Consider the following 576,716-nt stretch of genomic DNA (forward strand, 5'->3'; position numbering starts at 1 on the left):
CACATGAACTTTTTCTAAAAGTTTATCTAAAATGTTTGGTAGTCAAGAGTTTCACTCTGTTTGAAATTCACAGATATTTGCATGAATAACACAAAGCAAATAGTCTTTTTATTAGGACTAGGAATTCAGTAAACCTTTTTTTTATGATAAAAAGCCTGAAGCCAAAACATTACATTTGAAGTACTCACCAAAACTCCATGCAATTCTGAAAAATATCAAGATAGGAGGATTATAGTTATTTTATTAGATTTCAGGTAGGTTGAGAGATGCCTGTGAAATTCCTAGGGTATCAGAAGCTGAACATACTAAAATAAGAGCTGGAGTAGAATATTTGTTTAAGAAGTAGATGTTTTCCCTGAATAGCATAGCTTGAACACCGAAAAGGGGGAGGAAATGTTTTATTGTTCAACTTAGCTAAATATTAGTGAGAAATAAGAGCTAAGTATTTTTTGGGGTCATATTGTCACAGCTCTGGGCTGTGGGAGCTCAATAGCTCTGTGGGCTATACAAAAAAAAAAAAAAAAACAACCTACAGGAGAAGGAGAATTTGACAGATGTATTCCAATTTCTAACTACACAACAGAGAAATTTATTCCTACTATAATGTTGCACATGTCAATGGACATTTCTGAACCTAGGAACATCATGATGCAGAAGTCACAACAGTAGGCATAACATTGACATTAACACATTTACTATACTATTTTTGATTAATAAAAGACCTGTATATAGTTTTAAAACCACCTACTTTCAGCAGTCCAATGCTGCACATCATTACATGTGAATATACTTCTTCCTGAAAGTCATTGTTATTTGTAAGCCTTTGAATATATCTCCCAGAGCTGTGAGGTTTGACCTGAATTTTCAATAGTTTATTTAGCAGTCTGGGAATTCTAACGCCCTGCTTAACACTTCAAAATTTGAAAATACATCTTTGATGACCTGGTAGTTGCTCCTGCAGAATCTGTAACATGTGAATAACTTGTAATAAACTGTAACGTGTGAATAATTTGTAATAAACTGTAATATGTATTACATAAGCACTAATTCTTTTCCTGCCCTTTGTGGTTCTACTCTGGAGTAAAACCTTCTATGGATTTTAGTCAGTATTTGTCTCATGATCTTCCTTATTTGATCTGAAACATTGCTTTGAATCAATTCATAGCCTGATACACTATTACAGCAAAACACTTTAAATCAAGCATGGGATGAAATTAAGTTTTCTTTTCTGCAGTATGAAAAGAATACTTATGAGAAGAAGAAAGTTCAAGATTTGTTTACTCAGCTTGAAAATAAAGCCCAGAAACTTTTACCATTTATCTTACCTGTTAAGTGCAAACGTGACATACAGATTTTTGAAAACACAGCAGTGCATTAGTGACAGATTTAAAAAGTATTGCAACTATATTAGTGAGGCAAGTTTAATGGAGGAAGACCTTTGTCTCCAAGACAACTTATTTTTTGTCCAAAAACGTACAGAGTTGTGAGATGGTAGAATTTGCTTAAATTAGATGTTGGTGACTGGCCTACCCCTGAAAATTATTGTCTCCATTGATTAAAAAAGAAGTCAACCACTCTAAGACTATAAATGCATAAGACTAAGAATATAGATGCAGAGCCAAAAGAATTCTCTTTAATCTTTTTGTTTGCTAGAGGTATACTGTGGAATTGCAATACCATGGTGATTAATGAGGACCAGGTACAGAACACATATTAGCTAGACCAAAGAGTCTTGGTTGAATGAATCATTCAAAGCCATAAGTAGCAGGTTCCAATGAATACAGCTTATTCCTAAAAGATTTCTTGAAGATAGGACTCTTTATATTAAGATAATGGAGCCCTGAAATTCCAATTAGATCCCCCAAATGGCTTTTAAAATATTTTTTCATGTTAAACACATTGCCTTTTTAGAAGAGTAAGAGATGTGTGTATAGCATCCTTATCTGGACTATAGCCCATGAAAGAAAAACAGCCCCTAAGGATAAAGAAAACTGGCATCAGATGATTTTCTTCACAGCACAGAGCAGAAAACAAGAAAGAGTAGAATACACTGAATTGCCATGGGAGAAGTTAGAGCTGCTTTCACATTTGGCTTGCACTGCCCCAAATGTATTTTTATCATAGATCATTTCTCACTTCAGTCTCTAAAGCCAGCTCCTCTCCACTGGATGTTAATGTATTCAGCAGTCCCCAAAGCATATTTAACTAGGCCAAACAATGTTTGCCCTTGAAGAGCTGTTTTCGGAGCATTCTGGAGCTTGACTACGAACTTGTGGAACTTCAGCCTTCACAATTTTGTTGTGTTTGATCCATCATGCTCTGTGCTACAGTGCTACAGTGGAAACATTATGGAAGCAAGAGATAATAGCTCATAATTCAGCTTGAAACCAGCTTTCCCATATTCTGGAATCATGATCAGCTTAGTTATATGGCAGTGAAATGGGAATGATGAGCAGCTTTCAGCCTTTTGCATGTCTACTGGAGAAGAAAGTTTCAGACACAAGCTTCTGAGGAAACCTGTCAACCCATCTGCAGGGCAGGGCACTCACCTCTGTCCAGGTAGTTAATGCTCTGTGGTTGCTGTGGTGCTCATCTGCTGCAGGGGAAGAACTGGGTACACTGTGCTTTAGATTTGTGTCTTCTTTTTCTTTAGATGTTGATACTACAGCCAGAACATCTGATCTTAAAAGAGGAATTTAACTTTCTACAATAGGTCCTTAATAAAAAAAAAGGATACAGGAAAGTAAATGTTCACAATTTAATAACAAAGAAATTTCTATAACTAATTGCATGGAAGTTGCAAAGCTGTCACAGGGTTCAGGAGCAGTGTCAGATTTTCTATGTTATTTCCATCGCAGTATTAATTCTCTTATAACTACATATATAAGGCTTTGTTTTCCACGTGTGCTGGCATAAAAGAATGTCTTAACTTTTGGTCACTGTTAGAGACCAATTGCATCTGTGCATACATGTGCATACAGTCTAGAATTGCCAATGTACTGGCACTTGGAAATTTAAGAAAAAATGGAAACCCAGGTTTTGCATCAAATCCTTTAGCTATAGAAAACCATTATTTCAATCCAAATAAAGTGATTTTATAGGTTAAAATTCCAACCTTTCACAGAAATCTACCCTAAGAGAGCTATTCACAATGTAGCATTTTTAGGAATTGAAGGGCATTTGATTGTTTATAGGGTGTGGTTTGCAGTTGGGAAGGTGTTGGTACCAGGGGAAGGGGGAGCATCTTGTAGTGGTGGCCCCAAGTCAAGACTCTTTTTCTAGTAACTAGTGAGTGTTTTCCTTATCTTAGTTTTGACCATGAGTTTCCTCACTCCTATGCCTCCCCTTTTCTCTCCTGTCCCATTGGTTGTGTGGGGACGTGGAGGTGAGCAAGCACCTGAATAGATCCCACCTGCCAACAACAGCCTGGGTCAACAACCCATAGACAGCAATTTTAAAATGCTTTGGCATTTTAATCACAGATGTGGAATTTGTGCAATTGTTGAGTATTATTTTTCTCTAATACATACAGTGCATAATGTATTTTCAACTACTAATTTTAAATGGCCAATCATCAATCTTAAATAATTTCCCTATCCAATAACAACCACTCTTTTTCTCCTTTTATCTTTCTGGAATATAATAAAAATGCAATTTAAAAAATCTATTCTTTGCTCTTTTACATTGGGATTCCTGACTGTTCTGCTTAAGATTGCAGCCTGTTGCTTTAACCTTTGTGCTGGCACATTAGTCTGTTCAACCACAGCTCTAAAAGGTTGGATGATAGCCTTTTTACATGGTAGGCAGTTCTATTTTCTAGCAGATATTTCCCATTTCTCTTTTTCCAAACAGTTTAGCTCAACTCATTTTCTACCAGACTATCAGTATAGCAGCATAAGGCAGTAATGATTCTTAATTAAAATACAGGACTACCTGCGGTCTAATTTGAACAGAATCCAATTGTGAGAGCTGAATTTTAGTGGAATCACACATTTTTTGTATCTCAGAGCCAGTAAAGGGGGTTAATGTAATTGTCATTGATATGACATTAAGATCTTTAGGGTTTCCAGAACTTACACTGCCGCAACACAGAGATAAAATATGACTTTAGTTTCTTAATGTGTTGTTGCCAAGTTTTCAGCAATAAGTAGAAGAGTACAAAGCACACATGCACCAAAAATTATTGTTAAAATTTTGCATATGATATTTGCAAACAATCTTGCTTATAGTCAACTGTTCTTATAAAAATTATATACAGCAGGTATATTGATACAGTGCTTTTTACATTATAAGCATTAAAATTACGCTCCTCCGCTTGTTGGAAAGACAATAGTATGTTCTGCTGAAGCAGAAGTTCCTCATAATATATATATTATTAAATATATATTTAGATGAGCTTTATATATGTAATAGAATAAGATTTTTTTGATTGGTGTGACTGGTTTTAATAAAGAGGCTTAATAAATATCAGAGGCTATAACTTGTAAGAGTATTTTTAAAGCTTACTTTTTATATAACAAAAACGATATTTTGTTTCATTTTGACACGTGCAGTCAATTACATAATCTCATCTGGAACATAAAATTTGATGTGTCTACTCAAATCCAAATGCTGAAAATAACTACAGATATCCACCATAACCTTAAGGCAAACCTGAACTAACAAATCTTAGTTGTTTATTCACAAAAAAGTATACTTTACTATTAGGCTTCTTAAACTAATTGTAGTTCACCTTATGGTTCTCACTTTTTAATTGATTTTTAACTGTTTTTTTCTGAATTTTTCATAGTAAATATTCAAAGAATGGGAATTTAAATTTAATGTATAAAATGTTTGGAAAATATATGGAGAATAGCTCAGATGCCTTGCACGTATCTTAGCATAGAAAATTACACATAAGAAATCCTTTTTCTGCATCTCAGGGAAGAGACTAGAACACATTTTCACTTTGAAAACCAATCAGAAAAGTGTGCTTTACATCATGTTTTCATATTCAAAAATAGAAAGATTTGTTTTACTGGTAGAAAAGGTGTTACTTAAATATCCCATTTAGCTTGATTACTTCAGCATAAAGTCTTTTAAAGTACAAACTAAACATCCTAAAAAGTGTCCTGACCTCCACAGAGTTTCTCTTTTCCAAACATTTCACCTTGATACTGCTTCTCTCACAATCTATCATCGGTATTTTACTATAGCAAAAAAAAAAAAATCTCAAATTATTAGTGAGGGCCCCTTCCCTTCCCTTCCCTTCCCTTCCCTTCCCTTCCCTTCCCTTCCCTTCCCTTCCCTTCCCTTCCCTTCCCTTCCCTTCCCTTCCCTTCCCTTCCCTTCCCTTCCCTTCCCTTCCCTTCCCTTCCCTTCCCTTCCCTTCCCTTCCCTTCCCTTCCCTTCCCTTCCCTTCCCTTCCCTTCCCTTCCCTTCCCTTCCCTTCCCTTCCCACTTTTTTTTTCCCTTGGATTTTTTTTTTTTTTTCCATCAGAAATCTCACATCTGTAGCACACTCAGCTATTTTAAAGAACAAACCCAAATAAGTGAGCACTGCACAGGTTCACATAAAGCATACCCAAGGAACAGCATTCACCATTCTGGTCAAGCTGACAGGCTGATACAGATGTGCAATGCCCTCTGCCCTCCAGAAAATAGGAGAGTATACATTTGGTAGAGTGGGGAGAGAAAGCCTCCAAAACCTCTGAGATAATGTCCTCCATAAAACTCGGTCAGAAAGAACAGCCTTGCATCAACACACCATGTGACCAAACTACAGTTAACACAGTGTTAATTTGGTGTCCTTTTGGATTTTTAAAATCAGTAGGTGATTTTGCACAGGCTTTTGGAGATGTGGGATTACTGCATTGTTGTACTTTAAAAGCACTTGTGGGGCCAGATTTTTGTCATCTGTCCTAGTCACTTATTTGTGGTGGTTCCTAAAAGCATGGTGGTGATTCACTGTAAGCCAGACCACCACTTTAAAACATCCTGAGAAAAACCAAACAGACTTTCTTGAGATTGCCAAGTCCATTCAGAATACTTCAAGTAATTTCCAAGAGCTGGGAAGCTGAGAAGAATCAGAAGGGGTATAGTTGAACAGCTTTGAGCAGACAAGGCATCCCAGAAGGCTGCTCCCTTGTCGGAACCCAAGGTGTCTCTCTGACACTCTTGGATGTTCCGGGCCCAGGTCAGAAGCCTCTGAGACCCTGGCAGGCAGCCAGAAACCCCTGTGGTTTTGAATTTGATCCATGGAACAATTTACCAACCTTGCAGGAAGAAGAAGAAATCACAAAAGTTTAGATATTATAATAGAAGTAGTCACAAAGTGAAAGGAAATATTTTTGAGTGCTGTACAGGGGGGTTTTAGGCCTTGTACAGAGGGGTCTGAGTTTTGTACATGGGGGTCAGAGGTTCTAAGATGGAGGGATTTGGGCGTGCCCTGTCCTCCTTCTTTCTCCTTCCTATTCCCCATGTTCTTGGTGATGTTGGCACTCACAGATTGGTTTAGAGTAGAAAGTCACTGTTCAATGTAGGTAATAGGCATTGGGGAAAAACTGTAAACATTTAACACGTAATGTGTGATATAAAAGATGGCACCAGCCCCTTGGGCAGGAGAGACAGAGAGAGACGCAGAGGGAGAAGGACTCAGGGAGAATGCCAGGGAGTCTGTGTGCCTTGAGATAACGTGCAATAAACTGCCTTGAGACCAGACGACTGAAGACTACTGAGTCTTTCTTTGAAGGCACGGGTTGGAGGAGAGACTTTACCACCATCCGGAGTCACCCCAACCTGGGGGTGAGCCTTGTCACTCCCTCTGGCTACTGAGCACAGCACAACACAAGAAATTACATAGCTGTAGGGCAGGGGTTCTGCTGCCATTCTGGGATAGAGGGAAGCCCCTGATGCAATCCAAGGCCACCCCTTAGCACCTGTGTACCTGCTTCCAGCAGCCTCCTTTCCTGACAGCCTTCTGTCTGACCAGTTTGGAAATGTCTCACCAGTGTGATGGGTTTTAGTTCAGAGCTCTTACTGAACAAAGCCTTATCTCAGCAGGGATTGTGGTACCTTGGTGTTGGGAGCAAGGCAGTCTCTTCTGGCTCCCAAACGTGGCAAAATCTTTCTCACCAAACCTGACAAAAACCTGGCTAATGAGTCCAGCTGCTACCGAACTGGGACTATACTCCCCTAAGTCTTCTGCCTCTCACACTGAGCACTTGCAGTAACTTTTGCTCAAAAATGCATTTCTACTTGCTATAATGTCTTTTTGTGTTCTATGGCAACTCTCTTTGTGTCGTTTCTTCTGTGTCTGTGACCAGAATCATCACCATGGCACGGAAATTCTCTTTGTTGTTACATCAGAGATTAATTTGTTTCCTAAAGCCTGTGCCATGATTGAGACATTACTCATTAAGAAGCAGAGGTCTGCATTTTTGTCTCCCCTCTATAGGCATGGAACCAAATTATTTTCAGAACATTCAGCTGAAATCCTTACTCTTAAATTAGGTCATTGCCCTGATAAATCCTTCCTAACTATATATCCAGAGAGCTGATTAAAATCCAATCTATTTGACATTATAATTAAGCCTCACATCTAGTTTACAGTTTTATAATTACAGCTCTGCATCCTGAGAAAGATCAGAGGTCTCTCTTGTTTAGCTGAGGGATCAGAACAGTTCTGCTGAGAGCATCTGAGGGGAGGCAGAACTGGTCTTTACACATATGTTGGAGATAGATAAATCCTGCTGAAAGAGGCCCTTGCTGATGAGCAGATCTGCCCAGACCTGCAGATGTGTCCTGCAGGAGCCATGTGACATTTGGAATGAGAGGAGGAGACTGATTTTTCAATGCAACTTCACACGTGAATGTCTGTGACCAGAAACAACATAGGCTGATTCTTTTATATCAGTATGCTATGATCCAGCTCTCTACAAAAGTCTGCTGTTGCCTTTATTTCTCTTATTTTCTATAATTTATTTTCCTAGCAAGTTTTTGCTTTATCATTTTTCTGAAAAGCAGGGGAGGGCACAGGAAAAGGAGAGAGCTGCCCATAAAACTTCAATGTTTTTGTGTCACTCTGAACTTACTTAAAAAGTGCCTGGAGGAGATGGAAGTTTGTGCTTTTTCTTCTTCTGACAGCAATGAGTCTGAAGTTATTCAGAAAGTAAGTGGAGAAAACTGAGATACACAGTCACTTCTACTACACATCCCAGCAGAAAAACACCCATCTTCCAGTAAGAGGCACAAAACTCCCTCATATTTTCCTTGTTAGACTGCCACTTTCATTATACACAGGTTTCTCATCTTCATTCAGAAGTTTCCTTTGTTTAGTCAATGTCACTTCAGCATCTGACATGACCAGATGCTTTCAACCTCACCCACTGCAAATACCAAACAACTTTTGCCATGAGCTGAAGCATGCACTCCACCTTCTGCTGAGACCAGTGAAAACTGGTGCACAAGAACAATCCATGTGTTGCTTCCAAAGGATTTCTTTAAAAGAGTGGCAACATCTTCCCTTACATGCTTTAAAGACCATTTACCTAGTTACTTACCTGTTAAACATCTACATGAAAAACAGTATTATAGTTTTCACCACCGTTATATTGTTTGGATTAAGTGTGAACAAGGATACATGGGGAGGGGAAAAAAAAAAAAAAAAAAGCCTGGTATTTATATTGTGTCCAATTGAAAACAAAACCTCCAGGTATCCATTTCAGCTCCTCTGTACTTCAGTTTTCCTTTCAAAGCATACAAGAGATTTCTAAATCACCTTTTGCCCAGGTCCTCCTGTACCAGACCTGTAGTCAAATAAAGATACATCTTTAAAAGAGAGAAAAGTTTTATCAGATTATTAACTTCAGAAAATTTCTGATCATGGTAGAAACATAATTTTCACAGCTGTTATAAGGCAGACTGGCTCATACCTTGGTTGCATTTTAGATGTCCCAAGAGCCGGTGGTGATTTGCATTTATTGTCTGTTCAATTCAGTTGCCATTGCTCAGGTTACATAGCATCATTTTGTTAGAAGAACCTTTACCTCTGTATTGCATGGCAGGATGAGGAACATGCACTGATCAAATATTTTTCCCGTTCAAACAGATGGTGTGCTACTCTTCATTACCCTGGGAAGCTTCCCAATTCATCCTAATTTCGCTCTTTGCTTTTTCAGTTAAAAAAAAAAAAAAAAAAAAAAGAAAGAAAAAAGCAAAGCTAAATAGCATTATAGTTAGTTCTCCAGATAAACCCATTTGTCAGTTTTGGAAATTATATTGCTTTTAGAAAGTGTGGTTCTTCCATAGATAGCATTTTTATTTGATTTCTGCTGCACTGTATAAATCTTCAAAAAATATTAAAATATTTTCTTGCACTTTTGTGATCAGTTGCTTCAGTGCCTCCAAACCTCTTTCTTAGTGACTGTGAAGAATTTTATAAGCCTATTTTGATATGCATTGGAAATTTTCAAATAAAGCATTTGCTCCTGCTTTAACATGATATTGCTGGCTCTGTTTACCAAAATACTGTATGTATTTAGGTGTTGCACTGAGGAGACTGGGAAGTATCCTCTTATCAGTGCCTTCTCCAATTGCAATCTCATTTCCTTTTTAGTGCATGCTCCTATACAGTGATGCCCTTTTGTAAATGTATTTCTAAGTATTTGCAATTCCAGAATTATCTACCCTTTTTATCAGGCAAATACATATTTCAACATGATATTAAGTACTTCCTTTTCTAGTGGGAATTAGTTACACAGACATATATATACTTTTTAAATTTGGTGTTATTTCCTGCATATGGTCAATCACATTCAAATTCTATTACACAACACAGATTAACCAGTACATAAAATATACTTTGTATTACCTCTGTGATCTGCAAAATATTCTGCAGTAAGACAAATAGGGTTTGTTTTTCCCTTCTGCATGTCTTTCTCTTCTCTATTTTAAATGGTAATATGCACCTCTTGCTCCATGAGAATCAAACCCATTTGTTCCTTACAGACTGCTGTTTTTTTTTTTTTCTTCAGTCATATAACTCAGCTTGTGATTCTTGGGGTGTCTTGCATAGAGCCAGGAGTGGACTCAATAATCCTGATGGCTCTTTCCAACTCAGCATGTTCCATGATTCTATGATTCTCTTTACTTATCCAACTTCTGTTTCCCTCTGTGAGGCATGAATGAATAACATTCACGTGTTCTGTTACCTTCTTACTACAGACACAGAGGCAAAGTTAATGCAATGTCATCTAAAAGGACCATTTGTCAAAGTTTGTTGCCTGAGATCAGTTTCATTCAGTCACCCTTTTCTACTGGGAGCCCATGAGCCAGTCAGTGCCGTCCCTCTCAATCCAGGTCTGCACAGCGACATGGCAATTAGAGTTAACACAAGGAGTTTGATCCCCTTGTTGCCATTTACCCTCCATTTACTTAGATCAGTCTGAGCTTCTCTTTTATCCTACTTCCTCTGTGTTTTAGTGCATGTGAAGAAGCTTTGCCCTGCAATCAAGCTTGAAAGAACTGAGAAAAAGGTCATTTAGCTAAGTCAGTAATGATTCTTTCTAAACTCTATTCCCTCCATGCAATTAATTTAACTGTAGCCTACTCTGAGAGGTTCAAACTGAGACAATTCTTCTTACCTATGGTGTTGTGCAGCCAGGAAAACATTTAGAGGTGGTTGTATTGTGTTTGTGCTGGCTCTAGGCTTTTTTTCATATCAATACTAACACTACTGGGAAAAGAGTTAAACAATTTCTTGCTAGACAATTGTCTAAATCTCTAATTCAATGGAGCACTAAAATTTTATGTATAAAAGTATAGAAATATGAGAGTGTGTATGGGGGGGTATGAATATTTTAAGTAATTAATTAGACTCACATAACTTGAAGTTCTGTTGTTTGACAACAACAGATACTCATATTCATGTAAGAGTAGAAACTAACCACACTTACTAAAATTCTGTCTCTGCTTGGCGAGATATCAGCTTCTAAAGTCTGTCTCATCTGTATCAATATAACAGCATTCTGAGGAGAGCAACTGAACCCAATGAGTTCAAAAAACAGGATTACTTGGAAGAAAAAACATGTTGCTTATGATTCAGTAATATTCCCTGCACACTGACTGCTGAATTAGTATATGGTATCGTATGATCCAGCTCTCTACAAAAATGGGTTATTATGGAAGCAAAATGACAACATGTGCAGCGCCTTCATTTAACAGTTATAATTTTTCCTAAATACTAAAATGCTGCATTTTTAGAGAGAGGATGTAGCAAAGATGGCAAGAGAATAAGTCCTCAGCTTTGTGCACTCCTACTATTATTTTAAATATATTTGTAATTGAATTTCCATAGGAAAAGCAGTTATATAAAAGGCTTATAAGACATAACTCATGATAGAGAAATAAAAGAAGGAAGCATGTAAAGTTAGAACAAAAAAAAAAAAAAAAAGTAAAAAAAAAACCAAAAATAAGAATAAGATGCTAATAAAGAACGTGCTGGTACTATTTTAAACACCCTATATATAACTTCTTTGATATTTATTCACTTTCAGAAGGCAAAATGGTCATCTAATTAGTTTCTCCACTAGCTGATAAACATTTTTTAATGAAAGACGGACACATAGGAGGTCTAAAATAATTTTATCTAGCTAATGAGAACAACAAATTATGCATAACAGTCCAAGTGTAAAATAAATCCAGTCACTAGGGTCAAGTGTTCCCTGTGTGCACAAGATTTTCAAATGGGTTATAACTAGGTAATTTCTATTATAATGAACATTTTAATGCAAACCTTCTTTTCCTAATGATATTTCTTTATATTTTTGAATCTGAAGTCTTGTGAAATAGACAACTGTACAAAGTCAGCATCATCCTGAGCAAAATGAAGCAGGAAAGAGGAAAGCAGGAGAATGAGTAACATGTGAGCAACATCTAGTGGCTAACATCTCATTATGAAGCCCGGAGGCATTGGGCATTATTTTATGTTTTTGACACTGAATGCTTCTGTGAGGAAGCAAAGCATATGAGGGGAAAAGGCAGCACTGCCTGCTGGCACAGCCTCTGAGCTAAAAGTTCCCAAGAGCTCCTCTTGACTCCTTCTTCACTTTGTGGCCTCAGGTAATAAACTGCATTTTAAGGATAAGCCAATACATACCCATGACTGTATTTTAGGTTTACTGGAAAGGGAATGTGTCACAAAGCCATTTTTTGTAGGGTGCATTATAGCACTGCGACTCCGTTTCTTCAGTGGGCTGGAACTTGTCCGTAACTTACCCTTCCCAGACGTGCAGTAAAAAGAAGTCCCATCCTTCATTTCTGAGAGTAATTTTCATTCTGTCTGAGCAGTTGCTGAACTCACATATCAGCCACAGATTGTACAAATGAGGAAAATGATCTTACTAAAATCCTTTACTATAATCCTGCCTCTCATGCCTTCTCTTCATTGAAGACACAAAATTAGTGATATTTAAAAGATATAGACATAGATGATTTAAAGATAGCTGTTTTAAAGAAATTTCTGATTACTTCATACTGCCACAGAAAAAACAATCCAAGTAAAAGAATAACCCATAATCTTGCCACCTCATCCCACTGGAGAAACAGATCAGCTGTAGAGAAAGGGAGCTCAGTGTTCTTCTACCTAGCAGGGGGAAAATGTCAGTACAAAATCATGAATCTTTTTTGCACCTTGTAATAGAAAAATTATATACTGCATAACTACATATGTCCATGGACAGCCCTTACAGCAATGTTAAAAGAATGCAGTGAAAGAAAATATAGTATGCTCTATGCAACTTTCCATGCTATCTCATAAAATTTTTTCAGATGTACTAAATAGCTGATTCTCCATGTGTAGAAAGTAGGAAATATGAGGTAAGAACATAGACATTTCAGCTAATAAAAAATCTTGAAAAAAATTACATTTGTCACTTCATGATTGCACCTTATGAAGTAACACTGGGTGCATAATTTATTCTGAAGAGTTATAATTTTTTCAAGAATGTTAGTTTTTCCTACACTTTGTCATGATCTCATTCACAGCTCCTTCAAGCAATCGTGTTCTGTTGCTACTGATCCAAATCCCACTCCTACAGATCTGCTTTTTTTCTAGCTATATGCCAAAAGTAGATAACAACATATCTTCCTTTAGCAAAATTTAGCTAAAATTGTCATAAAAATCATGTAACTTCCTTGTTTAAAATACTTTTTGCTTAAACTGTATCTCCTACTACCACTTTTTGAGACAGAATACTGCTGTCGTAGGAATACATGTTTGAGTACATTTTACAATGTATCTTGCCTTCTTATTTTTTCAGTGGATTACTGTTCACAACCTTGTAGCTGGAGTATTGCCTTCTTCTGCAGTTAGAGAAGATCCCTTTTTCCTTCTCTTTTTCAAATCCTCAAAATCTTAATAGAAGTTGAGAAGCAGCTCTGTGAAGATTGTGATCTGGAGAGCCAGCACACAGTCCTTACTGAGAATCCTGGAGGAATGATAATTCTCTCCCTGCAGTTACATAAGTGTTCATGGAGACAAAAGGCTACATGATTTCATTGAACGTATTATGGAGGCCTTCTAACATAAAGGAATTGTAAGAGATACTGACAAAGGACACAGCTTGTGCACTAAGATCTGTTCCTGTGCCATGAATCTGGAGTCACAGGTTCATTTTGCTGGATTTTGATGTACAGAAACAGCCCTGGTTGTCAGACAGACACTCTTACTGAATGTCCAGGTAGTACTTCAGTGTTTGTCAGAGTATTTTTCATAGTTCAGTGGGACAGCTGAACACTATTCTTTTCCCTTTGGAAATGCTGAAACCACAAGAGAAACAAAAAACAATGAGACAGCAGAACAAGTTTGGAGACTCCTTGTGCAGGTCATGATTCTCTAGCACAAAGCTGGACAGATTCCCACAGGTCTCACTCAACCCTCATTAGCTATAGAGATATTATATTTTGTGGAAATGCCCACAGTCATTTAAACTGTTTCTTCTCATTTAAAATGCAAAGACCTCTCCCCATGCTGCTAAGCCCATCACAGTTTGGCAAAAACACACTTTGGAGAATACATCCTTTAATTTTATGATACATTGAACACACCACCTTTTATTCCATCTTACTCTGCTTTTGGGAAAAGAGCTCTTCTTGTCTTCAACTAATAAAATAAAATAAACTAATAAAAGTAATTCAAAAGCTATTTAGAAACTTTCTTTGCTTCTTGTTGTATGTTCTCCTGGCAAGCTTTAAGATGTGACCAGCTGCAGAAGACATTACCTAAAAGTGACTTCACTAAACAGTTGTCATGTCCACAACAAAAGCTTTCCTGAGAAAAAGGAAAATACTTCTATCTTAACTCTGAACTGCGAACTACTGTCTTTTGACATCCCACTGTATCATGGATTTAAAAGGATAACTGGGAACGTAGCAGCCCCATTCTGAATGGGAGGCTGTACAAGAACACCTCCAGACCACCCCTCCGTTTCTTAAATTTTGTGAAATAATCCCACACTGACTCTCTAGGCTCATGAATCAGCCCATAAAGGAATCTAGTTAGAAGCAGAATTCAGGACTGAACAGACTCCCAAAACTGTAGTTTCCTTCATCTCAGACCCTCAGAATACATCATCTAATTGCCTCCTAGCCTCAGCTGTCATTTTTAGTCCTTCATAGAAAAGTTCTGAGTGAACTCAGAAATTGGCTACTCATTTTTCTGCAGGCATCTGTCAGATCTGTGGAGTTTATGCCATTTTGGAAGGCTTTTTTAAAGGGTCAACAACCTTATCAGGTAGTGTCAAAGAAATATAATCTAAGACCAACGACACTAAATTGCAACAGATTCTAAATTACATGTTTTGCACTTTCAAAAGGTGATTCACAATTTTCTGTCTCCTCAGCTGACATATTTAAAATTGGTGCTTCCAAATGTCTGCCTTTTAGCACCCAGATGATGACCTTAAACTTGTTATTTGTGCAAAAGGAAAAAAAAAGGGGGAAAGCAGGAGGGAGAAAAAGTATTACCTGAGGAAAGACTGTGGTAAAGTAGCAGGATAAAGAGAGAAACAGGAAAAAATATAGAAATATTTAAAAATAGCATAGATCAAAAAAAAAGGGGAAAAAGCAATTAAAATGGAAAGATAATGGAGAAGGTGAATGGAAATGCAGCAAAGGTAATGCCAGAAAACACTGCCTTATTGAAAAACTTTACTAGATGAGGTACATTTTTCTCTATGTGTTCATGTTCTGCAGTTAATACCAAGGTGATACTTTGAGACAATATTCAAGCAATAGAAATATCTCTTAGTTCCAGTTGTTTGTCTTATTTCCTATTATTTCTGTGTGCTCACTGGTCTTTTTTGGGTTTGAACTGTTTGAGATATGACAGAATACCCAGCATTTCTTTTTTTTAGGGAACTTGTTCCTTGGAAATTTTACCATGAAAGAAAGCTGGTATACAACAGGATAGAAGGAGGAACTATGATTTTTATATCTAAAAGATCATGATGTCATGTACTTCAGGAGAGTCCAAGATTTAAAAAGAAAGATTTGGGAAATCTTCCTAATGTGTCTGAGTACTTGATGCAAGAGACTAAAGAAAATGGAGACAGACTCTTCTCAGCCTTACCAGTTAAAAGGCGAGAGACAAAACGCATAATTTAAAATACAAAAAATTCCATTTTGATCTAGGAATTGCCCAGAGACTGTGGAGCCTCCATAGCTGGAGGTAATCAAAACATGACTGTGCAAGGCCAAAGAATAACAAAGACAAGACTAGAAAAACTCAGTGTCCCTTTTCAACCTCAATGATTCTGTGATATTAAGAGGCTGAGATATGGGTCTTGGGAGAGTCCTGTTTGGAAGTAGACTGAGTCTAGATTTGGCTGGAAAAGCAACAGAATAGAAGAGGAAAAAGAAGACAAGAGTGGGAAAATAGACTACATGATAAAAGATACTTGAATTTGGATAAATCTTCAGAGCAGTTCTAAGAGATGATTCAAATAAAGTGACTGCTATAAAAACTGAGCATGATTACTCTTGGTGAAGATATCATATCCTAAAAGGCATGTGCAATCTCTGGTTTTGTTTCATGGAACATCAGAGACAGTGTTGTTGTATTAGAGGGGCAGAGCTGGAAAACGAAAATGACCACATGGACAGAAGGAGACAAATTTGGAGACAAGGGTAGAGGCAAGGCATTGACATAGGACTAAGGTCTATGTGTGACCCAGGACTGGAGACAGTTTCTTACAATGTCTGTTCGAGGTCCATCAGGAAACAAGGCTGGAGACTGCAGGGGCTGGAGACAAGTACACTTACAGCATTGCTGGGGGAAGCAAACAAGGCTCAGATGTTAACTTAAATGGACCAACATGCAGAGTAGGTGTGCGTGGACACTCCAGAGGGGTTAAGGACCATTGGTGCACACAGAGCCCTGACATGCTGAGACTTTCTGGTTTTGATTCTCAGCTTTGAAGCCTTTATCTTTATTAAATACTGTGCTGATATCACAAATCCTTAAAAGAACAACCAAAAACACAGTGAATCAATCATGCTGACATTTGCCTTGATCACCACTAGAATCCTCACGATTACTACTATATGTGTCACTGCTGGTAGATTTTTGACACCAATAGAGACAAAGGTCAGTTCATCCACACTCTGTTCTTTACAGATATAAGATATTCAGTTACCTAGTCAGAACAAAGATCTGTGAAGTATTAAAGCATATTCCCTGGAAACAGAGCAGACATTTTCCCCTCTATACTTTATGTAATATCCATGGGGTGTTCATGAACTGAAATTATTTTCAAAATTAATTTTGGTTAGTTTTTCACTAGGCCATCAAAAAGTATATCCATGAGCAAAGAAAAAAGTAACTACTCTATTATTTAGTTCCAATATTGGTACAGTTAATAATGCACATGTTTCTTATCATCTTATTGTCAGAACTTGCATGATTCATTTCCAGAATAAAAGCAAATCTTCTCTTCAGGCTCAAGCAAAACATTGACATGGAGAATTTCATTCCCAACCTTTACACTGATCGGAAACTGACCTATAATAAAGGGTATCGTGCAAATTATTTGATATGATTAAGTAGTGTCAACAACCCCCCTTCCCAAATATTTCAATTTGAAGTATGCTTTGAAATCTTGAAGCTTCAATTTACTATCCCATTTCCTGAGCAGAAACATCTTGGGTGCAATAATAGAGTTTTGCTTATACAGCACTCTAAGATTTTCAGTCTTAACTCTAATATAGGAGCATTTTTCCTGTTTTGGATAATACTCATCTTATGCAAATACATTTGCCACAACAGAATTCTCTTAGAAAAGTACTAAAAAAAATTGAAGTCCAAGTCAATTATCAGTTATGTGTGTAAATACTAAGTGAATTTAAAAGAATGAGTTAGAGAAAAAAACACAGGCAGTTTTTGATCTTTCTCCTCTTTTTTTTCTGCCATGAAAAATAATACAGTTAAAAGGGTCACACTGAACCAGGCATAAGAGTGAGAGATGTGAAAATAAAGACAAAGGTATATTGGCACATTGCTGTGGTATTTCTGTATGTTCTTAGTTTATATTCTGTTTAGAAAATTGTTCCTTTGGTTTTAGAAGGAAATCCTCCCCACACAAATATTGAAATAGATGATAGAGACTACTAGAAGAGTGAAGAACTCAACCAGTTATGTGAAGATCTGTTAACAATATCATATGTTTTTGAAATATTAATTGAGTGTAGGTGAAATATTTAACACCTCTATCTTGCCTCAGAGGCATCTGAGGTAAGAAACAAATTCTAAGAGTTTTATCCCACATAACAGGCAGAGACTGATGATATATTTCCTGACACCCCTGAAATTAACATTAATATTTATTATGCAAAAGGTGTAGTAACAAACTTTGGGTTTATAATCTATTTAAATTCAATTAAAGTGTCAGGTAATAACTAGAATTAATTATTCTGCATGCATGCATCCACTCAAAGGTCACATTCAGTGAATCCTTCTGCCATTCTCCGGCATTTTGCACACTGAGATAAAATACTGTGTGGCTCCATCTGTGATGAATATAGTACTGTTCTATAATATTTTCTGCATTTAGATCTGGTTAGTTGAGAAGTTCATTATTCTAGTTCATTTATTTTATTCAAGTCAAGATGATTGTCCAGGGCAGGGAACAGGAAGGCAGGAGCAGCTCAAACTATGTTACTCCTCAGTAGATGCTTTTCAGCAGTTTAGCCACCAGCGTTGAATATTTTGCCTCTGTGCCTGCCAGCCTAAAACAGTATTTAAACCATGAACAGAAGAAGCCCACAATGAATAACAAAAATCAAAGGAACTATGGTTAATTTATGAGGAAAACTTCAGGCAATAAAATAGGACCAATTCTTTGAAGGAACATGATTGAAATGTGAGCTCTCTCAAAAATATCTCCAGAAGTTTAGATACTTCCCTTTTCATAATAAACCAGTGTGGAAGACTTTTTAAAAAAACATTTCTCTAAGGACTTGCATCTATAAATTAGAGAAACAAACAGAATTTTTCTTTTGAGGAGACTGTTCTATCCATGGATTGCACTTATGACAGTGCAAGAAGAAACATATTTTGGACCTCCAGGAAGAGAACTATTTAGACACCAGCCTAGGAACAGAAGTGACAAAATTCTACCAAGCAACATTGAAAGGCAAAACTTCTGTCATATAGGAGGACAGCATGGAGACAACACCTAAAGGTAAAGCAAATGCTTTCACACTAACTCCTGACATTTTCTGGATAAAGGGTCAAGAATTCTTTAAGTTTGAAGAGCAATGTGTTCATAGAAATTAAGTATTATTTACACAATGCATCCACACATAGAATTTAACTAGAAATAATTAATGTCACACACGCTGAGTTCTGAGTTACCATCAGGTAGAAGGTAGCATAAGGAACTAAAAGATAATGTGGTGGCTTAAGCTTTGTTTCATAGTTCTAGCATCCATACAAGTGCAAGATTTATCCTTGAAAATTCACTATTTATCTGTCTTGTATGAGTCAATCTTGTCATGACCACTCACCCAGAATGAAAACACCCCACATTTGGCCTGTGACTAACCCTTCACAATGCTTCAGCGATGACTTCAATCCTTGCTGCAAACAGTACAGTTGTGCCCGAAGAGAGGTACTGGATGTTTCCATGAAGCTACTGACTGCTATCATAAAACTTTTGTACACCTCCTTTTATGGGGTCTAGATCACTGGGTGACTTACAAATTAAACCTTGAATTCAAAGGTGGGGAAAAACACAGGAAGTTCACAGCACAAAAGCTGCACCATTTTCTGATGTAGAAATAAAAAACACTTTTCTCTATTTTTGATGTCAAATCTCACCAATAAAAGAAAGTATAGGCACAATAATATGTTAAAAGTCACTGGGTAATGAGATATTATCCAGTTTTGATACTCAGTCACTTCTCCCTTTGCTACTTCTCAGCTGGCTGTGGCGTGAAGACACAAAAGACACAGCTGGTTGGGTTACCTTATCACTCAGCTGGACCTTTATAATGTTTTCAGTAAATTAATTTGTTCAATTTGGAAGGCTGACTATATAAAATAAATGTGGACTATATAAAAGCACTATTTCTATTAAAGAAAAAAGCAATACTGTATATGAAAAAATCTGTTGCAATTCCAACAGTGTAAATTATCTGAAAGACATTAGGGCATTTCTCTTTGAAGGTTGTTGTACATAAAATGCATTATTAACTTACTAAATGTTGTTGAAATGTACAGTTAAAATAATGTGATTAAAAGACAGTGACTCTAAACTCAAATTGTCCTTTCTATTATAAAGTAGAGTTTTCTTTTTTTTATAGACTGTAGAGGCACTTAGTTTACTAGCAGGAAAAAATTTCATTATATAAAGAAGATTTTACTTCTCTCTCAGTTGGAATTACTCAGCCATGGTAAGGGCTTTCAAGCGTTTAAGGAATAGAGAATAAATTTGAATCAAAGATATTAAAATGTGTTTTGACATTTTTAATCTACTGATGTAGAAGCTGATTTGTGGAAAATCATAGAATCACAGAATCATTTAGGTTGGAAAATACCTCTAAGATCATCCAGTCTGACATTAATCCAGCACTGCCAAGTCCAACACTAAAACATGTCCCTCAGTGCCTCATTTACACATCCTTCAAATACCTCCACAAGGACTCCACAACTTCCTTGGGCAGCCTGTTCCAATGCTTGACAATTGCTTTGGTGAAGAAATTTTTCCCAATATCTAATCTAAATCTTCCCTGGCACATCTTGATGCCATTTCCTCTTGTCCTACCACTCGTTTCTTAGGAGAAGAGACCCACACCCACCTCACAATAACTCCTTTCAAATAGCTGTAGAGAGCAATAAGCTCCTGAGTATGTCACCCCACAGAGGCATCCTCAACACACAAGGAAAGCAACAGATCAACAGGGATGTTGGACCTTGCAAAGCTCTTGCTGCATCCTTGTAGTAGAAGATGCTGACAAGCATAAGTGTTACACAGTTATACAATTGTCTGCTTTCTTACCAGTGCTGAGCAAGCATCCCTCACACTTGTGACTGGTGGTACATGTAAGCTACATCCAAACACAGAGCCATGCACTGTGAATCCTCACTGTGCACCAAAACTATTAGGGGCAACATCTTGCAGACACACTCTTTTTTGCCTTGCTTTTTTTTTTGAGAGAAGGGAATCTGGTTGAGTGATAAGAAAAATGTGTTACTGTTCCCTAGGCAGGTCCCTTCTCAAGGTGGTCAAGATGTCAGTGCTGCAGAAAATGTCTTGGCATATATTCACTCTTGATTCAGTCTAGAAGAAGATGGAAAGGGTATTCAGTAGTCACAGGTTACCACATTTGGGCACTCTGGCAGCTTTTAGACTTCAGGAAATTAACAGACCTCATGAAAACTTGGTCATGCTTCTTTCCACATAATCAAATCTTCAAAATCCCCTAACTTCAGTTTTCATTTTACTTATCTCCTGCAAATCTTTTTTGCAAAACCCTACTTCTTGTAGAAGATCAGCTTTTGGAAAGGATGTTAAATATGATTTAGTTACTGACATATGACCTGAATGTCACCATTGTAATTATTCTGGTTTGTGTTTATATTGGGGTAGTACTAGAGAGAAACAAACACAGACCTGTGTCCTGTGCCATATAAAACAAAGCAGGGTCTGATTCAATGATCTTACAGTATAACCAATTAATTTCTTCATTTGTAAGTGTGTGTTGTTGAGTGACTCTGTGGAAGATATATATGCTAATACATAAAGTCAAAGAGGGAAAGCCTGGAATTTCTTGTATATACTTGAATAACTCTAGTAATACAATTTCAGTGATCTATGAAGTATCAATTCACAAGGGCTTTGAAACAAATCAAGTCTTTTAGGTCACCAGGGAAAATCCACTAAGTTTTACCCTATTCCCTGCAGTAAAACATGAAATTATGGAATGAATTATTTACAGCTTCAGAGGTCTCCATCTGTTCTTATTTTGCAATACTAACATTGTATGCACACTTCTTCATACCTCACTGGATCTGGTATATGTCCCCCATTTTTAATAATTTACTTCCAGCTTCATAATCTGTTAATAAGTAGCCAATTCCCAAATTGATGTCTACAAGAGCTCTTCTGTGGTCCTTGTGTACATAAACCACTGGCTAACCATACAAATGTTACAACCAGATAAGTAAAGTTGTAAATTTCTAGACAGCTTTGAAATCATTAGCCTTATTTATGACATTGTTGCAACAGCTGTTAGGCATCTGAAACTTGAGAGCTGGTGGTAATTGTATAAAACACTAGTCAAAAACATGTTTTATTAAATTAAAACTGTATTGAAAAAACAGTTCAAAATATGTACATACTTTTAGATTAAGACTTGGAAAGAAATACAGAAGTTCTTTTTGTTGGTTTTGGTGTTCCTAATAGTTAATTAGATATGCACAACATTCAAGGGTAATCTCCTCTTATCCTTTTAGCAGCTCCAGTTTTCTCATTCTTTCCTGCCTGTGAAACGGGCCACATGCAATATACAACCAAAGCAAAAACTAATAGTTCTTTCAAGAACAGTACGTACTATACATTCATTGAGTTTATCTACTTAAGTCAAAGATGTTCACCAATGACAGAAAGGAAAGCAACTAAAGGTTCTTCATTAAAAATAAGCAACGAGGAATGACAGATTTCAGGTTTTAAGCAGAGAAACATCATGCAATTTCTTAATATTTTTAAGACATCAAATGTAGGAGGTCATGTATCCTCTTCCTTTTACCCTAATCCTAGTCAAACATATGCCAAAAGCCTGAGTTTTGGTAAATGTTCAAGCCATTGTAGTTCATCTGAATTCGTTTGTTCAAGGAGCAATGAGCAATTGCTAATACTGTTGTGGTCTCATGGGTCATCAGGGCAGCCTGTGTTGCTGCTGCCTTTCATTGTCAGCAAATGGAAAGCAATCTCCTCAAAGAAAAAGGAACTTACATTCTTGGTTTTATTAGAGTATCTTCTAGGGGTTGTGCTGCATGCTGTATTTCACTGCAGCTGTCCCTGAAGTGTCTTGCATTGAGTGATGTGCATTTTATAAAATGCTTGTTCCCAGTACTGCCGTGTGAACTGGGCAGTTTTCAACCCTATGTTTATTTACTCCAGAGTTGCGTCTATGCCTTGATATGCAATTTAAAATATATCATCATCTTGTGTAAGGTTAACTGTTTTAACTGACTCTGAAAAATATCTCTGTGTCTTGGCAGCAGCCAGATCCTACATGGAACAAATTAGACTAGACTAGACCAGTGCTCTCACTAATATTAAATGTGGGGTTTTGTTTGGGTTTTTTTTAATGCTTGCATAACCAAACCAATTTACTTTCTAGTAATTGTTTTACAAACATATGATTCACTTTTCAGGACATAGATAAGTTACAAATCCTTCAACCATTTAGCCCTTCAGCCATTTAGTCCAATGCCACAGACTCCAGTCTGAGAAACTTTGGGATAGGCAGCTTCAGAGTTGCAACCTCTTGGAGTGAAATGAATGAACCAGCCCTTCAGATTCAGGCAAATTAGTCTTATAACAGAGCCTTTTCAGGCATTATTTCACTATCATACTTGATTTTTTGCTTTTAAACATGTTCATATATGCTTTTCTCAATGCATAATTGGGAATGAAAGGCACACTATCCAGTGGGTTTTTTCCATGTGATCTCTCTATTTAAATCCTGAGTCTTAGGAAGTCATGTTGTGTATGTTATAATTGTGTATGCTACTATATCAACAGATATGTTCAAAACCTTTGGCAACATGAGAGATGATAAACAAACTTTAATACTTTCCTCTCTATTGTTAAGCATATGTTGACACAAAATTATTCTTTCATATAGCTGAATGAAAGTATTGTTTTACTATGTAACAAATCATATTCCCTCACACTTATTCCAAATATAGTGGAAATATTGTTAATACTGCAAGGCTGAATTAATCTCCATGTGAAACTTCTTCCCTACCTTAAAGAGGATATACCGTTAATTCTGGATTTTACATCTTATGGATACCTCTCCATTTCCCTGTTCTATCAGTTACTTTCAGGAAATTTAGGCAGATGAAATAACCTCTTCTAATTTTATGTAAGAGACCAGTCTGCCAGAGAGGTACAGTATATTTGTCTATTCTTTTTTTCCCCATAATTATTGATTTTTTTTTTCCTTTAGTACTACACAAAGAATGGGAGCATAGAGAGGTTATTTAAATTTCTGACATTCAGTAAAGGTCAGAGTTACAGGTAGCTCCAGTACCAGGTTCTGTCTTTAGTGAATCACCATGTGGAACTGCATGGGGTGCCTCACAGAGAGGTGGAGCCAGCAGGCAGCTGGATGAGGATTTTGCAGTTAGCCAAGGCTAACCCACCACAAGAACTGGAAAGGATTTATGCACAACAACAACCTTGAAACTAACACTTGTAACCACTACTACTCACTAGGAAGAAATGTTTGCACATGCATGTAGCCAGTTGATCTTTTTTTAATTGATGCTACATTGCCTCAAGCCAGGTATCACCGTTTCAGAGAGAAACAGACAAACCATTGCATCCTCCATCATCAGCGACCTAAATTACAGGTATATCATATGTATCTTTATGGACAACTGTACCTTTACACAGATTTTACCAAAACTCTGGTGAAAAGAATAAAAATATTCTTCATTCCATATGGTGTGTTATTTTCTGCAGTTGAACACAGTTACTCTCCCAGTGAATATCAATAAATGTAGAAAGAAGAATCTTCAGTACTTTCAATTTTAATTAATTTACTGATTAAAAGACCTCTCTATCTGTAGACACCATTCATTTGGAAAGAACAAATAAAAACAGGTTTAATAGGACCGATTTAGATAACAACCGTAAAGTTGTTTAGATAGCAACTGTAAAGTCAGCTCAAGCTGTTTTGAAAGAAACAGTCACTGTCTCTGTAACGGTACAAAGAGAAAAGAAATATAAGAAAATCACTGGGAAAAAGAAAATCATATCTCTGATACATTTATAAATATTGCCTAGTTCCAAGCTATTTTAGAATAAGCAATTAAAATTTTTGTCCCATATATATATATTTTCCAAATTAGTTCATAAAATAGACAAAATACGAAAATCACAAATCAAAATATGCAAAAAGAAAAGTGAAGAGTGAATAAAAGTTTCTTATTTGAGGATAGGCATTTGCTGATTAGTCTTCAATAACTAAATAAATGCATTTTAGTGCTATCTTGCTAGTTAGTTATTAATAGTATGTAATTTTGTCAATAATTACTATATCTAGAAAGTCTATATCAAATGATGCCACCTTTTATTAATTGTGCATGAGTCACCATCAGGCAGTGACTTAAACATGATAGTCATATATTCCTTGAAAAATGGATTTGCATATTTGCAGATTTCACAGAGCTATTTAAAAAAATCAACAAAAGCTAACAGGTTGGAGTGAACCTGAATGGTGAATAAATACAGAAAAATTATGATCCTCCTTTCATACAGTTAACAGAAGAAGCTAATTTAACTGAGAAAATTATTTACTCATCTTCAGTCTTAAAAAGTCTTGCTAAAATTACATTATTTTCAACTCCACAAGTTTTGAAATTATTAGGTTATTGAATTTGTGTTTCTATTCCCATTATACCTGTAATAAACTTCTCTTACACTCAGCAGTTTTATCTGTCCCAATTATTGCTACAGTCTGTAAATACAGCTCTTACATTTTGCTATCAAAAATTACACCAAAACCTGCATGGCTAAAAAATGTATGCATCATGACTTTACTGAAATGAAGCTGCAATGTTACCATAAATCTTCAGTATTTAAGATGAAAGTGCATTTCCATATTATTTACTGATGTTTTCCATATATTTTTGTCTAAAATATAAAATAGAAATCGATGAGCAGATCATTTTACACCTGAGTTTTTTGCAAAGAGAAAATTGTGCAAAATAGATGGTCTGTCTGCAATCATAATTGCTACCTAATAAGATTATTCAACTGTTAATTAAAGGTACTGAAACCTGGGAATTGTAAAGGATTAGGGATTCTGTAAAACTACTATTCCTATTAGAAATTGTCATTCAAACTCAGGAATGGGAAGACTCAGAGCATGCATTGTGAATTACTTTTATGAGATCAGTCTTGATGGGAAGATATGCACACTGGAAATTATGAAATCTTAAAAGAGTATGAGAAAACTTAGAAACCCTTGAAAGTACAGTGCATAGTGAAACCTAAGCCCAAAATATCTAAAATGCCTGAGTGTGTCCACATAACTAAAATATAACAAATATTTGATAACCTATTTTACTTCATTGGGACTACACAATAGATCATCTTCTAGGATGTCATGGTGTGTTTTTGAAGACAGAAATTCAGGCAGTGCATTTCTGTAGCATATTAGTTTACAAAAAATGCTTTTTACATCTATTTTTCACCATTGAGCAATACAAGATGTTTGATTTGTCTTCATAGCTCTGGATGCAGCACTCCAGCTGAAATGTCATGAAAGGAGAGTAGAGGGGCAGAATCCCCTCCCTTGCCCTGCTGGCCACGCTGCTCTGGATGCAGCCCAGGACACGTTTGGTTTCTGGGCTGGGAGTGCACATTGCTAGGTCATGTCCAGCCTCTCACCCACCAGCACCCCCCAATCCTTCTGGTCAGGGCTGCCCTGATCTGTTCATCCTCCAGCCTGGGTTGGTATCAGGGGTTGCCCAGACCCAGGTGCAGCACCTTGCACTTGGTCCTGTTGGACCTCATGAGATAGATTCCCATGGGCCCACTTTTTGAGCTTGTCTGAGTCCCTCTGGATGCCATCCACTGTTGACACAGGTGGGTCAACTGCACCACTCAGCTCAGTGTCATCTGCAAATTTGCTAAGGGTTCAGTCAATCCCTTTTTCTATGTCACTAATGAAGATAATAAATACAACTGGTCCCCACACAGATCCCTGAGGGACACCACTTATCACTCATGTCCATCAGGCTTTTGAGCTATGACTGCTACCCTCTGGATATGATCACCCAGACACTTTCTTATCCATTTTACAGTTCACCCATCAAATCCTTCTCTCTCCAATATGGAGGAAAGGACATTGTGGGGGACTGTGTCAGAGGCCCTACAGATATCCAGATGAATGACATCCATATCCTTTCCTTTGTCTGCTGATGCAGCCACTCCATCAGAGAAGGCCATCAGGCTCATCAGCCAGGACTTGCCCTTGGGGAAGCTGTGCTGGTTGTCTCAAATCACCTCAATATACTTCACTCTAAATTGTAGGAGTTCCATGATATTTCCAGGCACAGAAGTAAGGCTTATAGGTCAGTAGTTCTCAGGGTCTTCCTTTCTATTCATAATGAAGATGTATAAATCCATATGATCAAATTCTGGGGCCCAAAGGCACAACTTTCTCTCCCCTGCTTGTTGACTGTTGGTCAACAGCTGTTTCAACAGGTGAGCTACTGTTATATTCCTCTTTTTCAGGAGTACTTTCAGTATCAATCCATAAGCCTTACCTTAATTTGAAAATAATTCACTTTTATGCCAGTCAGAAGCTTCAGGAAAAAAAAATGATTAATTTATTATGTTGATGGTCTAAGATCATTAGATAGGGAGTCTAAGATCCTTTTGTGCTTCTAGACTGTCTTTGTGTTCCTCAATAATTTACACAGGTACAACTTTGAACTATCTTTTGCTCCCTTCAGATTGTGTTTAAATTACTTTATTTCACTCTTGCATTTCAAGTTCAGGACAAATCTCATTTTTCATTGAAAATATATTGACCCTACTTCGATAGAAAAGAAGCAAAAGGGGAAAACTGACAAATAAGAAATGTAACTATTTAGGAGGCTAAATTTTTTCAAATAAGAGCTCAATAAATTGTTGAACATACTATGCATCATGTGCATATTATTTACTAAAGTAGATTGAATCATCCTAAGAGGGTACTTGCATTTGAATCCAGCTCAATGCTTCATATTATCAAGGGGAGCAGTAAAGAGGCTTCTCTAAAACGAGAGATGGCATAAGACAAGAGTGTTCTTAAAGTTTTGGAAGATTTGATTAGTCTTTTCATTTCTTCATTGTCCTTGTACATTTGTCCTAATCTTTACAAGGTTTTAAATTGATAATAAAAATACAATGAAAAACAGAAAAAATGATGGGGAATCTAAAGCAATGCAAATGGGTATATTTTTAAGAATTCAAAGGGACTTACAAATATTTACCTTAACTGTGAAAGTGGACTACTTTTTTTTTTTTTACAATTGAATTTAAACAAGCAGTATTTATAGTTTATCAAGGAAAAAAAAAAAAAAAGAATGCATCTATTTTTGTTATTATTATTATTACTTACCACCTTATCCAGACAGCCATTAGAAAAAGGAGAGAAAACAAATTGCATGAACATGAACATGTTGAGCCAAACAAGAGGCACAGGATGTCAATCATTTGCACATGGATGATGATGCCCATCAAGTTTGCTAGAAGTCTTTTAAATCAGATGAAAAATATCAAAGCCTTGTAGTGATTGTAAATTGCATGGATTTCCCATTCTCATGAGCTAGCTCTGGTTTGGCTATTAAATCCACAGCTCAGACAAAGGTTTCTTTATATAAATATCAATCTTTCTATCAGTGGTGTGTGAAACCTACCTAGCAACATAAGGTATTAAGATCATCCATCAGCAGCCTTATAGCAATCAAAAAGGTTTCATCACATTCTTCTGTTGACTGGCTTTTCTAAAGGCCAAATAGAACTTACCTGGATATTCATATTTCAGAGAAACTGTGGGCCATTAACCATGTCTCCATACAGAAGGATTTGTATGAGAAAATGTTGACATTTGCACTGGCAGGAGCAGCACTGATTAAAGCATTTTGCTTTCATTCCTAATGTTTTCTTGACCAAGAAAGGACAGATTTTTAGAAACAGAGAATTGTCTTTCAAATTCCCTGTGTTATTGAGGTTTTTTGTTTTGTAAATTTGCTGTTTCTCAACTGTAACAGGGAAGAGAAATATTACCTTGTTAGCATGTCTCTCTGTCTGATAAACAAATACAATTTGATGTGTGCTAAAAAAAGTGTGAGAGAGAAAATATATGTAGGTAAGCAGTCATGTATTCATAAAATAAATGATTTCTTATGAAATAAAATTGAGGAAGTGAGGAAGTTAAATACAAACTGCAAAGTTTTAAATTTAATCTCAATAATAAAAAGATTCGTTCATTCTCTCCTAGTATTTCACTCATTCTGTAGTACAGAACTGAAAGGTCAACACATTGCTCACCATGTCACAGTCTTTTCTACAGAATAATTTACCACATCAGTAACTAAAAAATATAGTAGATCAAAGTATTTGAAGATAGTAATAATTAGCTTGTTCCTGTGATTGCTCATGTTTGACCAAGCTAATTATTCTTTGCTTCTTTCCAGATTTACAGTAATTTCCAAAGCATGTTTTTAGAAGGATAGCTGCCAGAAGGGCAGAAGAAACAGCTCAGGGAACACTAATAGGACTTAAAACCAGCAGCTTTTTAAAGGCATGTGACCTGTGATACGAGTGTTATCTGACTGCTGCATCTTAAACAAGAGCAGGGGAGTAGGGCCAGTAGTTTGATTTTGTGATTTGACTTGAAACTGATGACACTGCTTCAATTCACAGAATAACAGAACTTATATGGCAGAGATCATCATATTTATGATTCACTGTAAGGAGTAGGTGTTGCCCTAAAGTTCATTTCAATACTTCACTGGCAAAATATATCTTTATATATACGCAGTTCTACAAGTTTTAAAAAAGTAAGACTCATTTTCAATTGCATATATTTGTTTATGCTCAGTAATCACTTGATTTTAAAGAGCAACCGACTGATACCATTTTGTATAAACCCTGGAAAAAAATTTGAGGATGGCACAGCAGAAAGTGACGCAGATATAAAATTGCTAGAAGCTTTGGTGGCAAGACTAGTTAATAGCTTACTTCTTCTCACTGTAAATTAAATACAATTCCAAATTTCTTATTAGATCAGCTACAGCATATTGCAGTATCTTTAATTTTTAATATCAGATTATCAACATTCATGCAGCAAGATATTTGCGTCAAAACTTAATCAAGGAATAGTTTTTTAAAAGTGAGTGCATAAATTTAAAATTCAACTAACTTCAAAGATAGTACTCTTTTCTTAGACATCCAAGGCAATAAAAAGAAGTTAAAGCTGAGAAGGACATTCTTTAAAATGCGTTGTTTATTTTGTCCTTTAAACACACAGAGATACTGCTGAAAGCTGCAGCAACGTAACTCTTATAAACCTACATTCTCTGTTTCCTAGCAATACTGAGTAAATGTGTGTAAAAGTGTGACATGGTAAAGAAGGAAATTTTTAGAATTTAATATTTTAATATTGTCATTAGTACAATTCTCATAGCAATTAAGCTGCTGCTATTACCTAAGCAAAGAAGACTCTTAGAAACAAATCCATAATATAAGTCAAAACATAATATGGGTCCAGCCATGACTGAGATTTAAAGTTGCAAAGGTGATCCATTTTAATGCTGCAATTTGCACTAAGAAAATTCTGAACAATTTCAGGCCAAGGTTATGGGAGACAGATCCGTCTCTACCTGCAACTTGATACAGCTTAAATTCACTCTCTGAATATCCTCAAAGGCTGTTGGCCATTACGGGTGAAAGCACGGAAATTGATGATTTTTGTTAAAATATTCAAAAAGCACTAGACCGGAGAAAGGAATTGAGAACAGCAGTAAGCATGACTTCAAAGATTAATGATTAAACAGGTAGGATCAAAAGAATCATTGCTGTCAAACACTATTCAAAGGACTGGTAATGTTCTCCATGCAGTGACTTCATCTGAGAACCATGCTCAAATTTCCTATTGAGAACCTTATTTTAGTCAGCTTTGACCACCCCATTTCATCTAGAAGTGAGCCAAAGAGGAAAGGAAGTGAAGGATGTGCTCTAAAGACTCAGCAACTGACTAGCAAAAGTCCATTGGAAGCGCAGCCTTTGTGTGCACTACTGAGTGATATTCTTGTGATTAGTTGGTTGCTTATATGCTCATTTTAATTCTTAAAATTCCAATGTTTTCTATCAATTTTCTATCTATTTTTCTATCAACATATCACATAAGAACTTTTCCTTTACTTGCCTTGTTATCTGACAATTTTTGCAGTATTTCTGATTCTGTAGGATACAGCTAAAAGAAGAATCTACTGTTGCCAACATCTAATTTGTATTGACTGCACTTTGTAGAAAGGTTATGAAATTTTCTGGTACTAAAACATTTAGTTAAGCACCTGCACTCAGCCTCCAAGCACTGTCTTACAGGTAATACGAATTACTTTCTTCTGACATATCACTGATTTTATTCCATTTTCTTGGATATCATTAACACATTTAAGGGCTATAGCTAATAATGAAATCCTAGGACTGGGTATCACTGTGCCACTGGAACCACTGATCAATCAGTATCTAGGCAGAGATGAAGCCAATTTACTTTAATATTATCGAAAATGGTCTGCCTATACAAGATGTATGAGCTATTTAACAGCTTAAATACCCCCTCTATTGGATTAGTGTATTTTATCTGTTTTGTACAGAAGATGCAGTGCAGTACTGTCTGAAAAATCAGGTATGGTATTTAGTGATATTTTAATACCTTTGGGGTACTCATCTAATAGAAATTCCAATTCTGATCTAATTAGTTATGGGAATAAGCTAAATGTGGGAAAGATTTTCCATTTTTAATACACTGAGTTCAGTAAAACAGTGACAGTAAGGGTAATGCAGTGAAACTGCTCATATTGCTGCTTTCAGAGGGTTCTTTTAATATGACCCTTTTCAGCTAGACCATGCAAGTCTTGCTGATAGCATTGTGTTACTGTGACTTTATTTATTGCAGAATCAAGAAAAAACAAATGCTTATATCTTTTAATACTTTCTTCCTTACAAAGAAAAATGCTTGCTATGAATGAACACCACATTGAGACTATTCATCATGTAACTGCTACAAAACATGTGGCTTTTTTCCAGGCAGGGTTGATCTTGTACTGACATTGGTTCTATAATTTGTTGGAAAAACCCTTCAGGAGTCTTGCTCTTGCACACAGTACTGGAAGACCTCTCTTCTACTAAGCCCTCACTGTCAGCAGATCCCTCCAGGGTTGCACAGACAATTTACTCTCTCTGGGTTTTGAACAGAATGGTAAAGGCTATTCTTTTTAAAGCAAAGGTAGAAAAAAAGCATTCCACAAACGAGGACAATTTAAGCTAGCTTTCTAATTCTTGGAGTGAAAGTTACATGAGGAAACTGTTTCAATATCAATTGCCTCAAAATTGTACTTGGATTTAATGCTAGAGTTTGAAAAAACTGGTTAAGCATCTTTGCAGTATTGATGTTGATCTACAATAGCACCTGGAACACCAGTAGTGACCCAAAAGATTGAAATAAAACAAATACTGTGATCGTATTTCGAAAGAGAGAGACAGGCAAGAGAAATGGTCTGACAGGGACATAAGCGACACAAGAAATGAAAGTACAAAATCTTGCACATGGAGAGGAGCAACCTGATGGCACTGCTGTGTGCAGGGGACATCCAGCTTGAAAGCAACTTTGCAGAAAAGAACCTGGGGTTTGTGGCGGAAACCTAGTTGAACATGTCCGACCAGCAAATTGTTAGAGTCCCATTCCTGGAGATATTTCAGATGTGTAGCTGTGGCACTTCGGAACACAGTTTAGTGGTGGACTTGGCAGTGCTGGGTTAATGGTTGGACTCAGTGATCTTAAGGATCTTTTGCAACATAAATGAATCTATGAGCCCACAATGTGCACTTGCCACAAAGAATCCTGGTGGTATTCTGGGCTTTCTTAAACAAAGCCTTACCAGCAGTTAAAAGGAGGTGATCCTTCCCCTTTGTTTCCAGAACTAAAGTTGTAGGTGAAGGTGTAAAGGTGAAGGTATACAACTGAATTTGCAGGTGATCCCTTTGCATATTTAATTTAGTGTTCCTGGTTTTCTCTTTTTATGTGCATGTTTATTTTAGGGTAAAAAATTAAGATCATAATTTTACAATGACCATGAAAACAATATCCAGCTTATTTTTAAGTGACTTCCTCATTATTCAGGAAGACTAATTATAACTACATTAATACCATTACAAAGGCTGAAAAACCTTTGGCTTCCTTGAAAAGTAATAATAATAATAATTCTTAAAAATTAATTACTTAATATATTATATTTTGATATTCTAAAGTTTTATTTATCTGCACCTTTACTGAAGAAGAGGATTTAAAAAAAAATGCCAGTTGCTATGCAACTAAGCAAATTGAGTTCTGTGCATTTAAAATGACAAATGTTACTTGACCATTTAATATAAATGTTAGATATCTATTTAATATTGTACATGAGTGGGTTAAACTGATATTGTGATTCTTCTAGGCAAATTTATTTAATCAGAAGTACTACAGCATCTCCAAGTGCAATGATTATCCAAAAGGAATAAAGCAATACTCTGATTTATAAACATGGAAATCTCAAAGGACAGCAGCTGGAGTCCCTTACGTCTGAAACTGGGACTGCAGCCGATGCTGAGCACAGTCATGGTTTCACAGCAAAAAAATGTTAATACATGGTAGCTGGATAAGTACTGAAGAATTCAGAATGACTAAATCTCTGGGAAATATTTAGGGAAATATATCTTCCAGTTTTGTATAATGAGAAAAAGAAGGATTTTCTTAATCATAGTCCTTACATAAATGCAATGAGAAAGAATCTTTTAATTAGTAGGAGCACTCCAGGAGCCTGTGGCTAAATTCTGACAGTGAAAAAGTGCAAACTACAATAAACTTCCTCTATTGTAGCATATATGATATTTAACCACTAAACCAACTTTTTGTTTTTCAAAAGTAATATTAGATATCTTTTTCTATAGTGTTTAAATTGTGATAGAAATATAAGTATACTCCTGTCTTAGACCTGAAATCAGACTACATTGTCACAGCAGTCCATACTAGTTTTCCAGCCTGTGATCTGAGCAGCAGCCAGTGTGGAACACATATGAGACGAGGTTCAGAATCCAAAGCAATTACACTTTCTTGTTTAATTTCCTCCCACTCCTTTGTGGGAAATAAATAAATTACTCTATAGCTTCAGCTTCATAATATAACAGTCCTTTTAGATTGCAGGATGGACTTGGACTAGGGTAGAAACCAGGTGAATTATATCACACAATCTTTCTGTTCCCCCCACAGAAGACTTCGTAACATTCCCAGAAAATTTGAGTCAATTTTCTCTAAAATATCACCTAAATAACTTACGCTGTACTATGGGGTCTGTCTTTTTTTATGTCTTTTTTTTTTTGTTCCTAATCTTCCATATTATATCTTCTAGAGTCCAACTTCAAGAAGAACTGTTGAAGATTAGTTCTTTTAGTTAAGAAAATCTATCTTTTATAGATAAATTTAACTTCATTTTAACTTCAATAGCTGTACCATGCCAAAGGCATTTCCTTTGGCATGGTACAACTATATCACCTCAGCTTCATACACTACAAAATTAAAAGATTCATTATAGATCATTTTCAAATTGACATGGAACAGCATATAAATATCTGTATTATATTCATTGTGATAACTTAGATAGTGCTACTCAAATAGACAATGCAATTTTTCATCATTAAAAGGATTTATACAGAACAGTGGACAGTGTATTTTTTCTGTTTAAAATGTAGCAGTCTCATTTGCATAATGTGAACACACCCAGTAATGTAATATTTCTGTTGTGTATAAATTTTTGCATTGAATAATACATTTTCTAAAATCTTATTGCTTACAAAGATTTGTTTTAGGTCATGTTTTGGGATATGCCTAATATTTGGTACGTGATCTGAAGAAGTCAACAACAGGCAAGATAGGGCTAGAAGGGTACAAACACCACATCAGAGATACCTAGAGCTAACTCAAAGAATTAAGCATAAAACATTTTTCTCATATGTGATGTTTGTATGCCATCTTTACTTTAGCATCTATATCTCAGATTCCACAAAACTGGCTTAGGCCTAATGGATGAGCAAGCCAGGGTTGCTGACTCAGCAGCTTCCAGTCTCCTCCAGCCAGATGATTATTCTTTAGACAAAACTTAATTTGCCATCCTGTAAAGGTCCTCTCTAGGACTACAGTGTTGATCTTGACATATATTTATCTTCTCTTTCTGAACAAATTCCCTATTCGAATGTATTAGCAGTTTTCAACTTGCATGTGTGAGGTGAGTATGTGATAGGAACTCATAAAGTGTCTGTGAAGGGAGCTGGTAGGTCAATGGGAGTCTCCATTTCTAGCACCTCTGTATCAAAAGTAGATGCAATTTCTACACAAGCATCTATGAAAATGTTTAATTAAGATATGTTTGGGTACGGCCCTACTTTTTAGTGATTCCGCCATTCTTCTTGATTGGCTACACAGTATTCATGTCTCTATAACTAATGATGTTCGGTCAACTGGTGTAGTTGAAAATAAATCTGGCAGAAAGAAACTGAGATCTGATTCAGAAAAAGCCCAGGAATTCAAAGCAAATACAGGGGAAGAGACAGAATAGACCAGTACCCCCCAACTTTTGAGACAATTTTCTGTTATATTTTCTTAGTCTTTACATCAAGATACAACAATATTAGAGGTATGATATTATCCAAGGCTAAGAGAAATATTTAGTTCTATTCCCAATTATAATTTTGTACAAGCTAACTAGATTTGTGTAGGAGGTTTATGATGTTGCTGTTTGTCATCATATTATTCATGTTCTGCCCACTGAAAGACAGCAGGGATGTTCCTGTTTCATGTTTAGGGCTAAGGAGGTGCTATAGGTGGCACAGGATTGGATTTTTGCTTTTTATTACAATTTATTACACTTTGCAAGGTCAATTCAGGTAGCTGTGCATGGCTTGAATATCAGGCTCCAACTTTGTAGAAAGTATATAAATATAAAAACTAGGTATCTATGTCACAGCTGGAGAATATGTTTAACATTGAACTTTCTGCCAGCACTTTGTGAATAACAGTGAATTTGCCTAAACATACAATTTTGTATTAACACAGTTTTCTTCCTGCAGAGTGTTTACATACTCAATGTAAGTAGCCACAGGCTATTTTCAGAGCTATTAAATAAAGCATCTTAAAGAATTAAAAGAATAGATACCATTTTATTTTACTTAAAAATATTAGACCAAAATGTCAGGTTTTAATAGGAAATGTCCTTCCCCTTATTTTATGGGTACAGATAAATCCCCTTTTACTTATTTTGGTCCCCTCATAATTTGTAGTGCACTGCAGAGAACAAGTACATTCAGTTGGTTAGGCACAGCTAGAAGTAACTTGGCAATGAGTAATACTGGAAAGAAAATTTTTAAAAATCCACTGAATCCAATGAATCCAGTTGAATCCAAATGAAACAGAACTAAAAGGGATAGTCTGACCTGGCACAGGCTGTACAAGGAAATAAAAATGAAGATAAATACTATTCAGCTTTTTGGTAGTAGGGAATACAGCTTAATATTTAACTTTTTTATTGGTGCAAACTTGTTGATTTCCCTACTGAAAATTCAGATGCAAATAATGATATTTAGGTAGAGAAGCTTTAGGCATACTGTTGAGAATTCCATTTAATCATGCTACTCTTCACAGTTTTTATTTCAAGTGTAAATAAAACGTGTATTTTCCTTGATTTTTGTCCTGTCTAATGTGAATATTTACTGAACATCAAAGGAAAATAGTAATATTCCCTGAAGCTGTGGTCTCAAAGGATATGGACTCTCTAAAGTGTTGTGCTTAGGATGTTATTGCAGCTTCTGCAAACATTGCAATGAATCCTTCTCCTGTATCTGCAGATTTATGCCTTAATCCATTGCTGACTTAGTAATAATAATGAGACACAGTTATATGGCTGCAAATATAAAGCTAACATAACTTCCATCTTATTTTTCAGCTGACTTAGGGCATTTTTTAAAGCAGCTAATTCTCAGAGTGAAAATGGAGTTCAGCAGTGACCTGGACATGGGAGTTGAGTGCACACTAAAATAAGTTTTCCAGCAATCCTAACTTAGGAGGAGTCACTGATTCCCTCAAGGATAGAGAGGCTGTACAGGGACATCTTGATAGAGTACAGAGCTATCACCAACCGTATAAAATTTAACAAAGACAAATGCTGCATTCTGCATCTGCAACTGTGTAATCCTGCATGTGCATATGGACTGGGAGACATGGCTGAAGCATAGCCCTGAAGAAAGGGATCTGGGGGTTTGGGTAGATTTTTAGCTCAGTATGAGTCAACAGTTTGTGCTGGCAGCCAAAAGGGCTGCCCACATCCTGGAGTGCATTAAGCACAGTATAGCCGACTGTTCAGGAGATGTAACTGTCCCACTATCCTGAGGACACAAGCTGCCTCAGCTTGACTAATGTGTGCAGTTTAGGGCTTCCCAAAATAAGGAGGACATTCACTAGAAAATGTCCAAAGGAAGGCAATAAAGATGGTGAGAGCAATAGAGGGCATGGGTTACAAAAAGTGACTAAGGATACTGGGTTTGTTCAGCCTAGAGGAGAGGACAGTGCTGGGTGCCTCATTGCTGTTCAGAGCTTCCTCACTTAGGGGAGCAGAGAGGGAGGTGCTGAACTCTTCTCTCTGGTATCCAGTGATAGGACACAAGTGAATGGCTTAAAGTTGCATTAGAGGAAGTTCAGATGAGCTATTAGGAAAAATTCTTCACTTGGAAGGTGGTGGAGCACTGGAACAAATTCACCAGAGAAGAAGCCACAACACTAAGCCTTCCAGCATTCAAGAGCCACTCAAACAGTGCTTTAAGATACATGGTTTAACTTACAGGTTGCCCTGTGAGGAGACAGGATTTGGATTCCTGTTTGTACAGCAAAAGTTTTTTTATCTTTTAACCTAAGGTAAGTCATTCTACTTAATTCTTGATTCATTTATTTAGTTCTAATTTAGCACAGGCAAGTTCTTATCCTCTGCATAGATTATTTACATCACTGAAAAACAGATCAGCATGCTTTTCATATTCTGGTTTTGTGCTCACACAACATCCTTGCACATGAAAAGCTTTAACTACTTTTCTCCTTGAATACAAAGGTCTTATTTAAGCTAGTTATGAGGCTTTTGCAGCAGCAAAACTTCTTGGTTACAGTAAAACAAGTCCTAAACCCAGAAATTTTGAGGGATCTCTGCTGCATGGCTATAAGCAGAGTCCAGTGTTACTCAGCACAGTAAACAGTAGTATTAAGAATATGTATGCTGTGCTAAAACAGTTGTTTATACAAGCCACACTGTTTTGTATTTCCTTTTCCTTGCAGAGCACAACACTGTAATCACATACACTATGAATAATGTTCTACTTCATTTTCTGCACTGAATCTTATGCAGAAGCCTGAGATAGTGTGTCCTCTCTCACAGTGATCAATAGCCACAATCAGCCAATGATGGAAAATAAGCCACTGAGAAAAATCTTTGCTAGACTTCCTGTAAGTGAAAGGGGAGGAATTTCCTAGGACTTAGAAATTTTCCATATCTTGATAGGTCTAGATACTTTGTTAAGCCATATAATTGTTGTGTTTGTCATACAAGCATAGTCAGTGTCTTTTAGCTGTACCCAAAGCAACACCAGTCGTGTTATGTAAAGTTCAATGCCCACACTACAGTCAGGTCCTAAATGATCTGCCCATGGCCACATGGCAGATTTGTATTAGTGCGCAGAACAGAACCAAGCAAGATTGCCAAGGTACTAAACACAGTTAAATTAAATTACCAATAGTAATACAGTTAATTAAATTACCAATATAGTAAGTTCAAATTCCAAATTTTACAAATGTTGTGATTTTATACATCAAAAATTAACTTTCCTTCTCCAAGTCTTCTGATAAATTATCATACTTCAGATAATCTGGTCTACGCCCTAAAAACAGTTCTGCTGCTGAAAGCAAAATTAGTAAACCTGTTGCTGTTTTAGGAGTGAGAATATAAGTTTTTCCTACCTTTGGTGGATTGGGAATAAAAAAAAATGGCACAAGTAGTTTTTTTACAAATAATGATTAAATTACACATCTTTAAAAATATATTTATGAAAGAAGAGCCTATAGATATTAGACAGTTAAATGAAGCATTCAACTGCTTTATTTTTGTTTTCTTAATTTAATAATAAAAAAAAAAAAAAAACTGAACAGTGTGACATTCAACTAACATTCACTGAATTTCATATTAGCCTCCTTCTGAGTGCCAGAACAGTGGTGGCCTGACCTGAGGTAATAACTGGTAATGGAGAGATTTTGTTCTCTGTTCATAAAAGAACCAGCATATATATCCATATATATATATGGATATACATATGTACCTACATATCCAGTTTCATACCTTTGGTACACCACTGACTCCTTCTCTGTTTGTTTGCATTGCCTTTTACTGTTTTTTTTAAATTCTTTCAAGAACATATTAATTTCAGCTTTACAAAGAACATTTGCCAGAGTATTTACTGATTGTTGGACTGTATACTTTGATTACAAAGCTGATTTCAGATCATTTCTTGTCATGTGAAAAGATTAATGTGACTGAGTAATATCTCTGCTGCTTACAGTCATGCAGATCTGCTAGTTCTCCTTCACTTGTGACCTCTTTCTTCAAATGCATCAATTTCCTAGACTTAATACTAAAAGCCTAGTCATAAAGTGCTCTGAAAGAATTTTCCTCTGGAGCTATTCTGAGATTTTTCCAATTAACTTAAAAAATGACTGACGCTATAAAGGTCACATACTCCATCTCCTTTTCTGTAACACCACAATGTCAGAGAAAGATTTGCAATAGTCACATAGGATTTTTTTGTTCTAGTATTTTTTTAATGTTTCTTTTAATTATGGTGCAAGACGTATCCAGTGTATGGAAGAAGTGACAATAGGAAAAAAAAAAAAAAAAGCAGCAAAAAAAGCAGTATAAAAAAAAGATTTTTTTTTTGTCATGGCAGACACCTAAATTACTGATATTAGCTTAGCTTCCCAAGCAATTACAGTCTATAACTGCAGGTGCACAATTGGCCCCAGTACTTTTGGAACTGATTGAAGATATTAAAACAGATGGCTTCCTACAGATGTTGTAGAAATAAGTTGAAGAGAAAACTCTCTTCCCATGAAAGCCTGTCTCAGTCATATCAGACATCAGAGAGATCAACTACAGGAGACTTTCACAGTCAGCAAGGCTTCATTAATGTTGTCATATCTCTAATTAATTGTTTAAGTATGTTATTTTGCCTAAAAACTCTGAAAATGTAGAAAAAAATCAGTAGAATAATCTTTAGAAAAGAACCACTGATTCCTTGCTGAGAACTCACATATGTGGTTGCTAATTAAAATCTGTATTTGTTATGAAATGTAATGTTATTTGCATATTTCAGTATGGTTTCTTTTCAGATTTACAGCTAATTTGTGTTAAGTCCTTCACATAAATTAGGCTTCATAGCATAGTTAAGGCATTAAATATCGAAAAAAGCACTTGGATTTATTTTTAGTTTAAAAAAATGGCCTTAAAAACTCAGGAGTATTTCTGCAGCTGTTGCTGAAGTATTTATTGTAGGCAATCTATGCCACATTTCACCTTTGCTTTGCTTTTTCTTACAATAAGTTATTTTTCTTGTAGCCATGTTTTTTTTCTTCATTCTCACCTCATTCTCACCTAGTCTGGCTATTCTTCTTCTCTAGCTATTCTTCTTTGACAACACAAAATATCATCAGATAATAACTCTATTGCTAGTGACCTTCATTAGTTCTTTTCAGAGATATTGAAGATGAAATCTCATTTTTTGTTTGCCAGTGGCCCCAATTAATATATTTTGAACAGGGTTTTAGAACTGCTTCAAAGGGAAGATAAGAAGAAAGTGTGGTGGAAGTATTTCTGGAGGAGATCTACTAGCTCCTGTCAAGTGTCCTGGGCACATTTACTGAGACCTGGTCACCAGATCAAGGCCTCTCAGTAGTGAAAGCCAAATGTGGCTTCCTTGACGTGTGTCAAAGGTCTGCTATCAAAGCAATCTCAGCAGGAAAATTGGATACATTTTGTAAGTCTGGTATAAGCTTCTATGCAAATCTGGCTGATGGAAAAGCAAAGAAGCATGGAATGGTGTCTGTGCATAATGCTGCCTTATACTATTAGTGTGAACCTGGGAGTAGTTAAGGGTTCAATAAGACTTAAAGAAATTATAGCCAATATTTGACAGGCTGACACAGCCCTCAGAACAATAATAAAACACCTAGGAACAGCGTTCTTTTCCCATCATTTTAAAATAAATACTGCAAAGATGAAGTGTCAGGATATTTATAGGAACATATTCTATAAAAACAGCACAAGAAAGGATTCTGTCATCCACTGGAGAGACTCATATTGTTACCTCACTCTTGTATCACTGAATGGCATGTGCCACACATTACAAAAACAAACAAACTCATAAGAAATGAAAAAGAAAATTGGAAAAGCCTCTGTAGAAAGAAAGAACAACATACAATAACTGCTCCAAGAATTAGTAAAGCATATTCCTTCACTGATGACTCAAATTCATCTCTGGATGCTCTATGTTTATAAGAATTCCATGTTTCAGATAAGCACAAGAGGCCCATGCAAAACCATGAAAAAAATGCAGAAAATCTAGAGAAAACAAGGAGGAATTCTTAAGGAGGCTCTACTTCTCTGAAGACACAAAAAGAGTGGAGTGTACTGTATTGGACACATTCAAAAAAAAGATGTTCCTGTTGATTTTTTTTCAGTGTGCCAAGGATGGAGAAATTAGAACTTAAATGAAATAATTTCTTACACGTGAAAAATAAAGCAGTTCAAAGGAAACATCTCAACTATTTGTGCCTGCAGTGAATCATACCACAAAACTAGAAAGGCTGTTTCAGTGATCACTTCCAAGCCCATGCTGGTTGTGGGGAGCAGAATGCTGATCAGTCCAGATTGCTCAGATCTGCCCTTGCTTCACAAGAAGCAGGCAGTGTCAGAAAACCTATCTCAAGCCTTAACCTGGAAAAAACTAACTGCCTGTTTTCAAATTCAACTATCAAAAGGTTCTGGTTACCGTATCACAAGCCCACCAACACATCTGTCACTTTATTAAAGCACATCCAGAAAAACTGCATTAATTTTAGAGCAATAGCACATTCTGCAGTCAATGAGGGGAAGACTGAGATTGGGAATTGCATTGTATTCCCACTTCCTACGGAAATGAACCAGGAGAGAAAAGGATGTTTTTCCTCAGACTTGTAAAATTACTTTAGTGAGAATGTTTCTGAAATCTCCATGTGCTTCTGGCAGTAGTAAAGGTAACTATTTCTTAGATTAAACACTAATTTCAGCTTATTATATCTTTAATCATCGCATAATTTAATACAGATAATTTAATTTCTTGTGAAATTATTTTGACATTATTTTTCTCAACATGTGTTGACAGAAGGTGTTATCCATCAGCCTGTCAATAGGATATGACAGAGTAATTTCTATCTGTCTGTAGTGAACTGAACAGGTCCTGACATGCTGGAAAGCAGTTTTTCAACTTAACACTCTGATTGAATTTAATATTAATAGCATTAGCATTCTGGCTATGCAAGGAAATATAATGACACAGGTTATTAAACTTCATGCTGGAGGGAAGGAGCTAATTGTCTGTAGAAGCCAGGAAATAAGTTCACTTTACTACACTCTATCATCTCACAATAGGTTGCTGTATTACCCAAGAGTTCACTTTCATTTAGAGTATCAGCCTCAACCTCCCTCTCAAGGGACAATACCAGCTGAGTCTATGTTCTGCCCTCAACAGGAATTCTTATATTTTTGCATATGAGCATTTGTTTCTTATCAGTTGCTTTTAATATTAGACAACTTAATGTTTGATACCCTACTTGTTATGAATCTCTGCCCCACTCATTTACATGGGAAACATGTCTCCTAGGCTTTCTTCATTTTGGTTGAGAATGCTGCTTAATTTAATGTCCTACACTCCCAAAATCACATGCTGGGAAACTACAAAATGCCCCTAGTAAAGCAGAAGTATTAAATATTATGCAAAGTATTTGAAAGCACTTTTTTCATTGCATATTGTGACATTTATAGAGCTTAATTTCTGGTGGCATAAAGCATTGCTCCAAAAATACTAATCAGGAATTCAAATAGGCAAATCAGTTCAACCTGTATTCAAAAAGCATATAACAGTCAATTAATCCTTTTACATGTAGAGACTGCTGCTAGGAAAATTCTATATTTTGAATTGAAATAAGGAAATTGAATTGAATGGAAATGAAGTGACATACCTACTTACCTCACAAGAGTACTTGAAATCCAAATACTCTCAAATGCACTTGATATTCCTTTGTGAAATAATTTCTGCTCAGTTTAATGTAACAGCAATACTCCTTGATGTTACTTGCAAGCTGGTTTATCTACTGGAGGTTTGTGGGTGCCACAGAGATACAAGGCACAGTGTGAGATCCAGTATTGATCCCTGTAGAACCTCACCTGTGACAGGCTGCCAGCCTGAGAAAAACCCATTGATTGCCACTCTCTGAGCATGACCTGTTAGCCCATTTCCTACCTATCTCACAGGCCTACCATCCAACTTGCCAGTTTGTCCATGAGACTGCTATAGGAAGCAATCTGGAATGCTTTTCTCAAATACAGGTAAACAACATCTTCCTGTGTTGATGGAAGATTTTTTTTTTTTTTTTTTTTTTTTTTTTTTTTTTTTTTTTTTTTTTTTTTTTTGGTAGAGGATGATTAAGTTAGTCTGGCATGATTTAGCTTTTGTGACTCTCCTCACCAGCGTGTCTGAAAACTTCCCTTTCTTTCATTAGCTGACAATTGCATGTAGTGCACTTCATATTAGTCTCTAATTTGTTCAGGGTGTAGAAAACTCATTCTGAATGTTGTTATTTTCTTCTTGAGAAGACCTCTGGAGAATAACTTTGTGACTAGCAACACAGGTGGTGAAAGTGAGTGAGCCTGACACCAAAAGGGATTCCTTGCTATAATCTAATTTCATAATTACTTTATTTCCAGGGCAATCAGTTCTATTTTCAGACTTTCTTTCCCAGCTATCAACTATGTTAGGTGAAAAGTAGAAAGAGGATTCTACTAATTACAGCTCAATGGCTGAGTCAAAATTGTGTTGCACTTATCTGCCCTGCCTCTGCCTAGACGAGAATGCTGCATACGCTTTCTCTGCTGACAAATCCTTCAGGATAGTGTATCCAGAAATAAAATAAAATGGATCACTAGTTAATAATTGTCACGAACCTCTAGCCCTTCAGTTTTGGGAGGGGAAGTAATGAATTGTTTGCAAATAATTTTTAGTTGCTTATTTTTTTATTACTTTTAATTGTCCACTCCAGTCAATTAGAGTCAGCACAGGCTGGTTGAATTTACACTGATCCATAACAAATTCTTGAAAAACTGTACTTGTTCTTTTCTGCTTGGTAGGTGACTGAGCAAAGACTTTAACTTACTGAATGTGTTAACAGTGAAAATTTCCTTTAATTTAGTATTTAAAAGTCTTTTCTGTGTGCAGTGATATAATTTGTTTTGCCACAGTGTTACCTTTCCATTAGCGCCAAGAGCATTATAGCAGCAATAAGACTGAGCAGATCTTGAGCTATAGGACAATTACATTGTCAGCAGTGGAACTCTAGATATTAGTGTGCTAAGAAGGATTGCAGACATTGGGTTGTTCTGAAATCTGATGGAGAGTTTCTTTGCTATCTCACATGCTGAAATTAGAGTCTTGAACTGAAAACTATACTTTAGAAAACCTAGCTAACAACTGGTTACAGAGAAGTCAGGCTTTCCAGGGCTATAGATCTTTTTCTCTGTATATCAAAGACTGTTTTATGTCCTTCATATAGGGGTCCTCAAATACTCAGACTGGATTTGTAATAACTTCAAAAGTAGGACACAATGTTAACAACAGAAACTGTTTCTCAGCTAAAGGTAACTTATGCTGTCACTTAGCAGTTTATAACTGGAGTCAGACAACCATGGACAGATTTACTCTGGAAGGGTACTCTGGACATTTCTAGTTCAAGCTCCTTCTCCAAGAATGTCTAAATTCAAAGCTATATCTGTTTGCTCAGGACCTCAACAGAGGTTAAGATCTTCAAGGATGGAGATTACACAGCTTCTCTGGATAGTATTTCCCAGTGCCAAATAATTTTCATGGTGGCAAATTTTACCTTATCTTCATCCAAACATATGAACAACTTGCCAAGTATTTATTTGTATTGCATAATCATATCCAAAGGCTAACTGTCATTAAAAAGCCATCTGAGAAAGAAACATTTCCAGTCCCACTGAGCTACAAGAGGAGTAAAAAAGAAAAGAGAGACAACCAATTGAGGAACTAACTTCCTGATAAAGGTATTTGTATTGGGAAGCAGCTGGTTGCTATTTAATTCCTTCTTCCTTAAAGAGATATAGAATCCTGTTGCCCTTTTTGACATGGCTATCTAATTCTTGATTCTGACTGTGTTTGCCTTCAAAAAAGAAAATCTGATCACAAATGAAAACTGTAAAGCTGTTGGCATTAAATTCAGTGAATAGACAATATCCAATTCCTTTCTCTATCATGCCTGCAATTTGTCTTGTAACCGTGTAGGTGATTTGACATGGTGCTGATTTCCATCATAAGTCACCTTCTGCATTAAGCCTTCTCTTATCCTGTTTGAACGATACACTTGGCTTCCCAGGTAATGCTCAGAATGTCATAAATTCGTCATACCTAAATCTCCCCAGACTGCAAGCATATAGAAAAATTACCAGTGTTTTTTATTATCTGTGGTCAGTCTGTTTTCTTCTTTGGTGTCCTTCTAGCATAGTATTAAACCACCTGACCATTGAAGCAAATATTAAGCAATCAGTGATATGACCTTTTCAAGGAAATATCATCTCAGGAATTTGAACCTAGTAGCAGCCATGATATTGATTCATTGTTGTAAGCATGTTCTTGGTACCTCAAGGTTTATTGCTGTGTCATATGAAGTATCAAGCAGAACATAATCATGGGCAAATTCTGTTCATTTATTGCTGCATCCCAAGGGTGTGAGTGCTGGCAGAACATGACAATTTTATCTAGTACTGATGTAGTTCATTGAGTTTTTAACATGCTGTTCTCACAGGGAAAGTTTACATCTGCTTAACTAGAAATTGACTGAAGCCACCTACACCAGTAACACCTTATACCTTGTTTTTTTTTTCCAGGAGTCTTACAGATTTTAAATTTGAAGCAGTGACAGATCTCCTTGATGTTGTAAGGAATGTGAAAAAACCTCTAGAAAATATTCAGAAGCTTGAGGGATCTTAGGGAAGGCCGTTTAATTCTGCAAAATGGTTAAAGGAAGTTTCTGCTCCTTAATACAACTTTTACGTTTGTACTGAAATTAGTGCTTCTTTCATATTCTCTCCAACTTTATTTCCCTAAACAGTCCAACCTAAATAACAGGATCTGGAAGACTCAACATGCCAACTTTCTCTTTCACAAAGGGAAAGAAATGGAAAACCCTATGGTTCAATGTGGCCTTACCTGTTGAGTTTTTCTATAGTTTGCAGCATCAGCTGCAAGTCTGTGTTCTTCTTCCCCTTTCCTTCTTTCATCCTTGCTCAAAAAACATCTCCTAACTAAATTCACTGCTCTACCAAGCAGCCATCCAGATCCTTAAAGAATAAAAAAATTCCACAACACACTGATTATTTTTCAGTGACACTAACATTAAACAACGGCAAAAGGAAAACCACCGTTCCACTTTACAGTGGCTTCCAGGACAATGCATTATCTGATTACTCCCCAGAAGTGAAGACATTGTGTCCATCATCTACCTCTTTCTGGTGATGAGAGCCATCTTCCATGGTTCTTCCAAGGCCCTGCTGGTACCCTGGTACAGGATTAATTACAAGCTGTTTGTGCTGAGCATTGCCGATTGGAAGTTGGTTTCTGCATTTCTAATGATAAAATATTGATACTACTCAAAGTACAGGTTTATGACTTGCTATTATTCTTTTTGTTACCATTAGGATCTTCTTCTAAAATGTCACAGCACTCTTTACTGTGGGCCAGCTCCACCCACCTTTATCCTGAAAAACCATGAACACCACACTAGTGCATTGTTAATAGAGACATAACAAATGGCTAGTTGCTGTCCTGTTTATGCACAAAAGAGGATATTCCAAAATCACTTTTCTTCCATCCATGAGACAAAAAATTGTTACTCAGGTTTTCAAAACTCTGCTGAGATAAGCTCTGTCAGAGTCACCTTACAAACAGTCTGCAAGTGTTTGCTATACACACCACACCAAACCAGGCCCTTGCCTTGTGTCCATTATTAAGAGCAGTGCAGGCAGCATTCCTTGCTGGTATCTAGTCTAGTGGCTCCCTAATTTCTTCCCTGCTAATAAACATATGGACAATTAACTATTTCTTCATTCTACCTGACAATTCCAACAAAATAACTTTGTTGTTTGTTCACCAGAATGTAAGACTACTTAAATCTTACATTAATGTGAACAGTTGCAAATGATCAGGTTGCTGAGTTTAACCCACAGAAAAAAGGAGGACTACTGCATATGATATTAGAAGCTGTTGGATGTGACAGGTAACAGTGTAAAAAGCTGCCAAAAGTTAGATAAAACATTGTGAAAGATGACTTCACAGGTTGCCAAGGATAGTCAATTGAGAAAAACGGCCAGACTTTGCATATCATAGAAGGGGAATGTCAGAGACCTTTTGGGGTACTGTCTACTTGGGCAGACAGTATCTATGTAATATACATATTAGAAATAGAATTTACCTGGATTCAAGTTAAAAGTCTCAGAAATATGAACTTTTGATGTAGTAAAATCAGGATCAATCGGAAGGAAGTAATTAAGGGACGGTTGCTTATTTGGGAGGGACCTGGTGTGCAGAAAGAATGGTTCAAGAGCAAAGAAAAGGAGGATCAAAAAAATGGAAAAGGGTTAAAAAAATCAAATCATGTTATTGATTTTCTCTCGGGTTGCCTTTGGGACAGCTCCACTGCTATCCTGCAGGCAAAGCATGATAACAAACCAAATCTCTTGTTCTGGCCATGACACACATGTCAAAAACATTTCCTCAGTCAAGATGAGTGGAGCAGAAACTTTACCTGTCTGTCAAGAAGACACCTGGATGATCAGATGGAACATTAGTGTGTCACTGCTCATGCTAGATCTGATGACATTGACATCTTCCCAACCACTTCCAAACAGTGTGTTATGTACTTTATGTTTTTGTACTAGCTCCTCAGGGAAATCTGGGTGATTTTTTCAGTCCAAATCAACCTCTTCTTGGAAACCCTCTAGGAATTTAGCAAAGGAAACATGAAAAAGGTGAAGAATCACTCCTATTTTTTCATTTTATTGCCCTGGAATACCATTAAGCTCTGACATTTCCCCGGCTGTTTACTGGAGAGATACAGAAAATGTAACTTTCCCAATTTGATTAACACAATATTTGTACAGCCGAACTTTCCAATGACCATTTTCAACAAACATTCACACAGAAGAAATACCCACAAGTTTGATGTGTCATTCTATTTAAAGATTCCTACCAATAGAAAGTACTCTCATGTCCTTTTTATCTTTCTCTTTTTTTGGTAGATTTATTTTTAGTTTTTGGTTAATGTAACAGAATTACCCTGTTACCTGTCAGGTATTCATAAAACACCTTCCCACAGTTCAACTGCATTTTTCCCAGGCAACATAGAGACTTTGCTTATGTGGACAGCTTTGCTTTGGGGAGTTTGCTTTTTTGTGCAGTTGGCTATGGACATTCATATGTGTAAGTTTAAAAGATCCATGACCTGACTTATATAACACCAAGATTTGTTTGTTACTGGTCATGTAGGGATTGAAAAGCACTACCCCTACACCTACAAATGAAGTTTCCCTGCACCTCCAGTGCTTAAACATAAGAAACTATACACAAAATTAAGAAAGTATGAAACCAAAGGCAGAAACACTGTTTATTTGAAATTCTCTTATATTTTCTTCTACATATGATTTGCAATACAATCTCTAATTACATCTTCACATAGCATTTTACCCTTACTCGGTACACGAAATAGAACTGCTGTATTTTCTTTTTATTAAAAAGAAGTAAGGAAATGTCTCTTAGTAGAATCTTTGACTGTTTTGTTCCAGAAGCTAAAGGCTTGGAAACAAATGAGAGAGAAATTGCAGGGGCATAAGAGAGGGTTAAAATCAATGAGTACTGGCTGGAAAAGATTTCACTGAGTTCCAGCTGTCTACCTTCTCCACCCTGGAGCTTCCTTCACTCGCATTGCTCCAGTGGCACTCAGGAGATATCTAGAATCCATGCATTCCCCAGAGGTCTATGCGTACCAAGGTGCAAAATCCAAGATAAAGGAAATAAAGGCCCTGCTAGCAAACAAACCAGTCCTAACAGGTTTGATTTTCTTATTTTAATCACCTTAATGAAAAAATATAAACTACATCTAAGAAATGTTTGAAGCAAAGGGCCTTTCAGCCCTCCTGTGTCTTTACTAGGGCAGTTGTTGCCCTGACCATTAGTGCCCAGAGCATGCTCACAGCAGCCCAGAACAAGAATGGAGTCTTCAGTTAGGAGGCAAAGCCCAGAGGTCAGTCACACAGCACCAGCAGGGAGGCATTGGGATGGTAGGGACTTGAATCTGCTCTTCCCCTTCCTTCTATTCAAAGGTCTTAGTTGAAATTGTGTCCACTTTTGACTGGCTCTATGTTCAGCTTGGGTTAATGTAAATTGCAAATTGTCTAGTGAGCTTTCTCTGTCTAATCTGAAGTTTGAAGGAATTAGGATTCCTTGAAAAAAAAAAGAAGCTACCAGGAGAGAGATAAATTGCTATTTGTGACCACCATAAAGGCGTGACTGGAAAAATGAACTTAATCTACAAAAATACTTGTTAGCAGGGTGATGGGAAAAACTCTTCTACTGTAGGATAGTAGAGAACTGAAGCAGAAAACATAGGGGAAAACAGGGTAAGTGTTCTTCAGTGTTTGAGATAGACCAGTGTCTGTCAGGAATGGTCTTCTCCTTCCTCAGTGCAGGGGGTTAAGTGTAGATGATTTCTTGGAAAAGGCCATTTCCATATCTTCATTTCTGTGACTTCTATTAATGAAACTGCATGAAGTGAACTCTCTCTGAAAAAAAAAAAAATTTAATTAATTCAGTGGAGCTCCAACTGGATATCCATACATCTCAGTACACACACATGCAGCTGTTTTCAGTTGGCCACTGCAGCAGATACAGGGTAAAAATGAGATGTGGAATAAACTCTCCTTGATACAGAACATCTTTACATTTCCTTCACCTAAAGGACATGCTTATACCAACTATCATTTCCAAAAAGAGTTGAAAATAGTTGTAACAGCATTTATTTAACCCAGAGATGGGGTATTAAGCCTATGTCATAGGCAATTACTGTTACAGCATGTTGCAGTAGCATAGACAACCACCAAAGGAAGATAACAAAATCACAATAGGAATGTTTCCTAATAGAAACAAATAACAACTTTTTTTTTATTCACTTCAAATTAATTTATGCATTTATAGGTTCATTTATGCTCTTGTAGCTGTTGCTTAACCTTGAGCAATCTTGGTAACATGCTTTTCGATTTAATAAGTGTGTATGGAAGACTGAAGGCTAATGAGGTATTAATATGATTTATCCACTTTAAAAATGCTTAATGTGAACTATTCTTCTCGTGGTGTATCAACCTTATCTGGTTTGGTGGCACTAAAAAGGTCAACAGCTGTTGCATACCTGAGTCACATAAAACATAATTACAGCATCAGTGCAATTAACCCATTAGCTCTGTAAAACTAATACATAAAGATGTTACTCTGAAAGAGATAAGTAGCCCTGAAAATGGTTGCACCATTACTTCAGAATTAGTTAATGACTTTTTAAAATACAGCTCCTTATAAGGAGGTATTTATACTGTAAGCATTTTCGTTTATTACACCAGTATAGGGGAATTAATGTTGAAATCCATTTTTCTAGGCAAGTAAGTATCTTACAAAGTGTATGCACAACATGTTACTGTTAGAGGTGCTTTGTTCATAGTGGTTCATGGGGCATGACTTCCACATACAGGGGCAGCTCCTCAGATGATGCAAACTGTTGTAATATTGGTGGCTCTGCCAGCCTTATGACAGCATGTAAGGACCCTGTCCCCATGGGTTTGGTTGTCTTGTAATTCTGGTAATTGCCAGCACACACATAGTCTGCAGAATCACGGCATTTGGTGTCAAGAGTGCACTAAGTCCCCAAGATTTTGCATGACATGATATGACACAACATGATATAACATGACATGACATATAACATATAACACAGCAAACAGACAATATATAGTACATGACTCTCCATTCATTATCAAGAGATAATTTCAAAGAAGCCAGGTAATGAAAGCAGCTACTGGTTGCATTGACCATAGACAAAGAACTGGGGTCCTGTGCTCTTACTGCTGACATCCTAAACCCTCTTCCAGCTCACAGAGAAGCTCCCACAGTAGCAGATACATCTACTTACAGTCAAAGTTGCATGGCTTATGTCACCCTACCTGTATTATCTGAACTAGAATACAAGTTTTCTCTCTTTTTTCTAACCTCTAGTAAGGAGGCTTACTGCTCACTGTTTTATGAGACCCCAAGCTTTCTACCCTGTACTTAGCAAAGTAGATATTGCCATAAAATTCTCGCTTTCTGTGTATAGTTATTAACATCTGTGCATGTTTATCTTTTTGAAGGATTGACGCAGAGCACTTTAATCTGGAAACTGCAAATGAGCTGTCAGTTGTGTTACTAAACCTATCAAAATCCTTAGTGTCACATGTCATAATTCTAAGAGTCATGGCAAATTTCCTAAGTGGAATTGAGCATAATTATAACAATCAATGACTAGAACAAGAATATGGGGCATTAAGGGCATTATAAAATTAAAATGTGAAAATGATGTACCACATCTATACCTGTATGAGTTTTGCTTATATCTCATGGTGACAGGTTATAATTTTTTTCCCATGCTTGCTACATGTTTGTTTCAGAAATATTTCACACTAGACTTGAACATATAATTTGCCTTTTGCATTATCGAATAACACCAAATTGATCTATTATTTCAACAATATTGTGTTAGATACTCCCACAATTTTAAAATGCATTAGGAAAGTTTTGTTAAAGGACCTTGCCTTATGTTCTTTTTAACAGAAAAAAAATCTTTTATTTTGTGTCAACATCTCATTTTTGAACAATTCATTTAATTGACTAATTCCCATTACAACCCTGAGAGCTACCTAACTGTTAGCCTCACCTCTGTGCCTGAGAAGGTCATGGAACAGATCCTCCCAGAAATTTTGCCAAGGCCTATGAATGTGATTTGAGACAGCCAGCATGGCTTCAACCAAGGGCAAGTCCTGACTGACCAACCTGGTGGCCTTCTATGATAGAGTGACTATATCAGTGGACAAGGGAAGAGTGGACAGGTGTCATTTATCTTAACTTCTGTAAAGCCTTTGTCACAGTCCCCAGCCACAGTCACATCATCCTTCTCTACAAATTGGTGAGTGATAGATTTGATGAATGGACTGTTCAGTGCACAAGGATTTAGTTGGAAGGTTTGATCCAGAGACTAGTGGTCAACAGCTCGATGTCCAGAGGGTTGTCAGTGACAAGTGGTGTCCTTCAGAGGGCCATATGGGGACCAGCCCTGTTTAATCTTAATCAACCACATGGTCAGTGAGATGGATGCACCCTCAGCAAGTCTGCAGGCAGGACCAAGTGACACCAAGCTAATACACCTGATGTAAGGGATGCCATCCAGAGAGACCTGGACAAACTTAAGAGAAGGGCCCATGAAACCCCCATGTCCAAGGCCAAGTCCTGTACCTGGATCAGGGCAATCCCAAGCACAAATACAGACTGGGTAGAGAATGGATTGAGGGCAGCCCTGAGAAGAAGGACATTGTTCAATATTTTTAATTTTCAGTCATTGGTGAGTCTTTTTATTCACTACAAAATTGTTTATGCATTAGTCAGTGTGCTTTGCTAAATTAGCTAACTGGTCTTTATGCTACTGAATTTCACAGGGATTATTTACATCTAACCCTCAAAATTATTCATTGTATTATGTTCCCTATTCCTACCCTCCTGTGTATCTGTCTCCAGACTTTGCTTTATGACATTGATGTTCCATGGACTTTGGTTTGTAAATGAATGGTACCAAGAATTTAAATCTCAAGGTCATTTTTAGCAGTGCCATATAAGCACTGGCAGTTATTGGATTACATAAAGTCACTGAAGTTAAACAGAGCCTTAAAACCACTTCTGTTGTAGGTTGCGTTGATTTAGTCAGGGATTTCATTCATGTTAGTTAAGTTTGTTCCTTGTACTCTCCTATTTTCCCTCACAGTGGTTTGCTCCAAGTTGTTTACCTGGAAAGTTCCTGCTACTCAGACCTGTCAATCTTCTCACTTCTCCAGTTTTCTCCTTATTGGGTTCTGTCAGTCAAGGTTTGCTCACTCCCTGACAAGTGTCAATCTTGTAACCACTCCCTGATTCTTCATGAACCTTCTATATCAGTCACCCCACCTTAGCCCTTCTATTCAACCCAGAACGCTGTACCCCCCTCTGTTATTTTACCATTGGTTGTTATAATCCATGTCACTCCTCTATCGTTTGTCCCTAGAGGGCGAGCCAGGTTTCCACCCCTGTCTGCCCACCCCCTACTTAATCTGTTGTTCTTTGTTAGGCGGCATTTGTCACTGCATTCCGTCCAGAGAGCATCCCACCACACATGGGGGAATAAAAGTTCTTTGGACCAGCAAACAAAGGTCCTTCTCTCGTCCCTTCACCTCCTCTCAGCGTGTGAAGCCAGCAAAGCCGCGTTACCTACGCCGCAGCGCTCAGCATTACCAGGGAGGCAGACCCAATACCCCTGGAATGCCCGCACGCACGTGGCGGCCACCCGGCCTCTCCCAGGCAGTGCTAGCCGGTGCTTCTCGACTGCTTGAGGTCGTGGCAAGTAACCGCCACACACTTCTAGCTAGTATTTAACACATACAACGTATGCTCTGTGGAAAACCTACATGACAGTAAAAAGGATAATATAAATCAGACCAGTGCAATCACTCTTTCAAAATAATACAATTCCCAAAACAGTGCATAAGATCTCTGATAAAGGCTTAAATAATTCCAGAAGTTTCTATAACCAATGAATACTTTCTGGCACATAATAAAAGACTACCCTAGAGTATCCTCATGGTGTTTCAAATTTTAATGTACCAAGATTTATTACAATAATTAGTTGAAACTACTAAAAAATTGGATCATCTTAGCCACATATCTGCTGTTGTTAGTAATCTCTTGAGTAGAATTGAATAAAATATTATTAAACATTGTACAAGGTGAATGGCTTAAGTTTCTAGCAAATACACAAGATACATATATTTTCATATAGAATATTCTAGAACTACATATAGTTTAGTCAATAAAACATAGAATTAAACACATGAAAAGGCAAAATACCTAGATTCCTTCAAAAGAGCACAATGTCATATTTTTTCCTCTTTAAATTTTAGCCTCTCAAGCACTAGTGTAGCTCTTGGGACCTATCTAGAGAAAAAAATTTAAAGAATGCCAATATTCATTTTTATTTTCAATGTAGTCATGCAAGCCTAATACTAATGTCTGTATACAGAACAAAAGCATTGCACAAATTATTCTCAGAAAATTCACACTTCAGGAAGTTCCCTATAACTCAATATGAAATATCTAACTATGCTCTGTTGTTATTTTATCCCTGGGTCTTCATTATGATACAAAAGCAGAGGAAGCCCAAGGAAGCAAAGATATTTTCTAGAGATTCACCATGCATAAAATCGGAATAACATGTGAACCTAAGAAGGATTTTGTAATTACTGTTGCTAATTTTCTGGAAAACTAATAAATACAAAGAAGCTTCATACTTTAAAAAGAAATCCCAATAGAACACACAAAATTAGAAGTATCACAGTGAAGCAAAGTGCTTTATTAAATTATTTTGCTCTAAGGTTTTATCCCATGAGCTGGAGACATAGGTTGCTTTTGCCGCAGCCATTGAAAGCAATTCAATTATATATTTGCAACAGTACTTAACAGCAAACTCCCTGTTTCTCAGCAGAGTTCTGTTTAAAAGCACAACTGCTTCCTCTCAAAGGGTATCAGAGAAGTGTGGAATTTGATTGCTGCCTACTCTCTCTTTTAGCAATATCAAACTGAGATTCAAGAGTGGCTGAATTGACAAAGCCCTTGTGCTCTAGAGCAATTCAGATGTTTTAATTTTAGAATAACTCTCGAGGTAGAATATGTTTCCTCTCTAAAGCACAAAGGAAGTTAGAAAGGCTTTTAAACATTGTGCTCAGCTGTCTGCAAATACCGAACTTTTCTGAGGGAAACAATTTTTCTGATATTTATATTTGTAGTTTGCAAGAAGTATGGGGACTCCGTAGTCAGCTTGCCTTTTGCCTGTGTTTAATGTTTAGTGGTAATTTAAGATATCATATCATCACATCTGTATTGCATTCTCATGAAATACCTTGACTTAACCTTCTCACTCCAAAATACTAATCTTCCACAAAAGTTTTGTGCCTGATTTAGTATGCTTCCATAAAAAAACTGCATCCTTTCACTTACTTTGTCATTTCTCTGAGGCTGCTTCTTCAGCATCTTGACTTTTTAATCATTTTTCTCTATATTAATTTTCAGATTTTGCTGAGGTATGGCCCAGACCTGTGGCAGATACCATTCAAAACATCCATGAACAGTAAGAGGCTGTATACAACTCATAACAGCTTTGTGATATTACTTAGGTATTCTGCATAGAAAAATCGTCAATCACTTCCTATTTGGTATCACCTCTCCTTGGGTCTGTATTGCTGATCTCCTTTTCTTCTTTGCTGTCAAAGGACATCAATCCAGCCAGAGGTGTGAGGACATTTTTCCAGTGGACTTTGATCCAGTCCAGCTTTAGATATTAAATGAGGTTTATAACAATATAAATGTTATAAACAAGGCAAAACCTGCTTTTTGTTTCTTTTAGTGTTGAATCCTACCACAAGGCCTTCTTGCAGAAATCAGTTTCACTGTATACAGATATAGGAATTTCCACTACCGGGTACTAAACAAAAAGCCAATTTCTTATGGATCAAAAGCCTTATTTTTCAGACATCTCTGCTAACAAAAGCAACTGAAGAGGCAAAGATTTTTGCTAGCAAGATACGTTATTTGAGAGATTTATAAGAATGGCTCACTCCTCATAGAAATGTGGAATGCACAGAAACATTCAACTACACATGAATTGGCTTTCTTTGCATCATTGATTCTCATGCTCATTTGTTCCCCATGAACAGCTGAGTAATAGTGAGTTTTGTGTTTAAGGCTGAAAGATACATAAAAACACCAATGAATTCTGAAGTCTAAACCCAGTCTTCTGAATTTCCTTTCTTTACTCCGCACCTTTTGTTCTTCCTCCTAGCTTGTTTTAGGTAAGTCTCATTAGTGTTCATTTGGCACCAATCAAAGTGCAAAACATAACAGAACATAAAGCAATTGCCACAACAGTTGACTGATTACTTCAATTTGCTGCACAACTTGCAATAAGCTATGCCTTATTTTAAGGTAAAGATGTGCACAGTCATATTTCCTCTTACGGGTTCTATTTCAATAGGAAAGGGTCAACATTAAAAGCTTTCTATGTGAAATCACAGGGAGGTGAACACAGCTGGACCTCACTCCAAACCTCTGTGTTTTACATCATTTAGAAACTAAGGACTCACACTTCCTCTGTTTAGGAAACAATAATTAATCTGTATTTCTGCAGAATTTATTTAGCAAAAGGGGCAAATGGCAGCATTTAATGTTCTTACTCCCCAGTGGGATGGGGGGGTAGAATGGGAAGAATGAAAGTGACAGAACTCCAGTATTGATAAAAAGGCAGTTTAAAAGGAAAAGCAAAAGCCACACATATAAGCAAAGCAAAACAAATAATTCATTCACTATTTTCCATGGGCAGGCAGGTGTTCAGCCATCCCAAGCAGGATTCCATCACACCTAACTGTGATTTGGGAAGACAAACAACATTATTAAAATGTCTCCCCCTTTTTTCTTTTTTGCCCAGCTTTATACACTGAGCATGATTCCATATGGTATGGAATGTCCCCTTGGTCAGCCAGGATCAGCTGTCCCACTCCTCACTGTGGGGCTGGGATGAGGAGCAGAAAATACCTTGGCTCTGTGTAAGGGCTGCTCAGCAATTGCTAAAACTCCCCTGAGTTAACAACGCTGTTTTCAGCACAAATACAAAACATGGCCTCATACCAGCTGCTGTGAAGAAAATAAACTCTATCCCAGCAAAGCCCAGGACATTTAAAACAAAAAATAGAAGAGGCTTTAACGTAATCATGAACTTACCTGGTTTTCTAAGATGTCTGTGATGGCTTTTTGCCATTTTCTGGCAACAGCAGGATAATAGGCAACATGTTGCAATGTATTTGCATAAAAAACCCAAAATCTTTTTAAGCAGCAATTGTACACACAGTCATCTGATTTGCATCTATGTCAGTATGGCTGGAAGACATGGTAAGTGAAAGCTTCTGTTACTGCTTCTATCAAAAAAGATATCAGGCTCAAAATTATGGTGCAGTTACCACTAAAAATATATAATTTTGCATATATATGTATAATGTGTGTACATATTTTGTGCGCTTCTTTGTGATGCTCTTATGAGAATTCTTCCCTAATCCTCGGAAAGATTCTCTGTTCAAAGTAAAATTCAAGCTCTGAGTATTCCTAGTGTTTTATATGGCAACAAAACTGTCTGTTTAAATGAAACATGAGGAAACCTTCACAGCAGGAGATTGCTGTGAAACACTGATGTATTCATCTGACATTTTCAGATATGTTGCCTGGGGTTACGTCCAACCACTTCCCACTCAGTTTTATTGACTAGTTTGTGTCTGTGTGACAAAACAGAGATAGCATTCAAAATGCACAAAATATTTCTATTATATTCTGGTTTTAAGTATGAATGTAAGAACAAGACTCAAGACAAGAACAGCGATGCTGCAAATCAATAGAAAATTCAAGAAAGTCTTTAATATCAGCTGTTTACCCATAAAACTGTCGAAAATTCAGATGGATAAGGAATGAGGAAGAGCTTGACTTCTCTTAAAACAATGAGGGGAATAAGCATATCATATTTCCTCCTGTGTTATCTAGAGCATTTAGCCTTACATTTTGTATGTAAAGAAGCAAAGCCTTTTAATTTATAAGCACTCAAAGTCCACTGCTACCATTTTTGCTACTGTTTGCTGGTATATCCTGGGGACTTGGAGTCAGAATTGTGACATTTTCAAACATATTTGATGTGAATCTTCTGTTTTTAGTGATCTGCACTTTGCTCCATCTTTAGTCAGTGTTTTGAATCAATGTCAATGTTTAGGGAATTTCCATCTGCATGTGTTTATACAAGATTAGGTGTAAACTAATACATAGGTAGTAGGTCACAGAGGCTTCCTTGGCTCAAGACATATGGTGTCTCATAAGAACATGTAATCCTAATTCTTCTAAGTTTTCCTTGTCTTTGCCAGCTACTTCTCATTTGTTTTCCAGTGCTTTCATATGACAAACTCTTTTTAAATATACCAAGGAACAAAATAAGAATCTGGACTTCTAGTTATCCTCCACCCATTCTGATACGCTTATCACTGCAAACATTTTCTTTAGAAGTGGAAATGTATCCAAAAAATCAAATATCTGTTTCAAATAATATTTTATATTATTTATTTTAATAATATAAAACTATTAAAATAAAATGTAATATTGACTGATGAAGGCTAAAATATTTCCAGTTTGTAAAAATTATGGCAATATTGGGTAATATTATAAGAAACCAAAAATAATTCATTAACACTATTGGGAAATTACTTGAGAAAGTGATATTTGCCTCAGTTGGGTGAAAAAAAAATACATATAACCCAGATAGTTTTTATAAACTAGGTTTAGATGAACACAGAAGGAATCAAAAATTCCACTTGAAAACTTTAAGGATATACTAGAAATTTTAATGTGTGTTGTTTAAAACTGTTCTATCAGTAGCTGTGCATTCATAAATAAATATCCAAATGCATCAGTGGCAGACTGAAGGATAGCCAGCAGCTCCTAACAGATAGAAAAGGAACCAAGACTGTTTCTATATCTCTGAAAACTGAGTGTTTTGATAAAACTGACATTGTTTGATAAAACAGAATATGTGATTTGAATTCCTGAGTATCTCATGTATTAGCATCTCCAGTAAGAGCAAATTGTGCATCTTTGCTTGGTATTTATATTGGTATTTACCTTATGTGAGGCTTTGTCGCTGGTGAGAGATGAAGCAGCATTGCTCTGCTTGCCTCTGAAGTACATGACTGTGAGAACAGGAGGTGTGCTGTGGGTGGTACAAAATGGCATTGTAATCACTGATCTCTTCTCGGAGTCTCAGGATGGTCAGGCATTGGAATAGGCTGCCCAGGGAAGTGGTGGAATCACCTTCCCTGAAAGTGTTCAAGAGGCATAGATATGGATGTTGCAGCTGGGAATATGGTTTAGTGGCGAACACAGTGGTGATGGGTTAACAGTTGGACTCGGTGATCTTGGAGGTCTTTTCCAGCCTTAGTGACTCTTCAGTTCTATCTCCTGCATGCTCAAGACTAATCTGTTCACCATTGGGCAGGGAATGACAGGGCATTTTCTGCGTAGGCATATGAAACCTCCTTTTGGGAATGTTAAGGGAGTCTGTTTCTTAGAAGTAAGTGGGAGTTGGTATTGCAGGGTCGAGCTATGCCTGAGATTGCTCATAACTCTTTTCCAACAAAAACTACCTCCTGACCGTGGACCTATGGGTCAATTCATATTCATTGTGGAATAGCAGTCCTGTGGAACTTTCTTGGTTGCACTCCTCAAGGTGACAGACTAGATGTCTGTAGGAGGAGTGAACTCTGAGGTCTCTGCTAATACCACGTTCTTCTCAGCCACTTATGAAATGAAACTGTGACTCAGCTGCTGCTTAACTCAGCTGACTAATTTCTAGGAGCTGTCTAGTATAAGGGAGAAGAATTGAGTTTGGAGCAGATAAAAAGAAATTCTATGGGGGTTGTAATTCTTGTCTCCATAGTCCTTATTTCCTACATGTATTTGTATTCTCTTTGGTGAACAGCATTGCCAGTCTCATCTGAAAAGAGGAAAGGGAGGGCAGGTGTGAAGTGCCTATGACAAATCCGGGTCTATTTATCTGCAGGAGTCTCAGAGAGGTGTGGTGTGACCAACACTGCTTAGTGAGATATCCTCAGCTGAATAAGACCATGCAATGAATTCTGTTTGAATGTGAAACACACAGATGGCCCCTCTCCCAGATACACACTACTGCTGTTGCACTGAGTTAGTGTTTTAATTCATATATGGAAAGGCAAAGGGAAAGGTTCAGATCTTACACAGAACTTTTCTAAGACTGCAAATCCTCAGAACAGATCCTTGTCCTTGCAAAAAAGGAAGGCTAAAGGACCAGCTGTTTCCCCACTCTATTCCTTGCTTACACTAACCAATCGTCTTGTGTCAGAGGATTTGCCCCTATCATCACCTGTTCCAGCCTGCTGTATCACTTAGCTTCTTCTCAAAAATGTATAACCTAAACAATTGCAAATAGCTCACACTTGTTATGGCTATGTGTGTGGAATCTCTTGACAAAGCAGCCTGCACTGTTTTAATCACCCACAGAGAGTCTTCAGGAAACTTGAATTGCACTGCAGCTTTTGCCTGCCCTTCTCTTGGTCAGTGTTTTGTTACCTGGCTAAAGTAAAACCAGAGTCCGCATGCGACTTTGAGAACACACAGAGGATTTTGCCTTTGAAGGAAAATGATGTTTGGGCTAACTGCAACCATGCTGATACTGTGTTATAGCTTGGATCTGGTTCTGCAGGACAGTGATGAATTATATGTTCTATAGGGAGTAAATCAACAGACAAATTTCTGGTTATTTTCTCTTGTTAAAAGCCAAGCATTTTTATGTTAATGTCAAAGTTAGTGTGCCTGTTAGGATCTAGGCTTTAACCATGACGTCCTGAAGGAGTAGCCTGTTTCGGCTCTGGATAACAATATTTAATACTGTGTATCTTTGTCTTCTCCTTTATCTGCAGTGTTGCTGGTTTTCTGTTTTTCATGCTACCAGTTTTCTTTAAACTGTAAAATCTTAACAATTTTAGATAGATAGATAGATAGATAGATAGATAAAGATATAGATAGAATTCAGCTGCAGAAAGCTGAAAGCCATCAAGTAATCAAACTAAGGCATTAAAATAAAATATTATGAGAACACCATGAAGGGAATGCCTCAGCAACTCAAATGAAACCTTATAAGAATCACTTTAAGAAATAAAAATACCCACTTATTATAAAATGTATCAGATTATTCAAAAACACCAAATAACTACCCCATGTGTTCTTGTTGTGACTGAGTGCCTTTTTTTTTTTTTAATTAGAGTAACTTCCTTTATCTAAATGTTATTTAAAATAATGGATAATATGTATTTTGGTTTGTGGGGGATTTTTTGGTTTTGTTTTTTTATTTTAACTGCATGAATGAAACATGTTCTTTGAAGAAGAGAAAGAACTGGGGCAGACAAGGAGAGTAAGATTGTTTGGTCCCCCTGGAATAACCAGGGGCTCTTCAGAAGAAAAGGTGGACACTTCAGAGTAGTCTGAAGGGAAGGCTTACTTGGTGAGCAGGAACTGAAGAGAAGAGGATGAACAGGAGCAAGCACACCTATGAGATGAGTAGCCTCTCCATGAGGACTGAAGAGGAGTACACATGAATATGTTTTTTCCAGCAAGACACTGAGTTAACAGAAACCAAAGAGAAGAGTAAAGGTACACCCTCTAAGGGAACAGCAGTAGGAGGACATTGATTTATCAAACCCGCTTTTCAGTCCTGACTTAGTCATTTTGAGTTCTCTGTTCTAAAAATTAAATAAACTGGTTTACATTCTGTTCATATGGACTTGGATTTAAAGCCTTCTTGAGTTATAGAGAGACCTTAAGCTCACTATTAGTAAAAAGTGTAGTTCAGTCCACCTCATAACTCTAGCTGATTTATCTTCCTGTGTCACAGATCATTATGGTTTATAAAATAATGTTTTAAATAGTGTGTGTGTGTGTATTCACAAGTGTGTGTATAAATTGGAAATCTGAACACTTAAGAATAAAAATTGGTTCAATAACATAAACTACTGTATTTATGATTTTTAAACTTAAGAATTATCAATTTTTCACCACATAATTCTTTTCTATTTTTTACCGTATAAATAATGGTCTTGACCTCCTTCAAGGAAGCACTTGAAATTCAGTGGAGGTAACATGTAAGGATAAGGAATTATTGGTTACAATTACTGTTAATACACTCCTAGCACTACCATGATACCAGAGATATTAAGTGAGCAGCTGTTTCAAGTGATAAACACACTGGCCCATGTTTGATAAGAGTTTAACAAGAAGAATGTTCCATTCTCTTTGCAAATTTCCTCTTCTTTTCCAAACATCTGTAATACACGAGCAACATTTTATTGGTAGGCATTGTAAAATAATGTCAAATCCTTTATTTCCTCATGTACAAAATTAAATTTTCCTATTATTTTCTATTGGTTTCATTTCTATTTCCCCCTCTTCTTTTTACCTCTTTCTAAGATCTTTAAGCAGGTCTGGTGTTCAAAGAAAACAAATTCTCAGGCCGATTTAAACTATTTGAAATTAAATAGTAGGATTTGAATATATTCTGCAAATTCATGAGATGTCTACAACACAATCAGACTTTCATCATTTGTATAACAATAATAAAAAATATTTTTAGGTGGGAGTTTTTTTGGGGTTTTTTTTTCAGTGATTAATTAATTTGTTCCCATTTGCTGACCACTTTAGAATTCATCACAGAAACAGTTAAATACCAGCTAAATTGGCTCATCTTTTCTTTTTTTCCCCATATGACATTCCTTAGCACTGTTTACAGGGTGTTTTAATTTTTGCAATTTTATCAAATAAAAGCTTTTATTTTGCTTTTCTTCTGAATAAATATCTTTTTACAAAATCACAGAAGGAGTGGGCAAGGTTGGCAGGGACCTTTTCATTCCTGTCTTCCTCAATAATGCATCAGGGATGCCTAAGACATAGTCATGATCTAGGTGTCGATCTAATAAGAAGATATCCATTGGATTGTTTGCTTACAGCTGTTGTGAATTGTGAGTGTCCACAGCCTGATTTTATTTAAATAACAGCATAAAACTTATGAAGACCTCCTTTAAAAGAAAATACATTTTAGGTTTTTTCCTTCTAATGATTCTAACCAATCAAGTTTTAGATGCACTCAGTGTACATTTTCTAGCTTAAAATGCTTCCTAGGCTATTTACCTTCTATTAAAAGTTCTGATGGTATAATCTCTTTATACAAAATCACAGTACAAAGTCTTTGAAGAGCAGTTAACAGAAGGAATAAAAGATAAATTTTTCTCACAGTATATTAGGAGCAGAAATCTTAGTTGCAAGTAACTCTGACTAATTGGAAAACAACACAGGAAAGGAGGCTCCAAAAACATCAGGATCTTGCACAGGCACTAAATCAGTTCTCTGAGTTTACTATGACAGAATCTAGGAGAATTTCCATGCTTGATCCCTTTTTTTTTCTGAGTGAATAATAAGATCATTTGCGGAAAATGGAAAGAAGTATAAAATAGGGTGAGAAACAAATTTATAAAATGCACAATAAAAAAAAATACCAATGCCAGATGGCATTTATCCAAGATTTATAAAAAAATGAATGGAGCCAACTGTAGAAATATAAAGGTTGGCATAGTGTCTCTTGCTTGAAATTGTCTTGGTCTGACATCAACTTCTAAAGAGGCTTACAGTGCAGCTCTGGGAACAATAGATCTGTAAACTTGATGTCTCTAAGGACCCAATAGCAAGAAATTTAATAAAGCAGAGAAATGGTGAGCACTGGTAAATATTATCCAGTTTACAAAAGTCAACACAGCTTTTTTTAAAAGCAAGGCAAGACTAAAAGAAATCACTGCTGTTTGAATCGTTAAACGAACTGGAAGAAAAATGAGTCAAAATGGATTTCTGAAAGACTTCTGACAAAGTACCTCACCTGGAGGCTTTTAAGGAAATTAAGCAGTCATGGAATAAAATGGAAAGTCCTTGTTTGGATAATTAACTTCTTAAAATACGGAAAACAAACAGAAAGAAAAAACAGATCATTCTTGCTGTGAAGAAAAGCAATCAGGGAATTTCTGCAGGATTTTGTTGCTGTTACTGCTTACTGTTTGTGGACAGAAGACAAAGCCTCTTTTTGCTGAATGAGAAGCCACGGGCTGAACCCTCTCTGAGCACAAAGTTTTGCCTTCCGTAAGCCTTAACCACTTTAACAATTATAACCTCATATACTGAAGTTCTGCTTGTCTCTCATATGACACCATATTTGTTGCTGCTGTATAATTCCTCTTCTTTTAAATCACTTTTTGTGTACAGACTTTGACTGATTCTTTCTTCTCCAAATATTCCTCTGTTGTTGAAAATAAATCTTTATATTTTTTTTTAATCATGGAGGAATCTTTAATTTGATTCTTATTCTGAATTTATTTTATTTCCCCCATTTTTCCTCCTTTTGTCCATTTGGATTTTTAAAAGTTCAGGATATATCCCAATATAAACATACTGGGTGTTTTCAGTGCTTTGTCACAGTCTTCACAATGACATGCAAGATGACAGAGCTGATTAACACTGGTCAAAGTGTTGTCAAAACAGTGGTGCACCATTTCCATCAGTGACTGGCTGTCAACATTGTTGGTTCATCCTTTCCTGAACTGAAGAATGGCAGCCTCAGCCATGCTTCAGCTTCCAGTTTCAAGTGTTTACATCTTGGGATCATTGGTTATGCTTGTTGGCATTTATTGATCGACCCAGAGGATCTGGTGATTCTCCCTGAAGACATGGCCGAGAACCAAATGTGCTTCTTTTCTGTGCTCTATGTTTGCATCTGTATACACATACCTTTATCTACTGAGCTGTGGAGTACTCCCTATGCCTAACTAGTGGTAAAAAAAAAAAAAATCCCATTATATTTCATGTTCCTCTCACAGGTACTTTGAAATTTATTACTTAAAAACAGAAAAATCCTTTAGAAAGCCTAGGTTGATTATTCTTCTTTAGAATTAGATGCCTGACTGCTCTGCATATTGAGAGCAGAAAGCAATCCTTGGTTGTAGAAAAAATTTGAAATTGATTATAGAAGTATTAAAATCTGAACTTTTTCTTATGTCAGGAATTAACTATGATGTGTAGCAATCTATCCAGAGGAGGTAATTTCTGGGTAAGGCTGTATAAACATCAGCAATTGCTGCCAAAATATTTCAATGAGAAAAAGTCTGCTAAATTGAAATATGATAGGTTTTTTAAAATTACATCCTTATTTGAAATATGGTACTGAAATATTGATATTCAGTATGAAGGACACTTTAAATGGTACCTCTGATGCTTCATTTTTTTTTTAGTAAAGCAACACTGGTAGAAAAGTGATGTTAACAGTTGACTCTAAAACTAAGGAAAATAACTGATTATTTCTAACACATTAAAATAAAGACATCTTCTGACACAGAAAGTGCAGGGCAGCTTTATGATAGTGTGGTTTAATGGAGTTTTTTTAATGGTTTATTTTTGGATTCGTATGGTTCATCAGGTTTTGCCCAAAAAGCTGTTAAAATTACTGCAGGGGGAAGGTACTTGCACAAAAGAAGGCAGAATCTGAATTTCTTTTATTTCAGCAGTGAAAGTAGTTCATTTTATGAAACAATGATGGAACTGCAGCACAGGATGAAAGGCAAGCTCTGCTTGCTTCATGGATGTAGGTCCAGGAAGCAACACTTTAACAGCCTCACCTTAATTTTAATTTATTCACATATTTCATCTATATTTACATTGCATTAACCTTCAACCAATAGGTTATTTAACCCTGTACAAAATCTCTAATATCAAACCAGATAGTCTTCTGCCAGATCTCCTCTGCTATGAATCACTGTTTTCCCTCTTTCTTCTGAAACTCAGTTGTTGTACCACAACAAAGGAAAATATTCTTCAGTCCCTCCAACCCAGCTTTTCACAAGATTGATGACACAACTCCTTAATTAGTCAAATGCAGGTGCTATGTCAAAAGTAAATCACACTTTTCCTATATTCAGTATCAAAGCTTTGCTTTACTATTTTTATAAAGCCAGGGTCTTTTCTAACTTATGTCTAACTAAAATCATCTGTATGACTAGCAAATAAAGATAAAACCAATACAAACAAACATAAAACAATTGCCTGAGGAATTAAAAACTTTTTAGGTTGTAAGGACTTCAAATCATGTTACTAGACCATATGTGAAGTTTCAAGCACACATATTTAGTGTATTTAGTATGATGTGTCCACAAGTTAATGTGAACCTGGAAAGCCTTTTAAAAATTGCATCCTTATTTGTAATTTTAAAAATTACATCCTTATATGTTGGCAAAAATCAGAAACTCCTTTAGAGCTTTGCTCCTATTTTTTTGACATCTTAGTTGCACACAAAAAAAAAAGTGTGGAATCACTGAATTAATAAAATATATATATACAGATATATAAAATAAAATTTTCTGTTTTCTTAATGGAAATACAGGTTTATCTTTTGCAGCCTATGTTAGAAACAAATTACTAAGACAAATCAGGGGGAGGAGGGCAGCTTACTGAGTCAGTAATAACTCTGGGTTTGTGAAACTGCTATTTCTTCCCTGCATTCTGTGGACAGTGAATTTCCCTGGAGAGCACACTTAGGAGACTGCAGCTTTAGCACTGACTTAGTAGATCAAGATTCTGTTGTCCAAATGAGTCACTGCTCAAAACTTTCACAGAAGTTCCACACAACTCTGAAAATCTTTTCTGCTTCTTTGGTAGTTTGTGATCTCAACTAGAAAAAGATTGTATTAATGAAAAATAAATAAAATGGCCTGGAGGGGAAGCCGTATGAGAAGCAGCTGAGGTCACTTGGTTTGCTCAGCCTGGAGAAGAAGAGACTGAGGAGAGAGAGACCCCACTCAAGTCTGCAGCTCCCTTGTGAGGGGAGGGGGAGGGGCAGGCACTGACTTCTTCTTTGTGGTGACCAGGGATAGGACCTGAGGGAATGGCCTGAAGTTGTGTCAGGGGAGGTTTAGGTTGGACATTAGAAAAAGGCTCCCCAGGGAACTGGTGACAGCACCAGCCCGACAGAGTTCAAGAAATGTTTGGACAATGCTCTCAGGCACACGGTGTGACTCTTGGGGTGGCCTGTACAGGGCCAGCAGTTGGACTGTGGACTTGTAGATCTCCTCTAACACAAGATATTATATGATTCTATGAAATTAATCAACAATGATTCAAATTACTTTTGCCAAATAATAGAAAAAGCAATCTCTGTACATGATGGAAAATCTGATTGGTCTAGAAATTGCTTCTGTTTTTAGTTATAAATTGGCAGATTAACCTGTAACAAATGCTTTGTCCGAAATTTTCCACAGTGCCATGATGAGAGTTGACCCCCACTAAACAAAGAGGTGTTCTATACCATATGTGATCATTCTCAGTATATAAAGTGGGGGGAAGAAGGAGAAAGGAGGTGGGGGATATTTGGAGTGATTATGTTTTTCTTCCTAAGTAACCATTGCACATGATAGAGCCAAGTTGTCTTGGGGGTAGCTGAATCCCTGCTGCCCATGGGAAGTCGGAATTGTTCAGCTTTGCTTGATTGTGCATATTTTGCTTTCCCTGTAAAACTGTCTTTATCTCAAACCACAAGCTTTCTTACTTGTACTTTTCTGACTCTCTCCCCTATCCCATCGGAGGGTAGTGAATGAGCAGCTCTGTGGAGCTTAGTTGCCAGCTAGGGTTAAACCATGCCACCCATTTACAAAATATACATGAATAGATATAATATCTTTGAATACATTCAACAAAGAACATAATAAGTCTACTTGGAGAGTATTTGCAGGTGGTCAGCCTTTGAAAAGTTTTAGTGTCTGTTTTGAATGCATGGAAGCACGTGACAACTTTTCTTTACTCTATGCAGCAATGGTGAAACATTTTCTCTGGAGAATACCTGAAATTTAAGATTCATTTAAAATATCTAAAACAATATTGATACATGATTGTGAAACTGGCTCTTTTTAAGTGTTCACATTGATTAAAGTAAAGGTAAGGACTTTAAGTAGTGCTGGCTGTAATTTCATTGTGATGTCTCCAAGGAGTCTCATATGTTATGCACAGCACCATAAGAGCTTATAGAAACCATGTGTGAAAGGCAATATACAAACACAGCAGAAATTAATACACTCAGAAATTCAGGAAGACATTACTGTCAGATTTTACAATGTTCACCAACCTCTGTTGCTAATGTCAGGCCATGCTAGTGAAAAAGTAAAATGTTTCCATTCAGTATAAAAGAAAATTGAAGTGATGTGGTATTCCAACTCTATCTATGACATTCTTTCTGTGAAAAAGATCTTGCTTAGTTCTCCAAACTTTAGATATCGTTTTACCAATATCTACAGAGAAATGGAACTGGTGCATATTTGTTTATTAGTTTGTTTTACTGGAAGGTGAGATACTTTTCCTAGCATTTTACATTTACACCAAGGTAGTAGCACACCTTTTATTTAATGGAGATGTAATGCACATTTAGCAACACTTTTCAGTCACTGTGGTGCTGGGATATGAATAAACTGGGTTATTATCAGCAATGAATTTAATTTACAGAAGTATAGTTATGGGCAAGTAAATGTAAAATTGAGAACACCCTAGATGACAGGATCATAGCATAATTTAAAATTGAAAAGGGCCTCTGGAGTCATCTGGCCTAAATCCCAGATTGCAACAGGCCTAAATTCAAAGTCAGATCAGGTGATTCAGGACCTGTATTTCTCCCTGTTAGGAATCAATTTAAACTGCTGTAATGTATGATTACACGTAGTACTGGTAACGTGTATTGGTACTGAAACTGTGGATTGGAGGTCAGGTAGCCATATGTGGAATGACAATGTCTGGCCCAAAAGGCATATAACTTAAGCCAGCACAGGAAGCTAAAAAAATAATCCAGGAGAAGTGATGCAGGCAGCTCAAGCAGTGCCAAGCCTGTCAGCATCAGTAAGTAATTAGCAATGTGCCAGCTTTTTATTTCTGAGCCCTGCACACAAGAGTTCAACACCATCAGTTTTCAGTCTTGGCCAGAAGCAGATTGATAGATGTTTTTTCTTGGAAAGGTATTACAGAGATCAAGATCTGTCAGTTACAGTCTAGAGACTGAAAGAGGTTGACATTGCAAATAGTAATGCTCCATAGTGTAGTGAAAAAAAGAAGCAAATCTGATAATGCAATGATAAAGTCTGATTGTGGCTTCATGGGGTTCTCCAAATTAGCACTCATTTAGTTATATCAGATCCTAAGTGCAGTGGAAATAACTTGTGGACTAAAGGTGCTGTATTGGACCTTCAGATATCCTAGCACAATATGAATGCTATTAATTTAATGCTCTCCAGTAAAGTCTTTGAAAATGTGAAATAAATGATTCTTTTTACAGCCAACTGGGGCTATGTGTATCTAGATCTTGTGGGACTGACAACAAATGTGAATGTTGTTCACTGATGTAAATTTAATAACGTCAAAGTTATTAAACTGTGATTTATTTTGCTACAACAATTAATTGGCTGGGCTCGAGAGGTTCAGTGCAATTTATTATTGATTGTTTTATATATATAACTTAATTTTGCTCTTGGATCTAGCAGTATAGTTTCACAATGAGTCTAATTTAAAACTGTAAGTCTAAAATACCATTTATGTTTTAAGAAAGCTCAGAGGAATGGGAAAAAACTTGCAATTTTATTTTCCTGAAATACAGGGCACACACTAAAAGTAAAATTAACTTTAAATTCAAATCATCCACTGCTGAATTGCTGCTTTTTTATGCATTTGACTCCTCTATTCTACAGAAAATGTATTTCTAAGTTTGCATTAGTTTGCCAAAAAAATAGTTATTTTATACAGCCTAACTATAAGGTAGTCAACACTGTATTTGAAGACCACTTTAAGAAATTAACTGGTATAGTCAGCAACTTTATGAATTTGCAATTCCATGGCTTTACTTCTCACACCTTGATGAATAATTCAACTTCATAATGCAAGCAACGTAATGAATTTCTAGAGTATTACTAGTGAATAAACAAAGACAATTAAGAACATGGGCCTGTTAGAGAGAGTTCAGAGATGATCAGAGGGCTGGAGCACCTCTTGTACGAACACAGGCTGAGACAGCTGGGGAGGACAAGGCTCCAGGCAGACCTTACTGCACCTTCCAGTACCTAATGGGAACCTACAAGAAAACTGGAGAGGGATTTTTCACAAGGACACACGGTCACAGGACAAAGGGGAATGGTTTGAAACTGAAAGAAGGTGAATTTAGGTTAGATATTTGAAAGAAATTCTTTACTCTGCTCTTCCAAAATAATTCCCTTTTAAAAATATGCTGTGAACTTGGCTGCAAGTTACTAAAAGATTGGGACATGACCGGAGAAAATATTTTTATCAAATTTACTGTTTGTCAAAGGAGAAGAGACTGTCCAGTCAGAAAAATTTGTGAGTCCATTCAATTCTGAAATCCAGAGTAAAAAAAGTAAACTCAGGTCTAAAATACTTTTTTTTTTTGTTTGTTTGCTCTTGTAACAGGAAATTAATTCAATTAGTTGAAATAGACCATGCGTGTTTAATGTGACAATTTGAAGCGGGAATGCTACCTTTTAGCATTGAGAATTCTAATGACATCATTAAGGTTGTTTATAGAAAGCTACAAAATTAAATGATTGCTATTAAACACCATCCTTTCCGAGATAGAAGCTGGAATGTCTCCTGGGTCTGATAAGAGACAACAGTCTTTCATTTCTAGATCACTGCTTTGAACTCGAGCCAGGATAACAACAATGAGGAGTTATTATCAACAAAAGACAGGCAACATGCACTATGAAAGGGGATTATGGTGTCAGGCAGTTTCTTAGGGTGCTGGTGCCTTCCTGGGAAGCATGTTTTGCTTGCAGTGCTGCTCCACAAGGATATTAAGATCAAACTTCTGCCTAGCTGAGAGTACAGTCACTGCTCTGCAGAGAGATCATAGTTCCGAGTATCATCAAATATCCATCTTCCAATAACATTCAAGTCATTTTATAAAACAGAAAGTAATGGTCTCTAGAATACAAATTGTCCATGTTTAGGAGAAAAGTAATCTACAGACTGAACTGCCTCTGTGATGGAAGAAATCTTCCAATAACATTCAAGTCATTTTATAAAACAGAAAGTAATGGTCTCTAGAATACAAATTGTCCATGTTTAGGAGAAAAGTAATCTACAGACTGAACTGCCTCTGTGATGGAAGAAACCTCTGTGATGGTTACTGTGTCTGGATCCGACCTGGATCATGGCTGTGCCTTGCTGGCTTGACTTCCTTATTTGATTTCTTACTCATCATGAGCTCATCTGGGATCTGGACTTGTGACTGGACTTAGTGACTGTCACCATAGCCCCCTGCTCACCTTGCTCAGGTCTCTGGGATTGAGGTCCCTTTGACTTTGCTTTGTTCTTGTGTGTGCCCCTGGCTACCTGTGCCTGGCAGAGCAGCCTTTCTCCTGCTACCCCCTGCCCACTGTGCTGGGCACAGTCAGCAGGGTTAGTGTAGCAGGAGCTGTGGGGTGGCCTGAGTGGAAGGAGGTGATGAACCTCCCTCTGCCAGTCAATCAGCTCCCTCTGCCTCGGCAAAAGCCAACATCATTCCACTGCATGTCAAAACATCAGCCAAAGGAGAACACAGTGCCCCTGCTGAAATATATTTTCAAGGGATAGAGGGGGAAAAGACAGAATGGGTTCCTGCTGCTGTCAGGAGACACCAGAGATGTGAGGCCACCCGCAGGAAAGGACACAAAGGAACATACAGGAGGAGAGATGTGAAAGGTGACAAGCTGAAGGGACAGAGCTGGAGAGCCTGCCTTAGAATGAGGCACTCCTTCCTAGAGCAGGTACAACCTGAAGGGACTAGAGCCAGTAGAATAACCAAGGTAGACCACAGGGAATGAGTAAGAAGGAAGGAGCAGCAAAAAACAGGAGTAAGGAGCAAGGTATGATAGAAATAAAAAAATTTGTTTCTCAATACCTCAGAATCAGAAATTAAAAGTTTATATTATTTGGAAATAAAATTAATTAATTGAACTTCCCATAGTGAAGGTTTGTTTTACTCATGACACCCTGGCAAGGCAAGTTACATCAAGTTACCAAGACTTGTTCTAAAAAACCTGCTGCAGTATTGACTCTCCTAAAGTCTTGATGTGAAAGGTTGTGTTGAGAAGACCAGCATGACTCTAGATATTCTAGAGACTTCTCTTTAATGACAGTTTTATGATATGGCTGGATGAAATATATTGTGTGCAGAGAGACAGACAAGGAGATTTCTTGTTCAGCATTTCTTTCTGGAGCTCACCTCACAGATCTGACCAATCTTTTACCCCATCCTTCAAGACACTACAAATTTCTACCATGCACATTTGGAAATGGTAACATGTTAGCAGGCCTTTAAAGATCAAGGAGTATCTTCTGAAGGAATAGCTGACCATCACATTTCCTTAAAATAATAATACATATTCTAGAAAAATAAGTGGATGACAAGCAGCACCACAATAATGCTGTTAAAGAAAATAATCTCGTCACACAGTTTGTATTTTTAAGCTCAGACATGCAGTTTAAAAAAAAAACAAATCTTTTCATTCAAGTGATTATTTATAGAATGTAGCACACTTTTTTGGCATAAACATCCAGAAATTAGTTTTTTTATGCAGAGGCCTGTATTTATGGCTCAGAAATTAGCTGAGAGAAACGGCACTGAGCTAGTTTAAACTGTTACATTTTGTGATAGTCTCAGGGAGACTTCTGAAGTGCAGATTATGTCCTTGGTTATGTTTTTAACAGCTGCTCTGAGTTACAGCGTGCTAGGACAGACTGTATGAAAGGATCATTCTTTGACTGCCGCAGCCTCTGAAAAGACTGAATGGGTTAATAACTTTATTTCTCTTTACAAAATACTTTCATCTTGATGTCATTTAAAGTATTCTTTTTTTTTTCCTCCTTCCAGAGCAGTATTAGAAAGTTGCAGGGGTTATAAATCCTTCACTGTGGCTTTTGAAGCTGGAAATGCCAAGGTGCATTCACCATTTACCTCAACAGGACTGTTCATGGCAGCTATTACAAATGAGGTGAAATATGTGTCAATGTCATGCAGCATTATTCTGACTTATTACTGCAGTTGTCTTTGCAAATAACCTTTACATCATCAAAAGGGAATCTTTTACTATTTCTAGTATTTAAACACTTGTTTTTAAATGGCATTTCAATAAATTGCTAGCATCCTTCAATTGCAAAAAAAGAACTACTGCCTGGAAGCAAACACAAATGCATGGCTCCAAGTTATCCACATGGTTAGATTGCTTCTGAGTCCTTCTTTTGAGTGAACTGAGCAGCTCCTTCAGGTTCCAGACTTGGGATAGTTGTGGGGAAAGGATTTTCAAAAAACCCACCATACAGGTGCTAGGGTTGAGACTGCTCAAGTCTATCTTATTGCACTTGGCACAGTCCTCTCAGTCTATGCCAGCCAACTCATTTGCCCTCACAGTATTGCTCCAGGGAGTTCTACCCCACATAAGAATCACATCATAATAAAACTGTATTTTGAGACATTACATAACATCCATCCATGCATGGAAACTGCATGAGGAGTTGAAGAGTTTCTATATTTCTTTCTGCAATTGCAGTCACCCAAGAACTCTTGCACATGAAGGTCTCCAGGCACTGACATGTATACTCTACAGGACTCACACACAGGATAGACAGTGGGTTTGTACAAGAAAATTTGTTAAGAAAAATTATTTAGTAGGAATATTGGCTAGACTGAGGCAATCAGGAATAGGGCTCAGACAAGCTAACTGATCAGCAGACTGTTTAAACAGCCTATTTTTCTACCTTTTCCCTATTTTCTCAAATTTATTCCTCTTAAATCCACCCTGAACATAATTTCTCAGCCTTTGACCCTTCCTTTAGGCTTTCCATAATGACTTTTGCAAAGTCCACAGGGACTCAAGCATCCCATAATACTCAGCCTTGTTTCCACCTGCTTATCTGCTAATGGTTCAGCTTGACCCACTTCGAGGCTGTGCCTGAGTAGTTTTTCAGTGATCAGTCACTGTCTGAGCAGTTCTGGTTTTCGTTACTGTCTCAATTAACACCTACCTGTCAGATTTGTGTATCTGTGTGTTCAATTTATCACCTTTCTTGCTATTTATTATTTTATTTATAATGAATAGTCAGGTAATTTATGAAGCAGATGGTCTCACATTCCCCATACTCTTACAATGATCAATCAGCCTGAATGGTCTGCAAATGAAGTCCAGGATGCATCGTGTGTGATAATTGGGATTTTTTCTTTATGTGCTCTTGATTCCCAGAATGCAAATGGTACATTTTTGTAAAGTAATGCAAAATACTGTATTACATGCTTTGTGAAGACTGGGTGGACCCTCTGTATGGCTTTCTGCTGTGCCAGTGAGTGAGCAGGCTCCTTTAGGCACATAACCAAAAATAGAGTACTTTTATGTTTTTCTGTCTTCTCTGCTGCATGTTGAACTGTGGCAGGTGTCCAGTTTCAGGCTGGATACGCAAAAGCTGAAAGGCCAAATGCCACAGCAACTGGTCTGTAAGGAAAGGCAATATCATTCTCACATAGGTTTTGTCAGATGCAGCCAGAACTTTTTTCTGTTCAGGAGATCTGGATTTCCAGCCTCACCTCAGCGTTTGCCACCTTGTGAGCAGCTGGACATTTGCACATGCCAGATTTCTCATCCCTCAGCACCTCCAAGTCCTTCTCCTCAGCCCCCGCTCCGCTCAGTTTCCTGTTCCCTCCAAACCCGTGCTGAGGGCGAGCCCCATCTACTCTGTGTTATTGGGGAAGCCATTAAAGAGCTCTGGTGCCAAGGCAGAGCTCTGAGGGACGCCCCTCATCCTCAGCCTCCACCCAGATGTGGAGCCAGTGACCACAGCTCTCTGGCTGCATCCATCTGGCCAATTCCTCATGACCCGAACAGGCCACCCTCCAAAGCCAGGGCTCGGCAGTGTGGGGCTCAGGGTGTCATGTGGGTCCAAAGCCTCACGGGGAGTATGGGCACATTGGGCCTGTCAGAGACTGAAATGTTATGGTTAATGCCTTAAACATTGTATGAAGGAGCTGTGACCACCCAAGCCAACCCCTCCTTGACCTGACTGGAGCTTCAGACTGAGTTAAGCCACCCAAGGGAACCTGAGATAAGATAAAGGTGACATTGTTGTTCAATTACTCCAGGTCTAGGGACAAGTAAACAAGACTAAGGCAAACGAATATATCTACAAGAAAGCCAAACCAAGCAGATGTCCGGAAAATCATCCCTACCTGTGTTCAGGGTGGGAGAGGCCATAGCCCAGAGGCTCACCTGCTGAGGCCAGCAGACACTGCCCTGCAACCACGGGGGAAAGAGGAGAGTTTTGGGGATGGGGCATAACCTCTGGGCACAACACACTGAGCAAGGGCTGTCCCAAGGAGTAGTCAGTAGCCACCATGAACTCTCTGGCTGGAATGGTTGCATGTGGAGCTGACATGTCCTCCCAAGGAGCTCAGTGTGATCCTCAGCTCTTCCATCCTATCCCATCTCCAGAGCAGTGGATACTGGTTGTCTAACTCCCAAATCTCTCCACACTGTGGGAAAGCTGATGGCCCCAGCAGCTCAGGCAGCCCACCAGACTCATGCTACTGACCATGGTTGGCACACTGCATTTTTAGCTGTGCCTCCTGGATGTCTTGTTCATATGACTTGCAAGCAACTTGGCAGATGCTATAGCAGACTGTGAGAGTTCTGCCAATGGCCTGCAAAAGTGCCAAACCAGGCTGGCAAAATGCAGCAGTGGCCAAAGGATCAGAGTTACTAGCAGCCTGTAGAGCAACAGATGATGCAGCAGGGAGCCTGGCTTTGCTGCAGGCAGCAGATACAGACTGCCTGGCTGCATCCCTGTGTGGAGGCTACTGGAGCAGTCACATGCCACACAGGGAGCTAATGAGCAGTGAGCAAGTTCCGATTGAACTGGTAAAGCGCTTCCATGAGAAGGCACAAAGCTCTTCGTCATGTGGTACAGAGAGAGATATCCCTTCAAGTGCAATGCAGTGTGGATATAGCACTTCTCTCTAGAGTGCTTGCAGCAATATAGACATGAACAAATCCACATAAGCAGTCCAGAGGAGCAGTGGAAACTCTCCAAGCTGAATAGTGTCAGCAACGTAGACACAGAAATAATCTACTTAAGATGCCAAAGAAGAAAGAAATATCCCTATTTTTTCATTATTTTTTTTAAGAACCATACACTATTTTCTTGATTAGATCGAGACACTGAAAAGAAATAAAAATGCCCTGTGTAGGAGGAAAATAAAGCAAACTAGATGAAATAATACCCTTATTATTTTTGATGCTGAATTGCAATTCCTCAGTACTGTTACAGCAGGATGATTTAGCTTGGTATAATACTCCCAGTTGTCTTATTTTCCTGTTAACAATGTTTGTTTCTCTCCGTGGCTGAAGTAACTCTTCACTCTTTCTGCAAGAATGATATATGGAAACTTTGGCTAGTCAGCAGTGACTGCTAATGGAGAAAACACTAAGGAAATCTTTTTCTTCATCCACACTTTATTATTTAGGACATAAACCAACATTTTCCTGGTGAAAGGGAGCAGATAAAAAACACAAGAGACAGGGAAAGACAGGGAATGGCTGAAAAGATAATTTGAAATTCTCTGCAATTCTTTTCAGTAAAACATGAATGTGGAGAAGTTACAATAATGGCTGGGATAAGACAAGTCAACCTTCAGCCATTACTTAAATTGGGTGTAGAATATCAAGGCACTTGCATTTCCAGCAGCCTTTGATTAGCGCTTGGGCTGCACTGTGATATGTCTATAACCTAAAACTTAAGGCTCTAAAACAAATGTATGCAGTCAATAGCCCCTAGATTTTATTATTTTTTTAGATAAAAGAGAAAGCTTCTACTGCAACAACCTCTGCCATGGAATTGGATTGATTTGGAGTTGGAGCAGGAGGAATTTGCGGGGCTCTGGTCCTCTCCACCTACTGGAGAGCACAGTCCTGTGTCTATTTCCTCTCCCCATATTCTTCCCTCTTCTCTTACATGTTTAGATTTAACTGTCTGCCCTTAATTTACAAAATCAGACTCTATGGAAATCAATACTTTTGCCATTGATTTCAATCATTTCCACATGCACCCTCTGTGCTTTTCTGACACACCTACATATTCAGTGTGTTTTAGGAATACACTTCCAAGTCACAGCAGGAGAAATTCCAGTGTGCTCTTTGATGGAATAAGCAAGGCAAAAACATCTGTTGATGCACACAGGTGCAAATGTGTGTGAAGAGGGCAACATGATTCTTTCTGTTTGCCTTTGGTCTTTAGAAGAAATTGATTTGTGCCACAGATATCGTTAAACATCTTTGAGTTCTCCAAAGTTAAAAAATTGAAAGCTGGCTTCAGTTTAAAGCAGAATTTGAAAATTTGACCTCATCTCCACCTTGCATAAATCTCTCAGCTAAACTTAAAATATAGTTTTTCATACCGTCATGACAATGACTGGTTCTCCCATACATTTGTTTCTGAGTGATATTGGCTGAAAAAGAAAGCAGAAATCATATATTGATGTCTTTGAACATCACATCTGGAGAGGACTGCTTAAAATGTAGCATTTTGAAAAAGCACTTTGATTTGTGACACTGTTGCAGACTTTTATATTCACAAATTGAGTAAAAAATTATACTCTTTATTTTGCAGCATTCTATTCTTTTAATTTTTGACCCACCAATATGAATAATGTTAATTTAACAAAAACCACAAAATAATTCCACTTTAGATACTTGATACATATTGGATTTTCTGTAGATTTCAGAATGTCACTCACAGGTCTTCCTGTGCTGGTTCACAAAAGGTCAAAAACAATTTCAAAGATGAGGTAATTAATGAAATGTCACAGCCCTTCTAAGTGAAACCATTTCAGAGCATTCCTGTATCCTATTGAAAAAGAGAAAGATGTGCCTTAAGAACAGACCCTGAGATTAGATATGGCATTCATTCCTAAACTTGCTTACATCATTCCTAAGATTGCATGATGGACTCGAGGCTCTCAGTAAGGACTTTGAGCAGATACTTTGAACATACAAGTTGTCCTGTTGTCCTCATCACTTCCCATCTGTAAAAATGTGAAGCAATACTGTTATTCCCTATGACAGTATAAAGGTATCACTTAAAGCTTATAAAGATGAATTCAATAAGTATTTGAAAATCATAGCAATAAGTGCACCAAAAAAAATACTTAATTATTTCTGTCAGAGAGGGATTTGGATGTGATTCAGTAAATAAAGCATGCAGCCACATGCTCAATGAGTATAAAAAGACATATAAAACAGCTGGTTTCTCCCTTAAGTAGATCCATTCTCTGTTGCAAGGCCATAATCCAAAGTCAGTGATTGTCACAAAAAGGTTTTAGCTAACAGCAGTCAGCTGCAGACTAACTCTTGGCGAGGAAAGCATCTGCTCTAAAATTAGCAGCAAAATGTGTCTATAGACTTAGATCATATACTCACACAAACAAGAAGGATCCTGGAATCATGGAATAATTTGGCTCGGAAGGGACCTCTGAAGTTCTGCAGCCCAGCATTCTGCTCCAAGCAGGGCCAACTTAATCACTGGGACAGGCTGCTCAGGATCTTTTCCTCTTGAGCTCTTAAAATTGACAGGCTTTAAATCCAGCAGGCAGCCTGTTCCAGGACACAGACACTCTTGCTGTAAAATCTACATAGAGAATCATCCTTCAGAAACTTTCTAGGTTTTTGGTGTTAAATATTGCGGGTATGCTTTTAAAATAGTTCCCTTTTTCAGTTTATATCCAAGGTCATTGTACATATGTGGGTAAGCTCTTTGAGAGGGAGCTGCATTTTACACAAGCTTTGGTAGAGTCTGTTCTTAATTGATCCATTTGGTAATATCAGCCATAAATTTAGCATGTAAGGTAAGCAAGCTAGAGATACATTTTACAGTGCTTTGGATATTTCAAGCCTCTGTCCGTTGCTTCATTAAAAGGTTCTTTGCCCTGGAGATAGAAGTGACACGTATCCTCCAAGAAATCACTGACAAAACTGAGAAGTATTTTAGAAAATCCCTTTGTTCTCCAATGCAGACAAGAAGGTTTTCCTATGCTAGGACACTTAGAAAGGTAAGATTGCATATATTTTCTATTTAATAATGCATAAGGAAAAAAATTTGATGGGGAAGAAAAGCAACTTTCTATCATTAGATCTACCTAAAATCACTGGGTAGTGCAGCACCTGTAGTGACACAGCTGTTTGTTCAGAAGAGAGCTGAAGTCTGCCTTCAACATACACACAAAATAACAAAGCATTCTTTCCTCTTGTCGAATCAATTTTATAGATTTAACGTTCTTGGCTTTTTATTAAAAAATCATTTCTTGTTGCCTGATTGATTTATAAATGTTTACATATTCTGTTTTTCATTGCAATGCTTGTCTGTGGTCTTTGACTTGGTAAAAGTTGTTAGCCAGTTTCAAAAAACAGATTTGCTCTAAGGTTTGCAACTAGCACAGAGTATCAGACACTTTACATAAAGTCTCATTTTCTGGTGTGTTTGCTTTTTGTGGGCCATTTCATTATCATGTAAATGGAATAAGGCCATTTTGCAGACAATCTAATTGTTGGCATAATATGTCCTCATTATTTGTATAGTGCAGCAGTTTGCATTAGGCATTACCAAGTGAAACAGTTACCAAGATAACAGCATGATTTTTGAGAAACAGAGGCTACTTTTTATCAAAGGCTGTGCATACTGGTTTCTAAATCCAGTCTAGAATCACCAACAGCCTTCAGCAAACCTAAGCAGCGCAGCTCTTCCACAGGTTAAACATGCACTGTTTGTGTCAATAGGAGCAATATCACTTTTCTGACCCATATATTTGAAGTTTTCATCCTCTAGTGCTTTCATTTCTGCACAAGCTTTAGTTCTTAAATGTTGAAGACAGTATTACGCTATGCCTATATAGTTGCAGCAAAGGAATAAAGATAAATAAAGCAATACTAAAATAGCAAATGGAAACCAAACTGATCTTTTTTTTTAGCTAGTAATAGGAATACAAAGCTGAAACTTTCATCCTGTTTCCAAACAGTAAATCTTATCTTTTCAGAAAATGCTGCCAATTTAGCACTGTTGAAATTTGGAATACAGCCATCCACACATAAACACATTTGCACATTATTTTGGTTGGCTCTTGCTAAAGCCATATGCTGAGAGTTTTTTTTTAATTAAAAAGACACCTCAGAAAATCTTACAGTGTTCACACAGAATAAAACATCTTAAAGGTTCTAAAATGTCAACAAAATACTAAAGTAGAATGGATAGTTTTATCCCCTCCACCAACGTAAATAATGTTGGCTGAGTGAATTTTAACAGCTATTTTTTAGGCATTTATGAAGACACTTCAGTCACTTGTGTTCTGATATTTAAAGTTTTGATGCAGGAAGGATCAGTCACTTCTAAACCCCACTGACCAAAAACAAGCAATTCACATTCCTTTGCCTGTTACCACACTTGAAATCGTCATCTATGTAGTGCAGAGTATCAAAGCAGCTAAAGAGTTGGTTGTCATTTTTAAATAATATACAAAATTACTTAAAGTAATTGAGTAGATGAAAACTGAAGTCATAGAGATGGATTTATATTTTTGCACTTCCAATTTCCAGATTAAAAATGTACCCTGTAAATAGATATGTTGTGCTAACTAAGAATACATTAGACTGCAGCTGCCATGATACCTGAAATAGGAAGGGATTTGTTTCTTGTTTTCTTTTGCTTTTGGCACTAAACTTGTGGATTATTGAACAGTACTGACTATAGATTTGCCTGTTGTAGTCATCTGGAACTGATCAATCACTATTGAACTGTATATATAACTGTATATATGTAACTGCAGGGTAGCCAGCTGACATCACTAGTGCCACTGTTCCTCAGCCATGAGAGCAGACAACACAAGTTCCCTTTCCTTCCTCACGCAAAACCTCCTACATTTAAACAGACTTCTCCAGTCTTCCAGCAACTTCCAGTTTGCCAGTCTCTTTGCTGGAAGAGGCCTGAAAATCTCTTCTTGAATTAAACCAAACATTTATTCCTTTAAAAGGACAGAGAAAAAGAACAAAAGAATGGACTAGCTATGTGGGCAGGCTCCATTTCGAGTCCTTCTTTGAGTTGCTGCCAGCAACAACTCTGCTGCTGGTACTGCTGGAGTAGTTGCAAGGAACCATGGCTCCATTGCCTGCACTGGGGAGGGTGAGTGGAAGTTTTTCCCTTGGAATGAAAGTGAATAAGAACATCTCCTCTTTGTTCCATACAGGTCAGCAATCTCCTGAGCATTAATCAGACAGTGATTATTTCAAATGAAGATTCATGTCTACAGCAACCCACAGCAGCACAGGAAGCTAAATTCTTTAAAGAGCAACAGATGTGCTGTCCAGACGATGTGTACACACACACTGCTACAACTATGGTAGACTTCTGTACTATCAGAGGGAGCAGTAATTTGGTGTATGTTCTTTCCTCCTTTGCAAAGTCTTCTGTAACCCCCTTTTCTCTCTGGTGCCAGTGATAGAAATGCTGGTGAACTCTTAATCTTTTCTCAGGATGTGGGTGGGTTTGGGTACGAGTCACTTTCTATAGAGCAGTGGCAGCTGGAACCAGTCATAGGCTTCAGGCTGATACTGTTTGCCTAACATCACATTCCTTTGTACTGTCATCACTGCTGCCTCACCTTCATAGGACTTGGCTCAGATCTCACAGCGCTTCTGCAAATACCTCTCAGAGTATCTTCATCTTTTCTTCAAAACGTTCCTGTACAAATACTGGCTGATTACAGTATTTTTAAATGAGATAAGAAATACATTGCTATAGAGCCTTCCAGCAATTTGATTTATAGCAGTGAACACTTTGGTAATTGTGTGTAATAATTTACTGGTCCAGACTACAGTACTTTACACTTATTAATGCTGATGAAAACTTTTTATTTGTAAAGATTTTCTGAGTCTTGTTGACTTTTCTTTGTTAATTTTTGATACATTTTCAAAAGGATGCTTTGTTGCACTGGGAAAACTATTTGATGGGAAATTCCTTCTTAATGTACTTTGTGTTTATGCCCTCAAACAGAAGATATATAAACAATATTTTAGATACATTTTTTCACCACGCACATTCTCATCCAAAAGGTTAATAAATATTTCTAGTAAACTTTTGGGCTAAACAATGGTATAAAATTATAAGATCCACAATTATAAATATTTTGCTAATCAGCAATGTGATCACATCAGGTGAATTGGTCTCTTCCTGATTTGTGAAAAAGTGAACACTTTATGCTTTCCAATCTTTCTGTTTCTACTTGGGTACATTATTCATCTTGGATCCCTTTTGTTTGGCAATCATGTTACCACAGTGAAGAACCTGAATGTATGCCGTCAATGTACAGAATAGTTTTATGTTGCTTTAACCTTCCTGTGTTTATTCCTGTGTTTATGCATTCTCATGATCTTTGGATTTTCTGCTGAGCTAGGACTTTTCATTTGCAACCTATAGCAACACACAGCTCTTTCCACCTGTTACAGTTAATCTAGAGTCCAGGAATATATTTGGTGGTCAGTATTCCTCTGGAACTTGTATTTATCAACAATGAACACCACTTGATGCCAGAATTTCTGCTTACCTTACCAGATATGTTTGGGACTCTGAAAAGCTTCCAACTGCCATAGTCTAACATCCTGCCATCTGGAAAAATTTACTTCTTCTTATTTATTATCCTTTCAGCCTTGTTAACATATCTTAGAGTGGTCTAGAAATCAGTTTTGTTTTCCTCTGCCGCCATCATTTATTAGAATTATCAGAAAAGCTGTGAATCCCAAACCATAACAAAAGATCACATAGAAGTAATGGATGCCAGTCTTTATTAGGAAGATGTGAAAGAGTTTGAAACTAAAGTGTCCAATTCATCAGGCAAGAACACAAAAGCTAAAAATTGTTTCTGCTAGAAAAAATGGGAGATGAACAGATTTCTTCCGCTTCAAACAGTGATTACTGTCCAGTTTGCCCAGGCAGGTAGCTTGCATTTTGCTCTGCAAAAGTACAGTGCCAATAGGGAGTACTGCAAAAGCAAGGGAGGAGCTGCTGATTTTGATGAAATAGAAAAACAATCTGTAAAAAATGCAATTTAATTTAATTCAGATACAATTAAACAGTGTCACATATACATGGTAAGGTCTCTTAGGAAAGGCTCTGAAAGTTTCTGTACCTGAAACACGTAGGAGTACAATCTGCAAGAACAGCAAACAGGGCTCTTGTTGTACTTGGTAAGGCTTGAGCCAGGAAAATGTTCATATTGGAGTACAAGTGAGTAGTCTGGGGGTGCAAAAGAAGCTGGGAGGGGTCACAGCTGGAGACAGCTGACCCCAACTGGACAAAGGAATATTCCACACCATAAAGCATCATGCTGAACTGTCCAACTGGGGGGAGTTGTCTGAAGAGCTGTCCTAGGGCTGGGGCAGGCTGTGCAGTGGTTGGTGAGCAATTGCAATGTGCATCATTTTTTTTGTATACTTTCCTTTAATCATTAGTAGCATTTTCCTTTCCTTTTGTGTCCTACTAAACTGTCTTTATCACAACCCATGTGTTTTACCTGTTTTCCTATTCTCTCCCCCATCTCTGGGGGACAGAGTGACCAGATGATTCTGTGGTGTTCAGCTGCCTGAAGATTAAAACATAGCAAAGGGATAAGCAAGTTCTATGTTAGAAAAAGAATTCTTTCTAACATTCAGCACCAGGTGGGATTGCTGAAGAGTCTGTGAAGCTGCAAGAGCCCTATAAAACAAATGTCTGTTCTGAATATCTTGGGGCATGACATAGCTGGGATTCATCTTGCCCAATTCTATCTGTCAAAAAGCATTCACCATTCAGTTTATCCTCTGGGAAGCTTTCACGGTTAGTGCAGGCAGACTGAACGCCAGAGACAATTTACCTTATGCTAAATGAAGTGTCTAGACTTTATGGAACCATGGGGTGTTTGCTTGGTTAACCCAAAAGGAGTCTGGAGGAACCACAGAGTTTTGGCCCTGCCACTGCCTTCTATAGTATTATTTTAATGGCTGTAAGAAAAAAGAAAACATTCACTTTTTTTCACAAATCAAGAAGAGACCAATTCACATGATGTGATCACATCACTGATTAGCAAAAATATTTATAAATGTAAATCTTATAATTTTATATCATCATTAAGTCCAAATGTTTGCCAGAACATTTACTGATCTTTTGAATGAGAATATTTATGGTGAAAAAAGATGGAAATATATCTAAAATAAAAATCATTACATTGTGTTTGTTCAAGACATTTAAATCTTTAAAGATCTATAAGTAACACGGATTGCTAAATTTTCCTACGAGTGAAAGTAAAAATGAATGACTATGGTTTGAACCAGTTGTTCATTTGAATGATGGTTCATCAATGTATAGAAATAACTGAAGTACTCCCGATATTTCTAAATCTTTAGCATACAGCATTCTCTGAAAGACACAATTGTTAACAGTTATGTTTCATTACATGCTACTTGTTCATGTTTTGGAAAGCTTAACTTGTGCAGACGGAGCGAAAAGCTTGAGCGGAACAATTGTGACTGTCTACACATCAAAAAAAAAAAGAATGTTTTAAGACAACAATTTAGAAGGATTCCATGAAAATATAGTAAGTCATGTATTTTGCACTTACAATCCATATCTACATTCAAAAATGAAAACAAAGGTTATCATCCTTGGATGCTTTATTTGGCATAAATTATTTTGCTGTCTTTAATAATAACAACAATAATAGAATTAATAAGAGTTTTGTAAAAAGTAGTGCAGGAAAAACTCCAACACAGTAAGAAGGATAAGGTATGAAGGAGCATTGATCCTAAGCAAAGAAGAGAAATTCCAGAAACAACTTTCTCACTGTCAGATGACTTTACAAATTTGATGTAAATAATATCACAATACCTTAACTGATACTCATATTAAGTACCTACCATTTAGAAGCAGTTCAGATAGGAGATTCAACCAGAATGTGTTAAATGTGATATGACCATTGTATATTAACTTCCTTACCTTAGAGAAATACAAACACTTTGGAACGAAAAGGCCATGAGCTTACCATCATGCTAATTATTATTGATGGGTTCGTTAGCAGTAAATCTGGTCCCTAGATATAAGAGAAAATCATAAAAAATAGAGCACAACTGCCCTTTTCTTTTCCTTTTTCCTTCCCCAGCCAGACTGCTTAGACAGGTTTGCAGTCCAACAGCTCCAGTTCATGTTAATGAGTGTTGAGTCTATACAGCTGTTGCTCTCATACTCCATTTCAGGTTAATAACATGGGAAAAAAATTCCCTTTTACAAGTATTAACTTAACACATGGCTGATGTGGGAGTAGAGGGAATACGTACCAGCTTCTGACCTGACACTGCACTGGAACCATAAGCTGTCAACTCTCTTTCACATCACCAGCTACAAGAAGAAAGCCCTTGAAACCATTAAAGTTTTGATTAAAGCATTGATCTAAATCAGTAGAAATAGAAGATTAATTAAGTGTACGCAAAATAAGATTATCTTGACATTCACATTGGACACACAACTGGAAGGAGCTGTGCTTTCTTCAGTATAGAATTAAAGCAGCAACTTAGATTTCAGTCAAGCAGAAAAACTTACAGATTCTAATGCAGGAAAACATATGCTTACAAAATTGGCCATGAGTGTAGTAACCAATCTTGGACAATTGCAGTGCAATGGACTGTCATCCCTTGAGGACTTGTCCTAAAGTTACTAGGAAAACTGACTAGGCCAATGACTTGGAAAAATGCTATTAGGGCTCATATTTTTTGTGATGAGGTTTGTGCAAAATTACAGCTAAAACAGGAGAGGATGTATACCTTACACAATGGCATAAAAACTTCCTGGGATGTGAAACTCTGATGAATTGGGGGACACTCTACTTGGAAAATCACTGTGGAATTTTTTTTTCTATTGACATATAAACCCAGGTTTAAATCAATAAGAAGTGGTTCTTGTTTTTTTGTTTTTTTTTTTTTTTTCATTTGGGAAAGAATCAAATCATAAGCATTATTATCATGAAGTGACCTACACATGACATCGCTGATATAGTAAGAGGTGGAAGATATCACGTTGGCAGAAACACGGCAAGTATTAGTCATTGCAATGTACAACACATTATCCAAAGGATGGAAAGATGAATTGCAACTGCATCTATCTGCATTTGATGGATGCTTTTGTTTTTCTTTTAGTAATACATTCAACAGAAAAAGAGCAACTCACTAAAATGTCATATCTGACTACAGATTACTCCTGTGGTGTTTCACACAGCTTAACACAGAGAAATTACAAGATACCGCAAAGACATGGAATTATAAATTATGAATTTAAAATGCCAGTCACGTCACTCTTTATAAAATGAAATAATTCAGAGGATAATCTGATGTCCTGGAAACATTATGGTTGAGATTCATCTGCTACAACTTCAGACAGATTTTCAGAAACTATCTGATTTATGTTGGAAACCTACATTTAGATAGGAAGAATCTAATTCTGAGATTCTCTCTTTCTATATCCAAGAATAAAAGTAGTCCAAACAACTAACAGTGTATTAAACAGCTACAGTCTAATACTGCATATTGCAATGCAGATTGCAATGCTGAAAAATTCTAGTGCAGTCAGGTAAATGTCAGTCTAAGAGAGTTTCTCTGAATTTGATAGTTTTTGAATTGCTTACATTCCATTAGAATTAGCAGAATGACCCTGGAAACCAGTATGAAAGCAGGTCTCTTCCACCTCAAAGTATTGTATGTATCAACAGAGGAAACAATACCTTTATCTTCAATTCTCAGCACACCATAAAATCATTAAGGGTGGACCTATCAGAAGGAACAATGGTGAAACATTGCAGGAAGCATGTGGACCATGTCTTCTGCACACAATGGCGCTTCCCCATGGGCTCAGGTGAAGCACAGAATTCATGGAGTTCCCAAAGCAGTAGCCCTAGAGATGCACTGCTAACACCCACATATGCTCTTTGAACCAGAAGTTTCTTTGCTAATTTTAGTTTGAGTTGTATTGGACAGTATCAGCAAGTGCCGATTATCAGAACCTGGTACATGAGAGGCAGCACCAACTGCTTCAGAAATATTCAGAAGTGAATAAAAGAAGAGAGAGGGTTCTCTTTAATCATGTGGAGTAAATCTGAGAGTGAGTTTTCTTATATCTGCAGGGTCAGTCACAGCAGGATCACAAAGTAGCATCCTGACCACTAAGCTGAACCAGAACACTGTTTATGAGACATAGAATTACTAAAGCCTGTACACAAATTTTAGCATTCCAGACACTGAGCAAGCTTTTGCACTCTTCGAAAGAGCCCTTCCAAGCAAAAGTTCTCTGGTGAGCAAACATAATTAAATTTAAGTGTTAATTCACAAATAGTAAATACATGAATTAATAATTATTCATTCTTATATCTTTGCTGTGAAAAAAATGTGTTAGGTAAACTATAGTTTCTTCACTTCAACTTGATTTGTATGTAGAGAGGTCAAAGAGGTCTGGTGGACCTGATGTCATGACTCAAGTAAGCCATCAATGCTACTTCAGTATCTGTGTGTAGATAGACCAAGCATGTGATGGTATCAGCATCCTGTGGTAGTTCTAAAACCTGCATTCTCAGGAGGCATTAACATCAATGCCTTACCATCAGAGGTTCATGTAACACCACAGTGGATGCTCTCTCTTATGTGTGTATTTTAATACACCTGCCAGGAAAATTTAGGTGCAGTTTTGCATGAAGAAGAATATTTCTGCAAAACCTAACACTACCAAAAGCTGTGGCTTATTCTCCACTTTTATTCTTGACTTACAGATAGCATTTTTTCCCGTATATCATGGTGTGTTATTTCCATGCCTTACAAATCTGAAGGTGAGATAATGTTCAGTTGTGGATAGTATTTTTTGTATTTTGCCTCGAGCTCAGTAGAGCTGTTAGAGATTTAGAGGGTCACAACAATGCTTGCTAAAAGACATTGCTGCAATCTGCGTGTTTACATTCTCAAAGAGGAAAAAAAAAAACACCTCTTGCAAATTCAGTAGCCAATATTCCTTGGTAATAAATTGGGTGACATAAAATTTCAGCGTATACATGAAATAAGACTTTGGTCTTTCAACAGGCAAATTTTTAATCCATGTCAGGATCCCATTGTTTGAACGATGACTAGGCTTCTGACTACATAATATACCCTGACTAATTTTGAGTGTTACCTATGTTTATTGCTGCATTTTTTATGACTGTTCTTCAAAATTTAGTGCTACAAAACAATCAATTCTGTACAGCAGTCCAGGCTTCTTCTAAAAGTATGTACTACGCCAAAACTTTAATCAATTCAAACATCTCCAGAAATGCTATGTTCTTTTTGTTTACAAGTGTTTCCAGAAATGTTATGTTCTTGTTGATTATATTAGTGGCTGAGGGTTTATGTTGGCCATGATTCCAGTTTTGCTGTCATCTGGTTGTATTCCTCCTGAAGACAGAAGGGATTTCATGTGATTAACTTAGATTTCTGCAGGCTGGAAAATATCTTGATTGAACTTCACACAGTCTGCTTGGGTCCTTGCCATCAATTGCATTTCCAGTTGAGTTGATTCAGGTTTTATCATACCATCAACTCTTTAATAACAGTGCCTCCAAAAGTTATTGTTCTTGCTCTGAAACTTTTCATTAACTGGCCCTAATGGAAAACATAGACAAAAATGTTTACAGCACCTAGGTGCATACTTGAGAAATATATCTTGCTCAAACCAAATTGCATATATCTGACTTTCTTATCCATAACAATATTTTTAACTGTTTTATTTTTTCTCCAAATGTATGCCAGTACATAAACAGAAAAATTCCAGCTCATTATAGCCTTTATTAAACTGCTGGAATCCAAAAAATGCAAAAATATGTAATCTCTCTAATCATAAATACCCCTAAAAAGTATCACTAATAATAAACCCTAATGCCTAAACAAAACAAAATAGGAACCCTGATCTTTAACTCTTACTCTAGTCCTAAAATTAAACAAAACCCTAAACAGAGACCCAAAACCCTAATCTAACCCAAATTTGAAATCTAGCCTTAATCCCACCCATCAACCTAAAGCTAACCACACTCAAGCACAAAATCCAAATTTTAAGTACAATTCTAATCCTAAATCCTATCATAATGCTAAAGCCAAACTCAATCAGAACTGTATGTAAATCTGAATACCAGTGAATCATAATGCCAACCTTAAATGTCCTCTTTGAAGTGCTGAGCATAAAGCCAAACCATAATCCAAATTGTGTGCAAGCACAGACATAACTTCTAAAATTAATCCTAACACTACCGCTAGCTCTGCTCTGCCCAAACCCATAATTACAATTGCAACCCCCAATACTCTTTGGCCACTCTGTTACCTGCACACCAGCAATAAATCAAATCCTCAGCTTGCCATGAAGCATTAACACAAAAACAAACTTAAACTGAGTCCTAACTCTAATGCTACCCACAAGATTAGATTTAGGGTTTTGGTGTTACAGCATGAATGTGGGGCTGGGTGTTAAGGGTTAGGGATTTGGTTCTGGTTTAGGATCAGGGCTTTAACTATGTTTTTTTCCTTAGGATATGTTTTATAATGGGGTTAGTGATTGGAGTTTGTGATAGGCTCTGGGGTTGTGATTGGAGTTGGAAGCTGAAATGAAGGTTGCCATTACAGATTGTTTTTCCATGGAATGGGGGAAGTCATAGAAGAATAAATTTTAAATTGAAATGTAAATAGACTATTCAAAGGAAAAAAAGGTAGTGATTACAAATTACTGGCTCAAGACAATTTTCAATCAGGCATTCCATAAAAAATGTAGGGTAAAGTAGCTGAGCAAGTAAGCCAGGCTCAAATGGCCAGAAAACCAGAATACAGTGTTAATTTTTAATGATATTAGTTGGATCGAATAAGTACAGACTGATGCATCTGTTGCTTACATGGTTAAATTACTGGCAATCATGATAAAAAGATGGAATTAGAGAAGTCATAGGTAGATACTGGGCACTGGGGAAATCCAGAAAAGTTTTGTAGTGTTCAATGTATCATTTATCTCTAAAAAACATATAAAGATTTAGAGGTGATAGACATACAATTCACGAAGTCTGTGTGGACTTGCAAAGGGTATTCAAAAAGGTTAGTCACCAAATGCTCTTCAAAATAATATCCTATGACAGGATAAGAAACAAATCCTTCACAGGACAGAATAACAATTAAAAGTTTGGAATCAATTATCAGTTTTCGGAATATACGGAGGCTCAGTTTTTGGAATATAAGTGGAGTACACTCTATATCACCATATTGATGCATATTAAAGTGACAAAGTTTGATAGCTGATATTTGGGATTTTAAAGACAACAAATGAATGATCTTATGAGACTGGTAGATACAAAAGAGTGAAGGAGCAAAATAACATTCAGTGTAAAATGGATGCAAAATGACAGAGAGAAAAAAAAAAACCTAACATATACAGTGTGATTGACCCTGCATACATGCTGAATGGTAATTGATTACTGGGACTTAAAAAATGCTCTTCAAAGCATTTCAGAAAAAAATAAAAAATAGACTACCACTACACTCTGTACAGAAGGTAAAAAGGTAAAATAACACAGAGCAGAAAACATTACAGTATCAATGTATACAGGAAATATCCACCTGTTCTTGGAGTATCCTGTGTAGTTCCAATACCTCTCTGGCAAAAATAGATGGAGCAGACTTAGAAACCAAAAGACTGAAAAGGGTAATCAAACAACTGAAATTGAAAAAAAAAAAATAAAAATTAAATAGACTAATTCTCTTCAGTTTTGTAAAGAGACCAGGGTTGTGAACAGCTGTTCAGTGTCTCTTCCAATATAGGAACAAGGTGATACAAAATACAACTAGATTTAAAAGTAATATAAAATATATAACGTAGAGTTAAACTCAGGAAACACTTTCCTATTGAATGTTGTGGTAAAGTTGATAAGAGTTCACTAAGTGGATGGCTGACTTTGAAGAAAAGTTGGTTGCGTTGAGAAGTGCAGAGATGTCTCTAACTCAAGAATCTTAGTTTACTAGGAGAATTTCTGCAGTGTAACAAAGAACGTATTTATGATCATGGCCACAGTAGGAGATAAGATTCCAGCCTAATTATACACTTTGATTTCTCTTGAAGTGACTCTTCTAAAACTTCAGGCCAGATAACAAGGAAAAACATAAATGAATCAAAGCAAAAGCAGAATGAAAAATAGCTCAGATCACAGAACAGAGAATAGTGAAGGATGAAAAAGGAACAGCAGAGCAGTGATGGAGAAAAAAAATTGAATAAAACACAGAAAGTAGTACAATCATCTTTCAACATACATAACCTCTGACTGGAACAAATGTAGAGAAGGACTGCTGGCAGAAATAAGCGGAAGAACAACATCATGAGAATGAAAATATGTAAGTTGGCCACATATAGATCAGGAATGGAAATTCAGTCAGAAGAACAGTGAAGTTGTGAAACAGAATTTGACTTGAAATAGCTGCTGCTATTTCCAAAATTGTGAAAAGATACTGAAATATTTCAAAACAGGAGACTAGAATTTATGAACTCATAGTCTATTACAGTTCCAAGTCCCATGTTTTAAACACCAGCAAAAAATTTAAAGGAAAAAATATCAGACTTATCTCAGATTTGTTTTGGGGTTTTTTTTGTTTGTTTGTTTGGTTGGTTTGTTTTGTTTGGTTTTTTTTGTTGTTGTTGTTTTTTCCTAGGATGGGTTTATGCATCTCTCTATCACATAAAAAAATAGATTCACACAGTGTGGAGACCATTCAGTTACCTAGTTTGGTGTCCAGCAATAACAGGCCATTACGTTTCCTTCAGCTAACTCCCTCTTGAGAGCAATAAACTTTCTTTGCCCAAAAACATTTTCTAGGTGGGTGTCTCAGTTCAGTTCAAGGAATTCAAAAGACTTAGAGCGTATCGCTGCCTTCAGAATTTATGCCTTTGGATGGCCATATGCACAGTTAAACTTATTTACGGAATATTTCTAATTTGAACTTCTTTGCCTTAAGGTTTTTACTGTAGTATTCTCCACGAGGTTAAAAATCATCTTGGGAACTAGTATCTTGTGTCTGTTCAAGCATTTGTAAAATACAACCAAGTTACTCAAACCTGGAAAAGATAAAAAAAGCCTGAGCTAAGCAATTTGTTGGAAGTTATTCCTGCTAACCCACAAGTACTGCTTGCGTATCTCTTCTAATTTTTGTTATTTTTTCAGCAATCTTCTTGAAACATGCATAGCAGACTCATTTGTAGAAGATTTCTGTGCTGGGGTTCATATTTTGGAATCATAGGTCTTTCAAATACAGGCATATTTTAAAGTTATGTATTATTAATCTATAAAATTTGGCAAAAAAACTATTATATCAATGTATCTTTGTTACATGCACCTGTTTTCCTGGCTCAGTGAGTGATGATTTTTGGGGAAAACACTGAAAAGATGAGGGGAATTGCTGTGAATCATTAATGAAGTACATTCACTGTGGAAATTTCCACATTCAAGAGGCTTAAAAAACTGTTTGCAATGAGAGGACACATACAGGACACAGATACCAGCAACAAAGCAAAGTCTGCGATGAAGATCTGAAAAACCTCTATTAGCATCAGAGTCCAATATTCTGACCAATTTGTATTAGTTATTCCACACACTGAGGATTTAAAGTTTAACATAAAATTCACTGATTTGAATCTCTTTTGACATTGCATAGAAATTTGATTTTGCAAGGTGATACAGCAACATGCTTGAATCACAACACAGGCACAAACAATTAGAATATACAGCTGAAATAAATAGTTGAATCACAGTATTAACACAATTCTCAATAATATGCTCGCTATCCTCAGCTGCTGGCAAGATGTATATGACAAGAACCCAGACCACATCTGTCTTTCTCATCAAAGTCCTTTTTGTTTGTATTGCTCATGCTCTGTATTGGTTACCTTATTAAAAGTTGTGTGACTATTTCTGCTCTTTTTATTAACCAAGGGACAGAACACTGGTTAATCCACTCAGATGGTACTATTCTACAGAAGACAATCATCCAGTCCTTTCTGTGGCGAGTTCAGCTTTCTTTGTAGCTGAACTCTACATCCCTGTCTGAGCTTCATGGGCTTGTCACCATCCACATCTCCTGTGAGCTTTCTTACGTTTTTGTGGGTCATTGATCAGGCACAGCCAGATAGGCTCTGGACAAATTGTAAGTCTAGGAATTGCCCTTTTTTTTAATATTGTTTTCTGCTTCGTGACCTGCATTTGCATCCTAAAACCTAGTCATCACTAGCTAATTAAAACATTGATTAAAAAAAAAGGTGAATTGCTTGAACAAAAGGTGAAAAACTTGAACCTGAGATGATGGCAGATGGGTTGTAGTCATAATGCTGGTCTTGTGGAACATGAATATTAATTCCATGAAGAGAGGTAAAGTTAGAAGATTAGGTAACATAGCCTTGAGTCCAAGGTGGAAGTATATCTTTGTGTCATGCAGAGTAAGTCATCTTAGTATTCCTTCCTCATGCCACCAAGTATTGTGTTCTCCTTAAACTAAATTAAAACATCAGTTGTTTTAATGTTTTAATGTCCAAGGTAACATCGTCCATTTTAGCTCAGTTGGTCATAGCATGGTGCTAAAAATCACCAGGGTTGTGGGTTCAATCTCTATATGGACCATTCACTTAAGAGCTGGGCTCGATGATCCTTCTGGGTCCCTTCCAGCTCAGGCTATTCTGTGATTAATTTCTGTGATTTGTTTAGATAGTCTTTATTATGGTGTTTGTTATATTAAAAGACATATAGAGTAATTAAAATTTTCCTACCTGGATAGCTCCTTTCCAGTACACCCTCTGACTAAAGAAAGGTATTGCACTTCAGGATAGCTGCTCAGTCTGTCATGACAAGTGAGCCCTCAGTGTCACCTAACTCAGCCATGAGGTGCTCTAATGCCCTTGAAAGCTGCACCAAATTGTGCCAGATTGCCATTACACAATCCAGTGGATCAAAGGGACACTTTTCTTTGTTGCTAACAGGCAATTTGAACCTATATATAAAATTTGCTATGTGCTAGAAATGAATGTCATAATAGCCAAGATTGGTACAAACAGGCAAGACAGAAATGGTTTGACTGCTGGAGGTGGCTCTGGTTTGAAAGTTATAAACAAAGCAATGAGAAGCTGAAGGAGAAAGTTCTAAGATAACTGAAAAAAAAAAAAACAAACTTAAAATGCATATTTTTACATTATAGAACTGCTGATGATGAAACAATCTGAGGGAATGGTAAAAATTTCTTCACCAGCTGAAGGCAGACAGGAGGTACTGGCAGATCACATTCCTGTGATTCTGTTCAATATATTCATGTATTATATATAAACTGGAATACAATGACAAAACCAGGTGTCTCCAAAGCATACAGATGTCTCCAAAGCATATCAGACTTATAAAATATTAGGAATATTTTTGCAGAACTTCACATTCCAATTTACCCAAACGTGTTACAGAGTAATTACCAAAATATATTACTTTATCTTAGAGGTTTTTTTTCCTTCATCTTGCAATATTTTTTATTTGTTGCTCAAATAAAATAACATAATCAAGTAGGAAATATATGCTGAAAAATGGATAAAAGCTTGTCTATGGAAGAATATCACATGCTCAAATAGTATCAGAAACTTAGCCCAAGGAGTGTTCAAATGCATTTTTCCCTGAATATGTGACTATGAGAATAGATGTTTTTTAGCTTAACCAGATGTTAAGCTAAAAAAAGAGCAACAACATCCTTGAGGTGGATTCTATTTTTGCTTCAGTAAATATGTGGGTTTTCTTTATTTGAATTGGGACAGATAGCTAAAAGAGTCTTAAACATAGTAACATAAACTATATAAATCAGTAAACTATCATGCATACATAAAAAACTTCGAAGTAAAATAGCAAGATTGCAATATAGTTGCTTTTTAGTATGCATCTTTAGATGTTATAGGAATGTTAACAATTTTACAAAGAAGTCTGCACCTGGCTAACTCACTGAATACCAAATTTGCTGAATGGGAACTTGACTGAAATTATTACATCAGGCTCAAAAGGGTATTGTTGGTCTGTTGTACAACAACCTCCACAGAAAAAATGCAGTTTTTCATTATTTGTTTGGTGCATTTAACAAGCAGGTAGAAATCTGCTCTTACAATCTGCAATGGATTCTTGAAATCACAGCAATATTGAGCAGTCTGGATCGTTGAGAGAGAATCAGCAGTATCTCAACATTTCAAGATTGAAATCACCATGGCAAGATACAAAATCCAAAAGAAATAAAACTAAAATAAGGCTAATCAGGATGTTCAGTCTAGTTGGGACCTCATTGGGAATTATCATGTGATCAAACAGAGTTTTCAGAGTAGCTAGTTTTGGCTGGAGCTGGTGTAAGGCAGCAACTCAACAGCAATTAATTTCCAGCAAGGAAACTCTTCCCCACTGTCTGGCCAGCAAAGACATCTTTAGACATCTCGCTGGGGTGATGAGCATGTTCATGTTTAGCCTAATTGCTCTTTGCTCACAAAGGGCTTTGCAGGGGTTGGGCACCTAAATGCCTTTTTCCCTTCTGTTTCTTTTCACTGGCTCTCCAACAGCAAATTTATTGTGATACAATCAAGCAATTATAGCTACAGTTCTTATTTGCTTGAAGCTCTCCTGTTGGAATCTGAGGGACTTTGCTAACTGCTGCACTGGGGAGGTGAGGAAGGTATAGAATGATCATTATAATCTTCCTTTAAGTTCTCTTCAGGAATCTGACTTTACAGGTATTGAGAACATCCCTGTATTGCTGCAGGGATCCCCAAGGAAAGCACAGAGCGTCCAAGGACCAGCAGGAAAGGAGGCAAGAGGATCAAAGTCATGGGTAGATTTTAAGTCTACCTTTGCCTTGTTCAACCATAATTCTGGGTGTCTTCAAGTTTCTGCAAAGGTCGTGACTAGCATAGTCCAAAATCTGGTGTATGAAGTATTTCTTTCTTCCTTGCAGTCCTTTCGATCATTGCAAAAATGCAATTTTTCTCCACCTCACTGTCATAAATTTTCAGCTTACCACTTATAATTCTGTCTTGATAGTCTCATATCTCTGAGTGGCAGTAGATATGAGTCACATGAATCCAATGTATCCAGCTTTATTAACTTCTCGGAACCCGTGTCTGGTGCAAATTTGTGTCACTTTGGGTGACTGAACAGATGAAGCTAATGCATTCATGTCACCACAGTGGTCAATTGCATGCTGTTTGCACAAACAGGACTCTTGCCCGTAAAGGCTGTCACTCCTGTCTTTGGATCAGGTCTCTTTCAAGACTCTAAGCCCCAAGGGTGTTAGTGGAAGTATTTCTTCCACATCTTAAGATTCTGCCTGATTAACCTCTCTGTGTGGTCTGAATCCGATTCTATTTCATTGAGCTGTGCAACTATGCTTATGTTTAGACAAATAAACAAAAACTCAGAAAGGCCATAAACCTTAGAAAAGAGTCCTGTTGGCTACTTCTGCCTGGGACAGAACTCAGTCTAACAAACTACAGAAGCCAAATAGATTAAAGTGAAGGATGCACAGCTATGCCCTAGGAAGCAAAATATTTAGGACCATCTGGTGACATTCTTTGAATAGAAATATTAGTGGAGGATAAAAAAAAATAATGAAAGAAGCATGAATAAATGTTTTTACATTTCCTGATGCTTCATTAAAGTGAAAATCTGTTTCTTCTCTGTGTGAAATTAATATTATTTTTTGAGTTCTGATAATCCACTTGGAAGTGGTAGGGAAATATTTTGGTGTTAGGTTTTTTTACCTGAAACGAAATAGTTTTCTTTAATTCTGAACAGGCTTTGACATGTAAAGCTGCCAGAAAGAAATCAGCAAGCAAAATAATTTTCAATCAAATCAACTAAACATTTTGTGGTTTGATTTTTTTTTCCTTTATTGAATATGCTTATTTACCAAAAAGTTTCCATTCTTCCCTGGAAAACATACAATAACTCTAGACTGTATCAGAAATAAATAGTCAAGGTAAATTGTATGTTTCAAAGGCACCAGAGTACTCATTTGGGAGGTTAAAGACCCAAACTCAAGCTGTTGTTTTGCATCAAGCAACTTTGCCCTTATGTTGGCTGTGTGTTAGGCAGCCCTCTAACCACAATTTTTTTCTAAGATGGGCAGGTTTCTCTTTCACTAGAGATGTACAGTATGCTTATATGAGGCACTTCACAGTACTAACAGAAAAGATAAATTGCAAAAAACAAAGGAGGAGAGGATGTAAACAATTTGATTTCCAACCTCTGGCTCAGCTGCAGTCAAAAAGTTACACTAGTCCAAGCTCTTCTACCCAGTGTATTTTGGAAGATATTTTTAAATGTTACCTAGAATTTTAGAAAAAAAAATCCCAGGAGAGCTTACGAAAATTAAGCTTGTGTGGCATTACTTTGAAGGTCTTGATCATTAAATTGTTAAAAAAAAAAAAAAAAAAAACAAATCAAAAAAACAAATACCCCTTTCCCCTTAAAAGAACAAAGACAATATTTTAGTCTTATTTGAAAAGAAAATACAATTATCATTACAAGCTCTGTTTCAAAGAGGAGAACAAAAAGTGGGAGTAAAACTTTGGGTAAAATTTCCAGCTGAACCCTCATCTTTAATAAGACAGGTTTCTAACTTAAAACTTTAGGGATTTTTTTTTTCTTTATGTATTTCAAAATATGCATGAAAGTGCCAAAACTTTGAGACCAGTAACTCAATACCTATTTCCCTATGGAAACTGGGCTCCTCACATTGAAGTGATACTTCCATCTGTTTTTCACACCGTGCAATCATTTTTAAAATAAAACACATACAAAATATCTAGGGAACAAATGCCATTTCATCAGAATAAAACCTCACCAAAAAATGCTCTAGAAACTGAAATGTTGCCATATGAGCAACTCCTGAGAAAATTCACTGCCATAAGCAGATAGCAGAAAATGACTAGAGAAAATTTTGCCATTTACTAAATTTTCATGTCCTTGACTGCAACAATTTTTATAATGATGTGACATTAATTACAGCTCTCCAATTACTTTTGTAAGTCCACCCAATTATATAAAACATATGAGGACAATTAATTTATAATTTCTTTTCAAATTTACATTTCTTTTATGAGAATTTTTTTTAGATTAAAATAATTTCTTGCAAGGGAAGGTGCTACTTGTGTTGTTTCAAACGAGTAATTCAAGCTTCCTGTCTTATTTTCTTCTTTAACTGACCTTTGCCACACCTCTTTGACACGACACCTCTTTGTACACTACACTTTATGTTTTTCTGCTAAGGAAAAAGATTAATAATTTGAAGGAGGTTGCATTTGCCAGCTCAAGAAATAAGGGGTTTTTTTTGCTGACTTAGTTTAATGTTTGTTGAATTACGACTTTCACATGTTTACTGGAATCAAGACAAATGAACAGAAGCACATTTTGAACATTCATCATTTTTCTAGCAAGCTACAGTCACATAAGAAACTGTTTAGTATGCACAGAGTGGTTACAATTAATTTTTATATATTTGGTTAAGCTTAATAAGCCCTTTCTTCTTAGCATATTGTGACTACCTCTTGAATTAAGAACCATTTAAGTATACTTAGAAGACAGATGTCAAATATGAAAAGGGTCAACCTTTTATATTTGTCTAGTAGTATCATCTACAGCAAGTTACAGAAAGACCTTGTTTGCCCTTGAAAGCATTAGTGTCCCCTTCACTAGGGACACTGCACCATTGAATGAACCATGATACATCAAGGAGAGCCCATTCTAATCCCTAACCACCCTCCGGGTGGAAAACTTTATCTAATATCCAACCTAAACTTCTCCTGACAGAGCTTTAAGAGGTTCCCTCAGGTCCTATCCCTGGTCACCAGAGAGAACAGTGTCTAAGCACCAACTGGAAATTGCTCTAAAGTAAGAAGGAAGTAGAGTGTGTTTTCCCAGATGCTGCTGAACTGTAAATTGTAGTTTCCTAGGGTACTTTTTTGTATCACACTGTCTCTTTAACCAATGAAAATAATATATTGTACGGGAAAAAGAGGACAGAAACCAAAACGTGACTACTGCAGAGTGTCTGCATTGCTATGGTTGCATAGCATCAAGATCAATTACCTTCCTTTCTTTTGGTGAGAACCCTCTGTAGTGATTTATAAAGCAGTTTACTAACAGATTGAAAAGAAAATGTTTACAAAATGTGAGACCACAAATGAAAAAATGCAGAGAATATTGAAATGCTGTTAAAGTTTTTATTATTATTATTACTAGTATTATTATCATCATCACCATCATCATCATCATCTTGTTCTTAGCTACCTTCATATGGAACTAAAATTTCAGTCTCTGCCCATTAATACCATAAACCACTTTAATATCCAGGTGAATATTTCAAAGATAAATATCTATGTATTATTATAAATTGGTCACTATTACACTTATAAGAGTGACAAACATTTGAATGCCTTAAATCAACATACCAGTGGCATTTTTTTCATAATTTCTTTCATGACAGAAAAGAAAAGGCCATATATTTTCTCCATTTACATTGGGCTTCCAATTTATTTGAGTGCAAATGTGTCTCCAAACTTCTCAGCTGGGCTTGGGAGCTCCTTGATACTTTTCACCCACATTGTAGGATTCCCACGGACACTGAAAGCAAGATCTAGATACTACTTAGATCTGATTTCCTTCTTCCCAGTCCTACCACTTGCTTCTCTAAACACCTCCCAACATCCACAGGGGTGTACTGCAGTGGTAATTCCATGTTAGTTTCCTAGCTCACTGCAATGATCCATCACCAGAAGAAGCCCTCCAGAGATAAGATCTATGCATCCAATGGTGCACAGAAGGGGGGGTTCCTGGCATCTAGAGTGATATCAGATTTAATTGTTATCTGTATTCCTTTTTTTTTTTCACCCTACCATTTTATTTGGATCTTATTAAAACATCTGTTTTATAGAGTTATTTGTTTACAGGTCTGTATCATTGAGCTCAAGAAAGGAGCTGCACTATTTCTCTCTCTCTCAGCCCCTGTAATGGTGCAGACCAGTTTCAATCTCTGCATAAGCATATATGAAAGTGTCCGCAGCAGGGGTTCTGCTTAGAACAGTGCTTTTTAGTGATCCTGTTTCCCCTCTCCCTCTTCTATCCCAGTGTGCAACAAATGCACAGCAATAGCACCCATATTTGTAATTTTTAAAAAGCTGACAAATAGACAAATTTTAGTAATCATTTGGATTTTCTAGCTATCTGAGTTCTCTTTCCAGCCTCATGCTGAAATAAATATCACCCTTGTTCATTAGGGCTGGCAATTAAATTTAAAAACACAAATTATCTTCAGCTAGCTATTAGAGGGTTCTCCTCTTTACCGTGAAAAGAAATGTTTCAATTCAGCTCTGTTTGTGCCTGGCCATGTATCCCATTGGTCCAAATCCTGATCCCTGGGACTGATTTCTGAGATTCACCTCAGATCTCCCTCACCACTATGTGCTTACATGATGATCACTGGACCATGGTCATCATCACTAGACCTGATCTGACTTCTGTTCACAGCTTGACCTTGGATTTGCCTTTTCTCCATGGTCTTACCCAGTGATCTGGACCCTTGGGTGGCCCTGATCACCTTTCTCAGATCAGTCCTGCCTGTCTTGGGGTGGTGAACCTCAGCTATCAAGGCCTCTGTCCTGCCCTGACAGTATATTTGGGTCTCCATCTGTTGGAGAGCAGCTGGGTCTTCCTGCTCCCCAGGACAGCAGTGTGACAGTGTGTCGTGCAGCTGTGTACTACTTTGCTTGATCACTGTGTGAGTTACTTGTTATTGAGTATTTTAAAGGACAAAATTAAAACTGATGTATTGGCTGTACAAACCTCCTGGACCAGAGGAAAAAAAATGCGCAGATTGGAAGTCAAATGAAGGCTCAGTTGAATGGTTCTTCTATCATTAAAAAAGCAAGACAATATAAAAGTGCAGGAGAAAATTAATAAATACCGTGAATAAAACTGACAGGTTTTGACTGCATCTCAAACTTTAAATAATTGCTAGAGGCTAGAGGCTCCTGTGATGATTTACAATGAATACTAACAAAAAAGCTTGTCGACCTTAAGTAAATAAATCCATGACTCTAAAGGGTTGTGCTGGTCTGACATAATTCAATATGCATAGTATACAAAAAAAACCAAATGTGTAAACTACTCAACTCACGCCTCATATAAAGTAATAGATGCTGTCAGATGAACACTGAAGTCGGGACATTATTGGTTCTTGAGAGAAAGTGACTTCCAGAACTCAGCTCATGCTCATTCTTCAAGCCCTCTGTAGGGCACTATTTTGTAACTATATGTGTATATATGTCTACTTTGCCATTTAATGGTATTTGAGAAACATTATTCAGATATTTATTGTTTAATAAAAATACCTAAAAACATCCAATGTTTCAGCAAATGAATTTGAGTCTAACTGTCCTTTCCAGTGGAAAAGTGAGGGCAAAGATGGAAAAATCGGAGACGTCTCAGAGACCTAGCTCTTCAAGGAAGCTGATCATTTCTTATCCTTGTGGGGACTTGTTTTGAAAGATAAACAGAAGGCTGGAGTGGCTCTGTGAACAAATGAGAGCAAGGCCTTTATCTTTGAAAAATTAGTATCAGTGTGGAAAACGGATTATGTTTAGGGTACTGTGAGTCTTGCATCATCTTACCTCTGACAGCAGGAGACCTCAGGAATCATACTGTTACTGTTGTCTCCTCAGTCTTACACCAGAAAATGAAGGGTTAATGAAAGTTAATGGTGCTAAAACTAGATTAATTTACATCAATTTTCCAACTTCCATTTCAATAATGTGTTAGAAGACAGAATCTAATGTCAAATTCTACGTATCTGACCAATATATTCAGAATCAAAACAAGGGCAAAATGCACCCATGCACAATAATACAAAGCAAAGGTATGAGAACACCACTTACCTTTCACTGAAATTGTGTTTAAGAACAATTTATCTATTTGCTAGAAATCACCTTGAAATTCAGATACAGGGTATGAATTGCTAACAGAAATAGCAATTATATATACAATTCGTATCACTTTTGCAGACTATAAATCTTCATGGAGATGTTTGCTCACAACTTCAGCTCTAATAGATCTTTTCTTAATGTCTTTATTAATTTTGTCTTGTTTACTGTTGTAAATGTATCACATTCTCCTGCTCACTGAGATGAAACTACATCTTTTTTTCTTACTGCTGCTTCCCAGGAGTATGAAACACAAATGATTTACACCTCATCAAACCTCACATTTTTCTTCTGTGATGTAGCTAGTCATGTTTTCTTGCAGGTACATAATTCAACTTGCAGATGTCTCATCAGCCTCCCTCTCCTTGACACCTGTCAACTCTTTGTCCTCTTGGTGAAGGTGTTCAGTGCATTGTTATTCCAATCTGAGGAAAGTCCTTGGGAAGTGTCTGTCAATAGAGTGTGTAAGACCATTGACATGCAAAGTCATCCCTTTCTCTAAGCCACTATTCAAGAATGGCATAAGTCACAATGCAAAGGTGACAATGAGAAATACTCATTACATCCCTTATGAATTAAAGACAAATCAAATTGCCACATGTTCGGAGGATCCTAATCCTGCAGCAAGCTCAATGCAAGTAATAGAGAGCCTTAGATCATAAATTTGCATAGCTGGCTGTAAGATTTAATTTTTAATTACCTGACCTGGGTGAAACTACTTAAAAAGTGGCCAGAATGGTTTTTTGTTTTGTTTTTTTTTTTGTTTGTTTGTTTTGTTTTTTGTTTTGTTTTTTTTTTTTGTTTTGTTTTTGTTTTTTTTGTTGTTTTGTTTTTGTTTTTTTTTTTTATTTCAGCATTGAAATAGGGCATCCAAAACCCACAATGCTATACCGTATTTATTACCTGGCATGCTTTAAAGGGCAGAAGAAGGCAGCATGAGCAAACAGTAAAGGTTGAAAACAACAAATAAAGTTAAGGTATGTTACTGACAAGGATTGATGGCCAAAACAGAGATGTCAGTGACTCTCACATATAAGGAAAGGACAAATGCTGACAGGTGAGACTATCACAATTTTGTCAGAAAATTGTGATCTTCAGGATTTGTACAGTAACTTTTCCTAGGCATGTGATCTCTTGCAAAGTCAGTGCAGCATTTCTGAACCATATTGGATTGAAACTCACACAGAAGTAAGTGATAGAATCACAGATTGTTTCGGATTGGAAGGAACATTAAAAGCTCATCTAGCTCCAGCTCCCCTGCAACAGGCTGGGACATATTCCACTAGACCAGGCTCAAAATTCCTTGCCTTGAACACCTCCAGGGATGATGCATCCCCAGCTTCTCTGGGCAACCTGTTCCAGTACCTCACCACTCTTACAGTAAAGAATTTCTCCCTAATATCTAATCTAAAGTTACCCTCTTTAAGCTTAAAGCCACTACCCCTTGTTCTATCACTACATGTCCTTACTACATGTAAATAGTCCCTCACCAGCTTTCTTGTTGGTCCCTTCTAGGTACTTGAAGTCCTCAGCCTGCATTCACACACAGAAAACCAAAGACAGCAACCTGGGATCAGCAACCTCAGGCCTGTTCTGAAATGACCAAGTCTTAGAGTGACAGAATATTTAGCCTCAAAACTGTTTCAATGCCTGACCTCTGAAGGTACTGCCAAATAGACAACAATGCCAGTTATAATATCTACTTGTATAATATAGACATCTGTCAGCTGAAAACTGTCCACCATCTACATTTCAGTGAAGCTGAAAAAACCAAAAAGCTGTCACTCAGAAGTGTGTCTCAAAGGCAAGCCTGCCCAGCCTAGAGTGAAATGTACACTACCCTTTCTTCAGTGAGGTTTTTACCTTTCCAAATAAAGGCAAAAAATACTGCATCCACCATAAGCACACAGGAAAAAAAAATGCATCAAACACTGCAAACAGTCACACAGGGCTTTGAAACCAAGAAGATAAAGATATGACAAAACATTAGAAGGCAAAGGAAGGAAATGAGAGAACCAGATCAACAGGGCCTCAGAGACCAAATTTTATAAAGGGCTGGGTGATAGGCAGATTTGGAAAAGCAGGAAGCTGCAAGGTGGTGATACTCATTGAATGATAATACGTGAGCCTAAATGGGAAATCTGAAATAAGGTGATGAAAACACCTGATGAACTGGGGAAACGTTGAAGATGAAAATGCAGCAGCACAGGGACATCTCATGGTTATCCAATGTAAATGAGCAAAACATGGCCCTCAGATTTGGTTGTTCAAAGCTGTCAACTAGAACAGAGATGGAGGGGAAGAGAAGCCATGAAATAAACTTAAGGCGCTGATTTTTGGTCATATTGAGTTAAAAATGATGATGACTCATTCCCGGTGAAATACTGGGGTTGCCACCCCCAGCATTCAATTAGAAAATACATAAATCAGCACAGAGCAGATGTGTATGGATGAACTGTCAGAAATAATGCACTTAGTGGGACAAACAGAGAGTGAAGGATAATGCTTTGGAGTCCCTCAGGGACAAGAGGAGAAAAGAGATGCCATCAAGATAGCAGATAAAAGAACAGTTAAAGGAAAACAAAGTGAATGGACTATTATCCTGAAAGCAAATGGCCCACAAGCACCAGCAGCATTGCTAACGACTCTCAAAGAGAAGAAATAAAGTCAATTCCCTAAGATGTAATAGCAACTAACACATTATGGGTTCTGCTTAGGGCAGTACTCAGAAACCCAGCAACAGACCAGCAGAAAATAAGCAATATCCATCTCAGTTGAAATGAATAAAGATGATGGAGCTCTGATTTTTGGACATGAGCAGACATTACCAGCAGTAGATATGTATAATATATATTTAGAGGAGGGAAGTCAATATGTAAACAGTGTTCCTGAGAAACAAAACGAAACATCAGATGAAAAGACTGTACTTTGCCTAAAATATTCTTACTTGTTTTTAAAGAAAAAAAAACAGAACTCATCCAAGTTATTTGGTGCTACAAATCAGTATTTCAGGAATTTCTGTTAATAAACACCTGGTAAGTATTCATCCATTTCCTGGAAATAAATACAACTTATAAGTATATGCCCATGTTTACATAAAAATATGTCCAGTTTTGTCCACATGTATGTCAAGAGAATAAACAATAAAAGAGAAATAGTTTATATGCCATAGAAGAAATTATATAGAATTATATAGTCATAATATTATTAATTAATACAGAAGGGCAAATAAAATCTAGCCTAGAAGTCCATTTACTGAACATCAAAGTTTTGTGTAAGGGTCTTCTAACTGTGGTAGGCCACAGAGCTAAACTCTTAAATTTAGAATCACATAATTGTTTTGATTGGAAAAGACCTCTAAGATCATAAAATCTATACAATTTCACTCTGCTGGGTGCAGAACATTATTGCCAGCAGCTTTATTTACTCCAGAAATGTTTGACAACCACCATGCCTGAATTCTGCATGGCTCTAGGGCCTTCACAAAGAAGAAATGGTTTTGGGAAAATGAGCAATATTTTTAGAGGAAACTTCTGATATTTTAGGAAATTAATGCTAAAGGCCATTTGTGGCACAAATACAGCTTTCTGTAGTAGTGCGATGATTGCTAATTTTGTGCAGGAAAAATACAGAACAGCCAGAAACAGTTCCACCTGTCAGTTGCCGTATTATTTGTAACTTATGTGTTTCTGCTCCAAGTGCCTTGCTCCATATAAATTAGTTCTACGTGTATTACATTAAAATCAACTCTTTTTTAGCTCAAAAAGTGTTCCAAGATTATTGTATCTAAAAATAACTATTTAGTGTCTTAATCATATTAATAGAGAGAATTTCAACTAAAATATATCATTCTTATTAAGTGAAAAATAAACAGATTGAGAAGCAGCTTCACAGGGCATTCAGTGCTGAACCCTTTTCATTTAAATGAGCTCTGCCATGACTTCAGCTGGAGCAACAATAAGCCTGCAGTTATTTGTTCTCAGTTAAGTTTCCAATAAGCTTTGATTGGCAGCTTTGTTTGCTGAATTCAGCAGTACAGCGCAGTAATCAATGCATTATAGAATGAAGCTATTATTTCAGAAGCACCTGCCTCTCATAAAAAATTGTAAAAATTCTTATAGAATAAACTACTTGTTTCATATGACTCTGGAAACAGATACTCAAGTTGTATCCATCTGTTCACATGTGTTTCATGTGACATCCTTAAAGAAAAGTGTTTCTTAAACTATGTAATCTCCTGTATTTTCATTATATTTAAATAAACCATCACATTTCAGGCTAAGTCAATTATTTTAGAATGGAAGCTGTGGTTATTTTATCAAAATCACCAAGAACTACTAGGTTTGAGTTTTTGGTCTATAACACAAAGCTGAGGGAAGATCAACATAAATCTTTATCACAAGGATTTTGCACAGAATGCTGAGCTCAGGCACATGGCATGGAAATTGCTACGCAGGAGACTTACTGTGAATTGTAAACACCATATTGCCTGAAGCTGATAGCTTCAGGCTGTGGGCTTGCTTTCTTTGTTGATAGGACTTTCATTGGTGGTTTCAGAAGACAACATGGGTATTATTCCCACATATCTACCAAGATGCAGCATTTCTGCATTATTTCTTTTTGAGTCAATTCAATCAGAAAATTTTTAAACAAGCAAATAAACCTCTGTATATATGTCATCATCCTCCTAGTACTCAAAAGGCTGCTGTGGCTTGGGCCCAAAGGACTGTTACCACTGAATGGAGAGAAGAGCAGCACTCTCTTCTCAACTCAACTAATCTACTGCAAAGCTTTTATAAGGAATAGTTATCTTTTGCTGTAATAAGAAAACAAGAACAAGTTGCTTCTGTGAAATGTGTTTGAATATCTGGGCAATAACAACAGCCTTAGATCAACCCCGAAATAAGCTAGAACCTGCTCCAAATAAGTAGTGAGAATTAAGATATGGATTGGGGCTTTTTTTCTTCTAAATACACTTTTTCTGCTATATAGTTCTATTATGTAGATAATGATAGGAGGAGTGATAATGCTGAAAACAACACAAGAAATCTTCTTGCCTAATATTTTCAGTAAGGTCATAAGCAATACCCAACCTGGTTGCTCATCCAGGCATGACAAAAAAAAAGGGAGATAATGTAGCTTAAGAAATTTAGAATCTCCTCCTTGAGTTCTTCATAAAGGAATGGACTGACGGCTTACTTTGCCAGGATTTGCTTGATTCTAAAAACCCCACCCAACTCTCAGTGCTTGACTCAGCTAGGAACACAGAGACCCTCAAGAGAAAAGAAATCCAGGAAAAAGGTTTTTTTGGCACCAGATTGACTAACACAAATATATATTCTTAGCATCAGTAATGAGTACATTTTTTTTAGCTATAATCTAACTAATTGCAAGTTTGTATGCTAATTAACATGAATCCCCCCCAAAAGCCTTTTACTCTAGAATAAGCAGACTGCTAAGGGAGAACTATCAAAGAAAAATGCAAGATTGTAAAACTGCTTTGGAAAAGAGTTCTATGCTGCCTTCCAAAATAAATCACAAACCATTTTGTTTTAAAAGTTCTCCTTAGCTTCACAAATTAGAGGGAATTCTAGTGAATTATTTTTTCCCACAGAAATATTTTTGGTCATTCCAGAAAACATATTTTATGCATTTCTTGCTCTCTCTCATTCTCTCTTTTTTCATTTTTTTTTTTTTTTTCAATCTGTGTGTTGGTTATAGGTGGATACATGATGTAGCAATTAGCAATCAGCTATTAGCAATGTGAGCATTTTGTCTCAGACACACTGCCTTTAATTTTTAATGGGCGGTTTTCATCAGCTTTGGTAGGAAATAGCTCACACAAAGTGAACAAATATTTTTATATATGAATGACTTTGTTGACTGCAGCTTGGAATGGCCACATGTTCCCATAACTGCTGACAGTCTTCCTGCAGGTAAGGAAGAAGGAGCATGAGGTATGACCAGCAACTGGTTCATAGCAGTTTCTAAACTTCACCCTTCTTCAAAATAACATACAGAAGAGCACCTTTGGGTCTTTAAACTCAAATAAAACTCCAAAATCTTATAAAGCTGTACATTATTGCAATCCTTCACTAGGAAATTCTATATGCTGGCAAACACTACAGATATTTAGAAAAACCTACATCAAATTTGCATGTCAAAACCTCCCTCCCTCTACCATCTACCCCACAATTTATGAAACTTGGTTCCCTAGGTGTATTCCTCAAACACATTTTTAAGATTTTCTGGCAGATTTCACCTGATGGTTTCTCTGGAGGCATTGAAAAATGGGACAGCCTGAGTTACTTCAATTTTTCAAATTTGGTGTTAATAAAACTGACTACTACAATTGCTATAAAATCTCTGTGGATTTTTCTTTGTAAATTGCCTTAGCTAAATTAAGAGCAGCTAAGTTCATGTCCTGACTCATTTTTTCTATGCTCATAATATAATGCATTTGCATAAAGCAGAGAGGGAAACATTGACTAAACTTTCAGCAATTTTAAAACCCCTTAGGGACACATTATAATTATGCCAAGTGATACAGGGGCAGGTGCTAATATTAAATAATCATATTCATACCAGATGAGCAATGGATTCATGTTTGGGTTAAGCTGTCACAGGAAACCCAAGGAACAGACTAGTGGGATATTTTTTTCCCCTTTTATAATGCATATGTAATTGTTAAAGTCTTCCCAGCTACCACTGAAAGAACCCTTTTTTCCTTTTGTATCTTAAAAAGTTTTAAAATATTCAGTTCTCAACCACAAATAATTTGATGATGATTTTAAAAAAATATTATTTGCCTTTAGGATTCTCTACTCTGGAAGATTAATTTTTCATCAATCAGCTCAACAAAGTAGACACCGTCAGGAATATTGCATTAGTTTCTTGGTTTGCCCAGTTCATGTGTCTTCTGCACTCACAGTTGCTTCTCATATCTTCCTAATTTCTTTCTCAGCCTCTTTCCAAAACATCCATTCTCTATTTCAGTCTCCTATACTGGCTAATTCAGTATTGTCTGTAACCTATTTCCTATTGACAGGAGAAATTCTTCCCCTTTTTATGTTTTTGCACCAATCTCTTTCATGAGAGCAGTAGTCTTGTTCAATCTGTCTCCTCAGCAATGGGCCAGAACTAAAGCACCTGGTTAAAAGGTTTCAAACATTCCTTTAGGTGACCATACATAAAGTTAATAAATTAATATAATTTTTCTAAATTTATTAGAGCAACTTAATTTCTTGAAACATTTGTGACTTTATTGGTACTAGATGAAAGTGTAAACCATGTTACAAGTCAGCAGCAAAGAATGTGCTCTGCAAGACAGTCACTGACTTATTTGAAAGGCATTGGGGGTTTTTATATTTTAGGATTAGGATATGCAGTACACAAAAGCAAATCCAGTTCTATTCAGATTGAAACAAATAATTGATACTTCAACAGTCATCATAAATAATCACCGTTAACGATTTTTTCTTTAAAGGAATTATGTTTCTGACATGTTATCCCAATAGATAAATGCTGCAAGAACCTAGAGGAAGAAGAATCAGAAGCTAAACCTTGTGTCTTATCTTCCTGTTGATTTCTGACATATCCTCATGCTAGGTAAAGTGATTTCCTATTTCACACCACACAATCTTCTCACTAGTTCAGAGACATGCTTAGTCACTGAAGTATCATGTCATCTTCTCAGCATTGTCCTGCTTTCTCCTACTCACTCTTCCTACAGTTTTATTATTTATTCACTGTCTTTTCAAGAAGGATCTGTCTGGCTATTGTATGAGGCCACCATATATATATGCTCCAATCACATGCTTAAAGCATTATTTCACCATGTCTCACCAAAGTGGGAACATCGGTGCTGTCAGGCAAGCTGACATAGAAACCTGTAAAGTAAAACTACTGTGCTGTAAGTACCATTTATTTCTTTCTAGATTCTTTCTCACAGATTTTTCTTCATCCTTTGGTTAGGACCAGTCTGTCCATGAAATGACAGTTTATATGGACCTCCTGGCTTTCAGTGGAGACACTTAAGTGCAAATTAGCCAGCTCTTGCAAAACTTCATTGCTTTATTTGTCTTACAAAGGCTGTATGAATATTACTGATTATAAAGGTGTTAGGTTTCTCAAAGGATCAATCTCAAAGGATTCAATAATTGTTCTTTACCTGATTTTAGCTAGATAACTCCTTCACAGACAAGCATCCTAATGTAGACTTCAGCCTGTAAGTACCACTTCCTTTCTGCTTAGTCTGGGTGCCATGGCTATACTGTTATATTACAGATTCCCAAGAAATTTTCTTAGGTGTTAGAATAAAATTTCAGTAGAGTTACCTTTCCTGAAAGATCATTGACATAGTTTTGGTCAGGGCCTAGTTGAACACTCCAGAACAATTTCCACTTATGGTTCAGTAATTAAAATGGACAAGTGTCTGTTTCAAGCAGTGATTGAAAAAGTGGTCACCTAGTTTTAGGGTTTTGGGGACTAGACTTCATTAGTACACTCATGGATCAAAGAGTGTCCAAATTTTAATCACTGCCATAGACATTGCAAATCTACAGAACAGTTCAGATCAAACATCAGTGGAAATTCATTAGATGTTTCTAGTGCAAGCCTGGAAATACTGAATAGCAGTAACACAGCTATGCATCACCTTGTCCTCTCCATCTGGCAATTGCATACTTGAATAATATATGGAAACCAGCAAAGATTTGCTACCAGCTTCCCCTTCATTAAAGGCTTGTTCTACATCATGTCATGATTCCTCTGTTGCATTGATAAGGAATGTTTTCAGTTTCATATTTTCTCATCATTGGCTTCCAATGTTAGTGACTACTACCTAGCTGACAGCAGGGATTTCCACTGTCTTGCCTTTTCTTCTCACTCAGGTTGCAGAGATGCTTATTTTTCCTTCTCCTGAGAGCTCATGGGCTGATTCATGTTGTCCTGGCTACTCATTTCTCTGTTTTCTTTTGTTGGTAGGGTTTGGGGTTGGGTTTTTTCCTGGGGAAGGAGGGGTAGTATGGGGAGGAGCAGGAAATCTGCAATCTCATTTTTCAAGTTTTCTTTCTCAGACTTTCTGAACTTTTTTATTTTATTAATTTTTCTAATTTTGACTGTTTCAGGTATTCATCTGAATGTCCCCCATCATTTAATTTGCAGCAATCCTTTAAAACATGAGAGAAATTTTCATACTCTGCCTGAATGCCTCAATTAATTTAATCCATCAGATGCATTTTAAAACTGTTTTTCAGCTCATGTTCATATTGTCTACCTTACTTGTTGGACACTCCAGAACTTGTCTTAGTTCCAGCATATGCTATTAGTTAAAATTAGAGCTGCTGTAAGAAATTCATCAACAGACTGATACCTGATGAAAAAAGCTTCCTCACATTCTTATATAATATGATTACAGCTTTTCTGAGCTAGAGAAAAAATGTGCACCAATGGAGGCAAGAAGGAGGGGGAAGTGGGAAGAAAATAAGTTAGAAAGAAATTAGAATCATACTAAACAAGTTTGGAAAGACAAGCTGCACCAGTATGGAATTCACTGAAAAAAAACAGCTGCCTGTATTTGCAATTACAGACTTATGATGCAATTGCCTGTTAATGGCCCAGTTAAATTGTGAAGCAGATAAAAATATATTAGTCACACAGATAATAACAGATATCTCAAGCTGTAATTTTGATTTATATGAGGAATGTTTTCATCAATGTATTAGCATTAAAAGTCTTCACAGAAAATAGTTACTGAGCTGGTAAATCTGTCATCCATTCTCTATCATTCCATTTGGGCAAGAGTAGGACTCACTTCTTCTGGGTCACTACTGTTGCATTTATAAATGTAGCAGCACTTGACCCAATAAATCTATGGATATCTGTAGTTTTCTCATTTTTCCTCTAAAGCTCCCATACTACCAGTTTGGCCAGTGCTGAACTGTTCCTTAAGGGTTAGTACATGACACACAAATTCAGATTTCATACAGATACTTATTCCATTGTAAGCATGATTCTAGCTGCATCTCTCATTCTGGGTTAAAAACAAATCACATAACTGGACACATCTCCCAGGAGGGCTCTAGAATATACACCTTTGAAAAGACTGTCTCTACAACATCCATGAGTATATGCTGATTGCCACATAGCTCTGGGAAACAATGACTTCTGAAGCTCCCAACACATTTGTTTGGGCAAGCTGTAAATAAAATCAGGAGGGAAAGTTGATGCAAAAGTAAAGCAGCATAGAATCCTTGTTTCTTTGCAGTACTACAAGGCTGCTCTGCAGTTCAGTTAGAAGTAGCCACGTGGTGAAGTCTAAGCTAAATATCTCTGCAGTCAGAGGGCCTGAGACTTGCAGCTATGGGCCAGAGTTCACCTTTATGCTTGCTGATAAGAAAATGAGACCTCTGTATAAGTTTGCTGAGACACTGTTCCTGAAGACCAAACAGCCTGGGATCAGCCAGTTCCACAGTGCTGAAGCAGGACCAGTACCTAATCTCTTCTTTCTAGGCCTGCTTATCATAGCATAGTCTGCTTCCCATTTCAGGCTTGTTGGAAACTCCCTGAAAAAAACTAAAAAGTGACTATTCTGCAGTCATCTAGACAAGACTTCTATTTCCTTTAATCCAGCATAAAGTAGTCTAAAAATGTCTAAAATTTGTTATCTTCATTTTACAGACTGGTTAAATACCAGAGCTGGGAGCAGCAACCTGGAATCTATGCTTAGCCTAAAACTCTAAGACTGTGAGGATGAAAGACTGTGATATTAAGATGAAAGAGCTGACACAGTGAAACTGATATTGATGGTAAATTTCAATAAGTAAGTGCAGAATCATATTCAGATCAGTTTTCTTACAGTCACTATAAAGAATTTGCCTTGCAACAGCCATTCTTCTGAATAAAAAGAGAAGAGCATCTATTACAATACAGGTGTTGACAGCCATCTTCCCAAAACCTCAACAAAAGGATTGAAAATTTTGATAAATTCCAAAATTCTATTTTCCTCTGCCTTCCATCTGTGCACAGTGTGGATGTGTTAGACAATACTTATTGTTTCCTGACTACTTAGTCAAGCATGTGTTTAAATACAGTCAATTTCCATTAAATTCCTTGCTTGAGGTTTCTGAGCAGAAGTTATTTTTATTGTTTTTATTTTAATTTTCTGCCTTGTTTCTTTGCTTGTTGTAAAAATTGGAAATGACAAGTTAATTATAAAAATGAATAAAGAATGTTTATGATCCATCTCAGGGGATCATATTTATTTCTATGTTCAATTAGTTTAATGGTCTTACTGTCACTAGACAAGACTCCTACATCTATAGGTAAGAACTTCATGCATGTAGCAGAAGATGAAAAAATTCCTCACTTCAAGTTCATTGTTATTTTTGGAACTTGTAGAGGAATTTATTTAGCCAAGTTCCTCTCTGTTCAAATGGCCAATTTATTGGCAGAGCCAATTTATATTTAATATTTAAAAACATCTGCAATGTAGACATAGACATCTCCATATGATCTAGTTTCCTAGAACTCTTCTATAAAAAATGGAAGAAACAGCTACTGCTATATCTCCTCTCAAGGTAGGCATCTGAAGTACATCAGATGCATCATGCACCTCATGTCTCACTCTCTTTACAAAAGTAGTATAGGCAACTGTCTCAGGTACAGATATCTAAAATTACATAAGTCAAATTCTTCCTTCAGATCGCTCTGTTGCAAGATCAAAATTGAGACTAAGAATAATTCTTCCATCTGTGGATCATTTGATACATTTTAGCATGCAGATTCTAAATAATAGGCCTTTCAGAGATAAAATGCTTGGAGCAAACAGGCCCCTGAAACTAAACTGAGCAACAAGCTGCTGTAGGAAGAGCAGCAGGCTATCCATCTCTGAAGGCAAGTCATAAAAGAGGCCAGGAGTTATGTGGGCACAGAAGAAAACTGTGAACCACCTAAAAAAACCTGCAGACTCCTTCAGGTAGATGAACTGCATGAAGAAGTACAGGAAGTTCTTATTTTATTGCATAAGGTTGTCTTTCTGATGGGCAGGGGATATGCGTACACACATTTCTCAAGGGAAAGGATTTTTCCTGAGCTATAGGATCGGAGGAGCTCTGTGGGGAAAGGGAAGTTCAGTAGCTTCTATGTAGACTCTGACCTTCAACTCAGCAGTTCCAGTTTTGCTGCCAAAGTTGAAACTGGAGAAGTTTATCCTGGTATAGAGCTACCAGGAAAATTAATGCCTACTGTCACTGTTAGGCAGTCATTTGTGGGACCATGACTGGCATAGGTACAAGCACTATACTAGTGTCGGAATCTCCCCCAGACTGGGGTGACTCCGGGTGGTGGTAAAGTCTCTCCTCCAACCCGTGCCTTCAAAGAAAGACTCAGTAGTCTTCAGTCGTCTGGTCTCAAGGCAGTTTATTGCATGTTATCTCAAGGCACACAGACTTCCTGACATTGTCCCTGACTCTTTCTCCCTCTGCGTCTCTCTCCTTCTCCCTTCGTCTTCGTCTCCCTTCGTCTTCCCTCGTCTCCCCCGCCCAAGGGGCTGGTGCCATCTTTTATATCACACATTACATATTAAATGTTTATAGTTTTTCCCCAATGCCTATTACCTATATTGAACAGTGGCTTTCTACTCTAAACCAATCTGTGAGTGCCAACATCACCAAGAACATGGGGAATAGGAAGGAGAAAGAAGGAGGACAGGGCACGCCCAAATCCCTCCATCTTAGAACTTCTGATCCCCATGTACAAAACTCAGACCCCTTTGTACAAGGCCTAAAACCCCCCTGTACAGCACTCAAAAATCCTACCTTTTACTTTGTGATTACTTCTATTATAATATCTAAACTTTTGTGATTTCTTGTTCTTCCTGCAAAGTTGGTAAATTGTTCCATGGATCAAACTCAAAACCACAGGGGTTTCTGGCTGCCTGCCAGGGTCTCAGAGGCTTCTGACCTGGACCCGGAACATCCAAGAGTGTCTGAGGGACACCTTGGGTTCCGACATACTAGGGCCACAGTGAACCTATGAGCTATGCTCAGGAAGCTCTTTACAACACCATTACCAAAAAGTCTAAGATACGTAAGTGTCTTCATCACTTGGCTCATAAATTACTGTTTTCCCCACAAGTTCAGTTATGTGCACTCTTCTGTCAAATTTCTTCCAAAATCCTATTATACGAATCTCATTTTTCAAACAGCATGGTCATCATAAACAATGCCAACTTACAGACTATGATACATGGAAGACTTGCATGCCAGAATCCCTATTTATAGACCACCTGCCATCTGAAACATACAACAAAAGCTAAAAGGTCAAGGTGAAGTCTCTTCTACCATTGCATTTGGTTTGCAATAGCCACTTAGTAAATAAAAGAGAACTTTTATCCAACAAAGATACTTAGAGAAATAGATCATTCTTCTAAGAGTTCCCTGAACACTTACCTAGAATTACCTAGCAATAAGGAAAAGAAGTAAATCCCACTTAGCACATACCGTTCTTTCCTGGAACTTGAATACAAAGTCATTAAACAGAGTTGGAAGAAAACGCTGGAAGTAAATCCTTCCAAAACCACATTCTTGAGACTTTAAGCAGCTTCTCAGTGTCATGAAATCAACCAGCAGGAGCAAATTCTCCATAATCCCAGCAGCACTCAACACAGTCTGCACACATAACTTCTCTGTGCTGATTGCAATGAATGCTTCCTACAACAGATCCCTGAGCAGCTCTGGCTGCTACACTTGGACAGATGTAGGAGGTTTCACCCAGTGCACCAGAGGTTATCAAGGCACATAGGTAATTGATAATAAGCAACTATTAGATACCAGCATGAACTGATATATCCAGGCTGTGCATGACAGAAATATCCAGCTGTCAGTGAAAGGCATTTCCCAGAAAACAATCATTCCATCTTCATCTTTGTGGAGATATTTTTATCTCCACAAAGGAAACATAACCAAAAAAAACCACAGAACTCTCTTTATAACATATTATGATGTCTTTCCTCAGCACTGACCTCTCAATATTCCACAGACTATGCACTACATGTCTTGTTCCCTCAAGTGATCAGTATCTATTCACCTTTCTCAGCTTCTCTTTTTCTTCCTTTCCATCTCTGTTTTTCTCTCCATTCAGTTTTTTTCTCCCTCCCAATGTTCCTTCCACTTCCTATATAGCAATATCTATTTCATACAGAGATTATTTAGCTGATGCATAATTAAGTAAATTTTGAATAATTGTTCTTAACATATATTTTGTTTTGAAAACTGCTACCACTATTTTGAGACCTGGAAGACACTTTGGTCTCATGTCCAAGGTAATTTTTCTTCCTCAAGAATATTAGCAAGTCTACTAAAAAACACTGGCTGTTCCTATAAAAGCCTGTCCTGTCTATGGATCCTTAGAAAGTCCTGTCAAAGGGTAAAATATTCTCATTATTATTTTTGCTAAATAGCTAAATTTCCTATTTAAATTTCCCAAATGCTTTTCATAATATACATCTTATGAAGTTATCATTTGTTCTTCCTTATGCTGTGTAATGTATTCATGATGAAGTAGCAAAGAGACTACATTGAAATTTTTGCTGATGGTATTAAGATATTCAATATAATAAAGATGGGAAATGATTATGAAGAAGAACTTGATTCTGAATAACTGGGCAATAAAACAGTATATGAAATTCAACGTAGATAAACAAAAATGTATGCACATTTGTAAAAACATCGTAGACTTCATGGAATACTGGTTCTGATCTGATGGAATTGTGGGGCTGACATATATATTTGGGTTGAGAAATATTATTCAATAATTGTCAAGATAGGAAATTCAATGTTAGGAAAAATTAAGAAAGTAACAGAGAACAAAACAGAAAGCATTATTAGGCTGTGGTGTAAATCCATGGTGCACCACTTTCTGAGATACTGTGTGTGATTCATGCCTCTTCATTAAAAAATGCACATGGAATCTGAAAGGAAAAACAAAGAGGTGTTAACACATTAGGATTTGGAAGGGATTTTGTATGAGGAATGAATAACAAAATTAACTTTTGGCCAAAGGGATGACAGAGACAAGAATGGTATGGTTATAAAGTCATGAGTGACGTGGAAAAGGTGAGCAGACAAAAGCTGACTCTATCTGCTGGTATAAGAACCAGGGACAGCAAATATGCCTTACAACAGCATAAAAGCCAAAGGGAAGAGCTTTTCTTCGCAAGCAGTGCACAGCTGAGCTGTGAAACTCCTTCCCTGAAGAAACAGAAGGTGAAAAATATTGACATTTTCTCTATAAAGGATGGTAGAAAAATCCATCGAGGGATGTGGAAAACAGTAATTACCTCTGTTCCAGTGACCTCAGTGTCACTACAAGCTGAGTGTCAGGAGAACAATTTGGGGAAGCCTGCTGACAGAAACAGGATATTGATCTAAATGAACCTTCTACGTGAATCCATGCAGACACTCAATAGCTTTTTCTGGGCCTGAATCACTAAAAAGTTCTTAAGGAATGTCCCTGCTGTTGATAGGAACGTCCCACAGTTGATAGGAGTTGGATGACTTCTTTATCAGAATTAACTCAGAACTACTATCCTCTGGACAAGTTGCTTGCCAAGGTGACCTTTTTTAAAGATGCAGTCCCCTTTAATGGAAAATGTTCCAGATTAGCCAGAATGATCATATTTCTTCACTGGTAAAGCCCTTAACCCAACATCCTTTGGGCTGGTAGCTTTATACTGCCTGACTCTAAATATCCAGCAGTCTAAATCTCTGAGGAGTTTTAGCCCAAAAAGTTTTTGAAAAAAGAGATAGCAGAGTTGTGCTGCCTTCTAGCAAAATACATATACAGAAACCAGATGCAGTATGTTTAAAGAGTTTCCACAAAATAACACTAGCCCAGGCATGCCTAACACCTTTAAAAATTATGCATGAGCTACAGGGGGGCAATGTCATCTTGCTGTTCAGAATGTTTGCCATGTCTAAAAAAGACAAAATGTCCCATGTGCATTTTAATTGATTAAAGAGTCCATAATAGCTTCAAATTTAAATTCTCAACTTTCATTAATTCTTGAAATTATTAATGCTATTCATGGGCTCAAAAATATTATTCTACCAAAAAATCCCCAGACTTGTGAGCTCATTTAAATTAACACACACTGTTTGCATTATTCATGTTGAGAACTTCATTTTATTTCAGTGGGATTATTCATTACAGGAAAAATTGTATGTACAATAACTGGACTCAAACTGCAGTTACCATTCCCCAGTCTGAGCCTACTCCTGTCCACCTGCTTACCTACTCATGGGTCTTTACTATGATAGCTGAAAACCTCCTTCTTTGTTACTTGCTAATATTGTCAGTTATCTGGTGAAAGATACCATAGTTAAAAAAATTTTAAAAGGTTCAATTACAGATACAATCAATTTTCAGTGTTTGTTGTCTTCTGAAATTTTAGGCATCCTGGCAGCACACATTCAGAGTATCAAGGCTGGAACTATTTTCTTTGGGAGTGCACTCAAGAAGTCTCTAACTAATTTATGTAATCTACATCTCTGTCACCCTGTGACCATGATTTAAGCAAGCCTTCTTTCTTGAGGTGTCCTACAACATCCAGTGTCTCCACCTCTTTTCTTCTTTTCTCCTTAAATAATGTTTCACTTCCTCAGGAAGATGTCAGTGAAAAGGTAGCAGAAGCAGGAAAACATTGTCATGTTAGAGAGCAAAGATATAAACTCTGCAGTGTCACATACAGTTAGAATTTTTCAGAGACTATCTCAGTGATGATCTGTAGTACTCCTTAACCCAGGGAAAAATACAGCTCCTATGTACTTCCACCCATCCTGGCTGCCCCACTTTAGGTTCTTGGTCAGTGTGCTCTGAGTATGTCCAATAGCACTGAAGCTGCACACTTGAGAAGCTGAGAATCAGGTCTTCAACACTCATCTGTAATTCCACTTCAGCCATCTCTTTTCAGTTCATGGCAGGGTTCACCTTTTATTTCTTGGCTTCTGATCAAAACTAGCTAATTACCAAAGCAGCATGAAGCTGAGACGATTGACAGATAACACCCCATGAGTGAATAAATAGCTGCATTTTGAAAGGATAAAACAATAAAGATGTTTCAACAAGAAGATAAACAGCAGGCCTCCAGCAGGGAGTGTTAAAAGGTTCCCAGAACATCACACCAGAATTGGTTTTTGTCATCTGGCTTCACTACAAGTGACAATCTCAGCTCAGGGTATTTGATTGACTCTAGCTCATGCATTCAACTTATCAAGCAGCATGCATTCAACTTGTGAAGCAACTGATATTCTGAGAACACCACAAGGGAAGGGGACAGGTAGCAGATTAATTCCAGAATCACTTGAAAAAATACTTGTAAGTTTTCTGGAGGCAGTTGGAGAAAGGAGACACAGAGCAGAATTAAGTGTTCAGTGTACTTTCTCTTTGTAGCTACTTGGATATGGGTAAGGAATAAATTTGAATTAACTAACACAGCCAAACAGCAAACACTCTCATACCTAAACTTGTATACAGAAATAAGGCTTTGTTATTTCTGCATGTAGAAGCATTATATCCATTAGTACAGTTTTTTTGTATAGTAACTTAAAGCATATTTAGTAATTTTAGTTAAAGTTTTTATTTGTCTGGAACACTGATTTTATGAGGAGTTTCTTCATGGTGACTTTATTGCTACTTATGTCTTGTAATAGGCAAAATAAACTGAATTTACTAATTCAGATGGCAAAGTCATCACAAGTTACATGTTGCCACTCCATTCAAAGCTATATATACAGAACTGTTCTATTCCTCATTATTTATATGACAGAGTAAATTTCAAATAAATTATTAAATCCAAAACTAAGTTCTACCATTACAGTCAGTTTATTTATCTAACATTCTCTCCTTAATTATCTGCTGTGCCATAATGCCTGTAAAAATATGGGTCCCTTCCAATTCCAGATATTCTCTGATTCTATGAAAAGTTTTCTGTGCAATTTTGTGAATGGAAATTAATACATAAAGAAGTTTTTATATGTGTTCTTATTTTTCTTGATAAACTTAAATCATTATTTGGTCTGACATTAAATTTATCTGCTACACCATAATGAATATTTTGTGGCTTGCAGGACAGTCTTCTCTGTCAAACTCTAATAGCATCAGACAATCTATCTTGGTTCATTATATTATATTAATTATATTTATCATATTATCACAGCACATTAGAAACATGCAGTGAGCTAGTAATCAAATTAAATCATAGTACAGATTCAATTTTGGAACATTATTTTCTGATTTTTAAAATGTGTCACAGGAAAGCCACAGATCTGAAAATATAGGACCAAATATAGCTCTGGAGAAATAAACACTTTAGAAGCCTGGTGGTTTACTCAAATCAGTATTAAATTTCTATTTAACTTGCATCTCTGTAAATACACAGAATTATTTTGATACTTCATAAAGATTGTCAGTAGTGCTTCAAACACAAATGTGAAATGTGAAATTGAGGTAAAAGAAAACAATAAAAGAAAATATCTTGTGAAAGTGATCAAAATGTATAGAGCCATAATTTATAATCGTGTACACAGGACTGAGGAAAAAAACTCAACTAGATTTCTTCATGTTTATGGTAACTCTGGGAAAAAAAATATAGGTTGCTGCAGTATCATAGAGCCCATTTGCTATTAAATGTAGATTTCCTGTTTTGAGGACCACCCAAGTGCAAATATTTGCTTTTCCAAGTGCTTTAAAATATTAAGTCACATTGGTTCAACATATAAATACAGAAATAATTTTGCTTAAGCACTTTGTCTTTCTAAACAGAGAAGAAATATACTGAATTAATCACTTCATCCAGCCTTAAGAGCAGGTCCAATCCAAAATTTGATGAGAAGTCTTGGTGTTTACTTCATGTTCTCTGTATGATGTCAACATACCAAGAGAAGTTAAAAAAACACACTATATGTCTCATATTTTATTTTGAAATTGGAGTAATAATGTACTTGTTAAAAGCTAAATATTATTCTTTGTCCAAAGTATCAGGCTACTAAATCTTAGGCAGTCCTCATGCTGTTTCATAGGTTTCCTTCACAACCTTTAGTCAAAAGCCTTGGCTGAAATACTCTGTATATTAAATTGATCCTTTTCACTAACAAGAGAAAAATGTCAGAAAGTGGCTCCTGTACCTCAGATTACCTGAGCACAAAATACATATTTTTAAGAGATATCAAGTTCAAGGATGAGGAACCTCTCAAAAAAGATCATTTGGATAAGGAGGAAATCTTTATGTTAATTGGTGTTCCTGCTACTCTATCAGCTGTAACATCATAATGCTGCCATCCAGACAGTGCTAAAGCAGACATCAAAGAGAACCAAACTGAAATCAGAGAATGAGAAAAAGTAGAGGCTGAAGTAGATGTATACATCTGATACATATTGCTTTAGACCAACTGGGCCCACCATCATTTCTAAAAATGATGGGGTTTGTATGTCAATGTTGTTTTGAATGCAAATGCAAGCAGGCTAAAATTTCATTCCCATTTCCCAATATTTTCCTTTCAAACAAACAAATTTCAAGTATATCCTTTTTCAGACTTTGAATAAAATATCTGTAAATATTATGTGCCTAGATTCATGTGATGTCTTGGATTGAAAGAAGTATTATTTTATTTGCACATAGTGAACCATGAAATCACAACTGAATTTAAAAGAAATATGTTTTTTTTAAATTGCACAATAGTAACATTTAGAGTAAGGTGAACAAACAAATTTACCCTGCCTATAGAAAAAACAATACAATTTTACACTGCTTTGTTCCTCTCCATAGTCACTGATCACTGTCAGTGAGTTAGAATAAAATTTGAAACAACAAATCAAATCAACTATTCCCCCATCTGTCCAAAAAAAACCTAGTTAAACTGATCTATGTTCATATAATTATAACATTCAATTTTATTACCTTGTCTTACATTGGTTCCAGGAGTCCAAAGGAGGTTTTGGAAGTCCTAAATATGACTTAGCATATAATATAAGACTTTCTTTTTAAAAGTAGGAGTCCTTATTTCACGTTCCAAGTGTGAAGTTTGGACTCAAAAACCTTACAATGGTCATTAGACCATAAATAATTTCTTTCTTTTCCAGTAAAGCTCACATTAGCTCAGTTCAAGGCTTAATCAACATCTGTTCACTTCTTCCTAGCTCAAAGACTTCTGAAAGGTTATCAATAGTATTTTCAAGAGTATGTACAATAGAAAAAAATATGTGAATTATAATAACTTCTTAATAATAGGCTTAAAAATCATGACCACAGTTGTAGTTCTCCATAATACATTCTTTAGAATTGGCAGATTTACTCTACCATCTTTCAGCTCTCTTCTAATAGCTGCTAACAACCTATTATTCCAAAACTTGTGCCAATTGTACATCTATAAGTCATCCAACCAAGACTCACTATATCACTGGAAATATTCTGAAAATAGTCTACATGACATAGGAAGCTAAGTGTAAAGTCAGTTCTTTGAGAATGTCTTACTGCAATCACTAAAACTTCAGCTGCTTCTTGTGATGGTTCCTGCCAGATTCAAGATAACAAAATCAAACATCTAGGCAGGCAACAGAATTTTGTTACTGCAGGCCCATTCTTCTCTGTAAGAACTATTTGCAGTCCCCTTGTGAGACTGCTAAGCACAAAATTCTTTCTTCCATGGTATCTTCCATTATTCAAAACATCCTTGCCTGAGTACTATTTTATGTTTATCCTCAAAGCAAATCCTAATGTAACTGGTGTACACAATCTTGTACTATAATACAGTACTCAAAGTTAGAAGTTTTCATTTATTTTTTCCTTCTTTTTATTTCCAATATTGTTCACAATAATTTCTCAATTGACAAGTTTAAAAATTTTGATATCCACCCCAGCAAATCTAAGCTTCACAGTCTCCAAAGAAAATTAATATAATCTTTAAGTTGTTTTTCAAAAAGATAATTTTTTAAATAAACATTCAAATTGAAACTTCTTTACATAAATTAAGCTGCTTGAAGGCATTTTTGCCTTCAAGAATATGCTCCAGAACAGCTTGTGTAGAAAACACTTTTCCTTTTCTCTATTCTTTTTAATGTACATTTTTCCAAAATAAATACTTTACTTCATAACTGAAATCAGATAAAATATTTCAACTAAGAATACAATGGTTTGAGGAAGTTATGAGAAAGGAAAAATGGGGTCAAAGCAGAAAATGCAAACTCACATATCAACAACAGCTCTCAGCTGTGATGTTGCATTACAGCAAAAACAGTTATGTATTTCTACTGCAATCAGTGCTGCACTTTCTGCCACTATTGTTTTTTCAGCAATTAACTGTTATGAATTCAAAAGCTCTCTCACTGTCTAGAAAGCTGTGGTGCAGTCCCATTTTAAAATAAATTTTAAAACTCCCAGTTCTGCAGTTGGCCTATTCATTATGTTTTAATATCAATAATGGTAACACAATTAGTGTAAACTATTGGTACCATTTAAACATTTCGCTTCTTTTCAGAATTTTCTTTAATATAGTTGAGTACAGCACCAAAAAAAAAAAAAATATATAAACCCTTAAGGAATACTGCTTCATTGAACACATTGCTATATTAGAGGCTTCAAAGGAGGTTTAGCAGCCTATCTTCAATTTAAGGCATAAGAACTTGGAACTCTATATTTATGAAGCCAGAGAAGCTAGGATTACATTAAGTAGAGTTTCTTATCTCACAATTAATTTAAAAATCCTTTCATTCATTAAGCTTTCTTGTCAAAGGAAAAATAGAAAACCATATTAAGTAATAATTTTAATGTAAACAATATTAAATTCCTTCAGTTTGGTCTGGAGCACTAGCTAGAGAGCTATCCAGAAAAAGTCATTAATTGGAAAGTATAGCTTCATCTTCAGTGATTACAGAACTATGAAATAGTTTATAGCTTATAATAGCTTATCCTCTGTAGCACAGATATTTCTGACTCAAAAGCAGAATGCTTATAAAAAATGCACATAGAAAATATTTCCTTTCAGAAGAAAAAAAGCATATTGGTTGAGCAATTCCATATAATGTTCATGTTAGCAATTCACTGGTTCTAGGGGATGCTTGTGAGAAGCTCTGAAGCTAAGCCTAATAAAATACATTTAATTTAAATCTTTCTTTGTTCCCAAATTCACAATACCACATTTCCGTAAAAGGCTGAGTTAATGAAAAACTGACTGGTAAATAAATGCAACAGAATATGTTTCCTAATTACTAATGGAATCATAATCTACCCTCGTGTATACATTTTGCAGTGTATTCATGAAATTGTTTACTAGTTCTTGAAAGAGAGCATTTGCATAAGAATTTGTTATGCAATGTTTAATTGGAAATTTTCAGGGAAAATTGTAGAAAATCCAGGATTTACTACTATGCTTTGGGACAGGTGGACTGTTCAGAAAAGAAGGGGTAAATATATTTTGCCTGGAGACATCCAAATGTCTGTCCACTAACAGAAGTTTTTGGATTGCAGTGAGCAACAGATATAGATTGCTTCAAAGAAGCAAGGAGCAGGCACGCCACGAGACTTCCAAAGGGGTGGAAGGATGGAATTCCTGCAGAGAGAGAGAGAGACTGTGCTCTGCTGCCACCTAGAAAGACACTTGTTTAAGAGTTTTAAAACAAATCCAGGACATAGGATATTTCCTGCATAGGCAATACAGACAGAGATTTGTCCATGATGCCCAATTTTTTTTTGTCTTTTTTAAGTGACTTTGTGCTTTCTCTCTTTTAGAAAATCCCATGATCTGTTGCTGAATAACTCCTGGGTTTTAAAGCCACTTTAGTGTTTTGATGTGTGCACAGTAAGGGGATGAGTTTAGAGAACTTAGCTTGAAGTGCTGTCACAAAACCACTCAACACAAAGCTCACATTATTTTTCTGAAAATCTTCCCTCACATACATTTATTGTCTATGCGATCACATGATTATCAGCCAGGGGCCATTTGGGTCTCTAGTTCTCCTCCTTGTCCTTCCCCCAAAGTTTGTGATGAATTATACTGTTAGAAGGCCGAGAGAATATTTCATCCACATCTAAGAAATGAAAAACCCTTCCAACACCACTATAACAAACTCAGTAAGTCTGTTAGAAAAGGCAAAATCTTTGAAGAGCTAAGGTACCCCAGGGAAGTGCTGGAGAGATCAGATGCAGCTGCTGTGTCCTAGGTTAACTGCTAAGTGACAGTTCTGCAGCTACATTTCTGATAATAGAAAAAACAAAGCTCCAAAGTGATCTGTAGGGAAAAAAAAAAAAAAAAAAAAAAAAAAAAAGGAAAGAAAAAGGATAAAGTCCTTGAACTCCAAGTTATCAGTTGCAGATTTGAAAGGGGAACTTCCCACATCTTGTGCCAATTACTGTTACATCAAGCAAGGGACACCTCTGCATAGTTAAAATACATATTCATTATTTGATTGTACAGGATACTGAGTAAAATAATTTATCTTTGAAGTTCAAATCTACCCTTCCTCCCTTCCCTGATCCTCAATCTGGGTGATGCCACAGCCTACAGCTCCTAAAAGGCCAGGATCAGGATGAAAAGAGTCTTCCAGCCTTTTCCTGTGGCCCTTCAGGACCTGAGAAGACCAACAGCTCCTACAAAATGCCACATCAGCAGAGTAACTCTTCTCAGGCTGCATATAGGGGAGGCAGGGGCAAGCACTTGGTAGGGCTCTCAGCAGTCCCAGGAATGGCCCATGACAGACAATGCCACAGCACAGACAACAACCTCTGTGCTCCATCTCCGGTGTTTCTCCTCCCCATCACAGCTCCTGCCCACTCACTCCCTCTCCAGGTCTCACCTGCTGCAAGAACGGATTCACAACTCAGGAAAGATGACCTCAGTACAGAGTTGTGCTCAACAAGCCTTAAGAAAGCTCACAAGTTCTGAACCCTTTCTAACACTTCTTTATTTATATTGCTGGTTACTTTCAAGTGCTGATTATTCCTTTGAATTCATAAATATAAGAATTATTATAAAAAGGTGGGCATTTCATCCCAGCCCTTAGTTTTTTATCATTTCTCATTAAAAAAAAAAAAAAAAAACAAAGAAGGAAACTAGTGAATATTAAGCAAAACCTAACTGCTAAGTGGTGGAAAAGGGAACCATTTTGAGAATAAAATTATTAGGCAAACAGTGTTCATGAGTTCACACTGACACAAATTCAAAAGATAATGTATGTGTTTATTTAGTGCCCAGCAGTAAGAAGCTAACAGGGGCAGACACATAGCAAAGATCAGTTTATGGATAATCTCATTACAAGGTGTCCTTCAAAAAGAGAAAATGAAATTTACATTTATATCTGTATTAATCTAATCAAGGCAGATAGTACATAATTAAAAATCTGACTTAGGCCAGGAAGTGAGACTATGTAAATAACAATATTTAAACAAAATATCTGCAAAGTTGGCACTCTCCTTATTAAGTTCTTTTTTTCTTCTTAGAAAAACAGAAATCATGTTGCAGACAGATTTTTGCATCTTTAAATCTCCTGTGTGCCAGGGAGGAATAGAAGGGTGGGTACTTAAGGAAGGGCCAGGGTGATCATGGTTTCCTAATGGGAATGTTGAAGCAAAAGCTGCAGTTTTCTCTACTGGCAACCCCGCAATGACTTACTACCAAACTAATATAATGAATGCTTATAGTAAATTTGGTTTAACAGGTTCTCATCAGTTCTGCCATTATCTCAACCTTTCCTCATGCTGGGTGCTAAAAATGACAGTTTTGGTTTAAGCCAGCAGGAAGATAAACATGGCACAGCCTCACACTTGTTCAGCCTTCTTCCCACCACCTCTACCTGCCCCTCCAGGGGAACAGGAGAGAGAACTGGGCAAAAAAAGTAAAATCTGTGGCTTGAGATGAAGATAATTTATTAGGAGATTAAAAAAAAAAGAAGGAAAATTAAAAAAATTAGTTAGAATATACAAAGTTATATACTATAGAATTGCTCCCCACCCACCAGTTGGTGCCAATCCAGTGACAAGCAGCAGCCCCCCCCTCCCCCCACCAGATTTCCCACTAGTTTATAAACTGGGCATATGGTCTGGAATATTCCTTTCTCCAGTTTGGGTCAGATTACCTGATAGTTCCAACTTTTAGCTTCTCGTGCTCCCCAGCCTCCTCCCTGGTAGAGTGGTGTGAGAAGCTGAAAAGTCCTTGATTTTGTTTTAGCACTATGTAGCAACAATTAAAACATGTGTTTGTTATCAACATTATTCTCATTCTGAAATCAAAACACAGCACTCCATCAGCTACGAGGAAGAAATTTATACCAGACAAAACCAGAACATTACTGTAATTAAGGATTTCCATTCATCCATGATTATTGAAAAAAAAAAGTTAATATAATTAAATTGGAGAATTATCTGCATAAAAATGCTCTGTCTCCTAAAACATTTACCTTTGTGTGGCATGTATGGCCATAACTACAATCTTAATTTCAACCAAGACTGCTATTTGACAACTAAGTCTCATATCCTTTCAAGGGCAGAATCTCAAGAAAATTAACATTTGGTGGGGAAATCAAAAGTGCCCTTTACTCAAGGTGGCTTCTAAGCCTTAGCTGATGGTGAATATGTTCCCTGTCTGTCTCCTCAGGAAACCACAACACCAACACTGGATAGAAGCCCTTAGGTTCTGCTGATAAGTCATGTATACCAAGTAGTTTTCATCTCTAAGTATCACAAAATGCTTCACATATTTTTTTGCATAGATCCTTTCATTCATCAACAAAATGTTGCTCTTTCAGAAGTAGGGTATGCGATTTTGTTCTGTTAGTGCTATAAAGAATATTTAAGAAAGGATCTTCATAAAAAGTAATTACAAAAATATAGTAATCTAACTAGAGTGAATATTTCATTAATAGCATTGAGACAAATATTTCAGCGGGCTCAAGGAAGAATGAAAATAATTTGTATTTACCTTAATGGATTCATTTGATGTTGGACTAAGATTAAGTCCAAGTGGGTATGCCTATAAGCATTAGATACTAAAAATATAACAAAGTGTAATATCACAGTGTCCTATATAAAAATCACACAGTCATCATACTCTTTAACTAGCCAAAAGCCAGCTCTACAGAGAACCAGACATGATTTTTTTTAACGGTGTTTTTCACATATTGGAAAATATTGATCTGTCAGAAATAGGGTAACAGTTAATAGTTGCACAGTTTAGGGTTTAGATCATTCACCTAAGTCAAAATTGCTTTAGTTAATGATATGTTGAATATTTAAAAAAAAAATTTAGAAAACCCCAAAAATAAAACTAGGAAACCATAAAAGACAAAACAAAATAAGCAGCCTTGGCTGCCCGATACCGACATGACTGTGTCTTCTTCATGAGAAGAAGAATACCTAGATCTCAGACTAAAGGTCAGATTTGGTGAAACAGAAATCCAAACCAGCAGATCACATTCCAGCTGAGACTTATCTTCTGAAGCTCATCAGGTCTTCTACACTGTCTCACTCATTTTTGCAGTCCTTGCTAGGTTTTGGCTCAGCTTACTCCACATGGGAAAATCCTTAAAACTTCAGTAAAGCTAAATAAAATGGAAAAATTATTTCTTTTGCAGCACTAGTTCCAAAGATGTTCTTATAATCCCATCAAGAATTAGTAAACCTTAAAATGGATTAGGTAAATCATATTTTATGCTACCCATTATCAAGACATGTTTTTGGCAGTATTCATATAAGAGCAGCTTGATACATTTTCTCCAGTAAAATGGAGAGACCCTCCATATCAATACACTTCCCACTTGCAAATCATGCAAATTTATTTTCTGTCAGAAAATGTGTCACTGGGATTGAAAAATTAAATTTAATTCCACTTTCCTCATAAAAAGGACCAAAAGGTGCTTTAACATGTCCCTTGGTTACTTAAAAATTTATTAGTTTTGAGAGGGAATGCTTATTGAAATTAATCTTTTAAGTTGTCAAAGATCAAGATGCTAAAAAAAAAAAAAAAAAAAAAAAAAAAAAAAACAAAAGACTACATAAAATGCCTCAAATTTTAGACTTTGGTTTTGAATTGCTACTACATGTCTGAGTAAAATCTTTCCTTTTCTCTCATCTTTCCAGAAACATTCTCATTATCTCCACTTTCAGTCTCATTTCTCAGAAAATATTCGACATTGTTTCTGAGACAAGTCTTGAAACCCTTCAGGGATGGAGATTCTACCACACTTCTCTGTGTGCTCTTGGAAGAAATGTCCAATCTAAATTATTCAATTTTCAGCTTGGGGTCACTGTCCCTTACATTGCCTTCCACAATCAAGAAGAGTGTGCTTTCAAGTCCCCTTTGAGCAGTTTTAGGCTGCTGTGAGTTTATTTACCATTTAACCTCTTGTTTTCCAAACTAAACAAGCCCAGCTCCATTAAACACTCCCCACAACTCATGTGCTCTGGGTCCTGACTCTCCAGTCCTCTGCTGGACCCTCTGCAGCTTGCTGACATCCTCTTGAAAGGGGTTGTCAAGTCCCAAACCATCGCATTCCAAGCCACCCTGCAGCAAAAGACCTGTTCAGAAGGGACTAAAGAAAACCTTTTAAATGTGCCTGACACCACACGCTCAGTCACTGCTTACTGAAGGAATGCAGCTTTGGGCTTAGGTAGAACCAATTTCAGGACATAAAAAAGGAAAAATTAAGTCTATATACAACAGATATGAGGAAAGCACAGAGAAGATGATAAAAAAGGGGTCATAGTCACAATGTCTATAAGAACAGGAACAAAGGAAGAACAAATATCCAGGATTTTTTCCAGTGTACCCCTGATTAAGCCCCCAAATTTTTTTTTCCCTTTGACAGAGTGAAAACACTGCTTTTTGAGGAGCCATTTGTTACATTTCATGACTGTAGTCTCAGCAATCTTATTTTCCTCTCCTGCAAAATTCGGGTCAGTAAACAAGATTTTTTAAAACATCACGTGTCTGCGTGAATTCTGCTCCCCCCTTTTTGCATGACCAGGTAATTGATACTGCAGTGTTGAGTCGGTGTAAACTCACTGCTGCACCCATTCAGTGTGAAAACACCCAGTCTGTGAGTGCTGCTGCGGGGCCTTCAGGTGCCACTTCTTCTTGCCTTCCTGGTCCTACCTGAGAACCAAAAAAAATCACCAAAGGCCCACCACTGGGTTTCATTTATCTGCAGTAGCAGGCTATGTGTCATTATGATTCTGATATTTGGCATTCCCAACAGTCACTGGGAGGCTTCCTGAAGTCCTTTATTATGTTGAGGAATGTCTTATGCTATTGGCATCAAACTTTCCTTGGGAATTGTAATCTAGCTAGAGACAGGCAAAGAATGCAAATTGGAGATGGCAAGAAAACTTAATTTCCCAGAAAGTTAAATAAAGTGAGCAATAAAAACATAGCCTAAAAAAATTTAGCTGCAAATAAATTATAGTACATGTAAGACATTTCTAATGTAGTTCTTTATAAGTCTCATTATAACAAAACATTAGCAGAAATCACCACTTCTGCATATGAAAGCCACATTAAAATGTTTTCACTTGTCAATTTTTATACTAACTATATAGGTATGGAAAAGAGACACTGTATCATAAAAACACCCTTCTTGGCTTTTCAAATGCATTTTTACCCAAAAGTTTTTTTTCTTCTTTAACACCTTCAGATTATTCTGCTTTATTATGGCAGAGAATTGTGTAATTGTGCTCTGTGCAGCACACACCTGATTCAAATTCTGGGAAAATGAGAGTTTCTCTCATTCAAGACCAAAAAAAAAAAAATTCATACAAGTACATATGAATAATTCAAGTAATGAAATTAAATAATATTTCTGCAAGAGTTTGCATATAACATCATTATACATACCTGTGTTTTATTGCTCTGGAAACAGTTTGCAGAGGAAAAGGTAGCAAAAGTAATGACAGAAATGGCTGGAAAACCAGAGTAACTGCAAAGAATTTGTCTATCTTATTAACTCCTAATGCTGAGTCAGTTTTCTCTGACTGTGGCTTGTTTTTTTCTTTTCAATGCAAGGTCTGAAAGAGTGTTATAGTAACAACTCCTTATCAAAGGCTTGTTTACCTATTACAGATACAGAAAGAACACTTAGATTCTACTCAGCTTTGCTGTCACTAACATTTTCCCAGGTAGGAAACTGGCATCAAAATCTGGTCAAGCACCCAGCTGCTTTAATTCTATAGGTGGTGACACGTTCACAGGCAGTACAACAGCTGCAGATAAATTGTTCTTCCCATGTTGAAATCTTGAACACCATTGTTGCCTTTCAGCCTTGCTCACGGTTCTAGAAATTGTGTTTTGACTAGAAATGGGAGGCAGCTTTATACACACTCCTTAGGAAGGATACAGATTCTCTGCGCAGGGGAGGAAAAGATTCTTCACAGAAAGAGTGGCTCAGCATTGGAATGGGCTGCCCATGGAGGTAGTTGAGTCACTGTCCCTGAAGATGCTTTTAAAAAGACTTGATAAGGCACTCAGTGTCATGATTTAGCTGGTAAGGTATTGTTAGCTCAATGGTTAGATTTGATGACTTCAAAGTTCTTTTCTAAACTTGTTTATTCTGTGATTTTGATTCGTCCCTTGTAACAGAGAGCAGTTGGAAGAGATGGAGATGTGATTGGGGACAGATGATGAGGGCTTTCACTGGAATATCAGCAGTAAAGGGAAAACTGGGAAGTGCTAGGAATGCCCTAGCGTTGAATTGGGTAGAATCCCTGGTGACAAGGGGCAAGGAAAACATTGAGGCACTGAATTTCTTCTTCATTGCTTTATTATTTTTTGGCTAGAATTGTCCTCAGGGATACCAGGACCTTCCAACCCATGAGAAAGTTTGGAGAAATGTAGATATACCCTCAACAGAGCAGGATAAACTCAGGAAACATTTGAATGAATTGGACCTGACAGGATGCATCCTTGAGCATTAAGGGGGTTGGTATTGTGAGGCCAGTCATTATCATATTTGAAAGGTTGTGGGAAAGGGGAAAGTTTCATGGGTATTGAAAAAAAAGCAACACCATTCTTCAAGAAGAGGAAGGAAAATGAGGAGAGCTGCAGTCCAGCCAGCCTCACTGCATTACCTGGGGGGGCATGATGCATCAAAACCTCCTGGAAGTCATTACCAACCATAGTAAGCAAAATTTAGTAATTGGAATTGGTCAACCTATGTTTGTGAAGTTGAAATGCCTGACCAGCTACTCTTCTGTAATGAGATGACTGGCTCAATGGACAGAGGGAAACCAGTGGAAGTTGTTTATCTTGATTTCAGAAAGATTTTTGACACCATCTCTCATGACACTCATGACAAATTCTTCCTTTTTCTTCAAATTCTTTCTCACTCTCTCAAAGATATGTATATATCGATGTGCTAAGATTTTATCCACAATTTGTAGAAATGTGTAGAAATTATTTCCTGTCAAAATGATTTTGCCTATTTTGTTTGGTTCCTCCCTTGCCCTTATATTCTTCTAAGCATATTTAAAATAGGTATTGACAGATGTGATAGACTATACATTTATTTTTTCCACAGCTTCTGCGTGACTTTTAGCTTGTAGTTATAGTCACTGTACACATGCAGCATGCATCAGAAGATCTGGGAATTGGGATGGCATAATAGAGTTGACAGCAGAAAGATAATCAAGAAAACAGATATTTTTCAACAGGCACTAAAGTACAATGAGCTTGCCAATAAAATCCAAAGTCAGAGCAAGGCTGACATATCATACAGAATTACTGACACTGAAACATCAATAAAGCAGCAGCAATGTTTTAAGAAATACCCCAGATTTTTAAAATTAATTTCTAATTTGTGCCTAATATGCTTTTATCTGTTAAAAAAAAAAAAAAGCTGCATTAATTTTGAAAATAAAGGAAGACCTTTGTGTTCAAACATTACAGTTCTTTGCCTTGTATTATAGAAGCTGACTTGTGCTCAGTCACATCACAGATGTTGTGCTCATATAATGATCCCACATGCCACATTATGCAGATGACTTTGTTACACTTAACACCCTGACTGAACCATACACATCCCAGAAAATCTCAGAAGAAACACTTTTTTCGTTTGGAAACTTCTGAAAGTCAGTGACATTAAAATCAATGGAGTGAAAAATATAGAGGAAGCATAGAAAAATTGGAAAGTTTTAAGAGGCTGGTGTTTTTAAGATAGTAGAAAATAGTCTAGCTCTTGTCAGCTTCATCTTAAAAGTTATAAGGAGGTCAGTGGTGTGGAAAAATAAAGTCCTACGTAAACAATTGCCCAAAGTAAGTGGTCTATGGAAAATCTCCTTGGAGTTTTTCAAGATTCATCTGGACAAAGCCATGACTGACCTGGTCTTGTGCAGGCTGTGGCCTTGGTGTAAGAAATTGGATGAGGTGCTTCCAGTGGTACATTCCAACCACGGAACATCTGTGATTCAATGAAATATGCCTGACCACTGCAAGCCATTGTCTCTATCTGGGAAAAATAAAACAAGTGGCAATGACTGGAAGGAGCACAAGGGTAGGAATGGGTTTCAAAATACTTCAAACATCTCTCTCTGTTTTCCTACCTGTTTTCCTATGGCTCAAACTTTCCGTTCTATTAAATCAGAGAGGAAAATACCTGCAATTAGTGAGTGCTTTACGTAACTTCGTTACCAAGTCCAACAGAAACAAGGTAATTTTACTTTGATGAATAGAGTTGTCTATAACCTGTTGTCCAGTTGTTCATGCTTTCATTAAAGGAAAAAATTTTAAATGCAGTTTGATGCATTTTGATGATTCTGAATAGCCAAGTCTTTAGACTTTAACTCCTTGTGTTCCAGCCTACTACTACAGGGTACAAACTATGATAAACATAATTTCAACTATGATATACCTTGAACTGAATTTTCAATAGGGTCTTCTGAACAAAACTATGAGGTTTTTCACAGATATTAATCAAATTCAGCCCAACAACACAAATTCCTTTTGGAATTTGCCTGATAACACACAATATACACAACCGGGTGACTTTCATACAAATAAAGTGATATTTAAAAATATGTTCAACATTTCTCTTCTGACTAGTGCTTATTTACTTAAAAAGTACCTAAGCTGCTGTTGAAAAGGAAAATTGTAGCCATTCAGGAATATTTAATATTCCAGGAACACAGCAAAGAGTAACTGCTGACACCCTTGCCACTTTTAGAACAGCCTTTATGAAAAGGCATGTCTGTCACTAATTCCAGCATCCAATCTACTGAACAAAAGGAAAATTCTATGGTTTATGGTCTCCTCTGCCTGTTGTCTGTGACTGCTAAAGATGAAATTTAAATCAACAGTGGTTTCCAATCAAACCATAAATATTATCTTACATTTTGTTAGAAGATCAAGAACTGCTACTCCTCCTATTTATAGAAATGTAATTTGTCACTCAGAAACATTCCAAGTGCAGATCTAGAAAAAAGAAAAAATATTTAAAGTGGGATCCAAAGCCTACTGAAGTCCACAAAATTATCTGGAAATATTTTACTTCTGGGCCTAAATTGCATAAACTGACATTTTATTTTCTGGCAGATATTGTATCTGTAAATGCAGACCATACAATTTAGACAGCCGCAGGTGCAGTTTTATATAGCCACTAGGTATTACAGATAATTACACCTGGAAATAGTTCTACAGTGACTTTTCATAAGTACCTTTGAAAGGTAATGTCACAAAGAAAAAAATAAAAATTTAAAGACATGATCAGATCTGGAGAACTGAGCTTTCCCCCTTTTTATCCAGTGAGTCTCTGTACAGTAAATTTGTCAAGGCATGAGTACCAGACTTCCAGATAGTAATCTCTGCAAATATTTATTCTTTCTAAAACAAACTTCCAAATAATCCAAGTTTGTGTTTAAAGCTAGCATATTTTCCTACACACCTCACCATCAGAAGAGTGTCCATACTAATGTCTTCTTCTATACATAATTTTGTCATATCTTATATTTGAAAATGGTAAGAGTACATACAATTCTGTATTTTCCACAATTTGAGTGTTTTGTGCTTTAAAGTATCAAGTATCTTAAATATTTTCTTGGCATTTCTTCTGAATTCAACATATTCTTCTAAAGAGCCTATCTTCTTATGTTTTTTCATTTTGCAAAATTTAAAGTACTTTTAAGAGTGAAAAGAGGTATGACTACATTCCATAAATACAGCATCAGAAGCATGAACTCTGGGAGGAAAAAAATACTTAAGTTAAAGGATTGGTTTTTTTTACAGGAACAAATGGTTGTCTGTTAATAAATAAATGTGTGCTTGAATCTAGAGGTTTAATTCCACTTGAGTGAGCTCTGGGACATCTTTTTGAGTGATACAAGGGAGAAAACACATACTTGGTGTTAAAAATTGAGTTTCTACCAGTATATGAAAAAGATCAAGTAGTTTGGCTGTCTGCAACAGCAGGAAAATGTTCTCAGTGAGTCAAATGGCCCTTCCTGGTGTATATTCCTACTCATTTTTACAATAAATATAGGCAAGAAAACTTTAACCACTGCAGTAGTAGCACTGTAAAACTTGGAAAGCTCTGCATAATGGGAGACAATCATATTATTTTTAACCCAGTAAAAACTGCTCTATTGAACAGAATTTCATCTCATACACAGTAAAAATACTGCCTTCTGGCATTTTCTCTCCCAAATGACATTTAACGACGCCTGTAGAATCAAGATGGGAAATATTTTTCTTTACTGTTCATCTATTTAGATGAAATATGTATTAGAACCACACATATATATCACTGAAGAAGACAAGCATTTGAGAGAAAGAAAAAGTCTTTATCTGATTTAAATTTTTGTGCTAAATATCTTCTCTAAATGGAAAAAGAATAGTCTCGAGTTACCAGGTGTTGTTGGGTTATGGAAATGCCACTACAAACTACCTGGGGAAACTGGGACAGAACTTCACCTGAAATTCTCTTCTGAGCCTTGTGTTCCAACTGATTTTACTTGATTAATTTAACTAAATTAATTTTGGATGAGCCCATCTCTCCATGAGAATCAGATAATATCTTTTCCCAGGAATTTCATGGGGAAAGATGTTTTACCTCTTACTCTGCCTTTCAGCCTCTTTGACCTGTCTGTTCCTCCCTATTCAGGAATGCCCTGATTGGGAACTTGCAGAACACAGGTCCTTTTCTTCTCAGTTTCATACATCCCCACTGGTTGCTTGAATTACTGAAGATATAATTATTATTTTTATATAGTTCTGTTTGATATGAGAAACCCTTCAGGATGCTCCACACATTGTTTACTCATTGGTCATGTGGTCCAACTTCTTGGAAGCATGTCTTAGGAAAAGGAGGCTGCTCTGTGACCAAGAGAAAACACCTACCCAATACTGTTGTTTACATCTGTAGTTTCCTCACAGATGATGAAAATTGACAGTGCTGTGATCACTACTAAATGCTATAATCTAGCAAGTCATTCTGTTAATTCACTGCCCCAGAGCTACTATTGAAGCCTTTTCATGCTGTTAGACTCTGTACTGCTGGGTGTAACAAACAAATCAAAGTGAAGTTGCACATTTGATCTGTGAGGTATTTTAAGTCAATATAAGCCTCCAAGCTGAGAAGCTAATTCGACACTTCTAAACAGTCAATCACACAAGAATTCATTAGCAGAGGTCTGGGTAAGAACCACTACATAATTTCTAGGATGTTCTTCCTTTCATTATCTTTGCAACAGACTGCCACTAATGGGAAGAAAAAATAGGTGAGAAGCTGATTCAGGGTGAGGAATCTTGAGAGAACATCTGGAATGCTCTTTGAAAATTAATGGTTACCAGAACTTGTTGACTTGATTGTCCAGTATTTCCTGTCTTAAAACTCAAATGTCTTCTGCTCATGGACTTAGAAATATGCCTTTTTAACACATTGCCTTTATCTATTATGGTAGAGAGCACACTGGTTTTGCTTAAAACTCTGCTTCCAACTATTATCATCCACTGGAGCAGTTAATTAGCTGCTTCATTTACAAATGCTTACATTTGGCTTCAAACTGCACTTAAGGAAGCAATATTTTGTGGGCAAGAATTTGATGTCACTAGACACCCTACTTATTTAATCTTTTCTTGATTTGTTTTTCAACTAAATTAGCTGTAACTTAGCTGGCATGTACATGTAAGGATGTGACTGTGTCAGGAGACATCTTCCTGTGTGTCTAAGAGCTATTAGCAACTCTACCGTGCTAATTTTACCGTAGATTGAGTTAATAATAAATGCAGCATCTGTAAGCCATTAATCTGGATACGGAAAACATAAATTTCTTGATCATTTGAGAATATTGAAGAGGCAAAGTTTTGCTGGTGTGCAGCATTTCTGAAAGAGCAAAGAGTCTAAGAAGTTGACTACTTTGATATCCAGCTTCCTGGTACTTGAATGACTAGGTCACAAGCTCTGAATTTCAGTTCTTGAAAGAATATAGCCACTATTATTTCAGGTGAATTATGGAATTAATGTCTGTACTCACTGCTGCTTTGAGTTGTTTCTTCTGCAGGCACAAATGGTTTCTTTCTTCAGGCAGCTGTGTGCAACACTCTGTGGTGCCCTCCAGAGCAGTTGTGCTCTGAGACCAGTTGTGCTTGGGAGACTGATGTTTCCAGCCCACCAAGATAGAGAAGACAGGGTAGAAAGGATCTAGCTAGCTGGGAGCCTTCTACAGAGCCAAGGATCTCCAGACAGAGGAGGAGAGGAGAATGCATATATCATGCCAAGGTGGCAGAAGGTAGGTGGGGTCAGGATTTAATAGAGACCATTCAATATAGTCTCTGAATTGGCCTGAGAGAAAACCTGACAGAAAAGGCCATTGGAATGCAAAGCTCCTTTCAGAGATGTTCATTATAGAGAAAAGGACAGCCTGGGCAGCCCAGCCCAAGCATTCAGCTGGGATCTATGGTCTCACCATGCTGCCAAAGAAGAAATTTGAAAGAAATTCAGCCAGCATGGCTGTAGCCTCCTCTGCACTGTGAGACAGTGCTCAGCAAGCAGATTCGAAGAAGTGAGATAATGTTGCTGCTTACATCTTCACCCATCTTCCTTCCTTCAAGGAACTGTATCAACCTTCCCTAATGCATCTGGGAATTCATCACTGTGCAGCCTAGCATTATTGGCATCCATAGCTCCTTTATTCTGTCTGTCTGGCATGTGTATTTTCAAGGTGCTAAATGCAATCACAAGTCAATGACCATTTTTACACCACTACAGAGTTAACGCCTCTAGAGAAGCAATGTTAATTCATCTAGAGAAGCCACACAGGCTGTGAAGCAATAAGCCAGCAGGCAACTTGTATGCTTGTCTAAACTTTGTTGTCTAGGTAGGAGGAAAGTGTCATTTTTGTCTCCCGCAGATGCAGCCTTCAACCATCATTTAACTTACTGTGATTAATTTACTGAGAAAAATGTGATGTTTTATGTTGCTGTCAAAAGTAGCCCTTGTTATTTTTCTGAGTGCTCAGACACCAGAACTCTCTCCCTGATGATTTGTAGTGTTATAGTTCATCAGCAAATGGGATTCTCTTTGGCCCCTTTCCCCCTGTGCTTTTAGCTGTTAAAAAAAGGAAAAAAAACTGAGATGCAAAGGGGAAAATCTACTCTGAAGTTGATTAATGGTATTTATATTTGTCTCACATGTGGCCCAGATTTAGTCCCACGCATTGCACATTTAATGTCTGGCTGTGAAAATGTTCGTCTACATTTATTCCACTTAGGTGATCCTTTGTATCAGCAGTGTGCCTCTGCTGTGATTGAAATGTCAGGTTTTAATATAGCAGTGCTGTGCTGGGTGTGGAGAGGGGAGAATGGGGTGCTCTATCAGATGGTCTCATTTGTATTTGTTTATTATTTCAAAATTCACAATGGGCTGACAAGTTTCTGACTTCAGTTCTGGGGATGAAAAATCTGAAAAGGGCTGGCCATAACATAGATCCTGAAAAGATTTCAGGGTTTAAATTTTGCAGACAAAACTTGTATTCATCAACACCCCCTTATGAATGATCAACTTTTAAAACCCACAGAGATGTTTCAAGCTTCACTCTTTTGTAACAACATGTCTGCCAGAGAGTCATTAGTGAGCAGATAAAAGGGATGCAGTTCGTTAGATTTGAAGGTCTCAGGACTGAAAGGTATGAAATAAAAATCATAAATCCTGAAGCTGTAGTTATCAAAACTAGAATTTGCCATCATTTTGAAGTACAAGGTGAAAATGGAGAATGTGATAACATGAAAAATAGGAATGATAATATCTGTGACAGTCTTTTGATCTTCAAAGCACAAAGGGCTTAAATTTTGCTGATGAATCTTGAAAATTACTTCATGTCATTCAAATTCTACATGGCACAACATTGGAGAAAGGTTCAGGTGATATTGTTATGGAAAAGGGAGGCTTGTTAGCTTTCTGATGGTCTTTGCATCCAAGATGATAGGAAAAACAAGCTGGGATTTGCACTGACAAGTAGGTTTTTATTGTTTCTCATGATCTTGGTATTTCTTGGGCTTTCAAGAAGCTTTTTAAAATAAGGCTCATGTATCTTTCAGAAAAATTGCCTTTCAGAGAGATTTAACTTCTCCAGTTCAGTGAGAAAAACATTAATTCTCTGGCATTAAGCAAATTCTACAGCTAGATTTTGAGGACTGTGTTGATTTGCTACAGTGATTTGACCTATAGTTTCTAATCTTTTCTGTTGAAGTACAACTTTAAACCACTGCTTAGAGAAAGCAGAGGCACATGAAAATTTGCCCTTCTCCACAAAACTCTAAAGCAGGGATTTCTGCATGTGACACTTGTGATCACAAGATCTATTCAGGGCCCCCTAAATCAGCTCTGCTTTGCTGCCTGTTTGTACAGGGCAGTCAGATGCTGTTGGCTGCAGAGGGGAGCGAGGGAAGATGAGCTGACCTCAGTAATCTATGAACAGATGCCTCCTGCAGCACCACCTGCACCCTTTCAAGAGAGGGCTGTCTGAAATGAGCTCAAACAAGGCAGCATAGGGGTTCCTCTGCCTCTCAGGCAAAAGGCATTGTGCTGAAAGGCCAGTTCCTACTTTCCTGGGGACTGACTCCTGCCAGAAAGGAAGAAGCATTCTGCATATACTCCATATACTACAATCTCAGCAAAGAGGAAGGAGAGAGATCAGGAGTGGGGAAGGGGAGCCATAACCTCAAGCCATAGGGTTATGAGGACTTGGGGTAATGGCAATTAAATGCAAGATAGTATATCTTTTCAAGGATAAATGAAACAATCTAAAGAAAATGTTTCCAGCAGATGGGAAATACAAGTCACAATGAGTGAATGCGCGTAGCTGCTGTATGCTGGCAGCAAAGACTAGGTTTCAAGACACTCTGAATTTAGCAGAAGTTAAGGAAAAAGTATTTTTTAAAAGTCCCATATCTAAGTGGAATTCTGTCTATTCTTGACCTATTTTTTTCAAAGGGGAATCTTTAGAAAGAGGAATTTTCAAAATTAAGAACTTCTGTGAGTTAGAGACCCACCACAACTACTGTTGAAGAAGTTTTATAATCACCATACAGCAAAAGAAAATGGACTTACATTTTTCCAGTGCATGAAAAGACACCTTTTTTGTGACTAAGACAGAGACGGAGTAAAGAGCAAACACCGCATCACTACTATTATTTATTCCCAGCAGCAGCAGTAGCCAGTTTTTTTTGGATGAAAACAAATGCAGTCAACCTTAAAGACCCAAGTGAAAAAACCCTTATTAACTAGAGGTCCTATAAAAAGCTAGCTTCTAGAAATATAAGTTTATGTGGAAAAAAATAGTGTTTTGTGTGTATTTTTATTTGGATGTGAGTTTTTCTGTCACACTGAGTCATATGATAAATATATAAATGTTTATTGAGGAATTTTCTAACTGCCATCATATTTATCGGCTATATTTTCTTCTACACCTAAAATAAGCTTTTACTGAAATTTATCTGTAACTATTACTACAGGTTTTTTTTTAAATGGTGTTTCAGAACTTTTAATATCACCAGAAGACAGCAAAGAACACTGTTAGAGAAAATGCCTAAGAAGAAACCATTTTTATCAATTGTTCTCTTTAAAAGATTTCATGCATCAATAGAAAATTCTGTCTGTCTTGATGGGAATTATTGTCTTAGATGTTGCCTAATAATTATTTGTCCACACACAATTTTTTTTAGATCATAGAACTTTAAAATGAAAAAGAAGTCACTTCATTTATGCTGTTTCTAGTGCCTTCAGGTAGGGCAGGGAAGGGCTTATCCAAGCCTCAACAAGTTGCACTAAGCTGTGGCAGATGTTTCACAGATCTTTCACTCATCAAATGGGTCGGCAAAAGTCCATTCAAACATAAAAATGAAGATATAAAACTCCTCCTTTCACTGAGAAATAAGCAGAGAGCTCTTGAGTAAATAATGAGAGAAAACAAGGCAAGGCAGGAGGATCCCTTAAGAAGGAAGAGCTGGAGGATCAAGCACAGCTGAGTGAATTAATTGTGCAGGAGAGGACAGAAAGCTGGAATAACAATCCCAACTCTTGGCTGAAAGCCTCAAGTCTCTGATGCCAAATGTCTAAATCTTTTGAAAGTCCCCAGTGCAGAATCCCAGCCAATACAACAGTCACATGTTTGGACTTGACTGCAAATTCCCAACTGCTTTATTAAGCTGTGCTCATTTGACCAGCAGGTTACAGCAAATGGAAGACTTCCTATCTTGCCAATGCCAATTGACATTTCCTGCCAGTGCTGGTGACTGGGAATTGTTTGGTCATGAATGCATTCAGAAATTCAACATAGGAGGTAAAGCCACTTGCAGTTTGACATTAATCCTAACAATACCTGAATAAGAGCAATAGAATGCTCACAGTAATACTGTTACTGTATCAGTGATCAGATAGTAGAATGGAGTGAGTTAAAATACCAGAGACCTATAATGTGTTGGAAATGCAGAATCCACATTTCATGATCAATCAGGCAGCTAGAGCTGGAAAATTAGAATGTGCCTTGTAATAACTCAGCAGACTGAAATGTGCAAAATCAGCAAGAATTTCAAATTGGTTGATTTTTTTTATTGCATTGGTCGTTTATTTACTTTTTTTTTTCTCTTTATAGATGTTTTATTATATTTTTTGTGAATGTGTTCTATTTATATTTGAGTTATTTGAAGAATATGTAAGAGAAATAGTTGTATGCTAGTGCTCTTAACATCTATAAAATACTCTGTAACAACTACAGTTTTGAGTGAACTCAGTAATGAGCTTACAGTGAACTTTTGTAAGAATGGCAGGTTTTAAAATGAGACTAAGAAAAGGTAAGAAAAAGAAGAAAGGAATGCAGGTTTTCTCTTTTATCTAAGAATGAGAATACTTTACTTTCTAAACAGAAAATAAAAGGTGGCAAAAAAACCCTCCTAAATTATAAAAATGGGCAAACTAAAACATTTAAAAGCTCATAAATCACACTTCCTGCTATCTATTGTAGTCTTTCTTTCAGTGTAATCAAGAACTTTTTAGACTGCAGGAAATTGCAAAATCCTCTTGAGCCTTTGGGGTTTCCCTGTCATACCTCAGATGTGGGTTTTATCTGCTGCCTGTAGTGCCTCCTGTGAAATGCAGGCTCCATCCAGTTCTTTGCCTCTACCTGCAGGCAGCAAGAGCCCTCCAGAAACAGACTCAGCTACTTCCAAGAGAAAGGACAATCTGAACTGGAGGGTCTGATCCACTTACTTGCTTTTTAGAGGCATATAACACACAAACTGGAAAAAAAAAAAAAAAAAAAAAAAGCAAACAAATGGATGCTCTCCATTACACACTGAAATCCCTGGACTACAATTTGCATTTTGGTCCAACATAAATTATCTTTGTAGTTCCCTATTTTTCAAGCACACAAAGAGCTTTAAAAAGAAAATCTGTGTCTTCTTCCTTATAGTAAAACTTTACAGGAAAAATTCTGAGATGAGAAATAATAGCTATTTACTGAGAGGATGGTTTGTCTAAAATGAGTGTTTTCCTCCTACTCCCTGCTGATGATAATTTATACAATAAACTGAGCTGAGTTGCTTTACTTCCATCATATGCATCTGTTAAATAATTTTTATTTCGTACCCAGACTATTTTCTTTTGAATAGACAGCATACACCTAAGAGCAAAGAAAACCAGTGTAGTAAATCTTAAAATAAAAATCAAACTGTTTTTTTGTATATTTAAGTATTGTCTTCTTGGGTCAAATATGCTGTAAACAACTGCTACTTCTTCTGGACATTATTATTATGCATGGTCTTGGAGAGAGTAGAAAGAAAGAAAATTTAGCAGGGCCTAGAGGTAAAGCAGCCTGAAGGGTATCAACTGTTATGCCTTGAAATTTGTTTTCATTAAAGAGTAGAATTCTTGCAGAAACTGCACAATGTTACCTTTAAGAAGTGAATTGGCCAGGGAATGGGGAAGAAGAATCCACTCACATTGCTGGGAAAATGTCTCAGATGCTTTTCCCCTCCTTTCAATTTTTATTAACGTAATTTCAACTTTAACTAAGGGTCTTTTCATCAAAATTAGTTCTGACAGGCCCTTAGTAATAGCACTTACAAGTACTCTGAAGTGTGTCATTTCCAATGAAAGACTCTCAGATTCCAGCACATCCAAGTCATTGGCACACTGCATTTCCGAACAGAGCCATCACCCTCCAGCTTGATAACAACCTTGATAGGATTAGGAAAGAATTGCAGAGGGGTGCACCTTGAATGCAATTTCTGCTCTCCAGGCTGCCTTGGTTTTCACTGCTGCCTACAATCTCACCTATTGCAAGCCTCAGTCAAGCATCATGTAGAGCAGGATAAATGAGAGATGGGAAGACATGCAAGATGTGCTGAGGGATAGTGGAAGGGATTGGGGGAATGTTCTCAGTCCAGGAGACATTGTAGTACATGGTGGACAACAACCTGGGATACCTGGAATAACAGAGTTGTCAATGCTCCAGGCAAGCAAGAAGTTGAAAAAAGAGGATCATGAAAGCAGCTTATCAAGGAGAAACAGCAGGACTGTAGCAACACAGAAAAGAATAAAGAACAAAGAAACATGGGGTCAAATATACACTAAAGCTAGAATGAACTATTCTGAATTATTCTGTAAGGCAGGGAAACAGACATTTCAGATATGTTAGACAGGCATAGAATGTTTATGTCAAAGGATAACACCTAACAGCCTTTACTTTCATTTGTACTACTTCTGCAGCTTCTTGAAAACTTTTCTCTCTGTTCCAAATACCAAAAGTGAGAAATTGTGCAACATGATTCCACATGTTGGTTCAGTAGGTGTTCTTTATGATGCTGGGGCTGCTTCAGCTCCTGCCAGTGCAACATCTATTTCTAAACTTCAAGCTGACGCCTTAAATGCTTGTGCTTTGTCACTCCTTACTGAGTCTTCTTTCTGTCTTCTGCTAGAGAAGACAGAAGATTTCTCAATTTAGATTTCTCTAATCAAGATTTTCCTCCACAGGACCTCAGAAGGACAGAACCAGAGGAACTCAAATGCTATATATGCATGATTTGACAAAGGGCTACACAATACATACTTCAGGATCTCTACTGCTTTCCATCTCCTTCAGTGGCGCAAAAAAATTATCTCAAAAATGCAAAAACCCTTTGAAAGGTAGGATCTCATATGAGTCAAATCATTTTGCTACACCATGAGCTCTCTTAACAGGTGAAGAAAAAGTTTTATGGCAGCTTCCCTAATAATCTTCAATTACGTTAACATGAATTTTTGAATATTGCACCATTAAGAGTTGCAAGTTTTAAATTAGATTTGTAAGTGCTTCAGCCTTCATTCTAATATGACTTCATGCGCAGAATCTCCTTCAGGAAGCGCCAGGGCTCAGGTTCTGTCTGGTCAATGATTGCCCAAAGTGCTGCCAAATTTTGAAAATCCTTTGACACTTTTCACAGTTCAAGGCAAGTGGGTGGTTGTCAGCTCTCCACATGGATCTGCCCAGGTGGAGTATTAAACTAACTTGAGCATTTGTTTCTGGTCTGCTCTTGTCAAAATTGATTTGTGTGAGAAACTCCCTAGTTCTTAGCCTGTATGTGTAACACATTTCTCCAGGCAAGTGTACTGGATGATGTACTTCACAAACAGCCATAGGGATTTCAGCAGATTCAGGGAGAACAGCATGAAGCCTCACCTTCTGGAGAAACTGGAAAAAATCCCAGTGATCATTACCAATGTTTGTGAGTACCCAAACAGAGGATGCAGGTATCTTATTGCATGTCAGGTGCTAACTTTTCACAGAGGCTAGGACAGGATATTCTACCCAATAGTAGGTAGTAGAGGGGATGGTATAACAGTCCAGTCTTTTTATTACTTTTCTGGAAATTAGCTCTTGGCAGTGCTGGAATTTGAGTATATGACAGTCAAATTAAGAATTTCAAAGTAACTTGAAGACAAAATTATTTCATTAGTTCTTTGAATTTGGAGAGCTTTCCCTGGGAAGATAAGAATTACATTTTGAGTGTAAATCCATGTGTTTCTCATGACAGAAATACAATTTTATTCATGTTTATTAAGGAAAAATAAAGATATGGAATGTGATTCAGTTTCATTTTGAAGCTTCACATGGAATAAATACAGATAGATATTAGATCACTTCCATCCTAGAGGAATTCTATATAATTCTCAATAAACCTGATAATTTTTACGACTTCAATTTCTGACACTGGACAAAATTTTCATTAAATGCATGTAAACCTTGTAAGCACTCTCTCCAAACTGATGCACAAGGGAATATTTTCAGCCTTCCACTAATTCCACACACTTAGAGCACTGTCCTGTCTTTTTTATATATTAGAAAACAGGGATATGTTGCATCCCGGGTTGGTTCAGTTAGGGGTTTTAATAAATGTTAGTTAGCCGGTTCTATATAGCCCCATTTCCCCCCCACGATGGTTCGCTCTGAATCACTCACCATTGGAGCTTTCCCATGTCAGTCTTGTGTCACCCCCTGTTCATTCCTGAAGGTTCTGTGTCAGCTACCCCATCCTTGTATTCCTATTCATCCTGGAACCCTGTACCCACCCCTATTGTGTTCCTGTTGTGTTCCCGTGGTCCATGTCACTCCCCTGTTGCCTGTCCCCATTGGGCGAGGGGGGCTTCTGCCTGCCCCCTATATAATCCCATTATTCCTTTGTCTCATCACCATCTTGACCACACGCGCGCTAGGAAATGGACGCCGCTCCAGCCACCGCGGTAGCCACGTGGGAATAAACATTCGCCAGCCACGCAGGACAAGGTGTGCCTTCCTTCATCCCTTTATCTCCTCTCAGCGCTGGCTGTGGAATGCAGATAACCCACGCAGAGGCTCAACACTAGAGCCTCCGAACACGCGGCAGCCCCGGCCTCCCAGACAAAGCACAGAGCCTAGCCGGGCTCCAGAGCCGCCCGGGAGCGGGGAGAAGAACGCAATGCTGCATGTTATCCCTGATAAAGAGTTAATAAAACATTGCCAGTTCAGATACAGATCTATTTATGAGTGATTGAGTCTGATGAAGAAAAGGTTTCTTCACTATCTTCCTTGGATTCTTAGATACATCCCTGGACAAATGACAGGAAATTAGAAATAGTGGTGTGTATGACTCCAGAAGACATTAATGCCATACCTACAGCATAAGTCTTGGCAGGCCCACTTATTGTTTTCCATTGAATATATTTGTATAAAGAGGGATGATTTGCTGCTTCTAAAACAACTCTTTGTGTTACTGTGGGCCTAAAGGAGTCCACTGTTCTACATTATGGAAATGCGGTAAAAATTATAGCATTTTCTGAAAAGGTTGTAATGCAGGAGCAAGGTAAATACAAAGTGGAGGAATTATCACTATCATGTTTGCACAGCTTGGATTCTGAGCCTACACAATTTCCAGCGGCCACATAAGAAATGTGTGGCAAAACCACAAATTAATCAGGTTTTCTGAAAGACATACAAAAGCCTTACTAACAAGGCAATTCTTTCAGGTTTTCTCTGTTTTTCATCAACAACTGATGGCTTGTAAGTGCAGAAGAAACGTGCGGTTTACAAGTCAGGATTTTCCTGACTAACACTTAATAACGAAAGATGATGCTTACAAAAGGTCAGCCAAAAAATAAATAAGTAAAGCATGTGATGACAGAAATAATCACTGGAGATAGAGAACTCTGGCACTAGGCAGAAAATCCTGCCAGTGAATCATCCCATTAATATAAATACACATGCTGTACTTTGATAAAGCCTCTGTGTGTAGGGATAACCTTATTCCAAAACATATATCATTCAAACAAATTATTTATTTAGATATAAGGAGAAAGGCAACTGAATGTTAAATAAATGTGAGGGATTTTATGTTTTTTAATTTTTAGGCTGCCAGGTAAACCAGATTGTTTCCAACAACCAACAGATTATCTTATTTGAAAAAAAGTGGCATATGGGAAATATAGTTTTATTTATTTCCTTTATATGTTAAATAAACAATACTGAAAAAAGATTCTGCAATGGCTTCTACTTTTATTCTGAGATCTCCATCTTCCTATCACTTTGAAGTTTTTTTCATTTCAACACCTCTGGGACAGACGTGAAAAAGTAGCACGGAAGAGACAGTGCCTCTGAAGTGAAGCATAACAAGCTTCAGTAATTTTCTCCAGGAAAATGAGGGAGACCTAAAGAACTGAAAGAAACTTGAAAAAATGAGACAGGCTCAAAGAGCAACCATAGGCCTCTTCTGGTCGGTTGATTATGGGACCATCAATATCCAATATTGCTAGATAAACAGCACCTTTCCAGAAATTCAGGAACGTGTAAGGCATAGTTTTGCACAAATAAATCAGTAACAGCCTGAGACAGAGAGCTCTGCTGTCTCTTTTATACACTCAACCTCTTGAGGTCTCTTTGCTGCTGTCTTTCTATATTTTTGCTGTGTATATTTTTCTCCTTGCACTCCATTTGTGCCCTTCTAACACTTCTGAAGGAATTTAGCTAACATTTTATCACTTAGACGATTAAATTAAATAGAGACTTACCTGGTCTTCCTCACTGTCCTGAGGCCTAATTATGTGGTATCAATTCCTTCAAAACCAAGCTCATAATTATTTACGTGGAACTAGAAAGCTGAGAAGACACAAGTAGTGTACTGTGAGAGAAATTGAATTCAAAATGCTGGCATGCCACAGCTCAGCTGCAGTTGCCAAGTACTGATCCTATGGTGACTTGCTGGGGGTCTCAGAGAGGATCCCTTCTTTTCTTCCAGCTCCCTTTGTACCCTGTATCCAGGAGTGGTACTTGATTAAATGAAGTTTGAAGTGCAATTGCATCCACCACCTGCTTCTCACTATCCCCATAAAACCATTGCAAGTTTTGCACAGACTTTAGAGTGAGCAGTCAAACAAGTCCACAGGCACCCAGAGAGGGAGAGAAAGCAAGTATCAGAGATCATGAGGCTATCTTTTTCCAGAAAAAATAAAGGTCTAATCTAAGTTTTGTCTGCTTATCATGAAGAAGTGGCAGACTGCAAATCTGAGTACCACAACAGTGTACTCAAACACATACCACGTCAGGTTTTTCTAGCACATAATGAAGAGAACTTTAATGGCGCTTTAATTTTGCTTCATTCTTTGTGTAAACATACAGTGGTAAAGGAGCCAGTCTGCAGCAATTCATCACAAATGAACAAAACAGGTTGTTTCTTTAGGACAAGGTTCTTCACACAGTTTATAAAACATTTATATTTGGACCTTTTAATTCAAACATTTTCAGTAGAGTGTGATCCTAAGACAGTGAGTATTGCCAGAAGCAGGTCACTTAACTTAGAATTCACTTTATTTGTTGACCTGGGGTGAGACAGGGGAGGACAAGAAATCACTTTTGATAAGCTTGAGCTGTGCCTGTAGGATCCTGTCTTAAAACTGTGCTGCTCCTTTTTAGCTGCCACCTGAGGGAAAACTTAAAGCTTAACACTTGGCTTTAGGGCACAACAAATTTGGGGTTTATTTGCTTAGTGTGGAAAGCACATTTAGGAGTCTGCTACACTTCTCATTTTCCTAACTCTACCCTGTCTTTCCCTGAAATTCTTTTCAACACAGACACCCTAGGAAACCAGTATTTTTATATGATTTAAAATTATTCTTAGAGTATATATCAAAAATATGAAATATCTGCTTTCATTATTATTTTATTATGAGCTCAATCTTGATGTAAAAACAGCTCATTCTAAAATAAAATTTGGTGTCATATGCTTTGGATTTTACAGATTAAGTTGAAGCAGTTCCTAAGGCATGCCAACCCCCTTCACTTTTCAAAACATTGAAGTCTTTCATAATTTTTTTGAATTTAAAAGAAAAAAGGGCATATCATGCATCTTAACCAAAATAGCTCTCAAAAGAACAGAGGTTAAAACCAAAATCAGTTATTTCTACTTTTACCTCTTGCTTTGGCCTGAGATATTATTTTTTTACATAATAAAATTTATTTTGCAAGTTAAATTAGGAAGTGAAAAAATAGATCAAAACAAGAAATAAACAAAACCCGTTCATAAAAGCAAACAAAACAAACAAAATAAATATTATATAAATCAACAATTTTTTGTTGCTACCATACATGCTCCATGACCATTTGCTCAACATGCTACAGTTTATCCATGCCCTTCTTGCACTGAACAGACCAAAGCCAGACACAGCAGATGTGATCTGCCTCACCCGTGCTGATCATCTTCCTTGACCTGCTGGAAATGGTCAGGCACAAAGGGTTATAGTAAATGGGGTGACACCAGATTGGTGACCTGTCACTAGTGGGGTTCCACAGGGCTCCATCCTCTGCCCTGTGCTCTTCAACATCTTCATAAACAACATGGATGCAGGACTGGAAGGGATAGATGATAAAAAACTGGGAGGAGCTGTCAGCTCTCTCGAAGACAGGGAAGCCCTGCAGAGAGACCTCAACAAATTAGAGGGCTGGGCACTCACTAAACATAGGAAGTAGAATAAAGGAAAGCCCCAGGTCAGTCCTGGGTATAGGTACAGACTGGGAATGAGATGTTGGAAAGCAGTGCCATGGAAAGGGACCTGGAGGTCCTGGCTGATGGCAAGTTGAACATGATTCCGCAGTGCCCTGGCAGCCAGGAGGACCAACCCTGTCCTGGGGTGAGTCAGGCACAGCATCACAGCTGGGGAAGGGAGGGGATTGTTCTACTCTGCTCTGCTCTGCACTGAGGCTGCCTCATCTTGAGTCCTGTGTGCTACAATATAAGAAAGACATTAAATTACTAGAAAGCATCTAAAGGAGGGCAACAAAGATGGTGAAGGGCTTGAAGGGAAGCTGTATGAGGACCAGCTGAAGTCACTTGGTCTCTTCAGCCTGGAGGAGAAGAGACTGAGGGAAGACCTCATTGCAGTCACAACTTCCTTAGGAGAGGGACAGGCAGGCACTGATCTCTTGTCTCTGGTGACCAGTGACAGGACCCAAGGGAAGGGCCTGAAGCTGAGTCAGCAGACATTTAGGCTGGATGTTAGAAAAAGGTTCTTCACCCAGAGAGTGGTTGGGCACTGGAACAGGGCCCAAGGAAGTGGTCACAGCTCCAAGCCTGATGGAGTTCAAGAAGCTTCTGGACAATGCTTTCAGGCACAGGGTGTGATTCTTGGGGATGGTCCGGTGCATGGCCAGGAGTTGGACTGGATGATCCTTGTGGGTCCCTTCTGTGGTTCTGTGAAACAGCTTTCCTAATGCAGCCTGTGTGGCATGGGCACACAGCTGTCTCATGTTCATCTTGTTCTCCATCAGGACTCCCAGGTCCTTATCTGCAGAGCTGATCACCAGCCACTCAGCCTTGAGCTTATGCTGGTGCATGGGGTTGTTCCTCCTGGTATTCAAGACTTTGTATTTCCTGTTATTAAAGTTTGTGAGACTATTCCTCCCAGTGCGCAGGACTCAGCATTCCCCATTGCTAAACTTCACGAGACTCCTTCTGGCTTCATGCTCCAGCTTGTCGAGCTCCCTGTGAAAGACAGGACATTCAGCTTGCTAAGTAATGACTAACCTCCCTGCCCTGGCTCTGCATTATCAATCAGTGTGGTGAGAGTGCACTGCCCCATTGTCCAGGTCATTCATGATGTTAAGCATGATCAGACCCAGTATTGGCCCCTGGGGCACACCACTAGTGCCTGACCTCCAGCTGGGCTTTGTGCTGCCTTTGACAACAGCCTGAGCCCAGCAATTCAGCTATTTTTCAATCACTGTCTACTTGTCTACACTGTAATTCATCAGCTTCTCCAAGAGGGAGGTTATAGAAGGCGATGTTGAAAGCTTTTCTAAATTCAAGATAAACAACATCCAGTGCTCTGTCCTCACCTGCCAAGACAGTCATCAAATTGTGTCAGACTGTCAGACCCCATTTCCCCTTCATAAATCTATGCTGACTACTCCCAAGCACCTTCAGAGTGCCATCATAGTCCTTTTGAACCCATGGTAAGAACCCATATCTCTGCCTGTAACTGCAGCCACAGAAACGCTGCTTCTTTCACATGTGATGTTTCCCTGCAAACTTTTTCAGACAGTAAGACATGAAAACTTGCAAAGAAATCTGTTGTGAAATGGACATCCGGGGATAAACTGGAATTTGTAGAGAAGGTGTCCAGTGACTTAAATGAAACCTGATTTTGGTTAAAGCAGAAAAGTTACTTCTACACACATTATCAAGAGAAAGTTCCTCTGAAAAAATCTCATTGTCTGAATACCAGAAACAAGTCTGCAAGTTTTGAAATTCTAATAACAGGCTAATAATTCTAATAATTGTCACAGAATATATGGTCATGCATCTTTCTTGTCTTACTACCAAAAAAACTATTTATCCCATCCATTTCAAAAACTTCATTGATATTAGTTTAATATACTTACTATTTCCCCCTTTGCAGTGGAGTAAAAGGGCCAATTTCTGAACCACTATGCATGCCTCTTTTAATGTTTTCTAGTTAAGCAAGAGATGGTAGCAGTTGATTATTCTCCAAAAACTACAATTCTTTAAGTAGAGAAAATATATGATTATGTAGGAAAAACACCAGTGCATATTAAGAATGGTATACTACAAAATTTAAAATAATATTTGCAGAGAGCAATGGAAATAAGGAGATACAATATTTAACAAAACTGCTCCCTAAAAATAAGCAATACTTTTAAGACCAGTTCTTCACATAAATCAAGACACTGCAGAGATGTTTAAATATTTAATGTATGGAGGTTCAATAACATATAATGAGATCTTCAGTCATGAAACTTTCTTCTCATTTTTAAGACAGGCAAGAAATCACACATAATAAGTAGTGTAGACACATTGAAATATTACAGACTCTCATAAATTAGTTTATTTCTTGTTTGTCAACTAAATAATATGCTTAAAAGCACATATTTTCTTTATGTTCAAATGTCTCCTGTTTCAGAATCTTAGAATTATGCTCCAAGAAGTACCTATATCCTGACTGGTTTGCTATACTCAAGTTTCCATCTTGAACAATTTCTACAATGCTTATTCCATACCTGAGAAGGAGCAGAACACCACAAACTACAAGAAAACAGCTTATCTCCTCCCTTCTATTGATTTCACAGATGTTGTAGAGTACTTTGTCCACAGAAGCTCCGATCAAGGCCTGATCTAGAAAGCAATTGCTACTTGCCTGCAAACTCTGAGACAAATCTGTCCAGCAGAGAGGAGGAAATGTCAAGAGGCTAAAAAAATCAAATGGAAGTGAAACACTTGTACGAGTTGGTTTGGTTCCAAAGGGAATCTGGAAGCCTTTCATTACAGCAGCCTGTGAGTGATCTGCTGAGGAGGAAAGAGGCTGGCAGCCAAACTGGTCCAAAAGAAGGAAGAAAGATATTTCATATCCTTTGAAAACTTTATTAGTGTTGACACATTTCCACAGGGTGTTTCACCTTTCGTGCATCAGCAGTCTGTGGTAGAAATGTACCTGCATGGAAAATTTCTGCTGATGCTAAAGCAGGTGGCTCTGACTGCATCTAAATCTGCTCTTTTCCCCTGTTTTCAGAAGGATTTAGAACTGATCCTGAGCAATTTATTAGAAGGCCATCATCAAAACTGTGAAACTTTCTAAAATTAAAACAGAATTTATTAAATATCATCTTCACTCTGCTACATTAATTATCTCTCTACAGCTTCAATACTTTCAGAAATGGAAATATAAAATCTAATTTGAAATGGAAATCTAAACTTTAAAAAATTGTACTGATGTATGTATAGACACATGTCCTTCCCTACCCTTAGCAGTTTTTAAGACAGCAGGACAGCAGGACAGTGTCACAGTTAACCCAAGGTAGTGCTGACTGTAGTAGTAGTGCTCTGAGCAGGAGGTTGGACTAGAGACTTCCAGAAAAAGAGGGTTTTCAACTAGGAATTCACAATACTACCATATTTTCACTGTGGGAAAAAGTAATGTTGCAAAGGGAACCACTAGTTTAAAAGCCTTTGAGTGGTTCTAAAAGAACATATTGTGAAATGATATCTTCTGAACAGTAAAGCAAAAACCTCATTATAATAAAATATGTTATTGAACTTTAGCTATAAATATAAAAGAATTGCATTCAAACACAGTATAAAATTAAATTCATATTATTTTCTTTAAAATATAAAACCAAACTGATTTCACAGTTTCGCTTGAGTACAACTCAAAATGATTATGTGTATTTCCTTTTAAAGCCAATGAAATCTATCTTTTTCTGTTAGTACATGCTTCTAACAAAAATTCCATGAAAAATTTGCACTTACACATTTAAATCCAGGAATATTTTTTCAAAGCTGACTTTGCCACAGGTACAAAGAAATCAAACAGTTTTTCAATGTTATTATTTATCAGGATCAAGAAATCCCATGGCATGTAGCCTGACTGAGAGAAAAGTGGGCTGTACAGGCTAGATAAAGTAACATGTTAAAAGGACAGAGATCATTATCTCAATCATTTTAAATTGAATAATGCTAACACCTACCATGCAAGCTGAAAAAACAAAGACCTGTCCTGCCAATATTCGTTAATCACTTGAATACACTATATCCTTTATGCTTAGAGAAATACAGAATAAAATTAAAGCACACATTTAAATATACAGAATTTTCAAGACCAAAGGGTGAGCTTCAAAAACATTTTAGTGTGTACCACAATGCAAAAAAAGACTATGAACTATATATTTCTCTGTAACTCATGATGGAAATGGACTCCAACTGTAAAAGAATAAAAAAGATTTGACAAGAAAAGTGGGCTGTTTATTTGTTGGAAACAGCAGTGCTTTCTACTTCCTCACTTTAGGAGACAGACTGTTGAAACCCTCACAGACTTGTCATAGTCAGTCCCTGCAGCAGTGATGACAGCTGATAAGAAATATGCTCAGTCATATGCTCAGTCATACACATTTTCTCTACATCTACATTATCTCTTAGCCTCTTGATCAGGTTGTCTAAGATCTAGTTCAGGCCCATTCTAAAAACCTCCAAAACCAGAGATTCCACCACTGCTCTGCAGCACTTGAAATGCTCCACTTGCAGTAGTACTTTCCTTGCCCACACAGATTTACAGAAATGGGCTGTAACAGATCTCTGTCCCCTAGATTGCAAACTTCTCCCACACCAACATTTCATAGTTCTGACTGAATATAATGTTCCATAAAGGCAGAAGAAACAGCAGCACCTGAGACAGGGAACTGAAAATTTGGGAGATTATGCACAGGAATCATGACCACTGTCAGAGAGATAAGATGCACATGATAGCCTGTTCTCAAGGGGTATGTCCAACTGGAAAAAATCAAGAATTCAAATCTTTGAATGGTTTGAGTTTGAACAGATCTTAAAGATCATCTAATTCCAACCTCCCTGCCATAGGCAAGGAGACCTTCCACTAGACCTGGCTGCTTAAAGCTCCATCCAACTTGGCCTTTGACATTTCCAGTAATGAAGCATCTTTGGGCAACTTGTTCCAGTGCCTCACCACCCTTACAGTGAAGAATTTCTTCCTAGTGTCTAACCTAAATCCACACTCATTCGGTTTAAAACCATCCTCTCTTGTCCTGATAATACATTCCCCTGTAAAAATCACTCTCCAGCTTTCTTGTAGGCCCCCTTTAGGTACTGAAAGGCTGGAATACAGTCTCCCAGAAGCCTTTTGTTCTTCAGGCCAAACAACCCCAACTCTCTGAGCCTGTCTTCATAGAACAGGTGCTCCATCCCTCTGATCATCTTTAAGGCCCTTCTCTGGACTCAGTCCTTCCTGTGCTGGGGACCCCAGAGCTGGACACAGCAGTGCAGATGAGGTGTCACCAGAGCACAGCAGAGCAGAGAAGCAGAATCCTCTCCCCCTGGTGAAACCCCACCTGCAGACTTTGCTGACCACACTGCTTTGGATGCAGTGTGCAGGCTACTGAGCACTGGCCTGTCTTATGACTGTCTCCCACAGTTCCCTTACTTGGCAGCACAGATCCTCAATAAGTGCCCATGTCCTGCCTGCTTTGAGACTGTCTCCCACTTCCCTAGCCTGGTGAGGGGTTCCAGGCATGCCCTGTAGCCTGAGACCTGCAGAGAGGCATCCTCCTTCCAGAGCAAAGTATTAACACCAATCTGTGTGTGTGAACTTCAGTGGTTATTCCAGAATTTTCTAACGAACACTTCAATTTAGAGAGCAATTGCTTTGCCATCAGAGAAGCTTTTGTGGCCAGAAGGATCAATGCAGGGATGGATTAAGATACTTTCCCAGCATGGAAAAGGAGCATCCAGGTGGATGAAGTAAGAATCCTGTGTCAGTTTCTATCCCAAGCCTGAAGGAAACGGCCAATAATCTCCACTTAACAATAGTATTCAATTTAAATCTCCCTTTATTATCTTGTAATGATTTTCAGTCACTGTGCAAGTGAAAAGGCTGTTTCATGCAGACTTTGCAAAATGACTGAAAGCAATAAACAGAGATGCTGTGATATGTTTGCAGCATGGCATCAAATCGGTCCAGTTATTAACTGGGAATATCTAATGCTGAGGTAAATATTGGCGAATTCTCCCTTTCCAGAGAAAACAGGTTGAAAAGAATGAAATGTTGTGATGGAGTGATCTCTCCTCAAGTTATAGAGACCAGGTGATTATTATGGCTGCAGCAAGCACAGACACAACATCTGTCTGACTAGTCGATTCAGTGGTCTGATAACACTGAATACTAAACCTAAACAAACTAAACAACAGTAAAAGCAGCTGATAATCACTAACAGCAGTAAATTGACACTTGAGATCAGTACAGAAAAGCAGGCTTTTTGAAGAATTTTAATCCAGAAAAATGGCTTGTAAATTCTTTGTAAACAGATGAGAAGGAATTCCCACAATCCATTCCTGTGCATTAGTGTTGGCTATCAATATCATAAATATTCACATAATATTTTCAGTGTGGTAATCACCTAAAAACTGCCTTTGAACATGTCTTAAGAAAAGACTACCACAAGTCACAGTTGTAAAACCCTTCATTCTTGGATATTTTGTTATTTATTTTATTCAATTTTGGTGTTTCTCTGCAGTATGTAAAAATCAAAAAGATATCACAAGTTGAAAGAACACAGTCCCCATGAATCCATTGTTACGAGTCTGACAATGCAAAATTGTGAGATATGTTTTTTGGATGAGCTATCATATGCATGGTTAGCATGGAAATGAAAGAAGCAGCAGCTGCCAGTGCTCAAGCAACCAGATTTATTACAGCTGTTTGTGTCCAAAGATTTCTTGCAGAGTTGTTTTGTGAAATGTGCCTGACTCAGGTAGCACACGGTTACCAATAGCTCTTACCAACCTCCAGGACCCAAATCAAGTGGTTTTGAAGTGAATATGACACTCTTCAAACAGTAATTCTGAGTTGCAGAAAGCTCCTAGAAGAAATTACAAGCTTAAGACTTACAAGCCAAAGCCTTGTAACTTAAACAGTTGTATTTGTCTACTGCTTCTCTAAGTGAAAGAAAAACTGCAGAAAATTCACTTTTCATTATATACTCAACTTTTTTTTTCACAAGAATAATATGACTGAAGGTCCAAGAGACCCTTTTCCACACTAAAACTGCTAAAGTGAAGATAGTCATTGCAATGCTGTCTGAGCCTTCTCAGCTTTTTGTGGAGTACTTGAAGAATATTTGAGGAGAACAGAGGTGTACTAAAGATCAGTTAGCTTATGCTCAGTTAGCAAAACCTGACTGCTTTCAGAATCACACTGCAACATAATAGGTGCATGGGTTCATCTGCCATTCTGTTGTAGCTTTTATATTTTAATGTATAAGAGATGTTATTACTCACTTTATCAGGTTTTGCACATAAGATTTTACACAGACTCAAGTTTTATGTTGATAATACTACAACCGTGTGCAAAATACTTTTTATTATTTCATTGATAGATCAAAATGCTTATTTAAACAATGCTGACTCTAAGTCTGAAAAGCATAGTGAGAAAACAAGACAGGGGAAAATATCATTCACGAATACAATTGCTGTAAAAAATATAAACAATAAAGAAATGCCAAATAAATAAATACAAAGTTGATTAATATATTCAGGTTATTATGTGCCAAGACTCAAATTTTGAATTTTAGCTGATTTTTGTTATATTTTAAAATAGTGCAATAATTTCATTGCAATACACACACAAATATTTAGTCTTTTCTACCCTCACAGAACTCAAAATTATTTTTTCCAAATATTGAATGTGTTTGTTTCCTATCCTAAATGTGAATGAAAACAGCTTTATAAGCTTTACCACAAGAACTATGCTTAGCACCTCCAAACATTATTTTTGTAAATAATTGAGAACACCTAACTTCGCAAGTTGTATTTAAATCAATCTGGATTATGTAAATGCTTCTGAGTTTTAAGGATAATTTTCCTTCGGGCCCTCAGCCCAAACTCTTGCATTTCTAGGAAGCAAAAAGAAGGATATATACAGGTAAAACTTCTTGCTGCTCAGTATTGAAACCTACAAAATTATACACCGTTAACTAAGTATCTGAAGGTAGATGACCCTTAGCAATTACAGCTGGCAATAAAATAAATTGATCTATTTAAAGGTAACAAAATTAGAACACATTTTAAGTCTGTAATTTTCTTTTCCAGTAGTCAAACTCTATGTACTTAAGAAGGTACTGCCCTCTCTAAACTATCCACAGATATTCTGGCATCACCTATTTCTTCTTCTTGTTTTATCCAAAACCATATCCGAGAAGATAATGGGATCCATTGTAACTGAGTATTTTTATTTGTGTTGCTTTTTCTTGTTGGGTTGTTTTGTTGGTTTGTTTTTTTTTTGTTTTTTTTTTGTTTTTTAATTATATTCACAGGTAGAAAGCATATGATTTCCCATGCAAAGAAACAGGACCAAAAACTATTCCTCTGATGGTCTTCTGCAGAAATGTCTTACACAAGCTAGTGGTTGATTTTAACATATTTGCTTGCAAAAGATTGCAGTCCTGTTAAGAGGTAAAATGAAGCTCTTAAAATGTTACTGAAGACACACCAAATAGCCATGCCCAACAGGGCAGAAAGATTCAGACTACCATCTCATGCAGACCACACTTCTTTATTACTGAAAATGTGGAAATAGACATTATGGGTAAATTTGTTCTTCCCTATGTGGGAACAGGAGAGGTGGCCATGGTTTATTTTTACTAAATGAAAGTCACTGACTGATGGCTGACTTATTTCCCCCTTTGTTTCTGAAGTAATCACACTGAAAATGATGACCTTGCCAAGTGAAAAGGCTGCACCCCTGTATTGACCTTGGATAAGTCAGGGCAGCCTAGTCCAGCAGTGAAGGAATTCCAGGCAGCTTTATGCAGAACTTCATGCAGTAGCATGGCTGACTCTGGTAGGGCAGTCTGGGGGAAAACTGATGTACAGCTCCTGAAGCACCTCACGCTGAAGATGGAATAAGTAAAATTTTTTGCTCCCTGATGACTTAATACTAACTCACTGAGTCTACACCACAGAGGTTTGATTTTTGCATATATTTTCATATATTTCTATGTATATACATATATTTCTGTGTGGCTATGCCTAATAGGCTCTTACTACCTAGGACCCAGAGCAAGTACTTCATGGAGTAATAATGTTAACAGGCAAGAACTGATGTGAAGTAAGAATTATACCATCCTTAAACCCCAACCAAACAAAGAATTATGATTATCAGAAAACCTGTTTAGTTAATTACTTTTTTCTCTTGAAATAAGAAAAGTAAATAGGTCAATTACCATACAGAATATCTGGTATTTTACTGTTGGTATTTTCCAGTTTACTTAGTGGAATGGTTCAAATTCCAGCCCTCAGGGGCAGTAATAAAATTAACAGCTTTTATGCTGTTGGTGGCAAAGGAGAAACATCCCCAGGGTAGAATCTGAGCACACTTTACTTCAATAACAAAATGAATATTCAGTCTTTTTATTGTTGCCTGTGATCTGGAGAGCTGAACCCGGGTGCTGACAAGCTTTGCCTTAAGCAGTGCCCACTGCAAGGGCAGCACTGCAGAGCTGCTTGTCTTCATGCAAAGGTAAACAGATGCTCAGAAGTGAAACACAAGATATTAGTTGTTTATTCAATTTCATACCTTACATTTTCCCCTCATATTTTTGAATAAGAAAGAATAAGACAAAAAATAAGACAAAGAATAAGACAAAAACATTGAAAAATCAGGCAATCAGGCATATCACACATGATACAAACAGTCTGTAGCTGTCTAATGGTACTCAGGAGGCATTCTAAAGTGTATCCAAGTTGATTTGCCTTGGTAGTTTGGAATTCCCTACAGGTGATCTTCTGTGAAGAAACAATGCTTGGCTTAGGTAGTAGCATACCAACGCTCTTCAGCAAACCATTTTCCTCATAGTGAAAGAAAAATCATGGCTAATTCCATGTACTAATATCCTGATACAGATCTAAAGTCACCTACATCCTGCTGGGTTTTTTTGTTTGGTTGGTTTGTTTTTGCTGAGTCTTAAGTATGAGGCAGTTCCTATTAAGTCCCCCTAATACAGTCTTTCCTGAATTAAGGGGCTAATACTGGACACAACATTCTACATGTGGTCTTAAAAGAGCTGAGTAATGGGTTGCTTCCCTCAACCTACTGGCTGATAATACAATCCAGGAAACGGACTTTCTTTGCTACCAGAGTACACTGATATATTTAGCTGGGGTCTACTAAGATGTCTGTGTCTTCCTCTGCAGAGCTGCTCTCCACGCACTGAGTTTTCTGAGGCAGTTGTTACTTGGAGGCCTGCAAGACGTTGCTGAGCTGGGGGAAGGTGATGAGTAATTGCCTTTGCACCATTGGTATGGGGATGGTTTACCCACTTCTTTCCTTCACTCATAAAATTGTTGATCTTAATTGATGCATTTCTTCACTTTTGCTCTTGCTGTTCTCTCTCCAGTCCTGCTGGGGAAGAAGGATTGTGTGGTGCTTAGCAGCTGACCAGGGTCAACTCATAGCAATTAGATACAGAAATACTGTGGATGGCAGTGCCAAAAGCCTTGCTGAAGTTAAGGTAAAAACATCTACTGCTGCCTCCTTATCTACAAACTCAATTATGTTATTCTAAAAGGAATTCACATGCTATACCTTTGTTAAATTCATGCTGACTTTCCCAAGCTTCTGCTCATAAGTGCTTTCCAAGGAGACTTGCTCTGTGATTTTTGCAGAGAAAAAAGAGAAGCTGATCAGTCTGTCACTTCTCTAGTTGTCCTTTCAGTTTGAAATGAAGCTAGTGAATATTTGCTCTCCTTCAGCCACTGAGGATCTTTCCCACTCTATTCAGTACATCAAAGTCGAGAGAGAGTATCTGCAAAATGATGCACGCCAACCAGTTCTCTCAGTACTTTTGCACACAGCCTGTCCAGACTTCTGGGTCTGAATGAACTGATCTCAGGCAATTCCTGATCTCATCTGATCTACATCCACTGTTGGCAGTTCCTTCTCTTTAAGGAGAGAGGCCTGGAAGACATCGCTGCTGAAGATTGAGGCAAAACAGCAACTGAGTAACTGAGTATCTCCACCCAGTGCAGTTCAAATGGCACTAGAGCACCTGCCCTACTCAGCAATGTTTTCTTTGATCAGCCTTTTGCTACTGATTTAGAGTTCTCTTGATGCCCTCACCATCATTTGCAAGTGTTAATTCCTGATGTTCTTTGACGTCCTGTATAGCATTCTTACATGAGTGAGCAAGGTCTCTAAAATCCTCCTTTGTTGTTTGTTTTTGCCGAAAAACAAATCTAGCAGATATTTTAACAGATAAAAGCAATGAGAAAGAGTAGGTGGGAAAGGAAAGGAAAGGAAAGGAAAGGAAAGGAAAGGAAAGGAAAGGAAAGGAAAGGAAAGGAAAGGAAAGGAAAGGAAAGGAAAGGAAAGGAAAGGAAAGGAAAGGAAAGGAAAGGAAAGGAAAGGAAAGGAAAGGAAAGGAAAGGAAAGGAAAGGAAAGGAAAGGAAAGGAAAGGAAAGGAAAGGAAAGGAAAGGAAAGGAAAGGAAAGGAAAGGAAAGGAAAGGAAAGGAAAGGAAATATGCTCAAATGCTAAAATGCTAAGGACAGGGTCAATCTTCTACGTGCATCCAAGAAAATTTGAAGTGTAAATAATTAAGTTGACTTGAAAAATCTTTTGAACTTCTGATATGTATTTATTTTTGGGAGAGCAGAAGGACAAATGTTCACAGAAGTTTCCCAGACAGGCCCAGAATTCCAGTTCCCAGACTCTTTCACTGCCTAGCTTTTGAGTCATTGTCGCCAGTGTTAAATGGCCATTGTTAAACATTACAATTAAACCATACAAAGAAGCATAAATCCAAGTTTGAACAAAAATGACCAGTCTTGGAAAATAAGTTGCTGTTCTAAAACATTTTCAAAATCATTGATGATTTGGTTTGGCTTTTTTTTTTCTTCACCTTATTAACAGCAGTATCACTGCAAAAATTTATATCTCTTAAAAAAACCCAATAAACAGAGCGTCAAGATTGATGAATCTTTATAAGATGCAACTTAGTGGCTACATGAGGAATTTGCCTTACCTTCTGTTGGAGATCAAGCCTCCCATAGATCAATATATAAGACTTCTGCTACAAGGGTTTTAAGAAGCTATTTCAGGCCTCAGCTGAAACATATCATAAATCAAGAAGTCCATCTGTCATTGCTTCTGAAATGAAGCTAATTCTACCAGCCAAAAAAGATAAATAGAAGTGCTTGAGGTTAAATTTGTTAAACAGTCTCTATACTTGCAATCATTTTCAGCTCTTCTAAAATGGTTCTGAACTTAAATCAATGGACAGCCTCATTTTGCCTTTGCTCCTACTGTTTCATTTTAAAGCACTCTTTTACTTATTTTTTGGACATTGTCATGATACTTTCAACTTTCCTTACAAAGGTCATTGCAATGGATATCTCTTTGTTTGCTCTCTCTCTGTATGATTCAGATGATATTGAGACATGTCCTCAGGAGCAGAAGAATACAACCAAAAAATTAAGAAGAGAAAAACTTTTCTTTTTCTGTTCTTTCTCTGACCCACTCAGGCAAAATAAAACTGTAACAAAAATACAGACGAGAATAAAGTTAATGGCAAGTAGGTAGAAAAGACTGAATGTAAAAATGTGCAGAAATTGGACGTCAGGTATCAGCTAGACTAGAACACAGACAAAAATGGATCACAGTAATAGCTATTCATCGTGACACAATGAGGAATGTCACACTGAAAATAATATATTTAATCACCTAAAATAATTAGGACACAATGGATTTATTTTATGCTTCACTCTTAACATTTTAATTTCTTCACCAGTGATTTCACAAAAAGATTCAAGTTATGGAGAGGTTGTGCCACCCACTCATGACCTGATTTAGGACATAAGAACTGCATGCTGATGTCCAAGTACAAATTTCTGCTCATTGACAGTAGTATTTGTTCAGAAGTTCCATCCCAGTTCACTTCTGATATTCATATTTTGCCTTATTTTGAGTAACAATTTCCTCTAAAGCAATTAGAATTTTTCCCCCTAGCAAATCTGTACTATGCTTAGGTTTTATTTTTTTGTGTTTTTTTTTTTTTTTTTTTTTTTTTTTCTAAAAGATAAAGTCAGACAACTCCTTTTAACATCACACAGGCTATTTCCAGAAGCATTTTTCCCTTTTCATCATTCCCCACCTTAAAGGCAGCAGGCATTATAAACACCATCAAAGTGTTTTCTCTGGTGCTGCAACTGCCCGTGGCCTGGGCAATGAGGGCTATGGGCAATTAAGCCATGGGCCACAAATACAATGATGTTGTATTTGTGTAACATGTTAAGAGTGTTTGAGGAGTGCAGGAAGCTGTTGATATCCTCAGTAGCATGTGACACAGGGACACACTCTCCTGACGAGGCCACAGAAGTCACTGAAGGCAGATGTGCACAGCACTCCCCGAAACAGTATCTCACCAGGAACATAAGCTGGCCAGAAAGTATGCATCCTTCAAAGCAGGTGACTGACCGTGTTAGTTCAGCACATTTCCCATATTGCTGACTTTGGTGGAACTTTTATCTAACTTCAGCCACAAATTAAAGCTGATTGCAAGACAGCAGAGTCTGCAGCACCTGACAGCAGTGAAAGCATCCTCTGCATCCTCAGAGAGTAAGTCCACCTGTGGCAGAACTGCCTTCATTGTATTCCTCTGCTACAGTTTGCCAGCAGAGATAAACTGGGCTGTCTGCCTTAGGAAAGCCACTGTATTTACTCTGAACAATCCAGGCAATGAATCACAGGCACCCCGTCAAGGAATCTTCTCAGCCCTACCATGCAGCAAGGAGACAAAAATCTGAGAATGAAAACCATGTATACTGAAAACCAATACTCATTATACCTGCTTTAATGATCCTTCTCCTCCTTTCTTAAAAAAAATAAGGTTGATGAATATGCCAAGGGCAGAGTCACAGCAAGAAAAATCTCTGTATGCTACATTGATCATTGATTGCTTATTTGCTGGCTAGCCTGGGGAATGATTTCCATACACACCCCCCTGCATGGGTCATGATAAGAGAATGCACACACATTCTCCTGTCATCTTCTTCACAAGTGGTGCTGGAGGTGTGCATATCATGTGTGTGTATTTTTTGTTTCCCCTGACAGGGCATTATTTGAACCTGGAATTAAACAAAGCCAAAGGATGACATGGCTACCTCCATCATATTCACTTGGTGTTTACCAGTATCAGTGCTAAAGAAAACAATAGTACTCCATCTCTTTATTCTGAATGCTCTGTCACAGAAAAAGAAGGGCATATCCTCTGCAGAGGTCAACCCAGAGTCTGCATAAATTGCCCAGTATGAGTTCAGAAACAAAATAATTAAGAGACAAATAGAGTATTCTATTAAAAATGGGGATTTTATAGCAATTATTTCTGTAATACACAGAAAAAGGTTTTTCCATTGCTGACTCCTGGCTGCTTGACACTTTATTGCAACAGAAGTGCCAGAAAAGAAAGACAAAATTACAACCTCGACGATGCCACTGGAATTATTGCCATAAAACAGAAAAAAATATTGTCTACCCTGCACATCAATGTTACAAGCAAGTATCAACCATTCTCTTCAGATGTCTTAGAAATATAAGTGATCATCTGAAACTCACAATTACCTGGATCTCTTTTCAGACCAAAGCTGACTATTCTCCAGTGCTGCAGAGCCACAATAAATGACTCAAAAAATAGCAATGTAATCATTCCTTGCACAAGCCCAGCGGTAAAAGTATAGAACAAAATGTGGTTTATTAGGCCAGCTGGCATGTATACTTTGTCTTTCTGAAGCCTGCATGCACCCTTTTTTTGCAGCCTGACTCACAGTCAACCAGTTTATTTTTAATTTAGCTTTGCTGGGGACGAACTTCCCCAGATGTACTGAATTGCAGAAGTTCATACCATGCCTTGAATATTTTCTTTCAGGAGATTAATCTGGCTTTGGACCAAAACAAAGCAGGAGCACAAATCACATATAGTCACATACCAGTGCTTAAGATGCTGTGCTGAAAATCTTGTAATGGAAAAATACTGTTGAATTTCAACCTAGAAGTTTTATTAGGAAACAAATTGGTAATTTTTAAAGCAAACATCAGGGAAAAGGTTCTACTGGATAGATGGCAGAAGTGGTCCATTAAATCCCCTCTCCCAACTCATCCCTTCCAAATATGTGTAATATTGAACATTTGAGAAAGCACAAAGTGTCAGGAAAGCAAGAGACCATAATGCTGTAGATACCAGAGGCATGAACGAACAGCTCAGACTCCCCAGTGTGCAAGCTTTGGGTAACCTCTACAGGACTCCCTCCTCATTTGCAGGTTTCTTGGGGGAATATCTTTTCAATATCTGAAGTCTGTGTTCAAAGCCATGTGGGTGAAACTACACTCCATGTAAGAGAGGTGCTAGCTGATGTAAACTGGAAACAAACACATGCAAAGGTCACTTGCAAGGGAGATTCCTGTTGGCTCTGTGCTCCAGTCAGAGCCCCCCACTAAAAGGCAGCACACTCCTCTATCAAACAGCACTGCACTCCCAGTTCTCCATCATCTGTCAGTTTGCTGAACCTGCACTTGCCCCATTGTCCAGGGTGCTAAAGAGGACTGCACTCAATACTGTCCCCTGGGGCATTTTAGCATCCAGCTTAGCTAATCTCTGGAAACCAGCAGTTCAGTCAGTTTTCAAGCCACATCACTGTTATTTCTTTAGACCCAATTTCTTCAGTAGAACAGTGGTAAAATCCATATTACAATTGAGCTCCAAGGATTTCCACGGCTCTGCCCTGATTCAGGAAGGCTATTACATCAGTCAGTTGCTATTTCCTCACCATCCATGGTGACTAATCAGATCACCAATTTCCCCTTAGAAATGGTTTCCAGGAGGATTTCCTCTATCACCTTCCCAGGGAACAAGGCAAAGCTGACCTTATTCAGATCTTCCTTGTGTTTCATCTTGAAGTGATATTTTCTTTCCTCCAGCCCTCAGGAATCTCTGCTGGTTGTCATGATCTTTCAGAGATAATCTAGAGTGGACTCACAATCTACATGTTGAATACATAAACAGAAACAATGGATAATAATGTACTCACAGAATACAGATTCCCTCATTCCCCTAAATTCTGACAGCCATGTCAGTTGATTAAATAAACTCTACAAAAGTCTTTATAGTTAGTGAAATTAATATGAACAAGATCAGTTGTGTTTCTTCATGTGTTTGAAAGCCCCTAGCAGGCTACAGACACTGTAAGAAACAGTCACTGTAAGAAATGAGAGAAATAAATATTTCCACCACATCTATAGAGCAGTTTACAGATTTATACCCTCACTTTTATTTACCATTTGTGCATTCATAACTTTCTTTTTCTCTGAAAAAAAAAAAAAAAAAAAAAAAAAAAGCCTATATTCTTTTGATGCCAATAAGTGGAGGAAACTACCTGGAAGCTATTTTTTTCTTCGAAGCATTCATTTGACCTTTTCTGAATTAAAGTTTGCATATATTTTATTAGTATATATAGCTGTGTAAACTGAAGGATACAGTTATCCAGAGAGGCATTTCAAAATATATCTTACCTGTAAAGCAAAGACAAAAACTGTATACAGATCTTAGCAATGCATATATAAAAGATAAATATTTATATTTGAAGATACATACATTTATTTTATATACTTGGATATATACATGCATGTCTGTGAAGACAAAAAAGATGTTGTACACACCCATTAAAAAAAGAAAAAGCAAAACAACTACAAACTGCCGAGAGAATTATTACTCCCATGACCTATGGGCAATGAAAGTTCTGAATGGACTTTGGTAGGAAGTTTTACAAGCATGAAAAATGTTTGCATTTACCTTAAAATGCAATACTCTCTGTGTGCAAATTTGTAAGAGCCTTAACAAACTTGCCCATGGGTAGATAAATATAGCCTTTTCTACTTAGGAATTACCTTTCTGTTTGGGAATTTTTCAAAAATAGCTTTAAGAAATATCAGTATGTTCTGCTTCTCACAGGAACAGATCTTTTAAAAACTAATGTGTGGGAAATTCTTGGGCATCCAATAATTTATTTTAAAAACATTACAGTGTTCATCTCTCCCCTCTCCCATTTGTTTGCCCTAGCTGTTTTAGGCAAGGAAAATATAAAAAATTTACTACTATTAAGATGTGCCTCTGGGGTGTCCATTACAATGCCACCCCTTCCCAACAAGCTTAGGAACTGTAACATGAAAAAAGGGAAAGAGATTCTGCCTTTAAAACAGTGTCTTGCAAATGCCACAAGCTGATACTTGACTGCAGTTTTGGTAGCTCATATACTGCTCCTTTCTCATCCTTGCAGAACACAGAAAGGTGACATAAAGAGTGGTTTATCTACAGGACCTGTTCCTATCATAAGGAAGAGAGTGCAGTATTATCTTAGTCTCAAAATAGTGACCTGTAAGCATTACAAGAAGGGAGCTGGCATTTATCTGGAAAACAGAGGAGTTTTTACAGACACACAGGATGTACAGATGCACACAGAAGTGCCTAATTCAACATCTGCCTCCAACCAAAAACACTGCGTAGTTACAGCCCCATAATTCTGCTTTGGTCGGGTTTGATGTTCATAAATCAAGGGCAAGTGACACCGTTTTCTCACAACATGTGAAAGACTGAAAACATTGAGGAGTAAGTAGTGGAAGCAGCCCTGCTGATCTTCCATCAAGTTACCATACAATGCATAAAAAAAAAAAAATAAGGAAACCTAATCAATCACCCATGCAATTGAGTTAAAAGCAGATTAGAAATGAATATTCCTGACTGATGGAGCTCTACAAAACTGCTGTTTTCAAACCAACAGCAGAACCTCTTCTTTTTTAATAAGTACGATTGGCTTGGAGTGCTTTGTCAATGTGACAAACCTTTTCCACCAGAAGTGAAGCATTTATTCAAATGATAATGAAAGTGAATGTAATTTGTAGTGGTGCTGAATCAACTTTTCAAGACTGTAATTTGCATTTCTATAAAACTCTGATTCTTTCAATATGAAATATATTTGAACAGACTTTTCAGACTAAACAAATTGATACACTGTTTTTTCCATCAATTCAAAAGCATTTTGATTTCTTTATGTGAGGTAATTCTAATAATACTGAGCAGCTTTTTGTATTTACATTTTCTTCAACTAGAGAACAGACTCAAAATTAATTAAAATTATCTATAGCTCTTATAGTAAACCATTGTTATTCAAATAACACAATTTCCACAAATCAATTTTTCATATTATTCTAATAATGTAGATTCATCTCTTATTTACCATAACTGACCAGGGCTTCTAGATCTTAACTTTCAGTGATGTAATAGTCTTCCTATAATCATTAGCAGGCACCCAGATGCCAAATTCTCCCATTTTCTTTCCTCCATGACACTCCAAAACCCAAAAAAGAATATAAAAAATTATATTGAGAGTATTGTTGCTATTTATTATATAAATAAATATATTTTTTTATATTTTTCAGATGGTCATGTCTGAAACTGAAGTACTGGATTCAGTGTTGGTCTTCCCAACTCAGATGATGCATAACTGAATTAAATGGATCCAGAGCTGGAGGCATAAATTTTTTCCATTTGAGGAGCAGAGATAAATCTGAAGCTGTCAGGTTAAGATGCAGAATGACAGAGCTACTCAGAAAAGAAAAAAAAAAAGTCCCTTTTATACAAAGGACATGCAGTGAAACTGAGACACTAATAAATTGGTTGTTCAAAGCCATCAACATACCAAACTGCTAACTGTATAAATATGCAATGAGAACATCAATTTTTACATAACAGAAAATAAAAGCTGCAAGCATATGACTTTGTGGGAGCCATAAAACTCAAAGATGAGTTACAAGCAGGTCATGTCATATCTGCTGCTGTAAGTGTTCTTTTATTCTTCTTTTTAAAAAACTCAGTTACAGAATAATGGACCAAATCAGTCTATTTAGTACAATTCATCACTACCTAGACCTGCAACTGAATTTGTCCATCTAAACAGGGTATTTGTGAGTCAGATACATTTAAAATTATCTCTGGCATGGTGTTGACCAAGGTTTTAAAAAGCACAAAGTCTTCAGATACAGGCACCTGATACGCTATCTGCTATAGACACTACTTTAGCCAAGCATGGAGCCTGACAGAGTATTTCTATCCTTAACAGCACAGAAGTATTATCATCTGGGAAGCAGCATCAGCAAGGATACAGCATAACATTCAGAAAAATCATGCAGTGTGTATTTTCCATAGGGTTTATGTGACAACACATCCTTGTATAGTAACAGTAATTGTTATTAGGCCACATAAAATATTACTGCTGGAAAAGAATTTGCATTACATTCACGGCAGTTTTCAAAAAGATGGCATTTTCAGAGTATGAAATACAATACAGTAACTAAGAGCAGTGAGACACTGGTTAATGGAAGAATTACATCAAACCTGCATCAGTGCCACCAACTGCAGCATTCCATGCAATCTCCTGCCCTGGGCAGCAATATGAATGAGGGCAAAGAACAAGCAGGAAACTGAAGAACACCTAACAAGCAGAAATGCTGTTTTTTTTTTTTTTTTAAATTGAATACATTGGAATAAATACCCTGCTTAAGTTTAGAAAATTTAGTAAAACCCACCTGTATGCTTTTCTAAAAGAAACACTGAGTCATAAATCAGCATTATCTAATTACAGAGAAACACATCACAATTAAGAAAAACAGAGCTTTTACTGCAAGCCTTTTCCATCTCCATGATTCCTCTATCTCAGAAGTCCTCCACGTTCAATGTCACCTAAAGAAACTTCCTCCTCAGGTAACACACAGTGATGTTTGCTGGAGTTATTTGAGCTTTGGGCTTTGCACCATGCAGTTATAAATTTATAATAACCTGCAACCATTTTTTGTGGTTCTAAGAGATCATAATAAAACTCACATGCTTAACTAAGGATTTACCACTAAATCACCCAAATATTTTAGTTTAGGAGATTGATAAAGGAGAGGAGAAATGCATGGATACCAGCTGTATATCGACCCTGTCAAATGCAACATACACAATCAGAAAAGGAGACTCAGCTGTCAGTATCCCAGTAACCTGCAGTATTACCAAAATGGTCACTGCAACTCCTGGACTGTGGGATGTAAGCCTGAAAATGAATACCTGTAAGAGATATGGGGAAAGCTGAAGCTAGCAGTCAGAAAACCATTGCTTTTCCTGTCATCTCCAAGCACTTTTGAGTGGAACAGAAAACCCTAAGATGAGAATGCACATGATATAGTAAGTGCTTTTTCCAAACAAACCCCAGCCAACAGAAGGTAAAGATTTATCTTTACTATTCCAAAACTAGTAGATTTTACTTTCATTAATAGTTTTCAAAAATATGTAAAGCTGATTCATTGATGCAAAATGTTGACATTTGCATTGTGTTCATTTAAATTCATTTCCATGAATTTAAAATTTTGAAAAAGAAGCACTTCTGTTCTCTTTTATGTGCTAAAGATTAAAAAATGTAGTTTGCAATTACTGAAAGCCACCTCTCTCTATGGAGTTTTTTCTGTAGAGATTACATGACAGAGATTGATATAATCACTCTGCTGAAGAACTCCTGCACAAAATTTTAGTTGGTATCTTCCAAGGTTACTTAAATAATCACTGCACAGGTTATATCATAACCTTATTTCCAGGAACTTCACTGGCATGTTTCTTCTTTAAACACATGATTTTATTCTAAGTGATCATCCTAACTTTTAAATTTTTAAAAAATTTACCTACCAGTTAATTAATAATCACTAGAAAACAACAAAAGCTGCAGCAAGTGATGTGCTTCTGATTATGTGTAAGTCAAAACAAAACAACAATTCCCCCCAGGAAATAAATAATGATTTGTTTAAACATTCAATCACACTTCATGTTTATCTTTAAAGGTCTAAGGATGACTTGGAATTGAGGAGACAACATGGATGTTTAGAAGTTAGAAAAAGCAGAGGGAAGATAGTAGGGCTCTGAAGAAAAGACCTATCTGTACTCCAAATGTCCTTTGTTAGAAAGACAACCAGACACTTCACTAATTTGCTTTCAGCCACTTTATTTTGCAGTGAGTGACCATATGTAAGGGCAACTACTTTCAAAACACTGTATTTTCTATGTCTTCAACTTAAGATTGATTTAATAATCTGCGAAAGTATTTACCAAGCAATATTCTTCCATCAACCAAATTCAATGCAATTGGTGAATTTTCTCATAAATTAAGCCACAAACATTTCAGAGATGGGAATGAAAACAATTTCAAAAGAATTATGCAGGAAGATCTAATAAGCATTAGAATGGTGTGTTGCAAATTTCGAGACAGGATGTAACGATGTGATGGAAAAGCTAATTATTTAAAGAGAACTTTGGAGCTGAAAATTTTCAGTAACCTTTCTGTGCAACATTCTGGACATTCATTCCTTTTGGCAGTTACTGTCATTGTGCAAGAAGAAAAAATGCAAGCAGTCTCAGGAAGTAACTAGGAAGTGTCCAAGTAAATCTTGGCAAGTCAGTAATGTACTTCATGATGCACAGATCAGTGTGTAACATATTTACTCTGCAGCTTCTTTATGTATCTATTACAGGAAAAGATACATGATGAAATGTCAGCATACAATTATGCTCCTACGAGTGCAGAAGTTTTTAGTTTATACAGCAACCCAATCTTAAGATGAGAAAATCAAGGCACTGAGGCAGTCCATTATGAAATTTCTCTAAAAAACCATACACTTCAAAGGCCAGCCTGGTTTGTTGTCATTTAAAAGGTTTCATGTTCCTGTTGGAAAGGTCAACAGAGAAAGTTAACCTTTGTGTGACTACTGACAGAACTTTTGGCAGTAACTTTTAGTCAAAAAAATATGTGTAAAAGGAAGTATTTTGTATTACAAAGAAAAGCTAAATATTTAGCTCCAAACATCCTGCAAATATCGTTTTGCTTCTCGAAGCATGGCCAGGATTTTCATTGCTTCCAATTTGTCAGCTTGCATTTCCATGCTTAAAATGTCTACTATGGCATCACTTACATCATCAGCCATGCGCTTCTTATCTCTGAAAAATAAAAAATAGAGGAGGAAAAGCATGATTGTTTATTTTTCCATTTATCAATAGCTTCAGAGGCAGGACAATATAGGAAAGAATCATTAAAAAAATCCCAAACAAAAATATAGCTTTTATATGGTACAGCATGATTCTGAGTTTTCCTGTAGCTGAGCATTGACATTAACTAGGGTTTCTCTCAGTCACACAATACATAGTTTTCAGCATGCTGTAATTCATAAGTAAAAAACCTTGCAACGCTAGTTGAGCTGGCAGGGAATAATTGGTTTCTTTAAGGAAGAATTGGACCTGCTGAATGAGTTTTGATTCCTATATCACTATACAGTTCCAATATTAAAGAGAAAAAAAAAAACAAACCCAAAATTGGTACCAAACCCCTCACTTATTAATAATGCTATTTTCAATATGAATAGCTGGCATTTATACCTGCAGGAGAATGCATTAACATTGGGCCCTATATTCAGTTTGTCCATTTATCAACAAACTTTCTAAAAATCTTGAACCTCCAGCTAAGTTACCATCCACAAACAAAACCTCCCACCATAAAATTTATTACTATGACAGAGCTTTAGCATTCTTGAGCACCTAAACCTGGAACACAGAAGACTGCTATTGTCTCACAGATGAGCAGTTTCTCATCCCATCTAGTCATATATCTCATTTTCTAAGGAGAAATCTACTGGCTTGAAGCCTCCTATAATTTAATTGAATACAGAACAAAAAAGGGAAAATAAATAATAAGCAACTAAAACAATCAGTGGAACTGTGTGGTTACTAGCTGTATTTCCAGATTATACAGGAAAAAAGTGGACACGGATGACAGTCTAGCTCTCCAGGAAGGCTCTTTCAGCATCATACTGGTCCTTTCTTTCAAACAGCTCTAAGTCTTTCCAAAACCTCAAACTTCTGAACAGTCAGTTTCCACTCTACTCACCCACATATATAGAAGTAACCTCTCTCTTTCAGCAGGATTCTGGCAACTTCCTTAGCACAAAGCCTAAGGACATCTTGCACATATTTAGGTGGGGCCACTTCCGCAGTTGAAGAGTCTCTTGAGAAACAAACCTTAAGATGAGTTAAGGTTCCATTTTCAAGAAAACATCGGAGCTCATCTCTGAAAGGTAGTAAAAACCTGTTAGCAATGGCTCAGAGATGAGCATTCCCTCATGAATACAAAATGGATGTTAAATAGTGAACTTGCTTGAACAAATAGTCTCGATCCTGATGCCGACAACCAAAAAACAGCCATGTTTCTCCAAATTCCCAGTCTGTATGCTGTTCTCTGAGCTTCTGCCTAAAGAGAAAAAAAAATCCAATCCTTTTTTATCAAGTGCAGAATCTGAAACATATATAATTTAATTTTCATTTTAAGTAATATTTTCAAAAAAACTCTGGATTGGCAGAAACGTTAAACAATTTAGGTAAATCAAAGTCAAACCCTCATTTGATTTTCTTGACTACTCATTTTCAGACCAGCTCAAGATCAATCAACTTCAATTTTTTTTTTTTTTTTTTGCCACAGTTTGATATTGGAATAGTCAAGACTGACACATCCAAACATCTCAAAAAATAATCCAGACTGATGAATAAGGTAATCACTACCTTTTATCCTTCATTGGAAGCTATGTAAAACCACCTGGGAAAGCTCAGCCGTTTTAGAAGGCTTTCCATTTAGCTGTAGATACCTGCTAGATATTATGAATAACAATTTATTAACTACCACATCATCTGAAAAATTATTTCATTTTCTTGAAATAATGCTGGAAGTATTATTTTAAAGGAGTTTCAGCTGCTATTTTCTAGTTACACTGAGAGAGAAATATTTCATTTATACTTTAAAATAAAATAAAAAAAACTTGTGAGAGGTAAAGGTATATTTGAGAATCAAAATTAAGGAATACACAATGATTTGGCTAAAGGAAAGCACAGAGTTAAAAACATCATGTCAAAATTTCAATTTTCTCTCAAATAAAATATTTTGAAAATTTCTATAGGACCCAAGAAACTCCATTACCTTGCTGGAACTAATGAGTCACACTGGAATATATGTTGGTTACCTTTAAAACTTAAATCATTCCCACCCAAATACTTCATTCCTCCTGCTCTTCTTTTCCTCAGAATGATCAAGGTTTTACATATTCTTGGTGATGTCACTTTTTGAACAAACATCTCTTTCCCTTGCAAAATTATGCTGCTGTAGTTGGACAGGGGAAATAAAGAGATCCACCTTCCTTCACACACAAACTCCCAAACACCAAGACTACTGCTGAGTTGAAGGTTCTGGTGCCAAGCTCCTTATCTTAAAACACCAAAATGTAAACCACACAGAAATAAGAGAATATGGGAGAAAACTTGACATTCACCATGCCTTTTAATATAAATGCCATTTCTCAAGGAAGCAGATCGAATAACAAACTTAAGCCAATCAACACTTTATAAAAACTATCATACTCTTACAGGACTTTCACCAGCAACACAAACAGATAAACAATTTAATTTCTTATTACTATTTCTGCAATTCACCCAACTTCTCATATATTTACTATGAATAGTAAATACAGTCAGACGAAAATACAAGTTTTACTACTTTGAAAAACAAATAAATACACAAACAATGCTTGTTTAAAATTATTAAGACTGCTTATAATCAGCATACCACCATTACAAAAGGAAAAAAAAAATTAACTGCATTAATACTCAAACCCTCAGGCTGTATTTCTCCTCAACATAAAAAGGCTGCTCTCCAGCTAACAACTTGGTACATACCTATGTTGTAGGAAACCAATAAATGGTGCAATTCCTGTTCCTGGACCAACCATAATGAATGGCACAGATGGGTCTGCAGGTAAGTGGAAAGCATTGTTTGGACGAGGAAAAATAGAGATCTAAAATAAAATTAGGAAAAATATGGGTATTCTCAAGCAGTAAAAACACCATGACATTTTTAGAACTTTCAGGATATTTACACAGCATATGTACCACACACCCTTCCAAATCCTGAGCTTCAGAGTTCATCTTTAATGCCACACAGACATTTAGAAGAAAAATCTCACAGAAATCTCTGGAGGAAAAAAAAAAAATCCAACAAAACCACACCATATTTACAAACCTATTAATCCATCTGGAGGACTGATGAAACCACACACACATGATTTGCTGAATATGAAAATTGATTGCACCACAAATTTGGGGAATAGTGATACAGAATTCATGTAAAGTTTGGCGTTGGCATTCAAAAGGAAGTAAAGCTAGTTTATAGCTATCAAGGGCAACTCAACCTTTTTTCACATTGTGGGAGGTCAGGATTTGTTTATAGTGAATTGAAGCCTATTGGTAAAGAGCCTGCTTTCTTAATTTTCATGAAAGTTTGACATGATTTCCGAAAGTATATGGGTGAGGGGAGGCACATAACAGCTCAAAGATCTTGGAAAATGTTTTATATAATCCCAGTAATAAACAGTAATTCTAATTTTCATATCTGTGCCAGAAAGAAAGTCATATTTTCATATGAGCTCCATACCTATCCTCTGAGACATGGCCAACATAATCTATAGAAAACAAGAGATTACTATTTTTAATTCAGAAAGATTATTCAAGACTCAGCAGCAGCCATAGCAGAGCTGCATACATTAAAGTCATAAGCAAATATCTAATTTGTTTTGCACATTTATTATGAAAGGATTTGAATTTACTTTCAAGTTTAACGAAGGAGAAGGGCACTAGACCAAGTCATTTAAACGTTGTGGAAATCTGAATGGTTTAGCACTGCTAATTTTTTTATACTTTAATTTACTACAGATATAACGTTAAAGAGCATTATTTTCCTAGTTTCATGATGATAAAAAAAATAGAATAATTCTTGCTGGTGGGGAACAATACTTATATATATATACTTCACACCACACTTGAGTTAGGAGTTTATTTACCCTATTAATGATTCCAAACTGGTCATTCTTTTAAAACAGACTGCAAATGGTAAACACATTTATACTGTAAAGTGTATTCAATTAATCTAATATATTTTTGCATAAGATCACACTCATCTGTTTTGTATGGTTATCCCATATATTTCTGCAGTCTATGCGCATTGCTGCCCATTTATCTATGCTGAATTCTAGTTTGTGCAGTAGACAAAATCATTTCTAAACTTTATCCCGACTCATTTTGTAATAATTTTTTTCTTTTAGCCACCTCTTTTTCTTGTTTGATCTTTAATTTATTTCACATCAATTATACTTTAAATAAAGAGCAGATGTGAACACTGAAATAAGATATATGATGCACATGTTAATCTTCGCATTAGTTTTAAAAAATGAAGATAACTTGTATGGTGTTTTTCCCCATTTTGTCTGACACCTTGAATGATTGGCACAGTTTTCTTTCAACCAAATTCTATTCTTGTTTCCATTTTTCATAATCAAATATAGATTAGGCTGCCAGTAGTTCTTTTTGAGAAAAGACATGTATATCACACATATCAATTATATAGTAGAATTCCTATCTTTTAATAATTAGATTAGACCTAGTGACTTTGAAATCGATTAATTACATAGAATTTCTGCCACAAAATGAAATGAGGGGAAAAAAAATAATGAAGTACCTTCTCCCAGTAATATCAACTGTGCCAAACAATCACTGATACACATCAGAAAAAACCACAGAGGACTGTCCCCTAAGTCATATTCAGTAACTTGGCCTTTGCAAACTCTGGAAGACCTGACAAGAAGCGTGGGTTTTACAGTTTCTCCCCTATTACCTGCCACTGTTTCCTGGAAATGACCAAGTGCCTCTCTCTTGTGATGCAAACAGTCATAACCATTTAATTACACAGTGGTAGTTTAGTCCATGAAAACATCCTTCAAGAAACACTTAGAACTACAGAGGAGTGGAAAACAACTCTGGCCTTTCAGCAATGGGAAATTTCACAATTTAGGTATGCATAGATAAGTAAAATTTAACTTTAGTGTTTAGGAATCAAGTTCAGGACAAGTTATACAGAAGTAGGGTCGAACCGCAAAATTAAGGTGCATGCTCCAAACCACATGCACTACATCACAGCAGCAAACAAAGAAACCTGCAGTTGTGTCAGACATGCATAGATTTAACAGTTAATAATTTTAGAGCTAATATTCATACCTTTTCAGTAGAAGTGCTTTCTCCTTTTGTATCCTGAGAGTTTTTACTGGGGTGCAGTAGAGGTGCAACTAACTCAGCAAGCCACCCTGTACATACTCCTTTCCGTGAGATTGGTCTAGAGGGACTGGCAGGGAACTCCACAACATTAAATACAAAGCACAGCCTTCCTGGTTGATATAAGTTTGAACTGCAAAAAAAAAATTAAAAACCAAAGTAAAACCTGAGAGACAGCTGTACAATCTTGCAGCAGGTCTGTTTGCAGCCCAAACCATTTCAACTGAATCAAGATTCTCAACGTTCAGCTAACTGCATAGTATTTATATTTGGTTAGAAATTGTTTTAAGGCTGGACTCAAAGGCCAGTGTCTACAGAAGGGAATCCGAATTCCTACCACATTTACCTGTGTGTGAGCTTGTTCTTGAGAGTTTTACCAAAGGCTTGTCACACACTCAAAACAATATTCTTTGAAATAGTCAATGTTTTTTTGCAATAGGGTCACAACTATGTTTTCTCCTTCTTCCTCAGATTCTAACATACACAAGCATATTTGAGGAAAACCCCATACCTAAATAACTAAGAAGTTATTTGAATATTTCATTACCTTGAGACAGAGTAGGATCTAGCTTGTAATTTAGGAAGATGTTCTAAAGAACAGAAAAAAAAACAAAAAACAACTATCACTTATTTGATTCACCCCAATGAAGATATTGTATAATGAATGTTTACACTATAACAGATTACAAGTTATTTTAATTTAACCGTAATTTTATTCCAGTAACGTTCAGTGATTGTGGTTTAAAAACAAGCAATTAAAACCTGAACTCTATTTTGAATGGGTTTTAGATTTTGTGGAACATCAATTAGAGATCCTATACAATGAGACCATAACAGTTAATTTATGGGGTTCTTGGTCAAACAAAAGTGACTGTAAGGTATAGAGAAGAGATGCCAGTAGCTAGCAGATGAAATTTAATTTTCCCCACCTTTCCACTATGAGCTCAAAAGCTCTCACAATAGAGATTGCTTTATTGAAAGTTTCCTATATATAATGTCCTAGAAGCAGATGTGTCAGCTCAGTTTCAAACCACTGATTACCTATGTGAAGTTTTGAAATCTCAGCTGAAAAAACAAGACACAGGAGTTCATGGGGTATTTTTTGAACAAGCAACCCCCTATATATCACACACACACGCATTAATATCTATGTATGTACATAAGCAGAACTACTCTTTTTGCCAGTACATGCACACCCTGACATATTTTAAAGGTGCTCTTCTACACGAGAGGTTTTAAAGCATTTAAAGGTGCTAGTTGCTAGGCGGAGTTAAGAAAAGGTAGTGCAGTGAAATCCCTTAAACAGTAAACCCCTTCAGCAATTTTTGGTAAGGATGGACAAAATGACTGCAAGAAGACAGAAAGCAATTACTTTGACTCATATTATGAAACATATTAAGAAACTCTGGATTTTAATTTGAAAACTAACTGCCAGCAATTTCAGATGTATTTGACATAGTTATAGCTATAGTCCTATCCTTTCAGTATTTTATATCAGGAACCCAGTGAGTGTGTTAGACATAGCATAAATACAGATATGCTGGGAAGACCATTCAGTTTTAACAGGTAAAAGTGCAAGAAAAGAACATGTAGGCAGAGAAATTAGGAGTTGTAAAAATATGTCTTTTTCAATTGTAAGCAATTGATGAACTGATTCATAAAGGCCCTAATCCTGCAAGCACCTTATGCTTACTTTCCATGTACAGGAGTAATGCAGTCAAAGCATTGGTATGAACCTAAATATTTGCAGAAAGAAAGCCAAAGACTATGAACTATAGAACAGAGCTTTGCTCCCCAACAAGAATTTCAGCTTGATCACTATAGAAACTATATTCTTAAAGCAGTTAACTGAACAGTTCCCTTTTCTTTGGGAATTGAACATTTAGTCTGACGCATTTTCAGAAACCGAATCTAATTAAATCTAAATCAGTCTTTTACCAATTAACAGGCTAAGTGAAGGCTTGCAGCTTGGAAAAGCATGAAGTAAATCCAGGAGGCAAACATTAGAATCTCTAATAAAGCGAGTATAATCAGAGGCTCCTTGTCTGCTGCAAAGCTCTTGAAGCCTCCGTTTTTCTCCTGCATCACTGGTACATTCTACAAGAGCTCGCAAAAATGCCTGTAGGGAAGAAAGGAAAGAGTAAAGGGTAAAAAGACTTGTCAATTTGGGAAAATTATCACAAACCTGGGGAAAACTTGGGTTGCCTGGGGACAGGAATTAGGTTAATGGATAATAAACTTTATTTATCAAATTTTTTTATTGCTCTTCTAATGTCTGCAACAGGTTGGCACATCAGAAAATCCTACTTTTCCTATTGAGCAAGGAAGAGACAAAAAAAACAGGCACAAGTCATTCCCCCCAAAATTCCAGGTCTTTGAAAGGTGTTCTTATTGCCCCTATTTACACTTTAGTTAGGCAGCTCCATAATACAATTCAAGACAAAACACTGTTTGCTAGGGTACAGAAGCCAGGAAACAAATAACAAAAATCTTAGAAGAGGTATGACTATAAATAAAGTATGGTATTAAATGAGTCATATTAATGTTGTTGTGGTGTTTTATTCTATACTTTATGCCTACACACTGGTAAACTTTTCTTAAAGGAAAGTTAAATTGAGCATTGTAAGATAAAGTGAAGATCAGATGTAAGTAGTTACAAGGTTTTTTTTTCAAAAAAGCAAGATGGAAATAGACACAGTGCATAAAAGAAAAGTGATAGAAAACACCAAATGCAATCAGATGACACATTCTACACAAAGGAATACTTGGAAAATAATGTGTGCTCAACCATAGAGCTTCCAAACAATAGTTTTGAGTGAGTCACATAAAGCACATTTTAGGCTGAAGACTTAATACAGCAGACAGGTTATAAAAACTGGCTTCAGTGATATTCCCCAGCCAGTACTCTCTGGCTACCCTTATTGCTGAGACAAATTTTCAAAAACATTAAATGCAGTTTTGAAAAGGTTGAAACAACAGGAATATTCTCTTCTGCTGCAAAATCCAGTAAATTGAGTAAAAAGGTCCTCCCAAAAACTGATTTCCTGCAGAGACCTGATCACACAATCGTTCAGCTTCATCTTTCACATAAAGTTATATTTAAAATATGTTTTGACAATAGCAGAAATACAGATTAATTTCCAGTTAGAAGCTTTGATTTTTTTACATGCAAAAAATGAAAGGAAAATAATATATACATGTTGTGAGTACAAACACTAAAAAAGCAAAAATCTTCCTTTGAATACTGCTATGTTACAGAAATGTTAAAGTAAAGCTTTAAAATTTCACAGATTTCGCATAATATTGTGAGTTGGAAGGGGCCCACAAGGATCAACAACTCCAGCTCTTAAGTGAATGGCCCACACAGGGTTACTAGCACCATGCTCTGACCAACTGAGCTAATGTAAAGGACACTGTGGTACATTTGCATACAGCAACATGTGTACTTTAGCAACAGAACTTGACAGGTGTGGCTCCCTATGATAAAAAGACTGTTTACTTTAAAAACAAGTTTTTAAAGTAAATTAGCTAAGTTCAGTCAGTCTTCCCAGTTATCTGGCACCAAGTTATCTAATACTTTTCTACTTCCAGACTAGTCATGAATCAAGATACCGCAGAACAGGAATGTCTGCCAGATAAACTACAAGAAGTGACTTTTCTCAGAGTAAAGTAGAAACAGTAGCATACAAACTGACAATCCTTATTCACCAAGAGATACCATAACTACACACAAAGCAAAGACAGATCTGTAAGAGACCCTATAGCATAGAATTACTGATTTCTCTTTAGAAGAAAAAACACATAAACACCTTTTTGGGAATTGCTCTTATTTCCAGACACCAGGTTAGAATGAATTTGAGAGTGCTTCTTTCAGGGATGTGTTGTGGACGAGATGCTCCTAGTTCAGTGGGAGAAAAGAGAACAAAAACAAAGTCAAATGTGCATCTATTAATACACAAAAGTGGCATCACACATCTCATACTTAATGGACAATGTGTGCAGCCCTCAAAGGTGCAGGGAATCTCACAGTGAGAACTGATTTATCTATAAACCAGAACAACAAAGAGCCCCCTACACCACCCTGTGGAAATAAAGACACAACTCAGCAGCACCATTAAGACATCAACTGCAATACAAGAAAAGAGTAATTCACACAGGTCCAGCTGGCAGTACACAGACATGCTTTGAACCTGAAGCCTCTCCTTCTGAAGTATGACATCATAAGACTCAGCAGAACACATCCATAGACCTGCAAGTCCATTAAAAGGCACCTTGCAACAGCACTAAGGCTTGTCCTTGAGTGCAGCCCTCTTAGGATGTAAAACAGATTGACATGCAGTGTTGTGCAACGAGATTTTACTTTCAAGTGAGGGATTGTAAGGTTATATGATTAAAGCCTTATCTCCATAAACATGAAGGATCACAGACTAAGAATGAGATGGATGACTGCCAATGCCAGGCTGCAGCTCCCAGTCAAGGGCTCATCTACTCATCTACAGTAAAACCAGCAGCAGTGTTCTTATGCATCCTCTTTTTTTAACACATCACTGTGAGTTCCAATATGCCTTCATGAAAGACAGCTGTGTTCCCCCATACTAACAGTGAAAATATTCAAAAGTATGTACACCAACTCCTACCAACACAGAAAGGAGCATTGTTCCATCACCAGTGCATCAAGCCATACCTTTCTTTTTAGTGCCCTGCTTAACTTTTACACAAACAAAGTCATCTCCTTTTTCAGAAAGCCCCAAAATGTGAAGAAGCTTTTCCACTTCACTGACATTGTTGGGACATATTACACAGAAGGCATCTCCAGGCTGGTACTCAAAAGCTGTATCCTGTTTTAAAACATGAAACATTTCTATTAAATCTTACTACAAACCAAGGCATTCCCATTCCTGACAACAACCTTCCTACTATCGTGCTTACAATAAGTCAAATATTTTTACTTTGCACTAACACTTTGCTGTTTTGAGCACATCAGAAATGAAGTAGTCATGTTTTCTTTTCAGGCTTAACCTTACTAATTAGAAAAAGTCTTTCCTTATCTGGTTTAAATATTTGGACACTCTTTAATGAGAACTGCTGAGCAGCCCAAACAGAAGGAAAATAAATACGTATTAAGAGGTTGTGTTATATAATCAGCCCAAATCATTAATTACTGATGTTCTACATTTTCTGGTTTGAGAAGAGCAAAGAAATTAAGTCCTCATAATTAATGCAATTAATAGCTACACATCATCACTAAAAGAAAATTTGCTAGTTTAACTATTTGATGAATTGTAACAGAAATGACCAGAATTGCTTTTATTTTTGGGAGGAAAGGAAGAAAAATAACCAGACAAGAGCAAAGTGAAAATTCAAATCTTAAGACCTAGATTCTACTTAGCTGCCTGAGATTCTTGTGTGCAACTGCTCAAACTGTTGTGTGCAACTGCTCAAACTGTTGTGTGCAACTCAAGCTTCTGCCTGTTAAAGGAACATGCAGAATTATACTTGCATCATCATATGCAACCTTATGCACCAGGTGAGTGACTTGCATACAGAGACTGGCAAGAATGTTAGATGAAAAATGCAATAAAATGCTTAAATTTTCAGTGGGTGCTGATGACAGAATGCATATATACATACAAACACATGCTAAAACCCATGTTGCTTAAAGAATCAGTTGCTTAAAACTTAATAGAATATATTTATAAATGAGATTAGGCTAAGAGAGTCCAACAAAAGGTACTGCCAAAAATCACAAAATCCCAAAAGTAATATTCTATCAATTTGGGAAACCACTCAAAACCAACATCCTTTCCTTTTCAAGATTTCTTATAAAGTAATATCGAGCACTCTCTGCCTGCCTTTCATCTTAAAACCAGTATACAAAATATGATCTTCACTGGACAAACTAAACCAGATTTTTAACTGAGGGCAACCAAGGTTGACAGTTTGAGTAGCATGTTAATAAGGCACAGCAAATGAATGTCAAAGGCAGAAACAGTGCTCAAGAGCTAATAATTCCTTTTGCTTGATACTATTAGTGAAATTATTACTTGTGTAGATTACCCACCATAATAAATAGTCACAATTTACTATACAGTTTCTGAATATTCTTCAACTTGTATAAACTGAAAGATTATTCATTTGCAATATTTTCTGACTGCCTTTCTCCTCTGCAAATTCCCTTCATAAAGGTATTTCACTCAATATGATATCTGTGGAACAACAAAGAAATTAACTTGAGACTTTGTTCCTGTTTTGACTTCCACAGAGTCCTATTTTTCAGCAAATAAATCAGGTTTTACATTTACAAAATGTATCAGCGTAAACTGATATCCTATTGAATAGAGAATTATTTTTTTCTTTTTAAACAGTCAAATAAATAATTTTTCCCCCTCAGTTGTATACATAACACACATGTTTTTCACCCTTTATTTTAACCCACTAAAGAAAAAGCCATCACCAACTTACTGCAATATCAAGCTCTAAGAGCAATGCAGTCTTTATCGCATCTTCCCTAGTGAGCTGAACTGCTTTTGTAACTGGCACTTCAAAGGTTGTTCCCTCTGAGGTAAGTGAAGACAGATGCGGATTCTGAAAAAGATGACACAAAAACTTACACTAAAAATGCAAATCAGTTTCATGACATCTTACTATGACATACAAGAATTGGCGTTGGTGCAGGTTGTTTTTGAAACAATCTTAGAAAACAACTCAAAACAATAAGGAAAAACCTGAATCTTCTATACACATATAATGTTTTTCTCTTTTTAAAAAATCACATCTAAGCAATAACTGGCATATATTCAATTACAAAAAGTCAGTAGGCTTGAACAGTCTAATGGGCCTACATTATTATCAAATGCAGCGAGATGCTTCATTTTTCAAGAACTGCCTTGAAAATAGCCAATTAGACAATGGCATTTATGTTAAACCCCAGAAAACTCCTGCCTAATTAAAGGATTATTAGGTGTATAGAATAGACATAAGAAGTAAGAACAGAAGTTACATCATTGCAGGCTTACAGCTTAAGGCTTTGGGGTCCATTTAGGGTCTACTATTACAGGCAACTTATAAAAGGATTTTTAAATTAGAGCTAATGAGCAAAACCCACTCTACAAGACAGCATCAAGTTATAACATTTCTACACAGGTAAGAATGTGCCCCAAGTATGACAAATGGGCACCAAGAATAATTCCAGATCACGTACATCAAAGGCTGCCACTTTAAGATCAGAATACAACCCTAACTTCTCATCACTATAAAGTTTCATTTGAGATCAATGCAGACAAAAATAAAAAGAGGCAGGAGGGATACCAAATGCCTTTAACAATACTCTGTCAAATGTAAAGGAATTATCCCACCAATAGGAAAATATTCATTAATCTGAAGATTTCCTATTTAAAAAAGGAGACAAGAGAATCACTTGAGACCAACAGTTGGAAGTTTCTTTGTTTTCTTAAGATTTTGACATGGTGATTAATATCTTGGGCCATATTAAGTCATTGTGCATCAGCTGGACTGTTGTAATTGTCTACATTTGTATTCCCTCAAAGTCAAATTCAGGCATAATGAAATCAAGATTTAAGCTAAATTGTATTATCTTACACTTCCCAGAAATGCTTTAGACCAACTCACTATTCTGCTCTGCTATTAGTATGCAGCAACTTGCTAATTCAATCCTGAGACGCAACAGCCTAAGACAAAATCATTTAAGTACCTGGAAAGATCATGTTCCAGGCCTTGTTTAAATGGCAGGGAGTCTCTGTTTGGAAATATCCAAAACTCACCTTGATGAATTTCAAAACACATCAACTTCAGCTCTGCTTTGCAAAAAATATCCATACCTGCTGTTGCAATGTGAGATACCAAAAAAGGACATGAATTGTGTGATACCTGCAAAACCAAACACGACCCTACATAGAACCTACTTGTTGACCAACTATGTCAAAAATAGTTCCAAAGGAAAAAAACCCACAAACATGTATTTGATTCTTTCCAGGGCTGGAGATGACCACCCTGTTTTATATCTGAAATCCGGACTATAATCTTTAATCTGTCACTGAGTTACAGATTAGCAGATTCAGCTTTTTCCATTTGCTGTTCCAAAGCAAACTTTTTTTTCTATATACAGAAAAGGCATCAGTATTAGAATCTGATGAACTATTTCAGGGAGCAGTCTGAATATATGCTGATTTTAAGAAAACGGGCTCTTCTAAGGACTGTAGACGCACATTCAACCCAACTATTACTCTTTAATAGAAGAGTATCTCTAAATCATAAACCTGAAGAATTTGGATTATTAAGTTCAATAACCTGAGCAAAACCAAGAATATGAGGTTTGAAAGAAAAGCAAAATTATCCAGTGTTTACATCCATACACCCTTCCACAACTATATTAGCTAGACTAAGTGATTCTCTCAGCATTTCCATTAACAGTCTCAACAGAGAGCTTCAGAGTCTGAGGATACTAAGGGGCTTTCATGATCATGAGCAGCCACACCAGAGATCTGGGACCGGAAACCCCACCTCAGCTCAGAACTGGTTCTTCAGCCCTGGCCACAGCTACATTACAGCAGCACTGGTCAGCAGGTCAACCACAACCACGCCCATGACTGGACACAGATCCTGTTGATCCAGGCCTGGATCTTGAGACTAGTTTCTTGGTTTGGGCCAAGATTCCCACAAACTTGCCTGGTAATCTGCACTCCTGGCTGATCCAGGCTGCAAACTCCTGTTTTGCATTGCTTGGGTAGTGGGTAGCAACACTGGATTTGTTACTATACTCAGCTCCTGACTCCCTGTCATTTAAAGAGCAGCCAGACTTCACTGCTTCCTTGCATGGATAGCTGAAACATTTACCCTCTGCAGGCAACCAGAAAAGTTTGAGTCACTCTTGCCAACTGGAGATGATTTCCAGCTCATGCTAATTCTTCTCTTAGTACAGCAGGTCTTTGTTCAACGTGGCTTCAAGATGAAAAGCGTATCAGCTTTTGATCTACAGTTCATCTTCCCTTTCCCACAGCAAAATAGTGAGCATGTTTTCACAATGACAAGTTTCTCCATTACTAAGTATGCAGCAAGATTTTGAGCAATTTTACAGCCTCTTAGTGCATTCTGAAAGTACAAAAAATTTGAACAGAAACTTTACTGTACTCTTCACTACAGCAAGATATTTACAGTGTTGTAAGCCACAGAGGATTTGAATTCTTGCCTTCCTGACAGTGCAATACCAACTTACTATTTAGCTGAATTATATCTTGACATAAATGTCCATAACCCACATGGTGGCACCTACATCCAATATAAATTGACTTTTTACTTAAAATTCAAAAGCCTCCCACATTTGGGGACATATCTCCGTTATGTAAGCATTCACTTGCTCTTTTGAGCCTCATGTAGGAGGATACACTCATATTCCTACAAGAGCTAGAGGCTTCCATCACTCAAAGGGAAGTCCTTACCTCACCCTGGGTGTCCTGAAACTCCACCTCTATATATTCTGGTGGCAAGGCAGGAATATTAAGGGCAGACTGAGAGACAGGAGGGACAGAATGAGCAAGTGAAGGTTCTGTGTCTCTAGCTGGAGCCACAAGATTGATGTCATCCACTTTCTGTGACAGATTATCAGAACCCCTTGCTCCCTCATCTTCTAGCTTCAAGTTCTGTACTTCAGAGCTTAGCTTTAGCTCATGCACAACATGTGGAGCTGTAGAGAGAGATCTGGAAACAGCATTGACAGCATTGTTCATGCCTTCTTTCTCTTTCTGCAGTTGTAACGCTTCCTTGAGGGCAAGCCAAAGTCCATCAATCCAAGGATCAACCACTAATTCCAAACTGGGAATGGAGGGGAAAAAAAAAGAAGACATGCATGGATGAATTATTGTGACTTCCTGGACTGTTAATTTGGAAATAATGAAAGACCACAAAAGCAAAAAACACTATTCACTTTCCATTTCTAATATATATCTGCAGCTGTTATTAAGATTACTTCTTTGTCAAAAAAAATTTATTTAGTTGTTACCACTATGTAAATTTATAGAGTCTAAAATGTATAATGTATATGCTCTTCTTACAGTTTCTCATTTTCATTTTTTTTATATCCTGACCTTTATGACAGAAAGCTGAAGGAATGGCAGCAGAATATGCAACATTTCATTGTGCAACAGCAACATCAATAGCTTACACTAATGGCCCATTTTTATTATTTCAGAACACAAGAGATAAGTTTTATGGTTATGACAGTGTTTGTGTTCAACTGCCTTGCATCATCATACACAGAACCAATAAAAGCAGCAGTTCAAAATAACTAAGCCAAGACTGCAGCCTACCGGCCAGAAAGAATAGCAGAACAGGGAGTTGTTTTCTTATGTAATTCCTCTACAGCAAAGACAGAAATCGTCTTATATAATTACTCTAAAGTGATCCTCTGCCCATCCCCAAAAGAGAAAAAAGAAAAAAAAAAACAAGAAAAAAAAAAAAAACCTACATTTTCAAACCTCACTACTTTGACTTATTTAATTTCTAGAACTGCTAAAAACTATTTTTCCAGGCCTTACAGATGTTTCTTCACACTTTAAAAATGGAGTTTTACTTAATGGCAATTGAGACTGAAAAGGCATACTGTGCTGAGGCAGAACTCATTTCTATGAGGTGCTGAGTATCCAGTTTCAATGGACAGTTCAGAACATTTAGCCAAATGCCTACACAAATATTGCATGATGAAGAAATAAAATCCAAACCCATTCAGCTCTTACCCTACACAGTCATCTGCTAATCCTGTGTCATAGAAGTGTTGGGCACCAAGTTCTTGAAGTCGTCGGTCTACTGTCCTTCCGCCATTACAAAAGAACATGTACTCTGAATCTCCCAGACCTAGCAAATTCAAGGAAAGAGGAATCGTGTCAATCAGGCAGCCTCCCAGGCTACACAAAATCAGGACAGACTTTTCTTGCAGGCAAACGGAAGAATCAGGTATGTTGGAGCAAGTCCACAAGAGGGCACCAAGATGATTTGAGGGATGGAGCACCGCTCCTAGGAGGAAAGGCTGAGATAATTGAGTTTGTTCAGCCTTGAAAAGAGAAGGCTTTGGAGTGACCTAATTGTGGTTTTCCAGTACCTGAAGGGAGCCTGCAAGAAAGACATGGGGGATTTTTACAAGGACATGTGGTGACAGGACAAGAAGGAGTGGCTTCAAACTGAGAGTAGGTTTAGATTGGATGTTAGCAAGAAATTTTTTATTGTGAAGGTGGTGAGGCACCAGCACGGGTTGTCCAAAGATGTTACGGATGCCCCATCCCATGTTCAAGGTCACACTGGATGGGACTTTGAGCAACCCGGTCTAGTGGCAGGTGTCCCTGCCCATAGCAGGGGGTTGGAACTGGATGATCTTAAAGGCTCTGTCCAACAAAGGCCTTCTATGATTCTATGATAAATATAATTATAATATCTATAAATACTTAAACACTTGCATATGCAAGTGTATTACTCAGATGCTACATTGAAATATACACACATGTATATGAATTTCAAACAAAATTGTGTTTGTCCCAAAATAGGGTTGAAGAAGTGGTTCCTCCTTCCTAAATGTAAGACAGAGAAATACTCTGAAAATACTTTGCTTTCAATATTTCACATGCCAGAAGAGTACTGCTTTTAGTTTGAGGTTTTTAAAACACACAAAATTCCTCTAATAGGAAAAATACAAGGAACTGAAAACTGATAAACTACGTGTCAATTACCCAAAGAAATTATCTTTCAGGATTAAGTTGTTAATAATGCCAGCAACATGAGAAGAGTACTAAAAGAAATTTAAAAATATTAGAAACTTGGGGGAAAAATAAAAAGGATCAAACATAGCAGTGATTTTAAGAAGAAAGCTGAAACATCTGCATGAGGGACTATAGTCCAGCAACTTCCTCTGCAGGAATCAAAGATTTCTTTGCAGATTTTGTTTCACCTGCACTGGGTTTTCTGCTCCTTAAATGTTGTGAAGCTGTTTTAGATGAAGATGCTCTTTGTTACCAGTTGAACTGTCAGTGCACTCAGGAGGTATGTCCATGGAAGAGCCAAGAATTTAAGAGGTCAACCAATTCACCGACCTACCCCACAAAAATGATCAATTATCCTTAAGAGATGTTTGCCCAGCAATCCTAAAGACCACTGGTTTTAGGCCCATCTTCACAAATTATCTAAGTAAACCACACCACTGGTTCACTATTGCTATTGGAATTTTTCACAGCCTGACCCTTTCTTGTGTGGAATTTCAAACCACTAGATATTTATTATTTCCACTTGTGCTGGTTTTGGCTGGAATAGTGTTAGTTTTCCTCATCATAGCTAGTATGGGGCTGTATTTTGGATTTGTGCTGGAAACAGTGTTGATAACTCAGGGATGTTTGGTATTGCTGAGCAGCACTTACACAGAGCCAAGGCCTCTCCCCTCCCCTCCCCCCACCAGCGAGGGTGGTGGAGGTGCACAAAATGGACACAGCTGAGACAGATGACCCCAACAAAATGACCAAAGGGACATCCCATGCCATATGGCATCATGCTCAGCACATAAAACTGGGGAAAAGAAGAGGACATATGCAGTAATGGCATTTATTTTCCCAAATCACTGCTATGTGTGATGGAGCTCTGCTTTGGTGGAGATGGCTGAAACACCTGCCTGCCCATGGGGAAGGGTGAATGAATTCCTTGTTTTGCTTTAATTGTGTTCATGACTTTTGCCTTCTCTATTAAACAGTCATTATCTCAACACACAAGTGTAATCACTTCTACCCTTCCTATTCACTCCATCATCCCACCAGGGAGTGGCTGGGGGAAGGAGAGAGCAGCTGGTGGGGCTCGGTTTCTGGCTGCAGTTAAACCATGATGCCACCTAATAATGAAGCATTCCCCTCTTCTTTTAAACAGCCTTTTCTTCTTTTTTTTTTTCCTTTTAAGAGGACTTTTGCTTTCTCTCAAGTACAGTTAATTGAAGCAAACATTTCATTGGACCAGTTTAGATGGATACCATGAATGTACTTTAAGACTGATAACTTGTTAAACTTGAATCACATTGTAATTTAGACACCATAATAATTTCTGCCATAATAAAATTCAGAGTTAATATAATATTTATCTTTACAGAAATACACACATATACATGCAGTCAGCTAAGAAAAACCTGCCTATTTCACAAATTGTTATGTGTAACTAGGCAATAGCATAACAGCTTCTCAGAATGCTACATGATTACGATGCATATAGTTCAGACTTACACATTATAAATCCAGTAGAAATTTCCTTCTAATGGGTCCCTTTCTTATTAGAAACGTAGAAATTTCCTCACTCCCATCTATCAGGTAAAAATAATATGGGTTTACATAGACATTTCTGGAGTTTATTTATAAATGAAATTTGAAAACTGAACAACTAACCTTACAATCAGCTCAAGATATATAATGTATTTTGCCAAATCTGTATTTTGCTTATGTATCTTTAAGCTGAAGGTACATTCATTCTCTTGATGAGTACAACATTCAAAACTAAAGTATTAATGCAAATTTAAAGGGCTGGGAAGATTCAAGGGTTTTACTTTTAAGAACATTTTATACTGCCTTTCCCTCTGTAGGGAAAAATGTCCAATGACTCAAACAGCCAAGTAAACTAATCTAGTTTACTAATCTCTGTAGAGACTTGACATGAAATTTAAACTTCGAACAGTTATAGATAGCTTATATCATATAGTTTTTATGCAGAGAGAAAATTAAGCTATAAAAAATTACATTGGTAGCTTACATTCAGATAATTTTGTGATGTTTTCCCTTTATTGCTCATAGAGGACATTATATAAAACTGCTGTTTATAAAAATAAATGTTTTATAAGCACTTTAAAAAGCCCAAACCACCTATTCAGAAATAAAAGAAATATAAAAATTATTCACTGACAGACAAGTTCTGCAATAATATAGAAAATACTAAGTCACCTAGCAATCCATACTGGAGATGTGCGAAATGGTCAGGAGGCAAAGTCTTGTCTTGAATTTTCTTTACAAACTTGCGGGCAGTGTCTGGTGGGTCCCCTGTCCCAGTAGTAGAAATAACAATAACTACAGGATCCTTTTCTGTTTCCAGGTTATACTACAAGCAATAGAACAAGTTAAGTTACAAGGTGTTATTTGATACATAATTGCAGCTTTAGATACTCTATCTCCCACCTTTCTTCTTCCCAAGTGTACACAAAAACCATTTAATCACGTTTTACCTATATTAAGCCACAGAAAGGCTTTCAAGTAATTACAAGCAATTTTGGGGATGCAACTTATGATCATATTTGGAGTTTTCAAGACCAAATTTGATAAAGCCCTGAAGAACCTGCTCTGACCTCAATTGACCCTACTGCAAGATGACATCATAAAGCCTCTTCCAACCTGAAATATCCTATGATCCCATATACAGATGTCCAAGGGCAGCATTTTGTGCAGGCTAGTACATATATGAAGAATACTTCACAAATGCACTCAGCTTAAATACACAGTTCTTACAGTATTTTATTTGTCAAGTGGAAAAAGTATTTTTGTATACATGATCACAGTCACACAGATATAATCCTCATGATTTCACACAGATAAGTGGGGTGTGGCCACACAAACTGAAGGGATCATTTCTAAGTTCCATTAAGTATCATTTGGGTCTGATAACTTCCATGTTACAAAATCACAGTATCACAGAATTAACTAGGTTGGAAAAGACCTTTGAGATGATCACACCCAAAAAACCCCCCAGGCCTTTTGGGGGAACTGTCGTTATTGGACACGAAATGAGTACACAGAAGCTTGGTAAGTTCAAAAGAGAAAAAGAGCCAGTTTTATTCAAACATCTGGTATTTATAGAACTCCAAAGGTGACCATGGATTGGAGGATGGAATTATCACCTCTCCAACCACACTGGTCTAAAGAACAATCAATCATTTCTCTCCACCACAGAGAAATATGTAAACTATTCTATTTATACATGAAATTGTGTGGGAACTCTGACTCTCAAATATGTAAACATTAGCAGAAGGCTAAAGAAGTTTTCTGAGAACTTTAAAACTTTCAAAAGAACTATAAAAAACTTAACACTTTTAAAAACCAGGGCAACAGGGAACTAAGGTATCTCTGAAGAGTGATAATCAGACAGTGATTGCTCTGCAATCTGATTAATTTTGGCCCATTCACCCTGCCCCTAATTCTCTCCTTTGCTAATCCACATTTCCCAGAGTTTCATGGGGCTACTCCCATTATTCCAGCTTGACAAGAACTGCCTGTAGTAGGGACTGTGTGTCAGTTCCATAAATTTGGATCTCATGCAACCATTAATTACTTCTCAAGTAAAAAGCACTCAGAACCTTTGACTATCCCATCTTTAGCAGGCTGCAGCACTGTGCCAATGTGCTATCAGTCGCTCTCACAGCACCCCTATGGCCTACGGGTAGTGAAACACAGCTCCAAGTCCAGTGTTTGGGAGTGACCTCTGGAGACCTAATCCCACTCCATGCCCCAAGTATGACTGACAGACAGTGCACACTCAGTCAGCTATAATTGGCTGAATTTTGAAAACTTCTAAGGGTAGAGATTTCCCTTTTCTGGGCAGCTTCTTCCATGCAGAACTTCTCCACCAGTGTCAAATCTGAGTTTATCAGGCAGCACCCAATGGATTTGGTCTCCTGTTGTCCAGTTTGGCTCACATAGGCTGCTATTAGAGCACTCCTTAGCCTCCTTTTAGCCATAATAACCTAAGCTCCTCCTCTTCCTCCCTGTGGGTTGCAGTTTAAATCATCTCCCAGCACTCTATGAACAAATAGATTGCAAGAGGTGCTGTGTTTCACTCAGAGCAGTTTCAAGACTGTAATGCAAAACTCCAGATTTTGAGGAGTTATGTTCTAAACACCTCCCTCAATAAATCACTCAAACTTTATCTCCTTATCAACTGTGTAAAAAATTACCTGACACCTACAACCCAAAAGGCCTGGGAACACATAGAAACAGACTAAAGTGCTTTTGCTTTTGGCAATGTTTCCAAATCTTTCCTGAAGAAGCTAAAAGCAGTTGCATGGAAAACTTAAATTACTACATCTTGCCTCCGACAGTGGCCTACAGCAGAGACTTAGAGAAGCACAAGTAAACAGAGTAAACATGCAAGGATATTCCCAGGACACTCTGCCAGACTTCAATGAGTTGTGGCCCAGGAACCTTCATCACACAGCTTTTGTCTTTTACAAGTTCAGGCAAACTTCAAGTATTCACAAAATCCTGAGACTTTCAAAAATGAACGCTTAAGTTGAACAAAAAAAGGCTTCAAGGGTCCTGTTGCAATAAGGACTCAGATTTTCAAAACTTCCACAGCTGATTTGATAATACAGACCCACAACTTCTGCAGTGCATTGGCACAGGTGACTACTGCATTTACAAAGAAAGGCAAATTATTGAAGTAAAGAAAGTAAGGGTCTACTGGTACATGAGAATATACACTAAAATGAGCTCCATTAAAAAAAAAAAAGATACAAGCTCAGGAATTATGAAGTGGCATATTAGAACAGAGGAATGATTAGCTCACTACATTCTTGTTTACTCCACTGCAGATTTTCATCTGCAAACTTAGACACCTTTTGAAAACTAAACATTTGGTGATACAGGTTCTGCAATAATTTGTGTCAATTACTCCGAGGACTGCTACATCACCAGATCAGCAAGAACCTAACACAATTACACAGTTTTTTACTCTACCTTCCACTTCCTCCTGTATCTTTGTATTTCAGGTTTGTCTCACTCTTTCCTTCAAACATTCTCCTCAGCTGAGAACAGCAATGCCACCCAAGAGCAGTGAGCAGCCTGCTCAAGCTGTGCATAGTTGCTGAAAGGAGAGGATGGGATCAGACAGCCAGGTTTGTCTCATCCAAAATAATACCTATCATGAAAATGTACTTATTCAGATAATTCATCCAAGGCTGACTACACACACTGTGACCCAAGATGATCTCCATTTAGCCTCCCATTTTTTACTGCTCCTACCTCACTTCCACTTCATTTCAGTCTTCATAAAACGTAACCACCATAACCAACCAAAGATTTATGACCTTATCTCACCCCTTGAGACACAAGTAGTGTCTCTCACTGTAGGTGAGAGACACTACTTGGAAACAGCCAGTGTTCCTGAGACCTGAGCAGTATTTGACCATTCACTTTTGAATGGCAAAAATTACTATTACTGGCTCTGTAACCACCTAGTCCATCCACAGACCTTCACATGGTCTGAAAATACACAAAAGCTAAATAAGGCAGACTTTCTAACTGACAAGTAGGGAAAAAACCAGAAGCTTATATGCGACGAAATTTACAAAGCTGCAGAAGTTACTTTTTTCCTCAATGCCGAATTCTCAGATTCTCAATTCATAATTAATTTCCAGCTCTGAATTGTCTTGCCAAATTTGGCAAAATACATTTATTTAAGTGGCAGGCCAATAACAGGGCTAGAAATGTTCTGACTATCATCTTCCTGAAACTAATCTCCAAACCTGCCAAATGCAGAAGAAATTAAATGAAAGAATATAAGAAGGATCTTCACATTCCCTGATGGCTGCATGAAAGTCTCTTTCTAACACTCAGCTCCATACTTATTGCACATTCATTCAAAATGTCTCACATTTTCAAGTGCATGTAAAAAACTCTTTTAGATCTTATTTTCTCCTCATCTCATATGAAATACCAGGCTATCAAGTTTTGATTGTTTGGTTTTTATATGTTTTTGTTTGAGGGCATACAGTTAAGAGTACTTTGTGAAGGAAATTACAGTCCATAATGCTTTCAGTTACAGAATTAAGTTTTCACATTCTTACTCTTGGATAACAGCAAGTAATAAAAAGCCACTTCCTTGTCCCAGCCAAGCATTTTATTTTGTTCTAGAACATAAACTGAAGTGAGTCCTGTGGGAATCGAAATGAGTGCATATGCTAAGCAACACAAGAAGACCCACAAAAGCTCTGGGCCATGCTGCAGCCCACAGTTAACACAGAACACCAATGCAACAAAATAAATTAAAAAAAACCCCAAAAACTAAAAAAAAAAAAAACAACAACAAAAACCCCAAACCAAACTAAAACAACAACAACAAAAACCAAACAAAGAAAAAACCAAGGAAAAAAAATCATTATTTCTAGTAACAGCAGACGTGACCTGTAAGTCCAGAATTCATTCACTACTGCATACATAAAAAGTTTTCAAGAAGTCACTGAATCATTGTTAGATGAGAGATAAAGACATATTAATCTACAGTTCTAATAAGAAAAATCTGAAGACTTATCTTTGGCAGAAGGCTATTAAGCCTTGAGTGAGTATTGGTTGAAGTTACTGATTCCCAAAGAAGAAAAATTTGACACTCTATGGTGTTTTTCAGGTGGGTGCATCTGCTACCTTTCATGATATCAAGAACCACCACTCTAGCATGTGAAGAAGAATGCAGATCTTCAATACATATTTTTCAAAACAGCATGGAGTATCTCACCTTATCCATTTCACTTATACAGTGCATATCAGCTTCAAGTCCATGGGCACCTGCTTGCTGCCATATTTCCTCAGCTATGGCTTTTGCCTGCCCCTTTTGTGTTGCATAGAGGAGCAAAAACCTCCTTTTTGACTCACAGCACATTCTATTTTTTTAGAGAAACTGCAGGGGAAAAAAGAATTTAAAAAGTGAATTTATTGTAAGCAGAAAAGCAAGATTTTACTTTGCTTATGAGATTCAAAAGAGATAAAGATAGCAGCATCAGTGTTTAACTTGGAAATGAGGCAAATGAATGAATGAATGAAGCAATTTCTCACAAGCAAACTTTGTAGATCAGGTTGCAAAAGATGTGTGGTGTTGGTCCTATGTGCTGTACTGCCTTGATGCTCCAGTAATGTAACAATATCTCTGGTATCAAGAATCTAGTTTGTAAACAATACAACATGAGAACTTTTAAAATAAAAATATATACTCTTTTTATTATATTATTATATATTTTCCGTTTCAAGTTAGTGACTGCTTTGTTTACTTTTCCGAGCTGTCTTTGAAAACAAAACATAGACCTGATGAAGTCAAACTACAAAGCCTGAGGGAAAAAAATTAAATTCTCAGTTTCTCCTTTTCTGAAATCAGTATTTTTTGCTGCAATGACTTTACACTTTATTGCCCACTATGTATTTTGGAGCACAAACACTGACTTTAATTTCCTATTTCAAAGGGGAGCTCCTTACAGAAGTGCAACCTGACCCTGAGATTAGCTCAGTTGCTCAGAACACGATGCTAATAACACCAAGGTGTTAGGTTTGATCCCCATATTGGCTATTCACTTTGGAGGAGCTGTACTCGATGATACTTCTGGGTCCCTTCCAACGCAGACTATTCTGTGAACTACAGAATTGGCTCTCTGGGGTTTTATTCTCCTAAAAGTAAGAAACAATCTTAAGAGAAATCTGCCACGGTGTCACCAAGTCCCTCGCAAGCAGCAGGATGAATGAGATGCATATCCTTATCCATCCACCTGTCCCATGAAAATTTAAATGCAAGAAGTTTTCTTCCATTATTTTGACACAGAGAACACCACAGATTTAACTTCAGGCAGCAGTAAATAAGAGAGAGAAGCAGAATGTCTTTAGAGTGGATATTACAAATTATTTTTTGTCAATATTTTGTCATTGCTAAGGAGGTGCAGTAGAACTCAAATACCTAGAATTAGTACTGAGAAATTTTCAGTTCCCAATCTGAGGTACCTCTCCCATACCTGGGCCCAGTTTGCTGCACTTCACCTATTGCTTCCACAAAGCATTCAGAAAGCATTCAGTGTCCCAGCCAGACACACTGAGTTATGGAAACCTGTGGCTACATAATTTGAGGTATCTCTTTTTTCTCTTTCTCTCAAGAGAAAACAAACATAGCTGAGTTGTATAAGAACACTGTACTCCATAGACATGGCAGGATATTTTTCCCCATAGTACTGCAGAAGGTTTTTCCTACAGGAATTTTTTTTATAATTTTGATAATTATACATCAAAAGTAGCAAAACTAAGTGAAAGGTTCTTAAGATGCCTGTATCATACATGAATTTCATGAGAAATGTAATTACTAGAAAATGTTGAAGTTTTCATTGTATTTTCTTCTACTGTGTTTTCCATTTTAGTTTTCATTTTAAATTAATGACATATATTATCTAAAATCATTAGTAATTACCTTAACAACGACCTTTAAATAAATCCATTTACATAACTGGTTTCATGCACATGTGTGCACAGAAGGTGTATACAACAAAACAATCCTGAAAATGATTTTTCACCTTCCTTTTCCAAAAGAAAAAAAATGTGATAATTATGGTAATTCATATAAGATAGCATAAATACTGTTTAGATACCCTCAGATCCTTGTAGTAATACAGATTCATCCGGGTCATGTGCTGTGTTTTCACCTAACTCTTTTGTCAGCAGGTGGCATCACCCGACCACAAATGAATAAAACCAATAAAGACAAACAGTCCTTCATTACTACACTCTTCCTCATACTTCAGAAAGGGAGAAAGATAATCAGTTTCCCACAAAGACCACACCATAGTACAGAAACCTTCTATGCAAGAAAAGCTGAGGAGTAAGCTGCCAACATTATAAACCAGGCATTACCAACAAGTCTGTTAGAACAAGAGTCAGCTTGGGAAGCTGTTATTGTTTGAGAAGCACAAAAATTTGCAACAGCAGGGGGAATGGAGAGGGCAAGAGATGGAATAGCAGCCAAGACGTGGTCTGACATGGTCAGATGGTGCTCTAACAGTGCTATGATCTCTAAGTCAGGCAGAGCAGCCAGGATTCCTGTAAGACATTGTGAGTTTTCTACTCCAGCTAGCATAGCAACAATAAAGGGTGCAAAAAGTAGCCACACACATTTTTGGTGCATAGATGTGAACTTGGAGAGAGGTTTTTTCACTGGTGAATGGACCAGTAGCTTGTACAGAGACACAAAAATCTGGAGCAATCACACGTCTCACAGACAGCATGTGGAAATAAGAGAACCCACACAGCCAGAAAAGCTGATGATGCTGGAGATGCACATGCAGACTGCCTGAGACAGGGTAGGGCATACGTATGCAACAGTGTGAATGAATCCTTGTAGCAATGGGGGAGAATACAATTAGACAATCCTTGGAATTACATACAGAAAGCTGTTTAAATATTTGTGGCATTTATTAACATTTTCCAGGAGCCTAGTATTATATGTGTTGCATTGTTGCTATTCATCTTAAATACATAATTCAATTAACTGACTAGTTTATTTAATTCCCTAAAAGTTAATTATGTCAACAATAGACCAATAAATTCCTTTGATCATTTGATCTAAACTGCTCAAGTTGAAGAGTTTCAGTCTGCGAACACATCTTCTCTCTGTCATCAACCATAAGATCTTTGTGCACAGACTGCCAAGTGATGGTGCTCTAAGAGAGTAAAATCAGTCATGCCTACCTGCAGATGAACAACCATAAACGAGGAACACACTTGCTCTCAGACGAGCATGCTGCCCACACTGCTCTTGCTTTGCTGCTCTATACACTCTTCAAAGACGCTACTCCATTTGCACCTACACGATACAAGTTCAACTGGAATAAATAGGGGAAAAAAAGGCAATCCTTGAGCTATCAAGCTTTCTGAAGAACCACTGTAACTTTAATAATATTACCACACCAGCAGCCTTTAACACGTTGTCGTGCTGGAAGTTGCACATCAAAATACAATGTTTAAGCTGGGAACACAACCTATGATTTGCTGGATCACACCAGGGCTTAACAGGAAACTAAGGATGAAATTCTAAACTACAGCTCTCCTAATCCAATACTTGGAAAAGTCAGAGAGCTAACAGTCCACGGAAGATTAGCAGGGAGTCCAGCAGCTCCCTAAGGCACCAGAGTGTAGCACAATCCATGCAGGAATGCCGCTGAACCACACGTGCCGCCCCAGCAGGGCCGCAGCTGCACGGCAAGGCCAGACCGCGCACGTCATGGACCTGCTCCGTCAAATATGAACTGCGCGGCCACGGACCGGAAAAAAAAAAAAAAAAAAGCAAGAAACTTCAGTGCACACACTGCTAACTATGTAATCAATAGATGGATAAACTCCTTAGATCCTCATTCAACCTGAATTGCACACATGGAGGAGTTTCACCCTTCTGAAACTTAGAAGAACGTCTTCTTTCTGCCAGCAACCAGAAGAGCTTCACGCACTCCTCCGTGGCTTTAACCCAGGTTCTGGGACCGTGCTTTAAACCACGAAGCCATTCCCAAGCCACTTTTTCAACACCTTGCGACTCGCTCAGAACCATTCTAGGGCCAAGACAAATATAAAAGCGAAATACAAACCCTCCGCCCCGCCCCAGTGCCCCTCGAGCAGGGAACGGGAGTACTTGCGCTGCAGGACGCGGTGCACACGGAGGCGAATCCCACTTCCAAGCAAAGCGCCAGAGCCGGCCCCTGTCCCGCGACTGCCCGGGCAGCGCCACGGCGGGCCGGAGGCAGCGGCAGCGCGGGGAGGAGGCAGGGCCGGGGCGGAGCGGGGCGAGCCGGGCGGGCCGAGCGGAGGCGCCGGAAGGTCCCGGCAGGCGCCGCGCTGCCCGTGATGGCCGCCGAGGTGAGGCCGCCGCGGCTGCCCCGGCACGGCCGGCTGCCTCCCGGGGCGGAGCAGCGCGGCCCCGGCCCGCGGCAGCGGCAGTAGCGGCAGTAGGTGCGGAGGGGGATGGAGGGGCCGCGCCGGTGCCGCCCCGGCCGCGGGGGTGGCGGGCAAAGTCTCCTGTTCGTCTGCCAGAGTGTCCTTGCGGGAACGCGGGGCAGCCTGTCACACAGGGATCGCCGCTCCCGGCATTTCTGCCCTCTGCATTGCCTTGGGCTCGGGGTCGCGGAAGAGGGATCCTACCCGTCTTACCAGTTACCAAAAGGATTGGGTTGTGTTTTTTCTGCATTTTAGTGAACCTGGTGGTGTTTTCCAGACTACATATCTACATTTCTTCCCTTAGGTATCATTTCAGAGCTCACTTGATTCAAAATGGCTTTGATTAGCCGAAAAACCTTCCAGTTGTATTCATCCAGCACACCAGCAAGCAGGTCTGCCTTGATGACCCTAAGCAAAAGGTTGGACTTCATCAGTGGGCAGCGAAAACCCCAAAACCGTAGCTCTGTGGCCATGAGGATGCTGTGTGTCAAAGATAAATCTCAGTATACGTTTTGTAGGAAAAAACACGTACAACTGCAGATGCAGCCACTTTCTGTTAATGAAGCTGTGCATCTTTGTGGAGATACGAGGAACTGTACTAAATCAAATAATGTGTGGATGGATGAACAATTATTTTTCAAGAAGTTGAACAACCTTTGTACATCAAAAGAGATTTTTGATTTTCTCAGCTCTGTAAAGGTCATGTCTGATACAATGGCCTCAGGAGCCCTGCAGAAGATTTCTGAAGTTGAGGTGGATGACAATGGTCTTAAAAACCCTGGACTGTTAGAGAATGAAGTTTTCAGGGCATTATGCTTCCAGTTTGAGTTTGAATCCTCAAAACTGTCAAACAGGGGGCTGTTAAATGCATTGCAGGCTTTGATAAAGCTTCGTATAGATCCGCAGAGCACGCTGATGACAAGCCTGCTTTCGGAGAGCAAGGAGCGGCTTGGCAGGGGACAGCTGACTGCTGAAAATCTGTGTGCTCTTGGAGAGAGTTTGCTTGAGTTAGAAGGCCCAAGTTGTGCAACGCTGGAACAAATTGTGAACCACATGCAAGAAAGAGACATTAAGAGTTGGAGTCCCAGGGAAATAGTGATGGTTTATAAGATACTGCAAGTGACTGTGGGGGAAGGGAAACAATGCCAAAACTTGCTAAACAGACTGAACAGTGTCACTTTATGCACAGTTTCCCACCTGAGCCCAAACTTTGCAAGTGTAATACTGAATTCACTGGTGGTTCTTCGTCAGACTCAGGCAGTTCCCTTAGTCACTGCACTGTGTAAACATTCAGTGAAGCATGTTCCCTATTTCACAGATAAGGAACTGGTAAATGTACTGGAAGCTTTCCTATACTTTGGGCAAAGAGTGCAAATTTTTACAGAGGCACTGGAAAGACATGTCCCCAAGTCCATCCACACTATGCATCCTCAAACGGTCAGCAAGGTCATGCAGTATTGCTGCAAAAAGATGATTCTTTCAAAGCCCATCTTTGATGCAGTGGCAGAAGGTTTCATTTCCAGTGCTGACAGACTTACCCCTGACCAGATTGCTGCGTATATTATCCCATTTGGGACCCTTAATTACCTGCCTCCAAGTGCTTCTTCCTTGTTTAGGAAGCTTGAGGCTGTGCTGCATACCCGCCTGAGGCACTTTCAGCCTCACACCTTGCTGAACCTGCTACACTCGTGTGTCCTTATTCAACGTTATCCGATAAATTTCCTGCCAAAAATATTTAGTCCCTATTTTCTGCAAAAGCTTCAAGGTAAGGAGCAGAACTTCTCCTGGGATGTTCCACATTTCTTTCTATTATGTAGTTTGTCTCTTGTCAAGCATCTATTTTTTATCAATTTAATTTGTGAAATCAACAGTGACCTAATCGAAGTGACTGGAAAATAGCGATCAGGAGGCCAAAGGGTGATGCTTCCTTGTCACAGTTGCCATTGTCTTTCATGTATGTCATTTAGTTGAGTTTGAAAATTGCACAGTTTTAAAACACAGACTTGAATTCCCTTAAAAGAATTATTTCAGTTAATCCTTCTGGTTTTCTAAAAAAACAGTGACCTGGTATTCCCTGTGTTTGTCCTTTCTCTTATACATGATGCTAGAACATCCCCCATGTGATGGCCTGTTCTTGGCTCTAACTATTGCATATTTCACTGCTTTTGCACACAAATCTATTATGAACAACACTTCATTTTGAGTTATTCTCTATTTGATACTGAAGCATTTTTAGGGTCATGGTAGAGAGATGTAAGCTATGCCAGAAGGATGACTGACTTAATAAGATATCAGCTAAGATTGCTCTACTAATAGAACTAAGCTAAAGTTTTCAAAGTGATTAGAAATTTTGGTCACTTAATTTTTCAACAACATGAAATACCTGAAGGAGTTGATCTTTACAAAGCAGACAAATCTCCAGAAATTATTTGGTATTATCCAGAACTTGCAGATTAAAAAAAAAATGAGAGTGAAACAACGAGATCCTGGGATTATAACTTGGGGAAGAGTGGTTGTAAGAAGGAGATATTTATCTAAGACCTCAATTCAAATTTATTCTTCTGTGTAGAATGCCGTGCATCTTTTGGATCCTCATTTTTTTTTGTGAAAGAATGACAGTTTTAACTAAGATCTTGCTAGTTTTGTTGATATTGTGTAAATATTTGTGTTGATATTTCTGTAAATAATTTTCTCATTTTTCTACCTGTGTAATTTCATACTGATCTTTCTGTTAATTTAAACAAATGCTGAGAATTTTAATGATTAAGCAGCTTTTCTACATATCATACTGAATAGCTTTTCCTAACTTCTGCATATGGTTTGTGTAAAGACACTTTATGGAAGGTACATCTGAAAACCTGAATGTTGTTGTTTCAGCTCAGCCACCTGGTTTGAACAGAGTTGTTATGTTCCAGCTAACCCAGCTTTTTCTGACTGTCACCCTGGAGTGCCCATTTTATGAGGTACAGTACATGTGAAACCAGAAGTGATGTTAACAAGAGGTGATAAGGTCATTGGGGCCCTGTTTATACTTAGTTGCATGTTATTTCCTATAAAAAGCATTGGAATTGGACAAACCAATTTTCCTTGATGAAAATATGGAGCATTTCTACCTGATTGAATGACTTGATATATTTGTATGAATGGAAATAGCTGTGCATTTCTCATGAATGTGATAGCGTTGAAGCTTCCTGAGAATGTTCTGGTGGTTGTTTGGGTGATTTTAAGTTTCCAGAAGGTCATACCTCAGACTGTAGGTCTCTCAATAGACTTGGCTTTGAAATGCACAGAATACATTTTGCTATGTTAATATGAGGTAATTACAAAAATGTTATCTCCCTTTTTTTGATTTGGTTTTCTGTCTGTATCTAGGGTCCGAAACTCCTTTCTAGGTACCAATTAAAGGCCTTTCCCACACCTCAGAGTTCTCCTGATGTTCACCTCTTTAAAAGGGTGAAGACAGGATTACTTTATTTACTGAAAAAAAGAATATATTTTGCATCAGAGGTATCAACACCGTATTTCTATGTAGTTGGTAAGTATCATTTCTTTAGATTAGTAATTAAATATGTGTGTGTATGGTGCCAAAGCTATCCTTTCCTTTGTGGGCAGTCTAAATTCTGCAAATACAGAAAAAGTAAACTGGGATACCAATTTCAGTAAAAGATCTGAAATTTGAGAACTTTAAATGAATAATTTTTAGAGTCAGAGAAAGGAAAATGGAGAGAAAAGCACTGCAGTTTGGTATTTACTCAGCCACTCTGCATTGAAAACAGCTGCTAACAGCTGCTTGTATTCTGTGTTTGTATTATCAGCTCCTTGTCCATTAAACAATTTGTATAATGTAAAGCAAAATGAGGCAACGCCACTTGCCTGATCTCCCTGCTTTAGTGGTGAGTAGAGAAGGGAAAGTGGTCAGCTGTGTGCTCTGCTCAGCTGGGCTCCTCTCCCCTCAGCAAGAGCTGCTGACAACACCGTCAGTGGGGGTTTGTGGGTTGTAAGACAGGAGTGAGCAAAACAGTGTTGTGTGCAGCAGGAAACAGAAGGCAGTCATGAGGAAAGGCATGTGCCCAGGAGGCGTGGATGATAATAAGATGTTGAGGGAAGGGAGTCTTGGACACCATGGATTTCAGAGGGATTTTAAAAAAATAAAAAAGGGGGATGATTCCAGAGTTACTCTGTGTGTCAGCTCTCACAAGGATGTTGAAGCTAGCAGAGGGAGAGAGTGTGTCTCTCCCCAAAGCCCTCAAAATTCTAGAGACCCCAGCTAGCACAGCAAAGCACCATTTAACTGTGTTACAGTTTTGAGCAGGCTTGGAATACTACTTTGTTTGTTAGCATCATGAAAGGCTGAACTCTTACTAATTATCACTCATTTGTGTTAAGTCTATACTTTTTGCCAGCCTCTGTAATTCAAAAAAAAATGTGATAGTGTTATAGTTGTTTAATAAAACAACTGTGAGAAGATGAGAATTACAGCAGAAAGTTTGTTATAAGAAATGATGTTTAATGTCACTTCTCTTTTTTCATCTACATAAGATATTGAGATTAAATTAGATGAAGAAGGTTTTGTATTGCCTGCGGCCCAACTTGAAGAGGTACACAGACGGTAAGAGAATAAAAGAAACCAGTAGTAAAATGTTGATTTACACTAGGAAAGAGCATCCAGGGTGAAAACATGACAAAATTTAAGATATTTGCAGTTTTGCCATTAACTTCAACAAAGTTCAGGTCTCACACTGAAACCACTGGCAGAAGGACAAAATTAACAATCTGCTTTTTGCTCATTGTTTTGCCACCTGACTATGCAGTGTCAGACAGCTGGTTTCTTTACTCAATGACGGTCAGAATCAAGTCATCCTTATTTGGATTACAGTAATCTATTTTGATATTCTGTAATTAATTTTCAAATTAAATTCTGACTGAGTGTATTTGCACAGATTTAACAGAGTTTTTATTCACAAATTTACTTCTGCAAGGAATCCTGAATAATAAGGATACTGAGAAATGCATAGGTGTTTAAAAGTATATTAAACAAGGGATACTTTGGGAAGCCTTGGATACAAAGTTAAGCAACCTGCCTGCGTGATAATTGCAACTGCACTGTGTGAACAAAGCAAAAGTCTTTGAAGAGGTTAGGCTTTCTCCAGTGTAACCTTCTGTTGTGGTTTAAGCTGAAACCAGGATACATTCATGTTCACAAGACTCCGAGACTAATACAGGATCTTTCCAAGACCCCATGCTTAAATGCTTAAGAATGAGCTTCAATGTTTTTTGTTTTAAGTGGCAGCTTTCATAAAGTGAATAAAGTCACAGTATACTTAACATACTGAAAATTTAAGCAACTTTTTAACAGTAGATGTAAAAACCTTGGATTAAGTTTATGGGATTTTTATCACCCCGAAGAAAATATATTGTTATAATCCATACTGCCAACCATATGTACCGGTTTAACTTAAAACAGACGTAGCTTAAACTCAATTTGAACTCTAATGGATTTAACAGGTAAATTAGTAATTAAAAATTGCCTCTAGCTGAGGCAATTTTTTTATATTTTTTTTCTAGAAGAATTCAAACAGCTTACTAATCATAACATTAAAGCAAAAAAACCTCTCATTAACTGACATGGTAATTTTTGTTCAGAGCAAATAAAAAAGCTTTTCAGATCAGTTTCACTAAGTTTCAGGGTTTCACCTCCCACCTTTAAATTGAGTGATTTAATTTATCCTGAACTAGATAACTCCCATCCTACATCTGATTCAACAGGTGTAAGAGGGAGGTATTGTCTCCTGATTCTTAGGAATTTTAGTAGCTGAGGTGATTCAAATAACTGATTGTTGTGGTTTGTTGCGGGGTTTTTTTTGATTGTACGTTTATGCTTAATTTTAGAATTGCCCTGTGTGTTGATGGTCAAAATAGATTTTGTGCTCATAGCCACAATCTGTTGGGAGAAGAAGCTATTAAACAGAGACACCTTCAGCTACTTGGTTATGACGTTGTGCAGGTAAAGTTCAAAGACAGTGATATACTTTTGCTCTAAGAAAAGGAGTAAAAAATTATTTTATAATACTTAAAACTGTAGTTTCAATTAATTCCTAAAGCAGATGTAGTCTTGTTCTTTCTATATTAGGTTCTCTCTGCCTAGTTTTTGCCTTTTTGAGGGTGTACAGAACTATCTTTTTCTTTCTTGGATCAATTAGTGTATTCTGTCTGTGTTTTTTGCTGCATAGTGCTGTTTAGAAGAGTACTTCTCTTCAGTGATTAAGATTCAAATCTTGAATTAAAGGAAAATGTTATCTAAGAGTTCATTAGAATTGGAATTTTTAATTAAATACTTTTTAAAAAGGTTTGGAGTTTAAAAAGAGGAGTTTAAAAAAAGCTGATTTGTATTGTAAATAATATTTTCACAACAGAGTATAACCTTTATTTTGACTGTTGAATTAATAGAGGTATATTTTTCTTGAAACCTACTTTGAATGAAAACTGTTAGTTTCTTGAGATTTTATTTTCTACTTATCATCACTTATTCTATAAGCCTAACTCCATAATATTTAGCTTAGTTTAAGCTGTAATAAATATCACTCTTTTTTTATGGTAATCTCTCTTCACGTCATTTATAGATCAATAGCACATTTAGGATTAAATCTTTAGTTTTGAAACAAAATAAGTATTTGATGTGTAGTTTTGCATCTGCTTAATGAACATCAGTCTTACCCTATTGTTTATTAAAAGGTATTTTCAGCAATCATTTCTGTTTTGTTTCCAGATTCCATTTTTTGAGATAGAAAGTCTACAAAATATCAGAAAAATAGCAGATTATCTACACAAAAAAATCTTTCCTTGTACATATGGACTCAGCAACTGACACTGAAGAATACTACTGGATAACAGGCTGACCTTCTATACTACAAAGTGTAAATTCTGTGCATGAAAGAAAAATTATTTTTTCTAAGTAACTGCACCTCAGAAAAAGTGAAGTTCTGAGTGTGAAACCTTCCAATATTTGGAACAATTGACATGTAGAGAGTAATAAAGAGCATCATATTTTCTTAAGATTTGTGTCAATATTTATTACAAGTTTACAGGTATAAGTGCCAGACAGTCAGTGCTGCTTTTCCCTTGTATTTTAACAGGTTCTAATTCACAGCTGCAAACAGCCATGTGTGACTACTGAAGGATACTGGCCAGTCTGGATGTACAGCTTATACCTATTCTGTAGGTATATGCCTGCAGAATACCTACTAATCAGGGCTTTTCTTGACAGTAAAAGAAGAAATTGTGCAATTTACTTACAGCTGCTCATGTAATTTCCCAAGTGTTTCATAAAACTAAAATCTGAAGTAGTTGCAGAAGCAGTATTGGTTTATTGGTTTTACTTAAAAGATGCAGAGTGCTGTTCAATAAATAGCAATGTCTTACAGAAAATGAGAGCATTTTTAATAAAAAAGATTTGCTTTACTTTGTAAAGTAACAGCTACCACAGGATAATGGACTTGTACAACTGTCTCTGTGGGGCTGCCCAATGTTCCAGATGTATTCTATTTGTAGTTTTGCCTTTGGTGATAATTTTAGCTAAACTGTCTAAATGGGGCCATGTATGCACTCCAGAGTTCCTCTGGGTTACAGAAACTCTATGCTCTGCCATGTCCCATGGCAGCCCTTTTTTATTTATGAACAGAAATTCTGGAAGTGAGAACCAGAACCAGTATCCACTTCAGCCAGAACAAGTGCCCTAACTTGGGTCAGTGCATTGCTTTGCAGATGATGAAGGGAAAACAGAAGAACTTTAGTTCTGATTATATCATGTATTCTTGATGAATGGCCATGTAACATATTTTCATGTTAGCTTGTGCTTCCTCTCGGTGTGGAATTACTATTTATGAGTAGCAAAGCAGAATTCCCAGCATTACCTAGTTTGATTTTCACTGTTGTTTTGATACAAAAAAGGTGAAACTTTCACATCATTGACATTCTGTATATTTCACCAGTAGACAGAGAATATGGCCAGTTTTTCCTTCCAATAATTTGTGAGTTTGTCTGTCAATTGCCCTAACAATCTCTGGAGATTACTGGATGCAAAATCCAGATCTAGAATATACTTTACATTGTATACACTGTCCATTCTGTTTGTGTTAATTTGTTGTGTGTATAAAACTCTTCCTCACAGTAGTATGTCAACACTAACAGGTGAGGGAGCGCCAAAATGTGTTTTCCAATGTGTAATAGTAAGCTCAGAACATCAATAATCTGAGAATTTGTCGTTCTAGCAAGCGAGAAATTGAAGGAGAGCTGAAATGGCTTTGTGAATGTTTATAAGGAACTTATCACTAATACAGAAGAAATTGTCAGGGTGTTCTTCTGACACTGAGCACTGAAGGAAGAAATGAACCATTCAGAACTGAATGAGAAACAAGTAGTGGGAGGAACAACCTGTGAAAGACCTTCAAAAGTGAGTACAGATGAGAAGGGTGTGACATAAGCAAAGAAACCAGATAGGAAAACTCAAACTGGTCTTTTGATGTCGGACTTTCTCCGTGGTGGAAGTGATGCTATTTCTCACATAGGCCAGAAGGTGGTGGTATTCTCAAACAAATTTGATTTCCAATAATTTTTCAAACACAGATGGTTTGTAAATATAGTAAGGCTACTTAAAAAAAGCAATTTGTACTGACTGTCCCAAAGTAAAAATAACCTGCTAAGAATATGGCCATATTCCATCTCATTCTTCACTAGTAATAACTTTGATACTGATTTTTGGAAAAGCATTGTGGTATTAGAAAACATTTCCTTCTCCCTTTGTTCTTACTATGATTCCTTTCATTTAATGCTGCTAAATTTGTTTAGTGAAGAAGTGTTTATTTTGAAAAGGAATGTAGCCATTAATGTCCTTTTGTCCATTGTGCATTGAGTGTAGAAGAACTGCAGGTCATGAATAATGAAAGTAATGAACACCTCTCAGAATGGGCTGCTCTATGTGCTCTGCTTCTCACATCATAGGCAAACAAGTGCTATTGACTGCCTGATTTACTACTTTTTCAGGTCCTAGATTTAAAAGGTTTTTGTTTCTCTTTTTTTTTTTTTTTCACTAGGTGTCTCACTGTATTTACAAATGACACAGATTTCCTGTGTCTAAATACCTGACAAAAACAGTGTCAGTCACAGCTGTGGACTTACAGTCCTTTTTCTGGTATGATCACTTAGGCTGTTCCTTTCTGAACAACACCACCTCAGCCTTAAACAACAACAGGATCAACAGCTCTTGAGAGCCAAACTGATGCATACTCTGCAGGAGAAACTCCTTCTGAAGTTACCTTAAAATTTTTGTACTGGATTCTATGAAAGTACAAGACATCAAATATTTAATCAGATTTAGACATTTGTGCTAAACATGCTTTTTAAATGGCTACTGCTCAAATCCTTATGTTTTTTTCACCCTTTCTATCAAATTATTTAGTGCTTGTTCTGCTAGTATTACTTAGTCTTTTTTCCTATTTTTCTTAGATTGGATATAGAACCAATGATGATTTTTCTTGTTAAATCTGTCAGACGCCATTCTTAGAGTGAAATGAATGTCTGAATTTAGCTAAACCCAGATTCTGTCTCTTCAAATGCTAAGTGCTCAGAAGTTCCTTTTAACTCGAGTTCCACTTGAAGTCTAGTGAAACTGCTAAGCACATAAGCCCATACATTTTTGAAAATTTTGAGGTGAATATTCATTTCACACATTATGTGTACATAAAACAATGTCTCACAATTCTCTAGAAACTCTGTAAGGATTGAAAAATCTGTGACTACTGATATCTTGATGAACAAGCTTGTTTAAAATGTTAGGTCTGTGAATGGTTAGGTAGATGTAGTGCCCAGAATTGCAGACAGAGCTTTTGACCCAATAGGTCTCATTCCCAGCATTGCTGCCTAAAATGTTCTAAAAATTTCTTGTTGGTGCTGCTCTTCATGAGATTTTAATGAGAATGTAAGAAGACATGCATTTTAATTAGCATGAGAAAAAGTGCAGCTGCTATTTCACCCTATTTTTAATCCAGATCATTCTCATTAAATAAACTGTAGAGGAAAAGGCAAAAGCAGCATATTGCTTTTCAAAGTGTTAGGATTTTTTCCCAGAGAAATGTTACTGGCGATGACAGATACAAGAGATTTCCCATGGATCCAGGCCTGGAGAAGGTTTTTTCACTGAGCAGGGCGACTGCCTTCCCCATAGATTGCTGCGTACACGCTATAAACCCTCGCATGCTCTCCAGTTGCTGGGTCTAAGGGCTTATGTATGCGCTTCCCATACTCTGAAGATGTCAGCACAGGAACAGGTCTTGCCATTTCCTGTGAAAACACAAAAGTCGCCTTAGAAGAAAATCACAGGGTGAACAGAAAACATGGCAGTTTTCTATTGCTAAATGTGCTGTGGCCAGGGGTAAAATAACTGACAGAACTGTACAGCATCTGCAATATGCATGTGTATTTGTTTAGCTTACTGTTCTATCCCTGCCTTCGTTTTTTATGTTATTTTTATCTTAGTGAAACATGAATGTGTCACTAGATGACAAGATGATAAGATATGGAGCTGTGGACTGGTAATTTTTTTACACAAATACATACATACACATGTGATTACTAGGTAACTAAATGCTAGAAAAGCACAAATTTTATTTTTATTTTTCTTATCCACTGAATTGCATTATTCTTTTGAAAAATAGGAGAGATTTGTGCCCCCTGTTACAGGAACACCCACCCTGCTTGCACAATTCAGAGAAAGCACAGCATGTAAAAAATCAAAGCCTAAAGACAAACCCTGAGCAACCACTAGCCCATGCAAGCTTTCCCTGAAGGAAATAAAGCATATACTACTTTATTTCTGCACAATGAAAGGTTTTACTAAAAATACTTGTAGCTGTAAGATTACAGAAATAACTGCTTCACCATGATTGAAAGTGGACTTGATGAAAAACAACCTGACCAAGAAAAGATTTTAAGCTTGTTCTTAGTAAGCTGCACTTTAAGTGGCTGTGCAATCACTATCTGCAATCTGCAGTTCCTTCCTGTGTTAGAGGAACAGGGAGCTATGGAGTCAGAAGGGAAAGACAGGATTTGTTTATTTTTCTTTCCCTAGCCAAAGGTCTCAGATTTATCAGGCTGCTTGTATGTTTGCACACTGACTAACACAGTAGGCCTTGGTCTGCAATGTGTTTTTCTAGTTTTATAATATACATAGTATCTAAAAGGTGAAACAAAATGCAGATGCCACACCATAGTTCAAGTCCAAGCAAATGACTACTTTGCTACAACAGACACAAGCCTGAGCAAATCAGCACTTATGTCCTGCAAGGATGCTGGTGAGAGCACAGATTGGCGGGATCTCACAGCACGGCAGTCAGCTAAGAGACATTTCCAGCCTCATGGATAGAACCTGAGGTTCTTGGAAAGATGCTGTAAACACTTTTTAAAAACAAACAAACTAACTAACTAACCAACCCACTCAATACAAAAGCTCATTTCAAAACAACCATTTATCTCCCAGTTCTCCTGCCCACCTTACTCCACCCTATTAAAAGCTATTGAGTTCACCAACTTTTAACCCTAAGCTGAACAAAAATCAAGTCAAGAAGACTGGCAGGCAAAATTAAGATAATTTCCTCCCCTGCCCTAGTTGTGGATAAATGCTGAAAACTGAGAAACTAAAAAATCTTTGTACCATCAAGAAAGACTTTGCTTGAAATTCAGGGTTTACAGTGCTAATGACAGGCAGCAATATGTAATTCCAATAGTTTGTGTTCCTTTTAAATAAGTAAGTTTATTTAAAATCAGTTTTCAGCATCCTTGGTAGCACAGTACTGACTGTGCACACTGGCATTTCATCTTTGTTGGTTTGGCATTCAGTGGGTTTCAGACTTTCCAACAGTTGGCTGGGAAGCGTCCTGTTACCCGCCCTCGCAGTGTGTAATTCTAGCACTGTTAGCACTTGCAATCAGCAATGGCAGCCCTGAGCACACACTCTACTGCAGTTACTCAGCTGCATGTAGCTAAACCAAGCTTCTATAACTGTCTTCCTGAATTCCCTGCACCCAGGTTACCTGCAGGAAATGAGGGGCTTACTGGCAGTGGTTTGCTTTTTTCCAGCTCAAGTAAAGCTGTTGTGGGTTCAGTCTGTCTGTGTTCAGTGTTGAGCTAGAAAGATGTCAATTGTGGTATTTTTATTTATTATATTTTATAATTTAGTTATTATTACATAAAGCCTGAGAGGGCCACTGTGATAAAGATGAATTGAGTATGTGATCTGCACTTAGTTATGGTTACATCCAGTGTTGGGTGTCATGACATGCAGGAGGATCATGTTGTAGTGTGAAATAACTGTGGGTTTGATGTGTATCCATGCTAATTAAAGGGCTGGATTAAGGGACACCTGTTTGGATAGTCCCTTGTGTGCACTGCCCAGCACAGCTGGTATGAATTCTGGCCCATACAAGTTTGCTCTAGGAAGAAAGCCAATAGGAAAGTGAGTTTTGTTGATACAAGAGCTCAGTAAAAAGCTGTAACTTTATATTGATGAACTTTCTACATAAATTTCCCACTTGAAAAATATGCTTGGTACTAGGGGAGGGAGGTTGTCTTTGTTTTGTTTAAATAAAAAGTTTATTTTCTAATTTACATAGATAGACAGATTTGCAGTTATTAGGCATGAGCAGGTGATGCTAATGGGCACTCCTGGCATTCCTTTGGGAGCATCTAATGCTTCCTGCACTGTCTGATAGAGTTGAAGGGCATTATGGCTACACACTTGCACTGAAATGTCTGGCATATATAACTGCTAGTAAGTTGAATCCCAAGCAGTGGGCTTTGTCAGAAAAAAAAAAAAAACAAACAACAATTTTATTGCACAGAAATTAGAGTAATTTGAACTCTTGTGTCAGTCTTCTTCTTCCTTCTCTATAATATATAACCATCAAAGCAGGCAGCCATCTCTAGCTTACCCATCACTTTTACATCCATGAACCAGTTGGGATTTGGAGGTCATTAGTACACAGAGGTTACACTTCATTTGCTTTTTGATAGCCTCTGCCTCTATGTGCAGTTATGTGTGTGTATGCATAAATATAATTATATATAGAGACAGTTGTATGTATGTGTATTATTCAGATGCTGCATGCAAAAAATACATCCACATACATTTATGCAAATATATTTTAGTATTTCTGTTTCCAAGGGAGTATTTACCTATCAGGCTGCACATCAAACCCAGATTCTGTTGGCCTCAAATGCTTGCCCATCTTTTCCCAGGCATGTCCATGTGTTCTGATTGACCACACCTTTGCAGTAGCTCCCTATGAATTTCCTTCCTGCAGGGCAATCTGGTGTAGGTTTTCCTAACAAATTCACCAGCTTCAGAGACTTGGGCTTTTTCAGCAAATGCTGGCATAGACACATTGGGTGTCAGAGGACAGTAGTGATGTCATGGCCTCTGAATCCAGTGCTCTCAGGGAAAAGAGTTTTTAAGCACCACAGAAATAACTGCAGAACCACCTGAAGTACAACTCTCGAGGGGCACAGATGGTTCAGAGTACACCCTGCACTCTGCAAGAGTGCACTCTTCCCCTTAGCTTTAACTTGCATATGTCTTGTCACCTGGAAATCTTCAGGATATGAAAGAGCAAGAGCTAATTTGGGTGTCTTCATGGGATAATGCTTTCTCCTAAACCTGCAGGCTGATGTCCTCCTTCCAATTCCTTTCTTATCATATGGGCTACATTATAAAGGGTAAAACAATGCCTAGAGCCTCCAGTCATGTCAAAAAGTACAAAACCTTAAACAAAGATAATTATGAATTTATTAAAGGGTTACCTCCTCATTAATTTTAAGGCCACGGCCTTTTGCGTGTTTTCTGTCACATCGTGGAAGATATTGGTCGTAACCTTCTGGTATTCTAAAAACAGCATCATAGGTGAAAAAATCTCCTGTCTTGAGAAAAGGGGAAAAATGGCTGATTCACATAATTGCTTTACTTTACAGATTACAGAATACATGTAGTCAAATCATTACTTAAATAGTGCATATATTGCATTAGATGATGACAACTGTAATATTACAGACCTCATTAGGAAGTTTGGGCCAGTCCTTTTGAATAGTTTGCAAAATTACCTAATGATATGTGGTACCATTTATTACAGTTTGTTCAGCTCTGAAATTTCCCTTGTGGCAATTTACTTCTTGTAATCTGTTGTAATTTTGGAAATTGATCTGATCTGTTTTAATTTTCTGCACTTAATATTCTCCTTCCTAAATTATCTGGCACAATTATGTAAAAGCAAAACAGGAACTTTCAAACAGACAATGGTATCCTGCACTGTAAATATAATTTAATTTCTGATTAAAGTAGAATTGAGAAATTTGCCACAGAGGTAATCCTGTGATCCAGTGGTATGCATGAAACACATATGTCAGGCATTAAAATAAAGCAAACCCCAAGCCATAATATTGTTCAACTGTTGACATAGTTTGCATCCAAATAAGCAACATAAAAGATCTGCTCTTCTAACAAAGGTGTTTGTGAAATCCAGTCAAGAAGTTCTCATAAATGGAATCAAAACAATTTCAAAACTAAAAAAACTTCTAAAAAAAAAAAACCACCAAACAGAAAATCCCCTACTGAAATATGTTGCCAGTTGTTACTGAACTTCATTAAGGGTTGATATTCTGTTAAAAATATCGATCATCACTGGCTTTGTGCATGGCTGACTAAAAGAATGGTGCATTTTGTTGGGCTTTTTTTGTCCTCTAATTTTACAGTGTGTCTAATTTAACCTTTGAAAATCTCATGTACTTTGAGATTTTCAAATTACAGTGGTATTCTCCAAATATAGTCAAGTCATGGCAGGTCAAGAAGGTTATAATGGTTCCATTAAAAGGAAACCATAGTTAACCATAGTTAACAGCACTAGTGAGACACTGCTGTAATTTCAGGCTTTATTTATAAAGGTATCTCCAATACTTGCTTCTGCCAAGAGGAGAAATTATTCTGTATTTACCCTATCTATCCCTTCACTTCTCAGAAATCATTGAGCTTCAGAGGATTTCAGGCACATTCAAGAGCACCCTGCACGTGATTTGTCATCTCCATGATTATTTCTGTGCTTCCTTGCTTCTCCTCTCCTTCCCAGGGTACCAGTTTCATTCAGTGGGCATTTAATTTGTATTCACCACCAGAAATGTTCTTTGCTCTTTGCTGGTATTCATGTGGCATTATTTGTTACTTGTTTCAGAGTAAGAAAGAGTAAGTGTCATTTGTTGCTCATGTCAGAGCAGAAAATTCATCCTTTCTGGAACTCGCAGACAGTTAGCCAGTCTGTTATATCAAAAACTAGCTCTCTCAGATATCTCTTTAAGATTTTCTGCCAGATTCCTAGAGACACTTCTTTGCTCAATACACTGATAACTTTCTGCAGCTGTTTCTCTTTGTTGTAAATGATAACTTGGTTGGTCTGGGTGGTAGTGGTGGTGGCAAGCTGTTTCTTAAACCCATCAGAGCAAGTGAGTCACACAGAGCTGATGATAAATGTGCACTCAGGGTAGGCATCCCCTGTGTACTGCTGCTAAAGCTAAATGCTTTGCAAGCATTCATTAGTATTCCAGACATACATAAAATAGGTAATAGCTTTCTCCACATCTCAGAAGAGGAAATACTAGGCACACTGGCTACAGTAATATATGTAAAGCAACCCAGGGAGCAATTGTCAGCCAAGGGATTAAAAGGCAGGAATTTCTGGCTTCTGGCCATGCAATGAGCCCATCTTCTTCCTACTTCTCTCTGCTTCACTCTCTGACACATGGTTGGTTTTAGGTATTTCAGCTGCAAAAAGGAATGAGATTCCTTTTGCTCTATAAATAAAAATATTCAAATTATCTAATTCCTAGATTTTGCAGAAGAATGGGTTGAATCTGCTTCCTCCCCTGTGGCCAAGGCCTGGGCTATGAAAAACCTATTAAACAGCTGTTACCACTTTTTGTTTCCATGCCACTGGAGCAGCTTTTTTCACAAACCAGGCTGTTGTGAGTGTAAAAGCAGACTATATTGTAAGGAAAAACTCTACCATATGGCTGCTAATTCTGTGCAGACTGGTGAGCTCCACCAGCCCCAAGAGCACCATTCCAGCCCTCTGACCTGCCCTTGCCTTACTCTTGTTGTGCTCTCCCTACTGTTTTGTGAAGCATGGCACCAACTGTGCCCACTCAGCTTTGGCTCAGATCACCTTGCCAAGGTAATGCTGGAATCAACACAAAAGAGTCACGAGAGAAATCTTCTTGTCTTTTAGCAGGGCCTCCTGGTCAATGCAGGAAATTTGCTGTTCGTTCAATACCCAGCACAGTGCTCTGGTCTGTACCCTGCCCACATGCCAGGGACACAGGACCTGCAAACTCTCACAAACCACCAGTCATTGCTGCCTGGTGCTTGGTGCATTCAGCAGCTTGCCACTTGGGTGAGGAGAGGACTCATGGGTTGTATTTATTGTTATAAATTGCTATAGCATTGCTATGTTACACTGACATAATAGGCATTTCAGAACTTTTTTATACTTTTTTTTTTTTTTTTTTTTTTTTTTTTTTTTTTTTTTTTTTTTTGAGAAAAAAGCCTGTTAACTTCAATGTCTCACATGACACTTTATAGAAAAGTTCACCACCCAGGAACTGTAGCTCAGCTGAGGCAGAATGTGTAAGATTGCTTTCATTTTTGATTTTAATTATGAGCACAGAATGAGGAACAATGGTGACTCAGCAGAGTGAGGAGTGAGGCTCCCTGCCAGTGCACTTGAGTTACCACATGTTGAGTGGCAGTGTTCCACCTTCAGAAGCATCCAGTTACAGAGGCATATATTGATGTTATTGTTTTGAGTAGCTCTATTGATTTTATTAAAGCTGACCATGCAGAAAATTTATGCAATGCACATGGAAAATCTTTTCCCTCAAATGAAAATGGAGAAGTTTCTTATTAAAGGATTCTCAAGAGTGTGTGTTACGACAAAATCCACTGGTGCTGCATCAAACCCTAGTGACAGATGATGCCTTTCCTAGTTTTTCTCCTAAAAATGCCTCACATTTCATTGATACAAGTGTTCATCCTCAATCTTTGGCAATGTCTCTGCCTTCTCTTGTTTTCCAGTGAAAGACCTTACCCTCATTTGCCATCCACAAGTAGCAAATACACTTTGCAAAGGCCTCTGATGGTGAAACCTGTTATTTTAGCGTTAGATAGTCTAGTGATATGGATTTATGTGCCACATTTCTGCATCAGAAAAAAAATCTTCATTGTGAGTGTGGTGAGGAACTAGAACAGGTTGCCCAGAGAACTTGTGGATGCCTCATCCCTGGAGGTTTTCAAGGCCAGGCTGGATGGGACTTTGATCAGCCTGGCCTAGTGAAAGGTATCCCCGCCCATGGCAGGGAGTTGGAACTGGATGATCTTTAAGGTCCCTTCCAACTCAAACCATTCTATGATGCTATGACGATTTTTGGTACCTGTCTGACCAGGTCGCTCATGATGAGGGCGGAGCTTTGCACCGGGTCCAAGCAGAGGGTTTACACTGCGCAGAGACCTACGGGGAAAGCTTGTCCCTTCCGCCTGCGCTGCTCCCCGCCCGTCCCCGGCTCGCTCCCTTCACCCCCTCACCTTGTGCGGCCGGCCGAAATAGCTGAGCTCTGGAGGCCCTTCCCGTTTGGGCGGGACGAAGCTGAAGGCGGAGAAGGAAGCGAGGGCAGGCCGCCTCCTCCCCGGCGCGTTGCCGAGCGCCTCCCGTGCCAAGCGCGTCCCGGTGGCGGCCATGCTGCCCCGGGTGCCGTTACCCGGCAACGCCCTCGGGGCACCGCGCCGGGCCCGCCCGCGGCCCCGCGGCCCGGGCAGCCCGGCAGCAACCGGCCCCGGGCGCGGATGGGTCCGGTGCTCGGCGACTCGGGGCGTTCCGCAGAGCTCTGTCAAGCCTGAAGTGTGAGTTCCTACACAGCCGGTAGTTGAGGTTTGGTCTCAGTCTTCTGCAGCGGCTCCAGCTCCCTGGTCCTTTGTGTTCTGGGAAGCTGGGGACGAAGGTTGGTGCAAAGCCTAGCCGAACGGGACTTTTTCTGTGACAGCTTGCACTAGGCTCTAAATCCCCCTCTAAGTGGGTAAGTTGAATAAAACCACACCGCAGCATGGACTTTCCACCAGAATAAGGAGCCAGTGTCGTGAGGACCTTAGGCTTCTCTGGATAGTAGCTCACCTACTCGGGCACAGGCTTTCACGTGCTTCTTGAACTCTGTCAGGCTTGATGCTGTGACCATTTCCTTGGGGAGCCTGTTCCAGTACCCAGCCACACTCTGGGTGAAGAACCTTTGTCTAATATCCAACCTAAACCTACCCAGACTCAGCTTCAGGCCCTTAGGTCCTGTCACTGGTCGCCACAGAGAAGAGATCAGTGTTTGTTCCTCCTCTTCCCCTCATAAGGAAGCTGTAACTGCAATGAGATCTCCCTTCAGTCTCTTCTGGGCTGAACAGACCAAGTGATCTCAGCTGCTCCTCATACGACTTTCCCTCCAGACCTTTCACCATCTGTTGCCATCCTCTGGATCCTCTGTAACAACTTAATGTCCTTCTGAAATTGTGGCACCCAAACCTGCCCCCAGCACTCGAGGTGAGGCCGCCCCAGTGCAGAGCAGAGCAGGACAATCCCCTCCCTTCCCCAGCTAGCGATGCTGTGCCTGATGCACCCCAGGACAGGGCTGGCCCTCCTGGCTGCCAGGGCACTGCTGGCTCATGTTCAACTTGATATCTACCAGGACCCCCAGGTGGCACTGCTTTCCTGCATCTCATTCCTTGGGCTGTATGTACATACAGCATTGACCTGTCCCAGGTGCAGAACGCAGCACAGGATGCTCAGCCATTTCCTGCAGTGCAGTTGGAAAATTCTTCCATATACCTGTGTTGGGAACACTGAAAATAACTCTTCTGGGTATAAATCTCTGACTGTAAAACTGTTCTGCCCTAGTAGCACCTGGCTCCTAGTTTTGATATTCACCCCATGGTTATCCTGGTTTAATACATATATCTAACTATGCCCATGCTGCTTCTTCTGTGGTCCTTAGGGATCTGTGAGTGGTTTGGTTTAGTTTACCTTTGTTGTCTGTAACTACAGGTGTAGAGCTACTGTCCTGTAGGCACTGCATTACTGTTATTAATGCTACCAGTATCTTTTGGTAAGCACTTTCACAATAGCACTCTTGGGCATCTTGAATTTTACCAAACATCCAACAGTTATTTTAAATCCTACAACTTTCAGAGTACTGTAAATCTTCACAACTGATTGTTTCAAGCATCTTGGAGACAAGATGGCAATCTTGGAGGCAATAATTCAGGCCTACAAAAGTCTCATTGCTATTATGTAGCTACCACTCTCCCTTTATAAATCCACTGAATTACACACACTCCAGCTTCTCTGCAAGTGTAGCATGGAGGCTTTATAATCTGCAGACTGGTGTGGGTGTTTTTTTTTTTAATCATTTGTGACAATTTCCATCTGCTTATCTAATAATGTCCCTCTACCAATTAAGACCCTCTTCTTTCTGTAGCACGGGCCAAATTAGCACAGTGTAAGCGAGCAGTGGAATTGAAAATCCAACAGCTGCCTTACATCAGCTTCCTAAGCAGAGACCTGCTTGCCACTGTGCTTTTCTGTAGTTTAGTCCAAGCACAGAGAGATAGCAAGCCCATTTATGAAAAGCAATTCAGCTGAAACTGCAGCTATAAATAGAGCCATAAGAAACTGTTCACCAGAGATACCAACTAAGCTAGGCAAGAGCTCTGAAGTCAGATCTGAAAGATTTCTCTCGTTTTCTTTCTACTGTTCTCATGTAGCTAATTTTTATTAACATTAAATTGATGGAATTAAATTGAATTATAGCATCTGGATGCAATACAGATTGTCACAAATATTGCTAAGTGCTTGTTACAGATTTGCCATACCACCACCCCCCCCACCCCCCCCCCCCGTATGAAACAATTAAAAACAATGCTTTTCACTTAATTTTTCCCTCCCAGTGAAGGTATAAATCCTTTTAGAATTATTTGAAACTTCCAAAGGCTTTTCCTCCTGGTCACCTTTTGCAGACTCCCCAGAAGCAGGATATGAATGCCCAGGGGCGTTTGTTCCAGTTGCAACCAGACTTTATTAATATGCTGGTTTGTGTTATAAAATGGCACGAAGGAAGGTCAGTGTGTTTCCTTAGTAATTTCAATATGAACATGTAAACAATAGTGCAGTTTTAGTCTATATGGTGAAAACTATGCATTCAAATACAGCTGAGCTAAGAGACCAAAGTGTTGAAAGTTGGTTTGAATTTGGTGTCTTAAGGCTGAGAAGTTCAACTGCCTGCCCTTTTGGAGAGTAGTAATACCCCCTCAGGTTCCACTGCTAAGGTATCTGAGTTTCGATCACGTTGGTATATATTTTTATAGCCATAGCATGTCTCAAAGGCAGGGTCACTGTTCTGAAATGTCAAACTCTTTTGACATTTCAGAATAACTCTGAAAAAACTTCCTAAAAGGAATAATGGAGGCAGGGAGAGGAGACACAAAAGAGACAATGATAACACTGGGATACAGGATGGACATGAGGACAGGTGACATATAACTGGACAGGGCATTGATACACAGGAAAAACAGTAGCTGTTTTCTAACTACAAGCTGAGGTACTTGTTTTAACCTTATGTCACTTAGAGCTGAGATGGCAGCCTGCTGTCAAATTAAGGCTTAGCAAGCCCTCTCCTGTCCTAGCTCTTTGACCTCAACATGCATCAGTTTGCCATGTGGCCCTGACCTTCAGCTGAGCCATGAAGGGGAGACAGTCTTTGCCAGATGTGTTCCATTCAATGGCCCTTGAAAGAGGCTGAAACAAAAATGGCTCAAAACCTGTCCCCTTTCTACTCCCATAGCTTTGGGTCAAGCCAGTTGTTTCACAGAAGTGCTTGTTTCTTCTAGATCCTAATTACTGACTGAATGCCCACCTCAAATGGGAAGGGTCTTCAGGAGCATTGCATCCATCCCACAGGAGACAGTTCTCCAAGAACTTCTCCCATGTGAATCCTTCTCACAGTCTGCACTCTGTCATGAATGCTTCAGCATGGGTCCCTTTCATGGGGTGCAGTCCTTCTGAAACAGGCTGCTCCAGTGTGGGTTCCCCATGGGGTCACAAGTCCTGTCAGCAAACCTGCTACAGCACTGGCTCCTCTCTCCATGGCCTCACAGGTCCTGTCAGGAGCCTCCTCCAGCACAGGTTTCCCATGGGGTCACAGCCTCTTTGGGGCATCCACCTGGTCAAGTGTGGGGTTGTCCTTGGGCAGCAGGTGGATCTCTACTCCACCATGGACCTCCAAGGGCTGCAGGGACACAGCTGCCTGATGATGGTCTGCACCACAGGCTGCAGGGGAATCTCTGCTCCACTGCCTGGAACATCTCCTCCTGGTCCTTCCTTGTTGCCCCTGTATTTCCAGAGATGTTTCCTCTCTTCAGCTGCTATTTCTGCTGCATTTTTTATCTCTTCTTAAATATGTTATTCCAGAGCTGTTGTTGACAGGCTCAATTTGGCCAGTGTTGGGTTGGTCTTGGACTTGTCTGGCATTGGCTCTGTTGAACGTGGGGGAAGTTTCTGGCAGCTTCTCACAGAGAGTACTCCTGTAGCCCTGTCCCCTTCTCCTTGCTACCAAAACCTTGCCACACAAGCCAATATAGCTGACTGATACCTGCACCAATTCAGATCAATAGTCTGTTCAATAACTCTCTTGGTAAGTAGTATACATTTTTATACATGAGGTGACATAACTTTCATAAAAATTGCTATTTGTAATGCTTTTTTGGAATCAAACATGAAAAATTCTAGCCCAGGAATATCAACCTTTAGAAATACTTCACATGCATTTTTTTCCTGTCAAAACTGAGATTTTCATGAAGAGCATCTCAATGGCTACAAATAGATTTGAAAAATTCTCCATCCAAAAAATTTCTAACAATTCTTGGCACAATCTTTGTTTTAAACAGGGCATCCTATAACATAAAGGAGTTCATATCTTCGTAGTTGCAAACATTCATAAAATGTCCTTGTCTTGCATTTTGACAAGTCAAAAATTACATTGCCCTGAATAATTCCTGCTTCTAAATATGAAAATGCTTAAAATTTACATGTAGCAAACTTTAGGGTGAACTAGTTATAGCTGATTTATATACCACTTTTGACAAATCCACACAAATCTGAATTATTTCAAAGAACAAAAAATGATCTCTTAGTTACATATTTTATTTAAGGCACATACATCTCATTCTACATTTTCTCCTCAGAATCACTCCACTAATTTGGACAAAAAATAAAGAAGAAAACAAAAAATCCCTAGACTTAAAATTGTTTGGGGTTCACCTGTAAAAAGTCTTGAGGGGTACTATCTACACCTAGAATCTGCTACCTGAAAATTAAAAATGAGTGTATGTTCATATATAATCACAACAAGAAAGAAAACTATGTATTAAAGTACAAGATAATAACATCTTTTAACAGTACATCTTCTGCTATAAAAAGCTTCTTGATAACATAGCTTATTATTTATTCCAATATGAGGTTCTAAAAACAAAACAGAAAAGAGTTGCAACAGCTCTTCCCTCACATTATTTTAAAGACAAGCAGACTGAACTACCTGTGTCTCAGTGGAAAAGGGGAGGGTTTGTAAATATTTTGCAAAATGGAGGAAGCATGTATGAATATAAGAATATGGAAAATGGTTTTTATATAGCATAAATAATAAAGAGAGACACTAATTTCTCTCTTTAGAAACAGCAGCTAAATAGCATTAACTTGCAGGTAATACAAACTATTTCCATAGTTTATAAAAACATCTGCAAGTCTAATCTTTCTTCCTGTCCTTTGGTAGCCCTCCATAAATTGGAGCAAAGCACTGACTTTGAAAAAGAATTCTAGCAGGCTTACCAGGTGTTCCCATCTGATTCTCTTTTCCCCAGACCACAGTGAACAACTCTCACATTGATCTTTTGGCTGCTGCCTCACAGTGTGAAATGCATTTGCATTGTACTTTTGGAAGTCACACTCCGCAGTACACTAAGGAGCTGTGAATTATGTCACCAACATGGAAGCTGTAGAACTTGATGATTCTTACTGTGATGTGGAATATATGGAATGTCAAATACTGATTTACATCATTAAGTTTTTCAGGTTATGGGCTGATACATGAGTAGTGTTATATCCAGTTACTGAGGCTGAAATTGCTGCAGGAGGAGGGAATAAAGTTCTTTTCTTAAGTGAAACTAGACAGCGGAAAAATAAGTCAGTATAAACAGTAGATGTAAAATGCATTGGAAGACAAGAGGTATTTATTAAATACAAATAGCTTCTCAGCACTAGAAAGATAGTAATACTCAGCAACTGAAGGCTAGAGAGGAAGGTAGGCACCTTTCTTTGGGCAAAGATATGTGTATCTTTTGCTCAATTTCTTGTTCTTTATCAGGATTTGGCTGCAAGAATCTAAATGCAATTACAAAATGAGAGAAGAACACCAGTGAAATATGAGTGCTTTGAACATGGGCATTTTCAACATGCTCTTGGAGGGGACATATACATCTTTCTTTATATTTCATTAGACTAGTCAGCTCCCCAACATTCAGATGTTTTAACATTTCATACCTTACAGAAATAAAATTGTTTAACTTTTATAAAAATCACAGAAACAAGGCTATGGAGTTAGGCACAAGGTTTGTTAATGATGAGCACGAATACAAATGAAAGCAAAATCCTGAATGCACAGGTTATACCTGAAAGCTGTACATATATATGACAATATAATAGAATCAATTTTACATAGGGGTTTTCATCCACAGTAAGAAATTATTGCGTTGACCTGTGGTAATACCACAGTGATTTTAAAGGCCCAGAGTACATTCAAAGTCTAAGAAGGAGATCAATAACTTATTTCAGTGTTTCTAGGACAAATTATAGTAAATGGCAAGGAGGGATTTAGAAGTCTTAAGTGACATAGCTAACTGACAGCTAGCCAATGACTGAGACATTGGGTTTGCGGCCATGTAAGCTATTTGAACAGTCTTTAATTCCACTGGAAAACATTTATGTTATTAATTAAAAGGAAGAAATCATAAAGACAACATAAATATTTTTCATGAGATTGTATTAGACTGAGTACCTGTCTTGAAAATTACTGATTAAAAGTCTCCAGGACTGGATGAAAAATTAAGTGTGTTATGTCGAACATAAGTGAAATAACTTGCATTTTGCTTTTAGGCTTAAGGGGATCAAAATTCAGATTGTCTTTTTTACATGAAATTAGGCACTTTGAAATCTACTGTCATTCCAATTCACTAGTGGGCAGATGGCTGCTGTGAGTAAACTGTGCCACATTCATTGAGACTGGACTGATGCCATGTATTTGTGACCCATAATTTTGAGGACTTCCAAAAGGATACCAGTGCTATACAAATGTATATGTATGTTTCATGAATGAGCAGTCTGAATGCTTTTACATTTCAATAACATGCTAGAGGTAACAGTGCATAAGTTGACCTCCATATTCATATGATATCCCTCAGAAAAAAATCTTGTAATTATTCGCTATTTTGTAAATAGTATTATTTTCTTGTTAGGATGCTATGACTAAAATAATTTATTACAACAATGCAAAACTTAATTGTTACTATCTGTGCTTCAAGGGAGCATAGATAGTAAAACTACTTACTTTTACTGTCTTTCACCTGGCTCATTTGTGAAACTCTGCAAGTGTGATACTTTTTAATTCAAAGGGATTTAAATTAATCTCAAATATCCACAAAGTAGCATTTTTACTCATGTCCTAGTGAGTATAAATGAGATTATTACTTTAAATGATAAATGAAATTGTTACTCTAAATATCCCACAAAATTCAGCATTGTGAAGGTTAAGTGCGTGCAAGGGCAAAAGAGGTTGTCAAAGTGCAAAACAGAACTTCTCTTGTACAGCTTCTCCTTGTTACTCTTTAAGCACTGTGGGCCAGTTGTTAAGTAGCAGCACTGCTACTGTTTTCAGTATTCTCCACTTTGCTTGTGTTTATGGATTTGAGGTCAGTTTTTTGTATCACCTAGGTAGTAAGTGACTGCGAAGTGCCTAGGATGCCACCCATGATTGAAGACAGTAGAGGTGATTTAGTTTCTGAAAGGTAATAGCACGTCTAGCAGATATTATTGACCAAGGCAGTTGATATAGCTGGCCATAGCCTGCCTCAACATCTAACTACTGAATAAAAAGCAGTGGCAGCAGCAGAAAACACGCAGCTTTAGAGTGACAGAAGCCAAGGAAGGAAGCAGAACTAAGAGACAGCAACAGTAAGACAAAGTACATATAAACTTTTAATGAATTAACCTTACAAAAGACAAAAGCTTCAAAACATTTGACACGTTTGTACAAAACTATTCCAGCATTGTTAGTTCTCTCTTCAGAAAGAATGCCAGCAAACCACCCAACGTGTCCCTGGCTATGAGATGCAACTGGTGATCACATCCAAATCATGTGTGGACAGAGTAAACTTATTTACAATACTGTATACTTTAATACCAGATTAGTGGATGCTATTGGGGAGCGACTGTTTTTTCCAGAAAACACCATGCATCAGGAAATAGTATGCACCCCTAGCTTTATTGCCTTTTTTCCCCGCATTTGTCACTAACACTTCCCTTTAGTCCTTTCAGGATGCATTACCTCCTTTTGATTCCTATTTCTTCTTTTCTTCTCTTTGAATAACAGTGCAAGTAGCAGTACAATCTTCCAGTCCTATAGCGTACATCACAACTGTCCTTGAACATAGAAATATCAAGGTGCAAAATGATGGCTCATGGGACTATTCTGCAGCCATATTAAAATAAGTGCCACATACCAGAAAATAGCACGCATGTTAAGGGCCGAAATGTAGTTAAAAAGTGCGTGATACTTTCCTGAAAATATGGTATTGATGACACATACAAGCATCTTCAAGATGCCATATTCCCTTGTGAAAGGGATCTTGTCATTTCTGTATGTACAAAGTATGTCTTCAGTTCTCCTTTTCCTTTTACATTTATTATTCCTCTGCAGGTGCTCATGTACCCCAGTGTTTGCAGGACATTGTTCGTCTCCTCTGTAACCTGCAACAATACAGTAATACAGCCAGTGTTGATAACAAAGCCGAGCAGAATCTTCTTCCGGAGCATGAAGATAACATAATGTTCTCGTCACCTTTAAGGGGTTTGCTGTAATGCTCATAAGGTCTTTAAGGGTCTCAGGTGAGGTTTGAACACCTAAGCTTTCAAGCAGTCTGTTGCTGGATGCCCATTCTAATCACACCAAGTATCAAATTTGGTATAACCCATCTGTACCCAGGGTTGCCAGCAGAGAGCTTGTAGATAGATAAATGGAACTAAGGACAATACTCTTCCTCACATAGGACTTTCCTCATCTTCAGGAGCTTATTTTCACTTGAGTAGACCCCAGCTTCCCCATCATTCTACAACTACTAAGGCTGTGTAAATGAAGTGATGGTAAGCTAGTGGTTAGCATCACCTTTCAGAGCTGCTGTTGCCAGTTTCTCACATAATTGTCTGTGAACCAAACTTTAAGTCATTCTGCCATTTTAGGTAAAAGCCCACTAGCACAAAATCAAGGCTTACCTGTATTTTATCTAAGACACCAGTGCTGTCCATCCTGCTGGCCACATTTACTGTATTGCCCCATATATCATATTGTGGTTTTTGAGCTCCAATTACTCCAGCTATTACAGGTCCATGGTTTATACCTGAAAAGCATCAGAACTTAACATTAGCAGTGAAGAGAAAGGCAACAAAGCTGGTGAAGGCCCTGTAGTACAAGTCCTGTGAGGAGCCTCTGAGGTAGCTGGGGTTGTTTTGCCTTGAGAAAAGGGGGCTTAGGGGAAACCTTATCGCTCCCTGTCTGAAAAGAGGCTGTAGGTAAGTGGGGGTTGGTCTCTTCTCCCAGGCAACCAATGACAGTGTAAGATAACAGTCTCAAGCTGTGCCAGGGGAGATTTAGGTGATCAATATGAGGATTGCTTCACATTCAGGTGTGACTAGACATTGGAATGGGTGCCCAGGCAGGTGGTGGAGTTATTGAGGTGTTAAATAACAGACTGGATATAGCATTTGGTGCCATGGTCTAATTGACATGGGCCAGACTTGATGATCTCAGAGGTCTTTTCAAACTTAACTGATTCTGTGATTCTGTGAAGATCCACCAAACAAGGACACACAGTGCATCTGGCATATAGCAAGTCAATAAACACAGCATTTGACCCTCACTGGATAGTGAGTATGGCAGCAAACAGTCATTAATCATGGTTTTATCAACCATTTATGGCAGGAGAATGTTAGTCATAAAAATGCCAAAAGTCAGTTCATCTAATTTTAGTTTTACAGCTCCCTCCCATCCTGAGTAGCTTGCTATTTTCAACCACTGGCATCCTAATAATAATCTTCTGCTGCCTTTATTATGTAGTATGTAACTACACTGTGGATGAGCAGCAGCTTCTGAGGAAACGGATATACAAGAATTTTTTTTTTAAATTTCTACTTGTAGTAAAAAGGGCCTCTCCTCTGCAATGGTTGATGACCCAATCAAGTTACTTTTATAGTATTCTTGGCTTCTTAAATGTAGAATAAACTAAAGTGAATGAGCTGAAAGAATTTGAAGCCTTGTTCTGAAGGCTGGATTGACCATAGAATTGTCCTAAAGATCTGCAATATAAATATATGTATTCAAATAATTTGATTAAGCATGGAGTAGAACAATATGATAGAACAATACAGTCCCTCATTAGACTCTGGGCATTTTTTATCTTGTGGTCAGTTTGTAACCTATATTATGTCTGTAAAGGGAATGAGTTTTATTTTGCTAGTAAGGAAAGAAACCAGGAGGTAAAATCCAAAGTACTATTGATAACCAGCATCAAATGTACTATAATTATAACTGTACATACCAATGAGCAGGAAAGCCAAGTTAGGCCTAGTGAGAAATAAACCCTGAACAAGTGAGTTATTTGGATTTATAAAAATTATCTCAATGGATCATAACTGATTTCTGTTAGTTCCTTGACAGAAACCATCATTAGGGATTTATCCGCGCAGTTAACTGAAAATGTGGTTGTAGGATGGACATGGATCTCAGAGCTGGCTCATCTGCTATGTAACATGGCAGTGCAGGCTAGCAACAACACTATCAGCCCACTTGGAAATCCTGGAAAATGTGACTGTAGAAGTTAAATTGGGAAAAGATGCAAACACTACAAGATAACAAATGGAACCTGATATATGTTACTGTACAAGCTGGCTTGTACTGATAAATAAGAAACTCAGCTTGGTTCTGTAAACTGGGCCCTGGGTTGATAGACAGGGAACTTCACCTATCATGTTCCATCCTGGGCTGCAGACATCTCACTGGTCAGGAGTTGGGCTGTGGGAGGATCAGATCAATGACCTGTCTAGACTAAGGAGTCTTGAACTCCCTATATGAGAAGGCTCTCAACAATAAAAGAGGCTGTTTATCACATGGAGCTTGGAGGTGTGTGTGTTGTCCCTGTCTCCAACCACCAACCTCACAGAACACATGAATTATTAAACATAATAGATATATATTTTTCTAAGTGCTCATGGTTCAATGCATGAAGGGACTTGGGCTTTGCAACATTTTGCATTAACAACAGAGCCATGGATGTGTTTTTTTACTTCATGACATATAACTTGTAGAAAACACTAGGGAACTAAGACTGGAATCCACAAAAGCCATCTGCTGGATAGCCCAATGTGGTTAGCAGGGAATGTTAAAGAGATGTGTATGGCCATGGTCCAGAAACTGGGGCAGTGCAGTAGGACTTTCCTACAAAATACAATGGGCAGGAAGGGATTTTTCTTTTTTACCTCCTTCTTGAACCACTGCTATTGAGGGCTTGAGAAATACCTCAGGGGCTCAGGACTCACCTTCAGATCCCTCCTCCTTTGAGGAAACTTCTACCAGTATATCTTAGGGATACGTTCTGGCCACCCAAGCATTGTGGGATATGCTGCTCTATGTCATTCCTGCTGGTGTTCCATCTTTTTTGTATGACGCACATGAATGTTTTTGGGGCATGGCTGGAAAAGTAGTACTCTCACTACAGGTGAATGCTCTATCAGAAGGTGATATTGTCTATCTCTTTCTCTCATATCCAAAGCAATAATTAATAATTCTATGAAATGCAACACTGTTCAGCAGGAATGACAGAGAATATCTCATTCTGAAGTATCCTACCGCCTGGGCTCATGGCCTAGTCTCACCCAAAACAAGGAACCAAATTAAGTCACCTACAACACAGACAAATGTTCCAGCTATGAAATTATATGGAAAATAACACACCAGCCTCTCTTCTGAAAGAAAGCAATACCTGTGCAAAACCTTCTGCAAAAGCATATATGAGCTTGTCTCATAAATCAAACATCTCAACTTGTAGAAGGGGAGGAATGCCTGAAATGTCATCTAGATGCTCTCCTCCTTTGTCTGACAAGATCAGAGCAGTGTGTACCTCCTAAGTCACACTAGCCATTTCAGGTACTCACAGAAGATTATGAAAGATGAAACCTCTAATGAGTTGCAAAAAATTCCAACTTAGATGCTGACCAAGGAAGCCTTTTACAAAGGACAGTTGGGTACAAATCCTTACAGTGGGGACTAGATCAGAAGTAGTTGTTAAAATGTTTCTGTGGCTATAATTAGTATGGATATCAGAATCTTTCATCATCAGGTGTTGGGAAGTGGAGAAGAAGATCTGAGTGGTGCCTGTGTTGCATTATGGTGGCACAAATACCACTTTGGGGCCTGTGTTTCTTTTTAGAGCTAAAACATTTTTTCATTTCATGAAGCAAAGGAGTCTAAGTTCTCTGTAGTCTTTAGGAAGATTAGTAAAAATCCAAAGTAAGCGTTTTGTTTTGCTTCATGGTCCCCACTTGAAAAGACCCAGTATTGCTTTAAGCAGTTTGCAGATGTAGCCCCGGTGCCCAACAGCTCTCTGTCTGTACTAAAGCTGCTGGTATGTGCAATGTCAGTTATGGCCAGAACCATCAAGTTCTGTAACACTCTGAGAAGGAAGCATACTTGTGATTTGCTTTGTCATTTTTAGCTCTAGCAAGGAATACAAAACATACTGACAAAGGAGTGCCCTAAGAAGCTCGTTTCAAGTCAGAAGACAGCAAGTTTTGCCAGTGGGTGGCACTGTGAAATAGACTTGAGAGGAGCAGAGAAAAGGAAAAGCAAGCGGTACAGCAAGAAAAAGACAAGACAGGAGAATAACTGTTGGAAATCAAATACTTCTGACACATTTACAGAATTTATGGGTTTTCAATATTTGTTTACTGTTATAATTTCACACTTTCCACGTTACATATTGCATTGTGAAACTGCTGTGTACTGCTATCAGGAAATAAACATTTTGGAACATATGGTTCTTGACCAGCTCTGAATTCATTTATTTTATCATTCTTTCTACTGCTTACTGCAGCTGTCTGTTTCTTTTTAAAAATACCAGGATCCACAAGAAGAAGCAATTAGAGACTGAAACATAAGGGATATCTCTTTCCAAGATAAATAACTAGTCATCTTTGCTCTTACCTGAATCACAAAGGCAAATACTCTCCCTTGTCTAACAGTTCAAAGGAAAGAGTGCATTTTTGTGTGCTTGCCTGAATTTAGTACATGCAAAATACTTCAAACTCCAGCCTCACTGACCCCTTGTCCTCTGAAAAACCATTTATATAGTTTTGCAAAGCCCAGTCTAGAGTTTTCTTGTGTCTTCTTTTGGTATTTGTAAACTTCCAAAAATGTATGGCTTATAACCTCTACAGTAATTTTTACCGAGTTACCATAAAACCATTCAGAGCCATGTGAACACATTTTTTTCAACCATTCTTTAAATAGGAATACTGCTCTTTTCCAAGTTTAGCCTTGAAACATTCTAGGGGGTGATGGGCAATACCACGTAGGCTGCTTTTTAACAGGGTAAAGATGGTGCTGTTTACTATCATGGCCCTTTTTGGGCAGTTCTACTACTACTTTAATCAGCTGGTATGTCACACTGAATTCCCCACCTTGTCCATGATGCTCTCCTAATAATCCTGTGATACTCACCTACTCGTAACTTGAAGTCATTGAATGAATGCTTGTTTATGACATCCAGTTTTGCCACCAAGGCAAATGCAAACTCCACCATGGTTCCTATGTGCATATACTGTCGTTCAGGCTCCTGAATTCAAAAGACAAACAAACAGTGTAGAATCGTTCTTGTGAGCCTCGGTTGCTGTGAGAATACAACCAAAATATGCTGAACACTTGAAGACACTTAAGCCCTTAGGGATGTCCTAGTGTGAGCAGGCAGATGCACAGAAGTAATGTAGAAGGTGGTACCCTGTCCAGCATCAGTTAGATCAAACAATGACTGAGAGATGGGATGCATTTCACTTGTGTATAACCAGGCAGTCTAGAGACAGATCCAAACTATGCCTAATCTAACATTTTGATTGTCAAGTGACTGATTAGCTGCTGCATAATCCCACAAGCACTCAATATCTATGTGTGCCTAGAATTTGTTAATTCATTTTCTCTAAGTGTCTGCTTCTATTGTATTCCCTTTTATAATAAATAATGCTTGTGGACAGCCCCCACAGAAATTCTTTCCTCTCGCTGTTGCACAGCTCAGCACCCTTATAAAATGCTTAAGATCCAGTGAAATTCACAATTTTAAGAATTCTTCCACTGATCTCATATTGCAGATAAGCAAGTACATCTGAGAACATTTAACAGACCTGAAAATGACTAAAACACAAGAGGAAGAGGGAACCCCACTCTGCACTTTTATTTACAGAGCTTATACCACTTATCAAGGCTGTAGACTTAATCTCTCCTCATACATAATAAAGTAACCTTATTTTAAGTGCTGTTTTGAGTCCTTTCAGGCTGAGGTGAAAATTGATTTTGGTGTCCCACAGCCCAAGGTAGGATCTTGACAAGTGACTGATTTCATAAGACATGGACTCATTGACCTCTATGAGAAATTACTGAATCTTCCCTATTTCTTGAGATAAAGGGACAGAAGAGATGGACACATGACAACTTCAGAGATGATTCACGGAGTGCATGCATCAGCCTAGGGTGGGACAGTAGTGGTGCTTGCCGGAGCAGCTGTTTAGATAAATGAAGCCTGTTTCCTTTGGAGTTCACTCCTAGCTAAAACAGACGGTTTTCTGTTTAGCTGATATATTCAGACCCCTTACTTAGGTGCTTAGTCTTCCTTGGATGCTTGTTTTAAGCTGGGGGTGGTTCCCAGCAGTATGTCTAGCAGTCAGTCATTGCCACACTAGGTACTGCAGGATCTGTGCATCTTTGGGAATCTGGAATGAAGGCTGCTGAGCTCTGGTGGATTTCTTTTGAGAATGTGAACTAAATCACCAAAGGAATGGTAAACTGTGGATCTCCTGATTGTGGAAATAACTCAAATGATAAATTTCTTCCTCTGCATACACCAGTTTTAGTTGTGATTGAGAGTTCTCTAATGTCTTCCATCTTCGGTCTGCAGTTCTGCATTTTCTTCATCCCCCTCACCTCCCTGCATTAAATGTCAGAGCTAATTTAAAATAATTATTTGTCCTCAGGATCCTTAGGGTCTATAGTTCATGTATAATTGCTTGTGTTTAGAAGGAACATGAGTTTGGCAAGAGCACATTAATCCTTAGCAGAGACTGTGTTGATTCATAATTGCTGTCTCTCTGTCACTAACCTGTAGTACTCTAAAGATCATGGCAAAAGCAAGGTTTTTGAATAAGTTATGAATTGCTTCTCTGATCTGGATTTCCACTGACTGCAGTTCCTAATCTTACCATATTAAGTAAACTAGAAATGAACATGTTCTCAATGCTGAGTCTGAGGGTTCTATAAGTGTATAGTTAGTAAAGCAAATCATCTCTCCCAGCTCACAATGGAAAACTTTAATTCTTGCAATCTTTTGTATGCTCCATAAATCCAGTCCTGATGCAGCACATAGGAATAAAGTGCTGTACTGTATTTAGAGTAGAAGGCCTGTTTTAGCAAAGGTGGCATTTTCAAACTGCAATATGAAGAAAAATTCACAGACTACTAAAGTATATGCTTGTCCAGTACAATACTATGCTAATAAGAAAAAACTAGGTCACATTATTATACATAACCTGCAGCTTAATGAACAAAATTTTTGCCTTCATTTGAATATGCTTTTTATTAAGCAGAAATATGTTTTCCTGTACCTGACACTGTTCTTGGTTGGGTGTAGCACTCAGTCCTGTTGCTGCCATGTAAGTGCTTCCAATGGTCTTTATCTTTTCAACTCCACTAAACTTTGGCTTTGACAGTAACTGCAAAACAAGGACAGTCATTCATTATTCAGATCAGCAGCCCTGTTACACTTATACCAATCAGAGAATCAAATCTTAGAACAGTTTCTGTATGGACTTCAAATGGCTTCACAAATATATACAGGATAAAGGACTTAAGGATGGATAAAACAATGGTTACAGAACTCCAAGGAAAGGGAATTTCTGTCTTCTAAAATACCTTTTTAGTATAAAGGGATGAAATTTATAGTTGTGAGAATAAATTCCATCTTATTTTACATATAGCTTTTAAAAGTCAGTAGATTTCGCACTCGTGATATTGGAACTGGATCACCATACCAGCCAACACTTAAGCTTTACGCAGCTTTCTGAAAGTAAGTATCTATTCCATGCCAGTAGAATAGTCCATGTCAATAGGACTAAAATCCAAAGATTTTAGTTCATATATCCCAGTTTGTTTTGAACACTGGACATCCAATGCTCTCCAAATAGATTTGCTGCTAAAATACCCTCTATAGCTGCAGATCCACAAATGCAGACTGTGCTCTCTGTGTCATGACACTATTTTAATACCTTTTACTCTTATCTTCATCACTAGTAACTTCCCTATAGAGAAATGCTGTTCTCAGTGAGGCCGTTATAGATGCCTTTTCCCAATCCATCTGTAGTTATACTCGCTACTTGCTTTGATTTGCTTGTGTATCAAATCATCAGTGCAGATCAGATATAACACAAAGTTACACCTGACTTTAGACATTCATATTTAGAACCTTAGCATGTAATGTAACTGTCTCAAGAGCAGCAGTTACAGGGTAAAACCATAGGATTCTCATTATAGCAAACCAAAAGCAATTGAATATGATGTCAGATCAGTATCTGATTTATCTCACGCAAATCTCTTTTTCCTTTAATAGTCCCTGTAAGTATTTTCTGACAGCTCTTCCACTCTCCCGCCCAAGTATGTTTTCTGACTGTTGCATATCATGAGTTAGTAAGATTGAAACCATCTCTGTTGTAGGTACATACATCATCAAAGTCCGCAATGATCTCGTTTAGCAGCCTGAGGCATTCCAACCCTTCCTTATTTACATCAGATTCTGTGTAAAATTCCTTAAAATCCGGAACAGAGGCAAACATGACACAGACGCAGTCATATGACTGGTGATACAGATCCTGTCCAAAAGAAAACAGTATAAAGAAAAAAAATTATCATACCCAGCTGTAAATAAGTTTCCTTATTAACATGCAGTATCCAGGATCTAAAAACAGAGGTGCTGCAGTGGTTGGAATGCCTCAAGATGGAGGTTGGATGTTTTTTGCATTTAGCTGCATTTCTTAATTTTAAACAATATATAAACCTGTTCATAAAAGAGACTTAACATATAAAGCTGAAAATATTGTAATGATTTTTTTTTTCTTCCTGAACATTAACTCCATGAAAATAAAATGTTCACTAATTTATTAGATAGAGCCCATCTCTGAGACTTCTTATGAAGAGAATTTAGTCTGGCTTGCATGGCTGAAAATGTATTTTGTAAAACAATATCCAATTTATTATTAGCTGTTTGTTATTGTACTAACTAAAAAAACAACCAAAATCACAAACTCAATGTACTGCAAATGCATAATGCAAAATGACCCTGACTGATAGTTCCTAAGCTAAAATGACAATATGCCTAAGAGGACAAAATAATTATCCTTTCTTTTGCATAACAAGGAGCTGGGCCAAAAAGAAAGAAATCACCTGAACTGAAATTTATTTATGGCAGAGTCTGCACTGCCTTCTGTGACCACTGAAATGAGAGCATCTCTACTGTACAGAAAGATTCTGGTGCTAAAAATGACCACCTCCCACTACCCCCTTCACTTTCCTCTCCACTGCCCTTGAACATTACACCATCTCTTCTTTCAGGACAAATTCACATCCCCCCAAAAAAGATAGAAAGAAAGAAAGAAAATTTATTAAACTAACACTTAAAAAAGAAATAGCATCTATACACAAAGATAGACACAGCAGTAAACGAGGCTATTATCTACTTTAATGTAAAACTACCTTCAAATTATTATTTGAGTAAAAAAGGATCACATGAAAAGGATTTAATCTGTGAGTTCAAGAAGCATAAAATATTATTTCTCTTTTTACTTAGCAAAGCTTGGGTTTTGCAATTTGACAGTCAGTGTGTCCTTTTGGAAGAATGTGGTGTGCCTGTATACAGATGTGCACAGACATAGTGGATCTTTACTGCTGATGTATAACTGAAAAATAACAGAACTATGGGAAAACTGCTGACTGCTTCATCCCATCACAGGTGTGAAGGAAGTTTTTGAGCAAACATGAAAATAATGATGGACAGGTAGGAACATGAGCAGCTGGAGGAGATAAATTATTTATTACTAGATTTTTATGCCTCCTGTATTTTCTAAGGATTTTATACCCATAGCATCGCTGAAGCTCCATCCCAACTGTGTGCTGTAGGGATGGAATATATTGATTCACAGTTCCAGCTCTTATTCTCTTGTCGCACCATGTTAAATCCAGATTTCAGAGACTCTGCTGTGGGAAACCCAAGGGTCAAGCCAGTAAGGAAATCTGGTCTGACTGTGAGTGTGTGGTGTGTGGAGAGACAAGTAGGGCACCTATTGGCTCACTGGAGCTGCCCACTGTGAAGGGGATTCAGTCCCAGCTCATCTGGGGCAGGTGTGACTGCCAGAGTGGCTCCTGGATGGTCAGATGGGAGTATTTCCTTAACAAGGTACAGAGACTACATTCTGTGGTTAACTCAGCTTTACTTCTGTTTCCTCAGGTCATCTTCCCTGTGACTTCATTTCAGTTATAGTGACCCATTTGTCCTCCTTCCTGTTTAATACTGGCAATATCCATTCCCACAAGTGAATGCTCAATAACCATCATGGAAAAAACAACAAGCGGCACTGTTTATAACCAGATAAGTAGTAATTCACAATAATAAGTAGTAAATCACAATAAATTTCAGAGAATTTCAAGGAGTCATCCCCATCTAGTTTATTTTGATCATAATAATAAAGGATGTTACAATTGAGTGCCTTAATTTTCCTGAGAATTCTTCTCTTGAAACAGTTCTCTCCAGATTGTGTAGTCAGAAAATTAAGTGCAATACTATTCTAGGAAGGAACAGCTTTTCTTATTTTAACAAAAATAAAATCATCCTGTCTTTTGCATTCAATCCTTTTTCCTCTTTAATAACATCTGAAATTCTGCAAGTATGTTCCTTTTACTGTCCCCTCATCTCCAGTGCCTGAGAATCTTCTTAGGATAGAGAAGGCAAACCATTCCAATTCTATCCCTTGGAAGGGTATGGCGGTTAGCTTCTCTGGAGCAGAATTTTTGCTCTAAGTAAGGTGCTAGCTTCATGCTGTAGCTAATAAAGCACGATTCCTCTTGCTTAGTGATGGGCTTGCCAGTTAGCTTGCAGCACAAAAGCTCCCAAACACTTTTTACTAATAGGGAATCTGAAGGATAAAAACATTAAGGAGAAAGCAGCAAAAGCCAGGTGCAGATATATTTAATCCTGGCCTGGTTTCCTGCTTTTCATTTTAGATTTGAGCCTGTCTTTCAATTGGAAAATAACCTGTCTTGTATCCAGCATGCAGATTATAAGCAGAACCCAGCTCCGGAGGTTCTGGTAAAGCAAACAAACCTTTATTATTTACTCTGAAAGACCTTTGCTTTTAGTGTATTAGCATTAGTCAATATATATATCTTGTTATAAAAAGACCTTTGTTGGTCATTTGAAACTACAGTCCAACTGTTTCCAGTTAGCATTCATCCACTCACTTTTTCCCTTTTCATTTCTTCTGCCTGCTTTTCAGCAGCACACTTTTTTCCCCCTTTTCTCCATATACAGCTGCATGCATAAAATACGAAAGGAAGCAGTATTTTGAAATAGAATATTCATCCATTTTCTTAATCTCAGAATCTGTTCTAAACAGAAAAGAACACACATAAAACTATACTAACTTGAATGTTTGCAGCTAAGGAAGATGTGGACAAATTTCAATGTTGTATCTGTTGACAGGAATCCACACAGAGAAAACAAAGGCCTAATCTGCCCTAACGTCTGTATCTACATACCGAACCTTGCTGATATTGAAACAAATCTAAAGACATGACAGATACTTATATTCCTGAATACTTCCAGAGATTTGAAAGGGCTTTCCTTTGAAAACTGTTGAAAGAAACAAAACAAGGAACAACTTGAGTTCAGTTTTTTGGGTTCTTTTCAATGGATGTCATTAAAATAATGTCAAATCATTTTTACTTCACCTGACGTGATGAGTTGGGGAGCTCAGCACTTTACAATTTCTGTGCTTCATTAAATTAAGTAAACTCATTCCAACCTAAGAATCTTGAGGGGTGACAAGATAAATCTGGTAGCTGATACAAAAGGTAAGCAGATGGTGTTGCTCTGCTGGGGAGCTGAGGTGGAGTAGCACATAATCAAGAAAGCAATCTCCTGATGGTTTGCTGTGTTTAATGCCTTAACTGAGAACTGGAGCTGAGTCAACTTGGCTTCCAGCCAAAATCTTCACTGTATTCAAAGGAACCCCATAGCAAGTTTTGTTAGCTACCAAATGAATATTTGCAGGGAATACTAAAGTATTGAAATGCAGTCCTGATTAGTACTGCTTAATGCAAACCAAAGTGAAAGGGAAGGTGTTGTCCTTTTCGACTCAGGAGATCAAAAATGAATCCCTAAATCTGCCCTCTGCCCTCTTTTCTCACTTTTGAAACAATTATTTGGCAAGCACAAGTAATTAAAAATCTTACATTTAAGATCTCTATAGCTGCTACTCTCTCTAAATGGATTTATATTTTTTTTTTTTTTTTGCTCTATTATTACTGTAAAGGAATATTAAAAGCAGATCTAATTTCCAGAAAAGTAAAGATAGATCTTTTGGGTGACTTTTCTGGTGCTTGGATTAGGTCCATTAAGCAGTGAATAAACAGGTAATTCAGTGTTCAGAACATCTTTCCAGAATTAACATAGCCACTGTTTCAGTGAAAAGGTTAATTTTCACTCCAATAAACAAGCTCTCCAGTGAACAAAAGAAAACTCAGAACCCGGCTGCAACTCCATTCTGATCATGGAGGAAAAAGTATCTGAATGCATATGATTTAAAATTAGACCCATGTTGATTCAGCCATTCTGTTCTTCCTCCTCCTCATCTATTTTTACTGTCCTTCAATAGGCAAAGTGCATTACCACTTAGGAAAATTTCACCTTTTTATTTCAGGGTATTATGGTGCATTCAGTGCTGTAAAGCAAACCTTACAGGAAGGAAAGGGGAAATGAAAGTGTCTGTAAATTTATCTTTTTGCTGTAAGGACCTACTGTTCAAAACAGCATTAAATGGTATTTCCAGGGTACACTGCTTTCTTACAGAGTAGAGGATATACAGAGACAGCTGACCTCATTCTTCAGGTTTCTTGCCAAGAAGTGTTCAGCTACGTGGGCTGGAAGTACATTCTCCAGAAGCACCCGATTTAGGTTCTCCATGGTTTCAATCTCCTCCCGCTCTTTTTTGAACTTGTTCTTCCACAGGAAGTCTAACCTACAGTAATATTCATTCTGTTACAAGAGGACACAGAAGTAAAGAAACAATAGGCATCTTGTCCTGCTGGAGTACAGGTTTAAGAGACAAAATAAGCACAGTACACAACTCCTACAATGCTATTATTTGGCTACTCAAATATAATTCCAGGTCCCACAGAAGTCAAACCCCAAGCATACACTTTGTGACATACATTTTAACAAATCCAACAAAAAAGCCCAGGAGAAAATAAGAAAAGTTGCAAGGTGCCTTAAACAATGGAAGATTTATTAGAAATTATTTTCAGAAATCAAACACTGTAATGGAAACAATGTACAGTTTTGCAGCTTAATATTATTTTTTAAGTGCAGAATTTCACTTACAATAATGGGAATTTCAGGAAGACCCTAACTTTTATTAACTTGAACTTACATCATGCCACCAGCCTGGCAAAAAGAAAACAGCCTATTGATATAATATACATTCAGTATATCTAATCATGATCAGACTATCAAAAATGACCCGGTCAGTTGGGCCAACTCAGTTGAGTTTTGGTTTTGTTAGTTGCTTTTCTTTTGGTTGGTTGGTTGGTTTTACACTCCTTTCTGTAATAATTTATCCTACTTTTCTTTTTGTCCCAGAGTTTTCACAGTAGCTTTCCAGTAACCACAACAACAATACCTGGAACTATATGAAAATACGCAACAACCTTGGAGTAGTATCAGTATGTTTTGGCATCTAATTTCACTACAAAGGTGGTGGAAAATTAATAAAACTGCACTTTTGTGGAGCTCTCTCCACTTGCTTTCAGTATTGTCAAGGTGTTGTCATGAATTCTATGGCATTATTTCCACAGTAAATCCTCCTCTGGCCTATCTCATTTGACCTGATAAAAATCAAGAGCTATTTCAACATGGTCTTAATGGTTTAACACTCTCAGGCAATCTCAATGAAGACTATGTTATTAACTAGGAGAATATGATTATGGTGTCAATCTTATTATAGAAAAACTTAAAAGTGCTAGCTACTGGTATTAGCAGTCAGTAAGCACTGACATAAAAAATGAGAGTAGTCCTTCTGACTGGACAGTGGCTGTCACAGTTCAAAATGATTCATAGGTATTCTACTGAGATCACAGCCAAAGATAATAGTAGGAAGTTGAAATTAGATGATATTAAAATGATTTGGCAAGCTTTTAAAGGCAATGAAAGAAAAAAACTGATGAAGCAAAACTGTATCTGCCAAATACTTGCAGGATGAAAAAACAATAAAAGGAAAATGATTCCTCCACTTAACTGCATAGAGAGAAATATACTCAGGTTTCCTTTGAATTGGTTGATAAGGGCCAGGTACTATTTAAACATCTAATTACAAAACTGAAAGAGAACATCCATCACATGAAATCTCTGTTAACATACTCTCTTTCTGCTGATACCTATACTACTAAGGACAGAATGCAGACCTCAAATGCACCGCAAAAGAAATATTCTGGCTATTCTGACTGAAAGGGGACATTCTTCTGAAAGTAAAAGGGGTCTTGACATCTTAGAATGGATCATGCTGCATTGCAGAAATATGGACTTTGAATGTCAAATAAACAAACAAGCTGGATATTTTAAATAATTACATGTTACTAAAGGATATTTGCAAACTATAAGCAAAAGAAGAGTGGGCAGAGACTTAAATACTTGTACAGACAATCATAAAGGTACAGAGAACCTGAGAACAGATTTCTGCAGGAATTCGGAAATAGGATTTTGTTGTTGCCCTGTCATTGTGTCTGTATTAAATGGCAATTATCAGTCCTATAAAGCTTGAAGTCATGAATAAGGATTTTTTCAGAACCATCCACATGATGCAAAATACATGGCAGTCACTTTTTTAGAATGTCTTTTTTATATGTATGTTTGATATTTATACATCCAAGAACTTGGATTAGTATAAATAGAAATACACATAGATGGTAAATTCAAATACTACAAATCGTATTTATGCAGAAAAAAATCCAATAAAACCCTGAGATGTCAAAATGTCAAAATTCTTGGCATAAATTGACAAAAGTAACATGATACTTTCTGTAAACATGCCTCCCTCTACTACAAAGAAGCAAATGGTCATGTGACTAGCAGTGAAATTTGAGATAAGTTTTCATTGAATTCTTTCAGAAGAGGCTCTTGAAGAGACTACTTTGTTCAAAAAGAGAAGAATTCCCTCACAAAATAAAAGCTCACCAAAAAAAAAAAAAAAAAAAACAAAAACAAAACCAAAAAAACACCAGAACAGAGACAACAAAGAAACAGTTTTTACAACTCAGGGAAGCTGCCACAAGCACCTCAGTAGTAAAACTAACAATGAAATTCAGTGTGGATAACTACAATATAATTCATGGAAAAACTATACAGCCAGCCTACAGAGTAACGGGACACATAATATTTTAGGTACTGTTGAGAAAGGAATTCACAGTCTATGTCAATACTGGATTCAAAACAGATCATAAGAGAGGTTTAGTGCTCAACATTGTTTAAATGTGAGCACTCTCCTTACACAGTCAAGCCCATACCAATCTGGATTCCCTTGGGAAGGGTGGAAGAATCGCAATTCTCAACACATTGTCTGCCTGTTGCCAGCCCATTATCAAGTAACTCTTGGGATCTGTATGCAGGGTGAAATGAGTCACTTCATCTCGGTGTCAGGAAATGTTTGTCACCTACGCTGGCAGGGCCATCAAAAAAAACCCAGTTCTGCTTTTTCCCCTTGCTTTTGTCTGTTCACCCCCATTCTTCCGGCACAAGCATTGCTGTGGCCACACCATAAATCTTGAAAATAGATCTGCCTCAAAACCAACTATTTCTGCAGGATTAATTTTTAATCCTGACCATTTCCCTATTTTGATCCACTATACATCTACACAGTGAGCTGGGCCAGTACAAATGAGGAGACAAAAGGATAAGAATAAGCAGGTGAGGGAAGGTCTGCTTCTTCCAGTGGTGATGCTAGCTGTGCAGCTAAAATAATTAAATAGGCTCATAAACCATGTAATGATATACTAACTCTTCCTCTCTTCATCCCCACTGAACCAGAGGCACTGATCCCCTGCCTCTGCTTTTGATTCAGGAGAGGCATTTCTGTGACCAGTGGTGAGCATGTTCACAGAGCTAGGCTTGAAGGAGAGCATCCACTTTTTGTTTGGATGAATGTTTTGGTTATTCATCCTGGGGACAGAGGAGCACCAATGGCAGCTGAAGGGAAGTAGAAAGGCCATCCTTATCATCAGTGGCTATTATCTTTAGCATTTTTAAAATAATCAGATATCAAAAGAAGAAAAAATATGTTAGTTATGTGCAAAAAATGCAATAACTAACAGAGAAATTACTTGCACATTACCCTCTGTGGAAGAAGGGTAAGGAAGAATTTGACTTTGTTGACACTGCCAAGATGGTTCAACAGCATACTGCAAGTACCACTCAATAAAAGTAGAAAAGAGGAAGTTTAAAAACAGAAAGATAGACACTGTCACATGGATTTTTATCAAACTGTGAAATTCATTATTGGTGTTGGAAATACCAGGAAGATAAAATGGGTTAAAAAGGGATCAGACAGTGAAACAGAAAGCAGGACAGCCAATAGCTATTAAACACAGCCACAGAAATACCAACAGGCAGAAGGTGGGAATTATACATCCCTGAAGAGTTCACTCTATGCAGGTTTGATTTCCTCCCCTATTCTTTTTCAAAGCATTTGCTACCAATCAATATTACCAACAGTAATTTAAAATGGCAGGTCTTATGCCAGGTATGTATTAAAATTAGTTAATAACATTTTTTCGGTAGTATTTAGACTTTGCTTGAGAGCATTTGAAAATTCAATTTTTTCTCCTTCTTCTTTAAGGGAGAATAAGTTAGAAAAATCAAAGGCAAAAGACTGAAGAGTTACAAGTGCTATCATGTCAAGAATCCTGAACTCTGAAAATGAAGACTTTTTCCATTATACGATCATTTCTTAGTTGGTGTGACAGAGGACACCTGTAGCTGTGTGCAAAACAAACTTTCTTGTTGATGTGACTGAACCCACAAAGAAATCTTTCCCACTGAAGATGATGTTCCTTCTCTCCTTTATTCTTGGTAATGCACCCTCTGTCTCCATCTGAAATTTGGGTTGACAGGGACTAAAGATTCGCCACTGATGCAATGAAGAACTTATCCCTCTTTCTGACAAAAAGTAGCTGTGCCCTAGACCCGCTCTGTCATCACCATCAAATGAATAAACTCTAATGTGCTGCTGATGACAAGGCAGATGTTATTTCTAAATCAAGAAGGATGTTCACCTCTACAATGAATACTGCAGAAACTGCCAGATAAGAATTTTTTGTGTAGCAACCTGCAGGGCCTGCATGGCAATTTAAAGGACAGTCATCAGCTTTGAGGAATTGTAATGTAAATGAATGATTTAAGGACAGTCTGGGATAAAGTCCTTCCCAAGGCTGCAGTCTGTGAAGGCTCTCAGGCTGTTCATGAGATCTCATATGGATTGCCTCTTCCATTTCAGAGCCCTGTCTTGTGCACTGCATTGTTCTGGCACAATGGGCTGGAATTGCATCTTTTAGCTGTCAATCCTTTATGGGCCTGAGGATTTAAAGAAAGAACTGCCCTTGCATCTTCCCTGAGCTTAGTACAGGTTAAGACCATTGACATCACATTTGTTCTGGAAAAGCACAACTGGGTAATAAAAAGAGTAGTTTCCTGTTGGGTCACAGTTTTAGTACAACCGTGGCCTCAGCATGTGGTGCACTTCTGTGTGCATGCTGTATTGTTTCTGTGTCTACACCAAATTGTAATAACTGTGAAGAAAATAGCTTGCAATTAAGCAAGCAGGGAGACAGCAGATGGATGCAGACAGATGGGAACAAGCTGGGAGGCTACAAGCCAGTATTGGTCAGAATGACAAGCAATGGGCACAGTACACTATCAGCTTAATGCCAGTGATAGTTATTGGTGAGTTTTAAGGGCGAATTGGAAGGCAAGAAAAAAAATTAGTTTTACAGATGCTCCTGATACCCCTTTGCAAGGGTATGGGAGAGAACAGGACAAAGGTGTTTCTTTGAGAAGGTGACAACTGGCATTGTGTCCACTGGTGCAGGTGAAGAGAAGTGTGTGTCTTACCTGTCTACCCAAAACCAATAATGTGATGAAGAATATAAACAAGGAAATTGAGCCCATTGTCTTCAGGTCCTTCAGTATTCCTGGCCTATAAAATAAAAACATAAGTAAAGCAGACTGCTCAAAAGTTAAACCAATTTTACTTCAGGCACAAAAATTTATATGTTCTACTTTCTGGTACATAAACTAAGAACATTTAAATATGATATAATATATTATTTGATGAAATAGCATTATTTATAGTATGTAGCTTTAATTACATTCTCTGCAAATGTGCCTACATTTAGAAGTCCAATAATAAGATGAGTATTTAGGAAAAATAATATCCTTTTTTACTTGCAAATGGAGAGCATTTGTGGCTTATTCTACACAAATAGAATAAAAATCGATTTTTAATGCAATAACACTATTTCCACCGTGGACAGCTTGACCATATCCAATGAATATGAAGAAAAAGAAACTAAGAAATTAAAGCACCTAACTCCCAAGATACCTTTTCACCTGAGGAGGCACAAACTAGATCTTGTACAGAGTTTATTAAAAACTCTGCTTTGGCAAAAGTCACTAAAGGCAACGGAAAACAGTTCACACTAGAACTCTCCTACTCATGTCACTGAAACAAAAACCTTGCTACAAGATTTAGGAAGGAAAATACCAACAGACACAGAGCTTGCTTGACAAAACCAAAGCTGCCAGAAGCACAAGCTCAATTTAACCTGTCCCATGGTTCTCCATACCATCACACACATACTCTTTCCATTAATAAAATGGAAACAAAGACTTGGGTTTGTTCACTTAATCTTTAGATTTAAGTGCAAAAAAAAACCTACACTTTTGAAAAAATTATTTTTCAATTGAGATCCTTTTCTATGATTGTTACAGCATAGGAAAAATGATATTGAAACAACACTATGAATATCCAGATTTTCTGCTGTGGCATATGTCATACACTTGGCCTACACAGAAGAGAATCATCTCTTTGTTTTGAAAATGACCTAGAAATTACAGCTGTCCAAAAATTATTTTACACATCAATAACAAGAACTGGAGTAATAATTTTGGTCTTACATACTATCAGCTGTAACAAAGATTTCAGCAGTCTCACTAAAAACTTAAGATACAAATGCACAGGCACAGGAAAAAAAAAAATTCCAAACTGTTGGTCTACTGAATTTTTTCAATCACTAAGACTTCATTTGTAAACATTTCAGACAATGTACTAGTTCTGGGGAAGCAGATTTTCCTCAGCTTGTAACAAATATGCTCTAAAAGCCTTAATGATATGCAGCCTGAGATCTTAACAAACTTGGTGATGACTTCTTCTAACATCCTTTGTGACAAAAATGCAAATTAAACCATACTCTATTTCCTATAGTGTGCTGTTTAAATGCCTTGTCCAGACTTTTATTCTAATGCTCTGAGGTGTGACATTAAATCAAATATTAACTGCAGCATGACAATGATTTTACATTGTGACTCAGATTACATAGCCAAAGACGTATGTTCCATGACATAAGAGCTACCATGGGTATTATTTAACTTCAGAAAGACTGGAGTTAGCCACCTACCTTCTAAGAGGTGCCATTGCATACATAAATTTGCTGTAGTCATCCAACATGGGCCCATGAGTGTGCAGAAGGATAACATTGTAGCCCACCAATGCAATCAACATTATTACCATTTTCAACTCATAATTTATCCTCAGGAAAACGGAACAGGAAATGAGCCCTAATATGCAGCTGTATATAAAATACTGGCAAAGAGAAATCAAATGGAAAATATTTAGAATTTGGCTCTTGAGTAGGAAATCATGCATAATAAAATGCTCAGACTACTTTAAAAAACAAATTATTGACTGACCACTGAAGTGTGCAATCTATCACAATCTGGGACACTATGGTTTATAGGCAGCCAATAAAAAGAAATTTATACTCCCTAATTTTCACCCTTTGACACTTTAGATTTCCTCATCTACATTTGTGGGATACCACTGCTGGTGTTGAAATCTAATGTAGGAGTTTGTTGCCAGCAGACTGACATAAGATTTACTCCTGTTCCACTGTAAAATTTTCATTCATGCTTGAGTCCCAGGATTACCCTGTATGCCTTGCTAGCATTTGGGTCGAGGTAAAATACCTGAAGCAATAATTTCATTGCCTATATTTGCAGTTGTTATAAACTGATGCAGTACACAGTTATGAATCTCATAGATATGCAATTTAACAAACTCTAGAAATACAGCTAGGATAGGAAAAATACAAAGCTATTAACAGGACTTATACATAATATAAATATATAAAAAAACCCTTCTCTCAAATCCTGTGGAGTAATAACTGCATAAGAACACACTCAATTGCTAAAAAGAAAATAAAAAAAAAGCCTTTTCTTTCCTATGTCATATATATCAACAAAAATATATATAGTTGAAGTTAAGTTCCTGGAAAAATATTTTCTCCTAATACTTTCTGGAAATTGATCACGGCATCAACATTAATGCTAAAACAGGAATCATCTCTAGAATAATTATCTTAGTCTTTAATATGCAACCCCTTTGCCAGAAATGCTTCCTGAAAATTACAGTCCTGCCCCTTGCAAGGAAGTTTCTTTTCTGAAACTACAAAGCATTCTATTTCTAGTCATGCTATTTTCAGACTACTGTTGACTTGTTGATGGCAGCACTTTTGACAGAACCTGAATCACTGTATACTAATTTTGGAGGATCACTAAGAAGGATAATTTTCACAGCATTCAACAGACAGAATTTATCTGCCATCTCAATCTTTGCTGCTACTGTAATTTGCTCAAAGATCTGGTTGAAATAAGAAATAAACAGAACTACTGTTCAGAATCACCAAAAAGTAAAACTTCTCTGATAGCTGCATTTCAGAGGAGGTCACACTCCAAATTCATGGCTACATAAAAATAGCAGCACCCTTTTTTGAGTCAATAAGGCATTCTAGTGTTGAAATCAGTTTTCCAAAAAGAAACAAGGAGAGGCAGTCTTGAACCCACAACTGGATACTGTTTGACAACGACCCAGAAATTTTCAAGTGGAACAGTCTCTGACAGTGTCCCATAGGAATATATAGAACAGATTGAAAATTTCAGACAAGGGTGGATGAATTAGAGAAGAGTGGCACAGCAACACATTTAAGAATGCAGACCTTGCATTGCAGTGCAGTGTTTCAGTAAGCAACAAGCAGATCAGGAGAATCTGGCAATCCACAGAGCAGTGAAGCTGAGCAGGTGCAGGCCACTGCTCTGCTCAGCGTATCCCCCAGCGCCCGGATAACCTCAGGCAGCTCAGCCCCCAACCCAGGAGCCTGCAGGCAGCTCCCACTTGGTACCAGTGTGATGCCCCCTCTGCAGCCTTGGCTTTATCCAACAGTGCAACAGCAAGTTCTCATGGAGGTCCCTTTTATCTGACAGCTGAAGCAGTGAATATAAATGTTTCCTTTTAAGAAAATACTCCAACAGCTCAAAAGAGGAAAATCCTGGGTAACCTCTCCACAGACAGAATCTGCACCTCATGCTGGACAAATCAAGATTCTCAGCATCTGAAGGGGAATAACTCCATCTATTCTCTTTCTTTCTTGTGCTAGCTAACAAAGGTGTTTTAACCAGCACCTTACTGAGTCTGAGTGTCTTTCTTACTGGGATCACAGGTCTGGTGTCTTGCACCAGGGTAGTACACACTTAGGATCCAGTCCAATGTATTTGGTCTCTTCTCTTAAAATTTAAGACCTGCAGTTCTGTGGGTATAAAGGTCTTTACTGAAGGAAGAAGGAATTCTACTCCCATATGTCTATAGAGAGAAATGTGAGGACAAAGTAATTTTGTAAAAAAAAAAATTCTAGTCAAATAAAATATATTCCAAAACTTCATCTTTTAGATGTCAGTATTAATAACTTCTATTTATTTAACATGTGGAGGTGACAGCACTGATACCAGACTGTATTTTGTCCCAGGAGTAGTTATACACATCAACTTCTATTACACAGAAACTACAGAAGCATCATAGCAAAACTAAACAAAACTTAACACAAAAATGTTGCTATAATTTACTGAGAAATCTTTGCTAAGTCTTTTTAAAAAGTAAGCTACACTAATCAAAAAAGTTATTTTGGGGGGTAGAGAAGGAGGCAAATAAATTGCTTTGCTTCAAAATGAACTTAAATCAATCAGGGCTAAAGTAATTCCCAAAGCTCTTATGTACTCATTTTAGATTACATAGTCAATAGATGTCAGGTTTACTATCATAAATCACATCAAGTTTATTGACATGAATAAAGCTTAAAGCTAACACAGAGATTCAAAATAACAAATTTTTAATTTAAGGAAACAAACATTTGTCAGCCTAAGTATTCAATATCTTACAGAGTGAAGAGAGAGAAATTTTAATCCCAGATTAAAGAAAAAAAATTAAAAGTGGTAACTCAAAAGGAATTTACAGCTTTTTCAAGCTAAAGTATTTGCAGTGTCTGGGGATGAAAACAATGCGCATTTGAGAGATGTTTTAAAGTTTTAAAATCTTTATCTAACTTTAATTTTTCATTTATTAATGTCAGAAGTGAAGTTTTAACCTATTTTTTTATGCCAATCTATCAAAGACAAATTTTGTTGATGAAAGAATTTGTTTTAATACTTTATAAATCCTGAAATCAGGACAAACCATTTTGGTAATGGTCTCATTATTTTGCCACAGAGATGAAATAAACTCCCTTCTCCTCTTGCTGCCACCAGCTTATTCACCCAAACCCAGCTGACCTATTTTGACACAATATATGGCTTGATATTTTCAACTGTAGATCTTTTGTAATCCTTTTAAGAATCACTTCTCTCTAGGACACAGGTCCCATTTTTTTGCAGCAATGTCCTTCCCCCTCTTGCATGTGCCATTGTGCTTTTGCTCACACTGAGACATTTTCTACAGATCAGCTCAGGTCTCTTAAGCAGTTTATATATGAGAGTTTTATTTCCGTCCCTCTCACAGCAGCTTTCCCGAAATATGCAACAACAGAAGTGTGACAATTTCACACTTGATGAAAATGGGGAATAGTTTCAGGTCGGCCACGTGAAAATATTCCCACCATGGGAAACCTGCTTGCAGACTAACCTGGCTTTCAGCACACAGTCTGTTTTGCAGATGCTGTGTGTTATCTTGATGTCTTGTAATGTGTTAGCATGGGTGAGTTAAGCTTCCTTGTTATTATGCTGTTTCCTGCTTTTTTAATCTGACATTAAATTTCTCCTATTTTCGGAAGAACTAATCTCATTTAACTTCCCACTTACTTCAAAATGCAGTTGCAGCTGACTAAAAAAAAAATCAAGCTTTTACTGCAGTTTCAAAAATGGGTGGGTGTTTAACTTCAAGCAGATCTGGTAACAGTCAATTTAGCATAATTGTTGTAAACAAACAAAGAAATGTGAAATTAACTTACCGGGAGGAAAAAACAGTTATTTTGTATACACCACCGTGTGTGATTACTTGAATTAGGAAAACTTGCATTTGATGAATTAAGAATGGAGGGAAAAGCTATCACAGTATTATCCAGGAAAAACTAGAAAAAAAATCAACATACAGTCCATTAGCATGACAGATGTTTAAGGTCAAAATAGAGAACAGAACTGGAAAAGCAGAGAAAGCCTTAACTTAACTTAATACCACTTAACTTTGGTATTTCATTATATTTTTATTTTAATTTGAAATAGGAGAAGGAAGATGACATACCATCATTACTTGTTCCTGCATTCTCAAACAAAAAGAACTTTGGTAACCTTCATCTGACACTTTCTACTTGAATAAAAGACAAAAGGCTCTTTTTAATATTACTTTCATATATCAGAAGTTCACACAACCAAGAGACAATGAAGAAATAAATTCAATATGAATAATTCCTGGATTTACCTCAACTGAATGTCCTATTTAAACACAGGGAGGAAGAACTAAAGAAAGAATAAGAAGTCTTTACTGAAGTTGGTTTACACAGATGGAATAACATCATAATGCTGACATTAATATTGGGACAAATGTAATTGAAACTGAAAAGTGGATCCATTTATCTCTTGGGTCATTAAATTCAGCCAGTAATCACAGAGGAAACCATCATCATACAGACCCCCTTGATGCAGTGATCCAGTGCTTTCTTAACAATTTGGATTTCGGTGACTACATTTATTCCAGTAGTTTGAATCTCTTAAGCTGTTTCTACATTTAACCACTATTCATGGCCAGTTCTCTTGTTTTTCTTGTTGTCATAATCTCATCCTTTAACTTTCACATAGCTTCTTCCTCTCCCTAGTATTTAAAGTCCTAATATTTAGTGTCATCTCAGGCTTCATTGTGCTCATCAATCTATGTTTTCTCTCGTTGCTTTCCTGAAAACAAGCTCTTCATTCATTCATTCAGTTAGTCTAGTAGTCACCCTCTGTATATATTTCTTTCAATTCAACCTTCTGGGTGACCAAAACTGCCATCACACTTCCCAGATTTTATCAGTGAGTCATGCAATAGCACTAATACTAATTCTGCAGAAAATATATTATCATACATCCTAGAGTCACAGAATTTTTAGGGTTGGAAGGGATCTTTGGAGACCATCCAGTCCAACACACCTGCCATGGCACAGTCACCTAGATCAGGTTACACAGGAATGTGTCCAGGTTGGTTTTGAACGGCTCCAGGCAGGAAGAGTTCACAACCTTCCTGGGCAGCCTTTTCCACCCTCAATATAAAGAAGTTGTTCCTCATGTTGAGGTGGAACTTGTTGTATTTTAGTTTATGACCATTGCTCCTCATCCTGTTGCCGGACACCACTGAAAAGAGCCTGGCACCATCCTCTTGACACCTGCCTTTGAGGTATTTTTATGTATTGAATAAATTGAATATAAAAACTGAATTTATATATCTAGAACAAATGCTCCTTTGCTCACAGCTACAAAACCTTAATAGCTCACTGTACCTCATGCAGCTGGGGCTCAGACAGATCTTGATGTTACAGGAGCTTAAAACATTCTGCACAGGGATATCACGCCAGCTATTAACATCATGCTCAGCAGATGTGAGGTAGCTTTCCTTCATTGGGACTCACTTAGGTAAATGCAACTCATACTTACCATGAGTTAAAAGCAGTCACATGGATGGTTATTGTGATTCAGCTGAGTTGACATTAAACCCACCTAATTAATTAAATTCTTGAACTCATTGACTATCCATCTGATGAGCTTCCAACATGTATCAGAATTTCTTGTCACTAATTTGTCAGACCAACTATAATCTTGAGCTTTTTACTACTAAATTTCATCCTAGTTCTTTTATTTTCTCAAATTCATACCTGACTTTTTCCCTTTCTAAAATCCCAAGCCTTTTTGAAAACAAACCCTGAGCTTCTTCCCTCCTCCTTTCACTCTTGGAACAAGACTTCAACATAAACAGAGGGCAGACGATTGGGGATAAAGGCATCATACAGCCACCCTAGGACATTCACAGACACTGACTTGTCACCTTCATTTATTAGCAAAATCCACGCGTGGCTGACCAGAGTAGAGCTCCAGAGGTCACCTCCCTCTCACACGCTGTTCTCTGCAGGTAGTCACTGAGTAACCCACCTCTAAATTCTTTATCCACTTCTGTCTTTAACTACTGTTACAGAGAAAACCCGAACTGCTTCACTCAGAGCAACTAAATGTGGGTCAAAATGGTTTATTGATTTACTAATGTTAGATCTGGTCAGTCATTCAGTCATAGTTCTCTACAGCCAGGTCTTGGAAACTTCCAAGGACAGAGACCCACAATCCCCCTTGGCAGCAGTCAGCACTGTTTGTGCACAATGATTTCTTTTATCTTTCTAAAGACAATCCAACCTCCCATGTCACCACCTGTGTTGAGTGCCCTTTGATATGTTTTATAGCTCTGCAGAGAAGAGTCTGAAGCCATTCTCTCTCTTAACCCCCCCTTCAACAGAAGTCCAAGGTTGTGGATTTGCAGAGGTTATCAATACGCCACCTACTACCAACACCAAGCTCGCACTCACCTGTGTTTATGCAGTTGCATTTCTGGGTTCCCTTGCTTTGCCAACATAACTGTGTATGTCAAACTGCATATAATTAACCTGCCATCAGTGAACTACAAAGTCAGGATGAGTGGTGAATCCTCTGAATCTTTTCCCCTCAGGGAAATACCCCACGCTGCTACAGATGAGGATCGATATCAGAAATATAACAGATAAACCATGAAAACAGACCCTACAAAATGTTAATGAACACCTACAGATTTTGAAACATCCTTCTATAACTGATCCCAAAGAGCTCTAATGACGTGCACATGAAGAGAGTTACATGCACATCTGCCTCTTCCCACAGGATGTGTGGGTGAAATGCACACTCTCCCTTTTCTGGGAATGCAGGTTCCCCTGCTGGCACACACTGCTGAAAGGAGATGCAGGTACTTTCGTTTTATGTGCATCTGTGCAGCTCCCTGCAAGCTGTCAATGCACATGCTGGAAAGAGAGCCCTGCAGGTTTGTGTGCAGGGACAAACCTGAGCAGTGGTCCCTGCTTGTCCCAGCCTGTGCTGTTGCCTGCCCATTTGCATGGCAGGCAGCTCACAGTATCCGACAGGCAGGCTGCTCTTGCTGGCTGAAGCAGAGGTGTGATGACAGAGAGGTGACTTGTGACAGTGTCCAAATAGTTTTTTGACAGTCATCTGTTTCCACTCATAGCTCTCTTCCTCCTGTTACACATTTCCACATTGCCCAGAGAGTGGAGTCTCCCTCACTGGAGAGGTTCAAGAACTGTCTGGACACAATGCTGTGCCACGTGCTCTAGGATGACCCTGCTTGAGCAGGGAGGTTGGACCAGATAACCGCTGTGGTCCTTTCCAACCTGATCCATTCTGTGATTCTCTTTCTTTTATACTTCTTTTCACACTATTTCCTTCTTTACTTAAGGATTTTCTGAAGTTGCTTGGTTACTTTTTAAGCCAGCTGATGCTCACCTGCCTCTTTTAACAGGAACAACTTCGGACAAAAGCCCTTCAGACAGCTTTGAGGGTTTACATTCCCTCCCTGCCTCCAGTTATTTAATAACTTTTCTTAACAAGGGCATTTGCCAAGAGAACCACATCCCACTAACAGTGCATATATTTTTTCTATAAACATGAAATATTTAGTTTCAGAATCCCACTTTTTGCATGTCCCCAGAGCAAAGATTATATAACATGAAGAACTCAAACACAATTATATTATAGAAACACATATGGCATGCATATTTATATATGTTAATTTATATTAAGGCATTTTAATTTGGGTTTTGAACCTTGCACAAAGCATTTCTGACCTGTAAATGCTACCTGCATACACAGAACACTATAGGAAATATTGTATATCTATTCATACATTAATAAATATAAAAAGGAGAAAAAAAGGATATGGAAGTGTTGTCACCTGCCATGAGCCAAACAACACTTATTTCTGAATGATGTGTTTGCACTTGTCTTTCTTGTCTCTCATCAGTTATCTATATGTGCTATCATGCTCTGGAGATACATATTGTTCTTCAACATAGTATTTTTTGTAAGAGTAGGTTCAGTCCTACTAAGCAGTCACACCTACTCAAATGACTCAAATGAAAGCAGTATTTTTTATGAATACCAATGTTTGCCAGGGAACGTCTGAGCATGCTGCCATTACGTTCTTATTTTAACTTCATATATTCTGAGTTTTTTCTTTTCTTGTGTTCACATGATCTGCAATCCTCAGTTGTCAGTTTTGTGCCTCACATAATGAAAATACTTGCTTTCAATGGGAACCATGTGGTGACAGACCCTCCCCCCAAAACATGGGATAAGCAAACTAGTGCTTCTCTTTTGTTGTCTGAAAACAACATAACACACTAGTTTATATCTCATTAGAAAAGAAGCCATCTTTCTCACTGAGGAATGAAAGTACTTGGATGTAGAATGCATATCACAGCTTCCTTTGAAAAATGGCAGTTGGTCTGGCAGTTGAGTCCGGACTTTTATTCCCAGATCTTTACAAGAATGCCCCAAGAATAATGTGAAGAATCACAAATTCCCCTCTTTCCCCTCATTTCCCCTCTTCCCAAGCTCAAAAGAAGAGGTTTAAGCACAGCCTAGGATGATAAGTTCCTACCCAGACTATTATGCAATTTTTTTTACCAAATAAAGGTGATGCTGAGATATTGGCAAGTTGTAAAAGGATAATGAAAGTCCAGAGAATACTGAAATGCATTTAGCAGAACTTTTAGAGCATTTTGCCTCTGAGTTTGTACAAGGCTTCTTAACATCAAAGTGCTCATGCATCTGTGTTATTTGGTGTCTTGTGGCATAAATGGACCAAATTAAGGTTGCTCAGTAATTTCTTTTTTATGAATGTTTGGGTGCCAAGTAAAAATGCAAAACTATCTTTGTGCCACCACATATTCAATTCCTAGCCCCCTGCAGAGGCAATATGTAGTGGCAAGTCACTGCCTGGTTCAAAGCTCCCACCAACAGGTAAGATGAGGAGCCTGCTGGCTCTTTACAGACTCAGACAGCATGATTTTTGTATCTGACAGCTATGGAGAGATGCTCACTTATAAAGGCAGTGACAGCACGACTCAATCTTTTCCCACACCTTTGAAAAAAAACTAGAACTGCTGTAAACATGATTTCAGAGCAGTATCTCACCTGCTAGTGCATCTCTGCTAATCCAGTGTACCTAGATTGATACTGATTTTTTAAAGCTCCTTAAATCCTGGAACAGATTTATGACTGAGCCCTGCAAGTACCACTTAAATGACATTACTTCAGCTGTGCTTTTTCCTTCCAACCCCCTGGCCAGGTCAACCTTTGGACAGTGCCTGTTTATTCTTCTTGAAAGACATGCATTAGGCACCCTCCAACACAGGCTCTTCAATGTGCCAGGCACTGTGGGGATTTATAATTAGAGTGTATCTGCCAAAGAGCTTGACAATTAAAAATACAAGTTCACCAACAGAGTCAGCTACACTAAAAGGAAGATCTATTAAAGAAACCAATTTTCCACTCTGAAAATGAAAACAGGTTTGATTAATTATTTGTCATTATTTGAACACAGGATCATCCATGACTTAGATGGGGCCAATACTTGTATCTTTCAAGGCAGCTTGGACTCACAGACGTACATTAATCAATGGAGCAAAATTACTCAAAACTCTCTCAGTATTCACATTCCTAAACATGTGTTCTTTAAGAGGAAACAGTCCAGTTGTGAAAATTCACAGGATGAAAAGACAGGAAAGCAAGTAATATATAGAAAAAGGCCACAAGGGTGGTGAGGCACTAGAACAGGCTTTCCAGGGAGGTGGTGGATGTCCTATTCCTGGAAACACTCAAAGTCAGGTTAAACAGGACTCTGAGCAATCTGATTCAGTTAAAGTTGTCCCTGCCCATGGCAGGGGGGAGGGCGGGAGTGAACTACATGACCTTTTAAGATTCTTTTCAACCCAAACTATTCTATGATTTTATGATCCTGAATCTTAAAACTGGTAGTTAGAGTAATTAAGAGTTCGTGGAACAGTACAAGCCTGAGATCTTGTTGCTTGTGCCAAGAACCATTCATGCATTTGATGCTGAAGTCACTGAAACCAAGAGCTGTTGCAGGACTCTTTTATCATGCACTATTCCTTGAGATCTAATGAATCCCAGAGAATGATAAGGCACAATCATTTGATGTACTGCATGCAGTCATTCATTCCGTTTTCAAATATTAACCCTTCACAGTCATGCAGTCCTATCTTCTCTCTGGGCCTCCTGTATTGCTCCATGCAGGATACTTTCTCCTGATCAGTTTAAAGCAGGTCAGCTTGACAAAAACAGCTTTCCTCAGCCACTGATAGATGTCCTACTGTTTGTATAGCACCAGAACTAATGCTTACCCTCTGCCTTCAGCTCAGAACTATTTGATACTTATTTGACATTAGCTGATTTTTAACTTCCCTTTGCTAATCAGGACCACATATGTCTCAAACCTATCAAGAGATTTAAACATCAGCTGAAACAGCTAATTTCAAATAAAATTGCAGCCCCACTCTTCTCCAGTCTCCCTTGGCCATGAAGACTGAGTTTTATTTGGCATTTTCGTCTTAATGATAATTTATTAGGTGTGGCATGGTTAGATGCTTTTTACCTCCATTAAATCTTAATGGCTACATTTTGCCTTTTGCTACTGAAATGGTTCATGGAAGTAAATGCAGTTAACGGACTCTGCTATTAAGTACATGTTGCTTGGAGATAATAATAATGATACTTCAGAGTCTCTCCCACAATTTGCTAATGCGAATTTCACAATCACATTTAAAGTAATTTTTGCTAGTCAAACTATTAAGATGTAGTTTCAAGGTGGGAATTGTACTTAAAATTATCATCTCATGAATTTCATGGAACATGATTATTTGTAACTCTGTAACACTGATTATAAGGCACTAAGACTTTAAAATACACCCTATTAGATATTACTATAACATTCAGTCCACATAAAATTGGACATGAGCCAATGAAATTAAAAGCTTTGTCTATAAATTATGTACTGAACAACTCCTTTTTTTTTTGCTAGAATGTCTTTCACTGCTTGAAGGCCAAGTTTGAAGTGGGCTGTATACACTAGTAGAACTTTAGTCTAAGCAAAAAAACCAGTTGCTGACCATATCTCCTTTTACATTTTTTAACTTAATAAATAACCATATGCATGAAGTCTAACTCAAAGTATACTTTAAACCCAAGTAGGTTCTTTCTTTTCTTCTGATATATTTACAGCATTCAAAATAAGAGAAAATCTAGACTGATCTTCATTTTCCAAGTTACTAAATGTCTGAGGTTTTTGCTGTTGTATAACTTTTGCATGGCTAAAGGTTGTAATTCAAAGAGAGTCTTCAGCTAATGGAGAATTAATAGCTTTTCAGAATAATTGTTTCCATTGCTAACTGCTTTCACTGATGAAAAGTGAGTTTATATTCAGTTTTATATTATTTTCAGCTGTTGCTTCTTTGAGTTTATCCTCTCCCAGCCTTACACACTTTATGCACTTAGGTGAATTTTAGATTTTGGAAATGAAATTGCTTTTGTGTTTCTCTCCTCTCCTTAAAAAAAAAAAAAAAAAAAAAAAAAAAAAAAGCAGGAAAAAGAAAGAACAGAAAACCAGCATTAACAAGACTAGAAAAATTTAACAGTAAAATGGAGAGAACACTCTACCAGAAATTTCAAGTGTTCACATTTAAAAAGCCCACATTACATCATTTGGACAAGTTTAGTACCTAGTGTAACAAATGTTTGATTAAGGGTCCCCTGAAATGTGGGAAAACAAAATAAAATAGTGTAGGTATTATCAATCTCTAAGTCCTTTATGAATCCTAAGTGACAAAAGTACCAGCAACTCAAGGAAGCATTAGAGTTGCAATTTCAAAAGCACTGAAATGTGAATCTCACTCACTGAAATGTGAATATTTATACATTGATGTTGTGATGATAACATTGTCTAAATAAATGTTAGAGTTCCCACTTTGCAGAAGCAGAACTGAACTGGAACACTTTCACAGGTTTACAGATAGAATCCGCCCCAGCCAACAGGACAAAACAAACAAAGACTTTTGATCCCATTAGACAACAGATCCTTCAGACTAAATGAGATCATTAAGATTCATGCTTTAGGCAAACTAATGACAGATTTACTCTATAATTGCTATAGTTGCAAAGGAATAATTAAATTACACGGATTTTCTCTGTTAGGAGAGAAAAGCACAGGTTGAAATCACTTAAGTAGATGTAAGCCCTAATGAATTTGTAGGTCAGTACTCTTTAAGTTTTGACATAACTTTGAAATCTTTCTTATTTTAAAAAAAGACAAGCATGTGAAACTGATAATGTATACATTATGATATTTTTTGGGTCAGCAGAGGAGCATCACAAAACTGAATAAAGCTTAGTTTGTTTCACACATTGTCTTCTACAAATCCTGTGAGGAGATACTTCATTCTTCCAGCAATGCTGCATTTCTAAGCAATACACAGATGACTACGGGACTTGTACAATTCAAACCTGAGATTTAACTGTTTTCTTTTCATGATAAATAATAATTTTCTTTAACAAATTTAGCCAGGGTCTGAGCTCTTGTTGAGCATCCTGTTTGCAGAGGTCTCAATTACATAGTATGTTTTCTTTTGCTCTGCTTTACATTTCTGTCTCTGGTAATTGTTATCACACAGCCTCCTGGCATAGCCACAGGCCATAAATTCAACATCTAAACAAATACTGAATAACATCAACAAATATGAAATGGACAAAAATCCATGAAAAATTACCCCTTTTTTCCCTTACCATGTTGAATACAGCCATGGTTAATATTATAGCAGTAGTTGTCAATGTAAGAGTGATCCTTGGCCAAGGACGGTTTGCAATTATTCCAGATGATTTCAGGATCCACAACAATGAAGCTGATGCTTTCTTGCTACATTGCTAAGTGCAAACAGTTTGAAAAAGAAAGTGGAAAAAAAAGATCCTTAGTATATTTAATTAGTATAAACAGGGGTAGAATTAAGATATCTCATGACTAAGGGCAGTATTAATCTTACAACATTGTACAGAACTGTTTAACTATTATAGTCTCATCAGAATTACAGATCATGATTAAACATGAAAATAAAGAAACATTTATTTAAAATATCTGCCATAATATCACTTCCTTTAAATAACTGTAATTTGCAAGTACCTTACTAAACATTCAATACATATTACTAATAATAGCAAAATACAGAGTTGACAGCAGTGTCATTACCTTTAACATCAGCAAAACCCTTGAAAATGAACTGACCTGCCTTGACTGAACTGAAAGAGTCATGTTTAGTAGCCTCTGGAAACTTCAAAATGTAAATAATGACTCTGCAAAGTCTTTGACACAGAATAAAACCCTGGCAGCCCATAAAACAGGAGTTTCCAGGCTTTCTTTCATCTTTTTGGAGTCTTATTTGATAATTATTTTAAATGGAAAAAAAACTCAGCAAAGCAAATCAACCTTCCCTAAAACTATCTAGAAGGCAAATAAGCATTTCATAAAAAACTGGCTTTTTATGAAAAAAAAATTTGACACAAAAAGTATTTAGTGAATAGAAAAAATTTCTTATATAGTGACAAAAAATAACAATAAAAAACTCTGACTCATTTAATCTGCTTCTAAGAAGACATTGCAAAGTCTCCATTCATACATGCATAGTGCCTAGAGGCACAAGAGGCTCACAGAGAATAAACAACAATTTGTGACACAACCAATAAACATTAATTTTCCCAAAACTTTAGCAATGAGGAGATAAGGTTGCCTAGAAGCATCTTGTGCCCTTTCCAAATATCAAATTCAGTTTTATGGAAACCTCTGTAGAAAAGGCAAGGACAATTTAAGGAACAGGACAATCCCACAAAAATAATTGGGTTTTTTCAATGTGTTTTTTCTATTTACTTGATATTATCCAAGATGGCTTCGCACATTCTTTTCACCCTTGCCCCAGCCATCAGCAGAGATACAAGCTCAGGAAGTCTCAAAAATGAGAACCCAAGCGCAAAAAACAACCAAATATAGGACTTCATTTACAGCACTGATCTATTTGTTCAGGTTCAATAGCTATGGCACATCATGCTAAATTACACACGAGGGATGCACTCTGCATGACAGTCTTTACCATACTGCACATAAGTATTTTGCCCCTAATTATACATTTTTGGATAAATCCACTGTATATGCAGAGCTTTTTTTTATTGTTCCCTTTTACAACAGGGAGTTTTGCATACTGAATTGGACAGATTCTGAATTCAGTTCCAGGAAGGTCAAAACAATAACTTAAGGATGGATTAAAAAAAGGGGGAGAAAACAGGCAGCTTTTATATACACATTACTCCTCTCCCTTATTAAAAACCTACCCAAAAACATAAACTCAAAGGACCTGCATTTGTGAACAAAAAATTCCTGCTCAAAAGCCTTTTTGAACTCCCAAACCTTGTTCTTCAGCCCTAAGTACATAGCAAATTTCAAGATAATTTGAATCCACACATAGATTTTACAAAAGTTTTGTCATCCCTCCCACTTCAATATAGTAAAAAGCACAAAGCATTGCTTGCTGCTGTTGCTAGAGAAGGGAAGTGTTCTGATGGATGCAGGGAATGGATCTGTGTGAAAATGAATCATTCAGTTACCTGTCTAGTCTGCCTAAAACCCAATTAGTCAGGGAAGCATGGATTTATGGCAAATTAAAACAGTCATGAAATCGTGCCCTAATTACACTTTACCTTTATTATAGCTCACCTAGAGCTTTACTACAACTTAACCTACATTGTTCTGTGATTTTCTTGGAAATTTAAAAGCAGCTGGATAAATTTAAACTGCATTAGACACAGAAAACTAGACAAGTACACTGAGAAAGTACTAGGAATATAAAATAGCTAGGAAGTTATATATATATATATATATATATGTAAAGCTGTACACTGTGTTCCTTCTGAATTATATTGCAGGGAACTGTACTGTTCAAGGAAAGTCTTTAGGATTAGAAATTCCAAGAAAGTAAGTTAATGATGGAAATAAATTATCTGGTCTAAACAAGATATAATTTATTACGAATTTTACAGGGTTTATGTTACCTGATGAGAGGCTAATCAAATCAAACACAAATGGTGATGATCAAAAGGGCAATGATAGTTAATGAGTAACATCATCAAAAGAAGCCACTGAATTTGCTGCTTCTAAGATGACTGAAAGAGGTTGCTGCAGTCGTTATTTCTGATGGGAAACCTACCAAGAAGCTTCAGTGAAAAATCTTCCTTTCCAGAATGCCCTGCCTTTTCAGGGTGATTCCTGCCTAAAAGGCTAGCAGCTGGCACAGGATAGTTAATTTTGCTAGTGGGCAGAAACTTGGAATTGTAAAACACTATAGTATATCTTCAGGGCATTGTGGGTATGTGGAAAACTTACATGGCATTTAGGGGATGGGACACAGGAGGGGAAAGGAAGGCATAAATGTGGATCAGAGAGGTACAAATATAGGTAGATGGTAGAAAGGCAATGGATGCAGGTGAACACTTTTCTAAATGAGTCTATTGCATATTGTTATTAAATTCTATCTCTAACCATCCTCTGTGTAAGTGCAGTCATATTCTGAGCCTGCATGTGTGTGAATGGTAGCACACTTCATGCTGGACTGGATGGCAAGGGGCACGGGATGGGTGCCAGGCACTGGAGAGAGATTCCTGTGAGTGAGTAAACAGACAGGTGGGTGTCAGTAGCTGAACTGTCTCAGACCAGTCCCTGGGAGACCCACAGGGGTGTGGGGAAGTGTGTGTGTAACCATAAAGAAAATTCAAACAGAACTGCTTAGCAAGTAGGAGATCTACATTTGGTAAGACCCAAGGTTTGAGCTAATCACTTTGTAAAGGGGGCAGAGCCTGGGTATGGATATTGTATTGGCTAAAATTCCACATGCCAGACCCACGAGTAAAAGTGTGGATGATGACGGTCAGGAAGTGTACATTCCATCAGTCCTGATCCTCCAGAAAGAAGGAACTAGACCATCAGTGTAGATCATGTTTATGTGAGTGCTTGTGTTGTTATGTGGGTGCTGTTCAGTCCATGGATCTCTATGATTGGTCCTCTGTGTATGGTATATGCCTATTTTCCTATTGGGAACACATGCCCAACCTCACTATAGGTTGCATCTTGGATTTCAATGGGAGTGGGACAGGAGGATCCCCTCCTTGGGTTTTAAATTCTATAAAATTTTGCTTCAGTGGGTCAGGACGGAGCACTTCCCAGCTCCTGAACTCCACTGGACCCAACTCTAGCAGCCCTTACTTTCAATTTCAAAACTTTAAAAACCACGGCTCAGTAAAAAATGCAAAACAATGTTGGAATAAAGGTGCTTTTCTGTTTTAGTAGTGCTACACAATGTAAATTGAGTTTTCTCTACTCATAGAAACAATTTGTGTTATGTTAACTGTGAGGATAAAATTAACTTTCACACAGAAATATCTTTGCTTAACCCCAGTATCTAAATACAAGAATGATGGCATCAAATGATGGTAACTTTTCAAACTTTTCTACTTTAACATCAATGCTTCCAGTTGTTAAATTTGAACTATCTTCGTATTTGAAAGCAATAATTGAAAAAAATTACAGTATAGAATTGCTGAGACTACTTAGCAATGCCCATGCTGAGAACATGTATTGCTGAGAACTCCCTTTGTTTTCAAAGTACCTGGAAAACAGGTACAGACTTATGTAACTTCTGTACTAAAATGCCTTGCAATAATTCCACTTTTTCTTTGCTTACAAGATTTTTGAACAACGTCATCTGACCTTGCTAATATATTTTAGCAAGGAGGAACTTACTGGACTGATTTTCTACATTTCTTTAAAAAAGTGTTTTCCTGCTACCATTAAGGGAAAAAAAAAAAAACAACTTAGAAAAGGTCTGGAGAACAACATAAGTTTCAGGAAATAATATATCATTCAGACAATGTGATTAATCAATAAAGAGATTCTATTATTGCCATTGCTCTTGCTAAAATGACAAGACACTGATGGATCTAACCAGAAGAACAATGTGAGTTATGTTAAGAGTGCAACTTTTTAAATGAAGTTCTAGGTAGTTATTTCCACTTGTCAAACAAAAGCACAACAGAGTGATGTATCTCTTACCAGTCTGTTTATGCACAGCTCTGAGTTCTGGAGAGGGAAGACCCCTGTTTATTTGGCACATCTGCCCTGCCCACCTTATTTGTTAAGCCAGTGAGAGTCCTGAAAGGAAAACTTGTGACAAAACCCTAAAAATCTTTAAGCCATTGAGTAGATATTCCTTGGAAAACATTAAAGAATACACTGTTGAATAATAGTTCTCTGTGTGAATAACAAATTTGCTGAACTTCACTTTTGAGCTGTCCAGATCCAGCCCATATGTAGTACTACTGCAGCAGTTCAGTATGGCTGAAAATGTGGGGAGTCCCTGGAAGCAGAACTGGAGGGGTGGGGGTAATCATTAAAACCATTCTTAAAGGCAGACATAGGCAGGTTTATTTTGCTGTTTCCATCATACATTTTTGTTGTAAATGTTATGTCTCCTTTGCAATTTTCTGAATAAAATGGAGAATGAGATAAAAGAAAGAATCAGTTGTTGAAAGCATGCAAGTAGGATAAAACATCAGATCTCAGTAGCATTAGAGAGTATCCCAGTATTTATTTTAAGTGGAGCTTGCAGAATATGGTTCAGTGTTTATGATTTACTGACTAGAAATAATAGGTATTTGTAGAATGAGAGGTGACTAATGTATTACCTTTTCATCTGAACATGTTAAATCTGATATGACAGCACAGCATGATAATGAGTAATAACCTATTTTGAATATTCAGGACATTAAAATGTATCCTGTGTTGTCTTTCCACACACAAAAACCTACTTCAGCATTTAATAAGATGAATGCTGTCTTTCTGAGTGGGATCAAGGAACTGGTGCGAGAACTAATTGTGACAGCTATGTTGTAGATGAAAGGCAGTGTTTCAAGAGCTGTCACACTTCTCCTTCATATGCTAGTTGGGGTTGGAACATCTTCACTGAAAACTTCTTATTTACAGAAAGCCAATGAATCACATTTCTACAGTTCTATTGTTGTTCTTTTCATTTTGCATTCAAATACAACTCGATATTTTACCAATACTGATGTTTCAAAGAATGCAATCATGAGAAACAAAATTCAGATTTTTTTACATGATCATTTTCACTCAGAGTTGAAGAAGACACCAAAGTTCAAACCCAACTGCTGACAGCAATTACACTGACCTAAGCTTGTAGAAAGGGGATTTTGCTATACAGACACAAGCTTTTACTTTACATCCTTATTAATGCTGTTAATGTTGACAAAAAGGACCAAAGTACTTCTAAAACAAGTACTGTAACACCAAGCTTTTGAATTCCACAGTGGCACCTGTAAATCTAAGCCAGGAATTTTGAATCATACAAAATGCATCCAGGTGAAAAGTCTACTCAATTTCTACTTCTTGTAACTGACTGGAAAAATCTAGAATCCTGAATAAAGAAATAACAGCAAAACTAAAGTCAGCATCACGTTTTTAGTTTCACCATACTTTGCAGTGTTAATTATCCTTTACAACAGGCCATGTTAAAATGGCCATGTGGTTCACTTCAGCTGTGTCATTCAAAGGAAAGAACACATCAGTGTGATGCCTAGAGAGGCTGATCTGGAACAGAGGCTGGACAGAGTTAAGAAGCAATAAAGTAGGTATTTATTAAAAGGCCTTCAAAACATACACCTTGGGCTGTACAAGAGCCCAGTTTTGGCTCTACCCAAGATGGACCCAAGATGGATGTAAGGTGGACAACTGATCACGAGTTTTCGCACTTTTGTAAGTTTTGGTCCATTTACATATTGGGGTTAATTGTCCAATTACAGCTTCAGACCATGAAGTCCCATCCTCCCAGACTGCTCTCCTCAGTTCACTGATGTTTATACTTTTTAGGCCCGAAGCGGTAATGGTGTCCTTGGTACTCAGGCTGGAAAAGGATTGTTTTATCTCACTAAACTGTGAAGAGAACTTGCTAACACTTTATATGAAGTTCAGAGTCACACACTAAGGCAGTACAGAATCTGAAAAATATGAAAGCTCGAACTTCAGGCATCATTTCCCCCCCAGAGAGGCTTGACAAGGCCTTTACCTTGTTGAGTGTCTATTCTAAATGTCTACTAATAATAGGTAATTAATAATAGAGAAATAGCTAACAACAGTAAATATCTAACAGCAGTAATAGTAATAAAAATATGCCTTTAGGCAGTCAGAGTTCAGTCCTAGCACTTCCCATGCTGTTTTCCTTACTCAAGAAAACATACAATCACTGTGCTATATGCTACTTTAAGATGTTCTCAGTTCCTCCCATCAAGGTTTTACTTTTTCTCAGGAAATATTTAAAGAACCAGTAGTTTTGAGAAGAATCAAACCTGAATGACATTTTAAGGACAATGCTCAGGGCACGAAACTAGACGAAGGATTTCCGAATGCTACGTTCTACATAGGCCAAGTCTCGATCTCCAAGTGAGATTCTACCATCCAAAAACTGTCTCACATAACAGGAGCTCTGATCTGAGCCCATATTCCAGTACTAGCACATTATGGGGATCAGCTCTCAGATAATATAGCTACAGACCATTGAAAACAGTCTGGATGCTCTCTGCTTTCCTGCTTTTTTAGTAACTGTAGGAAAAATTGTTTGCACATTAGAAAGCACACTTGGGTATTTGACATTAACTTACAATCTCATCATGGGCAAAGACACTAAAGGGCAGCATTGCTGGATTTAAAAAAGTTAATAAAACAGATTTTTTGGCAAAGCAGACATAAAGAATGTGGTTTTCATCAAGTTAAGAAATTCTTCAGCTGGCTTCAATCATGTAACTAATGTTGTAAACTTGCAACTCAAGAAGCTGAGGAAGAAGAAGGATTTTTGATTGAAATCAGTACACTTATAACAATTCTTGAAGTCTGAACATGGTACTTAACTAAGTGGTGATGGATTTGCTGTTGTAGTGCCTCTGCTAGAGACTCATGAGAATGACTTTTAGGACTGATGAGCATTTCATGGACCCTGTTGTAGGTGCCAAAGTGCCTCTTTAGGTTCTCCTTGCCTAAACAATCCTGTTTTAATCTTCATTTACAGGCAAAGCATTACTACTGAAGAAATTAAAGGGCCTAGATATTTTATCTATAACCGCATTAAAAGACACTCATTTCAAAGATAAAATTCCAGACTGAAAATAATTTCCAAGTAGTGCTGGTGCTGACATTCCTCTCCTTACAGAGCTTTTAAATATCTTATGGGTACACAGTCATTCTGACTGTACCTAAGTACCAATGCCATTTGCTTTAGAATAAAATACAAACCCCTGCAAAAAAAGGTGAAGATTGTGTATCACTCTTTATACAGTGATGTGGTGTAAATAACGTGCTCTCTTCTAGCAGGGACAGGGCTCATGTCCTGGCTGCCCTTTGTCAGAGACTTCAGTAACCTCAAATCAGAACATCTTTCTCAACTGTGAAGCCAGTTATTTTCTGCTGTTTCTTCTGTTGGTATCGTGTTCTGCTAATTCCATGATTCAATTGAGCATCTAAGAGAGACTATGAACATGTTCAGATAAGATGATATTACTTGTATCTTCTCTGTTAGCTTAAGTAGTCAAACTGGTTTGCAAGGTATAAACATATGCAGCAAAAAAAAATTCCTATTAATGAAATGTTACTGGCACAAAGAGAATGTCACATCAATTAAGTGCATGCATGTCCCAGGTAATGCAAATAGATTTTTGAGACAGTACTTGCACCAATGCATAAAGAACATCTGCTTGAGATTAATACTTCTTTGGCCAGCTACCCCAGCTACCCCATAGATATTTCCTTCACATGTTTAGTGTGTTTTTTTTTCCCACTGAATGCATTATATTTTCCAATGTAACATTTAGGTACCAGATGTCTGCTTCCTTGCATTCACAGCAGGAAGTAAAACACATCTAACATTTACCAGGTCTGAGGCATTCCACATGCATTCTATGAACTCATCTGTACTTCAAGAAGATAAAGAGAAAAGACACAGAAAACACATGAGTTATAGGACACTCACTGTCCTCTATTCTTCTATCTGGGAAAGAAACTCCTCAAGCAAAATTCAAAGAAAAGATTCAAAATTAATTAAAAAGAAGGGCCGACATTTAAAATATTAAAAAATAAGACAAAAAGGATCTTTATGACCAAAAATACTCATAATCTTTAAGACTATGAGTAACTCTGAATACTGTATCTATCCAAAAAACAAAAAATATAAAAAAAAATTAATAGGCACAAAAAAGTAATTAGAACATAGAAGATATAAATTCCTTTCAAGTTTCAGGATATATGCCATTTTAGCTAGGATTGAGCAAGGTTTCGTGCCTATGGGCAAATGACTGTTTGTGTGAGAACTGTCAGCTCTCCCTGCTCTTGGCCTGTTTGCCCAAGACCTGCAGGGGATGCCACAAAGACAGGCTCTGGAAGTCTGTAACATCCTTATTTGTGCTACTACAGTGCTGCATTGTTGGATGGAAAAATTCCTATTCTTCTCTAATGGCTGAATTATCACTTCATCCCAGACTGAGCTGGGCCATGCTGCAGTGCTGCTGAACAGCAGAATCAGAATCAATTAATAAACTCAGAGTGAAACAGTGAGCATAAATCTCTTCTTACAATATTGCAATTAAATTCCATAAGAGCTAGTAATTTTAGCATTACAGTCTGGATCTTTTTTTTTTTTTGGTTTGTTTTTTTTTTTTTTTTTTTTTTTTGTTTTGCCAAAGAAATGAAAATCATACAGAGAAATTTGTACAATGTTGTTTTTTGTGAGACTTACTCTCTGTGGTGGTTACAGCCATTTGTAATAGGTGAAGACTGAGAGTGCAAAGTGTCGAAAGTACTAAGAGAAGTACTAAGACATATAACACAGTGATAGCCAGGTGTCCTAAACTGAACTTAGATTTTGCTGTCTTTACTGGCATTTCAGTTTCCACTCTGTAAATCTTGTTACAGTCCTGTAAATATTTGACTGCTACTGCAAGTTTATGGATGAGGCTCTGGTGCTCAGGTTGGTGGTAACGCCTAACCCTGGTTAAGGCACCTTGGGAACACCAGGGCAAGAAAAAGCCCAAAATGTTGGGCAGAGAGAGGAGGAGGAAACACAAAGAGAGAAACAGAAGAGGGAATCCCAAGGCTGGAGGAGCAGGCACTCCATGCTGGAGGCAATGACTGCACCACAGCCCATGGAAGACCTGTGCTGGAGCAGGTGATGTTCCTGAAGGAACTGCAACTTGTGGAGTCCTTAAAATGGAGCAGGGTGGAACTGGGAAAGGAAGGAGCAGCAGAGAGAAATGTCTATGCACCAACCAGTCTCCACCCCTACCTGTACTGCTTGATGGGAGGTAGAGGACTCTGGAGCAGGGGAGTGAAGGTAAATTTGGGATAGGGAGGCGTAATGGCGTGGCTTTAATATTTTGGTTTTGTTTCTTACAACACAAATCTATTCCAATTGGCAATAAATTAAATCAATTATCCCCAAGATCAGTCTGCATTTTCTGTGAAAGTAATTGGTCAGTGATGTCCCTGCCTTATCTCAAGCCTTGAGCTTTCTCATCCTATTTTCTTACCCCATCCTGAGTGAGGCAGAGTGAGTGAGCAGCTGGGTGAGTGTCTGGCCTGTAGCCAACTCACCACATTTCATCTCCCAGGGTCAGACAGGCACAAAAAATTCTTGGGTTTTTGGTGCATTTTTAAGATGAGAGATATTTGGTGATTTAAAACTCTGTAATTGTGTGCAAGTGCACGTACACATAAGCAAATCTACATTTACTACATGTCTTCTGTAAGGGAATCCAAAATGTACCTCTTTAGAAAAAGAGGTGTGAAAAAACCCCAAACAAACCCAAACCAATTCAGTCTTAGGATGATAAAGCCTGATTTCTTTTAACAGTGTCAGATACCAATATTAGTTTCTTTGAAATTTTAGACTTTTTCTTCTAAAAAGAAAACATTTACAGTGATGGGTCAGATAGTGCAATAAATATGCTACCAAAATATAACATAGGGTGTCACTGTGGATAAAGCTGCAAAATAATGTTTGGATTTTGACACAAAGGAAGAAATCTTAGGGAGAGAAAAAGGGAAAGGAAAACCTACTGCTTCTTTTGTTAGCTGCTTCCCACCTGTCACCCTAAAAACTACATCCATGCACATGAAAGAAAGACAACACTGCATCAACTACAGTCATAACTTCCTGAAATCTTCTTAGCAGCATAGTTTCTGTATTAGAGCAGCTGAACTCAAAAAGACATAGACATAAATAACTGCTCTTCAAGTTGTTTAGGTTAGAACATGACAACTGGCAAGTCATCAGAAATGCAATGATAGGTCTCCATTTCTATTTACAGTATTTACAGTACTTATGTGACATGGGCAACAAGGCACTGAAAATAGGTTAGATATTATTCAAATGGTACAAGTCTACAACTCTGTCTTGGGATATTGCTTAGCCATCCCTTTAAATGAAGAAAAATGTATTTGTATTCCTCCTAAGTAACACTATAAATAAAAGCCCCAGGAGAATGTATATGTCAGCACTTCTTGATACCATTTCATTAGCACCTTTTCTTCCTACAGGAAAAGGCTAGCTTTTCTTTGAAGGATTTTTTTTTTAATTTGCTTATTCAAGAGTAGTCCTCTGACTTCATCATTTTATTCTCAATTTACTGTCTATAACAAACAGCAGTCAAGTATAACATTTCATGAGAACTAATTTTTGCTGTTAAGTAATAGCATACCTCTAAGACCTCACTCTAATGATTAAAAATATTTAAGAATATAGTTGCATTACATTTCAGATTAATTCCTGAGCAGTGGCAGCATCCCAAACTTATTGGAAAGGTAACTGAAATGTATATTAATTATATTTTCTTAAAAATATGTCCTGGTTAATTACAAGACTCACAAGAGAAGACAGAGAAATTATAAAAACCTATTTCCTCTGTTTTTTTCTTTAACTACCTTGTCATACTCTTTTATTGCATACTAAAAGAATTGTCTTACCCATGTGCTTTTTTTATAAAAGATCTTTCCATTTTCTCTATGCAAGCTTATGCAAAGACAGAGAAGGAGAAGTGGGGATGCCACATTCAGATTGCATTCACTTTCTTACGAATCCTGAAACTCCTTATCCTTATTATAGATATCTATATGAGAACTGAAAGGGGGATATGCTGAAAGGCTGAATGGTTTGCTCAAATAGTGAATTAAATTCTCAAACTCAGTATAATATTACATACACTAATAGGTATCATAATAACACCTGGACCACACAGTGAAAAAACTGGAAATTTACTAGAACATTTTTATATTTCAAACAAAATTGTTATGGTGAAATATTCTTTAAACTCAGAAAATGGTCTTATACAATACTTAAACAAATACACAGTCCTGCAAATTAAAGTAATAAGATGAGTCACCTCCTATAAGCACAACAGGAAAAAAAATTTGAAAAGGCAATCTATCAAACAATAATGAAAACCTCTCAGATGATCCAGCTTCATATGAGAAACAGAATATTAGTGTTGATACAGACAACCACTGCATTGGCATTTTCTGCTTTTCAGATAAATCAGGACATTTTACAGAAAACCAACATGGACAAAACAATGTCCACAGAAGCCTGAGCATGCAAATCCTTTCTCCTTTAACTGGTACTCTGCAAAGGCAGAGTGACTTGGCAAAATCAGAATATGTTATTTCAAAGAAACCATCAACTAATGGATTAGATTTCCTTGAATACCTACCAAAAGCTGTCCAGCGAAACAGATAAACAAAATGAAGGAAAGAAAGAGAAACGCAGCCCCAAATGAAATTCCAAGAATAGAGGTTCTAGAAGAAAATGAAAACAGGTATTAGTGTCTTGGTTACACATTTGTAACATGACATTTCTTTGTCTAAAATACTGATGATATGAAAAAGTACTACGTGCAAATTGCAACTTCCAAACATCAATACCATGGAAAACCAACTCAAACCCTCACCTGAATGGCAGGCATTTCCCCTGACATTTTCTCAATTCAGAAATGATTGAATTAAATTACCTCTGACTTGCAAAGTTATTACCATGAGAAGCTAATAATTTCCACATGTATAAAGACAGAGTACATTAAGAGAAGCAATGCTTTGTTTTGTTTTAACTTTAGGAAGCTTGTATTAAAGAAGATCCTCATTGCTTTAGTTTTTTGTTGTTGATTTTATAATAATATAAGAGCCTAATAGACATACAAAATAAACTTGCTGGTGGTGTACATTCACCCCTAAAAGAAAATTGCACAGGTCAGTGATGTCCATTTTCAGCAGAAGCTGCAATATCTGTGATGCTGATCAACCTTACTCAGTGCTACTGTTCATCCTTTTCTTGTGTGTTATAGGACAGTCTAAATAGGAAGGTCTAGCCAAAGCAGCATCCCTGAATACTCAGTAAACAGAGATTCAGCAACAATCTGTGCATTCCTTCATTCATTCCTTTATTGATTCATTCTGCAAACGTGGAAATTTCTCTATAGGAATACCACAGTAGAGCATAATTGCTCCATCAGGCACCATGTGAGAGCTTCTCAGCACATCTGCTTAGGGAAAGATCCAGTGCAACCTAATTATGTTTAATGAATGCCAAGAGAAGATCAGAAGCTCTGGATCAATGGAGTTGTTTTAAGCATGGGAGCTAGACGCAGTCATGAAGTCCCTCACTTCAGTACCTGCTTTCAGGTTTAACCACAGATTTGACACTTTTACAGAATTAAAAAATATTTCTCAACTCCTTTGAGCCTCAGAACACATCTTACTTTATCAGACATTATATGCCAGAAATATTAAGAAACATTTTGATCTGTTTTAACAACTGTGTTATACAAAATATTTTCAGGAAAGAACAAAAAAGCGTTAACATCACCAACCAATCTGATGCCATTAAAAGTATTTTGGAGAGCAATTGATGAGCTTTCCTTCCATTCATTCAGAGAACTTGTTATATATTAAGCATTAATCATCAGATTTTGGGCTGCATCAACACAGCTAATGAAAAACAAACGACTGGTAATTCACAACATATATTAATCATGAAATAATATTTCTTTTAAAAGTCATTGAAGATCGTTATTGTTTATGAATACACATTCTCCAAGATCTTCTTATTGAGACTGAGACAGTAAGCTGTACATCAGAGTACTAAAACTAGCTTCTACTCTTAGGAATTGAAAATCTAATAAGCAACAGAAGAGATGAAAGAAAAAGGAAAAAAAAAACAACAACTAGGAAACTAAAACCAGAGCCAGTTAGGAAAGAAACAGGCTTATTTTTTACATATGCATAAACACTTCCAATCATATATGTCCTTAATTAGCATTCAACCCTTCCTACATTTCAAAATATAACTATTCTTTCTCTGACATGAAGAATACAAGAAAGGGGTCTCCACATCTTAAGAAATTACTCAACACAGGAATACCCTTATCAGTCAAGTTTGGAGTGCATCCTTTTAGCAGAAGAAATGTAGATGTTTGGGAAACTGGAGAGCAAGGGAAATAAAATTAACATGGCATAAAGAGAGCTTATGCAAAGAGTACTTAATCTCCCGGGCAACAGGCAAGAACAAAAGGTCTTTGTAGCAGCTTCACATAATCAATGATGTTATTGAGGGAGCACAAGAATTACACAGCAAGGTGAACAGGACAAAGAGAAAAAGACTGAGGGTAATAAAAAGTGGTGTCTTAGAATCCAGCTTTGAGTGGTGAAAACAGAGAAACAAACCCATAGTATTTTTGCTCCCCACACCCCCTTCTTTTCTGGAAACAGCAAGACTTCTGCTTCACTTAAGCTAAGACAAAATAGTTTCATGCTGCTCCTAGAAGGAAAGAAGTGGGCTGATAATGCTACAAAGGGAAGCAAAATGCTAAAAATTATGTGCCACCATAACCAAGTCTCATTTGAGGCAATGACCATAGGAAAGACATAATATGATTTCTTTTTTGTCACTGAAACCTTATAAAACCAGTACAGGTCTTTACAGTGAACTAACCTTGCTTTTGTTGTGTAGAGCTACCAAATGCATTGCATTGACAGATTCGGGCAAAATATTTAGTCAGAGGAACCCATGAAATTGCATAAGCCAGGTAAGTTTTTACCTGCCTCTTCTATGCTTCAAGGAATGACCTTGACTGTAGCTCTCTGCTACAGTCCCCCACCAGAAATCCAAACAGGACAACCTTTGACCATAAGCTACAGAGAGCCAGTTTAAAAGTGAGGAAACAATATGAGAATTTTTCAAGCTTCAGGTAGTTCCATGTCTAAATAATTTATGATCCTAGCTAAACTTGCATTTTTCTGGTTTCATTAGGATATATCTGCTTTGGACAATTCCTTTTTATCAGTGGTACGAGATTGGAAAAAATTATATTTATTTGTATCTCGTTGGTAACTATTTAACTGAAAACCAGAAATTTACTGGTGAAGATAAAGATACTGAAAAATGCAGAAAAGAATGTGGTTTGTCTACAATTTTGTAAATTTTAGGAAAATATGTGACTTTTGGCGCATGTCCTTCCATGCAGAGAATTTCCTTAGCTTGTGGATAATTGTTACCCATGTTCTGAACAACAGGACTGCAAATTCTCTTGAGGTGATAAAATCACAATGAAGCCACTGCTACTGACAATTATACAAGCCAATATTGAATTCAGACTTTTTTGTATCTAATAGTAGCTATTTATTTCTTAAAGGAATCTGTATTTTCACTAAGGCATCAAAAGATTCAATAGCTATGGAGACTGTATGGCAGTTTCAATGTTCAAATAGTATCAGTTCAGTTTTATAATTCCACTTGAGTTATTGGTGTTTGATTTATTACAGCAGAAAAATAGCTAATAATAATGATTTCCTTTCACTTATACCATCTTATCTCTTCCATGCCTGCTTTCGGACAAAATTTCTAAGTACTACCGCTCCTATGAAGAAATTCAGTTGTGCCTGATCAAAAATATTATGTGAAGGCCTCCTGACTGTGACTGTTAGTTTGGCATGACTCAGGTAAAAAGGACACAGTTTCTTGAACACAATGGCCTCAGAGAGTGAAGACTTGGGAAGAATCTTAAATGTAACCTAAATGCAATCCCTTGAATACTACAAGAAGTAGCTCTTATTCAACAGAAATATCCTTTCATCAATTCACCAGTCTGTATTTCAAAAAACCAACACTACCAATTCTATGCTAGTATCAATTCTGTTTGCTTAAATAAAGAGTGTAGGGTTGCTGTGAATTAATAGACATATATCTCTCACTTGGGAAACCAAGAATTCTAGAGAGCTACTGCAGGCCTTTTCCAAGGAAATGTAATGATAAAGATTTGCTTTCATTTAATGCCAATGAAGACCTACTCCTCATCATACATTTCACCCCATGAAGACAATAGTTTTCTTGATTAAATTTATAATTACCACTTTGTGCAAAGCTTATTATTAAAACACCACATCACTTTACTAACCCTAAGAATATTAAAACATTAATAAATCTTTTCAGCCTTGAAAAATTGTCTGGTGATCTTGAAGAAATGACTTAGTTCTTGCAACTTGCTGGATGTTATCCATCATCAAGTATCTCCAAATCTACTTTTAAGCAGCAGGCTGTGTGCCTGCACAGAAATCAATGATATTACACTACTGAAAAAACAGATTAATGGAATAGTGAATCAATAAAACCCCATGACAGATTTAGTTAATCTCCCTGTCTTCATTAGACCACCATTTAAAAATCCTGGGGAACTTTTGGAAGAAATCAAAAAGGGTAGATAGAATTTTAGTAGGAAATAAAATTTGCAGCATCAGAGTATGTTCAATTTAAGTTGCATTTGTGATGACTACATACAATGGTGGTTTTTCAGCTTTTGTTGTTGTTGTTTTAACTTGCAATGCTCCCAATTTTCCAGAAAAGATGCAGGTTCCAGGATAATACCTTGCCTTTCTGTCTTCCATTTTTGCATCTATTAAAATAATCCACAGACCACCTGAAGCTGAATACCATTAATGTATTTGTAATAATTTATTTTACACTTTTGCTTTTACAATTTAATATGCAGCCCTATAAAAGGATTGTAAGACACCTAACACTTAGTTAATGAAAATGACAAAGCATTTATAAATGTATTTTGCTCTGATGTTAGAAATACCAGAAATACCAGGAAGGTGAAGGATATTTTCCTTAGCTGAATACAGCTTCCTAGAGTTCACTGATATTGTGATCTATTTCAATGAGATAAAGAATTGGATTAAACAACATAGTAAAGGATAGAGCAAAATGAATGTTTGACCACATGTAAGATAGGTGATATATCTAGATTCATTGTCATTACTAAAATCAAAACCAAAAACATCATACTGCTGGCTGGGAGAAGTTAGATCCACTTTTGGCTTTTGGGATGAGGCAAAACATGAGTTTCCCTAAATCAATTCTTTTACTTATCAAAATACAGTATGAGCTTGTAAAATAAAATTTACCATGTCTTAATTTCATATTTTTAATAATGCCCAAAGTCACACTCAAACATGTGCAGGATACTGCTGAATTCTTGGAAGAGTGTCCCTTGCTTTGTGCCTTCATTTGAGAAATTTGCTGGGAAACTGCTGCTGTAACATCTGAATAGAAGTCCATAAAACTTTATATGTGTTATAAGTATGCAGCATGGAAAGTCAATTTATAATTTCCTAACGCTTCCTTCTGGCTTTGAATTAAAATGTGAGTAAATACTACGGAACAAGACGAATCACTCAGCTGTGGTTATAAATAATAATCTTGGAAGTACTCTACAGGAGAAAGGACTATGAGTTAAAAATTACTATATGACAGGGAATATGAAGTGTTTGCTTTAGAAACAACTGCTGTAAAACAAAAACCAACTTTTCACTGTGTAGACAATCAAACACAAAATTTAATTTTAAGAAGTCTAATAAAATATCCTATATTGGAATTGTCTTCCAGTTTTCAGCTTTTCTAGAATAAGCACAAATATAAATAATCTCATAATATATAAATTCTAATAAAAATATTTATTCCAGAAATGCATTTTAATATTCCAAAGTTAACTTTATAAATAAACAATTGATGGCTATTAATGCTGTTTTCATTCTTAGTATAGCAGTATTATCATAGTGATACGTTAAATACATTTATTTACCACAGTTCCAACTCTGCAATCCATTTTGTCTTACTCCAATGTCCCACTGTCACACTTATTTTTAAATGCAAAGAAAAAAACTAAAAGGAATGAAGAATTTTTACTAATGTTTGGCATAACACTATCGATAGTGTTTAAAATTAGAAACAAGCCTCACTTTGAAAATTGGTTGAAATCCCCATTTTTTTCTGTTCAATTTAATTTCCATGAATTGACATCTGTAAACTAATAATTCCAAATTGTTTTACTTATATTTCTTTTTTTTTACAGTAATTAGCAAATATACATAGGAAAAAGTACACATTAAATATCACTTACTTTGGCAATACCAGAACCTGTACAACAAAAATGCAGAAGAATATAAGACACGCACAAGTCACATAATACTTGAATGCAGGCAGAGTAGTTGCTCGATACTAGAAGAAAATAAAAGCAAATGTTAAAAACACAATTGCCAAAGCAGATAAAATAGCATCCAACTGAATTTTCAGCTTAAAGATGCACCTATGTATAGGCAGTTTTTAACAACAGTAAATTTCCTGTTCTTCAGTGACTACACATCCATTCACAGAAGGCTAGGGATTATAAGACATAGTATTAATACTTTTGCTTATTGAAGAACAGTCATGTCAAATGGTTTTGCCTTGTTCCTCCACTGAACAGATTATCCCAAACTCATTGTAAAACATTTAATTAACAAAAATTTCCCCTCCCCCCCCCAAAAAAAAGAAGCCCTACCAAAAAGAAAAAGTTAAAGCATAAGTTAAAATATTTTTAGGAATGGCCAAGCATTCTTCAAAGATTCCAAAATTCTTTTGTGATTAATTCCTCAAACTGATTTTCAATTATTGATAAATATTGAATGGGCTGAAACAGCTACAAAAAATGCAATATTAATTTAGACAGGAAACTTCTGAGCACAAAAAGTAGCAATGTGTAAGCTGCACTACAGAGCATAGCTAGGAAGCACAATAATATTTACTGAACCTATATTATTACTTCAATTAAAATATTTTATGTCTTTGTTAAAAGGCCTCATATGTCCACTATTAATGTTATGTTACTACTAAATACTTGATATTCTTAGGAGAGAGTCAATTTGATCTGTTTTGTCATGAGAAAAATTTATTTATCTCTAATTAGTCTGTCTAGAGACATGAGAATTAAGCAATGAAATATTTATCAGAGTTGCTCTGCTATTTGAGATAGATATATCTAGGTTGAAACCAATTAAGTACTCAAAGGGAAATTATCTAAGTAGCTATTAAAGTTACTTACCCTATCCTAGTTTTTTGGGTTTTTTTTCCAAAGGATAAAAGTTCAAGATTTAATTATAAAAAAAAACCAAAAAAAAACCCCCAAAGATTATTTTAACAAAGTGCTGGAGATACAAACTTCAGAAAATGGAAAGTGCATGAGCTGTGCCTTCCAACTGCAAGCACGCAGCTGTGTCTCTGTGCTTAATGCCAAGTTCTGCCTATGAAACCAGTGCACCAAACTTTACATGAATATGTAGAAACTCACTTTGGCAACACACAGCTTTTTTTACTTTTGAATTGTATGACAAATTAAAAGCAATTTTTATCACTTATCTAACTGAATTACAAGGCACAAATATGTCTTTGCTTGATGGGTACCTTGCAGCTAGTTCTGCTCTTCCACCTGTTGAATATGTTTGTAGTGGTCCTGTTCAACAATTTTGAACCTTGAGCTGCTACTAAAATTTCACAGAATTCCAATCTACTTTTAAATCTGTTTCAGTGTTTCACACTTCTCCAGGCATTTCCTAATGAAGGCAGGCTACTCACTCCTTAGGTTAAAAATTATTTTGCTTTATTATCTTTCTGTACTTTCAGGTCCCATAGGGCCAGAAAAGCTTCTGTTTAAACCAAAAGCAGACTTCTTACTAAGTTCTTTAAAGCCAAGACTGGACTCATGAGTCATTAAAAGGCAACGAAATATTAAAAAGCTGGATCCAAAAATGACAATTAGCTCTTTGCCATTCCACAGCATTCTACATCAAGATATTGGACTTCTACTGGAAGCATTGACTCAGCCAAATAACTTAGCTCCCAAATTTTCTCCCAAGTCATTGTCCAAAGTACACATAATGATGTATTTCTCTTAAGTTCTCTTTCAGAATTCATTGGTTAGTAACAACCACATTAAAATCTCATGTGCTGCCAGGCACAGCTTTGATCCAGTCAGTGATTCCCCCAAACACTAAGGATGAGACCACACCTTCTCTCTTAGGAAGTCTTCAAAACAGGCTCAAGGAGCCTTGAAATCTTTTCCACCCTAATGCATCGCCAAGCAACACATGCCATTGTCAGATGGCCGTAACAACTATTCTGCTGAACTGTGAAAGAATCTGAAAATCATTTTGGATGCTTTGAACTGAAAAATACCTACAAAAATAACTAAGTATGTATTCAACCACCACAGGGTCCACAGAGGATACTTGCTGGACAGTGTGAGCGCAGCATGGTAATACTTCCTCTAGCCCCTTCTCATCAAATTCACCAATTTACACAGCTAGTTGTGGTCCAACCCACCTCTTACTTCCCCAAAGGAAAGCATAGCTGTTCAGCCATCAGCTGCCATCAGCTGCTCATGAGAAAGCAGAAAGAGGCAACTCCCCAGTCTTCCTGCTGAAGCTGTGTCAGTGTTAGGAACACACTCAAGGTCCACAGGGCCATAAAACAATGAAAAGGCCTGACTTATTGAACTTACTGAAAATAACTTACTTCTTTTTCCAGAGTTTTATTATAGAAAAGAAGTGATATCCTTTGAATGTCTTCAGATTTAAGCCACTGCCTAGAAAAGAGAAGGAACATTATCACTAACATAGGAAGAAAGTCTTGTCTTTTTCTATTACTGAAATGCAGCAAAATAAGAAAATAAGTTGGAATTAAGCAAGTTCACGTGTATTGCAGTGTATATGGTGAATTTCACTGACAGTAAAAATGGAGACTGAAAATCTCCTCTCCTTTTTGGCTTCTATTGCTAAAGTACACATGAAAAAAAAGCTCAGATGAACTATTATTTTTCTGTTGATCATGCCTAAGGAGAACAGATGGAGAGATTTATATGATGGAATTCTAACAGTGATATTCCACTCATGTCCAAAATACTGTAGTATATCCAGTGGACTGAAGAGGACCTGAGACAAAACAGGCCTTGACAAGGTACCTTTAGGAAGGGCACTATTACAATATGCAGGAGTGGTGGGTAGGTAAGTTGCACTTCACAAACTCCTAGTGCAAATGAAAATATAACAAAAATTATTAAAAGAGGTGGGGGGATTTCATCTTTGAACTGTTATGGTCTCTTGACCACAGCCCTATTTAGATTTAGATCTTTTTGCTGATTATAAAACCTTCTTCCCTGCTTTAACATGAGAAAAAGCATAAATACTTGCATTTAAATGACAAACCTATTTTAAACTAAGTGAATCATGACAAAAGTTTGACATAACTTTTACAAAATGAGATGTTCTAATATGAAAGTCTACATTTATTTTAACAGACACTCAAAAAGATATAAAATATTTAAATGTCAAGAGGGTTTGGCTGCTTGTAAATCAAGGGCACAACACAAATTTGAAAACAAAAAAATAATTATACAGATTAGTTCTGTGGACACGCAGTACTTGATCTTGAACAATAGTAGCAGGGACTGAGATTTTTTTCCAACATTTCCAGCAATAACTTTAAATTAGGCTCTAAACTAGTAGTGTAGCTAATGCCTTCTAAATAAAAGGGAATGTCTCAACTGACAGTCTGTAATGCAAATAAGTAGCAGCAGTTAACCACAGTGGAACATATCCTAAATTAAAGTCCTGGAGAACAGGAGTGGACAGAGTGGAGTGTAAGCTATTAGCTTTAATTTGTGAAATGGAAAATATTTGTTTCCTTGCCTGGGAGACTGTCCCTGTTCCTGTGCAATCAGCTGCATTAAAAAAAGGGTCTGTAAACATATTCAGTTCTCGGAATGCTTAATTCAAAGATATATTTCCCTTTTTGCTCTGCAATGGTTCCCATCTGTGTGTGATCACAGTCAGGTTTCTGAGAAGAAAGAGAACTGGAAGGCTGGTGTACATATAGCACAATTTTGTTTGGGTTCAGCTGTAATCTACTGGAGAAAACATTCAGTTTGCAGAATATTTTTGATAGACTGTAAAAATGAAAGTTTTTTTCCATTTAGTTACAAAAATTAAACAAGAAGTAACCCTCTTCCCCAAATAGTTAACAAATTTCCTGTTTTTCCTTATGGTATCTGACAGGTGGATTGATTTAATTACCATCAGCACACTGCTAAAAAGTTCTCTCTGCAGATCTACTCCCAAGGGCTCAATTTGGTTACACACTTGATCGCATGTGAAGTCAGGAGTGCCATTTAGAGCACGTGCTGCCTCACACTCCATATTACAAGCTCACGTTTTCAGAAGCTTTTAGTTCTTAAAAGTTCAGAAAAAAAACTGTACTGGTTTTACGGAGCAGACACTGAGAGGTCTGAGATGAGGGAAACAAATGAAGTGGAGACTGAGTACAGAAGAGGGAGCACAAAGTCACACACCTTTGGCACAGACATAAGGGCTAAAAAATTATGCCTTCAGCCCGACTCCCTGATGAGTCTGAAAATTGCCAAAGTATTTGCTAGTACATGAGGACATGTCTCTTGGGAAACTAGGTACCAAAGTTTGGCTTAAATTCTTTTGCAGTTCCAGGAACAACACAGACAGACATCTGAATTCTGCCTGTAGCCCCAGAGGGGTGTGGTTTCATAGGGCTCGTACTGGTTGACAATGTACAGCAAGAAATTATGCACAGAACATAGCAGCACTGTCACATAAAGGAAAAAAGAGCAAAAATAGTGTGTCCCTTTAGCACAGCAACCTCATCACCGAGGAACAAGTGGCTTTACTTTAGCCCCCTCTGTAGGTACATATTTAGCTAGCAGATGACCATCCCTCCATCTCATGTCCTACAGGACACCAAGGCTTGAGATGGCTTAGCTAGGGCTGCTCGTCCCCAGCCTGTGCAGGACAAGCACTTGGGAGCCAGGAGAGCTTCGTACAAGATACGGGGAAAAGAAACCCATGGAGAAAGTGTGATGTTACATCCTAATGGCTAAGGCACAGACGCTCTTTGTTCTTCACTCATTCTTGTAATAATGGTTTTTAAATTTTCTTCATTTAGTCGTAGACCTATTTGCCATATAATCCAAATGTTACACTTAAAAACATTTAGAAATGCCTGTTTTCTCATAGACTTTCTTAAAACTTTCTCCTTGAGTCACAAAACCTTTTGTTTAGTTTCACAACCACTAGTTCATTCTAGCTAATAATGTTATTTTCATTTGGATGAAAAATTGAGGCACAAAAATATGCACAATAATAAAGAAGACAAAAATGTGATTGGTTTTGTGTCCTAAATGTAAAAAATATTTTATTTATCTCTTTTGTATGCTTAGCCTTCACAGGTTGAAATATTATTGAATTACCTTGATGTTTGAGGAATCATCACTTTTCATAACTTATACGTGAGTATTAATCAATTGAATCATAGCTTTTAAGAGATTCATTCAGCAAATCAATACAGAGCTAGGTAGAGAATCTCGTTTTGGAAGGTGACATTCAGACTTTCTGATATATAAGATAATTTCTTATATTTCTGCAGTTTCCCATGTAATTCACAAAATGCAATGAAACATTTTCACAAACTTTTTAAATCCCCAAGTTTCTCTGAATTTTATGTACTAATTAGATAAGACAGGGATTGCCTAAGATAAAAAAGCATACAGTAGGCTCACACCAATATTTTAATGTATTTATACAGATGCTTTACTTTTGACAACAAAACATCATTTTTGAAATCCTTTTATCAGAGCAAGTATACCTAAAGACACAAAAAACCTGCCAAAAGTTATATAGCTGTTTTAGGCAAGTCTAGAATAATCACATGATCTACCTATCACATCACCTACCTTATTACACTGTGCTCACTCTGTGACCTATTAGTATCAGCACTCTTCTAAAATTACTGAAAAAAAAATCCTAAATCCATTTTCCTAAAGTACCATTTAACAGGACTAAAAGATGAAAAAAACCCAAAATGTGACATATGAACATTTAATAATTAGGTGTAATACTCAGCTGATTAAGATTCTGAGTAACAGAAGTGGGGGGGGAAACGTAATTCATCACAGTTATTGTCCGCATTTTTGAATGGCAAGTCCCTTATTTCATCAGAGAAATAGAAGAAGCTTGAGCACTTATTTTGGGCTGGGATTAATGTCCTTCTAACCTTATCTATTCACCAGGAAACAGAAAACATCATACTGCCTCCAGCTCTTCCTAGGACACAGAAAAAAACACATGGCAGGTTGTCTTGCCCAGCAATTCCAACATGCCATCAAAATTAGCCTTCTGTAAGAAACCAACCAACTAACTGAGAGACATTAAACTATGGTATTAGGGAAAGTTTCTAATCCTGAGGAATTGTTTCTGTGACAAGTAGAAAGCATCAATTTTCACATCAGAATGATGTGAAAATCATTCTGAGCCAGTCATTTCTTGTGTCTTACTTCTCTGCCCCCAGGTAAAATAAATCTGTAGTGTCACATCCATGAGTCTACAGACAAACAGTTAGAGAGCAGACTCCCTCTGCTAGGAAGATCAAGAAAAGTCAATACTTTTGTCACACCATGATTCACAGGCACTGTCTTATCTCATATAGTAGAAAATGTTACTTTACAGCCTATCTTCAAAATGTGCAGGGCTTCCTACGTCAGTATTAGTAACACCTTTACTGTTTTCAGACTTGGTGTGCATGTGGGAGCAAAAAATATTAAACACTGCCCTCTGTTGCAGATTTATGTCAAAGTTGGAATGGACAAAGACAACAAAGGATAGAGGTTAAAGCCATACTTTTGGGCATTGATTCCATCAATGGCTTGAATCATCCTCTCATTCAGTTCTTCCTCAAATCTTCTTTTTTGTGATTTTGTTCTGAAATGAAAAATGTGGGAAGTTATGTCAAAAAAACAGCTATCATAAACTTGTAAGTCTATAATCAGTTTTTAACATTTATACTGCAATAGCAACTGTAGGCATCAGGCACAATGACCCTCATAATAAGCTCTTAAAAAACATCATAAGCCACAGTCTCACTCACAAATACACACACACTCACAAATCTAGAGCTTAGCTATTAGGGAGCACTTAAATACAAACATTTCATAAGAAAATATTTCATTAATAACCAAGAGAGCTCAAGAAATTCTGGTCTAAGGAAAGTCTTCCACAGTGTTATGAATTAATGAAAAATAATGGGAATATGCTCAAATTCATAAAGCATTCCTATTTCATGCAGGTTTCTTTTCTTAAAAAACCTTGTCAGAATTGTATGATGAGCACAATGTATTAGTGCACTGAGGCATAATAGGTATCCCTTAGCAAAATCCTGCTAAGTCTTCTTTTCTTGGAAGTACTTTACTATTTTTAATAAGAAAACTAAGCAATGACTGAAATTAGTTTCAAGTATACATAATATTACTCTGTTTATGAACCTTGTAACTCATCTGCAATAAAAAAAGCTTCTTTACATTTGACTGGACTCAGCATGAACCCACCAGAGGATCATCACAATGGTTTTACCTTTGCAAATATAAATTGCTGCAATCATCAATCCTTTCAGTAGCTGTGCTTTCCTTGAAAATGACATATCTCAAATATTGACAGGTGATGTCTGTATCTGAAAACTTAAATCCTCTGCTAACTTAAAACCAGTGTTTTCTAAGAAGTCATTAGTCAGATCTAAAATTTGACTCTTTCCCCACCAAAATATTCTTAACCTACAAATTGAACCCAGTCAAACATGAATTTTTCTCAACATCAAGTTTTTTGGTTACTTCTCTAACACTGATAACCTGTTGCAAGTTTCAAATTAATACAGCATTTGTACTAGTGGACCTACAGAAACTTTAAAAAACACAAATCATTTCATGCCTATTCAATGCTAGTGAATTTAGGTAAGCTAAATGAGCTAAAACTCATTTTTCACAGAAATCAATCATAGAAACAACCTAGGAAAAATGCACAGACAGATGAGGAGACATTGTCCAACCACAGTTATCCTCCTGGCAGATCCTTAACAACATAAGACTATTGTGTAATGCATAAAAGCTAAGACTTTCACAAACAGAAGCCTACAGTCAGGCTTCAAACCCTACATTTGCATATTCTAATAAAATACTGATTTTCAAAGTGCTTATGATCACTGCAGCTCTATCCTGTGAGAATGATTAATTAGCTTATCTAGCGTCCTACTTACATTTCTCACTATGTCTCACTATGGACATTAGACACCAGTAATGGAAGAAATTCCTTCCATGATATGGTATCAAGACACATTTTTTGTGTGTTCTGAATCTATTCTGGAGTGGTGTTTAGAAACACAAAAGCAAGAACACTTCAGAACTGCATTATTTCCAAATGCCACAGTCCAATGGTCTTTCACTGACTCATAGAAAGTCTTTGGACATACTGTCCAAATATAAATGTGAAGTTTTTGAATTAGACTCTTTTTGTTAATATCATTCATGTTCAGTCAAAACTTGTTCACCTTCTGGAACTTAGCAATATTTTAGATAATTGCATAGTAACCAGAGACAATAACAATTCAAATTTTAGGAAGTTCATTTAAATGACTTTACAGTGTTATGATATCACCATCTTGTCTTAGTCATCAAGGTACCAAGCAACACCATGAAAACTTAAAGCTATTGTGATCTTGCAAATGTTTTGTGTAGCAGGAGCACTATAAAAGACCACAAAATACCTTCTGAATATCTACTACTGCAAACATACTAAAGGCTTTAAAATAATAAACCAAAATACAAATACAAAGCAATTAAACAAATATACAAAATGTGTCTTTTAGTACATATTATTAGCTGTTGTAAGAAAAATTATTAACAGCCCTTTCCATCTTCCCTTTTCTTACCCCTCTCTGGGCTTCCTCGCAGTTTTCCTGTATATAATTTTCTTCCAACTGGTAGAGTACCTGGTTTGTAGTAGGTCACCAAGATACCAACTCAGAATAAAGGTATTTGTTATCAAGAAGTGAATTTGCAATTCATAAATAACATGTCTGCAAAATCTGTTTCCATAGCCCTTCTTTATGTAAGAGGTATCAGCACTTACATAAAAAATAGTCTGCGTGAGCAATGGCCTTCAGTATTTGAAAGCAAACCAATGTATATTTATTTATATAGACTTTCTATGAATAAGTAATTTTTAAGATTGATTTACCTTTCTCTGCAACGCTGAAAATGATATTGCCCCATGGGAACATCCTAAAAACCAACCAAACAAACAAAAAGACCCCTATTAATTACAATAAACTTTAATAATATTAAGTTGCTTTTAAAACAGTGTTGAAAACAGGGTCAAGTAAGGAGAAAAGTTTCCAGTGTAAATATTTTTAGCATTCGATAAAAACTGTTTAAAAGAAAAATCTAGCTAGAAGTGAAGATGGAGTGACCTGGAATAAAACTCATCTATCAGGATAAACACAGGATAAACTAATACAACAGTCTGAATCCAAGAGTGTTTTGCTTTACCACAAAGACTTCAAGGCCACCACTGTTTGGATGTAGCCCAAACTCTTGCCAGCTTCAGCAAAAACCAGTTTTAAGTGTTTTTGGAAAAAACAGACCTGAGTGTCCAAATACAGACAATGGTGATTATTTTTTAATTAATAGCAACAGCAGCCATCACAGCCACATTTATTTTGTGATTAATAGTGATGGCTGGATACTTCCTGTAATGAACCTGTCACAATCCACATTCTGATGCACTATATTTATTATAAACAAGAATATGTCTCACCAGTACAGGAAGGAAATTGAATACCAATGTTGAAAACTATCTGAATTTACCTTCACGCATTCTCTTTTAAGAAGTAGAAGATAATGCAATGTGCAAGCTGTAGATTGTCAGTATCTTACTGACAGCAGTACAACAGTGTTAGTAAAATTGAAAAGAAATCTGTTCAGTGTAAAAGGTACAACATTGAAATACAGTACTCTAAAACTCAGGCCTTCAACCACAGCTAATGACTTGTAGGTGCACCTTCAAAAGGTCCATGTTACAGTAAGTATGGATTTGGTTCCTGGGGTACTCTGAATAAAGTCCATTCAAAGTATCACAGGGATTATTTTAACTTCACAGCCGTTGCTCCAGGTTTGGCCGTTTTCCAAATGGAGAATGTAGCTAAGCACTCAATAAATCTCTAGGAATTTCTCCCTATTAAAGGATTTCCTTCATAAAGGTGTTGCATTCTGGCTTTATGTTCAAAATATCTTTCCACAAGACAAAGAGCGGCACATGCTGTGACTTGGGGTGGGCCTGAGCTCAGAGGGTCAAATTTTGTGCTTTAGTAAGTATGCCAGACTCCTCTTAATTCAGAGATGCGCTTACAGGAAGACATGGCTTCTTAGAACCTAACCCAAAACTGGAAAAGCTTCCAGCAAATTCACTGCATTTATGCCCTGTACAACTACATGCATCTTCTTCCAGCAGAAATAACCAGGTATTCAGCAGTGAGCAGCTTTTTCCTTTCAAATATTGCTATATTGTACGAAATGACATAAGTAGGCCCCTACTGTTGTGCTTATCTTGCCGTTTTCAGTGGTCATGCTGTCCCTGTGGTGCAAGTGTGCAAATGGCTTGGCTGCTCCCCAGGATTCCAGGTACCGGGTCATGCGGACGGAAGCTCTCATTTTGGCTCCATCCAGAGTATGCCGAGGCCGAATGTGGTGCTGAGGGCTTCGCTTCTCTCCCTGGTTGACAGAGGACAAAAGGTGATGTCAGCCTTTGTGTTCACGACCTTTTGAAGCAGCAGTGCATCATCTAGCACCACAGATCTCTTTGATAAGGGACTTATAAATGGAGAGATGCTAAGAACCTGAAATTCTTAATGATATTGCTGGGAAACACCAGAGACTTATTTCTGAAGAGCGGGAAACATTTGCACTGCAAACATGATATATTTGTAGGCATCAGTAACAGTCCTGATCAATATCTTATTGTAGTGAATTATTCAATAAAGAGATTAGTGGTCCTGCTCAAAAACAAGTATGACTGGCCACAAAATAAAAGTACTACTAACCTTAGGATTGATTACAAAGTAAGTCTTAACATTATGCTCTTTCAGATATGGGTCCCTCACATCTCCGTCCCCATCTTCCACTTTGTAAGCTCCATTCAAATGTGCCAAGGTGACTGAGGTGATGTGAACACGACTGAAATAATATTTTAAAAGAAGGACAAAGTCACAGATACTGATCAAAAGCATAATTTAAACCTGATCAACCTTTTTTGCTTGCTTTTGGATACACCTTTTATTTGCTGCTCACTTCTTTTTCAGTCTCTCTAATCTAAATTTTAAAAATTCTAATGGGCATAAATCTAAAGGTTTCCATCCAGAAAAAAAATGCTCCTTAAATCAGAGGAAATACTGAGTGCCCCAGTTTTGGTTGTGTTGGTTTTTTTCCCCTCAAGACAGCACCTAAGAATTAGTTCAGGCATCTCCATGAAGGCTGATGGCTTAAGACATGTTGCCTATGCATTTTTCCATGACTGAAAAATCCATGTGTCCGAAGGTTAACGGAGAAGACTCTTACCCTGGGACTCCCCCAGCTTCCATGTGATTGGCCAGGGTAACATCATGGGACCACACATCGTACTGCCACTTCTGCAGCCCAATAACGCCGCAGAGCACGTTCCCGGAGTGCACTCCTACGCGCATGTTAATGTCCACTCCAGTAGCATCTCTCACTTTCCTGCGATTGAGAATAAAGTCTTTGTTAATATACATTGTAGGCCCTTGGCTTTCTTTTAATTTACTAGTCAAATTATGTGGATGGCACACCCCTGGATGTGCTCAAGGCCAGGTTGGATAGGGCTCAGTGCAACCTGCTCTAGTGGCAGGGGAGTTGGAACTAGATGGTCTTTAAGGACCATTCCAATCCAAAACATTCTATCATTCGATGGTTCTATGAAAGTAGCAGTAACAACAGTAATAACATTTACCTCTTCTTAGCATTGCCTCCATTCTTTTAATGCTATGATTATATATTATCTTTCCTATTATCTCTATTTGCAACAATTTGTAGAAATATTAATTTTCAAGTCTATGTCTGAAATTCCTTCTTTTATATTCATCTGAAATTATTTGGGAGGGCTGCAATGAATAGTGGAAATGTTTAGTCTCATGGTAGAATCTAGGGACTGTTTTTGTTCTACATGCTGCTTTTGGAGGTCTGGAGCTGCTGTTATGCACCCTTCCATCTAAAGACCCCAATGTTTACATTGAAGACCTTCTCTTATTTGTCATATCTGAGAAGAAGGAAGAAAACCACAGCACCTCAGGATATTCCACAGGCTGGGGCTTGTACACTCTTTCGGGATATGGGCTCAGTGCCATTCAGGCTGTGGAGAACATAGACTCAACAACCTTCCACATGCTTAGTGAGTGCTGCACCCTCTAGAACATTATACAGTGAATGAAAAGCTACCCTCACTGTCCAGACCACATCTAAACCTTTCCCGTCACAGAGTTAAGCATCTGTTCACCCCATCCCTAATCTCAGAAGAGCCTTACACTTAAGATAGGCAATCATCTTTGCAGAAGCAGTCCTTCTGAATCACTGGTGAGCGACTGAGGTCAAACAACCAGAACATTTCCAGACATATGTCACATGGGTACCTAACCACATTTGTAAAGAGTAATAAAACTAATTCAGATATCTACAGGCTTAGACAGTTCTAAGAAATGGGAAGATTATAACTTAACCAGATTTATGTATTTAAACCCCAAGTGATGTGGACCCAAAACTAGCCAGTAATAAGGAACGTGCACACACACCTGGAGAAATTCAGGGTGTTAATGGAAGAAACAACCACAGAAAAAGGAAACCAAATGGCTCCTGTATACAAGTTGGGTGCATAGTTCTAGCAACATCTTCAATCTCAGTGATAAGAATCATCAGTTTTCTACCTTCTGAATTATTGAATTAATGTGACAGTTTTCTCTTTTTTTTTTTTTTTGAAAGGGAATATATACTGCAATAGGCCTAATTTGATATGGTAAATCCTGCATTTAAGCAGTAATTCTCAAGTGTTTTTTTTCCTAGGAAATGAAAGTAACAGGACCACAACTGAAAGTATTTTAATTCCATCTGTCTCTCTCAAGTGTTTATTAGTATTTCTTTTCACATTGCCATTTTACACTGCTCTTGTGTAGCTGACACACTTTAAAATGAACTGCCTGTAAATGGTCTTTGTAAGCAGTTTGCAAATCACAAACACCACTTTGCTCTGCACAAGGTATATGACACAAGCCTAGCACTTTGGAAAAAAAGTGTTTTAAAATACTGGTCAAAATGGAAGTGGAACATTTATCCCCTACGAGTGCTTGTCAAAAGACCACCCTTCCATATTCTGTGGAATAAAGCAAGAGCAAGCGGAATAAAGTCTGCTTTATAACAAGCTCTCAGAATTTAAGCAGAGGAGCAAGCAACAGGACTGCATCTCTTCTGTCTCACAAATTAAAGAAACCACAGGAGACATTAAATTAGCAGTGTAACTCCAGACCAAATTAGGGCTTACCACTTCTTCTCTCCTGATCTCCTTGAACAATTGCCATGACAATGCAGACACTGAATGCATTCAAGAATGTAGGCTATCACATCCCCAGAGGACCTTTGCATTACCTACAGAAGCATATCTGAAACTTCCCACCTTTATTTCATTTTCTGCTCCCCCTGTCTCTTTGGTTTCCTTCAGCACAGCACAGTGCCCAGCCTGGCTGGGCAGTCAAAATACCCATCAAGACTGTATTTTTCCTATTGCAATGTGGAATTTGAGTTTGAAAGCATTCTGCATTTTTCAGAGGCATGGTTAGCTTGCAGGTAATTGTAGCAACTTTACTCCATACAAGCAAGCGTTCAGGTCATTAGGAAAGCATCTACACACTTTACCTGAGCTATATTCATCTATAATTCTGGACCAAGGTATCTAAGACTCACCTAGCCCTTTCTTACACACTTTAACACATTGAGCCTTAGGCATTTAATTCCCTGCAAATTTCCAGCTTTAACAGCATAGTTTCCTTTTGGATCAGACCTGCAGGAATTAAATCATACCTAAAAGAATTCTTTTATTTTGTATCTAGCATTCAAAATGGTATAACCATCTTATATCCAACAGTTTCTTTCACTTTCCTCTGAAATGGAATTTGTTTCATGCTATCAAATCAAAGGAAGTCTTTGAGAATGTGTGACTGAGAAACATGCAAATAAGGAAGTCACCAGACAGACAAGGGGGTAGAGTTGGAGCTGAATGGAAACAACACATACATTCACACACAAAAATATTTTGCCTTAAGAGATAAGCTCTGTCCTTAAAGCACCCAGTTAAGGTGGCCAGCTCTCAGCATCACAGGCAGCACTGGCATTTATGGCTTGATAAAGTGAGCATCCCACTCCTGGGCAAACAGGCTGCAGACTATAAGAAACATTGGATTTGTTCCAACATAAAGCAGAGAAGCAAAGCAATTAATCAATGGGACTACAATCCAAGTTTTCATGGGAACAATCCATAGCATAGGAAAGTTGAATTGCTCAAAATGGAGCTACACAACATTAGGTAAGAAGACTGAATAAGACTTTGTAGTACAGATCACCTGGAAATTTGGCAGAATTCTTTCTTTTTTGCTTCAAAGAGAACTGGAACTGAAACTATATTCAGGTGGTAAAATCTATATAGAACTCCTAATATAAACAGCAAATGACTTTATTTCAGTAGCTTACACAGAGGGGGCAGTTTTCACCTCAGTGACTGAATATAACAATAATTTCTATCTGACAAAAAAGATATTTCAGATAGAGCAAGTCAAACATATTGAGTGACACATTGCCAATAGCAAGAGTATTACTACTTCTCATTTTACAGGGCACAGAAGTATGTCAGGAGATGCTTCCATACAAGGATGCAGCAATCACACGACAAAATATGGAGCTGGTTAATAATCAGCAATTTTCATTCACCTGCAGGCTGCGACACTTGACATAATACTTTGAAAGGATTTGAAAACACAGGGTACAGATTCCTCACTCCTTCTGTAAGCAGGGTGTGGTAATCAGGCATCTGTCCATGGGAGCATTGTGGTTTCTGACTACAGTTATAAAGTCAGATCAGAATATGCTTTACAAGTAACATATAATTTTCTAGTCTATAATGCTGCTCTTACCAAGAACCTGATTGTACAGCATTTAACAATGAACCTACTTGATAGCAGCCTGAGCAGAAAGCTATTTAGGAGAAGATTGGAAGTTCTGAAGTGTGAGGAACTGACAGATTGCTCTCTGAGCTCAAGTAAAACATTGCTTTATGAAGTGTGATATACTTTGGTTCTTTGTGAAGGGCACTTTATGGCTCAAGCTTAGGGTTGTTTTTCCACCACCCTGTAACCTCCTATATTTTTTTCCTCTTAAGTAACAAAGCAACAGGTTGATCAGAAACTCTATGCAAATACTTTTAACTCACTTTTCTCACACATCACACAGATGTTTTGAAATGCAAGCCAGAAAGCTCTCATTTTTACTCAAAGGCTGGGGAAAAAATCGTGACATTTTTAAGCCAACCAACATGGAGAGCCAGAACTTCGGCACTGACACCCTTTTACCAACTGCTCTACAGAAGGGATGGTAGTTTTACTTCCTAGTAAAACTAGTATGCTAAAAAAGCAAATGGCTTAATTGTGATATTAAGTGAAAAAGAGAAAGCATCAAGTGAAAGCAACTGAAATGCAACCAAATCTGTAGACTTTTATCTTGCTTGGCAAGGAGAAATTCTCCCAAGTACCATTTAAAAATTAGATTTCTTTGGTCACTTTGTAAGATACAACCATTTTTGGATGAAGAAATAATATTTTAGAGAATGCAGCAACCTGATTCCTGTACTGAGGTTAGTTTTACAAAAGATTGCTAAGGCAAGGAGATCAAAATACTAGTTTCCAAAAATACTACACCTTTTCCATGAACACATAAAAGGGAAGAGAACCAAATTTGCTTTAGTCAACCTACCCATACAGTGATTACCCTGGATTGAGTTAGAAGACCAGATAACGAGAAGCCAAATCCCTCTTGTGACTATAATGACACACATTTAAGGATTAGAGGAATAATTTTGTATGGCTACTTCATTAGTCATTAAAATCAACACAATTCAACATTATCCATTTCATGATGCGGTGCACACCACACATATACCTCACAAGGATGGGCCAATTTCTCACTTTGCTAAATGGACAGTGGTTAATGTGATCTAGACAAAAACATAAAAATTGGATCTTAAATTTAGAGAAGAGCACACCAAGTTTTAAAGTCAAAGTCCAGCTTATTAGAAAAAATAAATCACACAGAGGATTCCCAAATATCCAGACCTCCACATGATACACACTTCTGCCAAGTGTAGCTCACATATATATACTATAATTTTAGTGAAAGACTGGTTTTAAAGTTTGGTTTTTTTTTTTAAGTTTAGTACTTACTTAATGGCTTCACACATGTCCAGTCCCATTTTCACACAATTCTTGGCATGATTTTGAAGAGATATAGGTAGTCCAGAAACACAGTAATAGCAGTCACCTAAGATCTTAATTCTCATACATTCATTTTCCTGGAGGAAAAAAAAGGAAATTGAAGACAGTGACTTTCAATTTGAAATAAATAAATGAAGTGTTACTGTTGCAAAGACTGCCTTAAATGACATTAGGAAAGTCCTTCTACTAAAGCTTGTTTCAGTAGAGAAAGGCTTGCTACAACAGAAACGCTGAGAGAGTTTTGTATGGTTGATCCCTCCACCAGTTATGGTCCTTAATGGGCACAAGCAGGAAGTAATTTCACTGCAAAACATGTTCACATCTGAGAATAAAGAGCTGAGCTAAACTATCATGTCCTCAATCTAAATAAAGCTTTTTTGTTTGAAATATGAAATCAAAAGATGTAATCTTCCTCATTTATGTCTATGAAGATATACTATGGAATGCTTCCAGAAGCTAGCAATCAGAATAGTATTTCTATACTTTATACTCTAAGACCATGTAAAGATTTTTATTTTTTAAAAACTGAAATTTAATTTTAATTTAATTTAATTTTTAAAATACTTGACAATAGTTTTTCAACAAATAAGAACACAGGAAATTTTTATCTGTTCTGAGGTTTCTGATTTTACCTTTACACATGAAGTTTGACTTAATTTTTATAAAAATGACACCTAAATAAGCAGAATAAAAAATTCTAATTGTATTTGATTCTTTTCTTGAGTAATAAAGAGCCTGTGGTCAGTAATTAAAATTGATTCAATCAATATTGTGTATCTTCTCCTTCAGTATCATAAATGATTTTTTTGAGACCAGAAAACTGACTAACTTTTTTCTATCTTGAGTTTCTTAATCTTGATATTGCAAAAAATCTATTTAGAGAAGTGTTCATTTGCCATTAAGCCTTATTGGGCTCTATGAGCTATCCCTATTGGTCCTATTAGAGAGCTATCTTGGGTTTCACAGACTGTCACTCTGGCAGAAATGCACTGTTGCACTCAGACCAGAGCCAGATCGTTTTCTTCACACATTTCAAATCCAATCTTCCTGCCAAAGTCTCAGAAATGCTGCACGAAGACCCCAAGAGGAAAAAAAAACCTCAACATTTTAAAGATGTCTTTCTTATTCAAACTAACAGCAGCAGCCCATAGCAACCCACCTTGGCAATCTGATCAAACTTGCCAAAGAGCTCATTTAACATGTGCACCAGCTCCCCTGGCGAGCAGTCACTGGCCAGGCGAGTGAATCCCACGATATCAGCGTACAAGATGCTGCAACAGAAAGGAACAGAATTTTGGTCACAGCTTCCTTCTGCAGCACTCAGATCCATCGACCAAAGCAAAACCTGAAAGCAAGTGCCCTGGACTTCACAAGGATATGCCCACACCCAAAGCAGCCACTACTAAATGCAGAGCAATAAATATAACTACATCTCTAGGTAAACATATATTTACCTTTATGGGTGTTGTGTTCATAGGTAATATATACCTCTATGTACCTTTATAGGTATTACCTCCTCAGGTATAACATTTATAGGCATACCTATATTTATAGGTATTTATAAATATTCTATACCTCTATCTGTTACGGGGTTGAAAAAATAGAAATATTTTTAAAGTCACAAATCATCAGTATAATAGCAATATGATAGTTTATAATATAATAGTTTCAAAGAGTATTTGTGTTCACAAGAGAACATGAGCTTCCCAAAAGTCCTGCAACATTTTTAATAAATCAGTTTCTAAGAATATAATTCAAACCAACTTGTCCAATAAAATTAAAAAAAAGCCAACAAAACAAACAAAAAAAACCCCAAACAAAAACGGGAAAAAGAACCATGTTAAAAAGAAAGAATGTTTGGGATGAAAGCGATTTATTTTTCCAGCTACTAGAAATTTTTAAATAATAAATAATCAGATCTGTCAGCAGAATATTTTGTCTCAGGTACTGTGTAAAATACATATGTGATACAGCTGCCTCTGTTTACATGATACAAATCCTGAGAAATTGTTCCAATTAAGAAAATTGCAAAATCTGAATCATACCACTGAGATGAATTACAATTTTGACTAGCATACACAGAAGCAGGATTTGGTACTTCAATCTGAAAAATTAAGACATTATGAAAAACAGCCCATTATTGTGTGGCTTTTTCTCAACAACTCCTTCATAGTAACACCTTTGTGGCTCTTCGGGAATGGAGCATTGTCAGCATTTGACCAACTTAAGGGGTGCTACATATTAAGTTGCTGAAAAGCATGTTTAAAAAAATATTTTCTTAATTCCTCCCTTAACTCTTTCTTTCATTTTTTTTTTCCTAAATGTTGTTGATACATTTTATTACAGTACAATACCTTACATTGGTGTGCCTTTTGACATACAAATTGTGGAAGTTGTTGGTGTTTTCCAGCTGGCCTGCCTTTGGACCTTGTAACCTCTGAATGATCTCTGCTTTCATTTCCATGGCAATGTGAGCAGGCAGTAAAGAAAGTAGAAGACGCTCCTAAAATTTAAAATGAAATCCACAGTTTTTTTAAGGAGAATAAATTCAGTATGGCATCAATACTGTGCAAGGCACACCTATTGTCAATACCACAGAACATTTTGATGAGGCCTTGCACTCAGGCCTGGTAGGAACTCCAAAGTTAATCAGCATCTTGAGGAGTCTGACAGAGACATACACACATTTCCAAGGAATACCTGCCTTCTTCAAGGTTCTGTGTATATTAGAAAAAGCTTAAGATAAGCTTAACATTTGATGATGTTATCTACAGGAATCTATTCAACATCTGAGTAGGATGCAGCAAACAAAACAAGAGTCACAAGGCCAGTCCAGGAGACTTTCACAGAAATGCAGTCTCATTCAAGCAGAATTAAGCAACATCTTTCTTTTTTTCTTTCATGCATTTTAAATGCTCTGCCATAATTTTAGCAGTTAGACTGAAAATAAAATACACAGAATATGCTGAACTTATGCAAAGCATTTTGATAGGTACTCTCTCCTTTAATATGGCATTTGACAATTTCTTTTCTAATTAACCTAAATGCATATGGAATACTAAAAAAATCCAAACCCTACATATTTTTCCTCATCATTTGGTATTAGGGTCTTCCTCTTCATTTGATATTATGGTCTTCCTCTTCTAAAGCTCTCTGACACTTCCATTTTGCCCATTTCACCTGTGACAGCTTTAGACTGATTTCCTGATTCACTGGTAATCAGGTCAACAAGAACTCTGCCAAAAAAAAAAAAAAAAAAATCCTTCTTGCTTTATCATATTCCATCTTGAAACTGAACAAGAATTTCCCATTTTCTGATAGGCAGACAGGAGAGACTCCATCTGGCTAAGGATGAAAACCAGAAGCCTGAACCAGTGAAGAGGGGGAAGGCATCTGAAAAAGCCCCTAACAGAGTCAGAGAGAGAAACAGCTACACCAGAAAAGATGCCGACCTCAAAATGTGCATGATTCTCAGGTGCTACTCAGAATGATGCATGCTCTTTGGTTAACAAGAGTATTTTCGCAGACTTTGCAGTTCTGTTCATGAAGGTACCAGAAGAAGGGTAGCCATTAATTCAATCCTCTGCCTGGTATAATTATTCCTGTTCAGGTCTGATGACCTTGAGTAGAGCAAGGCAATAACGGGGCTATAAACTCTTCTAATATTTGCAGCAACCTTGGCTATCTATCTCTGTCAAAGATAGTGACAAATTCACATTCCTCATAGCATATGTGCACTTTTAAGCATAGCACTCAGTAACATGAGGCCCTGTGAAACTGATCCTGCACATATTTGGCAAAAAACTTCTATTGCAGTGAATCAAGACAGAATCTTGCTTTGCTGCTAATTAATATTGAACTAATAATTTACTTCTTAAATGCAAGATTAATTTAGTATGTTTAGGCATTTTAGCAAGTTCACATCCAAGAGACCGGGGTATTTTCATTGCTTTTGTTCACTGGCAGTGTTTCATTTCCACTGCTCCTTGGTGGAGGTATTTTGCTAACTTGTGAATAATATCTGTACAACCAATCAATTTTTTCCATAATGAAAACCTGCTCTTTCAGGTTGCTCTTTATCTATCAGTACAGGATTGTTCAGACTTGTTAACAACTGTAATTACAGAGTTAATGGAGAGGTGAGTGCTCTTAGCTACAATTTTACATCACTATACTCCTTTTATACCATGGTTTGTAAATGCAAGCTGGTTCACTATCTTCCTTTGACTGTTATGATTCCAGACACAGAGTGATGCAGACACTCAATGTCCAGGTTACTGCTTACATCTTTGAAACTCAGAAAGGATGGTAAAAGGTCATAAAGCAACAAATGTTTTCAAGGAAGCAAGAAAAATAACCAAGAGAAAAAGTTTTCATAGAAAGCAGGATAAAGTCAACTACAAGCTAAAGAATCATATGAGGAAAAGGAAAACAGAATGCCCTCATTTTGTAGGGAAAATCAGGAGAGATGGAATATGTCCCCTTCTTTTTTTCTTCAGGCCAGCCCACTATTCATTCTGATTAAACATCCTGATGAAGCTGTTCACTACACCAGAATTCCCTCCAAAGAACGTTTTTCTTCCTCCATTTTCACTGTACAAAAGAGAAGGCTGCAACCAGAGGTTGCTTTAGAGAACTGCAATTGGTGAAGCACACTGTAGAACACCTTGCCACACCCAGGTGCACATACAGCCTTCAGCCACCCTCTCCATCCTCCAGGCTGCAAGCATTCACACTTCAGTCCTGACGTTATTCCTTGTGTGATAATGTGGATTGTTCATTTTCATTTCTTTCACTAAAAGACAGCTGTGAAAGAAGGTGAATCTCAACTACTGATAAACACTGCGGCTGGGCTGGTCAGTTGAAGATCCTAAGAAATGCAAATCACATGAGAACACCTCTTCCTGCCTGTTTTGTCATTGCTGTTGGCTCAAAAGAGCACAGTGGAAGGATCAAAACCACTTACTGATCCGCTTGCAGTGCATGATGTTCTGCACTGAAACTCCTGCAGAGTGGAACAATGCAAGGAACACCACAAATCAAGACTGCTGCTTATGCTGGCTTTATATTTGGTAATACATTCCATTCTGTACTATTCTCTCAAAAGGACAGAAAATCTACACATCAAAACTAGTTGAACTGAGATACAAGACACTGACTTTTAGACAAAAATCTTCCTTATTTGTAGTAGACAGAGAAGCCACTTTAAGAACTACAGTCTGTAAGAAAAAAGCTGAAATAATTCTGAATGCAGGTCAAGAGGTACCACTTAAAGTCTTCAGACTGAAAATAAGAATACCTGCTTCTGGTGAAAGAGAAACTGCTGTGCTATGACAATAATGAAAATCTCCTCACAAATGTCCTTCCCTAGAATATTAATAACATGACCTTAACAACTTATACAGGGGATTTATACACACAAGACTGCTTCCTGACTTATTCCCTGGAACTATGCTTTCCTCTCAACCATTCAAGTCACTTCCAGCTGATACCTTTCAAATCCTAGGGCTAAAAGATGGAACCCACTACCTATACTGAATACAACATTAAAGTGCCTTTCAATACTATAAGTTAAGTACTTCTCTCTTCTCCACCCGGACCCCACTAGAAGGACAGCAAATAGGCATCCCCCCTGGGTTCTCCAGCTGAAGATTGTCTGTGATATATGTCAAACTGTTATTTGAGTTCCTGTTCTCTCAATCTCTCATATCCAAGTGATCTCTTTGTCAGAATTTTCCCTGAAACATAGAGATGACTTTAGCAGTGATACTTAGTTACACATCACTCCTCTAAAGCTTGATAAACTCTGGTTGCTTTCTTAGCTAGAATAAGTTGGCAGAGCTCAGTTAAAGAACATACCATTGTGCTGTTTTCTGCAAGGTGGCAGCTGCATGTATCTCACAAAACATCATGCAACAGCATGTTCTGCAGCAAACAAGCACAATATCCTCAAACACTGGGTACAGGTTATTTTCAAGAGTGAATATTTCACAAATCAATCTCTTCTTGGCCTGAGGCAATAATACTTTTATATTTGCTTATTCCTGTTTTGTTATGCAAACTACCAATACTGATTCACTCATGTGTACAAGATTACACCATGATCAACGCTTTACTGAACATAAATGTAAGCATTTATAGATTTAAAGGCCAAATATTCTTTCACCTAGTCTGATCTCTGGAATAATATAGCTAACAGAATGTCATTAAGGAAAAATAAAAGTAGTCTGATAGGACTCACCCTATTAAAATCAACTTTGTGCCTTGCTGTCAATGGAGAGAAACTGTCCTTCTAGGCAATTCACAGAATCTAATAGTGAAATCCTGAGGTAGCAATTCTCTCTCTCTCTCTCTCTCTCTCTCTCTCTCTGTTATCTAGGGAGAGAACTGCAGGTCCAAATTTTGGTCTTACTGTAAGAAATGTCCATCTTTGTTGTTAAGCTTTTTCTGATATTCAAGAAGTCTGCAGAAAAACTATATATTTATAGATCAGTAAAGGACTGTAGGAATATTTTTGTCCTTATAATCCCACATAGAGATATTTTTGCCCCTTTCAATGTCATTTAGGGCACTGAATATTGAATTCTGCTTTTCTGTGGTGTGGATTTTGTTTTCAGATTCTTGTGGCATATATCTAATAATCTCTTTAGCGAGTTTGACAAATCAGGTCAGTAAGTCAGTAGTAAGAGCTCCAGAAGCAATTAGCCTATGCACGCATCCTGCTTCACTATAACGTTTAGACATAAACACAAATAATATCAAATTTTAAGCTGCCCTTGAAATGTATAAAAAATAACCTAAAATAAATGAATTTTCTGATTCCTGATCACAGCATGATGGAACGGCCAAGAGTTGATAGAGATGGTCATCTAGAGGGTATTTGTCTAAGTACCATACTGTTAACCCAGACATCATGATCATCCTCTAAAACACACCTACAAGAATAAAGAATTGTAAATTGTTTTTTCTTAAAGCTAACTTGGACTTCTAAGTGAGAGATGAGAAAGTTCCTAAAAATTATGTCCCACTATCTCCTTAAATTTAGCCTATGTTAATAACCTCCATCAATCTCATTACTTTGGCTGAAGCCAATAAATTCATTTTACTTATACACAACAAGAAAGGTATTCAATCTTGACTACAGAGACATTGAGAGACGGAGAATTCACCAACTTCTAGTGGTTGACCACCTGAACTGTTAAAAACTGTTAAAAATGTGTTCTGTATTTCTTACTTTGAAGCGTTGGACCTGTTATATCATTCTCAGCTCAAGATAAATGTCCTTACTCTTATATCTGTAAACACAGGTAACTGTCTTTTTGATCAGGTAAACAGACTTAGGTGTAAAAATCTCCTCCTCCTAAGTATTTTCTACATCTCTTCTCAAAATCCTCAACAACCTTCAAGCATTCTTAAGGGTTTCTTGACACAAATCCTAACATTTTGCTCCAGTGAACAAAGACATGCATACATTTATTTCCCTCAGTATGTCCATGACTTACTCTGTGCAACCTTCTATTGTAACATCCCCGGAGTTCCCTGTCTGCTGTTCCACGTCTCCTATTTCCTCCAAAATATTGTACGAAGTTGCAGCCTTACAATATCCTAGCTATGGCCCATACTCTTTCAGAATTATGTCTCTTCGGAAAGTTACAAAAAACTCTCTTGATTAATACTGTTTACAAAGTATTCAATATTATGGTATTTATTATCAGATCAGTATTTACATTTTCTGCAAAAATTATTGTCTGTGAATGTCTTCACATACCTCCTAGATCATTAAAAAAATACATAATAGCATAAACAATGAGATGAGCTTCTTGCAGAACATAATACACATGCCAGTTCATTGAACATCTCCAGTGACAACTTCCAGTTACTCCACTCAAAATCTATTAGGCTGTGCTTTCTTGCTGGGAAGTGTCAGTACTTTTATGCTGAACATCACTGAAATCTTTTGATTATGGAAAGTTACTTAACCCAAACCTGTACCCATTAAATACTAAAAAACACTTTCTTATTACTTGATTTCCAACCAAACTGTTGAGTGCATCATTCTATTTCTTTCCAAATATAATTCCATCACAGCAGCACCTTTTATTTCATACTGATTGTTTATACTTTTTCTATCTAGTGGCAGCCCCTTCCTTGGTTATGATGGCATTTTTCCTGGAAAGCTTCCAAAGCACTTTCATTGGCTTTGACAAAACAGGACAAGGATCAAGGATTTTTCATGACATCTAGAAATCTCCTACATATCACATCTCTTGTCATTTTGATTTTTTTTATATATCTAGTTGCTGCTTTTGCTTGTGGCCAGTACAGGCTTTATGACACAGATAACATCTTTCCTGATGGCAGAACTATGAACTGTCATCTGTACACATCTGTTCTCGTAAATGCCACCCACACCCCTACCCCCCCCCCACTGCTAACAATATTAATTTCTGATTTTTTTCTCCTTGGAAAATGAGTTTTTCCCCGAGCATAGTACCATAAAGCTTTTTATTTTCATGACCCTTTTGGTGAAATTTCAAGTGTGCAATGCCAGGAGCTACAATACCAACACCAGAATATCAACACACGCACAAGGGAAATGAAAGCACCATCCTCTCATTCCTCACTAGTTCCCCAGGCATGAAATGCAAATGCCCTCATGAATTTATTCTGCAGAAGACAAGCTGTAGTTGTCCAGGAGCTGCTCCTGTGAGAATAGGAGGAACCCCCAAGTGGGGGCTACCAGTTTTCAGGCCCAAGGCAGCTGAAAGGTCACGAGCTCAGATGGTGATGAGCTGTGTCCACCCGGGTGCTGGGACTGGACCAGAGCCAGGGTGAGGCCGAGGTCGGTGCCAGACAGGGATCTGCTCCCACAGTGCTGCCTGGGAACCTCTGCCTGGGAAGAGGCTCTGCCCTCCCCACTCAGTCCCTGAGCTCCAGTCATTGCCTTCAGAAAGGGGACAGTTGTGTTCAAATAATTTTGCCATTGGTGTGACTCGGTCACTTCACAAGAGCAGTAAAGCCAATGCAGGCTGTCAGTTTAAGGCAAGGGTTTGCAAGCTAAATATTCAGCAGTGTGCACCCTCAGTGTGCCCAGCTCGTTTGCTGTAGAGTAGCTCTGGGAGTGTAGAGCTGCCATCTCACCAGTCACCTCCACATCCAAAAAATACTAAAGCTACGCAAAAGCACCACCACTGTTTCAATGTAGGGGACTGAAAGCTCATTTAGATTCACAGGCTCACCACATATTTGGCAAAGACAAATTCCTTCACAGAACCTAGGGGATGTTTAATGCTTATGCATAGATTACAGTTTGCATATGCAGCCTGTTTATGACTAATTTTGCAGACGATGTTCACTACACCTTCAGAAAGCGCGCCTGTCCTGGGGCTGTTCAAGTGACGAGTCACCAAACAACACAACAATAGAGTAAAAGAGAACACACCAACATACACAGCCAGACCTGCCTAATTAACTGACAGAATTTCAAGGTTTGTTTCTGTCTGATCGTGTTAATTCTTGCTCTAAATTTCATATATTTCAAGAACTGATGAACAGACAGAAGCAGCATTTTGCAAAGAATCAGTTTGATGAGTTTATCAGTCATCAATAGAGGTCTTTAATAGAGGTATCAGTCTTTAATAGAGGTGAGGTATTATAGTGCTGGCAATTACTCAATACCATTCTTTTAAACAATAAACTATTTAACTCTGGTACAACTCACTTCACATTTTGATGAGAAGAATTTTGTTATGTTTTCAACAAAAATGAAGAAAACCAAATCCATCTCTCTTTTTGCATATTTTTCTTCTTCCAAGCCATCTATGAGACATGTCAGGGAAGATATTCAAGAGTACTGCTTGAAAGGTATCTACGCAGTCCTTTTTCAAAGACCAAAGCTTCCTGTTCATCTGCCCAGTTCAGAGCCAAACCTTGTGGTTAAAAGCATCAAATCCAAAGCAAATCCAAAAGCACTTCTAAGGCACAGCACTGCATTTAAGTTAGAAGATCATATCTGAAGCGCATTGACAGCATCACTCCTCCACAGCCTTCTAGATAGCATGAAACTGATAGTTTTTACCTTTGACATTGCCTCTGGTGTTTTAGCCATCTGCTTACAGATTGCCAAGTAAACATGCAAGAATGGATTTCTTTCTGTATTTCACTGGTGATTTGCTAATATTTTACTGGATAGTCTACAGAGAGCATACATTTGAGTGACCAAATGTTACCACACAGAATAAAGATCAAAATCTAGATTTTTAAGAATAAAGATTCTTACCAGGTACCTAGCTGCACTTGTCAGGAGCTCAAAAACACTTTAAAGTGGGTCAGACAAGAGCACTGAGAAGTAGAGCCACACAGCAATAGAAATAAATCAAAACAGTCAATCTTTGTCAAGAGTGGAAGTAGTTAAACATAGTTTTGGCCCATAAAACAGCCGGTTCAAATAGAGATAAAAGTTTATTCAAGTAGAATTAAGAGTTTATTTCACCCATAATTAATGAAAAGTGAGCCTACAGTAAGGAGCTGTGGTACTTCTTGTGAAACAGTCATGATAAATTTTAATGTTGCAAGCTGTATATTTTAACACCTCTTTTCTGAGCACCACTATTTATTCAACAGCTCACTTCCTAGCCTTGAAGACAGAGGAGGCTGACTCACACTAGGTGGAAATCAAAGAACAGGCAGATGTCTGGAGGGTGTATGCTGTTACTGCATTCATAAAGCAGACCTCTTGTTTCCTTACAATAGTCTAAATAAAAGGGAACAAGAATGGTTTGCATTATATTTCCATCTCAGGATTGACAGTTTCTTGTAGAAATCTCCCAACTGCTCTTTAATGATTATATTCACCAGCTACTAAAGATAGAAAGTTTTCAATGAAAAACTTTGCTCCCCCTGAAAAAAAAAATCAAAAAACAATATAAACAGAGTTCTGAAAATCAATTCTCTTTATTTTGAGGAATCTGACCAGGAAAGAAAAGCAACAACTTACTGTAAAGCAGATACATGCTAAACTAGTAATTAACACTCATTACCAGGCCTAACCACAAAACAGAATTTAGCATAAATCATAGCAAGGGTTAAAGCTTTCAGAATTAGCCTGGTTTCATTTTCTAAATATTTTCTGAATTTTATTCTGTACATTTTATTTTCTGAACATTTTCCATGTTACTGTGTGTACAATTTTGGAAGTGTTTCCTGTGGTATGTTCCAGATGTACTTACACATGTAAGTTTGCAGACAGGAACTCAGGCTGAATCACAGAAAGACAGGAATGGTAACTACCAGACCTTGAAGTGCCTTGTCACCTAGGAAAAGCCTGTCCTCCTGGGACACTGTCTGTGTGTGCAATGCATTGAGAAAATTGGAATCCTAAAAATGCAACTGAGAAAAAATTAGATCTGCATGAGGAAGCCACATAAGAAGAAAATTCCCAGAAGAGGGTGCTGTTTATGATTCTGCACAAAGAGCCACCAGGTCGTTAGCTCCAGGCTGGAAGGAGGCACCTTAATGTGCTTGCATCTCTGTTGTGGGCAAAACAGTCTGCAGTCAGGTAATTTTAATAAAATTAATTTACTGTAAACAAAAACAAACCTCTCACCGCTGATTGCAGTTTTGAAAAAAAAACTTAAAAACCAAAACAATGAAGATGAACACTGAGATAGACACTTAACCATCTATGCTCTGAACTTCCTGGCCTCAGTTTTCCCTCTTTTTGCTCTGTCCATCAAAATTCCTGTGCTGAGGTGGCAGGCAGGGTAGGAAGCTGAGATAGCAATGTGTGATAGTTTCGTTCTGTCACTGTTTGCTTAACCACTTCTGCTGCTCTATGATTAAGGGTTTCTGCTGCCCTTGTCCTCCACATCTCTGATCCAGCCTCGAACACTGGTGGCCAGCAGTGCCCTCTGGTGTGTCCCTGCTCCAGCATAGATTGTCCATGTGCCACAGCTCCTCAGGGGCGAGAGTACCTTGTTTGGGTGGAGAGAGTCCTCTGCACAGATCAGCTTGTCTCCAGCCTCCAGAAGTTGCCTGTTTCCTTCTGAACTGTGTTTGGGCAGGGGCACCTTTGGTCCCTAGTTAGGTAACTTTTTGATACCAAATAGCTTAAGATTTTGTACACAAAGCAGGCTTTTTCCATGACTGTTTCATGTGCTCCACAGTAGGCTGGAGGCAGCTTTGGCAGACATGAAGTGATTCACAATGACCCCTCCTCCTGCTCACCACCTCAGCCCCCTGCAACCTGTGGCCACCAACACAGGCTCCACACAAAGCCACAGTGGCCAGTGGTACAGAAACAGGGTGTCAGCTCCAGAGGTTTTCAAGCTTTAACAGGAGATCCACAGGTTAAACAGTGTTCCCCATGTGCAAACCTTCATCAAAACAGCCCTCTCCAAAGTGAGACCTCAAGTCTCTTCCCATCTCCACAGAGAAATGCTTATCAGTGAGCATGAGGCAGAGCCCTAGCAACCTTTTCAGGTGAAAATAATTTGCTCCACAATGAAACCTTTTAAAAATCACTGAAGCAAGTACTAGATTTCCTGTTTCTGCAGTGCTCCAGGTGAATTCCCTAATCTCCAGGCTCCTGCAAAAAGGCTGCTCTGCTTCCTCTTTCTCTCTCATGGGATGTGCAATCCAGTGAAGACATTTGGTAGATGTCCTTCAGCACAGCAAAAGATGGGGCCCAGTTTGTCTCCTTGAGGGATTAGGGCTGTGTCTGAATTCTTGGTCTCACCTGCTGAAGGGTTAAAAATCTTACCAATTCCATATTCTATGTCCCTTGTTTTGGAATCCTGGTTTACACACTGATGCCTTCATGTTTGTACATGTGAAGATGCATACTGTAAAAAAACAATACCATAGCTGCAGCTGATTGATTTTGGCAGTTATTTGTAATGGCAGATATGCTATGGATTAATGAAATCTAATCTATGATCACTGCACTTAAATGGCTTCCAAACTTTCTAGAAATTTGGAAATAGTTTGTGACTTTTTTACCCATCACTGGTTTTGGTTATTTCCAGCATACATCATCAATATGCTCCATGCCTTTATGTAATTTGATTCCTTTTGAAACACTGCATTTTAAAAATGGATTAACAAATATATCCATCAGAAAAATATGCTGACGATTAGTATTGTGTTGCTGTTCAAAGAGACAAAATTAAAAGAAACCAGAAGGTAATATATACTAAACTGATATTATTTTACCATGTAATTCACAGTATCATAATTTGTTATTCATCACTGAAACCTCAGCATACAGGCACATAATACCAACTGTTTAAGCTACAGGAACTGTAATTCCTAGAAAGGAATAAAGAACAAAAAATGTACATCTTTATGTAACATTTATTTTCATATTTAATTCCTGCTCCAGTCCTCTTGTTAATTTTTTTTTACTGCTTGAAAACTCTTTCTGTATGATATTAGCAACAGCTACAGATTATGTACTTCCTTTTTAGACTGGCATTGCTGTTCTCACCACTTACATTACATAATTTTGAAGAAAGTAGCAAAATATGAGACTGCTATATGTTTTCAGCCACTTATTTTAAGAAATGCTATAAAATATTCTTTTTGATTTTTTGTTAGCACACTATTTTTATTAACAAGCAAGAGGGAACTGATTTCTTTTTCAATCCTGAGTCCAAGGTGCACCTCAAATATTTTCCTCCCCACGGAGCCCCATAGCTGTCTTTAGCATCACTGGCACTGCCACATCCAGCACAACCTAGCAACATTTCAAATACTGAGTCCTGCCAAGAAACTACAGAACATATGCTCAATACTCAGATGTGCTCTGATGAATCAGGGCCATCCTACATATTCGGATTGGATCATTGCAGAACTTGCTTGTTTGCTGGTTGCAATATCAGTTAAAAAAAAAAATAAAAATAAAACTACTTTTTTTTTTTTCTTTCCCCCTGCAAGGGGGGTGACCAGAAGGGAATGCTTCACTCTGAGTCAGGTGGATCCATTTAAATGAGAGCCACTTAGAGTCGCAGCAGAAAGAACCTTTCAGAAGACTGGATGGAGCAATCAGGGAAAAAGAACAAAGAAGTGTGATATTACTCTGCTGCAGTGCACCCGACTTCAGCGTTTCCCACTTTGTTGACAGAAATATTTCCTAGAGACACTGATAGGGCTTGCTGAGGATGTTTCAGTGATGGAAGCCACTGCAAGCAGAAGGGCTTTCTAGAAGAAGGCTGCAGGAAAGTCTGCTCTGCAAGGACTCAGTATGAGATTTATTTTCAAGTTTGGTATTTTCTCTGTTTCATCAGCAATTCGGAGCTTTCCTTGGCTGGAGAGTAAAGTTATTCTAACTTATTCTAAGTAACTTTGCTGTAAGTAAAACTTTTCTTTTTTTTGAGACTGGCAGCTATTCAATCCAAGGACCTATGAGTCATGCTCTGTCATACCAAATGTGGTTTAAAGTTGGAATAATCTCTCTCAGTGATCCAGCAGGTGAAGCTTTTGCAGCTGTGCCTACTCCTGTATGGACTGCAGCCCATGCAGTGAGCAAACTCTATAAATCATTTGGGGCAAAATGTTGTTGTGTATTTGGGCAATTGGAGAGAAACTTCCATTGCAGAAGCTCATCCCTTAACTGCTATTCAAAGAGGGACACCACACATACAGAAGGCAATTATTATTTAATGTTTGACAGATAAAGGTCTGCATCTCATGTGTCCGGTGAGATACGAGTTCCTCTGCTATTCTCCCATATCGTTTTCCTTTTGCAGTCTCCAAGGAAGCCCAGTGCTTTGGTCTGAGACTGTATGCTGAAACATTGACAGATGTTTCAGGGCAAGAGCTCAATCTTTCTTGCACAAACCTACAGCTCTCCCAGCACAAAATTCACTGGATTCAGGACAGTAAAAGCTACCCAGACCAGTCACCTCACATCTTCCAGCACAACTTCTTCGAAGTTTGTTTTTCTCTCAACACTAAGGGGAAGGTGACATTTTGATAACAAGTTCTGCTGGTTTCAGCTAACTTTCCTCATCTATAGGTTCACATTTGCATTATTCAGATGCTTGTTTCTAGTATCTAACAGAAGCATATTGAAAGGACAACTCCCCAGATGTACAGTGGTATGTGATACAAAAATCCAACAGTATATGCAATACAGCATTTTCCTGTCTCTGCTCCCAGTGCAGAAGAAGGGAGTAAACAGAAAGGAACAAAATATGGCCCAGGAAGAACTGAAAGACCAGCAATAAATCATATTTCTTCAGTGTCACAAAGGAGACAGAAAAATAGCTGTGCCAGATGCCCAGATTTAAAATACCTTCAATTACCTAAATCTGATGGCTTTTTTTTTTTTTTTAAATCATCAAGAATATGTTGGGCTACACCAAATGCTGGAGCCCAGGCTATGCTGCAAGATGGAATAGTAAAAACAGTGGCTACTTGCAAACACTAGACAGAAACTCTTCTATGAAGAAGCAAGGAAGATTCCTGCTATTTATTTCATACTAACAATTGGCTCTACCCTCAATATCCATGTATTTCATAAACAAATCTATCTAGTTATATAAAAGTGAGAAAAGAAAGCCCTGTAAATCTGCCCCTTATGAATTCCAGTAAAATTACTCCTTGAGTATTCTTTTCATCTCCTAGAATTGTACATAAACTACTGTCTGTATATCTGCATACTCAGGCTTTATTATATACATGAACAGACATCTAAAAGTATCTTATAAAACAAAGCAAATTTATTTACAGATTTCCTTTGGGTAGCATAAAGCTCTGTAAAAGCTGGCAGATCTTCACATTGTGCTGTACTATGTGGCACTACAGCACTTCTGTAAATAACAGTATGCAGACTAGTGGCACATGCTCTAACAAGAAATTATTGTTTCTGAGACTTGTAGATATTTTATGGTTGACAAGCAGCTTTCACTGAAATGTTTAAGTTGCAGAGCAATGCAGAAAGCTTTTTTAAAATAATCTGATCATGAAACAAAACTGAAGGGACATAAGGGATTTTTTTTTAAATCCAACATTTAAAAAAATTCTCCATGGGATAAGTAATAAAATTTTAAGTCTTTGATCATGTAAAGACATTTGTCCTGTCCCATGCCTACTTAGTTTCTTCAAGACCCTGTTGTGAGGGCTCTTGTCTTCCAGAATCCAGGCAGCCTGTTAAAGTGGATCATTCTCACCCAAAAGTTTTGAAACCTTCAGAGAATTCCTATTTTTTTAATCTACAAAATCTGTCTTGACTTTATTTCATCTATCACCCTCACCCAAATCTAGCATTCTACTTCCACTAATATGCCCAAAAAGACACTGGGTTTCTGAGTCAGTAGTCCTCTGGCCTCCCTTGGAGCTCAGCAAAAATTGGTATCACAGTTGCCTCCCTCTTGCCCTGAGCTATCAGCACAACTCTGGGTGACAGACTCCAGAGAGAGGTGCCTGCAGCATTTCAGCTGTTTAATCCCTGAACTTCTTTAGGTTTCTCTGCTGAATACATAGAATGGGGATTCGTTACCAAATATTTTATTTTATCTATCTATTCCTTGACCTCTCTTCCTCATGCTTCACCTTTAGATAACTGTTGCAATTAGTCTTCCATAAGTGTAGAAAATCCCTTTCCTCCACAATGAGCACAGAAGTATTAAAAAAAGGATTCAGTAGATTTACTCTTGTGAATCGCATGGCATAATTCTGAATAGAACTTACTCAGAAAAAGATAAATCAGTTAATTTCTGCACCGTTTAAAAATTACTTAGTGTTTCTTTCTAGTAATTGCTAAACTTACAGTAACATTTGTCTTCTCAATGACAAATTTAATTTTCTAAAAAGACAATTAAAAAAAAATTTCATTTTTAGCATTCCCTTTCATCTAAGCAAAATTTCAGATGCTTTTGTACTTACTTAAAATTACCAATTATTACCAATTTTCACACACATTAACAAAGTATTAAACATTAGGAATGGATTAAATTGAATGAATGCCTTCCTATTTCTTTTTAGCATTTTTTTTAAGATGGTCTAGAACGAACTAAATTAATACTTTGTTTCCAGTGGTGGAGGAAAAGTAGTTTTCTTATGATTGATATTTAACATATTACTGAATTTTCAAGGACACAAAGCAGGAAAGTTACACAACACAGTTATCCTTTAAAAAATTTACTATTTCTTTTTATATGTATTCCTTATCAACAGGTACTTGAATGCACCCAAGATGATTTACAAAAGTTGCCTACAAGAGTAGGTAACTTTAGTGTGTTTAAGGCATGACTACAGATAGCTTTTTGAGTGAGTGCCTAACACTTTGTCCTATTTGTACTATATACAATTAATTAGTGTATACCAATTTACAAGTTCAAAGGTACAACAGAATGTCTCAAATTTGTATTTTTCCAAATTCTTAAAGCTGTGATTCACATAACAAAACTAAAATGAAATCAAAACACAAAATAACAAAATCCTACCATGTCATCTTCTCATACTCATGTAATTCATTATAAAACTACACTCTTTCTATATCTCTGTATCTATCTATGAAAAACCTGTTCATTTCAATAATGCAGTGTTACATATTCAAAATATAAGTTATCCTTCATCATTCAAGGCCAGGTTGGATGGGGCTCTGAGAAACCTTGTCTAATGGAAGGCATCCCTGCCTTTGGCAGGGGGCTTGGAAATAGAAGATCTTTAAAGTCCCTTTGACTCAAACCATTCTATGGATTTAAGTCTATTCCCTTTGAAAAAAGGAATTAACACCCTGGCTCTACAGCTGAAAGATTAACATCTTCCTTTTGTTAAAAAAGAAAATTTGTGAGTAAATTCTCCTGCACAGACACTGCCCTGCACATGGATATCAGATCCAAGACAAGTTAGGAACATGTGGCAGTGGGGATATAATGGCAACACTGCATCAGGTATAATTATCACGAAGTGATGGGTACAGTGGGGTTACAGCAGTCCCTGCAGGGCTGTTTGTTAATCTGCTCAAGAACACATCTTTCACTGAAGGGGAAAAAACCCTGCATCACTCTAAACACAGTTAGTGGCTCAGAAGAAGCTCTCATTGCACCTACCCTGCAGCTGATGCCAGAATGTTCCCGATATCAAACCTATCTCAAAAAATAAAAACCTCTTTAGAGTGTATTTTATTTTTTTTTTAAATATGTGGTTTTCCAGACTAAGGTACCAATTCATTCAGTAAAGTTGGGCTAATCAATCACATGACCAACTCAAGCACACATTTCCATGGAATGGAAAACTTGCATCATATCATATAATATTGTATCATATCAATCATATAAGATCATATGTCATATATCATATCTCATACCAATCATATAATTTCATATCATATATCAGTCTTATCATATCATCTTGTTTCCTTCTCTGCTTCTTAAAAATATGTCTTATTACCTACCCAGGTTGCAATTCCAGCATCACTTAAGAAAAGCCACCATACTGCAGTACTGCAAGTGAGTTTGTGCATCTCTTGTCAACTAAAGCTGAACTTTTAAGTTACATTACCCTCTGTTTTCTCCTCTCAGTGAAAATGTGTTTCATTGCAGATACTTGCCTAGTTGTGTTATTTTTATTTTATGAAAGAACATTTCAGATGTTTTGCCTGTAAAGTGAGACAGTGAGTCGCTTAAAAGACAGTGATGTGTAGAGTCTATGCTTATGATCAAGAAGAAACAGAGGAGTTTTGCAATGGTTCTCTCTTTGAATCCAGCAGCAGTGCAGCTCTTCTCTAAAAAATGTGATATACTAAACAAAGTCAGTGACTGAACCATATGCTGATCTTGTACTGAATTTTTTATGAGTATTAACAAACCCAAAATTGCTTGAGAACTCCACAGTAAATCTCTTTCCCAGAAAGGGCACTGCTAGAATGCCCTTTGAAGCAGGCATATGAGGACAAAGATGCTGTAAAAAAGAGTACCAGTGGGTAACTGGGGGAACTCTGGTCATGTCCTTTCATAGACTAAATGTTTATCCCATCCTGTACAGAGCAAATGTACTCAGCAACAAGCTTTTCAGATCTGAAACAGACTAAAGTGGTTTTGAAATCTTCTGTGCACACACATTATGTCAGTTTCCTCTTGCCCCTGAGCCACAGTTTTTAGCTAGGATTTAAATAGGGTTTTCTGAATGTCTCAATCATTTTCAATGTGGATTGCATGTTTTTAAATCTGAGAAATATCACTGAACTGGATCAATTAATGATCAACCTGAAGCTTTCTGGAACAAAGTTTGAGGGATCCACTATAATGCTCTGTCAGGATCAGTCATCTTCAGGAGCTTTGGGACACCTGTGGAAGATAAAAATCCTTTGGTGCATGCTGAATTCTGTTAGGACTTTCTTAATTTTAACAGTGATGTCAGTGAGCAGGACCACATTTTAATGTGATTTTGGGGGTTAAAAGGATCTCCTCTGAAAACTTGCAATGTACTTTCAGTAGTGGCGTACATTGTGGACAGTCCTTCAGCTTCCTCCATCCCAAGTTCAAGACAGGTTCACTGTATTTCTCATGGCTCTCCACACTCCACAGTTTAATTGTCTAGTTGTCCTACTTCATGGATTAGGTAAGATCACAAAAAGGGCTGAAGACCTTATCCATTTCCATAGGATGCATTTTTTTACCTTGTCACTGCAGTTCTGACTACATAGTTTACTCCTACTAGCATAGAAAATAATAGGATTCTTTTTCTGGAAAACACCATAAATTCTCACAATGACTAACAGACATTTATCACGTGGCTTCTACATTTTCATCATAATGTAGAAAAGTCTCTCTCTTTCTCAAAATGGACAGCTGTTTTCCTACACATACATGTTGTATTCGTACAACATACAATTTTTTTCACCAAAGTCTCCACAAGCATCAAGCTGACTTGATTCCTTTTTTTATAGTATATCTTTGACAGTATAGCTGAAAATTTGCAGATTTTACAACTGCTTGCATTTTACAGTATCCTAAACATGCATGGTTCTATCAGAGTTTCCTGAGAATCACCTACTGCATCCATGTATGCATTACAGGCATATTATACTACAGTTCTGCCACTTCCTTTCAGGGACATCATCATTCATATTCCTCACACTTGTCAACCAATTCACCTTCAGACAGTCATATCTTTAAAATGCTAATGTATTCCATGCTATGCAACACGGTGCTTCTGTCTTTTAATGGCTAGATGAAAATTTTAACTGAATGGAAAAAATTAGGAAGAAACTGTGGTGCAGTGATTTATGTGAATAAGTTAGAGTACATCTATTTATAGCATTACACAGCTTTTTAATGATAGTCTGTTGGCATAATTAAGAATCCTTGCACAGAGTTTGAACAAAAACATAACAACAACAATAATATTTAATTGCATTTTATATGCAAAAATCAATGGGGCTTCAGCTAAGAGCAATATGTTATTAATATGCTACTGATTCTAAATTGGGTTGTGACATACTGTTTGTTCCTCAAACTCACTGAAGATGCACACATTAATTTACAAGAACTCCAGAAAATGCATATGAGAAAGAAAAATGAGGCCTACAGTTTAAACAAAATGAGGAAAATGGAGAGAAACTTTATCATAGGACACACACAAGATAAACAATCAACTCTCATTAGGAAGGCATATATTATTAGAGTAAGAAATGAGTATGTATAAAAGAAAGGCTTAACCTAAAAAGCTGGTATAAAAAGAAAACCAAAGGCTTGTGATTTTGATTATATTATCTTGATAGAACAATGAAAACCTCAGAAATCCTTGGATATATTTGCGAAGTATTTGCATGTCACAATAACAGCACCAGGCATACTAACTCTTGTTATCTATTTTTATAACTCCTCTAACAAGCTGAATGCATTTTTTGCCCATGGTATCAGTAAACAAATGTTTCTTCTTACTGTGAGGTGTCTGTGGAAGAATGTATTTTAAAATAACCTGGAAGAATAACTTAAAAATGCAGAAAGACTACTGACACAATTTTAATTTTTTTTTGTAAATGTGGAGAAAAAGTGGAATTATTATCAATTTAAAATTCCATTATTCACAGACAGATTTTGCCCAGCAATCCCTACACTTCAAAATCAGTGATGAGGAGTCACTCCCCTGGAGTAAATCTCTTTACTGCAACTGTGCTTTTAAAGAGTGTTGTCAGTGTAGAGAGTGTTACTGCTGCACATAATCCCTGTGAGCACCAGGCCTTTTTCTTCATTACGTAAAAAAAGATGTGCAGCCACAGTTGTTGCAGCATTATCAGCCCTGGGCTGCCTGAGGGTTCCCTTCAATGCTGAAAAGGGCAATATTAAAGGTATCTGTGATGGACTGACTCACAAACAAAACCAGATGTGACCTATAAAGCAAAGGGAATTTAACAAAACCTATTTATACCATTATTTTCCCTCAGTCCTCTCACATTTGAAAGATCGCAGTAGCCAATAAAGCTCAGAAGTGGGAAGGAAGGCAGGTGTCAGGATCTACTCTGGCTAGAGCATTTCTAAAGGATCAAATATATGTAACTGCAGAAAGGCACCCCTCCAAACCTGATACTCCTCTCAAACATTAGGAATAGAGAAGAGCACAAAATTATTAAAAAACATAAAAAAAACAAAGTTCTGGAGAAACAACTTTCTCTAAAAAAAAAGGATTTTTGATCTCAAGGAGTTTAACACAGAGCTGGGAGGGCCAAAGGAAGATTGAAATATACTGCAGAAAGACTCATAAAAACTATGCAACTGAATGCTCCTACCAAAAGGAGGGAATTGGCAAGATGCAAAACTATCAATTCTGGGGTACAAATCAAAGAAGTTGATACAAATTAATGCTGGAGTAGAACAGGTTTTAGAGCAAAGTGACAAAATGAGTGGGAAAAATCATCGGGGCCATTTTCTTTTCTGATGATACCAAGTTGTTTGTAATAACCAGGAGAAAGACGGGACTGGGAATAGCTGAAGAAAGGTCTCAGAGGACCGAGGCCATGGTTTCACAAGGCACACAATACTGTGTACAATGAGCTGTCACCAACAGCCCCCTTCCAGCCAGCCCCACCTGCAGCTGTTACGGTCCCCATGCCCCTTCTGTGAGATCTCTACTTCCCTCGGGCATGGTGGCGAGCTGAGGACCTGCAGAGGTGGCCTCTGGGAAAGGAGGTCAGTAGCTCTGCCACAGATCCATCACAGAACACAACTGAGTCCATCAGCAAAGCTGGTGGTATCTCCAGGGAAATGCGTGTGAAGAAGGGCCGGAAGAGTCAGACAGAGAGAGGAGGAAACAAAAGGAGTGAGATCCAGCAGAGGGAATACCAAGATCAGCAGAGGAGGAAAAGCTCCATTCTGGAGCAGATATCCATGCTGCAGCCCAATGCCAGACCAGATGGATATGCCTGATGAAACTGCAGCCACTGGAGAGCCATCACTGGAGCAGAGGAAAACCACGAGGAAGAAACAGCAGCAGCAGAGAGGAGCTCCTATGCACTGACCACCCTTTATCCCCCTCCATGGTGCTTGAACAGAGTAGGGGAGCTGGGAGTGAAGGAGTGAAGATGAGCCTGGGAAAGGTGGGAGGAAAGATGTGGCTTTATTATCTGTCTCTTTTGCTTCAACTAGCCAAAACTATGCTATTGTCACGAGATTAAATCTGTTTTTCCCAGAGCAGTAATTGGTAAATGATTTCTCTGTCTGGAACTATAGGCTTTCCCATTCATGGTTTTTTTCCCCCTGTTTTCTCCCCCTTTCCTGCTGGGGCTGAGGGGCAGTGAGTGAGCAGCTCAGAAGATGTTTGGCTGTGAGCCATGGCTAAAACACCTCAGTATTACACTTTTCTCTAAATGCTACAGGAAACTTCCTATTCCATGTTGAAAAAAAGGTTGGGACTGTTAGGCACCATTTCCAGAGCCTGAAAATTTATTATCCTGTGTGAAGTCATCAATACAGTGCTGCTGCTAAAAGCAGAAAATTAAAAAAGGCTACACAAATTTAGCACTGTCTAATTGCTTGAGCAGTCGCATTTGATGACCTATAATGAGAAAACTGGTAACTACTGAACTTGAAAAATCCAATGAAAGTAGCAAGGAAGAAGAAGCTTTAAAACAGGCACACAGTAATCTGAGCTTTAGACTATCTGAGACTTACTTAAGTAGTCACAAAATAAAACTATGCAGTCAATAACTAAAACAATCAAAAGGAAATAATTTTTCACACGTTATGCAGTTGAGTTGAAAAAGTGTGCCATGGGATTTGAGGATATCAAAATTGGTTAAATGCAACATCAATTCTGTTTCATTAAGTAATTGGGTCGCACATTTTTTTGCACTCAGATCACTGGGGAAGCATCTGCCTAAGATTATCTATTCCACTTTTTCATAGGCATATACTTTTGTTTTGATTTACTTTCCCCGTTTTAACCATGCAGGGATGCTCACAGACAACGTTCAGCAATAAATCAAGGCTTACTTACAGGACTTCTACAATTAACTTAAAGAACTGAGAAGGAACTTAGCTTAAAATTTTTCCCCTAGTAAGCTTATACCTGCTGTAGCATGACCCACAACACACCATGGCCCATAACATTTACCCAGCCCATACCTTTGTGACTGGAAGCTCCTGCTGCTGTTAAATTTGCCATAGATAAATACACTCTCATGTCTCCTCTCTCATATTTTATAAACAGTTCCTCATACTCAAAGAGAGGCTGAGAACATTCAGTATTTGGGATCTTATTTTTTGCATTTTAGTGTTTTCAACATAGATTATCCTTCTTTATGCAGACTATCTGGGGGGGGGGGAGTAGCAGGCAGGTCATTGTACATTTTTGATGTCTTCATTGAATGGCCAACTAAAAAAATGGTATGAGGGGAGCAGGATGCTTAATACAGCTTGAACAGGACCTGCATATCAGATGTTCACAAATATTTAAAAGCATTACACTGATTAACCAAACAAAATAAATACAGTAGTAGATGTCAAACTTCTATTTTTTTTCAATGATAAACCAGTCAAAGTTTTCATAGGGCAAAAGGTCTCTGTGAAAGACTGTACAGGAAATAAAATGTACTTTGAAAGAAGAGATATACATGAGGAATGTAAGATTTGTCCCAAGAGATGAAAGGAAGCATGGAAGAAGACACCTATTTACTGGCAGAGAGAGACATGAAAGAAGGAAATGGAATATTTAAGAGTATAAAATTCCTTTTGAGATCATTTTAACAAGAACATCTGAGAAACATTAAGGATGCATAAATGCAAATGACAGGAAAAGAAATGCTCCATGATGAAGTTATTTACAAGATGGTTTGGGGTACTCAAAGTGATGAATTTGGAAAAAGCTGAAATTCTTTGCTCCATCGGATTTCATTACTTAGTGTAAAAGATCAAATCCAATGCACTGGATAAAAATAACAGTACAGGAGAAAGGCAACAGTCACTTTATTAAAATACAGAGCAGCCACAAATGAACAACAGCTGGAAGTAGAAGATTCTTACATAGTCAACAGAATTAGACTGAAAGAGCCTTCAAACACAACCAGTTGCAAAAAGAAAACACTATATGGTGTTAAGGAGGAATTTAAAGTTACAAAAAGGCAGAAGAACATATTTTCTTGCAGTTCCAGGGCACAAGATTTGAGGGATCTTGCAGACTTCCCAGTAATTGACTAAAGGGCATCAGTGTTGCAGCTATTTTGTTTTTTCTTAGATCAGTTTAATATCATACACACATAGCTGAATTTTATTAATAACATTTAAAATATGAAACCATTTTAAATTGCAGTTGTTCAAAGCACCTGGGGCAATTTTCTTTTTCTCACTTCAGAAAGGAAAAGATGAATACTACATATTTACATTAGATTTTGGTTACAGCAAATAATCAAAAATCACTTCTCTATTTTAATTAAGTGCATTGTGGCTTATGTAACTACACTCTAAAAGCAGGAAAACTGCTAGAATGGAGTGGTCAAAGAGAAGTGAAACCATGGAGACAGTTCCAGTCCCGCATTGGTAGACAATGGAACTGTTTTAATTAGGGATTCTATGTGACCTCCAGTAATTTGACTTTTAAACAAATTTTTGGAAATGCAAAGTTGAAAGGACAATAGCAAATTATATTCCAAGGTCCTCGTCCTCTGAAATGTCAGATAGTACTTATAAAAACCCATAATGCTGCCAAAGTATTTAGCATTATAGAAAATCACCTGGACCAGCTGCAGAAAGTTAGACAATACAAAATATCAGAGGCCAAGAAAACATCCTACAAGCCACAGTGGAGGAAACTGGGTTTGTTTGCCTTACTTTAGGACTTCATCACTTTAGCACTAACTGAGAGGGGGCAATAGCCTTCAGGTGCACATAAGGTTCCAATAAAGAGGAAAAGAATAAACCCCATTTATATCCAATGCAATTCACAGGCCTAGATTGAATTGTGGCTTATTATAGTTGAGCAAAAGGGAAAATGTTCCCCAAAGATAAAAGCAGAATGGAACACACCATCTAGAAAAGGTATTTGAAACTCCAGACACCTGCTGAGGATGTTTTAGGTACTCTGGGTCCCACCCAATATGCTGGGTCTCCTAGCAAAGAGAAAGATGAAGTCACCTTTTCATATTTTAGACTTATTTTTGTACATTGTACAAAAAACATTCTGAAGTAGGAATAAAATCTTCTATAAATTACATTTTGTAAACAGATCCAGTAGGGTCTCTACACTTCCAATTCTGCTCATGAAAATTCCTTAAACATTTCAGTTAGACACAAATTTTAAAAGGAACAAATTAAGTTCACAAAATAGGTTTCAGTAGGTCCAAAAGAGATGAACGTAAAAGTTGTAAATAGTTAAAAAGGGGACTTTTGCATTGTCTCTTACTTCTCTTTTTCCTATTTCTTTTTGAATCTCTGCCACCTGAAAACACATTAAAACCAGAGGAGGAGGCTGGAAAGAATTCATTAGTGGCTCTGGTAAGGATTTAGAAAGCAAGTGTCAGGTTTCAGTGGAATAAGGAAATACAGGGAGAGGAAGTTCAGAGAAGGTGTTTACTGTCATTGCTACTGCATTTCAATAAAGTTAAATTTTCATGAAGATGTCACATTTACTTTCACCTATAATAATGCACAATGCTTCATGTCAACTGGAACTACCTCATGAACCAATGCAGCTGTAGTTCTCGGGTTTGTTTCCCTTAATGAGGCAATCAGACTTTTTTTTTTTTAACAAGAGGACATTTGTCTACGATAATGACTGTTCATGTGATAATTTAGATTTATACAAACATATGATTTAGTGTTATACAACATTCTGGTTTAAAAATTAGCACAGTAGCACAGATTGAATGGCTTGCAATCGAACTTCCTGGCAGATTTCTAAATGCAATTTACTGAGAAACATATTTTAATGTCGAGTATTTTGTGTAGCAATCCTGAGACATGACAAGTTTCCAGCAAGCTACTTGATAAACTGGAAGAACAAATAAATGTAACGCTTTTAACAAAAATCCTATTTGCCTTAATGTCCCTACACTCTGAGAGCTGTTGTACAGAACCATTCTGTAGGCGTGCATATGCCCATGCATCTGAGGCTGGACATGCACCTTTTAGCTCAAAGACTGACAGTATCACCTCCCCTTCCACCTCATATAAATTCACATTCCTCTCATTCTGAGAGACTTTTAATTAAAAAGAAAGCAAAATATAATAAAACATGAAAAATGGCTCTAAGAGTCAGCAAGGCACACAGGCTGTGAGCACCTTTGAGGGCAACAACTCACAGCACCTTTGAGTTCAAGAATCTTTGCTTTTCTTTCTCATTTCCTTAAGCATCCACATGTACAATTCTTACCAGAACCTCAAAAAGAAATGGGATTTTCTGAAGAGAAGCCTCATGACCTACAGGAAAAAATTAATTTTCCTAACACCATCTTGGAGCACAAACAGGTGAATCCAACAACCACTCCAAATTGGACAAAAGGGTTTTTCTTCAGAAAGTCAAGAAACTGTGTGGTTGTCTGTGGGTTGGGGTCCAGAATGACAAGTTAGAAGGCACTGACATGACTGCAGTGCAGCTGCAATGAACCTCAGAGGGGGACCAAGGGTGACAGCCCCAGCAAAAAGCAACTCCTAAGGGAAGGAGTGAAAAGACTGTGCTCTAAGTTCTTACAGCTTTCATAGTAGGCCTTGGAAGCTGGTCTTGAACACAACCAACTGAGCTCCTAGAAGGTAACTGAGGGGGCTTCTGTACTTGACATCTACCACTTGGTACATGCTTTTAGTTGAAAGCACCTGGGAATAGTACATTTTGCAGAGTTGTATTTTCTCCTTATGTTTTTTCTTATAGTATGAAGCCTTTCAGATACAGAAAATTGCTAAAGGGCGGTAAGGGTTTGGAGTGAAGAAAGAAAGAGAATATTACAAAAAGAGAAAGGTCATTGATTTACAATCTGAAGAGAGTTGGACAATGGAGAGGCCATGGCCATGGAGGCCATGGACAATGTCATGAACTTCTAGAAAAGTCCCAATATAGCCAGATTCCCAAGAAGATCTTCAAGACAGTGACCACACCTTTCCATCATAACCTGAGCACAGTAAAGCAAGGGGGAAGAACACAGTGACACACAGGATTCAAACGTACCCAACTAAAGTTGTTTAGTGTATGTGCACTGCCACTGTGAATGTCCATGTGAACAATCATTTAAAGAACAAAATGTATTAGACTGATGTAAAGAAGATATTTAGAAGTGATACGATAGTTAATGTTAGAAAAATATGTAACTTTTTGTGAGCAGAGCCACACAAGGCATTTAAAACATGCAAAGGAAATGAACTCAGAATTAAAACATCTATTTACAGTACGGAAGCATTTATGTTGGAAAGCAGTAGCTCTGGAAAGAATAGAGAGTTCCTGGTAACACAATGAGCAGGATCTCCCAGGATGATGCTGCTGCTAACAAGGCCAATGTGTCCCAGAGACTTATAAGAAGACTTTTTTATGGATCTTTATCTCCTTAGGTGAACATAATTGACAACAGTGTGTTCAGATATACTTGCTATAAAAATGATACCAAAAATCATGAATGATTAAGAGGTCACACAAATGCCTGGAGAATCCTCATTACAGAGAACCCTTTAAGATGTTTTAAGTTATTTACAATATTATAAAAATAATTATGACATGACTGAGCAATTCTATATGTTAAAAAAAAAACAAACAGGCCTCTGGATTATCAAAATCTGTGTGATCTATGTGTAGTTTCTGTGGGCACAATATCCTGTCATCCCTATCTCTGGAGAATAATGTTTAATGTGGAGATCTGAAAAAGACAAAGCAAGGTTAGTAAAGGACAAAGGTATCTAGTTGGACTTAAATAACTTTTATCTGGAAATAAAATGGCAATTTAAAAATGAGGCAATTAATTATGAGAATAATGAACAATTGAAAACTTTGGACTCACTGTCAAAAGACATTATCTTTCTAAAAATAATGACTATTCACCTATTAATTTTAGCTTTTGTGATGTGGCTGACAAAATTGCAGGTGCCATGACAAAATTTAACATTTGCCTGCCAGATGTATTTCATCTAAATTATCAGGATATCTATGAAAATGTGGTACTTAGTATCTGCTTAAACTACACATTTTCCTCATAAAACAAAGCAACATGACTCATCAGTTTATCTGAGTATGTTAGATGTAATAAATTACTGCAGATCAACACACAGAGAAGCAGCTGAAATCTCATCTAGTTCACTGCAAAATGGTAAATGACCTTTTCTCACAATGAAGTCCTGAGGTAGGAGAAAAGATTACATGCAAGACCTGGAGCATCTCTATTGATCTGTGAAGTAGATACTTGCACAAGGCATTTGCTAAGCCATTAATTTCAGAATTGTGGACAATATGAGTGTCTTTATATAAATAACTAGACTTACAATATTGGCATCTCTTCCCCTTACAGTGAAATATACATTCCCTGGGGTGAAAGGCACATTTTATAACACTTCAAAACACGACAAAGCCTTATTTCTACATAAGGAGTCTCTCATAGCTCGTACAAACAATTCAGCAGAGAAAAACTGGGAAAATAATGCTTAGTTAAAGTGGCCATCCATCAGTAGTGTTTTGCTATAAATTTCAAGGTAATTTCCCAGATCCCTGAAAAAGCACCACAAGGAAAGTATCCTGCACTTGTTGGACCTCTGGAGTTTTTCACAGTAGTAAAATGCAAAGCTGCCAACCACCCTCCTCACTTCTCCATCTCCACAGAGTAGAAGCTCCTAAGCAATTTTTAAGTAGTGAAGTATTATGAAAGAATAACTCCAGAGATAAAAGCAAAATGCAGGTTGCTAATGTAGTACCCGATCTTTTTGCAGGCAAGGACCTGAAGATCTTTTTTACCTCTGTCACCTTTTTTTACCTCTGTTACCTTTTACAAAAGCTCTGGTCAGCCAGGCATACCTCTGTATACCTCTGTATGTCAGCCTCTGTACCTTTCAATCCTACCTTGTTACAGCTTTTTGATCTACAGCTCTTGGTTATGACATAAAACTTGAATTAAAGTTTCAGATTTGTAGTAAATATTGAGCCTTGGGGGAAAAGTAATTGCAGACTCTTGTTCTTGTAGTATCATCATGACTATTTAGTCTATTTCAAATTCTTCAGTGACTGGACAACCTGAACAAAATGAAGTAACAATGGGTATCTATTTGATTATCAAATCACTCAACTTTTCATAACAAACACATATTCCCCTTGCAAAATTACTATTATTCTTATCAATAATTAGGAGCAAAAATAGCTAAATTATTCCTGGTATTACTTCCGCAAGCAAAGTCAGTAAGAGAAACTTGGAAAAAGTTTCAGTAGCACCTGATAGGACTTTTTGTTGATTCAAAAAACATTCATTTGCAATTATAGGATATGAGTCAAAGTGATATTTACCTTTTCATTTCTTTCTATCTGAAATCATAGTATTACTGCATGTCACAGCACTCTGTTATAGGAAAGACATTAAAGAAAACCCGAGACTCACTGAAAAATTCAGGTTGGAAGTGACCTCTTGAGATTCATAGTCCCACATCTTGTTCCAAACATGGCTAATTTCAAAATTAGATGAAGTTGCTCAGGACTTCTGTAGCCAGAAAATAAAATTTTACCACAACATCACAAGCTCTGTATCCGACACTGGGTCTCCAGCCTTCTCTGAGCTTGCCTTGCCTGATTTTTACTTGTGGCAGCAGTTGTCTTGTGGCCACGTGCCTGCTGCCTCACTGCATTGCCTTAGCTCTGGGAGTACCTAAGGCCTGACACTGTGGGACAAACAATCCCTCTGGGTAACAGGACTGGGGGACAGCAGTGTACAGACTTAACTGGAATAAAATTGAAGAGGAAGGGGGTTCAAACCACCAGCATTTACATCTTCCTAATGAACTTGAGACATCTTGCTGTGAAGCGCCTTTTTTCTGCTTTAGTAACACTGATATCATTCATTTCAGGATCCAGAAGGACACATGAAGCATAATACCCAAAATCTTGTTTACTGACTAAAAGGCAAAAAGCCTGATAATGTACACACACACATACCTACATCTAAAGCTAAGAATTTCTAGTTAGTTTACATTTCTTTATAGCATAACTGAAACCTTAACAGTCTAATTCAAGTATCAGTATTACTCTTGCTCTAATTATTAGAAAAAAAAAAACAATAAAGAAAGAAATTCTTCTATATTAACAAAGCAAAGTCCTAGTAATAATAATATGGTTTAAATTGTTACGCATACACTTCTTAGTTTACAACCTTTTTTCTGGTAAAAAAGTCTCATGCTTTAACTGTTCCTGTGGGTCCTAATGTGGATGGGTTTCAGCCTGGCAGTGGTGGTGAAAGACTTTCAGCAAGTCATAAGCATCTGAAACCCTTTATGAGGAGGAATATGATGCTGATGTTAATGCTGATGATTACTTCTTCCTCAATCTAGGATCTCTTTGCAGTACTTTTTAGATATCTGATCACACACATTTATACCTTGCTCTTTTTTGCTGGTCTGCAAGTCTATGCTCTTGCTTTGTTCACCCTAAAAACACTTGTGTCCAGGTCCAGGTCTGTATTCAAATGACTAGTGGTGACTGGTCACTTGTAGATCTTATAGATCTATACAGTCATAGATCTGGAATCTGCAGTGCCCAGACTGTGTACCATCTCCAATCATCACGTGCATGTATTGCTCCTCCCTCATTCTGTGCGTTCATTTCTTAAGGCTTCCACCATCATGTCAGGTCTGCGGTTTTCCACCTTATAAATAAGTTGTAAATATCTCATTTTTCACAGAGTAGTTGTTCATTACTATTATTTATATAATATCTATGTTTGTGCTGTGTCATAAGAAAAGTAAGTTTAATTACCTATAACCACATTGTCATTAGAAATACTGCTGTTACAGTTAAGTAAAAATAAAGCTCCAGGAAGTTAAAAAAAAAAAAAAAAAAGCTTTAAGCTTTAACCCTGGGGCCTTGCAAACTCAGTACAAAGCCCATGGCAATGGCAGTACTGTATTGTGGGGGTACATGGTTACAGAAGACTGAGGGTAATACCAGAGAAAAAGGGGGATATACTTGAATATATTTTGCATAACATTTTTAGCTATATTTATGCTTCTTTGTGTTAATTAGTGCGGACTGTGACTGTTATTATTATTGTAACTAGGGTTTTTTTGTATTTTCATTAGATTGTTAAGACTTTAATTAGCCTAATGAGATTCTGAGCTCTATATTTATCATATATCACATGTGAGCAAAAATTCTCTTTTGCTCACAAGAATTGAAGCATAAGATCTGATACAATTAGGACTTCAAAATCTCCCTGCTCACAGATTCCAGCATCTCTCCAGGTAGTCTTTCCCAGTGTTTAACCCTTCTCTTGGGGAACAATCTTTTATCTCCTTCCAGCCAGGATTTATCCTGTCAGAGTTCAAGCTTATTGTCTCTCATCCTTTCACTGTGTGCCTTTCAGAAAAATCTGACCACACCTTTTGTGTAAGCTCCTTTGGTACTAGGCAGATGTTGGTTGTCGTCTCCAAGCCTTTTCTTCTCCAGGCTAAATACCTTGAGTTCCCCAAGTGTCATCATCTGTCATGACCAGCAGTCCACTAAGTACCCCGGTAGCCTTTCAGTGAACCCTGTCCAGCTTCTATTTGCATATTCTTTCCATCTTTCCCAGGGTCCACCATGCAAAATTCAACACTTCCTCAGAACAGCCTTTATTTCTAGTACTGACACATTGATTAACAGAAAGGACTGACACATCTGCACACAAACACCGCTGAAGTAATAAATGGAGTCTAAAATTTAAAAGACCAACGCTAGTTTTTGTTTTTTTCTCATTTACTAGCCTTGAAGCGATGAGTAAAAGGAAAATGAGCTCTTAGAAAAATTATTGTATATTCATGAAAATATTAGTAGCTTACCTTTTAAAATGCATTAATTAAACTTGCAGGAATCCACATTTCATATATTAGTTCCAAATAATGTATTTCAATGTTTCTGTTCTTTACTAACAGCCTTAAGCCTCACAAATGTATGAGGCTTCTCTGTTTAGATTAATTTAAAAACAATTTTTAAGTATTTCGGTTCCTTTAATGAATGGCATTGCTTCACCATGTTTCAGTGAAAAAATTAAAATCCCACTCAATGATTTGAAACCTCATTCATTTTCATCTACTCCCTGAGTGTTGTTTCTAAAACCATCATTATACTGCCTCCTTCTCAAAGACAGCATTTCAGAGAACTCACTGAACACCAACACCTTATGAACACCTCCCTGCAATGTTGCAAGAACCTCCCAGTGTATATTCCTGTGTCTCACGATGCAAAGCCCCAGAAGAGAGAGAGGAGCAATTATACTGCTGTCAGCGTTAAGATCTTGCACTCAGCAATAGTGAGTCATTACCCCTACAAACTGTCAGCCAGACTTTTATCAGGGAGACAAATAACATTATGAGAGGCTATTTTAAATACGTATCTTGGAATAAGGCTGCAAATTAAAAAGAGGTCAGAATAGTTCCACATTTCTCTTTTATAAACTCTAAAAAGACATAAAAGGTGTGTGAGAAACACCAAAGTGGGCTTTGAAATTACTGCTTTTCACCACAAGAGCTCAAAAGTGGCCCCTGCCCTGCTGAGAGGTGTCACCACCCGCAGGTTCCCATCCCTTTGGGGGCAGCCAGCCTCGCTGTGCCCCAACAGCAGAAATACACAGTGGTGTGGGTACAGTGTGTCCAACTTTTACCTCAGTATACACACCCCTCCCACCATTTCACCAGATTCTAATGCACATTGGTCTCACTCAAAAACAATGAATCTGGGGCTTCTCTTGAGTTCTTTGGCATAATTGTTGAGTGGTATTTTAATATACTTATCTACTGATCTATCAAAATGGGGTTCTCAAAAACGCTATTCAAAGACTCAGAAAAGAAACCCCAATAACTGAAAAACAACAGTAGTCTACATTTGTATGAGCCTACTCTCTCTCAAATAACATAAAAGGAAATTCACAGAATAATTTGAAACATAAATTTTACATTTTTCGAAAACAATTATAAAATACGTGACGTCCACGATCTGGGAAAAAGTGCAAATTTGACCTGGAGCCCTAACCATTTAGAAGCACATCCTACGCTCTGCACTTGTACAGAAGTAGCTTATGTAAAGTAAATTAAACTAAATTAATTCTTTTTCCTGTTACAGAGATGTAGAATCAAGGGTCATGCTACAACCTTTTACAGGCTAATAAAGGCTTTGATCAAAACCAGTGCTTTTTAAAATGCACCGTGCTCTTACTGTTTCATTGTATCCCCATTCTCTAAAAATAGTCACCAATATGATTGACTTGCTTCCTGAATACTAACAATGTGGATGATCTTTTGTATCTTCTTGGCAAAACAACCAGTGTTAAAAGCAGACTAAAGTACATCCACTTCTAAACTACTGTCTGTAAACAAAGACGTGTGTTAATCCTGAGGAAAAAAAAAAGCTACCTTATGAAATGAATCGTCATTTTACCCTTTCACATTTAAATACCTAATGTTCCTAAGTGTGATAATATGGAGGTACACGTCTTCGTTTTTTGGTTGGAAAAAACTTGACAGGAGATAAGAGCCATGTATTAAGGGGTTGAGGGGATAAAGGCCAAAGAAATCTATAGAAGAAGATCTGAAGAGCTAATGAGCTCTTTTTGAGCTCACTGGAGGTTTAAAAGATCACTGACTTCCACAGAATACCTGACTTTTTCAATAAGACATTGACACCACCTGTTACTAATCCAGCCCTGCAATATACTACTTAGGGCTGTGTAGATGTCTTAAATAATTTGATAGATTATTTCCTATCAAAACACAAACATGATAACACACACTTAAATATATCTGTAACAGATTATGTATAGTTTCCTTGATTATTCAATAAGAAGAACAACATTTATCAGTGAAAGATGTTTTTTGCTTCTTTCCATCTTGCTAGGACACAGCATTTTTAAAACATAAATACTACAAACCCCAAAGAGGAAGTATCTGTCACAGAATTCCTGGTAGTTTTGCTTCTCTTCACTATCAGGTTCTCAATCATTTCTGCAAGACCTTCAGAAGTGACAGTACAACAAAGCTACCTATTTATGTCTTTCCATAGAAACTAGTAAAGTTTAGCAAAATAATACACATTTGCAGAGAACATCAGCTAGAACCATGTCTGCTGTTAAGTACAGTTTTCTTAAAAAAAGCATCCTTACTTCTTTGAATTCATTGTCCAGTAACACAACTCACCTGCTTCTTGCAGATAAACCAGTGTGTTTCCTATTCTTGGAGGGAAAAGCTACCAGTAGTAGAAACTCAGGCCCTTACAACTGAGCTCAACCCATTCCCTGCACACAGCTTTGGAGGCAGAGGTGCAAACATAAGTGACTGCTCTTACAAACCTTTCCTGCAATAGCACCTTACGCAAATTTTGTATCTAATCATCAAAACTTGCTTTTACTGTAAACTGTTCTCCTTAAGATTACTTGAAATGTTTTGTAGCAACTTCAGCCAGTATGCAAGCCAAGTGCCCAGCAGAATAAGGGCAGCCCTCTGAACACACGACCTGGTAAAGTCCTGGTGTGGAATTCCCATTTGCTTATTTTAAGAAAAAAGTGTTGGTGAGGGATCTTGAAAACCTTAATTTAAAGCAGATACAGGCATTTGTGAGACAGACATGACAATTAAGGTCAGCTGGGACACACAAGGTACACACAAACATTTTTGTGACCACAGACACCTGTCAGTGTCTCTATTCTCCGATCCTTAACAGTTCATGGAAGTTTGAGTCTTGGTGACCTTCAAAGCAAAATGCACCTATCTTCTTTACTACTTGATGAACTGATTTGTATTTCAAATTCCCATAAATGAGGCACCTATCTGTCAGGATGATAGGCACTGTACAGAACTTGCAAAGAGAAAAAGAACTATATAAAGCAATCAGAGAATTCTTTTATTCAACTGCTGCAATAAATTACAGTATCATTATGCAATTTCCCTAGCTCCTCTTAACAAACCTGACCTCTAGAACTATATCACATGATTCATCAGTATTGTGGATTCAAATATTTTTCAAAAACAGTGCAGTAATATCTTCCTTGCATTGATTTGCAGGACTGGTCTTGGGCATGAAGAATTGAAGATTCCCAAAAGCACACATGTACATCTCACAGCTCATTCCATGAGGACAACAAAAGAGACAGTGTGCAAACAGGATCTATACAGTGGTTTTAACTCTCTTTATCATAAAATATTTTCATAGAACAAGTGAGAAAAAAACATATTTTGACAACAGAAATAACCGTAACACTTTCCTACAGTCAGATGGAAATTGTGCAGAACCATGTTCAAAAGACTTGGCATATTTCATGAAGTTTAAGTAATTCAATAAGTGTTTTCCCATTAACAAGCTGGATTACGTAGCGACAAATAGGGGGACTGTGTGCAAACAGAAAAGCAGACCCAGGCAGGGGTGTTCCTTTACCTGTTGCCTCTTCTCAAACTCTAGCTTGATACGGGATTTGATGCAGTTGCACGTGTCCTGATACGTCTGCTGCAGTGCGAGCTCCATGAGGTGTTTGTGGTACGCTCCGGCCAAGTTCCCGCAGATAAAAATTATTACATTTGCCAATATCTAGGGGGATAAAAAAAATAAAATGTCAAGTAATTTATATAAATGTATTAACAGAAATTATTCCTAGCTTGCAATGAATGATTGCTGCAGTTACGTATTCGGCTTTTGTTTGTTTCTAGCCAAGGTTAACCTTTCAAAAAGCCTTTAAAATTTGTGGCAACATCCCAAGCAATAACAGAATGACAGAATCAGTTAGGCTGGATACTTTTTTAATTTAGGTTTAAACCAGAATGAAAATGAACAACATGTTTGCCCACTCAATGAGGTACACGTTTTCTGAAAAAAGAATTTCAGCTCATGTTAGAGCTCACTGCTAAGTATTAATTAGGTGGGATCATCACCTACTCATGTAAAACAATAGCTACAGCTCCTAATAGCAATACTGGAAGCCATGTTATTGCTATGCTCTTTTAGCAACATTTTCTTTTGCAGTGCCATATGATTAAGGGGTGAAAAGTTTCACCTACACACATGAAAAGCCTGACCTGCATTTTACCTCAGCCTGATCCACTGCTATCCGTCAGTCAGCTATAAATAGTAACCTTGGTGATGATAAGCAGTGTTTAAGGAGTAAGCTCTGACAGCTGTCTACTAGAATATACTTTTCCTTACTACCAAAAAATTACATTTGCCTAAAACACAGAACTTAAAAGATTTAAGTTTGGGGGTCACACTTGCAGCATCAGATGCCCTCTGCATGAAACAACCCACAAACATGAGAAATAAGTTTGCTTTAAAAATCCAGGCATTTTTTGCACTTGACCTTTGGAAAGGATACAATATTATGTGGTGATGCTAATACTTTTAACTCTACCCAGCTTATTGCTGCAAATAAAAGAAACACATTTATCCATTCTAGCTCACTCAGAGCAAAAGAAACACAGTAAAGTAATGAAGCCAATTCCTAATTCAATAATAAAAGTAATAATAAAGATAATATTAAATTGAAGTTGAGATACAGCTGCAGTCTGCTCAGAGCAGGTCTCTATCGTCTCTACTTGTGAGGCCCTAGTGTATCATATACCCTGGATTACAAGCACTACATGATGTCGTAGCACTCGTGGTCTGGAAGAAAAGGAGGAAGAAAGGGGGCAAAAATTTTGTTAATTCTCCACAGCTAATCTAATAATGAAGTTTACGATAGATTTCCCTGGTGATCATTCATGGGTTGGTTTTGGTGTACCTATGTACCAGGCAATCTTTTGTGAATTGCTAGTAGTGAAAGAGATCAGAAAAAAAGTCCAGCAGTGTGTTATGGTGGTTCAGAGAAAAAAGATATACTGTCCTATTAACAGAAATCCTTGTGGAATACATTTTATTCACAAAAAAACTCCCATGGAGTTTTACTGTTTCTTTAATAAATGGAAACTTTAAAATGCAAGATTTAAATATATGCTTTTATTTTCCTCACACATTTTAACAGCATTATATGCAATACTTGTTCCTCCATCTGTGACATTTCTGACATCTCACCTTTCATGGCTCCACAAAGCTAAAGGCAGGAGCTATTCACTTTTACTGTAAAAATGATCAATGTTTTCAGTTCGGTGGAACTTTTTTTCTGTCCCTAAAGCTTTAAGATCATGGCATTGTAATGTTTCTAAAAGCAACATCTGAGTTCTTAATTTTTTCTAAAATAGATAAATCTAGAAACAATGGCAAAAATCTATATATTTCACCTTCTCCAAAGAACTTCTGTTATGAAGTACAGAAATAAGAAGTAGTTTAAATTAAACATTTCACAACAGGCAATGATCTAAAAAAAAAGCCATGAACACATGAGATTGTGGTGTATAGCAAAACATTTGACCTTAAAATATTTTATATTTCTTTGTAAATCACAATTGCTCAATTCTGCTTTGATGTCAGCAGACATGGATTAGTGAACAAAAATCTTGTGTGACCGATCACAGTACAGGGGTAAGGGTCTTCCAACTGGCAGTTGTTGCTGGGTTTTAAAATGAAATTATGAATTAGGAAAAAAATGCCTGAAAATAAAGACTGCTGGGCATAGAAAATGCTGAGATACATTGCATGAAGGTTTAGTAATGAAATTATCATTAAACTGAACTGAAATCGACAGTGTGCTGTCATAATCTCTAGGTAGATGTCACTGCTGAAAGTCTGCACACACACTAAATGAATTGTCCAGCTTCCTAAAGTCATAGACCATTTAAGCAAAACTTCAGGAATATAATCAATCAAATTTTTTAAAAAATATTCTGTAATGGGTAGATGGAGGAGTAAATTATGAGTATCATCTTCACAGTCATAGAAAAACAAATTACAGTTTTATGACTGAAGTAGCTGAAGTGAGAAAATAGATGGAAACGAGTGAGTGACAGGCAAGGAAGCTAATTAACCAGGCTTTTCAGATACTCAGTGGGGTAATTCAGCCCACATGAAGCTCTGCAATGGCTTCCAGTACCTGAATTAAGCAGTTGGAAGACAGTGCAAGATATCTCAGCCACTGCCATACTTAATGTAGATCTAACAAGTAAATGTGTAAGTGAATATGCAGGTAGAAACTGTGTTTAGAACACCCTGATTCTTTAGGCTAGCATGGAGCTCATTCGGAAATCTGTCATTAAGGGATAAAATATAAAAAAAAAAAATCAAGAAATGGATGAACTGGTTTCTAAACAGATTTTTTTGCCTGTTTTTATTGTGGCTTAAGTGAATATATCTGCTATTGAGTAAAATGCATCCTGCCAATAGAGTTCAATAGCAAGTGCAATTAACATTACTAAACAAAATAAGCAACATTATATACTTCTTGCTGAATATCTCTCCCCTCCCAAGTCTGCGTTTTCCTCTGAATTGCAGCCCAGTTTCAACATGAGCTAGACACAACCTCCATCCCAGGTTTGTTCTAAGGTCTCATAGGCATTCTCCCAGAAGAGACAGGTTCAAAGTCTTCCTCAGTCCAAAAAACTTAACTGAGCTTCCCACTTTGTAACCAACTACTCTAATCAATATGCAACCATACAAAAGATTTCTTCTGTTCAGGCACCTGCTCTGAGAAGATGCCATGATGTGAATCCTACCAGTACCAAAGCACTTGGATGAAATCCTGAGTCAGACCAATCTTCTACTTTGTCAATTCTCTAGGGTAGAACTCTGCACTGTCTTTTCCCCCATTATTTTTTTTTCCTGTCTCATTCCTGCCTCCCTCCAACCCTAGATGTGTATTAGATAATAAGAAAAGCTGTGGTGGATCTTCTGGTAAAAAATTCTCCATCTTTCTGTGATAGCTCTGATAACTATGCAGATAAAACTGTAGCTGAGAATGTCTGCAGGGAATTCAGGAATCAATGACACAACATGGTTAGGGATTTCTCCCAAGAGGAGAAGCCTTAGCTGTGGAAAAAATGTAAATAATGATGGTAACTCAACAGGAGAAAAAGACCAGAGTGACCTCAAAGACAGTATTGCACAAACCTGGTTCACACCTGTTCTGGTTTGAAATGCAATCTGGGATAACACCCTTTACGAACAGGCACTGTATGACCAAAACCCCAAAAACCCACAGTATACATAAATTCTACTAAGCTCCCTCTCAATTCACCATATGGAAACACTGAGCAACACAGCAGAAGTTCCCATCTCTCTGTACAGTCAGAGTGGAGAGGCAAATCTATCTTGTGGGCCATCTGCATCCCTTCAGATATATCCATTAATTGTACACTGTGCTGAAGTTTCTGTTTCATCAATGAATAAATTCCATGTCTACAAAAAGTGATCTAAATGTGAGTCAAAAATTAACACAAGGAACACCAAGATACCACCAGGAAGCATCTCTAATCACTTAAGGAACATAATCGTGGCTGACGTCTCCTCAGTCTGTTCTGACCTACAGAAAACTCTGTGTGCTTCCTGGCAATGGGGAAATTTTACATTCAAGCACAGGTATTTTTTCAGTATCAGTGAATATCAAGTAATCAGATGTCTAGCGCTTCACTATCAAAATAGACTGTATTTAAAAGCAAATGAAGACAAAGTAAAGTAGCTATGACTAATTTCTCAAGAGAGTACTACAGTTCACTGAGTTGCTCAAAAAATGTAGTGCATCATATATAAGCTAACTGATGAAAAGTACCCACAAAGGTATGCACACACAAAGAAGTACTATGCTATATAAAAATAGAAGAATTATAATAAAGATTGCTAATTCTGACTGAAGCATAAATAATTTGTTAAATATCTTAGAAACTGCTGTTCAAATACTGAATATAAAAATTAGAATCCTCCATAGATTTTCCCTGCGTTGAAAGCTTCCAGTTTATGAGTTACTTTGCCTCATTTCTTTCCTCTTAGATATTTTACATGTCCTTCCCAAATACTGCATGAACAGAATTTTTAACAACAACAACAAAACCAACACACACTATTAACAATTTTTTTCAATAGTTAAATTTCACTTTTCTTCTGGATAAGAAAACTGAGGACATGAAAGCTGAGGGGTGGGCAAAATTTGCTATCATTTATGATGTCTGCATGGAAATTAGAGAAAAAAAAATTCTTATGTCATTGCCTAAATTCAAATTCTTTAGCTCTTCAAAGATTAATTGTCTCTCCCTTCATTTGATCTTTCATGTGATGGTTTGTGGTGTGACCAGCCAAGTAATGGAACAAGTCTGTGCTGCTTTGGAAGATGTAGAGCTTTAGAGTCAGATATAATTCAGCTAAAAACAATGGGGTAAACACTGGGTAGAACTGAAAAGCAGCATTTTAGAAGGAAACACCTAGCTGCCATGTAAATTAGTTATTCACTTGGTCACCGTGCACTAATGCCCAACACCATTATTTTAAGTAGATGTATTCAGAAGGTTCTCCAGCTATTCCATGCAAATCTCTTCCACATGGAGCTCTGGCCAGTCATACAATGTTGCCTTTTTCTCCTTTCAGATTTCCAAACCTATAGAAGTCCAATATTTGAATACACTTCAGTGCCAACAGATTTTATAGCTATGTCACAGCACATTTAGGATGGCAAACTTGAAAATGGGAGACATTTTGCCATATGGCAACCTTTGTTTCAAAAACAAGGAATTTAGGGGAGGAGCAAAATTACAGGGCAAAAATTTTTGTAGCTGGCCAAAAACGAGTGATCATGCGGTGCCTGGTCTACCAGCTGCTGTTACAGAAAGTAACACCTGGCCTTTTCCTGTACTTAGTGACACCACTAAGTTGAGGTCTTTATTATGAAAGCTCCCGTGTTTCATGAAGAAGTGTAGCAACCTCTTAGATTTCTATTTCTGTTTTAGGGAGGATGGTAAAAGTTTATGAATTCAAGTAATTCAGGTACAGAACATGACTGGCTGAAGGACAGAGAAATTATGGGCAACTGCATACTTCCTCACGAATTCAAAGTAAAAAATTAATTTCTTTAATCACTGCAAAATTATTTTAATAGTCTAAAAGGTCAATGATATTTAAATCCTTAAATACTTATGAAGGCCACAATAAGAAAACACTACAGATGAAGAGAAGAAACAGGAAGACCCAGTATCCTCAGATATTTTGTCTATATCAAGGAGAATGTCAAATGTTTTACAGCAAGGTAAGTAGGAAAAAAAGCTGCAATTTTGCAAGAAACAACTCATTTAAAAGAAAAACCACAAACCAACCAAAAAAAACCCCTTCAACTTAAGACTTCTCAAAATAACTGAGAAGCAACAAAAAAAAAAAAAAACCTAAAGATTTGAATTACTCAGTATCCCAGATGGTTCCATATTTTCAGTGCTAAAATAAATTTGGTAAAGAGTCTCTTTGTGGAAGGGGAATTGATATCATTTTACAAGCCAGGAAGCTGTGATATTGTCTTCTAATTGGTATGTGTAATTCTCTTTGTAGCTTTTGCAATCAGAGCATTGAGGACAGCAGCAAGATATTCCTTTTTTGCAATATCTATGTTATTTCTTATTATTTTCTTTTTATCATTATTACAGATTAAACTTTCTCATAGTTTACTCATACTTTCTCATCTAAGCTGTTCTGTGGAATGACTGGAATTATTTCCTTCAGCTCTGGGCATACACAGACCCTATCTATATGCCAGTGTAGATAAAAAGAGATCATAAACTCTAAGCTCTTTAATCAAACCCAGGAAAAATAAACTAGAAACAAGAATCAGAGTTACGGTTCCTTTAGATCACTTCTGTGTAATACATATAATCAATATCATTGTCTCTAATTAATGACTTTTAATACTTTGAATTTTTTTTTTTTTTTGCCAGAGGGGAACTCATGCTCTCCTCAGTGAGAAGGAAACAGGCAGCCACTGCACTCTCCTGTCTGCCTGCAGAGAGGTCTTTTGTGTTTACATGTACCTCTGGGATCATTTCATTTCTTTACTTCTAAAACTGATCTTCAAATGTTCTCTCAAAAAGACTGAGATTAATTTCTAGGTTCTGGATCTTATGTAGTGGTGAGTATTACTGCACTATAAGGAAAAAAAAAAAAAAGACCATAAAATTAAAACAATTTAAAAACCCCCAAAAATAAAATCTATGCAGTAATACATCAATCTTTGGCCTGTTACAGAAATAATCCTATGTCTGATCTTAAAATACCTTCAGTCTTTTCCAATAAATATGGTTTACTCTTAAAAAAAAAAAAACCAAAAAAAACAAAAACCAAAACTAAAATCTCTACTATAAATACATTTACAGGACCAGCAATATACTGCCAAGTTTAATGTGTACCACTAGATTACTCCCTACTTGCCCTGACTGGAAGTACTACTAGGCTATCTCTCCTGCACTGTCCAGCAGCCTTCATGAAGTTTATTTCTTTTTATTATCTACCAGACTTATTGAAATTTCTTCATATATCTCTAAACATCTCCCCTTCTGTTAAGTTTTACAGAAATTAACCAATAGGTGCAAAAGCTCCCAGGAGAAGGAAAGACAAAGAGATAAATGAACTGATATTCACATATATGCTCATTATTCATGTACTGATATGCCTAAACTTCAGTAATTTACTTTTGATTTCAGATTTCTCCCCTAATTTCTGTAATTTATACTGTATGTAACTGGACTGCATATTATTATGCTACATACTCTCAGTTATCAATATATATGGAAATTAAAGTCAATGGACAGTTTAGAATGACACTGATAAATTACAGTAGGAATATATATTCAGTCTAATTTTTCTACTGCATTTCAAACAGTTGGCAATAAATATGTGCTTTGATCTATTTGATAAACATTTTGAAATAGTATTTTTTATGATCTCTATATGAAATTCTGATTTATTTAAGCATGGTTTTCTCAGGTAATATTTTTGTCTATCAGTGTTCACACGACTACAGTGTTCACAGTATAAGCTTTTTAACTGTATACACTTAAGAATTTTTTCTACTAGTCTGGTGATTATGACAAACTTTAATCAAGCTCATTTTTCATAATTTGGCAGTCTGTGCTAGGAATCAGTGGTTTTTGGCTATATAGTTCACAGAGAATGGTGTGGAGCAGAAAGGAGGATAATGATAGTGTATAAGTGAGGAAAGTGATGACCTACAGAGTCGGATTAAATGACAGTCCTCAGCATTGGAGTTAGTAATTATGACAATCTTACAAGTGTTTTTAATGTTTTTTAAAGAACTTGGTTACCATTTTGAAATATGATGAGATCTCTAATCAGTATTTGGGTTAATTCTTGATTGGAAGTCATCTAACAGGAAAATTTGCTCTCAGGAAACCTGTAAGTTCTATTTTCTGCTGTCAGGCAAATGCTGTCAAGAGTAAGCAAGGTGGGACAAAGAAAGTACTAAATTTGGGTTACATTCAGGAAGGAATGAAGAAAATATTAAAACCTCTTCATGTTGTTGGTGCCAATTCATTCCATCTGTACATAAAACACATAATTTTTCTCTCATTCATGCCGCAAAACTGTCAAGATGACATTTATCAGGTCAAGCTTTCTACTCCAAAGCCCTAGTGTGAAGCATCTTGGACACCCTGAAACAGTTTTTTTTCTAAATCACATGGTTTGTGGGAATATATTCTGAGTAACACCTTAAAAGTTAGCACAGTACCTCCAATTCATAGAGCAAAATCGGAGTCATAGAATCCTTATGGTTGGGAAAGACCTCTAAGATCATCAAGTCCAAACATTCACTCAGCACCACCATGTTCACCACTAAACTGTCCCTAAGTGCCACACATTTTTTGAACACTTCCATGGATCATGATTCCACTGATTCCCTGGGCAGCCTGTTCCAGTGCCTGACCACCCTTACAGCAAAGCTGTTTTTCCTAATATCCAGTTCAAATCACCCCGGCACAACTTGGAGCCATTCCCTCTTGTACTCCTGTTTGTTATTTGGGAGAAGAGACCCACACCCATCTGTTTAAAACCTCCTCTCAGGTAACTTTATAAAGTGAGGAGGTCTCCACTGAGCCTCCTTTTCTCCATCATTTTCTATACATATCAGCATTAGTGACAACCCCTACAGAGCAGCATATTCATTGCAGGCACTGCAGTGCAAAATACTACACAGTATTGTTAGGAATAGGCTATTACTCTCAAACTAGCTGAGAGCAATGATTAAACAAATGGAGGTACTTGTCCAGGGAAATTTTCCATCCCTCCAGACTTGTTCTTTTACTCCTACTTTCTGTTCCTTGTCTTTTAAAGAACTACTCATCCACACACAGATCTTCCCTCTCGGTTCACTGAAAAGGTTTGGGCAAAAGACTCCTTCCAAGGCATACTGCTACCAATGAAATCAGTCTCATCTACTTGTTTGTTGATGCCTTCAGTCAGATTCAAGGTACTTTTAAGGAAATACTACCTTTTGCTTCTTTCAAAATAGAATGTGCTTATCTCATTCTTTATTCTTACAGTTTCATTTTTTGCCTCATGAAGACACTGAGTTTACAGACCTAAAGTCCCTCTGACCCTTTCTAGAACCTTTTTAAAGTTTATTTTCACATTTTTTATCTTATTGTCGACAGGAACCAGGGCCTATTTCAGACCAACCATGCTCTCCTTCACCCGTCCCTCTGAGAGGATTTTAATGTGAGATTTTCTTCCGTTTCTTCTTCACTGAACAGGCATGCAGAAATTGTTTCTCTGTGATAGCCTTGTCCTCCCTGAGTATTTTTGTAAGCTGGATGTCAAATGTCCTTACAGACTCTCTGATGAAAGTCCTTTTGTTACTCAAGTGCTGAAGCAGGGACCCAGCATGCAGGGCAGGGGAATTGGTTTGGTTAACTGCCATAGCTCGAGTTGTTATCTAAAACAAATTACACACTTTTTTAGGTGTATGATCTTCAAACTCCTATCTGACCAGTGCAACTGCATACAAAGGCATTTTGCAACACTTGAAAAAACACTTGCACAGATGAAATGTTTTCACTTTGGCTAATTAAGTTTAGTGGTGCAAATAGATTCCGAAATTGCTGATAAAGCATACTAATTAGCAGAATGAATAGCAGGAAAAATTGCAGCTACAGCAAGCAAAATCACAAGGTGGATTGAGATAGCTCCATAAGGTATTTTATAGCTTGACTACTGTGCATCTAAGGCAAATGTTATTTTAACTGAATTACAATTTAAAACTGCTTATGATTATGTAATATTCAACATAAAAAAATTTATTTCATTACTGTCATTTTCTTGCTCATATTTTACTTTACTCTTTCCTGCATTCAAAATATTCTCTAGAGGTTTTTGCTTGGCAAATAAACCTACAAATTTTGTGCACCATACAAGAAGTGGCTTTTAGGTTATGATTGCTGGAGGGAAGATTAAATGCTAAACAACAAAGATTTCCCTTCCAAAGATTGTATTTCAAAAATCAAATGTGTTTAATACTGTGAACACGAAGACAAATAGAAGTCACTAAAGTGGCAATAATGCCATGTACATTATAACCTTCCCTAATACCTACATCTCTGCCTTACTACCAGATTTTGCATTTAACACACTTCTTACAAATTCCTTTAAAATTTGTATACTACATTTCTACATATTTTAGAAACAAAAAGCTGTGAATCTATTATTGAAATATATTGTGATGCTTTGCAAAACTGAAAGGCTTTCCTATGTACCAAGAGAAGTTACTAATAATATGAAGGAAATAATACAATTTCCAGATGATTGCAGTTATGTTGTATTTATTAATTTCTGACTTCATTCCCAAATATGACTGGAATATTATTGGAACACTGTGGATAAATTAGAAATAGTCACATTAAAATACAATCTCTTTTTGCAAATTCTGATGCACATGTCGCAACAAAAATAAAAAAACAATTTCCCTTCTCTAATGTTTTTAGTCTTCTGTCTGTCTTTATAGAAGATGCCTGTTTTGAACCTGGCATGTTCTAAGATAATAGAAAAATTACATCCTAAGTGCTCCTAAGCAGCCATATGAACAATGCAGAAAGTGCATATGATTTGCAGGACTTTTATCTTTATGGAATGACTATTTTTTTTATTTTCCACAAGAAAAATAATCCTGTACAAAAAGCAAATTCCTATTTAAACCCTACCAGTTTCGGTTGCTAATACAAATTATCTTTTACAGCAAAGTAAGCTTCACCCTGCAACCAACCTACCTTTTAATAGTACAGCCTGCCACTTGAAAGATTTGATAATACATCATGAAGGTATGAAGTAATACTACATGAAAGAAGACCTGGGAGAAGTATTTCTCACATACCAACCCTTCTTAATCAAAGAAAGCTGCTAGAGCATCAACATATTGCAAAGTAATGTGCTATCTAAGGGAAGCAGGTCTCAGCACCACACAGAATAACAGATTTACTCTGCTTTTCAGTTTTTATGTTTAAAACAATTTCCCAAATCTGTAAGTCCACATACATACTAAGTTAATTTTTCTTCACTTAACATCTCAAATTCAAGTTAGTGAATTTGAGTGTATGGACATTACCCATGTTCACCTCTGGGACTGTATAACACCCCTTGCTCTGTTTTACTAACCACTCAAACATATTCATGGAAGTATTTCTCAGTTCTCTCCAACAGGCATCCTTTATCTCTGCTTTGAATATCCCAATCTGATCAACGAATGTTATATAAAACCTTGTTATTGACCATCTTCTGCAGAGAAAGGTTTTCAATATACTTTTCTCTTCGAGGAAAAGACAAAATCACAGCTAGGAACCCACGGTTACCCAGTGGCTCTAAGCCTACAAATTGACTCCTTTCCTTCCCCACTCCCACTGCTCATCAGATATTTCTATGAGCCGTGGGATGCTGAAGAACAACGCTGGAAAACCTAAGCTGTTCCAACTCTCCCAATTCATTTCAGCACAAGTTTATCTCTCTGCACAGAACTCCTCTCCAGTTTTCTGAGACAGCCTGCAAACAGGAGTTATTTTCATGGAAAATAACTGACTGTTAGAGAAGACTTCAAAATTGACAGGCAGGTCAGTCGCTGAATAGCCAGTTAAATGGGCAACACCAGTAGGTCTGGCTTTTGCAAGAGCACAAAGATGGGTTTGGCCCCTGCCATCAGGGCTTCTTGAAGCAGAAGCATGAGAAAGAATGTGATCAGCAGCTCACAGCAGAACTCCTAAATGCTGGCCCCAAACCAAAATTATGGCAACCACATGCAATAGTCATAGGACAGATAATAAACACCCCAACACTTCATTGCTTAAAATGGCAAATAAGGGACAAAATGAGTAATCACTTAAAGAACAGGATTGTAATGAGTAAGGAACTTTACTTCCTCTAGCCAAGGCTTAAAAATTCCTGTGTTGTATTAGTGCTCGTTTATTTGGTTACTTTGCCTAGATTTTTCAATTGCTTGCACTGAAGATTCTTTGATTTGTTGGTGTGTATACACTCAAAATTGGGATTTTCTTTAGTCTTCCTACAGATTTCTTCATCTTCCTCCACCTCCACTTCTTTGCACTGAATAGATGGTGTAGATAGTGTCTGTGGAGGTAACACAGTAATGGACAGTGAATTGCTTCAGAATGGTCTTTTGCAAGGCACTCTTCAGGAGAAGAAATGAGCAGCAATATTATGGCTATTAGGTACAGCTAGCTGGGCAGCACTGCAAGGAAAGTACAGGGGTACAAGCTGTGCATGAGGCACTTCATTTTATCAATGCAAATGAAGACCCAGTTGCAGAAGAAATCAGCAATTAATAGAAAATAAATCCATGCTTTTCAGAAAATAAATATTTTATATTCTTGATCTGTTCCTACTCTGAAACAATGTTCATCAAAAGTACTTCATACATTGACAAAGAAAAGAGTTGTATGATTTTTTATTGGTGTTTTGTGTAGCTGCCAACATTTGCCAGTATGGCTGAGGGCAGGTGTATCCCCACTCCAGATTCCAACATGTACAGACCTTTCTTAATTAGCACTGTGATGAACATGCTTATTGCCTGCCAAAGTGACAAAAAAAAAAAAAAAAAAAGGTTTGTAGACAACACACCAAGAGAATGCACTGCTACAGAGCCCCAGAGATTATTTTCTGGAAATGTATTTTTTCCCTCTAACACAATCTTAACACTCCTCCTTTCATCCCATCTTGCACTGGGAAGTTTCAGACTCCCAGGTAATAGGAAACTGTCATTTAGTGTCTGAATTCATCCTAAAGAGAGAAGGTAATTAATGAAAATGAAGTGCACTCTATACTAGCAAAACTTTACTCACAGAAAGGGAGTTTCATTAGCTCTGAAACTGGAGAAGCATTCTGGGCCGCTGTCTTACATTCAACAACACCACCACCACTAAAATCAGAAATTATCTATAAGGATAATTGTCCTCTCTTGTTAAGAAAAACTGGTGAGGTTTTTCCAAAAGCTACCTGCAATTTCTACATCAAAACTCTCTTTTGACTTGTATTCTCTCCACGTTTGCTTATCACAGAATCCAGATCATCTTTTCTAAATCAGCATGCCTGAACATGGCCTCAGATGCAAAAGATTCAGCACAGTATTTTTCTCATTAGTTTGTTAGAGACCTTTCAGAGATCCAGTTGACAGTCCAATTGAAGGACACAATGGGATGCAACCACAAGAGCTGAGAGAGCCTGCTGATGTCATTACAAGGTCACCCTTGAGTGCCTTTAAAAGCTCATGGGGACCAAAGGAGGTTCTTGAGTTCTGCAAGAAAGCAAATATCACTCCTGTCTTCAAGGAAGGTAACATCATCTTGATCCCTGGGAAAGTGATAGTATAAACCCTCCTAGAAACAACTTTCAACTCTATAAAGGACAAGAAGATAACTGGGATTAACCAGCATGGAGTTATGAAGGAGAAATCATGCCTGGACAACCTTTCTGTGTTGAAATGACTGGCATTGTGGCTGAAGAGGGAGTAGTTGATGCGACAGGGCTTTGAGTACATTCATAACTCCCTAGCAGCCCTCCCCAGCCTCACCTGGGGCTTTTGCTGACATCCCTAGGCCAGGGAGCTCTACACAAGCACAGCCTGGGGCCTTTAGTTCCTGCCTGTGCTGTGCTGGAGGAATGCTGGTCTCCAGCTAAGCTGTGCCTGACCACAGACACCCTTGAGCTGTGGACTGACTTGACCTCAGCCCTGCCTTGTCACTGTGAATGCGCCCATAAATTGCTGGATGTGATCCTGACCTATGCAGGGCTTTCTGGCTTGACCTTGCACCTATCTCCTTGCTATGATTTTGCCTTTTGTAAGTCTTGTCTCTTGTTTGAACCTGGTTACAGTCTCTGGGCTTGCCTTACTCAAATGCTGTAGGGCTGAGATCAGAGCAGTCACCCTGGCCCTATTGCACTGTCCCTTATTTGCTTCCTTGCAAAGAGTTCTGAAAAGAAATGCCATTCAATTCAGTCAATTTTCACTAAAATAATATGATTCACCCATGAACTTTAGTTCACTGCCTTCAATATTTTCAAGCAATTTCACTGGATTAAGGTATTGAAAACAAAGTAAGAGCTTTATAAACAAGCAATGACAGGGAAGAATAAATTCATGAGATATATTTCTATTTGCTACACATTTAAATAGCACACTAAGGTAAGAAGAGGACATAATGTCAATGCTATCTAGCCTCTTTCCATAGTGAAGACCCGTCAATAGGAACATTGTGGTCAATTAACACATCAAGTTGCATCCATGTTTCATCAAAGTATATTTTATTTACAGAATAAATGTGCATTGAAGCATTTATAGTTTTTGAAAACATAATTTCCACGTACTGTAATTACACACCAGGAATGTTTCATGTGGATTAATGCTGAAGAGCTGCATTTATATCATCATTTCTAGAACTCACCAATGTCTCCAAACTTGGGCTTCAATCATTGCTTTCATATATGCTTTTATGAATAACAAGTTACATCTGTGCATTGTCGTGCAGAATAAATTATTTTAATATACTAAAATATAATTGTAACTATTAGCTTTAGCTGATATGTGCAAAAGAGTCTTCATTGTATACCCATATATTGGTGAAAATCCAAAAGTTCATGAACTGTCACATGAAGTACTAATAAGTTCATCTTTTAAACTGCACAGATAATGTAATATTGGGAATTTAAGCAAAGTGCAGTTTTGACTAAAAGCAGGGCTAAGTCCTAGGAAAGCTGATTTTTTTTAACTTTCAGACTTATTTCCCTAAGAAGGCAAAATTACAAAATATGTTGAAACTTTTTTTTTAAGTGACATAAAAGGACTGATACAGTCATCAAATCTTTCACTAATTTCCATATAACTTAGGGTATGTTTGCAAACAATGGAGATAATTTTTATACATAAAAATATATTTAGACATTAGAATGCTACATTTAGTTTGGGAAAACAAATGGCCCATTTAATACCAGAAAAGATAAAATTCTAAAACTACCAAAAACACCTATCTAATGTATCTATACCTATCTAATCCTAAATATTCTTTAATGATCAAACAGTTAACACTGCTGTGAAGAAAGCCTACAATACTAAAGCAACTCACATATAAAGTGGTAATTGATGAATAATGGTTGTTTCATCTTAATCAAAACTCATCCTGCTTAAAAAGCATTGTTTTATTAGCTTGGTAAAAGCTAAAACAAAACATCATTTTAGCAAATAATGAGCTGCACTGCCATATACTAAAAGGCAAACACTACAAATCAGTTACACAGCCTGCAACTAATGAGTATGACTGAGAGACACTGGTGTATTACAAAATGTACTACTCATCCTTTCAAGGTGGATCTGCTAACCACAAAACTGCAAGACCAAAACCCAAAGCCCCAAAGCTGAAAGCCTCAGGGCATAAATTTCTTTGACCAAGGACACCAAACTCAACAGTAAAGCAGTGGTCGTTTATCACTGCCAGCACACTACAGCATTAAGTGTCCCAGCAGCCCTTCCCAAATTAAATCACATGCTCCAGTACAGATAACTCTTAATCCCATTACCACTTGCCTAAACTTAATTCTGTCAGATGTTCTTTGTGATGTCACAAAAAACATGTTGTAAAGCTGTTACCCTCACTGGGACAGAGCTGTAGCTGCACACTATGGTCATACAATTCTGTTTTGAGGTGAACTACTGACGTGTACAAAAAACACTCTTAGAGAAGAATTTCTTCAGGATCATGAGTGTAGTTTACCCTGAATCCCACTTCTGCCATACTGGACTATCCAGGTTTGAAACTGCTTGATGTAGCTCATAGCGGTGAACCAAAAACATTGCTTTTGCAAAGTGCAACATGACCATACCTCAAGTATTACACACAGAAGTCATCACCTCCTTTCAAAAGCGATGGAACAAGATAAAAAATGTACGGAGAGAAGAGCATGGAAGAAGGATAGTATTGTCCTTAACATTCTTCCAGCCAGTGTGGTTGGTGGCCAGGCAGCCCTTCAGCTGGAGCAAGCTGTCCCAGGTGTGAGCAGGGAGGGTGTCTCACCCAGCTGCCTACAGGTGCTGGCCACCTGCAGTACCTTTGACCAAAGAACTACAGATGCAGCCTCACATGCACAGGTAGGTGCAGTAGGAGTCAGGATATAAAAATGTACTGTGTCAATCTAATGAAAATGGATCAACACAGCCAATGGATCAACCAATTTCCACTGAAGTGCAGCTGATGCACATCTGGGTTTCCCTCAGATTTGTGCCACATGCTGCCAAAACTGCCAAGCAACGAGAGAAATTCAAAACCAGCCTCTGTATTTTTATTCCTCTAACCCACCAAAAGTAGCAATCTGATGCAGTGTTTCTGCATCATGTATGCTAGGAATGTAACTAACTCAAATGTTACAAAAAAAAAAATGCTTTTCCTCTGGGATTTCCTGCATTTAAAGCTCAAAAGCATCTTTTATAGAGTAATGGAAAGTGCTAAAAAATACTACAAAGTTACTTTTGCCTTGCTTTCTAATACCTGAAAGCTCATAATCTTTTAAGTGTTTATACACAGAACTTTTTGTTTTCAGGCAAAAAGAGTAATTGTCTGCTTAATGGATATAGAACTGTGGCAGAAAACCACACGTGAAGTACACACAGACATCATGCAGTCACTCCTCCCATGCAGGTCACTTCAACATTGTGTCACCTTCCAGCCCCCCCCAAAAAATTATTAGACTTTGGAAAGTAAGTCTGGAGTAAAATTCTGTTTGTTTACAAACAGTATCAAAGTTGTACTGCTACTAAATGAAATATCTTTATGTTTTGCTTTCTTCACAGATAATCTAGGCAACCAATAGGTAAAAATAAGAGATGTTAAGCAGGTATTACAGGGAGCTATTTTAAAAGCAGTTTTAGCAGATTATAGGCATGGAAATGATTGGCTCACACCTACTAAATATCAGATGAGAGGGGGCCAAAATCTATCTAGATTTTAAAAATCAATATTCAAACTTCGCTGAAAAGACAGTAAGTGCTTCCGTGCTTTTAAATACTGCAGGTTTTACTAGGACTTTTGACATTTCTTGCTTGTTGAACAATATATGTGTTCAATAAATGATTAAATGAATGTCACTTAAAATAAGATTTTTTTAAAAACAATTACCACAATGGTCAAAGAATATTCAAAGAGTTAAGAGGAATTAAACTAGTAAGACACAAAAAAAGAATTACAACAGTTCATTAATATATTTAATGCCTATGCACTGAAAGCAAATTAAAAGTTACTCTAAAAGCATCTCAAGAAAGATCTAGCTGGATTTAACGGACATTTATTCAGCAGTCTATTCTTTCATAAATTCTTTAGAGGCTTGCCTGCTATTATATATTGGAGGCAATATTCATCTGATATTTAAATGATTCTCTACCAGTCTTTCAACACTAATTTAGTAATTAATCAGAACCCATCACAAGCAGCATGCTTAGAGTGAGTTAATTCTTTGGTCAAAGGTACTGCAGGTGGCCAGCACCTGTAGGCAGCTGGGTGAGACACCCTCCCTGCTCACTCAAGGGATAAATCTAAACAACCACCAGTAGTCAATTCCAATAAAATTAATAATAATAAACCATCTCACAACACATGAAATTATAATTTCATATGCTAAAAACATATAAATAAACAAACTATAGCACAATAGCTGGAAATACACTGCAAATTTCTATTATGGATGAAGGAAAAAATTAATCTCCTACCCCAACTAGAGACTAGTGTCAGATGGATAATTAAGGACTGAGTTGCTCTGAGTTACTGCCAAGTAACAGAAGATAATAAAACAAAAAAATTGTTAGAATTATTGATAAATTATCTTGAAGTACAGGAAGATGTACACAATTTTAAAACACAGAAATTGTTATATTCAGTCTATTAACTTCTTTATTAATCATACTTGGGAGAAATCGACTGCCTTAAAGACTCAGATTAAAACATGGTGCTGACCAAGATGGTTATAAAAACACCAAGATTGTCATGGGCATGTCTAAGAAAATCCCTTGTTATAAACAAGGCTGCAAGATGAATCCTGGATGCTAAACATTTCCCAAAATTAATACTTTGTGGCACATAAATAATTTTTATGCTCTCCACATTTGGGATTTTCTGCTTGTTTTAATAGCTTTATATTTGAAATAGCAAAAATATTATATCCCACCCTCCATTAAACAACCTCTCTTCTTCACAATCCTTGCTTTTCAAAGAAAATTCATGATGCATCCATGACAGAAAAAGTAGAAAAAATTTAGAAGATTACGGAGCTGCCAACTATCTTGCTCTGAAGCATGTGATGGGATGCAGTGGTGCCTGCTGGCTGGGACTCCCTTCTCTGGGGAAGGGAGTAGGAGAACGTGGTGCCCTACAAGGACACTGCCCTTGCCTCTGCTGCATTCCCCTCTCTTCTGTGAGCCCCTGATCCCATGCCAGAGTGGGTCCCCAGACAAGGAAGAAATTTACAGGCTGCACAAAAGAGCATGTAATACAGGAGCTGCAGGGAAAAAAACAAAAGAACAACACAAAAGGGAGAGTAGGTGGAAAATGACTAAGTTTAATGTGCTGCATTTTGGATGAGACATGCACGTTACTGCTGTTAAAAATAAACAAACAAATTAAATACTCCAGATTTGCCTCCCATCTAGCATGTTTATGGTAGTTACAGGAACTTCTATCATATCATGGGAAATGTTTCCATAACTGAGGAAATTTAAATCACATTTGAATAAAGATGTTTTGGAAACAAGTTAACTGCGTGTCTTTTCCTTGCCTGTGCTGTGCTCAGTTGCTAGCTTTCTGAGGAACTACTGCAGCAAGGGACTATGAAAATAGCGTGTGACGTTAGCTGAGACATGGTGATTGGGTCTTTAATTAAGGTCAGCATGACCTAGGTCACGGCAAACATCTCCGAGCCTTAATGATGACGGGAAAGTCCATTCACAAGTTGGAATCAAATTTCCTCCACATTGAGACACAAATCAATCTGGATTTTAAAGAGCAGGTATGGCAGTGTCAGAGTGGATACAGAAAGGCTCTTTAGAAGCTCTGTGATAGATGAGCAAAACAGATTTTGCTTTTCTTCTTTCTGTGCTGCTTTCAAAGGTTGTCAAAGGCAATCACCATCAACACTAACTGCATGGGGAGGGAGCCAAAAGCCTTGATGAGAATTGTCAGGTGAGGAACATAATATTGATCTCAGAAACACTGTGGCACCAGATGATCCTTGCAGCTCCTTCTGGCTCTGTAATCTACACATTAGTCTTTACTTCTACTTGAACAGCACACTTTAGACCCTAAGGTACTTTCTGGCCCTGGACAAGTTAAGGTTATATGATTTCCAGGCTCATGCTGAAGATATAACACACTTCATGTTTCAGGTGCAAAGTGATTAAATTGCCCGCAGTGCAGGTGGAGACAACAAACAAAATTAAAATAAGGAAACCCATTAAGTTGTATTGAATTTTTTAAAACTTTAAGAAAGCAAGATGATTTTTTAATGTACCATATGAAAGATCCTAAAATACATAATGATATTCATCAGATCTGTTCAGAATAGACAAGAATATGGCCAAATACAAGATGTTATTTTCCACTCCATATCTCATCTTTTTCTTTGCATTAATTGTCCTCATGCTACAAATGTAACAAAGGATGTTTGAGGTCAAACTGTATGACCCCACATATTAAAATCAGCATTTAACCAATGAAGAAATGGAATTAATGGAGGCATACAGCATAAAGATGACACTTCAAAGGACTTCAAGTAAATCAACAGGACTTCAAGAGATGAAGCCAGAGAGACACACTCTTCTGAATCCCAAAGCAATGTAACATGGCACTTTGGCACTGATGAAATGTTATTACTGGTCTACCGTTGGAAAGCATAAAATTTTAAAGTAGTTATGTAACTGAATATAGCTGTGGATTTATTTTCTTTTTTCATCCAGTTCAACAAACTTCATAGAAGTAGAGGAGACTTAACTTTCTGTTAAATGTCTTTGAATTTCTCTACAACACTACAGGGAAAGGGGGAAACAGAACCACCCAAAACATCATTAATCATATTTGCTGTTCTATTTCCAAGAGCTTGCTTATATAAGTGTAACACTGTAGGAGGCTTAACAACTTTTAAAAATAAATTATTAGTTTTCCATGTACACTCTGGTTTAGCACTGTCCCTTACCACAGCTTTCTCCACCTCCCTTAAACACTGTAAATGGCAGCAAAAGAAAACTGAACCTTGACAGTCTCAATCTTTCTAGGAGGTACACACACAGCTTTCTTGTCCAAGCCTATTCTGTCCCTCTCAGAGTTCTGTGTTCATATGGTCTGTGATTTAAGCTATGAGTAGTCCAACTTGATGGCCCATTGCTGACATCAAGGCAAAGTACAAGAACTTGAAGAAACAGAATTTGTGGAAAGAAGGCCTCTATACTTGGGTTCAGACTTGTGAAAATGTCCTGCGATATTGAGATGAGTTTAATTCCAGCTGGACTCACTGAAATAAAATGGAAGGTACTTGGATGCAAGTGTAATCAAAAAACCTCACTAACCACAGCTGAAAAACAAGAGTATAGTCCAGAGACTTTGATTTGCTGTTAAAAAAAAACATGTGTAGATGAGGAGAAAAAAATATATATTTATCTATCTTATGTACATTTTATAGATATGATTTTGTATATTATATATACACATATACAGGCACTAATGTTGTCAAGACATCATATAATGTAAAACATTTTATCACTGCTAAAATGCTGAATACCACAGAACATACCATGAACTTTCCCTGGAAAATACTGGAATTAACTCATTTCCAAAATAGGAACAGATTTGCAATCCCGAGTTCAAGAAAATATGTATGAGTTTCAAGCCCGTACCCACTGTAGTTCTACTTTGATCTATGTCTTGGAAGCTTTTTAAGGGAAGATTTTGATATCTGAAACATAACACTCCTTTGAGACAGTGCTTATTGCTCTTTTGTGAACTGACTTTGTCAGGATGAGGCACAACATCCATAATGCATTCTGAAAATTTTGTTAGCAGCAGCTACACAATTATCACTGCCTTCTTTTGGCATCCAGTTAATGAGACAGTAACTGCAGTATCATTCAGATACACTGCAATTTTAATTTTTTTTTAATTCGTTTCTATTTATATGTCCTTTTGGTGAATACATGTTTTCTAAAGAGGAATAGAGTTACTTCGAAAAAAAAGAAATATCAATTTTTTCCTCCTGGTCTAGGAAGGATTCTTTGCTTCTAAGTACAGATTTTCATTTCCCACATCCCTAGTAATATAGGTATAGAAGCATAATTTTTTTTTTCATAACTCTTAAATTGGAGTTGTTAAAAAAAAAATAATGATAATAATCCAATAAGCAACAGCCCTGCAGAAACAAACCTAGCTGCTCAGGTCTTAGCATAATACAGTATAATCAGAATCACTATTTTCTCCTTTAGAATTATTTTTAGTACAAGCAGACCTCAACATTTTAGCTTCTGACATGAAAAGCGAACATATTTATTTCTCTTACTTCACCCTAATTAATGCATAACAGTTCTTCTGAACCTCCTTCACAAGCTACAGAATCATGTGCATTTTGTTAAGCAAAATGCTCCAAGTCTTCCCCTCAAGATAGCATGGGTCAGGTCACAGATTTTTCATTTCCTTCACTAGTAACATTTCAGCTAATTTGTGCTTGCCTTGAGCATCAGGCTAGTCATTTTTTTCCTCTTTATTCAGGGTTATCAGAATTTACAATGACCTACTTCCTTACTAAACAAGCATGTTATGAAGTCTTAATGGATTTTCTGTCTTCGAGACTGTGCTTTCATACTGTGTAAGAGAAAACTTTCAGATCAGAGAAAAGCAATAAGGAAGATCAAAGGTATGGAATGGCTTCTAAACAAGGAAAGATAAATAATTTTCAATTCTGCAGCCTGAGAAAGAAATGATAGAGGAGGTGTGACAGAGGTTTATAAGATCATAAATGATCTGGAAAGGCTGAACTGAGCTTGAAAGTTCAGTCTTTTCCAGTGTAAGAATTTGGGGGATGCAAACAGATGACAGGTTTGAAACAAGCAAAAGATGGTTCTTCTTACAACACAGGTACACTGATGAACTCTATGTCACAGGAAGCTGTTAAGCAGGATGAACTATACTGAAGAATAAAAAAAAAAAACCCACATAAATTAAAAATTTTAAAAGGCCCAGCTAGGTCAGAAAAAGAAGTAAAAAACAGGTTTGTAAGAAAGAATAAGAAAAAAAATAAGCAAAAATTGATTTTATACCAAGGTGTGAGGGAAGTAGAAAGACACAAGTCTTGGGAGAAAACTTCCAGCAATTTACAAGGAGCAATTTGAATTTGGAAAGCTAAATGAAAATGGCAGACTTCACAGAATCACTGATGGTTACAGCTGGAAGGGACCACAATGGGACCACAATCTGGCCCAAACTCTCTGTTTAAGCAAGGTCATCCTAGAGCACATAGAACAGGACTGTGTCCAGATGGTTCTTGAATATCTCTGGACTTCTGACTTTTGCTAGTTTATAGTCAGTGCTAACCAAAGGGTGCCACTTTCAGAGCTATCAACATGATGGCAAACAGTTCTAGTTTTCAGGAAGGGAAGACTTATTTAAGGGAAGTGCAAAAGAAGCCAATTTAGCTGCACACATCACAACTGCAAAGAAGCACTGCAGACACAGAGGAGCATCACCTTGAAGCACTTAAGTCCAACTCTTGTCCTACCTCTCAGCTCCTCAGTTCTCTGAGATACCCCATTATGTTTCATATCAAATCATCCAAACTGAGCCTAGCATGAATGAGAATCTCAGCACCATTACCTTCCTTATGCTGTTTTCAAAAACTAAATAACAGCTAATATAAATTTCTAATAAGAACATAAGGAACTGTGTCAGATATTTCAGGGATGGAAAGAGCATTCATTACTGTAAATCCCTTTTCACAAGTGATATTCAATCTTTCTCAAAAATTTATAACAACTTTTCTGGCTTGACTCTAACATTCTGAGCTCACCTCTGCTCTGTACCCTTATATTTCTTTCAGTGACATTGAAGAGGAAAAAAATGTGCTCTGCTACCTGAATGCTCAATGTCTCTCTAGGGACAGCACTGCCTGCTTAGGCAGTTTGCATCAGAAAATCTTTCCCTTCTCTCTGCACCCTCACAGCATCTGCCTGCAGCAATCCTTCACTGCCAGGTATCATATCAGTTCATTACGGAGCAGCATTTCCACACTTTTTCTTCTTTAACTTTGATACTATTGCGATTGCCTGGAACCCTGATGCTGATCAGCAAATGTAAAGTCAAAAGCCAACTACCTCATCATGCAGTAATACACCCGTCTGCAACTCCCAGAAGGAGATATGAAAGTTTAATGTTTTCTCATGATGACCACAGCTTATGGATTCAGGGCTTACCACATCCCACATGTGAATATGAAGGGAAGGGATGCCCAAAGGAGAAACTGTCCCTGTGTTATTCACTGCAAAGATATTAAAGTCAAATCTTCATCAAGTTCACCAAGAAAACCACTTCCTAGGCAAAATCATAATGCTGTTTATGAACATATGGAATTCCACTTGAAAATACATGGCTCTGGTTTATGTTGGAGGTTTCTGACTCTGGTAGTCTGACAGAGGCAAAGCTGCTGCAGCACCACATCCCCACATCCATCCAGTCACAACTCCATACAGAGCATTTATACACATACTTATAGCCAGCCACACAGATCAACACAGACAGAAAAACACAAGATCAATTCAGTACTTGGGCAAACACAAGCTACATCAACATCCTGGTCCGGCTCCCTCTCTGGCTGACCAGGATGAAAGAAATTTAGTACAGAATACATACATAGTTACATTCTATATCCCTCCAGTAACCGGCCACAGATCTGTTCAATAGCACACCTGTGGATCATCATCCACCTGCACAAACAAGTCTGTCTCTGGTCTGGTTTGGATGCTTCTTCCAGTAGTCAGGCCACATGGCTTCTAACCTCTCCAGAATCCAACCCAGGCTCATGGCCTCATCTCCTACTCACCACTAGTGTGGGCTGACCAGTGATCACACGTGCTGATACACACCCACAAAACACATGTGCAGCTGCCCCAGCTCTTGAGCCCCTCTGACCCACAAGCCCCTAAGTACTAGGGAGTACTTAGTACTTAGAGTATTCTCTCCAGCTGCTCCACTACAACACCTGGGAGGGACCCTGTGACACAAGGTTTCCATTCTATGGTCTCCCCACACACATAGGTACATGCACACAGAATGGGTATTAGGAATGGAGGTTGAGAAGAAGACAGGACAAACAGCATGGGTCAGGGACAGGGCATGGCCAGATAATGGCACTGACCACAGCCTCTTAATACATGGTCATCTGCTTTTATTGCCTTGTTCATCTATTCTCCCATATCTGTTCCTCCTCCAAACCATTATGCACCCTCCTTTTCCCCACTTTGGTTCCTCCCCCAAACATCCCATCCTAAGTCAGTTAAGTGTCCAATTTGCTCTGATTAGGTTATTGGGATTCCTCTGTCACTGCTTCCCTGCTCCTTCATATTTTTGAAGATTAGCTTTTAATTAACATTGACATAACAGCTGATCCAATCTAAGAATCAGTGGAGTTTAGAAAGCACAGATGATGGATGTCAGCCAAAGGTTGAGACAAGGGAAATATCTAAAATATCCAAATCCAGTGTGTAGAGACACATTGTTTCCAGACAGGACCAGCTGGTTGCAGCTGCAATGATCATCCCAGTAGTAATATGAGAAGGATTGGAGTCACTGCTGAGGCTGCTCAGCAAAATTAAAATGGCTCTCCAGCACACCTTTCCAGCACGTTTGTAGTCTTCCCCTCTCAGAGGAGGGAAAGGGGCAGAAATTTGCCACTCAAGACCCATCAGTATCAGTCTCTCATTCAAGACCTGCACCAGGTGATTCAAATGCAGAGCTGGGTTTAACACTAACTGTGCTGAGGAAAAGAGAGTTGGAAAGTGGGGTCTGTATTTGTACTCTGTTCTAACCTTGCAGGAGCTTAAAGGTCACTCTAGGACTGACAGCACACGTAGGTCCAGGGAGGATACAGAACATGTTTAAAAAGGTTACTGCTCGATCCCCCACTGTCCCAGGCAGGCCAGCTCTGCTTGTGTGCAACCCCAGGATTTGACTCAAGAATATTTTTAGCAAATGCAGCTCAATGGAAACTGAAATAATGTAGTTCAGAGAAAATAACTAGATAATGATTTCAGGGACTATCGGTGCACCATATGAAAGAGATTCTGAAGTGACACAGTCAATACCAATACGAGTAGAATGGGAATAATCTCTGCATTCAGAGACATCATTGGTGCAGCATCAATAAACTGAACTGAGGTGAGAAAGTGCCAAATATTCAAGGAAAACATTTACTGTCTACATGACTGGATAGCAGAAAAAAAAAAAAAAAACAACCCAGCACCATCGTTGAGGACTGAACAGCAAATAAAGCAAAATCTTTGAGCAAATAATAGAGAACATTATTAAAGGTGCCTCATTACCCACCTTTCAACTTTTCAGTATTCTACTTCTCCTATTTATTAGCATTTAAGCTTTTGTATCATTTTTGCACAGATAATTTAATGTGTCTTCTCTGCCCCCTCCTTTTTGCTGTACTTTCTTTTTTATTGTGGCCATTTCTCCACTTTCAAGACTTTTGAATTGTTATTCTATGCTTATTTTATTAAAAAAGAAGGGGGGAGAGGGAAGGGGGAAGGCAAGGCAAGCCCTAAAGATTTTAACCCACCTGACTGCATTTGATGTTATGAAATAAATTAAACATGATAAATGAGTGGATCTGAATAGTCTGTTAGGGCAAAAGAACTGGGGTTGGAATGCCACCACTTCGCTGCCCTGCTAGACCCTGAGGACACCATCACAACAGCAACAGCCTCTCCGGGTGTCACACTGGGAGAGTACTATCTCTTCTCTCTGCTCCTGCCCGCTGGCCTGTGTGAGTTGGCTGGAGCAGGCAGACCACCTGGAGCACTGCTCCTTGTCACTATGTCACTATTTGTCCTGCTCTTTCCAGAGGCCAAATTTTAATGACTCACACCATAGACCAAGCAGTGTGTGTGTGTCTGTGTACATGGAGGTCAGCAGCAGTCAGCATTCAGAGATCATCAGCAAAACCCCAGCTGACTTCCATCAAAAGCTAAAATTCTATCTCATCCCCTACATACCAGAGGAAACAGGATAATTGCATACCTCATATCTGCATTCAGAGTGTGAAGCTCTCTCACACAAGCTGTTGCAAACCTCCTTGAATAATCCCAACAGTTTTACTAGAAGTACATATGTGAGTAAATGCTCATCTGGACACAGTCTTTTCCTGTCTATAAATAACTTCAGCAGGATCTCATCTCTACATATCTAGGGGCAAAGTGTAGCAAGTAATATGAGTAACTAGGACAGACAAACCTGATGAAGTTAACCTGAAGAAATATTACTGTGACAGAGAGGCTACAAAAGTAGGACCATAAGGAATGAGAGAGTATTCAAGACAAAGAAGATTGTTTAAGAGGCCACTAGAAATCTTTTAAATGAACAAATTTCTTCACAGCAAAGCTTGATTTATCTCTTTGGAGCAAAACTCAGTTTTGGCTTCTAAAACACAAAACTGTGCCTTTGTTGAAGAACTCAGAGTCTCATGCTTCAGAATCTGACCTCATCATTTGCATTCATCAATGTTGCAATCATTTTCCCCAGTTTAAAACTGACCCAATGAACTTTCAAGTCCTTCTTTTCATCCTCTTCTGCAGCAGCACATAGTGACAACAACTGTTTGAACAACAGGCACTGGGATCTTGAGTAGCTAGCATTTTGCATGCATCGAGAACAAAACATCTGCTGCAATCCTTTAGGGTGATTTTGCTCCTTTAGTTTGTTTGTTTCCTGTCCTGCTGAGTCTTCAGTCAATGATGCCCTATCAGCCTTAGTTCTGGGGACCCATAAGCATTTGAATCTTCTGCAGATGTATGCTATTTCAATATTGGTAAGTCATAATTATTTGTTAAAAGACTAAAGAGCTTAGGATTAACCATGCTTTTGTATATCCAAAGACATGGAAGCTGGCCTAAGGTTCAGATGCAGACAGATCTCTGCAGAGCTTTGTGTTTCCAGAGCAGCATAAATGCTTTCACACAGCCTGAACTCCCAAAGCCTGCAGACCTGAGCCGGCCTGGGACAGAGACAGCTTGCTGACTTCAGACCTGTGTTCTTGTGGCTTCTGAGCTGATAGACTGCCACACATCTAGGAGAAAATATATCCTCAAAGGAACAAAGAAAATAAAACTGCAAATAGATATATGAACATAACTTTATGTTCATGACTTTATGTTCATAATTTTATGTCTGATAAACTGTACCCTTTCCTGTTTGCACACTGCTGCAATCAAAGTTGTAACTCATACTGCCCCACTCAGAAACAGGTAAGAGCTAGCAGAGTTCAGTCAGGTGACCTTCGCAGAAAATATGCAGCACACAGTCTTTAGTATACCCAGAACCAGTTCTAAACTGATGGTAGATAAACATAATTTATTGCACATAACTAGAGAGAGGCACAGGAGAGACATGATTTCTTCTCAGGCCCACAGATAACAAATAATGATGCCACTTACTGGGTATGTAGGGACACATATATCTTGAGAGGCAAAAGAATATGCAGTGCGATTTCCAAAGGTGCAATCCCTCTGAAGAACTAGGAATTGATGGGTGCACAGGATCATAGATTCATCAGGGCTGGAAGAGACCTACAGGATCATCCAGTCCAACTGGCAGTCAACCCAGAACTATCACTGTAGACCCTAATCCACTAAACAATATCACCCAGCACCAGATCCAGGTTTACTTTAAGGTTTACAGACAATGTCCTCCAGCTGTGTCTCTGCTGGTAAACCAGAGTGGAAGGCACTTTTGAGTTCCACGATCATTGCTTCTGTATAGCTGTTACCTTGCTCACTAGCACCATTTTGGTCTGGGCAAAGCAGTATTTTCCCAGAGCCTTGACATGTCTTAGAGGACAGAATATGTCAGGAGTGTTTTGAAAGAAGCTGACACCTGACCACCGTGTTTGGGGAAGGGAAAGGGGCGGGAGTTTAGGCAAGTAAACAGAAGCTGGGCTGTGCTACCAACTCCAGGGCCAGAGAACAGTTCCCCTTTTACCAGTAGCATAGCTGTCACTGCTAAGAAAAAACCCAAAAATGTGGCAGAAGTTTACCTCCTTTGCTCCTGGCCTCCACATGCTTATTTGGGAGCATTAACTGATTCCACCACAGGACCTACAAGATGGGCACTTGGAGGCTGCAGTTAAGGCAGTTCTGCAGCCAGCATTTTACTGAAACACATGGCAGAAGTGTGCTGAGGGAAACAAGGGCTATCCAGGGACTTGCACAAGCACACACTGCCATGAGTGCACAGGAGTGCAAGGTTTGGAAGATGATTGGAAGAGGAATGACTTCTACTTGACCAGCAGCTTAGCACTGGTGGTTGGCAGGGGCTTAAATGACAAAGAGAAAGATCACATCCTACTGCAGGCATCTACAAAGAGATGGGGTCTTGAACCACTGCAAGGTGGATTCTGACTCACCGAAGTCTTCTCTACACAACAACAGGTGTTTGTGCTCCTGATCCATGTTTTATGCTGCACTAAAAGTGGCTGACAGGATGAGGAAATGTATTCACATATTGATAGTGAAAGACATTTTTCTTTTACAGAATCCTTCCAAGTGATATGTAGAGCTATACGGTAATTCTTGGAGTATATGAAATGACAAAGCATCATGCCTAGAGTGAGTATCATTCACAGAATTTAATGGTCCAGCTGCATTAAGAAAAGAACTAATTCACAATAAATTTAACTAAAAATACCAGTCTGTAAAAGTACAATGTAACTGAAAAGGCTGGCCAACATCTGTGAAAATGGAAGGAAATCAGCAAACCTAACTCAGATGAAGTAACTAGGATTCTTTACCCAAGAAAAATCATCTGGATGCACAGTATTACAAAATTCTGAATTCATGGGTTTAACCTTTTACTGGTCAGTTATTTACATTAAAGTCATCTATAGAAAGATCTGAAATACAACTGCCTTGCAAAAGGTATGCTGTATAGGTGATAGTTTAGTTGCTGCTTCAGCCTAGAAGTACTGGAATTTCCTAGCACCTGTTTTAATTTTTTTACAGTTTTGGAAGTATAGTAGCCTCAAGGTTGAGCATTTCTGACATAGACATTTTATAATTTCAAGGACAGACTGAAAGACTGGGAGCTTGTTCAACAAATTAATTTATATTTTGGAAAACTAAAAATTGCTACAAGAAATTGTCATTTTTAGAATAGGAAAAGCTAAAGTAGTATGAAAGTGATAAACAAATATTCACTGCTGATAAAAATATTAACTTAAACAAAGTTAACACAAATGTCAATCTAATCCCTTCAGTAAAGCGTAAGAATCACTGCTAATGAGTTATTTGGAGATATTTCCATGATTTAAAAAAAAGAAGGCATTTATTACTTATCTTCTGTACTTTGATTATTTCCTACACATCTCACCAGGACTATTTTCTATGCACTTCTTAGATGATGACTTTGAGCTGCAGGTAAATGGTGCTTTGGAAAACCCACATGGCCACCTGCACACATGCTTTCATTTCACAATACAATTCTAGGACTTTGCTGAATCTTCCATCACACTAAGTATTACAGGTCTTCCCTTTACAGCCTCAAGGAGTTTTTGGAAGACATTCATGTTCTCCATGTTTATGTTTAAACACTCTGAAATGCAATTATATGTTCTCCTACATATCTATACTCTTGTAGGCAAGTGACCTCTTCATAAGCACACCCAAACTGTCCAGATTGCTTTAAAGAAGGAGTGAAACACAAAGTACATCTGCTGATTGTGAAAATTAGTTAAAAATCCACAGCAGATGGCATTTCAATTATCTGCCTAGATAAAGCATAAAATCAAGAGTAAAGAAAAGGTGCAGTAATAAAAAATACGCCTGCTGCATTGTGCAGTGCAGGACAGAGCCTTCCTCTCTCAAAGTGGCTCCCAGCTGCTGCACTATGTGCTGAGCCAGACTGCTGCTAGGGTGGGGAGAGTAGAGAGAAAAAGGCACAAGGTACAGGACAGTGGCAGCTGCTGCTACAAGGAGTACAAGGAATAGAGCCTCTCTCCTTCCGTGGCAGTCACTGCCGTCCACACCTGCAGAAGGAACAACAGCAATTCACCTTGTGAAACTGAGCAGCAGAAAGCAGGAGTTGTTTAAGCTGCTTTACCTTCACAAATAACCTTTCCCCATCTCCTTCAAAATAAAATTATTCAAGGAAAAGGGATAAATTCAGCCCCCAGTAACAGCATTTTGACACTCAGACTGAATGCAGTTCCTATGTGCTTTAAACTTTCACTGTGCAGCTTTACAGCCTCAGGGGTTGTACAGCACTGGATGTACTTAAAGACATGGGCTTTTTTCCCAGACTTTTTTAATAAACATGATTTTTTCTTGCACTGTGTGATAACAGCATAAACCAATTTCTACTCTATTTCTGAGCCCTAGAGCTGTACATTTTCTTCTTTTATAAGCCAATGAATACTGGTGCTTTTTATTTTTATTTTTCTGCTGTGGCACTCTATTACATAAAATAGTTCTTGCAAATATCATCAACTCTTCAATTTACTAAGTTAACAGATGAATTTAACTCAGTGTTCTAAACAAAAGGTACAAGCCTTTTGCATGATATGCTGCATGTTATAGATGAAAACCAAAACCAAAGTTGTCCATCTTTGAAAATCGTGCTACACTTCTGATGATGAGCTTTTGGTATAATTTGTTTCAAGATGTGTAGTGATGAAAAAAATTGATTTTTTTTTTTTAATAAAGCTAATTCCCTTTATCAAGTCACTGTTGTTCGGTTTATTTATTTTTTTTTCCTGAATAGGCCATAGCCACTGATTTTTAATCTCATTAGAGGAGACTTCAGCTTAGCTGATGGCAAATGCACAAGATCTTGTGGATGAAGTAGTGGAATTTCCCAATTCAAACATTCCTGAAAATAAATTTTTCATTTACCATTTGTTTTTCTCCCACCACAACAGAACATTATCTTAAGGCTATGAGATCACACAAAGACTTTCACAGAAGTTGTTACAAATTATTTCCTTTGGTGCACGCATTCCTGAACATAGTCCAAAGCCAATATGAAGCTGTATGTATGCACACATGCATTCTGCCTAGCTATAATTGTGTGCTTTTAAAAGCGACCCCTTTTACTGAGCTGTAAGAAGCCACCAAAAAAATCCTCTAATGTAAAAAACACTACTTAAAAAAATAATTTAAAAGGGGAGTTTTTAGTGATTTAGCCAAGGTTTAGAAAACACTTAGCCACAGCTCATGAAAAATGATTGCAAGAGCACCAATATTGCTTGCTGAGAAAGTAAAACTAGAAGACTAGAATAAAAAAATCAGACTCCTCACATAAATCATAGGGGAAAAGAAAAATGGAAGCTTATAGGATGTTTAGTTATTTTGGTTACCTCTTTTTTTAACAGATTAAGAACAAAAGTACCTCTAATGATAGTATCAAGCCTATTTTAGAGATCAGACTGGTTGACTAGTTGATAATAGAACGAAAAAAACACAAGTATTTGATAAGAATCTGTTCTGGTTTGGGGAAAAACAGGTTATGTGTTTATAGGAAGAGATGGCAGTTAAATACTTTCCATTCCAGGAATAACTGAAAGGGATGTTAAAGTTGTGAAAGTCTTCTGAGCCAAATGCCTTTACCTCAGAATTAGAGTCGTGTTCTCTTAGAGCAGTCTTGGAGCACACAGAACAACGTCCTCTGCTTGGCAGTAGGATTCTCACCTGGAAAGAGGGGGCACAGTCCCAGATTCCAGATCGTGCACCTCATAAAGGTTAGGATTGAATGTTTCAACAGAAAAAAAACCCCAAAACATACATACACAGTTTTTTTTTTTTTTTTTTTTTCATAAACTGAGGCTGGAACACAGGAGTCTTTTTCCCCCCTTCCCGTCAGAGATCCCGCAGCTGTGCATTAAATTCCCCACAGGAGCGTGCGGGAAGGCTGAGCTGGGCGTTTCACTGTAGAGGCTGTGTCTCGCCGTGCTGCTGGGCACGGCAGCACACTGACCCCTTTGTAGACCTGGCCCCTATTAACATTTGGCACGGCTGCAGCTGCTCCTGGCACGCTGCTCTAAGGCAAATGCCCACGCTGCAAGAAAAATGTTGATGAAGCACAAGCGAGGACTCAAAGAACAACTGTGAAAGTGATGAAAGGCTTAGCTAGTGCAAAAGCAGGCAACTCGTTTATTTTACTGACAAAAAGGTTATGAGGCAAATTCATGATAGTCTACAAGCACTCTCATGGAAGGAACAGAAATTGGATCCTGTTGGGTCTGTCAGCCTACCGGCCAGAAAAATGAGATCCAGAAGCTGGATGACAAGGCTATACAAATTCCTAAAAAGAAAGATGAACAGAATTCTAACACTGGCGCTCAACAGCCATGGAAAAAATATGAAGGCTTGTGGAAGCGCACCTCCACCATTCCTGATTTTTAAACCAAGGTGTGTTCCCTCTCCCCGAAAGACATGTAGGTCAAACAGAGACTACTTCATGTAACCAGCAGAGTCTGTTGAAGAATCCTTCTTTGTCCCAGCAGGAAGCTTCATCTCAGTATCTCTAATTGCAACACACCCTGGATCAAGAGCATTCTAAGCTTTGCAGCTTTAAGGAAGTGACTTTTTTAATGTAAAATCTTACAGAGGATAACAAAGGAATGACAAAACCAGTCAGATAGGCTCTGCCAAATTTCAAAATGAGCAGATGCTTCGAAACATTGATTTTTCTCTCTCATAGACTGAAGGTATGATTAACTTTTAAAATGTTATGGGATGCAAATCAGTCACTGAGAGAGGTTGAAATACTGAACAAGGTCCAGCAAAGGCCTATCAAATGCATTATAAGGCAGGAGAACCTGACATAAGAAGAAAGACTGAAAGAATGGTTGTTCAGACAAAGGAAAGCTCAGAGAAGATAAAATAGAAGTCTCAAAACATAGGAAGCAATTATAAGGGAGACGTAGGTATTCTCTACTGAAGGATACAAGATATATATACTATAATATCCTTTATGAACTTAAGGTGTATCACTGACAAATGTTATTTCTCTTTTAGCGCAATCAGTATCTCTAGCCTAAGCCCTTATTTGTAGTTTCAATTTTCAAAAGCAAAGAGCACAAAACAAACACTTTTTGCTTACACTCCAAATATAAATGATAATAATTTAAAAATGTACATGTAAAAATGAAATGGAATGAGGGAGCATCATTTAGTCCTTCCCACAAATTTGCAAGAATGCAGTGTACTCAGTACCTCCAGTAACTGCCAAGTTATTCATAACACTTAATACATTTTACAAAGACAGAATAGAAAACTAGTAACAACACAGAAACTAAACATTATTAACAAATTTACAAACTGACAAGACTGCCACTCTTTGTTAATGAAACAGAAAGTTACAGAAGAGATGAAAGACAATCATTTTGCCTCACAGACCATGGTTTACTTCTTTTTATTCTGTGGAAGTGATGTGTCTAAAAATACATCTTCTGAAAGTATTGTTTTAGATATACCAAGTGTTAATGGTCTACTCAGATAAGAAAAATAAATAATTTTTGCAAACAGCAACTTTAACCCAAAATAATTTTAGAGGAGTGGCAAACATTAATACTGCTTTAGCAGTGTATCGATGCCCAGAATAAAAGCCATAGGTTAGCAAAAAACTGAAGAGTAATATTCTCTGATTTTTTCCACTACAAATATCAATAACTGTATTACTGAATTATTTAAATACTATATTAACTGCAGATGTCCAGAGTTCTTGCTTAACATGCAGCACAACTTCACAGCCTTCACAAAAAAAAACACTCAACTAATCCAAATCAGCAAGAAAAGGCAAAACTACCTTGCTCATAATTTAAAATTTCTACAGAGAATTACATCTAAGAACACATGTTGTTTACCAGACTTCAATTTCAGTATTCCATAGAACATATTCCTGCAGCCATAACTGGAAATAAAATGTATTTTCCTGAACAACAAGTTACAAGGCAGGACATTTGTAAAATCACTTTGAGGCACAGTGTTTCTCAAAGTAAGCCATAAGTATCTCAAGAGGTTATTTGCTATGGTTATTTGCTAAAACTATTATTTGCTTTGTTCTTAATGCTATTCATAATAAATAGTATGATGTCTGTCTTTCTTGTTCTATTAGTATGTTTATAAAAATGTGTTTACTTTAAAGATTCAGTATCATTTTGACGCAAAAGTTAAAATAATTCTGTTTCCTTAACATGGCATAACTATACTAAAAAACCATTTCTTTGTTTTTCAGAATGAAATCTTACGTTTTCCTTAAAAAATACAAATGTCTATCAATGTCAGCTGGGATCGTCACAGCACTACAACTAAAACTGTAATAATTCACCATTTAAAAGATCTTCTGTAAAAGAGTAAGGAAAAACAACTCCTAATATTTGGATTTTTACAAATTATTAATCTGCAGTATGTCATGTGGTAGATTATCAGAGTTGAGTTACAATCCAAGATGCAACTGCAAACACTGATGGGTTCCCAAAATGTCATGGAGTCTGGAGCCAGCCGGTCTTGTTCAATCATTGGGACCAATCAGGGTTAGGCAGTAAAATTCCTATAAATGGCTGAGAGTTACAGAAGGAAGGACAAGACCCAGAGCAGACTTGTAGAGGGCAATGTCTTCACAGCAGAACTTTAACCCAGCTGACTTGAGCATATTCAAAGGAACAATGTCAAAGATAACATTTTGCTACTTGGAAAAATTCCTTGGTCATGGAAGGAAGGCCTTAATGAGGTGAGGAGATGAATGTTCTTTACAAACCAGAGGGGTAGGGCACCTACCACAAAACAGCTGCATCATATATTTTTTCAGGAATTTAAGTTTTCACATGGTAAGTGCTACATGGCTGTAGATTCCACCGCTTTTGTGTCTAATTCAGGAAGACATAACATTACTGACACCCTCATTATTAGAAAGAGAATTACCTGTGAATTAGCAATTCAGAAATCAAGACAGAAGTAAGTTTATACTCCAAGCACCCACTAAGGCACTCCTGGCTCATTTACCAGGCAACTCAACGCACAGTTAATCATTAACTCCACAAAGCACCTACCTGCCAAACCAAATGCTCCTTTACAACAGCTGTGCCTGACAGACAGACGCTCAGCACAATCGTGTGAGACGCAGAGGTCACGACGCTGGCAACTATAGCATCCCTCATGTTGAAGGGCAGCATGGTGTACACCACAAAAATGATGAACAAGAAGAATGATACCTGTGCAAGACACCAAGACAAAGAAAAAAAAAAAAAGAAGCATGTCAAAATTCACTTTGGAATAAGATTTTAAAAATAGCATTTGATTTTGAACTGTCTTCAGTATAAAGTTACACACCAGTTTTTCATGGGAAAGTCGTTGCTAAACACTGAAGAAAATTGATTTAGGAAGAAATAATTTTTAAGCGTTGGAAAATTTACATTTTATTAGACTTAACAAGTGTAGTTTCAAGATACTAAATCATGGTTTCAGACTTACAGAATATTCCAGACTTTTCAAATTTTACTTCAAATTTATACTTTCAATTTTTAATTTTTATTAATACTTTATTTACAAGTAAAGCATTATCCCAGGACTGGTCAATTCTCATTGTGACCTGCATTACAAAACAATCTGCCGAACTCTTCACAGAGCCTTAATTTCAGTACAGAGAGATTTTGAACATCTTGATGACCTAAAAATTCACAATATCATATATGAAATTATGGGGGAAAAAAAAAAAAAGCTTAAGTTCAGCCAAGAAATTTGATGTAACAAGATTGTATTTCATAAGTATCTACATGACCTATGTCAAATTCCATAAAATCACTACATTTTAAGGTAATACATTTATTTAATCATGAAAACCAGCTTCAGAAAATCACAGTCCATATGCAGAATCTCCTGTCAGCTTCTTTTAAAGGGTACTAGTGTCCAAACTAACCTTATGGAACAAATGCACAGCCCAACCCATAACAGCAAAAGGGATTTCTTTGCTGTACATAGGAAAATATATATTTGATGCTGTGCTTATATTCCAAACCCCACCACACATTGGAGAAAATGTAACTAGATTTGGGACACAGGTTTTGCACACATAAGTAAGTAGGCGATTCTGAAAACGTGCCAGCTGGTATATAATTACATCTCCACGTGAGGCTTTCCATCAGCTTGAGTTGACTTGCAAGCCTATTCACCATCCAGCAGCTGCATACACACAGTACAGAACACAGAAAGCTCCCAGGCAGGTATGAGCAGGAGTAATTTGCTGCTCACTTCCCTTAGTGCCAGTCTGTATTCTTCACATCTGCATGTGACAACTCCATAGCCAAAACTGAAGTCTAAGGTATTTGCCCCTGTAGGACAGTGGAGACATTCTTTTCTATCATGGGGACAGAACCAGATAGAGATGATGTCCACTTCTGTTATCCATTCATCTTTCTCCAATCCCTCCATTAAGATCAATCTAGCTCCTTCTTGATCTCTCATACCCTTTTCAATGCTGTCAGCTCTCCCATATACTCAAGAGTCAAATAGTTCAAAGTCATGAAATGAAAGGGAACTACAAAGGAAATGAGGAATAACAAGAAAATACAGCAAGAAAAAGGCAAAGCTTTTGCTTTGCCTCTCTACTCTTCTAATCTACCAACAGATACCACAAGAAAACAAAAGTGTTTGATATCTGGTTGGTTTCAGTCCTCCCTAGAAGTTTTCACAGTGATCAGATGTTAATAAAACCAACAGCAAAGAAAAGGGTGTACAAACTTGGTCTAGTAAGAGAAGGGTTATGCCAGTATCATGTTTTAAAACTGTCCAGGCTGAGGAAAAATCAACTGTGATATTGATAGAACCAACTGGGAAGTTTTAAAACTGGAGTTTTAAAACTTGGGAAAGGTATAGAAAGGACTGGCAGACTAGAAAAGAGAAACATAGCATGTACTTTTGAAAGGCTGGAAAAAGGGTAAATCTCATGAGCTTCACTTTAATTCCTGTAGAAATAACAGCCAATAATAATGCATATACAGCAATTCATAATCAAGAGTCCCAAAAGTTAAGAAAAACATAGGTAATAGCAAATGTGATTTTGCTGAGAACAAATCATGTGAAAGCAATTACATCTTCTGTCATGAAAACCAGCATCAGTATAGGGAAAACCCAAATAATGAGATAGGCAGCAACAAGGGATGTGAAAGGTCCTCTAACACAGGTGTAAGATGAACAGATGCCAAAGGCAAAGTATCCTACTAGCATGTAACACCAGCTGCCTAAAATATGGTTCAAGCTAAAGGCCAGGCTGAATGGGGTCCTGAGCAAACTCCTCTGGTGGAAGGTTGCCCTTCCCATGGCAGAGAGGTTGGAAGTAGATGATCTTTACATTCTCCCCAACCCAAACCGTTCTGTGATTTTAATATTAAAAAAAAAAGTTTGAGGAAGAATCCCAGATCTAAGTCCTGGAAGAAGGATTTCAAACGCCCCCATTCTTAGTGATTTTTCATGTAAACAAGGTTTTGTTGTTTCCAAGTTTAACTTTCTCATTGCCTATGTAGTATTCATATATGTGTGAAAATTTTATTATTAGAAAATAAAAAATTATTCTTCTTTAACTGGTTTGTCTCAAAAAATATAACTTGCATATTTTTTAACATCTGACTTTATAGCCAAACTAAAGGATCCACTCAATTTGTGCAGAACATGTTAAGTACTTTTCCAAACTTACATGTGGATGTAGAACAGAGTATGATGCTGTTGCTTTTCAACTTTGAAATAAAACAGGCTACTAAGCATGTGAGCAAGATTTTGACATTTTGCAATGCTTCTAGTGATATCAGCTGTATCAGATCCAAATTCCTTGTATATCTGTAAGCAACTGTTTTATAAATCACCTCACTGCTTTCCTGGGTCAAAATAAATGGGTAATTTCAACATTCAACAACTACAAACAGAGAACACTTTTAGGAGGTTCAGCCCCTGTTGACATTACATATTCAAATAGGCTGGGTTGCACAGGAACTGTGTCAAAGAATACTTGATTTAAAAAAATTGACCCATCAATTCTTATATTTGCATATATTTGCAGTTTTGAAATTTGGTATGAGAATGCTGTTGCAAAGCAGGACATCTATCAGTCATGCTAAGGCAGAAACTCTCCTCCAAAATACATGTAGGAAATGGCACCTATCAATAGCTCTTTAAATCTTTGTTACACTGCTTTTCCCCTATTTCTAGTAGTAGTCTAATGACCCAAGAAAGCTCCGTTTATCACAGAGGTTGCTTTTTCATTTCACAATGGCCAAAGACTGTTTTTCTCATGTAGCCTCAAATAAGATGCTTCTACCCTTCATCTTGATCACAGACATACATAGTATGCAAGACTTGGGACTTTTCAAATTTTCAAATTTTCAATTTTTCAAAATGCCAGTGTATTTAAGTTTAATATTGTAGAAGTTAACACTCAAAGGCTTTTCAGCAGGTAGAAAGAGGAACAGAATTCTTGGTCTGAGTCACAATCTGCAGAACGATCAACATTGCCTTTTTACTGTCTGCCTTTACCATTGATCTTTATCATGAATGGCCCTTTCCATTATCATTTTGTAAGAACTGTCAGAATATTGCTGATAACAACATTAAAAAGCAGTGATGCCAAGCTCTGAAACACACCACTATGTCACTGCAAGACTTGCTAATGCTAGTGATCACAGCATGCCTGCACTTGGTGTGTGTTCCTGCCAGTAAACACAGAGTTAATTTACAGTGAATTATTTTTGATACTATTAAAAGTAGCCTGTTTGACCAAACTGTGCCACAATCACAAGGCTTGCTGCTGTTATATTGGAAGCAGTCTTTCATGCAGGTCATCACTACAACTGTCTAGTTGAAATATGCTTTTTGTCCCGATCTGAACTTACACTGCTTTAGGAATTTGATTCTCAGATAATTTATCCATGAGTTTATGCTATCCATACCTTGGAGATGGGAGTGCTTGAGCAGTGATGGTGTGCATCACAGAATGTAGCATTCACTTTTGGCTAACACTGGTGCAACATCTTACACACAAGTACGTGGCTTTCCTGCTTTGACTGAGGATTATCCAGGACTCTGACCCATCACTCTTGACTGTCAGAGCTTAGCAAACTCTGAGTGGGTTTTCTGCTCTCTGTATTTCTTCTCCCATACCTCAGCAGGGTCACATTGTCATCTATTATGTAAGCAGTTCTTTCCACAGCAATTTAAAGGGTTTAAAGGGTACACTGCCATAGTGTAGCTGCCTGGATGGGTATGTAACAGATGATTTTCCTGCAAATTTTGTGCAGCTGCTTTCAGAAGGGCAGCAAAAGTTCACATACAGATAGCTGCAGTGATGCCACTAGAGAGAGCTGGATACAAAATGGTAAAATGACACCATGGTGTGGGATATGATGATCCATGAACCCTTTCAAAAACCCATTATTGTCACAGACTACAACGCAACTATGACTAAACATCTTCAGCATGCAAAATGGAAAGATTCAGGCTGCACAAGATAGAGAAGTAGAGATCCTTCTTTAGTTAAACCCATTCTGAGCATTTTTCATGTTGGCAGTTTTGCCCCAGTACCTCTAGATGTACATTGGCTTCTACAGCCTTTAATCTGTTCTCTTGACTGTCAGCTAGGAGAAGTGGCATGAAGTTGATAATATTTGGTGTTTCGCAGACGTTGCTATTGGAAATGTCACTAGTTTGGACTGATGACACAAACTACAGTGGACCCAAGCCATAAATCCATGCTGGTTTCTGTGGATACAACCTGTTCTCGGACACCTTGTCTCCATTGTGTCACCAGTTTCTACTCTTCAGTGGGGTTGCCTTAACTCCACGTAAAGAGTACGTGGAGTAGAAATTTTAACATATTTTATAAATTAAAATTGTCTTTCCTTGCACACAGGGTATCATAGGGGATGTTGCTTTGGAACTGAGACCTGTGAAAAAGATACTAATCATTCATTTTATACAAATTATGTTCCAACAATGACTCACAGTTTCCCACCTAGACAGCCTTTTTAACACTGTGTTAAGATGGTTAATCATAACAGGCTTGGCATGTGTAAAATTCACTCAAGCTAATGTTACTCTGACCAGAATTTTCCCCTGAGGAGCATGATACCTTGGCACTGAAGCCAGCCTGCAAATTTAAATGTACCATTTCAGTATGAATTAGGGAAAAGCACTTCTTTGGACACAGCCAGCAGAAGTGAGGCTACAGCTAATAAAATATCTGTAGTTCTTTAGGATAATTGCAACAGTGCTGGTTGTTCACTGTATAACCATAATTAAACTGGTAAGACTACAAAAACTCAAACTAAGTAGCCAGCCCACTACAGGATCACTTTCAGAGGTTTTTCAAGATCAGCTTCCATATCACTGTGTAAAAGGAGCAAAAATCATCAGCTAATTGAAGAATTTTCCCTTGGAAAGACTCTTAGATTCCAACCATTGATTTCAAATGTTGTCTGTATACCCTATTGCACAGAAGATGTTCTAGCTTTTCTAAAGAAATAGCTAGGTTTCATAAGATTTGGTACGACCTACTAATCTTAAAAACTAGTTACAAATACTATATTTAATACAATGTAAGTTTTATGGCATCAGAAGGGTATTTATACAAGCTATAAACTGTATATGAAAAATTTCGTGTTGGCAGTGTAAAGGTTGCAAATATGTAACACTCTTTGCCATTGTAATTCTGAAGTCCAGCCCCTAAACTTCTACCAGGGCAATGTTCAAAAAATAAAACAAGCTACACACATAAAACAAAAAAATTTAGAGTACGAAAACCAGCTTCTGTTCTGAGTCATCTATAAAAGGGCCAAAATTATGAAAGCATTGGATAAGTGAAGGTGGAAATGTTCACCAAACCCTGAAACACCAGAAGAAAGGGCACTTAAAGTAACTAGAAGGTTGGTTAAAAAAAGGTGAAAAGGAAGCCACTATCCTTAGTGGATAGTGATGCTCTTGAACTTACACGATCAGGATCAAAAAGATATTAAACTAATTCATGGACTCCTTATCCATAAACCAACAATAAAAAAACAGGGCAGGGAAATGCACACCCTGATGTCACTAACATGTGGAGGCTGGTCAAGGTGTGAAGGAAATTGACCACACAAAGTGATCAATTTGGCATGCTGGCTTTTAGTAGCAGCTTCTCTTGCAACTCCTGGAGATACATTACTGTGCTAGATGGACCATGGCCTTGCCCTGCAGGACGTTCTTGTGTTCTGGTGCTAAGAGTCAAGAGTGCTTCAGAGGAAAAGAAAAAGACAAAGCAGTTATGACACAGCACCCTCCCTGAGTTGAAAATGAAGCAAGACAATTCAGAAAAAGAACTGAAATCCCAGCGAGACAATGAATAGAAGCCTTGTGGAACCATTCCCTAGTTAGAAGGGAACTGGGAGAGGAAAGTTGAACTTTGAGCAACAACAGGATAAAACACAAAAGAAGCTGAATATTAATTTGTATAAAAATAATGGTTCCCAAGTGCCTGGTATGCCATAAACCTCAAGAATAAAGTCAACAAGGAAGATTTTTTTGTGATATACTCCACAAAATCATGTCCAAAATAAATTACTACTTTACGGTTTTTACCAAACATTAAGTTTTATTTTCCAATAATTGTCATAGAAGTAGTAAACAACTCTGCAAATCATGCCTTATTCTTGATCATGGAGAACTCTCAAAGTAGTAATCCCTTTCTTTTGATCATGGGTCTGGGTTTAAATGTCATCAGAAACAGTCATTACAGCCTCTGCCAAAAAATTAGCAACAACCATTAGCAAAACTGGACAGAATAAAAGCAAGTTGATTGCACTAAAATGGATATTTTAAAATAATTTTACAATAAGAGACTTTCAAATGTGCTCCTAAAGTCATATATTAATGTGATAGCAAGATGACATACTCCTGGAAAGGAAGGAAAATTCATATTTGAAATAATCAAGAAACAAACTGATTGCATGCCATCTACCGTGTGATTGCCTTCTGTGTCACAGAACCTCTTCTTTCACTGCATGGGACCAGTAAGAGAGACATGAGATTCTGAAGGAGTGACTCAAGGAATATCAGCAGTGACCCACTAATTCATAACGATTTTTGGTCCTTCCTGCTACAAAAAGAGGAGACCGAGCTACTATCATTTCTAGTAGATTTGAGATTGTTCCTAAACACACTCAGAAAAGAAAGCATTTCTTTTACCTCCTAACAACTTGTTTTTACCATCATTCCTTTCCTCACTTAATTCTCATCTTTCTGCTGTATCTTTCCACCCTTGTTTCAGCCACATTATAGTCTAAGCAGTCAAGAAGACAGATTTGTTCTGCTGCACCATTGCTAAATCCCTGCAAGCAGAAAGACAACTTCATGAAGCACCATACAGCCCAACAATGGCATCTGTTGGCAGTGATTTCACTCTTAACTGGACCAGATGACAGTAATCCATGTCTTTGTTTTTTTCAGTGATGAAAAAAAGTGAAAACCATCAGAGATAATGAATTCATTGTTCATCCTTGTTATCTTTCCCTCCTGTGTTTTACTGTGTTAAATATTAAGGTCAGAAACATAGAATTGCAGCAATAATTCCAGATCATCACAGCAAGCACTTTCTCTAAAAGGGACAGTTGATACCCTCTTTCATGCTATCTTAATAATTTATTTTTTTGTTTAATCTAAGGACAGTGATAAAGATATTGTAGCATGTTATGAAAACTAAAGCCTTGTCTTTCTATGCCATCATAAAAGGAAATGTATTTAATTCTGGCTAAGACCATGCTGCATCCTATTCAGAAGTCTAAACTGCAATTAAATTAACACATTTTAAAAGTGGAAAGATCCAAATAATTACACAGTATATGTAAACAGACTCAAGTCCAAAGCAATGAACTCCATTATCATATGGACTATTAAGGAGGTAATTTTACAACACCCAAGCACCATACCTCAAATTTTAAGGTAGTTGAATAAGAACATATGTTGAAAACATTTTCAGAGTTTGTATGAAGAGATATACACAACTGTGAAAGAAACATAAAATTCATAAAACCTTAATCTAGTTAGAAACGATGTGAAAATCCATGTTAAGATATGCATGCTTGCACATACACAGAAAATATAAGCAATGACAGCAATTAATTTAAATTAAAAAATCATATGAGCTAGTACCACAGAGGAAGAATATACCACACTTCAGGAGATCCAAGGAGTTTTTTCTACATATTAGACATAAAAGAAGCCTAACATTGAATTTTATCGACTATTGTAAGAGAAAGTAAAACTGTTAATTCCAACAAAAGAAAAGCAGAACAATCAAATAAAAATACCTGTTCTCTATCAAGGGAAAAACTAAAGGATATGTTTACATTATGCTAAACAATAATTCTGATACATTTTTATGTTCCAAAATATTCGCTCACAAGTATATAAAGCCACAGATACTAGTGCTGAGAAATTTTGGAACAGCAGGTCCAATAAAACATGCTCCAGCATCTTATAAGGGTTCATGGTTATGTATGTTTATTTTCCATATTGCCTATACACCAGGCCAGCTCCAGAGAACTGAGGTAAAATTAGATTGATAAAAGGAAAAAGTAGGAAGTAAGAGCAGAAAATAAATGGTCAACTTTTACACTGAGAGGATGAATTCCAAGGACTCAAATTTATTCAATGTCATCCTAAATGTTTTTAAAAAGGAGTGGAGCAGTGATGTGGCAATGATTGATGGGTTTTTAATATTGTTCAGGGTATTCAAAATCAGCAAAACGTGGGAAAAGTTGCAGAAGTGATTCACACTGCTGTGACTGGGCCATAGCAGATGAAATCCAACACAATAAATGCAAAATAGGAATGAAGAAAAGAATTTCAACCAAACACCTCCAGAAGTGGGCTTAAGCTTACTTATTACATCCTCTGACAAAGATACAAGACACACTGTGAATAGCTCTTAGAAAAAATGAATGATAGCAGGGGCTGAAAGAACAAATAAAAGGACAGCAATTATTAGGAAAAGAATAGAGAATCAAGACTCATGATGACATTGTATGAATCCATGATGTGAGCATTTCTTGAATAGTTCATGCACTTCTCTCCCCATCTTAAGAAAACATCAAGGGAAAAAGAAACCATGTTGGTAACAGCCCCCCTTCTCAGCATTCTCTTCTCGAGGCTGAATAGCCCCAGCTCTCTCATCCTGCCCTCAAATGAAAGATGTTCCAGTCTCTCAGTCATCTTTGTGGCTCTTCACTGGACTCACTCATTTAAAACTGAGTTAAAACTTAAAACTTGAGCACTGGGGAGTCCAGGACTGGACCCAGAACTTCAGATTTGATGTCACCAGTGCCAAGCAGTGAAAAAGGATCACCTCTCAACCATTAGAAAGTGCATAGCTCTTCCTAAAGGAGCCCAGGGCATGATCACACAACCATGTCCAGTACCACCCAAAAACCTGAGGAAGTATAAGCCCTGACAGACCTGTGCCTCTGACATACTGACCCACAGGAACATTAAAGACACCAGAGTAGCCTTAACAACACATTGAGAAGCCCTGGAAATCTGAGTTCATTATTGTCAGAGAATCCAACAAGAGCTATGCTTGAAAATAAAGAAAGAGGTAAAACAGGAGCATACAGATGGCAATTCTGAGGAGCCATTTCCTTTACAGATCAGAAGCCCTCCTTTCCTTGAGATATTCAAGTGTCAGCAAAGGGCAGCACTCCCTGGTGACTGACATTTGATGTGGCAGGTGTCAGAATAAAGGGAAAATAACCAGACAGTGATAAAGGGTCATGGTTGGGGTATATCTGGTAGAAAAATTTAAATGAGTGAAGTGCCTGAACAAAGGAAACTTGGAGTTCCTTTGCACAAATCAATAGTCTCATATAGCAGCTCAAGTCAGAAACTGCTGCAAAAGAAAAACATTATAAATGTACATGACTCTGCTTATAGAAAGATGATAACCTGACAATATGGGTTTTTTGCAAATTATGGTTTAATCTAATCATGTATTTTTAGGCAAAACAGAAAAGAAACACAAGACATTGCCAAGAAATGGAGCCTCTTGATGACTGTCATGAAATACTGTGACTTATGTACAGCGTGGTAGTAGCATAATGTTAATGGGAAAGGAAGGAAACAAATATCTTCTTTAGGAGACCTGCCAAAATAGGACACAACACCTCCTTGATAAAACTCATTAATCATAGAAACAACATGCCTAGAAGTGTATGACATCAAAAAAGTGGACAAAACCATGTTCAGAGAAACTACATTGTGTGGGGAAAAAAAAAGAGAAAAAAATCACAGCTTTTAGTTGTCATGAGGCTAAAACAGGTTTTGTAGCACTTACTCAAAAACCTGTGTTATTTTCCTGTAACACCTGCCTTTCCCAAAGACTTTCAAATCATCTGCTAAAACTTTCCCACAGACTTTAATACAGGATGAAATTACCATTCTGTTTCTTGCACAGTGCCCTTAGGCCCTCAGTCTAAAGCTGCTCAGAGCTTCCTACTTGTAACCTTAGCTGTTATGCCCATGGGACATAATATGGGCCACACCAGCCCAAACAGTGCTACTGTGCTGGATTGCATGGAAAAGGATTGCCACTGGCAATATCATCTCTTTTCTCCCATGCCCTTCTCCCCCTCTTCAGCTGTGGGGTTTGATCAATATTAGGGGACCCAAATGTAAGCGTGCAGGGATCTCAGCAGCCGCCGACATCGCGGTGTTCTAGTCAGCACTACCAGCACCCCATGCAGGAACCATCATCTGGAAGTCTGAACAGCTCCTGAAGAGAACCACAGAGCCACAACAGGGTTAAGTGTCACAGGGAGAGCCACATGCTGAATTAGAGGTGACACACAGGAAAGGATGTTGATCTGGAGTGCCCCAGATGCTACTCCTCCAAGATGGCCACTGGGAGGAGTTTGTCTTTTGCTTTTTCTCACTCTTTCCTGTTTTGTTTCTCTTTCTTCACCATTACAGTCAACACATGCCATCAGCTACAAACCCTGCCAATAACTCCCTGTGCATGAGAACCTGTCCTAACATCTTTTACTTAACATTGTCTTCTCCCTCAACTTTTGAACTCTACAAAGTGTATTTCTAATGTCAGAAATCACTTTTTTCTACATCAGAATGTAGTCAGGTTTTGATGGCCACTAATGTGCCAGCCTCCACATGAACATCAGGGACCAACACCGCTAACAGCCTGGATGCTGCTTCCTTAGCAAGGAAGTAGAGGAGGCAGTCCAGGTTCTCTTTCACTCCAGACAAACCTTTCCACAGGGTAAAAGTCATGCAAAAGTAGAATAGAAATGTAGGAATGGACACATGTACCAAATCTAGCAATGATAACAGCAATAAAAATCATCATCGCCTTTTCTCCAGTTTTGACATGTAAAAATTCCACATATTTTACTCATAACACTCTCCCAAGCAAAACAGAATGAGAGAGAAGGTATTCATACATTTATTTTCCACTGCCACATTTTTCAAACTGCCTTTTTTGGGAATGTTAATCCCTACTAGATTCATGGTATAAATCAAAGCTGTTAATTCTCTTACAGGGATTTAATTTCAATTGAAATTAAAGAAAAAAAGTCAGTAAAATAATTTCATGGTAATTTGTAGAAATTTGACCTGTTTTAATAACATAGATAAACCTTCACTTGAGATCTGTCAGAGGTTTACCCTGTTTTATGTAAAGACTGAAAGGAGAAAGAGGATTAAAATGGAAAGGGGTTACACAGAAATTACTCGAAGGCTTGAATTTAACCTGACAGACAGGCAGATTCACCATTAACATAAGTAATCTCAAACTTCTCTCATTGCCTGCCTCTGTCCTGTTCAAGGTCATATGCTTTCTTCAGTCCAGGTTTTCCACAGTGAGCTTCTTTTCATTTAGAATCCAACCTTTTTGTTATACTGTAGCTGTGTCTCCAGATATTTTTGTAGATTTTTTTTTTGTGAATATAGGAATGTGGAAATAAATGAAAATGATAATATAGATAATTTCTTTATAAGTGAGAAATTCTCAGATGAATTTCAGAAACACACACACACTTTATTATGGAAATGAAAAACATAATACATCAAATGAAACATCTTTTCAGTATATAAGTAAATAAATATAGACTGATATTACTTAAATGTAACATCTATATTTAAAACAATGTTATGTAAAATGAAAGTGTTTTTGCAATAGAGAACAGCAGTTGAGTATTTCCTTAAGCTGGGTGATCTTAATCTTTATAATTCTGATTTAAAATTCAGAGTCCTTCATATTGGAAACACTGCAATTATTTTTATAAAAAGTTCATTGATTTAATGAGTAAGGTAGTCCCAGATACTCATGAACTAGTGATGTGATTCCATCTGTAACTCTTAAATGTTGCTGTCTTCTAATTACAAAGAAATTAATTATGTAGCTGTAGGATTAGTTAAATTAATCCCAGTAGGATGAATACAGAGAAAGTTATTCCAATCTGTTTTAACAAGCATAGGATTTCATATCTCAGTGCATTGTAAGTATTAAAATTAGTCAACAATTAATTTACATGTTATTTTGCAGAAAGTTCTGCCATTGCTTGCTGAAAAGACTTCCTTGTTTCACACCTTCCATTTTACACCTTTCACTGTACAAAGCTTTTTCTCCTCAAAAGTTTTCAGTGGAACAATTTGCATGGAAGTCTGAATACCAAAGTAAAAAAACAGTGTACTCAAAATCCCAGAAAGCATTTCACAACTTCCAAAAGAATCAGAATACCACCTTTTTACAGTAAAATCTCTCTAGGTAATATATACCACACACATCCAGAAAAATTATCTGAATTAAACAAAGAAATATTTGGTACATTTCTTCACTTAATAGAATCAGAGCGATTTTAGGTTGGAAGGAGCCTCTGGAGGTCATCCTGTCCAAACTCCTGACAGATAATGGTCAAATTACTTCATATAATGGACACAAATTTCAATTAATTTATTTTTGCTAACCCAAAACTGTATGTGTTTTTATGGAGTGTGGAATTAATTGAGACACTAAACAGAGAAATATGACATAAAAACCAAAACTGCTCTTTAATATTCCTTTTTACAGTATGAAATAACATCTGTGTTATCAATAATGACATTCAGTTTTGCAGGTGAACAGAACAAGGCAATACCTCTAAAATGAGCAGAATACTTTTAATCTCTTTATTGAAATACCCAATCCCCAAACATTATTGAATTCAAACCCCCAAATTCAATGAAATTCCCAAACTCAGTCTACAAGAAGAACCTGTCAAGAAGAACCTGCCAAGACTAGATGTGTCACAAAATGGTAAAAAAATACATGGTCACATTCTGCCTAAATTATCTTACAGTCTCACTTAAAGGAACCACACAACTTTGCCCATGAAAAAAAAAATAGCAGGAAAACACAGGCAAGAATTTGCAGATACTGCAATGACAGAGACACTGCAACAGAATTCTGATATGCAAATGAACTCCTTGCAGTAATTGAAGTAATACAGTAGAGATCTTCTCTCCTATTTTGCTATCTGATTGTTCACATCCACAGAAATAGATGCAAACACAGAGGCAGCCACAGTAACAGAAATGGCTAAAATCTACCTCCCAGTCAATGCTTGTGGATCATAATATAGAAACCAATGGCAACCATGCATGGCATAAGAATACAGTCATACAATGATATTCTCATATATTTCTGAGAAGACTGGCCAACTCCAAGTAAGCATGCTATATCAAATCCAAAGTCACTGCTGACCTGATTTAGTACTAACAAAGTAAATTAAAAAAAAAAAAAAAAGAAAAGAAAACTATGCCATGCACCTGAGAAGCTACTGGACTTGACACCACTTTCTTTCTTGACAGCTGAAGTGAACAAATCTATTCTTGCAGTCAGTTCAAATCCCTGAGCATTTAAATAAGCCAGAGAAAAAGATAAAATTTAAACTAGACATCTGTCCTGCATCCTGCATTTCTTTCCCAGGCAGCCTATCCACAGGATTAACACATTACCATTACCAACAAACCTATACCAATATACATTCTTACTGAGCTCCCTTCTCTCTGAATGAATACACAGCTGTCTGCTCAGTGGTAGAGAGGAATCTGACTAGCACAAAGAAACCTTCACAAAGGTCAGAGAGAAATGTTTCCTCTGTTTTGCTTTGTGATTTTTCAGATAGAAAAAAAGAAAAGGGGGGAGCTCTCTGGAAGCAATGGGATGTACTTTTTCTTCTACCCATTATCATGCCAGCTGTTGGGGCAGGTTAAAAGTCAGCAAAGAGACTGGCAATGACTGTGGCTAATCCACCCCAGTGAACCAGAGGCATTAATTCCACTTAAATGAGAGGATACAGAAAGATTGACAAGCTACAGCTGTAACATACAATGTAAGATTCAAAGACCGAAAAGACAGTACATGGACCACAAACACTGCCATGACCACTGAAGGAGAATGTTGCATCTCACATTAGGCTGGCAATTTGTAGGTTAATAATTAAACACAGCACTGTGTCTCTGCATAGTCCAGTGAGAGGGGACTTAATAATTCTCTGCCCTCGGGTAGGAACAGCTTTATCCAGGCAAGAAAGGACAAAAGGATGATGATGTAAATCTTAACAGAACCGTAGGCCTGATTGGATGCAAAGAAAACAGAAGTCCAGATCAAATTTCTGGTCCATGAATAAAAATGTAGAGCTTGCGTAAGAACAGCTTTCCTCTGCATAAGAACATGATGCCCAGCCACACAATTAGACAGATGCTGCAAACAACCAGACAGAAAGAGAGAAGCTTCGGGGCTAATCTAAGGATAACTCAATCTAAGTGTGATCTTCCTTTACTTGTTGCATCCCATCTCAAAAACATTTGCAACTGTGTACAGCTTTCTGTATTTCTATTTGGTAAACTAATTGCTTATTTTACGATTATTTTAACCTGAATTGTGTTACGGGCAATTGGTAGGTTACCAGCAAATCCTATCCCTGCCAAAGTGGTAATCCTTAAAAATTAGATACTGAATCACAATCTCACAGTGCTCACTACAACTCCAGAGACTGTAAAAAGAAGTGTCACGCTCAATAAAATGTTTGGAAACTAGGCCAGCTGGAGTTGGTGTGGCAGAGATATCTTCTGGTGATAAGCACACAAACACGTGAGCAATGACCTTACCTCCAAGAGTCTTCCAGCAAGTTTGGAGTACCTATGAAGATAATTCAGCTTATTTAATCTATTCTCTTGCATCTAGAATCATAATTCACATCTGGTTTTTTTTCATGCTAAGGTTGTCAATGAAAGCAACAGAGGTGCACCAAAATGCCACGCAGGAAACAGAGAACAATTATTTTTAATACACTGGATGTTCAAATCCATTGATAGTTAAGTACCTCCCAATTTTACAGACTCTGATATTTTAAGGTGCAGCAGAACTGTGTCAGGAACATGACTTAGCATTCATAAGCTCCAAGGAATCACAGACAGGTTAGATAAATATCATTATCCTTGAAATAAAACAGCCTATGCCAGTATACCCTAACAGCAACAGTGCTATTACAGTCCTTAAAAAGAAAGGGAAACAGAGAACATCAGGCATCACAAGATTCCAGCATCCCCATACTCATACTTCTAAACCCATCATGAAAGTGCTTCTGAACTCCCATTACAACTTCTAATTATACACATCTTACAGACACTGTTATTATTTTGCCAATATGACAGGAGAAATCTGAAGCAGAACTCCACAGCTCAGAGATGCAATTTTCTACACTTTGAAGTACTAACGGACAAATCTCATTCCGCACTCAGTACATCTCTGCAAGAAGCTTTTTCATAAAGGAATAGTTTACTGAAAGCTTTAGATAAAAATGGAAAGAAGCATGAATTAAAGATGACAGCAATAAAATGTAAAAACAGACCACTATAAAAAGTGGGGCTTTCAGTGGCCCCTTTCACAATCATTGCTTATCTGAAAAGAGAGACAGTCAAGTACATTTACAAGACAGGCAGTATTTGTCATCACTGTACAGAACTTGAATTAAAAGATAATTTATGTACCCCCCTCACCTATTTTTAGGTGAAATTATTTTTATGGCAATTACAATTTTCTTTTTGACCACAGATATTGTAATTTTTATTCCTAACACATTTTTAGTGTATATAGAAGCCATGCAAAATTTTCTTTTCCAGATCAGGGCATTTTCATTTACATCTTCCTATGAGACACTATATTCTCTTCTATACCCCTTTGAGTTGGAAGCCCTTCCCAATCCCTGGCACCAAAGCCCAGCAGTACAATGTCCAGTGATACTATTATAGATGTGCATGGATTTTCCCTCAGATTGCATCCCGGAGATTCATGGCCTAAAGTATTAAATTTGCTGGTTCTTTTCACTCCTGACAATGTTACTGGAATACACCAGTTTTCCATTGTTATCATGTAAAATTACAACAATGTACTTCTTTCTCAGTAATTGCCTTCCTCTTCTTAAGTGTTATCAACTGTTATCAAATGTTATAAAATGAGAGTTTGGGTTTGTTTGTCAAAAACTATACCCTCCAGAGTCAATTTATCTCTATCAAACTTTATAAAAGAGTACAGCAACTTGACTCTTCTCACAACACACATCCCACACATAGAGGGAAAAAAAGGCACCATTCCTCTGTTGCTTCCACACTCTGGCAGAATTTCCCATACTAGATAATGGGGGAAAAAAAAGACAGAATTTAATCCAGATGGGTTTGACTAGGACTAGGAAATGTTGAGTATGCAAGAGTTCAAAGACGCCTTCCATCCTCATGCATGAAAAGCCAAATCTGTCATGCCGTTTGAAACTTTATAATCAAACTCTTTTACAAGCTTGATTTATCTCAAAATGATAGTCACGCATCTTACATACTATACTTGCCACTCTTCATTAAATAATAAGGCTTTTTATTCCATATTTTACTTTTACAAAAAATACAGAGTAGTAAAGCTTTTTGGGGAAGGAAGAAGTAGAAGTTTACTTCTCACTTAACTGGTTATACTAATTGATAGCAGGAGAGTTAATTTTGATATACAAGAGTATGAGAGCAGAATGAAGTTTGAAAAGCTAGGAACTGATTTGGATTCAGGAAATAAAACAAACTTCTAATGTTTTACAATTTTTTAATTTATTGACTTTGAATATTTCAGTATTCTCATTTAACTAATTTGAGTAGCTGGCCAATAGTGTAAAAAACTCAAAACTCAGAAAATTCATCAATATGGTGAAACTGCAGCTAGAAGAGCCACAACCACCAGATCTTCTGAATACAAATGCATAGAGGAACAGATACCAAAACTTTTAAGTAAAAATATTATGAGTTGGGATAAAATGAAGTTGTATGTCTAAAATGAATGAGAAATCACAGCAGTCATTACCCTGAGGGTAATTTTATCAACAAAGCTTTTCTGTTGCAATATAGTGCAGTGCTTTTTTCCTTAAATGCACTTATATTTCTCCCGTGCTTTTACCTTAGGCCCACTGATCTATTCACTTAAGCACTAAAATAAATGAACTGCACATCAGTTTCTGCAGAACTGAACATTTTCAGCCTGCTTTATTTTCTATCTTCTCTCCTCACACTTCTTCCCATTTCAGTGTGGAAACCATTACTGAGCCACATATGCAAGTTTCACCTAACCAAAAGAGTAACTGATCATCTGCCAGAAGACTGAAGAGCATCAGTATCATTTCTAACATGAAGCCTAACAGGCAGCCTACTGAGATGTAAATCTTCCAGTGATCCACCCCAAATCAAGGCAATGTCTACATTACTCCAGTAACTTATAACATTAAATGGTTTCATCTGTACTGCAGCATTTCACATGCTGTGCAGAAACATATCTTTAAAATATTCAGCTTATTCTGCATATGCTACCAGGATTGGAAGTTTTATATGGCAAAGAACTGACAGGTTTTATAGCTCTTATTGAGCTACCTAAGATGGTTTATCAGTCACAGTTCAAAGGTTCAATACATTCAGTCCTTCTATGGACAGACAGAGGTTCTGATTGGTAGTAAGAAAACAGGACTCTCGCTTTTCAAAGGGAACTAAATAACTATTTTTAGTTTGGGTATCTTACTCTACATATAAAGAAAACGTCTCTGCATTTTCAGTGTAAGAGTATGAAGGACAATGATGTTCATTGTAAAAAAATCCTGCTCTCTAATCCCAAATGCTCCATCCTCTATTCTCAAATGCCTGCTAATTTCATAAAAATAATTACAGAGACGGACAAGATCCTAAGCCTCCAAAGCAGAGAGATATCCCCCTTCCCAAATGCTCTCCATCCTTCAAGACTACATTACGTCTTTGCCTTTTCCACTCACTGGTTGGTTTGGGGCTTGTGGGAGAAATTGGGGATTTTGATAGCCTGGCAGCAGCACAGATGGGTACTAGAAACAGTTAGTTCTGCTTTAAAAATAAAGGCAAAACCCACAGACCTAGGCAAAGAATGTGAAATAATTTGCAGAAAACGAAAGAAAGTAGATAGCTGGGAAATAGCTGTAGTGTTAATGGGCTATGACACAGTCAATGCAAAAAGAATATACATGCTTTTAATGGCAGCATATTGGACCTGAGCTACCTAGTTCCTAAGCTCTTATTTTTTTAATTCTGTTGGGGCCAAAAGGATCTCCACTTGTGAGCTTTTCATTTAATTCAGTGCCAGCTAATGCCAGTTGTGATCACTGCTTTGGTTATCAGAGAAACAAAAAAAAAGACAGCAAACTGCTAAGCCAGCACTGCCCTGCCACAGGCCACCCATGGCCACTGTTCTTCAGAAGTGTCCTTCTTAGGAAGGCCAGTCTCTTCTTAGACTGATAGAGTGTAGATTTAGAATAGATGTTAGGAAGAAATTCTTTACTGCGAGGGTGGTAAGACACTGGAACAGGATGCCCAGACAAGCTGTGGATGTCCCATCCCTGAAGGTGCTCAAAGACAGCTTAGATGGAGCTCTGAGCAACCTGATCTAGTGGAGGGTGTCTCTGCCAATGGCAGAGGGCCTGGAACTAGATGTTCTTTAAGGTCCCGTCCAATGCAAACCATTCTGTCATGATTCTATGCTTCAGAAGGATGCCCATGTTTGATGGAGTGTCTCCTTCCAGGTGGACACCTCCAGCCATATGTGTTGTCGGCAGCTTTTCTCTCCCCTTATCTCCCCAAGATCATCTCTCTGCCTGCCTCTCCCCCAGCACCTGTAGCCATTTCAGTGTCTGGCACACAACAGGGTGCTCACCCTGGTTTCAGAGCTATCTGGACCCCACTGTGACCAGGACAAAGAATCCCACAGCCTCTGCTGTAAGTCCACGCCACATATCCCCATATGCTTCCTCAAAATGCTCTCTTTGAAATTGTGGTTATTGTTGTCTTGCTGCTTGTTAGAAAAAAAATCTTCTGACATAATTTGTATGTAACTCTTCTGATTTGTAAATCATTAAATGTGCAAATACATATTTACAGGAGTCTATACCTCTGCTAATGTTTGAACTTATTTCTAAGGAAGCTGATTAAAAGTTCTTGAGCACTTCCGCACACAAGCCTATTAGAATTACACAGCTGTCAGTACTAGGCAGAACTGTTTATCACAAAAAATGCCTACTCTTCTAAATATGCTGCAACACAGATACCTCTGCATGCACTATCAGAGTGCACTGAAATGAAATCTAAACAGGACACAAAGTCTTCCTTTAAGGCCAGAAATGGAAAACAAAGAGTGATAATAATTTAATTACAAGACTGAACAAAGCTAACAAATATTGCTACATATTCCTAATGCTACTTAATTAAAGAAAAATTATTATTTGCAACAATTAGTATTTTGGAACCTTTCCCTTCCCCACTTTTTTGTGCTTTGAATTGCAGAAAAGCTTAAAACTGAATGGCTGGGCAGGCCAAAGTCTGCACCCTAGCTGTGCTCCACTGAGGCTTCTGGGCTCTGGTTGTATTTCTTTCTCATTCGTAACAAAAAGCTCCTCCTGCTGGATCATGTGAGCTAGTCTCCCTGCCAAATGAGCCATTCCATATCAGAAAACCCATATTACAGATTTACGGAGCAGAAATAAGTACAAGAGCATCAATGTTAAGAAAAGACTAAGCAAAGCTAAGCACAGTCAAGTGCAAAGCCACAGGTCTCATTCATGTAACTCAGTATTTATGACAAGTACCCACTAATTATGTAGAAAGAAACTTAAAAAAATATTTTAACTTTTCAAGGTGAAATACTCTATCAGTGTGACCTTCTTTGTGCAGAAACTGAAATGAGCTATTAAAACAAGCAAAAGTCAAACTGATTTTCAAATTTTCCTTTTGAATTTAGTAAATAAGGAAATGAAATTCCAAATAAAAATTTCACTGTTTACAAAACTAAGTCTGCTTGATTACATCAATAATAAACTAGGAAAATCATTTCAAACTTTTTTTTTTAATGGCATTGTTCTTTTAAATGCTTTCCTTGGAAAACATAATATGTGTTGTTTTAGGCACTTCTTTTAGACAAACAAGTAGGCCTACTGACCTTAGAAATAAAACACTTCACACCTCCTGATGTGTCATTAATTCCATCCTCTGGGGAGGTTATGGAAAAATAATAATTAATGTACTGCAAGAAAACTGTCTCAGATTTCAGCCCATTTCCTTAGCTACCAACTGATGTCTTAGTTACTTTCCTTTTATTAAACGTGTAAATCAATGGTCACTACTTTTTAATGGGGATAGTAAATAGCTTTTTGATTTAAAGTGTCAACTTTAAATCTGGACCCACATCTACACTCAATAAAAATATGCTCTTGAAATGCTAGCCCATATGTCAAACAAAGGCCTGAAACAGATTCTGCTTTTATTGAAAGGATTCTTCTTTTAATTTGCCACCAAAAAAACTAACTTTTTTTACAAGAACATTCAAATCACTTAAGATCTGTCCTTTGAGTCATTAATTTTTATTTTACAACACTTGAAATCTTACAGAAAGTTGGTTTTGTCTCTGAAGAATTAATGTAAGGCAGCAATGCTAGAAATGTAGCTGAAATTCCCCAGGAACAGTAAATTCACCTCTGCAGCATTCTCTCTGCTACCCCTTTCTCTATACTTTTCTCCTTTATTTATTTCTTTATTTTTGGATTTATGAAGCAAGGATAAACAAAGGCACTGTTCTCAGAACACCAAGTCATTTGAAACAATTAAAAGTATTTCCAGCGAAAGCCACACTGCGGGATGATTAGTTACCAGCAGCGCATAATGTGGTTTCTTTCCTGTTCTCATTTAAACTGTTTCACAGCAACTTACTTCTTCAAAGGCTTGCTTAAGACAGGTGTTACAGTGTCCAGTTGGTTAAACGTGGCTTTGAATTGAGCTGCTGTACTACTCAAACAAACCCAAACATCTTTTTCTCTTTCTTGTCTTTCTCCAGGACCCCATTTACTAGATAAACAGATAAGAATGAGAACAGTGACAAGAAGACACTGCTATAGCATTTCTGGTCTATTTTGTCTGCTCTCTGACATACTTCCCTGTTCAAAAAAGCCAGCAAGCCTAAATCATACAGAAGACCTATTAAAACCTGGGGTTGAAGCTGTGCAGAAAAAAGACCACCTCCTACTAAATGTAAGACTGGAGAGATAAAGAGCCTTAAGGAGTTAACAGAGAAGAAGCAGAAGGAGGGGAGCTAAATACGCTTGAGGGTCATCACTCCACCTTCATGAATGTGATTATTTTCTTTCCTCAGGGCAAATAAGAGCAGCAGCATCCCAATGCTGCCAGTTCAGTGGTGTATTTATATTTCAGCAGCAGTAAAACTCACCTTCCTGAGCCCTCAGTCCTCTTCTTCCACAGCATATCCCCAAGCTAACATATGCAAGGAAAACTAGTGGACAACCTCCCAAGATTGCTCTTTCAGAGAACTCATCTTGTGAGGGCTGCAAGAATATTTCAGTGCATCTCTATTGCTGAAAGAAGACACTACTCACAGGAGTGAAAAGGATCCCCAGACAATCCAATTGTTCTCCTTATTTGCGCTGACTTTGTGAATGCTGGCATTACTGACACTAGCACAGCTGCCTTCTACTACTGATATGCAAGAAGAATCCAGTTGTACAAATCTGGTAAAATGCTTTCTTAGGAGAAGTATCAAGGTATTGCAGTAATCTTGTATGTTAATGAAATGTCACCGTAACTTTCCTCAAAAGAAGATTGCTAATGCAAAATTCTACTGCTTCTCCATTTTCAGATTGCTGCCTTCCATATATATCTTCCAGGTATAAGGAGGCAAGATGCAGCATTCAGAAATGCTCATTCTGCCAGCAAGTTCCCTATTCATCTCTGCCAAGATCAAATTCATTCCAGTGCAAATATTCCACTCCTGAGACATGGTCTCAAGGTCTTACCTAGAACTCAGGGCAATAAAAAAAAAAAAAAATTAAAAAAAAAAAAAAAAGTGCTGATTTGCTTTTGAAGACAAATCACTAACTACCATGGAGTTTGCTTTGACATGCTGCATGGCACCATCTTCTCTTTTTGATGCAATTCTCTATGTTTTGTACTGTTTTGTGAAAGATGGGAAATAGATAAACAATGCTATGGCATAGTAGGGTTGCTCTTTTGCAGGGTATGGAATTCAACAGGGCCTTCCATCCATCCAACAGTTTTCCCTGTGTGTGGCAGTACAGCTGCACTAGTATTGCGTAGTAAGGCTGTCCTCTGAAGAAAAGACTTCTTGAAGAGGGTGAAACTTGATTTAGAAGGGAAAATGGTCCCAGACGAGTTTAGGAAGGTGTTTTTTCTCATGAAAAGACCAGGCTCTTTTTGCACATCCTGATTATTTCTCAAACTTTCCATTCCCAAGCACAGTACTGAAGTCCTTGCATCTTGAGGCTCAAGTTTGTTCACACAAATCTTTCTGCTACCAAACCAAAGATATACTTTATCTCTTATTGCTGTACTGTTTCCCAAGTAGTCACAATAAAACCAAACAAAACAAAAAATAAACAAAAAAAAAAAAAAAAAAAAAAAAAAAAAAAAAAAAAAAAGAAAAAAGAAAAACTAAGACCAAACAACCAAAATTTTCAGATTGGCTTGGCCTCAGAAAGAAAGAAACTACCTTCCCCCCAATTTCTCCTTTACTAATCAGATGAAGATTATACCCTGTATTGTTGTAGCTCTTCTCTTTGCACTCATTAAGGCCAGATATTTATTTCTCTTAGGTGACAGCTAGGATTGTCTGATGCTAGAGTCTATGGGTCTTTTACTGAGAATCAATCCTAACACACAAAAATTTAAAATACTTGCATTCTCTCACCTCCTTCTAAATTTGCCTTTTACTTCATTGATTTACCTGTAAAGAAATCTGCATCTCCTTTGCACTTGTCTTTCATATTTCTTCCCAACATTGTGAATGTTCCAAATCATGAGCATTATTTTCCCTTTCTAGTGCTATCTTCTACTGAAGGAAAGCAGGATCTGCCTACTTCTGAAAGTGACTTCTCAGTTTACAGCATGAACTGTGAAGACAGCTCAAGCAGTGCATCTGGAAAAATAGGTAGTGGGCATGCACGACATACATCTGTGTGAAAATTGCTGTGCTGGGTGGAAAAGATGGGCCCCTGGAGCTGTCACACCCTTCCCAGGAAGATAAACCCATTCCTCCTGGTAGAACACACTGCAATTCCCCCCTTCCCCACATGTCTGAGTTTCCTTCCATAAGAAATGGCAATGTGGAAAGCATGATGTGCACCCAGGTTTCATTGAAACCTGCCATTTGGCCACTTGTGAGGGTTCACTTGTGAATATCAGACCTACAAGATGTACCACAGAGAAAATAAAATACAGTCTCTCAGACCTAAGCAATATAAAGGCTGATTTGCTTTCTCTGTCTCTTGCTCTCCTTCTCTAAGAGCTTTTTTTCTAGCTCAAGAACAGAATCGGCAAAGAACATTTAAGAAATTGTTAGGCAACATCAGAATGGCCAGTCATTTGTCAGAAACAGTGAAAATAGCCTCAAAAGAGCCTTTAACAATCTGAACCATGTAACACTGTTAACCTGCTGATAGACTCAACCTGTTGTCAAAATGAAAATTCTCAAAGCCAAAACTAAACAATTTATGAAATATTTCAAACATGGGAGGGCCCAGGAGGCCACATAGGAGGGGAAAGGTTTGAGGAAACATAGAGGGAGAAAGTTGATAGCTCATGTCTGAGGTGGATGATCCAGCAGCTAACACACCTGCAGTCAGCCATACCAGCTGGCCAGGAACACCCATGTGGAATAGTATTATTTTTAAGTACCCCACAGACCATACAGAAGATATTACTTCAACTCACCCAGGCTTAATCATATGAAACCTCCTACTTAAGTTCTTGTCAGCAGTAAAAACACCAGTTACAAACCAGTTCTTTCCCTTACCTATGAAAGACAGCTGTCCATCAAGACTACCAATTTATTCCACTAAAGACTGGAAAAAAATTAATTCCACATCCACTGAAAATATTAAAATTTGTATGTTCAACACAATTAAAGAAATTACATTCTTAAGATCAACATGGTACAGATATCTGCTATGCTTCTGCTTCCCTTCCATTACTGATGTCACTTGTGATCACATTTCTCAGGAGAACTGATGCCACATAGCACTTATTTTTCAACACTGACAAAAAGTAAGTAACAAAAAATCTGTAACACAAAAATCAGTCTTCTTCTAAGTCAAAGACAAGCAAAGCTCAATGCTTTGTCGGATTCACATTTATGCAATCAGGTAAAAAGGACTGTTTTCTGTTAAGTAGTCCATCTTGAAATGATCCATGAACAGCAGGGAACACCAGGTTTTCTCTTATTCCTGATGTTAGTCTGCAAATGAATGAAAAAACTATAAATTTATACAAAATATTTCATGGGAATATTCTCTTTAGAAGTCATATTTTGAAAGATAATTATTTTGAAATGAGAAACCTCTTTTATAGACTGTCCTAGAAAAACAGGAAGATCTAGTGCTTTGCTGAAAGCTCTCAGATATCTCTAGTCTACAGGCAATATATTTATAGGGATGGTTTATCTCACAAAGCCATTACTCACCTATTGGTAATTGCAGAGACCAAATTCATTCCCAACTGTTCAACATCCCCTAGCAACTTCAGGACCAGATTACATATGGGAAAATAATATCGAGATCATATTTTAAAATTTAAAACTCTGCTAAGCCCATTTTTGGGGTTTTAGAAAGACATATGTCTTTCTACAGCCCTATTCTACACTTTATACAGGGATTAAAAGCCATGCTGATTATACATAAACTTGAACAAGATGAGGCATGGCAGTATTTGTCCAGAAGAAAACCATATGCGTAAGACTTCTGCACACTGACAATATGAGGGTTTTGGGGAAAAATTAGCAATTATCAATCACTCAGATGGAAATAAATTATGTTACTGAATTATTCATAAAGAGCTCTAAAATAGTTTCCTCATCACTCCTGGTTGTTTTTTTCTTCCTTCCTCTAGATTTAAATCAATATATACTAGCAACAGAGTCAGTTCTACCCAGGCAAATACTGAGCACTAACATAGTTCTCTCTGTTTATTTTGCTGTCTGGACTGCTGCTGCCCATGGTGAATGAAAAGATGCCTGTCTCCCATAAATGTTTGCTGTTGGCACAACTTCTTTCACTGACCCTGTTTTCAAGACTAATGACTTTCATTTCCAGATCAGCACTTTCCAGTATGGTATTCATTCAACAAAGCTACAGCAGTATATCAGTCTAAATACACTTGGTGTCTGGCCTTCAATGCTCATGCAACATTAATTTAAATACAAGGTAAAATATTTACTTCTAGTAAGACACAAGTCAGTTGTGTCTTACACTGGTCTTTTGTTACAGAGGAATTCAGCCCTCAGTGGGTTGGGGTTTGCAAGACAGGGTAGGCTACGGTCTTAGGAGAGATTTAGTCTCTCAGTTTTATGAAAGAACATACATAAATTCAGGTAAATCAATGACCCATATGGTTTCTCCAAACAATTCAAGTCTCTGAATACACAAAAACCTCACAGAAGTGCCTAGGAACAACTCTATTTTAAGTCTGACATTCTAAAATCAGCTTCAAATGGTACCTGCAGTCCTGTTTTCCTCTAAAAGCTGATATTTAAAATCAGTCAGAAATGTCAGACAGAATAATTGTTTAACCTTCAGACTTACTGGCAGGTTTTGGTTGCTTTCTCTCACATTTTTTTAAGATAAAATTCAGATATTGAATAAATCATTCCTTGGCAGTCCTGATTTTCACTACTGACCAAGTAGTATCAGCAAGAAAATGTCACCTGTTCTGTGAAAATAGGAAATTCAATATATCACATCATACAAATAATGTTTTTTGAATGATTTGGTTTAGTACTTATCATTAGCTAAAATGAGCAAGCAGATACACAGATAGAAGTTATACCCATAAAATCTGTTACATTACAGTAAAGTGTATGTGTTGCTCACATAGACATAACTGGGCTGTGCAAGGAAGCAGCTACAGAGGACAAACCCAGAAACAACAAAAGAAGAAACCAACCTGGTTCTCATTCAGTGTCATAATTTCTGGCTTGTTTGAGAGTTGGTGTTCATTTTCTCCTAAAATATTGAATCATTAGTGATGAACTTTAGAACCTATGTATGATTTAATTCTGATGAATTCTGTGATGTAGCTTTGCTTAAAACTAAAACAGGAAGCTCTCTCTGGCATGAGGCTTCCAATAGCTTCAAGCAGCTAAAGGGCAATTGCAAATTCTCAACTGTTGATATCACCTCAAGCAACAGTTATTATGATAAGGGGAACCAAGAATTCCTCCAACCTGCTAAGATAAAAATGCAGAATGGAATATCCCTAGGCAAAGAAAACAGGCTGGGGATATTAAAGATATCTGGCATCAGACAAAAGATATCTTTGACTCTTTTGACAACTTTCCAGCTATCTAGAAACTATCTAGACATTACATCTATATAGATAGTTAGATATTTTGAATTTGACAAAATGCAGTTGCACCTGAAAGAGGTTGTAAGGAACTGGGACAAAACAATGGGAAGATGTGATGCTAATCCATCATGCTTGTAGTGACAGAAGGATCAGCAAACACAACTGGGAAATACAGAAAAAGCCATATCCTTCACTATACAAGACACAGCTTATGGACAGAAGAAAATTCTGTGACACACAGAGTACTCCCTGTGTTTCAGGTTGACAGCTATTTTAGAATTACTGAAAGCTCTGATATATTTATTTTTCTTACATGATTTTTATTTTTTTTTAAGGGACACTATATACTTTAAAGCTGCACAGAACGAGGCCAAGTATATGCACCCCAATATGAATATAGCTATGAAACCAAAACAAGAGTGCTCACTCTTAATTTTTCATCAGCTGAACTCCTGACAAATCCAGAACAAGGGTTTCCAAACAGCAAATGGCACATAAACATTCCAGGATCCTAGAGCTGCTGCTGCTGTTGCCAGATGAAGCATTCAAGCAGGAATACTTTATAAACCCTGATCTAGAGCTGTTTAAGCTCTTTTCTATAAGCTACAAATAGACATTCAGACTGGTATCTGAAACATCAACTGCTTTCCTCCTGCGCCTTCTGACCCTGTTATTTCTGTAGCAATTCAGCCAAGGTTACATAAGGCAGCACAACAGAAAGATTCTCTCCTAAGCATTATTTCTTTCACATGGGTAAATCAACTAAACAGACATAACTGAAAAACATGTGAAAGTAATTATTCTAGTCTACATTACATTGATTTCACAGCAGAGTAACTATTAGGATGTTTCCAGATTGATTCCTGATGTGCTATCTTGATAGTAATTCCTGGACTAGATTTAGATTGCTTTAGTGATGAAAATGAGAACTCAGAAGAACTGAAACGAACATTTAGAAACAGTAAAGCGGGGGACAGTGGGTGGAGGAAGATCTGAATATGTGCCTGCTTCAGCCCATTTATCCTGCAGTGCTGGTGTAGCTCTTTGAAGTGTCAGTATGGGGGAAGAAACTGCATTACCCAAATACCATTTACATAATCATTTTCTTTATATCTAAAGAAGACATTTCTCTCTGTTGTTACTTTAACTTGTTCCTTGTAATCAGACACCTCTGACAATAAACACAAAATTTATGCTAATTTCCTCCATCATTCCTGCTTCAAAAAAAGAGATCACCTCTAGCAGAGCAAGTATTAACTTTATATTGCACTGACAGGAAAACTGTACATTAACTGGCAATTCATTATTTTGCTTCCATCTGAATTCCTTCCCTGCCCTTGAGAAGAGAGAAATCCCTAACTAGTATTTACAGTTCTGAAGCTTCAGAGAGGGAGAGATGCTCAGAGGCATCTGACAGGAGCAGTGGGTTTGCCTTCTGCTCCAAACCTGTATGCATAAGGTTACTTCTCTGTTTTTTTTAATCATATCTATCCACTGTCACATGATGGCAGAAAAACAAATTCAGTGCTTCCATACTGAGCAGGATTTGATATTATCCTTACATTCACCAACACTATAATGGAGGTTTTGTGGCTTTTTTTAGGTGTCAATGTCATAGACTGGGTTCTTTGAGGGAAACCTTCAACACAACCACAGCTAGGTAGAATTACCTTCTGTGGGTTGCTACACATCAGTTGCTGCATTCTGAGCATTTCACCAACCAGCAGTTGGTGAGCTAACTGAGCATTTCTCCACTAGCAGTGAGAACGGATCAGTGCTGGTGAGAGACACAGAAAAAACAGTCCCAGAAACGTGTGGTTTTTTTCCTACTGTAATATCTTTAGATTGAACAGCTGCTGTTATTTTAAGACTTACTCTGCTAGGAAGTACAAACACCAGCATCCCCATTTCTGCTCTCCGCCATGCCCTACAGGCCCTTCCCCAAAAGGCCTCCAGGTCACCATGCAGAGCAGCTGGCAGCCCTCAGCCCATGAGCCAACACTGAATAAACCAAACACTCCACAGCCACTCGGGGCTGGTGCAGCCTGGACAAAGGGGAAAAGCGGAGAAGAACAGGTCTATCTGCAGTTCATTGCAGCCAAACTCCACCTCCACATATCCTCATTCAACAAAGGTATCCCATTTCTTCGACCAGATAATTTGAACATTGCTGGTCTTCCTTTCCTCATGGTACAGAAGCTCATTATCACAGAGCTGTTTTGGTTGGAAAAGACCTCAGAGATCATCAAGTCAAACCATTAGCCCAGTAGGCTAAAATCCACCACTAAACCATGTGTCTGTCCCTCAGTGCCACATCTACACATCTTTCAAATGCCTCCAGGGATTGTGATTCCATCACATCCCTCAAGCCTGTTCCAGTGCTTGACAATCCTATTGCTGAAGAGATTTTTTCTAATATCCAACTAACTCCCCCTCATGCAACTTGAGGCCATTTCCTCTCTTGTCCCATCACTTGTTACTTGGAAGAGGAGACTGACCCTCACCTCATTTCAACCCCCTTTGACCTAAAACCCATTGCATTCCTCCCATGCACTTTGTGTCCCACACCTATGGATCTCAGTTGTCCTCCAGCCAACCATCTGCACAGGTGTGCATTGCACAAGCCACTGTGTTACCCAGAGTGTCAGCTGCCACGTCCTGCTGCTGAAGGTGAGCAATCACACCTGCGATAACCTGTCCAAATGGGAATGCTCCAATTTCTTTCTTGTCTCTTCTCCCGGACTATTTGATTACTTCAGACAATACCAGAACACATCTCTGATGCAGCTGCAAAGGCTTGTCCAGCTGGAGGAGCTGCCTGAGCTGGCTCCTGACCAGCAGACTGGCAGGCAAACAGTGGCAATATCAGTTGTACAACACCACTGCCAGTTTGTCAGCACTGCCCAAACACCTCCAGCACCACAGGCTCCTTCCTCTGCCTGTTTCACACCACCTCCACATGATCTTTGCCACTTCATCCTTTCTCAGGGTTGCCACCTTGCATACTTTCCCAGGAAATCAACACCTGGCAGGAACACTCTCTCCACAGCATTACCTTGATCCATTTTGAAGCGGTCCTTGGAGGTTTGGTATTGCTATTGAACTGCAATAAAGCAGGATGCTGTCAAAACGCCGCTGCGAAAACAATCGATTCTGCTTCTCAAGGGCTCCCTGAAAAGTCTGAGATGTAAATGCTTCTCTAAATCCACAAATACAATCCATCAAGGAATTTTCAGTACTTCTAGTAAAATTATAGCTGTTGTTATAAGTACCTGAATTTGTTAAATCTTCACTTTTGACTATCAATATAGACAAAATGATACTTTTTGGCCATAAAACTCCTTCTTTTACACAAACATACACAAGATGCCAGGTAATATAATTACCTATTGCATGTTACCTGAAAAAGGGCACTATTCCAGAGAAGAAAGAAAATACTTTCTTCAGCTTCATAATCTGCAAGTGTTAAATTGATTCTCACATAAAAACACCTCAGGTGGGCAGCTGAAATACTAAGCCCAGAATTTGAGAGTTCTTGGCTTCTGAGACCAAGGGGGTTTTGTGTCCCCTTATTGTTTTTAAAAGGCAAAAATAAAAATATGAATAAATATAACTTTTTTTTTTTTAAATTTTCAATAGAGCATGCAATTTTACGACATACATTATCTCTCAGAAATCCAGTGTAATCAAAGGTGAACAAACATTACTGTTGATCGACTTAATAACCAGTCATTTTTTTATTCATGCAAAAGCAATCTGTTGAAGGCTTCATCAGAAATCTGAATGAAGTTGGTAACAGACGGTATCTGTATCTCATTTGAAATGTAAATGAGTCATTCCTGTCTTTTAGAGAACTAGGATGGAAGAGACTCCTCTTCAGTCTTGTGGCTAAAATAACTTTCCACTTATCCCACACAATATCCCCTTTAATGATCCCTGCTTAGCATTACTTTCATCATGACCTATTAAATAAATGGGTACATAATGCATCCTCCAAAATTCAACCAAAGTCAAATAAAAATAAGCACATGGAATGCAAAACCCAATACTGCATTACATAAAAAATTACATACTAAGATTCCAAAAAATAAAAAAAGGACAAAATAGGAGTGTGAGATACTGCACAGAAGGGCTTTGAACTCCTGCCAGTCTTGAATATTCAGAAGAGGGACCCGATGCTCCAGGGATAATTTCCTATTTGACTTCAGGTCCCAACAAACATTGCAATTGTTCCAGCTGGTACCTCGGCTGCTCTCCCTTAGAGCAAGCTGAAAAGCCATTACCCCAAGTGTGAGGCTGTGTAACCTCTGCCTATATTCATACAAATACCTGCTGATAATCATGACAGAACGCTTGACCAAGCACAATGGATCAATGACTGCAGAACACTCTCAACTGAGCTCTTCTGTGGTAGTTTGTCAAAATTAAAATTACTACATGTAAAAGTGGACAATAACAATGCATTGTCTGGGAATTTCTAGCTATAGCAGTCTAATTACAACCTTAAAACATTGTTTTTTCACTGCAAAAGGTTTAAACTGCAGTGAAGGCTTCTTTGTAGATTTTAAGCCCGTTTTTTGGACTGGGGACAGAACGAAGCCTTCTAGGAGGAGACTAGATAGACAGATTGGATCAGAGACGCTGTTCTAGAAGAGATTCTGCTCTGGATACATTGGTGGAGAGAATCACAGTTCTACATCACACTTGGCCCATTTTGGAAGGTCCTGCACAATGTGATACACATTGAAACAGATGCTTCAGCTACATCTAAATTACCTCGATTATCAGAGGCTGTATCAAGGTACTAACCAAAACTTTATAACCAGGTTCATGTACTGTGTCAACACAGTCCACTGTCAGCACTTCCCAAACCTCTGGAACCAGATAGAACTTCCTACCACAATATCAATAGGCAACAGGTCAAGAAGAAGCTTTCACAATCAGTGGTGATTATATCTTAATATTGCATAATTGGGGTACAGGAGTTGGAGTGTGTTGGAGGAGTAGGAGATCTGTGCTTTTCAGGAAAGGAAGTGGGAGCTCAGGAGCAGAGACATTTCTGGATAACAAGGATCAGGGTTTCTATGGGATTGCTCAGGCATCAGTGTTACCGTGTTTTCTCACCCCACCAGCTGCCATGCACAGCCTCTCCCCTAACTCAGGACTTCAGTTGTGAAAAACATATAGCCCTAAATATTAAAGTTTTTTAAAATTAATTCAATCTTTAAAATTCTCCAATACATCTAGTCAAAAAAACAATGATATAAGCAAAACGTCACTAGTCTGAGAACTGAGAAATGGGATTTGAAAATAGCAATTTATTTAATAGTAAGAAGAAACCTAACTAGAGTAATATCTTAATTGCACAGACACAGGTATTTTACTATGCAGTTACAGTTTAGTTTGTGGCTTCTTTTGGAGGATTTAAAGGATAGAATTTCTCAGGATGAAGGAAGGGTTAGAGCACTGCGGTTTTAAACAAAACAACAAATGTTGGGAGTTCGTTTTGCTGCTCTGTAGTTCAATAATGATTATTTTACTTTGCACCTAAGGAGATACTGAGAAAGTCACTAAATCAAATTATGTTATATTTGCAAACTTTTTTTTTCTCTCCCTTTTTTTTTGTTTTTTTTTGTTCTGAAATCTGAGAATAACAAAATGCAGAAAAATAAACTGAGAGAAAAGCAAAAAACTTCATTTTTATTACCAGTAAGAGACAGAATCCATAACATTTTCAGTTACACATTTCATAAGAAGAACAATTTTAGACAAATACTTTTTGCCCAGAAATCTCTTTGCTTTAAAATATATTCCAAAATTGTGACAAGTTTAATGTATTACTTCATATTGCATGATTTCAACAGACCATGCCTAAAAAGAATGACATCCTTATGCATATTCTGCATTAAAATTAATCTATTCAAAACAAACTCCCTCTTGCTAATGTTATTTTTTTTTTCAAACACCTGGGGAGCTATATTAATATTAGTATGTCAAGTGTTAAATTGTATTTAAATATACATAAGATAAATTTTCCTATATAAAGGTCTTGATGGTGCAGTGTATTCAAGAAGCAATTTCCATAACAGCAAGAAACCTTACTAGAGTTGTATGCTTTAGTAAGATACAGCAGCCTGAAATACACAATCCCATTGACCTTCAATACTTCAAAATCATTCCAGTTTTTATAGCTCTTGTTGTTTGCCATCCCATTTCTATCCAGTGCCACTGAGTATACAAATGACAAGAGTTGAAAGTCTATTTTCTGTACAAACAAAATGCATGCTGCTCCATGCCCACTCAGCTGTCTGCTTACTGACCTAAGGACTCTATTTCCTTCAGTCTTAACACAACCCTTCTCCACCTTTCCCTTCAGCCATTTTCCATCCATGCTGCTGGCCAGGAACCATCTGTTGTCCGGGGCTGTGTGACCAACTTTCACAGCTCCCAGAGAGAATGAAAACCACCAGAGTATAGTGAAAAAGCATCTGTTAGTAAAACCAAGAGGCACCACTTTCAAGTCTTTGTCTGCATGCCCAGCTCTCCACACTGCACAAGCAGAGGTACTCAGCTTACATCACATTCCTAGGAGGCTTTGTCCCAGCATTTCTGCTGCTCAGCCCATGCACACCAAACAGCCCATGGGCACAGGTCTCATCCCACAGAAACAGCTCCTGAGAGACACAGACACAGTGGTGGTGGGATCTGTCCTGATTTCAGTCCTCTCCCACTCTCCCTAAGACTGCAGCCATCCTGAGCAAAGCAGTACATGTGGCCTGACAATCTCACTTTTGACAAAACAGGTAAAACAAGGCCAAACACTACCCAAGAGAGTCCTCGTGTAAGATTTGTAACAAAATAGCAAAAGTACTGAAAACTGAAACCTGGCATTTTACTAAGTAAATCCCATTTTATTTATAAATTCATAAGATAGGTGGTTGCTCAGCATGGTAAGTAAAAGAGAATACAAACTCTGCAAGAGCACAAGAGGCAAAGTTTTGTTCTACATTTCTACATCATGTGAAATCACTATTATGTGATCAAAACCACCAGCTAAATAATGCATCACAGATACTGTGCAAATTCTATGGATCCAGAAAGATTTTCCTTTTGTAGTTTCAGTGGCCACATGTCCCTGAAATATTGTAAAGCACCATTCCTGGAATGTTCGCACGGCTTGAGAGAAGTAGTGCTTACTGAAATGCAGTGAAAACTAAACAAGGAGAGGTGAGGAGAAAAGAAATTTAAGGGTTCTAAAGGACAGATTCTCTTGCTAGCCTCTCTGGAGAAACATGTCTTGTCTGCCCACATCATCAATGAGCATGGAATTCTTGGGTTAATCTAGAGGAAATCACAGGACTGACACATTATAATGTGCATTTATACTGTACTTTTCTGCATTTGGGGCTTTGCCATCAATCAAGATTTCTTTCCAGTCTTCATCTGACCAAGGAAATATGACTTTTCTCAATTTTTTTTTTTTGCACACCAAGCCAGCATTTTAATGGAATTTAATATAAAAATTAATGTCATTCACACCACATACTTTCCTTCTGTTGTCAATACCCTGGGTCATCCAGTAGACCTGGCAGTTTATCTACATCAGACCTAACAAAGACCCAAAATTGTAACTGATATTCTTAAATAAGTTTCTAACTGGTGATAAAGTTCAGGTTAGTGAAAATAAAAGGCACGCATATCTACCAACAAAGACCATAGTCTCCTCTATGTGAACGCCATTTAAGGCATCAATTTATACTTGTTTGTACAGGTGTGTAAGCAATATGTGCACATTGTTAGGAACTGGCATTAGATAACATATGCAGTCATAATGGATAATCAGAGTGTGACAAGGGAAAAAGAGACTTAATCAAATCTCTGCCTCATTTAATAGCAATAAAATACTTTTTTGATTTATTTCTTTTTGGAAAGTGGAATGTTTTAGACATATGTATGTTAAATATGTTTTATTTGGATGTTCACCTTTTTTACATGACAGGTTTTTGAATCCATTTCCTTCATAACTAACTGTACATTATTTGAAAAAAATTGGATGATTAAGGCTAACAATAGCATAATAAAGAAAATGCATACAGTAGTTATTATCACATTTACTTAGGATCAGTTCAATCCAAAATTACAAAAAATATAAAAAAATTACAGAATCTGGAAGATAAAGCTGCAATACTTTGCTTGCTTATATTACCAAAAAAAAAGAAAAAAAAAAACACCTTGCCACAAAGATTTTTTTCTTTCCTTTTATTGGGGAGTGGCAGGGAGGAAGAACTGCAAGTGTGGTCAAGGGGAATAAAACTGAATTCAAACTGAGCCCTCAGATATTTGAACTTGCCACACTATCATTGTCATAATGATGCCTAAAAATTGTTATCTATGAAAAGTCATCTATATTGAATGAGACAAAAATATTTTTATGAAGACTACAGCTGGTTGTAAGGCAAAAAAAATAGAGTGGTAACAAATAATAGATTTAATAAAGGCTGTCTTCATTAATAAGTAGAAGAGGAAGCAACCCCTTCGGAGGTTCTCTCCCACATTTGCCCTAAACCAGGTCAGCATCCTAACAAGGCAAATGGAAAGGATGTCACAGCCAGCATACTACAAACTGCAGCGATATGGGGAAAAATCCTATTAGCTGCTTCCTAGACTAAAAGAGAAGTGATCCTCTGACAATCCGAATACTCAGGTTCATTTATTTAGCACCACAGTTGTGCTTAACACTTAATAAAATCTACAGAAACAGGGAACACCCCCAACAACTAAACTGATATCTTCTTATGCAGCTTGTAGGAACCATTTTCACCATCTATTTTACTATTTCTTTGTTCAATAGCTCACTAGCTAAATTTTTACAGCACTAGAAACCTGCAAACTGAATCACATTTGAGACAAAGGCAAAAAACTGACCAAAGGTCAAGCTCTATTGTGATATGCCCTTTCAGCACCCAATTCACAAAAATAAAAACATACAATGTTATGTGCAATGGCCATGTAAAGGTACAAGCTTTTCCACAGCAGGCAGGTATGCAAGGTCTATCGGCTTAAACCAAGAGACAAATGCAGTAACATGCCAAAACCTTACCTCCTGGAAGTCAGGCAAACTGTTAGATTTCTGAGTAAAATACAATTCCAATGAATGACATGTGCATGTCTTCCTAAATTAAACCTGCTAGCAAGGTTCAGTGCTGCTAGCTGCTTCAGTGCTTCTCTGGTATCTCCATCATACAAGTACTTGTTAACTATATGTGTACTATGAAATTATTAAGTGTTTATTTCCTGATGTCAAATCAATTATTAAACACATAAGAAGTCATATGAAGGGCTTAAATTATTCACTTCCATTTATCACTTGGTTTTTCAATGCCAGCAACATCAGAAGAATATGATGATATTTAAAATGAGCGTTGCTTATTTTAAGTACTTTCTGAAACATTAATATTCTTATTGATAAATGTTATTTTCCATCAGAGAGAAAAATCTTGCCACATTCAGTTTGTGCATATTTATCTGAGTCTTACATTTCTATTGTACATCAATATGTACATTTGCCTTGGCAAAGTTCATTCACATGACTTGCACTGCAACTATCACACTACATGTAAACTAAGCAATAAACTTGATGAAAACTACAATCAGCTCAGCCTTTGTACTTAATTGTCCCCTCCAAGATGAAAAACACACTTTAAGAAATGGAGTCAAGGAAAAAAGAATTTCATAAGGTTCATGAAAGTAAGTTCCAGGACACATCCAGTCCCTTCCACTTTATATTATATCAAACCTCTCTCAGAAATGTTATAATGAATGCCTAAAGAGATCAGAAATTATGATCTGCTGATGTTTTAAATTCTGAGACTACTTCTTCAGAACATCGGAAGGATAAAAGATATTTAGATAGTAAAAAGCCACGAACTTTTAAAATTCAGAAAATGCATCTCTTTAGTTTTTAGATGAATTTCATGCACAGGTCAAAGGAAATTGTCATTTAAAACATCTCAGTAGTTTCCAGATGTTCTGTGGTCCATAGAAATAAAGAACTAAAAGGATGCTCCTGAACCACTGAAGTCCATTCTCTTTGAATAAAGACACTGACTGACTCTCAGCTAAGGACAGCATCCCACTGTGACACCAATTCATTATTTTAATCTTTAATATCCTGAGTATATTAACCTCCACAATCCAAGTGCCCCAATGGGTATGGGATAAATTCTAATTTTCAGTTTAATTTTCATTACCGGCCAGGTGATTTTTATTTTTGTTTGGGTGTAGGTGTATGCGTCACTAATTCTTTCTCTTCCATAGCTTCTACAAAAATCTGATGTCTGCAGCCATGGACTATCTGTAGATGGCAGTCACACAACTCTCAACATTCTTCTCCTGTGCAGATCTATACACAAGCCAAGCTCTTCTCACCTCCTCTCACAAAACCCTCCTTTCTCCTGGTGATTTTTTGCATAAAGGTGACTATAAGTTTACATAGTCATTCAGGCAAGGATTAATTTTAGCTGCACACTCTGCCACATAAACAATGCTTTTCTGGACACATGTCCAAATGACCCAGTGATCAGCTAATGCTTCGTCTCTTCATTCTGCTTGTCCTTGCTTCTCTTTCTACTGACAAACTCAACCTATAGCTGTAACTTCTGCTGTTAGTCCCCAAATGCAGGCACCTTATATTCCTTTTATTAAATTTCATCTAGCTGCTATACTGCAGTCCTCAAGGTCAAGCTTTTCTTCCCCATAACATTGTGATCTTTTCCTGTATTAGGAATCCTTGAACTGGGTCATCAATAAATTTCATTATAGCAGTGACATTCAGTCACCCCTTCACAAGTAAAAAGCACTAATAAAGGGAAACATTCTCCAGAGAGCTCTCTGAGAAATCCAGCCAGAAATCTCCCTCCTGCCTGACACCCTCTAAAGTCACACTACCTGCCATCTCCTCTCACCGACATGTACAGTTACCTTAATAATGGTCATCTCCTTTAGCAGGGCTTCTAGTCTCCTGTTTGGAACAATTTTTTTTTTTTCCTTTCAAATATACATTCCCTATTTAAAACAGTCGTCTGTCCTTTCTTCACTAACTGCTCTCATAATGCACTGCCACGACATAGCAAAGGTTAGCAATGGTTATGCCAGCTGGTATTTCAGGGGTTCACACACTATTGTATTATATTAATCTACTGTATTACTGATTTTAATAACTGGCAGATGTGTCTAATAGTTCATCTTTTCCTGTCTTCTGTACAGATATAACCATACCAGCTTTGATAAAACCACTTAAATGCCTTGCTATTAAGCAAAATGAGTTATATATAATTTAAAAAGTATTAAGATAAAAATAATTTGGTTTTTTTCCAAGATTATGACTGAAAATATGGCATATTCTGGTGGATTGAGGGGCTCTTGCTATTCTATCACACCTATTCCTAAAGCAGAGAATCACCTGCTTGGCAGTATCTTTCCCTTTTATACAACCCTTCTGGTTTTCTTCATGTCCTTTTTCAGGTGAATATTCACCTACAAGGTACTGAACCATGCTCCTACAAGTTTTGGTTCCTTGCTTAGGATACTCATTCCTGAGAGTCTGATTAATCTTGAACTTTAAAAAAAGTAAGTCTCCCCCACACTCCAGATCCTGAACAAGTGGTATAGCATCAATGCATCCTCACCTTCCTGTGCTGCAGGGACTTCACTGACACCTGCCTTGCTTTCCTCAAATAGCTAACAATATATTTTGTTTTATACTGCTTAACCACAAATCATGTCATTGATAGTTTAGGGCAGGGCTGTCTTTAGATAAGGCAAGGTGTGGAAATCAGACCCAATGTAATTCACACAAAGACAAGTCTTCCCTTTCTGCAGACCCATTGATTCACCAAACTGCCTAATACAGGAGCTGATTACCACAACCACAGAAATTTTCTGCAGGCCCTCACCCCTCAGCACACAACAGATATCCCCAGGTGCTAAGACAGTATAAAAAAAAAAAAAAAAAAGATAATAATAAATACTAGGGCATAAAATTTTGCCCACACTTCTTAAGCCAGGACTGCTCCAAGGCCAAATCAAACCATTCTATATCAACAGATTAAAAGAAAACAAAGAAGTACTTTAAATTCAGCTCAAAAAGTAGAATTTAGGCTAAAATAATCAAATATATATTCTAAGCACATCACTCTGGAGTTTTTTTAAAACCGTAAGTGCCAAATTCCGCTTGAAGTAATTTCTGTGCTGTAACTGAATACAGAGAAGGAGGAACACATCTGGTGTCTGCACTGTGCAAACATATTTATGATTAAATAGAATTGAATACCAAAATCCTGCAATGATAGAATTCATTAGACTAGTATAATGCTGCATAATTACTCTTTTTTTATATCATCCACTGCATGCTTTAAGAGCTCTTTTTACCCACTGATATCAACATGCTATATCATATTTACATACACCCCATAGAAAAGGCTGAGGAAGTATTAGACATGTCAGAGGGTGACACAGAAAGGCAGCTGTTGTACAATAACTACACTGTCAGCAAAACAAGAGAAAACTAATTTTGATTCATTCCCCGGCAGGAAACTCTACAGACAGGTACTGGATTTACATTTTGAAAGGAAAGGTGCTTCATACTATAGTAAGGAAGAGTTCTAACACAATAAAATCAATCCATCACTCCTTTCTCAGCTTGCCTGCCTTGCATCACTGGCCCTCCACCAACACACCATCCACAGATTTCCTCACAGACCTTGCTGAGCAAGCATCGCCCTTGGGTCTTCCCTTACTGAAAACATATTCACATATTACTGCTCACACCTTAGACTTGGAAGAAAGTTGCCAGCAGGCAGTGGCTCTCAGCCTCAGCATGACTGCCTTTGCTCTACTTATTTCCTACCAACCCAGGTGGCTCATGACTCCTAGCACACAGCTCAGTCTCCCTCCTGGCTCATGCAAACAGTAGCACATGAAAGTCAGGATCCAAGTTCCCCAGGCCACCAAGGAAAACCAGGGGCTCCAATACCACAAAAACTTGGGCTGACACCAACAAAGGAGGTTTGCCACACTTCTTTAAAAAAAATTGTCAGGTACCAAAGACTTTTGCCACCATTGTTTCAATTTTTTTCATGTTAAGTGACCCACTGTCTCCCTAAGGCACGCTCCATCTCCCTCTGAGTGTACTCACCATTCTTCATTGTTGACACAGAGGAGTAAGGGAGCTTGGACTAACTAAAGAGGTAAGTTAGCTACTAACACTGATGATGCAAACATGCTGGCTGCTCTCCCAGATGGGTTAGGGATGATGCCCAGGCAGTCCAGTGACAATAACAGCCTTTGGATCAGGCTCAGCAGGCAATTACAGAGCCAGCATGGAGCTGGCAGATTGGCACAAGGGACAAAGTAACTGTCCACAGCAACACTGTCCCTCCCCTTCAAACAGCAGCCAGATACCCACCTGGTAAGAGTTTTTCTCCAAAGCTGTACCTGCAACCAAAGAAGAGTCAAGGAAATGGAGACTGATAGGACAGTGTGCTATCATTGGGCAGGGACAGCAATAAGATAGCTGAAACCAATTACTATTTGCACTTATTTCACATCAGCCTACATGTTTCTAATAAAAAAAAAACCCCAAAACAATGGCCCTGATCAACCACTTAAATTTCCAACCCTCTACTAATTGTGGATTATTTGAGCTATGTGCCTGCAGGCTAAGGAAAAACTGCTCTGCATTAAATATATATTGAGTTCCTAACCAAAATAATCTCTCTCAAATGGTATTTTTATTGTAAACAAAATTTGTGAAGTTCACACCTCAGGTTTTTTAAGACAACAGAGAAAAACTACATTGAGCAGTTGCAAACAGCCAAAAGGCACAAGAAAATCATTAAGCCAAAATTTAAAAGATAACAGGGGTATCAGTCAAAGGGCTGTCCACAAATGGCACAATAACATGCTCTTTCTGGTAACTGTGGTATGAAGAAAATCTATCTTTCAATAGTTACTGGTACGATTAAGAAATGCCATATTCTTAACAAGCTTAAGATTCAGAGGACATGAAAGTTGTGACATTTTTAAACTCTCCTGGACCAGAACAGAAGTTAGGCTGTAATTTGAAGTAAATTAAATTAAAGTAAATATATATATATAAACATGAAGTAAATGCAAATAAAGCACTTGTTTAGTAAGTTACTGTGCATGAACTGACTCTTTCATTTTCATCATTTTCTAATTAGTTAATGTTGACAGAAATATATTTGAAACCTAACTAATTTAAATTTTACATCATGTCTCCTTTCTTTCATAAAAAACATAAAGGAATCACAAAACCACTTCAATATGCCAAGTAAAACTGTTTAAAGGTTCACAAAATGTAAAATTTCAACAAAGAACCTGTCAATGATCAATGAGGAAGGATTTTTCCAATTTGGTTTCACATAGATAACACCAGTTATGGACCTACATATTCTCAATGCAGAGCAAACAAAATACTTTCATCACAGGAATACAAGGCAGTATTTTACTGCTCACAGCTCTTTTTCAAATGTTTGAAACCATCAAACCTTCAGTTAGTCTTTTGTGGAAGGCATCAAATTCCCAGAAAGATTCCCGTATTTCCACAGTTTACTGTTAACTGACACTAGGGAAGAGTACTCCTGCAAAAGCAGTCCAAAAAACTGCACTGCTATTCAAAGAAAAAAAAAAAAATCAGGTTTGGGGAAGTGAAGGATTCCACTACAAGGAGCCACACGACCTTGGACTCTCAGCAGTGGCCAGGGACTACTCTAGCACAGCCCCTCTCCCATCAGATGCCAAGGACATCTGCATTCTGGAAAAGCCCTGCCTGCTCTCAGCTGGAGCCCGCAAATCACTGGGCAAGGCGGCTGCCCAGAGCCGGCTGCTGCTGGCAGAGCAAGAGAAGCAGTTCCGTCCCAAATATCCTTTTCTCCAAGCAGCTCTTGCATGCAAAGCAAAGAGAAGACTGAGTAGCAGAGGAGTTGTGTCCTGGCAACCTAGAGAAAGACAATGCCATTTCCCAGAGCTCTACAGTCCTTCCTCTGTAGAGCCAGACACATCCCTTGCATGCTGTGGGAATGCCTACGTTTTTCCTAAGAGGAAAGCAAAGCAGGACAAATCATCACAGGCTAAACACAACTCTAGGACTGAGACATCAATATCCCTCTTAGATCTCTTTCAGTCCATGTGCTTTTGAAAATCCTTATCCTAGCTTTCAAATACCAAAACTAAATTTAGTGTCATTTACAATTAATAAATAATATGACTAACTAAATATTTGCATCTAAGATTGAAAGTCTGAAATATTCTAGCATGACATGACACAAATCCCAATTAAAACAAATGAAAAAAGTAAGACCTTGTGAATTACCTAGATGAGACACCACAAAGACAGAAGCACTCCCAGAGTGAAATCCATGCCTAAAGAAAAGTATTTCATGTTCTGATGTTTTTTATTACATACAAGTGTGATCTGGTTTGGTAGTTTAAACTACCAAAGATATAAAACCTAAAAAAACCCCAAACCAGGTAGGAGGTTTCTTAGATAATTAATCCCAGAACCTTCCTAGAAAATGAAAATATAAAGACACTCACAAAGGAAAGGGCTCCAAAAGTATTACCAATATGCACCAATAATTTTAAAAAATTATATTTAAGAGTTTAAAGGAACTACCTAAAGTTCAGTATTTGCCCAAGTTCTTTGCAAGATCTGAATAAAAAGTAAGAGAATTTATTCCGAGTCTGTCTCAAGGACCTAGAGTGCATTCTGGAGAGAGTAATACAATTTAAAGGTTAAACTCGTAGAATCAGCATGAAATCTTCAGAAGATATATTTATATGTTTAAAAGACTTTTTCCATCCTTTGAAGAGTTATAAAAATATTATATGAGCCATATTCCCATGTAGAGCAGTTTAGAGAAAAGAAAATAATGTGACAGAACTCAAAAGAATTGATCAGCCACAGTGCTGGATATTGCACATCATTTATTGATGTTTCAAAAGTGCTGCTATTAGGCTGCAATTATATTTTGCTTTTTTTTCATTATAAAATTTAAAAAATGTGAAGAGTACTTCACTTCTTATCTACTCATCCTTTTTTCTAGACAAGTAAGGAGACTCCCAGTCCTTTTTTCTCATGCATTGCTAGAGAACACCTTGTAGACCACAAAAAGCCTACACTGAGACCTCAAACATTTTAAACTGAACAAGATGGCAATAAGCAGTGTTGAACAAAACTAGCATTTCTGCCATGTTAACTGGTCACTAGAATCAAATATTCACCCTACAAAGAAGCTGGTGATTGGATAAGTATTCATGATTAAAGGAGCTTTTGAATGCTTTTGTACAGAATGGCTCTTGGAAACATACCAAATGGAAGTAAAATTAGTAATAATGACAGTCTTACCTGGTCCCAGGGACAGATGATTCCTCCAAAACACATAAAAAGATATCCCATGGCAACAAGACATACCCAGACCACCAGAGAAAATATACGGAGCAGCTTCTTAAATACAGGTTCTACGCAGACAAGGATAAATATAGCAAAAAAAATTGCTAGGGCTGTTGGAACAGTTATTAAAAATGCCACGTGGTCTTCAACTTCCTGAAAATAGAGGAAAATGAAAAGGAAGTTAAAAGCAAATATGCTTAAATGTCAGACATCAATAACATACTCTAAACCTATTGTATGTGGAGATGGCAGAAAGACATTACTGGATATGTAAAGTGAGTTAAATTCAAAATAGGATTTCTTTCATGGCAAGAAACTGTAATGTAGAGCATCAGCCTTGCAACTACTAACCACAATAGCACAACACTTCTTTTACTACTCTGAGTTGTAGCAGGCTGTGAGAAGTGTGTGCAGCATGAGGGGGGCTGAGCTGGAAAGCTGGCTCCAAGCTCAGTCTGCAGTGGGCCCCCAGCCCATGGCCAACCATCCAACAACTCCACCGCCAGCACACACAGAACAGAGAGGGGCAAAATGCAGAACAGAAGCTTGAAAGAGCTTCCATGAATCTACAGGAAAAAGAAACTTCCCCTGAAGCCTGGCATGCCCCTGCAGAACTTCTTCTCTGCTCTGCAAAGACCAATCCCATCAGGAGAGGTGCTGGAGCTGAGCCAGGCAGCCCCATCTGCTCTGTAACAGCCAATGCAACCAGAAGAACGCGATGGTGACAGCAGCAGGGACCCTCCTGAGAGAGGTACAGAGGTCTGCCTCTGACACGGTCCTGAGAGCTGTGCTGCTCCCACGGGGCTCATAGCAGGGATGTCACCAAGAGACTCCCAAGCCTCACAGAGGCCACTACTGCCCACTGCTGCAGTTTCACAAGGGCACCAGTGGCACAGCCAGCAACAGTCTGAGCAATACCAAGATGGATTGCAGAGGGTGATGGTAAGGCACTCTGGAATGCAAGTAGTTTTTTCACCAATATTTATAAAAGATAAGTTCGCAGGGAAACAGAACTTCAATCCATTCCACTTCTCCAAGTTTGATGCCAATACCAGAAAGAGATGCCCTGAGTCTGAAAGGGGATTGCAAGTCAGCAGGAAAAGAAATTCCAGCCACTCTAGCCAGTATGTTGGCTCTGGGGACACGGGCAGCAAACAAGAGATGTGCACCTAGGACCTTGTCAGACAGATGTGGTGGGATGGCTCCTATGATGGGAGTGTTGGAATGGAAGGATACTGGCTCTTCAGGAAGGAGAGGAGAGGGGACACAAGGAAGGGGTGTTTCTCTCTATGTCAATGACCAGTAAGAATGCATGGAGCATCCCCTGCCAGGCGATGGATGAGGAGCTGAGGGCTTATAGGTTGGGTTAAAGGGACAGCAACATTACAGTGGGGGCCTGCTACAGGTCCTCCAACCAGGAAGACTTGAGAAGATGAAGCCCTCTATAGACAGACAGTAACAGCCTTGTGTTCACAAGTCCTGGTCCTCATGAGGAACTTCAGCCACCCCAATGCCTGTTGAAGGGGCAACAAAGCAGGGCACGAGCAATCCAGGCAGTTCCTGGAATGCGCTGACCAGAATTCCTTTCTCCAAGTGATACAGGACAGGTTGGGTGAGGCTTTGAGCAGCCTTTTTTAGTAGAAGGTGTGCCTGCCCATGGCAGGAGGGTTGGCACTTGGTGATCTTTAAGGTCCCTTAAAGCACTCTATGATTTAATATTATTTGAAGCAAGTTGAGAAACTGTAAATCACCCTGAACAAGGCAGTTGTCAAAATGCCTCACAAAATGTCCATAGCTCTATAAAAGCCTTTTTGACAGTGATAGTTGAAAGGTACTACATGCTTTGATTCTGCTTAAAGTATTTATCTGGAAGTACAGACTCTAGATTACACATATATATTTTCTCCTAGCAACTGCTTACTTTGAAATGTACAAGCAACAGCCAGAGCAAGGACTAGAAGATAATGTGAAGTAAGATTCAGAATATTCAATATTTAAATTTATATACAGAGCTTACTTGAAAGCTACTACACTAACATCTTTAAATGACCTAATGATGGGTGCATTAAAAAAAATAAATATTTGATTTTCTATTGCTGTACCTGCTCAAAAGTACGCCTGGTTGAAATACAACAGCACTATATCAAAGTACAGTCACAGGATCTTTAGTCATTCCCCAGCTGTTATGAATTCTAACAGCCTCATTTGCAGCAACAAGGATTCCCCAAAAGCAGGCTCCAAATGCTACTGCTGCAACAGCAACCACAGACTTCATGCAGAAAAGCCTCAGATTCATTTTTCACGGTGAAATCTTCAAGAGAATTTGAAAGTACTTATTTGATGATTTGTAAGACATCTAAGCACAAAGTAACATTTCTTTTTTCCTTATTTGTAGTTGCTTCCTTAGTGCCCTGTTAAATCTTGTTTATTGATGGGTTTTCAACTTAAATATATAACATTTTACTTAAAAGTATCTTAATATGACTTTTTTCCTATGTATAAAAAATTTGCTTTGATTAAATCAGAACTAAAAATTTACAAATAAACTTGTAAGTTTACATTTACAAAAAAAATCAGTGTGTGGGGTTTTTTTTGTTTTGTTTTGTTTGGGTTTTTTACCCTGATCTAGTAAATTTTACAGCTTGATACCTAGAGACACTTGCTGTAAAAATCTGGCCCCCTTCGCTGTTCCCATTTCTTCATTTTCCTTGCAGCCCTGCCTGTGTGTGCACTGCAGACTGTGGCACCCAGCTGCTCCCAGCTCCAGCTCAGGAGCACCCACCACCCTGGCAGGCTGAAACCAAGGGAAATGCCACAATATACCCTGCCCTGCTTGGCAAAAGTCAGCTCATCTTTCAACTCCTTTTATTTTTAATTCCCTTTTAAATTTATCAAGGCACACATTTAAGCAATTTTTATTGCAACACTGACAATCACGGTGTAAGCAAAAGAAGTGTCAGGAAATGTAAAGTGGTGATGCTAACCCTGAAATGCAAACATTAAGCTTCCAAATATCAAATACACACACAAAGGCTTTCAAGCTCTTGGGTAGTCACACTGAAAACAAAATTACGGCCTTAAATTTAGGCATAGGGCTAAATGTCTGCAAGAGTACAGAGCTGCACAGTAAGAGTAAAAATAGAAAACTCACCTACTAGTAGGAAAAGCTACTGATTTATATATCTAAATGTTGTGATTTTTGATCAATCCCATCTCAGGAACTTGTTTCAATTAATCGATTTAGTAAGTGGCACAACCAATGTCAGCTCAGTTAACACCAAAAGCGTTTAACTTCAGCCAGGTGGGATTGCCAAACTCTTGTTGCAAGAGACAGGTGTCACAGGCAACAGGACAACATCAACTTCCTTGCACCATCTGTCACACAGCCCAAGTCACAGCACCATAGGGAACAACAAACTCCTGGAGTAAGCCAGGACTATGGAAAACCACATACTTAAATGATGGAAAATTGGCATTTCAGTGATAAGGATCGTGCTACAGACATACTAGCAAGAAAATCCGGATGCACTTTAACTACATGCTTCTCCACATCAGTAAAAAAGTAATAAAACTACTGTACTTTATGGGAGGATTTGGCTCCATAACAGATCAACAATATTTAGATGTCTGTTTAGAGCACACATATGCTCATGCAGCAACATATATTTATATGTATTCTATAATTAGATCAATCCATCAAAATGTTTGTTCTAAATTAAGAGCTACTCAATTTCCTTTTTTTATGCATACACTGATCTCAACACTTTGTTGAACTATTTTGATCACTAAATCTAAAATTTTACTTCTGCTTTCTCTCCTTCTGTGATTGCCTACTACACATCTTTACATTTTGATTGAAATGTATGCAAAGGAAAAAAAAAAAAAAATAGACCACACAGTATCAGTTCCTGAGCACAGGTGACCTCCCTGAGCTGATACAGGAAAACATCCTTCTGCTGTCACAAGCTGCTTGCATCACACCATACCCTGTACAGATTCTGAAGTAAAACTGAAATTTAAAGACAGAACAGTGTACACGTTAGGCAATTTATAAAATATATGAGAAAATAAGCTTTATTATAATTTGTATCCTTTACAGAAAGCCTCAATGTGTACAGGGGTGTTTTCACAATCTTGCCTTTAAAATACATGCTAATGTCAGCTCAAGAAAAGCAGGCCCTGTAAGGCAGAGGTTTATTTTGGAAACTACTTTGAACAATATTTTCCTATTACTTCAGAGGAACTAAATCTCTATAGAATTGTAACTTTAAGAGCAAGACATTTAGAACATGCAGCTTCCTGATCAGTATTTGCAATTATCAGTGTGTTTAGCAAGTTGGGTGTGGCAAAATCCTAAAGGTTAGCTGTTCTGTTACCTTAACCACTTCCCAAAGAGGTGGGGTGAAAAAGAAAAAAAAAAACCAAACTGAAACACTTTGCTTTTTTTTTTTTTTTCTGCTAGTCTCAGAAATTAAAATACACCAGCAGTAATGGAATTAAAATATCAGCATGACACTTTTGAACATAATGGCTAAGCCTGCAATAGATGGATCTTACCTGACAGTTCTGTCTCCCTGAGTGTTTTCTGTCTTGCTGTCTTTTAATTACTGAAGAAATTAAAAAGTCTACCGTTAGAAATTTTCCAACCCCCACAAATTCTTCCAAAGTGTGATAATCTTCTTATCACCAGTAAAATCTGAAGTCACTTTCAATCATCTTTCCAAAACCCACAACTTTCTCTCAGTCTACATCTTGTACTTTCTCAGATAATGTCATGCCCTCAGTTTAATTTTAAACAGCAAAGCTGCTATAGAGCACTTCAGTGTTATATATAAAAACATAGTCAGATGAAATAATCCATAAAAATGAACAAATAAGCATCAAAATGCCAAGTTTTAGCATAAACTCTTTTCACATGGTCCCTCATTCTTTTGACACTTTTTCTTTATTCTTTTTGTTTAATGGAATTCAACAGTAGTCTGTATACAGAGAGTCCTGCTGGGATCTGAAATATCACACACTTTGAATTAACTCAAACCATTTACTACATTAAACTCCTACTAAAATCCCTTTTGCTGAGATCAATGAAACACGCTCTAAATGTAAATATAAAACCAAGTGATTAATGTTCTTCAAACATTGATTTACTTTATTTCATACATCTATTCAATTTTCAGTATCTTCCATTTCATGCAGCTATTTTCAAAAATGTTGAGTATTAGAAGAAATGTTACAGGGCTCAAGGATTACTAGTTTGCTGACCTCTCAATCAAACATCGTCCTTTAACAGGACTGACTGAAAGAATCTGTTGTCTCTGCAGCAAAAACTGCCCATTTTTCCTGTAAAAACCTTTTCCAGGACTCGAGACAATGATTTTCAGAAGACATAATCTCCCTTCTCTTTGTAAAACTGGACAGCATTTAAATTCTCTAATATTACAAAAAATATTTCTGTACAAAATCTGCAAAATTCTTCTGGCTACTTGTGACCCCTCTCCTGTGGTTTTATATTTTAGTGAATTTGCTTATGGCTGACTGCATTGTGTGCCATCTGCTAGACAGCTGGAAAAATCTCTATTTTATTAAGAGGTGCCGTGCCCTGCTCCTGGCTAAGTAGCTGCCTGTTTCATCTAGGATTTCATCATTTAGGACAACAACTGAAAAGTTTCTGCCAGCAGTCCAAGGTATCTTTTCCATCAATTCCATTAATATTAGTCCATGTCTACTTCAGAAACTGTGCAGTGTCTTTAAGGCCAGATGTTATTTCCAATACCACACCATGTTTTCTGGATCCACAACTCAGAAAGACTCCTCTGCCTTTTGTGCCCACCATTTATCTTTCATAACATAAAACTTTGCTTGTTTTTCTTGCTTAGCTGCCTGGTTAAAAGCTTTCTTATGTCTTTTTCTTTTTTTTTTTTTAATCTTCTATTGAGTTTTGTGCAGCGTATTCAAGGACATTAGCAGAAAATTAACTGACCTGTATCTTTTAATCAAACTGTCTTGAAGTTTGTGTAAATGAAGCTTTTCATTTTCACTAAGGCCTTATGCAACTGCATGCCTGAAATTTTTTTTTCTCTTTGATTCAACATTCCCTGTCTGGCTTAGCAGATCAATGATAACAGCATCAGGCCCAAATCCAGTTGTCTCATGATGTCTGTTGTCTTGAGAAATTCAGTTCTGTCTATTAATGAGTCTGATGCGCAGTCTACACTTGTTAGTGCACAGAAATCTCTGACACCACACTAGATGAATGTCAGTCCAGCCATTTGCACATCACATGGATCATGTGGCATTACAGCTGCCCAGCTGCTGTGTGATACTGTGTATGCAACCATGAGAAGCAGTTCTGCATCCATGGCCCCATTCTAAACCATTCTGTATTCGCTAGTACATGGGAACATAATTGGAGCAGCAAGATTTCATCCAAACCCTTCAGATGACATTGTGGCCACCTGAAGCCTTTCCCCAGGCTTGAAAGCCATGAACCATGTGTGCTGTAAATGTGTTTCCCATATGAGAAGTGTGCAGTTTTGCAACAGTGCAGCACTTCTGTTGCAATCCAACAGGAACTGTTCTCTGGCATTACAGGAAATTCCTTGTGAGCACACAGGACTAACAGTGACAATACAGTGGCCAATCCTGCACATCTTGTGAACACCTGTCTGACCACACACTTGCCTGACTACCAAGCCAAGCAGTTTTGGTCAGTGGGTTTTTTTTTTTCAGTAAGTCTAGTCACATATAGATATTATTTATCTTCTCAATTAGTCAGTAGAAAATGATGGTATCCAGATTTTTCCAAGTTTGCCTGCTAGCTATTAGTGAACCTTGCCTGCTTCAGTGTTGTAGCAATGATTATCAGGAATGCAAAGTCATACCAGAGATCAAAGACTTCTCTGTTCAATGCAAAAAACATCAGACCTCACAGAAGCTTTGGAAAGGCTCTTTGGAGGTGCCATGGATTCTGTGCAAATACTAGTAACATAAGAAATTGGAAGAAAACTTCTGGAGATAAAATATTTGCTCCTAGTGAAGAAAACAGAGAACAGTTGTAGCATTCCCAGAAATGATCCTCAAAAAAAAAAAAAAAAACCACACCAACAACAAAAAACACCAACTGGTTGGCAAGTAAAAGTTCAATAAGCAGCTATGAAAATGTGTTCAAAAGGGAAATCAAAGAAACCGAGATATTTGGGGAATAGGCATTTTGTTTCTAGAAGGCAGCTGAGCTTAACAAAGATAAGAATGAGTTTTCTGGTACTTGCAACATCATAGGAAAACATTCAAATTGAATGCTATAGATTGATAGTTACAGAAACAGAGTACATGGTTTAAGAGAAGCAGTAACGTCAAGGAGACCAGTGAGTCTGAACTAAATGAAAGGACAGAAGTTGATTAAACTCAGCTAAGAAGGTTTCAGCAAAGGAAAGGCAGAACAGAATCTCTTTTTAAAATCTGGCAGAGAAATATGACACCATATGAAAGGATACACTCTTCTCTACAAGCCTAGGAAGCTAGATGGAAGAATGAAAATGCCTGTTGTTGAAGCATTATTTACACAATAGTCTTACTGAAAACTTGGTGTGAAAAATCATCAGCAGAATAATGAAAAAGTAGAAAAAGACTGAAAGCCATACTGTTCACCAGAGACTGAAGAAAGGCCTGTGTTAACAGTCTAAGAGAATTAACAAATAGTATAAAGTGGCTATGAGCCAAAAAAAAGAGACTGAACAGCAAAGCCTCATAAAAATAAATTACTTAGAGGACTGGTTATCATGCAGATATAAGGAAGGCTGTCAAAGAAGAAAACACAGCAGATCAAGGGATACTTTAGTGACTCCCAGATGGACTTGCTAAGCATCACAACAGCAGATGGAAGCTGAGACCACAGTCTGTGTCTCATGCACTGCTAAAAAAACAAAACAAACAAGTACAGAGACAAAAAACCCACCCAAAGAAAGCGAAAACAATCTTGAGATCAGTCTGATCTTGAGATCAGTCTGATCTCAAGAAAGGGAAAGAACCTGGTCCATAAAATACTGCTATTGAGGGGCTTCCTTATAACAAGGATAAATCTTGTTAAGCAAACAAATGGAAAACAAAACCTAAACACTAAAATTGAAAGGGGGAGCTATAAGCTTACAGATTAAAGTCTTTGTAGGTAGCCTGAAGACACTACAAAACTCAGAGGCACAGGACAACAGCTACTCAATTCCCCTAAATGACTTGAGAAAGATCAAAATACAATCAGAATGTCTCAACATCCAAGTAAGGAAGCTTCTAAAATTTATCTTCTGTAAAGGAAAAAAAAAAAAAAAAAAACCAAAAAAAACCAAAACAACACAACAACCTGAAAGGCAGTGATAAAAAAGGATTTAATATAAAGGCTCAGTTAATATAAAGACTCAATAATGCAGGCCAAGAAAAGAACTTGCTTGAGAAGTTATTTTTAAGAGTATACAAATAAACAGTAAATTCTTTTTGAAACATGATCAGGAGTTGGCAGCCTGGTAAAGAACTTCCAAACAAACAGATTATGCAGGTATTAAAAAGAACAACTAAAGAACAGACTGTAGCAGAAAGTGTTTGGGTTGTTTGTTTTTTTTTTTTTTTATCTGTGTTCAGTGTGGGATAATTCTCATTCCAAAATCATCTATGCAAGGGGAATAAATCAGAAAGTCTGTCTCAAATTGAAGCATTAGTGTAAGGCATTACAGACAACAGCAGAAACATGAAATGTAAAAAAAAAACCAAATAACCACAAGCAGTCAGGATTCACCAGAAAGGGCCAATAAGACTCAAAGAAGAAAGAGCTAGAACTACAGTAGCATGTAACCTGCACCCAAAAGTTCCACAGTGTCCAAAGACAGGCATGTGATGTAATGCCATCTCTCCTGGGACCTCTCTCAAAGACAAAGGGAAGTACTAGCACATCTGGCATCTGCCAGGAAAAATTGCAAAAAACAAAGGTACCAAAGTCCTCAGGAATCCTAAGGTATATGTTCAAAATATCCATAAACAGTCTGGCTGAACAGCAATCTGGCAAAGATGGAGGTCAGCTATGAAGAAAGACAAAAGGATCTCCTAAGAGTCACTACAGAGCAAGAAAATCACAGATGAACTTCAGCAGAGATGTGTGTGCAGAGATGCACCTCAGACAGAGCAATCCTAACTTTATACACATGACAACAAGCTCTTGGCTGGCGACTAATACTTAGAGATATTTGGTGTTTATCATAGCTACACCCATGAAAACATCACTTAGGTGCTCACCAGCAGTCAAAAAACAACCTGAAATGCAGAACATAGGAAAATTGAATAAAGAAGAGAGAACATCACAATGCCACCTCAATGCATGATGAATGCATGATAATTCTGGTTCAATCACCATTCCCAAATGAATGCAAAGGAAGAAAATATAGTTTTCAAGAATAGTCAAAGCTGCAATACAGTGGCTAGACTGTGAAGGAATAACACTTGGTTTTAAGGTTTCTCTTCTCTGTATGGAGTGAGCACAACTGTCCTTTAACCCAGCTCTTTTGTTGTTTAAAGGTAGTGTCCATCGCAGGCCAACAGGAACAACCTCTACTGGAGCTATCTGCATGCAAAGATGTAGCCAGAACCCCATGAGCTCCTGACCATTCCTACCCTATCATATGCCATAGAGAACAGACACCTATCCCTGCCAAAAACATAATTTGTAGAACCAGGATGTGTGGGCCCATATATTATATTTTATATTCAAAATACACACCGTGCAAACACCATGTACTCAACCTCAACAGCGAGTGTTTTTTTTTTTTACATCCTCATTTGCCATAACAGCAGTTTTCCTCTCTTGGTTTATTTTCCATCGATTTGTGTCCTCTCCTCTGGTTAACCACACGTCAGATAAAATCTGTCAGTGCATACAACTATGTATTTAGGTTCAGAGGGCCCATGAACAGGGTCTGGGAATAGGAACAGGACTGCCATGCCTTTAGGTCAGCATCTCAACCTTCTCTTAGGCTGGCAATTATCAAAAGCTTTACTTTAAAACATGTAACAGCATAAGAAAACCAGGATGGTCAAGCCCAATTACTAGTGGCTACAACACTCAGCTGGGTGCACTTCTAAACTTGTCCTACTCAATGGCAGTAGCTGGCAGCCACAGAAGATAAACCACGTCCCAGAGCAAGGACAGTTAATTACATCCTGCTCCCTGAAGTGTCCCCTCAGAAGAGGGGGGATACAGCAAGCAGAAAAGTGAGCAAAAATCCGTACTTTGATGAAACTAATTATTTCAGGCTCCAGAGGTAATTAGAACCTACTCACATAATTTATTAATTTTTAATGTAAATATAGTGATCAAAATATCTTTCTTGCGTACTTTATTCTACATGCATTGGTTCTGACTTCCTGTCAAAAAAAGGTGGATTAATAACTCAGTTTGGCTTACTTTTCAGATATTCTCAAAATCCTTCCTTATATTATAAAAACACTTTCCAATAAATGCAACTACTATTTATACAAATCACAATATATAGAAGATAAAATGAGTACAACACTTAGGAAGAACATGTATTTTTTAGTTAAATATATTCAAAACATGTAGTTGAAAAAGCTCCATCAGCTAAACATTATGGATAATACAATACTTCACAAGACTCAAAGACATATTTTTCAGATTAACTGCACTGTAACATATATTAAAAGTGAAATTACGGCCTTTCTTGTACCCATATAGATTCATGGAAGTATGAAATATTCATTTAGATTTGTAGAAGTCAGAAGTACTCATCTGACTCTTTGAGCTATTTAATAGTGACAGTTACATATTTTGGCTGTCACTTTTAAATCGAAGCGAAAAGGTGGCTTTCCCTCACCATTTTCCTCCTGACATAATAACTTGAGGATCTGGCTGTAATCAAGAAAAAGTGTCAAGATGCAACTCACTTAAAAGTAAGAATGACAAAATTTGAACCAGGGAGCACATGAGCTTCAGCACATAAGGAAACTGCTCATTTTAAGGGTCTGTTTAACAAAGAAAAAGGTACACTTAGGCTCCTCTCTCTAATGGGTCTTTTAAAAATACATCTTGCAAGAATATTCCTAAGATTTAATGAACAGGCATAATAGGGTAGCATGAAAAACAGCTTCAAAATTGAAAGGCACTACTGTCAGCTTGTAATTACTTTTCAAGTGTTTCTTAAGGTTGTGCAATTACACGCTAAACACCATTACTACTATCACAACAATGTTCTTAAAGTTTACTCCCCTAAGGATACTGTCCACGCTCTCATGGTTCTCTCAGTTCAACTAACTTCAAACCTAAGATATTTCTCATTTCATTTTTGACTCCATGATCAGGACCACATCCTGCAATGGCTATTATTTCTATTATGATAAGATTTCAAATAAAGGATACAAACATGTTAACTTACATTTAAAATATAATTGCCAAATAACATCCGAGGAGTAAAACTTCAGACTAAATAATAAGAAATACAGCAAAACAGATTATGCAAATACAGACATTTTTGTGTTAGTTGGCAGCTTTTTCATAAGTACTGTTACCCTATTTCATTAAAGCACAGGTAAGAAAATAAAAAAAAAAAAAAACCAAAGAAAACAAAATCAATCTGGTAAATTATTTTATTGTTAAATAGATGTCACATTACAACTTTATAAAATCCCATCACCTATCAGTCAGGTCTAAAAATTCCCAGAGCTCACTGGTGTAGAAAACAAGCCCCAGTCCCCAGTGAGAGTTTGTGGCCATTGTCTGGCATGAGTTAGCAGGGTAGGGATCCCCACTGGGGCTTACAGGACAAGCTACTGGTCTAGACAAGCTCCCCTACCGTGTCCTCCTAGGTCTTGACCAGACTAGACAGTTCTCAGACCACTGTGCTGCTACAAAGCACTATCACAATACCTGCAGCAAGGAAATAGAATCCACCCACCTGCCAAGGTATATGAAGCAACTGAAATGATATATGAGGAGCAGCTGAAGGAACTAAGGTTGTCTAGCCTGGAGAAAATGTTGTTCAGTGGGGAACCTTAATATTTCTACATTTATCTGAAAGGCAGAGCAAGGTGGGTCTTGGTCTCTTTCACCCAGTAACAAAATATGGAAAAAGAGAAAATGGCCTCAAGTTGCACCAGGGGAGGTTTAGATTGCATATTCGGAAAAATCCCTTCATCAAAAGGGTGAACAGGCTACCCAGGGAAGTGCTGAAGTCACCATTCCTGGAGGTACTTAAAATACATGTCGATGTGTCACTTAGGGATATGGCTTAATGGTGGACCTGGCAGTGATGGATTAATGGCTGGATTTGATGGCCTTTTCCAACCTAAACAATTCTAAGAACAGAAGCACTACCAAGCAGGTGCTGAGCCAAATTCAAAGAGCATCTGTTTTCCTAACACTTCTCTCAGAGGAAGTAACGTGTCCAAGTCCTCAGCCTGAAATCAGTGTTGCTGGAAAAGGAGCTGGGGGGAATCCAGTCTTCCTAGAATTTTCCAGACTGACCAAAGTACTAGCAAATTGGAGAAGGGGATTGAATTGAAGGACAGCAATCCCATTTATCCAGTCAGTGAGCAGATCCTCTGTGCCAGCCATAGCATTTAGGGTCTTTAAAATGTCCCACAGCACACAATTCAGCTGTGGGAGGCAGGTGGAAAAAAGTTCTACCTACTTTTGCAGACCTTACTGAGCAGCTCTGAGAAGCTATTTGGGAAACAGAGAGGTGGGCTAGAGCACCTCTCACCCCAGCTGATCTCTGGTGTATGCAACCAGAAGCCATTGCTCCTGCACTCTGGAGCACACCTTCCAGGTAAGAAAACCTTCAAAACTAGAACTATGGATGGCGAAAGAAGAAAATGTTCAGACTAACACCATCATCATTTGTGGTCATTTCCTCTGCCCCTCCCAGACACAAGCCAGGAACAGGGTCACACCAGAAACAGCAAGGGGCTTTTATATCCTATATGCACACTAAAACCAAGAGTTCTGTTTAGAGAAGAGATAAAGAAAATGTTTCTATACAGCTTGGTAAAAGAGACAACTGGGAGAGTAAGTGTAGACACAGCCTCACACTCCCCCGTACAGATGGTGCAACAGTCCCTTCAATTTTCAGCATCACCTGAATCAGGGTCAGTGTCTGAAGGTTGTTTATTCAAGATATAAAAACAAAAGACATGGAAAAGAAAATGTATTGAGCTGTTCTGAGTTTTAGGTTTTTTCATCAGGTTTGATGCTCAAAGAAAAAAAAAAGTCAGGGAAAAAAGGGCAGAACTGTGCCAATTCACTTATTTTTGGATCCAGATCCCCCAAAACAGAAGTTTAATCTGTTGGTATCTTCTCATCATCACAGATCAACGTGACTTGAGCTGATTCAATTCTTTTTGAAATATGCAGAAGCTACTATGGCAGCACATAATTCTTTGGGATCACAGCTCTGCTGTGACTGGAGAGGTAGGCATAGAATCAAACACTACAGGTGTTCAGCTGCACTTTGTGCAGCACACCCAGCTGCTCAAGAGATTTGCAGAACACATCTATCTGTGTGAAGTGTCCATCAGTTTGGAGTCACTGGAAGGCTCCAGTGACCACTACTGTTGTAACAAGAACTTTTCTTAATCACAGTGTAAACACAGAGACCATGACCTCTGGCTAAGGTCCTTAATCTAAAAGAGCCCTTGAGGGTTCAAAGAAATATATTCACCATTTTGTAGGAGCCAACAAATGGGCTGGATGTATCTGTCCACAACAAGGAACTTGAAACCAATTTATAAAAATTTAAGGAAGATAGGCAGACAGGTATTCACAAGTCCATGGCAGATCCACTATGAAGTTCCCAGTACAGGATTTGTGAATCCACATACCTGGCTTGAGGCTGATAAAGACAGCAGACAATCAGAGCCTAATCCATCATCTGTCTTATTCCCATTGCACACCAGTAAACAACAGCTCTAGTCAGAATGTTATTTATCATGTCTGTCAGCTGCAGTAATGATTAGCAGTTGTGGATCCACCATTTTGAGGCACAATTTGTGGCATTAAATAAGTTTTCTATTGCCAAGGTATTCATAAAACTTCAATTTATTAAGATTACAATTAAAGACTAAGCATTTTTCCAATATTGCCATACTCATAGTTTTAGCCAATTCTTATCCAGAATTCAGGTTTTTCAATATGAAAGATGAAACAGAGGCATGCAAAGTGAGGTTGCCACCAGCAGCTCATTAACTTGATGGCTCTGTTTCCAGACTTGTTAGGGACTGGCAAATGAGACAAGCTCTTAGCAGCAATAAAAGTAACCACAGATGTACTGCGAGTGTCATTAGCGAATGAAAGAAGTAGCAGCCCAGACTGATGCAGTACTGAGGGCTGAAACCAGACAGAAAGCCAGGCAATTCCTGCTTCAGACAGGAAGATACAGCAACCTTTCCTGCCTCACTAAAGAGGTAATACTGCCTTTAGAAAGTCACTCTCAGAGAACATCAGAAGGAACATCTGGCAGGGATAGCAATATCCTAAGACTGCATCAAGTAACCAGCAACTATAGCTAGAAGAATATACTGCTATATGGTATCTAGAGACAAGAAAAAAAGAATTAGAAACATGGGGTTTCCTCATGGAACATTTTAATAAGGGACTTGAAAGCAGAACTGTACAGTCAATTATAACTGGAACTGTGGAAAGAAAAGGCATTGTAAATACACTGATGTTTATTTTGAATTCCTTGTCATGTTGGTAGTAGCAGCAGTATGGCAGAAAGAGTTTAAGGAGAGGTAGGATACCACCTGAGCACAACAACCATAGCACCAAGCATGCAAAAAACTTCTGCTTGTCCTTCAATTAGTGAGGATTTTTTTACTTCATTACTTTTGCTGTGATTTTGCTTTCTTCTTGGGAGAATGAATATATCGGGAGTTTGGAAACACTGTTAACAGATGCTTTGGCTTACTTTCAGTCTGCAAAGATTCCAAGGTTTTCAGACCTTGGTTATTCTTTGGCTTTGGGAAAACAGTTGGTGCTCTTAAACTAAAAAAAGCTGTAAATTACACAGGGTTGATCTCAATAGATATCCTAAAATTGAGAGTACAAATGGTCTTATAGTATGCCTGTATTATTCCATGCAATTAGGTTATAACAGAGCATCTCAAGAATACAGATACAAAATCACGTCATCATTGTGTGGATGGATGAATTTTGGTGTGGATGCATGAATTTTTCAGAGGCAAACTGATGAGATGAGAACATTACCAGAGGTACACATCAGATGCTTTTAGAGAATGATGAAACATGCTAAGATTACGTTTTCCACATGGACCTGGAAGACTTTTCCCCCTTCATTTCAAGATGAGATTTTGATCATGGAAATCTGGAAGGGCTTGGCTGATGTCCAGCTTTTACCGGAAACAGCAAGAATTTATTTCAGGAATAACATCAATTAGAGGGAAGAAATGTCACACCTCAGTTCAAACCCCAAGAGGCTTACAGGACTCTCCTGATCTTCTCCTTGCACAGAAACAGTTCTCTGCCAGTCAGGTTGGCAGCCAGAAAGTTTTCACGTACTCCTTCAGAATGAGGCAGCTACTTCTTCTTCAATGCAGGATCAGCTGATGGTAAGTTCAGTCAGTCTGATGCCAGTAAACCAACTCCTGCAGAATGTACATCTGCCATGCTGCAGGTACATCTATGTAGTTAATTGTACCCCCTCTTTAAGAACCACTGACTGCTCCCCTTTTTGCTACACTAGGTATTTGGATATGTCAGTAAAACAGATGTGCAGCCAACCTTTAGTTTCTTGAATTTATAAATCCATAAAAAGGTTCACAAATCTAAACTGAGCCTACCAGCACAATCCTGAGCTTTTCAGGAACTTCAAAGAAGTGGTTGAGGGGGCAACTAATACCTCTGCTCTACAGACAGTCCTTAGGTGGCTGATCCAGTACAATCTCAGAGTGCTTTGGAAGAGGGAAGGCAACACCATGCCACCTTGCAGAAGCACTTTTTGCTCAACACATGCTCCGTTTGGCCAAGGACACCCTCAAGAAACACGCGTTGACACACCAGAGCCTACACACCAGCAACCACATCTTAAGAGCTTTGCAAGGTCACACATGGCAGCAAGAATTTGGGAGGGAGATAAGGGCTGCAGCTAATGTTAACATCACACCGCAGGCTTACAGGTCTTGAGCAAGGGGAACAGGCCAGCCTGAAAGAAAACATGTGTGTCTGGTAGCAGACTGGTGAACCATAGGTTTTCAGAAAAGGAACAGAAAGAAGATCACAACAGGTTTAAATCTTACTTAAATCCCACTTACAACACAAGTGCTAAAAGATTTTGATATCCCTGAAGTGTAGGTACTTATTGAAGCCTTTATCTATGGACTAGGCACTCTTTTAAGTCTAGAAAAATGCATGGATAAAGGAAAGTTATGGCCTTCCAATAAATTGTACAATTTGGGCATCACCCTATCTTCAGAGTTTTTGTTTAATCATGGAAGAAATTAATCACAACTTCAGATATTTCAGGTACACTCATATTTTACACTATGAATTTAAAAATGGCTCTTTTTTTAAAATCTCCTGCAAATTGCAGTTGCAGAGATATGCTCTTGCCAGAGACAAAAATGTTCTAGATACCACTAAAAATGGTCATAAGCTTTTAGTACTAAAAAGGGAGAGACGGGCAAATAATGAGTTTTTCAAACATATTATATTGAAAGAACAACACAATAGTCAGAGAGAAAATGAATCTGACCTCTGGCATTTTTAAGCCCAGAAAAGCTTTTGCAGGTTTGGGAAAATAATTTACTCTCTATCGATTAAAGCAGCAGCTAAACATGGATGACTGATCTCATTTTGCCAGCTTGCAGTTCACGCCAGGTAGAGAAATACAGAGGATACTCTGACACAGGAAATTCAAAGGCTGATACTATCACTACATTATTTTAAACTACAAGCTGTAAATGGTCATCGTTCAAGCTGACTCAAGTTTTATATCTAGTGTTGGAGAGATAGAGTGCTTAATTCCAAAGGTCAAAATCACAATAGTTCTCTGAAACAAAAGCAAAATCTCCCAAGAAACCTCTCTCGGTAATAATAGCAGTACATTGTCTGAAAGAAAAGTAATCTGATTTCCAGGCACACTTTGTAAGTAATCTTGTTTACTGTAATTTTGCAACAGCTTTCATAAATTTTTCATCTGAAATCAGGAAGGCTATCGCTTGTATTCTGACAGGTTGAAAGAGCTGAATAAGTAAAATACATCCCCTGTGTGGCTGGCTTTGTTTGGAAACACTTAAGAATACTTTGCCACATGAAAAAACACCAAAAAAAGGCAATTCAGACACCACAGTGATATATTTTAACAACCAAATAAAACATTAAAATAGAAGGAAAGTGTCCTCTCACTTCCATTGGATTCCAGGGTTTTTTTAAGACAGCCTAGAACATGAATATTCTTCACACTTCATGAATATCCATCCTAACAATGTCCAATCCCACGTTCCATGTTCTAAACTGTTCTACGAAGCACAAGCAAGAAATCCAAAATGAGTGTTATAGTGAGTCATTTTGGAGTTTTTTCTCCACAATAGGCTTAAGTAATTTTCAGTGAATTCTTAACTGCTTTGTACAAAATCTAAAGGAAACTGTTAAGAAATATTTCCCTTAACTTCAGATGCATAGCACAGATCTGCACAGAACTATCCCACTTCACTTCCACTGGGCCTTCTCTACAAAATTACGTTTTCTGTCAAAACAATCACACCTGTACAAGTTGTGCAAGATGAAAGATAAGGATATCAATACCAGATTTTGTGGCTCAGATACTCTTAACCATATGTCCTTTTTATATTATCAGGCACAAAAAAAAAAGATTAAAAATCCACAGCTCTATAAAATATGTAACCTTCACTCAGACGCAGGAGAAAGAGATCTAAACCTTCAGGAATACTTTATAATCACAAATGCAACTAGAAACTAGACAATAATAAAGCACTTTTAGGTGAAATTCTGGGCAGGGTTCCAAAGGATTTTGTCCACCATCCTGTGGCTGGAAGTTCATATAGGCAAGCTTTCTCTCTGCCTGAAGTTTCTTTCATCTGTCGACTGGAAACTTGGATGAAACACACCTCTTTCTCCACTCACCCATCCAGTTGTTAACTACAGGAAGATAAAGGCTCAGGAAACGGTTTTAAAAGCATTTTTTTTCCTCTTCCGGTATGTCTGGAATTCCAAATGCAGACTGAACTACTGAATTCACTGTTTCTGAAGAAGTAACGCCTGGCAAGATTCAGCCAGTTCACAGTTTTGTTTCCATAACTTTCAGCAGTCCTTCCATCGAGTCCACTTTTATGCCACCTCCATTACTGCAAATGATTTACCTCAAGAGATGAAATTACCAAAATAACCACATGCAACTTGTAAACAAACTGCAGACCATACCACAACTGAAAAGTACAAAATTTAGTACTAAACACTGTCAAGCCCGAATTCTGCCACCTTGACTGTGGGCAAGTACAGTGTACATATCCACAGTTAACTCTGCCCAACAGACATCCAATTCCACCTTCCAACAGTCCCTTCAGCCCTGATGGGCAAGCACCCACATTAACATACTAGAAAGAGATAAGTGGTCAAGCCTGTATTTTGCACACAGAGCTCCAAAATTTAAACATTTGGACATTAAACAACTGAATTATGAAGCATCACCATTACTGGCCTCACTTGCACAACTGTTTTCCATTTAGTAGGAATGGTTGAACAAAAAGCTTAAAGTACAACTAATACAAACACCAAAAGGAAATAAACCACCAACTGACTCAAAGCTTAGCTAATCCTGCAGGCAGTTCCTGCAGGTTTTAAGACAAAAGTTTGGTCAAGCAAGAAAGCAGGATAAGCAAACACTAGCTGTAGTGCCTCTAGGAGAATCCATTGGATTATACCGACCTGCTCATCCTTGCCTTTAGAGATAACTAGCTCTATTCAATAAACATTCAGCTTTCCAGAAGACCATCAAAAGATTCTTTTTTTTTTTTTTTTTTTAAGGGAGGGGAATAGTCTGAGACCACTCCAATTCCCATTTACTTCAGAAGTACACAGTAATGCAAACAGCCTGCCTCATCATCAACAGCAGGAAAACTCTGTAAAGGACCAAGAATTTTACTGCCCTCTGCAGCTTTTCCTTTGCAAGGGCAAAACGCCACCCATTTCAGGGGAGATAAACTGATACCGACTGTCACCTGCTGCTGTGACACATTTTTCTTCCCAAAGCCTGGAAACCCCACACTGAGCACGCAGAAAAGACATCCGAACAACTTCACCTTCCTTAAAAACGAAGGCTGTACTGTCCCAAAAGCTTTCTTGAGAAAATGGGTCAAATGCTAGAAAATGGTATCACAGGGGATGGAGGGGGCTAGCACAAGGAGGGGCACAGCCCCTGCTTACTTGCACTAAAAATATTACTTCAGATACAGGTACCGTCTGCATTTTTGTGCGGTGACTAAAACCCTGCCACTACAAAGGCCACCACGGCCAAGCCGCGAGTTGGAAGACAGCGGAGCCAAGGAATTAAGTGAATTAAACTCGATGCGCTTGTTGACTCAGTTTTCGCTCCATCAGCCGCGCGGCCGCTGCTCCAGCGTCGCCTCTAAATATCGGGCAGCAAAGTTCGGGCGGGGGTTCCCCGGACCCCGCCGCCACCTCGGCGCCTCCCGCCACCAACTTTCCGCCGCAGGAGCTGCAGCACCGGCTCGCGGCCGCCCCGTCCCGTCCCGCCCCGTCCGCCTCGGCTGAGAGTGCCGGGTACGGCGATGCCAGCGGGGCGACAGGAGAGGGGATGCCGGGCGGCGGCAGCGGGGATGCCCGGGAACACGGGGATGGAGCGGGTCCCAGACCGGGAGGGCGTCTCTTACCAGCCCAGAGGCGAAGAAGACGGCGAGCAGAGCTAGGCAGGCGCCCATCACGATGAGGAGCAGGAAGACGATGAGCGGGTGCTGCTGGCTCATGCAGTAGTAGGACTCGTAGAGCCAGTCCCGGGAGCGGGACTGTTCGCCGCTCGCCCCGCAGCCGCCGCCCGCCTGCTCTGCCCGCTCTAGCAGGTAGCGTCGTCTCCTCCTCATCATCATCGCTTCTTGCCACATCGGGCAGAGCCCGCGCAACTCCCTCAGAGCCGCCGCCGCCGCTGCTGCAGGAGGCAGCCGGGGAGTGGAGCGGGGCGCGCTCCCGCGCGGGAGGCGGAGAGGAGGAGCCGCGGCGGCGGCATGGGCACGGTGCGCCGGGATGCCGCGGCCGCCGCGCAGCCCGCCCGGGGCTTGGTGCGCCTCCGGAAGGCGCCACCCCGCACGCACATGCCTTGCCCGGCTCCCCCGGAGGCGGGGGCGGCAGGCGCTCCTCCTCGCCGGGGAGGGCAGCGGGTGCCCGCCCAGAGTAAGCGCCCCAGGGCGGCGGCGGCGGCAGCGGGAGGTGCCTTCGCGGGCGACCGTGAAAACCGTCGCTAGCCCGCGCCCCTCCGCACCAGAGCCGGGGGTCGGGCCACCTGCCCGGCCTCCATCTGAGTGGGGCCGGGAGCCCTCGACGCCCGGAGGGGTGCGGTGCCGCCGCAGGTGCCGCTCCCGACGGCCGCCGTGGGGCGGAGAGCGCGGCGTGTGCCGCTCCCGGCCCGCCCCCGGCCCTGCCCGGCTCCCGCGGGGATGGCGCTGCCTTCCCCAGGGTGTGTGGCAGCATCTCACGGCTCGGGAGGGAGAGACATTTGGAGATTGCTTTGAAATTGCTCCCACGGGCGGAGGGCTCTTGCAGGACTGTTTCACTGGGTACCTTTTCCGGAGGCGGAATCCCCTTTTTAGAAATCATACATTGATTTTTGTCAAAACGAGCATTCAAGTTAGAAAGAAGCATGACACATTTTTTCCCCAGCTTACCATGTTCCGAAGGATTTGTTTAATTCCTGCCAAAGCAGAGACTGGAAAGATGCTGGACATCTAACACAATAAAGTTACATATCTGTCATGCACAGCATTTACAGGCAGTTCTGCATCCCCAGCCCATTGCTTCCCTGAATGTCCCTCCCCATAGGTTAAGTCGGTCTCTGCCCTCTCTGATCTACTCTCCAGCCTCTGTTGTTGCTTTGTCACATCCTTAAACTCATAGAGGCTGCCAAAACGCTCCCAGGAGAGGAAGAGAACAGAGCAACACAGATGCTAATGGGCCTGAATGTCCCAAGGGTGTCTCCTGGTGATTGGAGTAATGTTAGAAACAAGAGAGATTTGGGAGTACTATGCTACTACAAAAGGTGGAAAAACTGGAGCAGACATAAGTGATCATAAATTGTCATAAATGAGAGACAGAATAGAGGGCTGTCCATTAATCAGGTGGAAGAGAAGGCATGTAACTAGGATTATACAGACCAAAACTGTGAACTAATTTATATCTAACACCTAAATTCTGTGCCACTGATTTTTCTACCCAGAAAAAGAAGAGATGGGTCCTCCTCCACGAGTGTAACAATGCAGAGAAACCAATAGCACGTACAGCTCCAAAGCCCTGTCCATATATTTGCGCCTCTTAAGATTCTTCAGGTTTTTAAAATGGATGAGACTTGAGCTTTCCTGCCCCCTGTTCCTCTCAACTGGCTGGATGGAAGAAAAGCTGTTTGTTTATCATTCTTCCTTCCCCTGAAGCACTTTCTGGGGCAGGAGGAACACATAAAGGAGAAGTGGAAAGTTACAACCGCACCTACTGTTTTGGGAGAGAGAGGGTGAAAAACTCTCAAAAGCAGCAGTGGTAAGATTGAAGGATGAACACAAATCTATGTGGGGAGAACATTCTGGCAGAATTAATTGCTGGGAAGGAGTCAGTAGAGGTGGGTGTGAGAATTTTTGCAACATGAAAAGGCTTTACTTGCAGTCACTTCAAAAATTATGGAGTTGGCCACCCTCACTGTCACACACACATATATAGAGAGATAAGCACAGGGAGTTAAAAAAAAAAAAAAATCAAGAGCCAAGCCAGAAATACAGCATAAAACCTCTTGGAAAAGCAGATCTCAGAATTTGGTATTTGAAGGTGTTTTGATCTCTCAGAGGTGGAAAGACCAGTGTCACATACACACTTCTTTAAAATTCAAGAATAATTTCATGATCCTGTAAGTAGTCACAAAAATGCAAAATATCTGAACAAGCAAAATGAAGAAAGTTCTCTGTTCCATGAGTACAACAACCATCCTTGCAAAAGCATTTGAAACTTAGACAGTATATTAATATAGATGGTAGAAGTAGTTGTCTTCTTCCCCAGCTGATTCTGCTTTAATAGCTTTCCAATGCTTTCCAGCTCCCTGAACCTGAGCAGGAAAGGCCATTCCAAAGAGTTTACCATGATGATCATGTAATTTGTTTGTTATTTCAGTAAGATCTTATGCCTGTAGCAGCTAATTCCTCATTATATTACTCTCATGCAATTTCTCAGGAAATAAAATTATAATTGCACAGCAAAAACTTAATTAACCCAAAGGTTGCCCAGTGGTGTCTCATGCCTTTCCAAAACAATGGAATAAGCATAACTCCCTTCTGAAAGACCAGATATAAGGTGTTTCAACAGCTGAGCAAGAGAAAGTAACATGGTAACAAAAGGAAGCAAAATGATCGTGTAGCAGCATCACCTCCTAAGGGCGCAGGAGCAGGCAATTCCTTGATGTTACAAGAAGGCCAGCGTGGCTGAACAGGGATCTGGTTTTGGAAGATGAAAAAGGAAGGCCAGTGGAAGCAAGGTCAGGTGACATAGGAAGAAAACCGAGATGCTGCTTGTCACTGTAGGGAGAAAATTGGTGTGGCCAAAGCTCAACTGGAGTAGAAGTTGGCCAAAACTGTAGGGGGAAATAAAAATTAATGGGAATAGGCAGAGTAGAAATAACATCAGTCAGTTAGAGGATGAGGATGGTCACCTCCCAAACAAGGACATGAAGAAGGCAGAAGTATTTAATGTATTCTTTGCCTCGGTCTTCTGCATGGATGATGGAACAAGGGGATCTCAGTGCCCTGAGCTGGAGGACTATGACTGAGAGAATTATCAACTCCAGTCAACCCTGAAATTTTATGGGATATGCTGCTCCAGCTGGTTCCCTAAAAATCTACAGGGCCTGAAGGGATTCATCCAGGAATCCTCAAGGAGCTAGCTGATGTCATTCCAAAACCTGTCTTGATGATTTTTGAGCAGTCTTGGGCATCCAGAGAGGTCCCATCTGCCTGGAAGCTGGTGAACATTGTCTTGATTTTCAAGAAGGGCAAGAAGAAGGATCCCAGAAACTACGGGCCTGTCAGTCTCACTTCAGTGTCCAGTAAAATCATGAAACATATTATTCTGGAAAGTATTGAAAAGCACCTACAGGACAATGCAGTAATCACTCACAGCCAGCACAGCTTAAATCCTGCTTGTGAAACCTGATTTCCTTTCTCAACAGGGTAACCCACCTCGTTGATCTAGAAACGTCATTATATGTAATCTTTTTGGACTTCAGCAAAGTTTTTGATATCTCACGAAGGAGATGAGCAAATATCACAGCAAACCTGTGATGTGTCTCACAGTATTCCTCTGGACAAAAGAACCAGCATACAGTTGGATCACCATGTTGTGTGATGGGTGAGCAACTGGCTCACAGATCAGGCACAAAGAGTTACAGTGAATGGGGTAAGATCAGGCTGGTGTCCAACTCAGCATAATCTACGATTCTGATTGTACAATTCTATGGTGTGTTTCCATTGGACTCCTGTGTTTTCTTGTCCAGCTGATGGACTTCCTTGCTCTACTTTCCCTCTCCGAACTAGAAACCTGCATCTTTCCATTCAAATTTCAGCTAGAAACGTCCTACACCTTAATGTCTAAAACCCTCATCAGTTCTTAGAGCAGATCTCTAGATAGAGGCAGTGGTCCAGTGAAAAAAAAAAACACACTGTCATGTAAATAAGAACTGCAAAATTCTATATATGGACAAGGTAATCGAAACTGTGCAGTATCCAAATCTGAATTTGAACTTCTAATTTGAATGCTCTACTTTTTATTTAACAAATTAACACTTTTTTTTTCTCCACACAGGATGCATTTAATTAAGCAAACATTATTGCAGTTGAATGACAATTATGTCATTGCTAAAGTTGAAATGCCATATGTTTTTAGAGACCAATTACCCTAGGCAGCTGAAAATAAGCATCCTTACTTGGCTCAACCTGAAAGTTTGCTATGCCTCAGGGAAAAGGAAGGTACAGTGAATTCTGTAATTTGTGGTTGAAAAGCAAAGGACTTTCAGAAAAAAAAACTCTTCATGTATTCTACCTTATTTCTCTAAATGGGGAACAAAAGCAAAGCTAGCACTTAAGATTGTCAGAAACTATCTCCTGTGTACCCTTGGGACTCCAACAACATGAAAGAATTTGTTCCTTAGCCAGCTGGTGTCTAAGCATCTGTTGTACCCCTCTGGAGAAGCAAAACAACAGAGAACAAAAGGTTGAGGTCCACAGCTGCTTGTTAAAGCAACTGTGAGCCAGAGGCATTACACATTGCAGTAGCAGATTAACTTAGAGAACTTGGTCCCTTCCAGCCTCAATTGTTCTGTGATTCTGTGTTATCACAGCTTACTTCCAGTGTAAAGGGATCTCTGATAAGTCTTAGGGAAAGCGATAAATAGGAGCAGGACATACAGGAGAAGCTCTTGTTCCTACATTGCTCTCTGCCCCTTTACCCCTCTGGCTCAATCTCCATCACATCTTTCCTTCACTTTCCCTTCTCTGTTGTCTTCTTCATGAGTGTTCTGGTCAGGGATACAGCTCTACTAGCTCCCAGCAGAGACAGATCCTTTGCTCTCAGCTACTCTGTTCAGCTGTAGGACAACCTGAGCCATGGGAAATAAATTGCAGGGAAAGCTGCCGAATCCTACAGTCCTGCAAGATAACAAGCACACAAAAGAGCCATAGCAACTGGCCTGAGCAAAACACTGTCCCCACGTCCACTGGTGGTCAGGTTGCCCCCGTTGGCAGGCGTCCACCAAAGCTGCCCATTGCTGCAGCCTTGATGCTGTACTGCCACGGCCCAGCTCCACCAGGGCACCTCACACTGAGCAGAGATTGCAGGTCAGGTTGTCCTACCAGTAATGTTTCACATAGCCAGTGCTTCAGTGGCACTTCAGAGCTTGGATGTGGCAGCAGGGCAGCCAGACCTGCTTCGGGTTGCTCTGGAGAACCATCTCTGCCGTAAGATCAATGTGTGAATACATCTAATGTGACCAGGTCTTAACAACATTATTTTGTCCGCTACTGATGCATAACTTTTGTTGTTGTTGTTTTTGTTGTTGTTGTTTAAGACTGAAGACTGCTATTTTTTACTGAATTTTTCTGGATTCATTTTACTGAGTTCAGTTAACAGGACTTGCCGCAAGGACTTGCTCTTTCAAATCTTTGAATGGCAGCTGTGTGTTACTGTTGCTCTTCAAAAAATGAGGACACAATTTCCTACAGAAATAAATTGGATTTCACACACCTGGAACCAGGTGAAATTCACTTTTGTTTTAGATATAGACTTGCTTGAGTTGTTTAACATTGTTATTTAAGGTGCTAAATAACAGTCTGACTGTTCTATAATTCCATGTGTAATTTTTCTCCCTCCCCCTTTTTGAAGACAGTATCTAACTTTGGGCCTTTCTCAGCCTCCATAAACTTTTAAGAATGTTTACTAAAAAGTTTTGAGGTTATTGAAGGAACTACTTGAGATTCAGATGATCTGAAAGTACCTCAGTAACCTCTTTTCTTGGATTATTTCCTCACAGATGGTGACTACTTTGGTCATCTAATCATAGATAACCTTTTTATTGAAGATAGAAGCAAAATATAGATAAGATTTTTAAAGGTTTTGGACCATCTGTTATTAGCTGAATGGTGGGCCAATGATTTCCAGAGTCTTCTTCTTTCAAAAAGCATGTGACAAACAAAAATTACCCAGAAGTGCATCAGCATTCTCTCTGCTTATACCTTGGCTTTTCTTATTTTGATCGTGCTATTCTTTACACTCACTGTTTTAATATGACTTTCTTTCCAAATTCTATATAATATTATACTTTTTCTGTTTCAAGGCATTAGTCTTCTATTATACATTTCCTCATCTTTCATATTTGGACAGTTTGTATTTAGTGGTATTACTTAGGAAACCACCTACTCTTCCTAGATAACCTGCTTTCAGGTGGGAGATCTAGGGAAGGTGGGAGGAAGGCAATAGAACTTCAGAAATTTGGAACTGCTCAGGTGGTTTTATAAAATTGCAAATTGACTGGACAAACTGGAGACAAGTACCATAGGCAGCTCAGTAAATACCAATTCATTATATAACTACAGTCAGAACACTTTTACAGCTTTCGAGTGCATAAAGAATAAGATAATGAATAATTTAGAGCATACAATAATACCTCTATACTGATCAACTATAGACCTCCATCTTGAGTTTTATTACCCTACTTATCCTACCTCATAAAAAACATTGCAGAATTAGAGACAGATTCTTCAGAGAACAGTTAGGCAAAAACAAGGAAGGTTTTCTTCTATTTAGCAAATATATAGGACTGTTATCTACACAAAAAAAAACCAAAAACATAGGAGGAACCATACTAATGCACATAACATTACTCCAGAAAAGACTACTTGGAATTTTTTTTTTTTTTAAGAAAAAGGTTACACTGAAAATTAAAGGAATGAAATGCAAAATTAGTAAATGGCATATGTTATTTCACTGTGGTAGTTAATCTGTCAGAGCAGAACTCTGTCACAAGAGGCTTCTAAACCAAGAATTTCAGGGTAACAAAACTGGTTTGATTTTATACATTTGTCAAAGTAAATTTGATAACTGTCAATAATAACATAAATTACAAGGAATATTGATGCTGCTGTTTCACGAATAGTGTCAGTACAAAGCAATGCAGAGATAAAAAAATACAAAAGGCAGATTATGTCAAAATATCTTTCTTGCACCTTCTATTGAATAATGATGCAGCTATTTTTTTTCTATTATCAAAGACTGGTTATTAACATGGGTTATTCTTTGTTGTCATTCAGTTGGGGTCAGTGGTGTTCCAATGAATTTAATTGATTAAAATAAATGTTGATTTCCTGAATAAAGGGCAAGACCATTGATTCAAAGCCTACTGAATCACACAACACAGTCTACATATTCTTCCTTCAATAAGGAAGGCATATATATAGTAAAATTATTTTGGTTCTAGACATTTTATTATGATCTTTACTTCATCTGCAAAATCCACTGAAAGTAAAAAAAAAAAAAAAAAAAAAATGCACCTAAAGCAAACTCCTAAGTGCGCAATGCTTCAAAATTATTCCAATGATTAAATCAGATACAAAGCATTTACTGACCTATTCCGGTTAATCAGGTTAACTCATACTACAGAACAGAAACACATAAATCTAAATATCAAATGAGCAGCTGAAATAGAGAAATGCACCTAGGTAAATTGATATCCAAGAAGACCATATTCATGTGTATATAGAAAAGCAGTTTTGCAAAATCTCTGTGTTGCTTCAATTTTTCCCTCAGTAGCTGTCATAGGTATGTTAAAGGAAGCTTCCTCCCAACAGAAGCTGCAAATGGCAGTGCAAATAAATGGCACAATCCTGCAAAATTCAAGATATGAACCTAGTTCTGAAAATATTTAAAAGCAAACAAAAGCCTGTACATGTTAATTCTGGGATTTCTGTGAAACTTTTTGAAAGTTTGGAATTAATTAGTGAAATAGGTTTTTGCAAGTTGGCATGACAAGTATTTTCCCTATACAAAAATTTCCTGCTTTTAATTTTTTAGTCTTCTGGGCTCCAAGAAAAACCATCTCGACTCATGTTTTTATAATTATTGTGGTATTATTTCTTTAGTGGCCAAAGTTTTGCTTAGACTGAGAAAAAAACTCTAGGAAATGTTATCAACAAGTTAATATTTTAATTGGACTTAAACACAAAACTACAGGAGAGTTGAACATCACTCCAGATTTGGAACACAGTTAAATTTTATCCGTATTTTTTCCACTTGCCAGGGCTATACTCTCTCTCACTCCCTCAGAGGTCCTGCATTTCTTCCTCTCCTTCTTCACAGCTTCAGCAGGTTCTTATAGATAAATGCTACATACTCCTTTTGGAGATGGAGCTGGCACTGCCTGCTTTCAGACCTCTGTCCTGCCACTTTGTGACCTTAGTAAAAACATGTTAACCACAGATGGCTTCCAGAATCGTGTGAAGCTGGGTGAGGTAATGGTTTCAGCTGCATATTTGATAAGAGCACCCAGCTGACAGCAGAAAGTTGTAAGAATTGGTAACGTTCCAGGATCCAAGACTGCAGGGTTCTGCCAAGAGTAATGGATACCAGGATTTTGGAGAAAGTGTTATTTCCGGAGTGAGAAAGGAGACACTGAGCTGCTGCTGAGGATAAGAGGTCACCCTGGCCATGAGATCCCCTGGTACTGAATGAGTGACAGACCAGGGTGCTGGAGTCCAGGAGGTTGGAGAGATTTTCTGAAGGGAAAATTATTTATGTGTGTGGGCTGAGTCAGGTCCTGGCACAGTGTCACACCTTAAATAGAGATTGTGGGTTGGCAGCAGCAGCACAGCCTAACCCTACTTAGCACTAAGGAGTGGGGAGCTGTAGAGTAAATGTCATTGGCAAACCCAGTCTAGCCCTTTGCCTTGCTGGGGAAACCTGCCTTATGTTGGGAACACTTCTCTTGTAGCTTTGGAGAAAAGGTATTTATATTAATCAACAAAATATTCCAGCTTTAGAATTTTTCTTCAAACCTGCTACTGGATACTCAACTGCATAGCCACAATGTGTATTTGGAGGGGAAGCTTTTAAATAGCTGCTAAAGCACTCCCTCAGATATTTGAGCACCATCTTATCACTAAGTGACTTTGTGTAAAATTTTCCATTTTTTTGAGATCGAGATCTCAAAAAATAAAGTACTAGAGACCTATCCATTTCACAAGAGCTTTCTCACTCCTTAGGGCTGAAAGAAAATTCACAAGTGAGGCAGCAAGAGACCTCCAAAGATTGTCTATTCTGCCCCCCCCCCCCGCCTCCCACCCCCCCCCCCCCAACTCTAAAGAGGGTCATCTGGAGCGGGTTTCTCAGGAGTGTGTCCAGTTGAGTTTTAGGTACCTCCAAGAATGCCGACTCATCAATACCTTTGAGCAACCTGTTCCAGTGTCTGATCATCCTTACACTAAAGAAGCTTTTTCTAAGGTGTACTTGGTTTTTTGCATGTTGTGCCCATTGCCTCTTGTCCTTTCACTGAGCAGCACTAAGAGTCTGTCTCCAACTTTTCTGTTCTCTGCCCCCTGTCAGGTATTTATACACTCTTATATCCCTCTGAAACTTCTCTTCTCCAAACTAAAGAGTCTCGAGCTTTCCTCTGAAGAAAAATCCTTCAATTGCTTAATTGACTTTGTGACCTTAGATTGGACACATTGGAACATTTTTCCAAAGTCCAGCATCAGTCTGGATTGTATTTCTCTTTTTACATAAAAGACATAAAACTACAGTGTAATAGCAAGCTCCTGAAGAGTGAAAAAGTCAAAAGAGTGCAATAAACTGATGATGAAATAGAAGAGAATGCTTCCAACTCAGTGGAACACAATCAAAGGCAACAGTGACAGTGGAATGGTTCAAAGGATTCCACAGGTGTAGGAGCATTTTGGAAAGTAATCAACATATAAAGAAAAATATATGAATTAGAAGGCAATCAAATAATGAATAAAATTAGGATAAAATCATACAGTCACAGAAACTATCCAGTTATAAAACAGGTCCTTCATATGAAGCAAGTTTCTTTAAAAAACAAAACAAAACAAAACAAAACAAAAAACTCCAAAACAAAAGTTGGCCATTACCTATGCAGCTGAGACATTTAGAAAAGAGTGGAATTTTTAAGAGTAAGTTGAAGTGCAAGTCTAATCACAAAAGACAATCAGAATTCCCAGGAGCAAAGCGTGAAATGTCATAATTTCCATGCTGATATACTTAGAGCAAGAACTAAAAAAAATTCATGCAACCTTATCTAATTCACAAACTGATTGCATTGGTCTGAAAATTTGAAAATATCTAAAGCAACAGAGAATGATAATTTGCTCAATAAAAAAAAAATAAAAAGAAAATAGAAAAGAAAAAATAATAAAAATCTTTTGCTATGATTACTATCTCATAGGCTAAGATATCCTGAGTTTGTTATTACATGGTCCTTTTATGTCTTAAACAAAAGAGAAATATAGGAATTTTCTGCATCTATGAAAAGCTTATATTTTAAAATAAAATATATATATCTAGTCATTGACTGTTTGGGGAAAAAAATAAAATTATAAAAGCTGATCAAATATTTTTATGAAGAGTCACAGTAATACATTGTGAGGTTTAGGAAGGTCAGCACTAGTTTTGTCTGCTATCAATGCATAATAAAGCTTGGGAGCTGCTTTCCTACCTGAAGTAGTCATGCATGTGTCCCTTTTATTTCCAAATTCACAGCTCTGGTTGGAAAAAATGACTTGCATCTGATTTTTTCCAATAAGGCTAATGATCTCAGTTATAGAAAAAGATGGGATACGGTATGACAGAAATCAAGACCTAAACGTATTATTCTTCCACAGACACTACTTGATCTTAAACTCATTTATTTTAGGGTAACAGGTTTTAGTAGGGAGAAGAGGAAGACCATTCAGGGCCATGTGTTTTATCTACATCAGTTTTCATGTCTGAAACAACAGCTATAAAACTGATATTAAATATAGATTGGAAATTTAAATGAGATATTTCCTTATATTGTGTATAAGCAAAATGCAGAACTCTTTGTTGTAGGATGCTGTGAATTCTAAATATTTGCAAGTGTTCGAGTAGCAACTGGAGAAAGGTGTGTGCTGATGGAGGAAATCTGCATTAGGCTCAGAAACAACTTCCACCTCATAAAGTTCCTGAGCAATTAGTTTTTCCCAGCCACAAGTTACCAAAGTCTGAAAGGGGAATCACTACTACACATTTTGTGCAATTTTTATACACCTTCCTGCTGCAGTCTTATAGTCCACCTGGTTTGGTGCTTTATGCTGGCTTCAAGCATGGCTACAAAAAAAAAGTCCAAAAAGTTTCTTTTGCTCTCTGATCAGATGACTCTCATCCAGACTGTTGTAGCTGCAGCAGCCAAACTATCCAGGTTCCAGCTGTCTGCTGCATGTCTCATAGTTTTAATCCTTTTTTATATATGGTGTTGCCCAGCTTGTTTTAGTTTCATTATTGCATAGCTTTGTTCAGCTATGTAGTTCTTCTGCTTCTAAAGGTATCATGACAATACAATGTACCATAGCTAAGTAAACACAGTATATTTGGCCCCAGTGTAATTAGAAAACATGAAAAAATAACTGTGAGCAAACCCAAGGAATGAAGCTTCAACACTGTTTTCCTCTTTAACAAAAAGTCAGGTCACTGACAACTTCCTACAATAATCCATGGGAAGGGTGAGAGCCTAAAGGGTTAAATACTTTGATTTTATTATATTACTAATGATCTTTAGCAGAATTAAGAAATACAGAATATAAGCGCTTGTAACTGGACTAAGTGCTTGCTGTATTTGATTAGACTGTTACAGCATCATATCAGCAGTAAAGTCCAGTCATGGATCTTCATATAAGTTGTCATCTCTTATTACTTATCATGAACCTCAGTGCATAATACTAAGCATAATACTGGCCAGTGTTGGAGACAGGTTCCTGGACGTTGGATCTTACTCCAAGGAGTAGGACCTTTATAGAGAAGAGGCTTTGCAAAACATTATCTCAATGAAGCACCCAAACTATTCTCCTAGAACCATTCTGAAGTTTTCTCATCTTGGAGAGCAGCACTCTGCATGCATTGTAATGTTCCTGCTATTATAATTGGAGTTTCTGGAGTGTTTCAGAAATCGTAGAGGATAGTCATTAAGACTGGTAATAGAAAACAGATATCTTTTCAACAAACAGATCAAGGGATGCAATTTAAGTTCTCACCCATGCTCTACTCTCATAGAAGGCTCCAGCTGTACAAAAACAAGAGTTAAAATCAGTACTGCATAAACATCACACAAAAGTGAGCTGCAAAGCCATATCCTTTCCCTCTTTTACTTTTCTTAAAGAAGTACCTGTTAATTAACTGATGAACCAAAACAACACAGCCCTTATTTAGGGAAGCAAAACACATCCAGAAGCTAAAAAAAGAACTGCCTTTGCAGATGACTTCTGGCCAGTGAAGATGGGACCATGTTGTCCAAGAAAATTTTAGGTCAGATATTCCTTTCCTCCTTCTCCCTCCAGATTCCTGTATAGAAATAGCACAAGCACAGTTACATCACAACAGGAACAGTCTTTCTTCTCTAAAAAAGACAGACATCCATAACAATGATAAAAAAGCACAAAAAAATATTAGTCTTAGCATTGTGCCAGCAGCTTTTAAATATGAAGAACTAGTTAGAGGAGAAACCATTTAAATTACACAATTACTGCAAGAAACCATAATTTAAAGATAAGTTCATTCTTCTATTATTGTTGGGCAAATTCCTGAGTCTGTGTAAATACTGATAAATCCCACTGAAATAAGTCTCAGTCCTCAAAGGCACCAAACAACTTGATAAAAATAATTTCTGGGATACAAATTTTTTCAGGGATGTTCAGCATTCCTAGGAGTGTGATTTATAGAACTCCTCTGACCAAAAGAAAAGTCACATCCCTGTGGCTTTATGTTTTCTTTCAGCCATACAGATTCCAAAAAAAAAAAGTAGAAAGCCTTCTGCAGGAACACTACAAATGGACTTATGTCACATCTATATTAAGTAGCACTCAATTTATAAACTCCTAGAGTGTTCCTTGGCAAACAGCTTTGTTCATTTGAATTACAGCAAAATATAGAATATCTGAGAACATGCTCTTGGTGATCACAGCCATTCATTACAGAGTGAAAAGCTGAATTTCCAATGTCAAGGACATAGTTTAAGAATTTTTTAACACAGGTTGGATAACAGGTAGAAAAAAAATTGCAGAAAAAGTACATTTGTGAGATGCAAATGCTATATAAAGTAGAGAATCTCAGAAATGAAAGTGGAAGAGGCAATTAAATATTTTCTTCTGTTTATGTCAAAAGTAATTAAACAGATTAAATGAAAATGCATGAAATTTCTGGGAGAAAAGACGTCACTATTTTATATGCCAGAAACACAGTGAGTGGTATAAACAGTCGTTGATAACATTCTAACACTCCTCACTCTCCCTCTCTGATAAGGACATATTTTGAGATAAAAATGCGTTTTAAGAAAAGCAACCGTGACTTAAAAAATTTAGCTATGACAGATCATAGAGGATTTGTACCAACTCATCACCCTCTCCCCAGAAGATACTGATGATATTAATTACACTTTATCCTTTAGCTATCATTGCAACAGAAAATGTGCTAAATACCTATTAGCTTAAGGAGCAACTAAGTGAGCCTGGAAATGTGTTTTCATTAACACTGCATGCTTTCTGATGTTGCAAACTAGGGTGAAGCATCAGTAGCAGAGAAGCTATGAGAAAGACTACATGAATGATATATCTGGTACAGTGCCAATGGATAGGGACTAAGTGTCTTCCCGTAAGACAGTGGCCTCCTCACTGTCAGACGAAATCAGACGTGGGAAGGGAGGAACCATGTCTTGTATGGTTGAGTCTGAAGGTCTTCAGACCCTTTGAATTTTGACACCAAATCCTGGCTTTGCATGGACACAAATTAAAAATGAGGTATGTTAAGTCTTCTGCGTGAGAATAAAACTTATTTTGATTTTCCAGGAGATGTGAGGATTGAAACCAGAAATTTTAACTCAGAACAAATATTTATCCTGACTGAAATCCCATTTGGATAAATATATTCTCCTGGTAAGGCAGGCATTCCTAATATAATATATTTCATGCCATATTTGCCACAGGTAGCCTTTTCTTCATCCCTCATCTATAAATAACTGCTTCACTTTTTTTTATTACTTAAAATATTGTTTTGTTTTGCTTAAACAGGGGGATATGATTATCATAACATTGTTACTGTTATTATAAGCAAGACAATAGCATTAATGTAATCACAAAGATGAAAAATCAAGTGCAGAAAATTCCAGAGCAAAGGCTGAAAGCTTTAACCACCCTCCAGGTATTTGTTAGTATCCCCAGTAAACCATAACATACCATAAAACCATGTGGAATATCTTATCTAGTATAACAAACCTATATATGGAACATATATTCTTCCTTAGTGTGTTTGCTTTATAGATTTGTGTGATCTAGAAAGATCCCATGTGTAAGAAAAATTGTAGAAGAGTATAATATGGGACGAATAGTTTAAATTTTAGAAGAGAAACGTCTTATGCTTGAAGCTTTTATTCTGAGGAAAAAAAAAAGTGAGCAAGATTTATTATGTGAATGGGTTTCTAATTTGGAATGACAAAAAATAAGTTGTAGACTGGTGCTGAATAGCTGCATAAGAAGGAAATATGCAATAAAATTGTACAAAGTATGAAGAAAAAAATATAGTTGATATCAAAATCCACAGCAGTGTGAATTATAGATCAAGAGCTATGCAGTCTACTGGGCTGTGGAAGAGTAAACCCTGCAACTTCAATCCTTTGTTGTAAAATTGTTGGCAGAAAGCATAAATTCATTGTGTAACAAAGGTAGACCCAGAAGTGTTAAGAATTGCATATTACATGTAGGTAATGGAAATATTCATCTTCCCAGCATCTGGGAAGGCACTTATAGGAAAAGGCAGCAAATTTAATTATTCCTGGGATCAGTACAGTTCATGTCACTGGGAAAAAAAACCCCAGCAACAAAAGGCACACAACATCTTTTATAAGAATCAATGTGATGAATTCATAGAAAATGTACTTTCCCTCTGGGGAAAAAAAAAAAACACAGAAGAAAAATCTGTACCAGTTTAAAAAGATGAGTAGAAAAATAAGGAGCAAAAAAAAAAGTGGCATGAAATTATGTGTAGGAAATGTAAAAGTAAAACCTGTAATGAAAAATTATTACTTTAATTACTTGAGTTGTAAAATCAAAGCCAAAGGCCTACTGAAAATGAGGGGATGCTGTGACAGGCCCTGTGGAGAGGCCCAATGATTAGGCATAATTTTTTTTCAATCAGTTGCAATCAGATAGCTATCAAAGTAAGGATAATTGATAAAAAATTAGGGGTCTATTTTGTAGTAGAGAGGGAATATCATGGTAGAAAAGATGCTTTCAATCCACCTAGACCTGATGTAATTTCATCCTAGGCACTGGTCGATGATATCCGATTTCTGTCCATGACCGCGTAACAGACTTCAGAGAAAAAAAATAGTTGAGTAAGGCTTTTAAATCCATCTCAGATGGTATTCTCATAGGCAAACCAGGGGAAAAAAATCCACAGATTAAATTATTATAGAGTGATTACAGGATTGCTTGTGTTCAGAAAGTCTCCACCGAGGGAGCAGCTATTTCTGTCTCAGTATCTGAATGATTGGAGCAATCTTGAAAAATCCTGTGCAAGTCTGTCCTAAGTCTGGTTCGTATTTTCATATTTTCATATGTAGCCTGGGGATGAGAGAAGAGAATGGTTTATTAAATCTGCAACTGAGATCAAGCAGGAAGAGGACTCAAGTTATATATTAAGTGAAAATGAAACTTAAGCTGCTGGAAATGTGATACAAAAAGGTAGAATTATTCTGTGCAGAGTGAAATAGGTGGGAGAAATCCACTTCACACAGAAAAGAAAAACCTTCTGGTCTGGTACAGACATGCAAAAACGAATCTAAAGGTTGTTGGTGCCCCATTCACCACTGGGAAGGCAAAAACTAGAGCACTCTTCAGAACCTGGCACTGCTGTTACAGGAGGAGCTAGACCAGAGAAAAGATAATCTATAGCAGAAAACAGATTGAATAAAAGCCTGGAAAATGCTGAAGGCAGCTGAGAGAAAGAGAATGAACAACCTCTCAGAACTGAGGGAATAGTTGGTTCATGTGATGAACAGGGAGAGAAGGAATAGATTGTAGGTTTAATTTTTTTTTTTTTTTTTTTTTCCTAGAAAGATCCTTACATCACTGGAACAAGTTAGAGAGCAGCTGATAGGATGTGAACAATGATAAATTATTCTGGACAATGGGATGGGCTAAATGACCTCTTGAGTCTTCTCTTCCAGTTCTATGATGACTGCTGCAATGGTGTGACCATGTGTTCCGGTTTAGGGCAAATTTGGGAGGAAACTTCCAAAGGGGTCTCTCTAGAAAGCAAATTCAAGAGGCCCCTCTCTCAACTGGTTTGGGAAAATATTTTCTCGGAGAAAAGTGGAAAAAACCTGTTTACACAAGTGTTAACAAGCAATGTATTCACAAGATAAAAAAAAAGAATAAATTAAACAATAAAACCTCTTGCTGTTCTGAAGAGATGACAAATACAGAAAGTCCTTCTCATGGAGTGCAGCTCGTCTCTCTCAGTCTTTCATCAGTCCCTCCTGTGCTGGAAAATGCCATGTCCCAGGGCCCAGTGGGCCACAGGTGCGAGCTGCTGGTGTTTTTCTGGGTTTTCAGTCCAGATCAGTTCCAAGAAAAAGAAAAGCCATAGCCTGGGGAACTTGTCTTCCTCAGCTAGCTAAAAAAAAACTGACTAAAAAGCAAAGGAGAGTTCTATCCCGCCATCTATCCATGATGCAGACAGCACAGGCCAGGAGAAGGGTGCAGGGGAGCAAGTGCAGTTTCTAATAACAAACTCTGCGCTTCTTCTCTGCCCCCTTTCACTCTTGGAACCAGCCTTAAAGGCGCAGAATTTAATATCCATAAACAGAACAGATGACTGGGGATACAAGCATCGTAAAGTCACCCTAGGACACCATGAAATTCAGGTAATGGCAAGTTCTGTATTACGTGGTTGATTCTAATACCTGGAATCTTTAAAGCGACCCTGATGTGATAAACAGAAACACTGTTTTGGAAAAAGCTTGGTTCAACACAGTCTTGATTTGTGCAGACAATTGGCCTGTCTACTGATGTATTCTGTGTTATGTAGACTTTAGAAATATTTCACCAGGTGGTGCTGTTACACATAACCTTCTAAGCCTTACCCTACCCCCCGGGCACATGGCAGTCTTGGGAAAGCATCTGTGGGTCCTGCAAAGTTGTCCCTCGAGGCAGAATTGCATTTAGGGTTTGATATGGCTGAAGGAGTTATGGAAAGAGGGATTGTCTACAAGGCTGCTTGGAAGGCTTAATTCTGGACTGTGTAAAGGATATGGTGAATTCTGTGTATGTAAATGTGTCTGTGTGTAATTTTATAGATATATTTCCTTTCCTGATCTCTCCGTCCTTCAAAGTCCTGGATATGACATGCAGCCTCTGGATATGACATACACAGAAGGATCATACAGCCTCTGAGCAGAACACTGCCATCCGTGAGTGGTGCATATACAGTTGTAAAATCTAAACACATGCTCTGCAAATGTACCATGAAAAGCACAATCAAGATTAATTCATTTAGGGACTATTTTCATTATACAGCACAACAACACAAGTGTTCTGTTTTACATGGATAACAAATATAAGCCTTATATTTATTTAAATTAAACAAAACAAGCTTTGGGAGACTGCATAATTCTGCTTTCTAAATACAGAAAATGTTTATATTGTTCTCTAAATGTTCTCTTTTATAAAATGAGGACATTATGATATATTAATAAAAAAATAGGGAACATACAAACTTTCACTAAAACTATGAAAAAAAAATCATAGACTCTTTAAATCCAATCTAGAAGCAACTTCAATGGTCATGTAATCCAAACAGGTTCCTGGTCACCCAGCTAGATCAGGTTGCCCAGGGCCTTGTGCAGATGAATGGATAGAGATTCCACAATCTCTCTGGGCAATTTCTTCAAGGGCTTAACAGATTTCATATGCAATTGCTTTCCTTGAATCTAATCAGACTCTTTTGTGTTACATCTAAGATCCATTACCCCTATGCAATGCATTCTGCATTTTTGAGAGGAGCCTGGCTCAATTTTCTCTATGCCATTCTATTAAGAACTTTAAAAATAAGAAACTGTCTTGACTTGTCATCCTAAGGCTAAAAAACCTTGTTGTCTTATTCTCTCCTGCATGCATTACAGCCCTCATCAGCTCCACTGGACTCACTTGTGTATGCCAACATTTTTAAGATGCAATTTGTGCTTCTGTGGTTGCTGCCTGTCCCATCTTCATCTATCTCTGAAAATAATCTGCCACAGCTTTTTCTACATGTGCTTATTGGATATTCAAAACAATAAGATGCCTCCTCACCTTTCTCTTCCTTTGAGAGTCAAAGAAATTAGTACTCAATGCCTTCTCACATACCATGTGCTGCTGTCCCGTAAGCATTTTGATGACTCTCCACTGGATGCAGACCACTGTAGCAATGTCCTCCTTTTACTGGGAAGCCCACAAGCAGTCTAGCTGTGAATAACCCACACAGAAAGTGTCACCACCCTTGACCTTCTGGCTAGACTCCTGATATGTTGTTGCCCATTCTTGCTGAAGGAACACCTATAATAAACACTGCTGTCTCATGTTTATTTTACATCATTCTTCCTGCAAAGCTGCTTTCTAGCCAGTTGGTGCCCAGCCTGAATTGCTGCTCAGAGTTACTCTACATAAAGTTGTAGAACCATAAATCTGTATTTGTTGAACTTCATGAACTTCCTCTCAACTTACATGTCCAGCTCATTGAGGGCCCTCTTAATAACAGTCCTGTCCAGTGTATTGATCCCCATCTTTTCTAGTCCTTACCTTACCAAATGGACTACAAGAATACTGTGTGATACTATATCAAAAGTCAAGGTAAATATCCTGTACTTGCTATTCCCTTCTCACAGAGTCTGGCATGGTATTATTATAGGTGGGCAGGATTTCCTCCAGCTAAATCTATGCTGGCTTTTCCCTATCACCCTCCCATCGTACATTTGCCTGGCCAGGGTTTCCAGGCAAATTTGTTTGCAGTTCTGTGGACTGACGTTAAACCGAAGGTTTGTTACTGTTTGGGTTTGCCTTCCTGATCTTCCTGAAGATGGGTGTAATATTTGTTTTTTTCTGTTCATAAGGAACCTCCTTTATTTGCCATGACCTTCCAAGGATGATAAAGCATGGCCTTACAATGACTGTGTTCAGCTCCCTTAGCAGCCTTAAGTAAAGTCCATCTAATGCTGTGGATTTGCAAATGCAAAACTGACTTGATTGCTTCCTAATCACTTCCTGTGCTATGGATAATGCTACATTCCCAGAGACTCTGCCAGTAAGCTCAGTGACCCAGGAAGCCTGGTGGTAGCAGACATTGATGAAAACTGAGACAAAAGACATTGGGTACCTTGGCCCTTTGTGTTCCCTTGTATGTTGACGGACGTACAAAAGTTATCATGCCTATTCTTTCCATCTGTTTTTCATTTCCATTACAGCTGAGCTTTGGCTTTCTTCACTCCAACCCTGCTTGTTTAGGTAACATCTTTATATTCCTTCTGAGTAGACTGTGCACAACTCTGCCTGTTGTGGAGTTCCTTGTGATGATTGAGCTCGATCAGGGGGTCCTTGTTCCTGTTGACCTTCTGCATGTGCAGAGAATGACCTGTTGTGTTTTGAGGAGGACACTCTTGAAGAACTACCAGCTGTCCTGAGTTCCTTTGCCCTTCAGATCAATTTTCTATGGAATTTTTTCTGTACAGATGGCTGAACAAACTGCATTCTAACACCTGGAAGTTCATGGTTCTCATCTTTCTACTGTTTTGCTCAGTTTTCTGGGGATTTTAAAAGCCAAGATCTCATTATTAATGCAGACAAAGCTTAAAATCAGCCTTACTACTATCTGCCAAATTTGTTTACAAATAGCAAGTTATACAGAGCATCTCTCAGTGTTGTAGCTACATTATAACATCTATCTAGGATGGAAACTGGGGAGTTTCCTTTCTTTAATTGCTTGTTAAAAACATTTACCTTTAAATTACAGACAGCAAATAGACAGATCAATAAATATTTGATCTGTTTCTCTGTACAAGCTTGAAATAAAAATGATCACAGGATAATTCAGGTTGGAGACAACCTCAGGAGGTCATCTCGTGCAGGGTCAAAGCTGCTGACAGAATAGGCTGAGCTGTGAGATCAGACCATGTTACTGAGGGCTTTGCCCAGTCTGGTCCTGAAAGTTTCCAGGGCTGGAAACGGCACACAACGTTTTTATGTAATCAGATCCCCTGCTCAATTGTCCTCATAGTGGATGTATGGTCTGACCATGTCTTGATTCAACTTATGCCTGGTGTTTGTCATCATCTCATCCCTATGAGCAGCTTGGCTCCACCTTTCAAATAACTTCCTCATGGAAACCATCAGACTGCTGTTAGGTTCTCCCAAACCTCTCTCTTCTCCAGGCTGAATGAGCCCCATTCCCTCAACCTGTCTTCATTTTATGCCAGCAAGTTTACCATTCCCACATCAGTTTGCAGCATTCTGTGACATTCAGCGCCAAGGTCTCAAATGTCATTCAGGAAACTTTTAGAAGCTACTTGGAGGCTGGAAATCTCACTTTGGTAGCAGACACTCTGTGGCTCTGACATGGCACAGATGAACATGGCAATGGTTAAAACCGCTATGGGAGCCCAAATGTCTGAAATGGGAAAAAAAGTAAAGAAAGGGGGGGAAAAAGAGGAAAAGAAGCTCAGTACCCTACCAAAATTTTCAGAGATTAAAACCTAAAAATATTAGGAAAGCCATCATCATAAAATAGTAAAGACAGTAAAATTTTTAAAGGCTTTGTGTCTTTTGTCAAATTAAATGGCATAGACAAGCTTCTTAATTTCTTAAAGGTAAAAGGTAGGCCATTAAATGTATTAAAAATATCAGAGATATCATTTCACTGCAAAGAAAACTGACAGAGAGATAACTGTGTCCTTCTACCACCTAATATATTTGTGAATTTCTGAATTGCTGTAGTAAGTCCAGCTATTTATAATTTGGTCATAGGACAAATTTAATATTTTCTTCATATAAATTAATATGTGCTTGTTGATTAACTCCTCCTCACACATGCTAAGTTTTTCTGCTACTTATCTAACTTTGTTCAAAGCATTATATATCATGGCATTATATCTTCCTGGTGATGTGTTTTATCACAATAAGCAAATGTTATCTTATACCTTTGGATACAGAGAAAGCAAAATAAAATATATCGTATTTAAATGGTCACAACTGGTTCATGACTATAGTGATTGAAGACTATCCAATGGCTTAAAACTAATTTCTCATACTATTGCTTAAGTCAGATATAAATAATACAGATTTTTGAGTAGTCCTTTAGCTGAGGGATGAGTTTCACAGATCTTTAAATTTATATGAGATGTATACTCAGGACTTCTAAATGGGTGAAACTCTTTACCTGCAAAGGTTAAGGTATGGGGTTTTTTCCCTAATTGTTAACTTCTGTGATTTATTTGACTTTTTTGACTAAAAATGAATCATGTATTACAATCTTCCTTTTGATCTCTTGATCTCTTCTACGTTTACTTCTAGAAGATATATATATATATATATATATATAAAAATTAGTATTTTGGTATATGCAAAAGGCCAAGATTGTTCTCAGTCACATACAAAGCAGGCTAGAAAAACAACTGGATCAAGTACTGCAAGTTGTCAGAAAGGTTTCAAGAATTACACATTGAGTCAGTAAAGGATCAACTGATGGACAGAAGAGCGAGAGAGAATGTCCTCATAGAAGAAAAAGATCTTAAATTTCAAGGTTGAAATGAAATGGCTGGTAAATGGTTTTATGTAGTTTGAAAGAGGTAAGAAATTTGTAGATCAAGAAAGCCCTGAAAATCCTAACTCAAATGTACCCAAAATGCTGCTTCTGAGCAATCGCCTGTAATTCTAAATAGGAAGTAGTTTTTTTCTGTGATGGTCAATGTCACCATAAGAACTTAGAATTTTGGAGGTATAGGAGTGTTAATTGGCTTACTTAGACTGATTATTTGTCAGATCTTTTTCTCAAATGTTAAGGCAACCTAGAGTGCTGCAAATCCAGTGCCACACTGTCTTTGTACAGATTGACACATGATTTACCAGACCCCTAAGAAAGTGTCACAAAAAATTTACTGCACTTAGTAGACTTTCTTTTGTAGATTATTGTTGACCAGAATAAGAGAAGAATTAACAATTCTGCCCTGATATTAAAAATGCTATAGAATACAAATAGTATGTATGAATATCTATTCTGCTTCAAGCATTTAAATAAGGCAAATGCCTTACTGACAACTGAAAGCATTTTAAAATATATATATAGCTTTTTACATACACTTTTGTTAATGATAGCTCAAATGTAGAGCTATTAGATGAAAGAATAACATCAAAGCAATCCATAATGGCAATTCTCACTTGGTTTGAAGCTGACTTTGCCATAAGAGCTAGATCCAGCAATAAACATGAAAATAATTATCCAGCTGAGCAATTGGGAAGTATTTGAAAATTTCCAGGCAGATAAATCTTGCCCTAAAAAACACTCTGCTATTAATTTGTTTGCACTCGTGATTGTCTTAATGCTTGCTATTTAAATGTACAAAACCACTATTTGAAACAGTTTGGAGGTTTTTTTCCCATTTCATTTTCTATTGCCATTTTTTACTGATTAATATGTGGAACTCCTTGCTTTTAAGTGGTTGCCCAGTTCAGAGTTCCTTAAATCAGCAACTTAACCTACTTAAGAAAAATTAAAAATTGTGGCTTAGTAATTAAAAATGTGTTCTCAAACCTATAGACATATATCCTTTTATTTACTCAGGTGAGCTCCTCCACTTAATTTCTCAGAATTACTCACAGCAATTATATTAAACATGCATATGGGGATGAATAGTATGAGCTCTGTGGACCGCTTCCAGTTCTATTATCTAAAGTTTCTTTCAAATTTCTGGCCCTGTCAGTATCCCCAATTCAGCAGCTTGCTCATCTGGGAAGTATATAAAGGAATCAAATCTTACTTGTTGAGAATTATATTATTGCTTTAAAATGAAGGAAGACCAACATGGATGTTTTGTTATTTCAGTATTTATCTTCAGTTAGCAAGCCATCATTAGTTATGGTAATAGCTAGCTATCATTAATTATGGTAATAGTATGAAAATTAATTACTGAAATTAATCCCTAATGGCTCCTTATGATGTTTATTCTACCAAATTAAAGATTTTTTTCCTTATTTCAGTGGTGGCTGCTCTAGATAGAGTGAAATAATATAAAGAGCAAGCTACATTTCTTACTGTTATAGAGGACATTTTTCTCCCATAACATGAATCCTGGTTCGAGCCAGGGCAGGGTTAATTTTTGCAGTAGCTGGGAGGGACATGACGTATTACCTCATGCCTTTCCTAATCCACAACAGGACATCCACACACAAAGAGTGAAATATACGATCCCTGGCCCTACATAGAAACGGTTTTAATGAGAGAATGCAATGCAGGTGATATAAATCTCATGGCAATTTGACTTTGCAGAAAGTCTCAAAGAATTTTTCAATATTAGTTTCAAAAGAATTTATTTTAATTTGTACAATTTTTGGTAGCTTCTCGTGTTGCAATGATCAGCACGGTTTGCTGGGCACTGATTTTCATAGCAATGTGGTGAGAATGCACACGGCATTCACTTGTCTGTTTGGAAGCTGAGGAAGCTTTGCCCCAGTTTTTTTGTTTAGTCTGAAGTGTTACTGAAAGCTGTTCATCCTAGTGAGGCCAGGGTCACAGCTTTGGAGAGAAAGAAACTGTGCACACAACAAGTCAACAAATAATGGAATCCTTCATGTCAGTATGACCCAGTCAAGGACTTGATGCTGCTGACAACAATCCACTTAAGGATTCTGGTTTCAGAATTCAGAGCAGGCCATAGGAGATGCCTGAGGACACAAGGAGGCCAAACTGGGGTGTGTCCCAGGGGAGATGGATGCAGGGAAGTGAAGATGGACTCACTCAAGTCTTGACATCTCTGAGGACACCCTCAAAGCCGGTCAATGTATGTGTCCAGGATGGCAACTCAGCCTCTGTCCTGACACTCCTGACATGTGACCAACTTCCAGAAAACACGTTTATGATTGCAGCCTGATGCAAAATATGTTAGAAAAAGATAAGAGAACAACTGCAACCTCTTCAAATGATCATATATTTTTCGCCTCCTATTTCATCTATGAGATGAAGGCTGTCATTTTCCTCTTAAGTTTTCTTTTCTTAAAGCTAGGAAGTCCCAGCTTGTTTAACCTTTTCAGATGATATATACAACACTTTAGCTGCTTTCCATTTTTATCATCAAAGTTTCATTAATTGCTTTACATCTTTCTGGAAAATAAAGCTTTCCTAGTAGAATAAGCTAGTCTAGGCTTTATGTTTATACTTTCCTGTTTATAGCCTGTCTGTTTATACTTTCCAGAGTGATGTTTATCTCTTTTCACACTACCCTGACACTGTGATGTCACAGTCTTCTCATCATCCTCCATAGTTTCTTGTATGTTTTTCTGCATAATTGCTAGGGACACACTTCAACTATCCCATCCAATCTTCATGATGTTTATCATTCCTACATAGGATTACTTGTCACCACCTTGAATTTAATTTATTTCATAACTTTCAGTAATTTTGTAATTTTTTTTTTTTATTTTCATTAGCTTCACTGGAGTCAGAGTAAGCAAAATTTGTAGTTTCTTCTTTGTCCAAATAGAGCAAGAAGTAGTGGACCTTTGCAGAGGATATTCTGATTAGATATTCAGGAAAGAATTTAACTGCCAAGAACAGCAGAAGTGTGGGATAGAGTGGGTGTAAAATCTTCATTGCTAAAGTCCTTTCAGATCAGGATCGACAGGCATCTGTCAGGAGTGAGTAACACTGAAAGTACAAGTACAAAAGTGCTTTATGCCAGTAATGGAATAGATGAAGCTGCTTCCAATACTTCTCTGCACAGAGGAAAACAATAATTGCTTGCAGTTGCATGAGGCTGCAGAATAAATTAACCATAGGCAAGTGAAAGAAGTCTTGATAAAAGAACAAAACTACGTTTTAATTACATTTGTCAACATGTGGCCTTCAAAAGTAATTTATAAGGATTTCCAAAGAATATGAGGCATCAGGTGCTTGGAAATATAACATGTATGTAGACAGAATCTATTGTTTGAAAAGATTTTAAATATATTTATATAAAGACAAGGCATCAAAAATTATCTTTCATTAAAGGTGATTTTTTTTCCACAAGTAATGCTGTTGAATATTTTTAATTTTTGATTTAAAATCTTTTAAGGGATGCTCAAATGTTTGCTTCCACTTCTGCAGAAAGACATTGCCCACCTCTTTGTGGCTTTTTCTCTTTTAGATTTAGAATCTCAGTTTGCAGTTGAGCAGAAGTGGCAGAAAGTTTCAAGACCTGGTGATACAATAATAAGTTTTCATAGCAATATTCTCTGGGGAACAAGAACAAAATAATGTTCATGCTTCACATGGTAAGAACCATGCAGCAACTATCAGCAGGTTGGGTGGAATGGGAGAGCAGCCTGGCCTCTACAGCTGGTAATGCTTCAAGTGCAGTGTTTCATTATTATACTCTGGTTTCTGCAAAACAACCTGTGCTTCTGAAAACATTAATTCAAAACCTGCAAGCCTACTGCAAGCAAAGTTACCTCACAGGATCAAGAAGTTAACCTGAATCTCACAATAACTCTTTTTTTTTTTTTTTTTTTTTTTTTTTTTTTTTAATTTTATTTATTCTAGCAAAAAGGATCCTTTTACAGGGTTGGATCTTGATATAATATGAAATGTACAGTGGCAAGAAAGAAATAACATAAGGGCATCTGTAAGTAAAAAAATACTGGTTTAACTAGTTTGGTCATGATATAATAACTACTAAAAATATAGTGAAATTATTGTAAATGCCAATGCAGAAATTAACTGCACTCAGCTTTTTTTTTGTGCAGAGATTCTTCCCTCAAAGCTCTGCAGCAAAGAAACTGTACCATTGACCAAAGGAATACTGGGTGCAAATTCATAGAGCTTTGGGCAAGAATGTTTATTTTAAAATAGCAGATTTCTCTAGGAAATACTGTAAGTCAAGTCAAATACAATATTGAAACTTGAAAGAGTAGGTGCAAAATGGGACCTTTACATCTTGAAATTTCTCTTTAAAGATAGCTTAATTTTCCTGTAAAATAATTAATTCCCAAAAATATGATTGAGACCAGCCAGAAGGATTTCATGCAGCGTTGCTGTAGAAGAGTCAAGCTGCAAAAAGCTGTAAAACTGTACTGGGAATAGACTAACACACAGGGGAATACGTGCTTCTAAAATGAACCTAACAGTATTGTAATTACTTTCTTTTCAGATTATGGGAGATCTCCATGCAACTACTCTGGCTGTATTTAAACCCTTAGGCCATTTTCCTAACAGAGGTATAATGTTGCATAACATACATTTCAAAGACATGTACATTTATATGAGCAACTCAGTGTAAAAAGCATGAACACTTATTTTAGTTCTGAAGGGAAACTCTGAACAAGTTTGAATGCTGCTTTTTCCGACTGCTGATGCTGTTTGTAAGTGGTGCCCCGAAAGCCACTCTTCCCAATCCATGCATGTGATCCGATGTGGTGAGTGCCAGGGACTGCTGGTAATAAACTGTTGAACTGAAGAAATGGTTTTATGTACTGGCAACAACAACAAAAACTTACACTCCTCTTTCCCTTCTCCCACCCCACTGACATTCTGCTTATGAAACAGCTGCAGGATCTGAACAACCTCACAGAAGCCGTCACAGGTCAGCTTTTATCTTGCATGTGAGAGGTTAACCTAAACCCGAGAAGACAGAACTATCACAAGGAGCTCTATCAGGAGAGCAGTGGTGTAAAATAAATGGCATTTTAAGTACTCAAGGAAATGTAAACGAGCAAAATGACTTTGCAGCATAGGGGTGTCTGCTGAGCAAGAGAGGTACAAGAAATGTAATAAAACAGACATAAATACCTGAAATTGTGACTTGAGTAAATAGAAAATATTAACATACATCTTTAACTTCTAAATCCTCCAAATAACTGTGCCAGTACACAACATCAAGAAATTGTCTTACATCTTTAACTTCTACATCTTAACTTACATCTTTAACTTCTTGTCTTACATCTTTAACTTCTAAATCCTCCAAATAACTGTGCCAGTACACAACATCAAGAAATTAACAGCTGGTGTGTGACAGCTGTTAGTCAAAGTACCATACAGAAGCTTGAATCAAAAAAAGAAGCACAGTTATCTTGAAATATTCAAGTATCTGTTTTTATAAGACAGTGTTAATCCAGAAATAGAAAGAATTAAAACTCCAGCAAATAAATAGGTTTGGCTTGAAAAATAGTAACATCAGACCACCATTAAACCCTTCATGCAATTCATGCCCACTGTAGAAATTTCATAAGGAAAAAGAAGATGAGTAATGATTAGAAAATGGTATGTAATTTGATTTATTTTATTTGACTAAATAACCAAACCTATGATTACATAGTTATAACTCAACAACACCATTAAGGACAAATGAGAACTAGGATCTGTGTTTCAGAGGAGTTTTACCATTTATGCTCCTTCAACACATATTCCCTATGTTGGATCTATCAAGATAGCTTATATTTCCCTTTAATTAATAGTACTTTGCATCTGGCTCAGTCATGTAGAGTGAGATCACTAACTTTTATGAACTTTCAAAAGTGTGGTGCGTGTATAACATTTTGTTTGTCCTTATGAGTCTCTTTTTCATTCCAGTATGTCCACAGGCTTCTTGCTACATGTTTTTTATTTTGATTAGCTGCAAAAAATAGGGGCCATGTGCTCCTCCTCCCTCCCCTTTTTTTAAATAATCAGAGATAAGCATATGTTAAAAACCACACTTTAGTGTTATGAACTGAGAGGTGGAAAAAGCCTGAATAACTCATCAACTTGCTCTTGCTGCCAGTTTGAAAAAACATCACCATTGGAATTCTGAGTGCAAGTCTAGGTTCACCAGATAATCAACTGCAAAGAATGTGTTATTGAGTCTTAGAAAAGTGGTTTTGAGCCAGCCACCAGCAATAAAAGTCAACATGTATTCACAACAGGAAAAACAAATTAATTTTATATCCTTCTATGATAAGTCTTAGTGGGTGAAGAGAAGGCAGTGGATGTGATTTTTCCTGATTTTAGTAAGTTTTTTTGTTCCTCACAGCATCCTTCTGGGCAAGTTATCTGGCTGTGGGATGAGCACAGTGCATGGATGAAGAACTGGTCAAAGGGCAAGGCTGACAGAGCTGTAGTGCACGGGGCTGCACCTGTGTAGCACACGGTCACCAGCAGTGTTCCTCTGGGTTCCACTCTTGGCCAGTTCTGCCCAGTATGCTTGTGAGCAACCTGGGAGCAGGAGCTGAATGCACCACTAGCACATTTGCTCATGAGACCGAACAGGGAGGCGCCTTTGACTGTCTTAAAGGACAAGATGCCTTGCAGAGGGATATAGGAAGGTTGACACACTGGGCTATATATGATAAATGGGATGAAATTTAACAAGTCAAAGTGCCGGATCCTGCACCTAGGACGGAGTAACACCAGACGCAACGATAAACTGGGAGAGGAGAGGCTGAAGAGCAGCCCTGTAGGAAGGGAGATCTCAGGGTGCTGGTTAGCATCAGCAGCTCAGTATGAGTCAGCAGTGCATTCTGTGACAGCCCAGAGCCCAGACCCCCTCCTGGGGACCATCACACACAGCATCACCATCCGGCCAAGAGACGTGGTTATCCTGATGCATTCAGTGCTGGTGCAGCCTCAATCCAAGCGCTGGGTGCAGTGCTGGGCCCCACAATTTAAGAAGGCCATAAAGGCCCTTGAATGTTCCCAGAGGAGGATAAGAAAGCTGTTGATAGGGCTGGAGGAATGTCCTGTGAGGAGCGGCTGTGGACTTTGAGCTTTTATAGTTTGGAGAAAAAGAGTCAGAGTGGTGATTTCATTGCTCTCTACAGCTCCCTGCAGAGGGAAGGGGAGAGGGAGGTGCTGAGCTCCTCTGCCTGGGATTTAGTGATAGGACTCCTGGCAATGGTTCAGAGCGGTGCAAGGAGAGGTTCAGATGGCATTAGGAAGCATTTGTTTACTGAGAGGGTGGCTAAACACTGGAACAGGATTCCTGCTGAGGTGGTCAAAACCCAAAACCTGTCAGTGTTTAAGAGGTATTTGGACTGTGCCCATAATAACCTGCTTTAAAACTTTGGTCAGCCCTAAAGTGGTCAGGCATTTTGACTGGATGATTGTTGTAGGTCCCTCCAACTGAAATAGCCTGTTCTATTCTATTCTATTATAATCACACTATAATTTTAAGACAGATAATTCATGATGATTTTAACTGCACCTAGCTGCAGATAGTGAACCACAAAGCTACCTAAGTTAGATGTTTCCAGCAAGACCATATTTTAACCCATATTTTAATTTAAAGATGTTTAATGAGCTGCAGTATGGCAGCATAGCCATGTATCTTGCTCCAGATTCATCCTTCCTCTTTTGATTGTCTGTTCCTTCCCCACAGCACTTGTATAAAACATAGAAGTCATATCAGAAAAATCTTGACTTAACAGGGCAAAGCCATGTCATGAACAACGAAGAACAACTAGTCTCATAAAGAGAGATTACCTGTCTGGATGCTATAGCAGAGCTGACATTGGCTATAAAAAGCTAATATGGTGTTCCTTCTCAGGGAGAATTTCTTCCTGGCATATCACAGGGCAGACTGGAAATCCCTGAGGTGTGTAAGGTAGAAATGACAGAACAAGAAAATATCTCATATATATTCTCACTTTAAGTAGCTTTCTTTTCTTTTTGTCTCCCTTTATTTCACCAATAATGTAAGATGTTTCCAGTTACGATGTTTACTTTGATGGATGCAGAAATCAGAGCACTTTGGAGATCACAAATAACTTTTCCTTGTTTGTCTTACAGTAATTTGTCTGAAGAATAATTTTAGGTTTTTGATAGTGGGGTATCCCTCAGAGAATGGCCTACTGATTATATAGAAATGGACACTGCCAAGTCTTTCTTTCTGAAATTCAGCAAGCCTTTCCCAGCAGAAGCTGTGCTTGCTCAGTGGGGAGTTTGTGTCACAGATGTCCTTGAGGTAGAACACCCATCCTTGGTATCACCAAGATCTCCATCCCTGCTCAAAAAACCTATTTCCCAAAAGGCTGTTTGTATAACCCATTCTTTGGTAGACTGAGTTTTAAATTGAGCTGTGCTGTATCACTGGAAAAAATATGGCAGTCATTAATGTTCAGTTAAAAAACACTGAACACTGAATAACAGATATGGAATTTCAAAATTTTGTTGGAAGAGAACCTAAGTGAGACTGTCACATGCAGACTGAACAGCATATTAAAAACAAATATTAGTTTACTATTTAGAGTTGCCTCTAGTCTGTAGCCTTCTCTTTTTGTTTCAGATTTTGCTGAATGATATGTTTTGTTATAAAGTACTTTCTTTTTTATATTGGTTCTGAACATGGGCTCACTCCCAAACTAATTTTCAAGTTCCATTGAAGACTCTTAGCGGCAAGTGTTGGTGAAATGATTTTTATTATATTCATTTTACTGATTTTTAGAGGAAAAATAAATCTATACTGGTGGTATGAATGTTCATTAACTAGCTGGAATGAATTAAACTACTGTGAAAGACTGCTAAATTAAATGCATTCAAGTAAAAGGAAGCATTACTCACAGGCTCCAAGCATCTGCCTCAGTTGAAATAGGCATCAAACACTGGAAGCAGCAAAGCCTTGTTTCTCTGTGAAAAGAAATTATCTTAAGCCTTTACACTCAAGAAGTTAAATCAATGTACTGGACTGGCTACAGTTAAAAATAATTGACAGCCTATAGGACAAACAAATGACATAATACTAAACAAATAAGGACAGCCTAATAAATTACTGAAATGTATGCAGCAGGGTGAAGGGGTTATTTTCATGGATTTGGAAAGGGCAGATTTGTTTAGGGCAGTGAATGACACAGTGAAGGAACAACAAACTGTAGTGCATATATTTTCCTCACGGTTAGAAAAAATATTGCTTTATTCTCTTCAGGAATAAATAAGAAAATACTTGCCTCTTTTAAAAATGCACTGAGTTGTAACATGCATATAAACAAAAAGTAAGTAAAAATTGCAGAAAAGCTACAAATATTAAATAACAAAATACTGCACAGAGCAATTCCACACATTTTCTCAAATAAAAAAAAAAGGGGCGTAAGAAAAATACAGAGAAAAATCTTTAATTAAGAGGATCTTTTCACGGGCAAGCTAAAGACCTGTCTTCATTCTGGGCACAGACCTGTCACTGCAGTACATTCTGGGGAGTAGTGTATCATAGAGTCTTAATCAAAGGTCCTTGTTCTGCATCTAGATTTTTCCTGGTGTACTAGCTTTGTGATACAGCATCCCTTTTGCACCTATTTTTCTTTAGATATTGTCTGAAAATAGAAAAATATTACACATATTAGACACCATCAGATTTTGTTTCAGCCACCTGAATACTAATTTCTGAATACTAATAAAAGTTTAGGTAGATGATCTATATAAGACTCAAAAATCAACTTTTTTTCTCTTAAAAGTTTCTAAAAGGATATACTGTTTGCCATAACTTTATCAGGTGTATTTCCATATTTTCAGACATGAAAAACAGAATTACTTTGTAGAGTTGTATGCTTAAGGAGACAAAAAAAAGATCAAAGCTAGAAGTCATGATTTCAGAAGGGCTTGGAGGAGAGAGGAAAAATCCCAGATTTTGTCTTTCCCTCTTATTCTAGCAGAATTTTAAATTCAGACAAAAGAAGTTCTGTATTTTGGTCCCTTCCTCCCCTCCCATTTTTTTGCTGTCTGCAACTCACATACAAAAAATAAAGATGCTCGTTATGCACTGCATTTTTCTATTTAATGATGAGGTATGGGGAAGAAAGTCATATTTATCTCTCTAAATTTCAGAAGTTTATTTCTTTGATTCATTATCTATTATATAGAGGCTGAATGAACACAGGAATGCTTTCAAAGAGAAAATAAGGACTTCTGCCAACTATTTGAGGGTAAAATAACGATCATTATGTATAGTCTTTGAGTTTCATATTTCATGGGTTGGAGTGTTTTAAAGGAAGAGCACATATTTTCTGAAAATATTAAGAAAGTTCTCCTAAAACCTTTGAAAAACTATTGGGATGGTTGACAAATTCAGCTAATTTTTCTTTTTCTGTTACATATTCTTGGGGGCATGGGGGCAAATATTTTTCATATGTCACATACCAAAATACCTGTCAAATTTACTACTTCTGGTAATTTACAGAGTATCATATAATATTTAGGTCAGAGTATTAAATCTTCCAGAAGGGTATTTTATACTTTTTTTCTTTTTACTTGTAAATGAATGCATTTTGGTGAAAGGTCTTAATGCAAGTTAAGCATTCAGTCATATGGTAAAGCTGGTAGTGCTTGCAGTCTGTGTACAGGGCATACTGACTAAGAGTTCTGCTTCTGTTACTCAACATATGGGGATGTAGATTTATGGCTGAGTTATCAAGAATGTTCAATCATCATATTTTTAAAAAAATTCTGCTACTTCTAGCTGTAAACATTTTACATCACGTAAATCATAGTATAAAGACTTCTGTGTAAAGATAATATTGTCAGATTCTTAACAGACCCTGTTATGCAGGTAGCAAACAATATGAAGCAGTGGAGGAAATAATATGAGAAGTGCCATTTCTTCTTTCCCAAAGTTTCAGTCCTTGTATTATTTTCCGTCTCATCTAGAACTGATTTGTAGGGAGCAGAACTCAAGTGACATAAGGAGCAGCAAACATTTTTCCTTTCCCACAACACTCTGGGAGGGAGAAGTGTTACAATTATTGGTGAATCAGAACAGCAGAAGCACGTTGTCTGCAAATCACGAGGAAGGAGATATCTGGTTTGGGACTTCCTTAGGATTTCACTTCCATAGTCATTTTCATTCATTTCTTTCTGCTGTTTTGTCCAGAATCACACCCCTCCCTAAGCTTTCCACAGTTAGATCCAAGGGGCATTGGAGATTAAGAATCAATAATCAAATGGGCTCAGATGTTCTCATGCAGTCGAACTATTCAGACTCCCTTTGTTTTCAGAAAAAAGCTCTGGAAACATGTGCTGTCCATTTTGCAACTGCTGCGAACATTTTCCAGGAGAATGGTAAGACCATGGGAAACTCTTGTAGATGACACTGACTCCCACAGGCACAGCTCGTGTGCTGTATGGCCAGCTGCAAAAGCGAGGGATGTTTGGGCTGACTCCTACCCCAAAGAGAGCTGTGAAGTGAGGGTGAATAAAGTGGAAAGCAGTGCAGGGTGATGAAAAGTATGCAGCTTTCAGTTCTGAATAAACCTGCCACACACCTGTAAGGCTCTACAGATGTGCAGCTTGTGTGGGTTACAAACTGCCAGCTGCTTGTTCCCTCTCTCCCAGCCTTGGCAGCTCTGGGATTCCTGAGAAGCAGACCGAGGCACTCCCAGCTCCAGACAACCTCCACCAGTCTCCTCACCCTCTTGTAAAGACATACAGATCAAGTGCCAGCAAATGAAGTGATGCTAGTGTCATAACCTGAAACTTACATGTCCCATCAGAGATGAATTTTCTTTGTGAAATGTGCAACAGCAGCTAATAAAGTGTGCACAAGATGAGTACTGACTGCATTTTTCTATTTTATGTTTCAAATGCTGAAACAACTGCTTTGAGAGAAATATATCTTGCTTTTGTTCCTCTTATTCTGAGACATAGTAAAATATTTCCCTATTTTTAATTGTCTTTTCTTATGTTTTGCTGTCTTTCCAATGCTGGTGTCCCTTCATTCAAACAAAAGCAGCCAGGATTTTACATTAGTCTTTTCACAGTCTGGCTTTCACTCTGAAATGTTCAGATCTCTGTGGAAAATGTACAAAAAATTTTTGTAGTAAATTGTCAATATCTGCCTCCAACTTTTATTTTTCCAGAGGACTTTTTAACTGGTTTGTTATCTAATCATTCACTAATTTTGCCTCAGTGGCCAGTTTGCTTGGAATGTTTAGAATAACTGTAGGCAGCTAAATTTTGTACTTTATAATATGATTCTGGAACATTTAAAAAATGCTCTGAATGTTTCTCATGTCACTGTGGCTTAGACTGCTTTGAGTCATGTTCTGCCAGCAATGGTTCAGTCTTCATCCTAGGCATCTCTGTCTCCCAGTCTGGCATTTCAGACCATTAATAAAAACATTTGAAAGCATAACTATGTATGAAATATTATTGGCATAGATGCAAGTAAACCAGTGCTATTAATATTATCACTTTTAACTATATGAACATTGGAGCTGGAACATAACAATAATAATAAAAGTCATAGCAATTATATTACAGTTACAAAAATATTCGAGATCACATTCATTCACTGTGCAAGCAATTAAACAATGATGTATTGAACTAATGCTTATGACAACAATATTGCTTATGTTTCCTGGGTTTTCTGCAGCAATGCCCCAATATTGCTTTGATTCAATTTGTTTGATTCCAAGTTTTATATCTTAGAAAACAAACTGTTAAAGCTCCTGCAACCATGGAGCATATGTATTTTGACTCCTCCCTTCATATGTCATCCCATTTTGAAATGTTTCACTCAGTGTCACAGCAATCTTTTTGTCCAAGGCTATGGCAGGCAGTAATTGCCCATAACCTGTGAAATAGGTTTATATAAATCATCTCTTCCACCCAAGGTGGTGTGATATGTAATTCCAGAATATTGAGAATGCCAAGCATTGTATCTTTTCTTTTTTTGTACTTCCTGTGAATTACAAGTATCAAGACAAGCTTTTCTTTCTCTAGAAAATGTATGGCTTCAGGTCACTCCTGTGTAATTATTACAGTTTTTAAATACTGCAGTGAACTGTTCTGGAATTCTGTGATCCCCTCAGTAGCCTATCTCAATGTTGTAAATACAGGTTGCCTATACCATAGTGTAGTCAAACCCTCATTTTGTTGTTTGCTTTTTTTGCTTTTTCGTGGGTTTTTGTTTACCTCTATCTCCACATACTTAAAGGCATAGAAGTTCTGGGTTCTAGATATTTTCATGACCAGGTTTTATTCAAAACCTCTCACAGAAACACAGAATCACAGAATGGGTAAGATTGAAAGGGACCACCATTGGACTCATCTGGTCCAACCTCCCTGCTCAAGCTGGCTCATCCCAGAGCACATAGCACAGGATTGCATCCAGCCAGTTCTTGAATACCTCCACATCCAAGTTTGTTTAAAATTGTTATTTGAGATTTGAGGGAAATAACAGCAAAAACTCCAGAATTTGGATAAATGTTCTTAGGTGCCATAAAATAAAGCTTTTCTAACCATGATAAACATGAAAGGATCTCCTTTGAAAATTCGGCTTTCCATCATGGGCTGTTATTTTGATTTTAATTCAGTACCCTGAGTTTCCTGATAACCTTCCACTGGACTTGCACCAGGACAGTGATGTATTTCTTCCACTGGGAAGCCCACAGGCAGGTGCACCAGTCCAGCTGTGAAACCCTGGTGCTAAACAGAGGGGAACTTTAAACCTCCTTTGGCTTGCTGGCTATGCTCTTGCTGCCACAGCTGTTGGGCATTCCCTGCAGAGGCAGACAGCTTGCCATGTTCACTTAAAGTCTTTGTTGTACACCAGGATTCCCCATCCCCTCTGCAAACATGCAGTTGGTGCCCAGCCTGTATTGCTGCAGAGTGATTCCATCCCATGTGTGAGATTTCTGGAGCAGCAGGTTGCTATACAAAAATCCTAGGAATACAGTTGGAAGGCTTCACCATTTACTTGATTAAACTTTACAAGCAGCTGACAGATACTCATAAGAAAAGAGAACAGAAGCAGCCCAATACCTTTAAAGATAGTTGTTGGATAGGGGAATCAGCAACGAGCAAGATGTCAATTTTCTGAAGCCTAACATATTCATTCTGAACTGAAAACAAATTTTGAAGCCACTTGTAGTGCTAACTTATGTTCCTTGTTGTGCTGTGTTTCATTTTTAATTGTTGAAATGTCTGGCTACTTTACATGAAAAAGGACTCTACACAACAATACCAGCTATTTTTCCACTGGTTGGTGAGACAACAAATTGTTACTGATATTGGACTAGCACTAGCTTTATGTGGAATTGGAGATTAGTTCACTATAAAAGAACAGATAAGAAATAAATGTTACCTTCATAAGGGTTCTCCATCTTCCAAATCAATCCCTTTCTTCTTCCACTGTTTTAAAGAAACTTGTGCTGAATTATTAGTTTTATCAAGAAAACCTTGATAGCATAATCAAACATACCGGGATATATCTCTGGCTATAGCCACTCCAACAGACTTATAGCATCCAGTTATAGATGAATTGAATTCAAAATCTATAGGCTGGGATCTACAAGAGATGAATGGCTAAAGCATAAAACATTACAAAATGCAAATTAAATTTCCACAGAAAAAGCCAAACTACAATTACCACAAGAGTTAATACAAACACAACAAAAGAGCATGGAGTAGAATTCTAATTAATAGGAGAAATCAGTATCATCACAAAGATCTACCTGTTTCAGTCTCTGGTTTCCACTGGAGTTTTATTGATTAAATATTCATAAGCTACCTTTTTTCCCAATTAAATAATAATCATGTCTGTCATAAGTTGAAAGGTCATTTATCTAAAGAACCTCACTTCTGATTCACTTCTTTCATCTCATGTCTTTTATTTGAAACAGCTCTTCTTTCCCTGACAGCAAGTATTGAAAGCCAAAATTGACTGAAATGTCAACTTTTCAATCTACTAAAGAGAATACAGAAAATATATTATAAAATGGAGTGTGTTTTATGACTTAAAGAAGCTTGGGGAAATGTGTTTCCACATCTGACATGTGTTTAAAGTTTACAACAATCATATTCTTAAAGGAAACAAAATTACTTCTTTTTCTATCATTTGTAGAGATTTTCTACAACTTTTACAATTTTCGGCTATTTGATTGCAAAATCCTACAGTACTACCTTGTAGAAATATAAATTCCCTTTCCCTTCCTTCCCTTCTTTCCCTCCTTTCCCTTTCCCTTTCCCTTTCCCTTTCCCTTTCCCTTTCCCTTTCCCTTTCCCTTTCCCTTTCTCTTTCCCTTTCCCTTTCCCTTTCTCTTTCCCTTTCCCTTTCCTTTGTTTTCTCCTTTGAATTTCAAAAGAGGTGCATTTTTCCAAGTCCCTCAGGACAGATATTGGAGGATAGTCTTTATGAGTAGGCCATAAAACGCTTACATCTTCTGGTGTTGGAAGAGCTCATGTCTGGATGACACAGAGTCCCACACAGGATTGTCTGTGCCTGATTTAGTGCCCTAGCCCAGAGCTATACCAACACAGGGCACTTTTTGATAGCTCACAGGACAAGCTCAGGACTGCTTGCAGTGATTCTTGCAAAGACACTTCCTAACTTGCCGGGGGACCTCAGCAGGATGCTGCTGATGCTTTTGCTGGGAAGATGTGGGTTCCTGGTCAGGAGCAGGAATCAGTGCTGAAAACAGAACCTGATGCCCATAGAAGTAGTGGTTTTACTAATTATTTAATTATTTAATAATTATTTCGAGGGTCTTTACTAATTATTTAAAACTGTCTTAAAAATAAAATAAACCACCTCCAGACTCAGAAATGTTCCTGCAAGAGACCACTTGCCAGAAATTTACCATTGCTCTCAATTTCATTGAGGGAAGGAGAGGTGCCGTGTTTAAAAAGCCTCAGGCCTTTCCTCATTATTTGATTGTTTCCTGAGTAGAAATTATTTCTCTGTCATCTCTGGCAAATTAAGCCTTAAAAAAAAATTTAAGTAAGTTACTCCCTAAGATTTATTTCCTCTGTATCAGCCATCAGCCTGTTCTCTTGCATGTCAGACCAGTGCCCATGAGCAATCTGATCTCATACAGTGTAGTTAAGACAGATTTTGAAGTAACTTAAGAAAAAGGGACATGTATGAGATGTGGAAGTGGAAATGCCAAAGCATTTTGACATTAACTCTTGATTCTAACTGGCTTTCATGACTCATTCAGTTGGTGAGCGAGCAACGAGACTGTACCAGTAAAGGAAACTATGAACAGCTTATTTAAATTAACATATGTTTCCTCAGTAAACTGTTTCCTGTTCTGATTGTAGTAAGGGCTGTGCTAACTTTGCCTTGCCATGAACAAGCTTAGAAGCAAAGAAAGTGAAACCATGGCTGAAGCATTATGAGTACCACAACACTTTTACCTGGTAATACACGCTCAAAGTTCTGCCAGGGAATGTCGCATCTGTGTGCCACGTGGCCCTATGTTATGCACCCTACTAAGGTTAAACCCTGTATTCTGTGAGCAAAGCAGCTTCTTCCACTAACCCCATGAAACTCTCAGCAAAGTCTTCTAAACATTGTTCTACTACCTCTTAGGTGACAGTGCAACAATGAGAGAATCCAGTGAAAAACGAGCTTCCTCATGCTTTCTTTCAACAAATTCTGAGTTATGCTCAGAATCTGAGAGAGATGTCATAAACCCAGACATGCCAAATATGGGGTTAATTTACTATTACTGGGGTGAGTTGACCTTGGCTGGCTGCCAGACCCTACCCAGTCGCTCTCTCACTCCACCTCTTGAACAGCACATGGGAGAAAATAAGATGCAAAAGCTCATGGGATGAAAGACCAATCTCTGTCGCTGGCAAAACTGACTAGACTTGGGACAAAAACTAAATGTACTTTATTGCCAATTAAAAATAGATCAGGATGGTGAGAAGCAAAAACAAAATTACCTTCCCCCTATCCTTTGCCTTCTTCCGAGGTCCAGCTTCAGCCCTTCACTCACAACTCCTCTACTTTCTCCTCTTCAAACGGTACAGGGGATGGGGAATGGGGACCTGTGGTCAGTCCATAACAGCTCCTCTCTGCTGCTCCTTTCTCCTCCCACACTTCCCTGCTCTAGCATGAACTCTCCACTGGGTGCAGGGAAATTCACGGTCTTTCACAGAATTGCCTTCTACATTCAAGTTTGAACTTGCAATATTGTGTCAGCTGACGCTTGCTCTCAACGCAAACTCCAGATAAACTGAGTAATGCACTTACAAGGGTAAATCAGGGATGCCTAATGAGGCTCAGATCCTTACAGAAGGTGACTCCTTGTCCCAGCACAGGTCAAGCATGTTGGCAGTGTAGCCACTGGCATCTACACATGCTGCAGCGCCACTGATGCACATCACCTGGCCTGGGTTCAGGGCTGAGCTGGGCTGAGCTGGGCTCGCTGCTCCCACACTGAGATTCAGGCTCTAAACCAACACATAAGCCTGGGCTTTCTGAATCCTGCTTTCCTCTCCATGTCTCTATTTAGTGTCTTTTAAGATAAACAATTTCCTGCCTAGTCTTTCTCTGAGGACTGTGATCCAGCATTTGGATGAGGCAGCTGTACTCAACTGATGTGCTCATGCTCAGTTTATACTTAATTTTCAGGTATTAAACTGATGCTCTCAAATATGGTAAAATTGCCATGCTGTGCCCCACTGGGTTTCAAGATTGATGCTTTCACACATATTTTCTCAACCTTTGGATGTCTAGGGCTTCTTTTCTCTCTTCCTCATATTTTTCATCATCACAAGTTCTTTTACTTGCATCTTTTTCTTACTTAGTTTTTCCTACTGTTGTTTACTCAATGGAGATTCATGCAGCTCTTTTAAAAATGTCTCCTTGCCACAATATCTAGTAAGGTTTATTTTATACTTCTCACTTGTAAGGTGTTTTTATTGTCCATTTCTTTTTAATGAGAAAGACTAATGTGACATCACTCCATAGCATAGAGATGGCAGACACTGCTGAAATTTCCAGCTGCAAATATACCCAGTGGAATTGGACTACAGAATATCAGGTTGAAGCTTATATCAGGTTGAAGATTTTAAATTAAACAGTGTGTGGGGTGTTTTAATTAAACAGTGTGTATGTGTGTACTACTTAATGATAGGTGTTATCTTTCTTTTTGTCTTTATAGAAAGGAGTACAAGTCTCTGAGCTACAACAGCAAGTTCAAGTTACCGGTTGCTTACATGTTCAGGTAGGCAATCTCCATTTGTGAATGGGAAGTACAGCTAATTGAGCTCTTACACTTTGAATACAGATAAACCAATGTATTTAAACCATTCTGAGCTGGACACTCAGCTAGTCTAAAGCAGTACAGCTGGTTTTTTAATCAATAATAATCTCCTAAGCATGTCCTAACATTATGATAAGGACCTTTATTTTGGGTTCTCCTCAGTTTTCTGGAGGTGTGATATATTTTCATAGAACTTATCACTGCAACTTAAAATTCTCCTTTTAGAGGTAGTTTGTGCTCTTTATCAGCAATGGTGGAAAGGCAAAGGGCAGAATATAGAAACCTCAGGGTGACTATAAAATTTTGTAATGAGAAAACCTGACCTCATAGGGCTGAATGAGAATAAAAAAAAATTACAGAATGCAAAAAGAGAAAATTTGCAGGAAAGTTGTATGTTAAATATGGAAATGTTAGTCTAGATTTGAGTACCATTGTAGGTACCATCTTATTGAAGTCATGTTGCAAGAGCTAGTCAAAATGTTCTAAAAAGTTCATTTAAATTAACTCACACTGCTCTTTTGCCTTCTTCCTCTTCTCTGCCTCTTTCTGGACATTATATTTGTCACAGTGGCCTGGATAGCTTGCTCTATTTTTATAACTCCCCCCTCCCTCCCCCCACTGAAATACTTTTCTGGCATCTGGTCTCTAATAATCTCTTCAAATGAGCTTCATCCAGCCTTATAAATGCTCGTGTCCTCTCCCACAGGGATGGATGGCTTAGCTGAAAAAGACAGAAGCTGGGAGTTTGCATTCCACTCCACTCAAAGAACAGAAAATGGAGTGTTGATGACACAGCTGGTGGTTCTCATTCTCACCTCTCTACAGGCACTTTCTCTTCTGTTTCCTGTGTGAACAGGGACACATTGAAAGAATAAACTGACAAATATGCTGGACCAGCTCAGCCCTCATCCTGTGTCCAGTCTGCCCAGTGCTGGAACTCCAGGGAAAGGGCCAAGAGCAAGTGCTACCTCTCAGTACAAAATCTATGCTTCTTTTCCAGACCTCAGATACTCCAAATAGTGTGAACCCTGGATAGATTTGAGGTCATTGATGGGAAACTTTGTAAATTTCTTCTCATATACAAAAATGACTCTAAAATAGGAATCATTTTCCAAAATTGAAGTGTTGAAAATATTCATCTTAAAACTCATATTAACCCCCCCAAAACTGATAAGTAAGAGTTTAAAAAAGAGCTCTCTGCATTCAGCCCCCAGGTACTGCAGAACTGAAAGAAGCTGGGCAGAATTCTTTATGGGAAATTTTCCTCCCCAGAGATTCAAAACAGCTAAGTCCTTTTTTCACAGGCAAATCCTGATGGCACGGATGACTCCTCAGTGTCAACCGGGGGTGCTAAGAACATTAGAACAATTGTATCGGGTCAGAGCAGACATCCGTCTAGCCCAGCATCCTGTCTGGTGGTGCCTCAGCGGATGCCTAGGAAAGTGTATGAGAACAGAAGCTTATAATGATGCTTCAAACATCTGGTGATTTGTAGCACAGAGATTTTTATCATTGAAAAAAGTGTCTTGGAAGTAAGTAAGTGAGTGTTGGTAGATTTTTTTTTTCCAGCTTTTTTTTTTTTCATACTTTGTTTTCTTTTGAATAAGCTTTCAGACTCTCCAACCTATTGTCAAGTATTTCCACAATCTGGTGACACGATGTGTCATGAGCCATGTCCTTCTATGTCTTTTAAATCCATCAACACTACATTTATTTGAAGGTCTCTAGGTCATTCACTACTTGAAGTTTCATATCAGTCATTTCCTTTCCAGGATAAAGGATCCTTTCCAGGATTTTTGGTTGTTCCTTGTATAGAAATTACTCCATACCTTTGATCACCTGTATAACCTTTTACCGTTTCTACTTTATTATTTTGAGATGCGGAGCAGAACTGATTTCAGAGAATCACAGAATCACAGAATAAATTGAGTTGGAAGAGATCCACAAGGATCATCAAGTCTAACTCCTGGCCCTGCAAAGCACCATCCCCAAGAGGCACACCATGTGCCCAAGCGTATTTTTCAAACAATTCTTGAACTCTGTCAGGCTGGTGCTGTGACCACTTCCCTGGGGAGCTTATTCCAGTGCCCAACCACCCTCTGGGTGAAGAGCCTTTCTCTAATGTCCAACTCAGATTTCCCCTGACACAACTTCAGACCATGCCTTTGGGTCCTGTCACTGGCCACCAGAGAAAAGAGATCAGTGTCTGCCCCTCCTCCTCCTGTCATGAGGAAGTGGTAGACTGCACTCCACTGACTTTCATCTTCCAACACCAAGGGCTAGTGCATAAAGGTATTAATGCCCATGTAAACAGACAAACTTCATTTTGAGAAGCAGAAGAGTGGGGCTGTTCCATAGAGAAGCTGTGAGCCGAGGGTGACAAGGCAGCAAGGGGGACAGGTGTAGTCCCCTCACTTAGAGGAGTATGTCTCACACCAACCAACACTGAAAAGCATGTGCAAAAGCAGTGACAAAGTTTCAGCTGACAGACCTGTGGCTGCAGTACAAGGCTGTAGCAATCAGAAAGGGCCAAGTCAAGCCAGGAAGTCATGCCATCAAGGCAGGGATAGCAAGGTACACAGGTGCAGCTGTAACATAGCTCAGGGCCTAAAACAAACTGCAGCTCCCAAACTAACGGTTGGAGACCCCAGAAAATCTTACAGCTCCTTCTTGTGTGCCACTTGCACAACATTGAGATCTGGGGTGCTACACAAGCACTTTGCCAAAGCCAGTCATTAGCTCCTGCAGCTGAAACCCAACTGGAGCAGAAGAGGTGGCAGAATTTCTGTGTCTGGTGCAGGATATGGACAGTCACTACATAGAAATGATAAGCTGGAAGTGAAAAATAGGTTGTTTCAGGTGGAGAAGTGGAGAAAGCCTCATGTTGCTGTTGTCAGCATGTTACATTTCTTTTAAATTCTAGATGCAGTTTTATAATTTTATTTCAACAAATGTAGTAATTGCTCTTTGTCAGTTTTCTTGTTTAAAATGTTTGAAATGTTCTGCGCATTCTCTAAATGAAGTGAAAAAAATTGACTACATTTTTTTATTGTTGATCTGTTTTAAATTTTCTTTCTTCTCTGTTGTTTCCCAAATAAAAATATACATCCACTCTAGTCTGTGATGCACATTGCACTGGTTTAAGCATATACAGGAAAACATATTATAATACCTGGAACAGCAGAATGTAACTGACTGTCTAACAGCTTCAAAATTGATAAAACCTGTTAGAATTAGATCACGGGATAAGAATGTTAGAATTCTTAAAACTAAACAAGTGAAGAAATGTGAATAATATTTTCAGATATTTAGATCATTTTTCCCTTAAAGTGAGTGGCAAAATCCTGTTAGCTTCATTAAGAGTTAGAATTTAACCCAGAAGAATACCACAGTTAGACAAGTCAAGCACAACAGCAGTTCTGAAGCCCCTTGTTAACTTTTGCATGCTGTGTGGATTTTTTGCATTCTGTGTGGATGTATAAATACTCACAGACTTTGTGAACACAGTTTAGATCTTTTGCTTTGATCTGTCAGATCATCTTAAAAAGGAAACTAGGCTTGCCTTCAAATCACATATTATACAATAGTGCTGCTGCAGGTCAGATCCCACAATTACCTGCACTTCTTTGTGGCTCTTCTGCTGAGCCTGTGAGTCACAGCTAATGTCACTTAGCACATTAGTTGCCAAAACGAGAACTGTTTGAAAAGTTATCCTCAGGTCATGAAGAGGCTTTGTCATAGAAATAGCTACACAGAGCAATTTTTCCATTTGCAACACTTGTGAGGTAACAGTAGCTGGAACAAATGAAAAAGGTTGCCAAATGGTCCTGGACAATCTGGAAGGAATGTACTATGTGACCTACCAGCCACACATAGGTCTTCAGGAAATTACTCACCACTGGGAGCAACAAAAATTCCAAGGAATGGCCAGGGTCAAGGTGCACAGCTAGATATGCTTTGTTCTCTTTATATAACTTCTTCCTTCATAAGGATTGAATGCATCAAAAATAAAATCAACTGAAAGATTGTGCCATCCCCGTGGTACACAAATAAATCTTTAAGTTGATTGAATATGACTCTTACTATCAATTTTCATAGAACATCTTTCACAGAATGATATAATGCTTCTTAGCTGGTGTTGCAAAGTCACCACTTCTATTTATACTGCAGACAGAAGATTAAAAAAAATTAAACAGTCAAGTTTTCCATTTTCTCTTAGTCACCTTTGAATAAATCTTGCTCTGGGAGTTTCCTGGAGAAAGCTTGTCTCCAAATAATTTTTAGCTTGTTCTTTTCTCTCAGTCTGGAGCACCCATGCCCACACTATTTCCAGATATGTAAGAATTTTAATTATGATTTTTTTTTCTAAAATGCAATTGAAACTATGTCTTTGTAACAAGAACAATAAGATCTTTTTTGTTTACCTGATAATATTTTTTCAAAGATTTAATATGCTATCTCATCGTCCAAAACCTGTAGAATTTTAATTTAAAAATTCATCCCCACCTGCAAAAGCTGATATTCTCAGGCAATCATATAACCCAGGCATTAAGACAAATATCAGATGTTAAAGTTTGCAATTAACAAATGAAACAGTTTAAAATCCTTTGTCTCAGTGATGAAGCAAGGCAGTGTCAATACACACATTTTTATGAAAAATTAATCATGATATTTGCATTTTTCAAGCTAACACCACATGGAGCAGAATACCCAAGGGCCAACAATCCCTGTGTATTATTTTCTTTGAAATGTCTCTTTTTTCCAGAAAGAGGAAAATTCTGTCTGAAAACTTTCTTGGTTGATCTGATTAAAAGGTGTGATTTTTCATATCTTAGTAAAACTACATCTGAAGTGTAAACCAATATTTACAGACCAGGTGTTACCTGGACATTAATATAAATTAAATTTTTGTTTTATTGTGAAATATACATTGTTGATTGTGAAAAAAAAAGAAGAAGCCCACAACAAAATGAAATATTAATATATATTTGTTTTGGAGGCATAAATACACATATGCTGTAATAAAGAAGCTAATGACTGCCAAGGGGTTTACCAGTCTTGCCAGTTTATGATGTATTCACTGTGTCAACAGTGTGTATTTGCTCAGGAAACATCAGTTCCTGTCAGCATCTAAGTATTTTACTGACAGCACAAGTGATGTAGTAAACAGACATGTCTTGGAAAGCTCTGGTCTGCTGAAATGCCAGTATCTCCTCTTTCCTAGCCAGTATTCTAACATTCAAACCAGCTGCAGCTGAAGCTCTCATTCCTGCCCAGTAAAAGCACAGCTTATTCTCATCTGCTTTTTATTCCTATTTCTTTCATAGCAAAGCCCTGCTTTGGAAGCTAATGCATTGTGATTTTTACAGTGCAGAAGATGAGAGGTGCTTCTGCACAGATGTCCCTCCCTCTCCCTCTCTCCCATCATATCCCTCCCAGTTCACTTCTCCTTTGGCTTGAGAAGAATTGCATACTACCTTTGCTAAATTAAACTCTCCATAACCTTTAATTAAACTTTCAGTGCTTTTGTTAATAGCCATTCCTATTTGGGTGTAACTTAATGATAATAGCTACCCTGTAAAAATATGCTGCTTTCAAGGATGAAATGTCACCATCTAATCTTTTCTCCTTCATTTATTTTTGTCTTTTCTTTACTGGAATGTTTCTTATCAGCTTGCCTTGTCAGAAGAAACAAACTCTTTCTAAAGACTAATTCTCTTCTTGTGAATATTAATGACCTGGCCCTGGAGAGAGGCTCTGCACAGAACCACATCTGTGCTTTGCTTCTCTTAGAGCTGAATAAGAAAAATTACAGTTCAAATCTGATGTATTTTTTACTTGAAAAAGAACAGACATGATAAATATAGACTCAGTTAGACATGAAAGAAGGCCTGTGAGAGTCTTAAATTCTCCATCTGATACATTTAGTTATTATTTCTGAAGCTGTTTTATCTCAGTCCACTTAAATTGAAGTAAATTGGATATAACTTCTTTTGCTATATTGAGAACACTTCTCTTAAAAAAACCCTAGAAAATGTGGCAAATTTAAAAACTGTTTCTTTGTCTTTAGTTTTCATACAAATAGCTGTGGTTCTGCTACCTGTGAATCCAGTCTACTGTGACACTTGACCTTCTGGATGATACGAATATCTGTGCTTCTGAAATTACAGTAATTCTATTATTTAGCACATCTCTTGGTAACATACAGTTATGTTAGATCACCAACACTATCAAATGTTAACTGTACTAAAAAATCTATTTTCTTCATTAAAATGGTACAGATTTTAAAAGCCAGCAATTTAGTAAAAATGCATTTAATTTCTATTCCATTTTCAGAAGGACTTGTGACAATGAAGACATATTGTGCTTAATAAGTTTTGTATTGTGTTATGACTAATTATTCTATCAATTATGGAAATGTAATTTCATTGGGAATGGATTGTAATAAACAATTTTTCACAATGATGAGAAATACAAAGTGTTTTTTAAGCAGGGATTCTTTCTGACCTACCAAAAAGAAAAAAATTATAAACAACATCTTGATGAAATCCACACCTGGGGCCTTAATAAAAACAACTTAATGTTCATCCAGCATATACAGAAAATTGGATTCTGCACTAACATGCCTAAATATGGACCAAACAAAAACCTAAACATAGACTAAAGGGCTCAATGTTTAATCTCCATTTTTTGGAACAATTTTAGTCATTAATAATGCAGAAATGTCTTCCAGTTGTCCTCCAAAATTCCTATGCATACTTAACAGTCCATCTCCTTATAAACAGTCTAATTTGTGTTTGAGGAAAGCAAAGAAAATATATGTAGCAGATGTGATCAGAGGCAGCTCAGATTTTCTGATGAAATGTTTTACTAATGCAACAAGCTGTTTGTACCCAATGTGGTTCATCCTGGTAAATTTTTTAAGTCCTGATTTCCCATCAGAAAGCTCACAGCAAAATACTTAATTTCAGCTTGATTTGATTCTAACCAGAATAGTTTCTTTTTTGCCTTGTTAGTTCTGTACTTCTACCTTCTGGTCTTTTCTTTGGGTTAGGCTACAACATTTTCAGATCATCATTGATCTAGATCACATTTTTAGATCCCACTGGTGGGATTCTTGGTGCATAGTGAGCATTGGCCACTGAGTTTGCTGGCCACAATACCTGAGACATTGGAAATCTCTATTTTCATCCAGTAATCCTTTTCCTTCTCAAGGTAACATTCCACCAGGGAAGATACAGATGAATATTAAAATTAAATTAACATTAAAATAACTTGACATTAAGCACTTCAGGTCATTTTACCAAGCCAAGAGGAAGTAGTTCAATTTGAAGGATTTTGAAAAGCTTTGAAGTGAAATTGCTGACATTTATTGCCTTAAACTTTTCACAAATTTCCATCAAGTTCTTTAGATTCCCCCACAGAAATTTGCTGTATTTATAAAAGGAGAATCCAATCTAAAAAGTTGTCTTCCAAATTTTTTTTTCTTCCTAGGGCACTTTACTGTAGAGAGCAGTACGTGTCATCCTTTCAAGAATGCAGAACTGTTTAAGCAGTGGAGGTGAAAGCAGAGCTGACCATCTTCAGTGAATAACACTCACCCATTCTGCCTTTGTAGCATCAGGTCTGCAATGAGAAACAGGGAGAAAACTCTTGGCAAATGCTAGGAAAGCATATGTGAAGGTTATTAACCCTTTTAACCTTTGACTGCAGAAGGTGAGGACAACAGAAAATTATTTGCACAGAATTTGGGAAACTGGGAAAACGCAATTACTGCCTGGATTAATTGAACTCTTACAATAGGATTAATTTTTTTTCTTGCTTGAGGAACTTGGTTAGACGTTCCAAATAAAAAACATTTCTTTATGATAAAAAGGATTACAAATCCGTAAGGTATTTAATTTTTGTTGGATTTTTTTCCTAATTTCAGGCAAATTTTACCATTTCTGAAGAATTGGTTGAGGATTTTTCTTTTTTTGTTTTTTTTTTTTAACTTATGTTTTTACATTTTACACCTGATCTGCAGGGCTGAGCATCCCATCTGGACATAACGCCTACAGATAAATCATGTCTAAATTGGCCCAACAGAAAACGTAATGGAAAGTTATGCAATATAGCCACTTATTGTGCCAGAAAAGCAGATTTACACAGGCATTTCCTAAAGTGGGTGGAGTAATATATTGATATAAAATCAGAATACACCAAGCCAAATGAGACCTGAAAAGCAGTATGAGACCTTAATTCACACGCTAACTTTTACACTGTGTGACCCAAGCACCAAGAAAGAAAACAACAATTGCAGCACAATCATTCATAATGAGCAACAATGTCTGCATTAAGTATTTGAAGTTCTATGAAATACTTTTCTATAAAGAACTTTTCTACCAAATATGAGAGATAAATCATAAATCAAGACTGTATTATTATAGTAAGTACCCACTTTAGCAGTATGACTACAGTCTCATTTTGCTCAAATATCAGTGACTGGTTTAAATTGCAAGTCTGAAAATTTTCCTGATCATTAAAAGTGTCTCAAGTATATAAATTAAAAATAATCCTTTTTCCCCCTGTTTAATAAAGCCACTGCTGCTGGGGGAGGGGAGAATAAAAGAAGAGGTTTATTGAAGTTAATTTCTTTATCTTTCCAAAGTACAGAAACTTCCATATTAACCTATCCAAAAGACAAATATATATAAACAAAGCATCACTGTTACTTTAAAGATAATATATCTGTAGATCCACCAGTGCCATTATGGGTCATATTTCAGGGCTCAGGAATAATTTTCTTTAAGTCCTTCCAGCAGGTCATAGGGATCTTGGTGGAGGAAACTTCTGGCTGGAAAGCCCCTGCAACACTGGAGGGACCTTGGAGACATTTGCACTGGTTAGAGCTCTTTCTGTTCTCTAGCCAGAGATCTAATTTAGGGCTAAAGACACACAGTGTCCATGCCATTCAAATCTACTTGCCACCTTCTTCCAGTCAAAAATTCAAAGGCTGGACTTAAACTTGCAAACTGCACAAGTTAGGAAGACTTGATGGAGCTAAGTGGGTGCAAAGAATTGTCTGTCAAGCTTTTGACTCTGTTTTGGAGCTGTTAAGGATGGGAAAGAAAAAAAAAAAAAGGAAAATAATTGTGTAATGTATGAAACTATGATCCTAATTTATTCAGAAAAAAAGAAACTGGCAGAAAATAGGGAAATTGTGTACTGGTTTCAAAATGAGAAATAACTACACATTTTCTGAAGCAAAATAAAACCTAACATTCAGATATGTTTTATAAATATTCAGGAAAAGGGCCAAAAATTTTGATCAGGCACCTCATGCATTTGTCTTTGTGCAGCAAGATTAGCAACCTCTTATGACTGTAGTGAGGAAGCAGTGCCAGCAAGATTCTCAATCTCTTTGCTTTTTGCAGCTCAGGAACTGGCAGCAGTGCTCTGTTCCTGCTGTGATGTTCAAGCGACAGACATGGCCTGCCATACATCTTAACTCCTATGCTGGGCTGAAGAATTGCTTTCTAACTGCTGTTTTTTTCAAAAGTGATGTTTTTCTTGTGGTTCACAGCTGCAAAGGGGCAGCATGAAACAGGAGCAGTCTTTGTGGCAGTGGTTGCGATGTTACCTGAGCTGCAAAACATTTCCTCTCACCACTTCCAAGTTCTCCAGAAGCCAAACAAATGCAGCACCCAGTCCCTCCAAGAGATTTTTCCCATTCCCAGAGCATTCAGTTACTCCAAGTTATCTTCATCCTACAGCTACCAAGCAAGCCTAGCAAAGATTGCCTCCCACAGCCAGATACATCCCACACCTGTAGCAACTCATGTTACCAACCACCTACTGGTCTACTCCCCATATGTCTGCCCATTTCTCCAAGGAAGGCAGCTACCAGCTTTCCTGTTCCACACTTATGGGCGTTCTCTGAATCCTACCCTAACACTGCACTTGCAGGTTGAGTTAATTAAAGGTGAACACTTGGCACATATCAATCTGCAACATGCCTCAATGAGTTTGAGAAACTGTCCCATGTGGAGCCACACAGAACTTGGTAGATCTGTTAACAACAGAAAACAGATGGTAATAGTGCATTCCAAAAGATCTTAAAGAAAAGCTCCCGACACAGGAACAGGATTTCAGTTGCTACAAATGCTGTAGGCTAGGGTTTTGAACAAATTGTTGAAAAGCATCCTCAGGTCTTCAGCCATAAACAAACCCCTTTCCAGATTAGATATCTGAAGTTCTGCTCACAGCTCTTTCTGGGGCTAGCAGGGAGCATTTCTTCTCTCTGTTTTCCTTGGCCAAGTTGATCTGCTGAGAGAACCTTATATTTTTGCTTCTCCTTGCCCTTTGGCTTTTCTTCAGCTTCCATTAACAGCTTGGACAGAAAGAAGTTGAATGCTTTCTTACATTGTGTCTGCTTCCAGCTATGATATTTAGAGACACTTTAGGACCTTGCAAACTGGAGAGTGGGCTTAGAGGATGCTCTTTCCAGGTGTTATCTGGAGGTGACTAGACCTCAAATGGGCCACCTCTGGTGCTGTTGCTGCTGCTTCTGAAGTTACCTCACTACTCTGGTTTGCATATGAATTGGTACAAGAGAGGACAAAGGGAATAAGCTATTAACTGGGAAAGGAGATGGATTATTCATGGCTCTGACTGATTTTGGAGTGGGCTCAAAGTGCTGTCAATTGCTGGTGGTAAATAGCCAAAAAATGAAAAATGAGCCTTTTTTAGTCTGTGTCAGCAGTATCAATCACAGCAGCATCCAAAAATCATGAAATAGATACAGCACATTTCTGACTGCTGATGTCCAAGCAGAATATATTTTAAATGCACATAAAAATCAGGACATATCAACTTGAAGCTCATTTGCCTACTCATGCTTGTTTCACACACTATACAAAAATGGAGGGTTTTTTTAACATGTATCTGTTTTTGTCCTCAATTATTTCTTTTCCTACTTACAAAGGCTTAGGTTTGATGCTTTTTTTCTTTTTTTTTTTTTTTTTTTTTTGCATGCTCAGGTTTAATTTTCAGGAAGAATAAAGATTTGTTATGATGTGAAACCTAGATCTGTTATGCTGGAGGGTATTATGGAGAGGTATGTCTGGGGGTATTAACTGGTTTTAACTTTGCTACAGAGCAACGCCAAATGCAGACTCTTTGCCTTCAGTATTTCAGTTCAAAAACTAAACCAAACCAAAGAAAGTAATTACAGGAAAACCTCAGCATCTGTCAGGCATTTAAAAAATGTCTCTTAAATTATCTGTTTCTGAAAAACAGAAAAAGAGCCTTTATGAACTAATATGAAGGTCCACATAAGAGACATAAAGTAGACAGAACAATGATGAGAGGTGTGACTTTTTGGGCAATGAATTTTCTTCAAAGGCAATCAAGCCTATGCTTTTATATTTTATGCAAAACCAGCACATTGGTGACAGTCTGAATTCTTGGGCTTACTGTTGTGTAAAAGAAACCAAGAACATGTTATTCTTCAATTCTTTGTGCAGGTCTTGGAGAAGAATAGAGAATTCAGCACAGATAAAATGGGGACTGTTCTAATACAGAGTACATGATAAAAGTCTCCTATAATAACAGGATTTAAAATATTCCTTTAATAGGTTTTGGAGAAATTTTCACAAATTTTAAGTTTTAAGTGAATTTCTTTATTTATTTTTTCATTTTTTTACTTAGCAATCCACAATATCAACAAAATCACTATGTCTGTTTTCATGCCTTTAAATTTTAGCCCTTGCTTTTAAGGTGAAAACATAATTCAAATATCTAGTTCATTTCTTATAGCAACTCTTAAAACTATTCTCTTCAAACTAGTTTAGTTTAGAACTTCAAAATAGTTTAGTTGCATTTCCTTCAATGCTTCTGTCTCTCCTTCTAATAATCTTGGATTTTTGTTTCTTGAATTCTATATTATTCAGTTAGTTATTTCTTTTTAGGTCTTAGTTTGGTAATTATTTAGGCAAAATCCTATGGTCATTAATGGAAGACCTCATACTTCAATATTATTTTTATGTCTGTTATTTAAACAGTGAGCAAGCTTCTTGCTCCTCACTGTACCTAATATAATTTACTAATATACTAATTTCTAAAACATGTACCAACATGCAGTATAAAAATCTGTAATTAGAGTGCTGCCTCTTTTTACATGGCACTGTATTAATAAGCATAATATTAAATTATTTTACTAAAAAATTAGATTCTTACAAGTCCTTCGCTAATAAGAATTTTAAATCCTCTGTGAGAATTCATATCTAAGTGGATGCAAGTAATTAGCTTCATATTCTAACTTCAGTTTAGCATTAAAATCCAATGAGCTTCAGTGGGAACCTTAGACCTAGAACTGAAATTGTTCACAGTGCTTGACAGATTTGTCAGCCATTAATTGTGCATGGACTGTGTCTGTGAAACTGGGTTTTCATCCTAGGCCAAAGTTTGGTCTTTTTTACACTTTGGGAATCTGATTATAAGGATTAAAGTATTAGAGAAAATGCTGAGAGTAGCTCTTTATGTATGGCAGCTTTAGAATTAATTTGCTGCCCATCTTCATTTGAGAAACCCCTCCTGAGTGCAGAGGGACACAGCTGATGGCAGCGTTGCTGCACACCTGCAGACTTAACGCGGATGCCAGGCGGTCAGCGGTGTGCTCGGCAGCACCCTGCTCCACGCTGCAGCCCCTGGAGCACCCCCAGCCTGGGGTTCAGTCCAGCTCCCTGCTCCACCCAGCTCTGGGACTAGGCCCCCTTGGGAATGAGCTTGCTTAGCCCACCTGAGTCCTGGACTTTCTTTTCTACCATTAACTTCCCTCATAAGCTCCCTTGTTTCATAGCTCCAGAGAACTCGTGCTCTTCACTCTGCTGTTGCTCTCCATGCTGGGGAGGTTTGGGATGCTCTCACTCCTCTCCTGATTCATCCAGTGTCTTCCCTATGCCAAGGGTGTGTTTTCCTTTCTTTTCCTTGCCTCCCCTTAATCTCTTCCCTGCCCTCCTGGGGAGCAGGCATACTGAGCCAGCAGGACGTATAGCTGAGGCTGTGACTGAGCTAGAAAGTGTCACTGGCTTCCTGGAAACACAAATTGATCTACAAATGTTTGTGAAGAGTCCTGAACCTCTGTCTGTGCTAAACTTAACAGGTTATTTATCATGTCCAGATACATATTTAACAAAAGAACTGTGTCAAATTAATAAGAAAGGGCCTTGTGCTCATTTGAAAATGGCTTACATATATTAAATATGCACTTGATAGAATTCAACATGTATAATAATAATAATATTTCTACAGCCTATTTGTTCAAATTATTTTAAAAGGCTTTTGCAATCAGTAGTTATGGTTTCGAAATCTCTTGTTGGTAGCACCTTCATGGCTGAGGAAATCGAAAGCATTTAGAAGAAAAATTTTTTTTCTATTCACCTAATTTAAAAATTGAGTGAAAATAGTATTTTCCTTTAAATTAAGTGCACAAGACATGTCTACCATGAGTGGACAAACACTACAAAAACAAAGGGCAATATTTTGTATCTGAGATTATATGTTTTAGATATAACTTCATATTTGGATAACAAACCTAAAGAAGTTTAACAAAATGCTAGAGAATTGTACACATATTATTACATATATAAACAATAAATTACATGTAGTTTTTTTTAGACTATGACATTGCAGTGTGGTGCGTAGCAAAGAATTAAGCAATGCAAAAAGATCTGAAGTGCATTGTACCACATCGTCCCAAGATAAAAATCAAAGTTCTGTCTCTTCCAAAGCAAACTACTGCAGAAAAGCATTACAGGGATTATCTTGGTCAGGGCAGTAACATACAGTGATATTCTTCAGTGCTACAGAAAATCAGTACAATTCCATTACCCTGCCTCCCTGCAGGGCAGTTTGATACACTTACATTAAAGTCTCCATCTCTTACCTGTTTCTTAAAATGCTTGCTGTTTATGTCTTCAGGGTTCTACCCTAATTTTACCTTCAAAGAACCCTCTAGCTTTATAAAACAACTCGTTTCAGAAATGTCTTACTGTATTTTTTCATGTGTTTAAGAAACAAAAACACCTTGAAATAAAATAAATCTCACTTTAAGAACTTATGCAGCATCATGCTAATCTTATAACACTTTTGCTTGCCAATTACTTTTTTCTCTGACTTTGTTGCAATCTTATATAAGAACCCTGGTTAGGTCTGCTGGTTGTTCTACTGTTTTGTTAAGGCCATAATGCAATAAACATTTAATGAAGGATGATAATGAAAACACACCACTGGCCCTGAGTTGCAGCAACATAAACTGAGATAAGAAGCGAAAATGAGAAGCAATGTGGAAGGATGAAGGAAGGACAGCAGCCCCTAAAATGGCTCTATAGATAAGAGAAACAATCTTGAACTAATCTTCTGAATCATTAGCATTGCAACAGTTCATACCACACAACTCTAATGATTAATTATTCCTTATAGTAGTAGAAAAGGCTAAAAGAAAATATACTTTTCCATACACAACCAATTTTTTTCCCATATACAACCAATGTAATATAGTAACCCACTTTTACAATGTCTTCATATTGGCTTTGCTCTCAAAGTATTTTACCTAGATATCAGTCTGTTTGAAAATAATGGTGTGGTTTTCTAAGTTCTGTTTGTGTGTGTCAGATTTATCATTCACATCAATGACTACCTGAAAAATTTAGGGACTAGCCCTCTCTGTAGAAAGAACATTTAACGCAAAACAACGCCGCAAAGTGCCACATGTTGTTCTGCATTATGATTCAGTACTTAGCAGGAAAGGGCACTTAACAAAGCAAAATGTAGTTCAGTTCTTTGGGCTTTTTTCTTCCTTCTCTGGGCTGCTGAATACATCACCAGTGACCAGAACTGAAAGCACATATTTTTGTAGGAATGGCCCAAGGGCTCAAATTCCTTCACCTTTCACAAAATAAAACAGTAGTAGTGATACTCAGACTGTGATCAGGTGAGTTTCCTGACCATATTTTAGACATTACAGAAATTGTTGTGTTTTGAAAGGGAAAGATGGGGAGTGTAGCTAAAAGTTTTAAATGTTCACTCAAATCTTGGGGCTTAATTTGAGTCTGCTTTTCAGCTAAGTAATAAACAGCTGTAGAAGTCAGCAAGTCCGTTGCTCCATGGAGGAGAAACTAGAACTATGAAGTCTAATCATTTTCTAAGCATAACTTGCTCTGTTTACACACAAAAGCCTCAGTAAACATTTTTTTCTAGCTGTTCTCTATGTCCCTGAGAAAAGCTGTATCCCATGTACTGTGGAGTAGCATACATGGAGATCAAACTATCTGACATTTCAATTAACCAACAATAGCTACATAAAAGTTGCATGTCATGTAATTAGATTGAGTCTTGTGGCCAACATTTGCTGTATATAGATTTTGCTTGAGATGAGGGGTATAGGAAGCATCTTTCTTTATAGGTGTTTTCTTCCAGTCCAACAAGAAAAATTGTGGTGGCCACAGCAGACAGAAGGGTAACTATTAAATGCATTCTGCATGCAAAAGCACTATTCCTGTTTATGTCAGACTGATTGGGGGTGCTATGACGGAGCATGGCAGGTTCCTGATTCACAGCTGGGCTGGCCTAGAGATATAATCTGCTTCATCCTTTTGGCTGCATCTAAACCAGCCTGTCCTTTGCCTGACCAGAACCACTGCACACCGCAAAAAAAATGCCACTGAAATACAATGTGCACAGTCTGGAATCAACAGGACAGATAATCTTTAACATCACTGAATACTGACGAGAACCTGCTGTGATACCTCCAAGTCTTTTTGTAGGAATACTGTTTTACCAGCAGAGAGGAAGAACAGCTTGACATAGTTGCAATTTGTCCCTCCAGTCTCATGACAGCTCATGCTGCTGGTCCACATGCTCAAATACATTCAGAAACTGGAAGATGCACACATACACTTCCCCTGTTGTCCCCAAAGGTATTCCTTTGGATGACACTGTTATTTTAATTCTTGCCTGCTTTGTCTCTTTTGGATTCAGCATGTTCCAGGAACTTGTGAATATTGTTTTACTTCAGGTTATACTCCTGGTAAAAGTCCCATACCTTTAACTCAAATAATTTATTTTATTACTCTTGTAAAATATGATTTATGTCACCCTTGTATTAGAACTGAGATGAAAGCAAACACTGCAATATCCACAAGCATTTTGATAAAGGGGATCCTCTTGTTAAAACCAGAGAAGAAATGCTTTTAATTCTGTCCTTGGTGTGTGGCACCAGACTTACTTCCTTACATAATCAAAGCAGGAAGAAATGAGTGAAAAAGCAAGGAAATAATGAAATGCATGACCTAGAAAAGGAAGAAGTACAGTGAAGTTAAAAACAAATAAATATTCTGTGCACCACAGTTTAAGAAACCTGGAATGGCAAGATTTTTAAGCTAGCAAAACCCCAGGAAGGAGTCTAATTTCCATTTTACATCTGATGTGTTGATTTTGGTTTGGTCACTTTTACATGGATTATCCTGAAGCCTCTACCCAAGGAGGATAATCTTTGTTTGTCTATGTGAACATCAGCTTCAGGACAATCCCTATAAAGACAACACCCCTCATGCTGTTCAAAAATTAGTAAAAAGTTAGCTTAAAAGAAAGAAAATTGGAGAGGAAAATATTGTACCATGTTGCTTTATATCAAAACTAAGTGTTAAATGCATTATATACTTTATTAACAATGTTCTTACTGAGTCTATACTGAGTCTTGTCCATGGAAAAAATTAAATACAACTAAGTTACAGATGATCCCCAATTACCTGGAACAGACTATTTTAGATTAATGAGTAATATAAACTTGTTTTTCTAAAATTAATTTTGAACAATGGATAAATAAGTAAAAAGGGGTAATTCAACTTCATTTGGGATTGATAAATTTTCAGTAATTATTCATCTGATTAAGTGTATAAGACAGTAGTTCCAGGCTGTGATTCATCTGAAGTACACCAAGCAGGATGGGATTCGTGGTGCTCTGACTAGCTAAAGACTCTCTGCCAAGATAATGACTTATTTTATTTGCTACCCTCTTGGCTTGTGCTGGAGAAAAAAGCAGCATGTTGGACCTACTGTCCTTAGCAGACTCTTCTTTAGTATGGAAATGGGAAACTACTGTCCCAGGAGTCCTTTTGTCACTGGGGTGTTGCTTAATTCATCACCTCCTCCTCATAACAGGTGTGGGGGATTTTTTAGAGCATTACGAGTACCAGCTACAGATGCACAGAATGGGTGTGGTGAGATACTTTGGATATGGTGACCACTCTATGCCTTGTAGGAAGTCAGTGAGCTTAATCACTCTCCCAATAAGCCCAGAAGCCTTTAAAGCCTCCTATGGTGTAAACAAGGGAAGAAGATATCTGTCCCAGAGATGAATTGCAGCTACACACAGGCATCTCCTCTGGGGAATGTGGAGGATGACTCTCAGAAGAATTACAGCTTGTATAAGCATAATGTGAATGCATGGTGTGACATAGAACCTCTTCTTCTGTACTAACACTTCTGTTTTATGGTAACAAGATACATCTCCTTTTATTCCTCCTTCTTGCATGGGTTCAGAGGTTGGGAGTGTTTCTTTTGTATGTAAAAAAAAAAAAAAATTCCACCAATAAATTAAATTATGTACTGTCAGAATAGAGGTATCTTATTCATATCAAATGTGATATACTAACTGCCTCTCTTCATCCTCGTAAAAAAAAATTAGCAGTTTTGTGCAGCCCTTCAAGCTCTTACTGATGTGTGTGGGCTGCACCGGACCAAGTCCTGCAGAGCAACCCACTGTTGGTTGGTCAAAAGGTGCCTGGATGGCGTAATGAAGTTCCACCAAAAGACAGGAGGACTCTCGTGCTGCTAAAATCCACGTGGGTTTATTGAAGGCAAGTCGAAGGGCAAAGGAAACGGGAACAGGAACTGGGAGACAACCACATGCAGGGGGAGACAGCTCCAAGAGCAACTGGGGAAGGAGGGGCCAGGATATTTAACTGGGGAAGGGTAAGCGTGGTCAAGGTATAAACTGTCCAATTGGAAAAGGGCACAGGTGAGCAGCAGGGGTGGGGCGACATAAACTGAACCAATGAAGGAGAAGGGAAGGAGTGGTTTGTGGGGAGTGGTTGTGGGTTATTGAGAACAGTGAACTTTCTAGAACTGGAGAGATGACAAGCATGTACTGACAGATGATAGACATGGGGAACCAGGGAATTCTGGGAAAGTGTCCTAAACAAATGCAATCTCCCAGGGCATCCCTGAACTGTTTTCCCCAGAAGCACCTTCCACAGATGTGGATGAAGAACATTAGCTGGTTCTACCAGGGTTTTAGACTTGGTCCAGGAGCCATGATAAAGGTGCAAGCTTTGCACTAAAATGTATTTATTTCCTCTCTATAAAAGGATATCAGATGGATTCTGAGCTCAGCATTGTTGACTGACAGGAGGAGGGAGTGTGAGCTCCTGGGCTGCTTTTGGCATTTGTATTGTGTGATTCTTCTGCAAGCAGGGTGAGATATGTGCCCTGTGACCCTGTGGTGTGTAGCACTCGTGCACCTGTGCTGGGTGTAGCGGAGCGTTGCATGGCTTGAGCTACTTAATTCTTTGGGCAAACTATGGGTTCCAAAGGCAAACATGCTTAGAATTGTCCTGGTGTTTGTCATTGTGGTCTTCAGGTATTGTGGAGCATATTTACACAAAAAAATCAAATTCAGCCAAACAATTCAGCCAAACTTTTATTATTTTATTTTTTTCTGCACATAATACTTAGGGCAATATTGGGACCTGGACAGATGTGTATTTTGGTTTGTTACAAATTGAATAAGAAGGCTCTGATTGCTCAGTGCCTTAACCAAATCTACCTTTTATTCTTCCTGCGCCAAAACATCACTTTGTAGGCTGTAACTTGAGTTTTCTTGCATGTTAAAATTTTTTTCTAGGACACATCCAGTAACATACTGGTGTATACTTTCACTGCCAGTACAAGGACTAACTATGTTTCATGTTCTAAGAGGGAAAATATTTACTATATCATGTTGCATGTTCTTAATTTGTGTCAGCTGGACTGGCAAACCAGAGTGTCTACAGCTCATCTTTGTGCAAGTTTTACATTACTCCTGGATGCTCCGCATGCTTTAGCAGGGCTGCCAAGATGCTTCAATTCTGTCAGAAAAAAAAATCTCTTTGGATTTTAGATAGATTGGATGGAATGGATCTAGAACATGATACTTACTAAGATGATTACTTCTATCATTTAAATGGTGATAAATTTCCTAGAGAAGCTTGAAAATGAATGAAAATTGGAGAGTGAAAAAGAAATTCTCACAAAACAAAAAGAAAATTAAAAAATAACTTTAATTGCTACTGAAATCCCTACAATGGCCTTCTTTTACCCTATAAAAGGCAGGGTCAGTATTAAAACCTTTAAAAATTTAGGTCTAAATCAACATAATTGCAGAAGACTCACTGTTTAGATTTCCAACCAGATGCTGTAAGTTGATTTAACAGAAATAATAAATAACTGGAGAAAAACTGATGCTTCAGATTATGAAATTGCCTCTATATTTTTTCAGAGAATGATGTAGGTTATTCTAGTCCACTAAGATGACATTTCCATGTGTCATTTACCTTCATAGAAATCAATGAGTTTTAAACAGAAACTGGACTGAAACATAGCAGAAAAAGGGGTATTTTTCACTTGCAACTACATTAAAAATGTTTCAGCTATATCTTCACGCCATTCAACTGCTGCTCAGGGTAAAATACCATTCCTCTACTGTACCAGTTAGACAGTCTCAATGCCTGTTATTTTCACAAACATAAATTTGGCACGTTCACTCTCTCTTCCAAGGTTTTTTCATAAGGCACCAAATCTAATCTGCTTTGAGCCTTTGAAGGTTTTCAGTGGAAGGTCATGATATCAAGCCTTGAAAATATGAGAGGCAAATCTTTGCTTATGGCTCTTAACAGTACTCTGATGTCACTTCTTGTACACAAGATATTTCTCTAATTACTTACAATGCTTTGGGGTTCTGATTGGAGCAGCTTGGTGCAGGAGTACAGTAATTTCTGTAGGTGCTGTTTCCAGTACTTTCTTGACTCAAAAAATGATTAGCTTTGAACATGTTGTTAATTAAATTAGTAATTATGTCATAATTGTGCCACAATCATACTGTATATATGCAACATATAAAATAGTAGGTTTTTAATTGCTACTTTCATACAGTCTGCAGCCATCTTTCATTTCCAAGATGCAAGTGAGCAGTAAAATTGTGGAGCCTCTCATTCATGCAGCTCAAACTACAATGAAACTCAGGTTTGCGGAAAAAAAAAAAACAGGTACAAGAACAAATAGAAAGTAGACCTACAAAACAGTAAGAATGAAAATAATAACACCACTTTTCAAAAAAGTCTTCATCTTTTGCTTGTTTAGGCTCATATCCCAATCCAGTAAGGTCTGATTTTGGTCTAATTTAGATAAACTTACCCATTCTTTTTTGCTTTCCCTTCCTGTCTCCCATGCCACGTCTCAGTCTCCTCTCCTCTGGAAGCCCCGGTGTCTATGTATGTGCCTAGGGTTTTTGGATCACTACAGAATTAAAACAGGAACTGGGTTAAAAGCATAATGTAAATAAAGAGAGAGAGAGAGCACCTTAAAAACAAAGAGTCTTTTCTTTTTTCAAACTGTGAATTTCATTCACTTAGAAAAATGCAAGTTGGATGGTAGTGTCAAGAAAAATAGGCAATATGGTTGGAGGTGTGTGTTATTTTAAATTAAACGTAAAGAACTTCACAGCTCAAATGTTTTTGCCCTTTTCCTCCATTTTTCAAACATCAGAAGTATTATTATAAAATCCAGCATAGCAATCCAGTGGTGCTTGCTGTATGGAAACACCACATATTGCCTCATTTTGCAAAGGGCCCATTATAATCTGACCTGTGTACTTTCTTTTAGGTATAAGTTAAGGCTACTGCTTTTCTTGTATTCTGGAGCAAGAGAAAAAGAGGAATTTTCATTGTCCTGCCATTAAATGCCTCTCTGGCTGTATCCTGGGTGAAAGGAGTGGATGCTGTGGGCACCTGTGTGTGGGCAGGGTGCATGAATGCAGCCACAGGTCAGACCGCGGGTGTGCCCATGGAGCTTGGCAATGCAGGTGTGTCCATGAGAGGGAGAGGTGGCCAGTGAAGGTCAATCCAGGCTAGCCACTGAGCTGGTGAAATTGTCCCTGAGCAAGAGCTGGGAGGGTCTCTAAGTGCAGATCTGGGTGTGAAAACTGTGAGAAAGCAGCTGAAGCGAGCGCTGATCCTTGCTTGGACCCACAGATCCCTCCTTATCTAAGGTGATGCCAAGATGGTTCTTTCCTTCTGTATTTTAGTGGTTAGAATTTTAAAAGGTCATAAAATGTTAAGAGACACGATATACAGTGAACAAATGGTTACTCAAAAGTTGTAATAGTTCAAATCAATTAAACCTAAAAAATGGTAAGCATTGAAGCACAATGTTATTACGGAGAAATATTGCAGAAAAACCCAGTTCCCACAAGAATAAAGTTACAGGAACTTGATTTTCCTTTTAACAACTCTTTCCCAATTTTAGAAACATCTAGGAGAGATATATGGCAGAATTCTGGGTTTTTACTGCTACCTGACTTGTCTAACTCTGTTCTGTCACTTTGAATCCCACGCTCATCAGGAAATGACAGATATTTTCACAGGCCAAGAAAAACAACAACCACTAAAACAAGAGAAAAGGGAGATTTATAAAATCGCTCCAAAAGTGTTATTTAAAAGACTCTTTTCCTCTGAAGAAATACATTTTTCAGGGACAGTGTGAACCCAGGAACAATCTCAAAAATTGAGTAATTGTTCACATGGATAGGCCTGAAGCGTCTTTGAATTGGATGGTCATTTAGTACCTTCTTTGTACAACTATGAAACAAAAATAGGCATCTAGTGCAAGCATTCTTTTTATTTTTCCTCCCATTGTAGAATCACTAATAAGGACGTGCCTGTTTATGCAATGCTGGATAAAACATGGTGGATTACTTAGACTGTAAATAAATGGTGTGAAAAAACTCCACAGATTTTGCTAGCAAAAAGGCAAGGACAAAAAAAATGAGTCAATTGAGATATTTTTGAAGGAAAAGTACATATTTTAATGCTACAAATATACACTGTAGCGTTTAGATCTACCTGATCTCTGTGATAGAGAGACTATATATCCACAACTGTTAATGAAAGACACTCTTCCTTTTTATCATTTTAATTGCTAATTATGAGGGCAACTCAAACTAAAGAAAATAGACCTTATAAGGAGTGAACACAACCTATTTCAGCAGAAAAGGCTCTTAAGGAAATTACTAATGTCTCCTTCACAAAGACACCATGCCTTGTATAATCCAGGGGGAAGAATGAAAGATCCTTGATAACTTTTCTTTCCTACCTGCACCCTTGCTCCCATGTACACTGCCTGGGGCTTGGAACACCTCAACATTTTTTTCAGCACGTAGTTTGAGCAAATGGTATCAACTAAACCTACTTTTTCTCTCTTTTCCCATAGAATCTAAAAAATGCTCTTTGCTTCATGTCTAACATTATGCAGTATACTTGCTTATGTATCCTGAAGTCTTCTATCAGATTTGGATGGACAAAAACCAGAATCTAAAACTATGAAAGAATGTCTACATCTATCTGAAACCTTTGTGTAGTGGTCAATGGATGACTATAGTTGAAATAAAAGCAGCAGCCACATTTTCAGGATCAGTCTTCATTTAGGTGTCTTCCTTTGATCATTTGTAGATAAAAAAGAGCAGTCCTGCACTTTTCATCCTGGTAATGATTTCCTAGCCTCTGCCTCTAAAGCTGTCAAATTCCACACATTTTAGTTTCTGCTAGTTTGACATGTATCAAGTTCCAAAGCACAATTAGAATGCATCAGAGAATAACCTTAATTCAGAGAATAACCCTAACACAAGAAGTAAACACAGTTTTATAACCTTTAGGATTTTCAAATAAAAGGATTTTGACAGTGACAGGTATTTTTCAAAAGCTGTGATCTCATACTAAATTTCACAACTTATATGATAATTTTGGATGCTGAATCACATATATCACTAATATACAGAAACAGACCACAAGCAAATCTTACTTCATTTTAAGTAATTATATACAGAAAAAATATGCAGGAAGTATCACAGAAACCCTTGATTTTTAAAAATGCATCTGCCACTGCTATGCATCTAGTAAGGATGTACAGAACATTCTGAGATAGAAATGCAAAAATCCCAAGATGATGGAATTCATCCCTCTGGAAATACAGCATATGTTATGCTACACTTGAGTCAACAAATTGGTATTTCTGGAAAGACAGATGAAACTATGATTCCTAACATGTATCAACAAGATTTGATATAGCTTTAGAGCACGGAAGTAATTTTCCAATCTGATTTTAAATGTTCAACTAAAACCAGCAAAATTAAAACATCATGGCAAAGATGATTTTCAGCAGCAGTAAATCTGTGTTTGTGTGCAATTAACATGTACAGCACATTTGACTTATTCTTGGTTGTATTAGGTTTATGTGGAAAGGTTTTGGTAGAGCAGGGTCTGAGATATGGCTTAGATTGGAGAAGAGAAGGCTCAGGGGAGATCTTGTTGCTCTCAACAAATACCTGAAAGGAGGATGTAGCCAGGTGGGCATGGGTCTCTTCTCTCAAGTAACAAGGACAAGAGAAAATGCACTCAAGTTGCACCAGGGGAGGTTTAGATTGAATATCAGGATAAGGTCCTTCACCAAAATGGGTGTCAAGCACTGGAACAGGCTGCCCAAGGGAATGCTTGAGTCACCTTCCCTGGAGGTTATTAAAAAGATGTCCAGATGTGGCACTTGGGGACACGGTTTAGCAGTGGACTTGACAATGCTGGGTTAAAGGCTGGACTCAATGATCTTTAGGGTCTTTTTCAATCCAGATGACTCCATTTCTATGAAAGAAGCTGCCAGAAGCTTACTCCATGTCAAACAAAGCCAATGGCAGACGATTCCAAGGTGGACCCACTGCTGGCCGAGGCTGAGTCCATCAGTGACAGAGGTAGCACCTGTGAGAAAATGTATTTTAGGAGATGGGAAAAGAAAGCTGCACAACTTCATCCAAAGAAAGGAGTAAAAATATACGAGAGAAGCAGCTGTGTAGACACCAAGGTCAGTGAAGAAGTAAGGGGAGGAGATGCTCCAGGCACTGCAGCAGAGAGGCTCTTACAGCCTGTGGTGAAGACCACGGTGAGAAAGGCTGTCTGTACAGCCCATGGAGGACCATGTTGGAGCAGATTTGCTGTCAGGGCTTGTGACCCCAAAGGCTTGTGACCCCAAGATGGAGCACACTGTTCCTGAAACACCGCAACCCCATCAGTGTGGGATGGACCCCACACTGGAATGGGGAGAGTGTGAAGAGGAAGGAGCAGAAAGGACAATGTGTGATGAACTGACCACAACCCCCATTTCTATTTCTGTGTACCACTCAGGTGGAGGAGGTAAAGAAATCAGATGTGAAGCTAGGCCTAGATTAGTTGCTTATGCAGTATTGCAATTTCTATGTGGAAGTCCTGCTATCAATGAGAAATGCTGCTTTGACTAGATAGTCCCATCAATACTAAAGTTTTTTTACTGGGAAACACAAGTTGAGGCTTAGTGACATGACAACAGTGTGTGGGAATGAACAGCACTATCAACTAAGACAGTTCAATTCATAGCAAACACATTTCCTGGAAGTGTAACTTCGCTTAAGCCAGTGAATTGACCCTGACAAGAAAATCACTTCTATATGCAAGAATTAGACATGTACCTGACTTGATATTCAGAAGTGCTGAATGTTTAACAGCTTTCACTGTGACTTTTAAAATGAATACCTGCAACTGGATTTAGGAGCTTCATGAGTTATGAAATTTCTTTGCCATTGATGCTGCTAAAATTTGTACAAATGAAATTATCTGAATATATTAGGGAGGGGTGCCCAAAGTTGCACTCTGAGATCTCTTTTTAATAAAAGTAGGGATTACTGAAGTCGAGAAAATTGTGTGTGTTTAGTGTCTTGAAAAATAAGATCACTTGATTTTTAAATACCTGGCCTTGGTCATGAAAGCTTAAACACTGTAGCTTTACATAGTGTATATATTAGTGCACATATATCATACATATATATATAAAGTTTTATGGTTCCTCTATCAGTAAAATAAACATTATCCTTTCCTGCTGTATCTCTGAAAACTGTTATGAAACCAAGTTGGGAAGTTGTGACAAGAAATAATGAACCTCTTCAGGAATTTTTTTCTAACTTTCAAAGAATTATTTCTGATTCTAATAATAAAAGCCATTTGTCAAAGATCCAGTGAGCAATGCTTGAGCAACTTATGCATGATGAAATAGAATAAACAAAGAGGAAATGTGTTTAGGCAAAAAAGCATTTCAAGGGCACTCCATGGAAAACACTTAACCAAACATATATTACTGACTAATTCTTTTAATTTTTTTTCTTTTGAACATCATAATTTGGACTTTGATATCAAGGATACATGCAAAGCAGAGATACATCAGCAAGAGCAACACAATAGCTTATTTATTAACTGACAAGGTGAAATGTTAGTTAAAAGATGGGTATTGCACACGTATCCTAGAGTTATCTCTTTAACAACTACTCACCTCCTACCTCCCTGAGCACAGCCTAACCCTGTAACAGTGAGAACTGTAACTCTTCTATAATGGAACCTTCATGACACATACAAGTATCCTGGAATATTTTAGATCTCAATTTTTGTAAGTCAGAAATACTTCTGAGCTCAGGTTCAAGCATAGCTTTATAATTCTTGCAGTAACATTGAATAACAAGAACCTCAGAGCTTTTTGTCTGAAATATTATTTCTCCTAAGAGTGCTGACATATGTGTAAAGGCATCTTTTCTTGAAACCAGGATTCATAGTTTATGAGCTCTAATGAGTATGTGTGTTGATTCAACCAGAGGCCTTGTTGATCTTTCAGGTTTCAGTGCTAATATTTCTGGGGCAAACAGTTTGGAAGCTTGAAGCTGTAGCCATTTCCAAAGGATGGACATCAAGAAATGTATAGTTTGGAGTGACCCAGGTGATGGGATTAATCCAGAGCTACAGGATACAGACCTCTGTTCTCTTCTCAGTGCTAAATGCATCAGTTTCAGCAGGAGACTATGGCCCTTGTCCAAGTGGGCCCACAAGCCCTATCTCCTTCTAGAGGACTCTGACTGTGTCTGTTGGCTGTGCAACTTCTCTCTGTTGGCCTGTCTGTTGTCCCATGGCATTGTGACATTGGTAGTGACAAAGCAAAGGCTGTGCTGCAGCCTAGCAGAACTGTTATTTTCTAATGTGAAAGTGAAGACACATCCTGCAACTGAGACACAAACTCTTGTGAGATAAGGCTGATGTATTGCTTATGACAGATGAGGCTAAGGTGTTGCACGTGGTAGCAGGCATTGACACTGCTCATCCTTACTGCAGGCTGGGATGTGTCCCAGGACCATAGCTGGGTTTTGTTCTGCATGCAAAAAAATTATACACTCCAAAATACATCCTGAGGCTGCATCAAAATATGTGAATAAGAAGAGAAGCAGAACCCCAGAGGGAAATGTGAACCGAAATTGTCTGGCAGAATAGGCTTATGACTTGAGACAATAAGCTTCCCTGATCTGAAGAAGAAAGGCCTTGGGAGTCTGGAGTGTCCCAGCTTCCAACAGCATCTTTAGGAACCTAGAGCATATCCTCAGCTTGAACAGAGATTCACAGGCACCTATCCACTACTCACAGGCATCTATCTATCTCCAAGTAAAGACTTGGAAATGCAGAATGTGAATTTTGGCTAGAAGAAGGAAGGCTTCATGCACTTTTATGATTGTCAAAATCAAAATTTAATATGGACATTTTCCTTTAGAAATGCAGAGCCCTGTTACCTTAAAAGTCAGCTGGGGAACTACACTGAGTAGGAAATCCAAGGAAATCATCTCATAATTTAATGGTTTTAAAGTTCAAAGAGGGGTGAACTGAAAGTAAGTCTGGCATAAATAGATCTTTCATATACCAGACACAACTATAGGAGCAAAGGAAAATTTAAAGTCAGAAAGTAGTCATTAGTGTAGCATTATTTATTTTTAAAGAAGCCCCAAATTTGCCTGCTGATATTTGCACTCTACAATTTTCACAATCTTCATTGTTTTGTCTTTAAAGGAGTATATGTAGGCCCCTTTGAACAAACTTGTTCTTAGATTTTTGAAGTTCTGAATATCTAAAAAATTATCAAAGTGAATTTTCTCTATTAGTGGAAGCATACAGGATTTTTTTCTTTCTCAATTCACCTGCTTACTAATTTTGCAGCTACCACTGATTTCTTATTTCCTAAAAGCTAGGTAAAACATAAAAGATTAGAGTCTAGTAGAGATTCCAGAGACAGATGGTAGCAAATATCTGCTACATATTTAGTATTTCCACATAGAAATATCTTCTTTTTTGCTGCTTAAAGCACAATATTAATTTTAACAGTAAAATAAGAACTGTACAGGGGTCTTAATGGTGACCCACATAGCTCCCAAAATAGTCCTCTTGCTCTTTCAATTTGATTCTTATGACTTAAATTCTCTAGTGTTGCACAAAGAGCAAAGGGTTCCTTGCATCAAGATGAAGAAAAGATGCCCTGAGAGAGGTGGCAAGTTCCCCAACTATCTGACAAACTCTAACCTAAACAACCAGTGCCTCATTCCATGTGAAAAAACCCCTTAATCTCAGTTGAATACTTAGGCATCTGTACTACAGTTTGAGGACATGCATGATTCCTCACACCATGACACTCTCTATTCTGTCATTCTCTTTCATGTTTTGGAGTTTCCAAAAGATATTGCAAGCATTCCCAATCCCTGCTTCTAGAGAAGTCATGTACCATGAACTCCATCAAACAGTAAATGTAGCCAGTTCAGACATTATGGGATTTCCCTTATCCAACACTGCTGAAAGCTTCCTATCCCACTAAAGGCCCAACGAAGCCCACGATACCTGGAAGAGAACCATTTCAGAGCTGGCATTACAGGAGACAAGTCAGCACCACCACTGACACTCCAACTCTGAGCAAGATAAGCGTGCTCTGCTGAACAGCGTGTTACGCAGTGCTGGCACATCACTGGAAGGATACATAAACACACCAGGGCAGGCACAGGCTCGGGACAGGACAGGAGGTGCTGCTGGAGGAGAATCCATAGTGTTGACAGTCAGTGTCACTGGACTCCTGAACACACACCTAGATGTCAGCCATGAGCTGGCCATGCAGCCAACACACCAACACTGCACAGGCCACTTGCACATCCGGGGGAGATGCAAGCAAGGAAGGAGCAGCCTTTTTTCTAGGGCAGAGGACCACATTGCCTGCCTTGTCAGTCCGTCTGCTTAAGGAGGGGCTTTTTGGGAGATAGCTGGCACCCTAGCTGCGCTCTGGAAGAGGTTAAAGAATTGCTACACAAATATAAAAACGAGCAAAGGTAAAACCTGTGTCTGATGCAGGTAACAGCATTCAATTTAATTCTTCTAGTTGGGCAATATAACAGTCATTGCCCCACTCTTGGCACACCTCATGTACAGATACAGATAGAACTTTTCTCCCATGCTTCATTTCCCCACCTGGCCGCCTCTTGTTCCTCTCAGCGTATTTTTCGGAATACAGACATGTTTTTATTGCTCTGAATTATTTGCATCAACCCTTGGATAAGATTCTCTCCTATAACTTGAAGAGGAATTTCTTCATCTGGTAAGATGTCTCCAAGTATTCAGAATCCCAAGCCTGCAAATCAATTCTCTACCCAGCAAGACATCTACCATGTGAGAGTCATCACTTGGTTCTGACCACAACTTCTGAGTTTTCTTGCCCTGCACTTACAAATGTTTTTTTCTCCATCTCTGGAATATACTGATAAAGGAATTAAAGTAATGACATGCCTGTGGTCCTCCCTTCTTCACATTAGCTCATTAAGAAGCACACACAGAGAAGCTGGATTGGCTGAAGGAACTCAGACTTGTGTTGAATACTGATAACCCTCCTGGAGCCACATGCAGTGAAGAGCTCATTGGCTGGATTTTTCCTGCTGCTGGGTGTAGTAATGAATGAATGTAATTTTTAGTAAGCACAGAACACAATTATTTTTTTCCTACGTATTTTACAAGAATGGTCAAAAAAATCAATGTGAGATGATTTTTTTGATTCCCCTAAAAAAGTAGCCATTTCATCTGGCTTTCTGAAGCAGGAGAAAGTGGCTGTTCCTCAGGGAAGCTACATGCAACACCAAGAATTCAAGTTTGGGTTTAAGTAGCAACAATTTTCTCCTCCATGCTCAGCTCTATTGCCAGGCTTCTTCCCTGTTCGCAAACATGTAAAAGACTTGCTAATACAGGCTTCTAAAATACAGCAGGAAAAGCACTATCCATTTCCCTTTTTTTCTCCCTCAAGCTCTGAAGTGTTGTTTGTTAGCAGAATAAGGAAGGGAGTGTAGGCTTAGTACACAATTGTGAATATATTGTCAGCTCTAACCAATTTCTAAAGTTCTACCTGCTGCAGCAGCTCAGGGTTTCTTAGAACAAAAATATTTCTCTGTTTTTTTATGGTATCTAACTTACATGGCCAAAATATTGCAGCTGAGATCAGCATGAGATGGAATGAGAAAACAAAAGCAGTGGGCATTGTGTCAGGAATGCAAGAAAGATGAAGTAGGTACACTTCACTCCCTGTTAAATTAATGTTTTATTTTGTATTGGCATGCAATTGCAAGAAAATAAACTATCTCCTTTTCTTCCTTTCTTTTTTAAGAAACATCTTACTATACCCTTATATAATTAACTGAATCTCAAGTATAGCAGTGGTGAGCTAAGGAAAGAAAAATAATATAGATACATACCATGTTAAAAATTTTGATTGAGAGAAGCTCTTTAAATTATATCAAAGAATTGTGTCATACTTTCTGAAATGGTGACTATTGTGTTTCCCAGTGTGGCACAGAACCAAAATCAATGACAATAGATTGACTTTAATATGCTGGATGTAATGGTTACATTTTGGAAGGAACATTATCTCAAATTGGCTTTAACCATGCTACTAGAACAAATAAGGCCAATACTTAGAAGTTAAATGCATTCCAATCCATTTAAATGAAATGTATTTAGTCGATGCTACCAAACACGCATTTTTCTTTGGCAGGCAGAACCCTGGGACATCTCTCTGGTGACTTTGAGCATGAGCATCTGTCAGTCACAAATAGAGTTTTTACTAATCCAACCAATACTGAGGACAGGTAAAATAACTTCAGTAGAAGATTAAGTTGTTTAGTGCCTTGGCCTTATACTAAAAAATTGTACCTACTGAAACCACATAGAAAGCATTTCCAGATCCATTTGCATAACATGATAATCTGCTGATCTCCCCTCTACTCCCTCAGGCAAACTGGAGATGCTGCAATTCTGAGATGGTGGTACAATGTGCCGCCTCGTGACATATTAAGGAATATATGCCTATTTCTCTGTGCACTCACTTTTCCCAGATATTTTTACAAATCCAGGAATGATTTTGAGAAGTTCTATCTTCTGTGTGTGATGTTAATTGCTTCAAAAATAGACTGCCCACTAGAAAAAGAAGTGTGAGATAGCTGACCATGCAAATCCCTGCTTCATTCATTGTTTAAGAGGCAATTTTAAAATTTCAAGCCCTCTAAAGCATCTGTCAGAGATAGCTGAGAGATAGAGAGGGCAGTCAGAAAAACCCTTAGGGGATTATTTCTATTTAGTTGAGCAGCTCAGATTGCTGTCAAACATTAGTGGAGTAAGAACTTTTGACTTCACAAAGTGACAATTAGAGGGGCCCCACATGAATTCACAGATATGTACCAGCCTTGAATTCAACAAAGCTCTTCATCTCAGTAAAGGATTTATTTTATTTTTCGCAGCAGGTTGCACAGGTTTATTATGAACTTTGTTTTGACATATTTTCTTTCATTAATTTACTTTGCTCTGAGAAAAAAAAAAAAGTGTGAATATCCAAAATTATTTATCTTCTTTAATTTTGAAGTTGACATAAGTGTCTCCTGCTTTAAATGGGCCACCAACTACATGTGCATTAAGATCAGAATTCTGAAATATCAAACAACAAGTTACAGACAATATTTTGAAAAAAACATTGATAATAGTGGCTGTTAGCACCTCTATCTTCTGTGTGTCCCTTATTTGTGAAAGACTCGGAATGATATATGATTTTCTGGACTGAAAATTTTGCAAAAGTGGATGTCAGTTTATATGGGACATAATCTGTTTTAGGAATGGTGATGTAGAGAAAAGTGCTCATCATATACTGAATATGAAATTTTATATTAAAAGATAGTGCAGTTAACATTAAAAAGGAGTAGTATCTTTAAATACAACATAGAATCAAAGCTATTAAATTAATTCATTGTCAGAAAAAAAAATAGAAACAATTTAGACAAAACAGCATTTCAAATATTATTAATTTATACAGCTGATTTAACTTAATGGTTGGCAGACGTCTATCTATCTTCCATGATCATTGGCATGCTTCCCCCTCTCTTTTTCCCAGAAGTACCAAATACAAGATGGATGTGTGTCTCACTTGAGGCACTCTGTTTCAAAAAGATCTGAATGAGTAACAGAATTAGAGAGTTAGTACAGGAGCTGCAGGGCAGATGAGGTGCTTGCTGGAGGGGTGACTACAACAGGTACTGCTGAAAGAATAAATACCATGCCAGCAGATGGTCATTGGTGGAGTTTTTCAAGTACTGCCCCTGAAACTAAGCTTTTCCAATATTTTCATTAATGATGTTGTCATAAAGCAAAAGTACATGCCCTATAAAGTATATGGAACATGCTAGGCTGAGATGCATAGAAGAGGACTGCATGAGAGAGTCCTCATAAAAGAGTTCTGCAATAACTGAATGACCAGGACCGAAATAATGAAAATGCAAATAAAATCAATATTGCTAGTGAGTAACACAAATGAACCTGGAAAAAGATTCCTTTAAAGGAGAGTAAAAGAGCTTGTTTCTTCCTAATATTGTAAAATAAAGACTTAGCTGAAACAATTTCCTTCTATAAATAGAGGAGAGTATTTAGTACCAGAAGGAGAGAAAATCAAAATGGTAAAACTATCATAAAAGCAAATGGATAAAAGTGGTCGATATGCAAGTGTACCTGGATGAAAAAAGTCTGTAGCAAGTATCAGAGCACTGAAATCCTGATCCACCTTTCCAAAAGAAGGTCAGTCTTTTCCCAGTATTTATTCCTTTTACAAATAAAATTTCATGTGCTTCGGAGGAGGATTGTCAGATTTGTGCATATGCAAGGCAACTCTAGAACTCAACAAGCCCTACTAAACATACCTCTGCAGGATTTCACTAGAACTGTTATTCACTAGAACTGTTATAAGTGGCCGTTTCTAATTCACATTTATTTTTGCAGACATTATTTAACTATTTATATGCTGACTGTGCACAGCATTGTTTTAGCAGGGCAACAGAATGGAAGGCAATTGCTATGTTAAATGTCTTGCAGAAAATTAAGCATTTTGCCCTAACAATTTTCTTATTGAAATAATACTGTACTGCTTCTTATTGAACATAATACTATGAGTATGACTATTTAAGACCACACTAAATACAATAAGGTACACCTCTACATCACTATTATGAACTATAGAACTAACTTTTCCAACTACAGAGAGAAGTCAGAATTTGTTTTGTGTTCTTGAAAGATATTGGGCAGCTGACTGCCTTGCTAGGAAAAAAGCTTTTATTGCTAAGGTGTTTTAAGAATTCCCTTTATTTGTTCCTACTACTTGCAAATTGAAGTACACCAATAACTAAATTGTCACTAGGAAAACCCTCCAGGATCCAACAACTATCAACTACTGAGCAGCTCAGTCACTGCATCTCATTTATTCTCTGCCATACTTATAAATTATTTTTCTTTCATCTTGTTTTCAGTCTTACAGAAGAAATTTGAAGATACAACCTGTGCCTATCCCAGAGATCCCCTGACATACTGCGTTTGTGGATCTCCTATTTACGGCCTCTGACTTGGTGTCAGGCAACAGACTTTGGGGCTGTAGCTCCCTCTCTAAGAACAAGACAGCCAAAAGTAACACCCAGCTGTGTGACAGTGAAGTAATCCCATGTCTCCAGGACCATGTGATGGTACCAAGATCTGCAGCCATTGACCCAGGCACGACCAGCAGTCCCATGGCACGTCCCGCCTTATATGGTTTTTCAGCAGAAGAACAACAGAATGGAAGGCAATTGCTATAAGCAGTGGTATGATTTCCCAAAGAGAGTAGAGGTGCATGCTTCTGTTGTTTCAGAGCCACAGAGCTCAGCACTGCCAGGTATGGCATCACCATACCATGACACAATAACTTGTCATTTTATTTGCAGCAGTGATTACACCAGTGGTGGACATAGAGCCCTCTCCCAGTAGTAAGATTTTGCCTGATTAATATGGCCAAATGTGTACCAAATATCCTCAAACTTTTTTTTTTTTTTTTTTTTTCCCCTGAAAACTTGAATCAAAGCCATGGGAAATGCAGTCAGCTTCTGAGAAATGCAGAACTTATTGGCACAGTATTGCTCTCTGCTGGAGGCTGTCAGAGGGCTGATATGCAAATTTCCAGAACAATTTTCAGGCAGCTTCTGCTCATCACAGAGTTTGCCTTCTGCTCAACCCACAATTGCCCACCATTCTGTCTTGGTTTCTTCAAAAAGCATTCTCCATGTCTTTGATGTTTTATATTGCATGTAGATGTTGAGGTGTTAGTGGCGGGAGGCTCCAAGTGTGGGATGAGAAAGGGAAGCTATAGAGAGAAACAGAAATCCACATGTCAGCCTGTGGAGGACTGCAATCCAGAGCAGGGGAAAAGAATGAAGAGGAAGGAGAGCGTAGACCTATTGCTATTTACTGGCTGTACATAGCATCCCTCTGTGCATCCTTCACATCCCTCTGTGCCTCAGGGTGGGGTAGACCAGTGTACAGGAATAAAGGGGTCTAAAGGAATTAAGAGCTTCTTGGGAAAAAGGAGAGAAAAGGTTGTTTCAGTGTTTGGGGTTTGGATTCTTACCACCTCAATCTGTAAAATAGATTGACAATAAATTAATTCTTGGCATGTCAAGTCTGTTTTGCCTGTGCCAATAACTGGAAAGCAATGTCCCTGAGCTTATCACCACCCATGAGTTTTTTCATTCCTGGTTTTTTATTTTTTCTTATTTTCTCTCTCCATCCCATTGGGAGCATAGTGCCGGAGTAATTAAGCAGCTGGATGAGAGTTTGGTTGTTAACAAAGACTAGCCCACCACCTATTTACATCTGCAAGATATATGTATAGAGATAAAAAGCATAGCTGCTCCCAAGGCTGTAGAAGGAAATAAAATCCTAGGAAAGAATGAAAATATCTCAACTCAGTTTGCTTGCAGTTTCAGCTGATTTCTGCTTAATAATCCATTTTTCTGTATCAGTAAACCAATTGAGATAAGAAGCATTGGTATTTCACTTCTTAAAACGTCATTCTCTTTAGGAATTTTTTTTTCTCTACCATATCAAGCCAGACTCATTGGGTGCTTTTCATACAAAACTGAAGGTTCCTATCTGAATTTGTAACTCTTTTGATGCAGCACATCTACACACAAAAGATCCTTTTCCTCAATCCAGTGAGACCCCACCTGGAACACTGCATCCATCTTTGGGGTCTCAGCACTGGAAGGGCACGGACCTGTAGGAGCAAGTCCAGAGGAGGGGCAACCAAGATGTTGCTGTATATTCCACGCTCAATGGTTTCTCAGAGGATGAAGTCTTTGAAGAGCTCATATATTAGTGAGGTCCTCTGGAGGTTTATCTTACTTTTGAGGAACAAGGGAGGAAAGAAGCTGTAGGTTTAATGATGTGTCTTTCTAATGGAATTCTGATCCAGTCTGATCTTTGTTCTTTCCACTTAGTTGCATGGAGAAGTGTATTATTTATCAAGTATCAATGTATTATTTATTCAAACACAATTAATTTCACTAACATATGTATCAGAGGCCAAATCAAAGGTAAAGTTATTACATCAGAAAAGGTGATAAATTCTGTCCTGCAGGCTGAGTTGGACATGCTTCTCGGAGGACGCAGGCAAGGTCACACAAATACTGCATTCCTGCTCATGCATTTTGTTACCTTCTCACCTGTCACAAAAGCAACCTGTTGAAATGGATATGGTGGAGTGCATGGATATGGTGGATATGGTGGGATTTCCCTGCTAGTAAGGCACCACACAGCACTCCAGAGATATCCAGTGGAACACAGTTATTTTAGGGATTAACACTGTTTCTTATCTGTGTGTGAACTGGCCAGACTTCTGACATTCACCATTTTCTTCTTCTGAACACCTACAGTACTTGTAGATGCTAGGCTAGTACAAGCACAACTAGAGCAAAATAACTTTTCAACAAAAAGTTCTACAAAGCTGCCTCCCCTCTACCTACTGTCTCCTTTTACTGACCTTTCTGGTCCTGCTCAGACAGATTTCATCAGATTTCCAGTTGTGGGTGTGTAAGAAACATCCCTATGTTTTCCAGCAATTTCTTAGTGTACACTGTGCTGCAGACTCCCAACTCCCTTCCTTCCCCATAAAAATCCAGAGAAAGAAACCATGCTTTTCCCTGCTGTCCTCCTAGCACCCTTTAAAGGGAACATAATGTAAAGCATCTGTAAAACATAATGTAGAGCATCTGTAAACTCCAGGTAAAGAGTTACTGCCCAACACATGCTCTGCAATTAGCCTTCAAGTATCAAAAAATTGCCTATTAATTATTAGTGACACTAAGGTAGGGTTGAACTTGTCTTAGTTGTTCCTATGTGTATATATATACATATATATAAAAGAAAAAAAGGGTTCTAACCACATTTCCAATTAATTATACAAGATCACAATGTTTAGGGAATATTGCTGTTTTTGTGGGGTTAATTTTTGTCTCAAATACACAATTCTAGTGCTCTCCTATTGCTCATCTGAGAATATTTTTCTTCTTTTTTTTTTCCCCATAGCATCTGTTTTAGAGAAGCAATATGTTTCTTTGCATTAAGCAAGTACTGTACATGTGGTTGTCTGACTTCAAAGCTTCAGTTTCTTTCTTTTGCTTATGCGCTTTTCATTGTTGCTGAAAATATTTGAAAAAAGGCATATTGCTTACTTTCGTAATTATAAAGCAGTAAATGATTCTGAATGCCACAGGTGCAAAGATTTGCATTAGTCTCTTGCAGTTTCCTAACTACATGCCTTAACATAGTTATGTCTATACCAGGAACACAATAACATTATCAAAATTAACTGAATTGTATCTGAACACGCTTAAAAAGAGAGGCCTGCACAGTTGGTAAAATTCCTATGCAGTTGTCAAAGCCTTTTAACAGTCCTCCCCCTCCACACTGCTGTTTTGCATGATGTTGTTAATGTCACATATACAGACGGTGTCTGTCTTCCATGTTAAGGTTGTATGGTACGAATTATAGAAAAATTCATGTAGAATAGGACGCCAGGAGGTCTTCTAGTCTAAATGTACTCTAAACAGGACCAGCTTCGTAGCTATGCAAGGTTGCTCAGGATTGTGTCCTGGGGTGCAGCAGGCACAGCATCACCAGCTGGGCAAGGGAGGGGATTGTCCTGCTCTGCTCTGCACTGGCGCAGCCTCCCTTCGGGTGCTGGGGGCAGGCTTGGGTGCCACAATATTAAAAACACATTAAGTTATTACAGAGCATCCAAAGGAGAGCTATGAAGATGGTGAAGGGTCTTGAAGGGATGCCATATGAGGAGGGGCTGAGGTCACTTGGTCTGTTCAGCCTGGAGAGAACTGAGGGGAGATGTCATTGCAGTTACAGCTTCCTCATGAGATGAAAGGAGGGCAGACACTGATCTCCTCTTTGTGGTGCCCAGTGGCACAATCTCAGTGAATGGCCTGGAGTTGTGTCAGGGGAGGTTTAGGTTGGATATCAGGAAGAGGTTTTTTCACCTGGAGGCTGAATACTGGAACAGGCTCCCCAGAGGAGTGGTCACAGCACCAGCCTGACAAAGTTCAGGAAGCATTTGGACAACACTCTCAGGGACATGGTGTGATTCTTGAGGCTGTCCTGCGCAGGGGCAGGAATTGGACATTGATGATCTTTTTGGTTCCCTTCCAGCTAAGGATATTCTGTGAATCCTGGTAAGGGAATGAAGATAATTTCTTCTTGAGGGAAGATAACTGCATAACCTTCTAGGTAGTGTGATGTCATTCAGCTGTCTGACACTAATAACACTAGCAATAATATTTATGTCATCTAAACTGCAGAACTTTCTCTAAACTTAAGACAATTGGTTCTACAATGGTTTAGACATCTGTTGGAAGAGCTGAAAAATCTGATTTGGGAAGATTCCATTTAAGGAGAGCCATGAGAAAAGGGGCTGACATGCTATAGAGCACCACACTGGCTACTACAGCAGAAACAAGGAGAGAGGCAGAAGGGGGAATAGACAACACAAAAGCCAGGAAATGAAGACTTTGTATTTGGCTGTTCACTTACTGGAGGAACAGCTTTGTTATTTTTACCATCCTTCAGCTTGTACTAGTAAAAGTGTTTTTATGGAATATATTTTCTCAAGGCCTGCTTTATAGATGCATTGTGTAATGCAAAGCCTGAACCTTTCAAATAGTTATATTAACAACCAGCCATGAACCTGGCTTTGTTCTTCCTCAGTTGTACCTTGTATGCTAAGCAGTTTATAAAAAATTAGAATTGTCCTGAAGAGTCAACAACAAACTCCTCTATAGAAGTAACTCCTCCAGGTGCTGTATATAAGAAGGCTGTTGGCTCTGTATCATCTGGTTTTGACCTCATTTTGCTCAATGAACTCATCAGATAAGGTGGGGTGGGAATGAATTATGACTGACATGCACTGTGTTTAAGTGGTCAGCCAGCACAGTCCCTGTGAACCACTATTGCCACTGGAAAACAGAAAAGCTCTAAGACTGGTTTGAGCATATGTTTATTGTGTCAGACCAGAGCCTGACTCTCCCAACAAGAAAGTACAAAAGAGTGGCTGAACAAAATCAAGCTGTATGTGTCTCATAACTGGCCATTTGTCCTGATTCTGCAGACCCCTTCTCTGAAATTATTATATTACAGAAGGAAGGTTTTCATAGATGATTGAAATAAGAAAATTCAAATACCAGAACTTGAGATATCAAGTTATCTCAAGAAAAATATCAAATCACAGGACCTGTGAGTTCTACAGTTCTGTATATAGAAACACACGCATTCATTTTTGGTTGTGCATCATCCAACCAAATTGATTTTAAGCATTTTCCTGAAGATTAATTTTATCATTCAGAACTTCCTTGATTTTATTGTGAAATGAAATTTTTTTCAAAGAAAAAAGAACTCTATCTTAATGGTATTTCTAGCTTATACATCTTAATTTCCTTTTGAAGGATTAGGATATTAGAAGCATTATAATAAAGCATTAATTGAAAATGAAAATTGTCATTAAAATTCTGTGAAATAGAGTACTGCAGAACTATTTCAGCCAGTTCTTTTTTATTTGTTTCTCTTAATCTAGACGAAAACTGATGTTCATTATTACAGTGCATATCTGTAAAATATGTCATGGAAAATGTAATCTCCACAGGTACGATCAATGGTTTTTCACAGTCTTTCTTTTTTACAAAACAAAAAGAAAAAACAAAGAACATTGTGATTTTTAAATAGAATATTTTAAATAGCATTCAAAAGGAGGAAAAAAAAATATGGGACTAAGTTAATAACAGATAGCAGAACTCAAATAATTATGTACATTTTCCCCCTGAACATTTTAATTAGGCATTTGTTTCAGCATTGAATCAATATTGCAAGATATGGAGGAACTATCAAATGACTACAAAGTGAAATTATTTGAATTTTCTCCATATGGTACAAAACAAACAAAAATCTTGACACAAATCAGACTGCCTGTTTGACATCAGGATTTCTGCCAAAACGTAGGTGGTTGGGACAGCACTCATGTCTTCTTCCAAAATTAACCAACTTGATTGTTCTGTCAAAATAAAGTTTTCTAACCTGATGCACTAGCACAATCTGCATGTTCTCAATCTAAACGTTGACAAGGTCTGAGGAAGGAAACTCATCGCTCACAAGAATGGAGAAGAGAGTAATAAATATAAGAGACAGAGACACCACATGAAGATCAATTGTCTGAAGAGAAAGAATGTGCATCAGTAGCAATTCTTTACTAAAGGAGGAGCAAACAAGCATAAACAGAATAATTTGTTCTTAATTCCGAGAAAAGAGAACATAGTGACCTTCATGAACAAATATCTTTTTGCATGGCATATAGATAGCAGATCATAAACCCCACCATTTTCAATGATTTAGCAATCTGTTTTGGAGTAAAAAACATTAACCTCAACAACATGCATTTTCGCAAAGCTTTTTTCATTAGTAGCCTAATTTTTATAGGAATAAAACATTGTCAGTTGTACTGACTTCATTTTCCCTGTTACCTAAGGTGCCTGCAGCTGCCAGCTCTCAGGCCCTTTTAACACCTCTCAACAGATCATATGCAGCCCAAGCTGAACACGTTATTTAGCACATGATGGATGTCACAAAAAGTGTCTGGAATTCACAGCCTAATGACCTGCAGGCTTTCGGTTTCAGAAGCCATTCTGTATCCAATTATGTCTGGTAACACTTTGTGTCAATTTACAGTTCAATCTTTGTGTCAGGATCATTAAGTACTTTCAAAATGACTTACCTGAAAAAAAAAAATCACAGATAATTCTGTGTAGTAATTCTGTTTGCAGTGAAAATGAGGTTGTTTATCTATAACTCAATAGAGTATGCCCAGCTAAGGCTTGATTAGTTTTTTTAAGTTGGGAAAGTGGTCATGCACCATGCAAACCCTTCCTGCTCAAATCGTGGCACATCCAGGTCAGCATGCACCTGGAAATCTTCCCTTGGGATCTCAGACAAACTCTTAAGGAGGGTTTCTCATTCTAGACACCACTCTTTCTGTCAGGAAGGAGAATTTCAGCTATCTGAGAGCTCCAGTTGCAAAGGATTTTATGACAGGAGAAAAAAACCTGTCTTGATCATCTATAAAATGAAAGACCTCTTCAAGAATTGTATTTGAATGTCTACAAACAAACAGGAGATAAGCCATCTATCACAGATATATGGTATCCTCTCATCTGTGTGTTTGTGTTGACAAATGTCATACCTATAAAATCAGTGCAGAAAAAACAGAAAAAATGTAAGATATGATATTGAAATAAAATAAATTACAATGTCAAAATTTTCCAGATAACTGGGCAAGTGTTCTATTTATAGGCTAGGATGGAAGGAACTGACTGAAGACTGCCCCTTGTTCAGAAAAAAATTAGCATGAAGAGCACATGCAAGGACAAATGATGGCCTATCAGGACTATCAGCAAGAAAAAGAGCTGGCTACTTGGCTAAAAAGTCTAGAAAATCTGAGATTGTTTAGAAAGTGCCCATCTCTCACTGGGATCTATGCTGCTATGAGGAAAAGCCTCTTCCAAGCAGAGGTGAAGACTTGTTAAAGCTGAAGCACAGGTACATCTAATTTTGTTTAAAAGAGAAAAAAAGCATTGCTTCAGTTTTAATCTCAAATTTTTTTCAGATATCATAATAGTATTATGCTTAGCTAAGTATTAAGAATCAGAAAACTAATAAAATGGTGGCATTGGTGATATTAGTGTGCAATTATTTATTCCATTTCATGTAAATGAGGAATATTTTTCTGTATTTCTTCTTCAGAGTTTCTGTATCTTTGTAACAGTCAGGTCATCCAGAAAGTTTTTGCACTCACCATCCTTAGGATGTTTCAAAAATCACCTGAGCAAGGCTTTAAACAACCTCACATAGCTTTTCACTTGTTCTGCTCAAAGGTAGAATGGGTCTAGACAACTCCAGAAACCCTTTCAAATGAAATTCTTGTATGGCTCTGCAACTCTATTTTTGAATAACAAGAGAAAGAAAGAAATGAGAAAACTGCACTTCTGACCAAAAAATTCATTGTCCCTGTGGAGTGATTGACTTTTGTCTGTCAAAGGGTCCCCATTTTTCCTAACAGGTTGGCTGATGCCAAATATTTAATTAACATGTTTCAGTCCTTTGCTATATTCATAAAGAAAATGAGAAAGGAACTTGGAATATGCAACTGTCTTGTAGGCATCCTTAGCGTTAGTACAGACAGAAAAAGGTCTCTTGACCTTATAGAGAAATAATTAGCTAAAGCAAAGAAAATAATATTGTAGCATAAAGAATTTAAGCCCTGAGTCCCTTTAGGTAGGACTATAAATATTAGTGGTTCCTGCAGATTCTGCAGATGATTTTCTAATGTCCTGTCAAATCACAATTTATTTCATGTTCCTAAAGGAGGAGGTATTTTAATACACAGCTTTTCATCTTAGTTCCTTGTTCCTAACTTCATTGCGCCCCAATAATTCAGTGACAGATATGGTAGTGCTGTCAGAAGACGTAGCAAAAAGCATATTTGGCTGTGCTCTACTGGGGAAATGCTTGCAAAACTTTTTATTACATTGTTTCACTAGTGTAGTGATTTGCTTTCTGACAGTCTCTAGAAGCATCCAATTTCAGGGTCCTTTGTGCTGAGCTCCATAATTGTGGGGATTTACTTCAAGCTATCCTGACCTCAAAGGAAAGCTTAATTGAAACTATCACCAATGGCAATGAGCAATTGTACACTGTCCTCCAAGCACACAGGTGTAACTATGTCACTGCCACCCCTCCACTATTCACACACCTTTTGACATACCAGGTACAAATCACAGCAGCACAGAATCACAGAGTGGGTCGGGTTGGAAGGGACAACAGCGGTAATCTGGTCCAACCTCCCTGCTCCCTGCTCAGGGTCATCCCACAGCACATGACACAGGATGGTGGCCAGACAGTTCTTGAATATGTCTAGTGAGGGACACTTTACAATGAGCACGTTTACAAGCCTCTTCCTATCTGTGAGTGTTTACATGTATCAAATCTCTCCTTTCTTTCACAGCACCATGTTTCCCTGCTGCCTGCAACTGCTGCCTTCCCTCCATCCTCTCCATTGATAAAATAGTTTATACTTTCCAAACTCATTTACCCTGCCTTCCCTTCCTGCCATTCAGGGACATTATCTTCTCAGAGGTAGAATTGTCCCTCATGATTTTCTGGCAAAGAAAATAAGAGGAGTCTGTTTAATTTTTTAGGACAAATGCATTCAGATTTAATTTTGTATTGTGAATGTAGTACTTCTGCCCAAATAGTCCCTTAATGACTATATCTGGCTAGGCACAAAATGCCAGCAGTGCATCAAACCTTTTCAGCCCTTATTTACATTTACAACATGCTCAGTTTTCACATCCATTGAATCCTTTGACTTTGTTCAGCTGACAAGTAAATGTTCCTATTATTGTACTCTCGATAATGTAGATGCAGTTCCATGAGCGTGCACGCCAGGAGCAGAAAGTAAATTAGCCATGATGGAGCATCAATTGGAGGCAGAAACATTCCCATAAAGGTGCTACCTAAAAGTCAAATCCCTCTGAACTTTTAAGTCAGATTTCATTAGAGGACAAAAATACTAAACACCGCTCTGCTTGGTTGCCTGGCACAGAACTCAGCTCCTCCTCTGGCACTCTGTGTGCTGGGGAAGCCTTTCCTGCTGTGTTTTGCCATCCAGCTCCTCTCCAGCAGCCTACTGGGTGGAGCACACCATGCATAATCACTTCTGCATTTCTAAGAGCGCCTCTTCTTTGAGGTCTGCTCTTAAGCTTGGCCTGAGCCTGTCTTGTGCTGCAAAGAGGAGACTTTACCCCTCTTTCCCTCTCCATTCTCTCCAGGCTCCCAGTACCTCTGCGGTGTTGAAGATCTCGCCCTTTCCAATAAGGTGGGGGCCGCCCTGTGCTTTATGTGCTGCGTAGCTCTGAGGGAGGCTGTGTTTCCTCCTCTCTGCAAGTCTCTGCTCAATCTGGAGCAAGGCAGCCACTAAAAAGCAAAGAGAGACTCTCTTGCCTTGGAACAGAAACACAGTTTTTATAGTAGGACATACCACACATAAATTAAATGATGAGCAAACTAGTGAGACTGTTCTAGCATCTTTCAGAGTAATACAGATCACTGAACAGGCATTAGAAAAATCTTTTATGAAACAAGAAAGGATCCAAAACTATGAAACAGATGAAACAGAAGAAACAGAAACAAAATTAATTTGGCACTCAAGTGTCAAGTTTCATGACCCAGTTTTAAATATTTCTTCAGTATTTTGTCAAACAGTTTAAAACATTAGATTTCCAGATACATCCACTTGTTTTATCCCCTACTGTATGACACATTATTTCATATTTTTGAATCCCTGACTGTTTATGCTCTTAAAGTAAGTGGATTTTTTTCAGTTGCTAGGTAAGACATCTTGAATCACAACTGACAGAGTTGAAGATGAGTGAAAAGCTATGGGACTGCTTTCTTCAATTTTGCTTATTGATAAATAGTGAATTCAATCTTTTTTTAACCTCCTAACATTCAAATGAATATTTCAAATTTGTCCTCATAGAAATGAATTAATGAGAAAAATGAAACATACATCAGCAGTTCTTCAGCAGAACCCTATAATTGTGAAAAAATGCAGTGGGCAGCAAAGAGATGTGCTGAGTGCTGCTCCTGAACCTGGGTATCAAAACAGATGTGCTGCGAAAAGTATCACCTTAAAAAAGGTTATGTTGTCCCCATTTGTTGTATGTTTTTCTAATTTCTTACCTTTCCCTTAAACCTTGCTCTGAGGAGGAAAAAGTTAGTTTTCAAAACCTTTAGAGACTGTGTGTGTGTTTAGACTAAATCCTGCATTTCAGCTTCCTGGCTGTATGCCACCCACAAGGAGTGGTGATCTCTATCAGTTGCCCCTGGAATGACTCCTGCACAAGCACAGAACTTCTCCCTCCAGGGAGTCAATATGTCTCCTCACAAAGCAAGAGGGCAGAGGACAGAAATGCTCAAGGAGCTGAAGATTTGTCCCTTCCTTGCCCAAAGAATTATACTGAGACTGTAAATCAACATGTGTGGAAGTCTGCATCCAGTTACAGGAACTCCCCAAGCATCAAGCATACAGGATATATTCTCAACCACTATCCCACTAGCAAAGCACACTGTTGTGGTGGTGAAGGGGATACATAAGAGGTGCTGTATATTCCAGAGTTCTGCTGCTATTTCTCCTGAGCCATTCTGGACAGCTGTGTTACAGCATGGGGCTTGGATCATCACAGTAAGCCTGCAGCTCTGGGATGTCCATGAAGAGACTCACCTGTCCAATACTGGTAGAAATGAAAGACCTGTGTCTTTATAACCTCAGTTTGAAGGTGATCTTGTCTGCAAGATGGGAACAGCAGGAAATCAGCATCCAAGAATGGGTCAGTCACTGTTAAGGCTCCTGTGCTCAATCTCCTGCCATCCAACCCTTGTATCGAGAAATGGAAACTGTCCAACACTTTCAGTGCTCCTTTTCACATGCACCAAACACACACAAACTTTAAATTTTAAAATGGTCACGTGTACTGTCATTGTGCTGGTTATACATGGTATATGGTGGATGGTACTGGCACTGATTTTGTGATGTGAGATTTTAGGAATGATTACTGGAATTGTTTACTTCTTCCCAAACATAACGTGTTCCATTTTAAAAATAGAGTGCAGGAAAAGAAGAGAGCATCATCCTGATTGATGACAGGCATTCATAGAGGAAAGCTCAGTCTGCACCCATGATATAAAATTAAATAGATGTGAGGGACATGGGGAGTATCTAGAAATCAAAAGATTTTTAAAATAATCTCATTTACCTATTGATTTAGGATGAATCAAATACTGTAACCAGTTTGCTTCCATAACTATTTTCTTTGTGTTAAACAAGCAACAGTAATTCATTGTTGAAAGATCTCATTTTGGTGGAGTTTACATGAAGAAAGAAGACATGAAAACATGGAAGACAAAGGAACACCTTGTAAACATTTTCAATGACAATCTAAAAATCTCAAAACATTGCAAAAACACTCAATGTATTTTCATCTAATGAAGGAGATTTAGTCTCCTATAAAAGTCAGTCATTTTTTTTCTGTGACTACATGAGGAAAGTTACGTATATTAATTTCTGTTTGGCCTCTTGCTTCTGGACTTATTTGTGCCTCTGCAGCCAGATCCCAACCTCTGCACTATTTTTCTATTCTATCAAGTCTTCCCAAGTTCTCTTATCCTCATCTGCATATCATCTGTTGATTTTATCCACTTGCTCGGTTTCAGTCATCACACGAGCCTAAGTCATATATATTTGCAAGTACAAGTGCATCTTGTCCCTCAGCCTTTTCCCTGTCACTGCCTCTTTCTCACTTTGCTCTGAAGGTTTGCTGTGAACTCAATCTGCAGACATTTGCTAAGTCATCATATCTATTCCTGCCTGTTCTCTCCTCTGCTTTTCGTATTGCCTTCTGCATTCCTTAGGTCTGCACAAGAGAAGAAAAAACACAAAAGGAGAGAGACTGAAACAGCCCTTTCATTGTATATTATAATTCACTCACAGTCTTGTGATCTGACAGCACTGCTCTCTGAAATTTGCTGGGTTTCCTTGGCTGTTTTATCCTTGACAGTTTTGTGCCAATCATTGCATGTTTTAATAGAATTTGATGAAAAAGCTCTTTTCTAATCAAAACCATATGCAACATACTTTTTCTGAATTCTGTATTTTAAACTTCTTTAGCCAATTGGCTTAAGAGAGATTATTTTTGTCTGGAAAATCATCCTGTTCTTAAACTGAAATGGAAATAACATACCAGCTGAATGAAAAGTATCTGTATTTTTTGGAGTGTGTAGTGAAACTGAAGAATCCTAAACTTTAGAAGAGTTTGACTTTTCTTCAAGAATGCTTTGCTTTCATGTTAAAAGCAGTATTCTTGGGTAGACTGCTGGGGAAGAAGTGAATTGCAGGGATGAGAGGTTTGCTCATTTGGCAGAGAGGCAGCTAAGACAGCACATCTGCTAGCCCTGCTTAAGAGACTGACAGGATTTGCTTCAGACGAAGAGAAAAGCTGGTTAAAAATGCTGCAATGTTTCCCACTTTTGTCCAAGTGCATTAATAATTATTTGTAGGAATAGATACAGGACAAAAGCAATAAAATCATATTAAATCTCTGAGTGTTTTAAACTTTGTGTTGGCATTCATTCCTAATTGAAAGAGTTCCAGTCAGTTTTGTACAGATTCTGCCTTGATGACAATAATTATAAGTTTGGAAAAAAAAAAAAAAAAAAAAAAAAAGCCTGCTTGTATAATACAGGCTATCATACATCATCCCTTTATTATTTTTTTTTTTTTCTTTTCTCAGACAGCTGCTCTTTTTCTTTCCTCTGAATACATCCAGGCAGATTTCTGATAGCTGCAGCCTGGACCCAGCTTTTGTTTTTCCTGTGGGGAAAGTCAGGAATGGAGGTGGAATCAATGACAAATGGATGCTGGAGAGTAATCTGAGTCCAGAGGTGGGGGAGGAAAGAAGAATTGTCAGCTATTTAAAAATAGAAAGAAAGAGGTTTGCAGAGCAACTGCAGACAGTAGACACGTGGGCTGAGGATGGGGGCTGGGAGTGAAGGGGAGGAGGGAGGTCTATGTAGGAGCAGAAGCCGAGGGGTGAGACAAGATAATGGGATGAATGTGGGGACTGTGGTGAGGAAGAGGATGCAGCCCTGTAGTCAGAAGGACGTGCACCAGTACATACTGGGGGCTGACCAGATAGAAGAGAGCTGTGAAGAAAGGACCTGAGGGTCTGGTGAACAACAAGTTGAATATAAGCCAGCAATGTGCCCATGGGGTAAAGGTGATTAACAGTATCCTGGGCTGCAGGGGGAGTGTTGCCAGCAGGTCAAGGAAGCTGATCCTTCTCCTCTCCTCAGCACTGCTGAGGCCACACCTGAAGTCCTGTGTTCAGTTCTGGACTCCCCAGCATGAGAGAGTGACTGAGGTACTGGAGAGAGTCTAGTGATGAAGATGATTAAATGACAGGAGTACTGCTTATATAAGAAAAGGCTGAGAAACATGGGATTGCTCAGGCTTGGGAAGAGAAGGCTCAGGAAGGATTTCATTAATGTATATAAATACCTGAAGGAGGGTGCAAAGAAGATGGAACCTGATTCTTTTCAGTGATGCCCAGTGGCAGAACCAGAAACAATGGACACTAACTGAAACACAGGAGGTTCCCTCTGAACATCAGGAAACCCTTTCTCACTGCGAAGACAACCAAGCACTGGCAGAGGTTGCCCAGAGATATAGTGAACTTTCCAAATTTGGTGATGTTCAAATGGTGTCTGAACATGGTCCTGAACAACCTGCTGGGGGATCTTGCTTGAACGGGAAGCTGGACAAGATGAACTCTAGAGGTCCCTGCCAAGGTCCCTGCCAAGGTCCCTTCTGTGACTGTGAATCTTAGCAGGAAAGTGACTCTAGGAGAAGAGTGTTAGTATAGTTGCAGTATGGAAGTTCAAATTTGGGGAACTTGAGATGGGAACACTTGAAGGTTTGTGCTGTAAACTGACACTCAGGAACTGGAAACTTAAGAACCAGGGTATTTGGCAGAGAAAGATGAGAATTGCATTATGCTATTCCCATTTCTGTTTTGAGGACAGATGAACTAGATAACTGTCCGCTTCTATTACACAACAGTGACAAGCATAGAAGCTAAATTGGTACCTCTTTTGCAGTTGAGACCACAGATTTTTTGTTACTTAACCTAGGTTTGTTAGAGAGGTCATTTGTGCCTGCCATACCCTGACAGCAGACTCACCTGCTTTCATACACACACAAAGAGATATGCAGTTCCTGCTCTTGTAATCATATGCCATAGAGTTCAAAACATTGTGCACTGAAAGGAAACTTAAGATAATATTCATTGCACTGACTGTAACACAGCAGCTTTAACAACAAAACAAAATATCATTTGCTATACTTGCCAGTAGCAGTATATTTTTTGAAAGCTTGTTTGTAGTAAATCTGACAGGAAAATCCCAAACCTACAGCCTCTTTTCCATTTTAACAATTTTTACCCAGACATATGATGAGCATTCCAATGCTGATTTGCTGTTCTTGAGCTTTTAGTTTTCCCTTGGCTTAATTTCTTTTTTTAACCTCCTGTGGCTTTAACTCACTTCAAGTATTATTTGTATGACAGATATATCTTATCTTCTCTGAGAGGCGGGGATTTATTAGCACAGCAGTTCCTTGTGATAGACATTGTGTAAATGGGACAAATGAATTCTTTCTAAGAACATCATGGGAGGCATATCAGTGAAAAAAGTCAATCACCAGGCTTCTTTTACTGGGAAATCTGATTGTGCCTACATCTTCTGTGCCTGATTTCTCTCAATTTTTCAATTATTATTAATATTTCATTACTGCATTACTACTTCTGAATTACTTCTAGCTTCTGAATTTTTCCAGAGAGATCAGCCTCCAGTGGGCTGAATATTGCAGACATGTAAAAGAAAAGGCTTAAGAAATAGTTCCTCTGCCTGTTTATCTCTTTTCTCTCAAATTCTCACAGCCTTACAGAAAATTTTTTCATATAGTCAAGACATGGCAGTCTTTACAACATCCCCAAAGACAGACAAGCTTCCTCAGTGCTGCATTTCACTTTCCTGAAATGTTCTCTTAGCAAACAATGTCTACTGCAGGAAGCCAACTAAGCCTTGGAGGACAAAATACTGAGGCCAAGACAACATCTTCAGGACTCAGAAAAGAATAGGGATGGGTGGAACTGCGTCAGATGCAACCATAGTGAGATAAAAGCATTGGCTCATTCCCATACATCAGGCCTCAATTCCTGAGCTTGGATGATGGCAGGAGAATCTTAGTATTTTTAATAGAAACCAGTCCAGTTCTTTCCCTTAAAGTGGTGAAGAAAAATTCATGAAAGGTCTAAAGTCACTGAGGGGAACTAACTCTGTGAAGAATGGTCTGTCTTGCCTAAAGCAACATCCTAGACAGCTTAGTGAGCTGCATGGAAAATAGCAGGAGAAACACAGTGCAAGAGGAAAGAGGCACCAATAAATGCATCCAAAAATATGTTGGCATTTTGTTGTTGTTTATATTCTTCTCAGAGGACATAACTGCTGCTGTTAGGACACAGTTATGACAGGGTTTGTTAAGAAGCCAACCTAGTCTCAGAAGTATGGAGTTCTTTCAACTTATCACCCAATAAATCATGAATCAGGCTTCAGATCTCACTGTTCTTTGTAGTCCTGCCAGACATTCCTCAGAAGACTACTTAAGAGTAGCAAATAGCATGACAGATTTACAGAACTACTTGGTGAATTCTTGACTGACTGAGGTAAGGAAGTGGGGCCAGTGGGGATGACATCCATGTCACTCCAGTGATGCTTCTGCCACTCAAAGAGGTACTTCTCATAGAGCTGCCTGTTGGCTTGGGGGGCACTACTCTTAATATTGGGCAAGCTGATGAAATACTGAGGGAAGATGATGAAAGCCCCTTATATCTGGGGAAAGGAGTGTGTTTGTAAGCAGTGGCTTTGTATTATTTAAAGGGACTTGTCTGCGAAATATAATGAAGCAGAGAGATGAAGGAGTGAAATTATGTTTGTGAAAGGTAAAAATTCTCAGCTGTGGCTCTTTCATACTGAATTTCAGATTGCAGCCCATTTAGAAAGGTCTGATTTATTCTTAGCCTTTGAAGTAATATAGGCAGTAAATTAACAGTCTTACTTCAGGGGAAACACAGAAAGCCTCTGGAGCAAAACCACAAATGCAAGACAATGCTCCATTATGCGTGCAGTCTGCCCCTCAGGTATGCATGAGCTTTTTCAGTCAGTGTTTTCCATCCTTGACTGCAGACTGGCAACAAGGAGTTCAGCTGCAGAACTGCATTTCACCCTTCTTTGTTCAAGTTCACGGGGAATGTGTGGCTGGAATAATTCATGCAGATGTTTGAGAGAAGGATAAATGCAAAGTAAAATCTACACCTGGATTACAGGGTGCACAGAATCAGTGAGTCCTGCAGAACCCTGAATATAGGTATACCTGTGGCGAATGCTCAATGTCCAGTTACAATGTGTTCACCTGCTGCGTGTGATAAGAGAGTAAAAGGAGGTTTCTGTACATGGGCTTCCCACTGAGATACATTTTGCTAAAAAGGATAGATCAGATTCAGGTTTCAAAAATTAACAGCATGACTAGGCCTAAATCTAGGGCATGGATCTGGATAGAAAGTCTTTGCAATTCACACCAAACCCAAGATACAGAACTGTACTGCAAAACTCAGCAAAGGTTTTGGATCAAGGATTTACAGTTAAATATGGCATGGAAGTACAAGAAGAAAAGGCAGTCTAAAGGGTGGGAGAAACACCAGTGATTGAGTAGGTCCTAACTCTAAAGGGGCAGAATTATTATTGTGCCCTCTGGGGCATTCCTGCAACTTCAGTCAGGCAGGAATTGTATATACTGTCTCCAGTACCTCAACCAAACTGCTCATGTTCCTACCTTGCTTCTCCACTGTGTTGTCATGTTCCCAGGAGATGTTTCAGTGAGCGATCTGAATGAAGGGGATCATGGGCATTACTGGACTGTGATGATGAGCAGGTTACGAGGGTAGGAGAGATAATACTTCGTATGAGCTCTAGCAAATGTTTTCAAGAAAATTCTCTACTACCAGGGGAACAACAGCTCTCTCTTTCTGAAGAGCCTTTGGCTTGCAGTTGTGATTTTCACCATGATGTTCATCAAGCAACAAGCAGACCAGTAGTGCTGGTTGCACTTTTGAAGGTATTCACAGGAAGAATTTGGTGTCTCAATAAGCTTCTAAAAACGTGAAACCAAGGATTTGATATTCCTGAATACAGTCACTTGACAAGTGTCACTGAAGAAAGGAGTTTAAAAAAATGTCTCAGGAATATAAACCAAGAACAGAATTAAAAATAGATCAACTGTTTTGGTCAGGCCTGCTATTTAAAATCTAAGAGCAAATTCCCTTGTTCTTAATGCCACAATGAATATACTCTATGAAAAACAGTACTTTTTGTTTTGAGACCATGAAAAATCAGTACTGATATCAGTTTCTATAGCTGAGTTAATGGTTCATATATTTAAAATCAATAGTATAGTGGATGAAATGAGTGACTTTCACTAACAAAGAGCTGTCATACTAAAGCTTACCTATTCCCTGTATCTGCAGTTATCAGGAGAAGTAGAGAAATAGGTATGCCCTGGCAGATTGAAAAGAATGGAAGAAACACAGGGCTAATTATTCCAGCTTTGGTCTATGCATACTGAGCCTTTAGGCCATGGCATTCATGGAATATGATGAAATGTATATGGTGAATTAGGAAAAATAGTCAATATCTGTGCTCAAAATGATGATTTGGAAACTCCAGAAATCGCAAAAAAAAAAGGTCAGTATACAAAAAATTCAAGGTCAAATTAGCAGATGATCCATGTTTAAAAAGATGTACTAATTAACATTAGATGACATAAATAATAATAATAATAATAATAATAATAATAATAATAATAATAATAATAATAATAATAATAATTTAATGCTTAATTAAGGAGAGTGCATGAGTGCACTTTGGTCATCTGAGTTCCACTGGTTTTGCACAGAAAACTGGTTTAGAATAATTAATGTTATGTCTACATATGCTGTCTAACAAGAGTTTTGTTGTAGTCATTTCATTTAGAAGATGAAGAAAGCATACATAGCACTCTGCATGCCAGTCACTGTGTGACCCTGGTAGATGCCATACATGGTTAAAGAACATATCTTTGCATATGAAAAAATGAATTTTCTAGAAAAACATATTATGATTCACTGGATAACACACTCATATTGGGATAAGACAGTGTTAAAGATTACTTCATCTTAAAAAAGTGAATTTTGGAAGCTGTAATTTAGTAATGGGGTTGGCCAGAAAACAATGTTTTTAACAAAAAATAGCTCTTGACATATGTTTCAAAAAACCCTGCCACACCAGATTTTCATGAAGAAGCTGTGTGTGGAGAAAGTAACCAAAGTAATGAGGTACTTTAAGAATGTATGCTGGCTGATTTTTGACTTTTTCTTGCTGGCTCTTATTCCTTGTATTTGATTAAAATATTTATTGGACCAGAGAGAAAATGAAACACTAATTAAGTGTCTTTGTTTGGATCTAGGAAGCCACTGGAGCAGATAATGACAGAAAATATTTCATTTAAAATATACTTATTTTTCCAATTAATAGCTTAGCACCAACTCCAATCAAATAGAAACATGAAATTACCAACTACAATAATTGAAAAATTACTTAAGTATCAATAATAGAAACTCTGGACAGAAAATTTTAAGCTTTGGTTGAAAATCATTGTTAGCAACAATGACATGGATAACAGTCTCAAATATTTATTAATATTGTTTCAATCCTGATGTTATATACACACACACACGGGCATCTTTTTATTTACTGAATGTTCTGATTATTTAATTTTTCATATATCCTATTATATTCATGGAGTCTGACATTCAAGGAGTTTAACAATTCAGGCATGCAAATGCAATCAAAATCTCCATTTGGTTTTTAAGAGACAGAGGGAGTTCTGTTAAGAATTTTAAACTGGCAAAACCTGTCTATCACATTATAATTGTCTCTAATTAATACTGCCAGAAATCTCAGCTATAAAAATCTTTACCAAACACTGAGTCACACTCAAACTGGTGAAAAATCCTTCTCTTGCCCAAGCAAACATTAGAGAAAATCAGTTCCAATGTGTTCCTTAAAACTGAGCACTGATTGATGATTGTAAGTGAAGACAACCATATCAGCATAGAAGAAGTAATTTTGTTGAATTGTGGAATATGATATGTTTTCCTAAATGGTCAAGAGAGATGTGAAACTCGGTAAATTGCATTGCATATGCTATATATATGTGTGTCTGTGTGTGTGTATTATATATATATATATATATGTATATGTTTAGCCTGAATAGAAGAGTTAAATCATTATTTTAAAGATGGGAACACGGGACACAGGACATGAGGAACTGAGCCTGTGGAATGAGCCTACATTACAGTCTGTGAGACAATTCAGCCAACCCTGAAGTGCATGAAAACAATGGTGGAAAACAAAAAATAATATATAAAACTTTATTTATCACACACAGAAACTTTGTCCAATCAGAGGCACATGGTGTTCCTGCTCAAACACAGTTCCTAAAGAAACCAAAAGCTGCTCGAGGCTGGACACACACTCTTTGCTGGTGGGAGGAACAACTCCCTAAAACAGAGGTAGTTACCCCTCTCAGGGCTGTGGCCTGTGGCAGGCAGGCTCTGGGGAGAGAAGTATCTGACTCTAGTGGAAAAAGCCTTTCGTTCAAATAGGTGATATTGGTACCCCTGCACCTACTGCTCTGATGCCCCTGCTGTCACTGGGATTTATCCTCTTGACCATTGTAAACAGACTTACAGGGTAAGACACTCTCCCTCTTGTTCCGTCTAAGTGGTGCAAAGTACGGGTATCTCAGATACAATACCTTAAAACCTGAGACAATCAAAATAAAACTAAAATATGTTAAAAATACAGAGCCTGTAAAAGAGTTAGGGTCCATTGCATAAACTAGTAAAAATGCACAGCGCTGTTGGAAAATCTCCCTTTTGTTATGTGAGTCTTGGGGATTATAGTGAAATCTTTAAAAATTTTTCTTTTCTAGCTTTTCCACATACACTTACTGCAATTCTGTATTCTATTCAAAGTTCTCTTTTTGCTTTATATTGCACTGGCACTGGGATATAATGTAATATACATGTATTACATACACACACACACAAATTGTGAGGTCAAAGCAATCAAAATGGCAGAAAATACAGTTTGTGTCTTTGAAATAGATGATATATCTTCTGCCTACATGTGCTCAGGAAGACACAGTTACCATCAATGAGAGACCAAGTAGTTTGTCAAAGCAGTATTAAACCGCTTGAGGGTCTGGCGGTGAAATTTCAAAATCTCAGAAAATACCAGGTTGTGTCCAAAATGTGTGTGCCTTACACCTGTTTGTCCTGTTCAAAAGAACTTTGCAAAGTGGTGATTAACAATTTTCTTTGGTCATTGACTTCTTCAGTTAAAATTCCCTGACTTCAGACTCTTCTGCTATTGATAGCCCAAATTCACCATTTTAGGTGACTAGAGATTTAAAATATGGCAAATATTCCACTGAACATGGATTACTTAATAATATATTACTCTATTTCATAATATTATTCTTGCCAACCATTTGTGTCTTTCTCACTTTATTCAATCCATGATATTTGTTTTCCCTGACAGACCAGAAAGAAACTTGAATACAGAATAGAAAATGAATTTTCTTTTAAATTCTGTTGCATTTATTGATTCTCTATTACCAATTGTGTGACAGTGTTTTTTCATCCCTTTCAAAGACATGGGTAATAATGACAGAGTTTAATCTACTACAGCTGTTTCCAATCACAAAAAAAAAAATGGAACTGTGGCATTGGTATCTTGGTGATAAAAAGAGAGCTATCAAAAAATCTCCTATCTTTACAAAAAACAGGTAGGCACTACATACCCATGTATCACATCCAAAACAATGATGGATGAGTATCAAATCCATTTTCAGGAGCATGGCATGGGCTCTTTGGGGGAAACCAGACATTTCTGCGTTGTTAATACTTTGTTAAAATTTTCAGCTTTTCCTCAAAGTCATGAGGGGAAGAAAGTCACTCTCTTACAATCTGAAAGTAAGTTTTCTGTTTGATGTCCCTTAATTCTGGGGCCTAAGGGGCAAGTAATAAGTTTGTAATATTTCAGTTTTAAGTTGTGTTTGTTCTAGCCAGACAGGTCTTCTGCCTCTGTTCAGGTTTTTCTCTGATTCCTTTCCCAGGAATCAGTGTGTGACTGGGAATATTCAGTATTGTTAGATTATTTGCTGGTTAAAGATAAGTTTTAGTTGCTAACTCTGTTTGAGTACAACATGGGTAGTTCGCAGCAATGTCCTTTCTCAGGTGAGCCTGACAACTTCTAATAGTTCTGAGCTGCTGCTTTTATCTCTAGAATATCTGCACACATGAACTGTGGCTCTCATAGCCACAGTGTGCTAGATGGTTACACTCAAAATATTGTCCAGAGGAGAGAGGTATACAAACTAGGGTAGAGCTAGGATTTTTTTTTTTTTTTTTGTACTTTTGGGCCAATTCATGTTTAACTGGCTATGTTTATATGTTTCCTTATCGTAGGGTATAGCCTTGTTACTTCTCCTGAACTAAACACTGCAAATTAAATGCAGTCCTCCCCCAGCCCCCTCACCCCAGAGGGGGCAGTTTGTCCTGCATTGATTACATAGTGGGATCAGCCCCCAGCCCCCAGCCCTCGGCACTCCCAGGCTGGAGCCAACCCAGGAAGGCAGCAGGCACGTGGCCATCAGGCAACTGGTGTAACAGCTAACACCAGCTAAAGTCAAAAAAGGCTTAACCAGATAGATGCAGTCTGTACTGAGAGCTCAGTACAAAGCCTGTGGTGCTTTACAGCTAAAGGGTAAAACAGTATTTATGGGGCTACTTATGTATAGTGCTGTCATGGTCATGGAGGTAGGTGAGGAACAGAAGTGGAGGTGATGGTCTACATTCTTAGAGATTTTGTCTTTCTGTAAGTTGACTCTATTCCTACAGAGGACCAAGCTGCTCAGAAGTGTGAATAACCCAAATGTTACTTCTCAAACAATACAATGCCGAACTTGGCATTTTTTCTATGTCTAGTTGAGATTGTGGGCATTTAGTTAAAACAAATTCAAGGGCATGAGATTGAAAAAGCAATGAAATAAACAGCAAAATCTTTGTACTGAAAAACAAATATTTGTTGTAAATTATGAAAAGGGAGTCCTTTATATTGCTTTTAAACTCTTCTTGTCCGTAAGTATTTTAGCCAATGATTGGGAAGAGTAAGAAGAATGAGAATTTGAAATGGGAAGGCCTAGCCCACACACCTTTCTTAAATACTGGATGTATCTGAGCCTCTTAGACAAATGCTGAATCAGATCCACTGAAAGGAAAGGAAGAAATGAGACTCGTACCATGGTGACTTTTCTTCTTTTCATGTTCAGAAAAAGGCCAGCAAGGTGCTCTTATGAGAGCTGTTGAATAACAATGGATATGTGTATTGTGAGGACATGTTTGAAAAAGATGAAAGGAAGATACAAAAAGGTACTAAAGTCAAAACTGTCATTCAAGAAAATCATAACCTCAGCACACACAAATAATTTTTTTAAAAATTGTGGCCGAATTTTTATTTCAGAGATTCAGTCTTGAAGTAGTGCCCTAAAATCTTGTAAAGTAGTAGTAAATTAAAAATGCTCTTGAGTAAAAATGATACAATCCTGGCCTATGAACTCTTGAAGAAGAACAAAAAAAAAAAAAATTAAATGTTCATCTCCAAATATGTGCTTGAAATGGACTTTATGGTTATTGAGCGTGAAGCTATCTCTGGGCCTCTGTATTTAAGGGTAAAAAACACTGACTAAACAAAAGCTTTCTGAATATATGTTGATAGCTCCATATACAGTGTCAGAAAGTTAGTCATCATCCCTGGAGCATGCAATTAAAGTGACAAGATCATACTTTATTACAGCAGTATTCTTGGTGCAAAGCAAAATTTTGTAAATAGATTAAATATTCCAAATATGTTTATCTAAACTTCCTTAGCAGGGGGAAGAGAGAGGCACTGGAATGAACAAATGAAAATTGCTAACATGTAAGAAATTTAAAGTAAGGTTTAGTTACAGACTGAATAGTCTGGTTTCATGTCTTAGGTATTTAAAAGATATGAATATAGGTGTAGGTGAAGTAATTAAAAAAATAAGTATGAGACTTGATGCTGGGAAAAAAATTCAGGAGTGATGCGCATTTTGTATGTAATATATTTTGTATTTGTATGTGTGCAGAGAAAGTCCATCAACCTTGTAAATTAATTAAAGTTAATGAGCAATCAAGGGTATGAAAATAATTAGTATAGCATAAATTAATTCATGAGCTCTGTATCAACCCTGAAGCTTACAAAGTAGAGCAGCCTGATGTAATCAATCCCAGTTGCAAGGTAAAAGTTTTATATAAATTATAGAGAACCAATAAGAAACACATACAGATTGTAATGGTTCCCTGTTATTCATCAAGGCATGATGCCCAATTAATGAGACCCAACTAGTGGCCCAAATGGCTAATGAGACAAGTTGGCATCACTGAAAACTTCTCCAGCCTGCCTTGCCAGTAGAGGTACACACACTTGAAGACTGAGTCCTTTGTTCCTAGATCTTACCATAGTACAGCTGGCTCCAGTGATGTGCCACCTATACATTATGCACAGGAATGAGGTTATAGGACTCAGGAAAGTGCTCACAACTGGAAACTTTTATGAAGACGGCATGTGGCATCTTCTCAAGGTGTTAGTTTTGTTTACTGCTGAGGGAGTTACAGCAGTGAGACTTGAATTTGTGCTGAGAGAAGCCTAAACATCCTCCTGAACTGGGAACTTAGGATAAGCAACACTCTTCTGCCTGTCTTCTGGATCACTTCTGGATTGTTCTTCTGCCTATCTGTCTGTCTTCTGGATCCTTGTAGGCCTTCAGCAGGAGCAAGATGCACAAAGACTGTGGGTATAAAACTGTTCTGAGTCCTGAGATTGCCCTACCTCCTTCTGGACTTCTAACTTAGAGCTCTACATGCCCAGTGGGACTGTTCAGACGTGATTCTTCTCCCTCTTCAGTCAGAAGGCTGGGAAGAAGCCAGGAAGAGTCTCAGATGTTTTATTTTCCCTGTGGGACAGCCATGTCCCAAAATACAATAACATAATTCATCAATTCCAGTATTCTTGAGCCTGCAAAATACTTGGATTGTTTGCCATTGAAAATGTGATCATGCATAAACATATGGAGCTGGTTAATAACAAGAAGGGAAGTAAAGTAAAATAGGCACTGTATTTTGCCGAGTTTTAAGGAATATATATTGTTACTTTCTAAGGTAAAATGTAAATGTTATTTTGAAACCTATTATTGAACAGTGTAACATACAGATTTTTGCTAAAGAATGTTAGGTTTTCTAAGAGCTTGTTTAAAAATTACTCATAGTATTCAGATTCCATTATTATGCTTTATGCAATCTGTAATGCATTCCCATCTCTCAATACTATTTACAATATTTAACTAAGAAAATCTATGGCTATCCTCTTTGAAGGTTACTGAGACGTATTAACACCTAGTTATAATTGTATTTTACATGCAATTTCCTTAAGGTTTAATTTCCAGTGTACTGCTAAATAAAATTAGATCCTTAGCCCTGCTTCAAAGACTTAATCTGAGAGTAAGTAAAAAAAAAAAAAATTAATAAAACATTGCTTTGGCATTCCCTTATTCTCTCTCAAACATAGACACTTTTTAAATTGAACTAATTAGGCAAAGCTGATAATATAAACACATTTCAGCACCTGGACTTTCATTATTTTTATTTTATTCCTTTTTTCCCCACCTGCTAGCCCTGGGATATAGGAGCTAAATCATCAGTAAGCAAAGTCTGTGTGTGTTTAGTTTTGCAAGCCAGAATTTTCATGCTGTAGGCAGATGAAAGTCTTGGAAATACTGTTGTGCAATACAAGTAGATATCCTATCTATTTTGAAATTTGACCCCATAAGGAAGAGAAAGAGTAGGTGGCACAGAATGGAATTCATGATATCTCTTAAAACAAGAAGCATGAAATAAGATCTCTTGGATACAGTTATTAGCACCTGTCATCTTGTGGGTCTCTGAAAGTGGATCTGTTTTCTGTTAAATGTAACAATCATTGTAAACTACTTTAGGCACAGTTACTGAAGGAGAAATGTTAATATCCAGCAATTAAACTGATATGGAGACTCATGAGCTTCATGCTCAACAAGTATTCTTGTAAGATCAAGACTTCACAGCAGTGAGTTATGTTGTATGATAACTATTAAATATACAGTAGGAATTGTCTGCTTAGGGTCTTGGAGTTCTGAGTTATGTCCTCAGTCTCTTGGGTCCCTAAAAAAGTGACTTGGTCTCACATTTTCACTGGAGGTTACAAAACAGCATTCTGCAAAGAGAGCCAGACTAGGCATGATTAACTGGTGTGTATGGAGTCATCTGTCAAGTTCTGCACCACCGCCATCTCTTTCTTTTGCCTGCTTCTGCAGTGATAATATTGAGTTCCTTCCTTTTCCTACTTATTTAGGAACTTGTTCACATAGTCACAATACAAAAATCTCTCATTTCAATAGTGATTTCCCTGGCAAATAAATTAATTTTGGTCGTATATGTCACTAATCCACTTAATTAAATTTAGCGAGATGGAATCCCAGCGTGGCTCAAAGTCATCAAAACTTATGTTGTTATAGTAGTGTCTTGCCTCAAAGCTCATGTCAGTAGGGAATGATCAGGACCCTGGTTTATCTGAGCAGTGATTCTCTTCAGTTTTTCTTGTGGAGGTTTTTCTGTGGTGAGGGTTTTCTTGCTTGTTTAGTGGGTCTTTTTAAACCATGATACTTTTATAATCTAGTTTTTGCGAACAAATAGTCTGACTGACAGATGACAAATCAGCTAAGTGAGTCTCCCAAGGTATCTAAAACACCTGGAAGTAAAGGATGCCATTTCATGTAGAGATTATTTAATGGAAAATGAACTACCTTCTGTGAGTAAGTTTCTCACTGATGAAACTCCACAGAAAAAGTCATGCCTGAAGGACTTAGTGCTAATGCTGGCTGTGTTTGAGCACAGAAATAATACTTCCTTAAGGAAATGACAGCCTAGATATTAGCAATAAGTAATGATTTTTAATGGAGCTGGTAGTTGTTTCAGAGCAGAAATCTGGTTTAGGTGATAGAGGAGCATACATGGTGCTGCTGGTCAGTTGTATACAAACAAAGTTTGGGAAAAAAACCTGATTTTTCTGATAGATATGTGAGGGATCTGTAACAGGTCAGTGCTGGAAAAAAAGGGTTGCTAGCCTTGAAACAGCGTATTGCATTCTTTAAAAGGTTAAAAAATAGTAAACATAGACTATGAATAGCTTTACTCAACAGTTATTCAAAACTAACAGAAAATTTAATCTCAATTTATTTTAACAGTGGAATCCAAGAAGACTTCAATTTTTCCTGAACAAAGAAATTATATTTCAAGTATCTTCTTCCCGTTATCAATTTCTTGCCAAGAATTGGGCTGAGAGAGGTAACACACATCCTTGAGGATTAGGATATTTGTAGAGCCCCTTTGTTCTGAAAGGATCCTGTCAAACAATTGCTACAGCAGTAGAATATGTTCACAGATATTCCGTAGAATACATTCCTCTACCAGAAAGCTGAACACAGCCTCTGAGTGTACCTGCTTCAGTATTATTGTCTGGAAAAATAAACATGTATTGAGTTTTCAGTGTTTTGAACCAAAGACTTCTGACAGGCAATAAGAAAGAGGGTTAACTCAGCAAAGAGTATTAATTGTACATCATCAGATTTGTGGAGTTCAGTATTTATGATACTCTGACTGCCTGATTACTTATACACTGTGCTGATTTGCAACAATACAAAAAAAACCCCACCTTCTAGTGCATAGGAATGTATTTATTTGAGTATTTATACTCCTGCTGCCCCAGGTTCAAAAATAGGGCTAGTCCACCAACAGCTTTGCAAAAATTGAGTAGCCTTGCAGTTTGGCTGGTATGAAGCACCTGAAAAGTAGCCCTGATGACAGTCAGAGAGCACTTGCAACACAGACCTGCTGCTAGAATATAAATAAAAGATAGCATAATAAGAACTGCAAAGATAATTCACACACACACATAAACCAGAATTTAAATAGTTCTTCTTAAATTAAGAGAGCACTTAATTTAATTTATCAGCAGCGTATGTCATTTCCTAGTGATTCGAAAAGTTGACTTCTACTGTTATTTTATCCAGGAAGAAAGGTGATTATACCTCTCACTTAGAATCTCTTGAAATTAACTCAGATTAACATCTTATTTCAGCAAATGAAAGCTGAACCCGAAATCCAGGTGTCAGCCTGAATAAGCAGGGTGCTCATGAACCTGAGCAGTCATCGAATCTTGTCTGGCATGACCATAGAGAACTAGAACAGGATGAAAAGATCTCGAGGTGAGCCAGCAATCACAGGCAACATCCTGTGGCACAATGTTGTACCAAAAAATGATAAAATAAGTGCATAGAAAGCAGGGCTTTTTGGAACTAGAGTGTGATAAAGGATCCATGTAAAATCAAATGAGTAACCAGAAAACAGGGACCCTGTTTTGGAAGACAGAAGGTTTATTAGCATAGGACTTGTTTCATTTACAAATGTAGGAACCACCAAAGTTTTGTCTCTCAGCTGATGGGTTTATATCAGTTGGGGGAAAATTATGATAATATGATTTAGTTTAATATAAAGTCTGTTTCCACTGTGAAACATCATAAAGCGGTCTGGGATTGAAGAGACTTTTAAATGTCCAGTCCCCTGCAATGATCAGCAACATCTTTCAACTATCTCAGGCTGCTCAGACCCCTGTCCAGCATGACCTTGATTGTTTCAGGGATGGAGCATCTACCATTTCTCTAGGACACCACTTCCAGTGTTTCATCACCTTCATCAGAAAAAAAAATTATTCATTATATGTACTCTGAATCACCCCTCTTCCAGTTTAAAACTTGTTTGATTGCTACAGGCACCTGGCCCCCTCTTTCTTATAAGCTCCATATAAGAATTGAAAAAAGGAAAAAAGGTCTCCCCAGAATATATGCTTTGCCTTTATGTCTCTATTAACCAAATAAAATATGAAGAGTTAGAGAAATCTTGAGTGTCACATTGAATAAATTTTGCAGGTATGAGTACCTGGAGATCAAGATTTGGAAAAAGCCACTATTAAATCAGTGCAACCTGTTCCACAAGGCTCCTACTCTGGAAAATCCTACTGATCTACTATGATTTTGGTTGTGCAATGCAACAAGTGACAATTGTTTGCCAGCAGACTCCTCTGAGCAGGCTGGTAATGGTCGTGCTCTATTCCTCCTACTCATGTTACCAGGAATCACCACGGAGATAGGAATTGACTTCCACCAGTCCCTGTCCTGCCTGCCCATGTGACAAGAAACTGAACATTAATCATGCAAGGCTTATGTCAATTCATAGGAAAGGACTGACATTTTCACTGAATCATAGAATCATTTGGGTTGTCATGTGATGAAACAAGCAGGCAATCCCTGCATTTTGATGGGATGTTTTCCAGAAAAACATCATATTTCTCTGTCATGTTTTGCAACGTTAATGTTATCATCTTCGGATCTTTTGGAGAAAAAACCCAGAACTTTTTTCCTCTTCTCTATTCAATGTGTTGCTGCTATCTAATCAGCCTGTGATTATTTCCTCTGATCTACTTCCTCACTCATGCATCTGAATCTTGTGTGCTTGCTTGCTTCTGCAGCTGCAAGTATCAAAGAGGAGTCTTTTCCAATGTAAAGCACAGCTAAGGAAATGTGGAGGAGGCATATGCTACTTGTAGGCAGCCACTCCTGCATAAATGGTAGCAGTTCTCGGCATTGAGGAAAGTGGATACAGTTCTTATATTTTTGCTCAAATCCATCAGCTACTTAATTCTCAGGGCTACAAAGTAACTATTAAGCTTTTGAGAGAGGAATAACAAATTGCATAAATAGAGCACAGGAAAGAGCCAGTGAAGTAAACTGTAGCAAGGAATATTCAGAATGGAAAAACATCTTGCAATGACCACAATAGTGAAGCATCTTGTGATAGATAGCACAGGAATATCTTCATCATTTGAAGCTGCAGGACAGATCTTCCTTGAAAAGAGGTTAGGGAGATAGTCTTTAGGAGTGACCTAGATTTAGCTATTGAGCTCTTATGAGGAACAGGATAGACTAGAAGATCTCTTGAGATTCCTTCCAGTCCTGTGATCCTCTAGTCCCTCCTTTCTTAGAATTTAGTAATTAATAAAATGATTATTATTGCTTACTTGACCTTGGATGTGTCCTTCCACATTTGTTTGTTCACGCGTGGGTTGGTCACATACATCCCTGTAGCAATTATAAGAGTAATTGTACTTGTAATAGCCTCAAGGGAAGATTGATTGTAGCCTGTGTGAGTGGAGGTTAGCAAACTAGCTGAGACTCCAGCCCATTCTCCTGCCCTCTGAAGCTTTTATTTTGATGTACTGTAATGTGTTTTATAAAAATCCATTACTCTAATGCTCTAAACCAGGAGCTTTACCTCAGTCCTCTCCTTGATGTGTTACAATACAATTCAAAAGAAAGGATAAAGCAGATAAATATGTTCTTCATCTCCCAACTAAAGGGCAGGTGGTCTCCCAAAACCAGAACTAAATCAGCCCTGCAGTAAATTTAAGCCAAGCCTGAAGCAAGCCAGCTGGCTGCAAAAGCTTTAACAGATTGCCTGTATCACCCTCAGCACAGCACTCTCTGCTCGTGCAGTCTGATCCTTTCATGCTGGGGTTCTTTTTGTTTGGCTTTTCATTTTGTAAAACAGCAAATTTCAGCTGACATCACTGTTCAAAAATTGTCTTTTGTGTGACTGGAATGAATAATGTTATAATCTGTCATGGCTACCTGTAACCTCAAATCTCATTTTGGAGTTGTCAGTTGCTCCTTCTCAGAAGCTGGTGATGGTTACCTGATGGTTGTACTTGAGAGCAGGTGCTCTAAGGTTTTGAAGGGTTAAATGACCTCTAACTTTCATTATTTGCTCATAATCATGCTCAAAATTTATGATTCTTCAAATAGAGATTCAACAGTTACAGTGAAAGAAGATTTGCTCAGAGGAATATTAACTTTTAAAGTAAAATGCCTGTGTTGGTTTGCTACATGTTCTGAAGTGTCGCACTAATTCAAACAATACAATTACACAAAGGATAAGATCAATGATTCTATTTGTATTTCAGACAGTTCTTGGTCTCTCTCTGAAAATAACTGATCAGTTTAAAAAAAAAATCCACCAAACAATCTCACAATATTTTTAAAACTTAAAGCCTACTTTGTACCTTCTCCTCTGTATCTTCTGAATTTTATTTGTAGTTTGACTGCCCTTCACTTTTATTTTGGCTAGCACACTTTATTTCTTATGCTTTTAAACAGATTGTCATGAGTACAAATATGCAAACTGATTACTGGAAAAGAAACTATGATTTTGCTATGGAAACAAACAGTGTCTCTTTGTTCCATGAAAAACTAATGTAGAATAATTCACCTTTCAGAATAGACTAAGAAACGTGCTGAGCATATAAGATTCATCCAAACCACAGAAGCTGTGATCCAAAGACTTTAGAGTAGATGTATTAAATCATTTTTAAAAAGCTACTATAGAAACATTTTTAAGAAGACTTGTCAAGCATAGGACCAAATCTTACAAAGATAAAGCATCAGACTATAACTCCAGGAAGCAGGGCACAACAAAACATCTCTCTATTATTTTTAATCAGTCTTGGGAATCCAGAGAGGTCCTATCTGACTGGAAGCTGGCAAACATTATCCCAGTTTTCAAGAAGGACAAGAAGGAGGAACCCAGAAACTACAAGCCTGTCAGTCGCACTTGAGTGATTGCTAAAGTTATGCAGGAGATTATTCTGGGAGGTATCAAAAAACACCTGAGAAACAATGCAGTCATTGGTCACAGCCAGCACAGCTTCATGAGAGGAAAGTCCTGCTTATCATACCTGAATTTTATTTTATAACAAGTGAACCAGTCTAGTTGATCAAGGAAAGCCAGTTGAATGTAATCTTTTGGGATTTCAGTAAAGCTTTGAATACTGTCTCTCACAGGAGTCTTCTGGACAAAATGCCCAGCATTCAGTTGCATACACATCATGCAATGGTTGAGCAACTGGCTCACAGGTCGGGCACAAAGGGTTACGGTGAATGCGGTGAGTGACATCAGACTGGGGATCTGTCATTAGTGGGGATCCTCAGGGCCCCATCCTCAGCCCTGTGCTCTTTAATATCTTCATAAATTACTTGGACACAGGACCGGATGGGATACTGAGCAAATTCGTGGATGATACCAGTGTGGGAGGAGCTGTTGACTCCCTCCAAGGCAGGAAGGCCCTGCAGAGAGACCTTGAAAAATTAGAGGGCTGGGCAATCACCAGCCATGTGAAGTTCAACGAGGGAAACTGCCAGATTCTGTGCCTGGGATGGGACAGTCCAGGATGTAGGTACAGACTGGGGAATTAGATGCTAGGAAGCAGTGCTGGGGAAAGGAACCTGGGGGTCCTGGTTAATGGCAAATTGAATATGAGCCAGCAGTGGGCAGCCAGGAGGGTCAAGTGTGTCTTGGAGGGCATCAGGCACAGCATCGACAGCTGGGCAAGAGAGGGGATTGTCCTGCTCTGCTCTGCACTGGGGCAGCCTCACCTCAAGTGCTCGGGGCAGGTTTGGGTGCCACAATATATAAAAAGCATTAAACTTTTAGAGAGTATCTAGAGGAAGGCAACAAAGATGGTGAAGAGCCTTGAGTCAAAGCCATATGAGCAATGGCTGGGGGCACTTGGTTTGTTCAGCCTGGATGAGACTGAGGGGAGACCTCACTGCAGTTACAACTTCCTCATGAGGGGAAGAGGAGGGGCAGACACTGATCTCTGCTCTGTGGTGACCAGTGACAGGACCTGAGGGAATGGCCTGAAGTTGTTTAGGGGGGCAGTTTAAGTTGAATGTTAGAAAAAGGTTCTTCACCCTTTGGTGGCAGGGCACTGGAACAGGTTCCCCAGGAAAGTGGTCACAACACCAAGCCTGAGAGAGTTCAAGAAGCATTTGGACAATGTTCTCAGGCACAGGGTGTGATTCTGGGGATGGTGTTATGCAGTGCCAGGAGCTGGATTCAATGATCCCTTAGGGTCCCTTCCAACTCAGCTTATTCTGTGATTCTGTGGAGTAAGGCATAAGTAGCAGCTATTTATGGCCAAAATTGAACTAATGAAATCTTTGGTTTTTTGCTTTCTGCTATTGGAACTACAAAAAGTCTGTAACACTTTATTTTTCCTTTAGTATTTAGTCCTGTGTTTATTTTTACTTTAGTATTTCCCAGTTCTCTACATTTTTTATTCTTGGCATGTCTAGACATGCCTCAGAGTTAACGCATCTGAACAGTTCAGAATGTAGCTAACACAAAGACTAATGTTCCTCTAAAAGTCTTAGGACTTGGTAAATTAGATGCAGTCTGAGACTTGTTAATATGCAAGAGAGGGTTTCTTGCAGTGGATTTTTTTTCCTTGTAGGTTCAGGAGAAGACAAAAAACCTCTCCCTTCATCCTTTTTATATATATATGGTGGGTTTTTTTTCAGGTTTTCAGAGCAAGTGTGGGAGCCCTAGGTCCACTATATTTCTGTACGTAGCATGGTGTTGAAGGGATTCTACTATTCATTGCATGCCCCCTAAAAGATGCCTGAAGCATTAGTCAGAGCAGACTGGAAAACAACCCTTGTTGAAACGATCCCATTTTGCAGAAACATTCCAAATTTCTTGGCCAAAATAATGGAATCGCTAACATTCAGTACTCATGGGAGAAGAGGACCTGGTCTCTAGTCTGTGTTTCATTGGCAGTATTTAATTCTGAGTAAGGTCATACATTACCTCTACTAAAGGACTGTAACTGACTACTTTCTTTTCCCAGCGAGTTTCCTAAATACATAATACAAGATGTTCCTGTTGTCTCTGGATCAGTAAGAGTTCAGTGTGTACAAGTTCATGGCGAACTAGTGACAACAGAAAGGGAATATTCTTCTGACCAATCCTGCCCCTTTCTTTACACAACAGAGATACACTAAACCAGACACAGAAATAGGAGTGTGAGATTGCAAAGAGGAAGGAAAGCAGATTGGCTTTGCCATATATGCAAGACTGAAATGAGAGAGGGTAGGAGAGAGTGCTCAGGACAATAATAGCTTGCCATCCTCCAACTAGCTCTTTTTGAAATAAAAGGGTGATCCCTGTTTATTTCAAGCTTGTATGGCCTATTTTAAGGGGACATGATATAGTGGTCAAGACCTTTCTGTGACCCTGAGTTAGTCGTCAAGGAAATGGAGTAGAATTCAAGTAATGACATTATTTTTTATTATTTTCCCATTAACTGCTACTGGGGTGCAGTCTCTGAGATTGGAGCCCACCCTGGGATCTCCACTTCTCCCATGCACTGCTTAAGGAACACATGACTGTGGGTACTGAGGTACTGACTGCTCCACTGCCAGCCACTTGCAATGATGTCCTTTGATTGCAGTCTTTAATTCTGACTCAGGAAAGAAGTTCTGTTCACTGATATCCATATTCTCCCAGAGAAGAATATGACAGCAGTGAATGTGGAAAAAAAGCGAACTGGAATTTTTCTGCTATTCCTTCGTTCCTGTTCCTTGACTTGATTTAAAAACAAATTCACACACAGAGCTTACAAATGGATCAGAAATTTCAATCACCAATTGTTTCAGAACTCTATCATATAAGCTAAACCTCTGAGTTACTGTTAGTAAAAGCACGTTGGTATTCTCTGGAGGTGCAAAGTTTTGTGCTATTGGGGGCAAGCATGGATTACAGTGGTATTAATCTACATATGAATGAAGATTCTCAAGTCACAATTTATACAGTTGTGTCTCTATGAATGCAAGTCCATCATCTAGGATCTACCTCCTGTCTTATTTATGATCTGGTAGACAAAATTCTGATATGACGCAAAGTTCAAAATCAGGTAGCAAAGTTGTTCTACATCACATTTTTGTACTAAGTGCTATGTTCTCACAGAAATTCAGTACTAATAGCTGGACCAAAAGGCTATTAAGTAGGGACACATAGTCAAACAGCCCTGTAGTTACAAACACTCTTCAATGTAATCAAGTTGTCTCAAGGCTGAACCTCCTAAATGTGCCACTTGGATTTAGCTTTAAACCTAAGAGGCAAATGCAATTTGCAATAAGCATCTTATTTCTAAATTCTTAGTAAGATGTAAGAAATCCTTCATCCAGTTCCCAGCATTTTAAAATGTCAGTGCTAACTGTAAGAAGAAAACACACCAAGATTCTGACTCCAGTGGGGCTGTTTAAGGAATAACAGCAACCTTTTCCTTCACTTAAATGCTTCAATTATTATTGTTTTCAATGGTTCAAAAATCCTTAGGATCCTTTCTCTATCTTAGAGAGAGATCTTCCATGTGAATTTATGCTGACAAAACCTAGGAGGTGATAATAATCCCAGAGAGAAAACACACAAATGAAGCCCCTAAAACCATGGAATACAACAGCAGAGAAATTGAAGAATAGAAGTAGGATTAATGCTGATAAACAGGCTGTGAAGAAAGGCAAGTGTTACTAAACACATCTGATTTAGTCTTTAACACAAGTGCAACTGTTAATCAATAAAAAGTTGATTTTCAAACACAGCAGACCATTCAGTTTGGAGTGGTTATCCAAAGCAACAGATCCTAAAGAAAATACTCCTCCATCACTTCTTAAAATTCAACTAGTGTGAGCTCTAGTATCTAATAATTTGCATTCAGATAGCTCCTGTAATTGTTTTGATGGCAGTCTCTCAGCAACAAGTTTTTTCATTTTATCATCTGGTATTTGACCTCAAGTATTTTGTTTTCTTCAGAAACTTAAGTATCACACTTGGCATGTTAGTCTTTCATCTACTGTAGTGTGTCAAACATATGGGTATGAGATTGGATAAAAATTGACATCTTTCTAACATATTTTGTTAGGCAGTGACCAAAGAATTATACTAAATTTTTAATGTTTCTATGACTCTCTCTTCTCAATGTTTTTTACCTTTCCTTATTCTGGTTTCCTTTTGACACAATCTGCACGTCTCTTGCTCCTTTGTGCTCAGTTTTGTATATTTTTTCCCCTTCTTTTCTCTTGCTCTTCTTTCACCTCTCTTTCTGCTCTGTTGTGCCTCATTTGTCATTCAGGCAGCTTCCATTACTATAATACAGTCCAAAAATTTGCAACTGGTTAAGAACTTTATGAATATTTTAGTGCTACACCCAAACCTTGAAATATATTACTGGAGAAGAATGAGACAGACTAAAACCAAATAACTTTTGAAAAGTACTGCTGTGGAAACTGAAATTGTAGATCAGTGTGAACTCATAATTACCAGTTACAAACAGATAGAAGAAGACAGAAAGGAAGAGTTCAAACAGAAACTTTTAAAATGTCTTATATAACTGCTGGATTTTCCGGTGGCTGCACAAGAATTACATCTCACAGTGACTAGCAAAAACAAACCCAATGGCACTGCTGGGACATAAGGGCTAACATACAAATTGTGACTAGTGCAAAGAGCTGATTTTCATGCAATCCAAATTACATAATATTAAAATGCTTTTGTTTTGCTAAAAGACCATGTCAGTGTCATTGTTGTCTGCATGACTTTTAAAAGCGCATCTCTCTTAAAGGGGTGAGCCCTAGAGTGCGCACTGAAGTCACAATTCCCCATTTTATTTCATGGACCAGGTAACAAGCAGTAGTTCTCCTTGGCTCTTCAAGTTAAGCACAAATCAATCTTAAAAATTCTGGGACTGGTGGAAAACAAGACAGAGAGTTTTAGCATGAAGGCAGGTCTTAAGGCAAGCAGTGGGCACCTATGTAGAGTCTTGCTGTTTCTTCAGTGCAACTCCCATCGGTGAGCTGGACGTAAGGGCAGTCAGCTGAACTCCCAGAACAAGGGAAGCCTGTCAGGGCCCTGACACTCTCCTGGAACCTGAGACATCTTTATAGGCAGATATGAAGAACGCCCCAATTCATACAGCACACCATTGTCAAAGTATAACACTTTGTATTGGGAAGCTAAAGAGCAGCATTCATACAATGACTGAATTTTCATTAACTACAGGCTCTACCAATTGTGAACCAAACCTGAAAATATAGGACTAACAGTCCCATTTATCCTATCCATTTTCAATAGAGACATATTCTATTCAATAAAATAGAATTTGCAAGACTGCAAATTGTCTTCTTATAAGTATGAGTTGTTAAGCACTCTAAGAGTGATTCCATTCAGCAGTAACTTATAAGGGAACATTTGTATTGGTTCCCACAGGAGGGATTTCAGGAGCAGGTGACTAGGATGTGCAACCTGTACAGTTTAAAAACATAATTTATGTCAATGATGCAGTTGTCATATATAACTGTACACTACAAAAATACTTGGTGGAATTTATCAGCATGGTGAAAAACATACCCTCAGTTAGGAAAACACTCTGGATTTGGGCTTCTGATTCCCATGAATTTGCATCTAGTAGTTGAAGGAAACCTTATTCATACTGTCAAGATTTAGTCCTTTCATCTGAAATCTCTGATTAGCCCAATTGTCTATAGAATGTGGGTAGTTTCAAAAATTGCATAGATTGCAGTAGACTGAGGGTAAGCACACAGAAATGTATTATGGAAAAAAAAACTCATCCAGAGCCTTTCAGTAAAAAACAAGCACCAAAAGAATTAAAATGCAAGATGTTGGGAGATTGCTGCATGTGATAGCTGACATTACTGCTTGCCAAGGAAATTTCTGAATGAATTAAGTTGGATCTATTCCTTTATAACGAATTGCATCATCATTGTAAAACTTTCATATTTTCCTGCTGCCTTTGGGAACTGTAGCTTGCAGAGCAAAACATCGAGCCCCAGAAATGAAACAAGGGTCAGGAATTTCTAGGAAAAGAGAGAACAAAGAGGTTAGGGGCTGATTTTAAGCCCGCAGATGACATAAAATGTGGAGGGGGAAGAGAAAAAGAAAAATGGAGACAAGACAAGGAGCAAGAGAAAATTGCTTTCTTTCCTGTTTCCCATTAACCCGACTCATTGGAAATGCCCCTAGACTAAGCTACATGCTTCTGCAATGTTCCACAAACAAGAAGTCAATATCTTGTCCTTGAAACAAAGATGTTCAAAAGCAGTCAGACACTAAAAACAGAGCGATAACATCTAATCATTGAGATGTCTGCCTAGATTTCAAGGTGGGAAGTGAAAATAATTATGGCACATGAACAAGGCTAATTTTGTGTCAAAGGAATGCTAATTTTGCTAATTTGACATAACTGAGGAACCACATTAGGAGCTAGTGAGATAAAACAAGCAGCTAGATAGTCTGCTGAAGAAGATAGTTTACTTCTGCAGAAGGTTACTGTTTGACAATGCTGATTCAGAAAAATCAGCAGGAGACTTAGGCTGAAAGTGACCTCCAGAGGCCATCCAGTCTGACCCTGTCACCAAGCAAGCTGACCTCCTAAGTTAAATCAGCTAGTTTGGGGCCTTGCCCTGCTCATTCTTGAAAACCCCCAAGGGCAGAGAGTCCATCAGCTCTCTGGTCAATCTGTTCTAGTGCTTAACCAATCATGACTTTTCCCCCCATTTTTTTTTCATTTCTATACTATGTCTTTTGTCTACACCTACGTATACATTCCCATCTTCTCTGTCCTGACAGGGGTTTCTGCCATCCATTATGCCAAATACAGATATGGCAAGGTGCATATTCAAGTGCTGAGGAAATGAAAACTGTAAGAGAGGGCAGCTAGAGGATATCTTCCCTCTTGTGAGACCCTACCTGGAGTGCTGTGTCCAGCTCTCAGGACCCCAGCATACGAAGGACATGGAACTGATGGAGCAAGTGCAGAAGAGGGCCAAGAAGATATCAGAGAGCTGGAGAACCTCTCCTGTCAGCACAGGCTGAGAGAGTTGGGGCTGTTCAGCCCAGAAAAGAGAAGGTGCAGGAGAAACCTTTGAGCATTTTCCAGTACCTAAATGTGATCAACAAGAAAGCTGGAGAGGGACTTTTTACAGGGGCATGCAGTGGTAGGAAAATGGGCAATGGCTTCAAACTGAAAGAGGGTAGGTTTAGATTAATACCTAGGAAGAAATTCTTTAATGTGGGGGCAGTGAGGCGCAGAGAAGCTGTGAGTACCCCTCCCTGGAAATGTTCAAGGCCAGGATGGATGGGACTCTGAGTAACCTGGTCTAGCGAAAGGTGTCCCTGTGAACTTAAAGGTACCTTCCAACCCAAACTACCCTGTCATTACATGATTCTGTGACATCTTCTCATCAGCTATTGCTTTTACAAATTCTAAAACAGTAATCTTTCTTCTCCATGCACAAGAATATTGTAGGCCATGTAAAGCTGATTGCTTAAAGTATCACTGAATGTATTAAGAACAGCTAAGCTGAATTGTAAAAATCACTGCATTAGACCAGGTCTGTAGCAGCCATATTTATAGCAATGCTTGCATTTTAACATTTAAAGAGTGGCAAAATTATAATTTCTCAACCATTTCAATATGATAAAACTGCTTTCTTAACAATAAGACAGAATTTAATCAATATCAAAGATTTGCAATTATAAAGGGAAATTACCTTCTAATATTATAAGTGTAATGGCTAAAATTGTTCAGAAAGGCAGGATAAGATATATTCTGTTTCCTTATTTTATCTAAAGATTGAAATTATTTTACTCTGAATAACTGCCTGTTTGTCACCCATCTATAGCTAATGAAGGGACAGCTGCATGAATTTAGCCCACACATGTCAAATAGAACACGGGGGTGAACTTTTAAATATATTTAATTTATCCACAGTGGGCAGCACCATCTTTTTTACTAGTGTGCTTTCCTTCTTCCCTTCCCCCCAGAATCTTCTGTCCCTTTTCTCTATCCAAATAACTAAAAAAAAAAAAAAAAAAGTCTTTTTAACCTAGTATTGTATTGACTGACAGGCTCGCTTGCCTGCAAAACCACAACAGACCTGCACAGAGATAAGATCCTACACATGCACTTCCTGAAACAGCAGGAAATGGAAAACAGATAAGTGTCTTGGCATGCTTATCATCTGGAAGGAGTGAACTGGCCACTTAGAAATATGCTTACTCTAATTGGCCAGCCAGCTAAGAATCACAATTCTCAGCTGATGCTGAGCCAAACAACATGAATTATCTGTCGCCCTAAGGTATTGCTTACTGAGCTGTACTCTGCACGTGGATCCTACATCATGCAGAAATTATTCCATCAGCTGCCTGGTAAAGCTGAAATCACAGCACTCTCCTTCTTTCCTTTTAGAAATGGAACATTTCTTTTTTTTAAGACATTATTGGTTTTATTTATTTTCTTTCAGACAAATACATAAGCAACGTTTATCCAGAGTTGGAGGCAGACTGATGCAATAAAAATTATACTGAGGGATTAGCATAAGGGTATCTCTATGTTAATCACTGCAGTGATTGCCAGTCTTGCAGACATAGGCGGACTGTGTTTTCACAGGAACATTTCCCAGAGGATTTGCTGCTGTCACTGGCATAATAATACACTACAGTTGCTTATAAACAGCATATGGCCAAGGTGAAAGGAGCATTGCTTTTAATGAGCACCTTGTCTTCCTTTATTTACTAGATTGGAAAATCTAGTATCAGCATCTCCTAGAGGAGGGAATACTTTCAGAAAAAAAATTACTTCCAGACTAGTTTATCATGCACAGATAAATTGCTTTGCCGTTACTCCCAGTGCATTGTACTTACATAGCGTCTGACTGGGAAGTGTCTTGCATCTGACCAGATCAAAATGAACTCAGAGGAAGATCCTTCAAGGCCATGTGTATTTGCAGCTGACTGAGCTGCAAGGTCTACTAAAACTCTTTTGGCTACCCCAATTGACTGTGGTTTGGAATCCCTTGCTACAGCATACTTTGGAATACAGCATACTTTTACGTCACATGTAAAACCAAGAAAGGAGTGGTGATTTCAGCCAGTGTTTACTCTAGAATATATGCAGATTAATTCTTCATTTTAGATAGATGGATAGAGCTGAAAATTCAGGCAGAAATTCTCATAGGAAGAGAACATTAAAAGCAATGGTAAAATGGAGCAGAAAATTTTAGCTTACCAATCGTATTTTGAGTTGAAGAATTTTATACAATTTTTTAGGTGATACATAAATGCAGGGCCATGAGTGCACTAATAGGCTTAAATTGCTTTGACCAACCTCACTTGGGCTCTCCACCCACACAAGCTCTGCAGATTGGTCCCAGAATTCCATTTAAGCTCAGGCTTATGCCCTCAGTTCTAGACTGAGCTGTGATGCTTTTGTAGGTGACAAACATAACTTAATTTACTGATGCTTTACAGGCTGCAGATACTTTGCTGTGGATGACTAGCTGAAATTGATCTTTTGAATTTTCTGTCAGGAACCTGCTAGCAAACACATGATTGTTGTAAGTTTTGGTAAAAATTGATCTAAACCAAAGCAGCAAATTCTGAATCTATTGATTAGTGAAAGAACGCAAGATAAAACCACCTGTGTGTAGACTGCATAGGTTTTGGTGAACACAACCCTGCAAGGGAAGCCACCAAGTATGTACTCATCAAATAGAGTAAGAAATCTATTATCTCATCTTTTGTTGGTTTGTTTTTTTTTTTTCCTTCCTTAAATAACCCCTGGATCTGCTATGGCTGTTATTTGCTCTGCTTTGTCTGTGATACCTGTAGTTGTAATATCTTATTCTCTGTTTCTGGCTCTGTCTGTGGATTGATTTCAGACCTATTAACTTGTTTTCTGCCCTGCCTTCTTTTTCTCTGGATGCACCTCCTCCTAACTGCAATCCCTGATGGGACAGCAGACCTCATGAATCACTCTGCTTTGGTGTCACCCTGCTATGACCCATCCTGCTCAGATATGGGGGGTCTGTAACCTCACTGGGAGAACAGAACTCCACCTGCACTACCACCACCCTCTGCTATTGCTCACCCTCCCTGCTCTGGCTCTTTCTTGGTGGTATCTCAGAACAACAACAATGAATTGGGGGGCTAAACTTCCTGTGCTCCTAGAAATCACTTTCCTGCCAATTCTAGGCACAGTGCAGCCCACAGGAAAGCCTGATATATCTTTAAGTATTTGCTTTGTTTTCACCTTTTTCTAGGAAAGTCATGGGGTAGAACTTTGGATTTGGGAAAAAATTAAAGAAAAAAATAAAAAGTAGAGGTCAAACCAAGGGGAATGAATGTGAGAGACCTAGATTTTCAGAGTAGAGTGGAGTATTCAGAGCTGTCAGCTTGGTCCTCAGGGGAATGAACAATTTCTTGCTCTGATCTGCCAGGACTGCAGGGACTAGGAGAAAGTTTTAAAAGTCACCAGGAACACTTTGTAAAAGCACTGAAATGGAACAAAAAAACCTGCAAGGGTTTGACAATAGATGAATAGAAATGCAACAATATGTTGAATGTCAAAGTACAGCAGTTTCCCATCATATATTGGTGAAGCAACAGCAAAACCTCAGAAACGAGCTGTAGGACAAAGAAAATGTCTGTGGTTAGTGAAACTGTGAACCACCAGCTTGAAGAAGTTATAGAAGAGGCAAGTAAAAAGCTAAGATGTATTTAGCAAACTATTTCCAGTTTTCTTCTTCAGATACTATTATGTACAAGCTCATCTAGAATATTGCTGTAATTCTGGCCACCCATTTCAATTCATCTATTTTTTATTATATGTATTTAGCAACATAACAGGATCTGCTCTCTATTCTGTTTCTTGAAAAATTGGTTTGAGCCTAAGAAGATACAGGCTGGCAGAAAACTAAAATATAAGAGCAGTAAACAACAGGGAGAAGCTCTTTGTGACATAACTTAATTCTGTTGGTGGAAGATCATTTGAACATTGAGTAGCAATCTGTAAGTTTAGTCCAATAGTTAGAAGATCCTGTTATAATATAAAACAAATGGATGAACACAAGAAGACTAAAGGACATTCAAAGAATATTTTAAGGAAACATGTCTCTCAATTGATCATATTTTTTCTTATAATATTTTATTAATGTTTACTTATATTGATTTTTTTCTTATAATACTTTTCTTATTTATTTTTCTTCTTTAATATGCATCAATAATTTTAATTCAATTATTTTAGGTCTTTTAATTCAACATACCTTTATTTTTCCAATCTAATGCAGCAAATAATTCTTTTTCTTCCTGTAAAACAGATATAATAAAGACAACACACTTTAAAACTGAGAGTATAATACTGATATGTAGTATGAGCCCACTTTCTAATATAGGATCTGAAACATGTTTTTACATTCTACTGAATTTCTCAGGCAGTATACCTCAGAAAGACAAGCCACATCCAAACCTTTGCTCAACAGAAAGACTGTGCTCCATCACCTCCATCTTTATTACAATGAAAATTGCAACTGGGTGATAGATAAAATAGAAAAATCTTCCAACATATGGAAGTGTTTTAATATTCCACTGCAGACTGCAGAGAGAATCACCTGAAACAACTTTAAATGTTGATGTATTTGAGAAAGATAAAAGAAAACACCTTCTGAATCTTTGAAAATCTTTAGGAGAGGAGGAAAAGTGACTGAACAGCTTTGATCTTCTCTATAAACAGTCCCTATGATAGGACAGGGTGCACACTTAACAAGCTTGCAGATGATGCTGAGCCAGCAGTTCTTAGGAAGAGCAAGCAATATTGCATTTCCAAGAAACAGGGCTCCCACTCAGAGAGACCATGACAACCAGAAAAGTGAGCCGACAAGTGAAGTTCAAATTGCTCAAAGAAGCTATAAAGAAAAAAATAATAGATAGATAAGGATTATCAGAATATTGCTTTGATTTTGTCCATGAATAGCTAATAAAATGTGATTTGGTTTTGTTTTCTTTTTAGTTGCAGAAGTGACTGTGGGCAAAATATGTTAGACAGCTATGCAATCAATCATGCCCTGCAGACAATAGAAAGCCCTTCTGCGTCTCAGTAACAACAGTGATTAGCAAAGGAAATTTAGTGCAACGCTTTCAGAACAAAATTTTCAAAATCAAAACCAAGAAATCCCCACATACTTCACAAAAGGTAGCTTTATGATATGTAGCTCCTTCCCAAAAGAACTGATGAGGTTTTAGGGACCCTGGAGGTTTAAAAGATATTGAATGTTTTCTGGTGTGGGGCAAACCAGAAAAACACCACCAGTAACTATGAAATACAGAAGATGTTAATTGTGTTAAAAGAAAAAAGTGACTATTTGGAGTGTGCTTCTCTGCTCTTGTACTCCGCCATTAGCACCTCCCACTGATCATGGGCTGGAGATGAGATGCTGTGAATGGACCTTTGAACAAACACAGCTGCACTCAATCCTTGACAGCTCTCCTGTTAATCCTCTTCCATTTTAAGTGAAGCCACAAAGATTACAACCTCCTTTTCCCTTTCCTGCACCCCCTTTCTCAAAGAAAGTCAGGGATGTGTCCTGCACATGCTACCAGAAATGTCTGCAACGAGACAGGGGAAAGTGCAGGGTGCAAGTAAAGAGTCATTCAGATGTAGTCAGGGTGCTCTAAGCCTCACTCCAGTAGCAAACCCTGTCTCAGGAGAACATTTTATATTTTCTTAAATGTATTGTGACTCATTGATGAGAAATGGGAAAAATAATAGCATCTATTTTTCGATTGTGTTTCTGTAATACCTAACACAAAGGGAACATCATTTGAAGCTTGTAGTGCTAGTACTAGTGTTACTGCTATTATTATTAGATTGTAGCTTTTAGCAGTGATCACTTATAAACTAGAGAGCCTAATGCAAGTAGCAGAGAAGGAGGCCATAATTCAGTTCAGACAGTGACCTCACTAATTAGTCCCTTTCCACTATCCCAGGCATAACAAATCTATTTTTCAATGTCTCTTTTCTTTCAGTTCCTAGTATCTAAGCCTGATCCTTAAGAAACTGGGGGAGATGTAGAGGGGGTGAAAGTCAGATTTAATGCCTATAACAATATTTTTTACAAAGACAGAAATAGTTATGTTAAATAATATTTTTTCTATCTTTTTATAGTATATTTATCTTATAATTGCATTAATAATGAGCTCATTTGTCAAACAGTTTGCTATCCTCCCTTAAGCAAATAACACATTTCAGAAAATCAAGGTATTGCATTTCTCTTCTGGAGTATGCACACACAATGTTTAACACTAAGACTAAATGACATTTTTTCTGGGAAGTTAGTTTCTGGCATCATTGCATAATTACAAGTAAATAAATTTTTTTTAACATAAGTGCACAAAGGCTTTTAGCAAATGAAACTATTTTAATAAATGCCAAAATAAAAAAAATTGTTATAAAACGAAATGCTTGGCTTCAAAATGCAAATGTAAACAGCTATTTATTTCTCTTTTTATTAAATGAAAACAGGAAAAAAAAACCGTGCACCCCTTCAGTTTTTTTAGGAAAGGTATAGCTAAGGTTCAATTTATTTTTAATTACAATATCAATGATTAAAGAAAGCAGTATTCTGGTTTGTGGAGTAATAATGTGCTAATGCAACAAGTATTTCACATCAGAGAGGAAGATTCTGTAGCTGCATCATGTGATGTCTTAAAAAGATCACGGTATGATTACAATTCACTGTGAAAATCAAAAAGCACTGCTTGCCTCCTTTGGAAGCAGAAACATTCCAGCAAGAATGTACATGGACTTTTGCAAGAGATTAATACCAAGTCAAAGAAAAAGGTTTCCTTTACTTACATGGAGTTCTGTTTCCCTTCTCTTCTTGTTAGGAGGTAAGCACACAGATGCAGATATGAGGGCTGCAGAGGAAGACCTCTCTGAGGCCCATTAGAGATCTAATCCATGTCCTTTGGAAGAGCATTTTATGTCTACCTGCCAACACTGACTATATAATAAAAGCCCTTACTCCACTGAGCAGGGGTTGTCTCAATTTGTTGAATACTATATAAGTTTATTGCTGCTACTGTGAGTATGTTCATAGCTGTTTCTTTATCTAGAATCCTAACCCTCTATTTATACAGAAAGAAGAGATGGAGCAGAGGTCAGGAGAAGTGAATTTCCTTGTGATTGAGAGATATAATAAATTGTAATCATAATTTTCAATTATTCATATAATTTCTAATTCTAATTCACTTTATGTCCCATTTTTTTCATCCCTTGATTATACTTCTCCCTAATCAAATTTGCTATCAACATGAAAGCTAAATCTACCACTATGCACAGGTTCTTTGCTTAGTTATATACAGATTTTCCATGTTAATATTGTTTGCCACATACATTCTTGGAAATTAAATTCTTTGTTTGATATTGAGATTTTCCAAACTGCAAGGAAACTCTAATCCTGAAAGCGGCATTTAGCACTTTCCAAGCAGTAAAAATCCTACCCATTTATGCTAAACTTTAAAACTCTGGATTCCATTTGTTTCCCTTCCAAATTAAAAATACATAATTGTAAAAATGGGAACCAAAAATTGACGAACAATAATTCCTCAAAATTTAAGTCATAATACTGTGCATTGGTTTTGACAACTAACTACAAAGCAAGAAAACACGTGAGGTTTTCATGTTTTAGTGCCTTTAAACATTATGGCCAGTCCTTCAGCATGTAATTAGTCCATTCTCATAAAAAGGGTAGCATATTTAGAGACATCTTAGCCATAGAATGGCAGAATCAGTTGGGTTGGAAAGGGCATCTGAGATCATTGAGTTGAACCTATGATCCAACATCCCCATGGCAACTAGATCATGGCACTGAGTGCCACGTCCAGTCTTTCCTTAAACAAGTCCAGGGACAGTGACTCCCAACACCTCCCTGGGCAGCCCAATCCAACATTTAATCACCCTTTATGTGAAGAAATTCCTCCTGATGTCCAACCTAAACCTCCCACGGGGTAGATTAGGACCATATCCTCTTATCCAGTCACTAGTTGCTTGGGAGAAGAGACCGACCCGCGGCTGGCTACAGCCACTTCCTCTGCAGTCTGGCTTCCCAAGAAAAGACATAGAAGGTGTGCAAACTCTTCATTTTTGTCCATTTGCAATCATCTGCAGGACTCTCAAGTATGAGAGTTTTATATAAGTAAGAGTGAAAAAGTTTTAAGGACAAAGTCATTTGAGAATTACTATAATGGCAGAAGGACAATTATGAAAATTGTATCTAAGTGATCTGTATTTTATAAGAAAATAAGTATCAAAAAACATTTAATGATCTGTTGCTAACACCCCTCAAGTCCCTTTGATGTGGTAACTAAATCTAGGACATCAGAGCTACCCAGATCTGCCTTTAATTACCAAGAAAGTAGTTAATATTTTGTATTTTTGGAGGTCTTTTAAATTGTTTTTATATACCTAACCAAAATGTGTTCTGATTCCCCTTCAGGAAAACAAAAATTTCCTTCCAATTTGAGCATGACACTGGTCAGCTTCATGAAATTACTTCACAACACAAGTCAACAAAGATTTGGATACTGAAGTAAATTTCAGAAGCCTCAAAAGAAGCCAAGGGACATACTCAAGATTTAAGAACAGAGTTACATTTTGCCTAGAATTGGAATCTTGTTTTTCTCCAAATTGCTTATGATTTTTCAATACGTGATTTTCAAAAGCAAACTTTCCAAAATTCCACTTTTGGATTGGGATCTTCCTGAACACAACACTTAATTTCTTCTATATTATATTTTCCCACATAAAGGAGTAATTTTTTTTTCCCAAAACTGATTAGCAAATGTGTATTTTCAGAAATTTAGCCAGCTTTCTTATTCTACTTGCCTAGAAGTTAAAGGTCAGTCCTTGCTGGCTCCATAACAGCTCATACACCCACTTAGGGAAGATGTGTGCCCCACATGCTCAGTTTCTGTTAATGTCCAACTACATGGCAAGTTGCAGAGTGGAGCCAACTCAGCCCTTTGCCTTTTGGGATCTGTACACCTTCCCCTAGCCTGGATGAGAATCCTGTAGTCTCTGAGAATTCAGCAGCAGTCTGTCTTAACATGTAATTTAACCCTGCTTTTAGTAAAGACTGGACCTTCTGAGGCCCCTTCTGGCCCTTATTATTCTATGATGATGCTCTTCCTGCCCTTCCCACCAGAGCATAGCCCCAGCCCCACACTGCCACACCTACTCCCCCCACCTATTGCCTACTACTGAAAACCAGCACCTTGTCTCTGTTCCTCTCCCTGTGCCAGCCAAGCTTCCCATTCTTTCCCACATCTAGCATATACACCTTCTCACCAACTCTGTTCTCCCACCCTTACACTATTTCTGTCCCGTGCCTAAACATTCAACTATTGAGGAAGGCACTCCTGGTACCTGGCCAGGCTCATGCAGGGACTGTGAAACACAGCAGAAGAAATTCAATGGCTAAAAACAAAGAACACTAAGTCCTTCACAGTCACCTGGTTTAGGTAACCTGAATGAGTGATGTACCTGCACAGAAGCACTTGTCCCCAGGATCAGACACCCATAAGCAGCCAGGACTTTTGGATATTAGACGCTCGCAGTAGCCATAGCCTGGCAAAAATTTAGAGAGGCAGAGAGAAACACATAGTAATTTTAGGGCAGTAAAATCTCACCTTGGAAATCACTCTATTTTTCTTGGCCTATCTTTCTTTTTTATATTATCAAATACATTTTATTTTGGTATAGAACTTTAAATCTTCCTATGGCTTTATATTTAGGATATTATCATGATCCCTGCAAGTTCCATAAAACCCTTACTGAAGTGTGACTGATGTTTTTTCTTTTTCCTCATTGATGGTTACGAGGCTTTACATGTGGGAAAAACTCCTGCCTGATGCTCACAAAGTCATACATATCCTTCACATGATCCTCAGGAATGTCTGGCCTTATCAAATTTCAGCCACACTGTCCCCTGTGGGAAGTTCCCTTAGAAATCGTATAGAAACTGGGACAATAATCTCCTCTGAACAGTCTTTCCATCATTTATGTATCTGAGATACAAGGTCAGATACGGCTTTTAATCTTCAAGCAGTTTGACTTAACTCATGGGATTCCACAACTATGAGCCCTTTCTCTCCTCTGCATCACTTTAATACTTGAGGAACAAAATCCTTTTGAAGTTAGGATGCTTTTAGTTCTGCCTTTGCTTATCAAGGGACCTCATTAGTGTCAGTCTTTTAAATTATCAACAGGCAAAGGGAAGCTCCACATGACTGTATGCTATTTTTTGGCACGCTGCATTGTACATTTGTTATATAACTAAAATGCTCCTTAGCCTGAACCAATATGGTTACAGAATCTTTACTTTGGCACAGCTACATTCAAAATAGAGCTTAATGGTTTTACTTACCATCCTAAAATTCTTAGCACAAAAAACAATGGAGGAGCACGTAGTTTCCCCTGTGCTTTCACCTGAGTTAGAGGCTAACACAAAAAACAAGCTGCAGAAGAAGAGGGTGTCCAGGTCTCTGAAGGGGAAGGTCCAAGTCCACATTCCTTTTTTTATCCCGTCCTACCTTGTGGCCTCTCAGAAGAATGAAAAGAAGAGACTGATCAACTGTGTACCTTGAAATGGAGTCCAATTTTGGGCAACTGCCTTCAGCCACCAGGTAGGCTCAGGTGTGTCATTGCTATGAGCTGTTCTTCACAAGAAGAGTAGAAACACTTATGTTTTTAATTAGACATCCGCATCTTTTAGATTACTGCCAGCTTTCAAGTAACTACCAAAACCATGGCACAGGCAAAACTTCACCTAATTCCTGACATCCTCTAAAGCAAAGTCTTCTCAGAGTCAGTAGGTTATTGAAATCACAAGTGATGCAATCACAAATACATGTACAATAGAAAATCTTAAAAAGACTTGGATCTGAGCTGTTTTACTGCAGGAGCTCAAGCGTAACTTTATTACAGAATGGATGAGTCTCTTGCACTTTGCTTTGCAACATTGGGTAAATGTGAAGAAATATTACCCATAGTAACTGAAAAATTAATGTTCTCTATCCTCTCCAAAACTCCTTCCAATCAAAAGCAGACCAGACCCAGCATGGAGAGCACCTGGGGCCTCAAGTCTCCCACTGGTGCCTGAGCTCTCACACCTGAAAACCCCATCCAGCTTGAAATTTCTCAAGCCATGCTGTGCCACATTGCTACATCCCTTTTTCAGTTTCCTATCTCAGCTCCATATGCCCTGATTCAGCCCACTGATACCCTACAGCAATTAAATAAGTTTGTATCAAGGTCCCTTGAGCCCAGACCTATAAGAGGTGGCATCTTGCTGGTGCTGGTACCCAGCCATGGTTATTGCCACTAAACCTGAGCTGCAGATTGACATTTTGGCTTGACCTTACTCCTGTCTCAATACCAGACATGCCTGAGGATCTGGGCTCTTGGCTGAATGTGGCAGCTATATTTTCTTTAATCACATTGTTGGATGCTGTGGGACTGGGCACTGGCTGGAGTGGCCTCTGCTCTGCTGACCATATTTTCATGTCCTTGAAGGAGTGGTTTACCTTTGCTGCTCCTAGACACGTGGGAGGGTTTGTTTGTGGAAGGTGGAAGTCTCACTTGCATCACCCTGATAGAATGTACTCTGAATGCATAGTTCCTGGTTTTCACCTGATTTCAGGCTGCTTTCTTGACCCATCACTGCCCTCTTCAATTACAAACCTTTCCTCTAAACTACTTCAACCTGCTTTCTAATATGCCACTTACCAAATATTACTTTTATTCAGCCGAAACATTTATGAATGCACTGACTGGATTCCTACCTAAAGAAAAGCTGTAGTGGCACCTTGCACAATACATCTCTTCCAATTTGATGTTAAGCCATGAATATAGCTTTCCAGTAAGCTGTAGCATTTTTAGTAAGCTGTATCTGTCCTTCAATTCTTCACATTTGAGTTGTATTTTTTTTCCTTAACTTCATTTTAACAGCATCATGGAAGATTTTTGCTAAAATTGTAAGATAGGGTTTCATATATGAGAAGCTTATTCTGAAATAACTCATTGTTGACAAGGCCATGTTGATATTTTTCAGTGTGTTAATTCCTAGCTGGTTCAAAAACTGTTATCAGTTTCAACAGCTTTTTGGGAATCAGACTCAGATTCTCTTACTCATATGGTGACAGCTCATGGGGTGCACCACCCCAAGAAAAACAAAAAAAACCACAAACCCTTTCACTATATCTAATCTTCCAAAACCTCCTTCATCCATTCAACAACTCTCAGAGTTAACTGACTGCTTTTCTTAGACCAAATCCTCAATGTATCACAAGCTGAACTTCATTTGTTTATGCCCATTTCAAGTAATCAAGTACTGATACTTTCCAACCTGTTGTCTTTCCATTCTTGTCCAAGCTGGTGTTAGTTATATAAATACAAGGTAGTCTTTTGGCTATAGACTAACAGACAGAAAAGATCCTTAGCACATTTGCCTTCTTGATGTTACTTCTCATTAGTTTTTAACTTTCTTTTACCCTTTTCTCTAACTCTGCCTTAATTTTTCTAACTCTGTTAATAACCTTTTGTACCTATTCTTTCTTCTCATCTTTAAAAATCTGATTCATTTTATGCTTTCAGTAGGATTCCTGCTTCTCTATATTCTTTTTATATTTTGTTTTCTAGGGCTCTAAGCTTCACTTCTGACAGTGATGGCTGATAGCCAACAGCAAGCCAAGGGTGCAAGAAATTGAAATGAAATGGCATGGGTCTTATGAAATATCTTTTAAAACATTCCCATTCCTCAGGCATCCAAGCATCTCACAGAAGACCACAGTTTCAGTGCAAGCCCAGGGCTTTTCTGAAAGCAACCTTTTTAACACTTTGGAAGTAAATGTAAGGAAAAGTCTGACATGAGTTTAAATTTTTTTTTTTTGTTTTAAAAGACCTCTTTATCTTAGAAAAGCATCATGGAATTCAGAAATGCAGGACATTTTTGTCCTTGTCTTTATGAATCTCCCTTTTACCTATTTATTTTTAAACTGAAAGTTCAAACTGCTTCTGTGTCTTTCAGTTTAAGGGAATTGCTTATCTTCTCTTCAGATTCCATTTATTCCATGACTGCCCCAGTTCTGAATCATCAAAATCCTTTTCTAGATTGTTTTACACAGACAAAAAATATAATCAATGAATAATTATTACTCATAGGGTGTTACATACTCAAATATTATGAATTGTGATGGGTTTTTTTAAATCTTTTGTTTGCTTGGTTTTTTCTGGTTTAGAATGGAGTCCTACAGTACCACCTAGTCACCTACAAGTAAAGATCAGAATATCAGTGGTACTAAAATCCTTTAAAACAATCTACTGCTTTATCCTTTGCTCTGTCCCTGAGCCATATTCTTTGGGTGAGACACTGCTCTGCATGAGAGATGTTTATAATTTGTTCTGCCTAGATAAACGTTCTATACCAAAGGCTCAACATTAAGCTCTAGCTAATATTTGCTAAACTACTTATCGCAGATTAAGGTGTGGCTACACAGTGCTGATTAAACAGCCCTTCAAAATGTACCCAATGTTTTCCAGAAGCCTAAATACGATATACCCCACATGATTCTGATTAGTACTTCCAATTTTAATAAGTTTTTTTTCCTGCATTGGTCTTTTTCCCATTGTCATAAATAATATATAATAGTTACATATCATTTGGCAAATGATAATATCTCTAGTAATCCTATGCTTTCATATGTTATACCCATTTCTTCATAGTGGCCTTGGGTATCAAGTACAGCATTCACTGACATTACTGAAATTAGTATCCAAGTGCCAAAGTAGAGTTAAATGATGATTCTTCCTCAGAAACAGATATACAGTGCCTACAACAGGTACTAAACCTGAAATCTATAATGATTGATCTGCGGTAACATACTGCTTGTGTCTCCAATCCTTATGACTGCAGCTATTGAAACAACTGATTTAGCAAAACTGACACTGGAAGCATGTCAGAGGCTTAGACCAGATAAAGAAAGAGAAATGACAAAAGGTCTTCTTTTTTGAGCTGGGACTCATTGTGTAAGGAGTTGTGAAATTGAATAGAGGATAAATAATAGCTGGATGATAATTATGACCTCAGTTACACAGTCATGATATGGGAAGGCAGGTTTACTCCTCTTTCAAATAATCATTTTTAGTATATTAATTATGCAAAAGGTTGCGCACAAATGGAATTTCAGCTCCTAAAATGTCAAATAGAAAGAAATCATTTGGGGAACTAAATAATGGCTTCTTTGCAAATGTCAAATTACTAAAAACAACACAACGTTTTTCAGAAACCTTCTACTAACCAAGTCACTTAAACAGATACAGATAATAGTTCAGGAAAAAAAAAAAAACACTCTCAACTGCTAGTTACAAATAAATAATTACTGGCAAAATATGCCACTTTTCCCACACTAAATGCCCTTGACCATTTGTGCTAAAGGGAGTGCATATTCACTCAGAGAAAAAGCATTTGGAAGAAGTACTGATGCGAGAAGAAAATATACTTTTGACTTCACAGTCTACTGTAACACTGCTCTGATGGGAAAACAAGAGAAGTTGTCACCAAAGTGTTATTTTGTCACAAGATGGAATGAGCTCAGTAGTCTGTATCAAAGAGTCAGGTCTGGTTTTATTTACTCCATATCAACTCAGAACAGATATTGCATATATGTCGAGAATTTAATTCAATAAAGTAAGCAGTCTCATGGATGTGCTCATCTTCACTGCTTATATGTGGTTCTTGAATTTCTTTTGAACTTTAATTTTTCCTGCCACACAACACATCTGCATTGGCAATGGAGACTATTCAGATTATGGTAGGAGTCTGAGGGGGCACAAAGGAGAACAAAATAAAATCATCCAATGTTTACTGCTCTTCTCTTTTTTTCTTAAGAAGTGAGAGGCAAAAGAATATGTGTTGAAAAGTTTGTATGTATGGGGTTTGAACTGAATAGGAAGAATTAAGAATTTCAGAATCTAAACCACACTTATAAAGAAAGGCATTATTTGTCTCATCTGTTATATCTACACATTCATTTATTTTAAAGACACATGAAAAGGAAACCTACTGAACAGAAACTGAGAAAGATACCACAGCAATGCATTTGGATAATATTTCTTATTTTCCTGTTAGTTCACCTACCAAATTTCAGATTTAAACTGTAATTTGTTTTGCAAAGCAATAATATTTGGGAATTAAAATATGACTACTGTTATAATATGATGAGTATCAGAATTGCTGACTCAGGTACTACAGTTACAGATATACAGAGGGATTCTCAAAATGTATCATAATCTACTCTCTACATTTAAGCAGATGAAGTGTAGGCAAGTTATTTGTACACATACCTATATTAATCTTTTTTTATTTACTTGGAGTGAAAAAGTTGGTGATTCTGGGAATGAGGGTGTCCACACAAGTGCCCAGTTCAGAAACACAGAGTTTCAGAGGTGTTATTTGCTGGTCACTATCAATATCATTTGTAGGCATCCACATTGCTACTCTCCGAGAGTTGCCTTAAGATTGCCTTCTGACAATTTTATGCCTTATATTCCTTTTTTTTTCTGAATTATATGGACTTTCTCACAGCTCTTGCAGTAATTTTTCTCCAAATGCCACCTGAATTAACAACCTATCCCTAATATTTTTTTTTCATATTCGTTCCAATTTTGATATCCCATTGAAGCAGATAACAGAAGATGGAGAAAGATACTAGTGTTACTCCTACTGCTGAAAATTGAAGGTGATGAAAGATTTGGTAGGGCATGGTAAAAGAAGGTATGTTAGGTAAAGATGAGAAAGTATTTTGAAACAGAAGGTGGATAGATAGGTGAGAAAGGAGCAATGAATCTGTAAATAACTGTAGGCTGTGATTCCTCAGTAAATATGAAGGCACATGAACATTGGCTGAAATTCATCGCAGGAATGTTGCATGAGTCTTTAATAGTTAAATGGTTTGTAAACTCTGGAGTAGTTCACCTCAGTGTGATCAGTGTGATGTTTTGGATTTTCATCCCACTTCAGGAAATAGGGACTACCTGGTAAAACACTTGGAGAGGATCTTCAAATTTTAGATTTCTATGGGTCTATATGAGGTAAGTGGTGACTACTGGCTAATTTTCTTAGAGAACACTCTCCTGTACTAAGCCAAAACAGTAAAGTACCCATAGGCTTCACCAGTTCAAACCATTGCAGCCTGGTCAGAGCATCTAACCAGGGAACTCTTCTGAAGGTGAGTCATTGACCAATTTTTGGGAGTTCCTAAAGTCAGCAAGGACCTGATATATATCTGTTCCACTCCTGTGGTCTTCTGAGCTGAACATGTATCTTCTTACTGTTGCAAGTAAGGATATAAAAGAGAATGTATTATCAGGTGGTAAGCAAGGATATGAAGGAGAATGTTTTATCAGGTAGTAGACTGCAGTGTTGGGAATAGAGGTAGAAAAAAGATTGAGAAACACTAGAATTTTGTACAGATAATGAGAAGGCTACCCTGAAGAAGTGGGTAATCAAACATTAAAACTTGAACATTTCCTTTCATGCTATGAAACTCTATGTGCAGGCTTATTGTCCACTTAAGAAACTTATCTTTGCCTTTGCTTTCCACAAGTTTCATTAATCGGAGAACATATATATGGAAATTTATCCCTTTGTTTACCATTTGTATCGTATGCTTTTGTTAGCACAGAGCACCTCTTTCAACCTCTTCTTACTGAAGACCTCCCAGAAAACCTCATCTACCATATTAGATGTCAAGTATATAGTCTTCATGATACCTATGCAATTCCAGTTATTCTATGAACAACGTACAAGGATTTCCTGTCTGCTCAAAAGTGGAAGTGAGTGAAAGTAACTGGAGCAAGAATCACTGGATGGTTTTATGGAGTAAATTCTAGGTGAGCCTAGCACACTCTTCCTGTATATTTCTGTCCCAAGGAATACACAGCCTCAATAGTCAAAACACAAAGTATGATCAGATTTAAATGAAGATATGTAATTACAATCAGAGATCCCAATTGTAGCCATTATTATATGATTATCAATGTTTTTTATAGCATATCAGGACCCTCTGCACAGAACATATGTCCATTGAACATATATCCTCAGTAGAAAGCACTGAGAACCCAGAGTAACAGAGAGAAAAATGATTCTGTCATTATTCTGAGTGACCTAAAACCAGGACAGTGACCTATAAAGACACACTGAACCTTAAACACCTTAAAAGACCCCAAGCTGAAAGACAGGCAAACTGGAGGCCAGCGTATCTGCATGCTATTTTTTAAACTGTATTGAACCTGGAGTTCTTCTCAACCAAAAAATCTCCCTGCCAATGAACAAGCAAGGGCCAGGAAAACTTATCATTAATGTTTTTTGAATATCACTCTTAGCAGGCCAGCTAAATCTAGAGAGATGTGCTCACACAGCTTGTGTAGAACATATGCATGCTGAACATGAAGTATAGCTTTGTAGATAAGCCTGTGAGTGAGTAGATGCAAAGGCCTTTGCAACAGATACCGAACTGGAATTTGTTCCAGCTGTTCTGCAACATGAAGGTGCTCATTTCACATCAACTGGAAGTAGCCATGGATGGGATAGACATGATCTGTTTGGAACAATTGCCAGAGAAGGAATTTGTCTGTCAAGGAGATCGTAAGGACATAATAGGGGTAGTCTTTTTCTGCTTATACTTCAGTCTTCATATAACTCATCCTGTTCCTGCTCTTTTTTCCACTGTATCTCACATTTTTTGGTTGTTTGAAGTCTTGTTTCCACTCAGAGCACATTTTTGCATCAGTTCCTTGTGGGTCAGTCTTTTCCATCCTGACATCTTCTTATCACTGCACCCTGGCCAACTCTTCTCCCCAGTTTACTTTTGTGAGTTTGGGTTTTGTTGTTTGTTTTGTTGCTTGTTTGTTTGGTGTTTTTCCTGTGTTACGTTTCTCATTCTCTTTCTTCATCCATTTATTTTATTTGTATCCATATTTTCTGTTTTGTCTCTTGCTCAAATAAGAAACAGTGCTCCCCTTAATTAAGCAGAAGAAAATCTGTGTCAAGGACACATGAATGGTAGGGAGGATGGAGTCTCCCTTCCACACACTTTCGTGGTATTAATCTCCCAGGAATTAAGTGCAGTTGCAGATAAAGGTTTCATGATACCAACTCATACTTTGCTATAATTTTTTTGATGTCGTTGGTTATGTGCTTTTTACTTGTTGTACAGCTTGGGAACTTGAATCACAATGCTATAGTATAGAGGAATCAAAGCTATTGATTCTGACAAGAAGAAATATGCTTTTTCAATATCTAAGCAGCCATAAAGAACAAGGTGCAAATATTGATTTGGTATATTGCTACCATTCTTTACTTAAGAGTGTTGGCTGAGACAGTGATGTCAGTGGTCAGTGGTGTTACAATGGTTATTGTTGTAGCGTGGACTGTAGCTGATCTGACACTGAGACAGCCATTAACATGTTTTGAAATAAAATCATTAGATATATGTCCAGAGCTAAAATTAGACAATAATGTTTATCAGCAATCTTGAGGAATAAGTGTGGTAGAAGAAGAGTTAAGTGACTTTTCCCTGTGATACAATAAACTGCTATTGCATTTTGCCTCAGAATGATATCTTGGAGCACAGCTATGTAAGTAAAAAAAACCCACATGTGTCAGGATCCCGTAGGTCTTTACCTCTCCTGGTTTAGATTTTACTTCTATTTTTTTCTCTCTTTTCACACTGAATTGGGAAGTATGTTTATACTAGTAAATTAAGAACCCAATACTTGGATTCTTAATCCTCCAGCAGGAGGGAAGAATGTGGTTGTTCAGAATTATAACAGAGATAAGAGCTATATTTTTATGCTGGGGACATGGATGCCCAAGTTAGACTTACATTCTGCAATTTTCTTTACCACGTGGCACATTGTACACAGTTACTCTTGAGATACTCTCATTTTTCCAGTGGTAAAATCTGCAGTCATTGGAAATACATAAAGCGGGCTGTGCTAATGAGCACAGATTTTTGTTCACAAAATAGTTTCACTCCAGCACATCACAGGTAAATATTGTAACACTCACACAACACAGTTTCCCTATGTTCATTTTAAAATTTCAGATCACGGATTAAGGAACAAAAGGTTTTTTTTTTTTTTTTAAATCCAAACAGATTTAAAACAATGAATATGCGAAGACAGCATAAAAGCAAACACTCTGCTGGGAGAAAACATAAACAGGCAACACAAGTGGTGACTTTATAGGGCTGCTCATAACTAAACGTTCCCAAGTGTTTTTACATCACTACAATTAATTAACCACTCTTCCATAGTATTTAATAGTTAACAAAGAGCTCTTTGAGATGCTTGACAACAGCTCCCAGAATGTAGAAAAGGGATAACCATTCATTTTTTTTAAACCTCTGCTTTTCTAGACAAGCACACGATAACAAAAGGGGGAAAAAATGTTGTCAGAAAGAGCTAGAAAGTGTCAGAAATCTTTCATCAGCCTAGTGGAGCCCATAAATGATAGCAAAACACAAGATAATGGTGTACTTGCAAGCCTTCATCTTTAATGATGCTGAAATTTGAGACCATTTTGTTTGTATATTTGGAAAAGTGATATAAGAATCCTCAGAGGCAGTAATGTCAATACTACTCTTCTTCTTTAAACTAAATTATTTTCTTCTTCCAGAGTTGTTACACAGTGTTGTTAGGCTGAAAGCAAGGCATTTTTAATGCAATTCATACAGGAATAAAGCAACTGTGCCATGGGGAGGGCTCTCACTGCAGAGGTGTCAAGAACACAGGGCTGAATTTCCATGAAGAGACTGAGACCTGCTGGGCAACCTGGGGCTGGGTTTGTAAATCAGTGTGGAGGCAGAGGAGATGTGGAAGGCAGTCAGCAACAGAAGGCTGACTCTGAAAGTGACTCACAGAGTGAGGGACAGAGAATCAGAGGGAAACTATGGCTGAGCTCTGAATCGGGAGATTCTGGAGGAGAATAAAAGAATTAGGATATCTCAAGAAAGAAAAAAGGATGAGCATTTTTAAGGATGGGAGCTGGGTGCATAATAGAAAGTGCTGCAATATTTGTCCACAAAACCACAGCTGGATGTGCAACATTACTGAATACTTTCAAAAATCAGAGTTTCTAATATTTGTACCTTTTCAACAATAGACAAAAGGAAGGAAAGGTTTATTGTCTCATTTTCTTTCATCTTTGTGAAGTGTGCTGGTTTGGATTGGGATAGAGTTGAGTTTTTTCACAGCATCTACTATGAGGTCACAGTTTGGATTTGTGCTGAAAATAGCACACATTTTACCACAGGAATGTTTTCTTTATCACTGAGCAGCCCTTGCACAGAGCCAAGGCATTTTCTCCTCCTCACCCCATCCCACAAGTGAGGAGACTGGGGGTGCACAAGAAGTTAGGAGGGGTCACAGTGGGACAGCCAACCCTGGCTGGCCAAAGGGACATCTTATACCATATGGCATCATGCTCAGCATGTAAACCTGGGAGAAGAAGAAGGAAGGAAGAGACATGTTTAGAGTAATGGTGTTTGTCTTTCCAAGTCATGGTTACATGTGATGGAGCCTTGTTTTCCTGGGGATGGCTGAGCACCTGCCTGCCCATGGGGAGTGGGGAATGAATTCTTTGTTCTGCTTTGTTTTCATACATGGCTTTTGCTTTCCCTATTGGTTGTCTTTATCTACAAGTGCTCTCACTTTTACCCTCCTCATTCTCTCTCCTATCCCACTGTTGTGGGGTAATGAATGAATGGCTGTGTGGTGTTGAGCTGCCTACCACCTTAAAGCAGGACATGTAATTTTATGTAAAAAGCTGAGCAGAAGCTTTTAGTTATGGCCTGTAAACAGCTGGTAGATATGCTCCTCTCCATCTAATATTCAAGGAAGAATTAGGCAAAAAATTGTATATGGGATTCATACTGTCCTTACTGAGGACATGATTCTGTTCTTGAGAGGATAGATGACCTTGTAACCTGCCTTCTTGACCTCTGTCTCATTTAGGCACAGTTTGAAACTAGTTCCAGACAAACCATTTCTACAAGTACATATTTTTCAAATATTAAATTGCACAATCAATATTAATGAATAACAAGAGGATCTTGTGCACAAAGTCCTCATTTTCTATGCATGTAGACACCATCACAGGTTAGATAGGAGTAGAAGTGGATAGGGTATGACTCTCTTGGTGGACAAGAGGTCTTGTAGAGGGATATTTGTAAATGAGCATTTGAAGACAAAGACCTCCCTGAAGAGGTTGATTTTAACATCTGGAGCAGAAGTATTTTAAGAATTGGTTCAACAAAAATTCTCTTTCTGTCTCTTATGCCATTTTTGGTTTTCTGTAATCTTTACTTTTCTTGCTTATATGTATTTCCATTATGGTATAATTCTATCAGGTTAAAAAAAAAACCCAATCAAACAAAACCACGAAAAAACCCCAAACCATCCCACACTACCACACATGTGCACTTTGCCAGATTCTTGTGCTGCTGTTTTCTCTGAAAGTTACATTTATTTCTCAGTGACTCTAGTCTACTGTGAACAAATATGGAAGAAAATAAATTCCCTGGCTGAAGACAGTTTGAAAAGGACCAGGTGAGTGTGGCCCCTCCTCTGCATGCAGTATTTTCCTGAAAGCATTCTTTTCCTTGGTACAAAAAGCTGTTAGCGAGAAGTCATTAAAAAACTCCTAAATATTGATGTGAGGAAATGCAGCAGCAAGGGGATTATGAGACTGGCTTTAAAGCATAAGCTTGCAGCATGTAGACAATTATGACTCACACATCTGTGCTGTCCTCAATGAATTTAGCACTATAATCAACAGTATATACATTTGTCTCTTTTCCACCAGGTAAACCAGAAAAGGTTTAGTCACATTTTCCATTCATCCTTCAAATTCTGTAAGATCAGGATGTCCCACACTTATTTTAGATGCAGCAGTACTGCCTTTCTGTTCATTTTAAAGTTCCCAGTGACTGCGTTATGGGAACAGATTTTCTGCCTTGTTTGGATTTCTGTGTGTAACTTTTAATTAAAATACACAGTGCAGCTGGCTAAAATCCTACACTCCCTCTATATCACTTTGTTCTTGTTAATAAAAAAATACAAATAATAGTACTGTGTGTTTTAATCCTAATTTCCTAACGAATTTTATTTGAGTGACCTTTTAGTTTTCCATTCAATCCTACAAGCTTTTGATCCCCTTTAAACCTGGCTGGACAGGATGATAGAGCTACCAAAGACGGACAGCTGCTTCAAGTGTTGTGGAACTAGGGGAGAGGTGAGCAGAGAGGCAGAGCTGCAGTGTGCTCCTCATGGCAGATGTCCACACTGGGCATCTGTGTGTGGGTCTGAAGGGCACAGGAAGGACCAACAGCCACCTTTTCTGGTAGCCAAGGGGGACAGAAGGGGCTGAGAACGCTGCCAGGGCAACGGGTGAGCTGAAGGAAGCAGAAATGGTGGGGATGTGATGGTGAGGATGCTGTCTGATGGGACAGGGGAGGTACACAGCAATATTGTGGGGAATGTGATGTGATGCTTTTCCTCAGGAAAACAGGCTTCAGTTGATTTGTCACTTAAGGGACAAATATGTTTGAACACTTCGGTTTGAAAGGAAATAAAAAATTACATATTTTTAAATGAAATAATGGGAAAGCTATGTGATTATTTTTTGTTTTCCTTTGTTTTTATTGATTAGGCTTCTTTCTCTAGTCAAAATCAAAACCTAAATAGGAGTTTGAATTTCTGCAAGTTAACTAATTTGTCGTTTTTCTTGGAAAACTATTTCTAACTCTTTAAATTTTCTTTCTTTTTTTTCTTTTCTTCCCCCCCCCCCCCCCCCCACACTTCCAATCTGTTTAGTTTATTGTCATGGTATACTGGTGAAAAATTGCTACAGAATCCCTGCCTGCATTATCAGTTATGACCAGGTAGCAGAGCTAAGTTCTGATTCCAAATTTGTTTCAAAGTGTGGGCATTAATAAAACATTTATAGATGCTAATTGGTCCACTACTCAGTATTTAGCTTCATGCAAAGGTTCCTAGTGAACAGTGTAAATATTTTAATATTGTAAATGTTATATCTGATTTTTACTTGTAGCCTGTAGTGAATAGAATCAGCAGGATTATTTGAAGTTAGAGCTTGCTAAGTTGTATTAGCTTTCAAATTAAATCACATTACCAACATAAACAACACATTTTTATGCTCCAAGACCTGAAGTAGGAGCCAAACAGTACTTTGCATGCTTTGTGACCTCAGGTACTACTTCACCATTTTGAGGTAATAGTTTAAATAAATAATTTTCAAACAATGAATACTTAAAATTCAGGTTCTAGGATAGTATTTAGAAGACTTCTTTCTGCTCTTGAATTTGCTATAGCTTCTGCATTTGACCCTTGGCCAAGATAATTAGGGCTTTGCTTTGCGTGTTAATTCACTGTCTGGGAAGTGGTGATAATGTTATATTTGGCTAGTAAGAGGTAAAAGCATTCATGTTTGTAATGAATTGAAATACCATGGCAATAAAAGACAGTGGAGGGCAAGCAAATATGTAGAGCTGCTTTGCTCCCAAAGCACCTTGCATTTTCCCCTGGTTCTGCTGGAAATTCAGCTATTTTTCTTCCCTACCAGACCTAGAGTTTAAGGTATTGGTATGAATGTTCTCCAAAATCCCACAGTAAATAAATAGTGTCATCTGGACTCTAGCTCTTGCTTCAGGCAGGATGGACTTCAAAGGTAGGTCTTGGTCAGGAATTTATTTAGGCATGTTTTAAAAAATTCTAAGGATGGAGACTGCCCTTTCTCTCTGGGCAGCCTGTGACTGTGCTCACACACTCTTGTGGAATTGAATTTTTCTTTCTGTCTGCTTGGAATTTCCCTGCTTCAATCTGAGTATTGTCTCTATTCTTCACTTCTTGTATCTCTAAGAAAAGTCTGACTCTGTTTTCTCTTTAGCACCCCCTTGGGTAGAAGAACACAGCAATTACATCATTCCAAGGCTTTTCTTCTTGTCTAAAAGCTGTTTAGGCTTTTAGAGAAATTTGGGTGAGGAGGTGGTTTTAGATTTTTTTAGATTTTTAGCTCTGATGAAACAGACTACTTTGAAACTGAACAGCAATTCAAAATTATCTGCAAACATGATTTTTTTTCCCTGAATTGTGTAAAGAAGTAACCCCATTGTGAATCCTTATTTTTAAAACGTGGCATGTCTTTATTTCACTCACATGAGAGTCACATAATTTTCTCAAAGCCCAACTTAGTTCTTGAGTTGCTTACATTAGCATTAGATTTTACATTCAAGAATTAAATAAGTAAGGCAGTGGGGGCAGTAGGACAGGCACCTTTTTGCATAAGAAAATTAAACTTTTTTTTTCTTTAATTTCTTCAGGTGCAGCATTGTGCAACTATTTGAAACAAACCTTTTCAACCTCTTCCTACCCTTTAATGCTAAAGTGTAGTTTGAGCTGAATGGCCTTAAAAGGTCAGTGGCTAACTTCAAACTATCCCCATCTAGAAATGATGGAGCTGACAGCTGCAGCTCCAGATAAGGGAGCTTAGAGGGCAGTAAGTGTCAACCAAACCTTTTGAGATGGTTGTGGATAGTATTTGCATATGGGTATCATATGCATTACAAAGAATCTTTACTGGTAAAGGTACGGTATTTTTAGTGCAGTTACTGACTCACACATAACACAACCGGAGAAATTGTTCTGTGCTTCTGTATAACAAAAGTATATGTGCAACAAATAATGTCTCTGCTTCACTTTTGACAGACAAAGAGTTCTAAACAAAGAATGCATCATCATGGAAAAGTTGATGTGGTATTTTGTCATTCTAGTTTCATGTTTGTCTCAGTCATTTTTTGTGGTTGTCAATAACAAAGTTGACATTCTGAGGAACTTCAGGTTTGGGCATTATACCTGTGTGCTGAAATCAGGAACTGAGACCAAGCACTCAATTCAAATGATGAATTATGCTAATTGTGATGACATTATATTTCTTTAATTAAAGAAAGAACCCTTGAAGCCTATGATAAAAGGTGTGTAAATAAAGGGTAACTTCTGAAATTATAGCCAAGTTCTAGACTGTACATTCAACATTATGTGATACATGACCACAATCCCATTGCAAGTCTGGAAGTCTGGAAAGCTTTATTCAAAATAGACTTCCATATCCAGTTGGAAAAGTGATAAAGAAAGATTGGGTTTTGGTGTAGCAATATAGTCACCTGGTCTTTTGGTGCATTTGAAGCCTCAAAACTTTGCTCAAAAACACATATCCATAAAAGAAGGAACATTTCCTTCTTTTTGAGAGTTCTAGGCAGTCACTCCCAGATAACCAGCCACTTTGTTCAGGAAAATTACGATTGCCTTTCTTTATCTACAGCAAGGGAGGGCGCGTTATGGCCACTTGAGAATTGCATAGCACTGCTTAGTGATTATCAAGTAATGGCTGATTCCTTTTGCTAATGGGTTCACTTTTGATGTTGTTTGTGTCATGTCACTTCACATGCAGGATTCTGAAGTATTTTGCTGAATAGAAGAGCAATGTTAAAGAAAACCTGTCCTAGAATTCCACTGTTTGTGAATGTAGGGGGTGTTAGTTATAGGAGGGACACAGGGACTACGTCTCTGTCATCATCATCACAGATAGAATGACAGAAAAATTATTTAAAAATATAGAGAGCTTAGAATTATGTAGTTATTCAAAGAACAAATAACTGCTTCCCTCTTATTATGTTTCCTTTTGCTATTTGATATCAAGTTATTAATACTTCATGAGTTAGTTTTAATTTTTGAATGTTATCTTCCCGTACTACAAGTAATTCTCCAGTGAGTACTCAGAATTACTGTTCATGTACTGAGGTCGATTTTTATTTACATAGAATACATAGTTTCATTCTGCTTTAAGGAATGATCTGTGAAACTGAGTTAAGTCTAGATTGTGCATGGTACTAATTGTTTTACTTTCTTTTGTGTATTATGACAAATACTTTGCATAGAGCTTCTGAAAACGTCTATGTATTTACTTTTTGATTTTCTTTATTAAAATCTTTGTTCTGTTTCAGCATGATTGAAGTTATTTCTGTCAGGACCGTTTCTTCATAGAAATCATGCCTGTTCTGGAACATCCTGGAATATTTTTCATTAAAATAGCTAGTCATGTGTGTCAGCCTCTTCAGAACTGATGGAGTTCATCGCCCAACTTTGAAGGCTCTAGCAGTTACTGAGCACTGCTTGCACAGCAACAAGGCTTCCTCTATTTCTTAGACTGTGAGTAGACTGGGATGCTGAGTAGGGAAGAGCTTGGGAGGGGACACAGGCAGTACAGCTGACCCTGGCTGACCACATTCCACAACACATAACACTGTGCTCAAACTTGTGTGTGTGTGTGTGTGAGTTTTTCTGAACTAACCACTGTGGCTGGGCATTGACATGACAGTGCTGAGATACTGAGTGATTGCTAGTGCAGCACTTGTTTTCTTATTTTTAACATCACTTACTAAACTGTCTTTATTTAAATCCACAAGTTTTTCTTGCTTTTGCCCTTAAGATTTTCTCCCTGATCCCACTGGTGTTGTGTGAGCAGGCAAAAGGATGGTGGCTTAGCTGCTGGTGGGAGTCAACCCACCATGTGCTTACATTTCTAACTGTTCTGAGAGTCTGTGATCCCTCAACTGCAAGTTACAGCCATTATAAATGTGTCATTGCCTGATTATCTTGTGCAGACTTTCTGTTGCTCTCAAAGAGAACCACAGTTTTGAGTATGAGGTAATACACCATAGAAGAACTAGCATTTTAATGGAAGGCATTAAAATATGGGATTTTACTGAAATTTATTTGTGTTTTAGAATAAAGGTGAACAAAGCTATATTGGCAAATCAAAGATCTGCCTTAGAAACTTGGATATTTTTGCCCAATTTGCCTTGTTTCAAGTTAGTTTCCTGAACTCATGCTTTAGAAATTAGCTTGGGTTTATTTGTACATTTTTATTTTCTTTTTCTATGTTGGGATTGCATTGGTGCTTAGAAATAATGGTTAAAATAACTTCCAGAGAGAAATTACTTGGGATAGGATTAAAAAAATCTGAGATCTAATATGAAAAATAATAAGTGAAGCAAAAAAGCAGTGCAAACAGAAGAGCTGGTGTCTGCTGGCAGGTCAAGAATCAGAGCATTCACTAGAAGACCCACCTTCCAGTTTCATGATTTCTTCTAAGGACATCCTTCTACATCTGCAACATCCCTAAAGATGTGTTAATGGCCAGCATTTTATACTGGGGGAGAATGGTGCTACCCATTTGTTTCAATGAACCTGATTCACCTTCTATAAAGTAACACCTCTGGAATAAGTATTGATGTCTGTTTGCACAGTCTTCTAAATGAATATCATAACCAATAGGTTTATAATTTTTTCTCTTATAAAATTAAAGAGATTTTTTTTCTCTTAACATGTATTTAGTTAATGAACACTCAAGTTTGACATTTCAAGTAGAATTGCCTAGTATGAGACTGAACGTTTTTCCTTCTTCTGCCATCGTAGCTATAGAATCTGGGTAGGAAATACGTTTTAGATATATATGTTAAAATCGTCTCAAAAAATCCCAAAAAACCTAAAACTAAACCAAAAAAGCATGCAACTCCCCCCCCCCCCAAAAAAAAAAAAAAACAACCAAAAACAACTTTGCTGTTCTATCATTAAGCATTAGATGTTGAACCAAATAATACATTTTATTTCCTCCAGAATGCCTGTAAATACAAAACCAATTTTCCTTCTCTGGCAAATATAATTAAAAATTGTGGATCATTCTTGGAGAACAGAAGCCACAGTAGTTTTTAAAAATAGATTCACAGGAATTAATTTTAATAGTTTTTGTAATGTTGCTACTAAATGCACATGGAGAAAGTAGTGAATATAGTTTGTTTTATATAGCCCAAGAGTTACAAAGGCTCTGAAGCTAATTATACAGGGGAAAATTATGTGCAAAAGGAAATTACCTATTTGCACAGTGTTAATAGCCATATTTAGAACAGTGCTAATACTGGGGAAAAAAAGAACCTTATTTGCACTTTTGCAAATTCAGGAAGGTTTCTAGATTGATCATAGGATGATAGAAAAATTCTGGTCGAGTGACCTCGGGAGGTGATCCAGTCTTACCTATTATGCAAAAAAGTATCAATTCTGTGGTCAGACCAGGCTATTTAAGACTTTACCCAGACTGGCCTTGAAAATATCTAAGAATGAAAACTGCATAATCTCTCTAGGCAACTTGATCTACTGCTTGACTGTCTTCATGCTGGAGAAGCATCTCCTGTCATCCAGTCTGAATCTCTGTCCTTTCAACTCACACAACTTGTTTCATCCCACTGGCACACACATCTGTGGAAAGCCTTCTTCCATCTTCCTGATGACATCCTTGCAGGTTTTAGAAGGCTTCTATTAGGCATATGTCCCACCCCAAGCTTTCTTCTCTCCAGGCTGACAGGCTCTGTTCCCTCAGTCTCTCCACCCAGAGCAGATGCTGCCATCCCTTGACTGATCAGGTGGCCTCCATCAAGGTCTTGCATTAGTGCGGCCCAACGCTGAGTGCAGATTTTGAGATCCAGTCTGATGAAGGCTGAGCAGCAAGGAACAGCAATTTTCCTCAATGTGACAGCTACACTCCTATTAATACACTCCTTGGTAGAGTTCACCTGTTTGGCTGCTGTAGCACCCTGCTGGCTCATGTTCAGCTTGCTGCTACCAAGACTCCCATTCCAGCAAAGCTGTTCCCCCAGCCAGAACATCACCAGCCTGTGCTGTTTCAAGCAGTTCTTTCTTCCCAGATACAGGACTTGTTGAATCTTTCAAGGTTCCTTCCAGACCCTCCCTGAACCCTGCCAAATTCTACTGAATGCTAGCTCCACCCTTGAGCATGTCAAAGATGCTGGATTCTGCTACCCTTCTCAGGTATGGATCCATAGGCATTCCAGCTACTTCCCATCAACGTTATTTGTGGTAGAAGTGTGTAAAATGGAAAAGAAACACTGTAACTTAAAAACAAAAAAAAAGAGGAAAATTGTACATCTGAAATAACAAACATGGAACCAACACATGCTTAGCTAAAGCGAGCTTTCAGACCATCTCTTGGCACAACAAATGTGACAAGTGAATGCAAAATGAAGAATGTAAAACTGTTCAGTTAAAAGCATATCTAAATCCCATATGCTTTTTCTGTGAAATAACTGCCCTCTTTAAAAGCCATTTTCATCCTTCACACCTGAGTAGACAGACTGTGAAATACCTCATTTCTGTGCCACAAAAAAAAAAAAAAAATAATAATAGGAAATTTCTTATCCTGAAGCCATTCAGTACTAAAAAATAGAAGATAAAAGAATCATAAAAATTATTATTCATGAAACTTAGTAGTATCTATGTATGAATGCATTTATGTATTTTTAAAATAATAACACTGGGTGAGTTTGTAATGGTATACCAAACTCAAGTTGTAATGTCTTCTGACAAATGTCATTAATGTTTTCATCAACATGAAAGTTTACAACCAATTTAACCTGAAGATCATTTTCTCCTTGGAGCAGTTGTGGCAGTCTGACACAGGAGCTAAAAATAAATAAGAGGGGAACAAGTGGCAGGAAACTTCCAAAAGGAATGTTATATATTGGATTGAGCTGGTTGAACAGGATTATTAAATAACAAATTCAAAATTGTATCTACCAGCCAGTTTTCTTTGGTGGACTTTCTTTGCCAAAGCATATAGATAAGTGTATAGACAAGTGGACAAGGATCAGCATCCAGTAATTTTAGCTCAGTGTAGACTTTCATTTTTTTAATAGGCTTTCTCTGAAATATTTTCAATTTAAATAAATAAATAAATCAATCTATAAATAAATAAATCTGTACATTGTGGTACTTAGCTAGTTGATGCTTAAGTCTGATGTCCCAGCGAATTTTCAGACTCGCAGGTCCTGAGTTGAGACTAAACACAATGAAACATCCATAGCAGGTAAGCTATCAAATAATACCTTGATAGTGTACATCGTTTCTCCTGGACAAAAGAATTAACAGAAAATAGAAAATTTCTGGTCTGTAAGACAAAAACAAACCTTGCTGTGGTATGAACTGCTATGGTACTTGCCATTCACAAAGAAAACATACCAGTTGTGCTGATTATAGTGTCACTTTATCTTGTCCTGTATACTTAGCCATTCAGACTCACATTTCAGTCCTTCAGAATGAACCAGGAACTTTAAACTCAACTCCTTCCCATCCATACAACCACACACAGGACATGTTTTTTTTCTGTTCTGTTCTCGTGCTCATTCCCAATGGGAGTCACCAGCTAGCTGGCAAAAGTCATGAGCAAGGTTTTTTTATTATTATTATTTTCTTGAAGGACTAAATAATGTGTATTTTTACTTTTGGAGTAATAGTATCTTTCAAAAATGCAAGTTTACAGCACTGGTCAACTTAACCCCCTTTTGTTTCTTCCTATTCTCATTATACTTCTGGAATCTTATTTAACCATAAATTGCAATCTCTTTCACTCAATGAGTGCTAAATACTGTACCAAATTTGCAACCCAATACTGTCTGAGGAACTTAGGACTGCTGTTTCCATATGGTACTGGAACCAAAGCACACCTGCATCTGAATATCACTCTGCCTCCCCATCCTGCCTTCATGTAATGTATCACCTCACACAAGACACATAAGAGCAGAAATTAATTAGATGTTTTATATTTAAATTTATTTTATTCTCTGTAGTTCAATGGTATTGAAAATTATCACATTACATTGTGTAACGTTCATAGGCATGAACGTTCATTTGAAATAACACACTTAAAAGTTTAAATTTCACCAGATGAACAATCACAAAAGGTGAAAAATAACATGGAATAGAAGATAGAAATAACACAGGATGGTGCAAAATCCTTTTAGAAAATATATGGTGTCTGAGAAAATCTGTAGCTTATAAAGACTACAGTTAGACTGCATATGATGTGATCTACTGAGCTTTCAAAAATAAATTTATGTTATAAACACCTCTTCAATTTTTCTTATAAAGAAACCAGAGAGAATCCTTTCTGGCTCCCTATTATTGGAATAGTATTTAAATAAATATTTTATGCCTTCCACAGCTGTAAATATCGCTGTGTTAAAATGATTTAATAGACTTTTCTGCTTGGATGTGAGCCTGTCTCCATGTGGGCATTACACACTCTGCATTCACCATTTTGCAATCCACTCCTTAACCTCCTTATGACAGAAATTCTTTGGCTGTTGTACCATTCAGATTCAAATGAATTCTCAAATCTGAATTAGATACGGGCTTAGCCATGCAATGTGTGGGCAGCATTGTGCACCTGAGAAATCTTAACGGAAGCCAGAACACTAAGCCAGAAGTAACTTTCATGAGCTGGCAAGAAATGCCAGGAAGAGTGATGAGACCTTGGAGCCTGAATTCTCTGGCTTAATTTATGGGGTTTTTTTCAGGAAGATGAGGAATGTTGGACTTGCAGAAGTGACTCCCAACCAGTATTATTCTATGAATCCATGATTCTGTGACTCCAGATGGAGGAAATGAGCATTACTTCAGTCTTTGTGTCACATTGATGAGAAAAATCTGAATGCCATTTTGTACCCGTGCTGTTGGCCTGGGGAGATAAGCTATAGCCGTTGCTCCAGCCGAGGCCCACAGAAGTCTAAGAGTGAATTTCTCCTTGGCATGTGGAATACACACAATGGCACATGCACACCCGCTTCTGAGAGCCCTCCACAAGTCAGTAAGGACCAGTTTGAGCTTGGCAAGACCACACAAAATGGCCACGATAACAATAAATGAACTCCCTTCCCTTCATCTTTGCCTTTGCTTTCTTCCCAATGGCACCTGCAGAATCTGTAGCACCCTACTAAGGGGCCCCTAAGGCTCAGCTGCTCTGCTACGTCAGACAGACAGCACAGACAGACAGACAGCAGTGGTAGTTGGGGCAGGTGTAAAAAGTTCTGAGTTGGCTTCTAAACAACACTAAGACCAAGAGGATGAATTGGAGCTGCATAAATTCAGTGTGCAGAGAGACTCTGCATGGCTGGTACAAACCCATGAATAATGCAGAATCCAGGGAAAGTAAAAATGCAGTGAACTTGGCCAGGGCTAAACGTTTGCCTTGGCAGTGGCTGGTAGAAGGCAGAGAAAACCCACAGATACAAGGAAAGATTGAAAGTCATGGGTGCTTATGCAGGAAGCAGAGTTCTTTGGCCACTGCCAGGCCTCATGCTTCTGCCTTCCCTATCAGCAGCTAAGACACCCAGGGAACGAATATACGAATCGAGTGATAAATGCCCCAAATACTTTTCCAGCTTCAAGGAATTACAGTTTGGAAACTTGCCAGTACAGAAGTGAAATCTCTGTGTTTTACCACTCCATGGATGTATCTCTTTTACACTATCCCTTCTCCCTTCAAAGCTGGGCAAACAATCTTATTTAATCATAAATTGCAATCTCTTTCACTCAATGAGTGCTAAATACTGTACCAAATTTGCAACCCAGTCCTCACCAGCAGCTGGCAAGAGAGTTCTATAGTTTAACATCGGGTGAAGAACCTCCTCCTTTGATTGGTTTGAACCTGCTACTTACTAGCCTTATTTGATGGCTCCTAGGGGTTTTCTTGGTAGAAGCAGTGACCTGTACCCTCTCTCTCTCCTTGGGCACTTTTGATTTTGTAGGCTTTTTTTGGTACTTTCCATTACCTTGGTCATCTCCAACCTAAATGGAAGAGTTATTGTCAAGTTGTTCTCATACAGAGGCTTCTCACACCCTTTATCTTCACCGTTGACCATGTCCATATGTTTTCCAATCCTGCTATAGCCTTTTTTGCTGTTAAGTTGTTTAGAGGAGGAAGTTGGCAAGGAACAGTTTGAGAACTGCATGGCAGTAGAGTAGCAGTATCTTTTATTCTCTATTCTTTTTCTAGTAATTTACCAGCACTTACCATGGATTTTGGCCATTACTGAGCATTGATCTGATGTTTCCATGGAACTATTCATTTCACGGAACAGGCAACTCTATCATATGCATACCAAAGAAGCATTAAAAGTTGTTAATTTAAAAGAGACTGCTGTATGTTAATGGAATTTTTAAAGCAATCTAGATAATTCCAAGGGGAAAAAAATGCTGTATGGTTTTATTTATTTCTGGAAGGAAAAGCTGCAGGTTTTTATCCAGACAAAAAGGAAAATTCTGTAAACAAAATTTTCAGATTAGGAAAGTCAGAAATCCTGTACTTTTTTGTGTCAAAAAACACTGTGAGGAAGAAACTCAGAAACCTCACAGATAATTTTTACCCTACTACATAGAACTTTATAATTTAAAATAGGCAGAAGTTGAGTCACATTTTCTGAATTCACCCAAGACAATCTCAACAGCAAATAAATTGAATTGGAGGGGATTTTCTTCTGGGTTTTGTGTTCATTTGCTTTTAGTAATTTGATGTTCAATTTTGTTCCAGGACAATTTCATTATTTTTCCGTATCTTTTAATCTACTGGCTTAAATATATGTTAGTTCTATGAGAGAAAGTAAGAATTTGGGCTTTGAACTCCAACATGGAGGATGAGTATTTAATTACTTCTATGACTTTAGTCATTGAAACGATCCAAGCTTATTTATGAAACACAGGAAAAAATGAAAGTAAACAAACCTTTTTCTACCAGCAGTAATTTTAATGTTCTGTTCCTGTGCATTTCCACTAATGTTTCTTCAACATTTTTTTTCCATTTTTAACCCTGAAAAACTGGGAAATAAACAACAGAATATGCTTCTAAAACTTCATTTAGAAACTGAAAATGAGAAAATTTACTTGAACCCTTTGGAGGAAAACAAAACTTTATGGAAAATATTTGGGAGAAAAAGTTTGGTAACATAACCTAACAATATTCTCATTCACTGTGCTTTGAATTTGTACACAATTTCTGCTTGCTTCAGTCAGAAATATGAAATAAATACACTTATAAAAATTCTAAATGACTAGTAATGTAGATAAAGTTGCATTTAGTGATAAAAATTTGTTTACCCTTGAACAATACAGTGAGGAACATTAACCTCCACTTAATGGCATTTTATATTCTTCAGCTGGCCACCGTTTACACGAATGAGATTAGCAGTATCACTTGCGTAACAACATGGATAACTACCCAGATATCTTGCCTGGACTTGAGAAACATTGGGTTTCATCTGCATTCCGTGAGTCGACTGAAAAAATGAGAGGCCAGATTTTTCACAATGAGATTAAAAAAAAAAAAAAAATCTGGAATCCCAGGAACCTTCTGAAAGACATGTCACATCTACAGCCTGATTTTGTCTTCAGCCATTATCCTTACGACAACACAACACCAACATTTCAGGTAAGATCAGCTGGCATAAAACCAGAGAGAGACTCTGGTGAAACCCATCCTGCAGAGAGCACTCCAGGGTAAAGGAACTGGGAGATGTGATTCCCAAGATCTACGTCTTTGTCCAGTGGCTATGGAAGGTACAATTAGGGCAGCTTCAGGTAGTGAAGCAAAAATGGGTGGCTTTTCCAACTTCTATGGACTTCTGCTTTTGCTCTGTGAAATAACCATCTGGGCTCAATAAAATAAATCATTCCCCACTTCATACTTTGGCTTTTATTTACAGTTAAGTAATTCTCTTTTTGTCCCATTGCAATATTTTTCCCCTTTGTGCTTACTGTGGATAAGTATTATTGTTTTTTCTATTGTAGCAATGCCCAGAAGCCAACAGAGAACAGAATCCTGATATATCTGGAACACACTTGGTATATACAAGTAGTAGAAGCAATTCCTACTTGTCCAAAAGGACATAGTTAACAAAGTGGCAAGAGAAAAGAAAAAATATTGTGGTTTGGTCATCTCAGAGTTGCACAGCTGGATAGTAGGAGAGGCACAAATAAATCAAAAGTCAATGGCTGCTATAGACTTTGCAGCACTACAGAACTGCAGTTAACCTAGCAGGGGGCCAGAATGAGATGGCTGAGGGGCTGGCACACATGATATAAAGTGAGAAGCTGGGAATTTGATTGTTTAGCCTAAAGAGGGGCTCAGGGAATCCAATTGTGTTATTCTGCTCAAAGGAGTACAAAGAAAGGAGTGAAGACAATACTCAGGCTGGAAGAACGAAAATTCCAAGTGGATGGAAGAAAAAATTTCCCTTCCTCTATGATTCTGTGTATTCACTATAGAATTTTGGCCACAAGCACTTTCACTAAACACAAGATTGTTCATCCTCTGAAAATTAGATCTGGTGGGGTAAGAAGTAATCTGTATTTCAAGCAGGAAACCAAGTAAGAAGAATAGATGGTTTGAAGAAAAGCATTTGTATACATTTGCTCACAGTCCAGTAGTTATCCTGTGATTTCATATTCATAGGGAGGTATTCTTACAGCCAGACCCACATCCTTTTTTATTGTCCCAAAAGAATATGATTCTGTGCTATCACATTGTCTACTGATTATAAAAAATCCATCTGACTGTATCCCTGAACTGAGCCTCTGCTTACATAGATAAGTCATGGGCACTGCTGATAACTAAGACACAAGCACTGAAACAATTTGCCGGTGTCACCTTTTACTACAACAAACATTATCCTAAGACAGCAGTGATTGTCCTTCTGTTGTGTTTTATGTGAAATTTACCCTTTTTTTTGTCACAGAATTTCATACAAGCTCTATCTGTAAACACTTGTATATTGCAGAATTGGCAAAATCTGATAGTGAATTCTTGGGAGCTGAAGGTGAAGGGTCATAAAACCAGAATCCTCTTGATTAAAGGAGACATAACCTTAAATATCAATTCTATACTGAGTAAAAAAAAATCTCACTTTGATGTCTTTAGTCCTCAGTGTTAGTTAATTCATTTTATGAGAACAGTCAAAAGCCCTTAAGGAAGTGTTGGTTTGGTCACTACAGTGCCCATTTTATCTACAACTTGCATTAAATAAGTAATGCATATTAATGTGATATATTTGTACTGCTTTGAATAGATATCTATTTATACATGTAGATAATTAGCAGCTTTTATCCTAACAAGAATGTCACAAGACATTTGTTCTTATGTTGGGAGGTTTTTGTTATTGGTTTTGTGGGGTGGTTTTTTGTTGTTGTTGTTTGTTTCAGTATATTCCTTTGAATAGACTTGTTCATTTGCTTTAAATATATTTTTTAGTTTTTTAGATGTCTGAGTTAAAGTCCATAGAAATAAACAAGACCTTAGATTTCAATAAAGTAAGTGCAAAATTAGTCTGAGAAGTCAGCAAAACTAACCAAAAAGCCCTTTAAAAGGTCAGCTGTTCCTTAGTTTCTTTAACTGAAAAGTTTGCCACAAAAAAAAGCTTACTTAATGTAAAGATGTAGCAGTTTTACTTGTCTGTTATGATGAGGGTTGCTCACTTTTAAATTGCAGACAATGATGTGGATTTCAGTAAATTTTGCATCCCATCCCAGATCTCTTTAGGAAGAATCTATTTAAAATGTATGTGATAGAGCAGGCTGTATATTCCTGTCTATTAATTCTGCTTTACTTTTAATCACCAGACAAAAGGAATGATACTTAAAGCTATCTTGAAAGCTCTTGCATTTTAGATTGTGTTTGCATACTTCATATGTTTGTATATAAATTGGTCCTCAGAAAATGTTCTATAGAATTACAAAATAAGCTATAGGCAATTAGTGCAAATAAAACAGGATATGTTTGTCTGACTGTCTTTATGTATTTATTTCTGCACTGGGAACAGGGTGTGTTAATATAGTTTTCCCAAAGTAAAATGTTTCTTAGAGAATTTCGTTTTGCCTTGTGTCTTTGAAACAATAACATTGTATTGATCTGAGAACTTCCATCAGGTGTTATAATTGCATCAAGTGAAACATTTGGTCCATAATATTAACTTTAGTAGACCTAAGTACTTAGCCAATATTTGGGCCTCTACACACTGTTTATGTTGGTTTAGACA

At 37.7% G+C, this 576,716-nt stretch overlaps 4 protein-coding genes and 2 long non-coding RNA genes across 15 annotated transcripts; 3 read left to right on the forward strand and 3 right to left on the reverse strand.

Moving 5' to 3' along the window:
- Window positions 1-155,435: 155,435 nt before the first annotated feature.
- On the forward strand, window positions 155,436-162,716 carry LOC128818936 (uncharacterized). Of its 2 annotated transcripts, XR_008440605.1 has the most exons (5): window positions 155,436-155,511; window positions 155,607-155,932; window positions 160,382-160,486; window positions 160,585-160,698; window positions 162,613-162,716. It is a non-coding gene; the product is annotated as an uncharacterized LOC128818936 (long non-coding RNA). The 2 variants fall into 2 exon arrangements; XR_008440604.1 differs by having other exon boundaries at window positions 155,442-155,932.
- An 8,526-nt stretch (window positions 162,717-171,242) lies between these two features.
- MTRR (5-methyltetrahydrofolate-homocysteine methyltransferase reductase) lies at window positions 171,243-199,964 on the reverse strand. Of its 6 annotated transcripts, none has more exons than XM_053990681.1 (16): window positions 199,838-199,964; window positions 198,948-199,062; window positions 195,970-196,131; window positions 191,415-191,568; window positions 188,199-188,316; window positions 186,906-187,278; window positions 183,913-184,035; window positions 182,135-182,288; window positions 181,260-181,348; window positions 179,389-179,569; window positions 177,998-178,040; window positions 177,397-177,583; window positions 175,027-175,145; window positions 173,462-173,554; window positions 173,195-173,374; window positions 171,243-172,251 (listed from the first exon to the last, which is right to left on the reverse strand). In XM_053990681.1, exons 3-16 carry the CDS (start codon window positions 196,111-196,113, stop codon window positions 172,107-172,109), a joined length of 2,103 nt encoding a protein of 700 aa, XP_053846656.1. In that variant the 5' UTR covers window positions 196,114-196,131; window positions 198,948-199,062; window positions 199,838-199,964; the 3' UTR covers window positions 171,243-172,106. The 6 variants fall into 6 exon arrangements, with proteins under 6 accessions (XP_053846656.1, XP_053846647.1, XP_053846671.1 ...); XM_053990672.1 differs by having other exon boundaries at window positions 198,948-199,081; XM_053990696.1 differs by lacking the exon at window positions 195,970-196,131 and having other exon boundaries at window positions 198,948-199,081.
- Window positions 199,965-200,040: 76 nt separating this feature from the next.
- FASTKD3 (FAST kinase domains 3) lies at window positions 200,041-207,236 on the forward strand. 3 transcript variants are annotated; one of them, XM_053971452.1, is made up of 7 exons: window positions 200,041-200,105; window positions 200,488-201,948; window positions 203,061-203,146; window positions 203,556-203,718; window positions 204,723-204,792; window positions 206,073-206,187; window positions 206,950-207,236. In XM_053971452.1, exons 2-7 carry the CDS (start codon window positions 200,517-200,519, stop codon window positions 207,046-207,048), a joined length of 1,965 nt encoding a protein of 654 aa, XP_053827427.1. In that variant the 5' UTR covers window positions 200,041-200,105; window positions 200,488-200,516; the 3' UTR covers window positions 207,049-207,236. The 3 variants fall into 3 exon arrangements, with proteins under 3 accessions (XP_053827427.1, XP_053827418.1, XP_053827412.1); XM_053971443.1 differs by lacking the exon at window positions 200,041-200,105 and adding an exon at window positions 200,111-200,198; XM_053971437.1 differs by lacking the exon at window positions 200,041-200,105 and having other exon boundaries at window positions 200,231-201,948.
- Window positions 207,237-210,199: 2,963 nt separating this feature from the next.
- CFAP90 (cilia and flagella associated protein 90) lies at window positions 210,200-218,040 on the reverse strand. Its single transcript, XM_053971464.1, has 3 exons — window positions 217,852-218,040; window positions 214,032-214,148; window positions 210,200-210,518 (listed from the first exon to the last, which is right to left on the reverse strand). The coding sequence occupies exons 1-3, from the start codon at window positions 218,002-218,004 to the stop codon at window positions 210,372-210,374; spliced, it is 417 nt and encodes a 138-aa protein (XP_053827439.1). The 5' UTR covers window positions 218,005-218,040; the 3' UTR covers window positions 210,200-210,371.
- On the forward strand, window positions 218,033-230,721 carry LOC128804046 (uncharacterized). Its single transcript, XR_008435916.1, has 2 exons — window positions 218,033-218,339; window positions 230,389-230,721. It is a non-coding gene; the product is annotated as an uncharacterized LOC128804046 (long non-coding RNA).
- ADCY2 (adenylate cyclase 2) lies at window positions 223,555-427,765 on the reverse strand. Of its 2 annotated transcripts, XM_053971419.1 has the most exons (25): window positions 427,475-427,765; window positions 407,516-407,713; window positions 364,173-364,334; window positions 328,878-329,027; window positions 295,223-295,371; window positions 294,028-294,139; window positions 292,818-292,945; window positions 287,887-288,045; window positions 287,373-287,505; window positions 286,867-287,043; window positions 285,512-285,555; window positions 283,127-283,207; window positions 278,943-279,012; window positions 276,514-276,611; window positions 270,775-270,859; window positions 258,703-258,840; window positions 249,795-249,914; window positions 245,922-246,106; window positions 244,357-244,441; window positions 239,077-239,235; window positions 234,653-234,799; window positions 233,540-233,647; window positions 231,393-231,507; window positions 226,895-227,019; window positions 223,555-226,372 (listed from the first exon to the last, which is right to left on the reverse strand). In XM_053971419.1, exons 1-25 carry the CDS (start codon window positions 427,700-427,702, stop codon window positions 226,220-226,222), a joined length of 3,309 nt encoding a protein of 1,102 aa, XP_053827394.1. In that variant the 5' UTR covers window positions 427,703-427,765; the 3' UTR covers window positions 223,555-226,219. The 2 variants fall into 2 exon arrangements, with proteins under 2 accessions (XP_053827394.1, XP_053827400.1); XM_053971425.1 differs by lacking the exon at window positions 407,516-407,713.
- Between the last annotated feature and the right edge of the window lie 148,951 nt (window positions 427,766-576,716).

Source organism: Vidua macroura, chromosome 1 (assembly GCF_024509145.1).
Source record: "Vidua macroura isolate BioBank_ID:100142 chromosome 1, ASM2450914v1, whole genome shotgun sequence".
Classification (NCBI taxonomy): Eukaryota; Metazoa; Chordata; class Aves; order Passeriformes; family Viduidae; genus Vidua; species Vidua macroura.

Coding starts and splice junctions, on each gene's coding strand:
- MTRR (XM_053990681.1), bottom strand. CDS start 196,113: ATGTGCTGTGAGTCAAAAAGGAGGTTTTTGCTCCTCTATGCAACACAA. Junction 182,289..183,912: donor TCTTAGAGCTTGATATTGCA/GTAAGTTGGTGA, acceptor GTTTTAAAACAG/GATACAGCTTTTGAGTACCA. Junction 172,252..173,194: donor GGTTACTTCTATATATGTGG/GTGAGTAGAGTG, acceptor TTTATTTTTCAG/AGATAAGAAGCGCATGGCTG.
- FASTKD3 (XM_053971452.1), top strand. CDS start 200,517: ATGGCTTTGATTAGCCGAAAAACCTTCCAGTTGTATTCATCCAGCACA. Junction 203,719..204,722: donor ACCGTATTTCTATGTAGTTG/GTAAGTATCATT, acceptor CATCTACATAAG/ATATTGAGATTAAATTAGAT. Junction 204,793..206,072: donor CTTGAAGAGGTACACAGACG/GTAAGAGAATAA, acceptor GCTTAATTTTAG/AATTGCCCTGTGTGTTGATG.
- CFAP90 (XM_053971464.1), bottom strand. CDS start 218,004: ATGGCCGCCACCGGGACGCGCTTGGCACGGGAGGCGCTCGGCAACGCG. Junction 214,149..217,851: donor ATTTCGGCCGGCCGCACAAG/GTGAGGGGGTGA, acceptor CCTTTTCTCAAG/ACAGGAGATTTTTTCACCTA. Junction 210,519..214,031: donor GCCTTAAAATTAATGAGGAG/GTAACCCTTTAA, acceptor GTGTTTTCACAG/GAAATGGCAAGACCTGTTCC.
- ADCY2 (XM_053971419.1), bottom strand. CDS start 427,702: ATGTGGCAAGAAGCGATGATGATGAGGAGGAGACGACGCTACCTGCTA. Junction 329,028..364,172: donor AGGAGCATTTGGTTTGGCAG/GTAGGTGCTTTG, acceptor TTATCCCCCTAG/ATATTGGCAAATGTAATAAT. Junction 283,208..285,511: donor TTTCAGCGTTGCAGAGAAAG/GTAAATCAATCT, acceptor TTTTCATTTCAG/AACAAAATCACAAAAAAGAA.